The sequence below is a fragment of the Podarcis cretensis genome (genome assembly GCF_951804945.1).
Source record: "Podarcis cretensis genome assembly, chromosome: 8".
Classification (NCBI taxonomy): Eukaryota; Metazoa; Chordata; class Lepidosauria; order Squamata; family Lacertidae; genus Podarcis; species Podarcis cretensis.
Window position 1 is genome coordinate 83,595,573 of NC_137177.1, and position 568,253 is coordinate 84,163,825.

The 568,253-nt window shown below is 48.3% G+C and overlaps 12 protein-coding genes, 4 long non-coding RNA genes and 1 pseudogene across 61 annotated transcripts; 6 read left to right on the top strand and 11 right to left on the bottom strand.

Annotated features, from left to right (window-relative positions):
- Positions 1 to 20,104: 20,104 nt before the first annotated feature.
- Positions 20,105 to 30,499, bottom strand: FBLIM1 (filamin binding LIM protein 1). 3 transcript variants are annotated; one of them, XM_079987179.1, is made up of 8 exons: positions 30,290 to 30,499; positions 26,747 to 26,993; positions 25,726 to 25,889; positions 24,994 to 25,105; positions 24,309 to 24,478; positions 23,443 to 23,621; positions 23,126 to 23,243; positions 20,105 to 22,008 (listed from the first exon to the last, which is right to left on the bottom strand). In XM_079987179.1, the coding sequence occupies exons 2-8, from the start codon at positions 26,985 to 26,987 to the stop codon at positions 21,895 to 21,897; spliced, it is 1,098 nt and encodes a 365-aa protein (XP_079843305.1). In that variant the 5' UTR covers positions 26,988 to 26,993; positions 30,290 to 30,499; the 3' UTR covers positions 20,105 to 21,894. The 3 variants fall into 3 exon arrangements, with proteins under 3 accessions (XP_079843305.1, XP_079843306.1, XP_079843307.1); XM_079987180.1 differs by lacking the exon at positions 30,290 to 30,499 and adding an exon at positions 27,753 to 28,041; XM_079987181.1 differs by lacking the exon at positions 30,290 to 30,499 and adding an exon at positions 27,630 to 27,648.
- Positions 30,500 to 34,244: 3,745 nt separating this feature from the next.
- Positions 34,245 to 43,099, bottom strand: TMEM82 (transmembrane protein 82). The gene is made up of 6 exons (XM_079987201.1): positions 42,841 to 43,099; positions 42,690 to 42,762; positions 41,201 to 41,375; positions 39,443 to 39,851; positions 36,324 to 36,511; positions 34,245 to 35,346 (listed from the first exon to the last, which is right to left on the bottom strand). Exons 1-6 carry the CDS (start codon positions 42,932 to 42,934, stop codon positions 35,245 to 35,247), a joined length of 1,041 nt encoding a protein of 346 aa, XP_079843327.1. The 5' UTR covers positions 42,935 to 43,099; the 3' UTR covers positions 34,245 to 35,244.
- Positions 43,100 to 48,953: 5,854 nt separating this feature from the next.
- SLC25A34 (solute carrier family 25 member 34) lies at positions 48,954 to 59,242 on the bottom strand. Of its 2 annotated transcripts, XR_013841609.1 has the most exons (6): positions 58,551 to 59,242; positions 56,394 to 56,459; positions 51,486 to 51,638; positions 50,761 to 50,895; positions 49,705 to 50,478; positions 49,394 to 49,408 (listed from the first exon to the last, which is right to left on the bottom strand). XR_013841609.1 is itself a non-coding variant. In XM_079987225.1 (5 exons), the coding sequence occupies exons 1-5, from the start codon at positions 59,007 to 59,009 to the stop codon at positions 50,302 to 50,304; spliced, it is 990 nt and encodes a 329-aa protein (XP_079843351.1). In that variant the 5' UTR covers positions 59,010 to 59,242; the 3' UTR covers positions 48,954 to 50,301. The 2 variants fall into 2 exon arrangements, 1 of the variants encoding a protein (XP_079843351.1); XM_079987225.1 differs by having other exon boundaries at positions 48,954 to 50,478.
- A 4,851-nt stretch (positions 59,243 to 64,093) lies between these two features.
- On the bottom strand, positions 64,094 to 97,495 carry PLEKHM2 (pleckstrin homology and RUN domain containing M2). Of its 2 annotated transcripts, XM_079986852.1 has the most exons (20): positions 97,165 to 97,495; positions 88,396 to 88,502; positions 86,933 to 87,042; positions 85,603 to 85,702; positions 84,763 to 84,850; positions 83,610 to 83,796; positions 82,412 to 82,471; positions 80,467 to 80,704; positions 77,250 to 78,017; positions 75,557 to 75,626; positions 74,910 to 75,000; positions 74,464 to 74,528; positions 72,951 to 73,039; positions 72,027 to 72,159; positions 71,044 to 71,234; positions 70,542 to 70,607; positions 70,284 to 70,443; positions 69,329 to 69,508; positions 67,421 to 67,537; positions 64,094 to 65,575 (listed from the first exon to the last, which is right to left on the bottom strand). In XM_079986852.1, exons 1-20 carry the CDS (start codon positions 97,225 to 97,227, stop codon positions 65,438 to 65,440), a joined length of 3,021 nt encoding a protein of 1,006 aa, XP_079842978.1. In that variant the 5' UTR covers positions 97,228 to 97,495; the 3' UTR covers positions 64,094 to 65,437. The 2 variants fall into 2 exon arrangements, with proteins under 2 accessions (XP_079842978.1, XP_079842979.1); XM_079986853.1 differs by lacking the exon at positions 82,412 to 82,471.
- On the top strand, positions 65,598 to 68,820 carry LOC307222251. The gene is made up of 2 exons (XR_013841679.1): positions 65,598 to 66,854; positions 68,548 to 68,820. It is a non-coding gene; the product is annotated as an uncharacterized lncRNA (long non-coding RNA).
- A 474-nt stretch (positions 97,496 to 97,969) lies between the features above and the next one.
- Positions 97,970 to 100,554, top strand: LOC307223284. Its single transcript, XR_013842062.1, has 2 exons — positions 97,970 to 99,425; positions 99,538 to 100,554. It is a non-coding gene; the product is annotated as an uncharacterized lncRNA (long non-coding RNA).
- Positions 100,555 to 100,758: 204 nt separating this feature from the next.
- On the bottom strand, positions 100,759 to 124,359 carry LOC307221942 (protein DDI1 homolog 2). 5 transcript variants are annotated; one of them, XM_079986871.1, is made up of 10 exons: positions 124,091 to 124,358; positions 119,867 to 119,996; positions 117,909 to 118,166; positions 117,045 to 117,171; positions 116,300 to 116,427; positions 115,798 to 115,926; positions 114,943 to 115,046; positions 113,667 to 113,856; positions 108,901 to 108,964; positions 107,163 to 107,300 (listed from the first exon to the last, which is right to left on the bottom strand). In XM_079986871.1, exons 1-9 carry the CDS (start codon positions 124,226 to 124,228, stop codon positions 108,948 to 108,950), a joined length of 1,221 nt encoding a protein of 406 aa, XP_079842997.1. In that variant the 5' UTR covers positions 124,229 to 124,358; the 3' UTR covers positions 107,163 to 107,300; positions 108,901 to 108,947. The 5 variants fall into 5 exon arrangements, with proteins under 5 accessions (XP_079842993.1, XP_079842997.1, XP_079842996.1 ...); XM_079986867.1 differs by lacking the exon at positions 108,901 to 108,964 and having other exon boundaries at positions 100,759 to 107,300; XM_079986870.1 differs by lacking the exons at positions 107,163 to 107,300; positions 108,901 to 108,964 and adding an exon at positions 112,084 to 112,303 and having other exon boundaries at positions 124,091 to 124,359.
- Positions 124,360 to 126,425: 2,066 nt separating this feature from the next.
- DDOST (dolichyl-diphosphooligosaccharide--protein glycosyltransferase non-catalytic subunit) lies at positions 126,426 to 137,706 on the bottom strand. The gene is made up of 11 exons (XM_079987091.1): positions 137,484 to 137,706; positions 135,765 to 135,875; positions 135,121 to 135,207; positions 133,890 to 133,993; positions 132,612 to 132,706; positions 132,001 to 132,094; positions 131,616 to 131,764; positions 129,680 to 129,827; positions 129,452 to 129,572; positions 127,687 to 127,793; positions 126,426 to 126,933 (listed from the first exon to the last, which is right to left on the bottom strand). The coding sequence occupies exons 1-11, from the start codon at positions 137,674 to 137,676 to the stop codon at positions 126,784 to 126,786; spliced, it is 1,359 nt and encodes a 452-aa protein (XP_079843217.1). The 5' UTR covers positions 137,677 to 137,706; the 3' UTR covers positions 126,426 to 126,783.
- Positions 137,707 to 138,134: 428 nt separating this feature from the next.
- Positions 138,135 to 147,820, bottom strand: SH2D5 (SH2 domain containing 5). Its single transcript, XM_079987103.1, has 10 exons — positions 147,551 to 147,820; positions 147,034 to 147,167; positions 145,707 to 145,787; positions 145,319 to 145,393; positions 144,892 to 145,038; positions 143,706 to 143,954; positions 143,085 to 143,259; positions 141,297 to 141,402; positions 140,535 to 140,694; positions 138,135 to 139,629 (listed from the first exon to the last, which is right to left on the bottom strand). The coding sequence occupies exons 2-10, from the start codon at positions 147,133 to 147,135 to the stop codon at positions 139,408 to 139,410; spliced, it is 1,317 nt and encodes a 438-aa protein (XP_079843229.1). The 5' UTR covers positions 147,136 to 147,167; positions 147,551 to 147,820; the 3' UTR covers positions 138,135 to 139,407.
- Positions 147,821 to 151,807: 3,987 nt separating this feature from the next.
- On the bottom strand, positions 151,808 to 167,289 carry HP1BP3 (heterochromatin protein 1 binding protein 3). 5 transcript variants are annotated; one of them, XM_079986976.1, is made up of 14 exons: positions 167,132 to 167,263; positions 164,845 to 165,084; positions 161,842 to 162,019; positions 161,254 to 161,356; positions 159,925 to 160,078; positions 159,408 to 159,567; positions 158,476 to 158,619; positions 157,825 to 157,905; positions 157,134 to 157,291; positions 156,136 to 156,226; positions 155,831 to 155,990; positions 153,854 to 153,965; positions 153,162 to 153,287; positions 151,808 to 153,024 (listed from the first exon to the last, which is right to left on the bottom strand). In XM_079986976.1, the coding sequence occupies exons 3-14, from the start codon at positions 161,926 to 161,928 to the stop codon at positions 152,721 to 152,723; spliced, it is 1,680 nt and encodes a 559-aa protein (XP_079843102.1). In that variant the 5' UTR covers positions 161,929 to 162,019; positions 164,845 to 165,084; positions 167,132 to 167,263; the 3' UTR covers positions 151,808 to 152,720. The 5 variants fall into 5 exon arrangements, with proteins under 5 accessions (XP_079843102.1, XP_079843101.1, XP_079843103.1 ...); XM_079986975.1 differs by having other exon boundaries at positions 164,845 to 165,081; positions 167,132 to 167,261; XM_079986977.1 differs by having other exon boundaries at positions 164,831 to 165,081; positions 167,132 to 167,261.
- Positions 167,290 to 174,176: 6,887 nt separating this feature from the next.
- Positions 174,177 to 251,246, bottom strand: EIF4G3 (eukaryotic translation initiation factor 4 gamma 3). 28 transcript variants are annotated; one of them, XM_079986697.1, is made up of 38 exons: positions 251,092 to 251,245; positions 235,141 to 235,216; positions 227,193 to 227,321; positions 224,571 to 224,672; positions 216,952 to 217,047; positions 216,005 to 216,118; positions 212,810 to 212,845; positions 208,251 to 208,271; positions 207,440 to 207,619; positions 205,963 to 206,077; positions 204,371 to 204,474; positions 203,718 to 203,840; positions 202,942 to 203,050; positions 198,883 to 199,737; positions 195,117 to 195,205; positions 193,984 to 194,236; positions 192,321 to 192,454; positions 191,666 to 191,785; positions 190,792 to 190,902; positions 188,601 to 188,771; positions 187,534 to 187,731; positions 186,799 to 186,945; positions 186,408 to 186,644; positions 185,814 to 185,918; positions 185,336 to 185,468; positions 184,792 to 184,886; positions 184,261 to 184,354; positions 182,928 to 183,045; positions 182,381 to 182,604; positions 181,481 to 181,596; positions 181,075 to 181,247; positions 180,792 to 180,917; positions 179,381 to 179,462; positions 178,769 to 178,867; positions 178,364 to 178,510; positions 177,676 to 177,757; positions 176,059 to 176,205; positions 174,177 to 175,311 (listed from the first exon to the last, which is right to left on the bottom strand). In XM_079986697.1, exons 4-38 carry the CDS (start codon positions 224,571 to 224,573, stop codon positions 175,130 to 175,132), a joined length of 5,139 nt encoding a protein of 1,712 aa, XP_079842823.1. In that variant the 5' UTR covers positions 224,574 to 224,672; positions 227,193 to 227,321; positions 235,141 to 235,216; positions 251,092 to 251,245; the 3' UTR covers positions 174,177 to 175,129. The 28 variants fall into 28 exon arrangements, with proteins under 28 accessions (XP_079842823.1, XP_079842822.1, XP_079842811.1 ...); XM_079986696.1 differs by having other exon boundaries at positions 224,571 to 224,675; XM_079986685.1 differs by having other exon boundaries at positions 227,193 to 227,336.
- Positions 251,247 to 257,414: 6,168 nt separating this feature from the next.
- Positions 257,415 to 260,579, top strand: LOC307222265. 2 transcript variants are annotated; one of them, XR_013841697.1, is made up of 4 exons: positions 257,415 to 257,545; positions 257,921 to 258,085; positions 259,243 to 259,348; positions 259,545 to 260,579. It is a non-coding gene; the product is annotated as an uncharacterized lncRNA (long non-coding RNA). The 2 variants fall into 2 exon arrangements; XR_013841698.1 differs by lacking the exon at positions 259,545 to 260,579 and having other exon boundaries at positions 259,243 to 259,505.
- On the bottom strand, positions 260,206 to 326,360 carry ECE1 (endothelin converting enzyme 1). 4 transcript variants are annotated; one of them, XM_079986900.1, is made up of 18 exons: positions 326,253 to 326,360; positions 298,096 to 298,179; positions 288,108 to 288,249; positions 286,786 to 286,989; positions 284,446 to 284,570; positions 282,196 to 282,342; positions 280,925 to 280,990; positions 279,562 to 279,753; positions 277,957 to 278,099; positions 276,926 to 277,040; positions 276,079 to 276,189; positions 273,775 to 273,951; positions 273,223 to 273,326; positions 272,063 to 272,173; positions 268,998 to 269,065; positions 267,913 to 268,103; positions 265,414 to 265,509; positions 260,206 to 263,869 (listed from the first exon to the last, which is right to left on the bottom strand). In XM_079986900.1, the coding sequence occupies exons 1-18, from the start codon at positions 326,253 to 326,255 to the stop codon at positions 263,693 to 263,695; spliced, it is 2,256 nt and encodes a 751-aa protein (XP_079843026.1). In that variant the 5' UTR covers positions 326,256 to 326,360; the 3' UTR covers positions 260,206 to 263,692. The 4 variants fall into 4 exon arrangements, with proteins under 4 accessions (XP_079843026.1, XP_079843027.1, XP_079843025.1 ...); XM_079986901.1 differs by lacking the exon at positions 326,253 to 326,360 and adding an exon at positions 326,047 to 326,223; XM_079986899.1 differs by lacking the exon at positions 326,253 to 326,360 and adding an exon at positions 321,067 to 321,171.
- Positions 326,361 to 334,934: 8,574 nt separating this feature from the next.
- On the top strand, positions 334,935 to 405,061 carry ALPL (alkaline phosphatase, biomineralization associated). Of its 2 annotated transcripts, none has more exons than XM_079987046.1 (12): positions 334,935 to 335,054; positions 360,444 to 360,592; positions 361,610 to 361,729; positions 364,079 to 364,194; positions 369,974 to 370,148; positions 375,039 to 375,214; positions 386,367 to 386,510; positions 387,764 to 387,833; positions 389,419 to 389,553; positions 390,353 to 390,544; positions 395,215 to 395,334; positions 398,993 to 405,061. In XM_079987046.1, exons 2-12 carry the CDS (start codon positions 360,535 to 360,537, stop codon positions 399,262 to 399,264), a joined length of 1,578 nt encoding a protein of 525 aa, XP_079843172.1. In that variant the 5' UTR covers positions 334,935 to 335,054; positions 360,444 to 360,534; the 3' UTR covers positions 399,265 to 405,061. The 2 variants fall into 2 exon arrangements, with proteins under 2 accessions (XP_079843172.1, XP_079843173.1); XM_079987047.1 differs by lacking the exon at positions 334,935 to 335,054 and adding an exon at positions 353,096 to 353,244.
- On the top strand, positions 339,113 to 405,061 carry LOC307222271. Its single transcript, XR_013841705.1, has 2 exons — positions 339,113 to 339,361; positions 403,449 to 405,061. It is a non-coding gene; the product is annotated as an uncharacterized lncRNA (long non-coding RNA).
- A 44,696-nt stretch (positions 405,062 to 449,757) lies between these two features.
- Positions 449,758 to 544,385, bottom strand: RAP1GAP (RAP1 GTPase activating protein). The gene is made up of 25 exons (XM_079987396.1): positions 544,273 to 544,385; positions 534,959 to 534,994; positions 506,288 to 506,387; positions 491,707 to 491,742; positions 489,167 to 489,214; positions 488,179 to 488,217; positions 486,934 to 487,119; positions 479,719 to 479,822; positions 477,706 to 477,784; positions 476,754 to 476,807; positions 475,590 to 475,673; positions 473,085 to 473,185; positions 472,774 to 472,903; positions 472,376 to 472,531; positions 470,464 to 470,535; positions 469,076 to 469,162; positions 468,771 to 468,911; positions 466,779 to 466,910; positions 462,894 to 462,971; positions 460,057 to 460,166; positions 458,795 to 458,908; positions 457,542 to 457,665; positions 456,217 to 456,319; positions 453,016 to 453,119; positions 449,758 to 451,166 (listed from the first exon to the last, which is right to left on the bottom strand). The coding sequence occupies exons 1-25, from the start codon at positions 544,314 to 544,316 to the stop codon at positions 451,056 to 451,058; spliced, it is 2,373 nt and encodes a 790-aa protein (XP_079843522.1). The 5' UTR covers positions 544,317 to 544,385; the 3' UTR covers positions 449,758 to 451,055.
- Positions 499,491 to 500,051, top strand: LOC307221859 (iron-sulfur cluster assembly 1 homolog, mitochondrial pseudogene; annotated as a pseudogene). The gene has a single exon. The product of its transcript is annotated as an iron-sulfur cluster assembly 1 homolog, mitochondrial pseudogene (transcript).
- Positions 544,386 to 568,253: the final 23,868 nt, after the last annotated feature.

Genomic DNA, 568,253 nt, shown 5'->3' on the forward strand with positions numbered 1-568,253 from the left:
CTCCTCAGTAGCAGTAGCAGCAGCAGCAGCAGCAGCAGCCCCCGCGGCGTCCCCCTGCTCGCTCCGTTCACTCGCTTGCTCGCTGTCTCACCCCCCAACCTCCGCGCGCGCGCATGCGCCCTCGGCCGCCGGCCGCCACCAACCCGGGTCCTCGCGCTTCAAGGCTCGCTCCTCATTGGGCGGCTGGGCGCGCGGCGAACCAGCGCGTGCGTGTGCGTGTGTAAGGAAGAGAAAAAGGGGCTTGTGTGTGAGAGAGAGAGAGGGGGGGGTGGGGAGAAGAGAGGAGGAAGCGCGCGCATGCGCTCTCGGGTATTGTGCGAGGAGGAGGAGGGGGGACCGAGCGCTGCGAGCTCTCGGAGGCCGGGAAAGGAGTAGGTAGGTGGGGTGGGGGAGGGGTGAGAGAATCCCGCTGTCCCCAATACGCCTTCTCCGCGGGAAGCGCGCAGGCGCACCACGCTCGCCTCCCCGCTTCGCTCGCGGTCTCAGGCTCTCAGGCTGTTGCGCATGCGCCCTCGGGGCTGGGGCGCCGGTGTTGTCTTCCCCTCCGAGAGCCTCAGTGAGTAGAAAGACCTCAAGGGAGGAGGAAGGTCGCCTTTCTCTCTTCGCTCCTCGCCCGCGCTATCAGTAAGGGTCACAGAATATCCCAGGCATGGCAGGGCTTCCCCGCTCCCTCGCACTGGTATAATGTCGCATCGTGTGGAAATAACTATTTCCACCATTCAAGTCGCTACCAGAGTTATTTGTTGGTTCCCAAAACTCAAATCCCAGCTCCTGGAAGCGGAAACTTAAGAGGAAAATGGCGCAGGAGGTCTGTCCCACCACCGCCGACAACCTCTAATTGGGCATTTCCTTCGTTTTGGTGCCACTTCCGTCGCAAAAGCTGAGCTGTGAAGACTTCGCCGGCTAATGCCAAGACTGCTGTGGCTTCTCGGGGGCTATGAACAGTTACACATATATGAAAGCCATGGCGCTGCAATAGGTTTCCATTTATTTTTTATACCATATAGTAAGAAGAAAATCTGTTGTTTATCTGTGTTTCGGACTGTATGCTCCGTGGGAACAGGGACTTGCCATGCCTGTTATTTGCATAAAGTATTGTGCATATAGATAGTGCCATGTAAGTAATAGGATGGGTCCTGAAATTTCGTGGGATCTAAATTGGTGATGCCTATAAGCAATTGGCCTAATCCAAGCCGAACTAGCACTGGATCTAATTCTTTTTTATATATTTGTATACTTTTCCATATCTGCTTATATTTGTTTTAGTTGTTTTAGATATACATATAATTTATGTTGTTTTTTTAAAAAAGATTATAATAATACAAGTACTTATAAACACTTGCCCTGCAACCCATACACACATCACGTTTGCTCTTTTTCTGTAGGACAGTTTTTCTCATATGTAACATTATGGAGATTAACAACGTAAACCTAAGCATCAACTCTCAATAAACTCCCTTTAGCTTATCCCTTAAGGCTGCAATCCTAAGCACACTTGCTTAGGTCTTGCTGAAAGGATGCCGCCTCTGAGTAATTATACATAGGACTGCTGTGTTCATCAATTAATTAAAAACACTGCTCTCAATTTATGTGTGGCAATGAGGTCCAGCCAGCGCTCCTCTGCATGAACCCCAGAACCCTTTGTGACACAGAGGGATTATTTGGTGGAAAAAGTTCACATGGGAGGTTTCCCATAAAGGCTGGGAAAGCACAACACAAGAACAATGGCTGCTGCGTAAAATGCCACATTTTAACAGAGATTGCTGTGAGCTGTCTGTTGCCCACTAGAGACTTCCCAACATACAAAGAGTTTTCCCACATTCAAAAAACAATATATGTAACCAACAAGACAAACACAAGAGAGATCCATCTCTCCTGGTGTTCAATTCCAGCAATTTGGGATGAGCAATACCTTGAGAATTAGGTTAGATTTACTGATCAGCTTGGTTATCCTAATTCAAAGGTTCTTAATTGTTGTTTTTAAAGCTCATTATGAATGAACCACTGGGATAGGAATTCCTTCGTGCAGAAGGTCTATTCCCCTCCATTATTTTTTAAAGAGGGGAGATTCCTCTCTAGATCATGAAAGCTTATGGTGTAATACATTTGCTGGTCCTTAAGGGGCCACAAGAGTCTCTGTTGTTTTTGCTAGAACAGATGGGAACACAACCAACCCTCCGGAAAACATATCCTTGCTCTCCATTCATAGATAGATAGATAGATAGATAGATAGATAGATAGATAGATAGATAGATAGATAATTGGGTCTATATAGTGAGCAAATTAACAGCTGGCATTTTTATAAAAGAGAGACCAAAAATCAGTAAAGATTAAACAATAACTCTACTATCTGCAGTGAATGAGTATTAAATTAATAGATGCACAGAAAGTTGCTATATTCTTACAAGTGATAATGAAGTGCCTCTGAATATGTACCAAGTATGTTTCCCTTACTCATAAGTAACCATGATTCCACCCATTTGGAGGATCAGAGAGACAGGCTTTGAGGTCAGAGGTGCAGCTTGGCTGCAGATATAAACCCCAACACTTATTGGTGTGGAAATTAAGCCCCAACAGCTACTTAGGGTGTAGCAGGTTTTGAAGTTTTCCACAGAGGCAACCTTCCTCCACATGTTAGTGTTTCTTTTCAGCTGCTATTGCTGGGATGAGAAAAGTTAATTATCGGGGCTGATACCTCAGTGGTGGTCATTAATGGGCTTGGATTGCAGCATCACCATTGAGTTGCAAGCCAGATGGGAACCCAACCCATTGTTCCCTGCTGAACAAAGGCAGAGGGGAGGGAGGGGGAGAGAGAGAGATGGCATTCCCAGCCACATCCCCTCCTCTTGCCTGGGGGTATAATTAGCAGAGGCACCCCAGGTGGCAGGAGGATGCCCCTCGGCACTGACTCGAAACCTGCTCCACAGCTGCTTAATCACAGGGGCATATTAAATGTACCAGAAGGCAAGGAAACGTTCTGAGCATGGCTTTTCATGGGAGGCTTACCAAACCTCTCCAACCAGCCCTCCCAGGTTCTCCCTTCCTTACCCTTCCCATCATCCATCCAGAGTCCTCTGGCCAACTGTTGTAGTAACTGCTGGTATTAAGGCAACTCACAAGGAAACATGGCATCCTGGATTCTGGCTAACAGGCCAAAGGTGGATTGGATCCCATTAAATTAGGGAGCTAGGTATTGTCAGACGCTAGTCGGTTATAAAACAGTTATGGATTGTCTTCCACAACTCAGTAATTAAGAGAAAGAGAGAGAGTAGTTAAGCACAACAGGAGAAATAAGGACTCTGGTGAACCCAGTCACCTACCCATGGGCATAGCCAAGGGGAGGCAGGGAGGGGCAGCTGCCCCCCTAAGTAAGTAGAAATCAATACAGAGCCAACTGAGGTTCTGGCCCCACCAACAAAAGGCCTGCCCCTCCAACAAAAATCCTGGCTCCACCCATGCATCTACCTACCACAACTCTGGATATGTTACTGTTCTCAGCTCCCTGCATCAGCCTACGCTGATAATTCTGCAGTTCAGAAAGTTTAAATAATAACAACACCTGGAACCAAATGACCTTTTCTGGAGCACAGACTATGATCCCAAACCCTCCAACATTCCTCAGATGAAAATAGGGACATTTCTCACTCTCCCTCAACTGACTCTCCTTGACCACCTATTTTTTGTGGCCCTCCGCACCTACAGAGTATTCTCTATTAGGGAAAAAAAGACAAGTGTCACCACCACAACACCAATCGGACACAGCACACATGCTCTCCACCATCCTAAGAAAACCCCTTAATCCTAATTTTATTTTATTCTTTGGTAGATTTACAAAAATAAACAAATTTTATAAAGGGGCCAGATTAGATGCGGACACACAAAGCATTTTTTAAAAATCAAGACTCCTTGAGCTCCGCTCCCTGTTTCTTCCCACCCAGGTGGTCCTGCCCTCTGCTTGCCCCTCGGAGCTGGTGTGTCACTCAGGTCTGGATGCCTGGCACCGTCCTTGTCAGTCCCTAGGCACTTCTTAGTTTACCTAGTAACTCAGTTGCCTGTCACAGTGGTGCTCTTTTAGTGGGATGGATAGGGCTTGACCTTATTCGACATCTGAAGGCAGCCCTGTTTAGGGAAGCTTTTAATGTTTGATGTTTTATCACTTTATTATTATTAATAATAATATTATGTTGGGAGCCACCCAGAGTGGCTGGGGAAACCTGGCCAGATGGGTGGGGTATTATTATTATTATTATTATTATTATTATATTTTACTGCGTGAGCATTTTATGTATTTTGTATTGTTCCTCTTTACCTCCTTTTCCAGTTTTTCACTGATTGTATTTGTTGTATTTTATCCTGGCAAGCTGCTTTTATATTTTTATTTGATAAATGAAAATAAAAATAGGATTAAAACTCAACTTCTACACTCTACTGTAGCACTACAAAGAAAGGGTTAACAAGGAGCCATTCCATGTTGATGAGGCTGCCCAAGAGAATGACATTTTAATTTCATTTTCACTGAGACATCGTTTGACAACATCTGCAGGTGGGGAAAGTAACACCACTCTCTCTCTATATATATATATCTATATGGTGAGGATTGGAGTTTGGCATGCTGGCCACAGTACTTGCATTCAAGCGGGATTTCTGAGCCTTGGGAATTTAGGACTGATATGCCCAGGACTGTTTCCCATTCCCATTTCAGATGTGGAATCATTTGGCTCTCACAAATGCTTATGTAAGAACTCCCAGACTTGCTCTCTTTTTTCTCTATGGAGAAGCAGGCAGAAAATCACTGTGACAGCAGAGAAAACTTAATTGAATTTTGTGGACATGAACTTTCATAAGCAAGTCCAGACCACTGGATGCAGAAGGCGGAAAGGCAACACTCTTGACAACTTTGTACTGAATTTCCCACTGCTCAGGGAACAGAATAATCCCATAACCTCACCAAAGGCTTATGTTAAAGCTGTATCAGTTGTAAATAAGCCATAGCCCCTCATTTCTTCCCCCATACACAAACGTTTTTTAAAAATTAGTTTGAAGTACATGCTGCGGAAGGCAAAATCTTAAATGAATCCAAAACGGATGAGATTGGGCAGTGTAAATTAGGTGTCCCCTTTGTGTTAAAAATCCCTTTTGGTGGTTTGAAATCCAGAGGGAGAAGAATGCACACTTTAAATAAAGCACAACATATATTGCAATAAATCTGGCTCATAGCTCTGGGGCTTGCTTTGGAATTAAGGCAATGATCTCACTGTCTAGTGAATGCCAGCCCATCCAGAGCTGAAGTCTCTTTTCTCCCAAGCTGCCAAGGTCTTCAAAGTCTCACCTACCACCCACCAAGTGAAGGGGTTGGGAATTCAGGAGGAAAAGGCTTGATCTCTGATGTCTGGAAGCATTGGAGGGGTGCTGAGCCAACTGGTGCTTCCTATTCCTGTGCCCCAAGTAAATGGAGGGCTGCCCATTCAAAACACAGCATGGCCTGCTCTTAAGGCTTTATTATAATCTGCAGAAATCTGCAGTCATGAAGATGAATGCTGTTATTTATGCCAACGTATAAATAAACAACACACATTATTTAGTTTCCCCCCCCCCCCCACAAAGGCACTCATGATATCCATATCAATGTGTCCCTTTTATCCTCAAGACAATTCTGCAGGGTGGTTTAGGATGAGAGTGGGACCAGCAAACCAGATCACCCAGCAAGTGGTTACTTGAACCCGAGTCTTCCTGGTTTGCAACCACTGCCCTACTATGTCTGCACATCAAGCGAACAATCTGACCATATGGCCAGGAAATAGGTAGGGAAGTCTCAGCTGCAGTGCCAGAGAATTACATACCCCTTCCAGATAAATGACCATTGGTGCTTATCTGAAGACGTGTTTCACATATCAATTATAGCTGAAAATGTAAACTGGAATTTAAAGCACAGCTGCAGTCCTAAGTATGCTTACTTGACAGTTAACTCCATCAACACCAATATGACTTACTTCAGAGAACATTATGGTTAGGATTAGGAAGGAAGCAACGGGAAATGCACTGAAAGAGAAATCTAACATGTGGGATCATGTGGGTCCCATTCCCAAACACACTTTGCTTGTGTCTCCCCACCCCCATTGTTGTTGTTTTTTCTGACAAGTCTGTTGCAAAGTAATCCCCAATTCCCATAAATGCAACATTAATAAAAGAAAAGCCTTATATCACCAACAGTCCATCCTATAATTAAAAATTAAAGTCTGCCCTGAATTTTGTGCAGCTTGGCAAAGGTGTAAAGGAAGAGGGGGAGGTCCTCAAGAATATATACAGTCCTTGGAAACAGCAGCTTGCTACAAGGGTGGGCTGGAAGAAACAGGAGGGTTTTCTCCGCCGCCCCGCTCCTCTCCCGTGTCTCATTACTCTTGGGCTGCTGAAATGCTACTGAGCCTGTGGTTTGTTTTTTTTAGCAGCCTAACAACTACGCTTTCTTTTTCTCTCTTTCCTTCTCCCCTGCACTGCAGCCAACCACGCCTACACCACAATGCGGCAAAAGGGCCGCCTCTGCAGTGGGTGAGCCTCCCGCCCCATACATTCCCTCCCCACTGTTCTGTTTCCCCTGTTCCCTCCCCTTGAGAGGCCACAAAGGGCAGGGCAGCCTTGCATGCAAAAGAGAGAAAAGGGTGTTGCTGGCGGTGGGGGTAGGACGGCTGCTTCCCCCCCCCCCCCGTGCTTTCCTGAGCAGCACTTCCCACTTTAGAAACTTCTGGAAGCAGGCAGCCAATCTAGGGAGAGGAGGAAGGCAGGAGCCCCCTGCTTGATGCTCCTCGAGGAGGCAAGCCAAGAGTACCAGGCAAATGCATAAGATACTCGCGCTCTCTCTCCGGGCTCAGCAGTGCCCACAACCACCACGATGCCTCGTCTTCCTCCTCCTCCACATTTCATGATTATTTCAAAACAAAAGCAAAAACAAAGCACACCACGCCAGTTTGGAGGAATGCCTGGCACACTAGCAATGGTGGATTTCAGAGGAGCCTCTTGGAAAACAATAGCCTGCCATTAAAACAAACAAACAAAACCAAAAAGGCTGCACGTTTCAATCCTTTTGAGGGTTTGTCTGCTATGGAATATATATCTCATTCCTTTGCAACGCCAGGGAGTGATTTCTTCTTTTCTCTCTTTTTAATTTTTTTTTTTTTAATAAAACCTGCCTCTTTCCTTAGGACAAGCCTGCATCTCAGTGGATTAAACCTGAAAAATAAAAGCCAAATCATTCCTGGATTATGATGATGATGATGATTTTTTTTTTTTAATTAAAAGGGTTGTGTCTGTCTTTTCGGTATTTTTATTTTTTATCTTTTGGATGGGGGTTTTGCCTCCCCGGCTTTGCCTTTCTTTTAGGATACATTGTAGTTTAAATGCGAACGGAGCGATAACAAAGGTAATAATCCAGCAAGTGTAACGTATGTGAGCTGAAATAAGACAGTATTTTAAGGAAGAGGGGTTTTTTTGTTTGTTTGTTTCAAGGGTGTGTGTTTGTGCGTGTGTGTCCATTTTTAAATGGTTTTTATTCGTAGGGAGTACTGTAGTGGGTCTGCATTGAATAATAATTTAAAAAACAATTAAGATTTCAAGTTTATCCAAGTGCTTTTTTTAATAGCAAAATTGTGTCAGGGAAAGGGGTTGCGGGGGGTAGGAAACAGCATGTTTGTTTTGAGTTAAAAAATGGGGCTGAATCTGATCATTTTCGCGGTGACTTAAATCCCGGGAAGATCGCGTCTTAGCTAAAAACAAAGGCATTGTTTGTGCAAAGACTCGGGTTGTGTTCAGAGATGTAAACTAGTAATGAAATGGGGGAGGTTAGAATGAACAAGACTTCTTATTTCAGCGGAAAAAAGGAGCCTTTTTTTTTTTTTTTGGTAAGGGACAAATTCCAGCCTGAAAGATTTCGATGTTAATGTTACAGCGAGGGTGTGTGCTTTTAAACCGAATCAAAAAGTTACAAAGGGGTGTATTCGGACATGGTGTGGCAGAAACGCAGCCGAAAAGCGGGGTTGAAAACGAGGTGGTGAAATTGAATGTGTGGTAAAAGGCTTGTGGGGACGACGACCTGTTAACAACGTTGAGTAAAAGCACGGTGGCTATTTTCAAGAATGAACAGAACTAAGTACAACGCTTCCCTTCCAACCCATGCTGGATCGCAGTAGGTAATATGGGGCCTCCATTAAAACACGTATATAAGTATACATTAAGGGGGGGGAGTAGCTGTGCGAATTAAAATTTCGGTAGCATTGCTACAATTTCAGACGGAGGCAGCGGCCCTTTTATTCGAAATAACTGGAAACGGAAGAAGCGTTTTCCCTTCCCATGTTTTGGGCTTTTTTGTTTTGTTTTGTTTTTTTAAGAAACAAACCCGCAGTGCAGCTTTTCCTGCCTTCCTTCCTCACACCGCCCCCCCCCCGCCTCCACCTTCTCTTCCTTCTTCGTCCTTATGCGGGCGCCATTTTGTAGCCTCCCTGGGCGGCCATTTTGTGGGCAGAGAGAGGCCGAGAGAAGCCCGCCAAAGGCTTTCTGCGCGTATGCGGCTGCAGTACCCGCGAGAGGCCACCGAGTGGGAAATGAGGGCGCTGCCGCGCTCCTCCGCCACGCGCGCTTTTCGTGAAAACGCGCGAGATCTCTTGAACCGAGCCCTTCCCCACTCCATGGGTGGTTTCCAGCTGAATTCTCTGGGCAGGGCCATTAAGACCAATGGGTCTACTGCAAGCAAAACCAGCATTGGATGAACCCTTAGTCAGGCGCATTAATTTCTATGAATCTACTCTTGAATTTGGAGTAGCATTGGTTACAAAGTGTTATTAATTGCTCTGTTATTAATTCCCCTCCCCCTCAAAAGAGTTTTACTGGCACACATTGAAATATTTACAAACGTTTATACCCAATGCTAAACATATTTTTTTATTAAAAAATAAATATTTTAAAAATATAATCTAAAACAGGAGCAAATAAAGGAAAAAACCAGAAGAATAAGCCATGAAAAGACTTCAATTACCTCTCTGTCAGCTAAATATAGTAAATTTTCCCAATAATTCACTCAAATTAGCATCATGGAGGTAGCCAGAATTTATGGGGTGTGGGGGGGTAGATCCAAGCTATCTGCAACACGATTGGTCCGTTTTTTAAAGTATTTACTTGATGGGGGGGCAGCTGCCCCTCCCTGCCCATACCCATGGCTGACATCCAAGTATTCAAATTTTCTTTAAGCCATTACTTTTTCAGTGTTCAAATATTACATTTTCTCTTTCACGCAAAAAGTCTGTAATAAGTTTCCGATACTTAATAAATGTCAATAATGATTTTTCTCCAATTAAACACGTTAATTTGTGCATATAACAGCTTGCCACTGGGATCATATATTGAAATAATCTTCCATAATCCTTTTCCAATTATGTACCCATTAAGCCTAAAAGAAAAGTTATGGCTTCAATTTAATATTTAAAATCTGCTGCGTCAGTGTACAGTGGAATCTCAGTTTTTGAGTGTCTCGGAAGCTGAACGATTCAGAACCCGAATGCCGAAAACCCGGAAGTGAATGCTTCCATTTTTGAATGCGCCTCGGAAGTCAAACAGCTTCCAAGGCGCGTTTCTCCATTTTTCTCAATGGAACTTGCCAACCACCCATTGCGCCTCAGTTGTCAAACGTTTCGGAAGTCGAACGGTCTTCCAGAACGGATTACATTCGACAACCGAGGTACCACTGTGTTGGTATCCCAATATTTTTTAGCCTTTATACCTGTACACCAAGCATGATAAAATGTCCCTTCATGTTCTTGACACTTCCAGCAAACATTTGAAACATCTTTATACATTCTAAATAGTTTCTCAGGAGTTAAGTACCAATGATACATCATTTTATAAAACTTATCTTTAATATCATAACACAGTGTAAATTTTAACCCTTTGGTCCACATATACTCCCACTGTTCCATCTATATATTATAATAATAACATTTTCCCCATTTATTCATTCTTAAACTTGTTCCTCTGTTTCAAATTTCAACAAAAGTTTGTACATTTTTGCAATAACATGTTCATAATCTGTGCACAGTTGAATTTCAAAGTCCGCCTTTCCTTGCTCTATACCAAAAGTATTTTTATCCAGTTTAAACCTACTGTATTTGCATACAGTGGTACCTCGGGTTACATACGCTTCAGGTTACATATGCTTCAGGTTACACACTCCGCTAGAAATAGTGCTTCAGGTTAAGAACTTTGCTGCAGGATAAGAACAGAAATTGGGCTCCGGTGGCGCAGCAGCAGCAGGAGGCCTCATTAGCTAAAGTGGTGCTTCAGGTTAAGAACAGTTTCAGGTTAAGTATGGACCTCCGGAACGAATTAAGTACTTAACCTGAGGTACCACTGTATAAGGAAATCACTGCAAACTATAACCTTTCACTATTAGTTGTTCCCTTGTTTTAGTTTTATAGTCTCCATGCAGTTCTAATACAGTAATTCTTGGTATGTTGTCTATTTCTCTTTGCCTGTCATCTATTCTCTGTAGAAAGCTTCTTGTGATGAAATCCAGAAAGGTGTGTTTTGGCATAACCCAGGTTTATATTTATTCCAGATTCTTAATATGGCACGTCTAATAAAGTGATTTTTAAAGTCCACATTAACTTTTAACTTTGTCATACCACAAATGTCCATGCCATCCCAACCTTAGGTCATGTCTTTCTATTTCCAAGAGTCTCTTATTTCTCAATGTCATCCACTCCTTCATTCACACTAAAGAACAGGCTGCAAAATACAATTTTATTTTTATTTTTTTTAAATACTTTTTATTAACAGGCCAATCACATCACATTATCCAAATCACATTAGTTCCAAATTATACAGCCAAATTTTAAATTTTGTTGGGGGGTACCCATACATCAAGCTCCGCACGAGTCCAAAACTCCAATTGAGTCCAAACATCACTTATATTACTGCTTTAATTAGACAGTTCTATCCAGTTCAATCCAGATAGTCTTTTATTGCTTTCTTTCTCTTGTTGTTGTTATCGTATATTCCTTTCTTTGCGATCTCTGATAATTTTCACAAGCAGATTGAAAACAGGCATCCTCTGTGTGGGTTTTGTACTCTTCAAAGATCATATCGCTCAGGGACAGCCTCTGTTCAACGCTTCTATAAAAAAAAAATAATCTTTGGTCTGTCCTTTACTTTTCTCAGGCTTGCCAAATAAATCAAATGAATCAGGAGGCTCTGTCAGGTCAAGCTTGCGTTCCAATATTCCTTCTCTTTCGAATGATCCTGATTCTCCTCCCCCTGTCCTTCTTTCTCCGGCAAGCCTGTCTTGGCGAGACGCCATTTTTTAACTGCGTCATAAAAATTTTCCTCTTTCTCACCGTTCACCAATCCTCTCTCCTGTTATAATCCATCCCTCACAGTTCTTGAATTCCTGCTTGTGCTTAATAAAAACGCAACGATCTTATTTCTATTTGGGGTGAAGTGTTATTAATATCACATCGTGCAAAGAAAAAAAAAAGTTTGTTCCTCCACCCCGCCTTCATTCCAAACATGCAGTCTCCTAGTGGTGATTCATCAGAAGATTTACTTATCCATCCGTCACTCCCGGTCACAGAGATCCATTAATCAGCAGTCTTATCTCTCGAACATTACTTGATGTATGTGCTTCGGCTTCATTCCAATCATATGTTTCCAATTATAATTCCGAGCTGAAGCTAACCAGCACGCGCTAATTGGAATCGGCGTCAGGAAGATCTGACTTCACCGAGGGCTCATGCCAAGTGTTCGGCACCCCCATCTCTCGGATCAGGGGGTGCATTGTGAACACCGCTGGCAAGGCAGCGCCCCCCGTCTCCCGGGGGGGAGGAAGACTCCATACTTCCCATAGCAGCCCCTTAATTACCTCGTATGGGTCAGAGAGATGTTATTGTCGGCCATCTTCCAACACGCCACCTGGTGGCCCCCCGCAAAATACAATTTTAAAGTGGGGGTGCCCAATCCTCACCTTTCCTTTGCATCTTGTAATATTTTAAATTTAACACGTTTTTTTCCCTTGCCATAAAAACTTGGATAAGTCTTTTCGCCATTGTTTAAATGGTAAGTGATTAGCTATAATAGGCAGTGTTTGGAACCAAAACATCATTCTGGGCAATATATTCATCTTTATCACATAAATTCTCTTCAACAGTGGCAATTTTAATTTCTCCCATCTTAACAAATCTTTTTAAATTTCTGTCCATGTCTTAACATGTCTTGAAACAACATACAATTCATTTGGATAGTGACATCCAAATATTTTAATTTTTCCAATTTGAAATTCAATTTTCTCCATCAAGGTCTTTTAATCTTCTGTTGTCATGTTCATTTTCTTATGATTAATCTTAAAACCTGCTAGCATGCCAAATTCATTTAGTTTATTCGTAAGAGTCTCCACTCCCTGTAATGGGTTTTCCAGAAGCATAATCAGATAATCAGCAAAGGTCCATAATTTATAATTTTCTTACAAAATCGTCCCAATAATTCTCTCAACTTGCCTAATGTCTCTAAGCAAAACTTCCATAACCAAAATGAAAAGTAAGAGGGACAATGGACATCCTTGCCTTGTCCCCTTCTGTATCTCAGGGTTTTCTCACTTCTCCATTAACAATTCTATGAGCTGTCTGTGATGTATAAAGCAGTTTTACCCATTTAATACAATTATCTAAGAGTTAATTTCTTGCAAAACTCTAAACAAAAATATCCAATTCATGTTGTCAAAAGCTTTTTCTGCATCCAAATAAATCAACGCAGCTTTGCTTCTCATTATTACAGTTCAAATACTCCAAGATGTCTAAAGCTTTTCTGACATTGTATCTTAATTGCCTTTGAATCCACTTTGATTGTAAATCTTTCTGGGGAAAAATCATTGTAAATAACATAGTATTATTCAAGAATGGAATCGGGACAATAATTTTTAGTAAGGTCAAATCTTGTCCCTCTTTAGCAATAAGCATAGTGCTGGCCTCTTTCCAGTTATCTGGTATCATTGTAAAATATTGTTCATTGTAAGGGTTTTAAAAGTTAATCTTTAAAAAAATGATAGTAAACAGCTGATAAACCATCTGGCCCTGGTACATTTATTTTCTTATGGTCTATGGCCATAATAAAGATTTGTATAGTACAACTTAAGTAAAATTGATGAAATGGTTTATTCATCATTTGTGTTATCCATTATTATAGCATTTCCCTGCAACTTTAGCATCACTTTCCTTTGCCTCTCTTTGCGGTATTTCCCTGGTTTATTCAGGTTAGGTTTTAGGTTAGATTTAGGTTGGAAGAAGTTGGAGGGTATGGAGTTGGAGCCCAACAACATCTGGAGGGTCTTACTTATCCTCCAGCTTTGACCTCTTTCCCTTAGTTCTAAGGATATTATAAAGCAGTTGCAATGGTAAAAATAATGAACCTCGCCATTTTGTTTCCCATCTGCGCTGGGGCTTTTCTGTGTGAGGTGCTGGCTTCTGTTATGAGGCAAATTAAATGTGCTGCGTTTTGAGGGAAAGCGGCAAAAAACAAAAACAAAAAATGCAGGTACATTTTAAATAAATCCTAATAATTTGGATACCACTCTGTGTGTGTGTGTGTGTGTAGCAAAAATAAAACCTCAACAACCTCAACCTCAGTCCTTGCCGGACAGCCCATTATATATTATTATAGTATAGATTTATATTCCACCTTTTTACAAAGTGACAGGGCAGTGAACAATCTGATACAGCTTTAAAAAAAGCATTATAAAATATATCATCAAGATACAAGTGGTCACTGAGTTTTCAAACTTTGTGTGGTAGATATGCGTTTGGGTCGCATACGCTTCACAAAGCTGTTCACCTGCCTTCAACAACCAGTTTCACCACACACCTCCAATATTTATTTGTTTAAATCATTTATAGGCCTGTCTTCCTTGTGACAGAACCTGTGGCGTGTAACCAGGTCGCAAAACCCTCACTTCACATGAACATTAATGTGTGTTTCTCTCACAGATTTTTCTGTGAGGTAAATTGAAACTCTTATTCCATATATATATATATATATAAATATATATACACATACACACACACACACAAAAAAAAAAAAACCCCAGAAAGGGAACTGAGGCTGAAGCAAGGTATTTTAAGTTGTGAGGGGGATGGAGTCTGTCCTAATTTTCTCCCTGACATACTCTTTATTCAGGGAATTTATTTTCCCTCCTTTCCTGAGGGAACTTTCTTCCAGATGAGCCCCTGCCTCTGCTGCAGACAAAGTTTGACTGAGGATTACTACGCTTCAGACCCCAGTTGAAAACTTTGGGTTTTCACTAATGAGGGTGTGGGAGAGGTACAAAGATCTAATAGAACAAAAAACACCTTGGTGGCTATCACGAATTGAAGCTTTCTTACTCAAACCCCTTGGCAAAACGGGGAAGTGGCCTACATATAGAGATCTACTGATGGATCAAGAAGGGAAATGGAAATTAAAAGAGTATGAGGAAATCGAAGACCATTTTCAGAGTTGGCTACACTATAGACAACTAAATGAGATGTATAAGGAAGATAATAAGAAAGGGTTTAGTTATACAACTTCTAATAAAGATCTAATAGAAAAAAAACACCTTGGTGGCTTGGCTATCTCCAATTGAAGCTTTGTTATTCAAACTGCTTGGCAAAACGGGGAACTGGCCTACATATAGAGATCTACTGAGGGATCAAGAAGGGAAATGGAAATTAAAAGAGAATGAGGAAATCGAAGACCATTTTCAGAGTTGGCTACACTATAGACAACTACATGAGATGTAAAAGGAAGATAATAAGAAAGGGTTTAGTTATACAACTTCCAGATTTCAAAAGGAAGTTATAGAAGAAGAAAGAAAGCTGCTGAAGAAAGCATATACAGTGGTGCGCCGCAAGACAAATGCCTCGCAAGACGAAAAACTCGCTAGACGAAAGAGTTTTCCGTCTTTTGAGGTGCTTCGCAAGATGAATTTCCCTATGGGCTTGCTTCGCAAGATGAAACGTCGGGCGAGTTCTTGCGAGTTTTTTCCCTTTCCCCCCCCTTTTTCTAAGCCGCTAATAGCCGCTAAGCCACTAAACCGCTAATAGCGCTAAGCCGCTAAGCCGCTAATAGCCGTGCTTCACAAGACGAAAAAACCGCAAGACGAAGAGACTCGCGGAACGGATTAATTTCGTCTTGCGAGGCACCACTGTAGTATTCTGCTAGAATGGGAAACAAAAGATGAGGAGATCAAATCAGTCATGATTAAATGGGCACAAGATATAGGACATAATATACAATTTGAGGACTGGGGAAAATTGTGGAAAGTAAATCTGAAATTTACAGATTGTTCTCTTTTGAAAGAAAATTATATGAAAATGATGTACAGGTGGTATATCATACCAGTATAAATAGCAAAAATGTACAAAGCTGCGTCAAATGTAAAGAAAAAGAAGATACTTTTTATCATATGTGGTGGGAATGTAGAGAATTAAAAAAAAAGGGGGAAATGATATATAACGAATTGAAAAAAAAAGTTTAAAATGACATTCGCAAAAAACAACAACCAGAAGCATTTTTGTCAGGGATTGTAGGACAAGACCTGCCAAGAAAAATTAAAAAAAAAATTATATATGCTACGACAGTGGCAAGAGTCTTGTTAGCACAAGGATGGAAGAACGAGGAAATCCCAACGAAAGAACAGTGGCAAGACAAATTGATGAGCTATGCAGAATTGGCCAAGCTGACATATAAACTGCGTGACAAGGACAATTGTGACTTCAAGGAAGAATGGGAACTACTTAAAAAGACAACAAAATGACTTGGACTCCTTGGCAGGTTTTGAATAAACATCCACAAATTTATTAGTTGAATATATGATAGACAAGGCAAGAATATGTACAATTTTATAATATGCAGAGAACAATATGTGCAAAGAAACCAGAGAGCAGAGCTGAGGGTGTAGGGGGGGAGAAGAAGGGATGGGGGGGAGGGGAAAAATAATGTAATTGAATACTTGGATTGATAAATTGTTATGTTGAAATTGTTTAATAAAAATATTTTTTTTAAAAAGGAAAATTTTGGGTTTTATCCAGCTAAGTTATATTTCAGAGTAAACGCACTGAACTGGATGGTCATGTCCATTAGGGCTACCATTGGATGAGGCCAGGCAGTTCTTGTAGAGTTTAGCTCTTTAAAACCTGACAAAATTTGCGCATGTCTGGTCTTTGGCCATCTCAGTGAGGTAAAATGAACTGGACCCCACATACCGTAATATCCAGGGCATACAGAGGTTTCAGTGGCAATTTCTATTTTCTGAGTGATGCTGGCATAATTACACTCTGCATTTTTAAAAAACTGCCGCTTCCTAAGTTCACCCCCACCCCCACGGTCAGTAAAACGTTTTTTATTTCAGGTATTTATTATGAGTTTTTAACTGATTTTATCTATATTGTATCTGTTGAGTTTTATATACACAGATCAAAGACAATTGTAATTAAGAGAATGTAAGCTAACCATAAAATTTTTCTCTCACCACTACTTCAAGCTGAATGTTTTGAAGGGGCCAAGCGGTGCTTCTTCTGGAAAAAAGGTGGAGGAACTCACCACGAAAGTTTGTTTGTTTGTTTCCTGTGGGCCCAGTCACAGTGCTAATCCCCTGGGCAGTGGATAAATGTAAGATATAATTAATAAACTCAAGCGGACAATGATCTGGATTAGAAATGGCCACGACTTTATTGATTACATATATAGGTGGATTTTTAGCTCAGGCATTGGGTGTATATCCATTCCAGCCCGCCCATCCCACAAAAAGACAAAAAAAAAAATATTATTTAATTTTTTTTAAGTTAAGGCGACTCAGTTCCCCTGAGCTCTTGCTCAAAAAAAACCAACCACCCTGGGGCCAAGTCTGTCTGGAGTTCATTTAGACGCACAATTCTGCCTTCACCGAAGAAAAATGCTAAAGGTGGGCAAGCAGTAACATTGTTTAACATGATGAAAAAGTGGCAGCCACTGTCTGCTGAACCCCAGCTATGCTCGGCCTCTTAAGTCTGCAGTCCTACACACACTAACCCCATTGAGCCTAGTGTAACTTCTTGTTGTTTAGTCGTTTAGTCGTGTCCGACTCTTCGTGACCCCATGGACCAGAGAACGCCAGGCACTCCTGTCCTCCACTGCCTCCCGCAGCTTGGTCAGACTCATGCTGGTAACCTCGAAAACACTATCCAACCATCTCATCCTCTGTCGCCCCCTTCTCCTTGTGCCCTCCATCTTTCCCCACATCAGGGTCTTCTCCAGGGAGTCTTCTCTTCTCATGAGGTGGCCAAAGTATTGGAGCCTCAGCTTCACAATCTGTCCTTCCAGTGAGCACTCAGGGCTGATTTTCTTCAGAATGGAGAGGTTTGATCTTCTTGCAGTCCATGGGACTCTCAAGAGTCTCCTCCAGCACCAGAATTCAAAAGCATCAATTCTTCGGCGATCAGCCTTCTTTATGGTCCAGCTCTCACTTCCATACATCACTACTGGGAAAACCATAGCTTTAACAAGTAAACATACATAGGCACCTGCCACTCCTGATCTTACACAATGCTAAGGAGATGAATACTCTTGTTCCACACGTACCAAACATGTCAAGGCACATGCAGAAGACAGATTTGAAGAGACCCAGACTGCACCCTGGGCCCACCCTCTTCTCTTAAGACACCCAAAGGATGGTTGCCAGGAATGGTTTTTTAATCTACTTTTCCCAATCTGGGGCATTTATGCAAACACCCAAAAGGGCATGCCAGGAACAGCCCTATTTTAGGGATTTCCAATTGCTGGTGGCAAAGGACCCCCTCCAATTGCACTGGCAAAATACCTCGATCCAATTCCACACTAGGGTTACAATTGCATCTTCTTCCAAGTACAGGGGTGCCCCGCAAGACGAATGCCTCGCAAGACGAAAAACTCGCTAGACGAAAGGGTTTTCCATCTTTTGAGGCGCTTCGCAAGACGAATTTCCCTATGGGCTTGCTTCGCAAGACGAAACTTCTTGCAAGTTTTTTCCCTTTCCCCCCTTTTTCTAAGCCGCTAATAGCCGCTAAACCGCTAATAGCGCTAATCCGCTAATAGCCGTGCTTCGCAAGACGAAAAAACCGCAAGACGAAGAGACTCGCGCAACGGATTAATTTCGTCTTGCGAGGCACCACTGTATTGCATCAAGGGAACATTTCAAAAGAAATGCAGGTCGGTCCGTAACCTTTCGTGAAGTGATTAGTTGTATTAACATGTAACAGTGGTATGATATTGAGGAATAAAAGGCTAGAGTGTCAAAGCTGGGGTGGTAAGCACAGACCTGCATATCTATTTTCAGAAACATTATTTAATAACTCCTTGTGTAACTTGCAGTATCAAGCCCCAACAGCTTTATCACAGCAACAACTGTGTGCACTGAAAACTTAGGGCGACACTGAGAAATAATTGCACATGTTTCTCTTCATTCAAGACCTGATTATTGCCCCACCTTTCTGTCATCCGTGTATTTATTTTTGTCTCTCTTAGTCTGCATCTGTAATAATGGGATAGGATGACAGAAAAAATGACCTACTTTACTAATTAGATATAAAGAACTCTTGAGATAATGCGCACGGTAAGCTTTCAGCTTTTAGAAATGGTGCCTCAGCGAATGTGTTTTTTTATGCCATGAAAAAGCAATAAGGAGACATTACCTGATCAGTCTGGGATATTAGAGCCATGGTTCTTCTGTTTTAATGTTTTTGTGATCTCATGTTTTTAATATTTTGGAAATCCATTTATCTGTTCAGTATACATCTCTTAGGATATCTCACATCATATCCAGAGATCAAGTAGGAGGTTTTCATCTATGTTTGGATACAAATGGATGACAAAACCTTTCAAAACTGCCGATTTTAACCAATGATTTCAAAACTGCCCTGTTTTATTTTTATTTTATTGTTTCTTAGTATTACTGAGCAACGCTGGATACAAGGTTGCTGGTTTCTTGTATTTGTATCCATTTAAATTGGGAATTGCAATCACTGGCAATGTAACAACAGTCTTAGAATGGCCTCCGAGAGCGTTCCCTTTCCCCCTCATTCATTTGCTCCAGTCTGGGGTCCTCTCTTTCTCTCCCCCAGTATCCAATTTCCTTCCCCAGTGGGCATTTTTGCTGGTACAGTGGTGCCCCGCAAGACGAACGCCTCGCAAGACGGAAAACCCGCTAGACGAAAGGGTTTTCCGTTTTGGAGGCGCTTCGCAAAACAAATTTCCCTATGGGCTTGCTTCGCAAGACGAAATGTCTTGCGAGTTCCTGCGGGTTTCCCCCCTTCCCCCCCCCTTTTCCTAAGCCGCTTATCAGCTGATCCGCTGATAAGCCGCTTAACAGCTGATCGCTAAAAGCCGCTAAACCGCTAATAGCGCTAATCCGCTAAGCTGTCAATGGGCTTGCTTCACAAGACGAAAAAACCGCTATACGAAGAGCCTCACGGAACGGATTAATTTCGTCTTGCGAGGCACCACTGTATATCTGCCCCTCAAGAGACATGGGTAGGGCACAGTGAGACTGTGGCCACAAGCAGAAGATGAGGCCAGCACATCTGTTTCGAACTGCAATTCCCAGCAGGTCAGCATGGTCATTTTGGACTAAAACTCCCAACAGCCCCAGACAGCATGACTGGACAGATGTGAGTAGTCCAAAATACCTTGAGGGCTCCAGGTTGGGAAAGGCTACAGCATACAGTTTGGATCCCTGTAGCATTCTCACCTTGTATTTTTAATTGATTTAACCAGAAAATCACATAATGGCATTATAGGATCCATTTACAGTGGTACCTCTGGTTATGTACTTAATTCGTTCCAGTGGTCCATTCTTAACCTGACACTGTTCTTAACCTGAAGCACCACTTTAGCTAATGGGGCCTCCTGCTGCTGCCGCGCCAATGCCGCGCAATTTCTGTTCTCATCCTGAAGCAAAGTTCTTAACTTGAGGTACTATTTCTGGGTTAGCGGAGTCTGTAACCTGAAGCGTATGTAACCTGAAGCGTCTGTAACCCGAGGTACCACTGTATATATTTGCTTGTAACATCAAAACAGAAGAAAGCCATTGCATTTGAAGTCAAGTTTAATCAAGTTCGCGTATACGTGTGGTAATTTTGATGCCAGCTACGGCTTCCTGATATTGTTTCCAGAGGGGAAAAACTCAAGTGAACATCAGCGCAGTCCAGCAGACAGACAGGAAAGATATCAAAAGCATAAAAAAATCATAATAGTCATAAGAATCCCACACCCCGTACATTGTTTCCATGCATTTAAACAACTGATTGGTACAAATATATATATATGATTAAGACTGCAAAACAATTTTTGATACCGTGACAGTTTCAGGCTAAAATGAAGGTGGAAAGACCCTCTTCCCCATACCTAATAAATAGCTTTTGCCAGAACCTGCTATTAAGGTAGTGTTGCCTTGTGCTGCCCCCTGGTGGATAAGATGTGTGTTAATGGGCTGGGCAAGGTGCCTTCAGTGTGCACAAGAGAGTGTGCATATAGACACATACAGCCTTAAAGTTTTATCAGGCAAAATGAAACATTTGCCCAGGTTGATACTGGTGCAAGCATTTGAGTCACAATTAGGTGTTTCTCAGAGATTGGTGCTCCAAGCAAAACCAAAAGTACCACACAATAAGGTGTGATAGTCTTAATTTATACATTAACAACACAGCAAACCTACAGATGGCAAGGCCCAGTTTATAGTCCTTTGCTTGTGGTGTGTTCTGTATTTGCTCAAAAGCAGGCTTGCCTTCATGACCACATCACATGTTTTGAGCCTTGCCACTCAGATCTGGTCCTGGAGCTTAGCCTTTCGCCCACAGATTAAGCCTGATGCATTTGTGAGGTCACGACACACCTGAATTTGTTCCAGGCCTCACCTCCTTCCTTATCACCTCTTCAAGCAAGGTGGATGACAGCTGGGAATGCGGACTTACATTGTTAAAAGACCCTGTAATAAAGCTTCCTAACAACTTACTGCTCAGTTCCCTCCAGAGATCTCCCAGATAGAGGTGATCCTAAGACTTATATCCCCCATGCTCAATGACAAGAAGCTATACTCTCAGCCCTGCCATGGGATTTCAGATAGGGCTCTGAAGAACAGGGAGGGAAACATAAACTCGGGAAAAGAAAGGTGCTTGTAAGGTCCTGCTGCTTTTATACCAATAGTCTTGCTCCCAACAGCCTTGAGGCTTTGCTAGACTGACGAAGCAAAAGGTAGGGAATAAATCCCAAGTAAAGAAGTTTGGAATCCATCAACCACCTTGCAGCTGAGCTGCACACACATCCATACCATGTTCTGCTGGCTGAAAAGGGTTCCACACATTATATATCATAGAAATCATAGAATCATAGAGTTGGAAGAGACCACAAGCCCTCTTTGGAAAAAGATGCTCATATATTACACCAGTGGAAAGCAACTGGCAGCCTGCAGGGGGGGAATCCTGCCCATGGATGATTGACAGTTGACCAACTTTCACATGTGCCCTCTAGTGGTAAAAACAAAAAACAAAAAACCTTCTCCTGGCTCAGTCTCTCTCCCAGGAGAGGCATTGCACTGCTACAGGCTGTTACAGCCAAGGCCACTGGAAGGAAGAACAATACAGTAGGGGGAGATTCCTATAACTCCACCCTAGACTTTTAGCCAGCCTTGTTGCCAACCTTTGCATTACACACAACCCCAGGACTAATCCCCAACACTGAAAGGTTCCCCCCCACCCCAAGGCTCAGTTGAAAGTTAACAGGAGAGGCACAAACGGGGACGTCCAAATGCTGATGCACACCACTGCCTGGTTCCTGTGCTCTGTGCTGCAGCGTCTGGAAATATGCTTGTGATTCATTTGCTCAGCAAGATGATTCTTCAGTGTGTCTGATGTGGCAGGACTTGCAGAGGAGGTGGTTTCCCAAAGGATAGCAGCCCTCTTCTGTGGGTTCTGGGGACAGCAAGACCCAACATCTCTGCAGAATGAAAGGAACAAATAGAGTGTTTATCTGTGGTTAGCGTCCCTTTATGGGTAGGGTTGTAGCTCTGTGGCAGAGCACCTGCTTTGCATGCAGAAGGTCCCAGGTTCAATCCCCGCTGGCAGCATCCCCAGGTTGGGCTGGGAGAGACCCCTGCCTAAAACCCCGCAGAGCCATTGCTGCCAGTCAGCATAGACAATACTGAGCTGGGTAGATGGTCTGACTAAATATAAGACAGATTTCTGTGTTCCTGGGTCACAACAGTTTAAAGCTATTTGTGCAGACCTTCCCTATACAGATCCCGAACACTCACACCTTATTACCAGTGTTAGAAACTGAGATATGAAAGCTAGGAGCTAAATGGCACCTTAAACCTAGGTTATGGGCGCAATAACAGGACGTCTAGGCACACTTTTTTATAACAAGAATACAAATCTAAAAATTAATGAACTGCAGCTAAAATATTAAGTTCATTTTTCACGTGCTCTAGTTCTTCCCCTGCCTACCCCCTAATATTAATATTAAGAGGGTCTCTTCTCTAGTCTTCAGAAACTAGCTGGAAGTGGGGAGGCAGAAAAAGGACCTATTTTCCTTCCATTCTGCAGTTTCAGTCTGAAATCTTAGGTGCAGTACTGCACGGAGAGCTCAGAAACTGCCCTAATGAAATTCCCTGTCGCAAAAATGTGTATAGAACAATGGAAGTTTTGAACACTGCTTATTACCTATTTACTAGTCCTTCAAATACAGCTCCAGTGCATTTGTTCATATGCCCCCTCTTTTGTTATAAAGGAACTATCCATAATATTTTGTCTTGTCCACATTCATTTGGTGAGCTGCAACTTGGGAGTCCTGGAGATGTTGGGACCTTTCACATTCAAAATAGATGCTCCACCACTGAGCTGAGCTGCAGTCCTTCCCCTGATTCTCAATCTCTCTCTGTTATTCCTCGTTTACTTTTGATGTATGATTGAAAACCTTTGAACAGTACTTGTATTTCACATTTTAAAGAATGGCACTCGCCTTCAAACATGGCTCGTGGTGATGATCTTGGTTAATCTCCCTCCCACACTGCATGACCTCAGCCATTGGACACCAAACCCTCTCCCAGGCTTACTTCACAGCGGTAGCAGTCCTCATGGAAGTTTTGCCCCATGCACTCTATCTTGTATGAGTCCCTTCCATCACTGGGGATAATGGGCCTCTCACAGGCACTGCACACAGAAGCATACCTCCTGGAAGGGGAAAAGAAAGGTCGTGACTATGATTCCCTCTGCATGTCCATGGCACAAACTTTATCTTATCCCAAATACTTCTTAAACTCTGAGTGCTTTGTGTGCGTCACTCAGGGCACCCCAGACGTCAACTTTGTTGGTATGAGGAAAAGGAGATTAAATCCACCTTTCAAGAAGTGCTTAGTTCTTATCGTCATACCTGTAGAAGTCATCCAGGCAATGCACAGCATCGTCGTCGCCAACAGCAAAGACCTCGTCACCAATGGCCCGGTGGCATACGACACAGGTGAAGCACTCTGGGTGGAATCCATGGCCCATGGCCCGCACAATTTGGTTCACGATTAAGGCCTGGCACTTTCTACACTTCTCCAGGGTGTTCTGGAAGGGCAGGATGTATCCGGAATGAAGCAGAGAGATATTAGATGCAGATTTTCAGTGTCCTGATTGAAGGGGGTCAATAGCATGCATTCTGATGCTTTCCTCAAAACACTCAGTGTGTAAGACACCCCGGGTTGTATCCAACCAAGACCTACTCAGAGTAGACACACTGCACTGCAGTGGGTTGGACTAGATCAGGCATAGGCAAACTCGGCCCTGCAGTTGTTTTGAGACTACAATTCCCATCATCCCTGACCACTGGTCCTGTTAGCTAGGGGTGATGGGAGTTGTAGTCCCAAAAATATCTGGAGGGCCGAGTTTGCCTATGCCTGGACTAGATAACTCTTGGGGTGCCTTTCAACTCAACAATTCTATTAAATGAATCTAAGTAAGTCATGGCCATGAACTTCAATGGATTTACTTTGAGGAGGATTTACTACCCTCCCCATTAAAAACCGTAAGCCCAGTAAGCCATAAGCCTGGAATCTACAAACAAACACTAATGGCACCAGGCCTCCTTCCCTGGGGAGACTATTCCACAATCAGGGAGCCACCACTGAAAAGGCCCATTCTCATGTTGCCACCCTCCACACCTCTTTTGGAGAGGGCACACAAATAAGGTCCATGGGTGTCCTGTGGACCTTGAGCCACAAAACAGGGGAGAGGAGAAGAGGCAGAGATATGTACCTGGTAGCAGGTGACACACAGGGGCCGCCCCTCTTTCTGGTAGTAGCGCTGTCCCACCAGGGCACTGTGACATGTTCGGCACGTGAAACAGTCAGCGTGGTACTGTTTGTTCATCGCCTCAAGCGTGGGAGTCCCAGGAGAGATGTTTTTGTGACAAAAAGCACAGATATCTGGAAGAAAGAATCGCATGGGCTTCCATCCAACAAAGTTTTACTCATAGCAGACCCACTGAAATTAATGGGCTGAGCTAGTAGTGGACATTAACGTCAATGGGTCCACTCTGATTAGGACCAGCACTGGATACAATCCTATATGTTTTAAGTCAGTGGGTCCCTTTCTCCCAAGGTTAATCCATGGAACCTTTGTAAAGAGTAGCACTTTGGAAACACAGGTGACTCTCAACTTACATGGGGGCTATGTTCTGGGGATCACATGTAAAACCAAAACTGCACGCAGTCAAAACACATTGGTTTCAACTGCAGGTAGGATTGCCAAAGTCATTTTTCCTGGACTCCTGCTCCATTTCCACCCCCCTTTTAATTTTTTTGCTAAGTACGTAAAGCTGAACACACACACTAATTAAATGTGCATAAGTTGTGAGTTACCTGTAATAATTCTATGGAGCCCCCAAAAGAACCGATTTCTACACATACATATTCCTTCTTGGTGTGCAGTTTATTCTTACCTTTTGCAACAGTATTCTCCACCTTCCTCTCTGTCTGATGCTCACCAGCCCAACCAAGGGTTGAGGTCAGAATTTTAGGTTGCCTCAGTTCTGCTGCAAAGGTTGAAGTCGTCTAGAAAACAGGAAGAAGTAGACTAAGGCAGGCTGAGCACCGTCACAATATATTTCTGGGTGGCAGAGGTTAGCTTCAAAGGTATGAGCAAATGAACCACAACTGATGCTTTTAAGGGCTCTTGTGCCTTTAGTGAAAAGTTTACTTTTTGCAAGTTCAGGCCACTTTATTGCTTCCTGTTGATCATGGTAGAAAATTAATAGCCTCTTTTAACGACCTCAGTGTCAGTTTCTGTCCCTGGGGGCAAGCAGGGGGAGCTTTACTAGTTACCCCTCTCTTTTCAAAAAATTAAAGAACCATTGCTAAATGGGACTTATTTGTGAACAAACATTGCAGAAGGATCTTTGCCACAAGTAGAGATATTGCTGGATAACATAGACTTATAGTAAATATTTGTGTAGATGTTCTAATTCAGCCTCCAGCTAATTGTAGGAAAACAATGCCTCAGCAAGGTTTAAGGGCTCAAATAAGGAAGCAACTATCGCCTGGGTCCTCGATGATAACAAAGAGAACAAGCTGATATGAAGTCATGTGGAACGAGCCCAAGAGAGAAGAAACTACCCACTTATTGCATTAAAAGGTGATTGTCCAGATAGATCCTTCAGCAGAAATAAGGTTACCTGCAAGGGTGTGGGGGAAACTGATGTTTGTGTCTGGAGATCAGAACCAAGTGTCTCCACTGAGAAAGGTTTAGAACATGGTGGTGGTGGAGGAAAGATGCTATCCAGGCTAGGGCCCACTGCATTACAGGACAGGATGGGAGGAGTTGGCAAGGCAGAACAACCTGAAACAGACACAGAACGACAGCTGCCTTAAGGACTCAAAACTTGGTTTAATCATCTTTGTACATTTTTAAAACAAGAGGTTCAGCAGCTCAAACTTGTTCTGAAGATATGCTAGGAGATACCAAGAAACCCCAACCCCTACTGCTTAACCCTAGATAGTGTGGGACGCTGAGGGGTTACTCTTAAACATACTCTAAACAAGCTGAGGGAGCATTATTACTCTCCCAGATACTGGTGCTCAGAACTGAAAGCAGGAAGGGCCCACAGGTCAGCGGTCGAACCGCTGTCTTGCATGCAGAAGGCCCCAAGCTGAATCCCCAATGGCATCACCCAGCAGGACTCCTTGCCTAGAATCCAAGACAGCTGCTGCCAGTCAGTGTAGACCATTCTGAGCTTGAGGGAACAAAGGTCTGACTCTGTCAAATGCAGCTTCCTCTCTTCCTACTACACTCTATGAAGGTACAGTTAAGGCACTTTGCAAACATCTATCGGAACACAGAAAGTTGCCTTATTCCAAGTCAGACCATCAAGTCCACCTAGCTCAGTATGGCCAACACTGACTGGCAGCAATAGCTCTCTAGGGTTTAAGGTAAGGGATCTTTTCCCTATCCTACCTGGAGATGCTGCCGCCAGGGATTGAACCTCTGCCACAGAGCTACAGCCCTTAGTTGAATGCTTGTATTTTTAATTGATTCACACTCCTGGCCCTGGATATGGGCTCCTCAGCTGAGCCTTGGCTAAAGGGAGCCCTTCCAGGACAAGGGTCTTGGCCAGCTGTCCTCCTGTCCTCTCTGTGCTTCCCCTGCACCTGAGACAGACTACAGCATCACTTCACTGTGATTTCAGTTCCTCTCACCTCCATTGGAAACGCCCACTGTCCCTTCATAGCAGCCTCTGCTCCCTTTAACAGTGCCAGAAGATGTTTGGATCAGGGAGGGAGCAGCAGACTTCAATGCCTCCTTGGAGAGGCTGTTGCTGGGTGGAAGTTGAGCCCTCTGTGACTTTGCTTCACTTCTCACCATGTGGTCCCTCCTGGGTGGAGTGAGGGTGATGAAGATGGACGAGGCAATCCGTTTCTCCACCTTGTTGGACAGCATTTTCTCCTGGGACAAAGAACAGAGGGAGAGACATTTGGGGTTGTGGTCCTGCAAGGCCCCGTTCCCAGAATCTTTCCATCCCTCCAGGCAGTTTGGTTATTTGGGAGGCTCGAATGAGCAAGCGAGAGAGAATGACATGGTGGGAATGGGTGGGGAAATTTGGGTCTGGGAAAGCCAACTTCCACCCCATCTCTGCTGCAGGCTCTGTGAAGCCACCAGCCTCACTTTTTACATCTGCAAAACGTCAACAGCTGCATTATGGCGAAAGGAATCAACATTATGGGCCAAAATTGCTCAACCAATGCTCCAATATAAGTTTGTTCCATGTCCTATATGAATTGTGCATGGTACAGCAATTTTGCAATCACAGAATTGTAAAGCTGGAAGGGACCCAATAGAAGGAATCAAAATTAATTTGCATACTTGTGTTCTGTTGCATGTGGCAAAGGAAGGCAAAGGGCAACATTTCCCTTCTTGTTTCCTTTTCCATCCTCCCAGCTCCACCAGGCATTGCCCACGGAGCGGCCCATTTCATGAACACAGCTTAAAAAGGACAAGGAGCATTGCCTTTTTGGAACATGAAAGTTGAGTCTCAAGATGCTGGGTCCAACAATGGCAGATGCACAAACGAAACAAAACTACCATGCATGAAAAGCACTTCACAAAATTTAAAGCAGAAAAAAGTGGGAAGCAATCAACAACACCACAGAGCAGTCGCTGCAAAACAAGAAGCCATTTCTCCCTTTGGCACTCCCGTGCACCAACCTTCCTTCCTCCTTTGCCTCAAAAAAATCTTCATTCCTGGGAGCAGGGAAGGAAAGGAAAAGCTGTTTCTCTGCAGCAGAACAAGACCTGACAGACCTGGGAGCAGCGTTTCAACAGGAGGCCTGACGTGGAGCCAGCCAAGGGATTGCCACAGCCCAGTCCTGAGGCAGCTGCTCTGAGCCACAGCTCTGCCTCATCACCATCCCACAAGGAATGGGGCGGAAGCGATAAGGAAGTGGGCAAAGGGCAGCCCTGCTTCAGGCAGGTGCTGGCTCTGAGGCTCGTCCCCAACGCCCAGGCTGTGTCTGCAGCAGTGGAGCTGAACAGCCTGGGTCTTTTTTTTACTCCTACCCCTCTATAACTTGCTAAAAGCATTCCTACGCTTCCCCCTACTGGGGTGGCATGTGAAAGTTTGTGGTTATGCATAGTTCTGCTCTCCTGTGCAGAATCAGGGGAGGTGGCTGCCAGTTTAATTAAATACTTTACTTGTCCCCACCCAAATAACAGGGAGCCTGACCTTCTAATTAAACAAGCAGGCCACGCCATGCCTTGGGGTCTTCAGGCTTCTCTGGGCAACCATGGAAGATTAACCTGGACACCTCTTTTATCTCCCTGTCCCCTGCCACCCATAATTTCTGGCATTCCTCTGGCTTCTTTCCAAACTCCTGTGCCTCTTGAAAGGCCTGCAGCTGTCTGGCTCAAGGACCCACCATGACTATCTCTTTAGACTAGAAGCCTCCCTCATTTTCTGGGGGAGGCTACTCTGGAGCAGGGAGGGGCTATGAGTCAATTTTGGTTTATCTCAATTCCTCATTTTTCCAATATTAAATTCAGTTTTCCACATTTCCACACCAGTTTGCAATATTTCTTAAGAAGTCTTCATGGGAATTCATAAGCATGTTAGTGTGAATTTCTTCTGTAATAGATGTGTTTGTATGCCACACTGCGTAATAAATGTATTTCCGCAAAACAATATTTATAATGCTACTCTGGATATTTGCTGGTTGGATGCATATATTCTTAGCTGGAGAGCTACGTTGCAAATTCTGGAGAGGTGCAAATTATGAGGGATTGCTGTGTTTCGGTTTACAAATTGTTTCAGTGTGAATTAAGTAAGTTCACCTTTAAATGTCAACTGAATTGAATTTTCTGTCCCTGTCTAGCTATGATGGCCAAAAAAATAGATCCCTTCCTCTCCAGCCACTAATTCTATTGTAACACTTTGGCTTGCAAAGGACCTAATGCTATATTGGCTGTGAAGAGCAGAATAAACACAATAAATGTACAAAGCAACACCATTATTATTATTATTGCAAGAGGATACAAAAAAATAAGATTCTGAAGGTGCTAGAGAGGTGATGCTCTGCCTTGCACCCTTGCCTACAGCCAGCCTGCGGGAGGGTGTGTGTGTCCCATTTTCAGGGTGAAGCCTCCAACACATTGGTGGAAAGCCAGCCACTTCCTCATCTGCCAATGGAAGAAGGCCTTTCTGCCTTGCCAAACCTCACAGCATGCACCCCATGTCTACTTGGGAGTAAGTCCCCTTTGTATTCTGTGGGGCTTCCTCCCTGGGAAGAGTGCCTTGGATTGCAGCCTTTGCCTCTTAGGACAATATTGGAGACACAAACTTCTAAGCTGCACATGCATGCTATTTTCGTTTTCAAAGTGCAGAGGTTTTTCACCTAAAGACAACCAACACCTTCACTTAAACAAGGGTACCTAAGTTATCACCTTACCAGGCTCACAGTCCTGACAAGCAAAAGCTAGAGTTTCCCTTTCCCAGGATCACCATGCAAGCAGAGGGAAGCAGGGTCCTGACAAGGCCACTCCCCCCCCAAAAAAGAGAGGAAACGAGGCACAAGAGTTTGCAACACTAACGTTTTGTAGGGAGAACTGAAGTGGGGATAATCATGCTAGGAATCAAGACCGCTGTAGGCTTTCTTTGGGTAGGGGGTTGTTTCGGTGGGGGCCACTCCCTGCACCGAGGCTGTGTCTGTGGAGGAGAAACAGGCGCCCCCAGTGGCGGACCTACATTTGTGGGAGGGGTCCCCGAAGCTTGAACTGTTATGCGGGCCCCTTTGCAACCAGCAGCAAGTTTTGGGTAACCACTGTGATCATCTTCCACGACGGATCACCACACCTTTGCAACATCTGTGCAAACTTTGGGATCGTTGAAATGCATCCAGCAAAAAAAAAAAAAAATCCATCAAACTTGGCCTACTAGACCCAAATCTTAGAAGCAATGTAGACTAAATGGGGGCCCCTCCAGGATTAGGGGCCCTGAATTAGTTTCATCATAGTAGATCCACCCCTGGGCGCGCTCCCCCCCCCCATCTCCGCCCTGGCTCCCCAAAAGTCCTCCGGGACATTGAATGGGGCAGCTCCCGGCTGGATGGCGAGGCAGGCAGGGCTGTGCCCACGGGCGCCTCCTGCAGGGGGAGGCCCCAAAGGGCGGGAGACCCTTCGCTTCTGGCGGGCCGGGGAGGCTGCGGAGGGCCACCCACAAGGGCGCCGGACACCCTTGGACGCCACCCTACCTGGATCCGCGGCAACGCTGGTCCGGCCACTTGGTACCTGCCCGGCGCAGCGGAGAGGGGCAGGGAGGGAGGCGTGTGCCAACGGAGAGAGAGAGGGAGGCGGGCCGGGCTGGCGGCCCCCGGCTGATCTCGCCCCGGTCGCCGGGAGGGAAGGGTCTGCTGCCCCCGCCTGCTGCGTCCTGCTCGCCGTCCTCGACGGGCGCCGTCTGCCCGCTTCCCGCCCCTCCTCGAACAAAAGGTGGCCCCGCCCGCCCGCGCGCGCCCCGCCCCCTCCGTCCCGCTACCTACCTGGGTCCGGGGGCTCCCCTCCTGCAAGCCCACCCCTTTCTCCGGCAAGCTCCCACATGCCGGCCCGGCCCGAGGTGGAGGAGCAGCCCGCGCCAGGCAGCCAGATCAGGACACCCAAAAACGGGGCGCCAGAGATCGGCTGCCTCTGCTACTGACTGGGGGGGCAAGATGCAGCCGCATCGGGGCACAGAATAGCCACGGAGAGCCTTAGCCCTCACCCCCCATCGGCATTTGCGCCTTTGGAAGCAGTGGCGTAGCGTGGGTTGTCAGCACCCGGGGCAAGGCAAGTAATTTGCGCCCCCTAACCAGTGGATTTGCGGTCCCTAACTCTAACCCCCAGATGTTGCGGCCGGCCCCCCCTGCACCCCCCACGCTACGCCACTGTTCCCTTGGACCAAAAGAGAGCCCATTTAGGCCAACATCTTAGGAGCCAACGTGTAGGGGCCAAGGTCCCTTCGTGCATCCCCCCTAAAATATTTAGGCATTGCCATTCAAATGGTGTGTGTGCACTGAGTCATGTGATCGATTATGCAGGTTGGGGCTTACCTGGGCCCCCCAATATTTTATTCCAAGTTGGCACCACTGCCCCCAAAGACTTCTCCTGGACACACTCACTGATACCCTCTGCCACACATGGGTATCCAGGCCCTGTCACTGAAGCCAAGAAAAATAGGTTTAAATTCTCTGAACCCTCTCTAGCCCAGGGGCCGCAAAACCTTTTTGGACCTGGGGGCGCATTTGAAATCCTAAGAAACACTCACAAGCACCGCCATTTCACAGAACAAAAACCAGCAATCCTCAGACCACATAAAACCTACACCAGGCATAGGCAAAGTCGGCCCTCCAGATGTTTTGGGACTACAACGCCCATCATCCCTAGCTAAAAGGACCAATGGTCAGGGATGATGGGAATTGTAGTCTCGAAACATCTGGAGGGCCGAGGTTGCCTATGCCTGTCCTACACCCTACTTCCAAAAGAAGGCAGGTGAAACGCAAAAAAGTAGGCACCTCACTCCAAGAACCCTAATTTATTCTAAATTAAAATTAGGAGGAGCAGGGTACAGGATCAGTGGGTGCCAAGGGGGGAGGCTGAGAATGCTGTGGTGCCCGCTGGCAGCAGATCCCAGAAGAATCCTGCTGGAAAAGTTGATAAAGAGTCCCATCTAGGCCAGCACCCAGTCCTCACAGTGGCCAACCAGTTACCCCAAAGGGAAGCCTGTGAGTGAGACCTGGGCACAACAGCAGCCCTCTCCCCACTAGCAGCACACTATCCAAGGACAAAAGGAAACAGTGCTTCAGGTGCTGTGGAACTCACCGCCACAGGCTACTGCAACGAAAGCCAGCTGGCATAAGAAGCAAGCGTTGCAAAGGACTGGGTAAGGTTGTGGGCCTAGTGACAGTCTCTCTGCCTCTGGCGTTCCCCTCTCATGTCTTGGCCCTGAATCATCTTTGCTGCTTCATGGAGACCACTTCCCTCTATGGGAGACAATGTTTTCTCCAGCCTGACCTTGCAAGGGGCAAGGGTACAGATGTGTTTCTCAACTCCCAAGCAGAGCTCAGACGCTGCGTGCTCTGAGTCATTGGCCAGCCTTGGAATGAACCTTTGCAAATATGCGCCACCACAAACTACAGGATAGAACAAAGGCCTTCGACTCCTTGTGATATTTCACACAGGAATGTAGGAAAGTGGCCTTACACTGAGCCAGACCCTTTGTCCACCTTGCTCAGTTTTGCCAATAGCCTGGTGCCCCAGAGAAGCTCCCCCCCCCCGCCCTGCAAGCAAGACATGAGCACAACAGCCCCTCCCCACTTGTGATCCCCAGCAATGGGAATCACCCAGGGGGGCTGCCTGCCTGCTTCCAATCCTGGAGTGGACATTCAGCCCCCGTGCCTGGCAACCTTTTGGAGGTCTCAATTTGGCACATTTCGGAGACAAATTCAGTGAGATTTAGGCTGCAAGGATAAGCGGGACCACCGCCCTCTCCTCCTCTGTGTCTCCTTCAATCATTTTCTGGAGTGGGGTTGAATGTTTTTATTTCCTGGTCTGCAGTGGTTTCCTTTCTTTTGTCCAGCACTCTTGCGGAAGCAGCTGAGCTGTGTCAGCATTTGACAGCTCATTTGAGTTGCAGTGGTGAAGCCTTGAGTCAGCTTGAGCTGGCGTGGGGAGGAGGGAGGAGGTGGGAGACCCATTGAGGATTCCCATATAAGCCTTGCTTTTCGCCAACCAGACAGGCAGACAGGAAGTGCAAGTGTGGGAGGCCTCCCCTCCACACATAATCGTGTATCCCCATGATTACAAGGGCTGGAGGCAAAGGGAAGGGAAGGGAAGGGTGTGGAGCACAGCACTAAGAATATAAAGGAAGGGCATGCAAGATTAGGCTCGAGGCAGAGAAGGAAGGAAGGATTGATCAAACCCCAGTTTGCAAAGAGGCTTCTGGGTAGGTAGAGGGTGTTTGCACACACGGGGATTAAATCACTTTGTGGTTTTATCCGTCTGCAACAACACAGCCATGGATCTGGCTCTGCCCGGCCAGCTTTTCCCACACTCCTGATAACGTACAATTCTCCCCATAGCTTCCTGAACAGCAAGGCATTTGTAGCACAAAGTGCAGCTACAGGTTAGTTAAGCACACTAAAGACCCCCAAATTTCAATGGGTAAGAGTTAAGGACATGGGTAGGCAAACTAAGGCCCGGGGGCTGGATCTGGCCCAATCACCTTCTCAATTTGGCCCGCAGATGGTCCGGGAATCAGCGTGTTTTTACATGAGTAGAATGTGTGCTTTTATTTAAAATGCATCTCTGGGTTATTTGTGGGGCATAGGAATTCGTTCATTATTTTTTTTCAAAATATAGTCCAGCCCCACACAAGGTCTGAGGGACAGTGGACTGGCCCCCTGCTGAAAAAGTTTGCTGACCCCTGGTTAAGGAGGTCCTTGGGTGGCTAGTCAATAAGAGTTAGACAAATGCACTGGGGATAAAGGCTGTCAGTAGCCAGTAGCCACAATGACTATGTTCTAATTTTTTATTGATAAAATTACTTTTGTATACCACCGTGTTATAAGTGAAAATCCGGACACAAAAGTTGTTGAGCGGAAATTCAGCAAAATCTACACTTCCGACATGGGCTGCCATATGCCCGGATTTTCCCAAACAATTCAGCTTTAAAAAACCCCACAATAATACAGATAATCACCCAGGTGGCTGATGGATCCATGATTAAACAGTAACAGGCCCCGCTGGTGCAAAAATGTATTCCAGAAGCGAGGTGGCCTCGGCTGAATCTCTGCTGGTAGGGAGATGGGTGACACTCCTGCCAACTTCTGGTTGGATAACCATTCTTGCAAGTTAGCCCCTTCATAAGTAACAAAGAGTCTTGTCGGCTACCAAATGTATTATGGAATAAGCAGATACAGAAAGTGTGAACCTCAGCAAGCATAGTACCTGGGTCTATTCAGTAGCGTCTGAGTGTGGAGAAGGAGACAGTAAACTCTGAGGAGAGGGAAATTAAATGCCAAAAAAACCCCAAACCACTCAACAACAAAGCAACTCCAACCACAGGCAACATTTCGCACATTGGACTCTGATCTACAAAAATCTTATTTCCATAATATAATCCCATAGTTTTTCAGCTGCTCCAAGACTCATTTTTGATGCATGAATGCTATATCATTGTTAATGGTTTATTATTCTCATCATCTCAATTTCCTACCTGCTGCTCACTGTCAGGATCCAGGTCAGGTTACAGGAATTTAAAAACAGTTTAAAACAAATTACTACTGTCATGCGAATAGGGTGGATCCTGAACACACACATCTATTGATCTATTGAGCTGAGGTGTCAAAGGCCAGGGAAAGAGGTGCGTCTTCAGCAAACAATTGAAACGACACACATAGGAAGATGCAGGAGGAATGACGGATGAGAAAAAGGGCTGGGGGGGGGACAACTTTATTTAGGAATGTGGGGCGTGCAGAGAGCATGAAAAAGACTCCAGAGTTTCACATAAATATTTGTTGTTGTTTAGTCGTTTAGTCGTGTCCGACTCTTCATGACCCGATGGACCAGAGCATGCCAGGCACTCCTGTCTTCCACTGCCTCCTGCAGTTTGGTCAAACTCAAAATAGAAGTCCGCTTTATTCCAGTTTTTGTCAGAAGCCTTTGCTCCCTAGGCACACCAGCTCCTTCCTTAGCTATCAGCACAGTACTTTAGTGTTTATTTAAGACAATGGGGGGCATTTTCATCACCCCCTGCAACACACATACATGAAGCACATCATCCCTTGGTGCAATCTGTCCACCTACGAGCCCCTGTGTGGTCAGTGTGTGTTATTTTGGTGGCATTCCCATAGCAGGCTGACATTAAAAAGGGTTGGCTGTTTTTTCAAGAGAGGAGATAGCTTAAATTGGGGGTTAGGGGGGTTGCAATTAATGGGGTGGGGAAATGCAGTTGGGCAAGGCAACAACTAGCACAGAAATAAATAAGTCACCATTTAGTAAAGTGACAGGCATGAAATATCTATCCCACATCCAATGCAGGGCCCAGAGAGTCCAGAGTACAGTGGACCAGATGAAATCAAGCATTGGGATGAAATCCAGCCCCTAGGATTTCCCCACCTTGGACCTGCAGTCACTGGCTCATATCAACCTCCTCCAAAGCCCGCTCTGTGTTTCAGGATGTTGCCGTTGCAGAGTGGGATTTTGAAGGGTCTTTGTAGTGTCTCGAGGGTTTTCGGGAGGCAGAAGCTGAGGGTGAGATCCTTTGAGAATAATCCTGAAGTGCCACCACAAACAAAAGAAAAAACAGAAATATTAGGTTCTAGAAAGCAAATCAATGGCATCGTTTAGCCATCTTCAAAATATCTCAAGGGCTGTCACAAGGAAGATTTCTTGTTTTCTCGTGCTCTGGGGGTGAGGACCCAAACCAATGGCTTCAAGTTACAAGAAAGGAAATTCTGAGTAAACATGGGAATAGTTTTCTGGCAGTTACAGCTGTTGGACAGTGGAATGGACTCCCTTGGAAGATGGAAGGCTCTCCTTCATTGGCGGTTTTAAGCAGAGGTTGGACGGCCATCTGTCCATCTGCCATGGATGCTTTAGTTGAGATGCCTGCATTTCAGGCAGTTGGACTAGATGACTCTCAGGGTCCCTTCCAACTCTACAATTCCATGATTCTATGATTAGGAGGAGATTTGTGACAGGCAAAGAGGAGCATTTCTTTCATGAAATAGCTGTTAAACTTGTGGAGCTCATGATCACAGGATGTGGCCTTTCGAAGCAGATTAGACACATTCATTGAGTATATATAATCCCATCTCTCCTAACGCTCTGGTGACTGTGGCTCCCATCTCTGCCTGGGTCTGAAACATCTGGAGGGGCACTAGGTTGGGGAAGCATGGGACAGGCTGTATGCCGGGAGAGCAGGAAATGTGTCCTCCGAGTTTAGAGACAGGAGCAGATGTTGGAGAGAAACCCCAGGGATTGGCTTTCACCATCTTCCTCAAACTGAGAGCTTTCCAGGCCTCCATGTGACAAAATGGTGGACCTCTGGTATGATTCAGTGTGACTGTTTCCAAATATGGTTTTTTTAATAGGCTTTTAAATATCGTCTCTCCCCCCCCAAGGTGGTGGCAGCCTCCACTGAGGTCCCTCAGACTTCCCACCCCAACAAAGCCCACTGTTCCTCTCCCTTCCCATTGCCATCTTGGAATACCTTCCAGATGGCGCAAACACTCTCTTGCTCCTCCTCACCTGCTTCCTGCAGATATCCAGTATAATTCCCGCCCGCATCAGGCACCACATCTCCCCCACCAGTGAAACAAGGACGTTCACAATGTCCATCCACCGGCCAACGGTCATCAGCAGGATCAGGAGGCCCCCCATCCTGACAAAGACCGTCTGGTAGGCCATCTGCTCTGTGGGGTTCTGCCGTTGCTCTTCTGCCATTGGACAAAGGAAAGATAAAATGGTTAGGTTTATGCTGGTCAACTTATATACAATGCCAGTACTATTCAGAGGAGACTTGTTTAAATTAATGAACCTAAGAAAGACTCACACTGGATACACTCTGCAAATGAGAAGGCAGGGATGGGGAACAGCTGTGGTCCTCCAAGTGTCAAGGACTGGCTGGATGAGGAAGAGCAGTGGAAGCCCCCCGCCCAAGAGACCCCCAGGGAAGATGCAGAAGATGACGACTTAGATCCTGGGTCCTGGTGGTGGGACACGGAAGAGCAGTCTGGGGAAGGGACGAGCTGGGAGGTGCTAGAAGCAGGGAGTTTGAGTGATCCAGGGGAGTCAGGAGGAGGAGGCACCTTCCAGGACAGGATCTGAGGCCGAGCGTCACAGTGTGAGCACAGACTCAGAAAGAGAGCAGTCAGAGGTTGCCCTTGCTCCCAGCAGCAGGACAGCCTCGGTCCTGCTGGCTCGCTTCCCCTTCTGATACCCCAATCGATGAGAATCCTGCACGTTGCTGAGCGTTGGGCCAGACAGGCCCAGAGGATGAGCACTCCCCTTTGACGCAGCCTTCATCTGCTTGGGAGGGATCCAGAGTGAGAGGCTAGAGGGGGAAGTGAAGGGCTAGTGGTCAGTTTCAGCAACTTCTCAGCTGGATTAAGGTGAACCAGAGGACTCTGCTGTGTTGTTGTTGTTTAGTCATTTAGTCGTGTCCGACTCTTCGTGACCCCATGGACCAGAGCACGCCAGGTTGGTCAAACTCATGTTGGTAGCTTCGAGAACACTGTCCAACCATCTCGTCCTCTGTCGCCCCCTTCTCCTTGTGCCCTCCATCTTTCCCAACATCAGGGTCTTTTCCAGGGAGTCTTCTCTTCTCATGAGGTGGCCAAAGTATTGGAGCCTCAGCTTCAGGATCTGTCCTTCCAGTGAGCACTCAGGGCTGATTTCCTTCAGAATGGATAGGTTTGTTCTTCTTGCAGTCCATGGGACTCTCAAGAGTCTCCTCCAGCACCATAATTCAAAAGCATCAATTCTTCAGTGATCAGCCTTCTTTATGGTCCAGCTCTCACTTCCGTACATCACTACTGGGAAAACCATAGCTTTAACTATATGGACCTTTGTTGGCAAGGTGATGTCTCTGCTTTTTAAGATGCTGTCTAGGTTTGTTAATAAAAGCTAATTGCATTCCATGCCTCCTGTGTGTTCCTGCCCTGTGGTCGACCTGGGCTCACTTGGCAGCTTCTGGACACCAAGTGATGCTGGTCTCCCAACTCCAGCATAGCCAGTTGTCCGGGATGATAATGGGAGCTGGAGGAGTCCAGTAACATCTTCAGGCCCACAGGCTCTCCCATCCCTGCATTAAAAGGATACAGAGTAGTGATGGAGGCATCTGGAGCAGTAAAAGCAAGTGATGGTCTAGTTAAGGGACAGAGAACCTGTGCTGCCATCTTGACCTTGCAGGACTCCGGGTCCCAGCAGCCAGCATGGGCAAGAGTCAGGGCCGGAGCTGGGAGCTGGAGTCACAACAACATCATCCGGAAGGCCACAGGCCACCATCCCTGCTGTAGGGATAGCTCAGTGAGAACAGTCTCTTAATCTCAGGGTTTCTGGTTCAAGCTCCACATGGAGCAAACGTTTCCTGAACTGCAGGGTGTTGGGACTAGAGGAGCCAACTCTACAATTCCACGATTGTATCATCAGCAGAGCCAGTCCAATTCTCTCTTCTAAAAAAGACAAGAAACTGAACTGTCATGTCAACATAGGAAGAGGCCTTGTACCAAGTTGATACTATTTTGCCAGCCTTGCAATCTCATGTCCTTTTGAGTAGGGCTGAACGTGCGGTCTCCTATGTGGCAAGTGCGTGCTCTGCTGTGTGCTCTTTATTTGGGGCCTCCACAGTTAAGAGATCCCAAATGAGCAGAGGAAGCTGCCTTAGACCAGATCATCAGATGCTTTCTCCGCCTTTCTCTTGTAATTGGCAGCAGGTCTTCAAGGTCTCTGGCAGGGTGTGTCTCTGTGTGTGTGTGCCTTGTACACATCTTTGCATTTCTTCTTTCTTTGGTGATCCCTCGTAGTCAAGTAAGATTGTCTTCCGTAAACACAGTTTTAACAATGAGTCCATTAGTGACTGTGGAGGCCAATTCTGGATCCACACATCCTTCCACAGCGGGGACATAGATTTCCGGGCAGAAGTTGATCACAGTGAGGGTTTGCCAAGCGTGCCTTCTTCTTAGCACGTTTCTCTGAAGCACGTTTCTCTGAAGACACTCAAAGCCCATGACACCTTTGGAAAAGGCTGTTCTCCAACTGGAGCGCTCGCAGGCCGGTGTTTCCCAGTTGTCGGTGTTTATCCTACTTTTTTAAGATTTGCCTTGAGACAGTCTTTAAACCTCTTTTGTTGACCAACAGCATTACACTTTCCATTTTTAAGTTTGGAATAGAGTAGTTGCTTTGGAAGACGATAATCAGACATCCGCACAACATGACCAGTCCAACGAGGTTGATGTTGAAGAATCATTGCTTTGACACTGGTGATCTTTGCTTCTTCCAATACACTGACATTAGTTTGCCTGTCTTCCCAAGTGATGTGTAAAAATTTTCAGAGACACTGTTGATGGAACGGGTCTACAAGGGATCTTTGTATTTAAGATCCCCCTAGCTAGAAATGCCAGGAGTTGCACCTGGGGACTTTCCCCCTTACCAGACATTATTCTGATGGCCTGTGATGCTACGGAACGTTCGCAAACATTCCAACCGCTCCAGGAAGGGAAGGTGCCAGAAGCGGACCATTCTGCAGGAGGGTGCTGCTTGCTTGCTGCTGGGGAAGGAACCCAAAGGCCAACGGCCGCCCACACCTAGCACCCTCCCAAAGTTCTTGCCCACTGAGCCAGAGGCCAGCGAGGGGAGGAGGAGCTCACCTTGCATGTAGATGACAAGCAGCGTGTAGCAGATGGTGAGCGGGGTCCAGAAGCGGATGGCCTCCGAGGTGGTGAGGAAGTCCCGGTTGATCAGGGCCACCGCCGCCAGGTCGGCCACCACGAAGGTGACCTTGAGGGCATTGCAGAGGAGGCGAGGGATGCCGTGCCAGGTGGTCAGGAGGAAGAGGCAGGCCCCGCAGTAGCGCTCCTTGCAGTGGAGCTCGTACATGGTGAAGATGTGGCGCGTCAGGCGCCAGACATAGTAAGTTAAGAGTCCTGCCAGGCCGACGCTGAGGAGCAGGTTCCAGGTGCGGTGGGGCGCCCCCTCCTGGAGGTAGCTGAGGCTGCAGGAGATGCCGCAGCCCAAGGAGTACTGGCAGAGGAGGTAGAGCTGGCTGCTGTGCGCCCCCTGCAGGATCCCAGTGGAAATTGAGAGATGGTAGCAGTGTATATTAATATATTTTTTATAGAAATAATTTCAATTATAAAGAAATAGAGTGATACAAAGCGGGGAAGGGAGAAAGTAAAAAAAAAGAGAAAGAAACAACACACAAAAATGCAATGTCATATACAGTCGTACCTTGGATCCCGAACGCCCTGGAACTCGGACGCTTTGGCTCCCGAATGCCGCAGACCTGGAAGTGATTGTTCCAGTTTGCGGACGAATGTCTGATGGAGCTTCTGCAGCTTCTGATTGGCTGCAGGAGCTTCTTGCAACCAATCAGAAATCACGATTTGGTTTTTGAACGTTTTGGAAGTCGAACAGTCTTCCAGAACAGATTCTGTTCGACTTCCAAGGTACGACTGTACTCCCATACATTCATATATTAATCGATATGGACGGTGGCAGTGTATGGGTGTGTGTGTTTATTTTGATTATATATATTTTGATTTTAGATTTAGATTTTGTTCTGTCAACCACCCTGAGACTTCCATGTATAGGGCGGCATATAAATTCAAGAAATAAATAATAGTGGTTAGTGTGTCGGACTAGGACCAGGGAGATCAGAGTTCAATTCCCCACTCGGCCATGAAACTCACTGGGGGACATTGGGGACCAGTCACTGCCTCAGCCTAACCTACCTCACAGGGATGTTGTGGGGACAAAATGGGGAGGAGAACCACCCCGTACAGCACTTTGAACTCCTTGGAAGAAAAGCTGGGATGTAAATGCAGTGAATAAATAAATAAAAATCCCTCCATCCAAATGGCAGGATAAATCTCGACTGTCACAGGAATTCGCTTCCTTCTATCGCAGGGCTCCTGGTGATATTGACTCCACTCAGGTGCTTTTTTGGGGGTTCCCCGGCTCCCCTCCACAGCAGGCATGTGGTCCCACCTCAGCCCGCACATGAAGAAATATAATAATAATGATAATAATAATAATATAATAATAATTTATTATTTATACCCTGCCCACCTGGCTGGGCTTCCCCAGCCACTCTGGGCGGTTTCCAAAAAAATATTAAAACACTGTAATACATCAAACATTAAAAGCTTCCCTAAACAGGGCTGCCTTCAGATGTCTTCTAAAAGTCTGGTAGTTGTTGTTCTCTTTGACATCTGGTGGGAGGGAGTTCCACAGGGCGGGTGCCACTACCGAGAAGGCCCTCTGCCTGGTTCCCTGTAACATGGCTTCTCGCAGTGAGGGAACTGCCAGAAGACTCTCGGTGCTGGACCTCAGTGTCTGGGTAGAACAATGGGGGTGGAGATGCTCCTTCAGATATACTGGGAAAAGGGAAAGAAAGAGTCGCTCACCTTGTCAAGGGAGAGGACGGTGGAGATGGCCCGAAGGGAGAACTCCAGCACCACCAAGGCAGCCACACGATAGCCGACCACCGTGAAGGTCCCGGTCAGCACCAGGAGATGCAGCTGGTCCAGCAGCGGCCACTGGTTGCGGATGATCTCCTTCTCCTTCTGCCGGTCGGGGTCGCTGGGGCAGAAATGAGGGTCTCAAGAAGGGAAAGGCAATTTCCCCACTCAGGACTGAGAGCTCAAACTCAGGAAGCTACAGGGACTAGCTGGAGTAAACACACCTTCCCTTTGCCGAGTCCCATCTGAGTACTTCCAGGAGAGCTGAGGGCTTCTCCCACCACCAGGTCTCCAAGGTTGGCAGGAACCTGATATCCTCTGCATTTACTCCAGGAGAACCATCTTCTGCCTCTCCCAGGGGCAGAGAGGTTTGGGGGCTCACGCATGTCTGGAAATACCTTTTGGCCTTGCAACAATCCAACCTCACAGGCTTTGGGTAAATTGTGCATGGGACTCTATACATACTCAGAGGGGGTGCTTCTCTTCTGTACTGTTTCTGAGGCCTGAAAAGGGTCTTCTTGGGGCTTGGCTCTGAAAAGACCCTTGGAAATGCACAAAGGTTTGTTCGCTGGCAAACACAACCTCCCTGGCTGCCTTTCCCTGTCTCAATCTTGGGGCGTGTTCAGGTCCTCTGTGATCATTTCACATTTCCCGAGTTGAGTTTGGTCACCGTGATCAAATGAAACCTGCTCCTATTTAAGCTCCCGGTTCAGCCCTGACCAAAACCGTCCCCAAATCCATAGGGATGTGTTTGCGATGCCCTTGTCCTCATACAAAGAATCACGGCTAAAGGACAACCTCATCCTCTGAAAAACTGTTGATACACTGCTGATTATCATTTTCCATTGCCTGTGCTCATCTACTCTGTTTTCCAAAGCTGAAAAGATTAAGGAAATGCCAAGAAAGGCCTCTTTGCCTGGCAATCTTTTTCTCACCAATACAAAAGGCATCTCGCCAGCCAGCGTACAAAGAAGTCAGCTGGGCACTGCCCAGGTGGGGCCATGCTTGCGCCCTGCCCTGGAGATAAGATACTGCCACACCAATATTTAACTCCCAGGGATCCCTGGGACTCCAAAGCATGGCTTTGGTGGAAGCCCACATGAACCAGATCTTAAAAGGGGGTTCCTCAAAGGCAAGACCAGAGACAATCAACTTCGCAGGAGCAGAAAATCTGGGCTTATCCCTATTGAATTAATAGGAGTGTCTGAGATTCTTTCTGCAGACAGACAGCCATCAAAGCATCAGGTTTCAGGAGGCAAACGTGACACTAGGCAGATCGGCTTGCTGGTCTTTATGGCTCCTTCCTTCCACCACCTAGTCAGCCCCTTATCAGAGCCCTGCAGGGGTTAATAGCCACCCCAGAGCCGCCTGCAAGGACAGATTGAGGAAGCGGCTCTCTGTTTAGAAATCTCTGCTCTGCCTAACAAGCACTCACTTCAAACAGTTGATGTAGATGTAAATCTTCATCAGGCTGCCCAGAATGGAGACGGCACAGGCGCCCACCAGCCCTGCAAGGAAGCAAAGGTCAGAACAGGGGTAGGGCTCAGTGGGTGGGGAAGGCCCCCCCGGGAGGAGGTGAAGCTCACCCTGCAAGACGGAGTCCACCAGATCAGAGCCCCAGGCCAGGCTGGGGAAGGCGGGCAGCCAGGAGACCAGGTAGGAGTAGAGGCTGGAAAGCATGGTGATGCTGTGGGGCAGGGGGAGGGTGGGTGGCTCAGCTCTGGCCTTCCTCTTCCCGGCTGCAGGCTCAAAGGTCTGCTGTTGGAGGGCTGGCGAGAGCCCAGGGGGACCTTGTGCTTGTGTTGCTGCTGCTCTGGTAAATCATTGCTGCCTCTTTGCCCCTCCTGGGGAGGAGGCCACTCAGCCAGAGCCCTTGCACAACCATTTCTGCTTGGGGAGAAGCAGGAAAATCATTTCCTGGGCCAGTAGTAGTAGCAGCAGCAGCTGCAGCTCCCCCAGAATGAAAGCAAAGGGAAACACTTAAGGCAAGGAGGTTTTTGAGCTCCAGCCCAACTGCAAAATGTTGTTCTTCTTTTTTTCTTTCAAATTTTTTTATTACTTTTCACAAAATTATAAACAAAAACAAATAAACAAAAATCATAACCTTATTAAAATTACACTTATTAACATCGTTAAGTGACTTCCTTGCTTCCCCTTGGTTGAATTTCCATGCATATCCTTTTAACGGCTTTTCCAAATCATAATTCTTATAAACTTCACTTAGTCTGTTAACATCCTTATATCTTTTCAATTCAAGATTGAACATGTTCAACATCACACCAGCTGCAAAATGTTCTTGCAGGTGTTGTCCTCTCTGCCTCTTGCTGCCTCCCTTGAGCCTCTTCTGAGAAGCCCCTTCTTTACAGAAACAGGTGCCAAAAAGGAGATCATGTAGGGAAGTGCTGCTGAGCATATGCAGAGTGCTTTTCCCTCGCATCATTGGTGAGTAACTTTAAATGAAGGAGGAGGACTCTCATGTGGGCCTGAGCCCAGAATCCCTTTTTCTTCTCAACAGACAACTTTTAGGCCACAGTACTTCAGAGCTGCATTTGTTTTACTTGTGATACATGAGTTTTTATGCATACCCCGACGGATGGCATAGCACACATTAGAAATGCATGCAAATAAATGCATCTGGACGAACACTGAGCCCTTGTTTGGACACACCACATACCAGAAACAAACCCCAGGTGCCAAAGTTCACTTGGTCTAGCCAGCTCCCTTTGCACAATGGTGAAGCAAAATGTAACAAAGACCTGTCAATCAAAGCTGCAGGATGCCTTGTAAATCAGCAGGGTTCCAATTACAGTACCAGCGGTAACAACAACAACAACAATTTATTTATACTCCACCCATCTGGCTGGGTTTCCCCAGCCACTCTGGGTGGCTTCCAACAAAATATTAAGATACAGTACTGTAGTGTGTTAAACATGAAAAGCTTCCCTAAACAGGGCTGCCTTCAGATGTATTCTAAAAGTCTGGTAGTTGTTTTTCTCTTATTAAGCTTCTTATTAAGGCTGTCAGATAAAGAGAAACCACTCCCCTTTCTTTGTTTAACAAATATTTATTTTTCTACTCAGCAGGGGTGCCAAGTTGAATAAAATACTGGGGGGGAGGGGTTTCCGGTAAGCCCTACCCCACATAACTGATCACATGATATGGGACATGCACAACATTTGAATGGCAATGCCCATCAACTTGGGGGGAGCCCTCAAATATTTTATGGGGTGTGTGTGAAGGGATCTCAGCCACTAAGAGTTGACTCCTATAGCACTCAGTATATGTAAAGACCGTAACCAAGGAAGTTGTGGAAACTTTGCATCTTGAATTTGTGTACTTTCTCAAAAGTCCCATCTCTCAGGTGAGCTGTGAAGGGGTGAGGCTCCCTTTTTTTCCTGATCCTGAGGTGGTTCCTGCTAAGCGGGTCCTGAGTTTAAGAGTTTATTTCCACTGCAATCAAGGGACACTGCCATTACTGCCCTGCAAGCCCTTCCGTGACAAGCTTTCTGTCAAAATGTTTTGCAAGGACCAAGGAAAATGGGAGTCCCACACAAGTACAAAGGCAGCAGGGTCAGTTCTGGTGCCAGAGGACCCCCATGGAAGCATGCAAGTCTGCTGGGCAGACCTTTGAGCTAACTACCATTTGGCCTTTGCATCCTGAGCCCTCATCCCAATTTCTGGTCCTAAGGACTCAGGTTCTCCCTTCTGCTCCCACAAACCACCTACAGTTGGTGCAAAGGGTGCTAATCATGTACACCAGCTAGAGCTCACTGGGCAGGTGGGAAGGTGATATATAAATGTAATAAATAATAATTGAAGTTTAGGGATATCTTGTTAATCACTTAGGACTGCAGTGATGAAGTCAAGGCTCTCTACAGGTGACAAAGCAGCTCCTTCTGCCATGTTAAAAAATGGAAGCATCTGCTAGATCCATTGAGTCCGGCAACCTATTCTCAGCTAGAATATGCTTTGACCCTCCTGCCTGAATGAAAATGGAACCTAGAGTGCATCTTTAAAAGCAATTAGAGGTGCTTTGCCTGCAACACTCATTATTATGTGCCAGGCATCATAACCCTTGGTGCAAGCCTCGGCTAAAAAGCTTTCGGAAGAGCTTCTGCTCATACGCCGGACCACAAAACGAAAATCACATAGAGCAATTAGAGCCAATCAATAACAAGTGATAAAAGATACTATTGTGTAATAGCCAGCGAAGACACCGGGGGGGGGGGGGGAGCTCTGTGTGTGTCTGCTAAAAAGGCAGTGTGTTTGTGCCAGGAGAGTCCGAATGTGGTGTTGCATCTGAGATTTTTGCTTCCTTCCTCATCATGTTTTCTCTTAAGAATGTTGCAGAAACTTATGGGCAGCAGTAAGTTGGCCCTGGGGCTGATGGGGAAGAGGGGGAATTGGAATGAGAGTGGCTTTGACAGTGGCTCTAGGGTGGAGTGCAAGACCCAGTCGAGTTGAGGGAAATCCAGCTCCATCCTTGGTACATTTTAACCTACCCTGCCTTCTGTTTTTGCTACGTAGTCTTCCTTCCTTTTTAATATTTGCAGATTATCACAGTCCTATATTATGCACTGATAGTTTTAATTACATAACATAAAAGAAAAGATAAAATTGTTTTGGGCTTTCCCTCTACTGCACAGGGTGGCACTGTGGTCTAAACCACTGAACCTCTTGGGCTTGCCAATCAGATGGTCAGTGGTTCGAATCCCTGCGACGGGATGAGCTCCCATTGCTCAGTCCCAGCTCCTGCCAACATAGCAGTTCGAAAGCACGTCAAAGTGCAAGTAGATCAATAGGTACCGCTCCAGCAGGAAGGTAAACGGCGTTTTCCTGCACTCTGGTTTCGGTGTTTCGTTGTGCCAGAAGCGGCTTAGTCCTGCTGGCCACATGACCCGGAAGCTGTACGCCGGCTCCCTCGGCCAATAAAGCGAGATGAGCGCCGCAACCCCAGAGTCATCTGCGACTGGACTAAACTGTCAGGGGTCCTTTACCTTTACCTTTTCTACTGCTGAAAGTTGACAGTCTTTATGGCAGCATTTAGTGTATAAAAAAGGATCCTTTGACAAAGGTGACTATGGGGTGCTGCGCTCATCTCACTTCAGGCCAAGGGAATCGCGTTTGTCCACAGACAGCTTTCTGGGTCATGTGGCCAGCAGGACTAAACCACTTCTGGCGCAATGGGACACTGTGCAAGAAACCAGAGCGCACGCAAATGCCGTTTACCTTCCCATCGCAGCAGTAGCTATTTATCTACTTGCAGTGGTGTGCTTTCGAACTGCTAGGTTGGCAGAAGATGGGACAGAGCAATGGGAGCTCACCCCGTCGTGGGGATTCGAACCGCCAACCTTCTGATCAGCAAGCCCAAGAAGGGTTTAGACCACAGCACCACCCACGTCCTGCTATTTAGTATAAACATAATTTTGGCTTGATGTGCTTTAACAGCTCTTCTCTAGGCAGACATATGCAATTGTACATTGAGCATAATGTATTTTTGTGAGATGGATGGGTTTTTATTGGTAGGAGATGATATATTAATTGAAATATATTGAGCAGGTCCAGCTAACAAAGCAAGCTGGCTTCCCGCCTCTTAGCATGCTTAACAAAGAATCAGGCAACAACTTGTAAAGTATGTTTAAAAATAAGATTATCCGGGAGAGGGGAAGTGACATCACACCAAGCTCACTCTACCGATTGTATTCCTATGGTCTGAGTATCTGCCTTTCAGCAATATAGCTCTGTGCACTTAGCCCCTTCTCAAGCTAGCTAGCAATAATATGCACTTGTTGGGTTTGGCTGCTAATCTCCCAAAATTTTAATAGTTTAATTGTTTAGTGAAATGTGCAGCTGAGCAATTAATGTGCAGAGTCACTGGCCACTGTGCACTTTCCTGTGAGGAAAATTTGTAGCATTTGGAGCTTTTTAGTTTACAGAAAAGATGAGTAAGAGGCAACATGTTAGAAACTTTGTCTAGTTCATGATTTTCTGAACTTGTGATGTTTTGATGATTTTGTTCCACATGGTGTCAAGCTCTTTTTAAAAAATGAGCCAGCTGTTTATAAATAAAATAGCCATCATGCGTATAGAGAAATTTATTTTACAACCTTCTGCTAGATGGCAGGAGAGAGGTTTGTGGACTTTGTGTGAAGCGGATTAAACTGGCTAGCAGGGCGGCATTGTTCGCTGATGACTCCTCTGCTGCTTCTCTTTTGCTATTTGTGCACCTCGGCCTTCCTCAAGCCGATGTTTTGAACTACAGCGCCCATCAGCCCCCAGCCAGCACAGCTGCATGGTGCTGGGGCTGATGGGAGATGTAGTCCAACTAGCTCAGAGGGCACCAGATTGACAAAGGCTGGCCTTGCTGATGACAACAGTCATGCTGAGCTCCCTTCCGTCCTTCTGTGTGCCTTGCTACCTTGTTCCCATCCTACAGAAGTACCACCGGGTGGGACCAGCCCATCCCTGTGAGCTTTCAGCCAAGGGCACCTGTAGAGAGTCAACAGTGTATACCTGGTGAGGTGGCACCTTCCGGTGGATTCCAGGTTGTGGTGTGACGTTGACGAAGGTGCCTGTTTATGTGCGAAGCTGAAAGTCCACAGGTGGGTGCGGCTGTTTGTCCCACAGCTGCTGTTCAGAAGTGCCCAGCCTGTGCACAACTCCCTCTTCCCTTCCCCAAACAAGATGCCCAGAGGAAGCCCATAAGCGGGATATGAAGACAGCAGCAACACTCTCCCACCTTTGCTTGAGGAAAAAACTGAACTTGGTGCACTAGTGAGCTGGAGCATAGCTGTCAAGCGTCCCTTATTTGGCGGGACAGTCCCTTATCCCAGCGCCATGTCCCGCTGCTGTCCCTTATTGATGAGGCTTCGTTTGGCTGCTGGCTGGGCTTTCTGCCTTTAGCTCGGAGGGGCTCAGAAGTTGAACATACCTGTGCCCAGAAAATCCCTTATTTTGGCTACTGATCCCTTATTTTCGAGGCTGCTGGTCCCTTATTTTCAAATCTGTAAGTTGACAGCTATGGGCTGGAGTGGTTTTGAGGGTGTCAGGCTATTGCAGTGGAGACCCAATTTCCAATCCCCTACCTGGCCATGAAGCGCACTGCCAATTGCTCCCTCTCAGCCTATCCTGCCTAACAGGGTTGTTGTGAGGATGAAATGTGGTGGAGAACGGTCCTTTTTTGCTGCTTCCCTGAGCTTATTTGGAGGAAAGGTGAACTAGAGATAAGAAGTGAGAACATAGAATGAGGAGGCTCTTACCTGTGGGGCTGTACAGGTGGGTTCTGTGTAGGCAAGAGAGTACATTGTGATTCCATCTCTCTCTCTCTCTCTCTCTCTCTCTCTCTTTCTCTCTGTGACAGTGTTTGCACAAAGGGATTTATTTAGCGCTCCCCAATATTACTACACCACACACACCATCGTCTGAGTGACCCTCACAACAACCTTGTGGGGCAGGGCAGTGCCCTTGTTCCCACCCCTGACTTTCTAAAGGTGCTTTAGCAACTCATGGTTGACTTTCTAGATTTGTGCTGGTGGGGGACAGGAGCTCCCTGCCAACTCCCCTGGAAAGAAAGTGGGGGACAAGGAGGCCTAATGTGGCTTAGAACCCACCCCCAGACCTATTTGCTGAACTGAACATTGCCTACTCATCCATGGAAACCCCCCCTCCAAAATGACACCTCCTGAGAGAGGGCTATAAATACAACAAAGTAGAAACAATCTTTATTGGGCTTGAGCTCTGCCCAGCCACTGGGCTCCAGTTACAGCAGCTGTTGGAGGAAACAAGATCACCTTGCTGAGCGAACCTGCCACCCCTGCTTCCCCAGTCCCGGAGGGAGGGGGGTGCTCTGCTCTTGGCAAGGTGCAAGGAGGACAGACGGGAACTTGGCAGGGTCCAAATGTCAGAGGCTAAGGCGTTGCCTGCGTCGCAGATGTCTCCGGAGGATTTTGACCTCAACCCAAAACACAGCTCTGCTGTTCTTGAAAGTGGCCACAGCTCCTCTCCTGCTTGCACTCCTCAAACTCCCATCTGATGGGTTCAGAGTTTCAAAACAGACCTATTGTCAGCTCTCCAGGGTTTCAGGCTGGGAGACTGAACCTGGCACTGCCTGCAAATGCCAAGGAGGCCACAGAGCTACAGCGCCTTCCCCAACTCCTGAGGACTGAATGGGCTTTGTGAGGGCCACTGCCTCTAGAACAGAAGCCTCCACCTCTTCAAAAAGCAGGAGCCTCTTCTGCTAAGGGCGAACCACTTTTGCCTCTCACTCTCTGCACATGTGCATTGTCTTTCTGCTCACCTTTCCCTGTCGCTTCTTTGGCTTTCTTCTCTTCCCCTGGCACAGGCAGGGGGACGTGCTGCAGTCTACCTTAGACCCAAGCTTTGGAGCCTTCTGCACCAACCAAAGCAACACTGGCCCATCAGGCCTCATAACTGGGAGAGCCTCACCGGGCCAGCCTTCTCATGCCATTTACCCTTTTATTTTGGTCTGTTAACGCCTGGTGCCCATTCTCTACCCATTTGGTTGCAGGGAGTGTGTGTCCCAAGGCAGGGGATGGACAGGATACTGTTTGCAGGCCACCAAACACCCAAATCTGCACAGGTGGAGCTGCAGCTAGTCCAGGGATGCCCCTCCCTGAGCAACTCACCCCTCCCAAAAAAGGTCATGTTGATGTGAAGCTGGTGTTTGGCTCGGAGGCAACAGTCCTTCTCGTGCACCGAGTGCGCGTTTGCAATTCTTGCTTTTCAGAAAGTTGGTTCTTGGAGACCGCTTCTCTGATGTCACACGACGAGTGAGAAAACAAGATGGGGAAGGGGCCAGGTGCTCCCAACCATCTCCTGGAAGAAGGAGCTGGACGACTGCCCCCACCCAAGACCTCTGGTCCAGGGAAAAGAAAACAGACAGCGCCGAAAGCCCCATTCTTCATTCCAAAGCTGCCTGGGAAAAGACCAGCCTCCCACCCCATGTTCTGGTCCCATCAGTGAGGCGGGGAGAGGGAGGAAGAGAGCAGGCGCCCCTCTCTTTGGAAATGTCTTTTCTTGCAGGGTTTTCAAGCCCCCTGGAGCTGGTAGGTGAATTTCCTCAGTTCGTCCCAGAAGAGGAGGCTGAGAATGGTGTGTGGTCCCAGGCGGAGGTAGGCAGGCCCCAGGCCCTTGTAGAGGGCCAGGACACCCTCCTTGCCGGTGACTTGCACCACGCAGTCGAAGAAGCCGCGGTAGTGCTTGCCCTGCGGGTGGCAGAGGGGAGAGAGACTGGTTAAAATCTGGACACACGGCCTGCAGAACAAGGGTGCTGCAACTCCTCTCACCATCCTTGACAGCTGACTGTGCTGACCGGTGGGAGCTGGGAATTCAGCAACACCTTGGGGGACTGCAGCTGCTCCCCATCCCTGAACTAGCCCCAGGCTGCTTCTATTTAGGCTCAGAGCCATGAAACTCCTCACCTCCCTCCACAAGCTTCTTGGGGTTCCTAAGGCTGCCAGTGACCATCCCTGGCACGAGAGACTTACCATGCCCAGCTCGTCCACTGGCTGGTTGTAGAGTCTGGTGCTCACCACGTCGAAGGGCGTCATAGCCACAGCAACAGCCACGCTGCTGATCATGCCACCAGCAAGCGCCACCATCCAGCTGTCTTCCTTGAACCACTGTGGGCAGAAGAGGGCAACAGTAAGGGGGGGTTGTCAGCCCCACCCCACCCGCTCTCGACAGCATCAGGATCGAGCAACAGGAAAAGCCACATAGGCTGAATATTGTATTTATTTATTTAAGGTATATACCACCTTCCCAAAGCAGCCCACGGCGGCCAACACATAAGCGATGAGACAGTTAAACCATGTAAAGATAAAGCAGGATAAAGGCCTTGAATTAAAAGGAAGGTGTTCAGCAGGTGCCAAAAGGCAACAGAGACAGCGCCTGTCACACATTTAATGGGAGAGAATTCCAAGGGGTTGGTGCTACCACCCAAAAGGCCCCGTTCCTACCCTGTGTGGAACGGATTTCCTGATGAGCTGGCCACCCTCTGCAGAGTGCAGGGATCAAGTGGGGTATATAAGGGGTGAGAGGATCTGCTAGAGGAATCAAACAAGCTGGCAGGGCTCATCTTGGAAAGGGGTTTAGGACGGGGTGGGTCTGAGGCGCTGCTGATAAACTAGACTTTTGTTCCAGGGGCAATGACAAAACCAGAGTCATGCAACTGCCACGGACCATCTCCCCCCTCCTCCGGCCCCCTCCTCACCTTTTGCTTCCTGACCCACTCTTTGGCGGAGGCGAAAGTGGCCAGCTGGACGGCCGAGCCCACCATGACGCGAGGCACGGCCCCATTCACCCCTCGCCACAGTCCCAGGAGGCCTTGCTTCTTGTAGATGGTCTCAAAGGCGCTGGAGACACTCTGCGGGGGGGAGAAAAGCTGCAGGGGTTAGTCAGCAGGGGGCAGCAGAGAGCAGGGGCAGCTGCCTGCATTGCCCCACTGTGGCGGGACACTCATCTGTGGCTTTGCCCCCCTCTTCTCGGTCTGGTAAGGGGGGGCAGGAAGGAAAGCCACACCCTTCTCAGGCTTCAAGCAGATCCTCCCCATAAACATGGGAACTATAGTTTACCCCTTACAGAGCTACAGTTCCCAGGATTTGGAGGTGATGTGCATTAAATTATAGAAATGTAGAAATGGAAGGCGTCCCAAGGGCCATTTAGTCCAACCCCTTCAAAATACGGTCCCCTATCCAATTTACTGTCCCTCAACCCACGCAGGTGGCGCTGTGGGTTAAAGCCTCAGCGCCTAGGGCTTGCCGATCGAAAGGTCGGTGGTTCGAATCCCTGCGGCGGGGTGCGCTCCCGCTGCTCGGTCCCAGCGCCTGCCAACCTAGCAGTTCGAAAGCACCTCCGGGTGCAAGTAGATAAATAGGGACCGCTTACCAGCGGGAAGGTAAACGGCGTTTCCGTGTGCGGCTCTGGCTCGCCAGAGCAGCGATGTCACGCTGGCCACGTGACCCGGAAGTGTCTCCGGACAGCGCTGGCCCCTGGCCTCTTAAGTGAGATGGGCGCACAACCCCAGAATCTGTCAAGACTGGTCCGTACGGGCAGGGGTACCTTTACCTTTACCTTATCCCCTATCCAATTTGAAACCATACCGGACCCTGCTTAGCTTTGCAAATGTGCTAGCAGTTTTATTGCTTGCATCACTAGGATGACTAGTTTTGTAGCTTCGTTCTCTCTCTTTCAAAGAGATACACCATCTGCTTCTGTTGCCTCAACCCAGACTTAATCTGAAGGCAAAAGGGCCAAGCCTACGAGGTCAAACTGCACTTCCTCCTCTCTTAGTGATGAAGAGTTGCACTCCAGACTCCTGAGGGGCTCAGGAAGGGTTTCAATGGAGTCCAAATTACCAGGGACACCAAAGAGCACATGATGCACCTATCCTGACCCATTTTGCTTTGGACAAAACAACAACAACAACCCTACCTCACCCACCAAGGCTGTTGTTGCATGAAGCAGACGGGAGAAATAATAATAATAATAATAATAATAATAATAATAATAATTTATTTATACCCTGCCCATCTGGCTGAGTTTCCCCAGCCACTCTGGGTGGCTCCCAATCGAGTGTTAAAAACAATACAGCATTAAATATTAAAAACTTCCCTAAACAGGGCTGCCTTCAGATGTCTCTTAAAGAGAAGATAGCTGCTTATTTCCTTCACATCTGAAGGGAGGGCGTTCCACAGGGTGGGTGCCACTACCGAGAAGGCCCTCTGTCTGGTACCCTGTAATCTCACTTCTCACAATGAGGGAACCGCTAGAAGGCCCTCGGCGCTGGACCTCAGTGTCCGGGCTGAACGATGGGGGTGGAGACGCTCCTTCTGGACCGAGGCCGTTTAGGGCTTTAAAGGTCAGCACCAACACTTTGAATTGTGCTTGGAAACGCACTGAGAGCCAATGCAGAAAGAGATCTTGCAGGGGGAGTACCTCTGAAATGAAATGAAGACTGTTCTCTTGGTTCCATGGGCCTGAAATTGAGGCCCACTTAAGGTCTGAAGTCATCCCCAGCTGGTAATCCCCCCACCCAGACCTGGTCCACCCATGAGGCAGCTGCCTTGGGCGGCAGAAAACCCTGGGGTGGTGCCCCTGTATGCCCAGGGCAAGCGGCATGGTCCTCTTTCACCCCAAGCAGTGAAATGGCATGCTCTGGCTCTGCCCCCTCACCCCAGAAGTGGTCCTCCTGTCTAATGGGGGATCTGGATTTCACATAAGACTGAGGAACGCCAGAGGACACAAGAGCCAAGTGGTCCAGTTTCATTTTTGATGTGAACAACTTGACTTCAGCTCCATGGCCACGGACGACCTCATGGGCACACGATGGAAGGATCCCCTTGGCCAGGGAAAGCAGATGCAGCACACAGACCAATGAATCTGCAGACCCTCCAAACGTCCCTATTTTCCAGGGACAGTCTCAGATTTACAGAAGCCATCCTGGTTTCTGATTTGATCCCAGAATGTCCCATTTTTCCTTAGGATGTGCCTATTTGCATCAGAGAAATGTTGGAGGCTATGGAGTTATGCCACCCCGAGCCAAGGAGATAAGTAACCAGACAACCTTTAGAAGACATCTGAAGGCAGTTTGTTTTAATGATGTTTTATTATGTTTTTATATATGTTGGAAGCCCCCCCCCCAGAGTTTGGGGCAACCCAGTTGTTGTTGTTGTTGTTGTTGTTGTTGTTGTTGTTGTTGTTGTTGTTGAATAAAGGGTAAAGGGACCCCTGACCATTAGGTCCAGTCGTGATCGACTCTGGGGTTGCAGCGCTCATCTCACTTTACTGGCCAAGGGAGCTGGCGTACAGCTTCCGAGTCATGTGGCCAGCATGACTAAGCTGCTTCTGGTGAACCAGAGCAGCGCACAGAAATGCCGTTTACCTTCCTGCCAGAGCGGTACCTATTTATCTACTTGCACTTTTGTGCTTTTGAATTGCTAGGTTGGCAGGAGCAGGGACCAAGCAACGGGAGCTCACCCCGTCGCAGGGATTCGAACCGCCGATCTTCTGAGCGGCAAGTCCTAGGCTCTAGAAGCTGTTATTTTCATTGGAGAAATATTGGAGGGTATGAATCTCATACCTCTGATTTACAGTGTTATTGAACGCTGTGGGTTTACTCTGCATAAAACACCTGAACACAAGTTGAACCAGGTGAGGGATGGAGTGTGGTAGATACTATCCAGGCCAGAGCTCTGAATCTCCTGATCTGAGGGTGGGTGGGCTCTGGGAGAGAGGGTCTTGCCCTGTGCCAGGGAGGGCAAAGGGAGCCACATCAGCAGGAACCCCCTGGCCGCTGGGCCTGGGACCAGCACACACCAGTGGCACAGCTGGAGGTCCCTTCCTCAGGCCCTTTGCTTCCGCCTCCCTGCTGGGAGAGAAGCCAGCCGGAGGGAGCTCAGGCCAAGGGGGAGGGTGCAGAGAGGACGTCCATGTTTTGCAAAACAAACATGCTGAGGTGGTTGGAAAGCAATCCGTGCGGAGCGGCACAAACAGCTGACGTCACCTGAGCTCGGGAACAAGCCAACGTCACCCTCTGCCCTCTCTTCTCCTTCCCCAACTCCTCCCATTCGGCAACTCTGGATGCTGCAAAACACTCACTTGGTTCTCAGGCTGGCAAAGTGAGAGGGCTGAGATTCTCCTTAAAAGCAAGAGAGCCCCCCACCCCTGTTCCGTTATGCCCAGGGAACGGGGTGGGGGAAATTCAGTGGCAGAGGCCAGGCATAATCCAAATTTAAACCTAACGGGGCAGAGAAAAGAAGAGAAAAGGAAGCAGAGTCTGCCTCTAACATGCCATAAGCCATGGGTAGGCAAACTAAGGCCTGGGGACCAGATCCGGCCCAGTCGCCTTCTAAATCCGGCCTGTGGACGGTCTGGGAATCAGCATGTTTTTACATGAGTAGAATGTGTCCTTTTATTTAAAATGCATCTCTGGGTTATTTGTGGGGCATAGGAATTTGTCCCCCCCCAAAAAAAAAAATATAGTCCGGCCCCCCACAAGGTCTGAAGGACAGTAGACCGGCTGAAAAAGTTTGCTGCCCCCTGCATTAAGCTGTCTAAGATGGCACACTAAATATTGGCGTGGTGGGCATACCAGAACTCCCTGGAAGAATAAGAATAGCCCCTGTTGGCTGGAACAGGGCTGAGCAAAGCCAGACCATATTGCTGGACTTCAACTCCGGCCATCGCTTATACCACCCCTTATACCGAGGCAGTCCATGGGTCCATCTAGGTCTGTCTCATTTATACATTGACTGGCAGCAGTGGCTCTCCAGAGCTTCAAGACAGGGGTCACCCCCAGCCCTACTTGGAGACGTTGCTGGGTCTCAAACCTGTGACATTGTGCATGCAAAGCAGAAGCTCTGTCACTGAGCTATGGCCCTTCCTCGGCCACATTGGCAGCTGGGAGTTGGAGTCCAACGCCATCACCTATAGGGGCACTGCGTTGCCCATCCCTGCTCTAGAGGCGCCTCTTTGTCAATGAATCAACCCTCCTCTGCGGCGACTGCTAGGACCGGGGACAGCGGGCAACAAGGAGAGCTGCTCCAAGCCATTTTGCAGCCTCAGAAAGAAGTGGCACACACACACACACAGGCGTAACACGTCACTGCTGCTGCTGCTGACCACTCCACAAGCACCGCCTGAGGCAGCTGCCTCACACTGCCTAATGGAAGAGGCGGCCCTGGCAGTTACGGTGGCTGCTGATTGGCTGGCTGTCATTTATACAGAAAGTGTCCAGACGATGCTGCCAGAGCATGGTAGCCCTCAGCCCAAAGGCCTTGGGTGTGCTCAACCAGTGCTTTCTTCCAGGCTGGCTGTCTCCACCAATCCTTGCTCCTCTTCTCTGCAGCAACCAACCCCTTCCCCTTTAAATGGTCCCAGCTGGGGGGGGGGAGGTTCCGCTAGAGCATCTGCTCTGCATGCAGAAGGTCATTCCCAGTTTTAAAAAGACCCATTGGCAGCTGATGGTTAGGTGGCCCGGCCTGATAGAAGACGGTTTTCTGTGTTCCTCCTGCATACACAACAGACTAGACATCACACACACACACACACTCAGAGGCCACCCCCTGCAAATTCACCCCCCAAAGCCTCATCGCCGCCACCCCCCTGACCCCCAGCTCACCTGGTGGTTGTGCTGGTGCCCCACGGCGATGGCGGCCAAAGTCTGGGCCTGGAGATGCGTCTTGACCTGGAGTTGCAAGCAGAGGAGAAAGGTCAGCGAGAGCAGAGGCAGGTGGCAGGAGTCGTCCGTCCCCCCACCGCAGATTGTTTGAACCACTGGCTCCTTTGCAGAAAGAGGTGGACTCTGCCCGACCTTGCAGGCAACAATAACGCCTCCACCTTCTCTGCTCTGTCAACACCCTGGAGAGGTACCTTGGGGACAGTTACATAACTCTACCTGGCTGGTGATCAGACTTTTGAGCACCCCAGGAAGGTGCGGCGCAGCTCCTCTTTCCAACGGCCAGCCCCTAGGCCAGGTTACAGAGGGCTTATGGTCCGTCTCACCCTCAGGGAAGTGGAACCTCATTTCAGGCAGGCTGGAGCCCAGAGGGTGTCTTCTCCCTGAACCGTGCAGTGTGGATACTGGAGATTTTGCTAGCGTTTAGCAGGGCCCTGTCAGCAGGTGTGCTGACTTGCATAAGATATTGGGGAGGGGGCCCAGGTAGGTCCCATCCCACATAATCAATCACAAGATGCAGCACACACACACGCCTGTATGAATGGCAACGCCAATCACATTTTTCTGGGGGGGGGGGCAGCCCCTTCAAATATTTTATTGGGGCAGCTCCTAAGCCTGCCAGGTCTTGGCCTTGTCTTCAGAAGTCCTGAGCTCCCCTGAAGGGTGTGTTAGGCTGTAACACAGATAGCAAAATAGCCACCCTTCATCTATGCCCCCAGCTCTCTAAGAATGTCTTAACCACCAGGTCTTCAGAAAAATAGGTACCACTCCCCATCTTTTCCTCACTGGTGCTCACTCTGTGCCGTATCTTTTAAAGCACACAACTTTCCCTTCGTTCTGTGCCGGACCTCAGCATCCTCTGATGCTACTTGGGATCCTTGTTCAGACCACAGGTTGGTGGGTGGAGAAAGGCTCTCGCCTGGGCTCCTCTGGTGTCAGGCTGGGGCCAGTGGAAATTGCAGCCCAAAACATGCTAGAGACAAGCTTGATCCAGGGCGGCCAGTGCAAGATTGATAGGCCGTGCATTTCACATGCACCTAACCTCTAGCAAAGAGCGGTTTTGTATCCCAGGCACAAATGAGCAAGATTGCCCCAGGTTTGTGCGCTTGAGCTCTCTTCTGGGCAAGGAGGAGGAGGCTGTGAGAAGGTCAGACATCCCCTGGAAATCTTGCTCCTACGTTGCCCACATTTCACAGCCTGCCTTCGCTGAGACAAGACTCTTGGCAGCTTTACGAAACAGGAACAGCTTCTAGGAATGCTGCAGAGCAACTCTTGCAACCCCACACAGGGCTACCCTAAAGCTCTAGGACGGACGGTTGGACAGACAAGACAGACCCAAGCAACCAGCAGCCATTTTCTGGGGTGGTTGGTAGCTGTTTGTGGAAGAAACTGTTCAGCCCTCCAGGGTTTTTTTCCGTTTCTGTCCTGCCATTCCTCCAGGGAGCTCACAGCAGCGGTATATGGGGTTCCCTCCTCATTTTATACTCACATCTACCCAGTGAGGTGGGTGAGACTGAGACTGGCTCAAGACTATACTTTCAGGGATCATCCAGTGAGCTTCATGGCTGTTTGGGGATTTGAACTCAGCTCTGGTCCTAGCCCAGCACTAACCACTACAGCACTCTGGCTCTCAATGGGCAAGGGGTGGGGGACGTCACAGCTGTTCTACAGACCACCAGCGGGTATCTGAGAGACACAGCAAGAGAGGCGCAACAGGAATGCCTCGGATGTGGCAGACCTGTGCTGAAAAATCCCATTTCTGACACAAGCACAGTTCATGGCCAGAGGCCAACTGCCTCAGCTTCCTGCTCTGTAAAATGGGAGCAAGCCATGTGAAAGGGAGCCGCCTGATACACGGGCAAAACAGGACACGGGTTCACAACAGAATTACTGCAGATTTGTGGGGCTTGGCCAGCTTTCTGCCTGCCTCAGTTCTAGCTCTGCAAGATGGGGATAATGAGAACTGGCCTGTGTGCAAGGTTCAGATGACAAAATAACATATTTCTACTTGCTACAAAGCAGGGGTCACGGAGACACAAGGCTGCCCACTGCCCTGAAGCCAGCTCGGCTTGCCAGGCAGAGCATCGCCAGGAGACTCACCAGATAGGCTGGGCTGCCCACGAAGGCCCCCAGCGCCCCGGCCACAGCCCCTGCCATGATGGTCCCGCCCGGCTGCTGCGTCAAGCCGATGTCTTCGGCGTGGGAGTAGAAGAAGAAGCGCACGCCGTTCATCAGTCCCTGGTAGAGCAGCCCGGCCGTCAGGCCTTTCTGGAGCCCCCGGAGCCCGTCAGCCCGGCTGACAGCCACCATGGCGTGCAGGACCCCCCGGTAATGGCGAGGGTAGGTGCCCCGCGAGCGGAGCTCCCCTTGCAGCTGCAGGCGGGTCTTCACCACCTCCAGAGGGTTGGTGAAGACGCAGGCCATGCAGCAGGCCGTGGCCCCCAGCACAAAATCCACCGGAGGAGAGATGGAGAGCATGGCTGCCGTGTGGCTGCGTGGGGGCTCCATGGTGTGGCCCCCGCTGGCCCAGCTGTTGATGGGGACGACCTGGCAGGACATGCAGGGGGGTCTCCTCTGAAACTGAGCTAGCAGAGTTCTGTCTCCAGAGAAGTTTGGTGGGACCGCAGGTGGGCCCCAGCAGGAGCCTGCTTGGCCAGTGCCAATGCCGCCACCAACTCCTCCTTTCCTAGGGAGATCAGCCCCTCTCCTCCGGCAACCAGCTTCTCACTTCCTGCCCTGCTCTCCAGCTTGCTCTGTGCCATGCAAGCTTGTTTGTGCCACTTGAGTGACACCTTTGGGCTTATATCGCTGGCCAGCCCCCTCCCTCAGCTGACTCTCCGCCTCTGGGAGGGATGTTTTGGTGGTGCCTTCCTCTCTACAGTATTTGCCTGGGTGCCAGGGAAGGGGTTGGGCAATGGAGGGAAGCAGGCAAAATGTAGGGGAAAGTTCACACACACACCCACCCACCCCCCACCCCCCTTCTGCCTGCCTCCCTCTTTTGTTTACTGGAGATCATTTTGCTCCTGAGCTTGCAGGAACACACTGCTCTGCAAGTGGGAGGCGGGGGGGGGGGGGAGAGATTCAGCTCTTTCCAGACCAGAACAAAAAAAAAAAACCCCAACCCCAGCGGCCAGCCTTGAATTCCTGAAAAAGTGTGATTAGCAGGATGCATTCCTTGCGGGGAGAGCAGTCCAGTCAGCTAGGCAGGCAACACACACACATGTGGGCGTTTTTTTCATCATGTACACATACCCAGAGTCATCCAAGAGGAATCCGTGTCATCCAATTTTTATCAGGATTCTAAGGTCTCAAATACAGAATTAATGTTCATAAATGTATATGTGTTTGAAATAGCACAGAAGAGCAACCCTGAAGCTATTTTGACTCTCCCAATTTGACCTCAAATATTTCTCTGCAAGGAGGAAGGAAATGGGAAAAGCTTTCCTATTGTCTTTGGACTGTAGGGGTTTACACCTTCCTGCAAATACAGCCTGGCAAGTATTAGTTAAGCTGAGCAAAGGTATCAAAATGTGTAAGAAATTCAGGAACTGAAGTATTTGCCATCTCCAAGGTATGGCCAGGCTACTCAGAAAATGCAATCAAGTACCGTAAGTCATTATCAGGTATTCTGGCAGACAGAGAAGCGACTCTCTCTCTCTCTCTTTTTTTTTAGAATAATTTTTATTGAATTTTCCATTATACAAATTTACCATATCAAACAATTTTCACAAATTTCAATTTTTTGGACTTCCCTCAGCTTCTCTGCCAATCATCCATATTTTCCCATTTTTACACATTTTCTAAATTTAATATTGCATTTTTAGATTGCCCTTACTGTCCTGTTTCTGTTTAACAATACTCCTCTCACTTCACAAAGCCTCTTTAAATCCCACTAGCGTTATTTGTTCATCACATATACTTTTCAGATATTCTGCAAATTTTCCCCAGTCCTCGATGAACTTGTGGTCCCGTTGATATCTTATCTTCCCAGTTAGTTTATCCAGTTCTGCATAGTCTATGAGTTTCGTCCTCCATTCTCCGAAAATCGGTAGTTCCTCCTGTTTCCATTTTTGGGCCATTAAGATTCTTGCTGCTGTTACTGCGTATTGGAAAAGTTTGTGATCACTTCTATTTATCCCTCTTCCTGTTATTCCTAACAGAAAGGCTTCTGGTTTCTTTACAAATGTATATTTCAACATCTTCTTCAACTCATTATATATCATTTCCCAGAAACCCTTTACTTTCTTACACTCCCACCACATATGATAAAATGATCCTTCTTTTTCTTTACATTTCCAACACTTATTGCATGTTTTAAACATTTTTGCTAACTTAACCAGTGTAATATACCATCTATATACCATTTTCATCATATTCTCCTTTAACGCAGTACATGCTGTGGATTTTATATTTTCATTCCATACTTTCTGCCAATCATCCATTATATCCAAAATCTCTAGCCCAATGTATCATAACCGACTTTACTTCCTCATCCATCGTATGCCATTCCAACAACATTTTATACATTTTTGACAATATTTTATTATCATTGTTTATTATCTCTGTTTGAAATTTCAATTCACTTTCTGCATATCCACTTTCTTTAAAATATTTTTTAAACATTTCATTTACCTGAAAATAGTGCAACCAATCAAACACATATTCTTTTACTTGTTCATATGGCTTCATTTTCCATTTTCCTCCTTCTTTAATTATTAATTCTCCATATGTAATCCAATTCTCTCTCATATTAATTTTCTTTACACTCATAACCTCTAATGGAGACAGCCAGTGTGAGACTTTAGGTTCTAATACATTTTTATACCTATCCCATATTTCAATTAAAGATCTCCGGAAGATATGATTCTCAAAACCCTTATGACTTTTCTTCTTCTCCAACCATAAATACGAGTGCCATCCAAATCTGTTATCAAATCCTTCTAGATCTAACAATTTATTATTTTTTAATTTTATCCATGCCTTCAACCAACAGAGACAGGATGCTTCATAATATAATTTCAAGTCTGGCAGGGCAAAGCCTTCTCTTTCCTTCGCATCTGTTAATAACTTAAATTGTATTCTTGGCATTTTACCCTGCCAGATATATCTTGAAATTATTTTCTGCCACTCTTTAAAGATCATAGTCCCTTTGATTATAGGAATCATTTGAAATAAGAGTAACATCTTTGGAAGTACACTCATCTTAATCGTTGAAATTCTGCCCCAAAAAGAGAGTTTCATCCTTCCCCATACCTCCAGGTCTTTTTTAATTCCATTCCACACCGGTGTATAATTATTTTGGAATAAGTCAATATTTTTTGAAGTCAACCATATTCCCAAGTATTTTACCTTCTTTGCCACTTCAATTCCTGTTTCTTGTGAGAAGCAACACTCTCAAATTTCTGCTGGAGACCGCCTCCTTTTGTGATGTATGTATGATGTTTTGGGGGTGGTCTTGGGCAATTTCAAAAGTCTTTATAGGGGCTTGCACACCATTGTTCTGGGTCTCTCCTACCTCCTTGCAGGGGGGGGGGGAACTCTTGCAACAGAAAAATAAAGATCCCTCTTGCTTTCTATGGATCTTGCCTCCATCCATTAATCTTTGACCGATCATGGACTTAGGGGACTCAGTCACTTGGGGAGCTGGGCAGCAAAAACCAAACCCCCTATTTTTTCTATAATACAATGAAGCTGAATTTGGGGAGATTCATAGAGTTGGCAGGGACCCTGAGAATCATCTAATCCAATCCCCTGCTGTCCCTTAAGGGGATCAAACCTGCAACCATGGCATTTTCAGCACCACACTCTAACCAACTGACCTATCAAGTCTGGAAAGGCAGAGGAACAGGCCCAGTGAAGACCAACATAGATAAGAATCTGAAGAAAGCCTGGAAGCAGTGGCGGAGGAAGAGAGCAAGGGCGGCAGTCTCTGAGGGGGGTGACAAGAGAACACCCCACACGGGGCTCAGCCCACCGCCCCCGGTTGCAGCAGTGCGAGCCATCGCCATTGCGCCACCGCCACTGCGTGTGGTTTCCTCCGCTGCCGCTGCCGTGAGCGGAGGATCCCTCTGCCATCTGTATGGTGCATGCGCAGCCACACATGCGCTGTATGTAGCAGCGTTGCGCATGCACCGCCAGGCAGTTTGCTCCAAAGGAAGACTGAGGGCAACCACCACACTGTTGCAACTCTCAGCCACTGGGATTGAGAGGCGTTTATGGCCTCCAGCTGCAGAGGATGGCTAAGGATGGCAGTGCAGTGGCAGGTCCCGACACTGGGTGTGAATCTCGGCAAACGACGCACCAAGAATCCTGCCCCGGGCACACAGTGCCTCTGCTGCTGGGCATGCGTGGCCCTTCCACAGAGGCAGAGCAGGAGCACGTCTTGAGCACGTGTCCAAAGAGGGCAGGCAGCAACCCCTGTGCCCGAAAAAGAGCAGCTGGCTCGGTCTGGAGGCGTCTTCTTGTCAACAGCTCGAAATAGCATGTCTCGGGAGAGTGTGGCATTGCTGATGCTTGCATAAGATGCACTGAGAGGACAGAAACATGGAAGGGTGCCGAGGAGGAGGCAGGTTGGGAACTAGGGCACAGGAGGGGGCAAAGGGACCCCTGGCTGCCCTTTGCCCTGGTTGTGGAGCCTCCTGCACCCATCTGGGGGCACCAGCTTCTCCTGCTCTTGGGAGCGGCCCTGAGGCCTTACTGTGCAAAAGGCACATGAGGTCTGTTTCCATTTTGGGATCTCTACAAGTTGGCACTTCCTGCCAGGACTGCAAAGGTTAGAAAAGCCTCCCCCCCCCCTGGCAATGGACTGGATTGCCTTGGCCTCAGCCTCTTCCCTGGCATAGGAATCTGCCTTACACTCATTCAGACCACTGGGTCCATCAAGTTCTGTATTGTCTGCACTGAGTGGCAGCAACTATTCAAAGTCTCTCCCCCAGGCAGAGTCCTTTCCCAGGCTGAGGCCTTTTTACCAAATGACACCCGAGGCTCCGTTCCTCACCTTAAAGCACAAACAGGTAACCAACAGAGGAAGGAGACGAGAGAACAGAAGCCAAGATTAAACTGAGAGAACAATTTGTCAAATCCCTTTGGAGAACAAACCGCCAGAGAAGAGCAGGCTGGTCCTCCCTCCGCCTTGGCAAATAAAACCACCCTACAACTCTCATCAGCACAAGGGTGGCGCTGTGGGTTAAACCACAGAGCCTAGGACTTGCCGGTCAGAAGGCCGGTGGTTCGAATCCCCGTGACGGGGTGAGCTCTCGTTGCTCGGTCCCTGCTCCTGCCATCAAAGTGCAAGTAGATAAATAGGTACCACTCTGGAGGGAAGGTAAACTGCGTTTCCATGTGTTGCTCTGGTTTGCCAGAAGCGGCTTAGACATGCTGGCCACATGATCCGGAAGCTGTACGCCGGTTCCCTTGGCCAATAAAGCAAGATGAGCGCCGCAACCCCAGAGTCGTCCGCGACTGGACCTAACGGTCAGGGGTCCCTTTACCTTTACAACTCCCATCATCCTTAGCTAGCAAGACCATTGGTCAGGGATTATGGGAATTGTAGTCTGAAAACAGCTGGAGACCCAAGACTGGGAACCACTGAGCTACAGGGAGCTTTCAGGTCACCCCCTGATGTCCCAGGCAAGCAGGCAGACTCAGCATTAACCAATGAGTATTTATTACAGGGTAGGAGGGGAGATGTATGTGCAGATACATTCTGCCACACAGGCCACCTCTTGGGGGGAGGGGAGACCCCCGCATGAACGCATATAATACATTAGCAAGTCTTTTCTCTGTTAAAGAAAAATTAAAATACCAACAGCTTAAAAAAAAACACACCACCACCCTCTTCAGGCAAATAAAACCCGAACCCTGCTTATCATGGCTGGGATAACCAATGCGGCCCCTGCTTCCTATAGATTTGCTCTTGGCATAAACAGATCAGCACCACCCACCCAGCACCCCCCAGCAGCATTACCACTGCCCTAAAGCCAGCCAGGAGGGAGGCAGGCAGAGAGGGACTCCCCTCCTGCAAAACAACAGGAATGTGAAGAGGCAGGATCTGCACAGACCAGCAGCTGCCAGGGCTGACTGCCCCCTCCCCAAAGGAAGCTTCTCTGGTTGCAAGGGGCAAGGAGGAGAAGAGGATCTCACTGCACCAGGTCAAAGCCCACTCCTGACAACAGGTCCTTTCCTGGGAAACTCCACTCCACCCAGGGAAACCTGGGGACAGAGCGCCACCTGCTGGCCTAGCAGAGGAAGTTGCCGGTGCCGCCACTCCCAGCCTGGCTGCTCCTTCTCAGCTTCCTTGAAGAGATGGCAAAGGCCCGATCCGCTGTGCCAGCTTTGCCCAGTAGCCTGCTGAGACCAGGGCAGAGGGGCTGGAGACAGGCAGAGATCCCTTCACAGAACAAGAACATCTGGGGGACGAAGGAGAGATGGGAGAGCAGCAGGCGGAGATTTGTCTGTACCTCAGGGTGGGGCGAAAGTGGAATAAGACCGGCGACTTTCTGCTTCGTTTTGACAAGAGAAATGCATGCAGGGTGTCCACCACGTCCCAACCTTGCCTCATCCTAACAGCTCCAGACCTCCCGGCCCGTGCCCCTCTACCCCATCCCCGTTAATAAGAGATTAGTATTCTTCGAAGATGAGGCCTTGCCACCAAGCCCCTGGGAGGGCTGCCAGCGGAGCGCCAGCAAGCCAGTCCTGTTCACCGCTGCCGGCAGCCCTTGTACCGTAACCTCCAGCTGAGATGTAGCAGCAGAAGGCCAGATGCAGAAGGTGGGCCCGGTGGAAGTTGCTCGAGGATCGCAGTGCTTCATCGGCCTATTATTACACGTGCACACTCACTCACTCAGTCACCCACACGGCCCTCTTTCGTCTCCAGCTGGATTCTGCCGCCGGGGAAGCCCAGCTCCACTTCAAGCAGCCTCTGGCTCGTGAAGAAGGCCAATGCCTGCGCTGCCGCAGAGTCGTGTTTCTCCCTGCCAGCCGGGAGGCTAACACCAGGGGTCCCGGGAAGCCCTTCCGCGGCAAAGGCTGTCGCTCCGCTGCCAGGCGCTGTGGATCAAGCTTATGGCGTCCTCGCACTTCTTCCGGATGGAGGCGTCCTCGATTGGCTTGTGCAGGAGGTCCACCTGTCAGGGCAAAACAGAGAGGAAGGTTTGTGGCTTGCTAAGACCAAAAACAGGCAGTTGGGCGAGGATGAAGGGTGAACCCTGCCTGATTAAAGCCCCAGCAGCCAAACCACAGAGCCTGTGGCCACCTGGTCCACAGGATGCGACAGTAGCTGTTTCTTCATCACAGATAAGAGACTCAAATGGTATTGATGTATTGTATTTATTTCCCACTTTTTTCTCAGAAATCAAGCTGGCATACATAGTTTTTCCTTTTCCTTTTCCATAGAATTTCCTTTTTTGTAACTTGAAGCCATTGGTTTGGGTCCTCACCTCCAGAGCAGGAGAAAACAAGCTTGTTCCCTATTCCTTGTGACAGCCCTTGAGATATTTGAAGATTTCATTGATTTGCTTTCTAGAACATAGTATTTCTGTTTTTTTCTTTTGTTTGTGGTGGCACTTCAGGATTATTCTCAAAGGATCTCACCCTCAGCTTCTGCCTCCCGAAAACCCTCGAGACACTACAAAGACCCTTCAAAATCCCACTCTGCAACGGCAACATCCTGAAACACAGAGCAGGCTCTGGAGGAGGCTGATATGAGCCAGTGACTGCAGGTCCAAGGTGGGGAAATCCTAGGGGCTGGATTTCATCCCAATGCTTGATTTCATCTGATCAACAGTGCTGGGCTGCTCTGGACTCTCTGGGCCCAGCATTGGATATGGGAAAGGTATTTCATGCCTGTCACTTTACTAAAAGGTATTTACTAAAATGTATTTATTTCTATGCTAGTCATAGAAATATTTCTATGCTAGTCATTTTTGCTTCTTTTTATCTTTCCATTTTATTCCTTTATTATTTCCTTCAATACTCTTCTCTCTTTGCTCTCTTTTCTTTTCCCTTTTCTCTGCTTTCTTTGTGTTGTTGTTCTGCTCTGGTCTTTTGCAATTTTTGTGGTCCTCGACTCAGGATTAAGGAAGGGTTAACATGGATGGATGGATGGATGGATGAAGGGAAAGGAAGATCTCCCAGGGTGGGAAGATGGAAAAAGAAAGGTAAGCTCCCAAGTGAGAGCTAGAACAGTCCCCCCCTTTGTGTGCGACAAATTAAGATGTACCTGTGAAAGAGGACTTTTTCTTTCTCTGTTTTTGTTTAGATTTATTTGGTTTTTTATTGCAGTGCATTATGTCTGAATAAGCCATATTATATAAGAGGAAGGAGTGATGAATGCGCCCAGAGGTTCATAGTCCCTTGCTATACGTTGAATCAGAATGTGATGACAGCCTTATATCATCAGTACAGGTATTATCTGGATCTCTTTATTTGCAACTAGGAGAAAGAAAACTGCCTTGTAGGATATCTTTAAGAGAAGACATGGTTAAGGAATAAACCCTACTCAAATCTGGAGAGAGGAATCTCTAAGACTGGTTGGGTGGTGCCTTGTGCACCTCCTTCCAGCAACTCCTGAAGCCCCTGGGGCCAAATGTATTGCTTGCTCCACATCAGCGAGGCCGAGAGGGGGGTCTTGTCATCTGGGCATCCCAGAACATCCATGCACACTGTCTAGGCTTGCGCCCCAGGGAGGTCACTTCGGTGCTGCCAATGCAGCAGTTTGACCCCTGGAGGTGCACTCCATTGTCTCTTGAGACAGAAGGATGTCAGCAAAAGGCCCTTTTTACCTTTCACAGCAGCAGCAGCAGCAGCAGCAGCAGCACAAACACCCCTATGGTTTGATGGCAATGCCATGGTAGGAGCCAAGACATAGTGTGGGCTTCAAGTGTGCAGGAAAGGGAGGAGAGCAGCCAAAGCCTGGCTGCCTTTCAGAGGCCTGGGAGGAGAGAGGCCTGCCAACAGCCAGGCCAGCTTACCTGGTAGGTGCTTTTCCACACTGTGTCCAATGCCAGGAGGAACCTCTCCAGTTCTGCTATGCAGCTAAAATAGAGCACCCAGGAGGGCAGGTACTGCTTGCGGTCCTGGGCAAATTCCTAGGAAGGGAGAGAGGGTAAGATACACATCAGTTGAGGGGAAGGGCACCTGCTTGGTATGCAGAAGGACCCGGGTTCAATCTCCAATGTCAGCATCTCCAAGGAGGCTGGGAATAGGCTCCTCCTGTCTGAAAACCCTGAAGAGCTGGATAGCTTAGTCGGCTAGAGCATGGTGCTGGTAATTGCAAGGCTGCCCATAATGGACAGCTGCATATTCCTGCATCGCAGGAGGCTGGATTAGATGATCCTCAGGGTCCCTTCCAACTCTAAGCCTTTGGATACGTTGATCAGTAATTGACAATAATGAGCAAGACAGACTATGGGCCGTGTAGTGATCAGGTGGGATTGCTATGAGGAATTATAACAAATATAGAGTAAGTCATCTGTGTCAGCATTGCATTGCGTTGACTGGGTTTAAACTATTTTGATATGATTCTTGATCAATCCACACCTCTGCATCCCTGTTCCATTTCTCTTTCTTGACCAGTCACGTACACTGCCAGTTGCTTCGCCAGGCAGGCATCCTGGGTCATCAAAGACAGTGGGCAGTTTCTTTGATGTAGCTTTTCTGATATATCTTAGGGCCAGGAAACAGGTTTCACATAATGGTGATAATGATCCTTCTTATCATGTATATTGCTTGTTTCTCACCTCCCGGGGTTGCCAAATGCACTCCTTTGTAGTTTTGTAGTCTGTTTTATTTACACCATGCTTAATTAGTTTTGGTAGTTTAACTTTGTCCCCAGTGGTTTGTTGAAATGCTCAGAAGAAATCTGATTGGTTCTTACGAACACTCGGTAAACAGTTCTTTTGTGAATAAAATGACCTGGGCCGGAGGGTGGAGGGAGAGATTATTATATGCACCCCTCCCAGAGTCTTGCTGGTTCAAGCCTCTGTGTGTATTCTTATTAATCAGAGTATAATCCTTCTTTTACTTTGAGAACGCCTCAGGGCCGGACTTTGTATAAGGCAGCTTCCTATTTTCTTATTTAAATCGGCCCTTTATTCAGAACTATGCTGGCTTGGTCGTGGTACATAAAATGAAATATGGCAGGATCCCCAAGTACGCTATGCGGAGCTGCCTTTAGGCCCATCGGCAGACCAACTCTGCGTTAGGAAGGTGTCTGCAAATGAGTCACGAAGGTTGGCTTCATCAGTGGCCAGAGAAGGAATGACCGCTGGGAGGAGCACACAGAGAAGACCTGCCATGGTGCACCCACAGCAGCAAAATTTGTCCCACCTGCAATAAAACAGGTCTCCCCACATTGCTCTCTCCAGCCACAGCAGGCACAGCAGTCTCTCCAATGGTTTGACTTCACTCCCAAAGGTGTCTTCCGGGACAGACGGATGCCAATCATTATTCAGAACTTACTTTATTTATGCTTTAGGAGAAGGGTCATAGCTCAGATTGGGATGCAGAAGGTCGCACCTTCAGTCCTTGGCAGCACCTCCAGGTAGGCCTGGGAATGTCCCGTGCCCAGTGGCGTAGCGTGGGTTGTCAGCACCCGGGGCAAGGCAAGTAATTTGCGCCCCCTAACCCATGGATTTGCGCCCCCCTAACCCGTGGATTTGCGCCCCCTAACCCTAACCCCCAGATGTTGCGCCCGGTGCGGCCGGCCCCCCCTGCACCCCCCACGTTACGCCACTGCCCGTGCCCAAAACCCTGGACAGCTACTGCTGACAATACTGAGCTAGGTGGACTGATGGTAAGATCTGGTATAAGGTGTCTGTAGCCACTGCTGGCTGGACACACCCATGTGGCACATGCCCCCAGGTCGCCCAAATACTCACCAAGATACAGTATTCCCGGCCAGCCTCTGTGGAGACAGAGACCACATCCGCCAACTCAGCTGTGGCCAGCGAGCGAAAGAAGCTGGTCTGGCAGTCCTCGTGGCAGGTGAAGAGTTTCTGATCTGTCAGCACCAGGCAGCAAGGGACACAGGGGGCAGGAACCACACCCTGGGGGACCACCTGGAAGAAGGCAGAGATTTCCAAACATTTCATGTTGGTGACACATTTTTTAGACATGCATCCGTTCACAAAATAGCAAATCAGTTTTATTAGCAAATTAAACTAACCCCTTTCTAGCCCGGCAAGAGTTTGCACAACACACCTACACACTGCAGTTGACACACTAACAATGTTTAGAAAGCTCTGGCATATGGAGTGTGTTGGTTCTCCAGTTCTACTCAGGAGTTGACCCACTGAAGTTAATGGACATGGCTAACTTGCAGTCATTCATTTCAGCAGGTCTCCCCCTTTACTAGGGACGCAGGTGGCGCTATGGGTTAAACCACAGAGCCTAGGACTTGCCGATCAGAAGGCCGGCGGTTCGAATCCCTGCGACGGGGTGAGCTCTCGTTGCTCAGTCCCTGCTCCTGCCAACCTAGCAGTCTGAAAGCACGTCAAAGTGCAAGTAGATAAATAGGTACCACTGGTGGTTAGGTAAATGGCGTTTCCGTGCACTGCTCTGGTTCGCCAGAAGCGGCTTCGTCATGCTGGCCACATGACCCAGAAGCTGTACGCCAGCTCCCTCGGCCAATAAAGCAAGATGAGCGCCGCAACCCCAGAGTCGGCCAAGACTGGACCCAATGGTCAGGGGTCCCTTTACCTTTACCCCCTTTTACTGATGAGGGCCAAAAGCGGGTTTGTGGGGCCACAGAAGCCCAGGCTGCCTTGGACCCCTCATAAGCGGCAACCCCTGGGAGTCATACTGGTCTCATCTGGAAGCAGAGCTCTTTCTCACCCCTTTGGAGACTGCCTGGCACAGGTACTGCATCCAGTCAGCCATCTCCTCCTCGCTCTCAGCGCTCAGCTCTAGGGAGGGTCGGTCGGTCAGGATCACCTGGAAGGAGTGGGGGCGGTCCGTCCCGTTGGACCTCCGGCACCCTCCACACTGCTCCCCACTGCAAGGAGGGCCAGAGAGGGTTGCGAGTGAGTGGGGTGGGTGTGGGTGGGGAGGAGGGAAGATCTGGAAGACTCCTGCCTCGCGGGGCAAACTCACCCCATGGTCACGGAGAGAAGAAGGGTGACGTCCGCACGGTCCGGGTACTGGTACAAGATGCCGTTGCTGTGGAGGGAAAATGCAAGAGCCGATTTTGTCATGCTCTCCTGTCCTGTGTTCAGGACTCAAGCTGGGGAGCTCAATCACTCTGGCAAAGGGTGGCCACTCACAGCAGCTGCTGCATCAGCTGTTTAGCTTGGTGCTGATGCGAGTTGCAGGGCACAATGTCTGACGGGGGCGGGGGGGTCATTAGGAAGGCAAAGGGGGCTGCACATTGGAGGCACAAACAGCAAGGGAAGCAAGCCCATGGCGCTTGCTCTGAGCCTTTTTTTTTTAATAATATTTTTTATTAACCGGCCAATCAAATCAAATTAAATCATATCGCATAAATTCCGAATTACAAAGCCGAATTTTAAATTTTGTTGGGGGGACCCATATTTCAAGATCCGAAGCCTTTTGTGCTCCTGTCCTTGCTCACTCGGGAATCCTGTCTCTCTCTCACCTGAGCACCACGTAGCAGGTCTTCCAGTTCTCCTTGCCCAGGTAGTTGGTGCCTGCCTTGTAGCTCAGGACACCTTCCTTTGTGATGGGATGTTCGGTTAGCATGTAGTCCGAGGGGGCTGGCCCCAGAGTCTCATCCATGGGGTCTTCCCAGTGGATCAGGCCGTAGAAGCGGACCACCACATCCGAGATCTGAAGGAGACCCCGCCCCAACCCACAAGTAGGGTTAATAGCTTCATAGCACCGGGGGTGGGGAGGAGGAAGGAGCTTGTGATGAAGTCCCTCCAGGGCAGGTGCCTGAATGGCCCCTTGGTGGGGGGGGGGAGAGGGTCTGAAATGCTAGGGGGACCCCTGAACCAATCCTATTTGTGGGGAAGAAGGACAGCAGCAGCTAAGTATCCAGGTGGGAAAACTGGCAGAGACCAAGACAGTCTCCTTCTTCTTCCCTCACAGCTGAGGCAGGGAACCTTTTTGGCACATTCAACACCCCCAACCCACCCGTCAATGTCATTATGATGTCATGTGACCCCTGCCCACCAGGGTGTTCCTTGCAGGAAACAGGCTGGCAAAGCAGCAGACAGCAGGACTGAACTCTCTGTTCACCAGCTGATGAGTGGAGGATTGGCTCCTGTTCTCTGTTGGGGGAACACTCCTCATGGGGAACTCCCTGGTGAAGCAGAACCCAGCAGGACTGACCTGCCAACCAGCTGATGTCACCTGGTGATGTCAGCTGACTGACAGGTGGGTGTGGCTTTGGGAAAACAGCCCCCCCCCGCCGCCGCCTTATTGCATATCGAATTCTCTTAGACGCAGTGCAAAAGTGGAGCAGGCCTGCCGTTCTCATTCTGATCCCGAGGACCATCTGATCCTTCTGCAACATGCAGTCATGTTCTCATGTTCTCCCCTTGCTGAAAACAGGTCAGGGAGGCTTGCACTTAAACTGCCTGCAGTCGGCTGGAAAATGGCCCAGAGTGCCCTCCTCACCTCCCGCTTGGATTCCTGAGCCACAAACTTGGCCAGCGCCAGCTTCTCCATGGTGGCGTCCGTCAGGATGCTGGGATAGGGCGGCTCTCGGCATCCTTTGATCATGGCTGACTTGAGGCACACCAGGAAAAACCTGGGGGAGGGAGGGTGGAATACAGAGGGCAAAAGCGGGAGTCAGGGGGTGAGGATTCATTCCCAGAAATGGGGGATCAGGCCAGAAAACCAAAGCTGATATTATTAATTATTATTATTATTATTATTATTATTATTATTATTATTATTATTATTGTTATTATTATTTACATGCTGCCCATCTGAGTGGGTTTGCCACAGCCACTCTGGGCAGCTTCCAACAATTAAAACATTAAGCACAGGAAAACAACGAACATTAAAATCTCCCCTATATAGGGCTGCCTTCAGATGTTATTTCCTTGACATCTGGTGGGAGGGCGTTCCACAGGGCGGGCGCCACCACCGAGAAGGCCCTCTGCCTAGTTCCCTGTAACCTCACTTCTTGCAGGGAGGGAACTGCCAGAAGGCCCTCAGTTTCAGGGCTGAATGATGGAGGTGGAGACGCTCCTTCAGGTACAGAGGGCCGAGGCCATTTAGGGCTTTCAAAGTCAGCACCACCACTTTGAATTGTGCTCAGAAATGTACTGAAATCCTCCCCGTCCCCCCTTAATAGCATTTAGATGCTGTTAAAATACAGTCTTACTGCAGCCAGCAGACTCTTCTGAGGCCATCCCAGAAGCAAACTGATAAGGGAGGAGCCCTTAAAATGTGGGGCCAGTCCCTTTCTGCACCCCCAGCTGGCACACTGTTCTGCCTTGTGCAGGGCAAGAGCACCCAAGGCCACAAAGTGGGCAGCTGCCTCATGAAGATGCCAGGAAGGGAGCAGGCATGCCTGGCTGGCGCTTTACTCACTCGGTCAGGGTGACATCGGCCGTGTCCAGAAGGAACTGCTTCCTGCGGTTGGTGCAGACCAAGGTCACCGTCTGCTGGTCCAGGCCCACCTGCGCCAGAAGGAAGGTAGCCCAGGTCAGGGAAGGAGCCCCAGGACCAAGGAGAGCCCCTCAGCCTTTGAGCTGAGAAGCTGCTCAAAGGTGGGCTGCCCAACTGAATATTTACAAACAAACAGTAGACAGGTAAAAACACTGGCAGGACTACTGTAATAACCTGCAGTTTTATAAGAGTATGCACTTAAAGTAGATGAATAAATGATTAAGTTAATATGGAATATGCATTTCTGAAACAACAATGGGCATGATGGAGAACATCAACAACCAGGAAAGACAGACACAGCATTTTACAAGGACAGGAAGAAACATTATGGACAGAATAATTGTCACACACAGTAAGAACAAGGACATAGTTTGAGTGCCTCACTTGTAGTTTCATAAACCATTTAATGTGTCAATACGAATAGAAATTAATATTGCAGTTGTTGTATATGGGATTATTATCGTGACAGGAATGTAACTGAAATTAGTATCTGGAATGCAGATGTAAAGAAAATAGTTCAATCAATTCTAGCATGCAGGGGAACACCTAAATTACAGTGGTACCTCGAGTTAAGTACTTAATTCGTTCCGGAGGTCCGTACTTAACCTGAAACTGTTCTTAACCTGAAGAACCACTTTAGCTAATGGGGCCTCCTGCTGCCGCCGTGCCGCCAGAGCCCGATTTCTGTTCTCATCCTGAAGCAAAGTTCTTAACCTGAAGCACTATTTCTGGGTTAGCGGAGCCTGTAACCTGAAGCGTATGTAACCTAAAGCGTCTGTAACCCGAGGTACCACTGTGTATTTCAATTTGGTATTTGAATGATTGGTATTAGTAACTGTATTATAATTTGGCATTGTTATAATGAGGCTATTAATGGGTTGTAATTGAAAACTAATAAAAATATTATTAAAAAAAGTTAATTTGGAATATGCAGAAAATATATAAAATAAATTTGAAGAACCACAGAAAGAGTGGGAAGGAAGATGAGTTTCAAAATGTTAAAATGATTGTAAAATTACTGAAATGTATAAAATTGAAAACCATAAAAAATCAAAAAGTGGGCTGCTCAAAGGTGGGCACTGGCTTGGTGCGGCAGAGCCTGGCATGATGTCCTCTGTGGCCACAACTCTGCAATCTCCTTGGCTGCCAAGCAGCTTCAGCAGGTCCAGCTGCCCCTGCTGCGTTTACACAATGGTGTGTGTGTGTTTGTGTGTCCCCAAGCAGAAGCTGGCAGCTGACCTTGGCAGGTTTTATGCATTTGAAACCGCACTGGTAAAAGCCCCACATCTCTTTGGGAACAGCACCCTCGCCCTAGAATTCAGAGCAATGAAAACAAGAAGGCCTCTCCTCCCAGGTGTACCATGGCTGGATCCAGCTTCTGTCCCAAGAGGCGCCAGCACTGTCCCCCTGCCTCAGTCCCCCTTTCCCAACTCACTGAGATGTAGTCCAGCTCATTGTAGGAAACGGCTTCCTCCACCATGTAGGGCTTCTCAGCGGCTCCTGAGCCAAAGAAGGTGAGGGAGCAGGGAGGAGGGAGGGAGGGAGGGAGGGAGGGAGGGAGGGGAGAGAGAGAGAGAGAGAGAGAGAGAGAGAGAGAGAGAGAGAGAGAGCGCCAAGTCAGTCACATGATTTGGGAAAGTTGCAGCCCATCCACGAAGGTCTCTGGATCACCTGGCATAGCCTCTTGCAGCCCAGTGATCAGGCCCCAGGAGGTACTGTGATAAAGCAAAACAACTACAACAGAAGGCAGGGAGCTGGTCTGGAAGCCTCTCTCCCTGGACAGGCACCGGGGCAGTCACAGCAAACAGGGAGGCAGGCTTTGAACTGAGCGAGGCAACCTGCCGTTCCCCACCAAGATGAGGAAGGATCTTGGCAGGATACCTTTGCGGAGGAGGTAGACGTAGCAGTCTGTCAGCAGCACGTAGACGAGCTGGAGGTTGCCCTCCATGTGCCCAGAGCTCATGCGGATCATCTGCGTGGGGGGAAAAGAGAGAGGCGCCCTGTTAAGGCTTTGCCGAAGGGGCTCCGTGAAACGCACCCACTGGCCACAACTTTGCCACTGGGGCAACACTGCCCATGGAACACTGCTCTTTTGCTGCGAGGTGCGCTGGAGATCCTCCTTGCCAGTGGCATAGCGTGGGGGATGCAGGGGGGCCGGCCACACCGGGCGCAACATCTGGGGGTTAGGGTTAGGGGGCGCAAATCCACGGGTTAGGGGGCGCAAATCCATGGGTTAGGGGGGCGCAAATTACTTGCCTTGCCCCGGGTGCTGACAACCCACGCTACGCCACTGCTCCTTGCCCCTGATCTTGCCCCTGATCTCCTTTGCCCCTGGAACTGCTGGTGACTCTAGGACAGAAAAGAGTTCTTCCCCTCCAAAGCAGGCTTTGAGCTGGCTGGCATCAAGCCCCGCACACACACCTTCACTTTGCCTCTTAAGGACAGGAGAAACTGAGTAAGTGGAGGGGGGACATCCCAAAAGGAGTGGGGGAAAGGGAAGAGAAGGCGGCAACACCTCACAGACCTACCCGGAACAGCTGCTCCTCATTTTCCCGGAAGACATGGATCATCAGAAGCAACAAGTGGTTGTTGTCTACCCTGTGCAGAGAGAGAGAGAGAGAGAGAGAGAGAGAGAGAGAGAGAGAGAGATATGAATCTCGAAAAGCATGGAAGATTTAGACCTCCCCCTAATATCTCACGGCCAGCGGGAGAGGGGGAGATTTGGGCCGTATGAGGTCATTCCCACGCAGCAATTTAATATAGGACTATATTATCCAGCGATGCTTCCCTCACCCAATGGTCAATATTCTTCTTCAAAGTTGACCCTCTTGCATTTGGGCTGGAAGGAGCAACACCTCACCGTCACCCCAAGTCAAAAATGTAAGTGCTTGCATGCCACTAAGGACAGAAGTCTCCACAATGTTTGCTCAGAAGAAAGCCCCATTCAGGACAGGGCTCCTTCAAATTGAGTTAGAAGCTTCCTCCTTGCAGCTTCTCCCTCTCAGTACTGATGCAACTGCCCCTGGCTTAGTTCTTGTTCCCACAGAGGAGGAGGGGAGACTGTTTTCTTCACAATCCTTCCCCCCCCCCCCTAGTAATTATATAATACAATTTCATGATAAACAAAGTAAATAATGAGAGGAAGCCAGTAAAATTAAAGACGTTTTGCCTGGGTGGGGAAAAGGGGATGATTAACCGAGGAGCAGTTCAAAGGCAGTTTCTTGTCACTAAACAGGAAGGAATGAGAGGAAGATGTCGCACAGGGGAAGCTCCTAATCGAAGGCACAGCACAGTGGTACCTCGGGTTAAGAACTTAATTCGTTCTGGAGGTTGTTCTTAACCTGAAACTGTTCTTAATCTGAAGCACCACTTTAGCTAATGGGGCCTCCTGCTGCCACTGCACCGCTGCTGCGTGATTTCTGTTCTCATCCTGAAGCAAAGTACTATTTCTGGGTTAGCGGAGGTACTATTTCTGGGTTAGCGGAGTCTGTAGCCTGAAGCGAATGTAACCTGAGGTACCACAGTAGCTGGAAGCCTCAAATGAATTCTGCCAGCCCACCTTGGGCAACGCAGCACCTCAGCTGTGGCAAGACTACACAACGCAATGTTTTGTCAGCTACACCATCTGGATTCTTTGTCATCAGCAAGTGAATGCAGCCAACAAGAGATTCCAGGCGGAACGGCTCCACCGTGAGGTTAGCAGGCCGGAGTGACAATTTGCCAGACAGATAAAAAACGACTGAGAATTCCCTCCCCCGCCCCCCGGTCTTTTCTCCTTGTGTCAGGAGACCCAGCAGAAGGAGCCAGCCACCTTTTTGGGGGGTGGGATTTGATATCCCGCTTTATCACTACCCAAAGGAGTCTCAAAGCGGCTAACATTCTCCTTTCCCTTCCTCCCCCACAACAAACACTCTGTGAGGTGAGTGGGGCTGAGAGACTTCAGAGAAGTGTGACTAGCCCAAGGTCACCCAGCAGCTGCATGTGGAGGAGCGGGGAAGCGAACCCGGTTCACCAGATTACGAGTCTACTGCTCTTAACCACTACACCACATTTTGTCCTCAGCTAGAGAAACTCATACACCTTGTTTATAAGGGGAATAACTGTTTCCCCTTCCTATCCTACCCTGCCCTGGGTCAGAAAGGCTCCCACCTTCTTTCACCCTCTGTCGCGGGACTGGATTTCCTGACAGCTTTATTTGGTTCCCTCTGCGCAGCCACTTACCTGAACTCAGAGGGGTGAGCTGCCTCAGAGGGGCTCCCCTGGCCTTCTTCCACGCCAGAGTCCTCAGCGCTGCTCGGAGAGGGGCTGGCCCTGTCTCCCTTTAGCTTACCAAGGGCCTCCACACTGCCTGCCTCAACTACCTCCTCCTCCTGCTCCTGCTCCTGCAAGTCCGTTGCTATGCGTGGCCCAGCCGTCTCTTCTCCTCCTCCTCCTTCCTCCTCTTCTCTAGCAGCTTGAGGGCCACCAGGAACATGTGGCGGTTGACCATCCCCTGCAGCGTCATGGCGGCCACCACCTGCCGAAGCAGCGTTTGGACTCTCGACGGTAAAGCGGTAGAAATCCATGGGGGCCGAAACCCCCTCACTAACGCTGCCAGAGGGTGGCCCCTCCGAGGGGGCCTCCTCTGGCAAGACGGTCCGAAAGGACTGGTCCGGGGGCTCGAGGGAGCGGCTCCACCCACCGGCATCGTCCAGGGTGTCAATCACCCTGCTCAGAGATTGCCCCATCCTCTCCATGGAGGTGTCCTTCATCTCGGGGATGCACAGACCCAGCTGGGGAAGGGCGGGGCTCCTCTCGCTGCTGTCATCTGGGTTGGCCTCCAGGACAGATTCCTGCCGCCTGGCTCCGGTGCCCGACTTGTCCCCCTCGCCTGCCCCTTGAGTTCCAGCCTGGGCCGCAGAAACGTTGGGAGTGGTGCTGGAGTCCTCCTGTCTGACCTCTTCGGTCTTGACCTTTTTCTTCTTGCCTGTCTTCTTCTTTTTAGCTAATCTACAAAGAGATGGAGAAGTATTAGATAGATAGATCTAGATAGATAGATATAGATAGATAGATGATAGATAGATAGAGGATAGATAGATAGATAGATATCTAACACCGAGTAAATTGGCAAAAATGTATAACTCTAAATCAAATAAGTGTTGGAAATGTAAGGAGAAAGAAGGCTCTTTTTATCATGTGGTGGTCTTGAAGCTTCCTGGGAAATGATATATAATGAATTGAAAAAGATTATTAAAATAACGTTTGTAAAAAAAACAAACCCAGAAACTTTCCTTTTGGGAATTATAGGGACAGAACTACCCAAACTATACAAAAACTTATTCATGTATGCTACCATAGCGGCAAGAATGTTACTTGCCCAAAATTGGAAAGAAGCAGAAGTCCCAGCAAAAGAAGAATGGATACAAAAACTTATGGAATATGCAGGAATGGCGGAACTTACCGGGGAAAAATAAGAAATCAAGATAGCAAGCTTTTTATAAAAGAACGGAAATGGTTTATTGAATATTTACAGACAAATTGTAAACAGATAAGAACACTGGCAAGATTTTTGTAATCTGCAGTTTTAAAAGAGTATATTTTTAAAGTAGATGAATAAATGAGTAAAGATAATTTGGAAATGCAGAAGATATTAAAAATAAATTTAAGGAACCGCAGAAAGGGGGGAAGGAAGTCAAGTTTTGAAATGTTAAAATGACTGTAAAATTGAAATGCATGAACCTGAAAATCATAAATAAAATAAAATAAAATAAAATAAAATAAAATAAAATAAAATAAAATAAAATAAAATAAAATAAAATAAAATAAAATAAGAGATGGAGAAGTAGAAGCACCGTGAGGCATAAGGGCAATGTCAGGCCACGGGGGTGTTGGGGGGCAGCGACAGCCCTCCAGAGAACGCAGCCAGCGTGAATATTTGGTCCCATACCGAAGGACACCCCCCTAGGCTTATTAGGAATAGAAGCAGCTGGCTGGGGCTGATGGGAATTGAAGTCCAGCAACATCTGGAAGGCCACGGCTCCCCCAAACCTAAACTAGACTGTCACTTGCCTCTCCTGCCCCTGCTTACCTCCATCACAGCTCTGCCTCCTCTTTAAGGCAGGGGTGTGGAACCTGTGGCACTCTGGGTGTGGGACTCCAGCTCCTTCCATCTTCCCTGACCACAGGCGATGCTGGGCCTGGAGGGAGTTGGAGTCAAGCAACATCTGGAGGGCCACAGTTAGCCCAGCCATGAGTAAAATAGAGCAAGGTGCTGCCTCTTTCATCCAGGTAATTTATAATACTGTATGTTTTAAGGAGGGGACAATAGCTCAGCAGTGAAGCCTATCCACCTCGCTGGTATCTCTGACTGCAAACCTGCTGATTGTCAGGAGAGAGGACACTCAACTAGATGGAAGAATGGCCCAATTCAACAGGAATGCTGAAGAGGTACTCCCTTACTCCGACCTTTGACCCCTCAAGAAGCGAGGTTTTTTAGGATATACTCTCTTCCTCTGACTTGCTTCAACTGTTAATATGGTAAAGGTAAAAGGACCCCTGACCATTAGGTCTAGTTGTGGCTGACTCTGGGGTTGCGGCGCTCATCTCGCTTTATTGGCCGAGGGAGCCGGCGTACAGCTTCCGGGTCATGTGGCCAGCATGACTAAGCCGCTTCTGGCGAACCAGAGCAGCGCACGAAACGCCATTTACCTTCCGCCGGAGTGGTACCTATTTATCTACTTGCACTTTGACGTGCTTTCGAACTGCTAGGTTGGCAGGAGCAGGGACCAAGCAACGGGAGCTCACCCCGTCGCGGGGATTCGAACTGCCGACCTTTTGATCGGCAAGTCCTAGGCTCTGTGGTTTAACCCACAGCGCCACCCACTGAATTTTAAATTGCTGTAGCCTGCCCTGGAATGATGATGATGATGATGATGATGATGATGATGATGCTAGCCCAAAGATGGAAAGCACCAACAGTTCCGACCAAGGAAGAATGGCGAGCCAAACTGAAATGCTGAAATGGCAAAACTGACTGGGAGACTCAGGAATCAAGAAGATAATGACTTTAAAAAAGAATGGGGAAAATTTATTATTTACTTAGGAGACCATTGTAAACAAATAAAAATGTTAGCTGGACTTTAAAAATAACTTGCAAAGAAACGAAAAATGTGGACAATTTAGAGAAATGAAAACTGGAGAACCTAATGATATGTAGTTGTAGAAAAACCATTTTAAGCACCCATGCAGGGGAGGTGGGGAAGTCACGAGATTCAGAGAATCTCATATATGGATATGGCTCAAGTTTTTTCTCTTTATTATTTTGAATTTGTTTTTGTAAAAACCAATAAAAATATTTTTTAAAAAAAGATAAGGATAATGATAATTATGATAATAAGCAGTTTCATAGGATTCCAGCTGGCCAGGGAACCCTGGACTTTCTGGGGGGGCCCCCACTGACCTTATGACCTCCAGCTCCATGCAGTTCTCCGATTGGTCTGTGCCCTCCGTGGTTGTGAGGTCTGCCTTCTCTTGGGAGGCAGAGTGGACTGGGGTGGTCTCAATGGAGGACAACGCCTCCGCCTTCTCGTTGAAAGGGTTGTAGCGCTGCTGAGTTGGGCTCTTGGCCGACGCTCGGCAGTTGTTCACCTCGGAGGCTGTGGAGCGCGAGCAGCTGAGGGTGTCTGTTAGGTCTCCGTCTGAGCAAGAGGAGAAGAAAAAGCAACAAAGTGTGATTCAGCTCCCCCCTCCCTACGAGAAGGTCCTGAAGCAAGAAGCAAAGCCTGGGGAAAGAGTGGCCCATGAAGGACCCTCCAGCAAAGGGATGGTTTTTGGTGCCCCCTGCAGACCTCCTGAGACAACTCAGGGTCATTCAAAGTAAGCAGCCAGGAATCAGAGGAGGACTCGTCTACATCACAAGTGCTCATTGGTGTTGGTTTAAAACTAGTTTTGGAAACTTATCACAGATTGCGATACTTATCATCGTTCAGCCCGGACATTGAGATCCAGCACCGAGGCCCTTCTGGCGGTTCCCTCACTGCGAGAAGTGAGGTTACAGGGAACCAGACAGAGGGCCTTCTCGGTGGTGGCACCCGCCCTGTGGAACACCCTTCCTTCAGATGTGAAGGAAATAAGCAGCTATCCTATCTTTAAAAGACATCTGACGGCAGCCCTGTTTAGGGAAGTTTTTAATATTTAATGCTGTACTGTTTTTAACACTCGATTGGGAGCCGTTCAGAGTGGCTGAGGAAATTCAGCCAGATGGGCGGGGTATAAATAAATTGTTGTTGTTGTTGTTGTTGTTGTTGTTGTTGTTGTTATAATATCATGGCATTACAATCTGGCAAAGGCAGTGAAAAGTCTTATTCAGCACCCCGATGCTTTAACGCCTGTTTGGACAGAACTCACAGGTTTTCAAGCTTTATCAGTTATTTAAAGAACTACAGCATTGTAGTGCAGAAATGCCCCTGAGTGCTGAGCTGCCTTGGGATTGGACTTGGCTCCAAGCAAGGCGAGAGGAGCAGTCCCATTCAGCTGCTCTGTAAGCAAGCCAACATCAGCCATGAACAGGTGCCCCAAACCCTGAACACCGCAGGGTTGGTAGGCAGATTGCTCTTGGAAGAGAACGGAAAACGGGCAGGAGGAGCCTCAACTCAACGTTCTGAGCAATTTCTGCTGTCTTGTCCTCCCTGTCTCCCTTTCCAATCATAAGGACTAGAAGATCGCCTACAAACAAGACAGAGAGCAGCTTGTAATAGAGAGTCCTTGGTTTCCTTCTGCTGCAAAGCCCTGTGAGGAGGAGGAGGCGGCGGCGGCACAGAGTCCGAGGCAGCCCATAAAGAGGGAGAGCAGAGCAAAGAGATGGGCCGGCTTAAAAAAATGAGGCTGCCAATGGGGAAAGGGGGGTTGGTGGCAATCAAGTAAGTGATGGCTTCTTTCAGGTCTTTCCCATGCACTGTTGGAACAGAGAAAGCGGTTAGTGGCCCGGGAGAAGGGAGAAGGTGATCACCGACGCCTGTGCAGAAAAAGAGGGTTTGGAAGGCTTGTTAATCTGGAGACGAGGAGGACACCCAGCATCTCATGCTGCCAGAGACAAAGCCACAGAACGAGGAAGGATGTTAAAGACACTCAGGGCTGGCCCCACCGGGAGGGGGGGGGGGAGGGCCAGCGAGGTGGAGAGCCCTTGATTCCCAAAGTGCCGCAGCACCCAGTGCCAAGCCCTTGTTTACCCCACAAGGAACGGCGGAGGGAGGGACTTCACACTCTTCTGAGCCATTGGTTCCCCCTAGGGGTGCCAAGCGGCTTTAGGGACCCATGGCGGGGCATGCAAGCAAGCTCTGACGAAGGAAACAAAAGCGGCACAGAGAGAGAGCACGGCTACAGAGAAGCGGGCGAGCTCGTCGCACCTTCCCAGGCTGTGGTGGGCATGGACGGCACTGCAGGGAACACATCTCCAAAATCATAATCTACAAAACGAGGGATAAAAAAGGAGGGTTAGAAATGGAGGCTGAAGGAAGGGGTGGGGAATAAATGGCCAGTAGTGTGTGCAAGGGGGGCATCAAGGGGGGTGCTAATTCATTGCTCTTATTATTTATATCCCACCTTTTTTCTCCAAAGAGCTCTAGAATGGTATACATGGTTTGCCTCCTCCTCATTTAATGGCAACAACAACCCTGCGAGGTAGGTTGGGCTGAGAGGAAGTGACCCTGAGCTTCATGACCAGGCAGAGATTCAAACCCTGCTCTCCCAGGCCCTAGTCTGACAATCTGTCCACTACATCATGCTGGTTCTTCCCAGCAGCACAGGTGTACGTATGGGGCAGAGAGGTGGGGAACTGTGGCTGGATTATACCACTCCAGGCTGCGGGTGGGGGGGGGAGGTGCCAGTTTCCAAATGCTCCCCCAAATACAAAACTTCCAGAAAGGAAACGCCATCATCGCCAGCAACAAACACGGCAGTTTACCAGGGAGGAATATTCAAGTTCGGTCTACTCCTTAGTTGTGCCTGCCTTCTATACCTTTGGGTCTGTTCCTGCTTGCTTGTTCGTTTTTTGAATGCAAGAGGGCATTAAAAAAGTGGTTCCCCTGACTGGCTCTCAGATGTGGTACAGTCCAGTCTAGCACCTTGAGACTACCCAGTTCATTCTACAGCACAGGCAGATGAGGCTTAACCAGCATCAGGTGGGGAGAAAACCGTGCACACCCCCAGCATGACATTTTCAAATACCTTATTAAACATACCACTCCAAGTACTCCATTCATGTGTCTCCAAGAGGAAGCCTTTTAGGCCATGGAGAGACCTGGCTGCAGGTAACTCCCCCACCCTGGGTTTTGCCCACGAAGACAGGGAGATGTCACCCACGCTCTGGGTCTCCAGCACAGAGGGCTGGAATACCCTACTAGCAAAATCACTCACGCTCCCTCCCCTTCTCTCTGCAGAGAAACAGCACCACTACTAGATACCCAAACTGGATTAACTCTCTGTGCCTTCGCCCCAAACTGATGTTTTGTGAGCGAGGAGGGATTTCTGCCTGCAGACTTCAGGCACTGTGCACCAATCGCCTGGCCTCCTCCAGCCCTGTTCAAACACTTGCACCCCACTTACCCTCGCTGGAGGGGGCAATGGCACTGTCGTCCCATTCCAGGTTGGTGGAGGTGACGGAATTGAAGGAGTTGAGGGAGAGGCTGTCTGAGCCATGGACTGAGCTGGGCAGGCGGTCCTCGAAGTCCAGCAGGTACTGAGGCTTGTAGTAATCTGGCATGTAGGGCGCCAGGTCCAGGTAAGGGGCATCCTGGAAGGGCCAGGGAAAAACCTGGGGTTACTGTTCATCTAGGGAATGGAGAAACCCACCTCCTGACCTGCCTCCCCTAAGGAGCCCCTGCTGGCAGCACAGCTGGCTGCTCACTGCTGCCATCATCCTCCTTCCAGGCACCACCTCTCTTAGGGCACCTGCATGTGGCCAGCTGCCTCCAAGCACTGCAGAGAACTGGAGCCACAGTCATGCCAGCGCTCGGAGGGCTGCTTACTAAGGAAGAACAAGAGGGGGTAACTTGACTAGGGAGAAGTCTCAGTACCCAGAGCCCTGGGAGAGGCATCTTTGTGGGAAAAGGGTCTGCTTGCAGGCTCCTTGACACTGATGCGCCTGGTTGGCAAATTAATTGAAAAAGGCTCGCCACTGAAACTCAGGACACACCTCAAGGCACCTAAGGAATAAAAGGAAGGCAAAATGCTGCTCCTCTTTGGTCCAGACTAAATCAGAAGGCTGTAGCGAAAGGGGTTTGAACAGCCAATGTAATGAAGGGGTCCCTCTTGAGTCTCTCTCTCTCCCCCCTGCCAGCCCAGTAAATCACTTTCCACACAGGGCTCTTAGTCCTAGTGTCTAGCAAAGTACTTCTTAAATGCTGCTAATGTAATACAGAAGAAGCAAGGGCCTTTCAAAATGGGGGAAAAAATCAATGCAGCATCTTTATTTGGCCGTAGATGCAGGAAATTGAAGGGTAGGGCAGGAGGTGGATTAAGCTTTCCTTGTGGCACCAACAAGATGCTGCAACTCAAAAGGAGGAATGGAAATTTCCGTGCGTGTATTCTAAGCCTGATGGAAGTTGTGCTGCCAAAGACTGGGGTAGTCAAATGGGGGCCAGGGGGATTGAAAAATACAGGGCAGGTTTGCATCAAGAGTTTGTTCTTTGCTGCTTCTATGTGTGTGTGTGTGTGTGTCTCTCCGCTACTCTCCAGCAAGAGGAGAAGATTTGCTCACCAGGTCCAAATCAAAGCGGATGAACTCCAAACCAGAGACCAGCGTGAGGAAGAGGGTCAAATGATGGTGGCTGCAGACAAGAGCGTTCCTGTGGGAGAGAGAAGTTGAAGCAGGTCATCCAAGAACCCAGAGGTTTCATGGCCCACCCAGGTAAAAACAAAGCCCAACCTCTTCCCATCTGATCTTTCCCTTCCTTCTGCAATCCAAAAAGACAAATTCTGCAAGTTCAGCAAGGAAGAAAAGATTGAAAAGGCTTCCATTTAATATTCCAAGTCACATAAGCAGATCTGTCTGTTCGGACTCCTTGCAACATCATTGAAGAAAAATATGTTGGTTTTCCGGAAAATTTTGAATCAGAAAGTTTTCTTTGTCTGGTATTCTGAACTGAACTGTGTTACACTGTTGTAAACATTTTCCTTTTGCGGGTCTTGTTTAAATAAAATCATTAAGTTTTTATTTAAAAAAAGAAAAGAGAAGAGAAGTCTTCTGGCACCCTCAGCCAAATGGAATCTGAATTAGTGTGTTTATTTGAATTTCATTTAGAAAATGAAAGTAAGTCACCCATGCTAACGATATGTACCGTTTAAACTTTTTCCCAATAACCCAAAGTCTGTTTAACTGCAATATTCAATTAGGTGGGGACACCCAATAATGTAAACTTTGTGTGTTTTCTATGGTGCATTCAAGAAGACGATTTACTTAAGAAACCAGTAAAGTGGAATAGTTGTATGTATTTTAAAACATGCCGACTCAACAGTTTGCACTTCCCTTACACAGTTTGAATATTAAGGGTGGGGGGAAGCGCAGCTTGTGCCTTCTCCATCCCAGTGCCAGACTCACTTGACGTAGTACTTGTGCAGCAGACTCAGGTTCTCCTGGAAGAGGCGCAGGTAGCTTTCCAGGGAGTTCTCATTGAGGGCCAGGTACAGCCATGCTCGGCCTGCAAGAGGGGAGGGCGGAAAAGGAGAGGGCTTTACGGGCACTGCTTGAGGGGTAGGCAAGCTCCCACCCGCCAAGGCTAAATGTCAAGAGCAATGCACAGGCTTTGGGTAATGCCTCCGAGATGTCATCATGAGACAATGCTCAGCTGCTGCCAAGAGGTGCTGGGAAGCGATGCCCTGCTCCTTAACCTCAGGTTGCAGGACAAGACAGCTTTTTCTGTATTACACAAGGCCAAGCCCATCAAATGTCCCAGGATTAAGCCCTTTTGAAAAAGGTGCCAGCCTTAAATCAGCCCCTGCTTTAACCAGCAAAACACTACGGGATCAGAGCATCCTTGCCCCTGTTAAGGAACCTGGTTCTGTACAAAGCTGGCAGCCTGGCGAAGATCTCAGTGCAGCTCAGAAGCTTGCATGTCCTTGTGTCAGCAGAGAGGGGTCTAGGGAACACAAATTCCCCTCCCTGTCCCAACGTATTTCAGAGTCAACACAACATGGTTACAGTAGGCCTGGGGAGTGCCTGGATGGAGGACCCCTGTGAGGAGGAGGACTGTGGAACCAGCCAATGGCCTGGCAGCTGGAAGACTGGATCAGTCCTTTGGCTAGGAGCCCAAAGGGAGCAACAGCTTAGAACAGGATATGTGTTTCATTCATTTCAGAGTGTTTATATTATCTCGTTCTACAGTAAAGAAAGCAACAACGGCAGTGCTCAGGGCAGATTTAAAACCCCCCCGAAACAACAGCAATACAGCATTAAAAATAATAATAAAATACCACAGGAAAAGAGTTAACAGCTAAAATAACTGGAGTAGAGCCATTTAAAATCCAGAATTGTAGCCAATGCTAGCCCTACTCGGGGGTAAACCTGTCAAAGTTAAGGAACATAACTACTTTAGGTTTTTTAATTTAAATGAGTCTCCTCTGAGTAGGACTAGGACAATTCCTAACTGGGCAAATTAAAAGTTAGCTTAAATAAAAGCGTCTTATCTGAGTGGTGGAAGGCAGGCAGGGAGGGGCCAAAGGAACCCCCTGAAGGACAGAGTTCCTTAGTTTCTCTCCTGCATCCTGAGTGCGCTAGTCCTGGCAGGAGCCAGGATGCAAAGGAGAGGTTTGTCTTCAGATTCTAGGGCACAGGTTGGGTTTAAGTTGAACCAGAAAACAGGTAACACAAACACTATGCCACATTACATCCCGGGAAGGCGGTTGCCAGCCAGGCTCTGGCCCGCACTTACTGCGCCCCAAGTTGGTGGCCACATGCTCCAGGACCTCAATCTGCTCAATGGCTTCTCGGCGAGTGAAATGGACCACCAGGACCCAGTAGCCCGAAGGGAGATCTTGCAGCCTGTGGAAACGGAGGAGTAAAAACAGGGTGATGGAGGACAGCCACTGTGTCAAGGCCTCGGCCTCAGAGCTGTTTAACAGCCCAGCCTGCAATATGAATATTATTTATCTGTGTAGCTGGAGCCATTACAAAAAAATAATAATACACAAAGCAGAATAAAATACATTACACAGTTACAATAATTATTGAAACCAGGCATTCTGTCAGACAAGAGTTTGCTCCCCTGAAGAATTTAACTCATCACCCCAGCAAACTTTTCTCTTTAAAATGGGCACTCTAAAGGCAAAACAGGTCACTTTTCCCGAATTGTAAGGGTGACCAGCCACAAAGCCTGGAAGACACATGGAATTCCTTTCATTGCCTCCGCAGCCCCAGAAAAAATGTTCAGGAGAGATCCAGCCCAGACCCAAAATATCTAACTCAACTTGCTCATGAATGGACTCCAGGTACCACCTCTCACCTTATAAGAACACCAGAGGAGCTTAGCTGCTGGATCAGGCCAAAAGCCTATCAAGACAAGCATTCTGCCCCGCAGCAGCCAATCTGGCGTCTCCAGGAGGCTCACAGGCAGCGCGTGAGCACAACGGCCCCATGGCTGTTCCCCACCAGCTGGCATTCAGATGGCCTGCCATCTCTGATATTGGAGGAAGACTGTGGCTGCAGTAGCTAGCAATTCCACTGATAGCCCCCCCTTCCCCTCGATGAATTTCTGCCCAAGGTGGGGTCCATCACCACCTCTGGGGCAGCAAGTTCCACAGCTCAGCTCTGTTAGAACTCATAAGCTGCTGCTGCTTCCTGCTTGCCCTGAATCTCTCACCTTCTGCGGGATCTGAAAAGCTTTCCCTTGCCCACTTTCTCCACGCCTCTATCCCATCTCTCCACCTTTCTCCCTCCTTACACTAGCAAGTCCCAAACATAGCGACCTCTCTTCACAGGGGAGCTGCTCCATCGGTCATTTGGCTTTTTGTTTTCAGATCCTGTCTGGGGGGTGGTGGTGAGAACCGTACGTCGTACTGTGAGTGAAGTTGCACCTTAGATCTGTAGAAGCGCACTGAGATATTGGCGACTTTAACATCTGCCTGGCAGTTTTTCCTGCCTGAAGCTGGCAGGGCTTTTACGCCTAGCCTGTTGCTTTAAGAGAAAATGCTCACCAGTTCTCTCGTAAAGTGGGCCGAACAAGGAAGGGGGGTACGGTAAGAGCCCTTCCCAAGTGCCACTCAAACAAGCCGGGTTCTTAATTCACCAAGTGTTTCTTCGCCTTTGCAACATTTTCAAAGAGAGGAGTGGCACTGGGGGTTGGGAATATTTTCAGCACCGAACTGGAAAGTGGTTAGGAAGGCCTGGCTGCCTTACCCATACAGCAGCGCATGGTCAAGGTGCTCGCAGAGCCTCTGCAGGACCTTGTCGTGGTTCCTGATGGCCGGGGTTTCATCCTCGCAGGCGGCGAAGTAGCTTTGCAGCTAAGGATGAGAGAAAAAGAAAAAAACATGTCAGTGAATGAGTTTTGGGGGAGAGCATTCTGCCTTGTAGAATTACAGAACGGTAGAGCCAGAAGGTAGCAATGCAGGAATCGCGACACCCCAGAGGGGTCCAGGGGGCAAGCACCTAGGAGCTCAGATGCCTCTCAAGGGCTCAAAAGGCTTTTCCCAGCCCTGCCTGAAGATGATGATGAAGAAGAAGAAGAAGAAGAAGAATAGTAGTTTGGATTTGATATCCCACTTTATCACTACCCACAGGAGTCTCAAAGCGGCTAACATTCTCCTTTCCCTTCCTCCCCCACAACGAACACTCTGTGAGGCGAGTGGGGCTAAGAGACCTCAGAGATGTGTGACTAGCCCAAGGTCACTCAGCAGCTGCAGGTGGAGGAGCGGAGATGCGAACCCGGTTCACTAGATTACGAGTCCACTGCTCTTAACCACTACACCACACTGGCTCTGCTGACGGGGATTGAACCTGGGGCCTTCTGCTTGCAAGGCAGGTGCTCTGGCCGTGAGCTATTTCCTGCAGGTGACAAGAGGGGTCCAACAGTGCAGCAAGCGGGGGTGGGGGGCCAGGGAGATATTTATTGTGGGTACCTTCCATCAGCACCACCTCTGTATGCCTGCTAGGATACAGTTGTGTACACAGACAGTTCTCCTGGCCAATCAGACGCACAGAGCAAGGTGGGAGGGACATTTTCTCGCTAAGCCAGGGTTCCCAGCCTCGCCAGTTTTGGGAGGGACACCCAAGCAATGCGCTGCCTCAGCTGAATGAGGCTCCTGCGACGAGCTGATTGGATCGCAGGGAGAGCCTGGGGCAGGAGAGGCAACACCCCATAGCTCCCGTCGCTCATTTTGCAATTGCTCACTCAAGGGGTGTGTCCCAAAGTGTACCTGCACAGAAGCTCTCCAGCAGAGACTGCAAGGAGGGGAGGGGGACGCAAGGAAGAGCTGCTCCTGGCCTGGAGGGGGTTGGCCTGGCTGCCTCTTGGAGCTCTGCCCCCTAGGGGCTAATGGCAGCAAGTGCAAGGGAAGCAACACGGAGGACACACAGGGAAGGGGGCTTGGCGGCAGAGCAGCTGCTAAGCATGCCAAAGGTCCCAGGCCCTGGCAGCGTCTCCCCTGCTTGAAACCCTGGGGAGCCACTGAAACTAAAGGACTGAAGTTAATCATAGTTATTAATTCCAATGGATCTACTCTGAATAAATGTTAATTGGATACAACCCTTTCTTTCCCAACCATAAAGGAAATCTCAGAGTCCAACCGCACTACTGGCTCTAGGCCTGGCCCCAGTACAGCAATACCCACTGTACCACACTATCACACCCTTGGTGTGGATGCAGAACAGCCCCCAAGCGGTGTTCAAAACTAGTCATTTTGCACCTGGCTATCGGTCACTTGCGTCAAGTGAAGATACCTGGGCACCAGGATGGTGCCTGACTTCTCCACCATCTGGAGGTGCATGCCTGGGAATCATTGTATCTGGACTGTTTCCACACACTAATGCCCCAACCTGTAGAATTCAATCAGTTACATTCTATCTGCACAATAAGAATGAATTTTAGGAGCCAAAATGCTTTTTCTGGAAAAGGAGCAGTGAACAATGATATAGTTAATTGTTGTTGCTTGTCTTCACTTCCTCCACCCCACTGCCCTGCTCACAGTTGTGAAGAATATTCTTATGTTACAAATGTCTGTGTAACCATTAAAAAAAAGAGGTTGGAACAGGCCAATATATGTTGACTGTCCCTGGATCAATTGACTTTTCTTCTTTAAGTTCTCAGCGTTCTATACCTGGTTCATGGTTGCCATCTGAACTAGCCAGAATTAATCACAGTCAGTCCATCATTTGAAAAATAAGACTTCAAAGCCTCCTGGCCCAAAAATGGCAACTAAACATCCTGTGTTGGTGACTAACTTTGGTTTAAGGAGCCATTCGGCACCTAGTTTATATATATGACTTTCTCACACTGCACCCAATGGGGTAAAAACTGCATGTTCTGGTAAAAAGACCTGCTCCGGGGGGCTGAAAAATCCCGACCAGCAGGAAAGGCAGGAAGCTGGACCTCCCTCCCTGATCAAGGTGTCGATTCACGTGTCAACTGGATATCCTGCCAAGCAGTACTTGACTGATCAGGTTCTGCCCCAGCTGATGCCACCAAGCAAAGCTGACCCATAAGGTGACAGGGCAAAAATTCCTCCTGTGGGAATGCTGGTCTGGTGAGTCACAGAGCTATTTATAAACCCTTTGACAAGCAAAACAAACGGCGTCCATGTTTAAGAGACACCCATGTGATTGCCCAAGCGCATTCACAGGCAGGACACACAAACAGAGAGAGGGCCGTAAACAGACGCCTGGCTGAGATGTTCGGCTTGAACCCGGCTGACCATTCAGAGCTGATGGAAAATACCCCCATGACAAGAGGGTCAGTCCCAGCCTTCCCTGCCATATGGAGTGCTGAGGGGCCTACTGCTCTGTGGAATACTTTTCATGAACACCTAGTCCCTAACTGGGGGTGGGGTGGGGCCCACAACTGCTCAGACCAGGAGGGAAGCAGTGTCTCTGCAACGTCCATACGTCCCCAGGGCAGAGGGCTGGTATCTCATGCTTTGCATGCAGAAGGCCCCAGATAGGAGCAAAATGCCTCTCTCTGCCGGATACCCTGGAGAGCTGCTGCCAGTCAGAGCAGGCGACACTGAACTAGATGGATCAATGAATCAACACCAGATAACTCAGCTTGCCATCCTCCTGCTCTGTGGGCACAGGGGGCCACATGGGATGGGGGTGATGCCCACCAGAGACCCTTTCATGGCAACTCTGAGCCAGTTTCTTCAGCGCTCGGCTGCCAGCGCTGGGCAGATTCCAAAGACTGGAACAAGTCCAGAAAGGCAGCGGCTGGTGCAGCTCATGAGCTGAGCAGACTGAGACTGACGCAAAGCATATGACTGCTCCTTCAAGGACGGAACAACCACTTCACAAAGGACGGAGTGGGGGGTTGCAGGGAGGCCATAGATCCCCTGCCATGCGGCAAAATCCTGGAAAGCACACTAAGAGAGGGCCCTGCAGAGAGGAGGAGGACTGTGGCTTGCTCACTGAAACCCCCCTAGAGGAAAGGGGCTCCCCACTTAAGCGGCTGGCTGGCTGCAGCCAACTTCTGCAAACTGGCCCTTGTACTGATGTGAAACTTGTCGAGAGAGGAAGGAGGGAATGTGCTTTTGACAGCATTCTCTGCTCACGGCAACAGCTGGAGGAAACTCTGCTGATGGTAACGCGGGAGCTGGAAAGTTGCTCTTCTCCATTTCGTTCTTTCGGTGGCCATTTGGGTCCTGCTCTACAGGCAGTACCTGGGGGCCCAGTCAGATCTCAGAGCTGATCACACAGCAGCCCTCCTCACTTTCGCTGCCTGGATGCCAACGTTTGCCCCTTCCCTGGCCACATGCCATGCCAGACTGGCCGCAGGCTGCAGGAGACAAGGAAGGACAACAGCTCCCTCTTCCAGCTCCCAGCCTTGGCCTCCCTCCTCCTGTGCCCAGCAACCAACACAGCCAACAGCTGCTCTGCTCCTACAAGGGGACACTCTCAGCACCTTTCTCCTACTCCTCTGCATCACAGATCTTCCATGCACCTGCTGGTGGCTGCCTGACACAGCACCCAACGCACAAGCTACACAGTCTGGCACCGGTGGGAAACTCTTGTTTTATAAAGCAGCCCAGTAGTTGTTAAACATAGAAGACCATGTTCCTGCCACTGAAGCTCAGGACCCTTTGGCTGAACTTCATCAATGGATTTACCTGATATGCAGCTGTTCCCCATTCACCTCAAAGAAAGAAATCAAGCCTTTAATACCACTCTTCATTGGAAATTCCTAGGGCTGAGATGAGCTGCAGCAGCCCCCTCCCCAGGGGATTGTGTTTCTTGCTGAAACGACAGTTTCCAGGAGTTGCATTCCACGTTAGTCCTCCTCAGAGTAGGCCCACTGAAATTAGTGGGTGCGACTATCTTGGGGTCATTGATTTTAATGGGTTGACACTGAGTAGGACTTACCTGGATACCACCCCAGGGTGCTTTAGGAAAGCCCACAAAAGGTTAGCACATATGCAATGGCAAAGACCACAACTCTTGCCAAAGAATTTTGCAATACTCCTTCACGCACCCACTGCATTATGCCACCCACTTTCAAACAAGAGGGATGAAGGAGTTGCAGCAATGCTCTCCTCCCAGGGTGGAGTTAGGGAACATTTGGGCATCTTATAAAATTAAACCTAGGCCCATCATCTGATTAACTAGTTTATGAAATGTATATTCCACCCTTCCCTCACAAATGAGCCCCGGGTGATGCGATCTTACAAGTACGAACTCATGGAGACCCAATTTTATGAGGAAAAAACTACCGGACAGCAATTTATGAAAGTTTTGGGGTCTCTACCTGCTTCCTTCAGAATTTTGGAAAGGAGTTTACAGGGTTTTTGCATTTTCTCCGCTTTGCAGCCACAGGGAGAAAGCAGGTGGGCATGGCCAAAACAACCACATGGGCCAAATGGGGAGGTCTGGTAGGCCGCAGGCTGGAGATTCCCCAACCCAGCACTAGAGTTTATGCAATATTTCGTGTTGAGTGGGAAGAACCAGCCATGAAATACTGGCAATTTGTGCAACTGCTGTGGGACAAGTGGAAATGGATTTGCCTGGGGAAGACAGGAGCGGTTATGTGGAGCAAGGGGCTGATGGAGGGTGGAGGAGTTGAGCGAGTGAGAGGGGAAGAGAAGATGAAAGCAAGTCTGAAGACATCTCCTTGCTGGTATCTAGGGTGCACTGCTAACTGATTGCTTTAAACGGTTTTAAGTTGTGATTACTTTATGTTGCGTGTTACGCTATCTAACTGGAGCTATCAAAGAGGACCGTGTAGAAACAGTGACTAACCTACCAACAATGGCTAAGGTGTTCATTATGTACTTTCAGAAGAAACCACCACTGTCCTGCCTGCATTGGACTGGTTTTTAATAGAATCTGAGACATCCCGATGACGCCAAAATGAACATATTGTTCCTGGATGTGGAAAGGACTAAAGTTGAGCATAATATCTGCAGCATCCTGGAATAACAGATGTCAGGGCAATAGTAGCCTTATGAATGCACACACACAGTTATCTGAACATTTTAAATATTTGCATTGTACAGGTGTATCTCTGCTTTGAATATTGCTGTTTGACGCCAAAGAAGGATAGAACTTTCTTTATGTATGCTACAACAGCAGCAATAATACTGATTGCAAAGTACTGGAAGACACAAGATCTACCCACCCGGGAAGAATGGCAGATGAAGGTGATGGACTACATGGAACTGGCGGAAATGACTGGCAGAATCCGAGACCAGGGAGAAGAGTCGGTGGAAGAAGATTGGAAGAAATTTAAAGATTATCTACAGAAATATTGTAGATCTTTAGCAGAAATGTTATAAAGAAATAAGTATAATAGATTGTAACTGGATCAAAGGAAAAAATAATGTTAGAATTGGTTAAGTTAAATGATAGGACAGAAGGTTGAGGAAGATGGAAAGGATTTGCTGAAACAATTAATCGAAGTGGAATACAAAAAAAGGGAGGTGTGAGGAGGTCGCTGAAACAAGTAAAAGAAAGTTAACAATTGAAAGTATAGGTTGTGTTTCTTTTTTCGTTTCTTTTTAATTCTTTTTGTTTTATTTTTGTCATGTATATGTAATATTTTTGTTATTGTATTGTAATGTATGGTTTTGTTATGTTTAACTTTTTTTCTTTTTCCTTTCTGTGACTTTCAAAACTTTAAAAAATATTATTTAAAAAAAAATGAATATTGCTGTTTGACTACACATATATACAGTACGTATATCACAAAGGGTAAGTTGCTTTTTGTTACTGTTTTGTAAACCACTGTAAGAGTCTCCAGTTTAGGATTACGGCTGGGCAATATCTGGTTTTCAACATTGTGATATGTCACCAGCTAAACGTTGCAATATACCGATACATCACAGTGTCTGAAATAAGGATGGAGCTATGTAGAGGCATCGCCTGCTTCAAAGTTTTTCCTGCACCATGATTTCTGCATAGTACACACACACATCATGATTAACAACATATTGCCAAGTCAAAAATTATGAAACCGGTATCACAATATTGGCTTCAATCCAGTTTTGGATGATATATTGCCAGCCCTAGTTAGGATTAAGGCTAAGACTGAGCATTATAGGGTATAAAGAAACCCAAAGGCCAGATCTAGTAAAAGGATAATGCCTTTTAAAAAAATGTATTTCAGTAGTGAATATAAAAGGCACAGTTGGTAACAAAGAGGACAGTCTTGCCTCTGGCTCCCTACAGCAAAGCAAAGTCATGGCAAAGGATAGCTAGATCTAGATAGTATAAGACCCCAGTTCTGCAAACTAAATATATAATCCAAAGGCACATCACCTTCATATTACGTCTGGCTGCAGATATTGCACGGAATAGCCTGTGCATTTGGATAAGTGGGTTATTATGGGCTTGGGGGATGAAAGTCGGGGCAGGGAAAAGGTTACAAAAGGCAAAGGAGAAGAAAGAATTACTGGTAAATTGGATGATGCAGTGCTGGGAAACACAATTAATGGAATTATGAGAACTACACACTGCTGGCTCTCCTTCTTGCCAATCAATGGGCTGTTTCTTCAAGCAGCAAAGGACCAGCAGAGAGCAAAGTGCCTCCCATCGAAGGCATCTGCTTGTTTAAGAGGTTGGGAGAGATAAGCTTCACAAAACACTGCTGGGGAAAGGCCTGTCACGGTGGGGAGCCATCAGGGTACCCTGCAGATGTTGCTGGACTCAAATACCCATCATCCACAGCTGCATGCCAAATAGTCAGAATAGCAGCTGCTGAGAAGCACAGCAGGGGGAGGATGCTGTTGAACTCAGGTCCATCATCTTGCAGACTTTCCAAAGGAATCTGCTTGGCCACAGCAAGGACAATTGGCCTTACGTTCTTAGGATGGTAGACCCTTGGTCACCTGGCTCAGGATGACCCACACTGACTGCCTAGGGTTTGGGGCAGGTGATGTTCCCACCTGGAGATGCCATGGACTTTCTGCACAGAAAGCAGGTGCTCCACCGCTGAGCTGCAGCCCTTCCCTTCAGCCTCGGTTTGTTGTCAGTAAAATGGGAACAGAGGCTTCTCTAAAAACATCAATTGCTGAAGAAAGCAGTCCTTTGGCCCACTGAAAATTCAACACGCGCTGTAACTTGCTCGTTGCTGAGACTGCATACCCAGGCTTATTACAGTCCAGCTAGAATAAGGAAGCAAGAGAGCACAGTAGCTGGGCTGTGGGGGCAAAGGCAGACCATGCGGGGAAAGAGATGTACAGTCGCAACCAGGGATGCTGGTTAAATGATGTCATATGGTGCTAAAACAGAGGTGACAGCTTTGATGAAATGGTCAGAAAGCACAGCTTGAGCAGTTATCATTACCATAGGGTGGGCGCTGACAGGGTGCTCCCGGGTGGGTAATGTTCAGAAGAAGCCACACCAGCAGGAGAATCCCGTGTTGTATTCTATGGCAGTTTCCCTGCCCCTGACTTTCTTCCCCCACGCCCACAACAACCCCCCAGCATAGAAGGCTTATCAAGAGAGAGCAGGGAAATGATTGAGAAATCTGCAATGAATTAAAAAAGGCTGTTTTAATAGTATTATAAGTAATACTATGCTACTGTGGCTAATCACATCAACAACATGTGACAATGATGAAACGACGTTACTAACAACACTATTGTTGCAGTACGTCAACAATGGGCTGTGTCCTCTTCTGAGAAGACCCACTGAAACCAATGGGCCAAAAATCCACCATGCCCATCAACTTCAGCGGGTCCCGCTCTGAGTATAAGTCGTACTAGATAGCAGCTCTCGATTTTATTTATATTGCATTAAATCCATAACCTGCCCTTCCTCCCCGAAAGGAGCCCATGAAGCAGTTCTTAAGTGACTCAGATTCTTGTGACCTATCCTGCTCTTGGTTTAACTGCTTTTAATTTTGAAAGTGAAGCGACGGCTGTAACCCTGGAGCCTGCATGTCAAAGGGGGGCGGGGGGCAGGGAATAATAATAATAATAGAATTTATATACCACCCTATACCTGGAGGTCTCAGGGCAGTTCACAGAAAAGGTAATAAATTTAAGAACGCCGATGATGGTAGCAAAAGGACAAGAAAACTGACAGATCTTAATAACAAATAATAATGATTGTGAATAACAGCAACAACAGCGAACAAGAATAACGACTGACATGGTAATAGTAATAACAACCAGTGGCGTAGCGTGGGGGGTGCAGGGGGGGCCGGCTGCACGGGGTGCAAATCCATGGGTTAGGGGGCGCAAATCCACGGGTTAGGGGGCGCAAATCCACGGGTTAGGGGGCGCAAATTACTTGCCTTGCCCCGGGTGCTGACAACCCACGCTACGCCACTGATAACAAGAAATAAGAATTGGGAGTAGGGGGGTGAAAGGAAGAGAAATATGCTGGGATGGGGTGGCTGGCTGTGTGTGTCTGTTGACGGCCCTTGAGTGGGGCTGGGAAGGGCACCCTTGTGGCGGGTCTGTGGGTCTCCCCCCCCCAACAACACCCCAATAAAAAACAACCCCTCCCAACCCCGCTGACCTTCTTGACGGAGAGAGAGATGTTCTCCAGGATGCGGTCCTTGACCTGCCCGGGGGGCTCCATGGCCGGCGCCGACGCGCTCCTCTGGCGGAGACCCCGGCCGCCCCGACGGCGAGGACGTCCGCCCCCACGGCGCTGCGGACCCCTCGCTCCCTCCGTCCTGAGGGTCCCCCGGGGGCCACGGAGAGGAAGGTCCTCCCCCAACCCTCAAGGCCCGCCCCCCACCGGGGGCACTTCGGGGGCGGGGAAGAGGAAGGCGAAGAGGGCCCACGGGAAAAGGATCCTGCGCGGAGCCGAGGAGCGGGACCGGCCGGGGGGGGGGAGGAGGAGGAGGAGGAGGGCCGCCGCCGCCGCGGGGTGGAGCCGCCTCGTGACAAGCGGGGAGGCGCCCAGGGAGAGCGCCGGGACCGGCCTCGGGCCTCCTGCGGATGCGGCCTGTGAGGAAAGGGAAGCGAGGAGAAGAGGGCTCCGCCCGGCAAAGCGGGAGAAGAAGTGGCAGCCACCGAGACCGCCGCGGCTGCTGCAGTCCGTCCCCGGCCAGGCCGCTCTCGGCCCGCGCAAAGGACACCGGGAAATGTAGTTCGCCGGGTCTGAGGGGGAACAGGGAAAGCGTATATAGCGTGCCTAGGAGGAGAGGGAGAAGCGTGAGGGCTCTTCAGGGGCTCCCTTCCCACTTTACAATTCTACCAGTCCGTGGTGGAATCTAGACACACACACACACATATATTTAAAAAAATGCTTTAAAATGCTTTGTGAAAATGTGAATATGTGAAATTTCCGCTGTGAAAATGCTTTAAAAAAAAGAAAGACACGTTTTGAAAACTATGTTGAATCTCCCATGAGCTCACCACCGCCATCTAGTGTCACATTTGTATAATGCATTTGGAATGCTGTATTTGCAGATGTATAGCTGAGTCCATAGGATTATACAGTAATATTATAAATAAAATCTTTGTGGGGGTTTTTCGGTGTGTATATCTATCTATCTATCTATCTATCTATCTATCATCTATCTTAGTTTTCCTTCCTCCCATAGGTGAAGGACTTTGGGTTCCATTGCTTTAACTGTATCAATGTTTAATTGGGGTTTTTTTTTAGTGATTGTTCCCTTCCTCTCCTATTTCCCCCCCCCTCCTATTTTTTGTTTGCCCCCTTGTTTTTCTCATAAAACCCTGCGAAGTAGGCTAAGCCAAGAGGCAGAAGGGCACTGCCCGCTAATTCTCCTCACAACAAACCTATCAGGTGGACCAGGCTTTGTGTGAGGCAGCGGGCTCCTTTTTAGTCCCGCGACCACCCAGGGAGGAAGCCAACAACAAGGTCCACCAGCACAGCTTTGCAGTTGAACGCAGCTTTGAACCCAGAACTCCTCCACCATGCAGCCTTGTGTTATTGTTAATATAGTTTTTAAAGCTCTTGAGAGATATATTTTTGCAAGCTGCACGGGGTAGGAACTGACCAGAGAAAGGTAGGTTCTAAATACCAAAATAAATAAAGAACCCAATACCCTCATGCCGGCACCCCCATCTTTGGTAAAAACTTTCTTCAACCTTCAGCTCAGTGATGCAAACACTTCTTTTCTCCTTCCGCTAACAAAATTATGTGTGTGTAAATATGCATGTGCAAATACGTGACCTCCTGCCCTCAACACACATGGCGTTTTCCAAATTTCAAGGGAGAGTAAGGTCCCAGCCCCAGCAAGTTTACAATCTAAAATTTGGCTTGTGCTAATTCACCCCCTTCTGACACTGGATGGGAGCCTGTTTACACATTTTATTGTGTGAACACCCTTCCAAGAACTTCTACCTATTCAATTCCTCCTCCCTCCCAAGTCGTTTTCCTTTTGTGCTATGTATTTTGGGGTTGCAAGGCTGTCCTTTTTTAAAAGTGATGTCCTTAATTCAAAATCTGCAAGCACACATCTTACCAGCCTTACAAGAATTCCAGCGTTCACCCTGGGGGAAAAATACTTGCATTAGGCCAACCAAAACATTTTACAAAACAGCGTGTACGACGTGGCATTTGGCCTAATGAAGGTATTGCCCCGATGTGGATTTTCTTACACGTTAAGGTAGGTCTGTGTGTCCTTGCCATAATGCCAGTTTCTATTCCATTCCAGAGGCAAAATGCAAGCTGGAGTTTGTCAAAGCTTCACCGGTGAAATCCGTGCCTATTTATTAAAGAAAGAGATGAGTCATACCACAAGACGTCGACTAGAGTTGGCCACCCTGCTTGGCGTGGAAGAGGAGAGCAAGCCCAAACAGGTAACTCGGTGGCCTATTTCTTGGGGTGAGCTTGCTAGCTTGGTGGAGTAAGCACCTTGGAGGTGTCACACACCCACAGATGCTAAGCTGAACCTGTCTAACCACTTTATAGGGTGCAGTGGGAAAGGTGTGCAGAAGTGCTTGAGGGGATGCAAGCAAGAATACAAAAGTGCTCCAGCATCAGCAGTGCGCTACTGGATCAAAGGCCTGTGTGGACCAATATCCTAGACATGGGTGCAGCAGCACTCGCCAAGGTGTGTCTAGGCTCCCTTGCGCCCTCAGGAAGGAGCTGTATTGGTGCTGTCCCGCCAACTACTATCTGGCTTATGCTCCGCCAGCAACAGATATTCACCCTGCCTCCGATACTGGAGGTAAGATAGCCACATCCTCCTCTATGGTTTTGTCCAAGCTCCTTTCTCGCCCTGATCTGGCCAGTGATCCATTTGATGGTCACCTCCAGGCTTGATTATTGTAACTCGCTCTACGCGGGGCTGCCCTTGAAGCTGACCCAGAAACTCCAGCGGGTGCAGAATGCCGCAGCGAGGCTCCTTACGGGGTCCTTGCCGCGGGATCACATTCATCCAGTGCTTTACCAACTGCGCTGGCTCCTGGTGGAGTACAGGGTCAGGTTTAAGGTGCTGGTTTTTACCTTTAAAGCCCTATGCGGCCTAGGACCCACATACCTACGGGACCGCCTCTCCTGCTATGCCCCACGGAGGAGCTTAAGGTCCACAAATGACATCATTTTGGAGGTCCCAGGTCGCAAGGTGGTTAGATTGGTCTCAACTAGGGCCAGGACCTTTTCAGTACTGGCCCTGACTTGGTGGAACGCTCTGTCACAAGAGACTAGGGCCCTGCGGGACTTGACATCTTGCTGCAGGGCCTGCAAGACAGAGCTGTTCCGCCTGGCCTTTGGTTTGGACTCAGTCTGACCCTTATGTTTCCCTCCCTTTTTGGTTTTGATATATGGACTACATTTAAAATGCGGCTGCATTTTAAATTGCATTTTAGCCTGTATTTTAAATTGGTTTTTCCCCCTATTATGCTTTTACTGTAATTTTACTGGTGTTAGCCGCCCTGACCCTGGCTCTGGCTGGGGTGTAAATAAAATTTATTATTATTAAAGACATCCAATTCAGCACTCACTAAATCCTGCAGCAGTGTGTTCCACAGCTTAATTATGTGCTTTGTGAAGAAGTCCTTCTCTTCTTCTTTGTCCCAATTTTTCTCCAACATTCAGCTTCATTGGATGAGCACCCCCCCCCCCCCAGCTCTCCCAGCTATGTTCCAGGTGATTTTTAATGAGAAAGGGAGGAAAAAATCCGAACAACCATTATGATAAAACTTTGTTTTTATTTTTAAAAATGTTTTTACATGTTTTTCTTCTGATTGTTTATCCCCATGTATTAAAAAACAACCCAAATAAACCAAAAGTTGGCTGCCAGTTGCAGTAACAGAAAACATAGCTTGATCAGAAAAACAGCAACAAAACTCCAAATGCTCCCACAATGCTGAAGCTGTCGGTGGCAAGAACAACCCAGCCCAAACAAATAAGTTTATAGCCCAGAAGGGTGCATTGAAGCAAAACAGACTGAGGATTCCTGAGAGGCCCAGACCACTGGAGCCTGAGCTCAAGGACAGATAAGTTCTACTCAAGAATGGACACACTGAAATTACTGGGCCCAAGTTAGGTGCGTTCATTCATCTCAATGGGCCTACTTCGAGTAGGGCTAACGTTGGATCCAGAACCTTTCCTCTGTTCAGCATCTATCACACAGGGTTTATGTTCTTATGCAAAAACTAAACATTAGGGAGAACTTTCTCACAGTAGTAGCTGTTAGAACAGCAAATCCTTTGGAAGGTGACGGAAATTCCTTCATTGGAGGCTTTTAAACAGAGGTTGGATGGACATCTGTCAGGGAAGCTTCAGCTTTCCAGCTCTACATTTCTATGATTTTGTATCCAGACAGGCATTTCTCCATCTTGGCCCATACACTAGAGCAGAGCTTTCCAAACTTTTCATGTTGGGGCCAGACTTTTTAGACATGCATCATTTCACGACACAGTAATTCAGTTTTACTAGCAAACCGGAGGTTAAACGTGCCCCTTTCCAGCCCCAGGAGGAGCATTTGCACAACACACCTACACAATGCAGCCAACACACTAACGTGTCGCGACGCACAATTTGGAAAGCTGTGCTCCAGAAGTATCCCTGTGGCATGCCAAGTTTCAGATGAGGTCATGCATCCTCTTGTGAAAAAGGCCCCACCTTGGTAAGCTGTCCACCATCTTCTGCAAATTATTATCATGAATGGTGGCGGCGGCTCTGGCAACCTCTCAGATCATTATTTAAATAAAGATGTTTGCCAACACTCTTTTGTAGGGAAGCTACGCAAACTCATCCAAAACTTCTCTTACAAATTTGCAGACACCGTTGCTTGTTAATGGGGACAACTGTATTTCTAAAAGAGGTACACTATATAGACTAAAGCAGCCTATTCTACCTGGGTGCCCTCCAGATGTTTTGAACTGCAACAACATTCATCTGCCTCAGAATTCAGAATTCTTACCTATGGCTGAAGCAGATTTCCTATGAAAAACAGGCAAATCCATTAGTGGGGTAAGCTTCCCCAATTTCTCAGTTAAAGCCAACCCAGCCCTGAGGGGCTCAAGGTTTCCCAAAATATGAGGTGTTGTTTTTTTATTAAAAAAGTAAAATATAATCAGCTCAAGATTCCCACCAGCTCTGCCCCAACACTGACATGAGCCAAAGGGCAGAGTTTGGAGCCCCAAATAGCCACCTGGGAGACATTGGGTTCTGTGCCAGCTCAGAGATGGGCAAAACCGCTCAGGCCTGAGAGTCACCACCAGAAATGTGCTCAGTGGCAGAACACCTACTTTACACATTGAAGGCTGCAGCTTTAATTCCTGAAGGCATCTGCAGCCGGGAATTTCCTGTGTCTGAAACCCTGGACAGCTGCTGCCGGTCAGTGTAGGGCAGGCCTCCAAATGCCTACCCCAGGACCATCTCTTGTATTAAAGCAGGCAGCCCTAGGGGACGTAATCAAAGCTGGTAGAAGACATCCTTTAAGTCAGGCTTTAGGGCTGAAGCAAGTGGTAGTCCAAAACATTGCACAGCAGGTTCTTGCAGGGGGAAAAAATGGTAGTTGCAACTGAAGCCCAGAAGAGCAGCCCTGAAGCTGGATCACCCCAGAGGGAGCCCAGCATAGTCCAGCACCTGTTCTCTCAGTGGCCAACCAGGCATCTCAACAGGAAGTGAAGACAACCTCACTCTCCCCATTGTCCCACCACTCCAGCAACTGGTATCTCGGAAGCATTGGTGCCTCCTGACAGCACGGGCACAACATAGCCTTCATGGCTAGCATCCTCCCTGAATTTGCCCACTCCCCCTTTTAAGGCAGCCCAGGCTGGTAGCCATCACTACACCTTGCAGCAGTGAATTCCACAGTTCCACCATGCGCTGTGTGAATAAATACCTGCTTTTGTCTGCCCTCTCACCATTCAACGGACAACCCTGTGGGGTTCTACTGTTCTGAGATAGAACTACCAACACCACACATTTTGGGTTGCCCTTTTTGCAGCTTCACAATATCCCATTGGAGCCGAGGAAAACAGAACTGTGCCCAGCATTCCATAGAATCACAACTTCGGCAGTTTTATTTTCAATCTCTTTCCAAATAATCCCTAGCGTGGAATTCTCCCCCCACCACCACCACCCTGGACTAGGTTTCCACTCTAAAAGCCTTCTTTGTAAGGATTTCCCTCTTTACAGGAGGAAGAGATGAAGAGGAGGCGAAGATGTTCCTGGGTATGACAAAAGAATCCCCCTATGCCAGTATGAAGATGGAACAGAAATATTATGCAGACTTGCAGCCCAATTCTTGCTTTCAGGTCCCAGCTCACACCTACAATTGGAGCTTTAATTAGGTTTAAGCCCTAATGAAGAGATCTCGGGTTGTGTCAAGAACCACAGCACAAAGCAACACAGCTGCCCTGCCCTTTGAAAAATATAAAAGCCAATTGTCATTCCTATCAGTTCTAGTGACACTCAACACACACAGGTTCCTGGTGAGGCAGGGAGCAGAACAAAATGAAAACAAGACAGCTCTTGTATTAACTAGCAAAGCTAGATGGATTTGTGGTGGGGGCATGTTTTGCTTTGGGTCTGCTCTCTGCCATAAAGTGGATCTGTAATGTCTGAGTGATAGAAGGAACAGAATAATGGGGTGGTTAGAGTGGGGTATTGTTGAAAAGAGGGTGTCCGTTCTTTTCCTTCTCTCTCCTAGTGCCGTCTCAATATTGCTTTGCACCCAGGACAGTCCAGCCTGATTAAGTCTGACACATCTCACCCATCTTTTCAGCGGTGGACTCGGACATTTTCATGATCCTCCAGGAACGTTTTCTTCCCTGTCTCCACCATTTATTTTCTTTGCAAAATATTCTCTTAGCTGTGTGGTTCCAATGAGAGCTTGGTTCACTCAGTGCAAAAAACACACACTCCCAATTGCTCATTGCTTTTCAAACCCCAACGTAGCCGTGCACCATTTTGGTCCACTGGGAACTAGATAATCGCCATTACAATGTAAACAGAGTACTGGACAGTGCAGCAAGATAGTTACGCAAGGAAACACTCAAGCTGCAGAGTAGCCAGAACGACAGAGAATTCACTAGTTTAAACCTGAGTCTCTTTTCATACACAACAAAGACAGCTTCAGGATTTTGCAGGGCCTGCAAATATAAAGCTGAGCCCCCTGGCTTGGGTCTCCGTGTATGGCATTCCCATGGCAAACATGATACCTGATGTACCTAAAAGCCATTTCAAGAGGGGATGCCTGCTGGAGAAAAAGGCTTCTGGGTTCCTCACCTTGGAATGTGAGAGGTTTATACATACACACCCATTGGGGCCCAAATGTCATCATCTCCCACTGTGCTAACTTCGGGGCACCTTCAGAACTGATTGACAACCCAACAGCACCACATTCTAGCCCTTCCCCTTGAAGCCAAACACACACCAGGAGAGGCCGAAACAAAAAATAAATAAATTTAAAAATAGGGGGAAGGGAAAGGGCGTTTCAAAATGGACAACTCTACTGCCAAGATTTGGGTTCAGCCCCTGGGCCTCAGTGGTTATTCCTGCTCAGTGTTTTTTTTCTGGGGGGACGCAGGGGTACACCCCCCTAAACATTTTGTGAATCTTTGTACTTTTCTCCATTTACTGCATTTATTTTTCCCAGATCTGAACTATAAAATGGTGATTTTCTTGAGTCAAAATGAGAGTACCCCTAAACATTTATTTAGGGGGAATAAAGCACTGTTCCTGCTTCTAAGTTGCCAGCCTGACTGCTCATCAGCAAGGCAAGATACAGCAGCAGGAATCCAACCCAACAGTCAAGCTTGCAGGGATGGCCCCCACCATTCTACTGGCTGCGACAGATTTAGGGGCTCTTCTTAACCAGCCTAAGAGCATGCAAATGGAGTATTCTCTCAGGGACCTTTCTGATCACCACACCCGCTCCATGCAGAGCGTGGATGGTGGCATTCTTGGGGAAGTGGAGACGCTTCTGCCAGGGTCTTGGCAAACTCATGAGCTCACCTCCTCAGCTTCTGGAGCTGGCCCTGGCTTGCCCACCCCTCCTTGCAAAGCTGCATAAAGCGCCCCATTGTGACACTCTGCTGCTTGCTAAGCACCCAAGGTTCTGCAGCCCCTGTGAGCATCAACCCCATGGAGGCGAAGGATAGCCCAGAGAGCAGAGATCCTCCTGCCACGCCTGTTTCTAAGGGATTTGCTGAAGAAGAGGGACTATGTTCTACAGCTTTCTCACCTCTTAAGTTTGGCCTCTTCTTTTAAAAACAGGTTATTTAAATAAAGACTTTATTCCATTATACATTGCCTTAATCATCATCATTATCATCATCATAAAAAGTTACTGTGCTGATAGATTACCAATGCTTTGCTCCTTTTTAAAATGCCTAAATTCAACAAGGGAAAACAAGACAGCAGATACTTTGGCTGAAAATAAATGATATTCTCTCTTTTCTCCTTTTTCTTTTAAGAAAAAAAAGTGTGGCTCAATCATCGAAGCAGAATATTCTATGTAGTCGAGATACAGACTCTTTTTTGGGGGGCGGGGGAGAGTACAGGCCAGCAAGCCAGGCCGTCTTCCTGCCACGATTACGTAGGAACGACTATATTCTTGGCTAGCAAAATGAGGAGAGCAAGGTCTGCATTTCCGCCGGCATGCTCCAAAGCCTCACCAGCTTCCTGGGGTGTAAAGCCGGCCCCCACAATCTGATCAATGTCTGCAGCAGGGAAAACAGAGGGCCAGGGGGGCACAAGATCTGGGAAGCCCAGAGGCAGCAAGGGGCCAGTTGGCTCATTGAGTGGCCCCAAAGCACCTGCATTTAAGGTGTCTGGTGGTCCAGTTTCTTCCGGGAAAGAACTCTGAGAGCTCAGAGATGCATCTTGACCCATGCTGAGACGCTGGCCCTGCTCCAAAGTTTCACCACCCAGAATTAAATGAGGAGGCTGGCTTTCAGAACATTCACAGTGCGGAAGCTGAGCAGAAGCTGCCGATGGGCTCAGGGAGAGGGAAGTGCTCAAAGTAGAAGATCCTTGGATGACCAGAGCTTCCCGTTCGGACGTCACAGCCAACCTGTGGGCCTCCTGGAGGTCAATGGAGACTTGCATCCCTGCACTTTCAGGGATGGGGAGTTCCTCATCCTGGTTCTCAAGGCGTGCACATCCGTGTTCCTCTTTAAAGATCTCCCCACCTGCCGTTTGCTCTTCAGGGGCAGACGCGGACGTGCTGGTGTCTTCATGCCAAGGAACACTTAACTCCCCTTTGCAACTGACAGCAAGAAGTTGGTGAAGCTCCTTTAAGGCAGAGGAGAGGGAGACATGTGGGTCTTCCGCCTGATTGGTCAGTTGGCAACTGGGAGGGGTGGCGGGTGTATCCGATTCAAAAAATGCATTTCCTGGCTGCATCAAATCAGTGGCCGGAGTGGAGTCAACTCGCTTGGCCCATTCCACCTCCATCATGGCGCATTCTGAGCTCAGAGCAGCCAGTCCAAGGGAGCTCTGTGGATCTGAAGGGTCCTGGGTGGCTCCCACTGCAGGGTCCTCTGGCGGCAGACTCTCTGAGCTCCTTCCCTCCCCTGCAGAAAACCCCACCTCCCTTTCCATGGGGGCGTTGTCAGGGCTCTGCTTTCCATCAGCAGGGGATGGGGAAACAGCCATCTCACAGAGACGCTCCTGGTAATCTGGTACCTTCTGCATGCCCAGAAGCTGCTCATTTCCAAGGGTTTCACGTGCCTGAAGGTCTAATTGAAGCTTATATGTTTGTCTCCCTTCCTGCTGCTCTGAAGGGAAGGGTCCGTCCAGATCCTTTGGCCACCCACAAATGCCCAGCAAGTGGCTTCCTCCCTCTCCTTCAACAGCAGGCGCCAGACCAAGGGGATCGTCTTCAGCACTGGGCTTCTGCAGGCTGCCATGAGCAACTGGCTCTCGGTCCTGTGAATGAGGATGGGACCCCGTTCCAGTTTTTTCAGCCGGGGAATCATCGGAATTGGCAGAAGCAGTATGATTTGGTGGAGACAGAAGCGGCTCTTTGCCTTCCAAATTGGTTGGGCATTCAAGAAGAGAGTCCATGGACTTGGCCGCCTTGGGGCTAAGAGTCTCATCCTGGCTGCCCTCATGGGAGAAAACAGAAGGCGCAGAGACTGAACGGTCAAGCAATTGGCTTGCCAGGTCGCCGGCTTTCGGACCCATCTCTGGAAAACGGACTGGACGTTTCGTCCCATCAGAAGTTGGTAGCGATGGCATTTCTAGTGAGGTAGTTTCTTTGTCACTATTCTCTGTACAAAGGGGAGAGGAGAAAGGGGTGGGGGAAGGAGAGAGAAATGGAATGAGATTCTCCCTTTGATACATTCCATGAGCGTATATAAAACCTTCAGGAGGTACAGCCCATTAGCTTGCGTCACTGGGACTTGCTTTGGGATATGCACTCAGGGTACTGTTAAGAAATGCCTGGAGGCTGGATCAGGCCCAACCTGGATCACAGTGCTCAACCAGATGCCCCAATGGGAAGCCCCAAAGCAGGAGCTGAGTGCAAGAACACTCTCTTTTTACATGTGATTTCCAGCTACTAATATTCATATCCAAACTGCCTCCAACTGTGAAAGTAGAAAGGAAGCACCAAGGTTAGTAACCACTAGGCAAGGCTCCTGTTTTTCCACCTGCACCCCAAGTATAGTAACACTGGGGGAAGCCTTTGCCCTTGCCTCGCAGGGGGTTGGACTAGATGACCAGTCTGGCCCCTTCCCCACACTATAATTCTATGGGTCTGAGATTCCACTGGGTTGGTTTGGGACAAAGGGCCACTTGGCTTCTGTCAGAGCTGCCTCCATCAAGCAGTCACCTCACCTGTCATTATTATTATTATGCAGCATGAAACCAACAGCTGGCACCCAAACAAGCACCAGATATCTTCGTCCTCCGCCCCCTTCTTGCCCTTTTGGCAGGAAGCTGCCCATACTGCTTTGGCAGAGATACAGCATATAAATAAGGCTGAGAATCAAGAGTGGCCACAAAGCTACAGGTTTCACTGTTTCCCCCCATGCTCCAACAATATGGAATTAGTGAAACCAACATTCTTGCTAACGTTTTAAGAGTGGGCTATAAATATCCAAAACTGGGTATTTTCCCTCTTTCCCAGGGTGAAAAAAGGAGAGGGGGTTCAGTGGTAAAGTAGCCTGGCCATGTTTTAAAATATATTTTATTTCAAGCAGCTTGAAATCATCTTGAAAGAAAGGTGTATTAGAAGCAGCCCTCCCACCCGGCTGATTTGCTCAGCACTAGGCAACCTGTTAGGTTTGAGCTCGGGGGTCATCTAAGCTCCTGAAAGTACAGATCTGGATATGAGCCTCTTGCTCCCTGGTTAGTCAGTCTTGTGAGATAATCAATCCCAGAGCAAAAGGCGTTAAAAGTTTTGCTAGCTAAAATAAACATGACACTGCATTTCTGACTTGAGTTATTTGGCAAACAGTCTTAAACAAGCAGCCGGTTCTGAGGTCCGCTTTGCATCTACTCACCTGAGAAACTCCCCGGAGACCGAACAAAACAAAACTCCTGCACTTCCCCCCCACTTATCGGTTCTGGGGTGAACATCCAAAAAAGAGGCCAAGTCTGGCCAGTGGTGAGTTAATCCCTCAGAGAGTGGTGTTGAGTGTTCAGCTCCAGGCACCACCAAAAACTACTGCGCTCAAGTTGTCTGAATCGAGCACATCCACACAAATATGCCCCCTCTGCAGTTCTCTTCTCTCTGCAGTAGATGCTGGGAAGATCCAAGAACCTACTCCACGCCGACCAGGGAAGATGCCAGAGTAGGCAGGAGCTCCTTTAAAGTCCCCACCCCTGCAACCCCCGTCAAGGAGATGGAAGAGCTCGGTGGAATACCTGGTCTGTGGCCCACTCCAGCGGCAGCAAACCCCACACAACATGCATCAAGGCTTCTGGCGTTCTGTTTGGATTAGGAGACAAACACACCAAACTCGGGTTAGCACACACGCACATGCACCACGACTCGGGAGGTGGCTTGCAGCCCTCGCGTGGGTCCTGATGTCACGGTCTGCTTTCCTGTCCCCTCCCATTCCTGCATGCAACTTAGCAGCTCCTCGCGGCTGGGACTTCTTCCAGGAACGATCCTCAGCTATCTTAGCCTCACAATGCACACTGAATTGCTTTTTAGAACGGGTCAAGAACTGTCCGCTTGCTCTCCAGTCGAGGTCTGGTGTGGATGGGCACTGGTGGGGCTCCTGTCTTCTATTCTCAACTAGCATTGATTTTTGGCACTGCATGCTGCTGGTCAGCCGCTTCTGGGCCACTTTCTGAGCCTGAGCACTGGGTTCCTCTCTGCCTCCCTGCCATCCAGATCTCGATGCTCTGCGAGGAAGGGACTCTCTGGCTGCCTTAAGATCTCCTCTGCGCTACCTCTTCAGAATTTCTTCCTGGCTCTAGTTGACTCAATCAGCTCAAGTGATAAGGTAGGGCTTGCGAACCCTGCGCAGGCACTGCCCCAGCTGGTCCCTAGGGAGGGGGGGCCACAGCTCCATCATCTGCCGCAAACCAACAAAACCAATGAGGGCTCAAAACTAGAGAGGGAGGAGGCCCCCAACATTGCCTCTGCGGGGTGGGGGGAAACACCGTACCTTTCGCTCTATAAGACGCACGCGACCATAAGACGCACCTAGTTATTAGGGGAGGAAAACAAGAAATAAGAAGCCTCCTGAGCGAAGAGGTAGCGCACCGATCCTGCTTGCTCTCCTGGCTTCAGCGAAAGCAAGTCTCCTGGCTTTCCCCCGACCTCTCGCAAGAGCCGCACTCTCTTTAAAGGGAGCGCAGCTCTTGGGAGCTTTTCTGGGAGGTGGGGGAAGGGACAGAGCCACGCACTCTGTCCCTTCCCCCACCTCCCGCAAAAGCCAGGATAGCTGCACGAAGCCTCTGCAGGGCAGCGGGATGAAGGCTCCCCTACAGAGGCTTTGCGCAGCTAAGCCAGAAGCTAGAACAGCGAGAGGGAGCACTGTGCAGTGCTCCCCCTAGCTGTTCTGGCTTCTAGGGTAGCCCGTGAAGCCTGCATTCGCTCCATAAGACACACACATTTCTCCTTACTTTTTAGGAGGGGAAAAGTGTGTCTTATAGAGCAGAAAATACGGTGTTTTAAAAGTAATTCAGGATGGCCAGACTTGCAGGGGGTGGGGAGGTGTGCAGGACAGCAGCAACATTGGATGGGGAACATGGAGGAACAGTTATCAAATGCGTAACTCAAGAATGGAATGCAAGCTTTCCTTTGCTAAAGATTTTCAAGGCAGAAAATTGACAGTGGGCATCACAAGGAGTGACTCCACGTCTTCCCGGGGTTATCAAGTGCTGTTTTTATTTTTTTATTTCATAATTTCTATACAGCTTGATTGTAAAACAAAAACCTCAAAGCGGTTTACAAAAAATAAAACAGTAATAGTATCACACTAAGAAAAATTTAACAAAAATAAAGAGTTTGAGAGAGCTAAGATAACACACTAACAGATGGATTTCTTACAAATGTAGAAATGGCATCTGTAATAATGCCAGTTCAGCCGATCAAAGTTGCCATGTGGGCATATATGGGGTAAGGCAATCTCGTTGTTGGCACCTGTCTGTCTCAAGAGACAATGCAGTGCGCCTCTGGGAGTGAAGTCAGGTGTTAGCAGCACCAAAGAGACCTCCCTGGGATGCAAGCCTAGACAGTGTGTGTCTGGGAGTCCTGGGCTCCCCAGGTGCTCTTGGCCTCGCTGATGGTGGTCCAAAGGAAAGCAGAGCAATACGTCTGGCACCAGCTTGTCTTGCAGGAGTTGCTGGAAGGAGGCTGACAAGGCGCCATCCAACTGCCTTAGGGACTCCACTCCAGATTTCTGTTTACTCCTTAGCCTTTCCTTCTCCCAAAAATATCCCGTGGAGGTTTTGGATCCAAGGTTTCCTTCTCCTAGATGGGCTACCTTCCCAGGTAGACAAGCCCCACCTGCCCCCTCTCAGTAGGTTCCCATATAAATATGGGTGTTGTTGTTACTTTGTGCCCCCTAGGCTGGGTGCTCTGTGCAGTGCAACTGCTTGCACTGCCCTAAATTCCCTCCAGATGTTCTTGGGATGCCTAGTCCCTGCTTGCAGGGCCAGTGGCTGAGGATGATCTGCATCAGCCTGCCAGCTGCTGAAGCCTTCTTTCTCTGCCCCTTTGCCACAAGCCCTTGGGCCCCACAGAAGCCTCAGCCCTGGCTCTTGGGCATGTTCCAGGGTTTATGTGGCACGTGAGCAAAAGCCTATCAGGTGATCTCGTAGGTAAACAAACATTAGCTTCGGGAAAGAGCATCTAAGCTGCGCTTCACTGCTGTGGGTGAGAACGTGGTCAAAGGCTTTCCACATCACCCCACATGGCAACCAGACAGGCCTGGTTCAGCTTTACAAGACTGAATGTGCTGTGGAGTAGTGGTGAATGTTAGAACCCACCACTACTCCAAGCCCCTAGCTCCTAAACAAAGGGCCATCCTCCTTTGCCTAAAACACCAAAAATTCTGGTGCATTTCAGGTAAATCACAGCAGCCACTACAGTGGTGCCTCGCAAGACGAAATTAATCCGTTCCGCGAGTCTCTTCGTCTTGCGGTTTTTTCGTCTTGCGAAGCACGGCTATTAGCGCCTTAGCGGCTATTAACGGCTTAGCGGCTATTAGCGGCTTTAAGAAAAAGGAAACAAACTCGCAAGAACTCGCAAGACATTTCGTCTTGCGAAGCAAGCCCATAGGGAAATTCGTCTTGCAAAACACCTCAAAAAATGGAAAACTCTTTCGTCTAGCGAGTTTTTCGTCTTGCGGGGCACCACTGTAGTAAGGAGCAGAGGGGTCTGCCCACTCAAATGCCCGGGCAGAAGCACTGGGGGAAGGGGAGAAATAGCCTGGCAGAGAAAAGGGAGAGAAGGTCGAGGAACGGCAAGCTGTTGCTTCATCGAGACAGGCATGAAGGCCGCCTGCCCCACCCCCTGCCCTCCTAAGCACTCCTGTCTCTCCTTGAGGTGGGCCAGGGGTCTCCGAACAAAACTCGAGACTGAGCTAGATGTGTTGGAACGGGAGGCTTTTAATGTCAGGACTGGAGTACAAAGCAATTCCCCTGGCATGCTGTTTTATCCAAGCTGTGTAAGGCCTGGGCGAGGGGAGTGCCAGGCATTAGAAGATGACGCACTGGGAGGTCCTGTGGCGGGCAGAGGCTCCCGAAGACAGGCGACGCTCCCTCCGCAGTCTCCTCTCCTCCTGTCTTCTGACTCGGATGTCTCGGGCAACTGCAACTGCAACTAACGCATCCATAGGTGGTGGTGGGGAGGTGGGTGAAAGCATCAGTTGAGGTCCTCGCATTTTACCGGGCCAAGATACTTGGTCCTAACTTTACTTCAATATAGGACGCAGGTGGTGCTGTGGGTTAAACCACAGAACCTAGGGCTTGCCGATCAGAAGGTCGGCGGTTCAAATCCCCGCGACGGGGTAAGATCCCGTTGCTCGGTCCCTGCTCCTGCCAACCTAGCAGTTTGAAAGCACGTCAAAGTGCAAGTAGATAAATAGGTACCGCTCCAGCGAGAGGGTAAATGGCATTTTCATGCGCTGCTCTGGTTTGCCAGAAGCGGCTTAGTCATGCTGACCACATGACCCAGAAGCTGTACGCCGGCTCCCTTGGCCAGTAAAGCAAGATGAGCGCCGCAACCCCAAAGTCGGCCATGACTGGACCTAATGGTCAGGGGTCCCTTTACCTTTCCCTTACTTCAGTATGCTTAGCTTTGCAAGAGGGGCTGGGCCACAATGACCCCTTGGGTCCTTTCCAACTCTACAGTTCTATCCTATGATTCTATATGCGCTGTTCTGCTGCTATGGAGGACACCTAGCCAGGCTTGTAAGGCGGGGACAATCCTGCTTTGGGACCAAGGTGGAAGCAGGGCCCACAGAGAGTAGGAAGGGGCCTCTGGTGCCTTCCGAGTCTTATTGGTTGAGCAGCCAACAAAGCTCAGTGGCCAGGAAGGCAGCCTTGGGCCTGGGTTCATCATTGACTGGGGAGCCTTGGGAAAGCCAGTGTCTTGCAGCCGAGCCTACCTCACTGAGTTGCTGTAAGGCTAAACCACCACCGCGCTCCTTGGCAAGTGGGTTACAAAGGTAACTACGATTCCTTTTATAAAATTTCTAAGCAAACGGGGTTCTGCAACTTTCAACTGATTAACTGGTTAGGTTAATAAGGGTTTAATAGATTAACAAATTAAAAAGTCACAGGCACCATCTCTAGGAGGTTTAAGGAAGAAGCCTCTAGGCTTGGCATGCTCTTAAACCAGCTTAGTGCTCTCCAAGCGCTTCAGACTACAACTCCTCTCGGTCTCAGCCTTTGCAGTGGCTTGCACAAAAACAGCCAGCCAGGTTGGCAAAGGGGAAACGAGGGAGGCTTCTGTCGACAGAAACACAGAGGGAGCCACCTTATGTGGAGCCAGAACCTTGGGCCCATCTAGCTCAGCACTGACCTACACTGGCTGGCAGCAGCTCTCCAGGACAGCAAGCAGGGAGGGGCTCTCCCAACCCTACACCTAGAGATTCCAGGGACTGGGCCTGGGGCCCTTTGGCATGCCAAGCAGGTGTCTTGCCACTCCACCTTGCGTATCCTTGCAGTACCTGCTTCGTCGACGGACTTCTGTATGGCTTCTGCCAGCTCCTGGTCTGCGATCTCCTCGGGCCGCACGTCCTCTCGCCCCGCCCCGTAGGCCAACCTCGCACACTCGGGGAGCTCCCCCTCCGGCAGGAAGGTCGTCTGGGAGCCGGTAGTGCCAATCACCAGCACGTTCTTCTTGAGGTCTATGGAACACTGGTGGTGGGTGAGAAGGAGCAGAGATCCTGGTTAGGGGACACCAGGGGAGCTTCATTGCTCTCAACTGCAGGCAATGCCCTAATGCCAGACAGCTTCAAATGAATGTGACAGGTAAAGCATTCAAATGCCCTGAATCCATTCAGTTACCTTCCCTCAGTATAATATAGAGCCCATGGTTTTTAACCATCTTGTTTAACCATTATGTCTATGCCAAAAGTAGTTCCAGCTGCTACCTTCCTCGCAGTCACATACCTGTGGCTTAGTTGCTTTGGTTTTATTTTACATTTGTTTTTGTTCAACAGTGAACAAAAATAATTTTATTTTTCTTATAATAAATTCCTATTGAATTTTCAAAAAATATTAATATAATGATTTTCTCTTTTCTCTACTTCCCACCCCATTTTCCATGGTGTTTTAATTTCTCCCCCCTCTGCTGCTCACTGCATTCTATTTCTTATGCCAACACATCAAAACTGTATTCTCCAATTCCTTCTGTGGCATGCGAGGTCACTGAACTATACTATCTCCTTAAGTAGTCCTAAAAGGGCTTCCATACTTCCACAAAACAATCATTGTTAGATTCTCTTATTCTGGCTGTTAACTTTGCCAATTCTGCATAGTCCATCATTCTTCTTTGGTGGGAACTTCTTCCTTCCAAGCGGTCCTCAATTGTTTATGGACTATGTATACTCCTATCAAATCCTGATAGCAGTTAATTTGCAGGATTTCTGTATGACGCTTAAAAAAACCCTATTGAACATACAGTGGTACCTCGGGTTAAGAACTTAATTCGTTCCAGAGGTCTGTTCTTAACCTGAAATAGTTCTTAACCTGAGGTGTGCTTTCGCTAATGGGGCCTCCCGCTGCTGCTGGTGCACAATTTCCATTCTTATCCTGGGGCAAAGTTCTTAACCTGAAGCAACCACTTCCTGTTTAGCGGAGTTTGTAACCCAAAGCGTCTGTAACCCGAGGTACCACTGTATTTCTTTTTTTAAAAAGCTAGAAGCTGCTGGGCAAGGACCACACACAGAGACACTCACACAAACACATTTCAGAGGATGCGGCCCCCTTTGCCAGCCTCACCTGGTGCCTCTTCAGCATGTCCAGTCCCAGGAGCATATCCATGGGCTGCTCCTCCAGGATGGAGAACGAACAAGGCAGGAAATCTCCTTCAATCTGGACCTGAGCTAAAGCAGGTTGGGGGTGGGGAGGAGAGAAGAGAGACTGGCATATTAACCAAACCAATCCAATTCAAATAACTTCATTGTTCTAGCTGTTGGCCATGACAAGTCATATTAACGTAAGCAGCTGCCCGAAGCAGGATCAGGCTAGAATTCCCACCCAAGTCCAGCACCCTGTTCTCCCAGTGGCCATCCACACGCAGGATTCAAGCACAAGAACAACTTTTCCCCAATTGTGATTCCCAGCCACTGGCACTCAGAGGCATTTCATAAACATTCAGAGCAGTATTTCGTAAATATCACTGCAGACATATCTGAGATCATGGTCTTTCCAACAAGTGGCTCCTGTCCAAGTTTGTTAAATGTTGTGAGGATCCTATGGTATTTTAAAATGTGATTTTTTGGGGGGTGGGAGGTTATTGGGTTGTTGTTTTTATTTTGATTATTGAAGTTTTATATTTTGATTTTATTCTGTGAACCTCCCTGAGACCTCCGGGTATGGGGTGGTATATAAATTCAATAAATAATAATAATAAAATAAATTTCCTGCCTCTGACAGCAGAGGGAACACAGAGCCTCTACCCTCCTCTGTGAATCTAGCTCATGCTCTCTGCAAGTTGGCGGTCATCACTGCCTCCTGTGGGATAAGAGTTCCACTTTGTGCTGCCTGCAGCAGCCTCGACTCTGGCTCTGGAAGCAGGGGGCTCCCCACCCTCCCTGCCCTGCCAGCCAGCTGCAAGGAATCTGCCGCCCTTACCCAGGTGGACCCTGCCAATGATCTTCTGGGTCCCCACGCCTTTGGCAATGCCTGCCCACCTCCGGTCCACCAGCCGCATGATGTTGCACCTCTCTGCGCACGCTTGGCTCATGATGGTCATCTGTGCCCCTGCCAGAAATACAGCAGCCGGTGTTAAAAGGCACACCCAACCTCTTCCCAGGGAGCAAAAGGGGCAGCTGCCCCATACCCTCCCCATTATGGGGGCAATGCTTGGGAAAACATTTGCCTCTGGGGGCAAGGCTCTCTCAGAAGCACAGCAGAAATTTAGCATTAAGTGCACAGGACCAAGGCAAGGGGTTGTAACCAACAGAGGTTTACTCAAGAGTAGACCCAGCACTGGAAGCAGCCCAATGTCTTGTTGGGTGACAAGAGCAAGTTTGGCATAGCGGTTAGCATGTGGGACTAGGATCCGGGAAGCCAAGGTTCAATCCTCGCTCAGTGGGTGACCTTGGGCCAGTTGCTGTCTCTTAGCCTAACTCACCTGAGTCCACAAAAGCTTTCACAGGGTGGCCGTTGACTTTGCAGTTGATGTAGAGCATCACCACCTGGCCAAAGCTCTCCGGGGCCTCCTCCATGGCGATCGTCATGTTCTCCTCGATGTTCTGCTGCCTGGATCCAACATCAATACACGGGTGAAGGGCAAGCATTAACCGCCAGCACCATGGATTGGGCTGACTGCCACGTGCTCCATGCCAGAAGCAGAGCAACCCCCCTGGGTCAGAAGGTGAAGCTGACAACAGGGCTGACCCACAGCAACACAGCAGGCCTGGCCTCGTGCAGGGCCCCCGAGATACTTCACAGGTTAGCTCTCTGTGTGCATGCATGTGTAGAGATGCTGCCTGAGATTCTTTCCCACCTGCTCTGTACAGAGTCAGACCCTTGGGTCCATCTAGCTCACTACGGTCTGCACTGACAGGCAGCAGCTGTCCAGGGTTGCAGGCAGGGAGTCTCTTCCCAAACCTACCTGGAAATGCCATTAGGAGCTGAACCTGGGACCTTCAGTTTGCAAGGCAGACACTCTGCCATTGAGCTACAGCTCTTCCTCATAAACCCAACAGATGTGGGTTTGAGGATACCTGTTGCCCCCACCTCCTTAGAGGTCAGGGAGGCGCAGGAGTTCAGAGAAGGCTCAGCCAGGAGGCGACAAATCTGCACTACGTTTGCTCCAGGTTTGAAACCAACAAGCCACTTGCACCCCCAGGGGTGGCTCCCTGACCTTTGCCTACCTAATGTCCTCTTCGATCTTGGCCTGAGCCTCAAGATCAAAAGGGTCGGCGGAGAACAGGCGGATTCTCTCCTGCTCCCGGCGGGCTCGATCTTGCTGCTGCTCTACAAGCACCCGGGTGAACTTCTCTAGAGTAAGGAAAGACATTTACAATAGCGACTGGCAGGAGGAGGAGCACCAGGAGGAATGGAAGAAATTTAAAGACTATTTAGCTAAATATGTTAAGATAATTTAAATAGAATTACTTGCAAGTATCAGATTGGCCTAGGATTTAAATATGGGATGTTATAGAATAATATGCTTAAAGTTAAAATGAAAAGAAAGAAATATGTTAATTGACTAAGTAAATTTTATGTGAAAATAGTTTTGGAAAACTGCTACAATGATTTATATGGAAACTCAGCCAGAGCGATTCGAGGAAGACACTTAACAATGTTAACAAAAGTGGAATTATTATAGCCATGATAAATGTTTGTTTCTTGTTTTTTTCCCCTGTTTGTTATAAACTTGGAAAACTAATTAAAAAAAATTGGGGGGGGGGGGATACAATAGCGACTGGCAGCCACAGCTAGCGTTTCTGTGGCACGCCTTGACAGCTCACGAAGCGCTCCACGTGCACCACCCAGCTCCAGTTTCTTTCCAAACACTCCTCACTTCCCTCCTCTCCCCAAATCCTCGTCCGTCTGGGATAGTGCAAAAACCAGGAAGTCAAACCATGCACCCACCCACCCATTTGAGCGCAGCCATGTGGCTAAAGCACCCATTCTTCTGCCCGTCATTGCAGCCTTGCAGCAAGTCACCCCAAAGAATCCAGAGGGTTTCTTCTCCTCCGGCACAAACGCTCCACGCCAGGGGAGATACTCACCCAGGTCCCCGCTAAGCAGAGCCTCTGCTAGAGGTGGGTTGCGCTCCTTCAGCAGGGAAAGCTCGTGGGGATTGGCCAGCAACATGTCTCTCAACAGCGCCGGGTTGTCCAAGCCCTGCGGTGGGGAGGGGAACTCGGGAGGAGACGGGCCGGGCTGCGAGGAGGGCTGCTGCGCTGGGGGTGCCAGTGAGGGCAGCTGGGGAGGCTGGCCTGAAGTCCCAGGAACCGTGATGCTGCTGAAGTCTATCCTGGGCAAACCTAGGCAGAGGGGAATTAACAGAACAGTTCATACTAGCCCTGGTGATTTTTACCCTATGGGGGGACGACGACCCCAAGGCCCAATCCCCTCTGATACACACATAAACCATAGCTGCCAACTTTTCCCTTTTCTTGCGAGGAATCCTATTCGGAATAAGGGAATTTCCCTTAAAAAAAGGGAAACTTTGACAGCTATGCACATATGCACACACACACACACACAGCCATGCCAAGTATCCAGCCTCCACAATTTAGTTCAGCAGGTTGACAAAATAATAGAATCACAGAATTGTAAAGCTAGAAGGGACCCCCAATGGTCATCTAGTCCAACCCCCGGAAATGCAGGAACCAGAGTGAAATAATCATGGACAGGATGGCCATCCAACCTGTGCCTAAAGTCCTGCTATGTAGGAGAGTCCACACCCTTCTGAGAGTGTTTGGTCCACTGTCAAACAGCTCTCCCTGCCAGAATGTTTTTCCTGACGTTTAGCCAGACTCTCCTTTCTTGTAACTTGAACTCATCGGTTCAAGCCCTGCCCTCTGGAGCAGCAGAAAACAAGCTTGCTCCATCTTCCATGTGACAGCCCTTTAGATATATGAAGATCCAGTCAAGAGACACAGCAATGGTAGCTCTGGGATCACAGCAGCCTCTACCACGAGGAATCTCCTGCTTTTTCCTCCTGGGCAAGCAAAGGCCGGCTCCAGGGAAGAGGAAGCTCACAAGTGTCCTTACGGTCTCAGCATGTGCAGAGCATGACAAGGAAGCAATGCTCAAGAGTGCAGCAGTAGGAACAGCGGTGAGCAGAAGGCAATTTCCCAAAGCAGGACAAGAGGAAGAGGCTGGCTCAGCCCACAGTTTCATAGAGTTACAGAATGCAGGAATCCCACCCACAGCTGCCCCTGGGTGGGCTCGAACCACCAAACTTCTGGTTAACAGTAAGACACACTGGCTCAGAAACCTTTTAATGAAACCGTTATTTAAGACAGTGCAATAAAAAAATTAAGATCTTATATATATATATAATGAATGTTCATAAATGTACCAACCAAGCACAAACATAGATATGTGGACCACATGTCTGGAGCAGCAAACCATTTTGACTCCCAAACTGACCAAATGTTTTCTCTGCAAGGAGGGAGGGCAGGAATTGGGTAATCACCATTTCAAAGGAATGGACAGACTACCAGGAAAGGCAATCAGATAAGGCATTATCAGATAAACTGGCAGACAGGAAAAACAACAACATTCAAATTTCTGTTGTAGACCACCTTTTCTGTGATGTAGGTATGATGTATGGAGGGGTGGTCTTGAGCTCTAGGGCAGGGAATTTAAAATGTCTATATAAGGGCAGGCACACCTTTGTTCTGGGTCCTCCTCCATCCTCCTGCCGGAACAGGAACACCCTGTTACAACAGCTTTAATAAAGATCAGGCTTACTAGCTGCTTTGCTTCTCAATATTCTCTGGTTGGCCTCTGTTATTTTCTCCTACCAATAGGGAACCCACGTAAGGACTCTATATGGGGCTCTTGGATACCCCATAAGGGGAAAGGGGCAGATTTTGTTTACAACAACAGCAAAATTAAATGGTTAGAGAATCAACAGACTCCTAGGCTCAATGTGACCTGAGTCCTGTGGACAGCCCAGACCACGGAGAAGTCTGACAGGGACAGGGTGGGGTGAAGAGGGAGCCTTCCTCACCGGGAAATGGAGCTGGGGGCCGCACCCCCGCATTCTCCACTTGCTGCAGGATCACCACGTCACCGTCTTTCAAGCCGTAAGAAGCCAGCGAACGGTGGTTGTCAGTCAGGGGCTGCTCTGCATAAACAATCTGGGAGACAAGGGAAGGCTGGTTAATAAACAACTCACCACATCTGACTAAGAGAAAAGGACTGCCAAGAAAGCTCAGACACGAGAGAATAAATGTCCGCACTCCACTGCTGCCTGGACACACACAGGATGGAAGATCCCCAGAGGGATCTGTGAGGACCAGGCCTTAAGCAGGACAGACTCAGCTTGCCTCACTTTTGCTAGCCAATAGCGTGCCAGAAGAATGAGGACTGGGGGCTTGTGCTGTGCTTTGGACTGATTCAGGACATGTAACGCAATGTTTTCCCCTCTGGAATACCCTCCAATCAGATGTCAAGGAGATAAAGAACTACACAACTTTTAGAAGACATCCGAAGGCAGTCCTGTATCAGGAAGTTTTTAATGTTTGACATTTTATTATGTTTTTATATGTGTTGGAAGCTGCAACCCAGCTGGATAGACGGGGTATAAATATTTTTTAAAATTAATTATTATAAGAAACCTGGCATTTGCAGGGGGAACTCCTTCCACATTTCCCTGCGTAACCACACTCAAAACCACAGATAATGCTATCGTTATCTTGTTTTGCTTCATGAAACCTGCACTGGAAGTCAATGGCCTGAGAGATAACACTGAAACACAGGACTGCTGGCTATCAGGTGAGCGCCTTATGACAGCTTTGCATCTAAACACTTTCAAGGCAGACAAGAGGGGGCAAGAAAACGCCATGTCAGCGAAAGAGCAGGCTTGATGGAGGAGGGAGATTGGAGAGGGCTTTGCTGAATTCCCCACACAAAGCCTCAGGCAGGTAAGTATCACTTTCGCTTTCCAACTTATAGTTTTGACATCCTATGGCACAGCCCTAGACAAAGACAGCCCAGGAGCAAAAGAGCCACACTTGACTCAAACAGTTCACAAAAGCAGCCAAGTCAGGGGCTCTTCTCTGAACTGATCCAGGTTATGAAACACACACTACTTACACCAGCCAGCAGGCACGGAGCAGGGAGCTCTTTGGCCTCCAGGAAGTCGCTTCTCCTCCCAGTCCCAAGCCACCATTAGGAGTTGGCAAAAGTCGTGCACACCTCTACTGTGGGATGCGTCATTCACAGTGCAAGATGGGAATTAAAAAGCAGCTCCTCCAGAGCCGCCCACAAGCCTGAGCAATCTTGCCCAACTGGCACAAAGGATTGTGGGTGAGCCAGTTCTATCAGAGGCAGGAGCCACCTCCGTCAAGGGAGGGGCGCCAGGAAACGCAGCAAAGGCAAGTGCATGGGGTTCCAGTACCAGGAGACACCTGGCCAGCTCTCTGAGAGGTGGGCATGGACTGGGCTGGATCCCTCAATGTTTCACTGGGGGAACATCTCCCCCCCTCCCGCAACCCACCAGCCCTGTTCCCCTCCAGCTTCCTTCTATCACCAGTCCATAATGTGCAATATGAGAAGGAGGCAGGGAGAGAGATTGAGGAGGCAGGACAGAAGGGGCGTAAAAGGAGGCCCAGTGAGTCAAGAGGGGCTCCCTACTCTGAGACAAGGATCCGGGGGCCCATCTGGGAGGTCCACGGTGTTTACTGCCCCATGATGTTTACTGCCTGCATGAAGGGAGCAGTTTAGCTATGGAGGCGGGAGAGAATTCACAGCTTCCCACAATCTTAAAATAGACGGTCATGATACTCTGGCGCAAGAGTCCGGGGAAGGACCTCACGTTGCCAACCCAAGATGAGCCGGACACTCACTCCTCTGTGCCAGGCGGTTGCCTCATCCTGCAAAGTCCTGTTGACTGCAAGAGATTTCCAAAGAGACTTCCAAGCTAGGAGGTCCTCCTTTTGACTCCCTACCTTCCCATGGGACAAGGTTGATTCCAACTAAGCTCTACTCCAGATAAGACTCGCTGGCATTGGTTGGTCTTCATTCATTCAGGTGTGTAGGGCCTGGTGCACTCCTGAGAAACATGAACCACACCACGGAGACTCCTCTGGGTGGTTACAGGGGCCAGATCAGCATAACTATCTTCTAAGCTGAATTATTATTTATTTAAATTTACCACTTGCCTTTCGCCCTAAGAACCCAGGGCAATTTGCAACTATTTAAAACACAACATTAAAAACTGTTTTAAACAACTTACAATCACAAGAACAGGGTCAAAGCCCAGGGTAAAGAGGTGCCAGGGTAAACACAGACAACCCTAAAAACCTAGCCTCTCTACCTTAGTGGCAAAGCCCCTGCTTGGCATGCAGAAGGTCCCGTCTTCACTTTCCACCAGGATCTCCAGGTAGGGCTGCGAAAGACCAAGGCATGAGAGCAGCTGCTAGTCTGTGTCAGCCACACTGGGGCAAACCGGTTGACTTGGCCCCCAAAGCAGCTTAAGCTGCTTTCATTTTTACAGACCCACAGCCGGAGGAAGTGGGCCCCACCCCAATCCCTGATGCAAGATGCTCCTAGGGGCTTTGCTCTCCCACTCTGCTTTTAACAAGCTGCACACTGTGGCACGCAGAGACCGCCGACACTGCCTCCTTTATCAGTCTCTCGCGAAAAGCCAGGCAGAGTTTTATCACATATCATGAGGAGCCACCAACAGAGCCAACTGCAGCACAGCACCCAACAAACACCCCACCAAGGATGCCTCCTACACAACCAGAGCACAAGTTGTTGCTGGGCTACCACCCCATCACTGGCCACACTGGGAATTGGGAGTCTGACAATACCTGGAGAGCCACCAATGCCACTTGCTTTTACTGGCCCTAGCTACCTCCAATGCTATTTTTCCTTCTTTTAACGCAGGGACTGAGAAACCGCAGCCCCCCTGGATGCTGCTGGCCTTCAGCTCCCTGGTCATGCAGGATCACTGATGGGAGTCCAGCAATGTCTAGAGCAGTGGTGGCCAAACTTGGCCCTCCAGCTGTTTTTGGATTACAACTCCCACCCTCCCTAGCTAATAGGACCAGTGTCCAGGGATGATGGGAATTGTAGTCCCAAAACAGCTGGAAGGCCAAGTTTGGCCACCACTGCTCTAGAAAGTTCCAGGTTGGGAAAGGGTGCTTTGATCCACCTGGAAGACACCCATCCAATGTTAGCTAGGCATACTCGAGAATAGCCCACACTGAAGCCAATACAGTAATGGGCTTATGAAGCAACCCCACCCCATTAGATGCAAATGTGTCTACTCTTGAGTACAGGTGGCTAACACTGGACAGATACTGTCCATTTGGTTGTATAGCCAATGTGGGTCCTACTCAGCGGAGACCCACTAACAATAATTGGACTGAGTTAGTCTTTATTCATTTAAAGAAGTCTGAGAAGAGCTAGTGTCTAATTTGGACTGTGCTTGGCACTGAAATTTGTTGATTTCTTTGGCAACGCTAACCCTACACAGAGTGGACACAATTTTAATAAATGGGCATGGGTAACTTTGCTCCATTCCCTTCAATGGGTCTACTCTTGGTAGAACTTACATGGATATGACCCACGGAGTTGGGCACCCTGAAGCTTTTCGGAGGGGGACAACTATCCCCACCACTGCTTTTACTAATCATATCTTTACCATATTCACATACCACTTTTTTGCCAAAGGTGCCCAAAGCAAATTAGAGTTTAAAAGGCAAATGGTGCAACATGCAAAGAGGCGATTTGCATGTGACTTACACACAGGATAATTATTTAAAAATAAATAAAACATGACTAAAACCTTAAGAAAGCAGATATATGGGGGAGGGGAGGGAGAAATACACACACTGCTGGGTCAAGACCCCATTCACCCAGCTGGGGAAAGCCGGACCCATGCATCCAAAAGGTGATCTCTACTCAAGAGGAGACCCTTCCATAGGCCTGCAGAGCTGGAAGGGGTCAGGGACGACTAGGGTCATCTAGTCGCACCCCCGCCCCGCCCTTGCAAATGCAGGAACCACAGCTAAAGCCGAAGTTGATTAAAAAGCAAGGAAGGCCGGATTAAGCCGCCCTCGTTTTAAAAGAGGGTCTACTCGGAGTAAGAGGGGGAGGCGCGCGAGAGCACACACGGAGAGACACACGTGCCCCTTTGGCCTCGCCTTATTTCCCCCCTCCGTTCTCTTCATGTCCCAGCCCAGGGCGCGCGCACCCTTCCCCCTCCCGGGCGCGCGCTGACCTGGCTCTCGGCGGCGGGGATGCCGGACTCGAGCTCGCAGAGGGCGCGGAAGTTCTGGAGCTCGAAGTCGGCGTCGACCTGGAGCGAGAAGGTGAGCTCGGAGCGGTCGCGCCGCAGGCAGAAGACCGTCAGGAGCATCGCTCGGCCGACGGGGTTGCCGGGTGGGAAGCGAACGCGCGAAGGACGGCAGAGCGGATCCGGAGCCCGCCTGGCTGAGCCCCAGCTCGCCCGCCTGCCTCGCCTCAGAGACGCCGCAAAGCGACGCCGCGTTTACGGCAGCGCCTCTTGAACGCCCCGCCCCGCCCCTCCGTCGCAAAAGGACGGGCAGGTGGGCGGGGACAGCACTGCGTCAGCGCGGCGTCACCCCGCCCCCGGGGCGGAGCCCTTAGGGATAAGGGGCGGGAGGAGGCGACCACGACGTCCGGCTCCGTCGCCAAGTGCAGGGCAGGACCAAAATGGGGCGAAGGTGGTGTCGTTTGTAGAGTTGCAGCGTTTCTGCTGTTATTTTATTTTTCCAGGTCGCGATTAAAATTTTAATGGAGGCTGTGGATTAAATTTAATGATTACTTCGTTAAATATGTTAAGTTAAATTAACTGAAAACAGTTTGCAGATACTTAATTGGCTCAGGATTTTAAGTGTCGAATTACAGTAATATGTTTAATTTCATAATGTGAAGTTCTAAGGATGTTGAAGTTAAAATTTATAAGAACTGTGATTTGGAAAACCGTTAAAAGGAAACGCAATGAAATTCAACCAAGGGGAAGCGAGGAAGTCACTTAACAATGGAAACAAGTGTAATTTTCAATAAGGCTATGATTTATGTTTGTTTGTCTTATGTGTTTGTTTGTTGATAATGTTATGAAAACCAAAAAAAAAATTTGGGGGGAAAAACACAATTTTAATAGAGGCTGAGTGGCAGGAAGGTAAAGGATCGCTGGACGGTTAATAATAATAATAATAATAATAATAATAATAATAATAATTTATTATTTATACCCCGCCCATCTGGCTGGGTTTCCCCAGCCACTCTGGGTGGCTTCCAACATAATATTAAAATACAATAACCTATTAAACATTAAAAGCTTCCCTAAACAGGGCTGCCTTCAGATGTCTTCTAAAAGTTTGGTAGTTGTTTTTCTCTTTGACATCTGGTGGGAGGGCGTTCCACAGGGCGGGTGCCACTACCGAGAAGGCCCTCTGCCTGGTTCCCTGTAACTTGGCTTCTCGCAGTGAGGGAACCACCAGAAGGCCCTCGGTGCTGGACCAGTGTCCAGGCAGAACAGTGGAGGTGGAGACGCTCCTTCAGGTATACTGGACTGAGGCCGTTTAAGGCTTTAATGGTCAGCACCAACACTTTGAATTGTGCTCGGAAACGTACTGGGAGCCAGGTTAAGTCCAGTCAAAGGCAGCTACGGGGTTGCGGCGCTCATCTCGCTTCAGGTTGAGGGAGCAGGCGTTTGTCCGCAGACAGCTTTCTGGTTCATGTGGCCAACAGGACTAAACCGCTTCTGGTGCAACACGGGACACCGTGACGGAAGCCAGAGCGCACAGAAACACCGTTTACCTTCCCACTGCTGCAGTACCTATTTATCTACTTGCGCTGGTGTGCTTTCGAACTGCTAGGCTGGCAGAAGCTAGGACAGAGCAACGGGAACTCACCCAATCATGCAGATTTGAACTGCTGACCTTGTGATCAGCAAGCCCAAGAGGCTCTGTGGTTTAGACTACAGCGCCACCCGCTCCCTCTCCCAGTACTATCCAGGTGTAACTCAAGGCTTCTTCCTGCTGCAGGTGCTGCTGCCGCCACCCTCCTCCCTGAAGCCTTCAGTCTCTGCTGCAAACTGGGCAGCAGAGAACCGGTGCTGGTCAGTTTGTCCCAGGCTGGCTGGCTGTTGGTGAGGGTGACCTTTTCTTACTGTTGAGAAGCACAGTTGCTCCAAATGTAGTTAGATTGCATTTGTTCAAAACTCTGCTTTATATTTAAATCAAAATATTACATAAAACACCCAGACTGAAAACAAAAGTAAATTGCAGAGTCATGCATTTTCAGGATTCAGAAGCTACTTCTGGTTCTCCCCCCTTCAAAAAAAATGTGTGCCCTATCTCATCACTGAGCAAGTTTCTTTAGGTTATTCAGGTACTCCATGGCAAAGACATTCCAGAAGATGCAACTTGCCCCTCTTTGCTCATATGTGTCTTCACATTCTCTGTACACATCCCTCTCATTGCCTGTTGCAGCTAATTGTTCTTATTTATTTATTTATTTCCCACCATTCCCCCCCAAGTTGGGATTCAAGGCCGCTCCCAAATTATTTTCAAGAAAACAACTATCACTGGAAGGTGAGGCTGCTTTATTTCAGAAAACAAAATTCAAGTACAGCAATCTTTTGTTGGGAGACCAGAAACAAGTCACAGTGGCAGTAAGCATGTTTGAGAGATGTCCACAAAGGAACTGACACGTGGATTCTGTAAGAGTTCATTCAGGGGCTGCTCACTCTTCCTTCTCTTCCTCCAAGAGGCATCTGCTTCCCCTTGCCCACCCCCAAAATCCTGATCCCCACCCACCAGGCCCTGGTCCCTCCATCCTGAGGACTTCCAGTCTCCAAATGTTGTGTGTACTCAGCGCCTGCACTGCTTGGGGCCACCGCCTTGGAAGAGGGGTGGGCTCCCTACTGCTCCCGCTGGGAGACCCTCAATCCGATTTCTCCTTCTCCTTCATGTGGAGGAACACGATGCTGAACAGGAAGAGGCCCACCATCATGGAGAAGGCACTGGCGTAGTAGGGGTACGCCGAGGGGATGAATCGCTCGTACTGCGTGTGCTGGAGGGGACGCACCGATACCTGGCAAAGGCGGGAGATAGCAGAGCAAGGTGTGAGGAAGCTTCTTAGGAGCCACCCACACTCACGGGTGGGGAGTTCTTTCTCCCACCTTGCGGGCAACAAGCAGGCTTCTTACAAAACACACACCCAGCAGAGAAAAATGACTATCGAGCCAAAGATTTAATCACTATAATTAATAAATGTATCTAGCTCCTCTATTAAAAGCACACAGAGCAGACTGCAACATCATCATTAGGATGACTGGAGAGTGATTCTGCCCCTCTCAAAGGGCAATTGCAATGAAAAGCCAAAACTGCCCTGAATCATTCTCAGCTCACTTGAGTTCCTCCAATGAGAGCCCTGTCTGGGAGCCCCTCATCTCACATTCCCGAAAGGAAAGGGGTCAGGATAGCTTTTTGGTGGGCCAGGGATGGGGAAACTGCAACCATTGGCCATGCCAGCTGGGGTTGCCTATTTAACATAAGAACCACCACCTGCTGGATCAGGCCAGTGGCCCATCTAGTCCAGCATTCTGTTCTTACAAGTGGCTGACCAGATACCGGTGGGAAACCAGCAAGCACAATTTGAGCACAAAAACAACTCTCCCCTTCTGTGGTTTCCAGCCATTATCTTCTAATGGGCTTGTGTTTTTACTGTTAGCTAGCCTGAGAGATCGGGGACCCCAAAATTTACAGGAGACACCATCCATGGTATCTTTCTACCCGGCTCTTGGGCCAGAAGCTCCTTCCTTGCCCAGGCCAAGGCTCTTCTTACCTGGGTGGAGGAGTACAGGTGGGTGTAGCCCAGCCGGTTGTAATCCACTTTGAACTGGAAGACTCCATAGACGTCGGGCAGCTTGAACTGGACACTGTACTTGCCTCCTAGGAGCCAAACACATTTCAGGGGGGCTCAGGCCAACTTGTGGTCAACATGCAAAGAAAGTGAAGGAATCCCCCTCCTTCCCCTGTGAATTTCAACAACCTATCCTAACTCCTGTCATTCTGACCTGGAAGCGTAATAGTTTCTGCGGCTCTGGTGGCCACACTACCCTTAATCCAGTAGAATTTATGCCCATTATACAGTTGGGAACTGGAGGTCGCCTCCCAAGTAGGAAATTCAAGCCCTGCTCAGAGCACACCTGCTGAAACTCATGGACCTAAGTGGGTCACGCCTCGAGTAGGACTAACACTAGCTGCAACTCTCAGCCCCAGCGAAAATTCTCTGCACATATCCCTCTCACTGGCTGTTGCAGCTAGTTGCTGTTATTTTTATTCTATTTCTTTATATCCCACCTTTCTCCCAAGTTGGGATTCAAGGCAGCTTACAACGTTATGAAATGCAAAGTAAGAAAAGCAAACTAGTTGTAAGACAGTACAGTGGTACCTCGCAAGACGAATGCCTCGTAAGATGAAAAACTCGCAAGACGAAAGAGTTTTTCGTTTTTTGAGTTGCTTCGCAAGACGGATTTCCCTATGGGCTTGCTTCGCAAGACGAAAACGTCTTGCAAGTTTGTTTCCTTTGTCTTGCAAGTTTGTTTCCTTTTTCTTAAAACCGTGCATTCAGGGGGTGCAGTTGCGACTTGACTTCGAGGAGCAACTCATAGCACGCGGTGTGGTAGCCTTTTTAGAGGTTTTTGAAGACTTTGGTGATTTTTGAAGCTTTTCCAAAATCCGTGCTTCGCAAGTCGAAAAAAATCGCAAGGCGAAAAAACTCGCAGAACGAATTAATTTCGTCTTGCGAGGTACCACTGTAATTCAAATACAGTCATACCTCGAGTTACAGACACTTCAGTTTGCGTTTTTTTCGGGTTGTGGACTGCCGAAACCCAGAAGTACTGGAACAGGTTACTTCCGGGTTTCGGCGGCCGTGCATGCACAGAAGCACTAAATTGCGCTTTGCGCATATGCGCCAAATCGCAACCTGCGCATGCGCAGATGCACCGCTGCGGATTGCGAATGTGCATCCCGCACGGATCACGTTCGTAACCCGAGCGTCTGCTGTATAAACAATACAGGTGTCAGCATGCTGACAGCTAACCTCTCTTGGAGGGGGGTGGAATTCCACAATCAGGGAGCAGCCACTGAAAAGGCTCTCCCTCTTTTTCTTTCTCTCTCTTGTGTCACCCCCAGGTGTGCCTCACGTGTTTTTGGGACTGAGTTAAGGTGCTCAACCTGAGAATCTTAGCAGCTGCGTAGGTTAAGACAGTATAGGTGGCAGGTCTCTCAATGCGTATCGGAATTTCTCATCACCACCCAACATCACTATGACAATTTCTTTTTGTTAACGTGGAGGTGTTAGGATACTGCAAGCCTGGGTCATAACAGACTGCAAACCTGCATACAAGCTACTCACCTCAGGCCAGAAATGAATCTTTTCTAAAAGGGAACAGAGGTGGTCTCACCTCTCCCCCACTCCCAGGTCACAGTGGAGGAGACACGAAGGAATACAGGCAAATGGGAACAGCAGAAATTCTGAAATTTTCAAGGGGCTGATAATGCACGACTGAGAAAGTATCGGGGAGAAAACGGAACCAGCTTACCATTCCTCTTGAGGAAAGTTCTCACAAACGGGTCGATGCGGACAAATTCGAGCTGGATATCATCGCCATCAAAGGGGACCCACTTCCCATCAGAGAGCTTCTCAATTACGATACTGTATTCCTGAGAGAGAGGCGGGAGCGAGTGTCATCGGCCGGCTAAAAAGGCATGTGCAGACTGTGAAGGGAACTCTTAAGCTGTGGCTGCAAAGGATGGTTTAAAAATCTCACCACCAGGTCTGTGACGGTGTAGGCACTAGGGGGCACGATCTCCCCCACCCGGTGGTGGGACACCTCTCCCACGCGAAGGACGCCTTCCTCCTTGAACACCCAGCGCGACAAAGCCATGGCCAGCTCGTGGTTCCCCGTCTGGGAGTACCTGAGAAGAGGAAGCCAAGGAATGAGAGTGAACATTTGCTCAAGGGATGTTGCATAGCCACAGAAATTCAACTCCAGTACAGGAAGATTAATCAGCGTTATTTGCACGGCAGATCAAGCACAGTCTGCATCGACTTTTGCCAACCTAGACACTTCCAGGTGTTTCGGACTACAAACCTAGCTGGGGTGGTGGGTGTCAGTTGGCATTTCTTAGTACAGTACAGAAAATATTGATCTGATGTGTGGAGATCTTTCCTATTCTAATTAATTCAAGAGGGTTCTGGAAGCTTCCCTGTGTGAAAGAAGCAAGCAGGAGGTTACTGATGTTTGGGTTATTCCTTCCGGGAAGCCGAGTACAGCTGGTTTAAACTGGTTCTGTTCTCTCTTTCTGTCAAGGTCATGCTGCCTATAAAAGTAGGGCCAGAAGGAGCCCGAGTTTCACCCTCTCTCTTTTCGCTCTGGTGTGGTGTTCCGTACATAGTGTTACGGTTTAGTCTTATTATAAGCTATTGTAAGGTTTAAGTTAAGTCTGCTGCAACTGGATTTCTTATGGACAGTGCCAATCCTGAATGTATTGGCTTTGTGACCATTACGCTCATTTGCCTTCAGTAGCAGTAAAGCTCTGCTGGATGAAATGCCTCTGGTCTATTTTTTGGGGAATCCTGCAATGTATTTAAGTTTTTACTCTGCTAACTATACATTGGAATCTACTCTGGATCAATACTGAGTAGAATTTCAACGACAAAATAACTGCAGACCTAAACACCTGGGGGTCTGTAGGTTGGAGAAGGCTAATCTGCATCAGTTATGCAGTGGAGTAGCTTCCTGCATGAGCTATAGAGACTATGCTCTGTGTCCCAGTAATAGACCCATCTGCCTGGGGCACAGGAGAGACATTTTCAGTGGTAGCATGCAGATTACGTCACATCCCACCCCCACCCCCCCGCACCTGTTGGCTTTTAGCCACCTCACAAAATACCTTTCTTATTCCAGCAGCTGTTTAATCTTTTGGTTGCCGGTGCTTTTATGCTGTACGGACTTTTATCCTCTACTCTGGATTAACTGGCAGGAAACTCTTAGCTATTTCCAATAGCGTTCCAATGGTTACTTGAGGGCTCGTTCACATGTACCGATGTAAACCACCCTCAATGTCTCTTTTAAGGATGTAAATTTCCTAACACGGAGACCAGGGTTCAAATCCCTCCCACTTGACCATGAAGCTCACCGGGTGACCTGGGGCCAGACATTGCCTCTCAGCCTAACCTATCTCCCACGGATGTTGTGAGGATTAAATGAGGAGGGGGAGAACTATGTACAGTGGTGCCTCGCAAGACGAAAAGAATCCGTTCCGCGAGTCTCTTCGTCTAGCAGTTTTTTCGTCTTGCGAAGCAAGCCCATTGACGGCTTAGCGGATTAGCGCTATTAGCGGCTTTTAGCGGCTTATTGGCTTAGCGGATAAGCGGCTTAGAAAAAAGGGGGGGGGGAAGGAAAAAAAACCCGCAGGAACTCGCAAGACATTTTCGTCTTGCGAAGCAAGCCCATAAGAAATTTGTTTTGCGAAGCACCTCCAAAACGGAAAACTCTTTCGTCTAGCGAGTTTTCCATCTTGCAAGGCATTCGTCTTGCAGGACACCACTGTATACCATTTTAAGCAACTTGGGGGGGGGGAGTGAAGTAATAAATAAAATAGAATTGTCTCTGTCAAAGGACATGGGCTCTGTCCCTGCTCATGCACACAGAAGGTGGGCATCGTTTGGAACACAAGAATGGAGTGGAAACCCGTCTGTACCTTTGGGAGCCAGGGGTAGCTTTCTGCACAGCAGAGTTGAAGAAGGCATTGCTGAAGAAATCCAGGGAACCACTGAAGACAACACGGGCGTTATTCCGGGCCTGGAGACCCGCAATCAGGAGCGTGTTCTTCCCAACAGCATGAGGGTACTAAGGGAGCAAAATGACTGGTCAGTGCAGGTGAACCATTTTTCTGAGAGGATGCCAACTGCCACCAGTGGCAGACTTTGGGCTCTCAAATTTCAGGTGTCCTGTGCTCCGTCCTACAGCATTGTTTTGGTGCCCCCTGCAGTCCCCAACCAAAAGGAAAGCAATTGGAGCCTGGCACCAAGGTACTTTTTGTCAGCAGGTTTTTAAAAAAGGCAAGCCCCCCCTTCAAGTCATACCTGTGTGATGGGTTTGTCAGGAAAGAAGGAGTAAGAGGTTGAGGAGCCAGTCAGGATATCTAGAACCAAAGGGTTGTCAGGATCAGCCACCATCCTGCAAGGGGGGGGGGGGGGGGAAACGAATTGTGAAGATTTCCGACAGCAGGGGAGAAGTTTCCTTCCAAGGCGCAGTTCAAAATGCCCATGCGCCCCTCCAGGTGGGAGCCCCCAAATATTAATAATGTATTTATGGAAAGCACTTGGTGCAAGACCCAATGCTGTCTTGAAAGAAGGCTCCTCTCTCTATGCTTAGGATTTAAAATGCAGTGAAGATAAAGAAAAACCATGGGAGGTATCCACTGCTAGTCCTACTTAGAGTAACCCCATTGAAATTTATGGACAACAGGACTAACTTGGGCCAATTCATTTGAGTGGGTCTACTGAGAATGACTTGGCTGGAGAAAGCCCCACGAGTTGAGAGCGTAGCAAAGTAGTTACCAAATTTTGTTGTTGTCTAGGTGAAGACATAGTCTCTTCACTCTTTACTAAACTTCACTCTTTCCTAAACTGGCCAAGAGCACCAACTCCTATAGCTGTGGCCAAACACAACCCTCATGTTGCAGGAGACTCACCCAACTCCCCGAAAGAGGATGGGGTTCAGAGGCTTCTTCCCCACAATAGTCGGAGCCTTCAGGAGGTTCTCAGAATCTGCCACAATGAGGGTGTGCTGCAAAGAGACCGCAGTTAAAACCTTTTGGGGACTGCCAACTCTACAGGCAGGTTCAGCCAATGCTTCATCAAATGACAATGTGGCTAACACTTTGCCTTAGAAGAAGAAGCCACAATCCTTTGCCCACTAGCCCCAACTCTGCCTTTCTGCCCTCTCCAACTTTCTCTGCAACACACAGAAGGCTGCATTTGGATGGTTACAGCTCAGCACCATCAACCAAGATATGCAAAAGCATCTGCATTACAAGGGCAGCCCCTTCACGCACAGCACAATTCAACCAAGTAGTCTCCATATAGCTGCATTTCATGAGTCGGACATTTACAGTTACTAGCCAGAATATTTAACCATAGTTTGAACCATATTTTGGATACTGGCTTGTTCTGACGCTGGTAGCCGGAGTTTCCAGGTTCCCCATAAAACAGGAAAAAAATGGTTAACCACAGTTATCCTCATTCCATTCATTTCACTGCAAATGGAGGAAAGAGAAGAGGCCGCAAAAGTTGAGAACGTAGCCAGTGGCTGCTGGTATTCCATTTCCATGTTGGGGCCGAAAGTAGATTCGTCTGATCAATTAACTGGTAAATTGGCATATGTTCTTTGTTTTTCAAATACAGTGGTGCCTCGCAAGACGAAATTAATCCGTTCTGTGAGGCTCTTCGTATAGCGGTTTTTTCGTCTTGCGAAGCAAGCCCATTGACAGCTTAGCGGATTAGCGCTATTAGCGGTTTAGCGGCTTTTAGCGATCAGCTGTTAAGCGGCTTATCAGCGGATCAGCTGATAAGCGGCTTAGCGGCTTAGGAAAAGGGGGGGAAAGGGGGAAAAACCCGCAGGAACTCGCAGGACATTTTCGTCTTGCAAAGCAAGCCCATAGGGAAATTCGTTTTGTGAAGCGCCTCCAAAACGGAAAACCCTTTCGTCTAGCGGGTTTTCCGTCTTGCGAGGCGTTCGTCTTGCGGGGCACCACTGTATACATGTAGATGTTGTAGCAAGCACCATCTTGGAAGCAGCTTTCCCTCCTCTGTGGAAGTGAAGAGGCTGTTGCCTTTTCTAAGATGCTGGCTGCCACCTGCAGCCTTTGTAAGAGCTTAATGGTTAACACAAGCAATTGTTTCAAAACAACTAAATATTTACTGCCTAGAAGAAAGCCGGTCTACCCAGCACTTTGCATCCTGCTGCTTACCTGACCCAGATCAGAGACATCGTAGTTGTGATGGTCAATGACAGCTGTCTTCTCCTCATCAAATTCTATGCCACATTCACTTCCCAGCTCTCGAAGGGGATCGCCTAAGAATTGTCAACATTGTACTTGTTTAGAAAAAGGGGAGGTGTTTATAATTAAAGCCACAAGTAGCCTGGCATCTACTTAGATGATACGCACACAAATCACTCTCCAAGTACGAAAAAATGTTCTATGCATAGAAAAAGAGGGTGGAAGTGCTCAGAGCTCTATTTTATGATGCCACAAATGTTTACTTAACTCTGTTCAAGATACCAGCTTCCAAACAGATGCAAAGGAAGGGGGGGAAATCATGCCACCTTCAAAGATGACAGCAGACAGAAACAGACCCTTTTGCTTTCCTTTGAGATAATGGCTATATAGAGAGAAAAGGTGCTAATCGAAGAGCCGTAAAGAAGTTGAGGCATCCTGGGTTTGTTGTTTCTTAAATCTATACTCATTCATCACTCAGGTAAAAGTAGTAAGTCAGCTTCTGCCAACCTGGTGCCCTCCCTTTGCAACTCCCATCAGCTCCAGTCAGCACAGGTGCCAATACCAGTCCAAAACACCTAGAGCATATTGGGTTGGCAAAGTTTGGCCTAGGAGGTCAATTATCCAGCTAAATAGCAAAAGGTTCAACGCATTTACAGTTAGCATTCACACTTTAAAGTGGTTAGAAAGAGTACAGTGGTGCCTCGCAAGACGAAAAGAATCAGTTCCGCGATTCTCTTCGTCTAGCGGTTTTTTCGTCTTGCGAAGCAAGGCCATTGACGGCTTAGTGGCTTTTAGCGGCTTATCGGATCAGCTGATAAGCGGCTTAGCGGCTTAGAAAAAGGGGGGTAAAGGAAAAAAAAGTTGGAAAAACTCGCAAGACATTTCGTCTTGCGAAGCAAGCCCATAGGGAAATTTGTTTTGCGAAGCGCCTCCAAAACGGAAAACCCTTTCGTCTAGCGGGTTTTCCGTCTTGCGAGGCGTTCGTCTTGCGGGGCACCACTGTACTTTGTCCTGTATTTCCTATTTAATTTACAGTGGTACCTAGAATTCCAGGACTGCTGTAGCCAAAGGAATTCTAGGCACAGGCGGCTCAACCGAACTACAAAAAATGGCTGATCAACGAGAAGTTCCTCGTTCATGGTGGGGGTAGGGAGAAGCTCTCTTTCAAGTCAAAGGCTTGGATAAAGTTCACTTTACTGACCAATATCTGAACTGGCGGCCACAAGGACGCTCCCCCCTCCATCGATGAAAGCAGCAATGGTCTCTACATTGATGTTGCCTCCAAAATCTGAAACGAAGGAAGGGCCAATGATGTTTAAACATGTCAAAGCAAAAGCTAGATTTGCAAGGAGCAGTTTGCAGGAGGGATAATATCTGCAGTGCATACAGAGGTAGGTGAAGCAGCTGGACTTCAGGGCTGCACACCACAAATGACTGACTTCCAGCTGCCAACATCCACCCCCAAAACTCATTTTTAAAAACATAAATGTTTTTCTAGCAAAAAGCAGCATGCAGTTGTATTTATCCACGTATTCAACCAATAACAACTCTTCCTCACCTTCTTACAATATGCAAAGTGTCATGCCTGTCGTAAGGGTGACAGAAAGAAATGCCTTCCAACTCCAACCAAAAAACCCTCAAATGAAGACAGGTGAAATATAAGAAAAAAGCAAAACAGGTGCAGAAAGCAAAACAGAATAATGACACACAAGTATTATTTATACAATAAGCACTGAACAGTTCAAGGAAATAAAGCTCGAACAAACTTTGTGGTCTTCACTTCTGAATAAACACAGCATAGGGTTGCACTGCAAACTTCTCTACATTGCTTCATTTCTGTCTTACCTTCTACAGATGGAGAGAAGATAATCAGGTTGTCATACAGGAACTCTCCATATTTAATGAGAGACAACCCAGGGTCATCTGCAGTCCTGAAGGTGAGATCAAAGCCCCTATCTAGATTTAGAAGTGCAGGAGAAAATAAGGGACTTGTAATATTGCCAAGCACAAAGAGAAATTCAGGAACCAGTAGAGTTCTAGGTCCACTAGACATTGCTAAAAGACTGATGGGCAAATCAGGAAGTTCCAAATTCCCATTTTGCCTCTGCTGGGTAATATTAGTTGGCCTGAAACAACCCTCACGGTGCCTCTTCTATTCCCCTTGTTTGCAAGCGGAATAAAAGCCCAATACCTACCCCACAGAATTATTCACGCCAATTGTTCATTTATCCTAAAAGCATTTATAAACCATAAAACATAAAATCTCTTGAGCTGCCTAAAATGAGCTTGAGGGTTATGTTATTAAATAACCAATACTCACGCTTCAACCAACCAACACTGCCTTCCACTCCTAACCCTCTAAAGCAGGCTTAGGCAAACTCCAGCCCTCCAAATGTTTGGGACTACAATTGCCATCATCCCTAGCTAACAAGACCAGTGGTCAGGGATGATGGGAATTGTAGTCCCAAACACCTTGAGGGCTGGAGTTTGCCTATGCCTGCTCTGAAGCTGAGGTGAAGAGTCAGACGTAGCCCACCAGGCTTCCCTCAAGGCCACATCCCACATTAGCTCTGCACCCTCCTTTGAATGTTTTCTATTAATTTTTTTTTTTTTTGCTTTTATAACTCACCAAGGAGCTCAGACTGGGATACACGGCTCTACGTCTCATCCTTCCATCCCCTCAACTCCCCTGCAAGGTAGGTTCGGCTAAGAGTGACCAACTGGCCCGACATCAGCCAGTGAGTTTCATGGCTGAGTGGCGGTGGGGATTTGAGTGCTAACACTCTAACCACTGTGCCACACTGGAACGTGTGGTGAGGCTCTGATAACAGCTCCCACTCCCCTGAATGGAGGATAGAGAGGTGCGTGTGTGAGAATCTGTGCATATACATACAGCCTAGAGGTGTAATGATTCAGTGTTGGATAAGCACCTTCGGGGAGGCGATGCTCTGAATCCCCAGCTCAGCCATTAAACTCACTTGTCACAGTCTCTCAGCCTGACCTACCTCACAGGGTTGTTGTGGGGATGAAATGAGGAATAAGAGAACCATGTGCGCCATCCTTGATAAATGTAATAAATATTCAATGTAAGTTACAGGGAACTGACACTAAGGACCTCCTGGCAGTTCCCTCACTACAAGAAGTGAAGTTACAGGGAACTAGGCAGAGGGCCTTCTCAGTAGTGGCACCCGCCCTGTGGAATGCCCTCCCACCAGATGTCAAAAAGAAAAATAACTACCAAACTTTTAGAAGCATCTGAAGGCAGCCCTGTTTAGGGAAGCTTTTAATGTTTAATAGGTTATTGTATTTTAGTGTTTTGTTGGAAGCCGCACAGAGTGGCTGGGGAAACCCAGCCAGGTGGGCGGGGTATAAATAATAAATTATTATTATTATTATTAGTCACCGTCCAAAGCTAGGAATTCCACGTGTTGACACACACCCCTCGCTGACATGTCCCTTCTGGGAGGTTGCCTTGAAGGGAATGCTGCCCTGGCGCTGGAAAAGGCTCTCAGCCCCCCCCCGCACCCCGCCTGCTCTAAAGCGCTCCCCGCTCCCGGGCCAGACCTGCCAGGCTGCGCATGAAGAGCGAGTGCGTGTCCTTCAGATTCATGTTCTCCAGCAGCACCAGCGTGCGGGTCCCGCCTCCCCCGGCCGCCGCCTTCCGCGCCAGGCATAGGAGCACCAGCGCCGCCGCTAGAGAAGCTGCCATCGACCTCCGCCGGTGCAGCCCGGGAGCTCCACGCACTGCAGCCGCCATCTTGTCTTCTCCCACTCTCCGAGCAACGCGGAAGCGAACTCCGCCGCAGCCGCCAATCAGCGGACGCCGCCGTCTCAGGGAAGGCGGGCGCCCAAGCGTCTCCCAGCCAACCAGCAGCAGGCGACGGGGCAACGTGGTGCGCGCGGGAGAGAGTACCCGCCCTGCCTTCCGCCTTGAGCCAATCGGAGACAGACAACTCTCGACACGGCGTTGCTCCCCGCGGCCGGATCTGCCAGTCTGAGCTCGGCCCTCGGCGGAAGCCAATCACATCTTCTCTTTTGCTGCTGGTATCCAATCAAGCATGAGCGCAGCCATGGCTAATACAGCGCGGAGCTGAGCGATTGTTGCTAGGCAACTGAGGCATCTAGGCCTTAATGGCCGCCATTGATTTTGAAAACTAACGTTTTAAAGGTCTTCTCCTCCCAGTCACATTTCCCAACACACTCACACACACAAACGACAGCTAAAATTTAATCATTTTGGATTACAAATATATTTTTCATCACATTTATATATAAACATATTTAAAATATAGGTTATGTATTCATATATTGGCATGCTCACAAATATTCCCCCCCCCCCAAAAAAAAATATTTCTTTCAAAATATTCTGGCAGGAGCAGGTACATAAACCCCCATAAGGAAAACAAGGGATTGTAACCAACCAAATTCTACTGAGAGTAGGCCCATTTAAATTATGTACATTAACTTTGAGTAGGACCAACATTGGACACAACCCAAGGAACATAAACAAGCAGCATTAAGTGGGAAAGAGGGTGTTGACTTAACTGACCTGCAGGAGCTAAAAACCACTTGCAGAATTTTGTTTAGATTAAACCTGGAGTTATCTCTGACCTCTCAAATGCTCAGTTAATTTGTTTTGTTTTTAAGATAAGTGGCAAGAATCTGGAAAACCAATGTTCTAATTGAAGGAGCATTTATTGTCTGAGCTGCAGCCCAAGATGGGAAAATAGGTGGTGAGGGAACACCTAGCTACTTTAAATGAATTCACAGTTGAGATTCCAGCATTGCATTGGGTTGGACTAGATGAGCCTTGGGGTGCCTTCCAACTCTACGATTCTGTGATGCAGTATTGAGACAAAAAGTGCAACTCTAGGGTACTTCTAGTCAGTAGTAACTCCAAGACCAATGGGGCTTTTGTGCTTGGAAAGTAGGCTTGCCACACGTCAGGAAAATTCCTGCCATGTCCTGGTTTTTGGTGTAAAAATGTTGTCAGGGGGGAATTCTGCCAAACAGCCAAAATGTCTGGGAGAACATGGATGTATGGCAACGTGATAGAAAAAGCTCAAAAAGCTTAAAAAAACTATTGGTTTTCCCAAAAAAAGCTAAACAATTTGGATTTGTTCCCAAATTGGTGGTGGTTTCCTTAAAAAAGCTCAACAACTTTGCGGGTGTCAGGAATTTTACTTTTTGAAAATATGGCAACCCTATTGGAAAGCATGTGCAGGATTTCAGCCGCTGAAGAAAAATCTATCTCTGGATGACCAGGAGTATCAGCGCCAAGGGACCCTTTGGCTAGAAAAATTAAGACTAGTTTGCCATTCTTCTAGGGGACGGGAGGGAAGGATTGAATCAATGCCATGAAGCCTAATCCCTACCATATCAGTATGAGAAAGCTAGCCCAAGTGCAAAAGTGCCACATAGCTTGAACACCACAAAAAGAGTTAGCACAGTTAGCATGTGGATGGCAGGAAAGCTAAGCCCAGATTCCTCATCCCAGTTCCTGTGGGACAGCCAGGGATTTACTAGTGCCATGTAACCAAGATGCCTGTCGGCGGCTTCTGTCTTCCTTCCAGGGATCCTCCACTGCGCAGTCTTGCTCCTCGTAACAGTGGTTGATCCGGCCTGCAGCCAGAGAGCAGAAGAGGCCTCCTTGGATTCCAGAGTAGTGATCCAACAGAGCTTCCATACTGGGGAACTCCACATTCAAATGCTATGAGAACAGGAGAAAAGGAAAGAAATGATAAGAGATCGAAAACTGGCTGTTGCCCGCAAACCACCCCTCACTGGACGAGCTTCTGTGATGTCACATAATGTTCTGACACAATCTAATTTGCGAAGGGGAACAGTCCCTTGTGGAATTTCAACACAAATCAATGCAGGAGCTATTATTGAGAGGTAAGGGAAAGATTTATTTAAAGGGGGGGAAATGTACCGGATTGGGCTTAGAGACGGAGGCTTTGGGGACAGGAAGAGCTGTGTAATGTTTCTATTACTATTGTCATACTTTGTTCCTGGACTGCTTTTGGCCAAAAAGGCCCCCAAAGGAGCGAGCTCAGAAATGTTGGTGAGTGCTAGTAGAATTTTTATTGTTTTCAATATTTCAGTTAATGCTTTAACATTTTAATCTTTTAACCAATTGATACAAATCCAACTAGTTACCATTCCTTCTGGCTCCTGGAAACTTGCTTATCTCGTGCACCAAAGTGGTCCAATATACAGTGGTACCTCGCAAGACGAATGCCTCGCAAGACGAAAAATGTGCAAGACGAAAGAGTTTTCCGTTTTTTGAGTCGTTCCGCAAGACGAATTTCCCTATGGGCTTGCTTTGCAAGACGAAACATCTTGCGAGTTCTTGCGAGTTTGTTTCCTTTTTCTTAAAGCCGCTAAGCCGTTAATAGCCGCTAAGCCGCTAATAGCTCCTAAGCCGCTAATAGCCGTGCTTCACAAGACGAAAAAACCGCAAGACGAAGAGACTCGCAGAACAGATTAATTTTGTCTTGCGAGGCACCACTGTATTGGCAATGGTGTATGACAGGAGTTTAAAAAACCTGTCCGAATGTGCTTGCAACAACAGAATCAGGCAGAGCTGGCATGTCATTTTCCTCAAGTTCTCACCTCCACAGAATACTTCCCAAGCTGGCTCCTGTAAATCTGGTAAGGGATGATTCCACATCTTGTCCTCACTGTAAGACACCACTGATCGGTAGCCCCTGGCTCAGCCCAGAGGAGGAAGGCTCCAATTACATCATTCCTGAGCAGCGCCATCCCGGCATCCCTGAAAACCAGAAGGGATGTGGAAGAAGGGACCTCTGAGCAGGAGGAAAGCAGCCCACGGAACCAGGTTTCTCTCTCTGGAGCAGAAACCCACCCTCTGCCTGCTCCAGCCCTTCCACGCCTGGGAATAAAGTCTACCATCCAATGCGCCCTTCCCTTGGAGTAAGCTGCACTGGAAACAGTGGGGCTTACTTCAGAGTAATCATGATTAAGTTCACACCACAAGTGTGGGAAATGTTTGGCTACCTTTCTTGGGTTATTCAACAGCAAGCAGTGTCAGTGGCTACTAGCCATGATGGCAGGGAATCACAAGTGGGGACAGCACTGCTGTTGTGCTCGGATCCTGCTCACAGGCTTCCCACTGGGATTGGGCCCTATGAGAACAGGATGCTGGATCAGACAGGCCATTGGTCTCTCCTAGCTGCAGGGCATCTCTCAAGTTCTTACCAATTTGCCACCAGCAACCATGAATTTATATGGGAAATCTTAGTTTCCTTCTTGTGGTCAACCACCTGTGCTGTGCAGTTTACTTCCATTCCCCAATTCGCAAGCATCCTTGGAGGCCTCCTGTCAGAGGGCACACAAGGGGAGACCTCCCCATACCTGTCAATGCCTGCAAAAGACCACACGTTCTCCATCAGACTGCTGTCATTATCCAGCAAGCAAGCCAGGCTCCCTCTGCTGCCTTTGCTGTCGCAGCTGGTGAGAACTGAAGCCAAGAAGGAAACATAGGGGGAGGTTATACAAAAGAGACCATCTCAGCAGCATAGATGCTTCAGCAAAATCTCAAAAGAACAAGGAAGGAGGACTTCCGGGGAGAGGAATTGGTGGTTCAGCTGTCTCTCTATAAGCATGCCGCCGACAGAATATAATTATGTGGTGATTGATAACAGAAAGGAAAAGTGGACATTAAAGTGTCTAAGGAAGAGTGATGTGTCTGATTTATGGTTGGCAACAAAGATTAAACCAGGCAGAGGGCCTTCTCGGTAGTGGCGCCCGCCCTGTGGAACGCCCTTCCAGCAGATGTCAAAGCGATAAACAACTACCTGACATTCAGAAGACATCTTAAGGCAGCCCTGTTCAGGGAAGTTTTTAACGTGTGATATTTTATTGTATTTTTGCTTTCTATGGAAGCCGCCCAGAGTGGCTGGGGAGGCCCAGCCAGATGGGCGGGGTATAAATAATAAATTATTATTATTATTATTATTATTATTATTATTATTAACGGATGAAGGAATCCCATGTGTGAAGAATCATTAACACTTTTTCTCTTGCTTGCCACTAAAGAGCTGAAATAACTGAAAGTAAACCAGCAATTACTCCATTATTCAAGCCATGGAAATAATTTATTGTGAGAAAGGATATGCTGGCTGTGATCTTAACGTGGAAATATTAAGGTAGACTGAGTTGCTAATAATATTCAAAACATCAAAAGCACCCAATATGGCAAATGTACCTTTGGATCTCCCAGTGGCCGTTGGTATTGTTCATCAGTTGAGGCTGAACAATTAAAAATGATCAGATCGGTGTATGATGAAAGGGGAAAAGAAAATGAATCTGAGAAATACGAAATGGAAATGAATAATACTTCAATGCTTCATACTGAATAGATGAAAAGCTGGCAGGACTGGATGATGAAATAGCTAAATTGAAAAAAGCAGGTGCTGAAATGGAAATGCCTTGCATACAAGGATTTGGAGGAGAAAATCACAAATGGAGAGATGGGAAATTAAATGGATATGGCATCAATGGAGCTGAGAGGATATAAAGCTTTGGGAAAACTTAAATCCTGGCCTTTCTTCAGTTCTAGCAGATAAAAAGTATTTTGCATACAATTTGGAGCAAATTCAGAGAATGATGCAACTAAATTTATGCTACTCTCTGGAAAAAGACTGGGGGGAAATCGAGATACTATAAAAAATACATCAGGAAATGGAAACACAACAGGAAATGGGTGAGACTCTGGACGAGAGATAGGGGAATGTTGGTCTCCCAGGATGAAAGGCTGGGATGAGAAAATATCTCAGGTGAGAACCGGGATGAGCTACTATCTTCTGTGGTTGGTAAAGGCTAATAATTACTTTTAAGAGGACTCCACATTCTACTTATTCAATTGTTTTTTTTGTAGCAGCTATTTTACTGTATCATGAAAAACTTCAATAAGAATCTCATTACAAGAAAAATAAAGAAATGAGGAATGAGAATGCAAAAGGAGATGCAGGAGGCAAGCTATCCTCTGAAAAACAGGGATAAAAACACCCCAAAGAAACACTTGGAAATAAACAGAAGCTCTTTATATAGCTGGAATGCAGCATGGATGAAAGAGCAGCACAGGATCTTCTCTTCTGTCTCCCTGAACAGCAGAATCTTCCGCATTCCCCGAATACTCACACATCTCTCGGGCGCTCTGCTGCAACTGAGCCTCGAAGGTGCAGCCCCGATAAGCTCCAGAGCGAAGGGTTTTGCTGCGGATCGCCTTCTTCCTCACCAGGATTGGAGAGCAGTATGGATTCCCCGGGCGAGAGGTGCCCAGGCTGCTCCTTTCCTCCAAATCCAGCCTCTCTCTCTAGGGATATGAGACAGAGACCGATGGACACTGAGCAGGAGAAGCAGAATTTGGAGCTGGCGATAAAGTTTTGCGGGAAGCTGGATGGCTCAAAGTTCCACCCCAGCGCAGTAGGTCACCTTGAATAAATTCACACGGTGCCTTTCCTCCTGGCACTTTGGATCAGACTGAAAGCCTTCTTTTGGAAGGCGGTTTCTTCCTGATCCAGGTCTGGACATAGGAAACTGCCTTATACTGAATCAGACCATTGGTCAATCCAGCTCAGCATTGCCTACACTGACTGGCAGCAGTGGCTCTCCATGGTTTCAGGCAGGTAGTATTTTTCTAGCCCTACCTGGAGATGGCGCTGGCAGGGGGAGGTAAGAGGCCTTCCTTCCACTGCCAGGTGAAACTGGGCTCACTTCCTTGGCTTATTCAATGGAGAACCCCAGAGGTAACCCACTTACCACACTGATGGAGGGGCCAAAGTCAGCAGGGCACGGAAGCCTCCGGAAGGACACCAACGCATTGACGTTTTGAGATACATCCTCCGGATCGAGGGACTCCCAGGCCACCCGGTTATCCAGAGAGGCTCCCAGCAGCCTCCCAGGCTCCTGCTGTGTGGAACCACTGGGGAGCCATTCTTGGTCCTCAGGATGCATCAGGAGATAGTAGAGCTGGAAGGAGCGGCAGAGCAAGAAGTGCAAAATCTGGACCTGTAGGGCAGAAAATGCAGGAGGCACATTAGCCACCACCAGGCACAAGATTTACCCACCCGGGAAGAATGGCAGATGAAAGTGATGGACTATATGGAACTGGCGGAAATGACTGGCAGAATCCGAGACCAAGGTGAAGAGTTGGTGGAAGAAGATTGGAAAAAATTCAAAGTTTATTTACAGAAACATTGTAAAATTGAGGAATGTTAGAAGGTTGTTGGAATGAAGTAATGTGGTTTTAGCAGAAATGATATAAAGGATTAGGTTAAAATTGATTTATTAATTGGTGAAAGACGAGAATTACAGTATATTAAGATAAATTATTAGGATAAAAACAAAGCTGGAAAGGATTTGCTGAAACATCTAATTGAACTAGAATACAAAAAAGGGAGGTGTGAGGAGGTCAAGGAAATAAGTAAAGGAAATAAAGCTATGTAAAGGTCTGATCTGGTTTTTTTTAATTGTTTGTTTGTATTTTTTATGTCTTTGTTATTTTTCTTTTTTATTGTTCCTTTTTGTAATTTTCAAAATTTGAATAAATATTATATATATAAAAAAAACATTAGCCACCACCAGCCCCCAGCCCCCCGTTCCCCTTCCAAGGGCCAGTCTGTTAACTCAGGCAATGGCTGAAAGCAGCTTCACTCCTGAGTGGCACATTTCTGTCAGGAGACGAGCAGGCACTAAACATCTCCCTTCATGGGGCAGCAGAATTAGTGCTCTCCAAGTTTTCATGGCGACCAACAGTGCTCGCTGTTTCTGGGGGGCAAGAGGCAAGGCCTTCTTGGTGGTGACTTCACCGGTTATAGAATGTTCATCCTCTATTGGGTAAGGCAAATTCATGGATGATAAGTTCATCAGTGACTGCTATTCAGGGTGGCTGTATTTCTCCTCCACTGTCGGAGATGCTATACCTCTGTCCCACCAGCTGGCCTACCTCACTGGGCTGGCTGCCCACAAACAAGTGGCAGAAGAGGCTGCTGCGAGGGCTGCGTGGGTTGCGGGCCACAAAGGCGAACTGGCACTCAGTGCGTATCCAGGTGCTATACAGGATGCGCTTGAGGGCATGCGCCATAAGCAGAGCCTGCAGGAGAAGAGGAGGAGGAAGGGGCAATGAGGTCAAGCAGTTGGCAACCCACGTCCTCACCAAACAACCACTGGGCTGCCTCATCCAAGCAGAGAAGGCCTCCCTGGCTCCCCCTGCTCAGTTGTCCTCAGGATATCCTCACCACAACCCAGCAAGGTGGGCCAGCCGGAAAACAAAACAGGACCCCCACCCAGCCTGGCACAAGCCCCAGTTAACTCCTCATAAGGCAAGATGGCTCCTTGTTCCAGCATGCATCAAGCCATGGCCCCACTCCTACCTCCCCCTCTGCGTTGTACATCTTCAGGCCCTGCAGGCAAAACTTGAGGACGACGGATCGCCGCCTGGGGCAGTCCTGTGTTCCGGGAGAGCAGGATGAGAGATGGAGAAAGGGAGAAACGGAGTCAGAGATGGCACACCAAGGAGACTCGCTTGGCTCTTCTAGACGCACAAAGATTCTGAGCAGAGACAATTCTCTTTTGCTCCCCACACTTCCAGAATTTTGGGGGCTTTGTTGCATGCACATCCCAGGGGCTCAGAGCCGGAGCTGGTTTCACAGTGCCAGAGTAATGACCCCCCCAAACAGGGGGAAGAAGCATTGGGTGGGGCTAGTGCCTCTAAGCACGTGCAGAGGGCTAATGAGGCCACAACCAGCGCCGACCGCTTACCTTCAGGCGTTGAAGCTGCTGCTGGATGGCCAGAGCCTTTTGCTGGAGCTCTGTGTCCTCGACGGTAAAGGAGCCCACATACTGTTGGCAAGGGAAGGAGGAGAGTGAGAGGGGAGAATACCCTGGGGAGCCCTTCTAAGGACCCACGTGGAAAACCAAGGAGGACCTGGGAAGTTGAGGCCTCTGGGGAGCAATTAAGGGAGATGCACCTCAAACCTCCACTGCCCCCCTTGCAAAAAAGTGGGGGGTTCTGACAAACTCCTTAGACTAGCTGCTGAGCTAGGGTGGCCCTCTCCTTTCTCTGGGATTCTCCCTTCCTCTCCTTTGATCCTTTGCAAGGTTTTCAGATGGGACACGGGTGGTGCTGTGGCTTAAACCACAGAGACTAGGACTTGCTGATCAGAAGGTTGGCGGTTCGAATCCCTGTGACGGGGTGAGCTCCTATTGCTCAGTCCCTGCTCCTGCCAGCCTAGCAGTTCGAAAGCACATCAAAGTGCAAATAGATAAATAGGTACCACTCCGGCGGGAAGGTAAACGGCGTTTCTGTGCACTGCTCTGGTTTGCCAGAAGCGGCTTAGTCATGCTGGCCACATGACCCGGAAGCTGTACGCCGGCTCCTTTGGCCAATAAAGCAAGATGAGCGCCGCAGCCCCAGAGTCGGCCACGACAGGATCTAATGGTCGGGGTCCCTTTACCTTTACCTTAAGGTTTTGAGGGGAGTGGGCTGAGCAGCAAAGCAGGCTTCCACCCAGACTGAACGGGAGGAGGAGCTATGGTCTGCCTCCGTGGGCACAGGTGCCCCTGCAATGCCAGGCAAGGCACCAGAGGAGGCAATAATGGCCCAACCCTGCTCACTTTCCAGATTCCTGGCCATGGGATCAAGGCAGGCAGGATCTAGATCAGCCCCTCTACCCCACAACCTCTCCCCACCCTCCCAAGTCCTCTCTTTCATAGACACCTAGAAAGTTGCTATCCACGTAGCTCAGTACTGTCTACACTGACTGGCAGCGGTGGCTCTCCTGCATTCCAGACTGAGGTTTTACCTGGCTTGGAATTGAGCCTGAGACCTTCTGCATGCAGAGCAGATGCTCTACCCACTGCCCCCACCCCCAGAAAGCTGCCTTATACTGAGTCAGTGTTGCCTACACTGACTGTCAGCAGTAGTTCGCCATGGTTTCAGGCAGAGATCCCTCCCAGCCCCACCTGGAGATGCTGCCAGTGGAGATTGAACCTGGGACCTTCTGCATGCCAAGCAGCTGCTCCACCCCTGAGCTATTACGATCCTTCACCCCCCTCCCACAAGAGCGAAAACTCAGTCCAGCCTCACCTCCGCCAGTTTGGCGATGACCCGCCCGCCCCTCTGCTGGTGGTGGTGCGGGGAAGCCAGGGGCTCTGGCCCTCCCCAGTACTCGGAGCGCTGCTTCTTCATGGCGCCGCCGGCTGGGACCGCTCCGGGGGTTGCTGCGGGGATGGAGACAGGGAGATGGAGGGAGGAGACGGCCTCTCCCCGAAGAGGCACCGCGGATACCCAAGCGGCATGGAAGGAAGGGGCACCTCCGCCCCCGCACTGGCCCCAAAAGAAAATGATGGGGAGGGGGCGCTGGGTGCCAGGAAAGAGATATTGGGGGGCGGGCGAGGAGGAGATGCCCCAGGAGCAGTTCCTGGGGTCCCCTCCACCCCATAGGAAGCCCCCAAAGGAGAAGAGCTCCTCTTCCCACGACGGGAGATCAAGGACCCGGGGGGGGCGCTCTGCACGTGCCCAGAAGCCCCGTTCTCCTGTCCTGCCACAGGAGGAGAAGGATGGAGAAAAGCCGCCTCCCTCCCTCCCTTCGCGCAGCCCTCACCTGGCAGAGGAGGCGTGGGAAGCCGCCGCCGCGCATCTCCTCCGCGCCCAGGCGCTCCGCTCTCCGAAGCTGCAGCAGCATCTTCCCGGCCCCTGCTCGGCCTCTCCGGCCCGGCTCACCTGGACGCGCCGCCTCCGCAGCAGACTCCGAATCCCGGCCGACCAATCAGCGGCCAGGAATGCGAGTCCCCGCCCCCGGCTGCGGAGATGTAGCAGCGGGTGGGGGGCAGCGGCGTGGAGCGACCTGCAGCGCTTAGGCCTGGCGAGAGCCCCCCACCCGCGCTTGCTGGGCACAGGCCCACAGCCCCCTCGCCTGGCCCGCTTTCCTTTAGAACAGCTCCCCATCCAGGGAAGTTCTGAGGTCTTGTTACCTTCAAAAGAGACAGGGCACCGCACAGAACAGCCCTCCCCAGCCAGCGAGGGGGCGCCCCCAGAATCATTTGCAACAGAAGCAGGGGTATCAACTTGAATAAAATACTGGGGTGGTGTATGGGTGTCCTGCTGCACAATCGATCACATGACGTGGTTCACACAACCATTTGAATGGCAAGTCCCAGTGGCGTAGCGTGGGGGGTGCAGGGGGGGCCGGCCGCACCGGGCGCAACATCTGGGGGTTAGGGTTAGGGGGCGCAAATCCACAGGTTAGGGGGTGCAAATTACTTGCCTTGCCCCGGGTGCTGACAACCCACGCTACGCCACTGGCAAGTCCCATCAACTTTGGGGGTGCCCAAGCCCCTCAAATATTTTATTGTGGGGGGGGGGGCAAAGAGATCTCAGCTTTTAGGAGTTGACTTCTATGGATACAAGCATTTCCTCAGAAGGAAAGGGGGCACACTTTTGGGGGTTGTGGACCCTTTTGAGAATCTGATGAAAGCTATGTGGACTGTGGGACGCGGGTGGCGCTGTGGTTTAAACCACAGAGCCTAGGGCTTGCCGAGAGCTCCCATTGCTGGGTCTGTGGATTTAATCTGCGGATCAAAGGGGAACCCCTGGTCTGTATGGAAAGCAGCCCATTCAAACAGCCCAGGGTGGCAGGGCTGTTTGAGCACTTAGGTGGCACTTTAACCAAAGGCACCTCCATGGTGCAGAAAAGGGGCTCATTCCTTGCATGCCTCCATCCCATCCTGAGAAAAGGCTGCACCTGTGGTACATCTGTCTTTCTCAGAGCTCCTGAAGCCCCTTTCCCTGCAGAGCACGCAAAGTAAGTCACAAGAACATAGGAAGATCCCTGCTAGATCTGGCTAATGGCCCATCTAGTCCCGCCTTCTGTTCTCTCAGTGGTGACCCAGATGCCCCAATGGGAACACCAAAAGCAGGATTTGGAGAACATGTATCCCCAAATACAGGCTTCCAGGAGCCCGTATTCAGAAGCATTGCTGCCTCCCACCGTGGAGGTGGAACATATAGCCCCATCCTCCCGGAATTATTTCCCTAATCTTTGGAAGCGACCCAAGTTGTTGGTGGCCATCAGTGCGTCTTGTGGAAGCGAGTTCCAGAGTTTAACTATATGCTGTGTGAAGTAGAACATAAAAGAACAAAAAACTAGGATGGACAAAATAATCACAACCCCCCTCCCAGAAGTGACCTTGAGGCAGAATTTATTTTTGCAGACAAAAGAGGACTGGAAACAAGCCACTTTCCCGGGAAAAATTAAAGCACCAGATTTGGGCAGAGAACATTGCCAAGGCAGAAGGGACAGATGGTTCTTGAACATACAAAAAGGGGTGCGGGGCAGAACAGGAGCAGGAAGTGGTTGGAAGTTAAGGAAGGAAGGAGCTGGGATAATGTGTGGAGGAACTCTTATTAGTGAAGGTCGCCAGGGTGACAAGACGATGTCTGGCTGTTGCAAGCTGCCCTGCAAAGATTCTGCGGGGGGAAAGGGAATCTAGGAAGGTACCTCTACCCTTAAAGGCAAGGTAAAAGGTAAAGGGACCCCTGATGGTTACGTCCAGTCTCGGACGACTCTGGGGTTGCGGCGCTCATCTCGCTTTACTGGCCGAGGGAGCGAGTGTTAGTCTGCAGACGGCTTCCGGATCATGTGGCCAGCATGACTAAGCCGCTTCTGGCGAACCAGAGCAGCGCACGGAAACGCCGTTTACCTTCCCGCTGGAGCGGTACTTATTTATCTACTTGCACTTTGACGTGCTTTCGAACTGCTAGGTTGGCAGGAGCTGGGACCGAGCAACGGGAGCTCACCCCGTCGCAGGGATTTGAACTACCAACCTTCTGATTGGCAAGCCCAAGGCTTAGTGGTTTAGATCACAGCGCCACCCGTGTCCCTGTCTTAAAGGCAAGGATGCCTCTAAATACCAGTTGCTAAGAATCACAGGTGGGGAAAGCCCTGCTGTTCAGCTCAGGTTTTACTTGCAGGATTACCTTTAGGGCATCTGTGAGAACTAGATAGATTGGACTGGACCAAGGTTTCCCAAACATTGGGTGTCCAGCTGTTTCTGGACTACAACTCCCATCATCCCTAGCTAGCAGGAACAGTGGTCAGGGATGATAAGAATTGGTAGTCAAAAAACAGCTGGAAGCCCAAGACCTCAGACTTAGGTTTGAAGCTGCAAAGCAAGGAGAAACCAAGATGCACCTGGGAAGATCTTCGCCAGCATATTCCGGATCTTACATAGCAAGGATGTGGGACCTCTGGCCCTCCAGGTGATGAGGGAATAGAACTTCCATCAGCGCCAGGCAGCATGACCAACAATGATGATGGGAGTTGTAGTCCAACTTGAGGAGCCCTGCCCCTGTTTTAGCTGCCTTTCCTTCTAGTGAGCCCTGGAGGTGTTGCTGGACTCCTTCCTGTTGATGGTACTTTTATGACCTGACTTTGTCTGTGGGATGTGCTTCATCTGAAGTAGTGCCCGGAAAGGCCAGAGGTTCAGAATGACAAGGGAAAGACAAAAGATCTTGGGAGGCCCACCTGAAAATGTTAACATTTGTCCTTGAGAGTTGAGTGGGGTGGGATGAAGATAAACTGTGCCTGTGATATCCAGCAAAGTGGCCATCTCCAACGGACAGGTCAGACTTGGTTTTGTCCCCAAGCTCTTTTGCCAGCTTTCTTAAGCCAACACTGCTTGTCACCCAAAGGAGGCAGCCAGCTTTGCGCTGGGCTGTGAATGCCAAGGAGAGAAGGAAGTGCTCTAGGATGGGGAGGTAACATTTTCCAACTGAAGACTTTGGGGAAAAGGCATTTGGATCACAGAACTGCCCTGTCGCTTCGGGCTGCTGTTCTGAGGGGGCATTCAGCCTTTGGCAGACCATGGATGGCTGCATCAGTGGTTTTGGTAAACCTCTTGTATCTGGACTCAAGCACTGCAGCTAAAACAGATGTCATGCCATTTAAAGTCTTTTCTCCCTGCCCTGTAAAAGCACACGGGTCTCCACAATAGGGTGTGTGTCTCTACTGTGTGCTCCTGCACATTTGTGCACCATCCCAAAGTGTTAATGCCAAGCGAGAGCCCAGATGGCCAACACCTCCTGCATTTTCACCCTAGACCATGGATCACAGGATCCCTGCTGCCCAGGGTGCTGCCCGGCTCAGTTTTATGTGTTGTGTTCTGGGTACACTAAATGCATTTTATTTATGAAAGGAACCTTCCAAACCTCTGTGAATTAAGGAGGAGCAGAAGAGCGAGGGTGGAATGTAGCAGACAAAAGTGAGATCCTGATGTTTTCTTGAAATGAAGGTGGTCCTCTGCAACATCAATACTTCCAGCAGCTGCCTGCCTAATCCACCAACATGGCCATCTCTCCCGCCCCGGCCATCTCCCCCTGGAAAGAACTGGGCCAGATATGTGGGCATCTGATAAAAGACCTCGGTCAATGCAGAGTACATGTTTTGCATGCAGAAGGTCCCAGGCATGGCTGGGCAGAGACGCCTGCCTGCAACCTTGGAGACTCGCTTCTGCCAGTCAGCAAAAACAACGCTAAGCTAGATGGACCAATGGGTCTGACTCAGCACAAGGCAACTTCCTATGTTCTTAGGGTTTTGTAGAAATGAAGAATTTAATTAAATCCAACTGGGCATCATCAACAACTTTGGGAAACAGTGGCCAAAAGATTCCCAAGCCCTCTGTTGAGGTGGTGCTTCAGGGCACTTCTGAGCTGCAAGCAAGACCCTCTTGGCCCATGACAGAGCTGGGGCTATGCTGGAATGGCTCTGGGGAGCAGGCTTCTCTCTCCCCGCATCCCAACCCGCCAGGCCCCAGCCCCACACTTTGTGGGTGTCTGCAAAAGACCACACCCCAGACAGGTGTCAAGAGTCTACTTTTTATTTTAACAAACAGCATGTTCCTTTGCTTAATGGCTCTACTCATTTGCTCTACTTAGATTGTTCTCGGTCATTTTCTTTTCTCTTTTTTTTTTCCTTTAAAAAAAGGGGAGGGGGAACAAATGACGAAACCTGGTGTTCGTTTCCACCCGCCCCCCGCTCTTTCTTTACAGAACAAGTTTCAAAAGCTGGATTCAAAAAGAACTTTATGTAAGCTTGGTTTTCAGGCGACATTGAAACACTGGGGGTGGGGAGCATCTAAGCTAAAAAAAAAAAAACAAACACAAGAAAACACAACAAGGTAATGAAGAAGGCGTCTGTGGGGAAGCCCCCCGCCCCCCCACAGGGCACCCAACTCTTCTTCTGAGAAGACTTGCCCACCCCAGGGGGTTCACTGGCCTGCAAGAACCAAGCAAGGCACCCAAAAGGCGGGAGGAGGAGGGAGGAGGAGGAAGAAGTGCCCTGTTCAGAAAGTCTTCCCGGGGATCCTTTCCACTTTCTAAAAATATAAAAATCTTCTTCTGCAACCTGTTTCAAAAGCCCAAAATTCAAAGGCAAGGTGACCCTGTACAGATTAACCTTCTCCTTATTTTTTATTTTCAAAAAGAACAGTTCTATGTTACTGATTAAAGGTTCTGGAGGGGAAGGGGTCAGGTAGATGGGAGAGGGGGAGAGGCGAGAAGGCACAGAGGGCAGGACCTAGATCTAAGGGGAGACGCTTGGATTATTAAGTGCCACTTTGACTAGCTGGCTTTCACCGCTGCTGAAGGAAGTGGGGGGAGAAGAGAGAGATGTTTGAAAGCATCAGGAGGAAGAGACAAAGGTGGCCTTGCACTTCGCAAGCAAGCGTGTGAGATCCCCACCCCCTTGTGCCCTGCCACTCCGGAGGGAGAAGGGGTTACTTTTTGGCTCTCAGGGACTTGCGCATGGTGGTCTTGCTCTTCTTGGCCGAGGGCTTCAGGTCCTTCCTTGCGCTGGCGGCTGAGGAGGGCTTCTTGGGGGCAGAGAGAGTCTTGAGGGCCGGGCGGGGCGGGGCAGCTGGCTTGGCTTTCTTGGCCTTGGGGGCCTTGACCTTGGGAGGGGGGGCTTTGGCCTTCCCACGGCGGGCCACGGGGGCTTTGCGGGGCTTGGGTTTGGCCTCCCGCCGCTTTGCCAGTGGGGGGGCCCTGTTCCGGGCCTTCGGTGGGGGCCGCTTCTGCATCCTGCCAAGGAAAGGAAAAGCTCTCAGGACAGGCCCTGCAAGCCCAGCCCCTGCCTCTTCACAGCAGGCCAGGTGGCCCAGGAGGGCTGCCATGACTGTTAAAACTACTTGGACCCAAAAGCGCCCCCCAACAGATACCTTTTCCTTGGAGGGGGCTCTTCCTCCTCTGACTCCTCCTCTGACTCCTCCTCTTCCTCTGACTCTTCCTCTTCATCCTCCTCTGACTCTTCCTCTTTCTGTTTCTCTGGAAACAGGACACCGGGGCTGCAGGGAGGAAAAGAAGGAACACCCCCAAGAGGAAATAATCAACTCACCAGGTGGGAAAGTGGAGCTCAGTGGGAGCAAAAGGGGCAGGATCCTCCTCTCTCCCATACCTTTAACCACCCAAGGCTTTAGAACAGGGAGGGGGAACTTTGGCCCACGGGGGGGGGGGGTCCAGTCTTGCCCGCAAAGTCACTTCCCCCAAACCAGGCCCACCTGCCAATCATCTGATGTCAGCTGGTAGCCAGGGAGAAGTGGGAATCAATCCTGCTAAAGGCTGCTTCACCAGGGGGCCGCCACCTATCGGTCACCTGACACCAGATGATTGGCGGTTGGGGGCCTGCGGGGTGGGAGTTGAAACGATCTGGACTCGCCAATCAAAAAGGTTCCCACTCCTGTTGTTAGAGAGTCAGCTGGAGGACAGGTGTGTTTGTGAGAATAAGCTTGGCTCGAGTATTTAAAGCATTTCCTCAACTTTTCCCGCTCACCTTGCCCTGTCCCACATTGCACCTTGGAATCTCAGGTGCTTCCTCCTAAGGCAGAGGCTGCCCCCCCCCCAACCCCATTACCTGGGATAGTAGGGGAAACACAGCTGGAAGGTGCCACTGAAGCCCTTCCCGGAAATCTGCTCCATCCAGCCGTACTTCTCACACTTCTGCAGGGTCCTCTTCAGTAGGTGGACTGTGGGGAGGAAGGGGGATGGCACCATCAGGAGGGGCACCAGCCGCTTGAGCTTAGCACACCCCCAACAAGTCCCTTCCCTGCCACGGAATGGCCTTTTTTGCAAGCCCCGTTACTTAGGATTCTGACGAAGAGGCCAATTTTGAGCCGCCTGTGTGCTCAGGGGTTGGGGAGGGGTTCGAGAGTTCAGGCCAAAGCTCCAAGGCAGGACCTCTGAGCATCCCAACCTCTGCTCTTCCCAAGAAGCCGATTCCTACTGCCCCCCCCCCCCGCGGCATGGCTGCCAGAGCAACTGGAAAGCTTGCCTTCATCTACCTAGCAACAGTTTATGCTAAATGCTGCCCCACTCCACCCCTGCTCCTCCCTCCTTTTTTTTTTAAGGTGAACTTTGGCATGAACTTGCACCCAGCACCTTCTCCAAAGGGAACAAAAATCCCAAAGGAACAAAAATCAGATTCCAAACTGCCCCTCTCTAAGCCCTTTCAAAACATAGGTCAAAATTGGCCCCCAAAGCCTTTGTCTGTCTCTCTGTCTGCTCCCCTATATTTGCAATGAGTATTCTGAGCCAAGTGGAGGGGCTTTTGCTTCATCCACTGCCCTCGCCCCCAAGATGCCTGAGGCAGGGCGGAAAAAGCACTCTGGCTTTGTGTTGAAGGAGGAAATAATCCAGGCACAGGTTGTGAGATATGAGCAGCAGCCCACGGACTTCTCCTTGTGGCGGACAGAACAGGCTGCCTTGAAAGGGCAGCTAGAAGGGAGCCCATGTGGAGAACTGGGGGGTGGCGGCTTCCATTAAGCCTGTGCCCTTGCCAAGGCTCAGTGTCTTTTCAAGAGCAGGCGCTCTCCTGGAACAAAAATATGTGCGCGCGCGCACACACACACAGCCTGCACACGCTTTCTCCCAGCAGGTCTCCTGCAAACCTCAACACTGGGCTATTTTAAAACCCAAGATCTGAGAGGGGGAACCCGGGCTGTAAAGGCAATCAATGGAAGAAGGGAGTGAGGGAGGATCGTGCAGGCATTTCATTTGCCTAGGCTCTGCTCCTGCAACGTAACCCCTGTCCTGGTTGCTCTTTGAAGCCCTCGCCCTAAACCCACTTAACCTCCAAGGCTCTTCTCTGGAGATGTAAATCTGCCGAAACCAGGGGCCCTCAGTAATCCAAGCACAACCAATCTTCCCTACACCTGACAACAGGCGGCGATGGCTGGTTGCCACTCTCATCTTTTCCTGTTTCTATAGATCTGGGCGCCCCAGAGAGATAAGAGGAAATACACTGGAGGGGGTTGGACTCAGGGTGCCTTCCAACTCTACGAGTCTGCGATCTATGCATTAGCCCCAAAGTTAGAGGCTTGTAGCCTGCGCACAAACCAATGAAATGTGTCAGTCTCCTTCCCACCCCTGCCGTACCCCACGGCTGGGCCCTGCTGGTATTCACTTTGGCCAGTGCAGGGCCCTCCCAGATGACAGGGGGATTCTTTAGCTGCGATTCTTGCATTGCAGGGGGCTGGAGCAGATTATCCTTGGGGGGTCCCTTCCAACTCTACAATGTTACACTTCTATGACTTTGCCTGCTTGCGTCTGTGGAACTAGCTCTCTCCCCCAGTGTGGTGTAGTGGTTAAGAAAGGTGGACTCGTAATCTGGGGAACCGGGTTCGCTTCCCCACTCCTCCACCTGCAGCTGCTGGGTGACCTTGGGCCAGTCACACTTCTCTGAAGTCTCTCAGCCCCACTCACCTCACAGAGTGTTTGTTGTGGGGGAGGAAGGGAAAGGAGAATGTTAGCTGCTTTGAGACTCCTTCGGGTAGTGATAAAGCGGGATATCAAATCCAAACTCCTCTTCTTCCCCCCCTCTGTGCCTCCTTACCTTGGAAGCTGGAGTTTGACCCTGGGTGATTCTCCAGAACATATTTCTTCAGAGCAGTGGTGGAGCAGGTCTTGGGCTCATTCATGGCCGCAATGGCGGAGAGGATGGCATCTTCCATCAGGCTCCCACCCAGAAGGGGCTTCTCCCCAGATTTCTTCAGCTGAAACAGACAGTCGTTATGGTAAACCCCAGCCCAAACCAGACGCAGCCCCCTAAGCTGCTTGCTCTTGGCAGGCCAATGGAGGAGGGGAGCCAGAGGGAGTCAAGTTAAAGGGAGCTGGGCTGCTCTCCCCCCCCCAACACACCTGGAAAGTTCCAGAAGCTCCTTTGCCTGTGATCTGCTCCAACTGGCCCTTCTCCACTGCTCTCTGCAGAGCATTCTTCAGCAACTGGGGTCTGTGGGAGGGAAGAAAAGGAGCTTTAAGGCCATGATTGGCAGAGAGAGCGGCAAAGACCACACAGTCCCTATCTCCCAGCAGCAGGGAGATCCTGCTGAAAAGAGGGAGGATGGCTGAAACAGCCTCCTAGGAGGAAGAGTGATGCTTCTTTCCTGGGCCCGAGGCTGACACAAAGCCCTCCTGGGTGGCCCTTCCTTGAAGTGGAGGAGATTCTGCTCCCTCACCGGATGCAGAATGGCTTGTTCTGTCCACAGGCTGTGAACTGGAGCACAAAACCCTCACACAGACTACCAGCCAAGTAGCTACACCCTCCTCCCCCCCCCCCCCGTTTTAAAAATCCAAGTATACTTCAAAACATTTGGAATAAACCTAGAAGAGTTTAAGGATTCCTTTTTTGCGGGGAGGAGGATCACAGGAGCAGTGGGGCGAAACTAATTTTGAGCAGGAGCGAAAGCTGCCTTCTACCAAGCCTGGGCTGTTTGCCCACCCCCAGCTCAGGGGTGGAGCAGCTGCCTTTCGTGCAGGGAGCCCCAGGTTCAGTCGCCACTGAGCTGGAAAGAAAGCCATTCCCTCTGCTCTGGCTACAATGGCGGGACACTCTGAACACCCCATAGGTACATGTCTCAGGTGAGAACATCAGTTCGTACCCAAAGTTAGTCCTACTTGAGTAGATGCAACTGATGGACATGGCTCAGTTCCTCTCACTGAAATGGGTCCACTTCTGTGAACATGGTACCACCCGTGTTCCCAACAGGGAATAATCCTTTGCTGCCAATGCCAAGTCGGAAGTTGTTGAAGAGTCGTGCCCAGCCACCTGCTGTCACAGAGGGCAGAGCCTAAAGCAAGAAGTCCCAGCTGGTTGGCCAGCCAGTGCCTCCTTCCTGCCCTCCCCCTTCCAGCCCTACCTGATGTCCACCTTCAGCTTCGGGTAATACTGGGAGACATATTTCTTGATCAAGCTGTAGGATGCCTCCTTCGGCTCGCAGAGGCGTGTAAAGGCCAGCGGGAGGATGTCTTCCAGCTTCACCTGCTGCTCTGGGCCGGACGCCGAAGAAGAGCTCCGCTGTGGAGGAGAGAGGTCGGAAGCAAAGCAAGTATTCATTTCTTCTAATGCATTCCTAGCCCCGTTTTCTACATGTTGTTTACAAAGCAATTGTCTGTGCTAATCATTACGTCCACATCACATGCTTAAAGCACATCCCACTCCCCAGCAAAGAATCCCAGCAACTGTAGTTTACCCCCCCCCCACAGCTACATTTCCCACAACCCTTGAACTACAGTTCCCATAATTCATTGGCGGAAAGTAATGTGCTTTAAATCTATGTGGCAAATGTGGCTTTTATCTCAAAGATTATGTATGTTTACTGTAATCCTTTGCCATCAACAGACATGGAAAAGGGTCTGCCACTAGTTCTTCAAGTGCTTCCACCACTGTGGAACGTGTGCCTTCTTCAGAGCTCTTGAAGGGATACAAGACCTGATTCAGACAAGACCCCTTGTTAGTTCCTTCAGAGAATGGAGGATTTCAACTGTGCACACTAATTACGAGTTTTGCTACCTCAACTCCTAAACCTCCCCCAGGCCCCTCAGCATTACCTTCCGGTCCCTGGATTTGGGGGCCGTTTTCCCTGAGTTCGGGGCCACCACAAAGCTCCCAGAGGCTCCTTTTCCTTTCACCTGGCATGGAGAAAGAGGGGTCCAGTTCAGGCACCAGGCAAACTTTCCTTAGGAGGAAAGGCTGGGAAAGCTTCCCTATGCCATGCTGGCAGATGCTTTCCTCAGGCCTACTGTAAATTGGTTTTAGTGGTACATTTAACACCTTTGTTCCCTGCTCCTGAATTCTCCTTGGGACCGAGTGTTGGACAAAACAAATGCATTTCCTTCTCTTAGCTTCTAAGATGCTACTTTAAACCACATCAGGGCACTGTTTCTCTAGTAATCTATCCAACATTTTTGTAGTCTCTTTGTCTAAGTTAACTGTGCCCCTAAACGCTCAGCCATTTTGTTTCTCTCTCCCAACTTGTTCTGACAAGGTCTGCCATTTCTCTCTCTTTAGCTCTGCTCATCCTGTAAATAAATAGTTTTGGCCAAGACAAAGCTGCTCCTGCATGAATAAAGCCTTTGAACTCTGGAAAATGTAAGTGACTGTTTCAGTCTTAACACACCCAATCTGCAAGCTCTCCTAATGCTGGGCAGGCTAGAGAGAAATAAGCAAGCAAAAGAACCCTTGACCCACACCCAACTCACCTGCCGAATGACCCCTCGCTCTAGCTCCCTCTTGAGGGCCTGCTTGAGGAGGTAGCCCCTCCTCTCCAGCTCCAGTGAAGGGTACTTATGGATGATGTACTTCCGGATGGCCACAACTGATGCCCCGCCTTTCTGATAGCATGCCTGGAAGGAGAAGAGGCACCTGTGACTAGGCTTACCCTATGCCAGTTGCTGGGGAAAATCACACCGAGGTGTCTGCTGGGTATAGTAAGAACAGGAAGATGGCCTGATCTGGCTGTATCTTTCTTGCACAGTTGCAAGATGGGGTGCTTCATAACCCTACCTGGAGCGACTAGGGGGTCAATACCATCTAGCTCAGGGTTACCAGATGGACTAGCAGGGGCTTTTCACTCGCAGGATTCTCCCAGGCCAACTAGCAAAGCCCAGGCTGCTCATGACTTGAGCCATTCTCCCTTTCTGACTCAAATCAGGGTGCTCTCATAGCCATACACTGCCTTCCTAAAGTGTGTGCATGTGTGCATTCCCCCCACCTCCACATGAAATGTGATGGTGGCCGATTTCTGACAGCATCCCAAACAAAGCCCTCTATAAAGATATTTTAAGCCTGGAGGACTTCCTATAGGAAACTGGGAGGTCCAACTGGCACGTGTCAAGGGCGTCTCCTGGCCCAAAGGCTGAACACTGACCACAGCAGAGCTGTGTCCTTTGAGCTGGGAGGCAGGGGCGTTTGCACTGGTGCTGACGGAGAGAGCAATTATTATCAATGATTTATTAATCGCCTTCTAAACAATCCGTTTCAAGGCGACCTATGCAGTAAAAACAAAGAAACAGCAACTGGCACTCTATTCCTGGGGAGTGAAAGGTGACAAAAAACACCACATACCTGGGGGCGGGGCACAAAGAGAAAGGAAGAGCAGCAAACCCACAAGAAGCCCACCCTTTGTGCTCACCTTGATTGCCTCAATCAAAATGGCATCCATCTTGGGGCGAGAAGAAGCTGCCATATGCGTCTGCTTCTGTGCTCTGGCTAGCTGGCTGGCAGAGAGGGTGGCCCAGGCAGGGATGGTCTTCTTGACTTTCTTCTTCTCTTCTTTGACTTGATCCTTCTCCCTTTACACACACAAAAGGAGAGACTCAAAACTCATGCAGGAATCCCAGAAGCCCAAATACATTTTCTGCAGCTCAGGGGAGCTCTGAGTTCACAGAAAAGCAGAGAGCTGGAATAAGAAGAACTGGGCAACTGAATGTTGGACGTGGCCTTATACAAAGCCACTTCCCCTTAGCCCAGGACTGCATCCCCCAAATTGTCAGGCATGGATGGCAGCTCAGAGGTTGAGCACCTGCTTGGCATGCAGAAGGCCCCAGGTCAATCCCTGGCTGCATCTCCAGGTAGGCTTGGCAGAGACATTGGCATAGCCTTTGCCCCCGGGTATGGACTGCCCCCACTTCAGTGCCCCCACCCCTTACTCCTTTTTGGCTTCCTCAGCAGGCTTGGCCTCTCCTTCCTTTTCCTCTACTTCGGGCTCCTTGGGTGGCTCTGCCTCACTGGGTGCGGCTGGTGGAGTTTCATTCTCTTGCTCCTCTACAGTCGAAGCAGATTCCTCTGAGCTGACATCAGGATCTGAGAGGGAAGAGGAAGAAGAGGGCCATGTGCAAGTTACATGCAAAGGACAAAACGCACCCACACCCACTGCAGTTGGGCCAACAGGCCCTGCCTGAGGAATGCCACAATGGGACAGATCGACCTTGGCCCCTTCTGCTATGTCTCCTGACTGAAGTGACTGCTCACAAGCAGGCAGGATGGCAAAAGCAATCAGCTGGTAGCCAGAGGCAGACGGGGGTGGTGGTTGCCCACTGGTGGGCTATTGGGAACCATAGGTAGTGACGGAGTTGCCTTTTTGGTACCTTTCAGCCTCCTTCACTTATAAGCTGATGAGTTGGAGGGCAGCCACTGGCTCAATCGGCAACTGGGGCTCAGTTTCCACCCCCAATACTCTGCAGGGTAGGTGTGGTGGTGAGGGCAGGCTATAGTTCAGGGGCTGAGCCTGTGCTTTGCCTGTACAAGGTGGTCTTCTTGGTGGTACGACCACAGGGGAATACCCAGTTGGCAGTGAGCCCAGTTGCTGGGGACGGTTCTCACCCCTTGTGAAGGCTCTTCCTGGTGATGTATGCCCGTTTGTGCCATTACTGATTTCCAGGAGGAAATCTAAAAACATCCCTTGGCCTTGGATGGCTGAAAGGTAATGTTTCAGGCAACTCTGAACTCACTGGTTGGGGGAACACTTTTCAAAACTGTTTTTATTGAAATTGAAATACTTTATTGACACTTGTACAACTTGTATACAGTGATATTACATGAGCACCCCCCACTCAGCTCTTAGTATCTCTATTTTTCTGTTTTAGAACACTTCTCCAAACAAAAACCAAAAAAAAAAGGAAAGAAAAAAAGAACGTTTAATTTAATAAAATTCATACACCTATTGATTGTAAAAACAAGGAACCCAAACCAGTTTACAAAAAATATTGTTCCTATTTTTCTTATTAGGAAGGGTGGGATGCAAACTGAAATAATAAATGCTATTAAAAATAACATAATGCATCAAACTTTCCAAACTCCCACCTGATTCTCTGTGTGTCTCATATATACACATACAATTTTAGTAGATCCCCAAGGGTCAACTTATAAAACAGTGATGGTTCTCTGGCTGAAAGGACAAGGCTGCATGCGAATCAGCCCTACCGCCACCACTTGACCACAGACCAAGGAGGACAACAGGTGGGAGTGGGAGTCTTTACCTGGCTTGGCCTCCTCCCCTTCAGCAGGTTTGCTTTTGGGAGGAGTTTCCCGAGCAGAAGAATTCACGGCCCGGCGGATGGGCATGGTGGCGTCTTCAGCCGTCTGGAAGGGAAACAGTGGCAAGAGCGTCACGAGGAGAGTCCAGGAGGTGCGGAGTGGGCTGGGGCAGGGGGAAGGCTCCAGAGGGAACTAGGGACACCCAGAAGGAAGCCACCATCACCCCACCATGTATTCCACCTAAGACGGAGGCAACTGCACTCAGGCTCCTTAGGAGGCAGCTGGCTCCAACTTCCTGTTTCCATCAGAACTTGTGAGCATCACAGGATGTATAAACATTTTAATACGTATACAGTATATTGCTTCTGTTCAGAACAAGAAGAGCAAAGGGACCCAGCAAGGGAGGTCTCAGGGGAAGCAGGGGAAGGGATGCTTTGGGATGGGGTGGGGAGGAGAGGGCAGGGGAAAGGGAAGGGGGGTGTTGGAAGCAGCCCCAACCAAGATTCCTAGAAGCAGCAGGGGAAGGAAGAGTAGAGCAGCCCTCGCAGGGGCCAGTCCAAGGGCGAGCGTGGGGAAGGGTCGGCCCCTACCTCACTCAACTTGTCCGGGGGGGCTCCCGTTAACAGTGGAAGCGCCTTACGGTGTGCGGGATCAGCTTCGGACAGATCAGTCGCCATTTTAAATTAATGTATAACCCCAACGTGAGAGTAACACTTTGGAGCCCCAGGTTTTAACCTCAAGGGGAGAGGACTTCCTAACACAGACAACCTGAAGTGCAGAAAAGATTTGGTGTGAAGGTTAACAACGAAACAAAAACAAAGGCAACTTCATCTACATCCCTCTCGCGCTACTGAGCAGTCAAAGCAAAAGAAAGCAACAAATTAAGCAGTTGCAGAGGAGGAGGCCAGGAAGCCCACTTTGATGATGGTCCAACGGAGAAGCTGGAAGCTCCCGTCAGAAAACCCTGGAGGTGGGAAATGGGTTTTCCTTGCACAGATTGAGGGAGGGGTGATGGAATGTCCTCCTCCTCCAAGGCCCCTTGCCCAGCACCCAACAGACCAAGGATGGAAGTGGAGGCCCCAGGGTTGGCGACCCAAGCAGAATGCAACAGGCTGGCATGTTGTGGGTGGAAACGTCCCCCTCCAGCCCCAAAATCTTATTCTACATGTGGGACGTTTAAAGACAACCCCACAGCTTTCGTCAGCAGAGGCCTGAAGAGCCCAGCCAAACAGCTTCCACCCATTTTTACCGCGAAGCAGCTCATTGCCCTCACCTTCACCAGCTTATTTTTAAATGTCACAAACCTCCAGGCAGCAGAGGGCTACCTTTAAAAACAATACCACCAGCCACCCCCCTCCAACAAACAAGGAGTTGCAGCAAGAGGCCCTTACAGCTCCATGGCGGGGACAGCAGGGGGAAAATGAATTTGGAGTTTCAGCCCCCAATCCTGTTTCTTGAAGCAGATGAAATGTGACACTCAGGGGAAAACAACTTCTCAGCCCCACTGCACTGTAATAGAGCTGAAAGTGGGTGGGTGGAATCCTCATTTTTCAGAATTACAACTTTTTTGGGGGGATGAGAGGAAATAATTAAACTGCCTGGAGCACAAATCAGTCTTATCCCCTCCCCCCTAACCTATTTGAGGTGTGGGAAGGATGTGGGTCGGACGAGGGCAAGACATGCAACTGTAATTAAAAAAAAACCCATCAGGTTAAAATGCAGGAAATGAAAAACAGCATGGGGAGGTTCTAGGCCCACCACAGGGCAAATTCCCTACATTCCTTTTGGCCTCAGGCCCCACCAACAAGAAAGGTTTTACGTCCTCTCTAGAGGGGGGGAAGGAGCCTTGATGGAGCGACTGGGAATAGAGGAGCAGAGGGGGGAAAGGCAAATGCAGGAAGAGCATCCTAGATTTATCTCCCAAAGGGAACAATGCCCTGCAATCTTTCTGAATGTTTACTTCTGCCAGAAGAGACTGGAGAGAGAGACTGAGAGATCTGGGTGACACTGGGACATCTCTGCCTCTCTGAGCTCAGGCATGGCAGGGCACAGGGCCCCTTGGCTGGCACAGTCCTGTGTATGGATTTGCAAAACGTACCTTCTTCCCCTCCTCCAAAAGACCTAGGAAAAAAACTTAATTTTTATTTTAAAAAACAACCCAGATAGCCTCAGACAGCCAACATGTGTGCGTTGTTCCTGGCATCAAGTGTAGTAACCCCTCTACCCAGGCTAGCAACTGCCACCCCCTCCTTCTTTGCCTACAAAACACTCTTCTTCAGGCTGAGATTCCGAAGCATGTAACCTGTAAATTTCAAACCTTTGCTTAATCAAATGCAAGTCCCCCCCTCACCCATTTTACTTTTCTAAAGAATACCGAAAGTGAGCATGATGTTCAGGAGGAGGTTTCATACATTTCTGTGGGACCAAAGGAACTCCTTAGGCTTTGATTTTGCTGGTGCTTTAATGCACTTTTTAAAAAAGAGAGCTGCCCCTCCAGAGAGCCGTCGTGTTTGAATCTTGCAAAGCTTTGTCTGTCTCTGCACAAGGCTGGTTTCAAAGCGTGGAAGCTACTAACAGGGTTTCCCCCTGGGAGATTAAAAATGCTGTTGCACCAGACCCCCTAAGCACAGCATGAAAGGATTTCCTTCTACCTTTTTTAATCTTGTCAAGCTGTAGTAGATGCTAACAACAGTGTGGTATGGTGGTCAGAGTGTTGGTTTAGGGTCAGGGAGGTCCAGGTGCAAATCTCCCCTCAGCCACAAAGCTCCCTGGGCAAACAAGGGACAGTTGCCTAACTCTCTCTTAGCCTCACCTACCTCACAGGTAGCAAGACCCTCAGGCCATGGAAAGGATCGGTTTGTCCCCGTATGTGCTAGAGGTCTCACAGAGCTCTGGGTGCAACCGAGCACCTTCTCTGTGTGGAAGGTCTCACTGCAGGTGCGTTTCAAACCACATGCATTTTTCTAGGCAAAAGCGAGAATCATACAAAAGACTCCAAAGGCCCAGATTTAGCTAGAAGCTTTTACATCACAAGTCATATAGGGGATTTATGGCGCCAACATTTCAAACTAAAACTAGGTGGCAAAGCTACAATTGTTCCGGGAGACTTTCAGCACCTACCCAATACTCTGATCGTGTATCCCAGTCCTCCAGATGTATTGGTCTACAACTCCCATCATCCCCAGCATCATACAGCTGTGCTGGCGGGGGTGGCGGCGATGGAAGCTGCAGATCAAAACACCTGTAGGGCACCAGAGGTTGGGGAAAGCTGATGGAATCATTATTTTGCACTTATAAATCACCTGCTGTACAAGGCAATTTGCTGTTGCAGCCCTTATAGCTGTGCCCCCCCCCCGTTGTAGATTAGGGGGTGCAATAAGGCTGAGAGACTTGCCTTAAGGCCACCTAACCAGCTCATAGCAGAGGCAGGATTTGCACTGGGGCATTCAAGTTGGCAGTTCAGCCACTGAGATGCTACACTCTGCCACTTCTCAAAAGAGGTTAAAAGCGTTTCCAGGAACAATGTCAGTGTCAGGAACAATGTCAGGAAAGACTCTATACTTTCCTGATGAAACACACCTACAGGAACACACCTTCCTGTGGCCCAAGCTAACTTCAGTTGGAAATTCTGTGCTGGATTAAAATAGTCCACATGGACAGCATTCCTCCTCTTCCTCCTTGTGACAGGCCTCCTGGTATCTCTGACACTGCTTGCAGGGTGGGGGAGGGATGCCTCTGTGTGCGTCTTTCCTGCTGAATCCAAAATGAAGCGGCTGGTCGAGATGAAAGAATTTTGCACTGGAACCTTAAGGAATCATCGCTTGTGGATTCTGCTATAGGCAAGACAGAGATCAGAGACCACAATGGAATTGCCACAATAATTATATATTGAGCCAGGCCTCTGGGTAGATCTAGCTCAGCGTTGTCTACACAGACTGGCAGCAATGGCTCTCCAGGTTCAGGCAGCGTCACTGAAGATGCTGTCAGGGACTGAACGTGGATATTCTGCTTTCAAAACAGATGCTCTTCTACTGTGCTATGACACTTCCCTAATGAAGATCCAAGCACAGCAGTCTAGATTTTAGCTTTTCTACCAGAAACTTGGCGGGGGGTATGTGTGTTAGAAGCAGCTCTTGCCTGCTTCAGCCATTTAGCCCCAAAAGCAGGAGGTGGTAGGCTGGAGGAGGAAGGAGCTACAGAACCACACCTAGAATGTAATCCTGGAGTTGCTACCTCCACCTGATAAAAGTTTTCAAGATTCTTCTGTGTCTTGCCCATCATCCTTGTAGTTTCCTCTTCACCACCCTCAGATCTACCGCTCCTTTATGTAACTCCCATCATTCCTCCATTGTTGCCCCTTATGCCCAGAGCACCTTACCAAACACCTGCACACCATCACCTCTGCTCTATTTCATCCTGCAAAGCCTTCCTCAACACCCACCTCCTGGCATGACCCTTAGCTCTCACCCCTCCCTGAAAGTACACCAGGGCAATGGGCTGTGTGGAGGCCCTTCAGATGTTGTTGGACTCCAACACCTATCAGCAATGATCAGGGATCCTGGGCCCACCAACCTCTGAAACCCCTGACTTGCCCCGGATCCACATTATTGGACCAAACAGAGCACAGCTGCCCTTCCTCTATTTATTGCTGCCTCCTTGTGTCTCTCCTGTTCAGCATTATGCCTTCCTCAGATGCCCATCAGCCCCAGCAGCGTACAAATATCCTGGCTGGGGCTGATGGAAGCTGTAGTCAAAAAGCTTTGCAGAACACCAGGTTCCCCCTGGATTTAATAATAGATTACATTCATACAGAAGTTGCCAATGTGGTGCCCTCCAGATCTCACTGGGGTCCCCAATTCCCATCAGATAGCATGGCCAATGGTCAGGGTCAATGCTGGGAGTTGTAGTCCAGGGCACCACATTGGCTGCCAGTGGAGGCTAGTCCACTAGAGGAAAAGGAGCACTGTCCTCTGCCAGTCCCCACCTTCCTCCTTACTTACATCCAGCTCCGTGGAATGGCTGTGCCTATCAGTTTTCCCTCCTCGTCGTCGTCTCAGTGTTGCCCTTGTGGAACTCAACAGGGGGATGAATGGGTACAAAACTAGAATTTAGTTACCTCTGTCATTGGCTCTGGCACCGCCTACTTCTGGGGCTCCCCCTCCTTTCCTCCCAGCAGCCTGAAAAGGCACTGCTGTTGGCTCCCTCGGAATGACAAGCGCTTCAACCTAGGGGGACCCAGCTCATTTTTGTAAAGTGCGATATAAGCACTGGCGAGGCTGCATACGCAGCACGCACATCGAAAAGCTCACCCTGCTCAAAGGCTCCTGGGAGCTGCAGTTTGCTAAGGATGCTGGGGATTATTGTAGCTCCGTGCGGGCAAGCAAACTTTGGGCGTGGGGAACGTGCGTCAGCTGCCACCTAAGGCAGGTAAGCAAGGAGGAGAGAGGCTGCACGAGTCCCTCTTCTGCGCCAGCCGGCCAGCCTGTCAGTTAGCCAGCCAGGGAAACGGACCTCTGCGGGTCGGTGTGTGTCGCTTTCTGCCTCTCGTTTCTCTCTGCGCAGCAGCAGCAGCAGCGAAGAGGAGGATGCGCAGGGGCTGCTTCGTAGGTCCAGTCCGGGGGCGGCTGCCAAGGTGTGCCATGAGCCCCGAGCTCCTCCCCTCCGGGCCAGAAGGGCTGGCACAGCAGCCGCGGCCACCGCCATCCAGGCCCCACCGGGCCGCCCCGCCCCCCTGCCCGGCGCGCGGCACCGAGACCAGCGCAGGCCTCGCGAGGCCAAAAGCGTCACACGGGTACAAAAAAAAGCGTTATGCAAATAGGAGCGCGGGCCCAACGCGTGACCTTTGACCCCGCCCCCCTCTCCCGCCCGCCCGCCACTCACCGGCTTCAGGGCCTCCTCCTCTCCCCTCACACCCCTCTCTCTTTCGCCGCGCGAGGCACAAAGCGGCGGCGGCGGCGGCCCCTTCAGCGACGGTAGCAAGAAGCGGCGGCGACGACAGCGGCGGAACCGGAGGGGACGCTGTGGGTTCGGCGGTGGGCAGGAAGAGGCGGGGCTTACCGGGCCGGAGCAACCAATAGCCGGCGGCGAGCGCCTTTCGAACGCGCGGCGGCGGCCAACCGCCTCCTCCGAGACGCGCGTGCGCTGCGCCGCCACTCCCGTTTGTGTTTTCTTTCCCCCCTCCCTTTCCTTTCCGAATAAACAAAAACGCAGCCCGGCTTTGAACAAGGGGGAAGGGCGCATGCGCGCTTTTGAGGCTGGGAGGAGGGGGAAGGGGCAGAAGCGAGCTTCTTTTGGCGGGAAAGTGTGATTCCCCCCCCCCCCAAAATCAGGCGACTGCGCTCTGTCTCGCGGCCAGCCACGCCCACTCCTGAGAAAGCCTCCTTCACATGGGAATTTTGTACATGCTCAGGAGACGGTGGCTCTCACTTACCTCCAGCGCTCGCTGTTCCAAGGGGAACGAACCCCCGGCAACCAGGGATTCCTTCGTGAGGGGCAGCAATCTTGACATGCTCAGAATCTCACCCGGCTTAAAAAAAGCGGGTGGGAAGGAGTATATGGAATACTGTACATTTTTTAATCCTCAAGAACAATGAGATGGTTTATGCATAGGAGGACTCGCGCCAGAGAAGAAGGCAAAGCCAAGTGGAATCTGGTTGCTCTCTGCACATGCCCAGGAGATAACCAGGAGCCCATCGAAAGCAGGCGCTCTCATTTATATGGACATGGCTTCTGTAAAGACTGAGAGCTAATAAGGGGGACAGGCTCATCTTTGCTTAACACTTAAAGAGATAAGACCTGTTGTAGCGAAGCAGGGAGAAAGAAAGAAATGGTTCTGTGGCTGAAGACAAGCTTCTTATAGAGGTTCCAGAGAGACACCTGCCACATGCAATGGAAAAAAAATCCAAGGATTTTATAGAACAGGCTTAACGGTAGTTCCCAGTGCTTGTGGTTCCTTAGTTGTAAGTAAAAAGCAAGCCCATTCATTACCAACTCATATTCACCCCCCTGTAACAACAGCCCTGCAAAGTAGGCCACTGTCTTCACCGTTGTAGCCAGACAGATAATTTGGTCTCTGCTCCTCCCTCTGCTCAGGAATGGCACGCAGGAGAACAAGCAGGACTCTGGGTCTTGGGTCCTGCGACACGTTATGCAAAGCAATGCCCCTCCTCACAAATATGTGTGTGAGCATATGCAGAGTTTTTAATGAAAAATGAGACTCCTCTTGTTCCTGCAAACCAGTTAAGTCACAGCCAGGCTCCTATGGTGGAGTAAGCAAACAGTGCATGAAAGGCTACATTTTGACATCCTCAAATGACAGCAGGCACTAAATACAGTGGTACCTCTGGTTACATACTTAATTCGTTCCGGAGGTCCGTTCTTAACCTGAAACTGTTCTTAACCTGAAGCACCACGAACTAATGGGGCCTCCCGCTGCCGTCGTGCGATTTCTGTTCTCATCCTGAAGCAAAGTTCTTAACCCGAGGTACTATTTCTGGGTTAAGGGAGTCTGTAACCTGAAGCATATGTAACCAGAGGTACTACTGTATATAAAACTGCAACCTTTTCTTTTTGGATGTATTCAAAGCCCTGCCAAGTCCCCGCATCCTATTTCCTGGCCGCTGGACCAACCAAATGTAGAGACCCCATGAACAAGGCAGAAACGCAGCTAACCTCCCTTTTTGAGCGAGGCCATCTAGGTGCCTCCAACGCCCCACATGAACAGGGCAAGAGTATACTCAAGCCAAGCTGGAACTAAGGTACACTGCACCTGAAAGTGGAGGTTCCATCTCTTGCTCACAGCTGCTGGTGGAACCATCTCAGTACCACAGGTACTTCCTTGCTGGGATAGACAAGCATCTTGTTTCTATTATCGGAGAGCTGGTTGTAGTGCAGGAAACCTTGAATTGGGACGTTTTGGAAGGCTGGGATAGGGAGATGAGGTACCCTCTCCAAACGCCTACCAGCACCTTGCAAGCCGACATTTAATATATAATTCGTTTTAAGGTTTCTAACCTCCTGCACTGAAAAATGCAATATCAATCTGAAAAAGAGCCACTACCACACATATATTATTTGGCAGAATTAAGGAGTAAAACCACCCCATGGGCAGCAGAATCTCATCTTAATCTGCTGACTAAGCCATGGCCATTAAAAGCAAAGTGATGTTCTCTCCTTTAGCTGCTATAAGTGTTTCCCAGGTTTTATTGTAGATTTCTATGATTGTTAACAGAGAGGAAGGGCAAAATATATGTTTTGATAAATCTATTGCACCATCCTGTTCTATTAGGGGCCAACCAGAGGCCCCAAAAGAGAAGCCCCCATGCAGGACCTGGGTGCAAAAGCCAGCACTCTCCTCACCTGTGCTCGCTCCTGACTTGGATTCAAAGCCATACAGTGACCACTGACTTAATTAAAATAATCCTCTGCTAAAGCCATCCAAGTTGGTGGCCATCACTACATCTTGTGGCAGTAAGTTCCATAGTTTAATTATTTCTTTTCGTCTGTCGTGAATCTTCCAACAATCAGCTCCACTGGATGGCTCTTTTTTGGTTCTACTATTATGAGGGAGGAAAAACTCCTCTCTCCACCCCATGCATACTTTTATACCCCTCTATAATCCCCCCCTTACAATTTTTCTACACTTAAAAAAGCCCGAAATGTTGCAGCTTTCCCTCACACAGGAATTGCTCCAGCCCCATGATCTTCCTGCACCTTCTCCAACACTATAATGGCCTTGGGTTCTTCCTAGTCCTACTCAAGAGTTGACCATTGAAGTTTATGGGCTTGGCCAATTTAGGGTCATTCATTTCAGTGGGTTTGCTCTGAGCTGGACTTAAGCTGGATCCAACCTCTTTTATAAACAAATAAATCGGAATTAACAAGGGTTCCCCCACCCAACACCACCACTTTCCAGCTTCTGCTCAAGATGGCACATGCCATTTTCATCCTTCAAGTGGGTGATCTTGGGCCAGTTGTTCACTCTCAGCTTAACCCATCTCACAGGACTGCTGTGAGGATAAAATAGAGAGAACTATGTACACCACATGGAGGAAAGGAGATAAAAATGAATTAAATCGCTCTCTGGCCAAAGGCAGCAAATGATAAGCCCAGAAATTTGGCAAAAGCTTAGTGCAGTTTGAGGCAGACCCATTGTAAAGAGGGGGCTGTATCCAATGCTATTCCCTCTCTTGAGCAGGCCCATTTATTCCATCCAGTCTGCTCTAATCTACTTGGAAACCATCTATGACTTTTGTTAGCTGAACAGGAATTGCCAATTTCCCCTCTACTTCCAGAGTGCTTTAATTTTGCTGAAAACTGCAAAAGCTGTGGGGAATCTTCCTCAACCCACCATACTTTCATGCAGAAATGCCACCTGCCTTCTTCATTAGAAAGGTTGGAGGAACTGGAAGATGAACTTAAAAGTGCAGGATTGTGGGGACTGCACCAGCCCCATCATCCCTGACCTGTGAGCCTGCTGGGAGCTTGGAGTCTAGCAACATCACCTGTAAGGCTATTGGTTCCCCATCCCTGTTCAAACTCAAGGAGGATCAATTCTGCCTGCTCCCAGCAAGATTTGTAAAGAAGAGGAGTTTGGATTTGATATCCCGCCTTTCACTCCCCTTCAGGAGTCTCAAAGCGGCTAACATTCTCCTTTCCCCTTCTCCCCCACAACAAACACTCTGTGAGGTGAGTGGGGCTGAGAGACTTCAGAGAAGCGTGACTGGCCCAAGGTCACCCAGCAGCTGCATGTGGAGGAGCAGAGACGCGAACCCGGTTCCCCAGATTACGTGACTACCGCTCTTAACCACTACACCACACTGGCTCTCAAGGAAGCAGCTTTTACCTTCATGGTAACAGAAAGCTGGAGTTAGTGAAGAATGTTAGGCAGGGTGAGATTCTTTTGATGTGTGCGCACATGCATAGAAGCCCATTGTTTATGACGGCTCTGTTGACATCAGTACTTTTCATAGAACCATTTTAAAAAGGACTCGAACCTTCCTGACCCAAAGCTGCTCTCTTTCTCTTTCAAAACACACAGAAGTCATGGTTGCTAAGCTAAACCAAAACCCAGAAATGCAGGCTTTAAAGTCAGTTGGTATTAATAACTTTGGGGCTGCAATTTTGCATGTTCTGCTCACTTCTCTATCAATACTCCCATTTCTTCAGACCTGCTTCCTTCAGCTGTAAAATTCTAAAAACCAAACCGTAGAGCCACAGGAGGCTGTGCCATTTTAACTGAAGCAAACTGTGCCGCTTCTAAAACACCCAAACTGTTCAATAGCTCTAAGTGTTTGAATGTGGCTGTGGCTTAATTAAAATCCTTTCACAGCCACCGCCACCAGCAACTTCTATATTTTTTAGCTTCTTGCAATAAGGTGGCTGCCAGCCCCCAGGAGTTGAAAGGAGAAAATGATACAGAATGCTCACACACACACACACACACACACAATGGACTTGGGTTGCCTGAAGGCAACAGTGTGAGAATCCCCAAGGAAGTGCTGTAGAAGACCTGTAGGTGCCAGCATAGTAAAATTAGCAAATGTCTGTGACACTCTTTGCAAGGCAGCTGCCTGGGTCAGCTTGTAGGCCCTGCTGGAAACCTGTGCACCTGTACCTCCGCTTTAAATACCCTGACTTCACCCCAGGGCTTTGCAAGTCTTGGCCTGGAAATCTAACTTTGGGCTTACTGCTTATGAGGGAGCAGAACCCCCTCCTCAAATTACACACAGTAGTTCCAAGTAAAAGTGCATTCATTTCTGACCGTAGTCTTTGTGCTTCTGTGGAATGGGTTAAGAACTAGGGCACACTGCTTCAGGTGTATGGTCAGAGACTGCTGGCAAAATGGGATGTTTGCCCATGATATCCAACCAGTGTTAATTATTTTCCAGATCCACAGATAGGAAATGAACGCCATACAGCATGCAGAAATAAAAAAGCAAGGGTAACATATTCAGAGTAATGTTGGGCTCGAGTGCACCATCTCTTCCAAAAAGAAAAGAAAGAAGGAATATGTATCTTGGTTCTACTTGCATACAAAGGAAAAGTTCACACCCTGCAACTAACAACATGGCATAATTCTATAGTCTCAAAATGTAGTGCAAAATGACATCTACCCTTCCAACATGGCACAAACAGTGTAGATAGTAATCTGCTACACCTGTTCCCATTACCTCTGTGGTAGAAAAGTAAAAATAAAACCCACCCATACAAAAAAAAAAACCCCGCCCTCCAATCATGACTACTAACACTTTGAGATTATATGATGGTTGCAAAGTTCTAAGCCTAGGACTCTCCAGCTAATTTACTTTTAGTCAGACTTTGAACTTAAACCTTTTGTTGCTGTTGCAAGCTTTCAGCTGGCTGTTATTGCAATTGCTGATAGAGCTTCATAAAGGGACATTTCAACCCAAGTAATCTGAGTGAGGAAGTGACCAAGTTCCACGCAGCTTGCTTTACGATAGTGAACGGAGAGAAAGAACCTTATTCCAGGCGTTTTTGTTACTGGAGTCACCTCTGGACTATGACAACTAGGCACTCCCTTGAATACTTAACAGGTTGAACAATTCCCTTTCAAAGGAAGCAAGTGTGGACCCACTTACTTATCTCCACTAACTTTGCTGTAAGACAAGGTTGTCAACCTTACTGGAATAAATAACATGCTAGCGGGACTGGCACCTGCTTGCTCAGAGAAAACCAGGCCTTCATTTCTAACAATGCCGTGAAGAGTAACAGGGATCCTGAGAAGCTCCCAGTGAAAAAGACAAAAACTCTCAACTCCTTTTCTGTTACTACTAGTTCCAGCAGCAAACAATTTGAATCACACCCATTTTCCATACAGAAGATGTAACAATGCTTCTTTATGCCACTGCTGCAGTAGAATTTTCATCTTATGGAAAGGTGAGCTGCCTTGACCCAGTCACTCCTTGGCTGAAGAAGGCAGGGTCAGGAGCAGAGCTCAGTGTTCCTGCACCGTTTTAAAAAAAAAAATTAAGAGGGGGAAAATACCATACAGTGAGATGAAGGCTTTTGAAATGCACCCCCTCGGCCTGATTTGCCTTGAAGCACGATCAGATTAAAGCCTGCTCCTGCAGAAGCCTCCCCAGCAATACTTAAAACAGTTTCCAGTTTCCGGTGATCACATGTAAACACAGCAACCCAGTAACAAATGAAGTAAAACAAGGGTTATTTTGCATTTTCTTTTGGAACGACAAGGCGAGGCCATCCTAGACTTCCACAAATTGCAAAAAGCAGCCTGAGGGGGGGCTCATTTAAGAACAGGTGAGCCATCACAGGGAGAGCCAGCAGCTGGTTATCTCAGGCGGCCAACAGAGATCAAACTTATTCAGATGTGGAGAAGGTGCTTTACAGAGAACAATCTACAAATGGAAAAAGCTTTGTGGAGGTGTATTGGGATGTGCGGACATAGCACACACCCCCCAAACCGGATAAAATTGGCCAAGCAGAAATTCTGACACCGCGAACCATTAACCACATTATGTACACTCCTTTCACCTCAAAGGGAGGGAAAGCAACACACTCCCTTAAGGGCAGGCGGGAGGTGTAAGAGATTTAATAAGCACCTTATTGGAGGATAATGCTCACAAAGAAGCTGCAGCTGTACTGACCCTTTCTGCACACTGTAAATCACCTGCAGCAGAGTGCAAAGGTTGGTGAACACACTTTGGCATGCCGCACAGAAAATCCATCCGTAACAAAACCTTTCCCAAAGAATGACCCACCTCCTCTTTATTTACTCCTTTAACTTCCTCCCTCCCCGCTTGCCCAATAGACTTGGGCAAACAGGTCACGGGGGCAGTTCAGGTCAGGAATGTTAATGCCCCCCCTCCGAGGGAGGCAGCATGCCATGGCTTGAGGGGGCCAGGCACCTTCAAAGCTGCCATCAAAAGAAGCCACTTTCTTGTGCTTTTAAACTTGCAAGGTTTGTCTTTATTTTGTTCTTTATATTTTGAAAGTGAAAAGAAATAGTATCGAGTCAATTTCTTTCTTTTTTTAAATATTTGTTCTATGTATTTACAAGCCTTAAAGTTGCTCTAAAGGTTCTGAAAGTATCACTAGTACTTTTTGCTGCTTCTTTTTTCTTCTTCCTCCAGGATAGCACTGTTTTGCTTTGAGCAAGTTATTTTTCCAAGCAGTCTGGTCCACAGCCGTTTTCTCAAACGCGGTTTTCCTTCAGCTCCAAGGTTATGCTTTGTTGCTTTTGATTTTTTTTAAATTGTGGAAAGCAAGCTGAGAGGCAGGCGAAAAAAAAATTGATGATTTTTTTTTCTTTTTTAAAAAAAGTTCATCTCCCTCATCCTCGTTCATTCCCAAACCCCTTTAGAATTTAATACACAGATACCGTGCTTTGAAACAAAACTGAGGTGGCTCTGAAAAGGGAGGGAAATTTATTTATCTGGTGTTTTTTTTGTCTATTATACAATTTGCTACAGAAACTGCAAATTTAAAAATTACACTGACATTTGCAGTTCTTAAAATAATAAATTAAAGTTCTCACTTTTTGTCTAAAGAGATTTGTTTCTTTTTAAAGTAGGAGTCCTTGTTTAAAAAGGAAAAATAAAAGATTAAAACAGAAAATATTTTTCTATAAATAGATGTATTTTGGTTTAGTGCTCCTGCCCTCAGGTTTGAAGTGGACTTGAATTTTCAAGTACTTTTTGTCCTCCATGATCGCCTTTGCGTTTATATCGGGTTTTTTTGTCTCCTCTCCCACTCGTGCACATGTGGGGGAAGGGGGGGCTCTGCGCGAGAATTGGCCTTGCTGCACTGTGATTGGCGAAGACGTGAAACTTTTTTTAAAAAAATACTTAAATTGTTTTTTTGTGGTTTTTTTGAGTTTTTTTTTTTTGTAATTCAGTTTCAATTATCCTCCGACTCCTCTTCGGCTTCTCGTAGCCACGTGAAGAACGCCGTGACCGATTTTAATGCTACGCCTTTCCCGTTCTGTTCCGCAGGGTCTTTGCTGCTTTCCCACTTGTAGAAGGCATCCTCTGATATCACCTCCTCATCATACAGGCAATCAAAAAACATCCGTAACAAATCTGTGGGGGAAGGAAAGGAAGAGGTGAACACTCCCCCCTGGACAGCAACCAAAGCAGACACGACTGGCTAGCAAGCTCAGTTCAAAATGTGAATTGCAGTGTGCTGAGCCTTCAACCCAACCCTCCACTTATATTTTATAAATTTACTCCGTCTGACCCCTTTTAGTCCTTCGTCAATCGGGGTGCCAATGAAACACAAATATCATTGCTCTTCAGAGCTCAGAGGGCTCTCCCAGGTGAGAGGCCTTTCTAGGGCTCCACAGTGGGTAGGTTTTTGTTCAGATGGTGTGGCTAAGCTGAAGGAACATCCTGCATCAGGGCAGGTTTAGAATCCAGGCTCCCAACACTGCAAAAAACTTTCAGATAGATAGATAAATAAATAAATAAATAAATAATATGTGGATGATATAAAACTGAGGAGAAATTGCTATATACTTGACATTTCCTCCATTTCTCTGGATGACAAGGGTAATAGGACTGGAAACAGAGAAACTGGAAACAGAGGGCTGCCTTTTTTGGTTGCTGACTGGGAGCCACATTCAAACTCAGGGGGATTTTCTGTGGCCCTTATTCATCTTGAACAAAAGCAAAATGATGCACCCCAAGAAAATCTAGTATAAATTGGCTTTGGGGTACCAGCAAATGGCCCTACAGCCAGTGACAGCACATCATGTTCCGTCCTATATTACACAAGCCCAATTCAAGGGACCAAGGCCCAAAGACCACCCTGACCCTGAGTACACTTACTCGGAGGTTGATCAAGTTTTACTATTGATGCTTGTAGTGCGTAAAGTGCTTGTAGTTCCTTCTCTGTGTCCGCGTCTAGGTACTTAAGTAAGATCGGCACTCTCTGCTTGATAACAGCAGTGTCCACTCGCAAGCTAGAACTGTCCACTAGAAAAGAGAAGAGATTCAATGTCAGCATTTGGTTAAAAGCTGGCCAGGAAGGAGGAAGGCAGGCAACTCTTATCTATCCTCTGTCTTCACAGACAAATCTCAATTCAAGGCAAAAGGGATAGCAGCAGCAGAAATTAAACATTCTTCAACGTCTGGACTGCTTATGCAATTGGAATGGTTTATTTCACCAGCTCATCTTCCAAAAATTAGAAGCTTTGAAAGAAAGAGGCTGTGTCACTTCATCCTACCTCCTGCAATTTTAGGTACCAAAAATATAAAAGATGGAATACATCACTACCTGTATCTGGGATCTAAAAATATTTAGGCTTGACTCTCACTGGGTGGTACCCCTTCACACTACAGGAGTGGGGTTCACATTGTGGAATGCTCTTCCATATCCCTCCCCCCAATATCTCTGCACATGTCAGAAAGCTAGCATGTCAGGACAGAAACCTGACACACTTGTTTTCTATATGCAGGGACTCATTAAAGGTAAAGGTAAAGGTACCCCTGCCCGTACGGGCCAGTCTTGACAGACTCTGGGGTTGTGCGCCCATCTCACTTAAGAGGCCGGGGGCCAGCGCTGTCCGGAGACACTTCCGGGTCACGTGGCCAGCGTGACATCGCTGCTCTGGCGAGCCAGAGCTGCACACGGAAACGCCGTTTACCTTCCCGCTGGTAAGCGGTCCCTATTTATCTACTTGCACCCAGAGGTGCTTTCGAACTGCTAGGTTGGCAGGCGCTGGGACCGAGCAGCGGGAGCGCACCCCGCCGCAGGGATTCGAACCGCCGACCTTTCGATCGGCAAGCCCTAGGCGCTGAGGCTTTAACCCACAGCGCCACCTGCGTCCCAGGGACTCATTAGCTGGTGTGTTAATGTTCTCCTCTCCCCTCACAGTTTTACTGAACTTATGAAGTGGCCACAAGTATGGACTTTAGCCAACTAAATCCCCATTCAGCTACACTACAAAAGCACAAAAAGGTTTAATGCACAGAAACTGGAAGGCAAAAAGGCATCACTCTCACCGGCGCCCCTGCCCCAAATCCATGGGGGCCACTGCTGGCTAGAATTCAAAGATCTCCTTACACACACCCTCAAAATGAAGAACTGCCATTGAAACAGTTATCACTTGATGTTTTCTAATGGAACAACTCAGGATATAAAACAACTGGTGGAAACGGTAATAAGGTAGGTGATTTCTCTTCTTCCAACCATAGTATGCTTCCAAATGATATGGATTGGATTCACAGAAAAAACGGATCTGGAGAATCCCAGAAATCCCTGGGATGGAAGACACATTAACATGACCTGTTCTGGTCGCTCATTATCTGTGTCTCATCAGTGGGACATTTCATGCAGAGCGCATGCTTAAAAAGAGACTGTGGTGAAGAATTCAAATTCCATGCAAAACAGAGGAAAGATATTGATGGCTTCATGTCTAAAACTTCTGGATGAACATTACTCACCTATAATAGCGGCTTTACAAACTGCTGTCATTAAAGCTCTAAGGAATGTAGGTGAACTCATCTGGCTCTCGTCTAGATTAGCCTGAAATCAAGAGTATTTGCAGAAGTCAAAAAAGCCCACGGGTTGCATCACAGCACCTCGTCTGAAGAACTCGCTGATGAAGGAATCTTATAAGCTCACTCATTAAAGTGCTTCCTACCAGATCAGCTCACCCCAAAGTGTTCCTGGGAGCAGGAAAATGGCTTATATTCTCTCCCCCAATTCTGCCTTCTACGGTGTTATTTATTCAGCAGGAAAAACAGTCTGTTGCTGGAGAGTCACATAAAAAAGGCATTCTAGGATGGAACTCAGTGCTACAGATCAAAACCCTCTGGCATCTGTAAAAGCAATAATTTCTCTCTAGCCCTACAATGCAGCCCTCTAGGCGAGCAAAATTGTGTTCTGGTGACAAGCAGCAATCCCCAGGGGCGAAACCAGACTCTGCTGAAAGTGAGGGTCAGGAAAGCAGTGTGGAGACAGGTGAGGGCTGTGGTGAAATGCTCCCAACCCCGTGATTCTGTAAGAACCAAGAGCCCACTCCTGAGAGCTGCTCTTTCCAAGAGCCCAGGCTCCAGGAACTGTAACAGATGGGTTCAAATAACTCTTAACTTATTAGTGTACGGGCATAGATGGACTTGGGCTTTGTACCTCTACCCAATCAAAGATCTGCTCATCATTCGCCTTGTCCTCGATAATGAGTTTCTCCAGCTGTTTGTTCAACTCTTCAGCAGAGAGCTCCTTCTTTGAAAGTGCTTCTGAGGAACTGGAACTGTCAGTCTCTGTGAAGTCCAACTTCTGCAGTGTTACAAGAGAAGAGAGAATGGCTTTAGTTTGGCGTGACATGCAGGGTCCCCCACCCACGCCAGTGAACACCCTGAAGTGGGGCTTAACCATCTATTCTTCCAAAGGGTTAAAGACCTTTTGCAGTGGAGGCTGGTCCCACCTCAAGGGTCAGAAGGGACAACACAGCATCTAGTCAAACCTCCTCCCCCTATCAGAAGTGAACAGAGTGACCTAAAGGTCAGAGTGACCCTGCTCTGGCTCCCAACTCACCTGCTCCATGAGAAAGGTGTGGACATCCTCCTCTTCAGGTAAGAAGTCTTTCCAACTGAGGCCAGCCTCCCTCCATAAGGCTGCCACTTTCTTATGGCTCTAGAACACAGAAGGAATTTGAAAAATCAAAGAGAGAAGAGCAGGGAGACCCAAAACAGCCATGGTGTTTAAAGCAACCTCCAGCCCCACCATGACAGTTCTTTTTCGGGGGTGAGGGGGAAACCTGGGTGAGTGCAAAGTATCACATTCAATATCCTGACTTTAGGATGTTCTGTTCCAACAGGAGGGTTCAATCCAATGCTGCTGTGGGGTCAACGGGATTCAGCAGTCAGTGGGGCCAAGAAAGTGCCACCCTTTCGGGGTAGAGGCCTGCTCAGGTTGGGTCAGCAACTGGGAACATCTCTGAATTTGAAGCATCTTCAGAATGAGGCTGTCCTTTGTGATTCCTGCTCCTGATCAACCAAAGGGAGCTTCAAAGCCTTTTCAGGCAAAATGTGAATGCAACTCACTGACCTGGGAGTCTTGGGCAGGCTTCTTGACATTTTTCATTACATTACGGATTCCCTTTGCACACACACACATCCAGATCTGCAAGTGGCCTGGAACACTTACCATTTGTTTGCATAGAAGGTGCAATATTTCGGAAAGCAAGATGCCGGCTCTTCCCACAGGGAGCAAGGGTTTGCTAAATTCTCTGCAATAGGAGAGAGCAAGAGAGCAGTGTAAGCTTTGCCACCTGACAGGCAACTAGAACATAGTGAAAGGTCACCATGAAGGGGGGGGAGGGAGGGCTCTGGCCTTCACTAAGTTCTACTTCAGTCTTTGACCACATAAGCAACTCTGTTCTGGAGCTGGAGGGAGACCACAGCAGACAAGTTTAGACAGGCAGGATATTTGGGGAGTTGCCACCCTCTGCTGGTTCAGCCCTTAAGGCAGGGGTGGCAAGCCTCTGGCCTGCTGGGAAACCCTATTTAGCGTGCCAGACTGTTTCTGGTAAACTGCACCCACCTGCCATCATATGAGACATCAGGTGTGGGACTAGGGCTAGTGTGGCTTAAAATGTACGCCACTACAGCAGCAAGGATCCTTTTAGCAAAGTATTGGAAGACACAAGAACTACCCACACTGGAAGAATGGCAGACGAAAGTGATTGACTTTATGGGACTGGCAGAAATGACCGGCAGAATCCGCGACCAAGAGAAAGAGACAGTGGAGGAAGATTGGAAGAAGTTTAAAGTATATCTTAAGAACTGTTGTAAAATAGAGGAGTGATAAAATGTCAAGGGGAAGGGAGATGCAGAATTGCAGCAAAAACTGTTTGATGATTTAAGGTAAAATTGAGAATGATAATGAGCTTAAACTTAATTGGCAAAAAGAGTTGTTGAAAAACTGTAAAATAAAGATGCAAAAAGGGTGAGGTATGGGGAAGTCCGAGAAAAGAGGCTTATGAAAATGAGGTTAAGAAATGATATCTTTGTATGTGTTTGTATTTGTTGATGTTTGTATGTTGTTGTTGTTGTTGTTGTTTTGTGTTAAAAATTGGAAAATTAATAAAAATTATTATAAAAAATAAAATAAAATGAGCTCTTAAGCATTCCTTTGCTGGAGGTAAGGCATGTCCCCACTGTCCAACAGCTGAAGCACACCTTACTCCAGACTCATGATGGGTTTACACTGAAATCTCTGTGAAAGCCCCCGTTTTAGTTGAAGTCTGTGCAAATCCCTTTGTGATCTGGAAGTGTGCCTTCAAAAAGAAACATTGCCTGACGTCATTTTAACTGGTGGGCCCTGTACACGCGTCTAATTAGGCCCATGAGGGGTCTGGCAGATTTAAATCTGACTTAACCGGAGTGTGGAAATTCACTGCCTCAAGGCAATAACAATACAGTTTGTAGCAAGCAACAGGTCTCGCATAGGTCACTGCGGTTGACTGTGGCTAGCTTGACCTTATCTATGCAAGGAGTTCCAAGGGCAGCCGGTGCAAGCATCACCCCACGGCTAACGGAGAAAGAGTGCAGCTTACGTCAGAAGTTCTCTCATAGAGATTCCTCCTTCTTTCAGCATAGGCGTCACCAACTCAGCCAGGTATAACCATATGTGGGGTATATCGATGGCCATGTCGTCTGCCGTCTCCAAGGTGTCCGCAAACCTAAGGAGGGAAGCAGAGTTGCTCAAGGCACATTCCATCTGGGAGGCAGCTGGTCACTCTCTGCATCCAGCCCAAATGTAACTGTTTGTAGTGAGCACCCATGAAAGAAAGAAAAAATACCCAGAGATCTTGCTTCCTTCCCTGGCAGACTACCAACCCCTTGAAAAAGTCCTGCTTGCTGAGCTTCTCCGACTGCACCAGCTGATACAGCAACTGGCCCATGTGGTCTCTGGTGATCTGACTCCGCTCCAGGGTTGATTCCACGCCCACCTGCACAAACACAGGCAGCATTCCCGGTATGCTCAGCTCCTCCACGCACTGCATCGCTTCCTGTCCAGACAATACAAAGGGAGGTTTCTCTGTAGTCCGTGGGCTAAGAGACTTTCCTTGTGCAAAAGCTCCTCAGCTGACCTTAATAAAGGTCCTTCTTGCTCTCTGCACTGATACTGTAAGATCAGAGGCCACAAAGCCAGACCTCGGAAAGGGTGGCTTTTAAACGCTTAAGCCCTCCGCCCCAAGAGAAAACTCCAATGCACGTCATGATGGGCCACAGCTCTCCTTACCTTATAATCGTTTATGTGCAAGAACTCGTCAATGATCGATTTGCACTTTCTCTCTATTTCCTCTTCTGACAATGCAGGTTTTTCTTGGGCTGGGGATGTGGAAATTTCAGGCTTGGCTGTTAAGACAGTTGAATGGGTAAGGGGAGAGGGAGAGAAAGAGGCAGGAAATGTAGAAGGCTTACTTCAATGCAATGCCAGAGAGGCATTTTTCCCATGCACAATTCCATTGTCATTATAGACAAGTCCTTAGGCTGTGTCCTGCCATTCTTCGTAAGTCCTACATGCAGCTACACACTCTAGGATTTGTGGTGTAATTCATCCCAGAGAGAGATCTGCACAGAATACCTCACTTTAGATCACCACCATTTTGACTCAGAAGGGGCAACAAATGAATGTGGATGAAATAATGCTATGAGCTCAAGAGGGAATGAACATAAATTAAAGGTAAAGGTAAAGGTACCCCTGCCCGTACGGGCCAGTCTTGCCAGACTCTAGGGTTGTGCGCTCATCTCACTCTAGAGGCCGGGAGCCAGCGCTGTCCGCAGACACTTCCGGGTCACGTGGCCAGCGTGACAAGCTGCATCTGGCGAGCCAGAGCTGCACACAGAAATGCCGTTTACCTTCCCGCTAGTAAGCGGTCCCTATTTATCTACTTGCACCCGAGGGTGCTTTTGAACTGCTAGGTTGGCAGGCGCTGGGACCGCCGCGGGGATTCGAACCGCCGACCATGCGATCGGCAAGTCCTAGGCGCTGAGGTTTTATCCACAGCGCCACCCGCGTCCCTGCAGGACATAAATTAGCACCAACCAAATCTGTCACAAAATGTTTCTGCTCATCCAGCAGGAAGGACAGCCCAGAGTTCAGAAGCCCCAACTTGGAGGAGGAAGAGGAAAAGCTCACCAGTTTCCTTGGCCTTGCTCCTCTCTGCCTCTGTGCTGTTCCAGTCGCTCTCCAGCCCCCCTGTCAGCTGCTTCACAGTCTCCAGCATCTCCCGCCGCTGTTCTTCCTGAGCCTGGTTGTCCAAGAGCTGCTCCTTGCTGCTGCTGACCCGCAAGAAGGTGTTGGGTCGTGAGGCTGGGGAGGGGAGCAGCTTGTCGTTCTTCTCCCTGCCTGTGCTCCCCCGACTGTGGGAGCAAAGACATTTCTCAGGAAAAATCCTTATTCATTCATTGCTTGAAAAAAAATTAACCCCCAACTCGGCTATGTGCCAATTAGCTTTCAAGTGACTTTCAAGTGATAGTAAACACAGACATCAAGCGCTAAAAGCAGAAGACTTTTATTGGAGAGACAATTAAATCTCTGCTTTTTTCACACATTTCATTACGCGGACAGAAGTCAGCTTAATCACATAGAACACTTCATTCAAGGCAATTACTACTACTACTACTACTACTACTACTACTAAATGAAGTGGGAGAGAAGCAGCCATGGGTGGCCTGAGACTTACCTAGTTAAGGCCCTGCGAGAGTCCAACTCTGCGGATGTGGCTGAGGCAGACACAGATGATGCGGGAGGCTGCAGTGCAGAGAATCGGTTCAAACTAGTGGCACTTGGTCGTAAGGAATCTGCAAGAGGATGTTGGGGAGAGTAACAGCTGTCTCAAGGGCTCCAGGAAACCTATCAGCCAGAGGCCCAGAAGCTCTTAAACCTAGCACAAGTTTAACTGTGTCAAGTGGATGCCTTGATTATCTCTCTCAACCTTCAGGGCTGAGGTTTTTTGCACTGAGGGAGAGATGGGTCACCTACAGATACAAGAAACCCTTTAAAGCCTTAACTGGCTTGGGTGTCTCCTAAGGACCAAATCCTTCCCTAGAAACAAAGGCTTATGAGGAACAGTTGAGGAAGTTGGGTATGTTTAGCCTGGAAGAGATTGAGAGGCGATAAGCTACCTTTAAATATCTGAAGGGCAGTCAAATGGAAGTTGGATTCAGCTTGTTTACTGCTGGATCCGAAGGACAGGACCCAAACCAATGGATTCCAAATGACAAGAAAGAAGATTAGGACTAAACACCAGGAAAAACCTCTGACAGTTAGAGCTGTTCGACAGTGGAACAGACTCCCTTGGGAGGTTCTGGACTCTCCTTCAGTGGAGGTTTTTAAGCAGAGGTTGGATGGCCATCTGTCATGGATGCTATGATAATTTGCTCTGATTTCTTCTTCCAGGCACTGATACTGAGTGAAACTCAGCAATCATCCAATCAGGGCAGAGTCTATGCAGTAGAGACGTCAGCACTATGGTGTGGACTCCCCAAAGGTATTTGCCAAGCTCCCACACTGAGATCTTTCCGAAGCCAAGCAAAAACCGGCTCTTTCAGGAGACTCTCTAGCTAACTTAATCATGCTATTCTTAGCTCTTGATCGGTTTCCGACTGTAGTACTATAGTGTATTGTCTACAGACTGCTGCAGCACTACTGTCAGAAATGGATCAAGCACTGGTTTGATCCACCTATTCAGTTACTTTGGTGAAATATTTGAATGTTTAAGAAAAAGAAGAAGTAGAACATGGGAGTTATATCAGGCTAAGTCCTTCCCAAAGTAAATCCACTGAATTTAATGAACCTAAGATAGTTGTAGCCATTTAACTTTAGTGGGTGTACCAAGAGGAGGGCTAGCACTGAATATGGAGTTTGCACGGCCCATTCAGACAGGAAGCAAGCCAAGACTGGAAATTCCAAAAAAGGAGAAATGAGAAGGAGATGTATTTGACGAGGAACAGCAACTGCCAGCACTTTTCAGGGTGCACAGAGCAAAATGCAGGGTGGGGGGCCTCCACACTCACCAATCTCACTGGCCTTGGCTCCCCCACTGCTGCCTTTTCCCCAGCTGCCCAACTGGGCTTTAGGCACAAGCTGGATCTTCTCATCTATTGTGGGCTGAAAAGAGACACAGACAGAAGCACAAATCAGGGAGAGCCTACTGGGGATTGGAACCGCCCCACTCAATCCTGTTTCACAGAAGGAAACAAATCTTCCTGCCCTCCGGCTCACTGCCACCCTCTCTCCCACCTCCCAGTTCAAAATGCCTAGATGCACAGATGGACAAACAGCTTCCTTGGAGGACAGGGCAGCAAGAAAAACCAAGATTCCCCAACCAGGCACACTCCAGGCATTCTAAACTACAGTGCCCACTGGCACCAGCTACTGTAGGTGTGTGAAGCTGGAGCCTGTGGGAACTGCAGTCCAAAACGTCTGGGAGGGCACCACTTTCAGGAAGGCTGATGTTGAGGATTGGGAATGTGGAAGATGACCAACCAAAGGAGAGTTGGTCTCTCAGGATTCCTCTCAGAAAGAGATTCTTCCTCCATACAAACCTTGGTGATTTTAAGGAACTTGGTGGGGTCCAGCACACGGGTATTTTTCGCCCCCTGCACAGTGTTCCAGCCACCCTCCTCTACCCTCTGAACACCTGCAAACAAAACAAACAAACAAGTTACTTTTTATAATCCCTGATATGGTAGCTAAAGTGGTATGGGATGAGTTGTATGTGTAAAGTGAAGCTTGAGAGCCTACGGGAATAAGGCTCCTATGTTTCCCTCTGTCGCATCTAGCTGAAGAGTGCATTTCAATTTGCATTTCTGCCTAAGCAATTGTGTGGTAGGTTTTTAAAAAATTATTTGTGCAGTTTCACCATTTGCCTATTCTGTGCAATGGTCCATGCACACGCTAGTAGAACAAATGGCTGGAGGTTGCTCCCCAATATGCTTAACAATATATATTGAGGCATATGGGCAGAAAGAGATATTCAACCTGGACAGGGCACTCTATAATCTAGACACCAAAGGCAATTCTCATGACATGGACCCTTGTTTCTCTCTCCTCCTGGTCAAGCATCAGATGGGAACTCTGGGAACTTACCAGGCCTCCTCTTCTCTTTGGTCATTAGTTGCTGGACTTTCCGCTGCTCCTCCTGTTCTTCAATTTTTGCTTCTTTATGGATCTGCTCTATCGTCTTGGGGCCTTGATCTGCCCTCCGTGAGACCCAGTTACACTGTGGAAGACAGGAAAGCAAAGATGGATGAGGCCTTCTTTCTTCCCTGCACACTGTGGGGTAGTTGTGGTTGATGCAGACAGAGGAAGTGGGATATTCTACTGAGGGGAAAACTGCTCGCAAAAGCATGACACAAGTCGACTGTAAAACCACAGCTACCCTATGACAGCAGCCCATGATGCAGGAGACAGCAGCTCCACTGCCCATCATCAAAAGATGGTCTCTGGCAGCCCTTTGAAAAAACCAAGAACTACCCTCTCAAGGTAAGACTAAGAGCCAGGTGAGGGCAGTACCCCTTTTCTCTTCTGGACAATTACTCATCTGCTTCCCTTGCTGCACACGTACCTGCCTGAGGTCTATGACATCTTGAAGCATGAATCGTATTCTGGAAGAGGTTTTCCTCTCTTTGACTATCTTTTCCATTTGATTGAAATACTGGTCCATTCGAGGCTAGAGGAAACACAGATGCTCTCACCATATTTCATAGGAACATGAAAAACTGCCTAACAGCGGGGGATGGGGAAGGGGATCCTTTCCAGCCTCTCCTGGGAAACCTTTCAGGGCCTGGAGCAATGAGGGTGACTCTTACCTTTGAACAGGGGCTAATCCCAGCCAGGCAAAAGTAAAGAGGTTTCTACATAGAAATATATAAAAGTCACCCACCCGCCCCTGCACTTTCCAAGTGGCCTCACATTCCATCCACTCCAGGCGGGTATGAAGAAGGGCCAGTAAGGGGTATGGATCTAGCTTTTCTGAACACTTAAGTTCTTTTCAGAACCAAAGAAGATGGATTTGGGTGTTCACTCTTCCCTGATGACACAAGGGGCAAAGCAACCCCACTGCCCCATCTTCTAGGGGAAAGCACGAGCGCCATTTAGCAGCCCACAGACAAGGCTACAGCCACCAAGGGTCTCAGTGTGGGTGCCAGGTTCTTCTAACCTTGGCTTTCTCAAAGTCCAAGTCTTTGCCAATGGTAGTCAAGAGGCGGCAGAGGCACTCAAGGGACTCCTCGTCATGGTTCTTCAGCAGCTTCACCACACAGTCGTGCATGATGGCCTCTGTCAGCATCTTCAGCTTGAAGAGCTCCCCAATGAACTTTATGTTGCCAATGGAGCGCCGTCGGGCCTTGTCCTTGGCTTCTTCCAGTTCATCGTGGAGCCGCGTCCTCTCCTCTGGCTGAGGGGCAGAGAAGGAAGGGGTGGTGAGAAAGGGCTGCCAGCCACACCACAAGCCCATGGCCTCGCTTCCTAGGCCAGCAACACCACAGGACTCCCATGTCTTGGGCTCCCTGCTCCTGGGAGCGCACAGAGGGTGCTCTGCAGACACTCACCGTTGTGGCAGCTTCCAGCTCCTTCTGCTTCTTCTCAAAGACATCGTCATCAGCTTTGTCCTTTTCAAATTCCTTCTGGCAACGATTCAGGAGTAGCTTCCGGAAGTTGACAAAGCTCCCGGGCTTATCCGCCATGGGCACCTTCAGCTGTGTGCAGCACGTGTCGAAAGGGCCAAGGAGGAGGAAGGTGAGCACAACACAGGCAAAACAGGGCATTCTCATCACTTGCTGCATTCCTAACCAGCATTTTATCATTTTATTTATAAAAATATTTACAGGCCATTATTCATAAAAACATATTAGAGCAAACAGACTGGCTCACAGCATTCATATTGAAAACAACACAGTAATATATACATATACATAATATATACAAACTATTAACATCAAAGGTGAACTATTATAGAAAGGTGCTATTATTAATTGCCTGCATGAGCCTGGTTCAGATAAGCATCTTCAGAACAACCTCCCCATAAACCCCTTTCCATTCTGGTGTCTAAAAGGCAGCAGAAGACAGACCAGTGCAAACTCTTTGTCAATTCAGCCCAGTATTGTCTACCCTGAATGGCAGAGTATCTCCTGAGACTCAGGCCAATAAGGTCCTTTTCAAATCATCCTTTTAACAGCAGATGGCAGGGATCCTATCTGGGCTATCCTGCATGTTAAGCAGGAGCTCTGCCATTCCCCCGCTCCCACTGGGTATTTTCCTTTTCCAACTTCCCACACCACACTTACCGTGACGAGACACCTGCACATGTTTGCATAGGCCACAGAGAAGCTGGGTTCATCAATGGCTTTCTCGAACACAAGGTCGATGACGCCTTTCAACCTCTCTTCCGTGTCCACAGTTAGATCAGTCACTTGCTTCATCAGTTGATTGAACATCTGTGGTGTCAACTTATTCAAGATGCTTCGGACCTTGCGGAATAGCTCCTGAAGGGAAAATGCAGGTGTTAAGGTGCAAAACTCAAATGAGGCCAAAGGCCTAGGAGAGCAACAACCCAAGACAGCTGCTTTCAGTACCCAGGCATGTATGTTTCATTGCGTTGTATGCCCAAACCATCCCAGGTCAGCTTGAACAGCTCCACCCATGTTCACAGCAACTCCAGGAGGAAAGGGGAAGACAGGCAGACAGGGAAGTTCAGACACAGCCAGGTTGAAACAACCAGACTCCAGAGCAGCAAAAGCTTTGTACAGTGGCAGCTCAGAACACAAATATATTCCACACAGGAAGTCTGTCCTCTGTGGGATCCCCCTTCTTTCCCCCTCCCAAGGAAAGGCAGAAACAGTCAAGTAGATAACATAGAGAAAATACACCTGCCAGAGAGGTAGTAGGTTGTCTGGTATCCTCACTTGTCCTTTTAAGCCAGGGAGGTCCAACTTTTCATATCAAGTGGGCCGCAATCGTATTTCAACAAGGAACCCATGTGTTGTGGGGGGGAGGGGGGAGGAGCGAGGCCAAAATTTGTGCTGCCTTCCCATAGCCGGGTAAGTGAGTCCCTCCCACCCCCTTCCAAAGCAGGAAAGCACTAACCAGGTTTTGGGAAGAAGGTGGCAGAACTCTAGGACCCTGTTAGAGCACCCCCCCCAGCCCAGCCCATCACTTGCTCAGCTTGGAAAGGCAGCACGAGGGCTGGGGAGGTGGGGGTGTCAAATGTTGCCATATGCAGCCTTTGGGCTGCACGTTGGACCACCCTGTTCTTAGCCATGCAAATCACACTACAGCTAAGGGTGGGTGTTAAAGTGGGGAGTAGGGCCAGCCCCTCGGCAGCCCAGCCAGGAGGCTCATGTTCTTGCCTCACCTGGGTTTTGATGCTCTCAGAGTCTTCCGCTTGCGTCTCACGCTTCAGACTCGGCTTCCAGGCATTCTCAGCTTTCTTCAGGTGTACATCCTCTTTGACACAAACCGTGATGATCTTCCTGGGCTCCCGCCTCTGGCCTGGCTGAGATCTCCGCTGTCCAACGTTTAACAGCTAAGAGAAAAACCAGTCCCTTGAATGTTAAGTCCCTTTTAACACAAAGAGGCTCAAACAACACATACAGGACATCCAGCATCAAAGCAACCCTGCTCTGCCAACACTAGCATCTACTTGGGAATTTATACAGGTGAATATAGGAATGTAGCAAACTGCCTTATACAAAGTCCATCTTCAGGGTTTCAGACAGGGAAACTCTCTCAGCTTTACCTGGAGATGCCACTGAGGACTGAAGCATGGAGTTACAGACCTTTCCCACAGAGAGAATATGAACCAAGACGGAATGCTGCCGGCAAGCAGTCCCTGCCACACAAAAAGCAGCCCCTCCTTTGCTACCTGGGGCTGAGCCTTCCTGACCATGTTTCACTGTGGCTGTGATAAACAACCCCAAGTTTTCAGGATACTGCACCTTCTGAGGTATAAGAGAACCAAACGTATAAGAAGGGCAAGGTAGGAGGAGGAAGAAAGAGAAAGAGTGGGGTTTTTTTGGGTTTTTTAAAAGGTGCTGGAGAACACACTTCCCCCTGCTGTCTGGCAAGTGAGCACAACAGCCCCAATCCTGCAACATGAGGTCCCTATCCAAGCAAATAATCAGGACTTTGCCTGAGAGGCACACCAGAGTACACAGGCCAGGGTGATCCAGATGCAGCTCCAACCGGCCCACGGTGCTGCTGAGGAGACAGTGCCAACAACAAGCCTGACTGGTGGGACAGAACAGCAAACTACCAGCTCGCTCCTCCTGAGGTTTCACCATTCACACATGTTCTGCACCAATTAAGGCACCAGCACGCAGGCACCAGCACCACACCAACTCCTTCGAGAATCCAGCCCTTGACATCCAAAATGCAGCAAGGAGCTTCTCTATGTGCTTAAATTCTACACCGGCAGCTTGAGCTGTAGCACCTGCTACTGTAGGTCCCTTTCTACAATTTTTGGGGGAAGCAGTGATCATTATGGGATACCCTAACAGGCAGCAGGATACCTTGATTTTGGCACTTCAACAAGTGTTTCATGGACATCCCCCAGGAGGAGTCTCTGCTCAACACAGAGCCGAGCAAAATCATTTCCCAGTCCGGGCAGGAATAAGCAGCAAAGGAGCTGTACTAAGATCACAAACTTGTGAAGTTCACGATGCCGGCCACATCAGGTCTGATGCAGACACAAGATCTTCGCTTCTGCCCCCCTGCCCCCCCCATACCTCTCACTCCCAACCACCGCTCCCAACCTCTCATTCCCAAACACCACCCAAGAATGTTTAATATTTTGCAGTCAGACGTAAGGGCTGCCATTTCATGGTAGCCCTCAGCCAGCATTCACCTATCAGCACCACAATCGACAATAATTCAATCCTCTATCTCCGGCACCTTCTGTAACATAATATCCCTTGCATTCTTTTCTAGCGTTAGAAAACCGAGCCACTGAGTTAGATTAAGGCCTTCCTCCTGGTGCATCTGGGGTGGCTTTTACAGCACAACAGCTGGCTATTTTTCTTAAGCTATTTGTACCTATTTCTACTTCACCTCACCCAAGTCGTTTTTGAAAAGAAGATGCATTTTTTAAACTTGTTACCCGATTAACTGTGCCACCAGGTACCAAGGTTAGTGAAAAGCTGTTACTTTCCAAAATGCAGAAGGGGGGAAAAGCTGCCATTCAGCAAGGCTGAGATGGAGCATCCACGAGCTGCTAAATGCTCCAAGCCAAAAGAAAAACGAAGACAGGCCAAGCAGGACTTACCTGGTCTCCCCCTCTACACAGGACTGCGAAGAGCAGCCCTAGGGCAGATCCAGCTCAGGCCAAAGTCCCAGTATGCCCTCTGCTGGTGCTGTCCCACCCACCACTGAAGAGACGGCAGCCTAGAGAAGAGTACAAGGCAAGGCTGGTGCCATTTCCATTACAGGCTTGTGCTCCGTGGGGTTGTTTGCTAGCTCCTCTGAAGACAGGAGGGCAGAGGAGAAGGCTTTGCAAAAAGACGCTCACAGTGAGGGAGGAAACTGGGGGCGGGGGCAGGATGGCTTACCCCTATGGTCAGGTTCCTCAGCTGTGGGTGAGATGAGACCAACAAAGGGCATGCTGGGGGCCCACACCGAGCAAGGGGCTGGAGTCCAGGTGGGGGCTGCACTTTGCAGGCCTGTAAAAAGAAAGAAAGGGGTGGGGGAGAGGAAGGTATTATCCACAGGCTGACACAGAAAGACCTGACATGCCCAAGTAGGCGTCTGTTACGGCAGATGGGCACCACAACTTCAGAAGGTAGGTCTTTAGCTTAAATTTAACCCCCCCCCCCATTTTTTGTTATTCCCCATTAAAAACCCATTAGCTGGCTGGCTATTCCGCAAGCCAAGAAGCAGGTGCCACTTGCAAAGAACTTCTTTCACCTGACTCCCCATAATTATTTTAAGAAGATTTCTCCTCTTTTTTTTTGTCCCCCCCCCAGCCCCGTATCGTCCCTGCTTGGCCTCCCCCTCCCCATTTCCAGGCCCCCACTATCCAGAAACCAAAGAGTTCAAGAAGCAGAACCTCTGCAGAATACTAAGCTGGTGGCCATATTCCTGCCCACCTGTGTCAACAGAACCAATTGACTCCTTCAGAGAGGAAAACACTATTTTCCAGTCAACTAGAGTCAAGGAAGCCCAGGAGGAGCCTTACAGGTGATAGAAAGATGCGAGAACAAAGTAAGGGATAGGAAGGAAGACAGTAAGGGATGGGAAGGAAGTAAGGGATGGGAAGGGATGAGGAAAGGCACAGACCAGCGGAGGGAGGAGGGAGGAAAGGGGGAAAATGGAAGACTGAGAAAACATGACTGCAGAAGAGCCCCCAAACTGGGAGATGCTCCAGATTCTGGAGGGAAAAGGCAAAAGGTCATTTCTAACTCTGGATGGAACTCTGACACTTACAGGTGTGCCCCGCCCTCCAGGGATTTGTCTTCCGAAATCAGCAAATGCTGGTGTGAAATCTGGACCCCGTGCCAATATCCGAGGATCCAAAGTTCGAAGAGGCAGTTTTGGCTGATTGATCTGTATTGGTAGAAAAATGTAAAGTTACGGGTAGCCATGCAGCAACCGTCTGCACAGACAGCAGCATTTGGTAGATACTCCCAAGTAGCCAAGAGCTACAGTTGAAAACAAAATGCACAGCCAATGACTCATCCTGCCCATAAAGATCCACTTCCCTTATAACTTTACCTCTGAGGGGGGTGCCTGCTAAAGCTGAGCAAACTGAGGCATGGCAGTTCAAGGCCATCTAACTACCCCACCACCAGAAAGCAAAGTTTCTTCATGTCTGTTGACAGAGAGGCAGCTCAGGGGAAGGGAATTGGGGGTTTTCTGCTTCCTGAGGCTAGAAGAATGTTTTGGGGAAGATGCATACATATCATCTAATTTTAAACCCAGTCCAGTGGCAGCATCTCCTCTTGTGCCTTATTAAATTGGACCAGGTCTTCAAAATGTTGCAAAATCCAAGTTCTCAGTTCAAAACACTAGGCATGCCTTTCTCTCGACCTTCAGCCGCCACCACAAACTCACTTCCTCTGCCTACACACTAGCCCCATACCTTGTCAAGGACCACATCGCTGATGGGCGGCAGCCCCTCTGGCTTCTGGATGCAGGCAGGCATGAACTGGAAGTCTAAGAGGAACTCCCGGTCGTACTGCTTCTTCCCTTCGGAGTCCTGGGGCTTCCATTGCTCTGTAATGACAACACCAGCCTCAGGATGGGGCAATTCATTGCGCTATGTTTCCCCACCAAGGCCCCCTTGCTCCAATTAGAATTGTGGACATGGGGGTCTTTCTCCTTTGCCTTACCCTGTCCCCATTTTGTGGGGAAGTCATGAAATGGTCGAGGGAATGAGTGCATGGCTCCGTGGAAAAAGAATGTTGCACTCTGATTGTGGAGGACTGGCTTTGCATCCATTTGGTCACATGGAGCCTTGCTTGAGCCCTTTCTTGACTGAGGGACACCCCCCCCACCCCTTTGCACAGAAGGAAAAAAAGAAGGGTTTGATGCTGAAGGGGAAGAAGCAAGAGCAGGACAGCACCGGGACAGCCATCCACAGGTTTTGTAGCTTTGTTCTAAAGAACCCTTGGGAAGCACAGTACAAGCAGCAGCAGAGCATGCAGCAGAGGGACAGTTGTGCACTCTGCTCTGTGCAGATGCACCTGGAGGCTCAGGGAGCATAGGTTGCCCAAAGAGCTACAGGTGGTCACTTTTATCACACAAAGGGGCAATGCAGCAGAGATTTGTAGAGAAGACGGTAGTCTAGGCCCAGCAGATATTCTATAAAGAATTTATATGTTTCAGTCTTTCAAAGGGTCAATTTCAGGAATTAACCACCAATGAAGTGCTCTTTAAAGGGAGGCAAACATCTGGAGCCACAAGTTTGACATCCTGGAAACGAGAGCTCTGGCACCACATGAAAAATTAAAAGGCCTGGAAGGGAGTTGGGAGGCGTAAGTGCAGTGACGGCTGCCAGCTAGGGCCCTGGAGGTGCCAGCGTGGGCTCCACCACATGCCCTGCTGAATCCACACAGATTCAGAGTCAGAATCTCAGGGAACCAAGCAGCAAAGGCAGGTTTCCAGGCAGGAAAAGCATTGACATGGAGTGATGCCTTCTTCTCCAGAAGCCACCTCACAAGGGGCTCACTCCACCTGCAGCCAGCTACTTCTTTCAAAATACTGGCAAGTCATAGCCAACTGTCCATTTCCGGCTCATGTGTACAAGAACCAAGGCATGCCTGCCAACTGCATGAAGCGGCCCTTAAACTCCGGAGGTGGCCTGGAGATTTGAGTCAAAGAATCACCCTCTTAGTCCAGAAGCTGCATCTTACACCACACCAAGCCCTCTCCTAGGAAGGCTCCCTCTCTCTCTCTCTCTCTCTCTCTCTGTGTGTGTGTGTGTCAGCTTGCTCAACATTTTCCTGGTTACACAGGAACAAAGCAAACTGCCTTACTGTTGATCTAACTCAGTATCATCTACACTGTCTGGCAGCAGTTCTCCTTGCCCTGGAGATGCTGCCGAGGGCTGAAGCTGGGGCCTTCTGCATGCAAAGCAGGTAACTAGGGCTCCTTTCCCATTGCTTTCTCTTACCCCTTTGCTATGAGAAATGCTGTTTCCCCCAAAGAGGCAGAGGAGTAACAGCCCATGCCACGGAAAGACAACACTGCTGAGGATGCCCCAACTTCTAGGGTAAGATGAGCAGAGGGTGACTGGGACTTACCTGGCTTATACTGGCCGGCCGGGGTTTCACTGGGACTCTCTGCGCAGCCTGAATTCCCCTCACCTCCTTCCCCCTCGGAGATGTTCTCAGCACCGTTGCGAATGGGCTCCCCTTCCTGCTCACCATTCTCCTCCGCAGCTTTCGCTACCTTAAGGTCAGAGTGGGAGTCCCTCCTAGGGCAAGTCTTCTGGCTCATTGCCTCTTGTTCAGATTCAAGTATCCTGTCACCTCCAGGTTCCACTTCTGCTTTAGGCTGAAACAACAAGCAAGCCCCAAATCAGCGTTCTACTCTCTGCCAAGCACTCAATAGACAAAGCTCCACTGCCTCTAATCTAAGGACTGGAAGTCGCATGTGGCCCTCCAGACTCCTCTCACTGGTCCTTGGGACTCTTCCGAGGAAATGCCCCTTTCCTTAGCTCTGCTGCTGCACACCTGGTTGGAGTCGTGAGACTTCTCACTTGCCTAGCTAGAGCAGCGTGTAGAATCCTGCATGACTGTACAAAGGGTGGGAGTTGCATATACTGCCCTGCCTTCTTTTTTATGCCCCTGGCCCTGCCCTCCACTGGCCCCTGGAAGGCTGCCCATGAGGGAGAAAGGCTCTCAGTCTGAAAAAGGGAAATGCTGGCCAAACAGAGATTATGGATTAAAAAAACAACAACAACACACCAGGCATTCTCCAGTTTCTATCATTTTGGAATAGTTTCCAAAGTATTGACACTGCTCTGTTGCTGTAAAGCGTCCAGAACAGCCCAAATGATTTTTTAAAAATGATTTTGTTTTTCAATTGACACCCCCCCACCAAATCAACACTTCCCCATCAGAACTGATTAAAAGCTCCACTAGCAAACAATACTGCAGCCTCTGCCAACTAGGTGCCCTCTGGATTTCCTGGACTGCCAGTCCTAGCTGGCTAATGGGAGTCTGGAGAGGAGTCTGATGAAGGTTGTAGCACTCTTAACATTTTCCTCAACTTATCCCTCTCTACAAGGGCAGTCGCTCAAAATCAGAAACTAGGCAAACTTCTGGGGCTCCCTGGCTTAGTAGGTTCACCTCTAGGGCCAGAGAATCCCTTGAAACTTGGCAGCACGATGGCTCCTGAGCACCCCACCTCTCCGCCCTCCTGCCCGCCTTACCTCGGGTTCGGCCTCCACCCCCTCCTCGGCGGCCTGGCTCCGCTCTTTTGGTTTGTTCCACATCTTTGGTGCAGTTGCAGCTGTTTGGGCTACAAGATAAAGTTGGACAGGTTATTTGTCAAATCCGGAGCCTGCTTGGAACAGAACAGCCTTGAGCACGGGCTCCCTTTTTCCAGTAAACTTAATATGGGGAGGGGAGAAACTTGCCTCAGCCTCACAGAAACAACCTGAAGACAAGGGGAAAGGGGTCACATTGACAGCTGACATTAGGAAAACAATTCAAGAGATTCTAGAGGTGCAAATTAACCAAGAGGTGACACTTCTGCCCCTCACTGAAGTTCCTCTGACTTCCTGACAATTTACGGAAGTGTGGCCCTGGCCCTGTTGCCTCTTCCTTGGTCCAAGGCAAGACACAGCAATAGGCAGCTGTGGGGTGCAGTGGGGACACAAAGCTGCCTATGTAAGTCCTCTTGTATGACTCTTGGCTGAGACTTTGTAAATGAAACACTGAGAGCAACTGTTTTTTGCAGTGTAATTTTAAATGCCCCTTGAAAAGATGATTCATTGTGCTTCCAACCTGGAAGATCAGATTCCCCCATCCCAATTATCTCTTTCTCTCATGCACACCCACACGAAGTCAAAACACAGCCACAGTGCAGTTCTACACCTCCAACACCAGAGGGCAAACACCAACAGGGCCTATATAGATAGGTGGCTTTGGAGAACCATGAGTGCAGATTCTTCTTTGCTTAATATTGTTTCTGTTGGCAACAAGAGCAGAAATAGGTCTAAGCACCTTAAAATGTGCCAAAGGGTTAGCAGCTTGTTAACAGCATCAGCTTGGAAGAGACGGTGGACCCAGAGAGCTGTGACAAAGCACGAGGGGACAAAGAGCCTGGCCAGCTTTGACCCAAGGAAAAGAACTTAACCCTCAGTCCTGCTGTTCTTCCCCAGCGATTGCTATTTAGTGAGGATGGGGATTCTCAGAAGCCAGGTCTACCGACTGAAACGCATGGGGGTTCCTGGTCTACTCGCAGAAAACCACAGAGATTTTTGGTGGCCTGTTCTACCCACTGGTATTCAGAAGCAAGCAGCCTCTGATCTGGAAGGAAGCACATAGCCACTGTGTCCTATTGGTGGTCTTATCCTTCCAGGAATGAGTGCAGCATTTCAGCTGGTGAAATCAGCCAGGCCCATCTCAGTAGGAAAAAAAAAACTATCTACAAAGAGCTCACCACCTACTACCTCTGGAGGCTGGTGCGAAATGTGCTCCCCACACCCTGCCCTGCTGCAGCCACAATGGGCTCAAACTCACTTCCCCCAGTTCAGAAAATGGTCAGGACTTTCCACAGAAACTAGTTACTGGTGGACACACAAATGACCTGCATAACTGTGCAACAGGCAACTTTTCACCTACTCCTCAAAACAAGCCACAAAGCAAAAGTTACCCCCCGTCTGTGCATTAAATTGTAATAGCCTTAATTACCCTAAACCTCCCTCCTTCCTTCTAACTGCAATATTTAAGCATGATAGAAACAAAGGATAGTGGAGAGGAGCCTCCTTGTGCGGCGGCTTCTTTGAACGCCCGTAAATAAAGGCAATGAGGACCAATAAAGCAACACAGGATGCTTCTCAGCTGCACCTGACAGACCAACCCAAGGTATTCTGGACTTTAGCAATTCAGAGCCAGCCTAAGTAGAAGTCATTAGAACTGCAGAACAGCCATTCATATGCCTGGAGTCACGGTTATTAAAACATTCCCAGATGCTTCTCTTTTTAACAATTGATGGCCATAATGCCCTCTTAAGTGATTTCTCTCTCCCCACTCCCCCCAGAGTCCCCTTCATGTTAACTGCAGAGTTCAGTAATGAACCCAGTGCTTCCTCCCACCTAGGGAGATGCCCAGAAGACAAACACTACTGCTTAGAAATGCTAGTGGTGAACTGTCTTAAGCACATACCTGGGATTCTCCCACCAGGACAGGAACTGCAAATTCTGTGGCCACCCCACAAAGCAGCCCACGGCCTCCCTTTCCACTATCACTGGCCACCAATGACCAAGGACGAAAGGATCGCAGGGAGGTCCGAGGGATGAAACTTAAGGCTTGACCGGAGCATAGCCCTGTTGCCATGTCATAATGCGATGGCAGAAGACTATGACATACTGCCCTGTCAGGCAAGGCTCAGGAGGAACCCTGGCAGGGGTGTGTGCAAGTCCAGGCCATACCCACATGAGGCACCCCATGGCACTGGGTGAGAGGGGGGAGGAGCTACCATCTACTTTCGTCTGTGGTGGCAGCAGCCCCCATGTTTGCAGAGGGGGAAGGAATGGGATCAGCATTCAGACAATGGCAGTTGGGTGTGAAGAGCCATTTCAGAGACTGAGACCCCCAAGTCATGTCCTGGTGCTGTCAGCATCTCAGCTGGCAAGGAGGCTCCACTGCCAAACCAAGTCCTTTGCAGCACTACAGAAGCTGGCTTCCCTACTTTCCACCACTTCAGCGCATGCCCACACAGGGAGCTGCAACACAGATGAGAGGGAAAGCTTTGCAATCTTCCCCAGATCAAGAGAGTGATTAAGAGACGTGCTTGTGAAGGGCCCAAGTCTGAAAGGACAACAATCCAAGCACACCTTCTAAGGCACCCAAGCACCCTGGAGAGGCAGCTTCCGTCACACAAAATATTGGTGAGAAGCAGGAAGAAGCAGGTGCTACACTGACACAAGAAAAAAAGAGGGGCTTTTCCTAGTTCCCATCTAAACTCCACACCCCATATGCTGCTGCTGCTGGCTGGCTTTCCTCAAATCCTCACAAGCCACCAACATCCCATAATTGGCTTCTATGGGGCGGAAGAAGGAAGGAAAAGAGAAATTATTTTGGCAAAGCTGTGCAACTAGAGGAAATTAAAAGAAAACTACCTCAAGCTGGGGCGATGATCTCTTTGATAAGAAATGCAATTCAAATACCATACATATTTCTCAGAGACACAGTGAAACCTTTAACATTAAAGAGGTGTTGGCAAGTAATCTCACACATCATTTGGGAGCAACTCTGGGACTGCTTGGGTTTCTTTTTATGTAAAAGGAAAGGGAACAGTACAAAGGTAAAAAGCCCAATCCTAAAGATGTAGGATAAAAATAACTTAAAAATGAATAATATGGGAAGTGATTCTGAGCCAGAAAAGAAGGTGGGTTTTGTGAATTATTTTTTTACGAGAGAGAGAGAGAGAGAGAGAGAGAGAGAGAGAAGCAGCAAAATGCCAAGCATTTTAACCATCCCAAGTCTGCCACCCACCCACCAATGCAGCTCTCCCTAAATGGTTGTTCTGCCTGCTTTCTGCTAGATAAAGCAGGAAGCATAAAAACAAACCACTTTCACAGGCTGTTTCTCGCTTTTGCTCATCATACCATAGAAGCCCTGTTCATTGTGGGGAAGGAAACAAGCCTACCCCGTCCCCATCAGTCCCTGTCTCCCCTTCAGGATTTGAAAAAAATCTAAGGAACTGAGCAAATTTTCCACCCATCCGGCCTCCTCTGGGCCTACTTAGCTGCCCTCTGAAATACACACCTCTAGATCCTTTTCCAAGTTGCAACCGAACAGGAGAAAGCACACACTCACACATGGAGTTGAGGCAACTGATCCTTTTCCCCCTGTGCAGCCAACCTGCCCTCCGCAACCCCGCAAAGCTGTCCAGGCCCTGAATAAACTGTACCACAGACTTTAAAGGAGTTGGGAGAGACCATTGTGACCCCCTGTGAGGATACTCACCTGCTCCGGGGCCCTTCTTTGAATTCAAGCCCTGAGAGTCTGCATTGTCCTCCGGTTGTCCGTCTACCTCCACCTCTTCTTTCTCCAGATTTTCCTGGGTGTCTTCGCCAAGGGTAGTTCTTGTGGCCTCCTCTCCTTCTAAATCCCCCTGAAGAGCAGGGAGGGCACCAGGTAGTGGGAGAGGAGAAGCAGATGGTGGCGGAGGAAGAGGGCTCGTCGCTCTAACAGTAGCAGCGGCAGAAACGGGAGGAGGGCTGGGAGGAGGAGATGGAGGCAGAGACGGAACAGCAGGAAGAGTGACGGAAGCTGGAAGTGGCACACTTTCTGCCTGGTCCAGAGGTGCCTCTGGGCTCTCCAGATCCACAGCCAAGGGTCCAGCTGCCTCTGGTTGATCTGGTTCCAAGATGCCATCAGTCACTGTGACCCTTTCACTAACTCCGTTCAGTTCAGTAATTAGATTAGTACTAGCAGTCACTTGGAGGTCGTTGGGGACTATTCTAGGGGGCTCCCTGCCTATATCTGCGCTGGCGTCATCTGTTGGGGGGCAGACGGGCACTTCCATGCAGGGCGCAGCACTGTGAAGAGGTGCGGCTTCCTGTTTCGAGGAAGCAAGTTCACATCCATCCTCTGAGTCTGGTGCAAACGTTGATTTAGGAGGCAGAGGAGTGGCGGCGGCAGCAATGACCACCGCAGGGGAGGGCAAAGCCGTGAGAGGAAGCTCTGTTGAGGTCTCGGAGGAGGAGGTGGTCGGGGTCTCTGCTGTCAGGCCCATTTGATCTTTCCTCTCTCCACTAGGCTCTGGTCTGAGGGCAGGGGAAGGAGATTTTAATACTGGATCTGCTTTAGGCTTCTCTTCTGGGGGGAAAAAATGGAAGAGTTAGAAAGGGCCATTTAACTCGTCAGATCAGAATGAATTTGCATCAATTATCTACGCACTCCCACTTTCCAAGAGGAACTGCAGAAACCCCCACGCACCTCCCTGCCCAGAGTCCTCAATTCTCAGCCCAGAGGTTACTGAAGGAAGAAATGGGGATTAAGCAAGCAATGTGCTGCTCTTTTCTGTCAAGTTTGCTTGCCACCCATTCTGCAATACAAAAGGAGTCTGAGCCCCCAAACCCTAGCTGTTCTCTTTGGTGGTTCCTAATAGGGCAGTTTGGCGTCAAGGACCACTTGCCTTGGCACTAAGAACCACCTCCTCACAGAGGAGGGGACTTTTTGGAGCCACAAAGGGCTCCCATGCGCAAGCAGTGTAGCTGTGAAAAAAGTGAACTACGGGCCCTTTTGTGGATTTCTTTGCCAAGGTTGCTTCGAAGACGCTGATTAACAACATGGATGTGCATTTACAGGATAAATCAAAAGACAATGTCTCAAGTCCTGAGAACTATGTTGGAGCTCCCTCCGCCCCACAGCATTCGTTTTTTACCCTAAAGAGTCTTGTTTTGTGCATGAGGGGTGGAGATGCAAGATGTACAATGGGAATCTTGGGATGCAAGCCCAATTCAGCAGCCAATGCAACGAGTGGAGCGCATGCATCGCCCCCAACCCCCACAAGCTAGGCTGAGCCTGGCGTCTCCTGTCACTACTGTCAAGGGACCAACTGAACTTCCCCCTTTGGACTCTTGGTGCCTTTCTAAACTCACAGTCAAGAGGGCCAGTCGCTATTTACAAAAAAGGTTTTGCCACTAATATCTGAAACCCAACTGTCTTGCACAAGTCAGTAAATAAGGGACTGAACACTGGAAGGCCACCTCTGCTATAGGGTCACCAAAGACAATGGCAGCAACTGAGGGGATTGGTTCAAGGGCACTGAAGCACCACTAGGAAAGAAGAGGACTAGTTTTGTGGGAGTCGCAAGGCTGAGAAATCTTCTGGCTGCCATTTTCTCAAAGCTTTTGCAGCCAGCCTCTGACTTTCAGATCAGCTATCATGAACTGACTGAATGCAACATCTTCATTTTTTATTTTTTGCCTTTGGCCAGACATAAAGCAGAATGTGGCTCACTCCCAGTAACTACAGTCTCTCACATGAGGTCTGGACGTCAAGATTTTCCAGAGGGGCTCTTCTTTCTGTCCTGTGAACACCCAAAGGACATTTGGTGGGCTCCTAATTGGGGAGCCCCTTCAGCGTCTGCTCCCAATGTCTAGAGCTCCCATATCAAGGGGAGTCTATATAATCCCTTCTGCCAGCAAGAGAATACAGGTAGATCGCACCTTAGGCTGATTTCACTTTCTTGATCATACCTTACATGGATCACTGAATTTTTTAAAAAATAAAAAGGGCCAGAAGAGCAAGAAAAAACCCCTGGAAGCCTTGTCCAAGATCTCATGGGCACCCTTGCAAGACCTTTATACAGCTTAGTGAGAATGATGAGGTGTCTTACATGGAGGGGCAGGGGCAAGGCCTGCTCAGCACTGCTTTGGACAGGTAGGGATGGTCTTGCAGGACCATTCCAGAGGCTGTTCTAGTTTTACATGCTTATGCCTTTGCACGTTACAGCCAGGATCATAACCCTGATGTAATGTGAGATGCACCTGTGCATTTTTATCCTGACAGGAGTTTGACCCCAGTACCTATAAATTGTTTAAATTTATTCTAGTGCCAGTGGTATTTAATTAATTCTATAGAAGTGATTTTACCTGCCTTGTTTATTGCCATTATTATTATTATTATCATCATCCAATTTTAACTGCCTGGGGCACCAGATGGGTTATGTATTTAAGAAATAAAGACTAAAAATTGCCCAGTCACCGTTACCTGCTCCACCCCCTGCCCAGAGTCTTACCCCAAGGTGACCCTGCATATCCCAGAAGGAGGAGTTACAACCCAAAGCCCCATTGTACAGCTGGGGGAACTCAATAAATGTGCAAGGTGTTCAAAGACCAGGTTTAATTTCTAATCTTGACATCTACAAGCACAGACTGTTTCATGGATACATCAAGTCTCAACAAGGCTCTTAGATATATTCTAAGTTATATTGCAAAAACAGAAGTAAAGACGTGTATTTTAAGAGCATTTACTGTTGCAATGTTTTTATAACAACCAGAAAGAGAACAAGCGACAGCCCACCCATGCATAATTATAAACAGCGAAACGAATATTAAATTAACACCATCATGATTAAATTAAGAGCAACAACTATGAATGCCTGTCAGCCCAGGCAGCCCTACAAACACCCCCCCCCAACCAGACTCCTTCCTACTTGGCCAAGAGTGTCATGGCAGCTGCAGTGACTCAGAACCCTGCCAACAATGCCCCAAAAATGTATCATTCCCCCAATGTCTTCTCCATCAGCCACCCCACAGAATACCAACAACCTCAGCTACACCTGCCTCCCTCCTCAATGGAGAACCCTAAGGAGTGCAGCTGGGTCCCTCTAAGCACTCAGCAGAGCAGCAACTGGGCAGCCACTCCAACCTGGCAGTTGCTGCCCTCCTTCCAGGTTCAGAGTGGCTGTGCTGGGTCACAACAGAACTGGCCAGAAGTGTGACCACGACTGCACGCTGCTGCAGCCACCTACGTCAACCACCCCCTGCGGAGGTGTTGGCAGCAAAGAAGCACTTGGTTCTATTGAGCATTCAGTGGGGAGCAAGTGTGAAAGGAGCTGCCCAACGGGCCAGCAGTCAAGCTGCGGGGGGTAACTGATGGCTCTAGGGTGCCAAAGAAGGGGCTTCCTTGTCACAAAGAATTTACAGCTCATTTAAGCACTAGCTTGAGACTGCCTTTGCCAACCTGGTGCCTTCCAGATGTTGTGCTCCTATCGGTGATAGGTCATTCATGACACATTTCCCCCCTAGTCTGCCTTGGCCAAAATTCAGAAAACTTGTTAACTTCATGTGTTTTTGCCCAACAGGCTGCTTGTGAAAGCGCTACAGAAACCAGCAAGGTGGGTCAATGTCATCATCACCACCAACTTGCAGATGGGAAGCTGAAAGGTGGCGCTTTCCACAAGGTCAGAAATGATTCAGTGTTCAGGCTCACAGATTCACCAGCTCTCGAGGCTCCTCACAGAGAGAGGGAGAGCACCTCTCAAAACTGGGAGAAAGAGATCCGTCCACCCACCTTGCTTCAGGTCGCTTGTCACAGCGATGGGGGTGCTGGCAGCGAGGTGAGAGCTCTCCATGGCCCCGAACGCCACAGCGCTGTGCTCGGGGACCTGGCTGGGCAGCTGCTGGGATTTGAAGTACAAAAAAGGGTGATAATGAGCATGCGAACATAAAAACTAGCAACATGGAACACAAGCGAGCAAGAGGGGCAGAAAACCCAGTTGGGTTGGAAAGGAAAAAAAATCAAGAAAAGGAAGAAATAAGATATACGGTCATAAAAAAAAAAGCGCATGGGGAGGGAGGGAGAAAAGCAGCAGGAGGAGAAAGACAAATTACTATTCACAGCAGCGAGAAGGGAGAAGGCACAACCAGTTATCTGGACACCCCCCATGCCATGGAATTTGGGGGGAAAGCATGCCTCTCCCCTACCCAACTATTTAAAGGTTGCCACAATTCAACTGAAAGCCTTTCAAAGTACTTTGTTAAAAAAAATTGAAGTGTTGAATAACAATAAACCGAGAGGAGCTACAGTTGGGGCATGTTCCACAACCCAAGTCCTGGAGACCCTCCCGCCTGAAGCAGCCAAGGTCCTTCTCCAACTTTCCTTGCCCTCAGAGCTGGCTCATCTCTGGCAAGACGTTTTCCAAGGATGACTGGCTTTGCCTTGCAGCTGATGAGCAGGAGAGGGTGAGGGCAAGAAGTGCCACCGGGATACAGATGCTGCGCAAGGAGGCTACAGCAGAGAATGAGTGCCAGCCTCCTACCACCATGTGTCCGTCCCCACGCAGTTACCTGGGGTGGGGTGGGCGTGGACGAGGGCCTGACCGTGGGAGGTGTGGGGTTGCGGCTTCCTCCACCAGACATGATCTCTTCCGTTATGTCTTTGCCCCCTTGGTTGGGATCTCGGATGCGGATCTGGAAAGGATGGAACGAAGCACCCGCTCAAATCACCTCCCCCAAAAAGTGGCTTGGCTGGGGGTCCAGCCTCATGCTGTGAGGGGAGCATGACACTCGCAACTCATGGTTCAGAGGGCCGCACCAAGGGCCACAGCAGCACATGGTGGAAGGAAACCCCACCCCAAGAGGTGCCCCTTTTATAATGTTACACCCCCACCCCCAAAGGTACCCCCATTATAACGCCCACGAAGGTGTTGCCAAGAGGTATTTTTGTTCTGAAAAGCTTTCTAAGTGGCTGAGGTCTCCACAATGGGTGTTTCTTTTTAGGGTTTTCCCATTCGTTTGCTGCTATTTTAAACTGTTTTGATTATATTGCATATATCACCTTAAAACACATATGAGGAAGGTGAGTAAATAACAACAAAGGCTTTAAACAGAACACCTGTGAGAGAGACTCCTCCCATGGTGAGGGGAGTGTCAACCTCCCCAGTTTCCAGCTTCTCCCTTCAACCCACAGGGCTCAGCATTCAGCTGCAGATCTCTCTTACCGTTTTCTTCTCCCGCTTGGCTGGTGGGATTGGCTGCTGCTGCTGCGTAGGCACTATGATGGGTGTGGACTGATACACCGGGGGAGTTGGGTAGAAAGGTGCCCCTGCAGTGGGTAAAGGGGGACAAGGAGAATCTTAGGCTCACTCCTTTGGCTGCCTGCCTGTGGCAAAGTGCTCAAAGCCACGTCCCTTCACCCAGGACGAGCTACCTCAAAGTGTGACTCCTAGTTTTCCTCTTTCAAGGTCAGGGAAATGAGGGGCCACTTGCTCCCTCTGCTTGGGAGTGCCCCCCCCCCCAGGCTTGCATATGTGTGTGTATATCACAGCAGCTTACTACAATGAAAAGCCATACAGTAAAACCATAAAAAAATTTAAGACAAGCATTATTAGACCACTGTGGAAGGCCTGTGCACAGGCCTAGTGGAATTTTCAGTAGGCATTTAAAAGTTGGCACAGACGGCGCCCGCTGAATCTCCAGTGGCAAAGAGTTCCATAGGACTGGGCCAATGACATGACAGGCTCAGTTTCTTTCCTGGAGGAACAAAGCCACCTCCTCAACCTCTGCATGCGCGCGCGCGCACACACACACACGTACGCGCACACGCGCACGTGCGCACACACACACAAAATTGCCGCCAGAGCCAATGAAGCAAAGTGACCCTCTACTCCTAAGAAAGTAAAGACCTCAGAGTCTCCCATTTGCCAAAGGTTCTAAGCAAAGTGGTGAGCAGGCCCCAATTTCACAAGAAAGCCGATAACCCACAGGACTGGGTGCTGGGCAGACCAGCTTCCAGAGATTTTCAGCCCCCAATCCACTCCCATACCTCTTTTTTTTAAAACACCATTTTACGCCTTCTGATGGCAAGGCTGGCCCTGACCTCAGGTGCCAAAGGAACATCTCCAAGCAAGCTCTCCAGCAGTTAAGTGCTTTGGTTGTCCTTGCATAACTCTCTTCCTGCCCCCTCTGCCCCAGGATGACCAGAGCGCACCAATAAGGCAATGCAGCCAAAGTGACAGAATTCATTCATCAAAATTAAAGAGGAAAATCTACTCAAGTCACAATTTAGACCTGCAACTTACATGTGATTTATTTGCACAACTGCAGCTTTGTGCAGATGGCAGGAAAATAAACGAACTGGAGAGGGCAGGCAGCCATAAGGGGTCATAGAAGATCTCATGCAACCTTCCCAGATCTTGATAAGCAAGGTGAAGGCTCTGGGAAGGCTGTGCAACACCTCTGGAAGACTGTGTGAGACTCCAGCAAGATCTCACAGAAGCTCCCCTGCCTCTTCCAGAGGCCTCGCATGACCTTCCCAGAGCCCATTAAGACAGGGACAGTTAAACGGGAGTGATTCTGGGGGTTTTCATTTGATTTTGCATTTGCATGTGAACCCCTGGAATGTAACCTGCAGGCCTACTGTATATTCATTTTAACACAGAGAAGCCAAAATGGGAATGCTACAGTGCTGAAGGTGTGGAATATGAACACAGGAAGCCTGGTTTGCATAAAGGTCAGTCTACAGGGTGAAAGGACCATATCAAATGGCCCTTGCTCTGCTACCCACCCCCCTTCAAAGGAAACCTCTTCTTACCATAGGCGTTGGGGAACTCTCCGGGTCCTGGTCCTGGGTAAAATGGTCCAGGCCCTGGCGGCTGAACGGGATATTGTTGTGGGGGGCCCACATACGGAGGGCCGCTATGACGATACTGAAACAGAAATGGCACAAGAGGCTCAGAAAATGGCGCAAGGGGCTTTATGAGCAGGAAAAGCTATCCTGCTAACTTATTAATGATGCCATTAATGCAGTTCCCCACTCGGCCCTGCAAATGCCAACTCTTGGCCTCATGGCAGTTTGTCGCCCACTTCCTGACCTGCTGGTCCCCTGGCAGCAGGGACTAAGTCCACAATCAATACAATTCCAGACTACTTACTGGCCTCTCTTCCCACACCAGGCAGAGCAAAGAGGGAAAAAATGCAGCAGTGGAGGGCAATACAAAGGGCGCAGCCACCTACCTCACAGGGTTGTTGTGAAGACTTAAAAAGGGGGAGACTGAACATCATGGGTTGTATCCAACAGTAGGCCTGCTCAGAGGAGATCCATTGGAATCAACAGACTTGGTTAACCTAGGTGTGTTCATTTTGATGGGTCTACTCTGAGCAAAACTTAGCTGGTTACAGTCCCATGCGATGCTGCTCTGAACACCTTTGAGGAATGCTGGGAGCTAAAAAAGCAATAAATAAATAAAACAAATATATTGAAGATTCCAAAATTCCAGGGGAAGGGTCTCAGCAAAGTGGCAGAACCCCTGCTTGGCATGCAGAAGGCCCCCAGGTTTGATCCCTGGCAGCATCTTCACATAGGGCTGGGGAAAGACCCCTTCTCCTGAAACCTCAGGGGCCATTGCTGCCAGTCAGTGTAGACAATACTGAGCTAGGTGGGCCAATGGCCTGGGTAAGGCAGGTGCCTGCATACCAAGTGCCAGAGATTCCTCCCGGACCTGCCCCGATTCCCCTTTTCCACCCAAGGATTGAAAACTCAGGGGAAGGAGGGAAACGGAAGCACACCTGTGCTGTGGATTTAACTTGCACCCAGCTGAGTCACAGAAGGGCTGACATTGAACACAACCTGCAGGCAGCTGCAGATACATCGTCACCACCAGCCGAATTAAAGAACAGGAGCACTTACATGCCTCCCTCCCTGACTTGCCCTACCTTTACAGTCAACTCGCAACTTGCGCCACGGTTCCTTTCTGGGGATGTCACATAAAACCAAAATTGCTTATAGTCAAAACAACCCTGGAAACACCCTGGCATGAGCATCGCTACCTTGCTGAAATGCCAGTGCACTGTGTGGGTCTTGCCCTCCCCATGCAAGGCAGAGAGCTTTTAAGCTCTCTCACTTGCTTACCAGGGACTGGGAAGCTCTCACACAGGCTTAATGAGTTCTTCACCTTGCGTAGGTTTCATTTGTGCCCTGTTAGCTGGCCGGGTGCCAAGCCTGTGAAGCTGCGATTGTGCAGGTTAAGATGCAAGTCAACTGTATCATTTTAAGGGTGCTGTGACCTTACCTGTGGTATACAGTACTGGGGGCCCTGAGGCATTGGATACGGCATGGGAAGGTGGTTCACCATCATGATGTGCTGATTGGTCTGATAGACAGCGGTTGGCGTCTGTGCACCAGGACGGATGGAAGGGCTGCTATTCTGGATCGTTGCTCTGGGAGGCTGGATTTGAGGCCTTTGGAAAAACTGGAGGAGGGAAGCAAGGAGCCCCATATTTTAGCCGGCCATCTCTTGGAAGAGCAGTGCGCCGCACTCATGGTGCTTTCGTCATGCACCTGATCAACAACTAGCTGGCCCTCTCTGGCCAAGGGTCTTCTGCCTCGGAAGCCCACTTGCCCCACGTGCAACGCAGGTGGGCGGGGAAAAGTGATGAGTCTGACCAGGATAGTCTTTGCATCTAACGAGTCCTGCCCTGGAAGTGAGGGGGCAGGGCAGGAATGGGGATGGGTGTCATTTGGAGATGGAGTGTATAAGGCCACTTCTCTAAAGGGGTTGCCAAGAGGAACCTGACACCTGCACTGGCGTTCAGTCCTAGGCCAACCACACACTTACCTTCCCTGACCTGTCTGAAACTGGGGAAGCTTCTTCATCACTCCAGGCATGATCTAAGTAGACGGCAACCCCTTCCTGGATCTAAACTTAACTTCTCTGACCATACAAATGTCAACCAGAGGACTAGGGACGTGTGACGACGACATCTCCCAACGCTCAACATTCAATGTGCGAAATGATGCGTCAGGCACTAAGACACCTGGCCGCTAATGGCGCATGTGATCGAGAGGCAGTGAGGCCATGCAGAACCAGTAGTGAAAGTTACCTGGATGGGTCTGAATCCTCCCTTCAACAACGAAGCAAGAAAGCAGCAGGAAATAGAAAGAAAGCCAATGGAACAGCTGACAGGTCAACAACAGGAGGGGTGGGTGGGGTTCCAGCATGCAACCTAAGGCCCTCCTTCTGCCTAGCCCCTCCAGTAGCCATCGAGGACTCCTCCCTGGCCCGAGTCACCATCATGCAACAGTCTAGGGCTTTCTAAAATTAGTATTTGTTTCACTGACATTAGCTTTCCTCAAAACACAACAAGGGACTAAAGCTTCAGTGGAAAGAAAATGGCTAGGAAAAGTTGCCCTATCGACAACTACCCTTTCCTGGGGGTGCCTTCTCCTCTCCAACAGAAACAGCCCAATGATCATCAGAACCCTGCTAAAATCCTCTTGATGGTCTCAAAAAAAAAAAAAAAAAAAAAGAGAGAGAGAAACCAGCCCCAAGTTTAGTGGTCAAGCAGGAAGCGAAGGGAAGGGAAGGCTCCCTGCCTCACAGCCACAGGTTGTCTGCAGAGGACAGAATGAGCCACCTGTCTGAAGAGATCCACCTCCAGGGTGGATAGGGAGGAGGAGAGATGCAGAAGACAACCCCTGGGATGTGGCTACAGGCAGGGACGGACAGCTATGCTGGCTATCAAGAGCAGCCTTGCTGGCTGGCAACTCCAGGTTTAGATGGCCATGAGGCCTCCTCTTTCAATCTTCTGTACAGAAACCAGGACACACAGCAAGCCACTGACAAATTTTGTCCTGCTCTAAGCAGTGCAAGGGGGTTGAGCTCAGGGTCAAGTCAAACCACAGCCACCAGGGATGTACCGGCTGGCCTCGGACAAGCCTGCCTCAGTTCTCTCTCCTTGGAAAGCAGCCTTGCTTACAGAGAAATCTCAAGGCTGCACAATACATCAGCTGAAAGCTCTCCAGGCATGTAAAACTGGCACAGATGGGATCGTAAGGAATTCGGAGATTGTCTGGGCCACCCCTCAAAAGAACCACTTTCGACCTGCTGAGACAGCCTGTGGGGCGGAGAGAAGGAAAAGTGATGCTTTGGAGCTTTGCATTTTGTTTCCTGTTTATAGAGCAGACCAGGTCCAGCAGCCGCTTAGGGACTCAACTAGCCAAAGTCTCTTTGATGATCAAGCAAACACAACAAAGTACCTGACCAGCTTCAAGAGCTGGAAAGAAATCCCAAAATGCTGCTCTGAAAACAGCACCAGAAAAGGGTCTGGAAGGGGAACATGCAAGACTCCTGCAGCTGCTACTCCCCTCCCAGATCTCAACTCCTGCAACTTGCAATACTAACAGACTAGTGAAGAAATTCAGGGTTCCAGACAAGATGATGGAGGCCATGGCTGCAGCAGAGAGTCAGAGATGAATTGGTGTCCTTTTCTCTGTTTTATAATCGTTCTGTCAAACAGTTCAAAATACCAGCCCCTGTTCCAAATCCCACTGGAGGAGCACTTTGTGCTAAATCAGGAACACAAAGAGTCAAGGCCAACCCTATGCAGCAGGCCCACTGGCTTGTCCCTGGCCCTCATGGCTGGTGCTGTTAAGACGCAGGCTTTGTGATGGTGGTCATCAGCGGGATGCCCAGACACACCAAACTTCCCAAGCCCAACAGTTTCAGCTGCCTGACAGAGCAGCCTCCGAATGAGAGGATGAGCAAAACTGCTTCCATTAGGGAAGAGGTAGGGGGCCTCAGACCCAGGGCCTGAACACAGCTCTCCAGGCTTTTTGATCTGGTGGCCCTCAGGACTCTACGCAGCACCAGTCACTAGCCCTTGCTTTGAACCCCAAATGTTTTAGCCTTTCTGGAATGTGCCCTTGACCACTAGTCACACTTCTTGTTTGCCTGAATGGAGGACAGAGTGAGTGTGTGAACAAATAGCTCATTTTCTTCCAGCATCAGAGGAGGGGTGGATCTGGCTCAAGGCACCTAGCTGCAGTTTGAGGACAACATCTTGGCTGGGTGGTGGGAAGGTTACTCTCCTGCTACTGCTTTACTCTCTAACATGGTATCTTGGGACCTCAGATACTATCTAAGGAAGGGGGGTGGGAGAGAGAAAGAGAGGAAAAAAGAAAGTAAGTGGAAATGGGAGCTTGAAGAGCTCAGAAGAAACCCTGCCCTTTGGAAGGTGACAGAGCCAATCGGGGAGGGCATGGATTGTTCCACCTGTGTACCACACCAGAAGTGTGTAGAAGGGACCAAGCCTGCTGGAGAAACAAGACTGGCACAAGAATCCTTGCTCAGCAGTCCCGAAACTAAGAGGCCTGACAGAATTCACAGCATCTGCCCAGCGGGAACTAAAATAGAAATTTTCTTAAATAGAAAATGTGATTCCCTAATGAGGCAGGAGTCAAAGGCTGCCAAGGAGAAACCCCTCCCACTCTAAGGCAAACCTCAGTTCCTGGTAAGCAGAGTGTTTTCACACCCTCCCTCCTTTCCTTGACAAGGTTTGCTGCTCCTCCCCACAGGGGAGTTCACAGTTGCTTCCAACAGCTTTGTGTTGCACATCTTTGTGCAAACACTTTGCGCTAATTGAATGAGCGCAGAAGCAAGAAGGGCCCCAGGAATAGCGCTCCTCCTGGAGGAAGATGTGCCCACAGCCCCCTCGGTCTTCAAATAGCAGTTGGCAAGTTCAATGAGCCTCACCAAGCGTCACAGCAGCTGGGCCGGAGGAGCTGCCAGTTAATGGCGCGAGCACATGAGTCACACTGACCTGAATATCTTATGACACAATAACTGCAGGAAATGATGCCTGTGAGAGTGCTCTGCATTAGACTATCAGAGTTCCTGTCATTTTCAATGGCAGCAGGAGAGAGGGAAGGAACCTCAAGTTGCACCTGACAACCAAGAAGCTCTCCACAACTCTCCATCAATCCAGTTGCCTCCTCATCACCCATTTGCTTTGAGCCATTTGGTAACATGTGAAGTTAAGCTGCACTCTGGTTCCAAGCTAACCCTTGATTATTTTGAGTTGGGTTTCTAATCAATGGGACACCATAAAGGTTTACGGCAAGTTACAACACTTTTCAAAGCTGTCTCTAAAGCTAACCTAACCTAACTGTAACCGCATCCAGCACTGAAGATGGTAAAAGGATATTTGAAAATCTACAGCACCAGCCAGGAAGCCCAGTACTCCCCTGCCCCCCCACTGATATGGAACCTTTTAACAGCCACAGAAAATATGGGATCTGGCATCTCCAGCATGTAGAACTGAAGAAACCACAACATTTTAACCAGGAACAGCACCTCTAAAAGCCACACCCCTCCACACAGCAAGTAGCAGCCACAAGAGTAACTCAGGCTGTCTGTTTGGGGGGGGGGGAGAGAAGATGAGCACATCATAATTAACTTATTCCCTGATGATTTAAGGCTACATGGGGAGGAACCCCCCTCCTATGATGTGACTTGTGTGATGGGCTACACAGACCTACACTTTCACCACTCCAGTATGCTTCGGCTCAGATGAAACAACAGTGCAACCCCCTTCTCATTAGTTGTTTCTGACCAAGGATGGGTTGTAGAAATGTGGCGGACTCATAGGTCCATCCACAGCAGTCAACCTCAGATGCTGAACACCTCCCCTAGATGCTGCCTTGAAGGGGGCATGGAAGGTGGGCTGGGCCAGCCCCACAAGACCAGAGAAAAACCCCTGAACCCAGAATCCGATTTCACTATTCAAGATTTTTCTCGTGTTTCCAACTTAGCATGGCTCTATTTGGTAAAGAAAATCAAGCAGTCTTCTGACTGCGGTAGACGTTCAGTGTCTTTATTTCAGGTGGAATGTTGCCATCCTCAGAATGGAAAGTACTTGGGAGTATTGTAATGTGGCAATTGCTCCGGGCAAGTCTTTTGGATTCTGACCCCATTTCCCCTGGTGCCCAAGAGAACTAGATAACCAAACTAAGCACACACACACGCACGCACACACACCCCTGACCAAGCAAACATCAAAGATCCCAGACCAACAGCCATCAGAAAGCTTTGTGGCAGCAGCAAAAGCCAGGGAGCACAGTTAGTGGGGTTGTTAATTGATGCAACAGAATTAGTAACCGTTAGAAGCTGAAGCTTGACTGTGCCATGGGGTTAGGGGGCTCTTTAGAAAGGGGGGTTCCTCACACAGAGGAGGGAGAAAGGTTGTTTTCTGCTGCTCCAGAGAAGCGGACACGGAGCAATGGACCCAAACTACAAGAAAGAAGATTCCACCTAAACATTAGGAAGAACTTCCTGACAGTAAGAGCTGTTCGACAGTGGAATTTGCTGCCAAGGAGTGTGGTGGAGTCTCCTTCTTTGGAGGTCTTTAAGCAGAGGCTTGACAACCATATGTCAGGAGTGCTCTGATGGTGTTTCCTGCTTGGCAGGGGGTTGGACTCGATGGCCCTTGTGGTCTCTTCCAACTCTATGATTCTATGATTCTATGAAAGCAAGGTGCAGGACATGGCCTGCGGAATTAGTGGAGGGCCAGCCAAGTAACACCCCCACCCCCGCACATTTTCCTCCCAACCAGTTGGCAGCAAAGGGGAGGCGTAGTGAAGAGGGGCAAGGAGGGTACTGTACCTGATGATGATGGGCAGGTCGAGGCCCCGCTGCAAACTGAGGAGAAGCAGGAGAAACAAAAACACAAAAAGGAAAGGCACAGAGAGTCAGAAACACCACAACAAAAGGCAAAAACTGTCACACTGTATGCAAAAGAAACCCACAAGGGGAAATCAAACAAAAAACCCAACACACATACACACACACACACTCTCACGGTCAAAGCTGTGCTGCAGGACAGTGACAGACAGGTACCAAAAACCCAGAAGGTAAAACTCTGCTGCCAGGTGAATGCAATGCTCAAAATGTGGGTGGTGGAGGTGCCTGCCAAAGTTGTTAGATAGCCAAAAGACACCCTAACACTAACATAGTTGAAGGAGAGCAGGGGGAGAAGGGTTTGCTGAAAAACCAAACACTAAGTTATTTTTTAAAAAAAGCAAGGCAGGCCAGCCCTTGCTGATGCGCATCAAAGCTGAGTGCAGGATGGAGAGCCCTGTCTGTGGCACAGCCACAACTTGAAAGACAAGTCAGCCTCACCTAGGGATGCTGATATCTTGGCATATATGAAGCTTTCTAAGTGCAGCTGTAGAAACCTCTAAAAACTTCACTGGGCTCTCCTTCCTTTTTTAACGGAAAGCAAGCAAAATCCTGCGGCATATTCAGTGCAGCTGAGCATGTGGGGACGGGTAGATCTGCAATGCTGTAGAATCAACTCAATATTTCTCCCCTATCCTCTCCCACAACACACATGAGGAAAGCCACACTCACTATTCCCCCCCCCCCCAACATTAACAGAAAATCTGCCATGAACAATAAAGCAAAAGAGGAGACTGCAAATGAGTTCACAACAACAACCAACAAGCAGAGAGAGTGTCATCAGAAATCAAGGAAACTACCAGAGCCTTCAGATCAACTGCCACTACCTTGCGGAAACATCTGGAGAGTTCAAGCTCTTTCTCAGCAGAAACCAGCTTTCCTAAGTGCCAAAGTTTACTGTGATACACTTAAATAACCTACTTTCCACACCAAATATAATATTCAGAAACAGAAACGGCAGACAGTCTCTCACTAGCATACAAACCTACAGAACAGGCTGCAGTGTCTATTTCAGGCAGAAAGAGATCACTTGTTTTCCATCAAAACGCCTAACAGATAAATGTCATTTTTTTCTCAAAACCTCAATGTGCTTCTTGAAACTTCCTAAACACTTTAACACAGCTGAACGGACAGTTTCTGGCCCGTTTGCTCAACTCTGCCATTCTACTGATCCTCTAGCTGTTGAGAAACACACAAATTGAGAGCAAGAATGGGCTGCTAGTTCTTATATTAAATTTGGCACAGAAATATGGTTCAAAATTTGCTCTGCCTCTAGTGTGAAAAGTGGGGGCACAAGCAAAGTAGGATGGTAAGTATCTGACCAGAGAAGCATAAAGCATGTCTACTTCTGGTTAAATAGGTTGAGGGATAGAAAGTCTATATTCCCAGAAAATCAGCAAATGCACACCAGTAACAGACCAAAAAAACTGGTGTTCATCTGTCCAAAAGCAAAAGTACCTGTCTTATCACTGTTCCACAGGAAGTATCACTTCTAAACAGCTCAGAAATCAGAGCCAGATAGTTGCAACTTAATAAAATTATGTGAAAACCAACGGCCCAGTAAACATGTTATATGAAAAATAAATAAAACTTCAACGTTAGTGGGAGGAAAAAAGAAAGACCCTAGTCTATTTTGCACTTGTCACCATTGGCTATTGGCTGCATAATTCCTGCGGACAGAATTCTTTCTCTCTGCCTCTCTCTCTGCCCCTCTCTCTATTAAGTAACTGTAAGCAACAGAACAAACTGTAGTCACTGCTGGCTCAGATTAAAAATAGGTTTCCTTTTTCCCTTTGCCTGGAGTTACAATTTTTGCCTGCCAGATGCTGGTCTTGCTTCCAATTCCTTCTGTGCATATTTGGCAGGGGGCCCTCTCTCCCGCCATGGGTTAAAGCTGCGTTGTGGGCACACTGGCTGTGGCCATTTGAAAACAAAACCTCTCACTATAGCTCTTCTCTTCCCCACTTCAGCATTTTCGCTACGATGGCCAAATTGCTTTAAAAAGAAACAAAAACCTGTTGCAATTTAGAAATTCACTGAAAAGTTTTTAAAGTCTTCCCAGCTGGAATTAGCATGCAGAGTGTGAGGCACTGGCCCTGCTGTAACAGAAAACTTGCCTGGGAATGACACCAAGCTACCTGAATGGCAAAGGTAGCCGTGTCCAGGCAGAGGCTGTGCAATTGCCAATGGCCCTTGAATGCAGAAATAGATTGGAGTAAGCTGAAGGGCAGCTATGGGAAGAAGAACTAGGGTCCCTTCATTTGCCAGCACAAAAACAACTCCAGGGCCCACCAGCTCCCTCAGCTGGGGCTCTGGTGCCATAGTGGGTGGGGGGCTGTCTCTCTTTCTCTTTCTCTCGCTCTCCCTCGCTCACCCTCCCCCAAGCCTCCCTTCAGGGCCACAAAGGGGGGACGGGGAGAATAAACCAATGGAAACCAAGCCCAGAACGAAATGCAAGAGCTGCTCAGCCTAGCCCATTTTGCATTTGTTTTGGACTTGCGAGGAGAGGAGGAGAGGTGAGTGGGGGAAATGAAATGTTATGTGAGCAATTTTTAGTCATGGGGTGGTAATGATCACAAAACGTGACGATGGCAGAAGACTGCACGCAGGGTAATATTTTAGAGGGGGGATTGTTCATGACCACAGAAAAATGGCTGACGTTATAGGTAGCTTCTTCTGTCTTAAGGTTTCTGCCAAAATTGGGGAATGTTTTGAGGAGTTCTTGCCAATTTCCCTCGAGTGACTAATCCAATCAAATGCAAATCCCCCACAAGGGCTAGAAAAGTAAATCTCAGGTACCTGATCACTCAGACCACCTGAAAAATTTGTAACAGGGTTATTGGGTTGTGGCTGTTGTGGGTTTTTTTAAAAGGAGGGGGCACCCTGCCTCAATTTCTTCCTGCCACCACCTTCGACAGCCTTGGCCCCTTCCAAACTGCCGCTGAATGCGGCAGCCCGCAAGACACAGCGGCTTAAAGCAGAGATCGGATCAGTGCTTTTCTGTAGATCAGTCAACAATGTGGTCAAAAAATGAAACCAAAAAAAGCAACAGAACTGAAAGGGGTGCCACGGGGGCACGACTGCCTGCAAGAAGGGAGTACAGTTTGTTATATTGCTTACAATGCAGTATTTTATCCAGCCTCTTCCCGCAAAGGACCTGTAAACCGGACTCTGTTCCAAAACCTTCCTCCGCTTCCAGTTGTCTGGGCAATGTACTGGCACTGCTCTGCTGGGCTGTCAAGAAAACTGGTTTAGAGACACGGCTCTCGAGTCAGAATCTCCCCTCTCGTTTCAGCCATGAATGTTTCAGCTCTTGCTTTTTGCGCATCGTAACAGGGAGGAACATGCCCTACTACAGTAAGGGTGGCTGGGGATGGAAGGGTGTCCCTTCTGCTGCTCAATACCAGTTTGTCATAGAGCAGGATTGTGGCCAACTACTGGGGCTGAGTGAGGAGGGAATGAGCTGGAGGGTCCTTTTCTAGACAAAAAACAAGAGTGTGCAGCTGGAACCAGCAGGGCTGTGAGCACAAGAGCCCAGAATTGCATTGGCCGCGGGAAACAAGTTTCTCCTTCCCCACTCGCTACAAGCCCTTTAAAGAAGGGGGCAGTAAAAGGTAAAGACACAAAGGGAGGGGGTGTCCATGCATCTACCACACAACAGCCACCACCAGAAGACACACCCTTGAAAGGCACAGGTTGTATCACTCAAACTTATGATGCAAGGTGGTATGGATCAACACAAGAGATTGAAGCCGGGCTCAGGGCCCCCTCTGGCAGCAGGGCACCAGTACCGTAGGCAATGACAGAAGTGCCCAGGAGTAGGCATTTACAGGCTTCTGGAGAGCAGGCAGGCAACTCAAAAAAGGATCTGACTCTTCATCTCTGAGAGCCCCAGAGGGCTTCAACACTACGTCACTTGTGCCACCTGGAAGCAGAGGGGAAGTCCTTCGGGTGCCTTTTTCTCAGGGAAGCTACTCGCAAAAAGGTTAGGAAGTGCAACGCAATGGCTTTGCTGGACGGCTGGACAGATGCAGCACAACACGCAGGCAAAATAAGGGCTCCCTTACCGGCGAGCGCGTCTGAGGCTGGGTGCTCATCGTCTGAGGGGCCTGCGGGTACACCAGCGTAGTCGGTGCGGCGTTCTGTCCAGAGGGGTAAGGGGCCTGCCATGGGAGAGAGAAGAAAGATGGTTAAAGACATGACAAGCAACGGCAACCGGGATGGAAACTGCCTTCCCGCTGCTGCCTCAACTCTCAACTAGACTTACACTTTGTACCTTCAGACATACGCCATTGATGCAAAAGCCCGGATACAAGGAACTAACCTTAACTTCAGGTTTTCAACAGTTAGGGGGTGTCTACTACCTCACTTAAAAGCAATGGTTATCTTGAAGGCACTTAACTGCAACATTTGCCATGTTGGGTCAAGAGCAAGAATCTGTCCAGCCCAATGTTTCATCTCCTGAATGATGCTGGGGGGGGGGGGGGCTGAACCATGGCAGAGATAGCTGTCCTCTGTGTCTGCCAGCAGTGCCTGTAGGCCAAACCATTTGCTTCTGAGACTCTATACACCAGGTACTCCCACCCTGCTGGCTTGCTCACCTCACTGACACAGAATCTCACACACCTCATCCTCCTCCCTGCTGGATGGCTCAGTGGCACACCTAGCGCCAGAAATGTTTTGCTAATTCATGCCAAGAAGCAGCAGAATATTCAGCCCATTACAATTTTCATCAGGAGACTATTTGGCTCGAGAAAAACATTTCCGGATTTATGTCACAGTGATGCGACTGAGGCTTAGTGCCTCTTTATAAGACAGGACAATGGCAGCTTGCACATCTGACACCCACACAGTTTTAGAAGACTTTAAAAAAGAAGCTCTACTGTTGCACATGACTCTATGTGGCCAGGAGTTAAATGCACCTTCCCTTCTTGCTCCCATTAACAGTCCAAGCCTCCTTGTAAGACTACAGCAAACAGCCCCATTCCCAGGCCCCTTGGTTGCTCCAGGGCCCTGTAGAGGAGGAGATAAGGCCCTTTGCAAAAGGCAGCAACACATAAAGCAGGTAAACCTCTTGCAGCCAGTGAAGTCTAAGCAATGACACCTCAACTGTCATTTCACAAGAAAAGCAGTGCCTTCTCCTAACAGGCCCCTGCGTTAAGGCCAGCTTGTTGGTAGGAGGGGAAGCCTGCCCAGCAACAGAGCTCATAACACAGGCTGGAGGACCCATTCACATAAGCAAGCAAACTCCCCATCACCCCATTTCAACAGAGGCAGCCCACTCAACAGAACACCACACCCTGAGCCCCAGAGCAGTCCTACAGCTTAAAGCAAACTGCAGTGCCAGAGCAGCATACCCTTCCTCCATAGCCAGTTTTGACACACAGGCTATGAAAGGAAAAGTTCTTCCACCAAGCAGACTGGCAGAGGAGGCTCAGTTATCTATCCTGGTTGTGGAGGATGAAACCTTCCTTCCACTGCAGCTAACACAGGACTCAAACAGACTGATGGTGGTAGAGAAATGGAGTGATCTATCCCTCCTCCGTTAGTCCATTCACATGCCTGAACAGAATTCCCGGTCACTTATGGCTACCAGGCTAGTGCTTAACTGCAAGGCTGGTACAAAGGGTAAGCCAACTGACAACTGTATGCAGGTTGCCTGTGCGTGCCAGGCTCAATCCATAATTGGTCTCTGGGTGTTCAAACAACTGCCAGGTTTAGAGCAATTCCTGTTGCCCTTCCATCAGGGCTCACCAACCCATATGCCCCCTAAAAGATGCTATGGACACCTCCATAAGCCATTGCTCAATTCTGCCCATCCTTCAAGGCTCTCACTGAAACATGTGACACTTGCCTTTCTTCCATCCCAGCTGAATGGGATAATTATCTTGCCTACTGATCTCTGCTTGGCACAGAAAGATGAATGCACATGAGAATTTTAATCGGCTTATTTGTCTGAAAAGTGGTGGATCATTAAAGTTTATTCTGTTCAGCATTTTATGATTTGCCTGCCAGATGCAATGAGAGAACCAGGGAGTGGATCATTCTAAAATTCAGGGAGATAAAATACTGCTGTGCATATGTGTGTGCGTATGCGAGGTGTGTTTTTTGTGCACAGAGGTACTTTTTTTTTAAAAAAAGAGTCTCTTATCATCAGGTACATGTGACTACAAACACTCAAAGCAGGGCATAAGGCAGTCATTTGGCTCATATTGAATGCAGAATTCCAAGATGGACCAGGCTAGGTTTCAAAGTCAGCAGCTCAAAACTGTGAGATCTTGGACCTCAAGAGTACACAGCTGAACAAAGAGATCAGTGGCAGAAATGTGGTTAAACACAATTAGTAACACCCTCTTAGGTCCCTAGTCGGAACCCATTGCAATGCTGCAACCCAGCCTAAAACAAGTTGCAACAGCAACAGTACTACCACCATACAAATAAATGGCAAAAAAAGAAGTGGGTACCCTAATGCCATTCTGGGCTAAGGATAGGTGCTGAATCTGAAAAGGTTGAATGAAAACTCCTCCTAAAAGGGGTGTGTGACAATGAATCATACTGTCCTCCCCTTATTACAGTCAATAGATTAAAGTTAAGTGCAGCTTTCTGAGACCGGGTGGATGTTGGTCCCACCTTAGCACTGGACAAGCCCAATACTCTGGAAGGGACTCTGGAAGTCATCTAGTTTAAGCTGCTGCTCAAACAGCACCCTATTTAAGAAAAGTTACTACAGGGTATGCACAGATACTCAGAAGCAGTTTGCTAATTAAAACATGCCAGAAAAACAATCACTACTGTAGTGAGAGGCAAAATCCAAAGCAGGCACCTAACCACCTTCCAGGCTGGTGGAAGGGAGGGGCAACAGAGGGCAGCCAGGGCAGCCAGAAGCAGCAAAATAGCATTTTTCAGGAGCTGTTCAGTTGCATGGCTCTGGGGATGACCAGATGTTTGAAGCCTGCAACTGTCTTGTTAGGGGGAGTGAAATGGCAAATCAGACAAAGATGCAGCAAGGTCACTTAGGAAGCAAATTTTGGCTCCAGTCAGGAAACATTCTGCCCATGAAGCACCCCTAACTTTTGCCAGCCTCGCTGCATCAAGCCCACTGCAATGACTCAACAACCCAATCTCTTCTCCAATTCACTGTCTTTGTCTTGGAGTACATCAGCAAGCGGCAATTAGCAGCCACATTTCTGAGTCCAATTTCAGAGCCCAATTAGCTGGACCAGAAGGGCGAGATGAAAGTTCCAATGTAATCCTGGGGAGCCAATCAGGGTCTGGCCTGGGGTGGGAAGAAGTGCTTCCTGCCATGCACCAAGAGCATTCCCTGCCACAACAATCTGTATCCAGGTTAACTCCAATTCTAGCCTGTCCAACCTCAACATCTGAGGGTTGGGACATTTTTTTTTTTTTTAAAGCAGTGATTATTTCTAAACTTTACAAATGCTGTAGCACCGTGAGACACAGCAATGAGTGATGACTACAATTTGCAGAGCACTTCCCACATTCACACCATACATTCAAAGCAGGATTCTTTGGGGGAGGCCATATGCTTCAAATGCATGGTGCAGATAAGCCCATGAACATGTGGACTTAAGGAGGAGGAAGTTATTTGTGCAAATAAAAGCAATTACTAGACAAAGTGTCTAGCGCTCCTCAACCTTTTCACGGGAGGCAATATTAACTTAACAGCTTAAACCTTTAAGAAGTTCTCTTCTCCTAGCAGCCAGGCTCATTAACAGCACCATACTGGAACAACTTAGAGGGGGATTTTCTGACAAACTGGAACAACAAAGTGTGGCAAACTGCATTTGTGGGAAAATTAAATAAAACTGACACAAGGCCTGAAGCACAAAGACTCATTTGGAATCAAATGGAACAGTTTTGTTTATGTATATGGCTAAAAATGAAAACAGAGGACTTTCCTCACGTTACAAAACTTTGGTTAACTTAAACGGTTTATCACCTTCTATACAAACAGTAGTCTGGGATAAGAAGCTTACATTATTTGGTAGTTATTTTGTAAGTACTGCTTAAACACCAGCATTCAGATATATGTATGTAGATGCTATATGTTTGAATGAATTTAATGAAGAAAGAAAGGAAGCAGCAGCTGCCTCTTCCCGAGTCAGCCAGCTGGTTCATTTAACCCAGGGCTGTCTCCTCTTACTGGTGAGGACTCTGCAGGGTCTCAGGCAGAGAAGGGTGACCCCCAGCCCTGCAGAGACTGGTGAATATGGGGCTTGATGCAGGCAATGGGTGTTCTTTGCCGCCAAGCAATGGCACTTCCTCCTTCCTACCTTATCTCGGAGTAAGAGGTATGATAAAGGAATTCTTATGTGTTTCAAGTTGTCAAAGAATCCTCTCACCATGGACCTTCCCCCTCATTCAACCCCCACCCTCTGTTCCTGCCAGCTGAAATAAGCAAACAACAACAAGGGGAGGATTATTTTTATCTGCATTTCGAAAGGAGTTAGACCTGCTGTGCAACAAGATCCCCCCCCCCCGCCCTTGCACTAAATGTGCCAGGAATAAACAGGCGAAAGCCAGGCTCACGTCAGGGGGAGGCTGAGAAAATGCTGAGTCACGCACAGCTCTTGCGCTTCCTGCTCTGAGCAGCGGAGTGGAAATTTCTGCCTCAGCGCTGTGAATTCTTTCAGCACCCTGAGAACTTTCCGTGCCCACAGGAAGTCACTTGCCAGGTTAAATGCTGGGTGCATCTGAGGGACCACCAAGGAAAGACATGACAAAACCAGCAACACCTCACACCCTTACACAATCCCAGCTCTGAAATGTCCCATGGATGAGGACAGGCTTGCAGTCCCTGGGAAGGGTTAGGCCAGAGATCACTCTCACAGCATCTCATGAGCAGGCCGGACCCGGAAAAGGTATGGTTCCACTCTCACCACCTTAATGCATTTGGCAATTTAATCCTACTTCTAGCTACAAGCAACAAGGCCCCTGGGTATTTCGTGCTTTCCTTCGAAGGCCAGCCGTGACCTAATGACACTTAAAATAGCTGCCTTAGATTTCAGAAGGTCTTTATGAAATTGTTGCCAAAACAGCTCCCTGGAAAAGCATCCATAGTCCATAAGATGGCTCAGTGGCTTCAAAGCTCCTTAAAGCCACACCTTCTCCATCCGTCTACACAAAGTTCCACGGAGAGCTATTTATATAAAATATAGATATTCTCTGCCTATCAATTCTGCATGCAGAATGTAAGCCAGCGCTAGCAAATGCTTCATTTAAGGTTCTCAAAAGAGGGATTCTTTTTTCTTTTCTTTTTTAGGGAATGGAGTGGACCACATATCAAAATATCAGTCCAGCTGCAAGTGTTTTGCTTTTTAAAAGAAGCAAAAAGAGGAAGGCTGCATCCTGTGACTGCAGAGCTAAACTTCTCTGAGATTATTCCTCAGCCTAGCAAAGGACACTGCTGGTGATCCAGGGCAAAAAGGAAGAAGACTAGCATGTCCTTACATGAAGTGGCCCAAGAGACCTTGGCTGGCACTGCTGCACGTTCCCATCTGTAGAGCTTCCTTCTAAACACAACATGCTTTTGAGTCACATTATGAATTAAAGCAAACCCCCATCTCCTCCCACTCCATTGATGAATTGCCGCAGCAGGCACAAAACAAAATGCTTTTGGGCACTGGGGACAAAAGGACAACAGTCAACATGACTTTTCCTCAAAAGCCCACACTGAAAATGACATCCCACATACTGTTTTCTATGGCAGCACACCGATGACAGCGTATTACATCATGCCATATTTACATGTGATATGGGATCCAAGACACGCTGCTTTCTTAAAGCAGAGTCTACCATCAGGAAGTGCTGTGGAAGGCTGAGCAAAGAGTTGGAAGAGACCCTGAGGATCATCTAGGTCAACATCCTGCAACGCAAGAATACGCAGCTGTACCTTACAGGGATTGCCCCTGCAATCTTGGCATTATCAGCACCATGCTCTAACCACACTGTTACAGCCAAGAGGGAACCAAGCTGTAGAGAACTCTGGAAATGCCTTGCAGGAAAACATGACTCACTTAAGGCACCACATAGGAGAACGCTACTCACCAAAGCCTATGGCACAATTCCTAATGCCGTTTCCACTACTACTATACTTTACCCAGCCAAATGGGACAGGAAGGGGACAATCCTAGAGTAAGCCACATAGGAAAAGGCAGCCAAGGTCACAAAACTCCAGAGTCATGAGTGGGTGTGGAATTTCTGAAATTCAGAATCTCTTCATTTCGGAAGGCAAATTGCTGGTTCTGGGCTACCTGAATATTAAACAAAGTCTAACTACATTCTTGGGAGTTAAATAATAAACCTCCTATTCATGAAAGCTTAGAAAACTGCAAAAACCCTTTCAAGTAGGACAATAAAAATATTTTTCCAGAAAAGCACCATGTAGATAGGGGACGTTTTATTCTCTGCCACTCAGAGCATCATCAGTTGGGCCAAGAAAACTCTAAATCAAGGGGTAAAACACTCAGATACTCAAGTGGGACACCTTTGCAAGAACTCAACAGGGCTGCACGACTATGTTAACCACAGAACAGCTTTGTTACAAAAGTTAAATGTCTTCTATGACCCATTCTCTGTTAACCCACTTCCCTCCCTGTCCATGTCTTACAGCACCACTTCTCTATTCTCCCTTTGTGAGCCTCTCTTTTCCCCTTTATGTGCCACACCATGTGCTTCTGGATCCAGGAAGACAAAAGGAGCAACACAGAAGTCATGATGCAAGCTGCATTTTCCTGTCCCCACCCCTTTGGACCGCTTTCAATGGACCTTGGATAGCTCTCCACGGCTCCCACACACCAACACATCATAAAGGTTTGGAACCGAAACTTTCCTATTTTAATTAAACACCTTCCTAAAGGAAACATTTTGAACCTGAGCAATGAGTGAGCGCCAAACCAAGTATAAGCGACTTTCAATGCAAGACCAGCCCTCCCTCGGCACTGCCAAACTGAGGTTAGTGCGAAAAGCTTCACTTTCTGACCTCTTCACATGCAAAATCCCTTATAAGCAATCCTGAATAAAGGGTGTGGAGGGAAAATGGAATCCCTGCTGTTTGAGGGACAGCCCAAGTAGTCAAGAGGGTGGCACCCAATGCTCATCCTACTCAGAGTAGACCCACTGAAGTTAATGGGTATGACTAATGATAATTAATTTCAATGGGTGTACTGTGTGTAAAACAAATGTTGGACACAACCCAGAGTGTATGGGGGAGGCAGATGTGGGCCGACAGGTACAGCAACTGCCAATGGCTGGGAACACAGGTGGGCCTTTAAAATGCTAAGCCACCATCCTCAGACTGGACACGAAGCTAAGACTCTCACCCTGCACATCTACGCCTACTCCAAATTTGAAACTGCCATAGAATTTAACACTTTCCAAGACAGAGCAACAGCTTTGAAGCAAAAAGTCCAGATGGCATGGTAAGATGCCTCAAGGGCAAAATACTGAATGGAGCTCCTCCATACATCTCAAGTTCTCAACGTGTTTTTAAGGCTCCCCATGAACATTCCTTCTGCCCTGAGTCTTCCACGCCTTTGCAGGAGGGGCCTCCCCTGTAAGCCACAATGGCCCCACCCTAAATGAGATCTCCACCCATTAGAAAAACAAGAGCCAGGCTTTTCCAGCGGGGCATCACTTAACCTTTTTTTTTCCTCTTGTCACTCACCATCCCACATCCCAGAATCCTTTGCACCAGTTCCCTTGGATCTTCAAAAAGACTGCTGGCTCTTGGGTGGGGTGGAAAGCTTCTGTCCCTCCTCCCTCCTGGCTGCTGGAGCGAGAGTGAAAGAGAGCGACAGAGTAAGAGAGAAAGAAAGAGAGTGACAGAGAAAGAGACAGAGAGAGGGGGAGGGGGGGTGGGGAGGACGAGAATGATGGTGGGTGGGTGGGGGATGGACAGGGGTTGGCACATCTCCACGTCAATGCTCCGTTCTCTCTCCCCTTCTACCAGGCTGATGGGAGCAGATGCATCCCCTCCAACTTCTCAAAATACTTTCTACACACCTGGATGGGGATGACCTCCCTTTCTACCTGCCTTTTTACAATGGGCTAAATGAACAAAAGCATCCCAGGGACATTTCTACCCATTCTTCCCCTACTCTAGGACTAGGGAATTGTTGTCAGCAGAGCTTGGTACTCTAGATAAAAGGGTACCTATTAGTAGTGACCTGTCCTGTCATTATGCTCTGAGTGGCTTCAAGTGCAGGACTCTGCTAATCTCAAAACAGCAATGTGAAAGGTCTGTGGACCAGTTGCCATCAATTCTCAAAGCCCCCTGCAGGAGACCAGCTCCTTTGTTTGACACCCCCCTCTCCAAGTCTCCTGTGAGGTTGCAGGGATCTGAATGGGGAAACCAAATGGATCTATGCAGGCAACCATTTTTACAGAACAAGCTACTATGTGCTTCAGTAAGACTGCCTCTCCAGGGGGAAAACGAAAAAGTGGAGAAATACGATCAGTTATCAGAGACAGGTGACCAATACATTTTCCTACGATCAGCACGCTACACTCATGACAACATCCCAAAGATGAATGTACAAGACTTTATATATTCTTATGCCATGTATCAAAAATGTGAATTACTTTTGGTAAATTTAGGCCTGTGCCCTGGAAAGAAGCAAGAGTGCATATCCTGTTAACAACTGAGAATACGGGCAAAATATTGGTTAACAATTGCCTTAAGCCCTGAGTGGGTGAGCAATGGACCCCCCCCCCTTTTTGTAAGTGGAGGAAGCGGTGGCATTCAAAATTATCTGGATCCATCAGAGAAAGATCTATAACAAATGAACAAGAAGTGCCTCTTGTTGGCAGACAAAGAATTGCAAGACCTTCTGAGGCGAGGAGGACACCCCTTGCTTTTGTTTAGAATCAAACTAAGAAGACTAGCAGACTCTGTGCAGGGCTGACCTGCCAGACTTGGACGTGACTTAAGTTCAGGTAAGAAATCTGGAGAAGGCGTTACACAATCAGAGGTGCAACATTCTGGAGTGACTTTCTGTGGAAGAACCTCACTGTACTCAGGACTCAACTGATAAATTCGTAAGGAATATTTGCAGTTTTTTCTGATGCCTGGAGGTGGGAAAAGGTTGTGGCTTTCATCTCTCTTCTGGAATACTGGGGATTGACACAGGAGTTGGAGGTCGTGGAGATGCAGCTGGGCAGGGTAGCTGTTTCTGGTGCCCACAACAGTTACTACAGTAGCCACTCCACAACTTTCAGAGCACTTTTTGTCTTCTTTGGTTAGGCTCTTAACACACAAGACTACACAAAATCCTTTTCTATCAATAAACTTGGCAGCAAGTTTTGAGCTGAACTGGTGGGGTGTCATGCCTACTGTCACATGATGCACATGTCAAGTCCACTGGAAAAGGTGCAACAACTTGAGTGACTCATGCACTGTCTGGCTGGAGGAAACAGATGCAGAGGGTTCTCTCATGCCTGTATAAAAAAAGGTCAACCTCGCCTCACCCCCAATTCCTCCTTTACTAAGGAACCAAAATGGGGCCCTGCATCACGCTTGAGGGTCTGGAAGTTATCATGGGAATCAAAGCAGCTGATTATGTTCCAAGTAGGATTTCAAGCACCAGCTCATCTGTCCGAGAACCAAGACTTCTAGTCTCATGCAGGAATCTACAGAAACAAAGAAGGGGCCGATGCCCCCTCCACTTGTATGCTTCTGAAAGCTCCCACACACTCTGCCTTGAGGCATCATTGCCAAGGAGGCCTTGGTGCTCAGCAGCTCACTGCCTGAAGCTGCCACAGGTCACATTGCCTAGGCATGAGGCCCACATCTGCGCTACCTTTGCTAACTACAAATACATTCCTCCTCTGCTTTGCCACATCATCCCTCGTCTCTTGGAAACGTTTTGAGGAATTAAGTGATTAAAAACAAGTTATGGTTTTCAATTATCTAAATTCCTTGTCCACGTGTATTATTTTTACTGTGTCCATTTTCTCTTTCAGCACATGCAACGAGTGCTGGTCAGAAAAGAAAAATGTACCTGCCTAAAGGCATGTTATTAAAATCACCGCCACTTAGCAAAAAAAAGCGCTTAGTCTGACACGAGAGGCGTCCCTGCCAATTTCCAATTGAGGGGGTTGGGGTGGGGAGCGCCCTAAAGGGAACCCCTCTCCTCTTCCCCTATCCTTGGCCAGCAAGAGGAAGAGCAGCTCAAGTGAAAGTAGCATGCAGACCAGGGTTAGCACTGCGCAAAGCCAAGATCTCACCCACACCCCATAAACTTATAGAAAGGCAACTCAGACCTGAGAAGCAGGCGCCAAACCTTACCTGGGTGAGGCTTGGGGAGGAGGCATGTCCTGGTGGCGTTGCAGCAAGGGATGGGTGCCCCTTGCCTATTTCATGTGCAGAGTAAGGGGAGGGGGCAGGAGGGCCTGGCTGTCTCGCAACCTGCGTGACCTGTGAGGAGATAAACTGTTAGTAAAACCAGAGATTAGTAAAGCTCCCTCCATGGGGGTTCATTTACATGCTGAGGCTACAGACCTGGGGAGGAAAAGGAAGCGATTCATCCTTTGGCTCACAATTAGCTACCACTGGATACACTCACCGTCTCTCTGGCCACCCGTAAAAAAGGACAGGGAGAGCAAGAGGCTGCAGGAGCAGAGCTTGTTCACACGCCTTATCTTGCATCTCAGAACTTGAACACAGATGAAGGGTACATCTCTAATGGCAAAAGGGCGAGCCTTTCACCTGGTCAACATTGCCTTGCTTTGAGAAATCTTTAGAGCTTCAGTAACGAGAAGGCACTTATCTTTTCTTGTAAAACTTCCCATTATTTCCCAATGCATCCCCGTCCTTGGCACATGCTCGGTCCGTATCAAGCATCCAATGGAAACAGGTGGCTGGCAATTATTTTGGAATTTGAGAGCCAGTGTGGTGTAGTGGTTAAGAGCGGTAGTCTCATAATCTGGGGAACCGGGTTTGCGTCTCCGCTCCTCCCCATGCAGCTGTTGGGTGACCTTGGGCCAGTCACACTTCTTTGAAGTCTCTCAGCCCCACTCACCTCACAGAGTGTTTGTTGTGGGGGAGGAAGGGAAAGGAGAATGTTAGCCGCTTTGAGACTCCTTAAAGGGAGTGAAAGGCGGGATATCAAATCCAAACTCTTCTTCTTCTTAAATTCCTATTTGGCCCTGAGACACACTCAAAGAGGCTTCCCCCAAAAAAGATAAATCCTACAGTTTGTAGCCAATGCTAGTCCTACTCAAGAGTAAAGCTAATGAAGTTAATGGACACAACTGATTTAGGTATACACTGAGTGAAACTTAGCTGGATGCAACCCCATAAAATTGTACTGAAGGAGCACTAAACACAACCCTCATTGCAAGTCAAACAGCAGCACTCTGAAGTGGGCACAGAAATCACTCAATGCCTGGCAGAGAAGAAAGACTGAAAGCAGGCCTGAAGGTGGTCTCCTTAGAAGGAAGTCCTAGGACACCTGATGATGCAGGTGAAGAAGCTCATCTTCCAAGAGGCGACAGAGCTGGTAACAGCAGCTCTCCCCATTTGATCTTTCACTCGCGGACTGGAGAAGCAACTTGGGAAAGGTGCTCCTGGAGAGATCCAGAGCCCAGGCTGTGCAGGGCCTGATTGGTCCAAACAATTGGAACAATTCAATATGAAGACATCAAGTTTTAATATTTTAAATCCCCAAGGAAAGAGATACTAATTTGAAATCACTCGGTTCAACTAACTTTCCCAAATTTTACTTTATTGTTATTATTTACTAGATTCTGAGTAACTTACAGTATATTTAAAAACACAGGGTTGTCTCCAACAAAGTCCTACCCAGAGTAGACCCACTGAAACTAATAGCCCTAAGTTAGCCGTGCTTATCAATTTCAATAGGTTTACTTTGAGTAGGACTAATATGGGATACAACCCATAAGCATTAAGCAAAACATATTGTACTATCAGCACATTCACACAGAAACATATGCAATTCATTAAAAAATAATCATAATATACGAACCCACCCTTCCACAGCAGAAACAGAAAGCTTTGGCAGCACGCTAACAGATTTTGCAAATCATGCAATTGCAATCAGTGGCTGTGAACTATCCTTTACCAACCAGATATTTAGGACTACAAATCCCATTTTCCACAGAGAGCTCCAGCATGACACAAGAGCTTCAGTCCAAAATTTCTACAGGGCACAAGGATGGTGACGGTCACTATAAACAAATTAATGCATGTTGGTTTGCAACTAAATGAAACTTTTAGACTACCTACCTAGTAGCATACATAAAGGAAAACCTTTTGTATCTGCTCAGAGGCAATAAAGGTGGGGAGCAATTGCAAAAACACTGTGATTTCTGTGTGGTTCTATATACACAAGCGAAGATACTAAGGGAGAACACTGAAAGGCCACAAACCAGTTGAATGAGATGCCCTGGATTGTGGGCCAAAGTCCCAGAACTGCACAGTAGCAAGGCAGGTAATTACTGAACAAAAACTGCTTTTCTCCACAACATTTGGCTGCTAGAGTCATAAACACACATGAATTTACTGTAACGACACATTACTTATTGAATCATACTTATAATGCTTGGCCTGAGAAGTCAAAACACCCCACCATGGAGTTTCCTTTTGCACAGAAAAATGGGCTTTAATTTAGTGTATAAGAGAGAGGGTCATGGGCTCCAGTTTTAAGAGAGTAGGGCACAATTTAATCCCACAGCATGCAAAACAGGGCAAAAGCCTGAGTCCTAAAATTTCCGGTTTGAAACAGTTGTGAATATTAACCTAAAGCTGAAGCTGACAGAAAATGCACATCGCCATAGATGTCACCTGATTCAGGAGTGCCCTTAACCCATGGGTAGGCAGCCTAAGGCCAGATGCGGCCCAATTGCCTTCTCAATCCGGCCAGCGGACAGTCCGGGAATCAACATGTTTTTACATGAGTAGAATGTTTGCTTTTATTTAAAATGCCTCTCCGGGTTATTTGTGGGGCCTGGCTGCTGTTTTTACATGAGTAGAATGTTTGCTTTTATTTAAAATGCATCTCTGGGTTATTTGTGGGGCACAGGAATTCGTTCATTTCCCCCCAAAAAATATAGTCCAGCCCACCACATGGTCTGAGGGACAGTGGACTGGCCCACAGCTGAAAAAGGTTGCTGACCCCTGCCTTAACCCATGAAAATTATTGTCATAGGAAGTGTAACAAAATAATAATGCTTTATTTTATATTTTTGTGGACTGCTCAGAGGTTTTCTTACAATCAGGTAGTATATAAATTCTCTTAAATAAATAAATATCTCCAACACAAACAAGAATACGTAAGTCTATTCTCCATATCCAGATCAATGTATCATCTTGTCTGGATTCAGTTTCTGCTTTGAACACTGAAAACCTGTTCGAAACACTGCTGTAAATTTTTGTTATATTTTTCATAGCAGAATGCAAGTATAGTAAATAAGTTGTTCTCTTATTGTAAGATTATTCAGTTAAATTAAGTGGCTAATTAAGAAACTTGTGCTTGTGTTTTCTGTAATACAGAACCTTACCTTGAGCTCCCTGCCCCCCCATTGGAAATGTACTTGAAATTAATTCCACAATAAATACAAGATCGGATACATTAAAGTGCCAGGAAGAAGGCATTATCCTGAATGCCACCCTTCATTACTTAACGGATCTCTCTCTTTCAGTATTTTCTCTTGGGGAAAAACTCCACCCACCTGTACCAACACCAGCTTCTACCCAAAAGGAGAAGCAGAATTGATACAAATCCAAAAAGGACAGAAAAACACTGCTGAGGGTTTTGCAAATGCCACTTTTATGAGTTAACTCCGCACCGTTTGCCAGTAAAAACAGGCTTTTCTCCACTGGGGGAAGGCTGCAAATCTGTAAATGGGATCTTAACTTTGCAGCTTTGCAGGGACAAAGCAAGACTGGGCTGCCTTTCCTGCCAGCCGGCCCTTTGTGATCTGACAAAATGGCTGTCTGGGTAGGAAGTCAATGCAGACTGGGCCAGAGGAATAGTGCAGCGTGTCTGTCACTCTTGATTCCATCACAAAGTGTGAGAGATTCTTCACCTTAGGGATGCTTCTGCATTCTACCCTGAAAACCTATTTCAACAGCCCTTTAAACACCCAAACCACCTAAGATTAGAAAAACAACAGCTGAGAGGAGGAAGGCAGTAAGGAAGCTCCACAAGAGAGAGGCCCTCCAGTCTCAAGAGCCCAGCAGGAAGCAAGAATTACCAATAGTTCTATTTCCCCAAAGCTGAGGCATCACAGGAGCAACGGCTGGAAATGGTCCCAGGAGCTTCTGTCTGTGTGTGTTTCTATGCTGACAATACCTAGGAGAGCAAGAAAAAGGACACAAATCCCAAGACCCTCATGGAGCTCAAACTAAGGAGCTAAAGGAGGCCCTAAAAAGATACCCAGCCTTTCGGCTGCACCGCCCAATCTCCTGAGGTAGTCCTGGCTGTTCCCTTCAGAGTCATAGAACTGCATAGAACTGACTGGCTACCAATTCATAAAAACCAAAAGTGCTTTTTGTTGGGAAAGGAAAGCTGCTGCTCACCTAAGGGGCTCACTGGCCACTAGCAGAAGCACTGGCAAAGGTGCTCTTTGGGGAGAAATCATAATGGGGAGAGGTTCCCTCTCTTTCGCTTATTTCAACTGTGTCAAGGTGGCTGATCAGAAACAAGGAGACCCAAGACAGGAGGCAGAAACTCTTCAAGAGACACTTCAAACAATGCCAATTAACACATCTGCTTCAGAGGCTGCATTGCCAGATTCCTTTTGAAGAGAGGTGCTACCCTAAATGTTAGCACCTAACTTATGTGCCTCTTTGATCAGAAATTATGCACATTTTGCAGGTATAAAGAAAAACCTAGAATCCAGCCAGCATACAAACTGGCCCTTCTTTTAGAGCACAGCACTGCAGTTCAGTAGCAGCAGCAGGAAAGGTCTCCTCTGTTCTGCTTATGAAGCGGCAAGAGCTGCTTAGATCACAAGAGACCAAAGTTTTTGAGAGGATGCTGGAGATTATTGCTGTGCCTTTGTTTAAATGACACCCATCTCTTAACAAGGGGCTGTAAATCCTTTGGCTCAGATCTTCAGAGCTCTACAAGTCAGTCAGCTTTACCAGTTACCTTCTACAGCAGGTGTAGGGAAATTCTCTGCATCTGCTCAGGGAATAAGGAGGCTGGGCTGGGAGAGGGCAATGGGCAGGGCCTACATTCAAAGTGGGCAGGGCTAAAGCAGCATTCATAGAATCATAGAGTTGGAAGAGACCACAAGGGCCATCGAGTCCAACCCCCTGCCAAGCAGGAAACACCATCAGAGCACTCCTGACATATGGTTGTCAAGCCTCTGCTTAAAGACCTCCAAAGAAGGAGACTCCACCACACTCCTTGGCAGCAAATTCCACTGTCAAACAGCTCTTACTGTCAGGAAGTTCTTCCTAATGTTTAGGTGGAATCTTCTTTCTTGTAGTTTGGAACCATTGCTCCGTGTCCGCTTCTCTGGAGCAGCAGAAAACAACCTTTCTCCCTCCTCTATGTGACATCCTTTTATATATTTGAACATGGCTATCATATCACCCCTTAACCTCCTCTTCTCCAGGCTAAACATGCCCAGCTCCCTTAGCCGTTCCTCATAAGGCATCGTTTCCAGGCCTTTGACCATTTTGGTTGCCCTCCTCTGGACACATTCCAGTTTGTCAGTGTCCTTCTTGAACTGTGGTGCCCAGAACTGGACACAGTACTCCAGGTGAGGTCTGACCAGAGCAGAATACAGTGGCACTATTACTTCCCTTGATCTAGATGCTATACTCCTATTGATGCAGCCCAGAATTGCATTGGCTTTTTTAGCTGCCACGTCACACTGTTGGCTCATGTCAAGTTTGTGGTCAACCAAGACTCCTAGATCCTTTTCACATGTACTGCTCTCAAGCCAGGTGTCACCCATCTTGTATTTGTGCCTCTCATTTTTTTTGCCCAAGTGCAATACTTTACATTTCTCCCTGTTAAAATTCATCTTGTTTGTTTTGGCCCATTGTTACAACACAGTTGCTATTCTCATCACATTTTTATTTATTGTATACATTATTTATATAACTGACTTTTTCTTTTTTGTTGTAATTGTATTTTGACTAACCTGTACTTTTATGGACAAATAAATAAATAAATATGGAAGGAAAACTGAAATCTAAATACAACAAACACTGTAGTATTCTGGTGAGGGAGAACCCACCATTCTATATCTGTCTTTATGGTTTGCAAAAGCTATCCAGACTTCTCAGGCCAATAATTATAAATGATACAAAGTCATTGGTTGCCTTGATCATTGGCCTCAGCCCTGTATACCTGAAGGAGCATCTTCACCCCCACTGTTCAGCTCAGACAGAGGTCCAGCTCCAAGTACCTTCTGGCAGTTCCCTCACTGAGAGAAGTGGAGCTACAGGGAAGCAGGCAGAGGGCCTTCTTGGTGGTGGCACCCTACCATCAGATGTCAAGGAGATGAGTAACTATATAACCTTTAGAAGACATCTGAAGGCAGTCATGTATAGGGAAGTGTTTTAATGTGTAATGTTTTATTATGTTTTTATATATGATGGAAGCCGCCCAAAGTGGATGGGGCAGCCCAGTCACATGGGTGGGGTACAAATAATTATTATTATTATTATTATTATTATTATTATTATTATTATTACAATACAGTCATAATTACAATTTATTATTATTATTATTATTATTATTATTATTATTATTATTACTACTACTACTACTATTTGCTTGTCATGGGACACACAGACTGACAAGCTGTCAAAGACACCAGAAGCCAAGTGATGTATTTTGCCAGGATTGTTCAAGGTGCCTGTATAGGTGATTGTGTACTGTGTTCCTAAATTGCACCCTCCAGTTACCAGAGCTCTGTCATGTGTTCAGCTCTCAAATTATGACTATTTATCATTCTACCAACCAAAAAGGAGGGAATTTACTTTCCATCTCACAGTGGAAAAAACAATGGCCCCCAGTAACTAACACCCCACACTCTGGGTATTTGTAACACATGCATGTTTTCTCAGAAGTTACGCAGTCCTTGAGAAAGATACCTACCAAAGACTTTGGAAGATCTACTTAAGTTATTTCTGTATTTTTTCTAAAATGCAATTTAGGAAATGCACAAGGATACAACATAGGTCACATTCACACCATCCATTTAAAGCACATGCCCCCCCCAATAAACATGGGAACTGTAGTTTACCCCTCCCAGAGCTACAATTCCCAGCACCCTTAAACTATAATTCCCAGGATTCCTCAGGAGAAGCCATGTGCTTTAAATGCATGGTGTGAATGTGACCTCTGTAATGAAAAAATAAGCAGTGTCGGTGGCCATCTGGGCTAGTTCATTAGCAGTGGGTCTCACTGCCTTGATGCTCATATCGTGCCTTTAAAAAAATGCAGCATTTTTCTCACAGCTCAGCAACAGTCACACAGCCAAATAGCCCGGCCTCCTGACCCACATCTTTGGCATAAACCCAGAGTGGCTAGATCAGCTAATCCTTCCTAATCTCTTTTCTGGAAGAGTCACTTCACTGTGGGCTACCTGTTCAGAAGCCAGGCACAGAAGACACCTCTTGGGCATCCACCCATTATGGGCAAAGAATGGCAAACACACACACAAACACACAGAACCCACAAGGCACCATTTGAGGAGCAGCCTTTAACTGAGCTCCAGTACTAGAACGATTTAGCACCACAGTCAATATGTGGCAGACTCTTTCATTCTTGCCTTCCATAAGAACTCATTCCTTTTTTAGTGCAACTCCAGCAACTATGTTAAAGAGCACCCAAAAGACTTTAAGAACTTTTGCAGCTTATATTGAGGAGTTGTGATTGCACTGCAAACATGTTATCTGAATCAGGTCTCACCTGCCAAAGATACTGGGCAGAAGAGGCCTGAATGAGGGCATCTTCCTAAACCAGCAGTTTCTGTTGAGAAAGATCAACTCTGAATTATTCATTTGCTTATTTTGAATTAAACAAGTGGTTTTAAAACAGAGCTGCTTTTCTAAATGAAGATTACACACTTGAGTCCCAGGATTGTTCTGTGGCTGGAGGCAGCTAAACTTTCCACACAGCCCCACAAAGCTCTAAGAGCTCATATCCAGTTGATTAGCTGCAGGAGGAAAAGCAGTTAAGTTACTTAAGCGAACCACAACTACACAGGAACCAAAGAACTTGGCAAAACTGCTGGGGAATACTTACAGTGCTGTACACAGCTGAGACGGTTGGAGTGAAGATTCGATCCTCCAGGGGCTGCTGCACAGGTCCCCGGGGGATTCTGTAAAGCAGCAAATCAAGGAAAACACAAAAGTCTAGAGGAAAGTGTGTTTGGCAGGAAAGAAACATGTGAAATCCTTTGCCCATACTAGCATAAAAACAAAAGTTTTTACCAAATGCCAGAAACCACAATGAAAAGGGGCTCACATTCAACACTGCAGCTGGAATAATTTCTACGGCCGAAAACTAGCTTCCCAGAAGATGTGACCAGATACAGTAAAACAAAATCAATAGACCTGAGTAAATGAGAGATCTAAGCTGAGAGTTGTAACAGACGACCCAATTTTTATTTTCAATATAAAATGGCCACCCTCTTTCAGTCACCCAGGAAAACAGCTTGTCAGCTGCAGATCCGTCTGACGGAGGCCAGGCCTGAGTCTCCAACAATGCAGGAAGAAAGAGAGAGAGAGTGCATTTATGTCGCTGGCATTTCACTCTATTAATCCTTTTCCCTACTTAAAAGCAGTTCTGGGAACTAGAATTCACTTCTTAACAGGCTGAGAATTTTGTAGCTTAAAGGAAAGCTGCCTTTGATTGGCTGCCCTAAACTTGCAATTAAAAGAGCTGCAATAATCCACAATATCCACACTGTAAATAAAGGTGTAGCAAAAAAGGGTTTTTTTTCTAATGCCACAGAAGGATAACAATAAACGGTTTGGTAAAATAAAATATATGTGATTCAGCAATTAGAATCCTCTGCAACAGAATTAAGCTCTCTCATAAATTACTAGTTTCCTTCTTAAAGCAGTGTGGTCACTTGCTAAGAGGTTCAGAGGATGAATTTCTGCCAGCTTATAAAGAACTTCCTATCAACACAAGGAGGCTCCCACACTCATTATGAAGAGAAGAATGGTCAGGCAAGAGAGGAAGGAAAAAGCGTGTTGTCCCTAAAATTGCCTCAACTTAAACTGAGCTCCAATTAAAAACCAAAAAAACAGGCAGTGTTTCTCTCTAGAACAGCATGCTTCCATCAGAGTGTGGTTCAAGTCCTGGAGATCCAGGGCAGTAAACACCAAATTGCAGATTATCACTCTTTCGAAAAGCACCAAAAGATAATATTACTACTCAAATGCAAGCAGCTAGACCACTCTCCCATAAGGTGCCTGTCCTGTCCTGTTGCTTCTGTGTCTATTCTCCCTTAAATTTTATCAAACCACAAAACCAGAACCTATCCAAGGCATTTGAAAATCCCTGACAACAGCAGCAGCTGACCTCACACAACCGGAACTGGGACCTTTGCACTCAGCTAAGAGACAATGCTGGTTTCTACACACCATCCCCAGGAAAAAGAACCTGACAGGGAGGAACTCTGTGGCCTGGAGCTTACTGAGGTGGTGGTAGCTGTACGAACAGTCTGCTACAGTGGAGAGAAACCACACTTACAAACCTTCTAGAAATAGTTAACAAGCGAGGAGTCAAGTTTACCGGAGTGTAAAGAACACATCCTGAAGGATGAAAGCATGGGAGACAACTGCTCACCCTGGTTGCCCACGAACATTCCTGCCACGGCAAACAAACAAACCTTCATGTTGGGATACCACAGGACTTGCTGACTTATGTGGCAATGGACTGAGCTCTGCAAACCTTGTGGGGCTCCCCTCCCACCTCCTGGCATGAGATAAAGTCAGGCCCTCATCATTCCAGAACTATGAACACGCAACATTTCCACAAAAGCTCCACTGCAATTTGAACCTCACCTGGCAAGGGGCCAGAACTTCCCTTCTGCCCCCGCCCCTCCTGCATGCTGGCTTGGACTAATAAAATACACCCCTGAGATCTTGACGGCAAGCCAAAATCTGCTCTGGCTTGTTTACACAGCTGCATGCCCCGTCTAGCACCACAGGGCAACAGACAAGAGTGAGGCAGAAGCATCACCTAGCCATGGCTACTTTGCAGGAGCCCAGCCAACAGAACCCTTCTAAACTCTGCTTGGACATGAGCCTCTACTTGTTTGTGGACAGGAGTCACAAGAAGCTTTAGGCAGCAACGTCTGTTACCAAGGGGGAACCCTGAGATGCCACCCACACGGAAGGAGGGCAATGTGGCCATTTTTCAGCACAAAACACCTCCCAGCTCTGTTGGGATAGCAACAGCAGTGCCACTCCTTTGTCTCTCCAATTTAGATATCTGAAGTCGCCAAAGAATGTGGAGCCTTATCCCTACACAGTCCAAAATTTAAAGACAAAGCAGGATATAATGATCAAAGAGAAGCAGAGTGAGCGGCAGCCTTTCTGAACCAGGCGCCTTTCAGCTGTTTTAATAAGACCATGCCCATCAGCCCCAGACAGCAAAGATTCAAGCCAACTCACCTCATACACATTGCACTGGTGACCTTCAGGCTGTGAGTTTGGAAGAAATCCGAGAACAGAACCCCAGTCTCACTTCATGAGGTTCTCAAATACAATCCCACACAATGGTAAGTTGGATTAGAAAGTTCCATGCCGGTCCCTAGTAAGGAAGTCCATTTCTGACAGAGCGACCGGTTCACCGGCTGCCTTCTGATCATCAAGAAACAGTAACTGGAGCCGACAAACAAGGCACATGCCTTAAAAATAAGGAGCCCACCATGTGACGTATCACATCACAAAAAGCAGGGCAGTGACAGAGCAGAACACGTGCCCTCTGTATTTTGAAATCCAGGCTACATGATCCTTGCTTAATGTACACTATTTATTAGGAAGTCAAGAAATGGGCTGAACAAAACAGCCTCTTTCCCCTGCGGCCAAGCACTGCTCCTGCTTCGTATTCCCCTTGCATGAACTTGCATTACACCCACATACAAAGCAGCCTCGGCACTGACCAGCTTCCTTCTTTCTCTGCTCCTTGGAGCAATTTCCAAGCTACAAACACTGGCAAGGTTAATAATCAAAGTCGTTCCAACTATGAAGACAAATAACTCACAGTTAAGCTTTGCTTTTTTAAAAAAAGGCAGGGAGCGCCTTCACTGAGAAATTCAGAATACATTTAGCAAACTGTCAAAGAAAGTGGAGCTCAGATACATGTTACAATGCAGCAGCAGCTGGAGCTGTTTTTCCAGAGGTTCAGGACCCAGGAGGCCTACAACCAAAGGGAGGTGGGGGGAGGTGGTAGGCTAGCTACACAGACCCGTTGTCAGGTGACCATCCCTGATCTGACCAGGCAGCACAGACTCAAGCAGCTACAATCACCTACTTGGCTGCAGGTCTTTATAAACATTTCAGCAGTGCCTTGAGACGTAGCAGCGGCACCAGAAAAAGGGGGTGGCAAAGCACTGTCTGGGGGTGTGGGAAGCATGTGGAAAGAGTCTTTCTAGCAACAAGGAGGGGGCAAGCTACCTATCTTCTTCCCCACTGGTGCCACATATGATAGGATGAACCCACAGGAAAGTGGCTCTCAAAGAGCTATTACAATGTGTGAAGGACACCTCAGGATACTGCAAAAGCAATATGCCCTTTTTAAGGGATTTTAATGCATTTTCGAGGGGCCCAGGTGGCGCTGTGGGTTAAAGCCTCAGCACCTAGGACTTGCCGATCGAAAGGTCGGCGGTTCGAATCCCTGCGGCGGGGTGCGCTCCCGCTGCTCGGTCCCAGCGCCTGCCAACCTAGCAGTTCGAAAGCACCCCCGGGTGCAAGTAGATAAATAGGGACCGCTTACCAGCGGGAAGGTAAACGGCGTTTCCGTGTGCGGCTCTGGCTCGCCAGAGCAGCGATGTCACGCTGGCCACGTGACCCGGAAGTGTCTGCGGACAGCGCTGGCCCCTGGCCTTTTAAGTGAGATGGGCGCACAACCCCAGAGTCTGTCAAGACTGGCCCGTACGGGCAGGGGTACCTTTACCTTTACCTTTTAATGCATTTTCACAAAAGCAGCTTCTAAAACTGGGGTTCATAGCCCATGGTAACTTCCCGGTGTAAGCTGAGAAACGCAATTGCTGGAGCATACCAGACAGAGGGGTGGGTAAACACTTGAGTCAGTGCAGGAAGGAGGACTTCCTGCTTCCCACTAGCAACCGTTCACCTTGCACTAGAAAATATTGGGGCTTATCTACATTAAATAACAGAATTTTAAAAACCTGAGAATATAAACAAATAAACACCAGAGAAGGAACAGATGATGCAAACCCTCTTAAATTAAAATGGTTTTAACCAGGCACCAGAAACTCAGCAGGGACAGTAGCTGCCTTGACTTCTATTGGGAGGGAGATACACCGACCTCAGCCCACAATACTGAAGAGATGGCTTCTTGCTGTCATGAGTCATGCTTCTGGTCCATGGGGGATCACTAACAGCATTCTTCCAGAAGATCTCAGTGACCAACCTGGGGTGTATAGGGGAAGGCAGTCCTTAAGGTATTGTGGGCCTAAGTTGCCCAGGGCTTTATATACTAAAACCAGAACCTCGAACCTGGCCCAGCTACACTTTCGAACAGCACCTCCCCTGCACTGATCCTATGTTACTTCAGATGACGCCTGGGAGAAACATATTTTGTCAAAGGATAGGAGAGTTCTTGCTTAAAACAGACACACACCTGCTTAACAAGGCTTGCTATGCCAGGAATACCACGCTAAATTCACTTCCTGGATTGTGCACAAGAGATTTCATTTCTATACCAGGGAATTCAAAAAGAGATGGCACCTTGCAGAAAGTGAACTGTTTTTCACATAGCAATCATTTCTAGTCATTAAATACCTGCCAGCCATAAAAGATTAAACTAAATTCTAGTACTGTTTATTAATTAGATGCAAGGAAAATTAATTATTAAACTGATGGAGGGTGTCATCATTCATGCCCCTGCATTCTTCCACAGGAATATAACAACCTAGTAGATCGGGCCAGCGAACGATCAAGCATCCTATCCCCTACCAGACACCGCAATGGGAAGCCTGCAAGCAAGACCTGAACACAACAGCAACACTCTCCCCACTTGAGATTCCCAGCAAATGGTATTCAGAGACATGCTGCCTGCAAGAGTGGAGGTAAAGCATATCCATTAGGGCTAGTTGCTGACTCACCAGCAATCTGTTACTTGAGGACAAAGAGGAAAGGGACAGTAGCAAAAAATGGCAAAATGCACACATGGGAACTCAACACACACACACACACACACACACACACAAAATTGTTTTGCTATTTAGCAATTCAAACTAATATAATCAGAGTGCCAGGCCACCTGGCTACACCACCCTAGTACTGCAAAAGCCTACAAGGAGCAGACCTATCAGAATGACTTAGAAGATCCTAACACTGCTTGTGGAGATATCTGCCATTCAAGTCTGGTAGACTTAAGGCTTGTGATACAAAGGCTCAAAGGAGTGTCACTCCTCAGCTACCATGAACCCCTGGGATGGGGTGGGTTTTATACCCACAAAAATTAAAATGACAACTTTTCAAGCCCATCATTCATTGTGAAAGGGCAGAAGCACATTGTCCAGTGGAAGTCACTTAAACCAGCAAGCGCCTTGCCTCCGTGGAGAGGATTACTACTGATCAGGGCATAGACCTGGTTATGGCAAGATCAGCCAAATATCTGTTCAGGAGCACCGCTTCCTCTCCAGAAGGATGCAGAAATATGAATGGAATATACCCCTGACTCTTGCTACAACTGTGCAACATTCATTAACAATCAGAGGAGGGAGCAGGGAAGGGAAACTTGGGAGCATTAACAAAAGCTCAGGGCCTGAAAGAACTCTTTGTCTCCCTGGTCAATGCCAGTCTTTTGAATGGCAGAGCACAGAGCAGAAAAAGAATGAGGGAGAAAGGGAGGGGAGGCAGGGAGGGAGACCCACTGGGCCAGCTCTTCAGGGGACATCTCCTCAGCTGCCAGGCAGAAAAGGACTCTTGCATGAGCATCACACGGCCTCCCAAGCAGCCAGAAACACAGGCATTGTCCACTCACAAGCACAGCTTGATAGAACCAACACATTTTGCTCTTGTTCCGCTAGGGAGCTCACATTCCAGGAACAGAACGCCCTATCCTGCATCAAGCCACAAAGTGAAAAGTGAGGAAAGCAAGCGACAGGAAATGTACAATCCTGACCTTTTCTTCATAACCTGGGAACGTTTTCTTCATCTCCTTCTGGAGAGATTTGTGAAAATACATAATGCAAGACTCCAAGAATTAAGCGCCATTTAGAAGCAAATTGTGGTGTTAACAGAGACTGAGTCTGACCAGAATACTTTAAACAACAAAACATTGAGATCGCTGAGTGTCACCACATAAACCCAGTCCTTCTAGCTCAAAGAAATAGCTTCAAAAAAATGTCAAAAGGCAACGTGTAAGTCTAGTTTCTTCTGATTAGCATTCACGCCCAAGGGTACCATTTAAAAAACCAGGTCCCTGCAATTATTTGACTGCATTCCAGAGGCTCTGTTCACAGCCGAGAGAGGCTTAACCCCAGGCCATCCTAAGAAGAGCTTAAGGTTATGAATTCACCCCACAATTTCTCTTCATGACCTCACCACTAACACCTTCAGTTAAGAATGATAATGAAACCTAAAATAATAAGTTCCCCACTGTCCTGGGTCTTAAAATAAAGGAGCATGCTAGGCAAAGCCAGTTACGAATGTGACTGCAGTTCATTTCAAGGCACAGCCTTGTGGCTTCAGCAGCAGTTGTAAACATCTATTGGCCACATCTGGACTTCATGCCAAGCTATAGTTTAGTGACCTCCAGGTTCACATGCTCCACTGCTGCTCTTTGTCCAACATGGTTTTTCCCTTCCACTTTTGCTTATGAACTGATGTTGCTCTAGACAGACAAACAAACTCGACTTCATGTTAACTATGGTTTGTTTCAAGCATGCCTCCTCTTGGCCACATGGGGGTGGGAAGAGGAATGGGGAGCATGTGAGCCTCTGGCTCATTCACATGCTCTTGCAACCAGTGTTAGAAACTGAGATATGAAAGGTGGAGCTAAATGGCACCTTAAACCTAGGTTATGGGCACAACGACGGATTTTTTTAAAAGAAAAAATAATAATACAAAGCTGAAAATGAATAAACTGAAGCTAAAATATTATGTTCATTTTTCACATGGTGTAGTCCTTCCCCTGCCCACCCTCCTAATATTCTTAAGAGGGTCTTTCTCCAGTCTTCAGAGAATAGCTGGAAGTGGGGAGGCAGAAAAAAGGTCCTCCCTTCCTTCCACTCTGCAGTTTTAATCTGAAATCTTAGGTGCAGTCTTAGGTGAAGTCAGAAACTGCTCATGCTAATGAAATTCCTTGTCGCAAAATACGCCTAGGACAATGTGAGTTTCGAACACTGCTTCCAACTTGTAGCTGTCCAGGTGTTCTTGAAATTCAGCTTCCATCATCCCTTATTATTGGCATGCTGACCAGTACAATAACTGGAGGGTGGTGGACTTAGTATAACTCTCAAACATGACCACTGTGCCAGGTTCTAATGGTAACTTTTTGAAGTTCTTCACTCCAGTATTTTTAGCATTATTTATTAGAGTTGTTACCCTCTAATAAGGTTTCAAGGCAAGTCCCAACCTATTTAAAAATACAGCATTAAAAGAAGTTTAGAACAAATTAGTCACAGGAATAGGTTCTTGAAAATCTCTCTCTCTGGTGTCAAAGACCAGATAAAGAGGTGTATCTTCACACATGACAAAAACTACATAATGAAGGAACCAGGCACACCTTGATGGAGAGGGAATTCCATAGCTTAGAGGATGCCACAGAGAATGTGTTTTCTTGGGTTGCTACACCCAAAATGGATGTGGATGGGGGAACTACAAAGAAAGTCCCCTCTGCTGATCTTAACACTTGGGAGAGTGAATGCAGAGAATGCATCAGAGCTAAGGCATGAAGTGGTAACTGTGAGATCTGTTGGTTGAAGTTGTAAGACATGCTCTTGGTTGATCAATGCCTCACACCAAAGGCTTGCATCAAGCTGGACTGTATGTTATTTGGGTAAACACAGCCTTCCAATCAATGCTTTCCAAATAACTCATTTTCTAATTTTGCAAACTGTACCCAAGTCCTGTATCGTGCTGCTTCTGTACTCCTCCTCAGAGTAGAAAACGAAATTCCAAAAAACTCCCATTTTCTACCAAAATATATATATATATAAATAAAAAGTAAAGCTGAGCACAAGGGAATGATGTTCTTTTTAGGTGCAAGTCCAGTCTCCTACCCTTCACACTGCCAATACTACCCTGACCCTAAGATTCAGATTACAGTTTAAATCCCACTTCGCCCTCACCTTATTAGAAATTCACCAGGCACTAGGCTGTTTTGCAACTGTTGTGGGTCCAATTGCGACCACATGGAGATCTCTGGACCCCAGGTTGGCGACTGACATCTCCATCTGGCTTACCCCTCCAGCTTTCTTAAGCAGGTAAGGAGAAGAGCTTATTCACTGAAATTTATATCCCATCCTTTTCTCCAGTAAGCACATGGTTCACCTCTCCCCCCCCCCATTAATCCCTACAATGATCCTGTGAGGTAGGCTAAGAGGCTGTGACTGGCCCAAGGTCATCCAGTGAGCTTCTTGACTGAGTGGGGATTTGAACCCTGATCTCCCAGGTCCTAGTCTGACACTCTAACTGCCACACCACACTGGTTTCCTAGAGTACTTCTGCTATTGGGCAGGTAGGTAAACAAATATGGGGAAAGCAAAATGTCACTCAGAGAAGGATCTGAACTATTTTCCTTGAAGCTTGAATTTTATTCCGGATTGGTTTATACTGTATCCTGCTTTAATGTGTTGTAAACTGCTTTGAGGTTTTTTCTTTAAAATATAAAGCGGTACAGAAATGAAATGAATAACAACAAATATAAAAATAAGCACCACTAGGGGGAAAATGGCACCTAGACATTCCATTTTGGCAACTGCAACATAGAGTTAAGGTGCCATTTGCCAATTAGCTTATATATCTGAGTTTCTAACACTGGTCCAGGAAATTACTTTACATTCAACCAAATGTTTGAGTACCAACCGAAACCGAACAGGCACTGAGCACCTTGAGATTTAGGGAGCTACTATTGACATCTTTGCTTAAGAATGGCACAGCCATTTTATAGAACAGTAATTGTCCAACTATAGAAACAGCTTTACTGTTTTTAGTTTGCATCGGTCTCTTTTGTATTTCATCTTGTTTTATCTTACCGTACACTGCTTTGGTAGCATATGGTTGTGAAGTTTTTTTTATAAATCTAAATAGCAATAGTAGTAATAATAATGAGAAAAAATGTCTGAAGATAAGATTATGCTCAAAATGCACCTCGGATATTTAGTGCTACAGCAAAAGAGGCCTTCTCCAACCCTGCTTTTCTTTCCAAATAAGTCATTAATACAGATCCATGCAGATCCATGGGAAGAACATGTAAGCTCAAATGGATCATGCCCAGAAGGAAATGATTTAGCAATGCAGCCGCTGTTTACAGGATCAGTTTCTCAAAGCTGCAGTCTGAGCCTAAGCTTCATGCTAACAGAGCAGTTCCTTACTTGGGAATGCAAAACCTGGGCTCTCCCAAACATACAAAAACCACCTCAAATTGAAGAATTTAATTCTCATTTCAGGACTCAGAAAGAATACTCCCTCTCTGGCCATGAGGTCTTCCCAATAAGTGAGCAGGGAGAGAAAGGTACAACTTTTATTCTCAAAGGCATATATCTGCAATATGGCTGAAGTTCCAGTAGTGCTCCAGCCTGCTGGCAAATGCAGAAGCACTGCAAAAGAAAAGAAAAAATAACATCAAAAATCCTCAACCACTAAATCAGGAGACCAAGCAAATGGTCTCTGGAACTCTGTGACAATGTATCTTTGATTTCTGCCCAAGCCAGATGGCCACAGAATTACTGATGCTTTCCAGATCAGAGTCTATCCCCACAATCAGACCAAAGCCAATACAAGGCATGAGAGCAAGTCTATCAAAAATCCCCAAAGCAGCTAGAATGTCTGTGATGGTGCTGAAGGCAACCATGCTGCAACTGACATGTTGAGCATGGGGATGGGATGTTGAGGGGATGTGAGCAAGTGGCGATAACTTCCATCTCGCAGTGTTCTTGCCATTTTTCTTCAGGTGAAGTTTTCTTCAGAGTTGCTCTGCTGCTCACTTTCAGCATAAGAACATTAAGGACAGCCATGCAGCTAGCTGGGTCAAGCCAAACAGGGCCCTTCTGGTCCAGTCTCCTGTTCTCAAGAGTGGCTAACCAGGTGCCCCAAAGGGAAGCCCACAAGCAGGGCCTGAGCACAACAGCAGCAACCTCCCCACTTGTGATTCCTAGCAACTGGAATTCAGGGGCCTACTGCTTCCGACAGTGGAAGGAGAACATAGACATTGTGGCTAGTAGCCACTGCTAGCATCTAGCAGAGAGAAAGCACGGGGAAACCACATTCAGCACCATCAGTTAAGAATATGAAAAACAGGAATCCCCAAGCTACAGCTGAAGGTGTGTGAACAGATGACGAAAAAAATACAGGTGGACTGCCACTCTCCTAGTAAATAATTCTTGGGGGCCACAATAGGTGATAGGGAAATAGGAAATGACTTCGACAGGTGCACCCATAACTAGTGTCCCCTTACAGCTGAGGAATCAGTGATATACTACTACATTCTTTCTCCAATTCTCATTCGCTCTTGCACAGACATTAAGCTATAATGGAAGACTGAAAGGTAACACAACTCCTGCAGATCTGTACTTTTTTATTACTAGATGTTTCCTGACCAACCAAGCTAGAACTATCCCTTGAAGAGTTAAACTAACACACCATTTTGCTTTGGAATGAAGGCATTCACATCAGACAAGACTATGTTTGCGTAGCAGTGAGGAAGAACAACACAACCACAAGGAACTGCAGGACAAAAAACAACAACCCTGTGTGGTTTCACTGCTCCAATTATGGGTATTTAAGGTCCCTAATGAGTCTGACAAACTAATGTATCAGGGTGTTTTTTTCAAAGGAACTCACAGGAACTCAGTTCCAGCACCTCTCAGGTGGGAGCCATTGCTATTCTATAAGAACAAGGGAGGTGTTCATGCTGAATTCCAGCACCTCTTTTTCTAGAAAAATAGCACTGTATGAAAGAGATCAGGGCCAAGAGGAAGTCAGGCGAGAAAATGTGCAAGAAGAAAAGAACTTCCAGAGGGTTTGCTTCATAAGCTTTGCAGGGCAGAAGTTTTTGCTTCATAAGCTTTGCAGGGCAGAAGTTCCTTTCATTAACGCTACCAAGGCAGTTATAGCAAGACGTAGGGCGGCACACCCACCCACTAGTAGCAAAGCAGAAAGCGCATATGTTACATGCTTAGAACCTAAACCATCCTTTGGGTTTGAAACTATCACAAAACGTAACTTGGAGCCATGCCTCAACTGAGTCTCTGTACCTGTTAACTAACTGTTGCTGCCTAAGGTCCATCAGGTATCATTTTGCATGCACTCAGCAGGCTCTAAACACAAAGATTTAAATGGAATCCAAAAGCTCAAAGGGGGTAACCTTTGAATTGCCTGGAAGGTACAGGAGGAGATAACATTAGGAGCAGATTCTTTTACCTGATACACAAGTTCAATGCACATCAAAAGGCTCTTAAAGGTCACATCTCATTTAAGTTTTCAAAGCTCACCTGTCCTGCAGGACATTTATTTTCCCAATATCCAACCACCCCAATGCAGGGCTAGGCAACTGTTTTTGCACTGGGGATTAAAGATGAGGCTTGTGCCAGGGGCCAGGTCCTTCATTTTTATATATGGATCATCTGCTTCTAAAGCTTCTAAAGCAGAGAAGCATTCCAAATGTCATTGGATTCTAACTCCAAGTAGCTCCAGCGACCAGCATTTTAACCATCAGGGATGATGGGAGTTGTAGTCTATCAGCATCTAGTGGGCACAATGTTGGTCCTGAGCTGTTTAAGACTTTATAGGTGAAAACCAGCACTTTGAATTGGGCCCGGAACAATTGGGCCCGGAAACTAACTGGCAGCCAGTGCAGTCGGATCAGGATTTGTGTTACATGCTCAAACTGTCTTGCCCTGATAAGGTACCTGGCCACTGAATTCTGCACAAGCTGATTTTTTTGAACTGTCTTCAGCAATAGCCCCATGTATAACTTGTTGCAGTAATCTAACCTAGAGGTTAACAGCGCACTCACAACAGAGCAAAGACTCTAATATTTGTTTTTTGTTCACAAGTCAAATCACATCAACTCAAATCAGCCTCTTTCAACGTTAAGGAAGAAACCTCAGAAGCTCTGAAGTGATACATAACCTTATTACCAAATGGCACTTTAACTCTAGGTTGCAGTTGCCACAACGGAATGCCTAAGCGCCATTCCCCACCCTCAGTGGTGCTTATTATTATATTTTTTATTGTTATGATAGTAATTATTATTCATTGCATTTCTACACCACTTTATATTTTAAAGGAAAAAAAATCTCAATGCACTTTACAACACATTAAAACATCAAATAAAAAAATCCAAAATAAAAGAAAATATTCAAGGAAAATAGTTCAGATCCCTCTCTAAGTGACATTTTGCTTTCCCCATATTTATTTACCTACTTAATTTATACACCTGCCCATAGCAGAAGTACTCTAGGAAGCCAGTGCGGTGTAGCAATTAAGAGTGTCGGACTAGGACCTGGGAGATCAGAGTTCAAATCCCCACTCAGTCATGAAGCTCACTGGGTGACCTTGGGCCAGTCACAGCCTCTTAGCCTACCTCACTGGGTCGTTGCAGGGATTAACTGAGGAAGTGGGGGGGGGTGAGTCATGTACTCCTTAGAAGAAAAGATGGTTTTAAAATGTTGTAAATAAGCTCTTCTGCTTACCTGCTTAGGAAAGGTGGGGGCAGTGTAGTCCGATGGAGATTGTCAGTCACCAACCTGGCATCCAGAGATCTTGCACAAGGTTGCATTGGACCCACACTAAGTCGCAAAATGCACCTGGCACCCAGCGAATTTCTAGCACTTGACTCTAGGGTTTCAGGCAGGGAATCTTTTTCAATCCTACCTGGAGATGCCACTGAGGATTGAACCAGGGGCCTTCTGCATGCAAAGCAGATGCTCTACCACTGAGCTGAGCCCCGTCCCCAAACTGAGCTACTTTATATATACATGTATATGTACTATTTTAGCAGCTCCCTCTTACAATATATATCCTGTTCTTAAAGGTTCAACTATACTTTGCCACACAAAGCACTACTGCATTTCCAAAAGGTTTCTTTACACAAACCTGCCACCTCTTTAAATGACCAGAAAAGCACCCGGTCTCCTTTTCTTTCAATGACAGTATGCACAGCTGAGCTAAGGGTTAAAAATTACTACAAGTGAAAGCATTTTCCAGCAAAGAATAGGGCCAGCTTCCCCAGTCACACTAAGCTGACATTCACAGACGTTGGAAAATTAAAATGCACTTTTAATACTTTACTCACTACAAGAAAATAGTGGCTTTGGAAAGCTTTGTGTGTTCATGCTTCATCCCTAGAGCCAGGAAATCGGAAGCTAACTACCACAGCTATTGGGCATAAAGGTGTTGCATTCCAGCCACAAAGTGCGCTCAGAAAATCCAGTAGAAATTGGACAAAAACAAACCCAGCATACACTTCAATTGCTTGAGGCAGGCCAAAACTCCCACTGTAATCCTTGGCAAGGCACTCAAAACTAAGAAACTTGCCCTGATTTAACTCAAAGCAGCAACACTTAAGGCAAGTGCTACTCTATGTGGTCTTTTAAAGTTTCCACATACTGTATTACTGTATTGTCCAGTAATACCAGAGAACTGGTAAAACTATATATGTACCACACAAGAATCTGAAGAACTCCGTGAATTAAAATTAAATTGACAATCAGCACCATACTCAGTAAAAATCCAGTTAAGCAAGCCAACAGAATTACAGGTTTTAATAAGGTCTGACGTGCCTACCTCAACCAGCAGTAGATAAGCCAGAAAGGGAAGTAAGTTCTAGGTAAATATCTCACAGCTGTTACAGTCTGTCCCTACAAGAGAAAATCTGCTTTTGTTATGAACCATCAGCTGACCTTGCTGACAAAGCAAAACCAGCACTTCTGGACACCATCCACAGGCATTAATCCAGAGGATGAGGTTTTCTCCAATTCATCAAACATTTTGATATTCCCAGAGATCTAATTTCACTGGTCTACAAAAAAAACCCTCCCCTTTAACGCATGCATACAAATCCTTCTATGCAGAGGCTAATATGCTGTTTCTATTGCACACCCATTTCTCATTTATATACCTTCCTTTCTAATACACACACTTTTCAACTGATTCCTGCAATATTTACCTCATAAGACTCCTGTCCTAGCAGCAAATATTAAACACATTTTATGTTAAGAATGCTCTTTTCTAAGGGTCGCCATTTCAATGGACATATTTTATATAAACTTATCAACTCCACCAACCCACCAAAACTAGATTTTACAGAGGACAAAAAAAAAATTATCCTAGCTTCACATTCATAATCAAAGAACAAAACTGAAAAATCTGCTCATAGTTTACATCAAACGAATTCTTATTTAAAAACAAACAAGCAGACTTTTAACCCAATCCCATGCATGCCTACACTCAGAAGTACGTACCACTAAATTCCATAGGACTGTGGTCTTAATCTCAGCATAAGCACACTTGGGGAACAACATTTACAGTTGCACTTTTTTGGCAAGTGCAAAGAATAACAAACTCTCTGCAAATAAAACAGGAGACCCTGAAGTATGTGTCCGTTCTTCAGCATTAAAAAGGAGTATCACAGCACAAACATAGAAGCACCAGGCCCAACTCCTGGCAGGTGGGATTCCCTTTCCACCCACCCACCATCCATCACCTCCTCTTCCTGTTGTAAAACACAGACATGTACACTGGTCTCCCTCAAAAACAAAGCAAGGATACTTTCCCCTCCAAGCCAACCCTCTTGGGTCCTCTTCTGGAGGAAGAGCCATGCCCAAAACTCGCCTCCTCTCTAGGCAAGAGAGCCCTTCCTTTTCTTACAAAATGAAAGAGAAACTGTAGTACAGCTGCCTTAGTCCTGTATATGACATCGACATTTGTTTTTCCTGTTTTGTTTGAACATAAAAAATGCTGGCCCTCTCACTGAGAGGCTCAGCCAGGCAAGAGTGTGTGGGAGAGGACCCTCCTTTCTAACAGAGAAATAAAAGAGGGTGGGCATGTGTAGAATCATCCCCCACCACCCATATTTCATATGCTGAGGGGCCTCCGGTAGAGAAGAGGTTTGTCCTCTTGCCTACACAAGTTTGGGTCCTGCTCCTTCCCCCAGTTCACCTCTGAGGTACACACAACACATTCATCCTGAAACTGTCTGATGGACAGCTCCATCCTCCCCACCTACCCCTGACACACACACAAACCACTCCATGCCGCCTCCATCCTTAAGGGAAGAGATCTGACCTCCCCACACCTTATTCTAATCTCCTTCCCCCTACATTCTCTCTAGGGCCCCCTTTTCTTTCCCCTGCACGCTCATCCATCTTTAGAAGCAGCTCCTTGACCTCCCCTTAGAGGAGATGCTCCTGTTCCTTTTTTCCTTCCATCTACACGAAATAAGTTCAAGCTCTCCATATATGAAACATACACACACACCCAGGCTACACCCGTCCCTCGCTTCCAAGTCCCTAAATCCACACATTCCCCCACAGACGGCAAAGTCCTCCTGGCTACACACGGGTTCCTCAAAAGATGACACACCTACCCCTTTTTGTCCCCTCATAAATCCACACATTCCCAGAGAGAGGACACCATACATTCAGACGATCCTCCAGAAAGTGGACCCGTTTTTACATGACTGACACACAGATATCCCCCCCCTAAGTCCACACGTTCCTCCTGGCTACACGCGTGCCCCTCATTGGGGGGGGGAAGGGAGGATGGACGGGTGGATGGATGGAGAAGCGATGCATGCCCCTCCATGGGTGCCAAAGGATACTGCTGGGGCGGCTGTGTCTGGAGAGCCCTGATGCTGGCGGGGTGAGGAGGCGCCGTCGCCGCTCCTACAGCCGGTGCAGCAGCAGCGGCGGCGGCGGCGGCGGCAGCAGCAGGGGACGGCGGCGGTGGCGGCGGCCCGGTTGCTGCCGCTGCTGCTGGAGGCGGCGGCGGCGGGGCAGGAGCAGCCGCGGGAGGCGGCGGCCCTCCGGGCCCTACCCCTCCACCAGAGGGGGTCCCCGTGGTCGTGGCCGCTCCCGCCGCCGCCGCCACCGCCGCCGCGCCGGGCTTGAGGGCCGCCTTCTGCGGTAAGCTCATGGCCAAGCGGAGCCACCACCAGGCCGGCGGCGGCGGGGCGGCCGCCGCCGCTGCCTGAGGGGGCGGGGAGCGGCGGGGCGGCGGCGGCGGCGGCGGGGGCAGCCCGGCGGGCCAGCACCCCCGGCCGGTCTCCGTGACAACGCGGCCGGCCTGCTCCCTCCGCCGCCGCCTCCCTCAAGTGCTGCCGCGCCGCTGCCGCCGCCGCCGCCGCCGCCTCCCGCCGCCGCTGCTCTTCTTCGCCCGGCCGGCTCCTGCGGCGGCTTGCCTGCCTGCTCGGCTGGCGAAGGGTCGGGCGGGGGCCGCTCAGGCCGCGCCGCCGCTCATAGGGCCGCCGCCCTCGGCGGGTTTCGGTGCCCCTGGCCCCGGCGGAGCGGCTCCCGGGCGTCGGGCGGGTGTCGGGCGGGCGATGCCGGCGGATTCTCCTCACGGACGGAGCGGAGCATCCAACATGGCGCTGGCGGCCGCCTCCAGCAGTCCGGCAGGACGACGACGGGCGACGAAGGAGGGCGCTCGGCTGCTCGGCAAGCTCCGGAAGCGCTCGGCTCCTCCGGCTGCCACAGCAGCGTCGCGGGTCGCGCTGGGGTGGGGTGGGGGGAGGGGGAGGCGCCCGCGCGCTGTAGGCTTCCGAGCTCGGGTATTTTCGGGGAAGCCGACTCCGGCCGCTCTGTTCGTACCTCGCTCGCCCGCTCGTGCCGAGCCACTTCGGCTGCTCGGGAAGGTTCGGAAAGCCGGCGCTCCTCGCCAGCCTTTCTGCTTCGGAGGCGTCCACCCCCCGGTGGTACCCTAAAGGCAGCACTTTAGGGCAGGTCCAGACTCCCGCCCATGCAGCGGAGCTGCATTTCATTTCATTTCATCTTTTGCTGCTGCTGCTGCTGCTATTATTATTACAGACCCTCCAAGTGTCCCTAATTTCCATTGGCAGTAGTTAATTTACAGAAGCCATCCCAGTTTCTGATTTAATTCTGGAATGTCCCGCTTTGCCTTAGGTCAGGCATCCCTATTTTCACCAGATAAATGAGTTATACGACCCCCGAGCCAAGGAGATAAGTAACTATACATCCTCTAGAAGACGTCTGAAGGAAGCCCTTTGTACCTAGAACTGTAGAGGTGGAAGGGACTGCGAGGGTCAACTGGTTCAACCCCCTACAATGCAGGAATCTTTCACCCAATGTGGAGCTTGAACCCACAGCCCTGAAATCCACAGTCATTTTTTTTTTTATGTTTAATGTTTTATTCTGTTTTTATATATGTTGGAAGCTGCCTGGAGTGGCTGGGGAAACCCAGTCGGATAGGTGGGCTATAAATAATAAAATGATGATAATGGAATATTTTGATCAGATAAATATTGGAGGTTATGTTATTACTGCCAGTTTCTTATCCAGCCTTCACCCTAAGGTCCCAGAGCAGGTGACAACAATTAAAACAACACTACACGGCATTTAAAAACCATTTCAAACAATTTAAAAACTACAAAAATAAAGTGGATCCAATTAAGACAGAGCAGTGGTCCATCTAGCTCACTAAGGTTGATGCTGACTGGCAGTAGCTCCAGATGGTTTCAGGGTGGAGGTGGTTGCTCAGCCCTACCTAGGGATGCTCCCAAATTGACCAGGGAGCTTCCCAAATGATGGTTTCATGTGCTACCTCCAAGATCAGATGCAGCGCCTGATCCAAAGAAATACACATCACCCTCTAAGAGGGAGCCCCCACCATGCCCACTAAGACCATTAAGTCTAGAATTTAAAATTACCTTTAGCACCTCTCTGTCCATTGAATCTGGGAATCTGCTGAACAGGCAAGGGGTTCATGTAGATTTTGTGCTCCCATATCGGACTCTACAGCCACAGCAGGCACTGCAACTTTCCAACGGCTTGACTTCACCCCCAAAGGCACATTGCATCCCGAGACAGAAAGATGCCAACCAGATAACATCTGAAAGGGAGCCATTATATGTCAGAACTTCTACTGGAGCTAGGGTTAAAGCCCCAGGAACAGTTCAGAAAGCCCAGCTGTTCCTCCTTTAAATATGTGATACTGTAATGGATAAATATATAACCTGTGAACATGGGCAGAGTGCATTTCCTTAGTGTCCCAGTAACCACAGCAACTGGGACGCAGGTGGCGCTGTGGGTTAAAGCCTCAGCACCTAGGGCTTGCCGATCGAAAGGTCGGCGGTTCGAATCCCTGCGGCGGGGTGCGCTCCCGCTGCTCGGTCCCAGCGCCTGCCAACCTAGCAGTTCGAAAGCACCTCCGGGTGCAAGTAGATAAATAGGGACCGCTTACCAGCGGGAAGGTAAACGGCGTTTCCGTGTGCGGCTCTGGCTCGCCAGAGCAGCGATGTCACGCTGGCCACGTGACCCGGAAGTGTCTCCGGACAGCGCTGGCCCCTGGCCTCTTAAGTGAGATGGGCGCACAACCCCAGAGTCTGTCAAGACTGGCCCGTACGGGCAGGGGTACCTTTACCTTTACCTTTAACCACAGCAACCCTCCCCTGGGATGAGAAGGGAGAATTAAGTGACTGGAGTTGGGGTCTAGCCCCAAAGGTAAGACCAGGGTCAAATCTTTGATCTGTTTTTGACTGTATGACTCATTCAGTCCTGGAAGCTGGAATAGGAAATAATGCCTCTCCACAGATGGAGCGCGACTTTCTCTGGCACCGGAAACTCCACATGCATCAGGTAATTGCAATAGTTGGTGAAGGAGTGTGAGACACCACAGGAGCCGTCACTGAGCAGGTCTCCTCCAGATGTTTTGTACTACAGCTCCCATCAGCCCCAGCCAGCACATGATGGGAGTTGTAGTCCAAAACATCTGCTCCCTGAAGATTGCAGTAGGTCAAGAAACCAGAGGACAAAACAGGAGGGGGGGGGGGCTAGACCTGGAAGACTTGACCCTCCCCCATTCCCAAGTAACTGCTGACTGTGGGTGATCAGAGACAGCCTTAAGTTTGCAATACACCTCAGGGTTTAATTAATACCTTCTCTATAACTCTCTTTCCACAACAACACAATTCCACCCTGAATTAACTTGGTCCAGTTGTCATTTTATCCTCCCCAAACCTCGTGCACTGCAGATGTTATGGACTGTAATTCCCACGCACCCCCAGAGCATGAGGGTGTCATCCAAGACCTCTGGAGGACATTATGTTCAGAAAGATTTCCCACTCTATTGAAGGTAAACATCCATTACTAAACATCCCACATTCCTTCCCTGTTGTACCTTCAACCGCCTTCTTCCTTCTCTCTGCAACTGATTTCAGGGCAGAGGCCTCCCTTGTCATTCCCCTGTACACCCTTGACATCAAATAAAACAGAGGCCGTTGAATTATTTTCTTAGCTGGATGGTCTAAATTCTAAAGAACAGCAAATGTGGAAAACCAAAACCAGCTTTGGGCATCCATCAGAGTCATGCCTGCTTTGAAGTCTTCGGCATCACTGCAGCATGGATTTATTATTTATTTCATTTAATACAAGTTTATATAGCTTGGTGGCTGTTGGCGTTTTTTTGCTTTTGTTTAAAACCCACAGCATGGTTTACACAAAAGAATAAAACGATGAAATCATCAGTAAATAAAGCTGAAGACCAACTGTTTCGAACCTTCAAAGCAGAATGACAATCTACAATAAACTAAAAACCAGATTAAAATGCATGTAAACGTTCCACATGTCTGCTTAGGCATGCTTAAACAAAGTGCTAAAAAATAGTGCCGTGACAATAGGGAGGGAATTCCAAAGAGTGGGTGCTGCCACACTATAATTTTGATTTCTTACACATGTGCAACGAGTGTCATGTGCCAGTTCTGCAGACTGAAGTCGTCAAATGGGCATTGCATGGGGAAAGACAATTTGCAGCCCTTCAGACCCAAGAAGACCAGAAACACCACTGAGATCTCTGTTTGTTGCCCTCCAGGTTAAGGAGACTAATGGAAGGTATCTCCTCTGCCTGGGCTGCACAATTCCCGACTTCCTGGCACATCACCATTCAGGGTGGTTAAAGATTTAAAGTCTCTGTGAGCAATGCCAAGGTTTTCTGCATCAGGGCAACTGACAGACAGGAGAAGCTTGCATTTGGAGACATTCCTTGCCTGCCCTGACCTCTAGTGTTTGCTGCTCGATATACAAGACAAAGATGAAACCAGAACATCCTGGCATCTCTTAGGGCTACTCTGGACAGGCATGCATTTTTACGCGTGTACAGTGGTACCTCGGGTTACAGACGCTTCAGGTTACAGACTCCGCTAACCCAGAAATAGCACCTCAGGTTAAGGACTTTGCTTAAGGATGTGAACAGAAATCGCATGGTGGCGGCGCAGCGGCAGCAGGAGGTCCCATTAGCTAAAGTGGTACCTCAGGTTAAGAACTTTCAGGTTAAAAACGGACCTCCGGAACGAATTAAGTTCTTAACCTGAGGTACCACTGTATTGCATTGGTGCAATAATAGTGCATTTGTTGGCATCCATCTGTCTCCAGGGACAACGGAGTGCATCTCTGGGGGTGAAGCCCAACTCTTGCATGAGCAGCACCAAAGTGATCTCCCTGGGGCGGAAGCCAGGGCAGCGTGTATCGGTGACGCCCAGTTGCCCTCAGGATTGGGGGGGGGGCCCTTTGCGCATGTGTGTGACCTTTGCAAGGGGTTGGACTAGATGACCATTGTGGTCCCTCCCAACTCTACGATTCCATGATATCCCAACACTGTACAGGCCGGGGCAGCCCTGAAACCATCATGAGCACAAAGCAGGCTATGGTTGTACAATAAGGGACACATCCTCTGCATTCAAATGTATGAGTCAACGTAGTCAAGATCTGAGGTCTCATTCCAAATCCACTCCAGATTGTATACACTTCCAGAGTTAATGCTAAATACATTACTTCTGGTAAAGGAGCCACCATAGCTGCTAAAGGGCGTGTCCTGGGCTTTTTAGACTCTTCTACCCATGTACTAAGAAGATCAAACCCCTCCATTCTTAAGGAAATCAGCCCCGAGTGCTCACTGGAAGGACAGATCCTGAAGCTGAGGCTCCAGTACTTTGGCCACCTCATGAGAAGAGAAGACTCCCTGGAGAAGACCCTGATGTTGGGAAAGATGGAGGGCACAAGGAGAAGGGGACGGCAGAGAATTTTGTTTCTTTACTTAAAATATTCATATCTCACTTCCCAATTAAAAAAAAAAAAGGAACTTGAAGGTGGCTTACAAACATTGGCACACAGGGTAGGACCAACATAATAGGAAACAAAACAAAAACAGCTTAATGAAATCTGAAAAAGGTGAGACCAAAAGAAGTCAGGAAAAGACCGATAACTTTAACCTGGTGCTTAAGTATGGCACCATTGAGAGGGTATTCTGTAAGGAGGGGCACCACGGTTGAAAAAGGTATACCTGGGCATAGCCAAGGGGGGAAGGCAGGGAAGGGCAGCTGCCCCCACCCATTCAATAAAAATCAACAAAAATACATAACAAACTGAGGTTCTGCACCCCTAACAAAAGACCTGCCCCCATGGTGCTGGAGGAGACTCTTGAGAGTCCCATGGACTGCAAGAAGATCAAAGCTATCCATTCTGAAGGAAATCAGCTCCGAGTGCTCACTGGAAGGACAGATCCTGAAGCTGAGGCTCCAATACTTGGCCACCTCATGAGAAGAGAAGACACCCTGGAAAAGACCCTGATGTTGGGAAAGATGGAGGGCACAAGGAGAAGGGGACGACGGAGGACGAGATGGTTGGACAGTGTTCTCGAAGCTACTAGCATGAGTCTGACCAAACTGCGGGAGGCAGTGGAAGACAGGAGTGCCTGGCGTGCTCTGGTCCATGGGGTCACGAAGAGTCGGACACGACTAAATGACTAAACAACAACCCATGTACTATCTGAAACCAAATACATGATTTGTTTTTTTCAGCTCTCCAATCCCAAAAGCTGGGTTGACTAGTCCAGGGCCCAGCCTTTAGGTAGAGCCAGCTGCACCATTCAGAGTCACTTTGGGACACAAGGCCTGTAGACCACTACCAGCGCCGGGTTCTACAGAGGCCTCTACTCTTTCTTGCCCGAGCCTCCTCCATGCTTGACGAAAGAGACTCCATCTTGGAAGTGCTTCAATTGTGACATTTGTTTGCAAGCCACACCTCAAAACTGTATTTCCTGTAAAGGTAAAGGTAAAGGTACCCCTGCCCGTACGGGCCAGTCTTGACAGACTCTGGGGTTGTGCGCCCATCTCACTTAAGAGGCCAGGGGCCAGCGCTGTCCGGAGACACTTCCGGGTCACGTGGCCAGCGTGACATCGCTGCTCTGGCGAGCCAGAGCCGCACACGGAAACGCCGTTTACCTTCCCGCTGGTAAGCGGTCCCTATTTATCTACTTGCACCTGGAGGTGCTTTCGAACTGCTAGGTTGGCAGGCGCTGGGACCGAGCAGCGGGAGCGCACCCCGCCGCAGGGATTCGAACCGCCGACCTTTCGATCGGCAAGTCCTAGGCGCTGAGGCTTTAACCCACAGCGCCACCTGCGTCCCGTATTTCCTGTAGAGATGCTAAAAAAAAATACCCCTGGCCCCAAGATGAAGTGTGAAATTGGCTGCTGGTGTTTTAACCAGGGTGACAACTGAACAGATGATGCCAGCTGGGTTCACACTAGTGGCTTTTCCATTTTGATATTTCTAAGTCCCCTTTCTTTCCTGTTGGATAATGGACAGGTTCCTTCTTCCTTTTACTTTTACTACTACTACTATTATTATTACTTTTCAGGTTTACACATTTCACTAATTTTACAAATTTTTTTTTAAAAAAGATTGATTTCCTGAAAAGAAAGTGTCAACTCAGAGAAAATGGTTCCACCCCATGGAAGTCAGTAGATGTTTTGGAAAAGCATTCCATAATAACCAAAGCAGATTCCACACTCCTTCTATTTAAACCATTTCTCTTCTTTGAGTTAATTGATGGCTTGTAGAGTTTCCAGTCTTGCAGCTCTTACCCCTCAGAGTCTTTTGATGGTTTGTAAGACTTCCACGGGACGCAGGTGGCGCTGTGGGTTAAAGCCTCAGCGCCTAGGACTTGCCGATCGAAAGGTCGGCGGTTCGAATCCCTGCGGCGGGGTGCGCTCCCGCTGCTCGGTCCCAGCGCCTGCCAACCTAGCAGTTCGAAAGCACCTCCAGGTGCAAGTAGATAAATAGGGACCGCTTACCAGCGGGAAGGTAAACGGCGTTTCCGTGTGCGGCTCTGGCTCGCCAGAGCAGCGATGTCACGCTGGCCACGTGACCCGGAAGTGTCTCCGGACAGCGCTGGCCCCTGGCCTCTTAAGTGAGATGGGCGCACAACCCCAGAGTCTGTCAAGACTGGCCCGTACGGGCAGGGGTACCTTTACCTTTACCTTTACCTTTAAGACTTCCACTACAAATGAACCTCTATCTACTTCCCTAGCACTTATATGATGTTTCTCCCCTGTATGAGTTTGTTGATGTTTTGTAAGAAGTCCACTCCTATTGAAGCCATTTCCACACTTATTGCATTCAAATGGTTTCTCACCTGTGTGAAACCATTGAATTTTACAGTCATTTTGACATTTCAAAACTTGACTTCCTTCCCCCTTTCTGCAGTTCCTTAAATTTATTTTTAATATCTTCTGCATATCCAAATTAACTTAATTTGCTCATTTATTAATCTTCTTTAAATATATACTCTTATGAAACTGCAGGTTCCTTTTGCTTTTAGGCAGCTGGCAAGAGTTGAGGTGGCATCAAGATAAGGTGCCTTTGTTTTGTGCCCTGCAGTTTTCTTGCAACTGTTCGCATTAAGAGTGCACTTCTAGCAAGACTTATTTACATACCTGCTTCATCTCTTCCTCTTTGCTTAGTTAACTTTCAGGCATCTGCTGGTTACCTTCCTCTTTCAACAAACCTTTTAAATGGAGATCCTCTTCCCAGTCTGTGTAAGTATTGGAATAACTCTTGTTTTTATAGGTGGAATAGGTTTTCTAATGTTTGCATTGTTTTTACATACAAGATTTTCCTTGTTTTATTACACTATATGGAACTGCTTTTAATTGCTTTTACACTTTTCTTGCTTTCTTCGTTCTCTGTGTATTTTACAGTTGTGACCTGTCCCTTTTGCTGTGAAGGACGGATAAGAAATTGACCTGTCCCTTTTGCTGTGAAGGACTGATAAGAAATTGAACAAAATACACAAGTATAAAAAGACCCCCTAAGGTGGCGTATGAAGAGATAATGAAAGAAGATAAACAAGCAGTCTGGGAAAGATTACTAATGATACACATTAGTACCTGCTACTGTTTGTGGATCTGAACCAGCCTTTGTGGACCAAGAGTTGTACCCAATACTAGTCCATGTAATGTAATGTAATGGCCATAACTAGCTGAGGTTCATTAGTTTCAGTGGGTCTGCCCTGACTCTAACCAAGCTGGAAACGGCCCAAGGCAATTCTGAAAGGAGAGTATTTGTTTAGTTAAGCAGATCTGGGTTCAAGTCACTGTTCAGTTGTGACATACCAGCCTCTGCCTGGACTGAGAGCAAGGATGAAGAAACCAGAATGGTGAAAAATTCACCTCCTAGAATTCTATTGCTTGTTTCCCAGGTAAGCAGAGACTATTATAAATGGCTAATAGGCAAAAATTTATTATACTGCAGGTTTTAGAGCTTGCATTTTTTTATTGTGGTAAACTGCTCAAAACTGTTCAATAAGTGTGGATATTTTAATGAACAAATAACAAACAGTGTGAGGGGAAAATAGGAACCTTGGTGGGAGATAGGGGATAGTCAAAAGCAGAGTTAGGGACACACACACACACAAACTCCCAAAATTAATAAAACCCAAGAAAAGCTTTTATTTCAAAATTACAATAATCTCCAAAGATGCAGGGAAGGTGACAACAAAGAACAAATCAGCCAGACCTTATATTCTCCCCCATCCTGTCCATACATAAATACCACAATATTCCTCCCAGACCTTCCCCTAGTCTGAAATAAGTTTGGCCTTGTCTGGTGCAAAGAAAACAATTTCCTAATATTTCCCTTTTTCAGTGGCTACAAGCCTTCCCAGATGCTGAGCAAGCCCCCTTAGGGTATCACAAGCCCTACATTTTTTTTGGTGGTGGTCTTCCTTCTTTCCATTTGGAGGGGAGAAGTTCTACTAGGTCTCCCCGCCCCCAGCCCTCTTAAAACATCTGCTGCACCATCTTGAAGCGATCAGCTCGCGTTCTTCTTGGGTCCAATTACTAAAAGCAGATTGCACAAATGGAACCATTTTTGCTCTGCACAGGAGGGATCGAAGAGGAAGACAGCAGCCCAAAATGGGAAGGATAGCAGCTGCAGCAGCAGCGGCAGCGGCAGCAGCAGCACTGGGTTCAAGAGCAGGTCTGTGCTCTCACCACACAAAGCGGGGTCTGTTAAGGGGTACAGAACAAAACCCTGGGGTGGTTTTCCTTCTTCGCTCTCCCCTGCACAGGTGATGGAGAGGCACCCTCTCCTTACCTTCAGTGGTGGGAGAAGGCAGCTGAACAAAATGGCATCAAGGGATCAGTGCTCGTCCCAAGCGGCAAAAAAGAGACCACTTTTGGTCACCAGGAAAGATCTCCGGGGAGAGAGAAAAGGGGGGGGGGGAGAGAAGGGAGACAGACAGACAGGAGCTTGGGGAAATCAGGAAGAGTGTCTAAGGCACCCTTTCCACAAGTCCAAGATGGCAAGATGTCAGAGGTGGCATGATCAGTACAATATCTGCTGGATCTTTGTTTACTGTGTGCTTGCAGGGCTCATTGTTTGGTGCAGGGCAGGATTTGGCACAGGAAGTGCATGATGTTGCTAGTGGGAGGATTGCGCCAACATTGTTAAGGCACTAGAAGCGCATTCTCAGCCATGTTGAGAGTAAGGCATTTCCCCACCGCAAAGATAAAGCTCACACTCACTCATTTTCTCAACTCCGGCCCATGGGTCGCAGCAGGGCAGAGTTCAAGCAACCATGCTCCCCACCTGCACATCTGCAAGGCCACCCACCACAAGACAGACTGAGGACAGGAAGTGGGGACACTGCTGCTGTACCCAGAGCCCCAGAAACTCAGTGGGCTATCCCTTTGCACCCCCAGGTCCTCCTGGAGTTGTGGTACCAAATGATGGACAGCCACTTCCACAGGAAATAAAGAGTGGGGACTCCACAAGCCTACAAAGTTTGGGAGGCTGCGAACCAACTGATCCGTTTCGCCCGTCCTCAGGGCAGGAGGCTCACCAGACAAAGTAAAGACAGACAGACACACAAGCCAAAAATACACGCAAGATGGACTTCTTCAAGAGCAAAAGATGAAGAGAAACCACTAATCACTACGCAAGCATAGTCTTGCTGACTCTTTGGAATGAAGGCATCTCAACTTGTAGTGGAGTTGGGGAGGCCTGGGTTGCACTTGCAATAGCAGAGCTCTCCCCTCCTCTGTTTAATTCAAGGCATAAGAAAGCTTGCCTAGGAAAGGAGGTACAGCACATCTTCTCTCCCTGCCTGAAGTTCAGCATACGAGTTGGGATTGCAATGGCTCCTGGCCCCACAGTGTTGCAGGGAGGCTGGAAGGAGAGAAGGGCAGCTCACAAGTCCAAGGAAGCTCTGTTTCTTCAAGGAAGTTTGTCTGCAAGCGCGGGAGCATCACTGCCCAAGTCCCACCAGTCAAGGGGTCTCCGAAACCGACCGCCGTATTTCAGTACAATAAAACATGGCTTTGTCATGAGGCAGACAGTCTTCTCTGCAGTCCTGACACCTGTCCACAGCTGAAAGCTCCAGGTTTTGTGCCTTTGTCGAGCTGCTGAGCACCTGAGAGTTCACAGTGGTGGAGGGCACCGGTAAAGCAAAAGCAGTTAGATGCCTGCAAGAGTTTGGCTGTGGTGTAGAGTTTGCTGACACCACACAAACAGCCAGGATTTGGGGCCTTTTCAAATTCAGTAACCCTTAATTAAGTTATTAAGGCTACAAGGGGGTGGGGGGAGGAAGGGAGAACATGTCAGCTGCAGGTCCGCGGGCCTAACAAGCATTTAAAATTTCTTTTACTTGGGGTTATGTGTACAAATGTCCGGATGATTCAGCTCCAGAATCAATACAGGCATATTCTTTGGCTGAGCAAAGACAGACAGTACTTCAGCAAGACTTTCAGGGGCTACTTCTTCAGCGGTACTGAAACTGCCCATGTCAGCTGGGGTCTTGACACACAAGGTACATCATTCGAGGTGCATCTTCGAGTTTGTGATGGGGGCATTTCTCTGCAAAGCAGCTCATCTTCCTGGTGCAAAGGCTGCCAACGATGGCTGGTAGGTTGTGACATGCTTGTCCTGCTGGGAAATCTCTCAGATTTAGCTTGGAGATTGAAGCCCCAAGCCCCAAAGGCAGCATTTTTAGAAAATGTGGCCTGCTCTGCACCTGGGGCTAGGGCAGAGGTCCGGATTTCAATTGGGAAAGTCAACAGTGTTGCCAGGAAGGAAAAGGTTTTGGAGAAGCCAGGCCCCAGAATATTTCCCAAGCAAAAAGAGAGTCTGCGTGGAAATGAGCCGTACCCATTCCTCCTAAAGAAGACACTGGGGGTGAGGAGAGATGAGCCATGGGGGAGGTTTGTATCCTGCCTCTCAGCTTTAAGCAGAATGCCCTTAACCTAGAATTGCACACACACACAATAAATATACCAGTCCATTCAACTCAATACATTTTCCCTGAACTTTCCAGTGTTCTGCAAGATTTAAAAAAAAAAAAAAAAATTCCGCAGAAATATCTTACAAGTTTTACCATGTGTATGTGAGCGCACAAAACTTAGGACGTGTACGTCTGTCTACAGAGAGGGTTGGCGCTTGTTGGATGTGACCAAAATGGGTTCTCTTTTAAAATTTGGGTGGTTCCCCCTTTTGGGGGGAAAAGGACGCAAGAACTTCCAAGCCTATGGTGGCGAAGAGCCAGTCCCGCCCCCCACTGCATATGGGGGGGGGGGGAGACAGCACAACCTTATCCCCACCCCAAAGTCAGTTCATCTGAAACACAGACATGCCTGCAGACTTCTGCACTTTTAGCAAAGTGAGAGGCAAAGGGGGACACCGATGCAATTGGTTCCGGAGTAGAGGACATCTTCACAGTGGGTCAAATGGGGTGGTGCTTTGGGGTGAGGGCTGGGGACCCCTCCCAGCCATCGCAGAGCGCTGAGCTAGTCCCAAGGTCACGGGGCGCCTCTTAGGTGTGGAGGAAGGCTGAGGGCACTCCCTCCTGTTGTGTTTCCCCCGGGCTGCCCTCCAGTTCATCCCATTCCTTTTCTCTCTCCTCGGCTTTGGGGAACTTCACCAGACCTCGCACTTCCGCTGCGGGTTCATGGGGGAGCCCCGCGGGCACCCAAAGTGCTCCGAGAACTCTGGGGAATTGGAGATGGTCCCGATGACTCGGAAGCGGGAGGGGCTGTGAGAGTCGGTGACCAGTCCTTCGTGAGAGCTCTCCGGGGTGCGGACGGAGCACCAGACCTGGAAGGAGAGAGGAATCGCAAGAGGAATTGCACACCCAGCTAAGTCTTATGCCCCCAGCCCAATTGCAGAGATCACCCACAGAAGTGTCGTTGGTTGTTCCCCAAGTTGGTGAGGCTCGCTTGACAATGATGGGAAACTGAGCCTTTAAGTTTTGTCGGCACAGCCCAGTGGAACTCTCAACCTCTGGAATTTTAGCAGGTGCCTTCAGTGCCAATTTTTTTAATGCCTGCTGAAAACCTTTCTATTCTGCCAGGCCTTTGCAGGCAATTAGGAAGACGTCCTTCCACAATGGTTAATTTATGGCCTGCTTTTTTAAACTTTTAAAATATGGTTTTGGTTATATGTTTTTATTATTGTCAACCATACAGCAGTAGACCTACTGAAATTAATGGGACTGAGTTTGCCATGAGCATTCATTTAAGTGGTTCTACTCTCGAGTAACATCAGCTACCACCCAAGGCATTGTAAGGAGAGAGAACAGCATCTTGGAAATCCTCGAGAATCCCATTATTATCATGGAGAGATGAGCTATTGAAAGGAGGGCAAATTTATGGGAAAGTGTTTATTTTGTAAATCACTGGGATGTGAAGTATCACCATGATATTCAACAGGATGTATTATTTCATGTAAATCAGAGTTACTTTTCTGCTCCTGTAAATCTTGAGTTTTAATCCATGCTAAGGGTGATATCCAACTACAGTGGTACTTCGGGTTAAGAACTTAATTCGTTCCGGAGGTCCGTTCTTAACCTGAAACTGTACTTAACCTGAAGCACTACTTTAGCTAATGGGGCCTCCCGCTGCCACTGCACCACCGCCGCACGATTTCTGTTCTCATCCTGAAGCAAAGTTCTTAACCTGAGGTACTATTTCTGGGTTAGTGGAGTCTGTAAGCTGAAGCGTCTGCAACCCGAGGTACCACTGTATTAATTCAAAGCAGACCCACTGCAAAAAATGATCCTGGGTTATATCAAATGCTAGTCCTACTCAGACAAGACCCAGTGAAGCCAAAGGATATTACTAATGGTGGGGGAGGGGTATTATTTAGGCCAGACCCACTGAGATTAATAGGCCTAAATTGGTCATGCTCCCCAACTTCAACGGGCCTATTCTGAGTAGGAAAAGCATTGGATACAACCAAGGTCATGAAGCAGGGTACATCAGGTTTGCTAACTAGGTAATGATTTATTTGCATTTTTCTTCTAATGACCAAGAATGATCCTGAGGTCTTGGAGGGCACAGAAGACCGCCCGCAACTAATTCCAGGCTTGGGTTACAACAATATAAAATACAGCATGAATAAACTGTTCAACATGCACAAAAATAGGATGGGTCCTAAAAATATACATGTTCTTTTTTCTTGGAAATCAATAAAAAAATAAAAAATAAATATATATCTCTATATCCATACATCTCAGGTGTCAAAAGGCCTGCATATAGTTAGTCACAGCCTTCTCTGTCTGTAGCATCAAACCCAGAGACAAAACATAGCCCAGGCATGCCATCATCCACCCGCCTCCAAAATGGGACACTCAGACCTACCTGGGCAAACCCCACAAAGAAGAGCTGGTAGTTGGTGAGGCCCAGCGTGGGCAAAGTCTCCTCTTCTCCATTTTTCCTCAACCAGTTCTGATAAGCCTGGAAGATGAGGAGGGAAAAGCGAATCAAAACAGGATGCCATAGAGCTGGAGAAGGCTCAGGTAAGCACAGCCAAAACGATCAAGGGGTTGGAGCAAGTTCCCTGGGAGGAAAGGGATAACACCTGCTTTATTGGGGGGGGGGGCGTAGAAAAAAGGGAGAGCAACAGGGGGCATGATACAATTACTCATAGAGTGGAGAAAGTGGATCTCGTAGCACTAGGGCCACCCAAGGAAACAGAATACCTGAAGGTTCAGGAAGAAATGACTTTTTCGCAAGTTTGAAACTATGGAACTCACTGCTGCAGGAGGCAGGGATGGCCACTGACTTGGAGGGTTAGATGATTAGATAAATTCATGGAATAGAGGGCTATCAAAGGTTACTAGCCAGGATGCCTACATTCTGCCTCCATGGTCTGAGGCAGCAATGATTCTGGAAACTGCAGGAGGGGAGAGTTGCTCATGTGAGCCGGCCCTGTTTGTCGGCTTCCCAGACTGGGTATCTGGCTGGCCTCTGTGAGAACAAGAATCAGGACTGGATGGGCCCCCCTTTGGCCCGACCCAGCAGGACTTATCATACATCCTTCCAACTCTTACAGCTAGATTACAGGAATAGTCACAGCAATTAACGCCTAGTCCACATTTAGCTCTTATACATATTTTCCCCATAGACCCATGGCTCCCAATGTGGGGCACATGCCCCACAGGGGGGCAATTTGAGAATAAGTTATTAACAGTCAATGGCCTTTTAGGCTTCCTCCATGTGAATAGCTCACTTTTTGAATAGTAAGAATTATATGTTAATGGCGTGGGGCGGGATCAGGATTTTAGAGATGCTTACGTGGGGCATAGGGATGCGGATGGCGCTGTGGGTTAAACCACAGAGCCTAGGACTTGCTGATCAGAAGGTCTGTGGTTCAAATCCCCGCGATGGGGTGAGCTCCCATTGCTCGGTCCCTGCTCCTGCCAACCTAGCAGTTCAAAAGCACGTCAAAGTGCAAGTAGATAAATAGGTACCGCTCCAGCGGGAAGGTAAACGGTGTTTTCATACGCTGCTCTGGTTTGCCAGAAGCGGCTTAGTCATGCTGGCCACATGACCCGGAAGCTGTGTACGCCAGCTCGCTTGGCCAGTAAAGCGAGATGAGCGCCGCAACCCCAGAGTCGGTCACGACTGGACCTAATGGTCAGGGGTCCCTTTACCTTTACCTTTTAGGTGGGGCATGGCCTAAAAAAGGTTGGGAACCACTGCTATAGACTGGATTTACAGAACAAAGACCTGATAAACTTGCTTGTGCAAGCAGCGAGAATTATTATAGCTAGACCCTGAAAGAACCTGGACGGAGTAAATGTTACAAATTAGTATTATGTACAAATTAGTATTATGGCAGATTGCAGTGTTAGAAAAACCGATGACTAAACAGAGATTTGGGACGCAGGTGGCGCTGTGGGTTAAAGCCTCAGCGCCTAGGGCTTGCCGATCGAAAGGTCGGCGGTTCGAATCCCTGCGGCGGAAGTGTCTCCGGACAGCGCTGGCCCCTGGCCTCTTAAGTGAGATGGGCACACAACCCCACAGTCTGTTAAGACTGGCCCGTACGGGCAGGGGTACCTTTACCTTTACCTTTAAACAGAGATTTGCAAAAGGACAATTTTACTGCAACTTGGGCTGGCTTTGCAGATTTTATGAAAATAGCCAAACATGGCAATCTTCTGGCACCAACTCTTTGTAATATGTGGCTCACAACTTTCCTAACCTCTCCCACCCTTCTTTGATGACCTAGGCTCCCCTGTGGGGGAAAAAAACCCACTTCTAATACCACTAGGTGGTGCTATAGTTATTCTGAATTAAGGTTTGATTATTTTTATTCACTCCATCTCAAAGCATTATTTATTTTAAGATTTTGCACTGCATTTGGGTTTTTTTTTTCATTCTTTACGTGCACTGTGATTTACATATTATTTGTGGTTTGATTAGTTTGCCATTTTTTAATGATAATGTATTTAAGCCAATATAACACCAAATTAGTTATTGTGCATGGAAATTCCAATTTCGGCGTTTTACAGCTTGTATTTTGCAAATACGATGTTGTTCTTGTAGTTAAAAAATTAATAACAACCATTATTTTTTTAAAAAAGGAAGAGACACAAAGCTGCGGTGTTCAATTTAGAGACTATTTGTGAGAAATTGGGATGAGTGCTCTAAGCAAGTGGCCTTGGCCTTTTCTCTTTATGACTTGAGACTCACGTATCAATTTTGGGGTTTTTTTGCGGGGGGACGGGGACGGTAAACAACAGCTTCACTTGGCAACCTCATCCCCGCTTCTTTTGCCAGGCAGCTTCTGCAGCTGCAGCAATGAAGACCCCCACAGCTCCCAAAGTCTGATTGAAAGGCCTGAGGGAGTCTCACCCGGTAGGCGGCTTTGAGCCCCCCGTTGTCGGCGATGTTCTCCCCCAGGGTGTGCTTGCCATTGATGGCTTCCCCGTGGACTGTGTAGTTGCCGTACTGTTCCACCATGCACTCCGTCTGTTGCTTAAAGGCCTCCACCGACGAATTCTTCCACCAGGGGCGGAGGTTGCCGTCCTTGTCGTACTCCCGGCCTGCAAGGACCAAGGAAGTTAGCAAAAAGAATCAGAGAATTCTGTAGTTGGAACAGACCCCCCCCCCAAGGGCCATCTAGTCAAACACTCTGCAATGCGGAAATCGCAGCTAAACGCACAAAATGATATTGTGCCACCCCCACCCCCCATCTCAATACTCTGCAGTGTGGAATGAACGAAATAATTTGAGAACATTTAAATATCCTTTTATGTACTAATTGTATCTGTGTGGTGGGGTGTACTTGGATGTTACGACAATCAAATGTTTGTATGCTTATATACAACTGTAAACTTTTACTTATAGATCCTTATTGTTACTTTTTAAAGCAACGCCCAGGAAAAGAGGAGGTTAAGGGGTGATATGATAGCCATGTTCAAATATATAAAAGGATGTCACATGTAGGAGGGAGAGAGGTTGATTTCTGCTGCTCCAGAGAATCGGACACGGAGCAATGGTTCCAAACTACAAGAAAGAAGATTCCACCTAAACATTAGGAAGAACTTCCTGACAGTAAGAGCTGTTCGACAGTGGAATTTGCTGCCGAGGAGTGTGGTGGAGTCTCCTTCTTTGGAGGTCTTTAAGCAGAGGCTTGACAACCATATGTCAGGAGTGCTCTGATGGTGTTTCCTGCTTGGCAGGGGGTTGGACTCAATGGCCCTTGTGGTCTCTTCCAACTCTATGATTCTATGATTCTATGAAAAGTGCTGCTCTGCCCCACAAGTTTACTTTGCAAGAAAAATCTAACCGTTTGCAAGAAGTTTGCTAAGGGTTTAAAAATGAAACAGCCCGAAGTGGCAAACACCGCAGCAAAAAAAGTGTGGGGGGTGGGGTGGAGAGGAGGAAGATAAATTCTAGAAGATGAATTAAAGAGATGGAGGAAAGGAGGTCCTGACCTTGGTCGTCAAAAGCATGAGTCAGTTCATGGCCCACGACCACACCAATCCCACCGAAATTCAGTGCCCTACAGGGAGAAAGAAAATGTCAGTACAGTCATGCCTCATGTTGCGTCTGCTTCAGGTTGCGTTCTTTTGGGTTGTGGACTGCCGAAACACGGAAGTACTGGAATGGGTTACTTCCAGGTTTCGGCAGCTGGGCATGCACAGAAGCGCTAAATCGCATTTTGCACATAAGCGCTGAATCACAACCCGCGTGTTTGCGGGTTGCGAACACTGTGGGTTGCGAACGTGCATCCCACACAGATCACGTTCGCAACCCGAGCATCCACTGTAAGTCAGAAATACATTTGTTGGCTCCACGGAGGAGCCAGCCCCAATCTGCTGGCTCCAGGGGAACTGCTGCAAACAATAAGGACATAAGAAGAGCCTGCTGGATCACACTAACAGCTCACCTAGTCCAGCATCCTGTTCTCACAGGGCCAACCAGATGTCTGTGGGAAACCTGCAAGCAGAATTCTAGCCCAAGAGCAACTGTTCCTTCCTGCGGTTTCTGGCAACAGGCATGGCTGCCTCCGACCGTGGAGTCACAGCACAGCCATTGCTGCTAGTAGCCTTCTCCTCCTCCAGGATTTTGTCTAATCCTCTTTCCAAGCCACCCGGGTTGGTGGCCCTTACTGCTTCCTGTGGGAGGGAGTTCCACAGATTAACTCTGCGCTGCGTGAAGGAGGAGGTCTTCCTTTTACCCGTACCAAACATTCAGCTTCACTGGATTCCCAACCAGCTCTAGCGGTCTCGAGGGAGAACTTTTCTCTCCCTCTCCACTTTTTCCACACCACGAATAACTTTGTAAACTTCTATCATGTCACCTTTCCTCTAAGCCAGTCTTTCTCAAGCTGTGGGTCCCCAGATGTTGTTGAACTACAACTCCCATCACCCCTAGCTAGCAAGGCCAAAGCTCAGGGATGATGGGAGCTGTAGTCCAACAACATCTGGGGACCCACAGGTTGGGAACCCCTGCAAGAAGTCCCAAATACTGCAACTTTTCTTCATAGGCGAGTCGCTCCACCCCGCTGAGCTTTCTGGGTTGCCCTTTTCTCAACAATGCTGATTCTCAGCAGGGCTGGGTTTAGGTTTGATGAGGCCCTAAGCTACTAAAGGTAATGGGGCCCTTTATATGTCCAGCTATCCTTTGTCAACAACAAATTGTCGCTGTAGCGCTATGGGTAAAACCACAGAGCCTAGGACTTGCCGATCAGAAGGTCGGCGGTTCGAATCCCTGCGACGGGGTGAGCTCCCGTTGCTCAGTTCCTGCTCCTGCCAATCTAGCAGTTCGAAACCACATCATAGTACAAGTAGATAAATAGGTACCGCTCTGGCGGGAAGGTAAACGGCGTTTCCGTGCGCTGCTCTGGTTCGCCAGAAGCGGCTTAGTCATGCTGTCCACATGACCCGGAAGCTGTACTCCGGCTCCCTTGGCCAATAAAGCAAGATGAGCGCTGCAACCCCAGAGTCATCCGCGACTGGACCTAATGGTCAGGGGTTCCTTTACCTTTACCTTATATACTATATGGTCATTTATGGACCTAATAGGTATCTAAAGTCATTTGCACGTAACAAAATCTGTATTTTATCAAAGTAATTGTTGAACTTATCTTATATTTTGGAAATGTACATCCAGTTTTTCCCCCTTAAAATTTTTTGGGGGCCCCCAAGAAAGTAGGGCCCTATACGTAAATCTGGCACTGATTCTCAGCCACCTTCTCTAGTGGTTGGCAACACTTTCTCTCCCTGGACCACACACACACATACCCAGCGAGGTGCGAGGTACGGTTTGTACAACGAAAGCTTCAAAATTGACTGCAGTTGCCCCATTGCTCGAGCCCATGGGCTGAGATGCTCTGATGTGACGGCACATTCACCAACATTCTAGCTCTTGAGTTGCGGAGGCAGAGCTGTGGAATTTGACTGGACCAATGGAGGTGGCTGTGAGGGAACTGGTTTGGCAGGAAGACAGCCATCCAGAAAGGGCGGAGGAACAAGGACCAGGCTCATGTGGCGCACAGATGGGCCTACCGAAAATATGCTAATGAAGGCTTTCCCCTGACATGTGACCCCAGTCATTTATGGAAGATTGATTTCATATCTGATGGAAAATGTTCTGGTGTTTTTGGAGTCTGCCAGGATATTTTATTGCTTTTGGAGTTCGTAGCATTGTTTTTATAATTTTTATCTTGCACTCATTTTGCTCTGACGGCATTATGCTGGGAAGCAGGGCGTATGAATCTGAGTAACAATAATGGGAGTTGGTAGGCTGATTCGCACAGAGGCCGGGCAGGAAGACACCTTAGAACCATGAAACTGTGCAGTTGGAAAGGGACCCCCCAGGGTCATCTAGTCCAACCCCCTGCGATGCAGGAATTGCAACTATAGCATCCCTGACAGATGGCCACCCAACCTCTGCTTAAAAACCTCCCATGAAGGAGAGTCTTTCACCTTCTGAGGGACTCCATTCTCCTGCTGAATAGCTCTTAAAAACGGTAAAATTCTTCCTAACGTCTTCCTAACGTCAGAATTTCATCCCTTAGTCGTATAAATCCATTGGTTTGGGTCCTTCCCTCTGGAGCAGCAGAAAACAAGCTTGCTCCATCTTCCATGTGACAGCCCTTTAGCTGTTTGAAGATGTCTATCCTATCACCTCTCCTTTTTCTCTTCTCCAGGCTGAACGTACTCAACTCCCTCAACCGTTCCTCATCAGGCTTGGTTTCCAGACCCCTTTTTCATCTTGGTTACAGGTTGTCAATATCCTCCTCACAACTGTGGTGCCCAGTTTAAGCTTTACAGACACAGGAGGCTCTAATGGCATTTTAGTCTCCATCCATCACCTCTGAGACCATAGTGCTTTACTTCCAGCCGCACTTTAAAAAAACAACCAATTCTTCCTGAAGCTCACGGCAGTGAGGCTGAATTGGGAGGGGTGTTAATGCCCTCCCCCTGCCTTGCCAAACACTGAATATCTGATTGGGGGTGGGGTGACAGAGAGAAAGAGAGTGAAACATTCGTACTTTGGGGAGCTTCGGGTGTAGAACGGAGGCTGCAGGATCCCAGCAGGAAAGACGATTTCATTCTTGGTCGGGGAGTAATAAGCATTCACTGTTGGGGGAGTCATGCTCCATCTGCAGAAGAAGAAGGGGAGAGTATGGTCAATGGCAAAACCACTCGAGGTGTCCTAAAAGCTCAATGCTCCATCAGCCTAATTTGGGTTATGGGTATTTCCCATTCCTCAACCTCAAAGTCTTCATGGGTAACCCTAAAACATGTCTGGAAATTGCACCCTTGGCCCTGGGGGGCCTTTTACTGCTCACTGCAGATCTGTTAGTCAGGGCAGGGGGTAGTGAGTACTCTGCACATGCCTGCAAAACTTGTACTTTGGCACTGAGCTGAGCTCTCTCCCTTGAATGCCAGCCTCCAGCTGGAATTATGCAAGACTGCACAAGCAAATGCAAAAATGCAGTGGGAGCAGGAAATAGGCAGGAATGATTGAGGACATAAAAGTTTGTCCTTTTCTTGGAATGCAGGATGCACGACTTGGATGACCAGCAACACGGCCCTCTCAGTTGATTTCTTCAATATATAGAATTGCAGAACCTGTAAGAACAGGGGGGCATTATCTTCTGCCTGGAGTTCCAACTTGGATAAAAGATTCCTTCTCTGTCTCTCTCTCTCACACACTAACAGCAACCTCCTCCTCAAAGTTTGAGAAGCGAGGTTACAGGGAACCAGGCAGAGAGCCTTCTCGGTAGTGGCGCCCGCCCTGTGGAACGCCCTCCCACCAGATGTCAAGAAAATAAACAACTATCTGACTTTTAGAAGACATCTGAAGGCATCCCTGTATAGGGACATTTTTAATGCTTGATGTCTCACTGTGTTTTAATTCGTTGGAAACCGCCCAGAGTGGCTGGGGCAACCCAGTCAGATGGGTGGCATATAAATTTATTGTTATTATCCAACAAAGTTGGTTGCCATCATTGCCTCCTGCTGCAGCGAGTTCCATAGTTTAACTATGCACGGCATAAAGAAATGCTTTCTTCCACCCGTCCTGAACCTTCCCACATTCAGCTTCAGCCAAAGCTTGGTGTGCCTGAAAAAATGCACGGTCAGAGTGGGCCAGCCCCCCTCCCCGGGGTTTGACCCCCCCCCCTCCGGCATCCCGAGGTCGACTCACTGGTCACGGTTTGGAGGCTTCCGGAGCTGCTCAGCGGCCACTCGGGCGGAGAAGTTGAGGAACTGCATGACGTTCTCATAGTACAGATCCGGGACGGCATCGTACTGCCAGGAAGCAGGAGGAGGAGGAGAAGGAGAAGGAGAAGGAGAAGGAGAAGAAGAAGAAGAAGAAGAAGAAGAAGAAGAAGAGGAGGAGGAGGAGGAGTTTGGATTTGATATCCTGCTTTATCACTCCCCTTCAGGAGTCTCAAAGCGGCTAACATTCTCCTTTCCCTTCCTCCCCCACAACAAACACTCTGTGAGGTGAGTGGGGCTGAGAGACTTCAGAGAAGTGTGACTAGACCAAGGTCACCCAGCAGCTGCATGTGGAGCAGCAGGGAATCGAACCTGGTTCCCCGGATTACGAGACTACCGCTCTTAACCACTACACCACACTGGCCCATCAGAATAGGGAAGCAAGGAGAGGCCAGGGCAACTGGCAACAGTCACTGCCAACCCCCCATTCCAAATCCCGCTGCTTGGCCTTAGTGGGCCTGCCCCACCTCCAACTCACATCCTTGAACACTTTGTCCAGCTCTTTGGGGTCCATGATGAACTTAGGGTAACCGATCATGTCGTAGATGGCGTCGGCTTTCTCCTTGGCGGACCGCCTCGTCTCCTCATCCATCCACGGGAGAGTTGCCAAGCTCTCTTCGAAGGCCATCTTGATCTCCTTAATCATTTCCTCAGCCTGGTGGAGACAAAGCACGAGGTTACGAGGCGGGACCGCTTCTTTTAACAGGAAATGGAGGGCGGAGGAGGTCCTGGCAAATGGTCGGTGTGTGTGAGGCTTCAGAGAATCCCATCCCCCTCCCTCACAGCTGGCAGCCAGAAATGGAAAACAAGAGGTTCTTACAAAGGTAATTTATTCAATGTTCACAGAGAGAGATGATAATATTTATTAAGGGCTGCCTTCAGATGTCTTCTAAAAGCTTGGTAGTTATTTTGGTTGCCCTTCTCCCTCCGCGGGGAAAAGCCCCCAAGAGCAGCACACACGCTCTGCGTGGCTCTCGCGGGCTTTTCTGGGAGGTGGGGGAAGGGACAGAGCGTGACTAAGCCAGAAGCTAGAACAGCGAGAGGGAGCGCTGCGCAGCGATCTCTCTCGCTGTTCTGGCTTCTGGGATAGCTGCACAGCCTGCATTCGCTCCATAAGACGCACACACATTTCCCCTTACTTTTTAGGAGGAAAAAAGTGTGTCTTATAGAGCGAAAAATACTGCATATGCATTGTATATGTGATATAATTTTGTGCCACCAGATGGCGATCTGGAGCTGCCTTTTTCTCTACCTGTTTTCCCTGTTTAAATTGACAACACTTTAAACTGAAACACTTCTTTGATGTGTCTAAATTGGGACCTTCTGCAAAACACAAGTAAGCTAAATATGTTAGATTAGATTAGCAGAACGGACCTCTGGGAGAAACTTTGGAGGAAAGATTTAAAATTTACTCACTGAAAGAAAATTATATGAAAATGACACATAGATGGTATTTAACTCTGAGCAGATTAGCTAAAATGTAGAAATCTGAATCTGATGTTATGTTGGAAATGCAAGTAAGTAGAAGGAGCGTATGTGGTGAGTATGCAGAATAGCCAAAGAATACTGGGAAATGATATATAATGATATGAAAAAAAGTTTTTTAAAAAACATTTCCCCCCCAAAACAGGCATTCCTTTTGGGAATGGTGCAGATAGAGGTACCCAGGAGTCAGAAAAAGTTATTTATGTATGCAACTACAGCTGTTTGGATTTTGTTAGCCCAAAAATTGAGGGTGAGAGAGGTCCCTAAGAAGGAGAGGTGCCAACTTAAAATGATAGGATATGCAGCGTTAACAGAATAAGAGAATGAGAATATCAAGTATCTAAAGAGGAGCGGAAAATCTTTGTGGAATATTTGGAAAATAACTGTAAACAAGTGAAAACGCTAGTGGGATTAATGTAAATTCAACTGTATAATGTATAATAGAGAACTATGACTGGCGGGGGGGGGGGGGATGAAATTAAAAGTTGTTCTCCTTCCCCACCCAAGAATATGCAGAAATTATGGGAAAATTAAAAGAACCATGGAAGAGGAAGAAGGGAAGTCGATGAAGGTACTATTGCAATACAGTCATACCTCGGGTTATAGACGCTTCAGGTTGTGGGGTTTTTTTGGGGTTACGGACACGCCAAAACCCGGAAGTACCGGAACAGGTTACTTCTGGGTGTCGGAGGTCGCACATGCGCAGAAGTGCTAAATCGCGCTTTGTGCATGCGCAGAAGCACCAAATCGCAACCCGCGCGTGCGCAGACGCGGTGCTGTGGGTTGCGAACGTGCCTCCTGCACGGATCACGTTTGCTACTCAAGCATCCACTGTAAAGGTAAAGGTACCCCTGCCCGTACGGGCCAGTCTTGACAGACTCTGGGGTTGTGCGCCCATCTCACTTAAGAGGCCAGGGGCCAGCGCTGTCCGGAGACACTTCCGGGTCACGTGGCCAGCGTGACATCGCTGCTCTGGCCAGAGCCAGAGCCGCACACGGAAACGCCGTTTACCTTCCCGCTGGTAAGCGGTCCCTATTTATCTACTTGCACCCGGAGGTGCTTTCGAACTGCTAGGTTGGCAGGCGCTGGGACCGAGCAGCGGGAGCGCACCCCGCCGCAGGGATTCAAACCGCCGACCTTTCGATCGGCAAGCCCTAGGCGCTGAGGCTTTAACCCACAGCGCCACCTGCATCCCTAAGCATCCACTGTAGTGGATATTTAATGGTGGAAATCTATATTGGAAAACTCTAATAAAATAAGATTAGCGGAACTGGCCCTGTAACAGTCACTGCCTTACCACTGCCTTGCTGTCTTCCGCGAAGGAGGCCTTGACGAACATGGCACCCAGCGCGAAGCCCAGGTTGATGTCTGTGTCGCTGATGCAGTACTTCCATCGGGGCAGGCAGGTCTGTGGGGCGGAAGGAGACCCTTGGCGTCAGCGGCACTGGCGGAGGAAGGGGGTGCGGCCCACCCTGGGTGTCATCCCTGGGCAGGGTGACATCACCCCCCTGGGACGCTCGCCACGGGCGGCTAGCCCCACCCCTGGGTGCACAGCATGTACGCCGCTCCAGATGCCAGAGCAGGTAGCTCCGCTTCTCATCAGCGGAGGAACTTGGGGCAACTCGGGGCCGGAGATGAACGTCTCCACCAAACCCCTTCTCTCTCCCCACCCAGGAAGCAGGAGGGTGATGATCCCTGGAGAGCAACTCCTAGTGAGAAGCACCCAGGATGTACACGGGTGGACCACCAGGTCTCCCAGTCTTTGAATTGCAGACAGCTTGCCCAGCTCTTTGCCTTAGGATGAAATTTCTGCTTTTCTTTTGTAGAGCTTTATTTATTTATTTATTTATTTTTTAAAAAATGCACATGCAGTGGTAACTCAGGTTACAGACGCTTCAGGTTACAGACTCCGCTAACCCAGAAATAGTACATCGGGTTAAGAACTTTGCTTCAGGACGAGAACAGAAATTGCGTGGCTGCGGCAGCTGGAGGCCCCATCAGTGGTGCCTCAGGTTAAGAACAGTTTCAGGTTAAGAACGGACCTCCAGAACGAATTAAGTTCTTAACCCGAGGTACCACTGTATTTATTTACAATAGAACGTAACAAAATAAAGCAATGAGTGCCGCCCAAGTTTCCTACTTGCCTTCTTTGAGCCGTACATGACCTCCATGAACTTCTCCTCCGCATCCTGGAAGCGCTGGTCCAGAAAGCCGGCTCCTTTCCTCACCAGGTGCCAGATCATGTAGTTGTGCAAGATACTGGAACGGAAAAAGGGGTGGGGTGGGGGGGAAAGATGAGGACCTCTCCATCCTCTCCTGGAACTGGCTGCAAAAAGTGCCCTCCCCCCAATATCAGATGCACACTGCAGGCATTGCAAGGGAGCCCCCTATTAGCCCTACCTGGATTTGCCTTTGGGGGCTGCACCCGGGACCTCCTGCATGCAAAGCAGATGGCCCACCTCTGAGCTATGGTCCTTAAAAATAAAGCAAGTTCCTAGTCCTCACTGTTCTGAAAAAAGGGCTAGTTTAAATGAAGCTGATTTTTACCGAGTCCATCTAGCTCTGTATTGCCTACACTGACTGGCAGCAAGGGCTCTGCAGGGTTTCAGACAGGGAGCCTTTCCCTGGCCCCACCTGGAAGATGGTGCCAGCGGGGATTGAACCTGTGTCCTTCTGCGTGCAAAGCAGGTGCTCTGCTGCAGACGTCGTGTTCCTTCTGCTAAAGACGAACCAATATTCTAGTCCTCATGCTACTGAATGAAGAGCTGATGGAACCAGGAAACTACCTTACAGAGGATCAGAGCACTGGACTAAATCCGGGATCTTATGTATGCAAAGCAGGTGAGCTCCAGCCTTCTCCCTAAGCTTCCAATCCTTGTGGTTCTGAACAAAGGGCTGATCCAATGAATCAATCAATGAATCAATGAATCAATGAATCAATGAATCAATGAATCAATCAATCAATCAATCAATCAATCAATCAGTAAGGGCTGATTTAATAATTCTCTGGGGTTTCAGGCAGGAGGTCTTTTTCCCAGCTGTACCTGCAGGGACTGAACCTGAAACCTTCTGAATGCAAAGCAGGTGCTCTGATCACTGAGCTAAGGCGAGATGGGGGCCACAGAGAAGGAAACTTCCATCAGTTCAGCTCGCTCCCAGACCCAGCCGCACTCACCGCCTGTCTGTGTTGAGGATGAGATAGGAGACTTGCTCAAGGTACTCTTTGGCGTAGACCACCACTGGCTCCGTCTCGTTGATCTCCACCGGGGAGAAGACGGCGTTCAGTAGGGGCATCCAGTCCACAGCCGGAGAAAGGTTCTTTTTTTGCGGGAGCAGAAGAGGGGCAGGGCAGGTCAGGGTGCAAGAAGCAAAGACAAAGACAAGTTAGAGAAGAAGAAGAAGAAGAAGAAGAAGAAGAAGAAGAAGAAGAAGAAGAGGAGGAGTTTGGATTTGATACCCCGCCTTTCACTCCCCTTCAGGAGTCTCAAAGCGGCTAACAATCTCCTTTCCCTTCCTCCCCCACAACAAACACTCTGTGAGGTGAGTGGGGCTGAGAGACTTCAAAGAAGTGTGACTGGCCCAAGGTCACCCAGCAGCTGCAGGTGGCGGAGCGGAGACGCGAACCCGGTTCCCCAGATTACATGACTACCGCTCTTAACCACTACACCACACTGGCTCTCCAGAGAGAGGTCTCTCTCTGGCTAGGGTGGCTGGCGGAATGGGACCTACAACTGAGCAGGCGGTAGAGAGAGGAACCCCTCCCTCCAAAACAAACAAGCAAGCAAGCCTAGGGAAGCTGGAAGAATCCCAATAAGGATCGGGCTGTCTCCAGCTAAGTCCTAAACAGAGCAGACCCACTGTTTTTATTTTTGTTTTTATTATTACATTTACGATCCTGCCTTTTCCCCTGACAGAGACTCAAGGCGGCTTACAGCTAAAAACAATGGAGGTGGGGGGCAACTAAACACCCCACACCCCCATCACAGCATTAGCTCTTTCCCTAAATGATAGTAATAATAATAATAATAATAATAATAATAATAATAATAATTATCATTCAATATTTATATCCTGCCCATCTGACTGGGTTGCTCCAGCTACTCTGGGTGGCTTCCAACAAATTAAACACATTAAGCAGAGAAAGTTATCAAATGTTAATAACTTCCCAAAAGCCTGTTGGAACAAGAATGAATAATAATAATAATAATAATAATAATAATAATAATAATATACTGCTCTTCATCAAAAGAACTCAGGGAGGTTCACAAGATAAAAATACAAGATAAAAACACAAATAGTTAAAACAAAAACAACAAAACAATAGTAAGTCTCTCCCCTCCCCCTCTAAACACATTTAAAAGGATGTAGAATATTAATCAGCCAAAGGCCTGGTTGAAGGTTTTCATTTCACCTGCCAGCGGAAGGCCAAGAAGGAGGGAGCTGGTCTAACTTCTTTAGGAAAGGAGTTCCAAAGTTGTCTGGGAGAAGCCACCACAAAGAAGGTCCTGTTGTGCATTCCCGCCAAGTGCTCTTGTGAGGGTGGCGGGGCTGAGAGAAGCCCCCCCCGCCCCCGCGAAGATCTCAGAGCGCAGGCAGCTTTGCATAGGGAATATGGACCACCAGATAGCCTGGGCCTAAGGCTTGAGAGGTCAAAACCTACTCATTAATGCACATCTTTTTCCGCCAGGCCTTTGGCTTTCAATTATCTGCGGCAGTTTTGAATGGGCAGGAAGCTTCAACCTAGTTGTGGTTTTTGTTTTGTTTTTTACGAATCGCATACCTTGAGCTCCCTGGCAGGCATCTTGTGGTAGATGAGCTCCTCATCCCGCCGCTTCTCCTGGGGGATGGTGATGTTGGCTAGGGTGGTCTCAAAGTCCAGGATCTCCTCCATCTGCCGCCTGGTCTCAGCTTCGTCCTGCCCCCCAACCAGCATGCCAAGCTGGACCATGTAGGTCAGGTACCCTGCAAGCACCTGGGTAGGTAGGCGAGGTGGGGGGAGAATTATGTATTTGCAGGGGGTGGACTAGATGGCCCCTGGGGGTCCCCCTTCCAACTCTACAATTTTATGATTCTAAGGCAGAGAAAGGAGGCTGCACGGAATTAAGGAGAACCGGGAACCACAACATCAAATACCAGCAACACCTTGCAGCCCTTGCAATGTCGGCCTTTGGGGACTCCCCACTGCAAATGTCCAGTCTCAGACACAGGCAAATCACAAGGCTAACTGTGGATGTTTGGAGCCTGGGAGTCACACTTTAAAGGTAATACCTAAAAACAGCTGCTCCCAGTCTTTTTCGAGGTCTATAAACTTATCCCCAGTGCCCCCTACCCTATAAAAAGCAATATTCAGAGTAGTGGCTTGCATGACCTGATAATAACACGATAAAATTCAAAACAGCAACAATTCATTGCATGTTTATTCAAAATCCGATTGAAGCTATTTAGATTAATTAACTAATTCAACAGAATGGATGAAATAGATCCTGTATGGCTAATAGTCATTTACACAACATCAACTTCATTGGACTGGTCATGTTGGGCGGTTGCCTGATGATCGTCTTCCAAAGCAACTGCTCTATTCTGAACTTAAAAATGGAAAGCATAATGCTGGTGGTCAACAAAAGAGGTTTAAAGACTCTCTCGCGGCACATCTAAAAAAATGTAGTATAAACACCCACAACTGGGGAACACTGGCCTGCGAGGGGCCCAATTGGAGAACAGCCTTTACCAAAGGCGTCATGGGCTTTGAAGACGCTCAAACTCAGGACGTAAGGGAGAAACGTGATAAGAGGAAGGCATGCTTGGCAAACCCTCACCGTAATCAACTCCGGTCCGAAACCTATGTCCCCACTGTGGAAGGACGTGTGGATCCAGAATTGGCCTCCACAGTCACTTATGGACACACTGTTAAAACCGTGTTCATGGAAGACAATCTTACTTGGCTACAAGGGATCACCAAAGAAGAAGACCTCCTGCATCCCCTTGCCTTTTGGCACCCCCTAGGGAATCCTGCTGCCACCTGGGGGCGCTACTGCCCGCTTTCGGAACCATGGACCTAACAGACTGCCTCATCCGTTACACACTCCAGTCTGAAGCTAGGACTGTAAGCACCCCAACGCCCCCAGCCCCAGCCCGACACTCACCTTCTCGTTCTGCGTTTTGTTGAGATAGTAGTCCCTGGAAGGCAACATCAGCCCTGCCTGGTCCACCTGGAGGGGAGACACAAACTGGAGTGAAGACACAGTGCGGATGTGGAGCCACAGTTCTGTCTAAAACTGAGTCAGACCACTGGGCTCCATCCAGCTCAGGGCTGCTGGCAAAGTTCCTGCAGACCTACCTTGAGATCTGGGACCTTCTGCATGCCAAGCAGGAACTCTACCCACCGAGCTCCAGCCCTTCCCCCTCCTCCAATGGGCTGCAATTCTGGACCACAAGGACAGGGCCTTGCTGGGTCACAGCCAAGGCCCACTGAGCTCAGCATCCCGTATCCTGCAGCAACCAATCAGGTGCCTCCGGTGGAAAGGATGCTGATCCCAGAGCTGCTAAGACAGGTGTGGGGAACCTGGAGTATGGTTACCAGATTTTTTTCAATAAATCCGGGAACATTTTTTTTTTTTTTTTTGGAAGATGAGTAGCAACAGGGAATCAGTAGTGGGGATGGTGAGGCAAAAGACCCTGGGCCCAAGCACACATGCATATTGTATAAAGGTGCAAAGCCCTTCTTTCACACCCTGTGAAACATAAATGCACAGAGTTTTTAAAAAACTGGGCAACGGTCGCCCACCTGCGACTCCCGAGCCTCCCCCGATCCGTCAAAACAAAGGGGGAAGGGTGCAGGAGATTGCACAAGACATATCATATGTGCACTAGACACATCATATGGGGACTTTCAGTAAGGAAAAATGGTGGGGACCACAGCAATGAGCAGCTCCTGGAGCCAGCCAGAGCCAACAACGCTACCAGGCTGGCTCCGGGCTGCTGAGGCTGCCGCTGCCACGCTTCCCGGGGACAGATTTGCAAATCCGGGGACTGTCCTTGGGAACGTCTGGTAACCCTAACCTGGAGGGCCACCAGGATTCCCGAACCGGCCCTCAGGAAACCGGTCTAGGCCTGCAACGTGTCTCCACCATGCCCCTGAGTGCTTCTACCTGGCCGCAATGACTTCTTGGGCATGGGTGACGCCTCTTCCTTGCCTGGATGGAGGACGGCATTGTGCAGAGACTCCTAGCTTTTAACACAGCTGGAATGGAGCCTGCTGTGTCCACCATGGGCACACGACCTCCAGAGATGACAAAGGTTAGGCTAGGGCTAGGGCATGCCAACTCCCACCTCGGCCTGAGCCAGGAGAACCGACAGCTTCTGCTCCAAAAAGTGCATCTCACCTCTTGCGTGGCCTTCCACCTCCCGCACCCACCTGGATGATGTTGACGCTGGAGTTTTTTGAGTCGGCGCTAACGTAGATGGAGAAGAAGGGCCAGATGTGGTGCTGCGCAGCCAGCTGCAGCAGAGTCTGGTTGAAGTCGTCCTCCTGCCAGGGACCGCTGATGTTCCAGCCACCAAGCTGGAGGAGAGATTGTAATATAGCTTTTATATTCTGTATATATACACAGTGGTACCTTAGTTTGCATGTCTTGGTTTGCATACGTTTTGGATTACGAACATCACACCCGGAAGTGCGTGTCCCGGTTTGCAACCTTTTTTTTTAGATTACAACCCCCCCTTTTTTTTTTGGATTACAAACAAATTTTTTTGGGAGGCCCCATTGGCGAAAGCGCGCCCTGGGTTACAATCTGTTTTGGTTTACAAACACACCTCTGGAACAGATTATGGTTGTAAACCAAGGTTTCACTCTCTCTCTGTGTGTATAAAATTAAATTTTCTGTTTTACAATTTATAACACTCATTTAAACATCCTTAAAATATCAATGACTTCCCTTCTTCTCTTTCCATGGTTCATTTTGCATATCATAAATCCCTGCATATTTTACATAAACTAAACCATTTAGTATTCCGTTATTACGTCCATCAAAACTTATTCATTCTGTTGAATTTATCTTAATGCTGCCAACGTTTTCAAGTGTACACCATTTCCCCCCATATATTCAAAAAACATATTCCAATTTTCTCTAAACGTATGTTCTTCTTGTTCTCTTATTATACATGTTAAGTCCACAAGCTTTGCATATTCCATCAGCTTAAGTTGCCGTTCTTCTTTAGTTCCGACCTCGCTTGTTTTCCATTTGGGGGCTAATGAAACAATAGGCTGCAGCAGTGGCATACATAAATAATGTGTTTTGACACCTGGGAATTTCTGTCTGAATTATCCCCAACAAAAAGGTCTCTAGTATTTTTGGAAAAATACTTTTAAACATTTTTTTCAATTCATTATGGATTGCAATATTGCATGAAGGAATGCATTCACAGAGCAATGCACCTGAACGATAAGAACAACTGGTAAAATCCTTTGAGATCAAAAAGCCGGTGATTGTTTTTGTTTTTTTTTAAACCAAAACTTGGTTTCGACTACAGTGGTGCCCTGCAAGACGAATGCCTCGCAAGACGAAAGAGTTTTCCGTTTTTGAGTCGTTCCGCAAGATGAATTTCCCTATGGGCTTGCTTTGCAAGACGAAACGTCTTGCGAGTTTTTTCCCTTTTTCTTAAAGCCGCTAAGACGCTAATAGCCGCTAAGCCATTAATAGCCGCTAAGCCGTCAATGGGCTTGCTTCGCAAGACGAAAAAACCGCTAGACGAAGAGGCTTGCGGAACAGATTAATTTCGTCTTGCGAGGCACCACTGTAATCAGTTTGATGTGCACAATCTGAGAAATGATTGGAATAAAGAATTAGGAGTTTCTATCTTACCTAAACAGTGGGACAACGTTTTAGCTTTCGTAATGTAATAATGATGGTGGTGGAGGTGGTTTTGGACAACACTCTCCAATCAGCATACAAAACATTTCAGAGCAAAGCTAATAATTCTCAAAAAGCTAGACCTGGGAGACCTTTGGCCACAGACTCAAACCAGAAACAATGACCAACCTCTTCCCCAGTGGCCTTCTTGCCATTTTTAAGAAAGTTTATACAAAATGTAAGGTAAAGGTGAAGGGACCCCTGATCATTAGGTCCAGTCATGGCCGACTCTGGGGTTGCTGCGTTCATCTTGCTTTATTGGCCGAGGGAGCCGGCGTACAGCTTCCGGGACTAAGCCGGCATGACTAAGCCGCTTCTGGCGAACCAGAGCAGTGCACGGAAACGCCGTTTACCTTCCCGCCAGAGCGATACCTTTTAATCTATTTGCACTTTGACGTGCTTTCAGGAGCAGGGACCGAGCAACAGGAGCTCACCTAGGCTCAAGTCCACAGCGCCACCCGTGTCCTGTACAAAATGTAGTAGGCTATTAATATTTACCTATGTATTATCAAACTTATAAAAAATGTATGGGTATTTTTTCGTATATATTCACATTTATCTACACATTTCGGTGTCTTTTTTTCCCTTTGCATCACTTTATTTCTTCGTAACTGAAAACCTTTCGATAAAATATCAATATCAAAAAAGAGAGAAAAGAAAAAAGGAAGAAAGCCCAACGCTGGCTTCTCCTCTTCCGCCCAGCCTCTTAGCCTGCCTGCCTGGCTTCTGGCCTGCGTTCCCTGGGCTCCCTTCACCTTCTTGATGCGGTCCACCAGAGGCGTGGCCTGCAGTTCCTCAATCTTGGTCTCGTTCATGCAGGACTGGTAGTAGCGCTGGACTTTGCGTTCTGCCTCGCTGGACACCTGGGCCGTGGTGTTCTCTGGAGAGAGAGAGAGAGAGAGAGAGAGAGAGAGAGAGAAGCTCCAGTCAGCCATGCCACTTCGACACCCAACCCCCTTTCGCTGCCAGGCACAAGATGAAGAATCGCAGATCTGTACAGTTGAAAGGGACCCCAAGGGCCATCTAGTCCAACCCCCTCCTGAAATGTAGGAATCACAGCTCGGGGGCCAAGGTGAATGGAGGTTCCCCTGCCTTTCAACTTCCACCTCCAGAAAACTGCAAAGCCTGTTTTCTGTTCAGCTGTTGTACATGCATGGAAAGGTGGAGAGGAAGAGTTTTTTCTAGGGAGCCACCGGCCTTGAGAATCGGAGGTGATGGGCTTGTGGAACTCACTCCCACTAGATGGGACAAGAAGAGCGGCTAGCATTGACAGCTCATTCCCCCCCCCCCCAGCATTACACTATTTCACAGAGATATGGGAAATTAACACCTATGAAAACACAATAGTGTTATGGAGCCTCCAGTCCTGGAGGGAGTATACCTCTGAATGCTAGATGTCGAAGGGAGCCTGGGGCAGGGGGAGGCTCTGCAATCTCCCCACTGCTGTTCACATAATGCTGGTCTCGGTGACCCCTTTGGTCTGCGCAGCAATACCTGCACAGCAATACCGTTTGGGTTGGCTTCCAACTCTCCATCTCAATGAAGACTGAAGGAGTGCATGAGAGAGAGAGGAAGAGAGCGACCACATGCCACGTGTATGTTCTACCAGTGATCCACCCAGTGGCGTAGCGTGGGTTGTCAGCACCCGGGGCAAGGCAAGTAATTTGCGCCCCCTAACCCGTGGATTTGCGCCCTCTAACCCATGGATTTGTGCCCCCTAACCCTAACCCCCAGATGTCGCGCCCGGTGCGGCCGGCACCCCCCACGCTACGCCACTGGATCCACCTAACCTTTGCTTGTGCAGCTCCCAGCAAGACCTGCCGCCTGCCTTCAAGAATTGGGGGGCCTCAGCGGAACACAGGCAAGAGGGAAACAAATGGTACTCAGTCCCCCCCCCTTTCCCTTCCAAGGCAGCCGGACTGCTTCCTTCTTTCCGTCCTCTCTCCCTCCCAGAAGCCCCGAAAGGTCAAAACACCCCGAGAAAGCAGAAAGAAAATGGAAACTCCTGCCAGCGTAAGGATTTCCAATTGTGCAACAGGACATCCTGCACCCCCTCCTGTGCCCCACAGTCACCCCAGGTCTGCCCCAGAGAGTTGGAGGAACCTCTAGGATGAATTTATTACTTACTTACTTACTTACTTACTTACTTACTCACTCAATTTATAACCTCGCCCTTCCTCCCAAAGGGAGTAAAGGTAAAGGTAAAGGTACCCCTGCCCGTACGGGCCAGTCTTGACAGACTCTGGGGTTGTGCGCCCATCTCACTTAAGAGGCCAGGGGCCAGCACTGTCCGGAGACACTTCCGGGTCACGTGGCCAGCGTGACATCGCTGCTCTGGCGAGCCAGAGTCGCACACGGAAACGCCGTTTACCTTCCCGCTGGTAAGCGGTCCCTATTTATCTACTTGAACCCGGAGGTGCTTTCGAACTGCTAGGTTGGCAGGCGCTGGGACCGAGCAGCGGGAGCGCACCCCGCCGCAGGGATTCGAACCGCCGACCTTTCGATCGGCAAGCCCTAGGCGCTGAGGCTTTAACCCACAGCGCCACCTGCGTCCCTTTCCCAAAGGGAGTGCAGGGTGGCAAATGCACAAGAGATAAAGACAGTAAAAGTGTCCTGGAAACCTATTTAAATGGAGCCAGAAGATGCAGGCAATTTCATCAGCTCTGTTAAGAGTTAGTTAATTAAACTAAACATGCTGGTTGGGTATTGAAAAATGTGCAATTAATTACTGCCTTGAATTTAATTGTGTGAATTTCTTCCTAAGCAAGACGTGCAGACTGCTGTTCTGACTCTTGCTTTCAACAGGGTAGGGGGCACTGGGGATGGGTTTATGGAACCAAGGGGGCGTTGGCTCCCAAAAACTTGGGAACCACTAATCTAGGATTAAAAGGGTTGCTAATTTATGGTGTGGGGAAGGAGGAAATTGGGTGGGTGGGGAGCCTCATTGCACAAGCAGAATTCCTTGCACTGACAATCTGCTGGAAAAGACCCTGTTTCACGCTGCTGCCAGACTCAGGTGGCCGCCCTTGCAGATTTTCCCCACTCTGCTTTGCAGATTCCACGGGAAGAGATGGGTCTCCCTTCCGCCGGCTCACCCAGAAGGTGCTTGAGGATGGCCTGGTTGTGCTCCCAGAGTTTGTTGAAGGTCCCCCAGCGGGAATGGCCGTCAGGGATGGGGTTGGCCTTGATCCAGCCCCCGCAGGCATAGCTGAAGAAGTCCTCACAGGGGTCCACTGTCCGGTCCAGCGAGCTCAGGATAGAGCTGGTCACGGAGATGCAGGACTCCGTCAGGCAGAGCCCTGGAGGAAAGGGGCAGCAAGGGCTGGTCAGGGTCACAGGATTACTTACAGGGGAATCCTGTAAGTAATTACACGGTTCTTCCATTCCGAGAAGAAGAAGAGTTTGGATCTGATATCCCGCTTTATCACTACCCGAAGGAGTCTCAAAGCAGCTAACATTCTCCTTTCCTTTCCTCCCCCACAACAAACACTCTGTGAGGTGAGTGGGGCTGAGAGACTTCAGAGAAGTGTGACTAGCCCAAGGTCACCCAGTAGGTGCATGTGGAGGAGCAGAGACGCGAACCCGGTTCACCAGATTACGAGTCCACCGCTCTTAACCACAACACCACACTGGCTCTCTGCGCATGAATCCGTTACAGACCACTCCACCCCCATTCCGCCCCTGCAAGTGGCGTATGTGTGCGCGGTCATGCACAACTCAAATGCATGTGAATTAGGAGCTATTTTCATTCATTTAGGTATCCCTGGGGAGGTAAACAGAAATGAAACACAGGGTAGACCCACTGAAATTAATGAAGCCACCCAGTCATAAGAATATGGCCCAGCAAGCCAGCTTCCTCTTCTTAACAGTGGCCCAACCAGATGCCCATTATGGGAAACCCACAATCAGGATTTGAGCACAAAAAGTAAACTCCCCCCTCTTGTGGTTTCCAGGAACTGGGATTCAGGAGCACTGCTGACCCCAACTGTTGTGTCTAGCAGCCACTGACAGCCCTCTCCTCCGCAATGAATTCACCCAATCCTCTATTTTAAAGCTGATATCCACCGCTGCCTCCTGTGGCAGGGAGTTCCGCAGTTTAACTATGTGCTGCATGAAGAAGGACTTCCCTTTGTCCTGAATCTTCCAGCATTCAGCTTCACTGGGTGGCCACAAGCTCTAGAGTGGTGAGAGACGGAGAGAGAAGGCTTTTTTCTTGCCACTTTCTCAGGTCATGACCTTAAATTTCAATAGGTCTACCCTGAGGAGTGGAACTTGGCTGGATACCATCTGTTAAATCAAAGTCCATTACACTGGCCTGAGAGTTACAAGGGGCTGCTGGGAAGTGTAGTCCAAAACCACTTGGAGGGCGCCAGCAGGGGGCAGTGCAGTCTTAGTGTAAGCCAGGAGGGAGACTCACTGGTTCGGAACTGGAACAGCAGCACACAGATGCAGGCCAGGAAGCCAGCTGAGAGGGCCACTGTCAGCACCAGGAGGCGTTTCTCAACATGCGTCCGCTCGGCCCAGCAGCCTTTGCTGGTCCCCGACCCACGGAAGTTCACCTGGGGAGGAAGAAGGCAAGAAGTCAAGCCTCAGGGTGTGGGATGTGTATGGGTGTGCAGCCTTTGGATCCCCCCCCCTTGCAAGCCAGACAAATCCAACACCTGGCTGAGCTTTTTGGCTGGGTTGGGAATTCGAACCCAGGTCCCCTGGGTCAGGAGGACACCAACTATGAAAAATGGGGGGGGGGAGGAAAAGGGAGTTTTATGGACGTTACATCAAGCCCCCCAAAATCACATTTTCTAACTCGGGGGGTTTCTAGTTGGTGGTCCGTGGGTTGTCAGTTTGTAATTTTCAAGCGGCCTGAGGTGTGTCTGTGTGTCTGCAGTTGCAGATGGAAGACAAAGTAATGCTAAATATTTATATTGATTCCTCAATGTATTTTCAACTGTGTTTCCTACACTGCATTTTATTGTATCACCATCTCAATACAGTGGTGCCCCGCAAGACGAATGCCTCGCAAGACAGAAAACCCGCTAGACGAAAGGGTTTTCCGTTTTGGAGGCACTTCGCAAAACGAATTTCCCTATGGGCTTGCTTCGCAAGACGAAAATGTATTGTGAGTTCCTGCGGGTTCCCCCCCCCTTTCCCCCCTTTTTCTAAGCAGCTAAGCCGCTTATCAGCTGATCCGCTAAGCTGATAAGCCGCTAAAAGCTGTTAAAAGCCGCTAAACCGCTAATAGCGCTAATCCGCTAAGCTGTCAATGGGCTTGCTTCGCAACACGAAAAAAACGCTAGACAAAGAGACTCACGGAACGGATTAATTTCGTCTTGCGAGGCACCACTGTACTTCAGTACAGTGGACGATTGGGTTGCGAACGTGATCTGTGCGGGAAGCACGTTTGCAATCTGCAGCGCCGCGACTGCGCACATGCGGGTTGCTATTCGGCGCTTCTGTGCATGCACAATGTGCGATTTAGCGCTTCTGCGCATGTGCTGAAACACAGAAGTAACCCGTTCCGTTACTTTCGGGTTTGGCGTGGTCCACAACCCGAAATCACACAACCCAAAGCATCTGTAACCTGAGATATGACTGCATTCAAATTGTGATTCAATTACTTATAATATATTGGGGGCGGTGCGAGGGGGAGATGCGATTGAAAATAGAATTAAAAAACCGTACAGCATCTAGCATGTAAGAACCTAAGAACCACCTGCTGGACAGGGTGAAAAGGGGCCCATCTAGACCAGCATCCTCACAGTCTCCAACCAGGTGCCTATTAGGGGAAACCCCCAAGTACAAGACCCCTCCTGTGGTTTCCAGCAACTGGGATTCAGAAGAATTGCTCCCTCTGACCACGGAGCCCCAGCATGGCCACTAGCAGCCCTGTCCTCCATGACTCCTCTTTTCACCGTCCAAGTTGGTGCCCAATACTGCCTCTTGTGGGAGGGAGTTCCACAGTCCCCCCCTTGCCCGAGAAGCAGGATGCTGCACTTTGGGCTGGTGCCACCCACCCACCGATGCTTTGGAGTGGCTTTTCGCCAGCCTGTTGCCTCCCAGAGGTTGGGTGTGCAGGATCCACCTCCCAGCAGCCCCCATGGCCCACGGTCAGCGGGGAGGAGCACGATGGGAGTGGTAGTCCAGCAACATCCTGGAGGGCACCTGAATGGCAAAAGACTTCCTTGGAGTATGGCAGATGAACATGATGGACTATATGGAACTTGCCAAACTGACTGGGAGACTCCGAGACCAGAGAGAAGAGACGGTGGAAGAAGACTGGAAGAAGTTTAAGGAATATTTGAAAAAATATGTTAATATTTAAATCTTAGAATAGCTTTGGAAGGGGATATAGGCTGTAGGGTTAGAAGTAGAAGATAGTGTACAGTGGTACCTCAGGTTACCTACACTTCAGGTTACATACGCTTCAGGTTACAGACTCTGCTAACCCAGAAATAGTGCTTCAGGTTAAGAACTTTGCTTCAGGACGAGAACAGAAATTGTGCAGCAGCGGTGCAGCGGCAGCAGGAGGCTCCATTAGCTAAAGTGGTGCTTCACTTTAATACTATTTTAAAATACAGTGGTACCTTGGGTTAAGAACTTAATTCGTTCTGCAGGTCTGTTCTTAACCTGAAACTGTTCTTAACCTGAAGCACCACTTTAGCTAATGGGGCCTCCTGCTGCCGCTGCGCCGCAGGAGCACGATGTATGTAACCTGAAGTGTATGTAACCTGAGGTACCACTGTATTTGTAAGTGATAAAATGTGAAGATTTTTATGGTAAAAGTAAGCTTGATAAAAAAAAAAGGTTAGAAATTATGATATATGTAAACTGCTAAAAATGAGGTAAAATGAAAATCAGATAGTGGGGACTTGGGGAATCCCACCTAACAATGTTTAGAAAAAATAAGGATAAGACAAAAATTTGTATTGTTGGTATTTCTGTTTGGGCTGTTTATTTGTGTTATGAAATGAACAAAATTTTTTGAAAGGAAAGAATTCCTCGGAGAGGATCTAGATTGTCACAGAATCCTAAGAGTTGGGGTCATCAAGCCCAACCCCCTTGCAAGGCGACTGTCACAAGTAAAGCAATCCTAACAGGGGGTGCTTTGACCGCTGCTTTAAAACCCTCAAGGAAGGAGAGAATTGGGGGAGGAGGAGGGGTCCCCAGTTATAAATTCCTGAACCTTCCTTCAATTGAGTACAAAACAAATGGGAAGGCCCTCAGCCATCCAGGCAGGGAGGGACAATGAGAGGAAGCAGACACCAAGGGTTGGGCGGCTGCAGACCCAGAAGCACAAAGCAAGGAGGGGGGAGTTTGGGGTTGCTGGCTGCCTCTCAGAGCTGGGGCTGAGCAGCCAAGACAGGCAACCCAGCAAAGCAGATGTTGCCCGCCCCCACCCCATCTCTAGCCAATGGGAGGAGGGTCCTTGTAGGAGTTGCTGTGTGGAGTCATCGGATTGGTCAGCGATGCCTTCCTGGAGGAGTCATGTGTCAAGTCAGCCCAAGAGGGCATCCCCCCAAAAGAATGGTAAGCGGGTTGCACCACTTTGACTGTGAGGAGGGATTGTGTGAGTTGCATCTTTCTCTCTCTCCCCCCCCCCCCGCCTCCAGATCATAGAGTTCATCTAGCCCAACCCCCTGCAATGCACGGCTCAAAAATCCCTGCCATCTGACTTCTGCTTAAAATCTTCCCAGGGAGGAGAGTCCAGTTATGTCAGTTGGCCTGCAAGAGTCAAGAACTATTCCCTTCACATTATTGGGGCAGCACAGAACTCCAAAAGGACAGTGAAAGGAAGGGCAGAGGAGATCTAGGGTCAAGGCTTCTGGATCTAAGAGAGCCGTCTAATTGGGGGTCAATGCCCCTGCTCCCCAATGAGGAATGACTCCAAGGAGCATGTTCATGTGCTCTCAAGACAATGTGGCTTGGCTCACTCACTCGAGTCACCTAAAGCCTGCTATCCTGCAGCAGGCAGAGTTTCTGCAGCACAGCATGCAATGGCCTGGGTTCACACAGGACAGTGGTGGAGTGGGGCAGGCAGTGCTGATCCCAGCTTTTGGGGGGAGGGGTCAGACTGCATGGCCTCTGGGGCGCCCCCCTCTTTTAGGATGAGGAGCAAAGCTGATAAATATCAGCCCCTGGGTTATAGCACGAGACTCCACACTTGCACATCTTCATGTACCTGTGAAATGGGGGTATTAACAACTGCAGCAAAGGAACCCCAATATCACCACCAAGATCAAAACCAAGAACTGTTGCCAGGATGAAGGCAGGCAGACAAGTAGTATGAACCACGGCCACCACGGAGCTTTTCAGATCAGAGAAAAGGAGAGTAAGAGATGTCCTAAAAGATGTGTATATAATTATGCCTGGCATGGGGAAATTGGGGGGTGGGGAGAGTTTTTCTTGCTCTCTCATAACACTAGAACTCGTCAACATCCAATGATGCTGGGAGATTTAGGGCAGATAAAAGAAATGACCTCTCAATGCAGTGCAGAGTTAAACTGTGGAACTCCCTCCCACTAGAGGCAGACCAACTTCTATGGCTTTAAAAGAGGATTGGACAAATGAATGGAAAAGAGGGCTCTCGCTGGCTACTAGCCATGGCAGGCATGATCTGCATCTGCTATCAGAGGAAGTGATAACAACAACAACAACAACAACAACAACAACAACAACAACAACAATTATTATTTATACCCTGCCCATCTGGCTGAATTTCCCCAGCCACTCTGGGCGGCTCCCAATCAAGTGTTAAAAACAGTACAGCATTAAATATTAAAAACTTCCCTAAACAGGGCTGCCTTCAGATATCTTTTAAAGATAGGATAGCTGCTTATTTCCTTCACATCTGAAGTGAGGGCGTTCCACAGGGTGGGCGCCACTACCGAGAAAGCCCTCTGCCTGGTTCCCTGCAACCTCACTTCTCGCAATGAGGGAACTGCCAGAAGGCCCTCGGAGCTGGATCTCAGGGTTCCTTGCAGAACGATGGGGGTGGAGACGCTCCTTCAGATATACTGGACCGAGGCCGTTTAGGGCTTTAAAGGTCAGCACCAACACTTTGAATTGTGTTCGGAAACATACTGGGAGCCAATGCAGATCTCTCAGGACTGGTGTTATGTGGTCTTGGCGGCCACTCCCAGTCACCAGTCTAGCTGCCGCGTTCTGCATTAATTGCAATTTCCAGGTCACCTTCAAAGGTAGCCCCACGCAGAGTGCATTGCAGTAGTCCAAGCGGGAGATAACTAGAGCATGCACCACTCTGGCGAGACAGTCTGCAGGCAGGTAGGATGCTTCTGAATCCTAGTTGCTGGAGACTCCAGGAGGGGAGAGTTGCTTGTGGGCTTCCTCACTGGGGCATCTTGGTTGGCCACTGGAAGAAGGGGATGCTGGGCTGAGCGTGCCCCCCTTTGTGGCTGATCCAGCTGAGGGCTCTTCTCAGGGACACCCAGGAGCCCCTGACGGCAAGGAGCTCATCCCCACAAAATCCCACGTCAACGGAGCAGTAACTCTGGAGAACATCTGGTCTTCCTCAGCTGCAGTCAGCAAGCTCTGGGCCAAGGAGGCACGCCAGCCCCATGGCAGGTTCGTGCAGAGAGGGGTGCACCCAGCCAACAGGCACTGGGAGCGGAGCTTCTTCAGCTCAGCGAGGCGGGTGCAAGATCACTCCCAATTTGACAGCGAAGGTGCCCACCTGTCAGCCAGGGCGTGTTTTGCAGGCAACCCTTTTGCCAGCTGAATAGAGGGAAGCATTGAGGGTTGTGGCATCCAGCAGCGATCCCCGTGCATTGCTGGGATATGCATTGCTGTTCTCCTTTGCTGCAGAACTCACAATAGAGACGAATAGGGCAAGAGAACGTTCTGCTGTTTTTTTGGATTTTGAAAGATCTTTAATGAGAACAAGAGACAGGAGCCAGGCAGTTTCGCCTTCGAAGCGTCCAGGAAGACAAGCCAAATGAACGAAAGGCCTCAGCACCTCCAGGCAACCCGGCGTGACGAGAAGGGGAGGCCCAAGCTTCCTCAGTGGATCAGCCTCGTTCCTAAATCTCCCGTTTCTATCAGAAATGAGAGCATGCTTAAAAACAACAACTGGTCGCTACCTAAGATGGGCCCCTGCCACTGGCTGGGGCTGCTGTGACATCACAGAAGCTCTGGCAACATTCTAGCTGCCAAGAATGATGCTTGATGGATAGAGGAGAGTTATTTCTCCCTCTTTCATAACGCTAGAATTCACAGACGTCCAATTAAGTTGAATGTTGGAATATTAAGGACCGATAAATTAAAGCCCTCCTTCATGCAGCACAGTTAGGCTGTGGAACTCCCTCGCATAGAGGAGGAAGCAATGGCCGCCAACCTAGATGGCTTTAAAAGAGGGTTGGACAAATTCATGGAGGTTGAGGCTACTGATAGCTGCTGGCCTCTGCTGGCACTGCCAGAGGCATCTGAATCCCAGTTGCTGGTGACTCAGGTCCTGCTTGTGGGTTTCCCATTGGGGCACTGCAAGAACAGAAGGCTGCACGGCAGGGGGCTGGACTAGAGGACCTTTGGGGTTCCCTTCCAACTCTACAATGCTGTGACTAGCAGACTCTTCTTATGTTCAGGTGGCTCCTCGTGCCTCTGTGTCAGTAGCTGTGAGGATTTCTGCTTGCCGATACATGGATCTTGGCTGGCTCTTTCAGAAGCCCAAGCCCGCCTTTATCCTTCTGGTTTTTGGGCTCATGCCTGGATCCTTCACTTTTAATCCATGCTTCTTCTCGTCACTTTTGAGTTGCTCCTTCCTTCTGTGTTTAGTGCTCTTATTTTTCCAGGTCATTTTAAAAAAATTGTTTAGTGACTGTTGTGATTTTAAGTGCCCCTGGATTGTGTCATTTGCAAGATACCGAGACAAGGGTTATAAATATAGTAATAAAAAAAGAGGGTTTTGAAACCATCCCAGCGGCAGAAGTAGCGCAGAGGTCAGCCTTAGTCATGCAAACACACCTGAGCAGGTTTCTGGCCCTACCACTCCCCACCTGGCTTCCAAAAGCTGGGGAGGGTTTGGGGTGGTTGCTGTTGTTCTTGAAGATTTGCTTGATGGAGAACAAAGAGGGGAGTTGAGTATTTGCTTCTTTCTTCCCCAAGGGATAAAGATTTGGTTTCAAAGAGGGGGCTGGGACAGGCCAAACAAACAATCTCTCAGCCCAGAACAAGTTTTTCAGGCAAAGGGGAGGGGAGAGGAAGAAAGTGGGGGCCCAGAGGGAGAGGAAAAACAAAAGGAATATACAGTGATGGTGGGCAGATCAGGAGGAAGACTCAGGAAGGACCATCCCTCTTTGGCAGAGTCCCTGCTTGGGATGTAGAAGGCTCCAGATTCAATCCCCACTGGCAGCATCTCCTGGTAGCGCTGGGAAAAGCCGCCTGCTGCCGGTCAGTACTGACCACACTGAGCTCCAGTGGGTCTGATTCAGTCTAAGTCATCTTCCTGCACTGCAAACCATCTGACTCTCCTCCCTCCCCTCTTCAGCGGTCTCTGTCACTGGTGATGCCTTGATACTAAAAGATCAGTTTTGTTTGCCCTAGTTATTTCAGCCCATGAAATTCTCTTTCGGCTGCATGGATAAAATTCAATAAAAAGTACTTTCAAAATAACAGAAAAACAGTGCATATCCCTACCCTATGATCCCCAACCCGCTTCTACTTCCTGCCTGGCAAAAATCCATGCAGGCTCACGGTCCAACAATTCAAGGTGTCCCAGGAATGCTTGCATAGGAAGGAACTGTGACTTGTGCCAGAGACAGTGGCAGACTTATCCAAAGGACACACGGCAGCCTTCTCTGCCCTCAAGGAACTGGGGTGGGCAGGAAATCTTTGGGGAAAGGCTTGATGGCTGAGTAACTGCCTTGCATGCAGAAAGCCCCAGGATCCGGATCTGGGCAACCCTGGCCTCGAACTCTTGAGAGCCGCTGCCAGCCAGTGCAAGCAACACTGAGCTAGGTGCACCAGTGGCCTAACTCTGCATAAAAGCAGCTCCCCCCACGGGGAAGGGCCAAAGCTCGGTGGGCAGAGCACCTGCTCTGCATGCAGAAGGTCTCGGGTTCAGTATCCCGGTACGCGAGACTTCAATCTGAAATCCTGGAGAGCTGCTGTTGCCAGTCAATGCAGACAATACTGAGCTAGATGGGCCACTAAATGTAAGGCAGCTTCCAGTGTTCTGGGGATTTCAGAGTGGTTTAGACAGAATCCAGGAAACCCAGCACCAAACTGAGATTAGAAACATAAAACCTGCCCCCTCGCGAAGTATTGGAAGACACAAGATTTACCCACCCGGGAAGAATGGCAGATGAAAGTGATGGACTATATGAAATTGGCGGAAATGACTGGCAGAATCCGAGACCAAGGTGAAGAGTCGGTGGAAGAAGATTGGAAAAAATTTAAAGTCTATCTACAGAAACATTGCAAAATTAAGGAATGTTAGAAGGTTGTTGGAATGAAGTAATGTGGTTTTAGCAGAAATGATATAAAGGATTAGGTTTAAATTGATTTTTTAACTGGTGAAAGACGAGAATTACAGTATATTAAGATAAATTATTTAGGATAAAAACAAAGTTGGAAAGGATTTGCTGAAACATCTAATTGAACTAGAATACAAAAAAGGGAGGTGTGAGGAGGTCAAGGAAATAAGCAAAAGAAAGAAAGTTATGTAAAGGCTTGACTTGTTTTTCTTTTTTTGTCAATTGTTTGTGTTTTTTCTGTCTTTTTTATTTTTCTTTTTTTGTCCTTTTATTCTTTATCTTTATAATTTTTAAAATTTGAATAAATACTATTTTTTTTTAAAAAAGGAGCAGGAGCACAACCTTCCATCATGAGCCGCCACCGGGGAGAAGCAAACCCCTTCTGAGGGGTCGAGGGTCCTCCTGGACCTCAGGTCCTCCTGGACTTTCCTTACCCTATCCAAGGCCCCTCACCTCATTTAATAGGGAAAGGTGTGTTGTCGTAGTCGTGGTCCCCCACCTCCCTCCTTCAGAAGCAGCTGTGAATAATTATTCACAGATGCTACAGCCAGGCTGCATCTCCTCCAGGTCAGGAAGACATTCATCACCAAGCACCTGCTTAATGGGATTGTTTTGGGGAATAGAGAGGGACTGGCTCAGTGCACACCCCAACGTGGGAGCCTGTCCCCAAAAGGTGGCCACTGGTGTAGGGATCAGTGGCCGACAGGCAGGTCATTCGCCACCAGCAGCTGTGCAAGAGGTTGAGGTTGGAGGGCCACCTGGCAGGGATTTTTTATATGCGGTTCCTGCACTGCAGGGGTTGGATTGGATGACCCTTGGGGATCCCTTCCAATTCTATGATTCTGTTTGGAGGCACTGCTCCCCGTGTTATATACTGAGCCAGCTAGTGCCGCAAGGACAGTCTGTGTTTGAATTTCGAATTGAGAACCTGCCTCTAGTCCAGTGTTTCCCAAGCTTGGGTCCCCAGCTGTTTTTGGAATACAGTTGCCATCATTCCTGGCCACTGGTCCTGCTAGCTAGGGATGATGGGAGTTGTAGTTCAAAAACAGCTGGAGACCCAAGTTTGGGAAACAACTGCTCTAGAAGACCAGACAGTGTCACAATAAAGGTTGCAGAGCCACAGTATATCCTGCAAACAGAGAGTTCTGGATTTATCACACTGGGCTCAGGGCAGGGGTGCTGATGGACTCCAACTGCCACCAGTCACAGCAGTCAGCATGGCCAGAAGTCAGGAATGATGGGAGTACCACATTGGCTATTCTCGATTTGGGGTGCACCCATAAAGCTCTGATTAGGGTCCATAATTTGAGTCTCACAGAATCTCATAAAAGGCGGCAGAGACGCCGCATAATCAACAGGTTGCCTGTTGCTCTTTCCTGAGCCACAAAGCTGATCGGAGGAAGCAGCTGCCTTTTGCCTACAGCCCAAGCAGCTAGTCCTCATGCGGTCAGCGACAGATTGGAGTATGAACTGGACAGGATGGCGCCGGATTAGAAGGAAAGTACCAAACGTGTGTGTTTTAGGACAGAAAGCCCACCAGGGTCCTGTTAGGTTAAGTCAGGAACCCCTTTCCTGTCCTCTTCTTGCAAAGAGACGTTTGCACACCCACCCACCCAGGACTAAGTTCTTGCCTCTAAGAGCAGAGGCCCCCCTGCCCCCCCCCCGGAAAGCCTCCAAGGAGGGCAGAGGGGTCTCCCAGAGGGAGATCAGATGCACTGCAGTCGCCTTGGAAGGGAGCCCACTCCCCAATGCAGACCATGCTCCCTTTTGAGGGGCAGCGGAGAGATCCCACTTGCCCTCAAGAGCAGGGAGAAAGCTCCTGGCCCCAGGCAGGCAACCAACAGGTGAAGCCACCGAGGAGTCTCCAGCATGCAAATGCACCTTGTGCCTCACTTCCACGTACAACCAAGCGGATCTTACCTGGATCCCGTTGGGGTAGACCTCTCCTTCCATGGAGTCCACCAGCTCCTCCTCATCCAGGGTGGCTCGCTTGTAGGTCGACATCTGCAAGGCCAAATGCAATACAGAATCCCTGAGTGACTCCATGCCACCCGCGAGAGGGTGCCCACAGGGGACACTGGTCAGCTCAACTCCGAGGTGGGGGGGAGGCTCTGTCCCGTGCGGCGTGCGGCCATGCTGAACGCACGAAGGCCACCTGTCCAAGCCCTATCCGATTATCCTGCAGGATTGGACCTGAGTCAGGGCTGCTGCTGCTGCTGCCAAATCCCCTGCAGCTTCCTCCTTCTCCTCCCATGGGAAGCCAGGGAGGGGGGGCACCCAGGCAGCAGCCGTGCAGGGCATCTGCTGCACCAGGATACGAGCCTCTCGCGCCGCCTGGAAATCTAACGTTACTGAGCAATTATAACACAAGGAAGCGCAGAAGCCAGCCAGGCAGACCGCCCACTGCACCCCCCCTCCACCCAGCAGGGGGGGGGCAGCAAGCTTATGCAACCCTCTCCTTAGCCTGAAGTAAACCCTCCTTTTCAAACCAGCGAAGGTCTTTCCCCCTGTCACCCCCCCCCCCAGGCCACCACTGATCGGGACGTTTCCAAACAGAAGGACTGGCACAGGCGGCGGAAAACAGGAAGCCAAGCCGCATTCCTCAGCAGGGACGTCCCGTCTTGCTCACGGCCAGCGGCAGTGGCCGGACTCTGTGCCACTCGTCACCTGCTCACCTCGCTCAGCACCTCTCCAGCACCTGGAATTCAGAAGCATTTCTGCCTCCAGTCATGGAGACCCTTACGGAGCCTTTGGCTGAGCAAGATTGTCTACACTGACCGGCAGCAGCTTTCTGGGGTGTGTGTGTGTTTTTCAGGCAGGGGACCCCGTGCCAACCCTCTTCCACTAAAACTTAAAAGAGAGAATCTAGTCCTCATGATTCTGAATAAAGGAATGATCTAAATAGGGATAGAAGAAACTGATTTGCACAGAGGCAGGAGAATTGCTCCGTAAAGTTCCGTATTGCCTACACTGACTGGCAGCAGCTCTCTGGATTTCTCTCTACCTGGGATTCTTGAGCTGTGATTCCTCCACTGCAGCGGGTTGGACTAGATGACCCTTATGATCCCTTTCAACTCTACAGTTCTGTTTTTTTCTATCATTTCTCTATTCCTTGGGAAAGGCTTTTTACTTCTTCAGAGTTAAACTCTGGAACTCCCTGCCACCGGAGGAAGTGACTGGCCACCTACTTGGATGGCTTTAACAGGGGATTAGGCAAATTGCTATGCTCTGCCTCCACGGAGGAAGCAATGTTTCTGAATCCCAGTTGCTGGAAAGCGCAGGGGAAGAGGGGGCTGCTCTTGTGTTCGAATCCTGCTTGGTGTCCCACAGGCCCCTGTGAGAACAGGATGCTGGACTCTGCGGACTACTGGCCAGATATAAGGAGACACTTCTCATGTTCTTAAACCTCTCTGTAAAACACAGCGCGTGGGACTCTGCACCCCCTCGCCGCCTTTCTCGGGCCAGTCTCTCTCTCTCGGCTCGCATCCAAGAGGGCTTATCTGCTTCTTTCCTGTTTCCTGCTCTGATACTCCTTGCGGCGCCTGGGGCTGGCATGGGCTGCCGCTCTCTGGGGGGCCTGCTGCTCCAGAGGTGCCAAGGAAACAGATCCCAGGGACCCTGCATTCCCCCGCCCAGTTCCCACAGATCTCCGTTTTCATTCTGAGCTACAGAAGCCACAAACACATCTCCCTGGACCATGAGACAGGGGTTATTGTGGGTTATCTGAAAGGCCATCTCCCCACAGTGCCTGCCGAGAGGTGTGTCCGTTTAAAGGGATTTTAAAGGGGGATTAGGGGCAGGTCCCCCCCCAGGTCATCTAGTCCAACCCCCTGCAATGCCGTAATCTCAGCTAAAGCAGCCATGACAGGCTCTGCTTAAAAACCTCCAAGGAAAGAAGAGTCCACCACCTATTTCGGCTAAGAGGAGTCCCCCACCAGTGTTGTCCCCATCTGACTATCCCCCCCCCTGCCCTGACACCTCTCCAAGATGACAAAGGGCTATTGGTCAAAGGAAATTGGCAGTCAGCTTCTGCAGAGGCAGTGCCACATTAGGCGCCCAGATGCACAAGACTGAGAGCCTGCTTTCTCCCGCATGAGTGTGCTCATGCACAAGTACACAAATCCAAGAAAATAATAATAATAATAATAAATTTTATTTATACCCCGCCCTCCCCAGCCAAGACCGGGCTCAGGGCGGTTAACACGCAATATAAAAACAAATTGATTGAAATAAAACTTAAAAACAAGATTAAAATACAACATTAGAACATTAAAATACAGCCTCATTTCAATGGAAACTCAAATCAAAAACTTTTTTGGGGATGAAAACGTCAAGTCTTCACCAAGGCTGACTTTCCAGACTGGTCCTACATGGGCCAGCAAAAAACCAGCCAAGTCCCCAAATAGGAGTTCCATCACAGGAGGAGAAAGGGGAAAAAAAGAAGAGGGGAAGGGAATCAAACTGAAATAAAAATAGCCTGCAGCTGGATCAGGCTAAGGACTGAACTAGTCCAGAGTCCTGTTCTCACAGTGGCCGGCTGGATGCCCCAATGGGGAAACCCTCAGGTGGAATTTGAACACAAGAGCCGGCAGCCACCCCAGGCTCCTGCAGGAGCGCGTTCCGCGGTGCATGCACAGAGTTTTGCAGTGCACACACAGGCTCCTGCGCCTCCTCTGTCCCCACCCAACTGGGGGTGTTGTCTTTGGCAACCCTGCCTCCTGCTGATGAACTTAGGGGACTCTGCTGGATTCCTCGCGCGGCGCCAGAGGCATAAGATATCCCAAACAAAGCCACTCTCCAACTTGGGAGGCCTGGAAGCCTGCTGGCTGCTGACTCAGCCCTCTGGTGGCAGCAGAGTTCAAAGCATGGGTCTCATCTCTGGGCTGGGAGGGAGGCTACCTGGACCAAGGGCTCTCTGGGGGGGGGGGTGTTTGTGTGTGTGTGTGAAAGCAGGGTCCATCAGTGTAGATGGGACTGCGCCATGGCCCCCCTGCGCGGTCAAGCACTAGGGATGCTCTGGTGGGGAAGGCAAACCTTGAAGGACCCAGGGCTGGAATAATAATAATAATAATAATAATAATAATAATAATAATTTATTATTTATAGCCCGTCCATTTGGCTGGGCTTCCCCAGCCACTCTGGGTGGCTTCCAACAAAATATTAAAATACAATAATGCATCAAACATTAAAAGCTTCCCTAAACAGGGCTGCCTTCAGATGGCTGATGGGAGGGCGTTCCACAGGGCGGGTGCCACTACCGAGAAGGCCCTCTGCCTGGTTCACTGTAACTTGGCTTCTTGCCATGAGGGAACTGCCAGAAGGCGCTCGGAGCTGGACCTCAGTGTCTGGGCAGAACGATGGGGGTGAAGATGCTCCTTCAGGTATACTGGACCGAGGCCATTTAGGGCTTTCGAGGTCAGCACCAACACTTTGAATTGTGCTCGGAAACGTACTGGGAGCCAATGTAGGTCTTTCAAGACCGGTGTTATGTGGTCTCGGCGGCCGCTCCCAGTCACCAGTCTAGCTGCCGCATTCTGGATTAGTTGTAGTTTCCGGGTCCCTTTCAAAGGTAGCCCCGCGTAGAACGCATTGCAGTAGTCCAAGTGAGAGATAACCAGAGCGTGAACCACTCTGGCGAGACAGTCTGCGGGCAGATAGGGTCTCAGCCTGCTTACCAGATGGAGCTGGTAGACGGCTGCCCTGGACACAGAATTGACCTGCGCCTCCATGGAACACCTGCTTGGCAGGCAGAAGGATCCAAGTTCAATCCCCAATGACTACTGTAGCTTGTTAAGGGTGTGGATTGATCTAGTTCAGTACTGTCTACACTGACAGGCAGAGGCTCACCTTCAGGCAGGGATTCTTCTCCCAGCCCTACCTGGTAATGCAGTTGTGGGGGGAGGGTTGAACTGGGGACCTTCTGCATGCAAAACAGGGGGCACCGCCCCTGAGCTATGGCCCTTCCTTTAAAAAGGAAGATTCTAGTCCTCATGGCTTGCAATAAAGTTCTGAGTTGAACAGAAAGCTTCCTAAGCCTGACCCAGACCTCAGTATGAATGAAGCTTAATGTTGGGGTGTGTGTGAAACTTTGGAACTCACTCCCACAGGAGGCAGTAAAGGCCACCAGTTTGGATGTCTTTCAAAGAGGATTGGACAAATTATTCAGGAGGTGGGTGGGAAGAGGGTGACCAATGGCTACTGGAATCAATGGCTTTTCATCTGCCTCCACAGCCAGGGGCAGCAATGCTTCTGAATACCAGTTGCTGGGAACTGCAGGAGCGGAGAGTCGCTCTTGTGTTCGAATCCTGCTTGCAGGCTTCCCTTTGGGGCATATGGTTGCCCCGTGAGGACAGGATGCTGGACCAGATGGGCCACAGGACTGATCCAGCAGGCTCTTCCTAGGTAGCATTCTCTCTGCGCTGGCAGTGGTTTCTCCAGGGTTTCAGCAAACCTGGGACCTAAGCTATGGTCCTTTGCCAAAGTACCTTCAAGGTTTGTTTCCCTCTTCCTGTCGGCCAGCAAGACTGTCAGCCACATCTCTAGGAATGTTTACACCACCACACTGCCTGCCCAGAGAAGGCCCAGCTTCCACAGCAGCCTTGCAGGGCAGGATCCGCACTTCTGGTCAACGTCAAAACACTGGATGCCTCTGAGGCTGATCAAAAGGCCAATGCAGAACAGAGCCATCCAGATCTCCACCCCTACCCAGAGTTGATGGAGTGAATCCTGACCCCGGCTGCCTGCCAACATGCATTTAGCCCCCCCATGGAGAGAAAGAACATAGGACCACGGAATTGGAAGGAACCCTGAGGGTGATCCAGTCCAATCCCTTGCAATGCAGGAATCTCAACTACAGTATCCATGACTGATGGCCATCCAACCTCCGCTTAAAAACTTCTAATGAAGTTAGAACTTCCCGAGGGAGATCGTTTCACTGCCCCAACAGCTCAGTCAGAAAGTTCATCCTTTGAAATCTCCTTTCTTGTAACTTGAAGCCACTGGTTTCAGCTCTACCCTCTGGAGCAGGAGAAAACAAGCCTGCTCCATCTTCCACGTGACAGCCCTTAAGACATGCGAAGAAGGCTATCATATCTCCTCTCAGCCTCCTCTTTACCAGGCTAAACAGACCCAGCTCCTTCAACCAGGGTTAGTTTCCAGACCCCTGATCATCTTCAATGCCCTCCTCTGCACACGTTCCAAGTGGTCAACATCCTTCTTAAATCATGGCGACCAGAACCGGACACAGTATTCCAGGTGTGGTCTGACCAAAGCAGAATCGAGAAGCACCCTTACATATGCCTTCATTTTGTCCTGTCTCTACATTCATGACAGCCTCCAGGACTTCTGCAAAGGAGGAGCATGGGCAGGTAGGGAAGATGTACAGGAGCATGCATAAGCCCACCCCACTCCTTTCTGGGGCTGAAAATGTCACACATGTCAGCAATCTTGCGTGTCTTGCAGGCACACAAAATGGGAGTTGCCTGTCTTCATCAAGCATTACTCAGCCAAAACGCCACGAAGAGAGGAGAACGTGCTTAGAATGGCTGCAGAACTGGGGCACATTTCATGATTAAATGACCGTTAGGTCCAGTCGCGGACGACTCTGGGGTTGTGGCGCTCATCTCGCTTTACTGGCCGAGGGAGCTGGCGTTTGTCTGCAGAGAGCTTCCGGGTCATGTGGCCAGCATGACTAAACCGCTTCTGGCTAACCAGAGCAGTGCCCGGAAACGCCGTTTACCTTCCCACTGGAGCGGTACCTATTTATCTACTTGCACTTTGACACGCTTTTGAACTGCTAGGTGGGCAGGAGCTGGGACCGAGAAACGGGAGCTCACTCCGTCGTGGGGATTCAAACCGCTGACCTTCTGATTGGCAAGCCCTAGGCCCTGTGGTTTAACCCACAGTGCCACCCACGTCCCTTACATTTCATGATTACAATTTCCCAATTTCCCAGTTAATAAGCAAATAAAACCTTCCTTTTTTTGCAGTGGCTCCCCCGATTTTGCTGAACGCCGTAGCTGTGGGATCACTGAACCGCATGGCCCTATTTCCCGACGCAAAGGCTCACGCAGGCTTCAAAGCCATGCTCGCTGACCCAGAAGGCTCTGGCCCTGGACATCATTTGGATGACTCGGAGGTGGGGGCATTCTGCACCTCTTCAGAGGCACTCTTGTTCTTGGCTTTACAGAAGTTCATAAAACTAATGCACGGCGTGAAAAGAGCAGGCAGAGAAAGTTTTTTCTCCTGCCCTCGTAACGCTAGAACTTGCAGACATTTAACGAAGCTGAATGTGGGAAGATTCAGCACAGCTAAAAGCCCTTTGTCATGCACCGCATAGTTAAAACTGTGGAACTTAAAACTGTGTGCTTATGAAAACATGCTGACTTGCCAATGCACCATACGAGAATCCTGGGCACCGTAGTTTGTTAAGGGTGCTGGAAATTGCAGCTCTGCAAGCAATAGTTCCCTCTTCCGGGGGAGGGAGAGAAAATGTGTTTGAAATGTATGAAGCACAGAGGCATCCTTTGAACCTGGTACCCTTCACTTGCTTTCTGCAAAGCAACCCCCCTTTCTTAAACTCCAGGTAGGGGAGAGCTTTTCTATCGATCTTTTTCAAAACCTTTCAGCCACTCTGAAGCCGGTTCCTTCACAGTTAAGTACATAAGAAGGACCCGCTTGGATCAGGCCAAATGGGGCCCATCTAATCCAGCCTGTGTTCTCACAATGGCTAACCAGATGCCCTGGATGGGGGAAGCCCAAACAAGCAGCAGTCTCCCGTCCTACCCAGAGAGCTTTAAAAAAGATGCTACATGCTTCTCCGTGGGGTGAATCCCACAGAGACTCCAGTTTGCTATTCGATCCTTCCTGCGGAGGAAATGCTTTGCTCCAGATTGCAGCACGATTTTTATTTTATTTTATTTGAAGGAGGAAATCACCGCTCCCTGTCTCAAATTATTTCCCCCTTTCCTACTTCTCTGCCACTCCCAGAGCAATCGAAAACATCTTCTTTGTGTGCATGCATGTGTGCGCGCACACACACAAACAGCATGACAATAAGACGAGCACATTTCGGATATTGGATCTGAAAATGCCAATTACAGAACGAGTCAACACAGCCTCCCGTCCAGGGAATCTGACAGTGTCACGCGGAGGAATAGGCCTAAGTGGAAGCAGATGTCAAGCTTCCAAACCTCAACACAAGCCAGAAGCACACACATTCTCCTGCATCTGGACCTGGAAACATTGTGGTGTTGTTTTTTGCAAAATAAAAATTAGTAGGTGCCAGTAGCAACATCTGAGGATTCTGGGACTCCACCACAACTGGTTAGAGTGTGGAACTGATAATGCCAAGGTGGCAGGTTCAATCCCCATATGGGGCAGCTGCATACAGTGGTACCTCAGGTTAAGTACTTAATTCGTTCCGGAGGTCCATTCTTAACCTGAAATTGTTCTTAACCTGAAGCACCACTTTAGTTAATGGGGCCTCTCACTGCCACCGCACCACCGCACGATTTCTGTTCTCATCCTGAAGCAAAGTTCTTAACCCGAGGTACTATTTCTGGGTTAGCAGAGTCTGTAACCTGAAGCATCTGTAACCCGAGGTACCACTGTATTCTTACAATGCAAGGGACTGGACGATCCACAGGGGCCCATCCAACTCTACAACCTGCAATCTTGGCTTTGCTCTCAGGTGGGTAGCCACAATTTCCTTCTTGGCCCAAAGGAGGGATAAAGGGGCTTGCAGATGGACACCCAGAAGAATAGAAGACGAGCCCTGAAGGTGGATCAGGCCTGGCATCCCGTCCAAGGATTTGGGGGGCATTTACTGCCTCCCAACGGTGAGAGGAAGGAGAAGGTAGAGAGAGAAACTGAAGAACAAACATCAGGAAGAATGTTTGAGGGTAAGAGCTATTTGGCAGTGCATGGGACTCCCTTGGAAGATGGTGGCATCTCCTTTGTTGAATGTCCATATCTCTTGGACTAAATGACCCTTGGCGTCCCAACTCTACATCTCTTTTTTTAAAAAATAATATTTATTAGCCGTTTAAAGATTACAAAAGAAAAGAAAAAGAATTAAACAAGACAATACAATACAAAACAAAAACAAAACAAAAACACCACACAACCCAAACCCTAAAACATTGAATCAACCAAACAAAACAAAAACAATTAAAAACACATCCAATAATTTCAATATCATAACTTTCATTCACTTGTTTCAGCGACCTCCTCACACCTCTCTTTTTGTATTCCACTTCAATTAGCTGTTTCAGCAATTCCTTTCCATCTTCCTCTGTTTTCTGTCCTGTAATTTATCTTAACATATTAACCTTATTTTTTCCCTTTAATACATTTACAATCTGTCTGTACCTAATTCCTTATAACATTTCTGCTAAAGCCATATAACTTCATTCCATCTTTTTTCTAACATTCATTAATTTTACAATATTTCTGTAAATAATCTTTAAACTTTTTCCAGTCTTCTTCCACCGACTCTTCTCCCTGGTCTCGGATTCCGCCAGTCATTTCCGCCAGTTCCATATAGTCCATCAACTTCATCTGCCATTCTTCCCGGGTGGGTAAATCTTGTGTCTTCCAATACTTCGCGATGAGTATTCTTGCTGCTGCTGTTGCATACATAAAGAAAGTTCTGTCCTTCTTTGGCACCAATTGGCTGACCATGCCCCAACTCTACATCTCTTATAGGGACGCGGGTGGCGCTGTGGTCTAAACCACTGAGCCTCTTGGGCTTCCCAATCGGAAGGTCAGCGGTTTGAATCCACACAACAGGATGAGCACCTGTTGCTCTGTCCCAGCTTCTGCCAACCTAGCAGTTTGAAAGCACACAAGTGCAAGTAGATAAATAGGTAGAGGGAAGGTAAACGGCGTTTCTGTGCACTCTGGTTTCTGTCAGTGTTCAGTTGCACCACAAGTGGTTTAGTCATGCTGGCCACATGACCCAGAAAGCTGCCTGTAGACAAACGCCAGCTCCCATGGCCTGAAAGCAAGACGAGCCCATAGTCGCCTTTGACTGGTCTTAACTGTCCAGGTTCCTTAAATCTTTTTCTTACCTTACGGCTCTTATTCTCTCTCTCTCTCTCTCTCTCTCTCTCTCTCTCTCTCTCTCTCTCTCTCTCACACACACACACACACACAGGATAAGGCCAGGGTGGCCCCACATGCAGCAACAGCATCAGCCCCTTGCAGTTATACTGCTCCTGAACAATGAGGTTCTATTTAACGCATGTGGTGGCCTTAAAAAAACTAAGTGTTGCAAGTCAGCTAAGTTGTATTCGGAGCAGACGCACTAAAATTAATGGGCCTGACCGAGTTAGTTGTGGCCACTCATTTCAACAGGTCTACCCATAAAGAAGGCTAATCGCCGAATAATTGATGCTTTTGAATTATGGTGCTGGAGGAAACTCTTGAGAGTCCCATGGACTGTAAGAAGATCAAACCTATCCATTCTGAAGGAAATCAGCCCTGATGCTGGGAAAGATGGAGGGCACAAGGAGAAGGGGACGACAGAGGACGAGGTGGTTAGACAGTGTTCTCGAAGCTACCAGCATGAGTCTGACCAAACTGCGGGAGGCAGTGGAAGACAGGAGTGCCTGGCGTGCTCTGGGCCAGGGGGTCACAAAGAGTCGGACACGACTAAACAACTAAACAGCAACAACAACTCTGAGTTAGGGCCAGCAATGGATGCAACCTCGATGAAAGAAAGAAAAAAACCAGAGACAAAACAACAACTCCCATCCCCAAGTTCTCAGCCCCAATCCCTCACAGGACTCACCTCTCCAACCACCTCTCCTCAATCCAGGGGCCCAGATGCTCTGTCCAGGAAAAAATAAATAAAAATAAAACCATCCACTTTGGGTGCGAGTGAAACCCTGGCGCAAGGGAAAGGCATTTTGGGCCAGCTCCTTGCACACCAAGAGGTGATCGCTTCTTGCCTGGAAGAGCCTGGGGTTGCATCCTGACATTCGGAGGGGTAAGAGGAGCCGTGTCTGTGTGTGTGTGTGTGTGTTTGCATGCATCTTTAAAGCCCATCTGCTTGAGTTACATGAGCCAAAAGCAGGAACTGCTGTCTTGGGGAAGCCTTACAGGGAGCAGAAATCGGCTGTGGAGCCCAACTGGCACAACCCCCACAAAAGACACGGAGAGAGTACAGTACTCCAAACATGGCCTACACCAGGGTAGGCAACCTAAGGCCCATGGACCACAAGCAGCCCACAGGGGTTGTTTAACCAGCCCACGAGCAGCCACTGAACCGAGCCACCTGCTCTGTGAGTCCCCGCGCTAAACCAGTGCGGTACGGCGCAGGGACTTGCTTCCACGGCGCCGGAAATTGTGCCTGCGCAGACGAAGATGCTGGAAATCACGTGCGTGCAGAATGTGGCCCATGGAGGGATCTCCGCTGGGGTGAACCAGCCCAGGCGAGGTAAACCTTGCCGACCCCTGGCCTACAACATAGATCTGTGTAATGGCATTATAATACTGGCACTTTTATTTTCAATTTGTTTCCTAATGGCCCCTAGGACGTAATTTGTTTCTTCACGGCTGCCGCACACCCCATGAGCTTATACAGGAAATCAGCGGCTTTTTGCGCAGCATCAAGGGACAAATGTCTTTCACATCAAGTTCTTTCCCTGCGGCCTCGGGTCAGGCAGAAAGGGAGAGTTATTTTGCACGGCAGTGGAACAAATGCGGTCACATGCGTGGAAGCTGGCGGAGGAGAGAAACCAGCCCCAGATGTCTGAAACCGTGCAGTTGACACAGTTGACAAGAGGAACCTCCACTTTCCCAGAAAAGGGAGATAGAAGGTGAAGTAGAAGAATCCGCGCTGCTTCTTCAGAAAGGAGGGTTTCACAGAGGGCACTGGCACTTGGGATTTTCTCCACAAAGTCCCCAGAATTAGGGGAAGCCTTTTCACACCTAAGGGGGGGATCCCCCGCCCCTGCAAATCCACCACTCAAGGAACAAACAACAGAAAGAAGTTCTGGAAGGTGGTAAGCTCTCATCTGTTGCAAGTTTCCAAACAGAGGCTGGATGGCTGTCTGTCATGAATTCTTCAGCTGAGATTCCTGCACTGCGGGTGTGTGTGTGTGTGTGTGTGTGTGTGTGTGTGTACCAGATGAGCCTCAGGGGTCCCTTCCAATTCTACGATCCAAAGGATAAACCCAGCTTTGTCTCCTGCGCGCCAGCAGCCAAATGGATACAGCAGGCCGTGCCCTTTCAACGTTTTCTGTTTTGTTTTGAGCCAGTTCCAGTACAGTGGTACCTCGGATTAAGTACTTAATTCGTTCTGGAGGTCTGTTCTTAACCTGAAACTGTTCTTAACCTGAAGCACCACTTTAGCTAATGGGACCTCCTGCTGCCGCCGCGCCGCCGGAGCCCGATTTCTGTTCTTATGCCGAAGCAAAGTTCTTAACCTGAAGCACTATTTCTGGGTTAGCCGAGTGTGTAACCTGAAGCGTATGTAACCTGAAGCGTCTGTAACCCGAGGCACCACTGTATCTCCAAAAGACCCCTGGAGACTAGTACAGTAGTACTCTTTGTTTTTTTTTTCAAAGCCCCTGTTTTGGTGAAGGTGCAAAGTTCTGTGTGCAATTCAAACAATTTTTGGCGACACAGTCCTGACAATGGAAAGCGAGTGCAAGCTCAGTCTTGCTGCATTCCATCCTTCCCAAAATGCAACTTCCATCAGCCCCAGGCAGCACACAACAGGAACAGCTACAGCCCCAAACATTGGTGGGGCATCAGACTGCAGGAGGCTCTATCGTATTCAAGAAGCTTCCCTGTGGCTTTTGCCGATTTCTCCTACCACACCCCCCATTTAGCAGAAGAGTCAGCATGCTTAGCATGTTGGACTAGGACCTGGGGGGGGGGGCAAGGGTTCAAATCCCCACTTGGTCACATGAAGCTCAAGGGGTGATGACCTGGGGGGCTAGTCGCTGCCTCTCAACCTAACCTACCTCCCAAGGTTGTTGTGAGAATTAAACGGGTGGGGAAAACTGTGTTTTGTTGGCATCTCCTTTCTGGTCATTTGAATCCAATGTCCCCTTGCAGCCCTCATGGAGAAGCCTTGAGGATTCCCCAACTCCATTTCCAAAGTATTGCTGGGGAAGGGTAAAGTCTGGGGGGGTGAGGGGGGGGAACAGTGCAAATGTGTTTGGATCAAGGAGAGAGAAGAGGGTCACCAGCGTTAGAAATTAGCTAGGCGCCAGGTGCATTTTGCAACTAGCGCAGGTCCAATTGCGAACAGGTGGAGATTTCTGGCTGCCTACGTTGGTGACTGCCATCTCCATCTGGCTGATCCCTCCAGCTTTTCTAAGCAGGTAAGAGCTTATTCACTGCGTTTATATCCCACCTTTTTCTCCAATGAGTACATGGTTCTCCCCCCACCTCCTCAGTAAAACCCTACAATGACCCTGTGAGGTAGGTTAAGAGGCTGTGACTGGCCTGAGGTCACCCAGTGATCTTCATGACTGAGTGGGGATTCGAACCCAGGTCCTAGTCCGTCACTCTAACCACTGCACCACACAAGCTTCCTAGAGTAATCCTGCTATGGGGCAGGTAGGTAAATAAATACAGTGGTACCTCAGGTTAAGTACTTAATTCGTTCTGGAGGTCTGTTCTTAACCTGAAGCTGTTCTTAACCTGAAGCACCACTTTAGCTAATGGGGCCTCCTGCTGCTGCTGCACCACTGGAGCACGATTTCTGTGCTCATCCTGAAGCAAAGTTCTTAACCCAAGGTACTATTTCTGGGTTAGCAGAGTCTGTAACCTGAAGCCCCTGTAACCCGAGGTACCACTGTACAAGGAAAGCAAAATGTCCACTTAGGAGTAGGATCTGAAATATTTTCCTTGAATCTTTAATTTGTTTTATTCTGGATTGTTTGATTTGATATTTTCAAGTGCTTTGAAGGTTGCTTTTTTAATATAAAGCAGTATAGAAATAAAATGAAATGAATAACAATAAATGTCACTGCAGAAGGAAAAATGACGTCCAGACATTCTGTTGTGGTGACCTTAACCAAGGTTTAAGGTGCCATTTGGTGATTACAGTAGCTTATATATCTGAGTTTCTAACACTGAACATCCATTGACATTTCCCCACCACTTGTTCCCTTCTTATATTTGGAGGTCTCCGAGGTGTTTCTACAAGCCCCCCAACAGCGCACTGTGTTAAGAGCACAAACACAGTGAGTTCAGCTTTGCCTCCCCTGGCTAGCAGAAGCTCTCCAGGGTTCCCACCGGGAGCGAACCTGTAATTTTATCCATGCAGAGCACCTGAGCTCCAGGTCAACTCCCAAACAGAAGAGTCTCATGATGCAAAAACACCGCAGTTGCAATGCATGGGTGACAACTATCAAGAGGGTGGCACCAAGGTGACAAAGTCCACCTTGCTTGTTTCGGAACAAAGAAGAAATAAAAAACGACCTATGTATCACCGTTTCTGAGACACAAGCCAACCAACAGGAAGCAACAGACTGGCTATTAATATACAGGTTGTGGATAGGAAAAGTGAGGTGGAGGCTGCCTGGACAGGAGTTAAGTAGGCGTTAAAATGTTCTTTTATCCAGAAGCGATTAACAGTCAGGCTGGGCCTGGTTATGCTCACTCGAGGGCTCAGGCGCTCAACCTGGGAGGAGGTTGCCACAGGCAGGGCCAAGCCCCAGAGTCTCTGGGGCAACCCTCCTCCAGCTACAAATAAGCCCCAATACAAACATGATGGCTCAATCCAAACTATCCAAGGGGCATTGGGGGGGCGGGCACCCCGCCTTTTTAGAAATCTGGCATAAGGAGAACAAGTTTGTACAAGCGTGTCTGTCTCTAACAACTTCCTTTGCACAGGGGAGGAAAAAAACAGTTCTAAACACACTTTCTCCTATTATTACAGTGGTGCCCCGCAAGACGAAAGCCTCGCAAGACGAAAAACCCGCTAGACGAAAGGGTTTTCCATTTTTCGAGGCGCTTCGCAAGACGAATTTCCCTATGGGCTTGCTTTGCAAGACGAAAATGTCTTGCGAGTCTTGCGATTTTTTCCGCTTTTTTCTCCCTTTTTCTAAGCCGCTAAGCCGCTAATAGCGCTAATGTACTAAGCCACTAATAGGGTTGCTTCGCAAGACGAAAAAACCGCTAGACGAAGAGAATCGCGGAACGGATTCTTTTCGTCTTGCGAGGCACCACTGTATTTTTTTAAAAAACACACACAAATGCATTCCAAGTCTTTTCCCTGCCGCCTCGGACAAAAGGAAAATGGGGAACCCTGCTCACCTCGTTCGTTAGCCCGGCCCGTGAGAAAGACCAGCAGATCTGGGGGGACTTGCGGGGACCCACTCTCTCCTTCTCACACCCCAAAATCACAGACATCAAGAGAGCCTGGGATAATTCAGAGTCCCCGGCAGCGACTGCAGGGCTGCCTCTTCCTCGTCCAGAGCTCACAGCCAGAGGGAAACGGTGTGAAAGGGAGATAAAGGCAGGCTTTGCCATTCCCAGGCCAGTGAATCACTTCCCCTACCGGGATTTCGCAGTCTTTGCTGGAACCGGAGACACTGCCCACCCACAGAACTAGCCTTATTAATCTCTTCCTCTCTGAGCTGGCTGGCTCCACACTTGTGGCTCTGGTGAAGGGGGGGGGGGACACCCTTTGCAACCTGTGGAAAAGAGGGAAATTGGCTAAAAGCATTCCCACAGACACCGCCGTACACTCTCAGGCTCTGTCCCACAGAAGGCAGGGGTTGCGAGGGCAGATGGGGCTGCCTGCTTGGGGAAGCGCTGTAAGCTGAACAGCTGCTTGGCGTGCAGAAGGCCCCCGCTTCAATCCCCAATGGCTGCATCTCCAGGCAGGGCTGGGAAAAGATTCCCTGCCTGAAATCCTGGAGAGTCTTCACTGCCGGTTAGCGTAGGCGTTGAGCCGACTCTGTGCAAGGCAGCTTCCAGGAACATCGATGGAAACTTGTACAAGACAGGAGCTGGCAGTGCAGGAGCCTAGAAAAGCTGCCAGCCAGCCTCTAGGCCTAGCCTACCTCACAGGGTTGCTGGAAAGACATTACAGTGGTACCTTGGGATGTGAACAGGATCCATTCCGGAGCCCTGTTCGCATCCTGAATAGAACGTAAGATGCGTCTGCACGTGTTGCCACTTCTGCGCATGCGTCTGATGTCATTTTGACCGTCTGCGCATGCGCGAGTGGTGAAACCCAGAAGTAACGCGCTCTGTTACTTCCGGGTCGCTGCGGAGTGCAACCCGAAAATAATTATCCTGAAGCATATTTATCCCGAGGTATGACTGTATATGGTTGTAGCTTTATTTGTGTGGCACCTGATACTCCAAAATCTGAAACTGACTTAGACAGTATTTTTTTTATTTTTTAAAATAAAACAAACCTAGGAGGGATCACATGCTTTGACTCCCGCCCCTCCCCACATCAAGCAGTGTTTAATTTTTCATGAAATAATTGAAATTATAAAGCAGCAAGGGTGTAAAAACCATACACTGCCATTGAGCGAGCGGGAGACAGATATAGCCAATTTTAAAATGCTTGGTTGTATTAGCCTGGCACTTAAAAGACGTGATGCTCGGGGCAGAAGGAGGGGTGGGGGAAGTCACAGACATTGGAGAAAAGGTGGAATATAAATGTAGGAATAATTCTAAAAAAAAAAAAAAAGAGCTGCCCCACTGGTCTTTCTAGCCACTGGTGCTCTCTCAAAATATTAGAATTTACAAAGTGGTATAATGGGAACCTGGTGGAATGGAGAGAACTGGTGGGGTGTGGTTCTCTCTGGATACAGGGATAGGGAAGGATGAAGATCAGGCCAGTGGATCAAACCAGTGGCCCATTTGATCCAGAATCCTGCTCTCACAGTGGCCAACCAGACACCGGCGGGAAACCTGCAATTGGAGCACAACAGCCCTCTCTCCTCCTGCGGCTTCCAGCAGCTGGGATTCGGAAGCACCACACAAGCTAGACCCCAAATTGCTCCATAATCCTAGATTGCAGGCGCCAAAATGGGATGTCTAGTTGCCATTTTGGGACAAGATGGCTGTAAAAGTCTTATTTTGCAAGCGATGGACTGGCTGTGATTGATTCCCAGTTTAAACAACTTGCTAAATCAGACAGCAATCTTGAGCTAGGTTAAAAGCTTTCAGAACCGAAAGAAGAAAAATCACTCGATCCAAGGGCAGTCCCACATATAATACTGTCCTATTCCAACCTCTTTTTCTTAATGGTGACGCGGACCATTCAAAACGTAAGAATATTCTTCACAACTGTGAGTAGGGCGGTTGGGTGGGTTAGGGGAAGTGAAGACATGCTACAACCTGTGCTTCCCCCCCCCCCCAAGGGGTACTCAAATGTACGCAGCACTGGAACCTAATTTTCTAGGGGAGGGGGAGTGCTGGCTGCAACAATTAACCATAACATTGTTCACTGCTCCTGCTCAGGCTGCACAGAAAAGGCATTTTGGTTCCTGAAATTCATTCTGACAGATTTCTACAGGATGTGGTGTTAAGTGTGTAAAGGCAGTCCAGATCCAAGGATCCGCAGGCAGGCACGATCCTGGCACCCAGGTATCTTCACTTGGCGGCAAGTGGTCGATAGGTAAAGGGGTAAAGGGACCCCTAACCATTAGGTCCAGTCGCGGATGACTCTGGGGTTGTGGCGCTCATCTCGCTTTACTGGCCGAGGGAGCCGGCGTACAGCTTCCGGGTCATGTGGCCAGCATGACTAAGCCGCTTCTGGCGAACCAGAGCAGCGCACGGAAACACCGTTTACCTTCCTGCCAGAGCAGTACCTATTTATCTACTTGCACTTTCGACGTGCTTTCGAACTGTTAGGTTGGCAGGAGCAGGGACTGAGCAAGGGGAGCTCACCGCTGACCTTCTGATCAGCAAGCCCTAGGGCTCTGTGGTTTAACCCACAGCACCACCTGCAGCCAGGTGCAAAATGCGCCTGGCAAATTTCGAACACGGGACTGGAGGCAGAGCATAGCCACTGTGGCTAGTAGGCCTCAATTGTCCTCTCTTCAATGAATGTCCTTGTCCTCCATGATGTAACAGCCAATGGCCCATCTAGTCCAGACTCCTGTTCTCATAGTGGCCAACCAAATGCCCATCATGGGAAACCTGCAATTGGATTCAGAGGGATGACTGCCTCCATCCAGCTGCTGTTTCTAGGAGTCTCGTCTTCTATACATCCTCTTGGCTTGGAGAGGGAGAGGAGGTGCATAGTGCCATTTGCAACGAAGCAACAACTTTGCTGCAGGGAAGCTGTCCACATCACCAAAACTTCCCCCTAAGCACACCCAACAAGGCTCTAGCTCAGTGGTGCCCTGCGTGCAGAAGGTTGCAGCTTCAATCCCCCAGCAGCATCTCGGGGTAAGGCTGAGAAAGGCCCTCCCACAATCTGAAACTCTGGAGAGCTGCTGCCAGTCAGTGTAGACCACACTGAGCTAGAGGGACCAAGGATCTGGTGGCAGCTGAGAAGGGAGCTTTCTGTGTCCCAGCACAACTTGTCTCTTTGTTGTTGTTCCCATGAAAACAACTGAAAAATAGCCTGCCTGAGGGGTTTGGTATCTAAAGCAGCTGCCTCGAGCAAAACTTCCGCCTCTCCTGAGCCTTACCTGATGGACCAAGGGAAAAAAAGAGCGCGCATGCAAGGCGTCCTCCCTCCTCTCCCCACCTCCTGGATTGGTGCCCCAGAAGCTTGGCTCTGAGCGCCAGCCGCCTTGGCTCAGGCAAAGAGCTTTTGCCACCTGCCAGGCTCATTACACAGACTTACGGACTTACGGCTGTGCGTGGAGATGCCCAGCCAAAACATCTCCCCCCCCCCCCGCCCTTGCTGCCAAACACACACACACTTAATCAGGTCTCAGCCAGCCAGAAGGAAGTCAGCCTCTGGAACAGCCAAGGCAAGCCAGGGCTGGTTGGGTAGTGAGGAGGGACTCCGGCGAATGGAACAAAGAGATCCTGGCTTTGGCGTGGGGAAGAGGAGTCTAAGGAAGTTTACGCAGCAGTTCCTCCACTGGCAACCTGCAAAGCCACACTGGGGGCTCCACTGACCCACACTGAAAACACATCCCCCTGCCTCAAGCACATCTTCTAAAGGGAAAATGGGGTGTAAGGGAGCAGAAATTTCCATCCTGTTCTGTGCTCATTCCAACCCACAGTGTCTCCCTTCTGCTACGGTTCGGCAAAACCTACACTGTTGTTCGCAACGAATGTGATGAACTATTTAGCCAAATTCAGTGCATCTCAGCGGAAAGGGGAAAATGACACAGAAAAGTTTACGTAAAGTTCGTGGGCTAGGAAACAACAACAGCAAATGCTGCTCCAGAACTTCCAGCGAAAATGCCAATCACAGCAATCTCCACTCCTGTTTCCGTTCCTGGCAGAATTCTCCAACATTGCTAGAAGCCAGGCGTGGGACACTGTCAGGAGGGCAAGCCTAGATTAGAAGGAAGAGGAAATAGTTCTCCCCCAAGGCACTGAACAGGGCTTGTGGATGTCGTAAGGAACCTCAAAACCCTCAGACATGGGAAAAGCCAATGTCAGACAAAAGGGAAATGTGGTTCCTGTGCAAACCCTAAAGCTGTGAACTTTTGCAACACAAACTTCTCTCCCCACCTCCCGTCCTGCCCGTGTAAACTTAGACCCAAACAATGAAAGAGATCCCATCTCAGCTCATTCTTGCCATTTTCAATTCTACTAATGTTTGTTTATTCTCCTTTTCTGCACACTTCTCTGGGTACCTATTGTTGAAGAGCAGGATATGAACACTGGGGGGGGGGGGGACAACACTTTCCCAAGCACCACCTAACATTTGTTCAGCATCTGCAAGGAGTTCCTCTTTCAGGACGGCAAGCTTTGGAACTCCCTGCCTCTTGACATCAAGTAATACTCATTTAAAGTGCCTGCTTTAAAACTCTGGGCTGTATCAATTAATTTCAACGAGTCTACTTCAAGTAGGACTGATTCTGGGTGCAAGGCTTCAGGGCGTTTTCAATGCTAGTCCTAAACAGAGCAGGCCTTTGTTGGATTCAGCCCTTTGCTTCAGCAAGCCAACCCAAGCAAATCAACTCTTACTGATATTATCTGTATTTTTGATAAACACTTTACCCTGCTTCATGCAAAGTGCTTACTTATTGTTATTACTGTGCAGTCTACAAATTTTGTTAAACAATTGATTCCAGGGAAACTCAGAAGCTTCCAGTTCTAAGCTTGACCTGCTAGATGGCCGGGTGAAAGCCAGCAAGTCCGAGTCTTTATGAACACTCTGGGCTCATGGCAGGGCCTGGCTCCCCAAAAACCGTACAGCTTCTGGGGTGGCCTCCCCTGTCATTGGAGGTTTTTTAACAGAGTTTGGGAGGCCACCTGTCATGAGATCATTTCAGCTGTGATTCCTTCATTGTAGGGAGTTGGATTAGATGATCCTTGGGGGTCCCTTCCAATTCTAAAATTCAGAGTCTATGATTCTTAGAAACTCATTCCCAACACCCTGTTTCCTGGGGAAAGGCACTCCCTCCTGCTGAAAAATTCTGGACAGGAAGCAGGGGTTTTTTGGGAGGGGGAAGAGGCAGGGACTGAGGAGAGAGGGAAGCAGCATGCACACTAAAGGTAAAGGTACCCCTGCCCGTACGGGCCAGTCTTGACAGACTCTGGGGTTGTGCGCCCATCTCACTTAAGAGGCCAGGGGCCAGCGCTGTCGGGAGACACTTCCGGGTCACGTGGCCAGCGTGACATCGCTGCTCTGGCGAGCCAGAGCCGCACACGGAAACGCCGTTTACCTTCCCGCTGGTAAGCGGTCCCTATTTATCTACTTGCACCCGGAGGTGCTTTCGAACTGCAAGGTTGGCAGGCGCTGGGACCGAGCAGCGGGAGCGCACCCCGCCGCAGGGATTCGAACCACCGACCTTTCGATCAGCAAGTCCTAGGCGCTGAGGCTTTAACCCACAGCGCCACCTGCGTCCCAGCATGCACACTAAGGCACATATAAAACTCCCTTTTCCTCCTCCCTCCAAAATCCTGGGAACTGTAGCATATCCCCGCATGGAGCTATAATTCCCAGCACCCTCAAACTACAGTTCCCAGTATTCCTTAGGGGGAAATAACGTGCCGAGTCCCTTCTGACTGCTCCCATAGCTGCACCAGTGGGGAGGTTCCCATCCACAGCTTACAGAGCATGTTTTAAGCTTACCCTGAAGAGAGGGAGGTGTTACACACCCAGAATGCACCGAAGGATTTCCCTAAGCTGGCAAAGAGATGCGGCTTGGCTCCAGGGCTTTTGTTTTTGGATCCCTGAATCCTTACTGCACCTTCTGCTTTTGCCAAACACGAAAGAGTTGGGTGGGGAAGGAAATGCCTAAGCATTGCCTCTCTCTCCTCCCCCCCCCCCAACAAGGCTTTGGAGACGGTTCTTTATCCCGGTTTTGCAAATTGTTTTTGAACTGCTTGTTCCAAATTATGGAAGGAGGCAGGGGTGGGTAGACACCCACAACTTGACCAATGAGCAGGGAAGGATTTCAGAGTACTTTCTCAAGGGCCTGTTAGGGCTGCCCCCTCCCACAATTTGGAAGAGGCTGACCACCCACTCCCCAAAGCCAGCTGGACTTAGCTTATGTTTGCCCTCATCAGCTTAGGGCAGCCTTCAAAAAGTGCAGGGCTACCGGAGGCCCCCACATTCCCATTCTCCGCAGACATTCCCCTGCCAAAATCCACGGCTCCCTTAAAAGCAACTCGTGTTCCTCACCCACCCCAAAGGAACGATCCAACTGACTGCAAGAAAAAGGAATGCATCAAAAGTAAGGCTTCATGAGAGCTTTTGCATGAGTTACAGTGGTGCCTCGCAAGACGAAATTAATCCGTTCCGTGAGGCAGTTTTTTCGTCTTGACAGCTTAGCGGATTAGCGCTATTAGCAGTTTAGCGGCTTTTAGCGGATCAGCTGATAAGCGCCTTAGGGCTTAGGAAAAGGGGCTTAGGAAAAGGGGGGGGGGAGGGAAAAAACCCCACAGGAACTCGCAAGACATTTTCGTCTTGCGAAGCAAGCCCATAGGGAAATTCGTTTTGCGAAGCGCCTCCAAAACGGAAAACCCTTTCGTCTAGCGGGTTTTCCGTCTTGCGAGGCGTTCGTCTTGCGGGGCACCACTGTAGTATCCAAGGAGACCCTCTTTCTCCAGGAAAGGATTACTCACTCCAAAAAAGAACAGCCAGGCTTGGCCTTCCTGCTCATCCTTCTTCCTTAAGGCTCTTTTAAGCTCTGGCTGAAGTCCAAGAGGCTGGAGGGCTGCCCTGCTCAGTTCCTCTATACCTGAAAAGGTGTTTCAAGCGTCACACGTAGGAAGGGTGCCACGCCGCCTCTCTCGCCCCCTCCTGCCCCTGACACCCCACAAAGCAAGGGGACAGAGAAAGACAGTGTGGTGCAGTGGTTAAAGCACTGGACTAAGACCTGGGAGAGACCAGGGTTCAAGCACCCGCTCAGCTGGGTGAGATATTGGACCAGTCGCTGCCTCTCAGCCCAACCTACCTCACAGGGTTGTTGCGGGGTAAACAGTGTTAGAGATTCAGATATATAATCTAATAGCCAAATGGCACCTTAAACCTGGGCTACAGTTGCCACAATGGAATGTCTAGGAGTCGTTCCCCCTGTTGATTGTTGTTGTTGTTGTTATTATTATTATTAACATTTCTATACCACTTTATATTTTAGAGAACAAATCTCAAAGCAGTTTACAAAACATTAAAACATCAAAGAAAACAATCCAGCATAAAACTAATTCAAGCGCCAATGGAAATATTTCAGATCCACCTCTAATAAATTATTATTAATTATTATTATTATTATTATTATTATTATTATTATTATTATTATTATTACATTTTGCTTTCCATTAAATTTCTGACTAATTTCGAACACTGGGAAAAATGTGGGGGTATATGGAATAAAATAAAAATGAATGGACACAGCTAAGTTAGGGCTACTGATTTAGATGGGACCGCTTGGTTTATTGCATTGGCACCCCAGGTTTGTCCTCCAGGGGGCTTAAGGCAGTATGTGTGGTTCTTCCCCTGCTCAGTTAATGCCCACAACAACCTTGCAAGGTAGGTTAGGCCAAGAGAACGCAGTGAGTGGGCCCAGTATTACGCAGCGAGCTTTGTAGCTGAGTGGAGGGTGGATGGATTTGAGCCCTGGCTCTCCCAGGCTGACACTCTAAACCAGGGGTCAGCAACCTTTTTCAGCCGTCGGCTGGTCCACCGTCCCTCAGACCATTTGGTGGTGGGGGAAATGAACGAATTCCTATGCCCCACAAATAACCCAGAGATGCATTTTAAATAAAAGGACACATTCTACTCATGTAAAAACACCAGGCAGGCCCCACAAATAACACAGAGATGCATTTTAAATAAAAGCACATGTTCTACTCATGTAAAAACACAAGGCAGGCCCCACAAATAACACAGAGATGCATTTTAAATAAAAGCACATGTTCTACTCATGTAAAAACACGCCGATTCCCAGACCGTCCGTGGGCTGGATTTAGAAGGCAATTGAGCCGCATCTGGCCCCCTGGGCCTTAGATTGCCCACCCCTGCTCTAAACACTAGGCCACAATGGTGTCGTTCTGATGTTGGATTCAGCACGTGCTCTTGGGCTGGGGGAAAAGACCACAGAGGACGGCGACTCATGACGCTCGGGAGACGGGTGCTGCCTTTTCAAAGGGCCAGGCAAGCCCTGGCACACAGGGCACTCACTGATGCCTCTTGGCCCAGGCACAGGAGCACCAGAGCCCAGCTCTGCAAACAGTAGCCCATTATCGCCCATGCAAATGCGCCCATCTCCTGTCAATAGCTCCTTATCAGGGAGAGTTAGATAATTGTCATCCACCCACTTGCTTGCTGTTTGTTCTCAACCTGGCTTGGCTCCCTTCTCCATCATGGAAGCAAAGATTCGTAGAGCTGGAAGGGACCCCAGAGCTCATCTAGTCCAATGCAGGAAGCTTGAACCCACAACCCATGCTCTACTAACCTTTTTTTAAAAAATTAAAAAATTATTAAAATGTTTTCATAATACAGTAAGATAAAAAGAAACTAAACGAAAAGCACACGGAGAAAGAGAAAAACAGCAAAAGGAATCCATCCTTTCCCATGGAAGCCTCTGCAAACCTCCCAGAGCCACTGGGGCTGAGCCAGCATCACAACTGGGGCCGGATCCCTTCTCCTCCTCCAAAAATAAAACTGCCAAAATCATAATGCCACTACAGTGGTACCTCGGGTTACAGATGCTTCAGGTTACAGGCTTCACTAACCCAGAAATAGTACCTCGGGTTAAGAATTTTGCTTCATGATGAGAACAGAAATCATGTGCTGGCAGTGCGGCAGCAGCGGGAGGCCCATTAGCTAAAGTGGTACCTCAGGTTAAGAACAGTTTCAGGTACGGACCTCCAGAACGCATTAAGTTCTTAACCCGAGGTACCACTGTATACAAATCTGTGCTGCAACCGCATTTGGAGTTCTGGTAGGCTCGCCTCAAAAAACATACTGCAGAGTTGGAAAAGGTTCAGAAAAGGAGACTGAGAGGAGATATGATAGCCGTCTTCAAATACCTTAAGGCAGGGGCCAGCAACCTTTTTCAGCCGTGGGCCGGTCCACCGTCCCTCAGACCATGTGGTGGGCCGGACTATATATTTTTTTTTGGGGGGGGGGAATGAACGAATTCCTATGCCCCACAAATAACCCAGAGATGCATTTTAAATAAAAGCACACATTCTACTCATGTAAAAATACCAGGCAGGCCCCACAAATAACCCAGAGGTGCGTTTTAAATAAAAGGATATTTTCTACTCATGTAAAAACACGCGGATTCCTGGACCATCCGCAGGCCGGATTGAGGTGATTGGGCCGGATGCGGCCCATGGGCCTTAGGTTGCCTACCCCTGCCTTAAGGGCTGTCACATGGAAGTTGGAGCAAACCTTATTTTCTCCTGCTCCCAGAGGGGAGGACCCGAACCAATGGATTCAAGTTACAAGAAAGGGGATTCTGTCTCAAAATCAGGAAGAACTTTCTGACAGTCTGAGCACCCTCAGAAGGTGGTGGACTCTCCTTCACTGGAGGTTTTTGAGCAGGGACTAGTTGGCCATCTGTCCTGGATGCTTTAGTTGTGATTCCTGCACTGTAGGGGGTTGGACTAGATGACACACGGGGTCCCTTCCAACTGTAGAATTCTAAGCCTGTCCAGAAAGTTGAGTTTTGATCTGTTTCTCATCTACTGTCATTTCAACTTTTCAGATGCTTTAGATTATTGTTAGTTTTTATCGGCAACTATTCTATTTTTATTTTTATTTTGTTATTTTTTTGCAGAACAGCTTTGAGGGCTTTTTGAAGTCGCCAAGCAGTGTACAAATTTTAAGACGTAAAGATACTAAAGAAATGCAGTGAGTCTGCTCTGAGCAGGACAAACCCCTTTATCTTAGGGAGCCCCTGGAAAGACAAGCCATGGGAAATGACGTTTCCAAGAGATACAGAGAAGCCCCGGAAGGCCCTTTTTTTTTGCAGTTCGGGAGGAAAGTTCTGCACAGACTGAGCTACAAAATTTGCAGGCAACTACTGAGCAGCAGCCCCAGATGTCAGGCTCTGAGTCTGCCCCCCCCCTTCACTGAATGCAAACCCCACCACTGTTTGGTTTCTCCTTGGCACAATACAAACCCACGTCAACGAACTGCGTCAGAGCTCAAGGGTTGGGGGGGTGGGGGTTGCTGATCTTTCCCTCCTGCTTCTCCACCCACCCTTTCCTCGCAAAACTAACTCATCCAACTTCAATCCGGGGGCCGCGATAGGCAGGCGACTCTTTCTTGGAAAAGCAGGCGGCAAAAGTGGCCTCCCCGGGGGCTGGACAACAAAAGGGCCTCTGCCCTGCATCTGCAAAACAGCCTCTCTTGCGAGGAGCAAAGGTCACCAGGCAGACAGGCAAGCAAGCAGGCAGGCAGGCAGGCAGGCAGGCAGGCAGACAGGCTACCCACCACCACCACAGAGAGGGGGCAGCCTGAGCAACAGCCGCCATTGCGGGGGGGTCTCTGCTTGCAAGGAGGGTCAGCAGCCAGCTGAGCCCACAAAGCCGAGAAATGTTCCTGGGACACACAAATGCACACACCGCAGGACTCCACTCTGACGCATGGGTGGGAAGGCAGATTTACAGCTGCCTGCTCGTTTTTATAAACAGTTGCTCTGACTTTTTTTCATTCGTTTCTCTTTTAAAATAAATTCATTCACGGTTACAGAGAGGCTTCTCCTGCTGTTTCAGGAGATATACAAGAAAAGAATCTCAAGAGCGATTTTTTTAAATTCTTACTCCAGTATTTTAAACTCTTCCTTCCTTGCAATCCCTTTGCAAACTCTCCTCTACCCTGTCTCAAAATAGCTTCCTGAGTTGCCTCCGAAGGAGGAAAGCTATAATATAAAGCTGGGAGCATTCAAGCCTTCCTTCCTCTGTTCCTGTCACTTGGAGGGCCTTCCACGGCGAAGATCAATGAGAATAGAAGGTCCAGGGAATCACATGCCCATTTATAGAAAGGTATCCCTGAAGATTCTTCATCATATTCATATCCCAACTTTTCTCCATGCTCAAAGCAGTATATCTATAGCCACAGCAAACCTGAAAGGCCATAGTCCAATACTAACACTCCAGCACCGCACTCCTGAACCTGGTGCCTTCCAGATGTTTCAAACTACAGCTCCCATCAACCTAAGCCATCTTGGGCTATGGCTGTGCTCTCTGGGAACTGTAGTTCAAATTTACCCGGAGGGCACCGAGTTGAGGAAGGCTACTCTAAAACCTCAACAACTGCAAAACCTCTACATTTGTCAGAAAGCTATAACAACACGCCACTTTAAAAAGACAAAAAATGCCATTGTTTGTCAGCAAGAATTAACCTAATTGGTTTCTGTCATCAGGCTAAGCCTCAAAACGCTTTATGATTGCAAGTGTCCTTTGTTGGCATCCTAAGCAAAAAGCGGAACGCTTTAAAAATCCTCGATGCGTCAAAACACCTGAGTCTACTCTCTGCAAGGCTATTCAAAACCTTTCATGCAGACTCACAAGTGCTATTTTCCTCCCAATCTTACAAATGCGACATTTTTGTACAGAGATGGGCACAGGGCATGCGGCTGGTCCCAAGGCCAGACTCCGAGACTGCGGCAGGCGGGCCTGAGCGGAACTGTCCTTCCAACATCCCGGCTGCTTCTGTCTCAACAGATGTTAGGACATGGTCTTGAGGGTGTAAGAGCAGCCTTGCTGGATCAGGCCAAAGGCATGTCAGTTTCACCCAGAAGTCAATATGGACAGCTGCATATCCCTGCACTGCAGAGGGCTGGACTAGATGATGCTCAGAACCCCTTCCAACTCTTATGATTCTATGGTGCCCATGACCATCACAGCACCCGTAACCCCGATGTTCCCGATGACTAGGGCTGGGCAATATCTGGCTTTCAACATTGTGATATATCACCAGCTAAACATCACAATATACCGATATATCACGATGCCTGAAATAAGGATGGAGATCTGTAGAGGCATTGGCTGGCTTCACCGTTTCCCCCGCATTGTGATTTTTACATAGCACACACATCATGTTCCGTGATATATCACCAGGTCAAAAATTATGAAACGGGTATCCCAATATGGACTTCAAACCAGTACGGGATGATATATTGCCCAGCCTTACTGACCATCCTAAACTATCTTGTCTTCTGGGGAGAGGGGGGGTCTCCTTTTTTGTCTGCACTTTTGCTCATGGGGGGGCAGTATCTCAGCACTAGCAACTTTTCCTCCTGCAAAAATGGGTATTTTGGGGCGTGCATGACATTTGGAAATCTTTTTCCAAATGTGCTCGGTGGGTTCCCCCAAAACAGTTTGGGGTGCCTCGATTTCCAATTCCGTGCACACATATATTCAAGGGCCAGTCGACCCGACACGGGGCAGTGACGGGTGGGAGCAGGGCCGTCTTATTCATAGGTGCTAGGGGTGCGGGGCACCCAGGCGCTGGGCTCTCAGGGGCACCTGGCCGTGAGTCTGGTGCCTGAGTCCGGGGAAGAGCCAGCCTGTCAATCAGAGCACTGCAGCGGGATCTTCTGCTGCGGGCGGCTCTGCACCATGAGTTTGGGGGTGACCAAGCCAGCGAGATGCTGAGGCGGCTGGCTGGCTCTGCCCTCCTGCATGCCTGGGACTGGGCAACCTGGGGTGAGGGCATGCATCTTTGCACCCCGGCGCCGCATATGCTTAAGACAGCCCCGGATGGGAGACACGGCAAGAGGGGAGTCGGGTCACCGGGTATAAAGTCGAAGAGCATATATTTAAAGCAGATGAACATATGAGCAAATTAAGTTAATAAGGATATGCAGATGATATTAAAAATAAACTCAAGGAACCGCAGAAAGAGAGGGAAGGAAGTCATGTTTCGAAATCACAAAATGATTGTAAAATTAGTGAAATGTACAAACCTTCAAAGCATAATTGATTTGAGTCTGGAGGGACCCAAGCGTCATCCAGCCCAACCCTCTGCCATGCAGGAATCGTCCTACAACCAACCTGGGGGCCGCAGAGACCTGGATGCGGCCCCTCTCTGCGGTTCTCAAGCTGTGGGTCCCCAGATGTTGTTGGACTACAACTCCCACCATCCCTGAGCTCTGGCCTTGCTAGCTAAGGGTGATGGGAGTTATAGTTCAACAACATCTGGGGAGCCACAGCTTGAGAAAGGCTGCAAAGCGGCACCGGGGAACCGGCAAGTGGGCTGTGGAAGCGGGAGACACCCTCCCCTCCCCTCCCCTTGCCGCCGCCGCCGCTCCTCAGGCATTCAGAGATAGACTGCTCCTGCACCTGGAGGTTCTCTCTCCGCGCGGGCTTTGCTAGGCCGCCTCCCTTCTCGCCACCCGGAGGCTCCTTCTCCGCCTGGGCGCGCTGAGGACTAGCCGTGTGCCTGGCGCTCTCTCCGGCTGCCTGCCCGGGCTCGGGCGTCCGGCCCCGACCGAGGCCTCGCGGCGGCCTGGCCCGGCGCCCTCTCTCCACCCCGCGCCCGGACTCACCATGGCGGCTGCGCGGCGCTCGCCTCCTGTCCCCTCGTCGGCCTGGCCGGGCAGCAGCTGCGCGCCAACTAAGCGCCGCCGCCGCCGCTGCTGCGGCGCCTCAGCCCGGCCTGAGGAGGGGAGCGGAGCGGCGTGCCGACGGCCCAATGGCGGCCGGACGGGAGGGCGCACCTGGCTCCGCGCAGCCAATCCGCGCCCGGGGTTGGGGGGGGGGCGGCGTGGGCGGGATTTCCTCGCCCGGGAATTAACCCTTTCTTCGTGCCCAGGTGAGCCTCTGCAGGGAGGGAGGGTGGCGCTGGGCTCCCGACTCCCATCTTCGCCGTTTTGGTACACAGTATATCAGCTCCTGGATATCTGGTAGAATCAGAGGGTTGGAAGGGACCCCCGCAATGCAAGAATATGCAGCTGTCCCTTGCGGGGATCGAACCTGCAACCTTGGCATTGCTAGCTCGACGCTCTATTTTTTTAAAAAAATAAATTGTTATTAAGATCTTAAAGATTACAGAAAAAAAGAGAAAATAATAACAATCAAAGAAAAAACGAAAAAACAATACATACATACATACATATATATATATATATATATATAACATCATCAAAAACCAGAAAACAGAAGAAAAAAAATAAAAAACAAGTCAAACCTGTACATCACTTGCTTACATTCACTTATTTCCTTGACCTCCTCACGCCTCCCATTTTTGTATTCTAATTCAATTTGTTATTTCAGCAAATCCTTCCAACCTTATTTTTATCTTAATGATTTGTCTTAATATACTATAATTTAACATTCTCTCTTTCACCAACTCATTTTTACTTAATCCTTTATGTCATTTCTACTAAAACCACATAATATTCTTTTCCCAACATCTTTCTAGCAATCCTTAATTTTGCAATATTTTTGAAAATAAACTTTGAATTTTTTCCAATCTTCTTCCACCCACTCTTCTCCTTGGTCCCGGATTCTGCCAGTCATCTCAGCCAGTTCCATGTACTCCATCACCTTCATCTGCCATTCTTCCCGGGTGGGTAGCTAGCTTGACCCTCTAACCGGCTGAGCTAAAGCAGTTTAAGCTACTCCAATGCCCTTTTAAAATGCGCTGGGGGGATTATTGGGTTCTTGTTTTTGTTTTTATTATGTGTTTTGTGTTTTTATAGTGTGATTTTGTGTTGTGAAGCATCCTGAGACCTGTGTGTATGGAGTGGTATACTATGTTGTTGTTGTTGTTATTATTATTGTCATCATCATCATCATTATCATTAATACATGAGCTAAAAGGTTTTAAAGTACAGTACATTATTGTAATTATTTCTTGATATTTTTTTTGTAAGCCGTTTTCAGGTTTGCTGCTGTTGTTTTACGGCAGTTAAGCTGTATATAAATGTTATGAGATAAATCAATCAATCAATCATCCCTGACCCCTGGCTGGGCTGACAGGAGTTGGAGAGATAGGAACTACAACTCCCATCATTATCCCTGCTGGCCACGGCTCCCCCATCTCTGAACTTGACCCTCACTTGCCTATACCACTTGGTCTACCACCATTGCAGCTCTTGGCTTCTTCCAACACATGGATGGGTAACACAGTGGCGTAGCGTGGGTTGTCAGCACCCGGGGTAAGGCAAGTAATTTGCGCCCCCTAACCTGTGGATTTGCGCCCCCTAACCCTAACCCCCAGATGTTGCGCCCGGTGCGGCCGGCCCCCCTGCACCCCACGCTACGCCACTGGGGAACATCTGGCCCACCAGATGTTAGGACTACAACTCCCGTCCTTATCCCTCACCCAATGGCCATGCTGGTTGAGCCAGACGAGTGTCAGAGTCCAAAAATGCATCTAGAGGAACGCAGATGTTCCCCATCCCTGTTTTAATCCCAGAGTGGAGAACACCTGCGGCTTTGCAGATGCCCCTGGATGCCATTTCACATCATTATCCCTGCCTATTAGTCATGCGCTGTGGGTTAAACCACAGAGCCTAGGACTTGCTGATCAGAAGGTTGGCGGTTCGAATCCCCGCAACAGGGTGAGTTCCCTCCCGTTGCTCAGTCCTGCTCCTGCCAACCCAGCAGTTTGAAAGCACGTCAAAAGTGCAAGTAGATAAATAGGTATCGCTCTGGCGGGAAGGTAAACAGCGTTCCCGTGCGCTGCTCTGGTTCGCCAGAAGCAGCTTAGTCATGCTGGCCACTTGCTATATGCTGGCTCCCTCAGCCAGTAAAGCGAGATGAGCGCCGCAACCCCAGAGTCGGCCACGACTGGACCTAATGGTCAGGGGTCCCTTTACCTCTATTATTGGGTTATTGTTTTTATTTTGAATTTATATGTTGTGATCTTTTTTGTGAGCCGCCCTGAGACCTCTGGGTATAGGGCAGTATATTAATAATAATAATAATAATAATAATAATAATACTAAATAATAATAAATAATATTGGAAGGGGTTGGGCTAGATGACCCTTGGATCCCTTCCAACTCTCTATGATTCTACGATTCTATTCTTGTTGCAAGATAACCGCACACAAACAAAAAACCTTGTGTGTGATTTTAACCATAATTATAAAACTGGAATAAAGTGAAGGGGGAAACAAAGAGGGGGAGATCCTAGCAACATGATGGCCAATTGCTTTTGGTGTTGACGCAATGCACCTTATTTACAGAGAAGAGACAGATGCAACTCTGCCTCTTTCCCCTTTTGCTTCCTCCTGGAACACCCCCCCCCCCCACTTGGTGGTTTCTGGTTTCTCTTGTAATCAAATCAGTCTAAGCCCGTTCTGTTTGCAGAATGGAAACTGTTCTCTTTCCGTTACAGATAGCAACAGGCATTGTGGTACCAAATCTCTCTGAACGCAGAGCAGCCCTGCCAGGACCTTTGCCCACAGTTACCCTGATAGTCTCTCTCCCCCACCCCCCAAATTTATGATAATTTGTGAAATTTATGATTTTATTTCTTATACAAATACTGAGACACACCGTTGCTCCCTGCCACCAGTATCTGCAAATGTCTGGCTCATTTAAGACTACAGTGGGTAACATACGCTTCAGGTTACAGACTCCACTAATCCAGAAATATTACCTCGGGTTAATAACTTTACCTCAGGATGAGAACAGAAATTGTGTGGCGGCAGCGGGAGGCCCCATTAGCTAAAGTGGTGCTTCAGGTTAAGAACAGTTTCAGGTTAAGAACGGACCTCCGGAACGAATTAAGTACTTGACCTGAGGTACCACTGTATATGGAACCTTCGTTCTCAATCATGACAGAAATCACAGGTGGAAAATACTTTTATTTTTACAACTCTTCATTATTTGCCAAGGGAGCCTTTGTATGAGTGAATACTTTTAATATCCCTTTGGATCTGCCCTGGATCTTGGTACTTTTGTCCTTCTGAGCTGTGACATTTTGTGCTTTAATTTTTTGACGCTTTGTTTTCCTTTTTGCTATTTTTGCACCTTTGGTCGATGTTAATATACCAGTTTTTTTTAAATAATAAAAAAACCCCGAAATGAAACCTGCTGTTCGATCCACCACGAGTAACAACTTCTGTGCAAATCTGACACCGAAGCAAAAGAGTGGGTCAGGAAATCTACATGGGCACAACACCCCCTTTCTTTTGGTGGGGCAAGCCTGCCTATGAGTTGTTCTTGGGGGGACTGTACCATTCCTTCCCCACCCCACCGCAATTCGTAAGCATCTCCAGCTCGTCCTAAAAATAACCCTTGGGTTTTAAAACTGGTTGACACAAGACGTGCAAACAGTTTAATGACTTGGTTGGCTTGCGAATGTCAACATTAATACTGACTGTGGAGTCAAGGTGGGCTTGTGATGGTTCGGTGGAAGCCGGGACTTCTCTCATGGCCTGTGCCCAGCAGGGAGCCTGTCTGAGATTTTGGGAAGAGGTTGGGCTGGGGGAACAAGAGATAGACTAGAGAGAGGAGGAGAGACGGCAGGCAGCCAGCCCAAAGATGCCCTCCAGATGTTTTAAACTCCTAAGAGGAGGAGGCAGCGATACTTCTGAATCCCAGTGGCTGGAAACTTTAGGAGGGGAGAGTTGGTCTTTTGCTCAGGTCCTGTTTTCAGGTTTCTGGTTGGCCCCTGTGAGAATAGGATGCTGGACCCAATGGGCCGCCTTTGGCCTGATCCTCGGTCCAGTATACCTGAAGGAGCGTCTCCACCCCCATCGTTCTGCCCAGACTGAGGTCCAGCTCCGAGAGCCTTCTGGCGGTTCCCTCGCTGCGAGAAGCCAAGTTACAGGGAACCAGGCAGAGGGCCTTCTCGGTAGTGGCACCTGCCCTGTGGAACGCCCTCCCATCAGATGTCAAAGAGAAAAATAACTACCAAACTTTTAGAAGACATCTGAAGGCAGCCCTGTTTAGGGAAGCTTTTAATGTTTAATAGGTTATTGTATTTTAGTTTTTTGTTGGAAGCTGCCCAGAGTGGCTGGGGAAACCCAGCCAGATGGGCAGGGTATAAATAAATTATTATTATTATTATTATTCTGCAATGCTTTTCTTATGGACTGGTGGGAGATGTAGACCAAAACATCTGGAGGGCATCACATCAGAGAAGTCTGCTCTGGGGAGGAAAACTGAGGCAATAAAGACCCGGCTGCACTTATCAGCTCAGGGAGTCCCAGAATCTGCAAGGATTTGCAGGAGAGCAGAGAAGCTTTGAGCAAATCCCAGCCCTTCCTCCACCCAGTTTCCTTCTCTCTTTCTCTTTCCATCTCTCTCCTGCTGTAATCAAAACCAGACCACCATCATTATGAGCGACATTACCCCTCTCCGGTTTAAAGGAAGGACCAATCTGAACAACAATTGAGGAACAGCAGGGAAGCCACAGTATTTTTGTCGCAGAAAATTGAGCTTTGACACAAGTTCAAGATGAGTTGGTGGACGTCCAAGCAGAACGGTCTTGCGGCTGCAGAAGTCCCAGGTTCACAAATATTTAGCCACCCACCCAACCGTCCTGCCCCCACAGGACCATTGTCAAACCTCCTTCTGCAAGCCCCTTCAAGGTTAACAACAGGGCGACTTTAAAAGCTGCCCGGACAGCTGGAAGATCCAGATTTAGAGCAGCGAGGGAGGGGGAGAGAGAAAGGAGTTTATTTGTGCCAAGGTTTAATTCCACACCACTTTTTTTTTAAGTGTCAGAACACAATCGTGGAACTTGTGAAAAAAGAAGGAAAGAGGGCCTCTAGTCATGTGCAGAGTGCACCTCAACTGATTAGCCACAGCCCAGCCCAGTCTGGTGCTGTGCATAAGAATGTTGGAGTAGAACCTGGGAGAGCCAGGTTCGAATTCCTATTCAGCCAGAGGGTTCACTGGGTGGCCTTGGGCCAGTTACTGTCTTTCAGCCTAGCCTACCTCCCAGGGTTGTTCTGTGGATAAAAGGGCAACTGTTATTAGAAGTATCTGGGGCATTTTCAAGGGTCTTTTGCAGCAGCAGTATCCAACTCCAGCTGTTTTCTCCCCAAATCTCTCTCGGCAACCCCTATGGAATGCTCCCCGCACCCCAAATCCGCACCCAAATAGGTAGAAAACAAGGTACAGCAGGGCTGCCTCTGGTGGTCCTTTGCACCGTACTGGCTGAGGCTGATGGGAATTGTAGTCCAAAACCTTTGGAGGGCAGATCTGGAGCAGGAAAATGTCGCTCATTGGAGATTTCTAGGTGCAGGGCAGATCAGGAGATGGGCTTTGGGCTTTCCAAGCAGAAGCGGCTTGCCCTGTCTTTTCAAGGGTGGTTCTGGAAGCAGCCCAGGGAGTTTTAAAATGACATCCCTGTATATTTTCACACCCACTAGACATGGGTGTGCGTTTCAGGCCTTGCATGCAGCTTGGCTCACTGGCCTTGCATGGCAGAGCTGTTTGCAAGTACCACTCTGTTTCTGCTCTGGGACGGGGCCAGCCCAATATATTTTGCTGCCTGAGGGAAATGGAGAAAGGCACCGTTCAACACTGGTGATGAACGCACCCAAAAGAGCACTTTAGGGGACCCAGGAGAGGCCATGGGGCAGGGATGAACAGCTGGGGGTTGCTGTTGTAGTCCCCTCCACCACACCCCTGGATCTGTGAAGATGCTGGACTGGATAGGCAACTGGCCTGATCCAGAAGGGCTGTTCTTATATTATCATAGCACCTCAGCCAACTCCCCCCATTTTAAAAAATATTTCTTTTGCAGCCCCAGCGCTGCCCTCTGAGAGAAGAGACTGACAGCGCTAGGAGGTGGGGGAACGTTTATTTGCCAACACTGCAGCCTGCTGGCCAATGCTTGGAACTGCAAGAGAGAGAGACAGAGCCTAGCAGAAGCTGTGTGTGTGTTGTGCTGTGCTGTGCTGTGCTGTGTGTGTTGGCCCTTGACATCTGCAGTTTTTAGAATTCCTCACATAAAAAAATATATTTTTAAACTGCTGCCCAATGAACTGTTGGAAATCTTTTAAAGTCAAACAACGGAGGAATCGGCTAATGTCTCAGCAGCCCTGCTAATTATTATATTTTTCTCACCATGAGAAGCTGCTGCTGTTTTCTTCAGAACTAAAATTCCTTGTGCCTTCTTGCCAGCAGGGAGCAAGCTGTGAAGGTTCTCTGTTAATTAGTTACTCAGTTGCTGTTTTGCTTAAGGTTTATCTACCTTAATGTTTGATCCCAGCTTTTTGATTCATTAGTTATGCTGCTCGGTTATGCTTTGAACTTAAAAAAATATATATATGGAAAAGGCTGGGATATAATTGTTTCAGATAAAGATGACATGGAATTCTCTGTCTGGTCCTCTTTGTAGATATAAAATGCATTCCGCTGGACTGGTTACAATCTGTTTTATGCCACGAATGCACCTCTCAAGTTTTTGATGCCCACAAAGTGCTTTTTCAGGTTATCTGTGATTAGGGGCACACCCACCAATCCTGTAGAGCTGCCCCCCCCCCAATTTAACTAGTCTGTGAATGAAATAGGCAAAATCAGAAGTGGTACAGTGATTGAGACACCGCTCTGTATATCATATTTTAAAAAGAGTATTGTTATATTTAACTTATCAAAGGTGGGGGACTAAAATTGAATCAAATAGTCATGGTTTTTTTTTTTGTATTCATGCTAAACAAATGTGCATTTGGAATATGGTTCAGTATTTGTCAGTTTAATGACAAAACCAAATTATTGTTGGTTTTCCGTATTAAGAATTTTGTCATTTTGTCATTTATTTGTAAACCACTTTGAGGTTGGTTGGTTTGTTACAGTCAAGTAGTGCACATAAATGTTTATGAGGTGAATAAATAATAAATATATATCCTCTGTATATCAGCACATCAGTTCTCAGCCCCTCTCTTTTGAAATAATGACACACACACACAATTTTACATGTATGCTGCATGTATGCTGCACACAACTACAATATAACAAAGATAATCACAAACAATAAATAAACATTATCTAATTACTGGGAGCTGGTGGAGTCTCCTTCCATGGAGGTATTTAAGCAGAGGCCGAATGGGAGTCAGGGAGGGTTTAGCTAATAATAATAATAATAATAATAATAATAATAATAATAATGGTTTATTTATACCTCGCCCTCCCCGGCCAGAGCCGGGCTCAGGGCGGCTAACACCAGTAAAATTACAATTAAAAATAAAATTAAAAATAAAGCAATTTAAAATACAGGTTAAAATATAGTTTAAAATGCAGCCTCATTTTAATAGTAGCCCATAGATCAAGACCATAAGGGGAGGGAAACATAAGGGTCAGACTGAGTCCAAACCAAAGGCCAGGCGGAACAGCTCTGTCTTGCAGGCCTTGTGGAAAGATGTCAAGTCCCGCAGGGCCCTGGTCTCTTGTGACAGAGCGTTCCACCAGATCGGGGCCAGTACTGAAAAGGCCCTAGTTGAGACCAGTCTAACCACCTTGCAACTTGGGACCTCCAAAGTGTTGTCATTTGTGGACCTTAAGGTCCTCTGCTGGGCCTAGCAGGAGAATCTTGCATGGAAGAGGGTTTGGACTAGAGGACAATTCCCACACGAATCATAACGAGATCTAAAACGAAGACGGGGGAAAAAACACCAACAGCTGAAATTGATGGACTATGCAGAATTAGACAAGCTAACAGGAAGAATTTGAAACCAGCAGGACCAGAGATTCACAGAAGACTGGTGTAAATTTACGGACTATTTGAAAAGGAATTGTGACGATCAGATTACGTTTGTAGGTTTGCAAGAAGTTTTGTGAGGTGAATTATTGGGAAAATTGGTAAAGAGGAGAATTGTTAGTTAAGATAATTAAAGGCAATATGAATTTAAGAAATGCAGAAGAAGTGATAAGAAAAGTGGATCATCAGAGGTGCTGATGGAAGCCCAAAAAGATTGTATAAGAAGCGAAGTTTTGTTGTATGTATGATAAGTAATATGTTAAAATTAATAAAAAAATATTCTTAAAAAAACACCAACACCAACAGCAACAACACTCTGTCGGGGCCTGGGGACGCTGCCTTTGGGGTCTGAGCTCGGCGCCTTCTGAATGCCAAGCAGCTGCTCCGACGCTCAGCCCCGCTGGAGGCAGAGGAAAGGAGCTGTCTTTCCGTTCCCGCCCGGCAGAGGGCAGCAGAATCCCGCCTGGCTCTTGCGATGGGGCAGCAGCCAGTCCCTTTCCCTTCCCAGCCGAGGGAGGGGGGGGGGTCCAGTGACTGACACTCCCTGTCCCCCCTCCCTCCCTCTCCCCCTTTAAAAAGGCCCGCGGGGCCCTCCGACGATGCCCGCGCTGCAGGCAGATGGTGCCGGCGCAGTGAAGGAGGGCAGCGGCTGGCGGAGGAGGCGACGCGCATCAGAGCTGGAGGTGAGGCTATGGGGACAGGCGCCCCCCAGGGAATCCCCCCTCCTCCGGCCCCCTTATTCCTCTTCCTCTTCTCTCTCTCCCTCTCCCCCCTTCCTCTTCTTTCTTTCTTTCTTTCTTTCTTTCTTTCTTTCTTTCTTTCTTTCTCTCTCTCTCTCTCTCTCTCTCTCTTTCTCTCTTTCTCTCTTTCTCTCTTTCTCTTTCTCTCTCTCTCTCTCTCTCTCTCTCTTTCTTTCTCTCTTTCTCTCTTTCCCGGGAAGCAGCAGAGCTGCTCCTCTCCCGAGCTCCTTTCCCGGACCACACCCCCCCTGCCCATGTGCAGAATGCCTTAGCTGCGGACTCCCTGGTTTCAGCGCGCCGGGAGATGAGGGGAAGGGGAGGCGAGAGAGATGCTCTTTTGCTCCCCCGCGAGGGGTGGTCCTCGGGGGAGACAGGTGGGCAACGGGGGTGGCCAAGCCCCCCTTCAGCTTCCTCTTGCTGCCAGCCGGGATGGGAGTTTCTGAAACGGATCCGAAAGAAAGGGGCGCAAGAGCAAAGGGCTGGGGGCAACACTTGGCGGGGGGGGGGGGGCTGCAGCGCGGAGGGGGCGGGTTGGCAAAAAGGAATAAATTACAAGGAGGCAGCTTTAAGGGAGATCAGAACACAGCCGGAGCTCTTACTGTGGATTGAAGGGAGCTCCGGCTGAGCCCAGCCAGCCCCGCTCCCCGGGGGTCTTTGCTCTGCTTGGCTGCAGGGGGTCCGGGGGAGAATATTCCTTCCGCACGGTCTGCTTCAGGTGGAGATGCCTTTTTGCGCCTGGGACCTCCTTCCTGCGACGCTGGTGCTCTCCCACTGGGCTAGGCTCCTTCTAAAAGATTCTAGTCCTCATGGTTCCAGAGGAATTTGAAGAGGAGCACAGGGAGCTGCCTGGTGCGGGTTCAGTGCGGGTTCACTGGCTGGCAGCGGCTCTCGGGCAATGGTCCCTCTCAGCCCTAACTGGAGATGCCTTTTAGGATTGAACCGGGGGTGTGCAAAGCTGGGGGTCTGCCGCTGGGCCGCAGCCTCCTTGCCCCCACCCCCTTTCTCCCCAAGCGCCTCTGTGGGGCAGAGAGATTTCTGGCATGGTGGCTGCTCCTTCAGTTCCTCCAACAGGTCATTTGCGTCCAGCTAGGAAAGGCAGTTTCCTCCTTCCACCATTCCCCCAAAGTCAACAACCGTTCCCCCTCCCCCTCCCCATCTGCGATGCATTAGGAAATTTATCCCTGCACCAGACATTGCCTTCCACAATATTCCTGCACTGCATTTTTGGCTTTCAGTAGCACCTACACCCAGCAATGTGGTTTCCAAGAACGACTGAAAAGTTTTTGCAAAGGTACCGTCTCCTTCGTGGTGGCAATTTCATTGCCTCAGCTGTTTGGGGTTGGGGTTTTTTTGGGGGGACGCCCCATTCTTTGCAGGAGTTTCCTTGCATGGGGCTCTGTCAGGTGACCTTATAACCCAGGCCAGGCAGCAAGACTTGAACCCAGGTCTCGCTGCGAGAGGAAGAGAGGCGTGAGATTCAAGAAACAGAAGCAATGCGAAACGAAAGAGTAAAGCATGCTGTGGACATGAAACAAGGTGAAAAATCGCCCCCAAATTGAAAATAAATAAATGAGGGACTCACAACAGTGAAGAACATCCTCAAACATTTCAATTTAGCCGTCTGTCATGGATGCTTGAGCTGAAATTCCTGCATTGCAGGGGGTGACTAGATGACCATTGGGGAGCCCTTACAACTCTAAGATGCTATTAAAAGGCAAGCAAGAGGGGGCACAACAGAAGTGTATAAAATTCAGGACGGCATGGAGAAAGTGAAGGGAGCATAGTTTCCCTCTCTGTCTCCTTGACACTAAAGAACTCCAATGGAATGTTTGAAGATTCAGGACAGATGCAAAAGAGTCTTTCACTCAGCACATAGTTGAACAATGGAACTCACTGCTGCAGGAGGCAGTGATGACCGCCAAGGTGGATGGCTTTAAAAGAAGATTGGGCAAATGTCCAGGGAGGAGAGGGCTATAGCTGCCTACTAGTCGGGATGGCTTTGCTGTGCCTCCATAGCTGGATTCAGGAATGCCTCTGAATCCCAGTTGCTGGAAAGCACAGAATAATTATAACCACAGCCCCCACAGCCTGTCCTTAGATGTGGTGTGTGGGCAAGACCGAAGAATTGGTGGCGGCGGGATGGGGGGGAGGAGAGGCAGGGGGAGAAGCCCATTTACAAATCAAATGGAGGGGAGGGGGAACCCAGCAATTTAGCAAACGCATAATAAATTCAAAGTCACAAAAGAAAGCAGGCAGAATGAGGCAGCCGCCTCTGTTGGCCCATCAGGTTATTGATGGCTAATTCTCCCTTTCCCCAAATCTTATAAGACCTTTGGAATTGGAGGGTCTGATGGAGTGTGTTTCATCTGGCAGTTGCCACTAGCCTTATAAACCCAGGAGATGGCAGGTATGGAATGCAGTTCCCAAGTGCTTAAATTCACTCTTTCCTTTGTCGCTGTAACCCGCCTGTAGGGACATAGGAAGCTGCTCTTATTCCAAGTCAGAGCACAGGGTCCATCTAGCTCAGGGTTGCCTACACTGACTGGCAGCAGCACCCTGGGGGTTCAGATTCAGGGGTCTCTCCCAGCCTGGAGATGGCATTGGGGAACTGAACGTAAGATATTCCTGCCTGCAGGGCAGGGCCCTCTGCCACGTAGCTCTGATCCTTCCCTGATATGTTAAAATCATTTCAGTGTACACATGCGTCCCCTTCTAATATTGTCTAGCACTCAAAGCAAGTAAGAGATCTTAGAATTGTAGAGTCGGAAGGGACCCTGAAGACCATCTAGTCTAGGGGTCAGCAAACTTTTTCATCAGGGGACTGGTCCACTGCCCCCCAGACCTTGTGGGGGGCCGGACTATATTATGAAAAATATAAATACCCTGCAAGCTGGTCCCACAGCTGCCTCTGGAGGAATGTACTCTGCACGCACTCAGGAGTGCATCTCGGCGCTGCCCGCTCACCGGCATTGTTGCCGAGCAGCAGCTGCTCCATTGGCCCATCCCCGCAGAGCTCCCAGGCACCCTGCACCATGCGCTGTGGCCTGTCGTCCAAGGCCAGGTTGGTGGGCAGGCTGTGCACGCAGAGCGCCAGGCAGGTGGCACGCAGCTCACCCTCCAGTTGCTCCAGCACGGCCGCCGAGCACGCCTCCAGCAGCAGCACCGAGCTGGGCACCAGGTGTGGGGCCAGCAGGCACGCCAAGCTCCAGCTGAAGCCCCACGATGTGCCCGTCGTGATGCTCAGACCCACTGCCTGCCCGCCGGCCTCTCCATCCATGGCCGCGCTGGGTTTACCTCAGTGCGCCGGTTTAGCTGCCCAGTTGCACCTGCGGTTTCCTGCAGCCAATCCCAAGCCATGCCAGCATTGCAGAAGTCAGTCCCTGCGCAGCAAGGCGTCCGCAGCTTCTTTTCAAGGAAATGCCGTGCTGCGCCGGTTTAGCTCAGTGCAGGGACTGACTGAGTGGGCGGCAGGGTCTGCGGGCCGGATTTACAAGCCTGGTGGGCCGCATCTGGCCCCTGGACCGTAGTTTGCCGACCCCTGATCTGGTCTAACCCCCTGCAGTGCAGGAACTCGCAGCTGACCCATACGGGGATTGAACCCACAGCCTTCGCATTATCAGCACCATGCTCTAACCACCTGAGCTAAGCTGTGCTATGATTCCGAGGCAGCATAGGCTTTACTTGGTAAATCAGGCCAGGGGGCAGGGTTCGTTCTTAGCAAGCCAGGAGTTGCCTGATGATGCCATGTGATTACAGGGTTTTAAAAACAGGCTTTTACTGTAGACTTCTTGCCAATATGTTCAGGCTTATCTGTACCTTGCAGTTTTGCGAGCGTCCCTTGCCTTCCTGATCTCATCACACCGCAGCCACAAGACCCCTTGATATTATATCTCAGCTCGCAAATGTATAACTAGCTGCCTGGACTTGATATAACATTTCTGCTCTGTCATCCACCCGTGCCCTGTCTTATAGCCTTAAAGCGCATAGGTAAAGGTAAAGGGACCACTGACCATTAGGTCCAGCCGTGGACGACTCTGGGGTTGCGGCGCTCATCTCGCTTTATTGGCCAAGGGAGCCGGCGTACAGCTTCCGGGTCATGTGGTCAGCATGACTAAGCCGCTTCTGGCGAACCAGAGCAGCGCATGGAAACGCCGTTTACCTTCCCGCTGGAGTGGTACCTATTTATCTACTTGCACTTTGACGTGCTTTCGAAATGCTAGGTTGGCAGGAGCAGGGACCGAGCAACGGGAGTTCACCCCGTCGTGGGGATTGAAACCACCAACCTTCTGATTGGCAAGCCCTAGGCTCCGTGGTTTAACCCACAGCGCCACACGCGTCCCTTAAAGTGCATAGCTTCCCACAAAGAATCCTGCGCACTGCATTTAGGAATTGTAAGCCCGTGAGGGGTGAGCTACAGTTCTGGGAATTGTTTGGGGCAAGCCGTGTTCTTATTTGTTGGATGGTGTGTGCATGCAGCCAATTGATACTATAACTCACTTAATACCTTCATATCCCTCATACTGTGGGTTGCAGTGGCTCTGGCGAGAAACCAGCAACAGTTTCCCCACAGTGTATACCCTTCACGGAGCTAAACCTCCCTTCTTTTGCATGTCAAGGAGCAGGAAGAGGTTATTTCAAGGCTTTAGATACGTCAGATTTCTCTCTCCCCAGGCCCAACACCTGTGCTGATTTTCAGATGGTCTCGACTTTTATATTTGATGCTGTAATTATCTTTGTAATCCCATCCCCTTGACGGGCAATCACGCAGCTATGCTATTGCATGTTTCGTTGAACTTGGTAATAGGAAGGGCTGTCCCGTGGAAGAGCTTGTTTTCTGCTGCTCGACAGGATAGGACTCAAACCAACAGATTAAAAGGACAATACAGTGGTACCTCGGGTTACATACGCTTCAGGTTACAGACTCCGCTAACCCAGAAATAGTGCTTCAGGTTAAGAACTTTGCTTCAGGATAAGAACAGAAATCGGGCTCTGGTAGCACGGTGGCAGTAAGAGGTCCCATTAGCTTAAGTCGTGCTTCAAGTTAAGAACAGTTTCAGGTTAAGAACGGACCTCCGGAACGAATTAAATACTTAACCCGAGGTACCACTGTAAAAGAGATTCCAACTAAACTAAATATTGTGCTGAGAGTTCTATATCCCATTATAATTCTCTTCTCAGTGGAATAGGGATGCTGGTGGTGCTGTGGTCTAAACCACTGAGTCTCTTGGGCTTGCCGACCAGAAGGTCAGCGGTTCGAATCCCCGCGATGGGATGAGCTCCTGTTGCTTGGTCCCTGCTTCTGCCCACCTAGCAATTCGAAAGTATACCAGTGCAAGTAGATAAATAGGCACCGCTGCGGCGGGAAGGTAAATGGCATTTCCATGTGCTCAGGTTTCCATCATGGTGTTCTGTTGCGCCAGAAGCAGTTTAGTCCTGCTGGCCACATGACCTGGAAAGCTGTCTGTGGACAAACGCCGGCTCCCTTGGTCTGAAAGCGAACTGAGCGCTGCAACCCCATAGTCGCCTTTGATTGGACTTAACTGTCCAGGGGTCCTTTACCTTATCATTTAAGATATGAGAGGAGCCAGAGGCCTTTTCTCACAGAGCACAATGTTGGGGGGAGTCCTCTTTCCTCATGCTGCCTTCAGGGATGGTGAAGAATCTCGCCCCCATTCCCAGGGCTGCCCTAAGATTCAACTGTCCATCCGGTTGGATTCTGCCTGTGGAATTGGGAGTGGGGAGGATGGTGAAATGCTCCCCTTTTTGCCTCAGTCAGCAAAATGTCTTGGGCAGGCCCTGATTCTCCCGTGCTCAAAGTTAAGGCTGCAGCCCCTATGCATACGGCTGTATAGCACGAGGCTTACTTCTAAGTCAACCTGGATTGGGTTGGGCTGTGACTCAGCTGCAGTGATCACAGCTGAAACATGTCGGGATTCCTTCTGTGTCCTTCTGGAGCCAGATCAGTGATGAACGAGAGCGAGCAGGAGACCAGGGAAAGGCACGTGGATGGCTCGCAGTGCACTCTCCCGATCAATGCAATGTAATTAAAATGTTAAAGCATGTGTGTGTGCTCTTGCATGCAAGAATTATCCAGGCTGCCCTTTGTCACTCCTTCACCCCTTTGGCACTGAGTGACGTGGTGCTGGCCACACGCAGCAAGGTCTGCTGATGCCTCCAGGGGCTTCTTCCAGTGATTATGGATTTAAAAATAAAAGTAAAAAGAGAGAGGGGCTGGGCTGGGCTGGGAAACACTTGACAATTTCGGCTTCTCATTTCTCCAGTCAAGTCCAGTTCTCCACACTTCCACATCAGTTAGAAAAAAAAGTCCAAATTAAAATCCATCCTAATACACATTACCCCCCCCCCCAATATACACTAATATATGCAGCCTAGGACCCACATAACTACGGGACCGCCTCTCCTGTTATGCCCCGTGGATGACCTTAAGGCCCACAAATGACAACACCTTGGAGGTCCCAAGGTAGTTAGATTGGTCTCAACTAGGGCCAGGGCCTTTTCAGTACTGGCCCCGACTTGGTGGAACGCTCTGCCGCAAGAGACTAGGGCCCTGTGGGACTTGACATCTTTCCACAGGGCCTACAGGACAGAGCTGTTCCGCCTGGCCTTTGGTTTGGACTCAGTCTGACCCTTATGTTTCCCTCCCCTTATGGTTTTGATGAGGTTGGATTTTAAATTGCATTTTAACCTGTATTTTAAATTGGTCCCCCCCCCCTATGTTTTTACTGTAATTTTACTGTTGTTAGCTGCCCTGAGTCTGGCTCTGGCCAGGGAGGGCGGGGTATAAATAAAATTTATTATTATTATTAATATACACCTAATATACATGCCACTTTCCCCAATACAGTATACAGTCAAACCTCGGCTCCTGAATGCCTCCATTTTGGAACGTTTCGGCTCCCAGACGCCGAAAACCCAGAAGCAAATGCTCCGGTTTTCGAACATTTTTGGAAGCCAGATGTCCGACGCGGCTTCCGCTTGAGTGCAGGAAGCTCCTAAAACCGATCAGAAGTTGCGCCTCAGTTGTTGAACATTTCGGAAGCCGAAAGGGCTTTCAGAACGGGTTACGTTCGACAACCGACGTTTGACTGTACACATTTTTTCCAAAGCGACTCCTCTACAAATAATCACTAAGATGTGCATCTTTATGCACACTTCACATCAGTGCATGCTGGGTTTTTTTTTTTTGGGGGGGGGAGTACACACCAGCTGGAGAAGCACATTGCAAAATTCAGAGATACGGAAATTTCATGCATTCTTTTGGACAGTGCAATTTAGGGAGGTCTGCCTTTAAACGAGAACTGAATCGAATGTCCTCCTGCCCCTCTAGTCATGGGAATCTTTCTTCTTAAGCCTAGATATGGTGTGTGCATCCTTTAACCTGGTTATGGGTGTGTGAAGTAGGGTTGCATGTTTGAGCTTTTTGGGGCCAAAGCTGTAGAGCTTTTTTTAAAAGTTTTGCACAAAGTTGTGGAGCTTTTTTTCTGCAAGATCTCCAATAAAAAAGAGAGAAGTCTCTGAGCTATTTTAAAGGGAATTTTGCCATACCTCTGGATTTTCCTGGACGTTTACGCTAATTCCACCTGTAATCCCAGCAATGTCTGCAAAGTTCCAGACATATAACAACCCTAGATCCTGTGTTGTGGGGTGAGGGTTGGGACTAAGCTGGCTGTTTTCCTCATAATTTCCACCCCCCAAGCAAATCAGAGGGTGGATCCATCTGCTATTAGCTCCCATGTTTAGTTCACTGGTTTCTCGTTTCCCCCAAGCACACACCCCTGTTCTCCATATTTCCACAACAGTTTGCGAACGCCTTAAAAAACAACAACTTCCAGAACAATTCATCAGCATATTAATGTGAATTTCTCCTCATAAACACAATTTTGTTCATATGCAGTCTTGAGTAACAAACACCTTTTGGGCAAGCAGATTTGGTCCACCCAAAATGACACGCACACACCACTGGGGGTGCTTTGAGACCCCACCGTGTCACGCTTGGCCCCATGGAGTTGTGTGATACAGGGGAGTCTGAAGTTTATTTTTCCATGCTCCCCTTCTCGGGCAAGGTTCTAATAATAATAATAATAATAATAATAATTTCATTTATACCCCGCCCTCCCCAGCCAAGACTGGGCTCAGGGTGGCTAACACCAGTATAAAAACAATCGATTGAAATACAACTTAAAAACAAGATTAAAATACAACATTAAAACATTAAAATGCAGCCTCATTTCAGTAGGAACTCAAATAAAAAACTTTTTTGGGGATGAAAAAGTTAAGTCTTCACCAAGGCCAACTATCCAGACTGCTCCTGCATGGGACAGCAAAAAGCCAGCGAAGTCCCCAAATAGGAGTTCCATCACAGAAGGAGCCTGGTTTGGCCAGGACCTGGGTGCTGTTGGAAAAAATGGATTTTCTAGCTGCATTTCAATCGGGGTTTTAGGCCCGGTTTGGGCACAGAAGCTGCTTTGGTCGCCCTGTATCATGACCTCCATCGGGAGAAAGACAGGGGAAATGTGTCCCTGTTAATTCTCCTCAACCTCTGAGTGGCTTTTGATATAATCGACCATGGTATCATGGGGCAACTATCTCAGCTGGGGTGGCTGGCACTGCTTTGCAGAGGTTCTTTTCATACTAAGTTGGTCATTCCCAGAGGGTGATGCTTGGGGAGCAGGGGTGAACGAAGGCGTTGTGATACCCGGGGCAGGGTGTTGCTACGTAGCGACGCCACACATGTGCTGTAGATAGCAGTTCGCCGCTGGCACCGCTCCAGTGCCGTGCGGACAGTGCTGGGATTCTTCCGTCACCGCTACGCCCGCGAACGGAGGATCCTCTACATGCGGATCAGAAGGATCCCACCGCTGTCCGTGTGTGGCGTCATTATGTACAGCGCATGCGTGCGACGACATGCACGCACTATACATAGTGGTTTGCTGCTGGCGCTAGGATCCTCTGCTCACGGCTGCTGCAGCGCAATGGGTGCTCACGCTGCCCTGAGCTCCCACGGGGTCCCTTCTTGTTTCCCAGGGTGCACCCCCCCTTGCGACGCCACTGTTGGGGAGTGCTTTTCAGCCCCATAGAGCCTTCAATGAGGGGCTTCTCAGGGTCTCATTTTTGTCTCCCCTGCTGTTTAGCATCTGCATGAAACTGCTGAGTGGAGTGATCCAGAAGTTTGGAGTACATTGTCAGTAGTATGCTGACGGCACTCACCTCTTCTCCTCTTTTACAGCTGCAGGTGAGGCAGTGGAAGTGCTGGACCATTGCCTTGCCTCAGTATTGGACTGGATGAGAGCCAACAAACTGAAGCTCAGTCCAGATAAGACAGAGGCAATCTGTGGTTTCCTAGACCAAATAGATGGGAGGTTGCCTGCTCTTGAGGGGGTTACACTTCCTCTGAAGGAGCAGCTACGTAGCTTGGAGGTCCTTCTGGAGCCATGGCTGTCACTTGAGGCTCACGTGGATTCGGTGGCATAGAGTGCGAAGGCTGGTGGCCCAGCTGTGCCCCTATCCAGACAGGGACAGCCTATTGTCTATGCTCTGGTAACCAGAGCCGTCTTTCCCATTGCTGTTAGTGGTTCGTTGCACCAGAGCGCCGGCCTCTCAGTGGTGCCCTAGCGAGTCGGGGAGCTGCGCAGCTTTGCTGGCTGCCTTCCCTTTCCCAGCACGTTTTCCTGTTTGATCGCCTCCACCACGCCGGGGATCGGGGCAGTGGGGGAGGCAGAGGACATTTTCCACCGCCCCCTCCCTTGTTTTGGAGTTGCTGGGGTGGAGCGCACTGGAGGGATCTTTGCACTACGGCGCCGGATATGCTTAAGGCAGCCCTGCTGGCAAACCTCTGGGTTAGATTACTGCAATACGTTATAACATGGGGTTGCCTCTGAAGATGCACCAGAAACTTCAGCCGGTGCAGAATTTGGCAGCCAGCTTGCAATCATCATTTGATGTTGGGATACTGCCGGGGAGACGGGGGCATCAGGCAGGCCCCCAGCTGGCTCCAGCCACCGGCCGGCAACTGGACAATCACCAGTCTCCCTTGGAACAGCATCAAACAGCGACACGAGCCTCAGATGCACTTAGAGGCCATGCACGCTCTATCAGCAGAGTGAATAAATCTTCTCACAACAGAAGTGGCGGACAGAGAAATGTTAAATGCATATTTAACAACATTTATTCAGCATAGTTCAGGAACAAAAGGAAACATGTCTGCTTCCCTTCGTCTCCAGCAAAACAGCTAAAAGCAAAAGCAATATACAAACGGAAGATCCCAGCAAGTGACACACAACAGTCATGCCTGCTCCCTTTTAAGGTGGAACAGAACTATAGCCTAACATTTGAGGCCCTTCTTTGTGTGCATCTGTGAGGTTTGGACAGTAGCAACATGAGAATGGGCCTTTTCTGTGGTGGCCCCCCATTTGTGGAATGCTCTCCCCAGGGAGGATCTCCTGGTGCCTTCATTGAATATCTTTAGGCACCAGGCAAAAGCATTCCTTTGGCTGATTCAGCAATCTACAGCCTTTTAAACCGAGTGTGTCTGCATTTAGGGGGGATGCTATTGTTTTCCTTTGTGATTACAGTATGCATTTTTGTGTTTTCATATTGTAAACCACCTTCTGGTCTTCAGATGAAGGCTGGTATAGAGATTTAATCAACAATAATTATTAATAATTATTTGGGGATGGGAAGGCATGTGCACCTTACCTCCTTATTCAGGCTACTCACCCACCTCTGTGAACTTTCACCTCATGAACTTTCAGAAACAACTTCAGCCTTATGAGCAAACCAGGGAAAGTCCGTTCTTGCATATTCCCTGGAATATGTGAGTTTAGCCCAGTTCCTCTCTCAGCCCAACCCTTCTCACAGGGCTGTCCTGTGAGACAAAAGGATCAGAACTATGAGGAACTGACTGCGAGAGGTACTTATGGTTGCACAAATTGCATGGATATGTGCCAGTGGAAAAATGCGAAAGAGGCACCAGATGTCCTCCAAAAGAGAGAGAGAATGATATCATTTCTCTCCGACCTGCCCAAGTTCATGAGCAACTTGCCAAATCATAGTGAGGTTTTGCCGTCCATCCACGCCCTCCTCAAGGGGCACAACCAGTGCCAAGTAAGCTTGGCACAGTTCTAGGCAGTAGAGGGTGGAGGACCTGCTCAGAGCTTGTGGGAAACCTCTCTGGGCTTTCCTGGTTCTTTCATAGGCTGTCACCAGGGTTGTCCACAGAGGCGGGGGAAGAGTGTGCATCACGGGGGGAAACCTCAGGGAAGAGTGGAAGGCCATGGTTTCCTTGGGCTTCTGCATTTAACAATAACAATAACAATAACAATAACAATAACAATAACAATAACAATAACAATAACAATAACAATAACAATTTATTTATACCCCACCCATCTGGCTGAGCTTCCCCAGCCACTCTGGGTGGCTGCCAACAAAGTATTAAAATACAGTAATGCATCAAACATTGAAAGCTTCCCTAAACAGGGCTGCGGGACGTGGGTGGCGCTGTGGGTTAAACCACAGAGCCTAGGACTTGCTGATCAGAAGGTCAGCGGTTTGAATCCCCGCGATGGGGTGAGCTCCCGTTGCTTGGTCCCTGCTCCTGCCAACCTAGCAGTTCGAAAGCATGTCAAAGTGCAAGTAGATAAATAGGTACTGCTCCGGCGGGAAGGCAAACGGCGTTTCCGTGTGCTGCTCTGCTTCGCCAGAAGCGGCTTAGTCATGCTGGCCACATGACCCGGAAGCTGTACGCCGGCTCTCTCGGCCAATAAAGCGAGATGAGCGCCACAACCCCAGAGTCAGCCACGACTGGACCTAATGGTCAGGGGTCCCTTTACCTTTACCTAAACAGAGCTGCCTTCAGATGTCTGCATTCATGGTCAGAAGCAGCCATTTGTGGAATGGGGAAGTTCTGCTTAATCTAAGGTTACCAGATTTTTTCCAATGAATCTGGGGACACTTTCAACTTCAGTTGATTTTGTATGGACACTGATTTGTAAATCCGGGGACTGCCCCCAGGAAATGGGGATGTCTGGTAACCTTAGCTTAATCCTCCTCTACAGGATCATCCCCCCATCCCCCCGGACGTCTTTGTTGTGAACTTCTCAAGGAAGTGCCAAAGTTTTGTGGTGGTTGGCAGCAGGTGTTGGGTGTGGTGAGGGCAAAGCCTCTTCTATGCATGCCTTCACATTTCCAGTTGAAATGTGGGTATCTGGTCTGATGAGCTCTGGCTGACGGTCAGCGTAGACTCGGGTGGCTTTAAAGGACGGCTGGTAGGACGAGGCTACTACTAGCCCCAATGGCTGGGCTCTGCAGCATAGTGCTGGTGGTCAGCAAAAGAGGTTTAAAGACTCTCAAGGCAAATCTTTAAAAATGTAGGATAAACACCCACAACGGGGAAACACTGCCCTGCGAGCGCTCCAATTGCAGAACAGCCTTTGCCAAAGGTGTCATGGGCTTTGAAGATGCTTGAACTCAGGACGAAAGGGAGAAACGTGTTAAGAGGAAGGCACGCTTGGCAATCCCTCATCGTAGGATAAACACCGACAACTGGGAAACACTGGCTGAAGAGCGCTCCAGTTGGAGAACAGCCTTTACCAAAGGTGTCATGGGCTTTGAAGATGCTCAAACTCAGGACGCAAGGGAGAAATGTGCTAAGAGGAAGGCACGCTTGGCAATCCCTCACCATGATCAACTCCCGCCCGGAAACCTATGTCCCCACTGTGGAATGACGTGTGGATCCAGAACTGGCCTCCACAGCCACTTATAGACTCACTGTTAAGACCAGGCTTTATCAACCTCGGCCCTCCAGATGTTTTGGGCCTACAACTCCCATGATCCCTAGCTAGCAGGACCAGTGGTCAGGGATGATGGGAATTGTAGTCTCAAAAACATCTAGAGGACCGAGGTGAAGGAAGCCTGGTTAAGACCTTGTTTATGGAAGATGATCTTACTTGGCTAGGAGGGGTCGCAGAAGAGGAAGAAGAAGAAGAAGAAGCTCTGAAGTCTCTGCAATCAGAGTCAGCGATGCATCCAACCGCCAGTTGCTGGAAGCCGCTGGAGGGAAGAGTTCCTCTCATGGCTAGGTCCTTACTTGTGGGCTCCCCACTGGGGCATTTGGTTGGTCAGGGTGAGAACAGAAGGCTGGATCCAGCAACCAGGCTCTTCTTAGGATCTTATGACTGGCCTTTCCCTGACCTGATACCTTCCAGGTGTTTTTTGGACTACAACTTCCATCATACAACTTCCATCAGCCTCAATGGAATTTTGCATTTCTTCAAACAAAATGTGCATGCCACTTAATTTTAAGCAACGGGCTGTGCGCAACTGAGTCCTACTCAGAGTAGGCCCATCGAAATTAACAGGCCCAAGTTAGCCATGCCCATTAACTTCAATGGGTCTACTCATTGCATAACAAACCCATTTCCTCTAAGCCAGGCTTCCTCAAACTCGGCCCTCCAGATGTTTTTGGCTACAACTCCCATGATCCTTAACTAGCAGGACCAGTGGGCAGGGATGATGGGAACTGTAGTCTCAAAACATCTGGAGGGGCGAGTTTAAGGAAGCATGCTCTAAGCCAGCCTTTCTCAACCTGTGGGTCCCCAGATTTTGTTGAACTACAACTCCCATCACCCCTGGCTAGCAAGGCCAGAGCTCAGGGATGATGGGAGTTGTAGTCCAACAACATCTGGGGACCCACAAGTTGAGAACCACTGCGTTGCAAAGAATATAAAACATACCTTGAAGCTGTCAATAAGAATCAAAGTTAAAGGAGCTTGAAAAAAAAGCTAAGCACATAAATTATTCGCTGGGGAAAGGACCGATTAAAAGACGTCAACTCCTACGCATCTGCCTAGGCAGAAAAGATTTTAGCAAAAAGAATATGGTGAAGATCAATGGGCAGGGAGTTCTGATGTGCAGGAGCTGTTACACTAAAAAAATAAGGAGAGAGAGCTACGATTCATACAGTTGTGGTGTCCTAGGAGTTGTAATCCAAAACTTCTGAAGGGCACCAGTTTGGGGGAAGGCTGGGATAGGTCGTAATTGTTATTGAGGTTTTTATTTTTTTTGGGGGGGGGGAGATCTGTTTTGGGGATGCCAAGGAACCTGAGAACCAGTGCGAAGCGATAGCAAGAATGTAAGAGAGACTTGGCTTCAGATCCCTGCTCACTCAGGAATAACTTTGCCTCAGTCGCCGTGATACCGCCTGACTCGCTCCACAGGCTCATTGTGAAGAAGATAATCTTAGCCCAGGCACTGCCAAGCTCTGAGCTGCTGGGAGGAAGAAAAGTTGGGAGTTAACTTTTCCAGCCAAAAGGAGAGAACAAAAAGCAGCCTTCGGAATCTCCAAGGCAAGGGAGAAGGAGCTGTATTGAGAAGGTGGGGCCCTTCTGCCCATTTTACAGCTATTACTGAGGCAGCCCATTAAAGCAATTTCAAAATGCCTGTGAAGCCAGGAATAATGGGCCGTAGCTCAATGACAGAGGTCCTGCCTTGCATGCCGAAGGTCCCTGGTCTGTTTGGGTGACACCCCGCCCCCCGCATGAAACTCTGCAGAGATGCTGCCAGCCAGTGTAAACAATGTTGAGCTAGAGAGACCAATGGTCTGGCTCAGTACAAGGCAGCATCCTAGGATCCAGACAGACCAGGAGAAGATGCCAGAGGTAAAATATAGTCACAAACAAAGGAGAGTTTGCTGCCCACCCCCAACACAAGTGTTTCTTGCCAGAAGCGTTTCTGGCAAGAGATTTTGAGGAAAAGCCTCAAAGGAACTTGATTCACAATTGCTAGTTCCTTGTTGCCTCCCCCCCCCACTCTAAATTGTGAGGTGAAAGCCCAAATATCCCCGCCCCCTGCTCAGGCAGCTGCTTCTCTAAAGAAGTTAGACAGGATGCAACAGAAGGAAATAAATGGGTGGGAAATGTGCACTGTGGTAAACAGGGTGTTGCACCCCGGGGTGAGGGCACCCTGGATCTGCTAATGCTCTGTGAGCGCTAACAAAACCTTGGAGGACTTTGCAGTACCCAGTATCGCTGCAGAAAGCCACAGAGCTCGAAGGCTGAATCTACACAGATGTAAAAAAACACACCCCAAAACCGCTGTCAAAATGCTTAAAAAAAAAAAGTTATATATGTGGAATTTGCCATTGGTTCATCAGCGCCATCTCGTGTCACATTTGTAAAAAGGTAAAGGTAAAGGGATCCCTGACCATTAGGTCCAGTCGTGGCCGACTCTGGGGTTGCAGCGCTCATCTTGCTTTACTGGCTGAGGGAGCCGGCGTACAGCTTCCGGGTCATGTGGCCAGCATGACTAAGCCGCTTCTGGCCAACCAGAGCAAATGCTGTTTACCTTCCCGCCGGAGTGGTACCTATTTATCTACTTGCACTTTGACATGCTTTCGAACTGCTAGGTTGGCAGGAGCAGGGACCGAGCAACCGGAGCTTACCTCGTCACGAGGATTCGAACCGCCGACCTTCTGATCGGCAAGTCCTAGGCTCTGTGGTTTAACCCACATCACCACCTGCGTCCCTGTCACATTTGTACAATGCACTTAAAACGTACTTGTATTTGCAGCTGAGTCCTAAAAGAGGATTGGTCAAATTGATGGAGGGGAGGATTATAGATGACCGCTAGCTGTAACCGCTATGCCCTGCTGCCACAGCTGGAGGCAGCAATGCTTCTGGATGGAAGATTCAGGAGAAGAGAGGCTTCTGGTTCTCAAATCCTCCTTGTACTTTGGGTTACACTTTGGGGCCAATGTGAGGACAGGATGCTGGACTAAGGGGGCTACTGGCTTGACCCAGCTGAAGGCTCTGCTCATGTTCTTATGTAAAGTTGTCTTCTTCTTTGCTGATCACTTGTAGCCGAGTAAAATTGTCTTCCATAAACACGGTTTTAACAATGAGTCTGTAAGTGACTGTGGAGGCCAATTCTGGATCCACACGTCCTTCCACAGTGGGGACAGAGGTTTCCGGGTGGGAGTTGATCACAGTGAGGGATTGCCAAGCGTGCCTTCCTCTTATCACGTTTCTCCCTTGCGTCCTGAGTTTGAGCGTCTTCAAAGCCCATGACACCTTTGGTAAAGGCTGTTCTCCAATTGGAGCGCTCGCGGGCCAATGTTTCCCAGTTGTCGGTGTTTATAGTACATTTTTAAATATTTGCCTTGAGACAGTCTTTAAACCTCTTTTGTTGACCACCAGCCTTACGCTTTCCATTTTAAAGTTCAGAATAGAGTTGTTGCTTTGGAAGAAGGTAACAGGCATAGACTGCTTAGTTAAAATGAGGCACATTAAAACATCAATTGCCCCCTCTATCCTGCTCCCTTCCACCTTCTGCACCAAAAAAACTTTAAGGCACTATTTTTTGTTGGGTTTGGCTTTCATCGTGCTCTATCCCACCCAAAGCAGGTCAGCTTTAAGTTCTGCAAAAGTGGAAGTTAAAATGCACGAGTTATTTTTAAAAAAATATGCATGAATTATTCCCTTAGGTCCAGGCAAGAACAATGGTTCCTCTTAAGTCCAAACGACAATCCTGGGGCCCAAGTCTTTTATAAAAATGGTTCCAGGAACTGGAAGTTTGACCTGTCCTCTGAGGTCAGCAAAGCAACGTGTGTTAGAGCAGGCCATTTAAAAACAACGGGATGTTTCAAAAAGGTTAAGAGGCTCTTGTGACGTGAAAGGTTGCACCCTGCATTTTAGTTGGTCCAAATACAGGTTCTGTATTTTCATGCTCTGTGGCTCCTGAGACTTTCTTCCTTTCTTTCGAAAACCGTATCGCCTGTGCCAGAAGTCATTAGTCTGTTTTTCTCTTAAATTGTTTCAACACAAGACAGTTGAGCGTTTTCCTGTTGCAAGAACAATGCTGGGCCTTGAGCCGTCTCAAACAAGTTCTTGGCACTGAACCTTCAACCTGTTCCTCACCTCGGGCCTCCTCAATCTTCGGATGAACCACCACTGTTGCTCTTTTGCATTCCTCAGTCGGCTGAAGTTTCTTCCGTAAAGGCAGGGACGCAGGTGGCGCTGTGGTCTAAACCACTGAGCCTCTTGGGCTTGCTGATCAGAAGGTGGGCCAACCTAGCTGTTCGAAAGCACGCCAGTGCAAGTAGATAAATAGGTACCACTGTGGCAGGAAGGTAAATGGCGTTTCCGTGTGCTCTGGCTTTCATCACGGTGTCTCGTTGCGCCAGAAGTGGTTTAGTCCTGCTGGCCACATGACCCAGAAAGCTGTCTGTGGACAAATGCCGGTTCCCTCAGCCTGAAGGTCAGCGATTCGAATCCCCGCAATGGGGTGAGCTCCTGTTGCTCTGTCCTAGCTCCTGCCAACCTAGCAGTTCGAAAGCATACCAGTGCAAGTGGATAAATAGGTACAGCTGCAGCGGGAAGGTAAATGGCATTTCCATGTGCTCTGGTTTCTGTCACAGTGTTTTGCTGCGCCAGAAGCAGTTTAGTCCTGCTGGTCACATGAACCGGAAAACTGTCTGTGGACAAATGCCAGCTCCCTCGGCCTGAAAGCGACCCCATAGTCGCCTTTGACAGGAGTCCTTTACCTTTTTTTACCTTCTTCCTTAAAGAGCCTCTGCATTTGATGCTGGTGAGATTTCGCTGCTTGTGTTCTTTGCGAGGGAAAGAAGGATGCATTTTTTTAAAAATGAGAAGAGCCAGCAGGGGCCCATTGAGTCCATCCTCACCTGGGCCAACCAGATGCCCCCAAGGGAAGCCCACAAGCAGAACTCTGCCCACTTGGGAGTCCCAGTAACTGGGATTTACAGCTAGACTTCCTCTGGATAGGGAGGCTCCATCTGTTCCCCATAGCAGTAGATCAGGGGTCAGCAACCTTTTTCCAGCCGTGGGCTGGTCCACCATCCCGCAGACCATGTGGTGGGCTGGACTATATTTTTTGGGGTTGAGGAGGAAATGAACCCAGAGATGCATTTTAAATAAAAGCACACATTCTACTCATGTAACAACACGCTGATTCCTGGACGGTCCGCGGGCTGGATTGAGAAGGCGATTGGGCCGCATCTGGCCCTCGGGCCTTAGGTTGCCTACCCCTGCAGTAGATCACAGAATTGTAGAGTTGGAAGGGACCCTGAGGACCATCTAGTCCAAACCCCTGCAAGGTAGGAATATGCCGCTGTCCCAAGCAGGGATTGAACCTGCCACCTTGGCTCTAACCAGCTGAGCTTTCCAGTGCTGTAGATATGTTTAAGAATTTCAGAAGAGGTAGAATTTCAGGCTGTGGGTAGATCAGGCCAAATGTCCACCTCAGCATCTTGTCCTCTCTTGTGGGTAGATCAGGCCAAATGTCCACCTCAGCATCTTGTCCTCTCTTTGGCTAACCTGATGCCTCTTCTGCAAGCAGGAACCTGAGCACGGGAGCGGACTCTGCCCTCCTGTGGCTTCCAGCACCCGGGATTCAGGAGCCTTGCTGCCTCCAACTGCAACTATCATAGCAGCCGGTTGCCAGAAACCGCAGGAAGGAAGAGCCCTCTTGTGCCTAGGTATCAGTGGCGTAGCGTGGGGGGTGCAGGGGGGCCGGCCGCACTGGGCGCAACATCTGGGGGTTAGGGTTAGGGGTAGGGTTAGGGGGCGCAAATCCACGGGTTAGGGGGCGCAAATTACCGGTACTTGCCTTGCTCCGGGTGCTGACAACCCACGCTACGCCACTGCCAGGTATTACTAGCCAGTTTCCCAGAGACACCCAGTGCGCCCCTGTGGGAATAGGATTCTGGACTGAGTTCATACCTTCCAACACTTCTACGATGAAAATAGGGACATCCTAAGGAAATGGTGTTTCCGTGCACTGCTCTGGTTCGCCAGAAGCGGCTTAGTCATGCTGGCCACTTGACCCAGAAGCTGTCTGCAGACAAACGCCAGCTCCCTCGGCCTATAGAGCGAGATGAGTGCTGCAACCCCAGAGTCGTCCGCGACTGGACCGAATGGTCAGGGGCACCTTTAAGGAAAGACAGGACATTCCAGGATCAAATCAGAAACCGGGATGGCTTATGTCAATCCAGGACTGACCCTGGACACTTGGAGAGTCTGCTAGATGGACCATGGGCCTGATCCAGCAAGCTATTTACTGTTCTTAAGCCCCTGTTCTTGGCCCACATCCACAGCAGAGGCATCCGGCAGGGTTGGCCCACCCATGAGGTTGTTGGGATACTGCCAGGGAGACAAAGGCCATCATGCCTCCACGTCGATTCCGGACGATCCATCAATCTCCCGTAGATACAGTATCAGTCAATTAGCGACACAAGCCTCAGAAACAGCTGTCCTCAGATGGACAGAGGTGACCTGCTTCAGGTGGCGAGATCCCCAGGGGCAGCAGACTCGGCCAACAAGGAATGTATCACCCGCTGCTGCAGTGGCAGGAGGACAGCAGCAACTGTGGTGAGCTCCCTGGAGGTCAGATCTGGCGCCTCCTCAGCACACCCACCCATGCCACTTCTACAGCGGCCTCTTGGCACCACTGGTCTCCTCCCACCCTTGTTCCTGATGGAGATCTTTGCGCCTCAGGTGCCCAAATGTCTTGGGCCAGCCCTGGCAGCCGAGACTTCTTCATGCTCCGTGTGCACTATCTGTGCAACGGGGTCCCAGGGCAAGGCCAGGTGCTGCGGTTGCTGCTGCCAGTTGAGCATGCTAGGCTTTCTTGGGAAACCCCTCTGCCTGGTGCTTTCCTTTTCTCCTACCCCCTCTGACCAGCATCTACCTGGTGGCTTTTGGCCGAGCTGCTGGCTGGCTGGGCCCCTGCCAAGGCTCCATGCGTCTCTCTTAAGAACATTTGCCGGTATCGCTTGCGCTCAGCGGGAGTAATCCCAGAGAATTAGCTACAGCCCAGAGGCTTATCCTTAAAGTTTGCTGCTGCTGTTACAGGCTGCAGCGGCGTTTGGAGTCAGTTGTGGCGATGAAGTTGTGGACTGGGCAGGTTGCCGTGGGCTGCCCTCAGATCCCTGCCTGTCCAAGCCCTGTTTGCACAGTAGCCCAATGAAAAGCCAGGCTTGCCATCCAGCCCACGTGCGACGGAGGCAACGGGCGGAGAAAATAGGTTGTGAGCCGTAGGTCACCCAGCCATGCATTAAAAGGACAACAAACAATACTAGCAACACGAAGACCAGTCTACTAGATAGAGCTGCAATTCTTATTCATGGTGCCGAAATAGTAAGTGAAGAACAACGTAGGACTGTGATCCTGCATAATCTGACTGTTTCGCTGGAATCTTCTTCAGCACAACTACAAAAGAATTCAAATATAAAACAATGACCTGTGTACATTATATAAACTTCACACATTACAACTTTCTACTTCAGCACCATGAACGCCTAAAAAAGTTTTACCGCTTAGCCCACAGGATAGCATCTATTACTTTGTTTCAACCATAGACTTATTATACTTCTATGGACTTTCAAAGATTGACAGACGTGTGTTCATTTGCTTTCAAATATATTAGAGAATTCACAAGTGGACACATTTTGATTTTTGTTGTACTAAATCATATATATTATGCAATAAGAATTGCAGTGCTATCTAGTAAACTGGTCTTTGTGTTGCTTGTATTGTTTGTTGTGCTAAGTTTGCAACATGGGTTTGTTGTTCTGTATTGGTGACGCATTAAAAGATTAAAAGATTGGAAGAAATTTAAAATCTATCTACAGAAACACTGTAAAATTATTGAATGTTAATGACATTGGAATGAAATGAAGTGGTTCTAGTAATAAGGTAAAATAAGAATATGCAAGAAGGGATGGATATCAGATGAAAATTTGAAGTTGCCGGTGAGTCTTGGGGAGGACCGCTCCCCCTGCAAGCCCACTCTCCACCTTGGGCCTGGGGGCGGGCCCCAGACTCCACCTCAGCATATAAGGCTCCACGGAGGCCTCGGAACATCGCTGCTGCCGCTTTGCCGTGCGTTTGTGGGGAGGGCTCTTCCCCCTGCTAGCCCATTCTCCATCTTGGGCTTGGGGACGGGCCCATACTCCACCTCAGCGTGAAGGACTCCAAGGAGGCCCGGGACACTGCTGCTGCCGCTTTGCCGGTGAGTCTTGGGGAGGACCGCTCCCCCTGCAAGCCCATTCTCCACCTTGGGCCTGGGGGCGGGCCCCAGACTCCACCTCAGCATATAAGGCTCCACGGAGGCCTTGGAACATCGCTGCTGCCGCTTTGCCGTGCGTTGTGGGGAGGGCTCTTCCCCCTGCAGGCCCACTCTCCACCAGGCCAGGGGGCGGGGCCCACGCTCACCACCGACGCAGCCTCGGGGACACCGGTGCTGCTGCAGCGGTTGTTGGAAGTGTTCTTATATGTTTTAAACTGTTTTTTTTTTTTTGTACCACCATAAGCGGTGGTTTTTATCCATGTACTTTATTTTGTTTTGATTTATTTTGGGTTGGGGTGGGGTGGTTGGGGAGTGGGGTGGGGATTGGTTTTGTTTTTATGTAATTGTTTTTGTTTGTTTGCTTTTATATTCTGTAAATGGAGGCAAGTATGAGGCTTGGGATTCCTATTGTGGAGGGGCGAGGGAGGTATGGCGGTGGGGGCAGATGTCATAGGCGAAGGGGATCGAGATACGGATATGCTCGTACCCCTTCCAATCTGCGCCCCATCCCGAGAGACGAGGGTAGGGTGAGCAAGGATTACTCACCTCCGTCACTGGTGTTGTGCAATGCCAGGTCTATAGGCAACAAAACCGCCACCCTGCGAGATTTCTTCACCTCGCAGGGGGTTGACCTGGCATGTGTGACTGAGACCTGGGTGCGCGAAGGGGATACTGTTACCTTACGAGAGATGGCGCCCCCGGGTTTCTCCGTCCTTCACCAGTCGCGGACTGTGGGCCGGGGGGGAGGGGTGGCGTTATTAATCCGGGAAGATTGTTCTTTCAGGGCTCTACCATCGCCATCGATCCCCGGCATTGAATGTGTTGGCCTAGTGTGGGGCTCCGAGGTGAGCTTGGCTGTCTGGCTGGTGTACCGGCCACCTAGCGCACCAGCAGCCACCCTGTCAGGCCTGCTGGAGGCGGTGGCCGGCTGGGCCTTGGAGTTCCCTAACCTATTGGTATTGGGGGACTTCAACATCCATGCTGATGCCACTCCCTCTTCACAGGCTCTGGACCTGGTGTCTTCCATGGCGACACTAGGGCTCTCCCAGTTTGTTTTGGGCCCCACACATCAAGCAGGCCACACGCTGGATTTGATCTTTGGCGTCGGTATAGATGTGATCATGTTTCCTTCGATGAAGGTGCCATGGTCTGATCACTATGCTCTGAAAGCCAGGATTGACGTTCCACCCCCACCCTGCTTGGGTGGCGAGCCAATTTGGGCTCGCCCGCAGAGGCTGATGGACCCTGATAGATTCCGTCAAGCCTTGCGGGACCTTTCTCCCCCTGGCGACTCATTGACTGAGCTTGTTGAGGCCTGGAATACCCAGCTCCTGGCAGCCATCAATGAGATCGCACCTAAGCGCCCTCTGCGACCCCGCAGAAACCGGGCTCCCTGGTTTACCGAGGAGCTCCGGAAAATGAAGCGGGACCTCAGACGGCTAGAGCGAGTATGGCGGGGTGCCCGTGACGGAGCCTCAAGAACATCTTATAGGGTTTTTATGAAAACCTATGAGATGGCAGTGAAGGCCGCTAAAAAGTCCTACTTCTCGGCCTCCATTGCATCCGCTAGCTCTCGCCCGGCGCAATTATTTAGTATAATTCGGTCTTTAACGTCCCTCGAAGGACAGCCAAATTTAAATAACAATTTGACACACAGCTGTGAGGCATTTGCGAGCTTTTTTGCGGAGAAGGTCTTGTTGCTCCGCCATGACCTCCCTGCCAATTTGGATACAATAAAGGAACTGGAGGCCCCTCGACTGTCCTCGGGTTCAGTATTGGACCACTTTGACTGGATATCCCCAGCTGATGTAGACAGATTCCTCCGAGCTGGAAAGCCCACCACCTGTCCTCTCGACCCGTGCCCGTCCTGGCTGATTAGAGCGTGTCCAGAAGAGGTGCGGGCCCCCCTGGGGGATATCATCAATCTGTCCCTTGGCACCGGGACATTCCCAGGGGAACTGAAGGAGGCAGTGGTGCGCCCGCTCTTAAAGAAAACATCATTAGATCCCTTAGATCTATCCAATTACTGCCCGGTCTCGAATCTTCCATTCCTGGGTAAGGTGATTGAGAGAGCGGTTGCTGAACAGCTTGGTAGGTTTCTGGATGAAACATCAGCTCTGGATCCATTCCAGTCTGGCTTCCGCGCTGGTCATGGGACCGAGACGGCTCTGGTCGCCCTAACAGATGATCTCCGCAGGCAGCTGGATCGAGGCGGGTCGGGGCTGCTGATTCTTCTAGACCTGTCAGCAGCCTTCAACATGGTTGATCACGAACTCCTGGACCACCGCCTTGCCGACGTGGGGATCCAGGGCACAGTCCTTCAATGGCTGCGCTCGTTTCTCTCTGGTCGGAGACAGAGGGTGGCGCTTGGGGGGGAATTGTCATCCCGCCACTCCTTGGTGTGTGGTGTGCCTCAGGGTGCAATACTCTCCCCGATGCTTTTTAACATCTTTATGCGCCCCCTCGCCCAGCTTGTCCGGAGTTTTGGGCTGGGCTGCCATCAGTATGCTGATGACACCCAACTCTATTTGTTGATGGACGGCCATCCGGACTCGGCCCCAGACACACTGATCAGATGCTTGGAGGCTGTGGCTGGATGGTTACGTGGGAGCCGGCTGAAGTTAAATCCTTCGAAGACAGAGGTCCTCTGGCTGGGACGGGACGACATGGGACTGAGGGGGCAACTCCCATCTCTTGCGGGGGTGCAATTAGTGCCAGCACCGTCCGTTAAGAGTTTGGGTGTAATCTTCGATACCTCCCTCTCCATGGAGGCGCAGATTGCAGCTATAACAAAGGCGGCATTTTTTCATCTCCGCCAAGCTAAGCAGTTGGCTCCTTACCTCTCTTGCCCTGACCTAGCCACTGTGATCCACACGACGGTCACCTCCAGACTGGATTATTGTAACTCGCTCTACGTGGGGCTGCCCTTGAGACTGACCCAGAAACTCCAGCGGGTGCAGAATGCCGCAGCGAGACTCCTTACGGGGTCTTCGCTTAGAGATCACATTCATCCGGTGCTATACCAGCTGCACTGGCTCCCGGTGGAGTACAGGATCAGGTTTAAGGTGCTGGTTTTAACCTTCAAAGCCCTATACGGCCTAGGGCCCTCGTACCTACGGGACCGCCTCTCCTGGTATGCCCCACAGAGGAACTTACGATCTTCAAATAAAAACACCTTGAGGGTCCCAGGCCTCAGAGAGGTTAGGCTGGCCTCAACTAGAGCCAGGGCTTTTTCGGCTGCGGCTCCAACCTGGTGGAACGCTCTGTCACAAGAGACAAGGGCCCTGCAGGACTTGACATCTTTCCGCAGGGCCTGCAAGACAGAGCTGTTCCACCTGGCATTTGGCCAGGGCGCAGCCTGACCCCCTCCTCTGGCAATCTTTACAAAGCTTTAGTTTATGGTTGCCATCAATTTTGATTTTAATTCATTTTTATAATGTTTTATAATGTCATACTGTTTTAATGTTGTTAGCCGCCCTGAGCCCGGCTTCGGCTGGGGAGGGCGGGATATAAATAAAATTTATTATTATTATTATTATTATTATTATTATTATTAATTAAAGGAAAAATATGAGGTTATGAATTTGCTGAATAATTTTTTAAATGGAATACAAAAAAGGGAGGTGTGAGGAAGTCACGAAAATAAGTAAATGAATGTAAGATATTATAAAAGAGGGATTTTTAGTTTTTATTTTTTTAGTTTTATGTTAAATTTTTGGTTTTTGTATCTTTGTATGTTTTTTCTTGTGTGTTATTGTTTTGTAACTCTTTTTTGTTAAAAATTTAATAAACATTATTAAAAATAAATAAATAAAAGGAGGCAGAGTTGCTATGAAGGTTGTTAAGGGACAGTAAAGGCAAGTGACGGTAGTTCAAGGATGAATTAGACCATCACTTGCCTTTACTGCACTCCTAGCTACTGCCAATGAAACTGTGCCTCCTTTTAATGGATGGATAAGGAACCTGTGTGGTCCTCCAGGTGTTGCTGTACTACAACTCCCATCCTCCCTGACCACTGGCCATGCTGAGTGCGATTGATGGGAGCTGGAAGTTTAGCAATATCTGGAGGGCCAGTGGTTCCCCATCTCTGAATTAGACCATCGCTTGCCTTTACTGCCCCTGGTTTCCCGCATCACAATTCTGTGTTGTCACAGTTGGAAAACCCAACTCTTGGTTGAGTTTTCATACTTGCTCTTCTTCTCTACCCCCCCCCCCCAATTTACGCAGTAACCCAAACTTCCTCTGGTGCATAGCCCACAGACACTGCCTGCTGGTCTTCAACGTGCCCCTGCCTCCTGCCACCGAGGACGACGTCACTATGAGAGTGCTGCTTTTTGCCTTCCTGATCGAAGTGTCCCTCTCCTCTTTGGTTCCAGGTAAGTAAGTGAGTTTGGAGCGAAGCCAATTGGTCCATCCCCGCGTGCAAGAACTGCACCGCTCAGAGCACTTTGGGGGTCTTCCTAAGGAACTCCGGAAGGTCGCAGGTTCAGTCCCTGCATGGGACAGCTGCATATTCTTGCATTGCAGGGGGTTAGACTAGATGATCCTTGAGGTCCCTTCCAACACTACAGTTCTACGATAAATGTTTGCTCACTTCCGGCCTGGCAGCCGTTCCCCCACCCAGCTCTTTGGCTGAGCAGCGAGTGAAGTCAAGGAGCCATTTGTAAACACTCAGGTGAGGAGGAAAGATGTCAACACCAGGCAGAGCTTTGGAAGAGGACATTTTTAAAGTGTCGGCAACTGAGTGCTGCTGTTATAAGAATATTTTTTTTTAATACTAGGCCACACATAGGCATGTCTGACATTGGCGCATAGTAATTTCATTATGAGTGGTTAGCTCTCTGCCTTCATCCGGACAGATTAAGTTAAGGGATTAGTCCTTCTCTCACAAATTGTATGGAGGGAGGGGAAATTATTTGGACCACCCAGGGGGTTAAAATGCACCTGGGAAGAATTGGAGAGGCCCATCTTACTGGCACAGCAGGCCAGCAATCAGCCGGTTCCTGCAATCAAGACCATGCGCAAAGCAGACAGACAGCAGCCGCTGACTGAGAAAACAGTTGTGAGCAATTCTTGTGAGCATGCCAGGCTACACACGCTGCACATTTAAAGCGCATGACTTTTCTCACCACAAAGAATTCTGGGAACTGTAGTTTACTCACTACAGGGCTACGGCACCCAGTCACCTTAAAAAAACTACAGTTCCCAGGATTCTACGGGGAACTAGGTTGTGCGCTTTAAATGTGTGGTGTGCACACAGTCCCTCTTGATCTGTGGTGCAGAGCTCCTGAGGACGAATGTGGATTCCGCCTGCAATCTTTACACAAGCCCTGGAGGTGACAGGGTGCCTTATGGTCTCCAGTCACCCTCCTCTTCTTTCCTCCCAATTGCAGAGAAGGAGAAGAACCCCCGGTTCTGGCGAGAGCAGGCCCAGGAGACACTTCGGAGGGCTCTGAGCTTGCAGGAGCTCAACACGAATGTGGCCAAGAATGTCATCCTCTTCCTCGGGGACGGTGAGATCTGGGGCATGGAGCGGTGGAAGTCTGTGGGATGGGAAAGGGGGCAATAGAGGGCTTCAGACACAAAGGAGGAGGGCAGAACTTGAAGTCTCGCCAGACTGCTGCTCCCTGTTAGACCCAGATATACTTCCTCTATTGTAGGGAATACACCCATCCACATACTTGTTGCTGGAGTCTGTGTACGTGAAGGAGCGTCTCCACCCCCATCGTTCAGCCCAGACACTGAGGTCCAGCTCCGAGGGCCTTCTGGTGTTTCCCTCACTTCAAGAAGTGAAGCTACAGGGAACCAGGCAGAGGGCCTTCTCGGTGGTGGCTCCTGCCCTAGATACCAAACAGATAAACAACAAATTGACTTTTAGAAGACATCTGAAGGCTTCAGCGAAGTTTTTAACAGGAGGTGTTTTAAATATTTTGTTGGCAACCCAGTCAGATGGGCAGCATATCAATAATAAAATTATTACTATTACTATTATTATTATTGCAATAATCAAATATCATCCATTCCCCCCCCCCAAGGTTACTTTCACAAATGTGTTCACCTTTATGCAAGCTTTCCCCTCAAATAGGCTTCTTTGGGTTTTGGTGCACACAGTGTTTGCTTGGAGAAGTGCATTGCAAAATTCTGAAAAGTTCAAATGTGGAAGGATAAATCTCCTTCGGTTCACATTTTGTTCCGGAAAATGTGAGCTGGGTTGTGCCTCCTCGCCCTGATCCCGAGTTCTTCCCTTTTATTCTTACATGAGTCATGAGAATGGAAAGCTTGAGTCAGCTTTTTTTGCTCTCCCTGTCCCTATTTGGGGCCAGATTGGCTGTCATTACCTGGCACAGGGTGGAACATTGACTTTCCCCGCGGGTCACAGTTGGCACAGGGGTGAATCCATCCAGCCTGGTTTTCCTGAATTTCTCATTTTTCCATTCTGCCTGGTTCTGAGTTCAGCCCTCCACATTTCCACATCAGTTTTACATCTACAGTCTCCCTTCCTCCCTGATACGCACTTTTTTTTTGCAAAGCAGTTTCTGTTGGGATACTGCCGGGGAGACGGGGGCATCAGGCAGGCCCCCAGCTGGCTCCGGACGATCACCGGTCTCCCGTGGAACAGCATCAGTCAGTCAGCGACATGAGCCCCAGATATGTTTAGAGACCCGTGCACAGCAGAGTGTGTAAATCTCCACAACGGAAGAGGCAAACAGAGAGATGGGCAAGCATAACGTACAGCATTTTATTCAGCATAGCTCAGGAACAAAGGAAAACATGTCTGCTTGCCTTTGTTTCCAGCAAAAACAAAACAGCAGTATAGCAAAAGCAAAATACAACGGAAGTTCCCAGCAGACTGTGCAGGGAATAAACAGGCATGTGATACACAAACGTCATGCCTGTTCCTTTTAAGGTGGAATGGAACTATATCCTAACATCCTCCCCCCTTCCATGTGTTACGATATGGATGCAATGCATCTGCAAAGTGCTAGCTTGAAAAGTAAACATGATGGGAATGTTGGGACTGCCCTTGGGAAACAGAGGGACAGTCAATTCACAGTGCGAAGCACCGGAATTAGCTCAGAGTGTAATATGAGCTCTTCCGTTTGTTCCTGTCCAGGAAGTGTTTGTCACTTGACTGCTGGAGCTTGAAGAGAGCAGTCACGTTTTTTGTAATGCTGCAAAGACAGAAATAAAGGCATGTAAATACGTTTCTGTCTATCTCTTCCCCTGCCCGGGGGGGGGGGGGCAGGAAAGAGGGGTGTGTTCTTCTCACGCTGAGAAGGATCGCCTATCGAGACCTCGCCTGGATCTTGCTGGGGAATGCAGCCAGGGAGGTCAACAGGGTATCATGCCGGGTGCCTGGGAGAGTTGCCAGTTTCTCCTGATATGGGCTTGATTTCCGACACCATGTAACCTGTAGTACCTGTGGTTCAACCCAATTGCAACCTCCGTACCTAAATCTTAAGTTGTTCTCTGTTAACAACCTTAGGCAACAGATCTGCAGGAATTTCGTTTCCTGGCATGTAGGACACCTGAATGAGTCCCTTCTGAATACACTCTCTTGCACGATGTAACTATATATCCTAACAGTTCCCACTAATGCAATGGCCTTTTGATATATTCCTTGTCACCTATTATATGTGTTTATATGCACACTTAACATTCCGGTGTATTAATTTCCACACACATTTCAGGGAACTGGGGAACTGCATTGCAAAATTCAGAAAAGTGCGAATTCCCAAGGTCAGCTGGGTTTCGGTTCGAGTGCAGTTTCACCAAGTGCGGGTATTAGGCAGGTTCATATATGCCAACTGTATGTAAAGGCCTTTCCCAGCCTTTCTCACGTGTGGTTCTTTTGACTGTAGGCATGGGAGTCCCCACGGTGACAGCGGCTCGCATCCTGAAGGGGCAGCTGAGCAACAACAATGGGGAAGAGACAGTCCTGGAAATGGACCGCTTTCCCTTTGTGGCTTTGTCCAAGGTAAGGAGACCTCTTCAGCCCTGCCTCTACTCCCATTCTCTTCTTTTGGATGGGCATCACAAAGCCTGTGGTCCTTCTTTACTTGGCTGAAGATAAGACAGAAGGTCTGCTACCCTGTGATTCTTTTTTTAAAAAATAAAATAAAACCCCCCTTTCTTTAAAACATGTGGAGCCTCACCCTTCGATTCCAGCAAACGTATGTGGAAACTCGTAGTTAACAGATTCATGCACGCTTAATCTCTGCGCGTTTACTCAGAGGTACGTCCTGTCATCGACTTCTGATGTTCGAGTTGTTATAAGTGCCATTGTTTCAAGCTGCCAAAATGGCAACGCCCACTGCTTGAGAGTGAACAAACCTTGAGGTTTATAAAACAGCACCAAAATATCTTCTTCTTCTTTGGCGATCCCTCGTAGCAGAGTAAGATGGTCTTCCATGAACACGGTCTTAACAGTGAGTCTGTAAGTGACTGTGGAGGCCAATTCTGGATCCACACGTCCTTCCATAGAGGGGACACTGGTTTTCAGGCAGGAGTTGCCACGGTGAGGGTTTCCTCTTGGCATGTTTCTCCCTTTCATCCTGAGTTCGAGTGTCTTCAAAGCCCATGACACCTTTGGTAAAGGCTGTTCTCCAGTTGGGGCGCTCGCAGGCCAGTGTTTCCCCATTGTCGGTGTTTATACTACATTTTAAAGATTTGCCTTGAGAGTCTTTAAACCTCTTTTGTTGACCACCAGCATTACGCTTTCCATTTTTAAGTTTGGAATAGAGTAGTTGCTTTGGAAGGTGATAATCAGGCATCCACACAATATGACCAGTCCAACAAAGTTGATGTTGAAGAACCATTGCTTCGACACTGGTGATCTTTGCATTAGTTCGCCTGTCTTCCCAAGTGATGTGTACAATTTTTTGGAGACACCATTGACAGAAACTTTCAAGGAGTCGGAGATGGCGTTTATAAGTGATCCATGTTTCACAAGCATGCAGTAAGGTTGGTAGTACAATAGCTTTGCAAACAAGCATTTTGGTTTCCCTGCGAATGTCGCAGTCCTCAAACACTCTGCACTGCAACTGGGAGAAAGCTGCACTCGCCGAGCTCAGGCGATGCTGGATTTTGGCACCAAAATATATTAAATGGTGGAAGGAAACACCCGAAGCATCCCAGTGAAGAATGGTAGTGCTCTGTGGCCATGGAACGCTGACCAACTTCTGCAGGAAATCTAGGAACAAAAACAAGACCCTTGGTCCATCTAGCCCAGCCATGCCTACACTGACTGGCAGAAGCTCTCTCCAAGGTTTCAAGCAGAGAGCCTTTGCCCAGTCCTGCCTGTTGGGGACTGAACCTGGGAAATGCAAAGCAGTTGCTCCATCGCTGAGGAGGGTGCCAGGTGGTCTGAGGCTGATTTAAATGATCAAGCCGGTCCTTCAAGAGGGGCTGTGATGCCAAGAGACATACTGATGGGGATATTGTAAAACAAAATTCACCGTGCTTGCTGAGCCTGGGTGTAGCCTAAATCCAGTGCCCAGGCTGGCAAACTTGTACGCAGAGCAGATTCACGTGGCAAGAGCAATGTGGGGCATTCTCCCCTTGCCCCATTTCTAGGGATGTAGGGACGCAGGTGGCGCTGTGGGTTAAACCACAGAGCCTAGGACTTGCCGATCAGAAGGTCGGCGGTTCGAATCCCCGCGACGGGGTGAGCTCCCGTTGCTCAGTCCCTGCTCCTGCCAACCTAGCAGTTCGAAAGCATGTCAAAGTGCAAGTAGATAAATAGGTACCACTCCGGCAGGAAGGTAAACGGCGTTTCTGTTTGCTGCTCTGGTTCGCCAGAAGTGGCTTAGTCATGCTGGCCACATGACCTGAAAGCTGTACGCCGGCTCCCTCGGCCAACAAAGCAAGATGAGCGCCGCAACCCCAGAGTCGGTCACGACTGGACCTAATGGTCAGGGGTCCCTTTACCTTTACCTTTTAAGGAGGCAGCAATTTCCTTTTTTCCTGAAGTTGTTTTTATTAAGTTTTCCAAAATTTCACACATAATAAAAACTCCCTCCCCTGACTTCCCAGCCCCTTTTCCATGGTGTTTCTATTTTTCTCCCTCTGAACCTTAACAAAACTACTATAACATTTAACCCCTCCTGTTGCTCATAGTTCAAATCCTGCTCACGGGTCCAGCCCCCGGACAGCTCCCCCCTCCAACGACGTCTGGAAGCTGACCCTTTCCAGAGCAAGGGCAACTCCTTAAGTGCCTCCCTGTGACAAAAACAAACATAGCACATTCCTCCCAGCCCCAGCTTGGAATTTGGCAACGCAAGGCACCTTCTGTTTTGGCCCGTCTTGTGGCGGATGCATTCACATGTTTGGTAGACCACCCCTTGTGCCCTGGCGGGGTGACTCTGGGTCAACCGGCCGCGAGTTCTTCTTTTAAAAAAAGAAGAAACACAAGAACAAATTGCACAGGATTCCCTGCGCCGATGCTATTCCAGGCTCTTCTTATGGTCTTAATGGGATTCCCAAGTAATTTGTGAGCATTAAAGAAGAAAACAAGTTAGGCATATAACCCCTGCCAGTCAGTGCAGGCGATACTGAGCTAGATTGGGCAGAGGTGCTGATCCACCAGCTTCCTAGAGTAAGCTACAGTACCAGTGCCAGCAGCTAGATGCAGGCAAGCTGTTTGTGTGCTCCCCTAAAACACGCTTCTTAGGGGAGAGCTCCGTGGATCACAACAGGACCTACTTCTGAGTGAGTGTGCCCAGGATCTCACAACTGGGCCCTTTTCACAGCCCCCCGCTAAGGGACCATCCCAACCGCCTGCAGCACGGAGCCCCTTCAGCGAATTTGTGGGCTGCATCAAGAAAACATTCTGTTTGCACAGACCCAGAGTCAATATGTTTTCCTGGACGAACGCTGCGTTCTAGTGTTCTGAGAGGCCGAACGGCATTCTTCCTCCCAGACTCAAGAAACTCTGTTTATTCCCCCCGATCATCACCAGTTATCTTCATTTTCTTATTCGGGAAGCTTAAAAAGGCCCCCCAATGCTCCGTCCGGTCAACTTGTTTTTGTCATCCCCTGCCTGCTCTGGGCCAAGTGGGGGAAAGTCCAGACTTCATATGGGCAGGCCTCCAAGGAATACCGTATTTTTTGCTCTGTAAGACTCACTTTTCCCCTCCTAAAAAGTAAGGGGAAATGTGTGTGCGTCTTATGGGGCGAATGCAGGCTGTGCAGCTATCCCAGAAGCCAGAACAGCAAGAGGGATTGCTGCTTTCACTGTGCAGCGATCCCTCTTGCTGTTCTGGCTTCTGAGATTCAGAAGATTTCCTCCCACCCACTTTCCTTTTCCTTTCTGTCACCAACTTTCCCCCCTCCATCTCTCCCCTCTCACCCTTCTCTCCATCTCCCCAGGATGTCAGGGGAACGATGTGCATTGCTGCTGCCACAAAGGACTGTACTGATTGCTTGCAGAGGGATTTTGAAATTAGGCCGGGGCCACATTAAACTAGGTCAATGTGCCGCAGGTCTCCTGCTTATATGGCACGAGTGCAGATTCCTCCCCTGCCCATAGAGCTTGTTTGCACCCATATTCCACCCTAATGCTCTAGGCAGCTTCGCACTCCAGCCCAGCAGGCAAGCCCTGTGCCAACTGCAGCCAAGGTTGCTTCAATTCCCCAGGTATTTTTAATTTGCGCTACGACATTTTTAACTGGGCTGCCACCAGTGTGAGGACTGAGGCAACAAACATCCGACCTGCATTCTATTCAATTGTTTTTTTGGTCTTTTCTCCTAACAAATTGGTCCTTTCCCCTCTATTTGACAGTAGCATAGCTTTCAACTTTTCCCTTTTCTTGTGAGGAATCCTATTTGGAATAAGGGAATTTCCCTTTAAAAAAGGGAAATGTTGACAGCTATGGACAGTAGTCATGCTGGGTATTTTTCAAAAAAATGTTTTAGTGAGTTATAATGTATGTTTAACTCATGTATAATGTTTTATTATGTTTTTATATATGTTGGAAGCCACCCAGAGTGGCTGGGGCAACCCAGTCAGATGGGCAGGGTACAAACAAACAAACAAACAAAATTATTAAATCTATATGTTTACCGTATTTTTCGCCCCATAGGACGCACCGGCCCATAGGACGCACCTAGTTTTTTTGGGGGGAAATCAAGGAAAAAATTTTGATTCCCCCCCCCCAGCCTGCAGAGGCTTTGCGCAGCCATCCCCAAGCTAGAAGAGGGAGATGGAGCGCTCCGTCTCCCTCTTCTGCCTTCAGGGACAGCCTCCCTAGCCTCCGTGGGGCAGCAGCTTGCCCCCACGGTCCCCCGAGCTTGTGGGGCTGGCGGTGGGGAGAAGCTTGCTTGCTTCTCCCCACCGCCAGCCTCCAAACCAGGTCGGGGAATAGCGGGATGGCGGTGCTCCGCCTCCCCGCTGTCCCCCGAGCTTGTGGGGCTGGCGGTGGGGAGAAGCTTGCTTGCTTCTCCCCACGCCAGCCTCCAAACCAGGTCGGGGAATAGCGGGATGGCGGCGCCCCGCCTCCCCGCTGTCCCCCGAGCTTGTGGGGCTGCCCGATATCTGCCCAAAGCCCGGGGTGCGCTCCGGAGCGCGCCCCATGCTTCGCGCTGCAGGCTGCCGCCCGCAAGCCTTGCAAGCCCGGTGGGCACTCCCGCGGGCTCCCAAGGCTTGCGGATAGCTTCCTGAACCCTGGAGAGCGAGAGGGGTCGGTGCACACCGAAGCCTCTCGCTCTCCAGGCTTCAGTGAAAGCCTGCATTCGCCCCATAGGACGCACACACATTTCCCCTTCATTTTTGGAGGGGAAAAAGTGCGTCCTATAGGGCGAAAAATACGGTAATTCTATTTATGTTTAATTGTTTTTTTAATGAGTGCTTTCTCCTCATCTCGATGTTTTAGCTGTTTCTACCTTTTAGCTGTCAGCCACCTTGAGTTCCTGTCAGGGAAAAAGCCAGGATATAAATGATGATGATAATAATAATAATAATAATAATAATAATAATAATAATAATAATATTGACAGAAGCTCCAGGGGGCAACTGCTGCTGCCAGCGATGGGGCTGATCCTGCCTCAGAGCCTTATTTCGGCTTTCTCTCAGGGATTAGCTCACAGCTTGGGCAGCGGTGGCAGGAGAAATGTATGGGGGGAGGAGAGAAACTCTCCACCACAATCTGCTCTACCATGTTCAAACTCTTTATTATTATTATTATTTCATTAGGTAACAATTACACGCTGCTTGATTTTAGGCCCTCCTCAAAGCAGTTGGAAGGATAAACTCATCCATAAGAAAAACCAACAACGATCATTTAAAGCTTTTGAAAAGTTAAAATAACGACCGACTGAAAAAACAGATTAAAACTCGCGTCAACTTTCTAAACGTCTGGGTGGGCTCATCTAAACAAAAATGTTTCTAGCAAGCGCCAGAAAGAGCACAGCAAAGGGGCCTGCTAGATATCAAGGGGCAGGGAGTTCCAAAGTGCCCTTTTTTTTACTTTTCATTTTTACAAATGCAGAACGGGTTTATGTGGCCCCTGTAAAGGTAAAGGGACCCCTGACCATTAGGTCCAGTCGTGGCCGACTCTGGGGTTGCGGCGCTCATCTTGCTTTACTGGTCGAGGGAGCCAGCGTACAGCCTCCAGGTCACATGGCCAGCATGACTAAGCCGCTTCTGGCGAACCAGAGCAGCACACGGAAACGCCGTTTACCTTCCTGCCGGAGTGGTACCTATTTATCTACTTGCACTTCGTGCTTTCAAACTGCCCTTCTGCCATTGCTCCCCGCAGACGTACAACACGAACGCCCAGGTCCCAGATAGCGCTGGCACAGCCACGGCTTACCTGTGTGGGGTGAAGGCCAACGAGGGGACGCTGGGGGTCAGCGCGGCTGTGACGAGGTCCCAGTGCAACACCACGGCGGGGAACGAGGTGACCTCTATCCTCAAATGGGCGAAGGCGGCAGGTGAGTGGGACAATGGGTCCAAAATCAGGGGTGTCCAGTGGCTCCTTCCAACAGATAACTTTTACTGCCAGAGTTGGGTGAAAAGTTATTTATTTATTTTAAAGCCACTTGCTGTTTGGAAGCAACCTTGTTTGTGTGCCCCCTGAATGCAAAAGTGAAAAGTTACTGGTGCTTTTCTGGGGGCAGGGATGTAGCTCAGGGACAGAGCCTCTGTTTTGCAGGCAGAAGGTTGCAGGTTCAATCACGGGGGGCTAGATTCCCAGAGAGCAGCTGCTTGTCAATGTCAGAGAAACTGATCTAGATAAGTCAGTGGCTTGACTTGATCTAAGGCAGCTTCCTATGTTCCCAGACTCTCCATGTCTGGGATTTTCCAGGGACAATCCCAGATTTACAGAAGCTGTCCCGGTTTCTAATTTGATCCTGGAATGTCCCACTTTTCCTTAGGACGTCCCTATTTTCATCAGAGAAATGTTGGCGGGTATGGAGTTACATGACCCTCGAGCCAAGGAGATAAGTAACTATACAGTGGTACCTTGGAAATAAAACGGAATGCGTTCCAGAAGTCCGTTCGACTTCCAAAACGTTCGGAAACCAAGGCGCGGCTCCCGATTGGCTGCAGGAAGTTCCTGCAGCCAATTGGAAGCCGCGTCAGACCTTCGGGTTCCAAAGTACGTTCACAAACCGGAACACTCACGTTTTCAGGAGCCAAAAGGTTTCAGTTGCAAGGCGTTCGTCAACCAAGGTACGACTGTACAACCTTCAGAAGACAGCCCTGTATAGGGAAGTTTTTTTAATGTTTAAAGTTTTATTATGTTTTTATATATGTTGGAAGCCTCCCAGAGTGGCTGGGACAACCCAGTTAGATGGATGACGTATAAATATTATTGTTATTACGGCATAAAGGTAAAGGGACCCCTGACCATTAGGTCCAGTCGTGGCCAACTCTGGGGTTGCGGCGCTCATCTCGCTTTACTGGCCGAGGGAGCTGGCATACAGCTTCCGGGTCATGTGGCCAGCTGGTGAACCAGAGCAGTGCATGGAAACACCGCTTAAGCAGTACCTATTTATCTACTTGCACTTTGATGGGCTTTCGAACTGCTAGGTTGGCAGGAGCAGGGACCAAGCAATGGGAGCTCACCCTGTTGCGGGGATTCGAACCACCGACCTTCTGATCGGCAAGTCCTAGGCTCTGTGGTTTAACCCACAGCGCCACCCGCATCCCTATTACGGCACAGGATGTCCCTATTTCAATAGGAGAAATGTTGGAGGTTATGTGTTCCTGTTTAAGCCAGCCCTTCCTTCTGAACCATGAGGAGTAGAATTTTGATTTTTTTTTTTTTTTAAAGCAAGGACCATAGCTCAGTAGGAGGAGGGGCACAGTCCACAGTCTACATAAAGAGGCCTGGAAGATCACATCTTGTGATCTAGGGCTTCCCCAGCCCTGTTGACGTCCTAATAATAAATTTGGTTTATTACTCACCCTTCACCCTAAGGCCCCAGGGCAGGTCATAACAATTCAAAATGCAGCAGCTTTGAAACACATTGCAAGAGTAAAGCTCGCTGGTTGATAAGGCATTTTGAAAATCGTGGGCTTTGAGAGATAAATGCTTGCTTATTATTCCGTTAACAGCACAATCAAGAGCAAGTACCTCCAAATTAAATGTGGCTTATTCCCAAGGGTACATAAGATGGCAGCTTAGGCTTCACTGTTATCTGCGCTTTTAAGACAAGGCCTGGCTTTTATCAATACTTTTTTAAAAATCCATTTGTTCAATATGGGGCTTCAGTGAAAAGGTGCTGGAATTTTCCACTTTTCTCCCCAAATGGGTCTTCGTGGGTCTTTCCAGATCCAGAGCTGAACGTTGGGTTTTGCTCTCATTCTCATGTGAAAATAGGTGGGCTTTTTTTTAACCGCCAAGCAAAAGTTTCCTCTTAAAACTTCACTTAGTAACAGATCGCAGATAACTTTCTGGAAGGGTGTCAGAATACTTTAACCACAATAAGTGCATTGTCTGGGACAAGAGCTGGACTTGAGACTGGTTTGATACGCAAGCAAAACAGAATCTTCGTGTCCAAGTTTTCGCAGCATTGGAGAGAAGGGCTGTATTAAAAGCCCAGTGGCAAAGCACATCAATTTGCACATGGAAGGTACCTGGTTTAATCCCTAGAATTGCTTGATAGGCCTGGAAATGGCTATCTGGTTGCTACTAGCAGGTGGCGCTGTGGGTTAAACCACAGAGCCTAGGGCTTGCCGATCAGAAGGTCGGCGGTTCGAATCCCCGCGACGGGGTGAGCTCCCTTTGCTCGGTTCCTGCTCCTGCCAACCTAGCAGTTTGAAAGCACGTCAAAGTGCAAGTAGATAAATAGGTACCACTCTGGAGGGAAGGTAAACGGCGTTTCCGTGTGCTGCTCTGGTTCGCCAGAAGCGGCTTAGTCATGCTGGCCACATGACCCGGAAGCTGTATGCCAGCTCCCTCGGCCAATAAAGCAAGATGAGCGCCGCAACCCCAGAGTCGGCCACGACTGGACCTAATGGTCAGGGGTCCTTTACTTTAACCAGGATGGCTAAGCTTTGCCTTTGTGGTTGGAGGCAGCCGTGCTTCCAAATACCAGTTTCTGCTGGAAGCCACAGGAGGGAGAGAGGGCTCTTGTCCTCAATTGGGTCCTGTTTGTTGGTTTCTCCTTGGGGCATCTGGGTGACCTCTCTGGGATCAGCACACTGGACTACATGAGCCATTGGCCAGATCCAGCAGCCAGGCTCCCCATTCATTCTTAACAGGAAGGAGCGTCTCCACCCCCATTGTTCTGCCCGGACACTGAGGTCCAGTGCCGAGGGCCTTCTGGCAGTTCCCCCAACAGGGAACCAGGCAGAGGGCCTTCTCGGTAGTGGCACCCGCCCTGTGGAACGCCCTCCCACCAGATGTCAAAGAGAAAAACAACTACCAGACTTTCAGAAGACATCTGAAGGCAGCCCTCCTTAGGGAAGCTTTTAATGTTTAATAGGTTATTGTATTTTAATATTCTGTTGGGAGCCACCCAGAGTGGCTGGGGAAACCCAGCCAGATGGGCGGGGTATAAATAATAAATTATTATTGTTGTTGTTTAGTCGTTTAGTCGTGTCCGACTCATCGTGACCCCATGGCCCAGAGCACGCCAGGCCCTCCTGTCTTCCACTGCCTCCTGCAGTTAGTTCAAACAGCTTTGAGAACACTGTCCAACCATCTTGTCCTCTGTCATCCCCTTCTCCTTGTGCCTTCCATCTTTCCTAACATCAGGGTCTTTTCCAGGGAGTCTTCTCTTCTCATGAGGTGGCCAAAGTCTTGGAGCCTCAGCTTCAGGATCTGTCCTTCCAGTGAGCACTCAGGGCTGATTTCCTTCAGAATGGAGAGGTTTGATCTTCTTACAGTCCATGGGACTCTCAAGAGTCTCCTCCAGCACCATAATTCAAAAGCACCAATTCTTCGGCGATCAGCCTTCTTTATGGTCCAGCTTTATGGTCCAGCTTATTATATTATTATTATATTATTGTTATAACAGTCTAAGGCAGCTTCCAGCACCAGGAGCATCTGAGCAGATACAGGAGGGCCCTGGATTGACCCTCTCCAGCTGTTTTCGGACTACAATTCCCATCATCCCTGACCAGTGGTCTTGCTAGCTAGGAATGATGGGAGTTGTAGTCCGAAAAAACAGCTGGAGACCCAAGTTTGGGAAACGCTGAATTCTAGTCCACTCCCTGCAATGCAGGAATAGACAGCTGGCCCTTATGGGGATTGAACCTGCAACCTCTGCGTTACATCTGTTCATGGTAGAAAATTTGTGTGACTATACATATATGAGAAAAATTCCACCAGGATATTTATAAAACGGGAAGCGCTAAGTCACGCTGCTCAAAGAAGCGGCCCTCTTTATCGTTGCCGCTGAAATGTTTTGGAGGAGCCAAAGGCTCTGATGCTTCCTGTTGTTGTTGTTGTTTTAAATGAATAAACAGATGGAAAATGCCAAGAAAACATTGCTTTTGAAAAATGCATTCTGTTGATGCTAAAAAAACAACAACCAATCCAACGTTTTGGACATGAGTCCATAGTTAAATGTCTGAAGAGGAACCTGTTTGATCGCTGTCCTTTCATGGCCCAGCTGGTTTGAGTGGCCTCGGTGGTCACACTGTGATTTTGGGGGGTGTGGGCTGGAACGAAATCAGATCAAAGCCTGACATTTGCAGGTGCCCACACTCAGAACCTCTCTGCCCACTTTTTCTCTCTTTCTGCCAAACAGAGCGCCTCTTTCCATGGATCAGCTGGAAACCGCGATTAAAAATAAACCCTCGGGTTCCCCCTTGACGGGGATGTGTGCCCCCAGCTCCAATTACAAAGGAGGCTTGTGCCTGGCCTTGCCTTTATCCATGCTGCCCCCATGGGGCTGGTGCAGAGAGACGGTGGGTTGGGGGGTGGGGGGAGAAGGAAGGAAGTGCGAAAAGCGAAGGGATGATCTGGAGGAGACACAGAGCGCAGTTGTTCTGCTTGTTCTCCGTGGGCTCCGAGGGACAGGCGAGGAGAGCCAAAAATCACTCTCGGCGAGATGATTAACTCCGCAGAGCGGAACAATGTTTAACCGGCTGTGTCGATAGACAGAATAATGTGTTTTCAGCAGCACGCTTTGACCCCGTTGCATGCCCAAGATGTGAGAGGGGTCATTTAGCTTGGGAGAAGAGGGGAGGGAGTTTGGTGGCATCTTGCCCAGAAGGGTTTTTTTTTTTTGAGCTTGGCTTCTGTGCCCGCTGAGTTTTGCCAAAGTTCATGCCGTCGGCCCTGGAAAGCCTCAACCTCCAGGCCTCCAGGATGAAGAGCACATCTTTGCCTTGACGGTGCGCTTCCTTTGCTTCTCTGGTCCCAGGCAAATCTGTGGGCATCGTCACGACAACGCGGGTCAACCATGCCACGCCGAGCGCGGCCTATGCACACTCTGCCGACCGGGACTGGTACTCCGACAACGAGATGCCCCCTGAGGCCATCCAGCAGGGCTGCAAAGACATCGCACACCAGCTTTTCGAAAACATCCCAGACATTGAGGTGAGCGTGGGTCAGCCAAGAACAGCTGCAGGATGGTTTTAATATAAGAGGGGAAGAAGGGCAATGAAGAGTGGACAGGACGGAGGGGACCTGGATAGCTCTGTTGGTTAGAGCATGGTTCTGATAACTCCAAGGTTGCAGATTTGATCCCCATATGGGAGAGCTGCATATTTCTGTATTGCAAGGGATTGGATCCTTAGCAGTGCTTTTTGGGGGGGGGGGACATGGGGGTATGCATACCCCTAAACAATTTGTGAATCTACGTTTGGCCTCAATGAGGGGCAGTATTTCAATATGAGTAGGAAAATGAGTAGGAAAATAGGGACGCGGGTGGCGCTGTGGGTTAAACCACTGAGCCTAGGGCTTGCCAATCAGAAGGCTGGTGGTTCGAATCCCCGTGACAGGGTGAGCTCCCATTGCTCGGTCCCTGCTCCTGCCAACCTAGCAGTTCAAAAGCACGTCAAAGTACAAGTAGATAAATAGGTACCGCTCTGGCAGGAAGGTAAATGGCATTTCCGTGTGCTGTTCTGGTTTGCCAGAAGTGGCTTAGTCATGCTGCCACATGACCCAGAAGCTGTACACCGGCTCCCTTGGCCAATAAAGCGAAATAAGCGCCGCAACCCCAGAGCCGGCCACGACTGGACCTAACGGTCAGGGGTCCCTTTACCTTTACCTTTTTAGGAAAATGAGAGTACCCCTAAACATTTTTATTTTACTTTTTAAGAAAAAAGCACTGATCCTCAGGGTCCCTCTAGAATTATATGATTCTATGGATACCAAAAGCGGGGAATATAAATGAAATCACAGCGTATTTGGGGTGATTCTATCTCTCTTTGATGAGCCAATGTAGTGGTTAAAGCAGGGGTCAGCAAACTTTTTCAGCAGGGGTCCGGTCCACTGTCCCTCAGACCTTGTGAGGGGCCGGACTATATTTTTTTGAGGGTGGGGATGAACAAATTCCTATGCCCCACAAATAACCCAGAGATGCATTTGAAATAAGAGGACACATTCTACTCATGTAAAAACATGCTGATACCCCAACCGTCCACGGGCCGGATTTAGAAGGCAATTGGGCTGGATCCGGCCCCTGGGGCTTAATTTGCCTACCCATGGGTTAGAATAATAGAATCCTAGAATTGTCGAGTTTGATGGGACCCCCTAGGGGTCATCTAGTCCAGTGTTTCCCAACCTTTGGCCTCCAGCTGTTTTTGGACTACAACTCCCATCATCCCTAGCTAGCAAGACCCAGTGGTCAGGGATGATGGGAATTGTAGTCCCTAAACAGCTGGAGACCAAAGGTTGGGAAACACTGATCTAGTCCACTCCCTGCAACGCTGGAATCTCAGCTAAAGCATTCATATCAGATGGTTGTCCAACCTCTGCTTTAAAAACCTCCAAGGAAAAAGAGTCCATCACCTTCCGATGGAGGCCATGCCACTGTCAAACGGCTCTTAATGCCAGGAAGTTGATCCTTTTGTGTAACTTGAAGCCATTGGTTTGAGTCCTGCCCTCCTGAGCAGGAGACCACAAACTCGCTCCGTGTGACAACCTGTCAGATATTGGAAGACGGCTCTCCTATCTCCTCTCAGTCTTCTCTTCTCCAGGCTAAACATCTCCAGCTCCCTCAAACGTTCCTCATAAGGCTTAGTTTCCGAACCCTCCACCAACCTGATCTTTCCCCCCTCAGACGTGGAGCTCCCTGGGTGTGACCTTGAGCCAGTCCCTGCCTCTCCGCCTAACCTACCTCGCAGGATGGCTGTTGCGGGGATTAAACAAGGAGAGGCAGAACGATATACAGTCATACCTCATGTTACGTTTGCTTCATGTTACGTTTTTTCAGCTTTCGTCCCGCTGTGACCTGGAAGTACCGGAAAGGGTTACTTCCGGGTTTCACTGCTCGCGCATGCACAGTAGCACTAAATCACGCTTCACGCATGTGCACAAGCACCAAACCATGCCGCTCACCTGTGCAGATACGGTGCTTCAGGTTGCGGGCTTTTCATGTTGTGAACGGGCCTCTGGAACGGATCCCGTTCGCAACCAGAGGTACCACTGTACACCACTTGGAGTTCCTTGTCGGGAATAGACGGGATGGAAATGCAGCAAATGAAGGAATTTGGGCCCTTGGATTAATAATAAAGTGGTGCCCCGCAAGACAAACGCCTCGCAAGACAGAAAACCCGCTAGACGAAAGGGTTTTCCGTTTTGGAGGCGCTTCGCAAAACGAATTTCCCTATGGGCTTGCTTTGCAAGACGAAAATGTCTTGCGAGTTCCTGCGGGGTTTTTTTCCTCCCCCCCTTTTCCTAAGCCCTAAGCCGCTTATCAGCTGATCCGCTAAAAGCCGCTAAACCGCTAATAGCGCTAATCCGCTAAGCTGTCAATGGGCTTGCTTCGCAAGACGAAAAAAACGCTATACGAAGAGCCTCACGGAATGGATTAATTTCGTCTTGCGAGGCACCACTGTAATAATAATAATAATAATAATAATAATAATAATAATAATATTTTTATTATTTATACCCCACCCATCTGGCTGGGTTTCCCCAGCCCTGTCCCTAGGGCCGACCCCTCAATTGTCTTCCCCCTGAATGTTTTTGCCTGACTGGTACTTGTCCCTGGACTCAGATAATGCCTCTTGCCTGCATGAATGGAGGCCAGAGAGGGATGCGTGGAAACTAGCCTACTGCGCGAAGGGAAAAATTCACATCAATTGCTCCACCTGCTTTTGCCCCACCCCTGGCATGTGCCACCCCCCCCCCCAGAAGGCAATGCGTCCCTTGGGGTTTCTAAAGGCTCCCCACCCCTGAGATGAGCGGTCCATTTAGTTCCCAGCACTGTCTCCTGGGACTGCAGAATGGCTCAGGCTCTGACGCAAGCCTAATAATTATTCCACTTTCTTCAAAATGTACTGTGCCATTCGTGGAATACCACGGCCGTTCCTCGGGCGTTACTCTCGCTCTCTGGTTTCGGTAGCAAGCAGTTATTTTGGAGAGCAAGGTGGGTGAATTCGAGAGGGACACAAAAGGGAGGATCCAGCTCTGGGTGGATTTATTGCATTTTCAGTCCTGCTCCAAGGAGATCAGGGTGACTGAAAACGGCCTCCCTAACCCTATGTTATCTTCAGGCTAACCTTGTGAGGTATGCTAGGCTGAGTTCAGGGGTCACATGACCTCGTGCGAAACCTTTCCAGGGTCACATGACAGTGGTGCATAAGTGGGCGGAGCAATAGATGTGAATCTTACATTTGCACCCTTGGATGCGTACTTCTTGAAGCAATATTTGAAGCACAGCAGTCCTTCAAAATTCACACTTCTCCAGATTTTCTACAACCAAACAATATGCACAACGATGCCTGTATTTTGGGGGAAATAACAAACAAAATACATCCTATTCTGGGGAAATTGCTTTCAGAACTGTGTTTATTATTATCATTATGATTATACTGATGAATTTTCACAAAGATTGAAACAACCACAGCTCAAATTGCTGTGGAGATGTGGAGATCTGAACTGAAGACTGGAAATTTAGAAAGCCAGGGAACCGGAAAATTGACAGAATATTTAATCCCTGCCCCCAGCTCCCCTCAGATCTTTCATTTGGGGCGGTGGGGGGTGGGGGAAAGCTGCTCCCTGCCTTCTTTCTCTCAACGCTTCATGGTGCATAGAACATATACAAATTGAAATTGGTTAAAGCATGAGGAATCTTACAGCAACAAGAAAAATCTTTCTTTTTTAAAAGGAAACACCTTAAATTAGAGATTGTGGGGTGAATTACCATCTAATGACTTGGCTGGGTCTTGGGAGAAAAACTCTCTGTCTGTTTGTCTTGCAATGAACTGAAAAACAGAATCACCCATCCCACAACATTCACAGAAAAACCTCCTGTTTCTTTCAGGCAAATGTGGGTCTTTCTTCCTCCTCCTCCTCCTCCTCCTCCTCCTCCTCCTCTTCTTCTTCTTCTTCTTCTTCTTCTTCTTCTTCTTCTTCTTCTTCCCTTCTTCCCTTCTTCCCTTGCATTGCAACTTTCTTTTCAAATCTTGGAAGTTAAACCAAGAAGCGGTTTGTCTCCCTGTGAGTCACAATGTTTCCTCGGTTGTGCATAAAGGATCATCCTTCTGCCCTTGAACCCTACTCTTGCGGAAGATACACCACTGCTGTCCTGATTTCGTTCCATTTTATTGAAAGCTAAAATCTCTAGCCCAGATGGCTGAACAGAGGGGTGGGCTGTACAAAAGTTGAGGAATCAGGTGACAGCCCTATGTTTTATCAGTTGCACAGATATTTCATCTGGAAGGAGGATCGCAGCTACTCTTCAAAAGCCCCCCTTCTCTGAATTTTGCAATGCCAAATGTTCCTGCTGGATAAAAGTTTATATTGAAGGGAAATGCATTAGTGGAAAGGACATACCAAAATCTGCTGGCAAACATTAGGGGTAATTGCATGGGGTAAAAGTGTAGCCTAGGAGAAATTTGCATTCGGATACTGGCAAAATTTCCCGGGGACGTTAACGGAAAACTGCAAAGCGGTGTGAGAATGTGGAGAAGTGGAGATTGGAAAAATGAGGAAAACCCCAAATGGGTGACTTCATCTATTCCTTGCCTGGAACAACAGCCAGGCTCTTGGCTGGCTGAGAAGGATAGGCCGAGGTTAGAAGCGTTTGGCGTTTTCCAAGCAGCTGATTTAACTATGCAGATCAGCTCAAAGAAAGCTTTCAGTGCTGCGAGTGGAAAAGTTGTGTGAATCGGTGGCTCTGAGGGGGGCGAGAGGGGAGGCCCTTGAGAATGCAACCCAAGAAAGTCTCCGGCAGTGCAGACCCTTCCTCCTCCTCCTTCATGCTGGACCAGAGAGCCTGAATTGTGTCTCTGTTTCCCACAACAGCTGTTCTCGTCCTCTGCCTTGCAACCCAAAGAGGCGAGAGAATGCGAGTGAGCCGGGTGGCCTCTTCCCAGTCCTTGCCTGCACCTGGCACTCAGGGAAATGGGCCCCTGTTGCTATTCAGGCCCATTCTCTGGAGGACCCAGCCAGCAGCCCCCACCTCCCCGGCCCATTTCCCCCAAACACAGGAAGCTGGCAAGGGTGAGAGAGTGCCAGGAGGCCAGAGGGCACCTCTCTGCAGATGCATTCCACGTTCAGGGCGAAGAGAAGCTTGAAAGATGCGCCGTGGTGTCGTGCGCTGATCTTTTATCTGGGCCATTGTAGCAGAGCACATCGGTTGCATCGTCACAGCAGGGCACCCAATGCCAGCTGGCACAGCTTGCCCAAAAGCAGAATCAATGCCTATTGTCTCAGGCAGTGGGCACAGCAGGAGAGGACACAGCTCCCCCTGGTGGTGGAATGAGGCCAGCAGCGCCTAGAGGCGATGCTGATGTCTCTGTGGGCCGATGTTCGCACAGGAGGTTCTGCGGGCAGCAATGGAGGCGTTGAATGATAGGCTGTAGCTGGGGACCCATTTGGTGCCTTGTGTGGCTGGTCTGGTCTGCAATGCAGGAATCTTAACTAAAGTGTCCATGATAGATGGCTATCTTAAAAACCTCAAAGAAAGGGGAGTCCATAATCTCCCGAAGGAGACCGTTCCCACTTAGTCAGAATCTTTTTTCTTGTAGTAATAATAATAATAATAATTTATTTATACCCCACCCATCTGGCTGGGTTTCCACAGCTACTCTGGGCAGCTTCCAACAAAGTATTAAAATAGAGTAGTCTGTCAAACATTAAAAGCTTCCCTAAACAGGGCTGCCTTCAGATGTCTTCTAAAAGTCTGGTAGTTGTTCTTCTCTTTGACATCTGGTGGAGGGCATTCCACAGGGCGGGTGCCACTACCGAGAAGGCCCTCTGCCTGGTTCTCTGTAACTTGGCTTCTCACAGTGAGGGAACTGCCAGAAGGCCCTCAGAGCTGGACCTCATGGTCCGGGCAGAATGATGGGGGTGGAGACGCTACTTCAGGTATACTGGACCGAGGCCGTTTAGGGCTTTTAAAGTCAGCACCGACACTTTGAATTGTGCTCAGAAACGTACTGGGAGACAATGTAGGACTTTGGAGCCATTAGTTTGAGTCCTACCCTCCAGAGCAGGAGAAAACAAGTTTGTTCCCTCTTCCACGTGACAGCCATTGAAAGGCAGAGCATAGTCGCCAAGAGGTGGATTTAGGGGGACGCGACCAGTTTGGTTGCACAGGAGCCTTTGGCGCACTGCAGCTATGATGTAGAATGGAAGGCTTGAGGCAGGGTGGGGGCGCCAAATTTTGACGTTGCCCAGGGCGCCGCTGAAATTTGAGACCCCAAGATCTGTCATTGTCAAAGGCCTTCTCTTCCTTCATGAATTTGTCTAATCCTCTTTTAAAGTCATCTTAGTGTGTGGTCGGGACGCAGGTGGTGCTGTGGGTAAAACCTCAGCGCCTAGGACTTGCCGATCGCATGGTCGGCGGTTCGAATCCCCGTGGTGGGGTGAGCTCCCGTCGTTCGGTCCCAGCTCCTGCCCACCTAGCAGTTCGAAAGCACCCCTAAGTGCAAGTAGATAAATAGGTACCGCTTTATAGCGGGAAGGTAAACGGCGTTTCCGTGTGCGGCACTGGTGCTGGCTTGCCAGTTGCAGCTTCGTCACGCTGGCCACGTGACCCGGAAGTGTCTTCGGACAGCGCCGGCTCCCGGCCTCTTGAGCGAGATGAGCGCGCAACCCTAGAGTCGGACACGACTGGCCGATAACGGGCAGGCGTACCTTTACCTTTAGTGTGTGGTCATCGCTGCTTCCTGCCGCTGGGAGTTCCATAGTTTTAACCACGCACTACTTGAAGAAGTCCTTTCTTTTATCGGTCTTCAGTCTTCCAGCATCCAGCTTCTTGGGATAGCCATGAGTTCTAGTGCTGTTCTCTGTGCCGCTCATAATTGTATAAACTTTCCTGTTGCCTCTGACTTATCTTTCCTCTAAACTTTTGCTCCCCAACAGCTTGTAATTCAGAGGTTTCAGGGACACGAGTGATGCTAAACCACTGAGCCTCTTGGGCTTGCTGATCGGAAGGTGCAGGCGTAGGCAAACTCAGCCCTCCAGATGTTTTGGGACTACAACTCCCATCATCCCTGACCGCTGATCCTGTTAGCTAGGGATGATGGGAGTTGTAGTCCCAAAACATCTGGAGGGCCGTATTTGCCTATGCCTGATTCAGAGGTACCCTTTGCCTCTGCCATACCTGATGAAGCAACCCCCAGACATCTTTTAAAGACACAAACTTTCCTCTTAACTTCTCTGCCTGAAACCCTGGGGATCCACTACTGCCGGTCAGTGTAGACAACATTGAGCTAGGCAGATCAAGGGTCTGACTCAGTATAATGCAGAGTCTTTTGGGTTTTTTAAACTCTTCAGCCTTTAAAAGTAATCAATATGCAATCAGGATCTTCCTAGTGCCCATGAACCTGGTGGCATGGCATTTCCCGGATGAAGAAACAGGGCTTTTTCCATGCTTCTCGGAGGACTTTAATCTAACAAACGCAGAATGAAATATATACCCCCAGGGCGAAAAATTTCTAGCTGAAGCAGGAGGGAAAAAGAGAGAGAGAAAGGGAGAGAGTTAGGGGGAGGAGAGGCCTGTTTCAATGCGGTGCTGGCCGCTCGCTGTGGCATTCATTCCTCTGGGTGAAGAGGCCTTTTGCAGTCCGCAGGCAAAGGAAGCCAGTTATTAGAAGCCACTAATGTTATGCAAGCACATGGGGGCTCCTGGGTTGCCCAAAGGAGGCTGAGCCAGGCAGCTCAGAAACTCAGCTGGCTTCCCACTCCCAGTTTTCTGAGGCCTTGCCATGGAATTAGATTCCTCACCAGGCAAAACTGTGCGCTTTCCTGGCAGGTTGCGGAAGGCGCTGGGTCCCCGTGCGGCTGGTGGAGGAGGAACAGCAGCAGCAAGGCATGAGTGCGAACCGTAGATTCGTGCAAGAGAGGTGCTGGGGCCCAGAAGATTGGGCAGGGCCAGGGGCCTGGTGCCAGCCACACCCTGCCACAAACCCCACAGAATGCTCTCCCCCCAGCACAAAGGTCTGGCTAAGCCAGGCATGACCTCGCATTCCTGCTGCCTGCGGGCGCCTGGAGCACTGCTGGGCGCCCTCCAAACAGCCCTGGCCCAGGAACAGCCGGCAATGCCAGGGGCGATGTTAGCTTGGTTGCAGCAGCCGTGGCAGTGCAAACAGGCTGCCACAACGGCCCCAGCCACACCGTGGTTTGAGCGACAGAGGTCAGTCTCCGGGCTCCTTTCACCGCTCGCATCGTCCGATGGAACCCGGCACCGCATTTCCCCCCGGGGTAAATAAATAGGGGTGGGTGTGTCTCTCTACTTCAAATAAACCCACGGCAAAAATAAAGCAAAAAGCTGAACCTGTTATTTAAGCAGCTTAATATGTCCATTAAAAAAAAAAAAGAAGATAATAATTTTAACTTTCTTCTGCAATAATTACATGTTGGGCGAGCCAATTCTGTTGGGTGTGTAATTAAATATTCCCCTCCAAATCTCTTTCCCCCCACCCCACAACCTGGCCCAGTTCTGCTGCACTGTATGATTCACCTTCTAAGACCCTAAATCGGAGGAGGAGGTTGGAGTGCCAGCAAAGAAGCGTAATTGTGGTCAAATAAACAGTCTCTCAGTTGCAGGCCTTCACAGATGCAGCCCAGCTGAATTGTAAGCACCTATTGGGCTGGGCAGAGAGCCAGCAAAGGACAGATTGCAGGAAGACAGACAATCAGGAAGCATCTCTTTTAAACCTGCAGAGGTTTATGAACCAGATGTAGGACTCTCCTTAGACTTTTCCTTCCCTTTCAAAATGTCTCTAGTACATAGCTGTCAACCGTCCCTTATTTGGCGGGAAACTCCCTTATCCCAGCGCCCTGTCCCGCTGCTGTCCCTTATTGATGATGTCCCTTAAATTTCCCAGGAAAGGAAGCAGCTCCTTTCCCTCCCTCCCTGCCGGCCAGGGAGGAGGGAGGCTCCAACTGTGTTGCTTGGCTGTCCGGCCTGCCCCCCTCCGGCCTCCTCTCACCAGCCTCGGCCCCTGGGAGCCCCTCCCCGCTGGGAATGAGGAGCCTTGAGAGGAGAGTGAGGGCAACCATAGAGAAAGCAGTTCAGAGAGAGGAGGAGGAGGCACGGGCAGGTGTTCCAAGGGCTAACCATAGAGGGGGAAAGCGGAGGAAGGACCGCAAGCGCTTCTCCCATAGATTTGTAGTGGTAGACTAGCATAGATGGTCTGATCTGCGGGTTTACTTTGGGTGCTATTTCCCCCCCTCCTCCCGCCCCGCCTGATGGAACTGAGAGCTGCAGATGGAGCATGAGAGAAAAGATACAGAACTGCAGCAGCATCTTCATAGCTTGGGCTTCGTTTTGTGTGAAAAGTGGTTGCTGCTTGTAGTTATTTAATTGCAGCGTTTCATCAGCTGGTGTCTTGAGCAGCAACCTCTGGAAACGAAAGGCTAAAAACCGGCGCTGCTCTCCCAAATTATCTGGTCCCTTTTAACTTCATATTTCAGCTGGTTGACTAAAATCCCTTATTTTGGCTGCTGAACCCTTATTTTTGAGGCTGCTGGTCCCTTATTTTCAAATCTGCAACTTGACAGCTATGCTCTAGTGCCTGCTCAGCAATTCCCTTCTTGGGCCAAGTTTTCTATTAACATTCTAACACTCCACCTGAGGCCCCTTTTTTATTCTGTCTGAACCAGTGCAAAGTGGAAACTGAGCAGAATGAGAGAGGAGGTTCTTTGAAACCTCATTTTGGGAGGTTTGTTTATCCAGGTCTTACAACCACAATTCCTGCAGTTGTCCCACAAAACTGGAGCCAAGGTGTTCTCGTTTGCCCCAGAGCCAAAGTGGCATGATAAAATGTCCAGAACATGGAAAGGTCCTTAGATACACCCTGCTGAGTCAGACGGTGTTCTGTTTACACTGGAACAAACTGTCCACCTTGACTCGCATTCCCGGTTGCTTGCCTGCCTTATCGTGGGAGCCCGTCGGGCGCTGCAGTAGACACAGTGCCAGAACTGGGCAGGACGCAGATGCCCTAAGCTGCTTTGTTGTTGCCCATCAGGCTCAGGACCTGCTGCTCTGGCCAGCAGCAGGTTTGCAGGGTCTTGGACAGAGAAGCAGCACTCCAGCCAGCCTGCTCTGTAACTAGGGAGGCAGGTGGCGCTGTGGTCTAAACCACTGAGCCTCTTGGGCTTGCCAATCGGAAGGTGGGCGGTTCAAATCCCCGCGACGGGGTGAGCTCCTGTTGCTCTGTCCCAGCTCCTGCCAACCTAGCAGTTCAAAAGCACACCAGTGCAAGTAGATAAATAGGTACCGCTGCAGCGGGAAAGTAAATGGTGTTTCCGTGCACTCTGTTTTCCGTCACGGTGTCACATTGTGCCAGAAGCAATTTAGTCATGCTGGCTGCATGACCTGGAAAGCTGTCTGTGGACAAACACCAACTCCCTTGGCCTGAAAGCGAGGGAACCCCATAGTTGCTTTGACTGGACTTAGCCGTCCAGAGGTCATTTACCTCTTCTTCTTTTTTTACCTGCTCTGTAACTCTCTGCCAGGGATTGAACCTGATGCAACACGTTGGCGACTGATACACTCACAATAATTACCAAAATTATTATACATTCTTTATCCATCTTCTGAGAAAAATACAAAACCTTGTGCAAAGCCTAAAAAGATAAAGAAAACAAAAGCATTTGAAAAATCCATTGAAACCAGACATTATAAGCTCATCTTAGGTTGGGTAGTTTGTAAGTCTCTGTGGCTTTGCACAAGGTTTTGTATTTTTCTCAGAAGGTTGATAAAGAATGTATAATTACTTTGGTAATTCTTGTGTGTATATTAGTCGCCAACGTGTTGCATGGGTCGTACTACTTCTATCAACAGCACAGGTTGCATTTTTCTAGGGACTGAACCTGAGGCTTTCCTCACGTGTCTCACCACTGGCCTGTGGCCCTGCACCAAAGCCTTGCCCAGTCAGGAGGCAGAATGGCCTTGGCTCAGCCACTGGTATCTTTTTTCTCAGCTGAGCACATCGTCCTCTTCTAACTGCAGCCTCAAGCTTTGCAAGCCGCTCTGAAAGTCTTTTCGATCCAAGCGATACTGTGATGTCCATGCTCACCTTGCATGCCAGGTAGAAACAGACTCCTTTCCTTGCCTTCTGCTCAGGTGATTATGGGAGGGGGTCGGAAGTACATGTTCCCCAAGAACACCAGCGATGTGGAATATCCGAACGAGGAGAAGTTCAGGGGGACTCGGCTGGATGGCAGGAACCTCATTGAGGCATGGAGGAAGACAAAACCAAAGGATAAGGTAAATGGGACATTTTTGGAACCCTCCCGGTGAAGTCTGGAGTGGCGATTATGATTGCAATGATATTCCACCCCACCCCAATCTCGAGCAGCCAGGGGCTTTCCCAGAGTTTGATTTCCTTGGGGTGAAGGTTGGCAGAGGCTGAGGTGTCTGTAGAATATACGGTTTGATTCACACAAATATCCAACCTGAGCATGAGATGCTCACGGCATTGACGCTCCAACAGATCTTGCGTCTCCATCAGTCGCTCCTTGGGGTCCAGCACAGAGCAAGCAGGTCTTTGGTCTTCCAGCTTCCAACCTGTTTCTGGCTCAGCTCTCTGTCTCTTGTTCTCCTACCTAGCAGCAAGGAGAGTGGGGTCCATGAGCCTGGAGGGAACCATCCTTCAGTTGTAGCTCTTGTGGCCCGTTCTTCTGGGATGCTGATCAGGACACTTATATGGCCAGCTAAGGTCAATGACTTACAAAGAAACCTGTCTAACCAGTTCAGCAACAGAATCTTCTCTTAGATCCTAACCCTCACTGGATATAAGACCTCATGGCATTGTAGTCTAAACCACTGAGCCTCTTGGGCTTGCCGATCAGAAGGTTGGTGGTTCAAATCCCCATGGCGGGGTGAGCTCTCGTTGCTCTGTCCCAGCTCCTGCCAACCTAGCAATTCGAAAGCACACCAGCACAAGTAGATAAATAGGTACCGCTGCGGCGGGAAGGTAAATGGTGTTTTCGTGTGCTCTGGTTTTGTGTGTTCTGTTGTGCCAGAAGCGGTTTGGTCAATGCTGGCCGCATGACCCGGAAAGCTGTCTGTGGACAAACGACAGCTCCCTCAGCCTGAAAAGCAAGATTTGAGTGCCGCAACCCCATAGTCGATTTTGACTGGACTTAACCGTCCAGGGGTCCTTTATCTTTTTTACCTTTTATAGGACCCCAAGAACTGGAAAGGACTGGGGGCATCACCCAGACTGATCCCCCCAAACCCACAACAATAATGACAATCCCAGTTGGGGATCTGTTTGGTCCCAGTTCTCCTCCTGGTCATCCTCACACTCTACTATAGTCATGAAAACAAACCCAGTGGCCTTGATGAGAGGGGCCCAATCCATACAACCTCTTGGAAGTACTGCTATTTCACCTCATCACTGCACCAGTTTAGTAGACGACCACCAAAGGTGCTCCTCAGTGGCAAATTGATTCTTCTCTCTCTCTCTCTCTCTCTCTCTCTCTCTCTCTCTCTCTCCCCCCCCCCCCACTCCCCAGAATGCCTTTTATGTGTGGAATCGGACAGAACTGATGAAGCTTGACCTGAACAAGGTGGACTATTTAATGGGTGAGTTTCTAGTTCATGAGGGGTGATCCAGAATTTTGGATTAAGTTGTCAGCAATAGGCTGATGGCACTCAGCTCTATTTCTCCTTTACATCTGCAGGTGAGGCAGTGGAAGTGCTGGACCATTGCCTTGCCTCAGTAATGGACTGGATGAGAGCCAACAAACTGAAGCTCAATCCAGATAAGACAGAGGCAATCTTAGTGGGTGGTTTCCTAGACCAAATAGATGGGATGTTGACTGCTATTGAGGGAGTTACACTTCCTCTGAAGGAGTGGGTATGTAGCTTGGGGGTCTTCCTGGATCCTTTGCTGTTGCTCGAGGTTCAGGTGGCCTCAGTGGCCCCGAGTGCCTTCCATCAGCTTCGGCTGGTGGCCCAGGTGCACCCCTGTCTGGACAGAGACAACCTAGCTACTGTTGTCTATGCGTTGGTAACTGTTAGAATTCCTGCTCTGTGATTGCAGTCATGGGATTGTTGTCTATCACATGACGATATACATTTTGACTCCACAGAGTGGAAAGTGATGGAGACAGGATGTTCTTTCATTTTGCTGTCTGATGCTAGAGAGAGAGGGAGTCATGTTGCAGTGCTCCGTGTGTGCTTATATGTAAATAAAGTAGATTAGCCAAAATGCTGAGTTGCTGAGGTCTCTTGTGCAAGCTGCACAAACTCTGTGGATCCCTAAATGTGCCGATGTCTGTTGGCATCGGTCGCTGTGATTTTCGGGCTGAAGAAAGCTTCTGAAGCTCCCAAACAATCGACCAGGAGGGTTAGATTACTGCAGTACATGGGGCTGCCTCTGAAGATGGCTCGGAAACTTCAGCTGGTGCAGAATTTGGCGGCTGGGTTGCCATGGCGAGGCAGTTTGAGCATAATGCACTGGCTGCCAATTAGTTTCTGGGCCCAATTCAAAGTGCTGGTTTTTACCTATAAGCCCTTAAACTGCTCAGGACTACAATACCTCAGACACCTCCTCACCCCATATAAACCAACTCTGTGTCCATCATTTGAGGCCCTTCTTCATGTACCTCCTCCATGCGAGGTCCTGAGGCTGGCAACACAAGAACGGGCCTTATCTGCACTGGCTCCCTGTTTGTGGAATTCTCTCCCCAAGGAGGCTCACCTGGCACCTTCATTATACGCCTTTAGGCAAAAATGTTCCTCTTCAACCAGGCCTTTGGCTGATTAACAGCCAATGCCCTTTTATATGTGTTGTGGGAGGGGGAGATTATTGGTTTGTTTTCGTTCTTATTTTTATTATGTCTTTTGTGTATTTTTAATGTTGTGAACCACCCTGAGATCCACTGATGAAGGGTGGTATACATATTTAATAAAAAATAATAAAAAATATTATTAGGCAACATGTGTGCCTCAAACACCCTTGGCATCTGCTGCCTGAAGCAGCCAGCTGACTCTGTCCAATGTTAGAGCCGGCCCTGACTATGTTGGCTGCATGCTATGCCAGCGTTGTGGAAAAATGCAAACATGTAATACTCAGACAATATCATTATTTAAGTGAGATCAGGGACTCGAATGGAGCATGAGAGTTAACGAGGCTGTCACTCACACCTCTGGCTTTCGTCCACAGGCCTCTTTGAGCCGATTGACCTGGTGTACGAGCTGAACAGGAACAACGAAACAGACCCTTCTCTGACGGAAATGGTGGAGGTGGCCGTCAAAATCCTCCAGAAGAACCCTCTTGGCTTCTTCCTTCTAGTAGAAGGTGAGAGGAGGAAGAAGGTGTGGAGAAGGCAAGGGACCATCGTAGGAGGGACCACTGTTCCTGCATGCTGATTCAAAGGCCAGTTATGCAGCAATTGTGGAGGGTGACAGGTCCTGATCCAGCAGGACCTTCTTATATTCTTAAAGCACCAAAGGAATGAAGAAACCCCTGGTTCATATACAACACAACACCGTGGTTTCTTTTAAGCCATTGTTGGTTTAGCAAGCCATGAGTTGTCCCACAGACAAACAAACCATGGTTTGCTTCTTCAAAGTATGGTTTGCTTTCCAGCTGCTCTTGCCCTCGTGCCTTTGTAGCTCGGTGAGCATCTGGGGTGGGGCTGCCAAGCAAACCGTGGCCAAGTTCACACATAACACCAAACCATGGTTGAAACAAACTGGATTCTGACTGTGGTCTGTTGGCGGTAAAACAACAACATATGAAACAGGTTAAGGACTGATTGTCTCTGATTTTGGTTTCTGGTGGCTGGTTTTCTTATATAAATTGCTGGTTTTATGGAAGATGTTTGTATAAATTTGTGTATCCTAACATATTGTTATGTACTGCCCTGGGAATTTCAGAATCCGAATTCTGAAGGGCAGAGTACAAATTCAATTTTAGTAATGATGATAATATTTGAGTGTTGGTGGGCTCTCCTTTGCTGGAGATATTTAAGCAGAGATTGGATGGCCATCTGCCAGGGATTCTTCAGCAGCAATTCCTGCATTGTAAGGGTTGGGACTAGAGGACAACTGGGGCGCTTCTTACAGTTTTCTGATTCTAATAATTCCTTCCGCAGGAGGCAGGATTGACCATGGACACCACGAAGGAAAAGCAAAGCAGGCTTTGCATGAAGCTGTGGAGATGGATCGGGCAATTGGCCGGGCTGATATCATGACCTCTTCTGAGGATACCCTGACCGTGGTTACTGCAGATCATTCCCACGTCTTCACTTTTGGAGGGTATACGCCCCGCGGCAATCCCATTTTTGGTATGTTGACACGCACACAAGCTGACATCCACAGCGTAGATGAGAGGTTAAACATGCCCTATGGTCGCAGTTTGCAACCACCTGGAGGGGCCATTCTTGACATTTAAGAGTCGCAGTAGTGTTTTCATCTCCCCCCTGTTCCCACCGTCTTTTCCCACTTCATTGCAGCTTGAAAATGTGGAGCTTTTTGTTGTTGTTTTAATGTAGAGAGAGGTGCAGTACCGAAGTACGATTCAGCTACCAAGCTGGTCAGTTTCTGTCATTGGAATGGAGGGGCAGGCAACTGCTCTGCCTCAGCTTGCCAAAGTTGTTGAGCGACTTTTTTTTTTTGCAAAATCTAAAAAGAAGAAGTTTTTGAGCTATTTTTAAGGGACATCGCCCAAAACGACACTACTGACGCGAGTTGCTGTATGCCTGTATTTTTCAAGACATTTCAACAATTTCCACCTGGTGTCAGGCTTCAGAGAATCCTACCCCTTCCATGGCAGTAGCCAAGAACCAGATAAACAAGAAGAAGTCTTACTAAGTAATTTATTCAATGTTCACAGAGAGAGAAGGAATGTAGTTTCCCTTAAATAATGGCGTCACTCTGAGTAAAGTCCCACCAGCTCCGTCTCTCCTATTATACGTCATCCCTACATTGGCTGATCTGAGCTTTCTGCCTCTGCACTTTCTGTTCTACTACTCTCAATGGCTGCCTGGTCCTGGGAGGGTGGTGTCAGGAATGCTTTCCAAAGACACTGAGTCTGTCAGCTGTCTCTCCCCTGCTGTTCCCCTCCCAATATTTCCCCTCTGCAGCCTCTGAGCTATGCCCTTCTGCAAACCACTGTTCTAAATCTATACGGTCCTCCTGTTCTCAGGAAGGTTCAGGAGAAGGGGGGGGCAGTGGTCCCCACCATTCCTCCTCAGTCCAGCCCCTGACACCCGGCCCCTGTTTCTGACAGCCGATTCCCAGCTATGTCTGGGAAATTCCTGACACAGAACAACCCTATCTTGGGCGGGTGGCCATACAAGCAAAGAGTTTCAGGTGCTCTCCAGACATCTTTCTGCTTTCACATCAACCAGCCTTGTTCTTGGAGATGACCGACTGAAGTGGGTGTCCCGTGTGGGTGTCGGGCATGTGTTTGTGGGTCTGTCCACATACTTATTCTCTGTAAAGATAATTGCAGATGGACCCCCTGAGGGTTTGCTGGAGCATTCTCCACGCTAATTTCCAAAGAAACATTTGTGGTTAACGTTTACAGTGTTTTGGAATATTTCCCAGAGCAGAGTTAAAAACTTCTAGCAGGCAGGCATGGTTTTAGTTTTTTAAAAAAATAACTTCAGATTCATTCCGCTTTCCTGCAACAAAACAGGACCCCTGCTGATGATCAGGGATGTCAAAAAATTCACATGAAAACAGAAAGAGGAGTGGAAATTACCGAGGTTCACTAACTTGTCCTGTGTTTGGAACAGAAATCAATGTAGCAGAAATCAATTAGGTGTTCACTGCTGCCGCTGCTGCTTTCAGTCTGCAAACAGTACGAAATGGATTACATTGTTTTGACCCATTTACATTGTGTTTCATTGGCATTGAAATGAATGGTGTGGAATAACATAATAACAACACAATTTATCTAATTAATTACATATATTGTGTAAGTTACATACTCTTGCCACAGAAGACAGGGAAACTAATAACTTTTTGGCAGAAGCCGAACTGCAGAGGAATGCAAACACTGCCGCATGCCATGAAATTCAGGGCAGAATGGTTAATCGCTGCTCACAGACTGTCTTGCCAGAGTGGTGCATGCTCTGGCTGTCTCCTGTTTGGACTACTGCAATGTGATCTACATGGGGCTACCTTTGAAGGTGACTCGGAATGTGGCAGCTAGACTGGTAACCCTGGTACTAAAGGATCTTCACTGGCTCCCAGTACGTTTCTGAGCACAATTCAAAGTGTTGGTGCTGACATGTAAAGCCCTAAACAGCCTCGGCCCAGTATACCAAAAGAAGCATCTCCACCCCCACCGTTCAGTCCGGACACTGAGGTCCAGCTCCGATGGCCTTCTGGCTGTTTCCTCCCTGCGAGAAGTGAGATTACAGGGAACCAGACAGAGGGCCTTCTCGGTAGTGGCACCTGCCCTGTGGAACGCCCTCCCATCAGATGTCAAGGAGATAAAAAAAAAACTACACAACTTTTAGAAGACATCTGAAGGCAGCCCTGTATATATAAAAAAATAATATTTGGTTTTTTAATGTGGTTTTATTACGCTGGAACTTGGAAACCTCCCAGAGTGGCTGGGGCAATCCAGTCAGCTGAGCAGGGTATAAGTAAAGTTGTTGTTGTTGTTGTAAAAATTGTTAAAACTGGCAGGGCATCTGTTTCTCAGGAATTGCCACCCAGCCCTGCCTTGCTTAAATGCAAGATAGGATTGCTACATGGTTCTAATCACTTATCACCTTAAAAAAAAAAAAAAAGATATCAGGAAGATGTTCCTGCCCAGAGCTTCTTGGATGCTCCACATAATTCCACCTCCAATCACCACAATTGATTTATATCAAGTATTTATATGTTGCCCTATCACCTGTCTGGCCAACCACAAGTTGAACACGAGCCAGCAGTGTGACACAGAAGCCAAAAAGGCTAATCCGATTTTTAAGCTGGTTTAACAGAACTCTTGTTTCCAAGTTGCAAGAAGCATCAGTTCTGCTTTATTCTGCATTACTCTGAGCTTGTATGGAGTGCTGTGTTCAGTTCAGGTGCTGCACTTAAAAAAGAACGTAGGCAAACTAAAAGAGTTTCAAGCAAAGATTGGAATGGCTAAGAGGAACCAGGTGTGTTTAGCCCAGGGAAGTGAAAATTGTCTGGGAACATGGCTGCATTTTCCAAAGGTGATTTGTGCCCATTCACACCCAACCCCGTTTCCCAGACTGTTTATGCCTGCAAAAACATTGGGACGGTTACACTGGGCCGCTTCCAGTCAGTGCATATCCCATAACTCCATAGTATTGTCATGCCTTTAATGTCCTGGTTAATTTGGGTCCTGCAAGGACCCGCTGCTCAATAAAACACCAGTAAAACGCCATTGAACTGCAGGTGTCCCACTGAGTGACCTGGAGAAGGTGAACAGAGGAAAGCTTTTCTCCCTCTCAACTTAACACTGGAACTCATGGGTATTCAATGAAGCTGATTCTTAGGACGGAGGAAAGAAAGTCCTTCTTCATGTAGCAAGCACATAGTTAAACTGTGGAACTCCTTCCCACAGGAGGTAGAATCGTAGAATCGTAAAGTTGGAAGGAAACCCAGGGGCCATTTAGTCCAGCCCCTGCAATGCAGGAATCTCAACTAAAGAATCCATGGCAGATCACAGGAAGCGATGGCCACCAACCTGTCAGGCTTCGGGGAATCAGCTCCCCCCCCCCCCCGTGGCAGTAGATAAGAAGATCAAACGAAAGGAAGGTCTTACCAGTTAGAATCTTTAATAATCACAGCGAGAGAACAAAGAACACATCTCCTAGAAATGGTGGTGCTCCCAATTAAGGATCACCCCCCCCTCCGTCCCTGTTAATCTACATCATTCCTACATCTTGAGCTTGCACCCTCTGCACTTTCTGTTCCGAGACTTTCTGAGCTCTTCGTGACCTTGGGCAGAGGAATGATGTCCAATGACTGTGAATCTGTTAACCCTCTCTTTTCCAGTGTTCTTCTCCTAGCTATTCCCCATTCAGTATTTCCCAGCTTCTGCCTTCTGAACTGTGCCCCTCGGCAAACCACTGTTCCAAATCTATACTGTCCTACTCCTGGGAAGATTCAGGATCAGGAGCAGGGGGAGGGGGTGGCTCCCACCATTCTTCCTCAGTGCAGCCCTCCTCAACACCGTCCCTGACACAGCTTGGGTGTGCTGGGCCCGGGGTAACCCGAGCAACGTGGTCCAGGTCCGGTCCCGAATCCAAGGGTTCTGCGAGGAGTCAGTCCAACAGGGCCAAGACAGGACATGAGGCAGGAAACCAGGCAAGGTCAGGCACAGGGTCTCAGGCAGGTTCTAGCAAACAGCAATGTTGCTCCCGCAACCTGGGGTGGGGTCCGACAGCCTTTTGTCTTTGTCGGGGTAATGACTGGTCCGGATCCCCTGGTGACTCACCTCCCTGTCTCGCCCGAAGGCGAGCACTCCTCCTGCGAGTACTCAGGTCTCTCCTTCTCTCAGACCTTAGTCTCTGCAGCTCGGGAGACGTGGGTGGGTTGCTAGACCCAGGGGCCGCCTCAGCCTCCCCTGACCCAACTGGTAGTGGAGCAGCTGTAAGTGATGGCCCAGCTGGAGGCAACGAGGGAATCCCCGCATCTGGAGCCAGGGCAGGCTCAGGCCCCTGACTTGGCCCAGCTGGTGTTTGTTGCAGGGGAACCTGTGCAGACTGGGACTCTTCAGGATCAGGCCCCAGACTTGGTTCAGGTGCCGCCTGAGGCAAAGGATCCGGTGCCGACTGAGACTCCTCTGGTTCCGAGTCTGAGCCCGAGTCCCAGGCCATCACACTGGGTGACTTTAAAAAAGAGGATTCGACAAATTCACAGTTGTTAAACTATGATGACAACGATAACAACAACAGCAACAATAATGATGATGATAATTAATATTTTAGTGGCTGCGTAAGGTCTGTCTAGTGCTTCATTTCTTTCCCCCCCCTTAACTTAGGTCTGGCCCCGATGCAGAGTGATGTAGACAAGAAACCTTTCACTTCCATCCTCTACGGGAATGGACCCGGGTACAGAGTCATCGATGGAGAGAGAGAGAACGTGTCCACAGTGAACTTCAGTGAGTCCCAGGCCTATAGGGGACACCCCTACCCCACCCCCAGTCACCCCTGCCTACACCCCCCTCCCTCCACTTCCACTCGGCCATTATGGTGGCGGTAATTCTAACCGGGGGCGGGGCGGCAGTGCTCTAAGTTTTAAGATGGGTTCTAACTCTGCACTGGTTCTATCAGGTTGCATTTCGTACCGCTAAGTTGCTTCGAGACTTTTTCCTTGTGCAAAGCGGCTAAGAAGTCTAATAACTTTAATAGAGAGAAATGTGTGGGAATGTTCAGGGTGGCAGGAAAGGATATATTGTTTATTAATATCCTTCCTACCTTGCGCTAGCAAGCTCCTTTATGCAGCAGAGTTACATTCCCCTTTTTATATGCACAGCAGATAGCTGGTTGCAGGCTCGTGTGAGCCTCTCACTTTGACACAATTCATTTTTTTTTTTATAATAATATTTATTAAATTTTGTATAACCAATAGAAAACATACATAATAACATAATATTTTCCATTATCCACATTTCATTCTCAACTTTGGACTTCCTCACATCTCTTGTTCCTGCTTTCTAAACATAAGTTTTACCAGCAAATTATTAACTTGATTTAATTCATATAATATAATTTTCCAATATTTAATATCTCAAATTTTGGGGTTTAACATACACTTACTGAAGCTTAATCATAAAATATTACTTATCCCAGATTTATCTTTTCATCTTCCAGTTGAATTTAAATTTATATTCTTTATAACTAGTTTGTTGAAGCCATGTTTTTGCTAATCTTACATCTTTCTTAACAATCATACAATTTACAATGTTTTTGTAGATAGTCCTTGAATTTCTTCCAGTCTTCCTCCACCAGTTCTTCTCCCAGGTCTCGGATTCTGCCCGTCATCTCCGCCAATTCCATATAGTCTATCAGTTGCATCTGCCATTCTTCCAGTGTGGGTAATTCTTGAGTTTTCCAGCTTTTAGCGATGAGTATCCTTGCTGCTGTTGTAGCGTACATAAAAAAGGTTCGATCCTTCTTTTGCACACTCTGACCAACAATGCCCAAGAGAAAGGCCTCTGGTTTCTTAGGGAAGGTATACTTAAATACCTTTTTCAGTTCATTGTAAATAATTTCCCAGAAAACCTTCACTCTAGGGCAAGTCCACCAGAGGTGAAAGAATGTTCCTTCAGCTTGTTTACACTTCCAACATTTATTATCAGACACATGGTATATCTTTGCAAGCTTGACTGGGGTCATGTACCACCTGTATATCATTTTCATAATATTTTCTTTCAAAGCATTACATGCCGTAAATCTCAAACCTGTAGTCCATAACTTTTCCCAGTCAGCAAACATGATGTTGTACCCTATGTCCTGTGCCCATTTTATCATGGCTGATTTGACCGTTTCATCCTGTGTATTCCATTTTAACAGCAAATTATACATTCTTGAAAGTATCTTAGAGCTGGGTTCTAACAGTTCAGTTTCTAACTTTGATTTTTCCACCTGGAATCTTACCTTTTTATCCAACTTAAAAACTTCTTTAATCTGAGCATAATGTAGCCAATCTCGCACTTTATCTTTTATTTTGTCCATACTCTGCAACCTCCAGTTAACTCCATCTTTTTCTATTATTTCCCAATATTTCGGCCATTTGGCCTCCATATTGAGTTTTTTCACGGCCTTAGCCTCCATTGGTGATAACCACCTTGGGGTCTTGTTTTCCAATAAGTCTTTATATTTCAACCAGACATTAAATACGGCTTTTCTGACAACATGGTTCTTAAAATTCTTATGTATTTTAGCCTTGTCATACCATAGATATGCATGCCACCCAAACGCATTGTTGAATCCTTCCAAATCTAAAACATCAGTTTTCTCAAGAAGTAGCCAATCTTTCAACCAGCAGAAAGCTGCTGATTCATAATACAACTTTAAGTCCGGCAGGGCAAATCCCCCTCTTTCTTTAGCATCAGTGACGCAGGTGGCGCTGTGGGTTAAAGCCTCAGCGCCTAGGGCTTGCCGAGCGGGGTGCGCTCCCGCTGCTCGGTCCCAGCGCCTGCCAACCTAGCAGTTCGAAAGCACCTCCGGGTGCAAGTAGATAAATAGGGACCGCTTACCAGCGGGAAGGTAAACGGCGTTTCCGTGTGCGGCTCTGGCTCTGGCCAGAGCAGCGATGTCACGCTGGCCACGTGACCCGGAAGTGTCTCCGGACAGCGCTGGCCCCTGGCCTCTTAAGTGAGATGGGCACACAACCCCAGAGTCTGTCAAGACTGGCCCGTACGGGCAGGGGTACCTTTACCTTTACCTTTTAATATCTTAAACTTAATTCTGGGCTTTTTGCCCTGCCAGACAAATCTTGAAATATCTCTCTGCCACCTCCCAAAACACTCTACTTTGTCCACAATCTGCAAAGTTTGAAACAAAAATAACATTTTTGGCAATACATTCATCTTAATTGCAGCAATACGTCCTGTCAAAGAAAGTTTCAGTCTTGACCAAACATCTAAATCCCTTTTAATTTCAGACCAACATTTTTCATAATTGTCTTTAAATAAGTTCCTGTTCTATTTACCCCTAGGTATCTCACTTTTTTAACCACATTTAATTCTGTCTCTTTATGAAACCTTTCTGATTCTGAAGAAGTCAAATTTTTTTCCAAAACCTTAGTTTTTTGCTTATTAAGTTTAAATCCTGCCACTCGACCAAACTAATAAATCAGTTGTAATACCCTTTTAGTACTGGGCTCTGGCTCCTGTAAGGTCAAAACTAGGTCATCTGCAAATGCTTTCAGTTTGTATTGTTTCGCTCCGACCTGGATACCTTCCACCAACCGGTCTCCTCTAATCATATTCAAGAGCACTTCTAGGACCGATATAATCACTTTGACACAATTCAGTCTGTCTCAGATTGAATTGTACGTTCCTGGTATGTTCCTGGTGAATTGTAAGTTCCCTTGAATCCATCTTAAAAGAATAAAGACATGACAATCTTATTCAAATTCAATAAAAGAAGTTTACTCACATCAGTTCACGGTTGGATTCCTGAAGGCAGACTTAGTTACAAATATGTACATGTGGATCTACCCCATATGGGGGAATGATCCCAGTGCTTCTGCTAGCTGAGAGCTGGCAGAGCAGTCCTAGCTAGAAGCTGGTCAAAAGTGAAGGAAGTCAAAAAGAGGAAGGTTGCTGTGTGACTCTTCCTTTTGTTACCTGGACAGGTAAGGTCATGCCTACCTTCTATCTCATGCAAAAGGAAGGATGCTCTAGCCAGGAGGAACAGGAAGTTTCGACTGGCTGGACCAAACATTCCCTCGCATGTCCACTCTAGGAAAACAAGGAATGTTGTACTTGACTGCCTCTCATGGATCGCATCCCACAAAATGCACCCTGATAAGTGTTTCCTCCATTTTCCCACTCCCAGCGTGGAGTAGTGGTTAAGAGCGGTAGTCTCGTAATCTGGTGAACCGGATTCGCTTCCCTGCTCCTCCCCATGCAGCTGCTGGGTGACCTTGGGCCAGTCACACTTCTCTGAAGTCTCTCAGCCCCACTCACCTCACAGAGTGTTTGTTGTGGGGGAGGAAGGGAAAGGAGAATGTTAGCCGCTTTGAGACTCCTTAAAGGGAGTGAAAGGCGGGATATCAAATCCAAACTCTTCTTCTTCTTCCCTCTCTAGCGGATGCCAACTACCAGGCTCAGTCCGCCGTCCCAATGCGCATGGAGACACATGGAGGGGAAGACGTGGCCATCTTTGCCAAGGGGCCCATGGCGCACCTCCTTCACGGAGTCCATGAGCAGAACTACATCCCCCATGTCATGGCCTACGCCGCCTGCATTGGTGAGAACACGGGCCACTGCCGCTCCGGAGCGCCCACAAGGAGCCCGTTGGGACTCCTCGCCGCGACCCCCATGTTCTTCTCCCTCGCTCTGCTCAGGCTGCTGTTCTAAAGGCTTGCCTTCGGAGCGCTCCTCTACCGGTTGAGCCTGACTGCGCAGCGTCCGGGGCTCCACGACCTGCCTCTGGAAATGGGGTTCAGGTTTCAGCGACGGAGTGCACCTCTTTGCTGCGACTGACCAACCGCTAGGAATTTCCATTCCAGGCTCGAAGGCACCGGGGGCACCGGGTCAAACATCACTTGTTTGTTTTGGATGTTCCAGGAGCAACGCCAGCCTGACATTCTGAGATATTTTCTCTGGCAACTTCCTCAATGAAGATAAGAACGCCATAGGGCTCTGTTGCATGGGAAGGGCAAGCTCTGCGTTTTTTGTTTTCCTTCTCTTTGCTGATGTGTCTCTTACTTCACCAGAACGTTTTAACCGCCTGCTGTCTTAAAGGCTTGTCACCTTCCTTCCTTCTGCAAAGGCAGGCACCCCTAAAAGATAAAAAAAACAAAAACCACCTGCTCTTCCTTCTCAATCCATTATTCCTGATTTATATTGTGAGCAGTGGGAGTTCTTCCACCAATCAACCAGCTCAAAACCAGCCGTGAAATTTAAGTTCAAAGAAGCAGAGGGTTATCGTTCCCCTGCCCCACAGGCCTCTGAACTTTGTTGTTCCTCTTTCACAACGATGGGGGCAGCTGATTCCATCTGGCTACATAGCAGAAAGAGAGACCGTGGGCCGCACCAGGACTCTCCTTTGGGAGACTTTTGGGCTCCGCTCTCCTTGAACCTCTTTCCATTCCTTCATTCGAAGGGCTTCTGCGCCTAGTTTGCTTCCCCCTTCCTCCTTCCCAGTCCCCTTTTCTTCTTTTCACACGTATTTTATTAGTGCTTTTTGTAAATGGCTCCGGGAGCACTTTTTGGGTGTGGGTGTGCGTGTGTATGAAGTAAAACAGTTAAACAAAACAAAAACACACACACAAAAACAAACAAATAACCAGAGGAATGCTCAGCTTGATTTGTTCACATGCAGCATGGTTTTTTTATGGGGGGACGCGGGGGGTATACATACCCCTAAACATTTCGTGAATCTAAGTTTGGCCTCATGGAGGGGCAGTATTTCAATATCAGTAGGAAAATGAGAGTACCCCTAAACATTTTTTTTTAAGAAAAAAAGCACTGGTCACATGTATGCACCTAACCCTTAGCAAAATCATGCCTGAATGATAAACCAGGTGGGGTGGGTGTGTTTTAAGCGGTCATTGATTGTAACACCACAAGTTCTGCAGCATTTGAAATCCTATGCTTTTGTTTAAAGCAACGAGCAAACCTTTGATTGTATGTTTAAAGAAATGAACTCTGAAGTTTTTGTTTTTTTAAGTGGCAGAGAACTTGTGCTGAGAGGATGAGGGGAGGATGAGGGGCTCTGTTTGATGTGGTGTGAGCCATGCTCATGTGGTGTGCTGTGGCGTTGGGGCTGGGAAAAGGGCTGGCTCTCCTCTCTGATGCTATCTCTGCACGCAGCTTGCAACGTTAGCCAGCCATGCGATCCCTTCCGACCTGTTTCAGTTCTGGGGAGCGTCTTTAGCCCTCCAGATGTTGTTAGCTCTAGCCAGCTGTTAGGGCTGATAGGGCAACGGCAAACCCTGTAACATCTGCATGGCACACAAGGGACAGCCTTGATCTATCCGAAGTGGTTTCACTTTGTTTGAGCAACACAGAAAGTTCCGCCGCCTTTGGTTCTCCAACTTTGTCCCTGGAGGGAATTAGATAGTTGCTGGAACTGCAATGCTGGGAGGCAGCTGGAGGGTGTCTTAAGCCAGCAACCTGCATCACAAACCCTGCAGCCTTCAAAACCCTTTTTCAAATGGCTTTGCATCATCCACACGCAGAGGTGTTGCCCCGTGGTGGATTGAGGAGCTGCAAAGCAAGTCCCCGGAGGAGGCTCTGATTCGAACTCTGAGCTTGCTCCATAGCACTGGAGCAATCACAGAGTCAACCATTAGTTCAAGACTCCTCTGACGGCTCAAGGAGGTTAAAGGCAGCGCCATGTATCCAGGGCCGGCCCTGCCGTTGTGCAAAAAGAGGAGACAGTGCCTCAGGTGGCGGATGCTGGAAGGAGCAGGCCCTGGCTTCCTAAGCTCCTGCACGCACGCATGCACTCACGCCCACACAGCCATCCCCTTCCACATCTGCTGTATATTTAACACCTGCTGTATACTAAACACCCTCTCCTGGCCACCCCAAATAGCCTGCCCCCTCAGTGGACAGCGCGCAAAATCCAGTGCAAGGGATGTGCACTAGCAGAATCTACATCTCTCCTTAAAATCAGCTCCAGGAGAGGATTGGGCAAAGGCCACAGTTCAGGGGTAGGGCATCTGCCTTGCAAGCAGAAGGTCCCAGTTCTAGTCTCCAGTGGCACCGCTAGGTAGGGCTGGGAGAAAACCCTGGTGACCTACTGTTGCCAGTCACCCGGTTGGGCCAATGCCCTGACTCTGTAAAAGGCAGCTCCCTGATTTCCTCAGTCCAGCTATCAGCCTAGTTCAGTAATCTCCAACCTGTTGCGACCCAAGACTCCTTTGAGGGCACAGTTATTCATAGTTCCCCACATATTTGCATGGTGGCTATGCTGTTGTGACACCCGCCTTTGGCCAGCTAGCGACCCAGCAGTGGGTCCCAACCGGTCAGCTGAAAGCCAGTGGCCTAAGTCAGTTTCTGTCCGTTGAAAGTGGCGCCATTTTGTCCCTTCTCTCAGGCAGCAGAATGCCTTGAGCTGGGCCCACAGCCCAATTCTAATTAACCAGAACGAATTATTCCCTGTTCCTCATAATACTTGAACTTCGGGGCGGCTCAATGAAAGACGTTTGGTTGGAAGCAAGTTCAGGCCAAAACAAAAAAGCCCTTCTTCGTATAATGCGAAATTTGCAGGCTTAATCGCCACCAAGTTCTAGGGAGTGCCAATGGCTTTGAATGGGGGTGGGTGGGGTGGCAGGTGATGACACGGCTGGCCTGCGACATTTTGGTGCTGCAGGCATCCCCACGGCTGCCCCCTTGCCCATACTGATGCACTTCAGGGACCAGTGAGTGGCACAGGCACGACTGCAGGGGCACGGTGGGGAGGGACCCAGATAATAATAATAATAAAAAAAATAAAATAATAAACCTTTATTGTCACTACTGCACCTGTGTGCAGTGAAATTAAACGAGCCCCCCCCCGCCACATACACTCAGTCTTGTTCACACTTTGTGTGCTTGTCAGAAGTCAATTGCACCACTATTCCCCCCCCCCCCCATTCAGCAGCCCATGGATAAAAACTTTTCTTTAACCTGTTGGTTTAGCTGACTATACTTCTGTATCTCCTGCCCGAAGGTAGGAGATTAAAGATGTGCTGGCTGGGGTGTGCGTCGTCCCTGGGAATCTTCCTCGCTCTCCTGAGGCAGCGGTCTCCTGCGATGTCATCTAGCGAACTCCGGGGGCAGCCCATGATATCATGGGCTGTATTCACCACCCTCTGTAGGGACTTCCGTGGCTGTCAAAGCAGCATACCACACTGTAATACAGTATGAAAGGACACTTTCTATTGTGGACCGGTAGAAAGAGATCATCAGTTTTTGTGTGACATTGTTCTTACGCAAGACCCTAAGGAAATGAAGTCCCTTTTGGGCCTTCCTAACCACCTGGCTGCCCAAGGTGGGCTTAGACCCTCCAAGTGCCCCTCTTTCCCAGGGGCAGTCCCAGACTTACAGAAGCCATCCCGGTTCCTGATTAGATCCCAGAATGTCCCACATTTCATTGGAGAAATGTTGGAGGGTATGGAGTTATGCGACCTCCGAGCCAAGGAGATAAGTAACTAGACATTCTTTAGAAGACATCTGAAGGCAGCCCTGTATAGGGAATTTTTTTTTTTAAAAAAAGGTTTAACATTTTATTATGTTTTAATATATGTTGGAAGCTTCCCAGAGTGGCTGGGGCAAGCCAGTTATTATTATGGATTAAAGGGACCCTGACCATTAGGTCCAGTCGTGACTGACTCTAGGGTTGCAGCGCTCATCTCGCTTTACTGGCCGAGGGAGCCGGCGTACAGCTTCCAGGTCATGTGGCCAGCATGACTAAGCCGCTTCTGGTGAACCAGAGCAGCGCACGGAAACACCGTTTACCTTCCCGCTGGAGCAGTACCTATTTATTTACTTGCACTTTGATGTGCTTTTGAACTGCTAGGTTAGCAGGAGCTGGGACCGAGCAACGGGAGCTCACCCCGTCGTGGGGATTCGAACTGCCGACCTTCTGATCGGCAAGTCCTAGGCTCTGTGGTTTAACCCACAGCACCACTCGCATCCCTCTATTATGGATTAGGACGTCCCTATTTTCATCGGGGAAATGTTGGAGGGTATGTGTCTAAATAGAATTTGCCACTGAATGCTACCAGTTTCTGCCAGGACTGAGGCTGTTGGGATTCAAGAGTCCAACACAATTTGGAGGGCCACAGGCTCCTCAGGTCTGTCTGTCAGTTCAGTCTAGTTTTGCCTATTAGGACACCAACTGGGGTGGGGAAGGCCGCTGGGGATGGAAGGACACAGGAGAATAGTTTGCACTTAAAGACAAACCTATCTAATTTTCTCTTTCCAAAACCAGGTGCGAACAAAAGCAAAGGCATCCTTGTAATTCGCCCGCCTCTGAATTTTGCAATGCCACTCCAGCCAAGTCATGGGGTGCGAAAATGCACATGCTAGGGCAAATCATGGATTAAATTGCATATAATAAAGTATGCTAATAAGTGGCATTGGGGAAACTGCTTTGCAAAAGGGTGGGTTTTAGAGAAAATTGCACGCGAAAATGTGCATACTGGTAGCCCACATCTTTTGTGGGGGTTACATTCCAGGGATAGCATGTAAATAATAATAATACTTTTTTTTATTGTTTGTACCTTGCCCATCTGACTGGGTTAACCCAGCCACTCTGGGCGGCTTCCAGCATATTCAAAAACACAATGAAACATTAAACGTTAAAAATTTCCTGATACCGGGCTGCCTTCAGAGGTCTTCTAAAGGTTGTCTAGTTACTTATCTCCTTGACATCTGATTGTGGGGGCATGTTCCACAGGGAGGACATCACTACCAACAAGGCGCTCAGCCAAAATAGTGTATAGCCAAAACAACCATTTAAAAACAGGGGAAATAGCTCACAAGAAACACAGTTCAGCACTTAACCAGTCCAGCAAGCAAGGCGGAAGGCTTAAAAGCTCTTTTCGTGCTGCGAAAACGTACCTCAAAACGAGCTTTTAAGCTACTCTCCTTTAGCACATTTAATAACCACGTAAAGTTGAAACCACACATGTTCAATACACGAAAGCGGAGGTCTACCTACATTGGGGGAAGCTGGAACTAAAAGGCGGAAGAGATTTTAGAAACAAACAAACCACAAACTGATGTGGAAGTGCGAAAGACTGGGCTTAAGATCGGAGAGGTTTAGAAGATCGGAGAGGAGTGGAAGTTGATTCAGATTTGCCCATCTCAAGTGTTGCCTGAGCATGTTTGCCACTGAAGAGGGAGAAACCTCCTTTCAGTCGCCCCCACAGGGGCCAGGTAGACTGAGCAAAGATTTGTCCCCCTTTCACCTGCAGACAGAAGGAAGATCCAAGCTTGGCTGCTGCTCGCTTGTGGAATTAAACGCTTGCTGCCAAAGCAAAGGATTTGCAGAGATGCTGGCATCAAACTTTGCTGAAAGAGAGAGTTGTTGTTGTTGATGATGCTGCTGTTGTGTGTGTTTTATAAATCAGAGTCCCTGTTGATTGATTTTCTTGTTGTCCTTTGGCATAACTTTTTTAAAAATTTGAAATAAAATTATTTTTGAACAGCTGGAGAACTGAGTGTTTTGAAGGAAACAGGGACGACATCACACAGGTGTTCCAGAACCACAGACCTGACTTTGGGAACATAGTTGCTCAGAAAATGACTGAGAGCTGTTGTGTCCCTTTCTTGTGAGAATCCAGGGCCCCCGCTTCATCAAGCCAGCACAACGGCTGACCAGATTATTACTATAATTACAGTATTATATTATATATTTCTGATATCCTTCCTGCTACCTTGATAGGGACTCAGAGATGTACAGATAAAATGGGAACAGCTAAAAATGGGGGGGGGGGGTTCCCATTTAAAACAATTTAACATTAATGAATTAAAACTATCACCTAACTAGCTACCTATAAGATTTATTAAAAACATACCAGATAATTACAATAAAAGCAGCACAGTGCCAGCCCTTTTATTAAAAGCAGTCAGTTCCACCTTCTGGTGGAAAGGACATCAAGGAAGGAGCCAGTCATAGAATTGCAGATTTGTAGAGTTGGAAAGGTACTCCAAGAGTGATCTAGTCCAACCCTCTGCAATGTGCGAATCTCAGCTGAAGCATCCATGACAGATGGCTATCGAACCTCTGCTTAAAAACCTCCAAGGAAGGAGAAGCCGCCACCTCCGGAGGGAGAGTCTGGCTCCTCTAGGCAGGGAGTTCCAAAGATGTCTTCTCCTCCTTCTTTGGCGATCACTTTTAGCCGAGTAAGATTGTCTTCCATAAACACGGTTTTAACAGCGAGTCCTTAAGTGACTGTGGAGGCCAATTCTGGATCCACACGTCCTTCCACAGTGGGGACATAGGTTTCCAGGCGGGAGTTGATCACGGCAAGAGTTTGCCAAGCGCACCTTCTTCTTCGCACATTTCTTCCTTTTGTCCTGAGTTTGAGCGTCTTCAAAGCCCACGACACCTTTGGTAAAGGCTGTTCTCCAATTGGAGCGCTTGCAGGCCAGTGTTCCCCAGTTGTCGGTGTCTATCCTACATTTTTAAAGATTTGCCTTGAGGGAGTCTTTAATTATTATTTTTTAAAAAAATAATATTTATTAAATTTTTAACAAGAAAAAAGTTACAAAACAGTAAACAAAAAACACAAGAAAAATTCAAAAACCAGAATTTAACATAAAAATAAAAAATAAAAAATAAAAATCCCTCTTTCTAATATCTTAGCATTCATTTACTTATTTTCATGACTTTCTCACACCTCCCTTTTTTTGTATTCCATTTAAAAATTTGTTCAGCAAATTCATACCCTCTTAATATTATAACCTCACATTTTCGTCTAATATCAATCCATTCTTGCATATTCTTATTTTGCCTTATTACTAGAACCACTTCGTTTCATTCCAACGTCATTAGCATTCGATAATTTTACAGTGTTTCTGTAGATAGATTTTAAATTTCTTCCAATCTTCTTCCACCAACTCTTCTCCCTGGTCTCGGATTCCGCCAGTCATTTCCACCAATTCCATGTAGTCCATTACTTGCATCTGCCATTCTTCCAAGGTGGGTAGGTCTTGTGTTTTCCAATGCTTTGCGATGAGTATTCTTGCTGCTGCCGTAGCGTACATAAAGAAAGTTCTATCCTTCTTTGGCACCAATTGGCCGACCATACCCAGGAGAAAGGCCTCTGGTTTCTTCAAGAAAGTATATTTAAATACCTTTTTCATTTCATTATAGATCATCTCCCAGAAAGCCTTAATCCTTGGGCACGTCCACCAAAGGTGAAAGAATGTACCTTCAGTCTCTTTACATTTCCAACATTTATTATCGGGCAGATGGTAGATTTTTGCAAGCTTGACTGGAGTCATGTACCACCTGTATATCATTTTCATGCCTTGAGGGAGTCTTTAAACCTCTTTTGTTGACCACCAGCATTACGCTTTCCATTTTTAAGTTTGGAATAGAGCAGTTGCTTTGGAAGACGATAATCAGGCATCCGCACAACATGGCCAGTCCAACAAAGTTGAAAAACCATTGCAATGATTCCAAAGCAATGATTCCAAAGATGTATGGGAGAAGGCACTGAGAAGGCTGTCTCTCATGTTCCCACCAAGAGCTCCTGTGGAGTAGGGAGACCAACGATCTCAGAGCTCATGAAGCCCTCGGCCCTCGGGCCATTTCCAGCGATTGGCATTCAGAAGCATTTCTGTCTCTGACCCTAGAGGCAGAGCACAGCCACAATGGCTGGTAGCCCCTTGAAAGCCATTTCCACAAAATTGCCTAATCCTCTTTTAAAGGTAAAGGTAAAGGAACCCCTGACCATTAGGTCCAGTCGTGACCAACTCTGGGGTTGTGGCGCTCATCTTGCTTTATTGGCCGAGGGAGCCAGTGTACAGCTTCCGGGTCATGTGGCCAGCATGACTAAGCCGCTTCTGGCGAACCAGAGCAGGACAAGGAAACACTGTTTACCTTCCCGCCAGAGCAGTACCTATTTATCTACTTGCACTTTGACGTGCTTTCGAACTGCTAGGTTGGCAGGAGCAGGGACCGAGCAACAGGAGCTCACCCCGTCACGGGGATTTGAACCGCCAACCTTCTGATCGGCAAGTCCTAGGTTCTGTGGTTTAACCCACAGCGCCACCCGCGTCCCTATAATCCTCTTTTAAAGCCACCCAATTTGGTGGCCGTCACTGTCTCCTGTGGGAGGGAGTTCCATAGATTAACGACATGCCAATTAAAGAAGCCCTTCCTTTTGAGCTTTCTGAATCTTCCAGCATTCAGAAGAGGGACTCTTGCAACAAAAAGCTGTAAGAGAAACGCACAAAGTCCGGTTCCCTCGAAAGAGCACGCAGCTGTTCTAGGTCATTTCATCCAGAGTTCATCCTTCAGGCTTAAGTGCTTTGATTTTTAATTAGGAGACTGGGAAATAAATGTACCAGCAAATTGCTGAAGGGTTTTCAGATGTTCTTGCCTGTCTCTTCAACTGCTGATCCCCCCCCCCCCGGCCCACATTTCCCCAGGAGTAGCAGCTTCAGACATTTTGCCGGCTCGCCATGTGAGTCTATTAATTTTGTGCCAGTCAATACAATCAATCTGGCCCATCAGCCGGGCGCCTTAGGGAGAGGGGGGTGGGACAGGAAGCAAACGTGTCTGGTGGCACATAGCAGCGCCTGCTGCTCAAATCAATCTCCTCCTTTGGCTAGAGGAAGCCTGATTGATTGAGACGAAGCCTCTGTGGTATGCCAGCGGCAGAGATGGCGTCCGTATCCGTCCACGCATGAGCTGCAGCAAAGCATACAAAAACGTTTGCCAGGTATTCTGGGAGCTCTGTGGCATGCAGGCTGAATCGGTGGCAGCAGAATGCTTATGCCTCGGGTCTACTGGGAGGGCAAGAGCAGAGATCATTCAAGTTTGTAACTCAAGGGTTAAGTCAGCTGGACAAGATGTGGGCGGGCAGGGGGAGGGGTTGCTTAGCAACCAGCTGGAGTGGCATGAGAGGGTAACACTGTGCCCTGGATGGCTGTTCAGTTCTGAGGGAGTTTTCTTCTGCATATTTGACTGGGGGCCTCCCTGCTATGGTAAAAGGCCTGAATTTTTTTATTTATTTTTTAAACCTGAAACCTCTCTGTTCCTGTCACTCCAGTTTAAGGAGGGGCTTTTCTCTCTGGGCTGGATTTGCTAACAAGGTCATGACTTCAAGATCTGTGGTGGGCTCAACTCTGGGAGCGGTGGATTTGTGTATTGAGGGGTGGGTGGGGGGTTATGTTATGTTGTAAATAAAATTCCAATAAAAATAATTTTTAAAAAAACAACACAAATGGCAAGAGTGGAGATTCTGACTAAACGTCAGGAAGAACATGCTGGCAGTAAGAGCTGTTTGACAGCGGAACAGTCTCCCTTGCGAGGCAGTGGCCTCTCCTTCGTTGCAGGTTTGTCAACAGAGGTTGAGGACCGTATGCCAGGAATTTTTTAGCTGTGATTCCTGCACTGCAGGGGGTTGGATTAGATTGCTTTTGGGTGTCCCTTCCAACTCTAGAGCTCCATGATATGTATCCAGACCTTCCAAGTGTCCCTATTTTCCTGGGACAGCCCCGGATTTACAGAATGCCCCGCTTTTCCTTAGGACGTCCTTATTTTCATCTGATAAATGTTGGAGGGTATGGTAGGAACGGATGTCCCTGTTTTCATCGGAGAAATGTTGATGTTATTATTGCCAGTTTCTTATCCAGCCTTCACCCTAAGATCGCAGGGCAGCTTGGCACCAACTGATATGCAACACTACGCAGTATTTAAAAACCATTTAAAGTGACTTTAAAAACTACAAAAATAAGGTGGGTCCTATTCAGTGCTTTTTTTCTGGGGGGATGCAGAGGTATGCATACCCCTAAACATTTTAGAAATAATACTTTTTTAAAAAAAAATTGTCCAGTAGCACCTTAGAGACCAAATAAGTTTGTTCTGGGTACAGTGGTACCTCGGGTTACATACGCTTCAGGTTACATACACTTCAGGTTACAGACTCCGCTAACCCAGAAATAGTACCTCGGGTTAAGAACTTTGTTTCAGGATGAGAAAAGAAATTGTGCTCTGGCGGTGCGGCGGCAGCGGAAGGCCCCATTAGCTAAAGTGGAGCTTCAGGTTAAGAAGAGTTTCAGGTTAAGAAATTTGAATTAAGTTCTTAACCCGAGGTACCACTGTATAAGCTTTTCTGTGCACGCACAAATCTTCAGAACATGCACATGAAAGGTTATACCCAGAACAAACTTACTGTAGTTGGTCTCTAAGGTGCTACTGGACAATTTTTTAAAAATAATTATTCTGACTGCGTCAGACCAACACAGCTACCTACCTGACCCTAAACATTTTGTGGATCTAAGTTTGGCCTCATTTGAAGGGGCAGTATTTCAGTATGAGTAGGAAAATGAGATGTTTTTTAAGAGGAAAAAAAGGACTGGTTCTATTAATGTTGGAGGGTATGTGGCTCCTTTCATGTTTTCTTTAACACATCTGGAGGTACAAAAGGAGTTACCGTAATTTAAAACAGCAACCGCAACAGCAGAACTGCACGAGGTCAAGTTGTTAATGTCCGCCCCTTCCTCGGTTTCAGAAATGACTTCCACAGATCTCTCCGGTGAGCCAGCCCTGTGCAGCTAGGAAGCAAGTCTTTGGGGACACCTTCTCCTCCTCCTGGACAGCTTGCTGTGGACTCCAGCGGCCCATTACCCAGAGGCCCCCCCTTTCTCTCCGCCATGCCACAGGCCACCCTGAACGACGGGTCTTCCCGGCGGCTGAGCTATCTTTGAAACAGCTTGGCCCCTGGAATGCCTTGTGGCTTTTGCGGTTTCCCAGCGAGGGTTCCAGACCAGCCAAGCAGGCAGCAGGACATGAAGCGGCTTTCTGTTTGGGGGGAGTGGCAGAGAGAGTGGAGGGGGGGACACGATACTAGGAATACATTGAGAATAAACATGGGAAGCCACAGAGGAGAACGCCAAGCACCGAGGGAGCCAGAGGCGGCCGGCGGCCAGCAGGAGCCTTCAGCCCTCGCTTTATTTATGCAGCCCGGCTTTTAAAAATACCGAACTCTACTGACATGAACTCACTTGAAGTATCTTCTCAGCAAACATCCTGCCATATTTAGCCCAAAGCTTGGAGTCACAGTCAGTGGCATAGCATGGGGGGTGCAGGGGGGGCCGGCCGCACCGGGCGCAACATCTGGGGGGGGGTGCGCTCGCACTCGCAGCTCTCTGCCCCTACCTGGCTCACTCAGGGTTAGGGGGCGCAAATTACTTGCCTTGCCCCGGGTGCTGACAACCCACGCTACGCCACTGGTCACAGTCTCTCTCTCTCTCTCTCTCTCTCTCTCTCTCTCTCTCTCCTCTCTCCTCTCTCCTCTCGCTTCTCTCTTCTCTCTCTCTAGTTTCTTCACCAGGGCATAACATTTCAGCTTGGGGTCCCCGTTAGTGGGGTTAAGCTTCTATATGGTATTGAGAGCTGCAACGGAGCAGCCAATTGCTTGGGGATGTCAGCCAGGGCTGTCTTGCCCATAGAGGCAAGTGGTGCAGGGCGCCAGGGCGCCATGTTCTGGAGGGTGCCAGGGAAGAGGCGGAGGCTGGGCGTGGCGCCTCCTGGCATCAGCTCGCTGCCCTTGCCCTGAAGCAGCGCCATGCCCAGAGTCTCTGCCTCTTCCCCACCAAAGGAGCCACCCTCCAGCCGCTGCCCGCCTCCTCCAGCCCCATAAAGCTGCTCGCATTGCCGTAAAAAGTTCGGCAACTCTGGGAAATGGTGTGTGTGTGTGCTGCTGCTGGAGGGATCTTTGCACCATAGCGCCGGATATACTTAAGATGTCCCTGATGACAGCCACCCTCTCAGGTGGCCGGCATTCATCACCTAGGCGAAAGAGACCCTTTCCACAAACACCCTACTCTCTTTAAGAACCCAAGAAGAGCCTGGTGGATCAGGCCGATGGGATTTCTAGTCCAGCATCCTCATCTCACAGTCTCTGAAGAACTATATGTTCTCTGCATAGTGGATGCTTTTACAATATGTGGCGGGGGGTGGAATAAAGGGAGAATTGGAATAAATAATTAGAGATCTCAGTTCCGACCACACAGTAGAAAACTGTTTTAACTACGACAACAAGGGTGTCTCTGGACCTTAAATTAAGGCTCATACATCAAAAAATAATACAGTGGTACCTTGGGTTACATACGCTTCAGGTTACAGACTCCGCTAACCCAGAAATAGTACCTCGGGTTAAGAACTTTGCTTCAGGATGAGAACAGAAATCGTGCGGCGGCAGCGGGAGGCCCCATTAGCTAAAGTGGTACCTCAAGTTAAGAACAGTTTCAGGTTAAGAACGGACCTCCAGAACGAATTAAGTTCTTAACCCGAGGTACCACTGTACTTAGAATATACTGGACCCCATTATGTTTGTTTAAAAAAGGGCTATCTAAGGCAAGGGTCAGCAAGGTTTATCTTGTCTGGGCCAGATTGGTTCTGTGGAGATCATGCACTGTGATTTTCAGTGTCTGCGTCTGCGCAGATGTGATTTTTGGCACTGCAGAAGCGAGTCCCCGTGCTGCGCCGGTTTAGCGGAATGGGCGCGCGGGTGTCTCAGTTCGGGAGCGGCTCGTGGGCCAGTCAAACGACCGTCGTGGGTCGCTTCTGTCCCATGGGCCTTAGGTTGCGGACCCCTGATCTAAGGTATCTAACTATTGGAGATGCAATAGGGATAATGTTTCTCTAAAACATATTTTTTCATTGTCCTATATTGAAGGATTTTTGGCAGAAGGTAACTGAAACCGTCAACAGAACTGCACGGAACAACCTTACATTTACAGAGCAAAATATCCTCTTGAATTATATAGCCAGCACATGGAACCTTACAAAAGGACAATACGAGTGGATTCTCTGTGCCCTTACCACAGCAAAAAAGACTGATCCTGATGAATTGGAAAAATAAAAATATGTCTCCCTTCTATGGTTGGACTGAAGACTTATATAAACTCGCAACTTATGAACAACTTGCATATAAGCGCAGACTTGCCATGGACAAATTCAGTGATATTTAGAATCCATTCTTACAAATACTGTAATAGGTTAAGATCTGGTATACAGTTTGGGGTCCCTCCCCTTAATTTTCCTTTCTACACGGGTTCTGTTTCTCTTTTTCTTTTCTCTCTCTTTTATTTACATCTCACCATGCTTAGTGCATATATAATTATGTTAATTTGAACTTTCAATAAATATGTTTATAAAAAACAAAACAAAACCAGTATGTGGTGGGGGGCTGTGTACACCAGCAGTTCCCAATTTTTTTTGGGGGGGTGCCCCCTAGCCTACAAACAGCATAATTCAGAATAGTGGTTTGCATGACCTACTAAGGAAGATAATAACACCGCCGAACAGTAATGATTACTTGTGCATTTGTTCAAAATCCAGTTAAAGCTATGTAGTTTAATGAATCCAGCAAAACGAATGAACTTGATCCAGCTTTTCAAAGTCTGATTATACCTCCATTGCTCACTTGGGGAACCAGCGGGTTCCACGCTACAAATTCAAAGCACATTTTTTTTAAAGCATAGTTTCTCACAAAGAGTTCTGGGAGCTGTAGTTTACTCCCCATGGAGATACTGTCCCTAGCACCCTTAGCAAACTACAGTACCCAGGATTCTTTGGGGGAGGCTATGTGCTTTAAACGTGTGGCTTGTACACAGCAGGTAACAGCTGAGTATTTGAGGGGGACAATTCTCCAAACTTGTGTGTACATTAGCGGGCAGGGGAGGGCAGAGAAAAAAGCAAAATTGGGCATATAAGCCCAGATCTATCATCATCACTGTCTGTTATGTACTGAGTTGAATGGGATCCAAAAGGCAGCAGTCTGGTCCTAGAACAATAGGATTCAGAATGCGGCAGTCTGATTGGTCCACAGGAGCCACCCAATCCAGCTCCAGGTGGAAGTGAATCCGCAACCTGATTGGCCTACAGGTGAATCCCAGAATTAGCCAATCACGTGGGGCCCATTGTGTAAATAATGCATATAAAGCAGACATTCTGGGGAACTTCCATTCCTCCTCACCACTATGAGCTGAATAAAGAGTATGAAATCCACCCTCGATTCCGAGTATATTTCATTGTCCAAGTTCTGTTCTTTTTGCATGTGGAAGGTCCCAGGCAGTGGCGTAGTGGGGGTGGGGGGTGGGGCAACCACAGGGGTGGTTCCCCTGGGTGCAAAATTCTTATGGGCACAATGCAACTTCACTAGACAACAGAACAACTCTTCTTTTCTTATCTCTGCAGCTGTGATCTCCTGGATGACATGGATGCCATTAGGCAGTTGAATGTGCATGCGTACTCCACCTGTTTGCGCTAGCAACCCACGCTACGCCACTGGTCCCAGATTCAATCCCTGGTCCCGCCCTTCCCTAAAAACTTCTAAAAACCTGCAGGTGGAAGCTGGGATAAAGGTCTCTATGTACAAGGCTTGTTGGAAGAAGGTCTTCAGGAGGTGCCCAAAAGGCAACAGAAGTGGGGCCTGTCTGATATTTAACAGGAGAGAATTCCAAGGGGTCGGTGCCACCACACTGAAGGCCCTGTCCCTGCAATGTGTGGAATGAACCTCCTGACAAGGTGGCATCTGCAGGAGGCCCTCACCTGTCGAGTGTAGTGATTGATTTGGTACATAAATGGCGGACCTCGAGGTCTCAAATTTCGGCAGTGTGATGCCAAAATTTGGTGTGCTGAATTTTTGCACTTTATGCACCACAACCAGCACCTTGAACTTAGCCTGGTAACTAATTGGCAGCCGCTGCAAATTTTCTTTTTCTCTCCCCCCCCCCTTTTATTATTATTTTGCAGGACAAACACACATAAAAAGAAAGAAAAAGGAAAAAGAAAAGAAAACTTCAAAAGAAAATACAAAAACCAATATGAAACAAATAATGAACAATGAACATGGAACCATATTTCAGTTCTTCTTTTCTTCTAGTTGACTTCCTTCGTCCTCAGCGCGGTTCTATTTTCATATTTTGTAAACTGTTTCCTTCTCACTACGTTCTCCCCCTTTTCTTTCTAGTTTTAGCTTTTACACCATAATTTGTTTTGCAAAAGTCCCCCCCCCCAATTTTTTAAATTCATTTTATAACACAAAAGACAAACAATACAAACAAATTCTTGTCTTATCCTTATTTTTTCTAAACATTGTTGGGTGGGCTTCCCCAAGTCCCCCCTATCTGATTTTCATTTTAACTCATCTTTAGCAGATTACGTATATCATAATTTTAAACCATTTTTTATCAGACTTAAAAATCTTTACATTTTATCTCTTACAAATAATACTGTTTTAAAATACATTATCTTTTACTTCTAACCCTACAGCCTATATCCACTTCCAAAGCTATTAAGCAAGTCCAGGTATTAATTTGAGGGCACTGCTTTTTAAGGTAATCTCTGTATTTTCCCCCATTCTTTTTGAAATTTTTGTTTAGACCGACCCCTAATTGCATCTAGCCAATTCAATATCATCAAATAATTTTTCTTGCCATTTTTTTCTGTTGGTGTTGTCAGTGCAAATTTTCTTCTAGCAGCAGGTAATGTGGGGGCAATATCCTGTACCACAGCGAGCAATTGAGCCACCACTTTTTTGCAGTAGCTTACAGACAAACTTCGAGGGCGGCCTCATATATAGAGCACATTGCAGCAGTTCAATTTAGAGGTTAAACAGACGGATTTGGATTAACATTTCTTTGCAGAGGAGCATGTGCGATAGTTGTGGTTTGTTGAAAGCCAACAGAGGTGAGAGAGGGGTAGAGAAACAGGAATTTTTTGGTGGTGACTCGGTTGAGAGTTCCTGTGATTTGTAAGTTTCCTTATGGCTCGTAAACGCAGGGTGATGAAATGTGCAGAGCAGACTAAGAAAATATAGTCACACCTCGTTGCTCTGCATAATTTCGTCAAGCTGGTAGAATCCAGTGTTTCTTGATCAAAGGACACATGCGTTTTAAAATGGACAACGGTGAGAAAAGCTGTGTAGCTATTAGGTGGTGATAAGGGTAAGGGAGAGATCTGGCCCGGTTTGAATTTAAAGGCGAGCTTAACTTGCGATTCCTCAAACGATAGGAGAACCAAAAACACATCCGCACTTCTCCAAATGTTGCAGTTCTCCAGCCAAGTATTGCACGCACACGCACAGACACACACACACACACACACACACACACACACACACACACACACGGTTTACATAAGAATGCATGCATTGGTGAAGATAACACACAAAAATACAATATGTTGTTGTTTAGCCATTTAGTCATGTCTGACTCTTCGTGACCCCCTGGGCCAGAGCACGCCAGGCACTCCTATCTTCCACTGCATCCCGCAGTTTGGTCAAACTCATGCTGGTAGCTTCAAGAACACTGTCCAACCATCTCGTCCTCTGTCGTCCCCTTCTCCTTGTGCCCTCAATCTTTCCCAACATCAGGGACTTTTCCAGGGAGTCTTCTCTTCTCATGAGGTGGCCAAAGTACTGGAGTCTCAGCTTCACAATCTGTCCTTCCAGTGAGCACTCAGGGCTGATTTCCTTCAGAATGGAGAGGTTTGATCTTCTTGCAATCTGTTTTATTTATTTTATACTGCAGTACATGGATTATTGCTTTCATTTTATGGGTCAATGGTCTCGTTAGATAGTAAAATTCATAAAGAGGTTGTTTTTAGAAGTCTGGAACAGATTAATCCGTTTTGCATTACTTTCTATGGGAAAGCGCACCTTGGTTTTGGAGTGCTTTGGTTTTGGAATGGACTTCCAGAACGGATTAAGTTTGAGAACCAAGGTACCACTGTATTGTTATCTAGCCAGTGGACCAGAGCCCGAGGGGAAAACTGCTTCTTCTTCCAAAAAAGAGAGATCTGTATAGAGAGGGGTTTGTATGCAACACCTTTTCCTCTCTGCTTTGGAGTTTTGGCAGGAGCTGTCCACAGGAAGGATCTGTGAGGTGGACGTCTTCTCTTCCCTCAGCGACTGTCCTGAGGCAGCTCTGTGTGCTAAGAATAGCAACCCGAGGCAGGAGATGGGAAAGATTTTACAAAACACTTCAGTTCCTTCTCTGCACTCCTCTGAGCCAAATGTGAGCCCTGTCTTAATTCTTGCTCTGGTGTGTGGAGCACACACAGTCGTGAGCACCAGGGCTCAGCTGGGTGGTTTTTTTATTCCCCTTCCCCCTTTCCTTCTTGGTCTTTTTTCCACCCCTGGCAGCACAGCAAGAGGTATTGATCTCACTTCGGGTGACCTAACCTTGTCCGAGGATGCAAAAAAACAGAGAGCAGGCTTGTTTTCTTTCATCCCATAATAACCGAGCAAACAGCTAAAAAAACCACAACGCACACCACTTGCTAGATCGTGGTCCGGTAGCAAATTAAAGTCTCTCATTTAACATGGTGGAGGGAGCAACAGGGCGGCCCGTTGGGCGGGAATGCATTAGGGATTTATTGGAGATTATATCCCTTTATTTAGCAGGAATGAGTTTCAAGTTGGAGAGCCTTGTGCGAAACCTTGATACCTCCAAGGTACCATGCTTTTCCCGTCTTCTTTGGTAATGACTCACAAATTTGGAGCAGGAAGAAGGAATTTCCCAGAAGTGCCATTATCCTGAAAGAAAAGAAAACAGAATTTGGCTGTATTAAAACCAGAATTTCCAACCAGCACTCCCAGAGGATTGAGAAACCAGTCCTCCCTAAGGCCAAGTCAGGATGGCCTCTTTGCCAGTGGAAAGAGATGTGGTGCTCATTAATGCAGACAATATCCAAAAAATGTAAGAAGAGCCTGCTGGTCCAGGCCAGTGGTCCATCTGGTCCAGCATCCTGTTCTCACAGTGGCTAAACAGATGTTTGTGGGAAACCTTCCTGTGTTTTTCAGCCACTGGATTCAGGATTTTAAAATAAGATTCAATAAATTCATGGAGGAGAGGTCTGTGTTAAGTATAATTGATATAATTGACACTGAAAGGAAAATGCCTGTGTATTGATGGAGGTTTAAAATGGAAAATCGCTAAATGTGTATCGCTAACACTGGTGTGTGTGTGTGTGTGTGTGTGTGTGTGTGTGTGTTTCCACAGCAGTTTTCTAAGTGGACTCTGAGCTCTTGCTGAGTTGATAATTAACTCATTGTTGTTTTTGGCTAGCTAACATGAGTGAGTGTTGTAACCTTAGATCAGGTGACAAAGGTATTGAGTTACAAATTCACCATCTTGAAAGGGTGGTGGCTTTCTCTGACTGAGACAGAGAACAGGCCACAGAAAGAGATTGACATAGACCAATTTCTGAAAACAAATGGATTACAAAAAATTTCTCAAGAAAATAAGTTATTGCTGAAATACAAAATAACTGAACAGGAGGTGGAAGGTGCTATTCAGAACATGCGGTTGGGTAAATCTCCAGGGCCGGACGGTTTAACCTCTAAATACTATAGATCTTTGAAAGATTGGTTAATTCAACCACTAAAGGAGGTGTGCAATGAAATTCTGGAGGGGGAAAAAGCGCCAGAGTCGTGGAAAGAAGCTTATATCACACTTATACCGAAAACCGAGTCTGAAAAGACACAACTTAAGAACTACCGCCCCATATCCCTGCTTAATGTGGATTATAATTTTTTTGCAGACATTTTGGCTAAAAGATTGAAAAAAGTATTAATGGAGGAGATACATAAAGATCAAGCTGGCTTTCTCCCGGGTAGACATTTGTCTGACAACACGAGGAATATAATTAACATTTTAGAAAAACTTCAAACAAATATCAATACCAAAGCAGTTTTGATATTTGTAGACGCGGAGAAAGCTTTCGACAATATTTCCTGGAGTTTCATGAAGAAAAATCTTCAAGGGATGGGGGTTGATCAAAGTTTTGAAAATGGTATAGGTGCAATTTACTCAGAACAAAAGGCCAAACTTAATAACGTGGTGAGAGAAGAATTTAAGATGGAAAAAGGGACACGACAAGGTTGCCCAATTTCCCCATTGCTTTTTATTTCGGTCCTGGAGGTCCTGTAAAACATGATTAGAAGGGACCATCTGATTAAAGGCATTCAGGTCAGAGCTAAACAATACAAATGTAAAGCTTTTGCAGATGATTTAGTATTGACATTACAGGAGCCAGAATCTAGTACTAAAAGGGTTTTGGAATTAATCCAGGAATTTGGTCAGATGGCAGGTTTTAAGTTGAATAAGTTAAAAACTAAGGTTTTGGAGAAAAATCTAACACCAATTGAGAAAGAGAGGTTTTAGAAGGAGACAGGTTTAACATTAGTAAAAAAAGTAAAATACCTGGGGGTGAACATGACTGCTAAGAATGTGAATTTGTTTAAAGATAATTATGAGAAATGTTGGTCAGAAGTGAAAAAAGATCTCGAAATATGGTCAAGCCTGAAGCTTTCCTTGTTAGGCTGAATTGCTGTTATCAAAATGAATGTATTGCCAAGAATGCTGTTTTTGTTTCAATCATTGCAAATTATAGACAAGATGGACTGTTTCAAGAAGTGGCAGAGAGATATCTCTAGATTTGTCTGGCAGGGCAAGAAGCCCAGAATAAAATTTAAAATACTTACTGATGCAAAGGATAGAGGTGGATTTGCCCTGCCAGACCTTAAATTGTATTGTGAATCAGCAGCTTTTTGCTGGTTGAAAGAATGGCTGCTTCTTGAGAACACGGACATTTTGGACTTAGAAGGTTTTGACAATGTTTTTGGGTGGCATGCATATCTGTGGTATGACAAGGTTAAAGCACATAAGGCATTTAAAAATCATATTGTCAGAAGAGCATTGTTCAATGTTTGGACAAGATATAAAGACTTACTTGAAAACAAAACCCCAAGGTGGCTATCACCTATGGAAGCGAAGGCTCTGAAAAAACTCAATATGGAGGCCAACTGGCCAAAATATTGGGAGATTCTAGAACAGGAGGGTGACAAATTGAAATTGCAGAGTTTCGAGAAACTTAAGGATAAAGTGCGAGACTGGCTTCATTATTTTCAAATAAGGGAGACCTACAATTTAGATTAAAAAATTGGCTTCCAGGTGGAAAAATCAAAATTAGAAACAGAACTGTTAGAACCCAAAGCTAAGATATTATCAAGAATGTATAACTTGCTGTTGAAATGGAATACTGAGGATGAAACGGTAAAATCTGCTATGATAAAATGGGCACAGGATATTGGACATGACATTATGTTTGCTGACTGGGAACAGTTGTGGACCACAGGTATGAAGTTTACGGCATGTAATGCCTTAAGAGAGAATATTATGAAAATGATATACAGGTGGTACATGACTCCAGTCAAGCTTGCAAAAATCTACCATCTGCCCGATAATAAATGTTGGAAATGTAAAGAGACAGAAGGTACATTCTTTCACCTTTGGTGGACGTGCCCAAGGATTAAGGCTTTCTCGGAGATGATCTATAATGAAATGAAAAAGGTATTTAAATATACCTTCCTGAAGAAACCAGAGGCCTTTCTCCTGGGCATGGTCGGCCAATTGGTGCCAAAGAAGGATAGAACTTTCTTTATGTACGCTACAGCAGCAGCAAGAATACTCATTGCAAAGCACTGGAAGACACAAGACCTACCCACCTTGGAAGAATGGCAGATGCAAGTAATGGACTACATGGAATTGGCGGAAATGACCGGCAGAATCCGAGACCAGGGAGAAGAGTTGGTGGAAGAAGGTTGGAAGAAATTTAAAATTTATTTACAGAAACGTTGTAAAATTTTTGAATGTTAATGACGTTGGAATGAAACAAAGTGGTTCTAGCAATAAGGTAAAATAAGAATATGCAAGAATGGATTAATATCAGATGAAAATTTGAAGTTAGAATATGTGAGGAGAAATAATTAAGGGTAAATTAAGATGGTATGAATTTGCTGAACAAATTTTTAAATGGAATACAAAAAAGGAAGGTGTGAGGAAGTCATGAAAATAAGTAAATGAGTGGTAAGATATCAGAAAGAGGGGTTTTTATTTTTTATTTTTATTTTTACGTGAAATTTTGATTTTTGTATTTTTCTGTGTGTGTTTTTTGTTTACTGTTTACTGTTTTGTAACTCTTTTCTTTTTGTTAAAACTTAATAAATATTATTTTTTAAAAAAACTTTAACCATGGAAGACTGGAAATAAAAGAGTCTACATGGTTTTACACACAAAAAAAAAATAATGAATGAGACAGAGAACAAAAGCATGTGGTCATGGCTCTCTGAGAACTGCAGGCAGGCTGGCTAGGATGGGGGCGAGAGAGACACATTTTTGGAGTTTCTTATTTCTAAGATGCTGAGCCTTGCTGGACAGCACAAGCCATTGTATGGATGTGTAATGGTTCTAGGGGTTGCTTGTGCGTAAGTTGCCGCCACTCTTGGCTTGGTGGTCGGGTTGAACCCTTTCTGTCTGGACAGCCCTTCACTTCGTGGCTGTCTCAGTCGCTGGTAGTATCCGTCAGTGGGCGTTTTTCGAATCTCTTCCAGCAAAGAAGTTCTTTGACACCAAGTCTCCTCCTACTCTCCCTGCGCGGAAGTCTTCTGCGCAGGGAGGGAGTGGGCAGCGGAGTACCCGTGCTCTCCCCGCTGGTTTCTGGCGAAGAGTCTTGGAGCCTCCTCTCCAAATCCCCTCTCTGCCCCCCTTCTCCACTGGTGTTACGCTGATTTCCTTCCCCAGCAGATGGGCTGCCTCTCTCCCTACTGAGACCCTCTCTGGCATCCCTCTGGAGCCTTCCCTCCGCCTCTGGCTCCGATGGCAGTTCCCTGACAGGATGTTTTGGATGTATCTTTGATGTTTTAATTCTGTTTTTGAAGAGTTCTGCAAGTAAAAGTTTGAATAATATTTTCATGGGTCTGGGCAATGATTTCTTCCCAAAAGGAGTCAGTTCTTATGCTTCTAGTCGCTTGCTGTATACTTTACACCAACCAGAAAAAAAGAAAAGAATTAACTCAAAAACATTCAGATTAAGTTTCAAAGTGCTTAGCCAGACAGAGCAGGACCAAGGCAAGGCAATGATGCTGTGAGCCACTCACCATTGAACCAGAAAATTGACATTCTAAGAGCAGGTCTCTGGCTGGGAAACAGCAACTTTGGGTGGTCCCTGGCTGTCGTTCTCCAGACGTCACCCACCACAGATCGGTCACAAAATTCAAGTCAGCAAAAAAGATAATGATAGTAATAATAATTCTAGGAATCAAAACAAGGCCTCTCCATATCCTGGAGGGCTAGAGAAGCCCCTCCCAGTTCTGCGGATAACTAAGACAGCCACAATATTTACTGGAAACATTTGCAATCCACTCTTCATTCAAAAGTCTCAGGATGGGATTAATGCATGGTCTGAACCAAAATTAACAATAAAATTAAATCAGCGCAAAAGGCAGGCATCCCATTACAAATAAAGCCAGCAGCAGCAGAAATTCAAAAACCTCAGCACACCTCACTCCTCCACAAAAGCATTTTCCCACCAGATATAATCCCACCAGATGAATTTTCTCTTCACAGCCTGAGAGTTGAAGGCTGTTCTACATCCATGCATCCCTCTCTGCCGCCTGAGATTGTTTTGACTGACTTCGAATGGATCAAGTTTGCAACTAATGGGTACTTTGGCTGCAGATTATCAAAGCATGTGGACATGTAATTCACCAGGAGACACAACAGCTGCCACCGCAGAAACCCTTTTGTTTCCTTAAGCGCTGTCCTCTTCCTTCGCATCCTCTCTTCCGCCTGCCCCTTATCTGATAATAACAGACTTGGGGTGGGAAAAGGATTGGATAACTCCTTTGTCAGAAGCTGTGGAACAACATGCCTGTTTATGCCCAGCCCTGCGGCAGCTTTTAAACCAATGCCCCCCCCCCCCAAAGTCTGATCGCCCTGCCGCACTGAGTTGCCCTGTAGTTCCCAAGGCAGGGGTGCAGATGGCCTCTTTTCATCCAACCTTCTGAGGACCATATGCCGGTGATATGTTGGGCCAGAGGCAAATGACGGCCAATTTTACCTTTACACAACAGGCTGGTTTCTTTTCTTTTTTAAAAAATCTTTTTTTATTTTATATTTTACATTTCAAATTTAAATTCAAACAATAAACATCATCATTCCCTGAATCCTTTGACTCCCCTCCACCCTTCCATGGTTACCATTTTCAATCCTTTTCCACTGCTTCACTTATTTTCTCTATTTTTCTTATATAATCCAATTTTACCTTAGTTTTCAGTACATTACAAACGTTACTCGAATCCTGCCAAAGTTTTTAGTTGTTCGCAGTGTTCTCTTAAGTACAATGTAAGTTTTCCCCATTCCTTCTTAAAGTTCTTCTCTTCCTGGTTTCTGATTTTCCCGGTCAATTTCGCCATTTCGGCATAGTCCATCATCTCCATCAGCCATTCGTCTCTGGTTGGGGCTTTATCTTTCTTCCATCTCTGGGCCAGTAGTATCCACACTGCTGTCGTCGCGTACATAATAATAGTCTCTGCTCCTTTGGTATCTCCACACATAAAATTCCTAGTAAAAAAGCCTCTGGTTTTTTCACAAGCGTTGTTTTAATCCCCCCCCAACTCATTATGTATCATCTCCCAGAATGCTTTTGTTATCTTGCACGTCCACCACATGTGACAGAATGTGCCTTCCTTCTTACATTTCCAGCATACATTTGAAGCAGTTCTATACATCTTAGCTAATTTTGTAGGTGTTAAATACCACCGATACAGTGGTACCTCAGATTAAGTACTTAATTCGTTCCGGAGGTCCGTTCTTAACCTGAAGCTGTTCTTAACCTGAAGCACCACTTTAGCTAATGGGGCCTCCTGCTGCTGCCGCACCGCCAGAGCATGATTTCTGTTCTCATCCTGAAGCAAAGTTCTTAACCTGAAGCACTATTTATTGTTAGCAGAGTCTGTAACCTGAAGCGTATGTAACCTGAAGCGTATGTAACCCGAGGTACCACTGTAGTTATCCTTCAGCACACGGCATGCCGTAAACAGCAGGCTGATTTCTACATCCCCTCTCACACCCTCTCTCTGATTCTTCATCCAGGCAAGTGTGAATTGCAAAAACATAGAATTGTAGAGTTCTTGCCCACAGCACTCAGGGTCAAGCGAGGAATGACGTCTGGGGAGAGTCCCAAGGGCCAGATAGAGAGACTTGGAGGGCCGCATTCAGCATCCATGGTACAGGTTCTCCAGCCCTGTTCAAAAGCCTTCTCAAATCTTAAAATAATAATCAACAGTCCTATCACAGTCAGATCTGGGCATTTCCCTCTGACCTTGATTAGGAACATTGCTTGTTACTGTGAGTTGAGTGAGCAGAGAGAGGCATGAGGCTAGCCTCTCTCCACCCCGCAAAGGAAACACAAGAGACATCTTAAGGACACCGAGATTCGGGCCTAGAGCAAGGTCGTGCCAGGGGCTCTGCCAGCCTCCTGCCAGATCATCCTCTAAAAACGAACGAACAAGAAACCCTCTTTTCCTCTCTTCAACGCTCCCCACCGCTTCTTCCCTCTTTTTCAACTGCTCTGGTAACAAAGTTGATGTCACATTTCAGAGACCTAGGTGGGAGCTGAATAGTTCCTAGCCGTTTTTGGCTGACGGGCTTGGCAGTTGTTGAATCTGGATGATGCACAGAACCAGCTATTGTTGTTGTTATTTGTCAAGGCGATTTTTTTGCACAAACCGGTTAAGTGTCTGCCCCTGTTCGAGCCAATACTGAATAGCTGCAAGTGAGTAAATAAAACCCCACGGTGGAGTTTCACCCACGCAGTTGCAGATTTGGGAGCAGCTGAACAGGAGTCCTCTGCAGCCGAGAGGTGGAATGGAGATCAGATGCGGCAAGGAAGTGGACTTTTGTTGTTGTTGCTGCTGGTTTGGAACTGCAACTCAGATAGAAAAAAGTAAAAAAATGTTAGAACTGGAAGGGGCTTATCCATAGCTGATAGCTGTCAACTTATAAATTTGAAAATAAGGGACCAGCAGCCTCAAAAATAAGGGATCAGCAGCCAAAATAAGGGATTTTAGTCAACCAGCTGAAATACGAAGTTAAAAGGGACCAGATAATTTTTGAGAGCAGCGCTGGTTTTTAGCCCTTCGTTTCCAGAGGTTGCTGCTCAAGACACCAGCTGATGAAAGACTGCAATTAAATAACTACAAGCAGCAACCACTTTTCGCGCAAAATGAAGCCCAAGCTACGAAGATGCTGCTACAGTTCTGTATCTTTTCTCTCATGATCCATCTGCAGCTCTCAGTTCCATCAGGCGGGTCGGGAGGAGGGGGGGGGGAATAGCGCCCAAAGTAAACCCGCAGATCAGACCATCTATGCTTGCGGTCCTTCCTCCGCTTTCCCCCTCTATGGTTAGCCCTTGGAACACCTGCCCACGCCTCCTCCTCCTCCTCCTCTCTCTGAACTGCTTTCTCTATGGTTGCCCTCGCTCTCCTCTCAAGGTTCCTCAGCAATTCATAGGCCGCGCCAGGCTGCCCATCTCATCCGGGTCCTTCGGCAGCACAGCCTATCGGGAGTGGCGGCGACGGGCAGAGGGGAGGCCCCAGACAGAGACGCTCAGTTCAGCGGCCGTGAAGAGGATGGCGGCGGAAGGGACCGAGGCTCCCGCCAGTCCCGGCAGGGAGGGGCTCCCGGGGAGGGGGCCGGGCCGGGCAGCCAAGCAACACAGTTGAAGCCTCCCTCCTCCCTGGCCAGCAGGGAGGGAGGGAGGGAGAGGAGCTGCTTCCTTTGAAACCAGGGAAATTTATTAAAACCCTTTGAAACCCGGGAAAGTTATTTAAAAAAGTTATTTAAGAATAATAATTAAGAAGTAGTATCTTCTCTTCTAAGGGACGCGGGTGGCGCTGTGGGTTAAACCACAGAGCCTAGGACTTGCCGATCAGAAGGTCAGCGGTTCGAATCCCCACGACGAGGTGAGCTCCCGTTGCTCGGTCCCTGCTCCTGCTAACCTAGCAGTTCGGAAGCACGTCAAAGTACAAGTAGATAAATAGGTACCGCTCCGGCGGGAAGGTAAACGGCGTTTCCGTGCAATGCTCTGGTTCTCCAGAAGCGGCTTAGTCATGCTGGCCACATGACCTGGAAACTTACAGAATATGCAGAAATGGTGAAACTTACTGGAAGAATAAGAAATCACAGTAACATTTTAAAAATAAAAGAATGGAAATGTTTTATTGAATATTTACAGATAAATTATAAACAGATAAAAACATTGGCAGGATTATTGTAACAACCTGCAGTTTTTATAAGAGTATATATTTAAAAGATGAATAAATGAGTAAATTAAGTTAATTTGGATACGCAGAAGATATTAAAAACAAATTCAAGGAATCGCAGATAGAGGGGGAAGGAAGTCAAGTTTTGAAATGTCAAAATGATTGTCGAATTAGTGAAATGTATAAAATGAGTGAAATGTATAAACTTGAAAAGTACAAAATAAAAATACATTAAAACCGACAAAAAAAAGAGAGAGAGAGAATGTGCTATTCATGTAGCAGAAACACCACGTTTCCCGTTTTTCTTCCTAGCATCCCATACAACAAAATGAGCAAAACAACTGCCACTGGGCAAATAAATCATCCGGAAAAGGGTGCAGGAGGAGGATTAAGCTGGATTGAAGGGTTATTGGTGCTCAATGGCTAGGCTATCATTGGGTACCAACCATCGTGGCTCTGCTCCACCTCCATGGTTGGAGATGGTGATGCCATTGAAGACCACGGCTGGAGACCTCAGGCGGGGAGAAGGCTCTTCTGCTCAAGTACCACTCATGGTCTCCCTGCAGGCATCTGATTGGCTGCTGTGAGGACTGCTGCATGAGATGGGCCTTTGGCCTGATCCAGCAACCTCTTCTTAGGTTCTCTGGGGTGGATGGCAAGAAGAACGCTGAGCATCGATTCCAAAAGTTGTTTTCAACTCTCCCGAGTCTATTTTATCCATTTGCACACAGAACTTGCAAATAGTGGGCAAAGCTGAGGTGTTTCCCCCCCCCACTTCAAAGCGCAGGAGCAAAGCTCTTTATGTGCTTCAGAAGCCACAGATCAACCACAAAGGGCTTGGTCTATAAACCACTTGCCTGTCCCAAGCTGACCTATGAAGTCACCCTGAGCAAGAAGGCCCAGCCTCCCAAGCCAGCTGCTTTCTATTTAATATTTGTTTTTTTTAAAAAAACAAAACCTACTTTATCCCAATAAATATATGGTTCTCGGACAGTGCAATATGCCTGGGATTTGCCAAAAGCAATTGGGTTCTTCTTCCACACTGAAATTGAAATGTGCTTTCTCGCTGCTCTCCTATACCAGGGAAAGAGAATGTTCTGCACACGCCCCGATAATAAAACGACAGAAAATAAGGAGATCAGTTTCTCCATAGAGGAAGCAAATTGTTCCAAAGCCGCATTTAAAATGTGCTTGCACGAAAACTTTTTTTGTTTTTCATTAAGGAGAAAAAAGCAGAGATGAATTTATGGCTTCCCTGAATGTTTTCCAAAACTGAGTGGGATTTAAACCCTGTACGTGTTTTGTGTGTATTGGTGGGTGTTTGCAAGGTGTAAGAGTGGAACTAGATGACTGGTGTTGAATGAGTAGTACTAAGTATTGTATGATTTGTGTACATGCAATGGAAGAAATTGGGTGTGATGTTTATGTGTTTGTGGCGGTGAGTCAGGATATCCCTTGGCAAGAGGGAAGCTGGTTCATCTTTTGGCATTTTACTCGCTTTCTTGCATTGCAGTGCAGCTTTGCTTTAATATGCAGTTTCTTAGTTTCATTGTATGTTACGGATCTGTATCGTATTTGTTATTTTGCAAATGGCTTAGAGACTCTCTCTAAGTACTGAGCTGTATATCCATGTATACAATAAATCATAAGCAGGACAGGATTTAGGTCTGATGAGGCCCTAAGCTATTGAAGGTAATGGGGCCCTTTATATGTCCAGCTGTCCTTGGTCAACAACAAATTGTCGCTGTTTTTTGTGTTGAAGATATACTATATGGTAATTGATGGACCTAATAGGTATCTAAAGCCATTTGCACATGCTGAATGTAGGCACCCTATATATAGAAATGAGCAAACCAGTGATATTTTAGGGAGCAGGTTAGCAGGCAGGGCCCATTACTTCCATCATAAGAGCCTACAGAACACAAAACACTGTTGCCATATGTAGGTTTTATTTTAGTTCTTTTTTATCTTATACAGTGGTACCTCGGGTTAAGTACTTAATTCGTTCTGGAGGTCCATTCTTAACCTGAAACTGTTCTTAAACTGAAGCACCACTTTAGCTAATGGGGCCTCCTTGCTGCTGCCGGAGCACGATTTCTGTTCTCATCCTGAAGCAAAGATCTTAACCTGAAGCACTATTTCTGGGTTAGCAGAGTCTGTAACCTGAAGCGTATGAAACCTGAAGCATATGTAACCCGAGATACCACTGTATTTTGGAAATGTACATCCAGTTTTTTTCCCTTTTTGGGGGGGCCCCCCAGGAGAGTGGGGCCCTAAGCTATAACTTGTTTAGTTTATACGTAAATAGGGCACTGATCATAATAAATAAACGGCAGCGGCAACAACACACAGGCACCTAAAAGCAATGAGACCAAAGAAGCAAGTGGCTGCAAAAGTCTACAGTCCAGAACTCTGTCACAGCACAGAGCCCAACACTCTTCCGCTCCCCAGTTTACAGGGATTTTAGATTAATGCATGGCTGAATCAAGGTCCACTCTCTGCTCTCACACACAGAATGAATCACCACCAGCTCTTCATTTCAGATTTATAAATTGTTTTAGCAGCATGGTCTTGTCCCCAACATTTGCCCAAACTCAGGATGATAGTGATGCAGGTGGCGCTGTGGTCTAAACCACTGAGCCTCTTGGGCTTGCCGATCAAAAGGTCGGTAGTTCGAATCCCTACTCCATACCCTCCAACATTTCTCTGATGAAAATAGGGGAAAGCGGGACATTCTGGGATCAAATCAGAAACCGAGTCAGCTTCTGTAAATCCTGGACTGTCCCTGGAAATGAGAGCCATCTGGAGGGTCTGGTGGTGTAGTGGTTAGAGTGGCAGACTAGGACCTGGGAGAACCAGGTTCAAAATGCTATTTTGCCGTAAGGCCTTGAGGCATCTAATCATAAGCCTGCATTTTTATTAAAGCTTATATGTTTAATCAGGGCCTGTATCTTAAAAGACCAGTCTTAGAAGACCAGTTGCCTAAAAAACCTTGGCAAGATATTTTTACTCCTAGACAAGGGGCCCCCCTGATTTATAGCAGAAAACAATTCTCAAAGTCGTAAAAAGGGAATTACAGGCTGACAGCCAAGGTTACACTGACCCTACAAATTAAGGGTGGATAAATAGTAAAATGAGCCCTATCTTCTTCCTAAGGTTAAGAAGGTCAAGAGCAGTGAAAAAGCATCTAGCTGGTAGAAACAGAACATTTTCTGGGAAGACTTTTCAAAAGCTGTTTGTTTCTTAAACTAAGATCCTTTTAAGATTTCTTTTCCTTTTAAAAGGTTGTTTATGTATTAAATATATTAGTTTAAATATAATTATGCAAAGGATTTAAGAAATGCTAGATTCTTATTTCATATAGTTGGAAGAGATCACAGGGGCCATCAGGCACCAGCCCCCCCTTGCCAGACAGAAGACGCCAATCGAGCGCTCTTGATATATGGTTGTCAGGCCTTTTGTTTAGAAACCTTCAAATGAAGGAGATCTCAATGTTGATGTGAACTCAATCTTTGACATATGCATAAGATAAAAATTCAAGATTAATTATCTGTTTTGGAAGGCAATAGGGCAAGGAGGGCAAGAGGTGAGCTGGTAATTAAGATTCCTTGTTGAGACACATGTAAGATATATTACTACTTATTTGTCATTTATAGATAGAAGAATATATAGCTTTTTGATTTCCATAAAAGGGCAAGAAGGAAATGGGTGTATCTTTTGTGATTGGCTCTAGCAAACAGCCAATAGGAATTTCAACCAGGCTGATTGGACAGAGGCAGCCACAGGAGGAGCAAGGGGGCTGGATTAAGGAAATATAAGTGCTGGCCAGAATGGCAAGAGGCCAGGCCAGAGCTTGGTAACCATATACCACTGTGCCTCATATTTATTTGTCTGACAAATAAATTACTATTTTAATTTCTCTATTGCTGCGTTGAATATTTCATTCCAGCTAAGCGTTAACCACAAGCAGGGTGCTACATTTTATGGTGCCTCTGTGACTCGGATAAGTGGTCTGCTGGAACGCAGCCCCTTCGCCCTACTGGGCAGGGTACAAGAGAGAGGACCTCTAAACTGCTTACCCAGCGCGCACTGGAAAATTTTTCCAGGGGAACGCAGAAGACTCGTCTGTCTGATACCCTGCTCACTGGCGGCGACGGACCGGGGGGAACCAGCCAAGGGTAAGTGCACAAAGGGGTTTTGGCCCTCCAATTAATTGGGAGGAAGAGAAGTCTTGATCAAACTTCTGCGTCTCAGTAAGGGGGAACTGAGTACGCTAGGTGGCTGGGTACATCAGATGGTGATCTGGTGTAGGGAAAGGTTGGGAGGTAGAGTGTGGTGAAGTATCCAGCGCATTGTATGTGTGAGAAAGTACAGAGCAATTTGTAGCTGACCTGAGTGTGGAGTGAGTAGTACTTCGGTTCCCAGTGAGGCGACTCCATCTGGGCAAGGAATCTCACAAAGCGCGTGTATGTGTGACTGAGTGGATACTTCACAGGGCCATACAATGGGAGTTGGGGGTTCAAAGGGGGGAAATACACCTCTTGAATGTATGTTAAATAATTTTAAGAAAGCCTTCTCAGGGGCATATGGAGTCAAAATGACGCCAGAGCGCTTGAGAACGTTATGTGAATTAGAATGGCCGAAATACAATACTGGATGGCCATCTCAGGGAACCTTTGATATAAATTTAGTAAGCAAACTTTGGTCTGATATCACCAAAGAAACTGGAGGGTGCCCAGAACAATTTTCATATATAGATTCTTGGCTGAGCACATTAAATAAAAATCCTCCATGGATAAGGGAATGCAAAGTCAAACGATGCAAATTATTGGCTGTAAAAGCCGAAGCTAGGAAAGGAATCTTGCCAAATAAACTCAAACCCATTTTTGAGGGACCAGAGGAAGAGGTGCTTCCACCTCCACCCTATGCTCCACATCGAAGGGAGCCTAATCCAAACACTCCACCAGTTGTAACCCCAAGGCAAGAAACTGGAATGAATAATGGGGGTGGAGTCACAGAGCTTGATTCCTTGATAGATTATGATAAATATCTTCAGGAGGCATTGGAGTCCTATAATAAAGCCCAAGCAGAAGTGGTTATTCCACCTGTGACTCCTAATAGACCTCCATCTACAGTCTCCTTTAGTGGAACAACTGATTGCCTACCCCAAACCCCTGTACATCCAAGTCCTAGAGAAATATTACAGAAGTTACAGGGAGACCTTGATCGGTCAGCAAGCAATACAGCCAGGCGTATAAAGCTGCTAAAAGAACGCCTTGGGACAAATACTATCCCCTATGATTTGAGGCCCCTAGAGCAAAGTGAAGAAAAAGGTCACGTAGTAGCCCCTCTTAGAAGAGTATTTGATGCACTTGAGGAGCCTGTGCTGGTCAACGGGCAACCCGGACCACGGCCACCTCGAACTTCGACCCTGCAATATATTCCATTCACGACTACGGATCTGATGAATTGGAAAACACACACCCCATCTTTCGCAGAAAAACCTCAGGCTATGATGGACTTGGTGACTTCAATAGTAAATACTCATAGTCCTACTTGGACAGATTGTCGCCAGCTCCTAAATACTCTTTTCACCACTGAGGAAAGGAGAGACATAATTGAAAAGGCACAGATATATTTGCGTGAGCAGGCCAGAGTGGGAAATATTTTTAATATTGATCGTCATCTTCAGGACAACTTTCCCTTGGAAGATCCTAATTGGGATCCAAACAATGCAATTCACCTGGCCAGACTTACCACCTACCGCCAGACACTTGTGCAAGGTATCCGCAGGGCATGCCAGAAGCCCACTAATATGTCTAAAGTCTCAGAAGTAGAACAGAAACCAAATGAGAGTCCGGGAGACTTTTTAGAGAGGCTGCAGGAAGCCTATCGTATATGGACTCCTTTTGACCCTGAAGCCCCTGAAAACAGCAGAATGATTACTGCTACATTTGTGGCCCAGTGCGCTTCTGACATTCGTAAGAAAATTCAGAAATCAGAAGGATGGGAAGGGATGCTGATGAGCCAAATTATGGCCATTGCACGCCGAGTTTATCGGAATAGGGATGAGGCTGAGAAACAAGAGAAGAAGAAGTGGCAGAAGGAAAAGATGGTAATGCTAGCCACAGCAGTGAAGCAAGATTACCGCCCCTTAAATGGAGGGAGAGGATGGGGAAAGAATCCACCACTGGGAAGGAATCAATGTGCAAATTGCAAGAAGGAGGGTCACTGGAAGCGGGAGTGTCCTGAACCCTTGAGGTTGGAAGAAGTACGCCCAGGTCCAGGCCCAGGCCCAGGCTCCGGCCCAAGAAACCAGGGACGGGGACGGGGAATGATCCGAGATGGAAGATATCAGAGACCTGGACAAGGACGGAGTAGAGACAATTTCATTGGACTGGCAGAAGAGGATTTTACCCAAGACTAGGAACGACCGGACTCCATAAAGTTAGGCTTCCAGGAGCCCACGGTCACGATTCAATTAGGGAGCCATTTAATAGACTTTATGATTGATACTGGGGCTGAATACTCAGTACTCCCAGAACTATTGCAGAAAAAGGCATCCAAGAGTGTAGTCATTAAAAGTGCCACTGGACAGTCAGCTAAGAGATCTTTCCTCCAACCTTTGGAATGCCAGATTGGGGGACATCGTTTAACCCATCAGTTTTTGTATATACCTGAGTGTCCAATACCTCTCTTAGGCAGAGATATGCTGTCCAAATTGCAGGCCCAAATCACCTTCACTCCTCGAGGTCCAGAAATGAAACTGCCATCAAAAGCAGCAGGAATAATTACCCTCTCAGTACCTAAGGAACAATCATGGCGCCTAATATCAGCCTTGCAAGTCCAACCCACATTAGATACAGAATTAAACAAGCTCCTCCGAACTCTACAGGTGCCACCAGGAGTATGGGCCGAAAATAGCCCACCAGGAATGGCTAAGAATATAGCTCCAATTGTAGTAACCCTAAAACCTATGGCTACCCCTGTATCTGTAAAGCAATATCCCTTACCCCGGCGAGCAGCAGAGGGCATCCAGAAACATTTGGACCGCCTATTAAAATATGGTCTGCTTAAGCCCTGCCAATCAGAATGGAACACACCCCTTTTGCCTGTTCGAAAACCTGGGACAGATGAATACAGGCCAGTACAGGACTTGAGGCTCGTAAACCAGGCTATTGAGACCTTGCACCCAAATGTACCAAACCCATATACCTTGCTGAGTTTGATCCCACCAGAAGCAACATTTTTTACTGTATTGGACTTGAAAGATGCATTCTTCTGTTGCCGGCTGGCACCACAGAGCCAACCTATATTTGCCTTCCAGTGGGAAGACCCTTTGACAGGAACAAAAGGCCAGCTAACCTGGACAAGATTGCCCCAGGGATTCAAAAATTCCCCAACTTTATTTGGCACTGCCTTGGCGAAGGATCTAACAAGTTACCCCTCAATACCGGGAGAAAAGGTGGTTCTGCAATATGTGGATGATCTTATACTAGCGGCAAAGGATTTTGATACCTGTAAAGAAGGGACAGAGGAACTGCTCCACTTGCTCTGGGAAGCTGGCTACCGAGTTTCCCAGAAAAAGGCACAGTTATGTTTAGAAAAGGTCAAATATTTGGGCTTTGACATCTCACACCAACAACGAGCATTGAGACCAGAGAGGAAAGAAGCTATTTGCCTTATCAAAGAACCTACCACAAGAAAACAACTTAGAGGATTCCTGGGAACAGCAGGGTTTTGTAGACTATGGATACCTGATTTCAGCAGTCTGGCCAAGCCCTTACATGAAAGCACTCGAGGTGCAGAAAAGGACCCATTTGTATGGGGACCTGAGCAGAAACAAGCCTTTTTAGTTATCAAACAACGACTTATGGAGGCCCCAGCCCTTGGATTGCCTAATTCGGAAAAACCCTTTCAGCTGTATGTACATGAACAGAATGGGATTGCAGCGGCAGTCCTGACCCAGAGATTAGGAAGTTGGAACCGTCCAGTAGCTTATTTGTCTAAACAATTGGACTCAGTAGCAAAAGGATGGCCTCCATGCCTAAGGGCAGTAGCGGCCACTGCAAGCCTTGTCAAAGAAGCTGATAAATTTACCTTTGGCCAGACGATGTATGTGAATGTACCTCATGCTGTTCTGACACTCATGGAATATAAGGGTAGTTATTGGCTAACGAACCCAAGAATGGCTAGATACCAAGGCCTATTGTGTGAAAATCCCAGGATTCATCTACGAGTAGTGAATATGCTCAATCCAGCGACTTTGCTGCCCCTACCAGAGGTAGATGATGAAGAATCACATGATTGTCTCCAAATAATGGATGAAGTTTATTCCAGTAGACCCGATCTGAAAGATGAGCCATTGAAAAATCCAGATGTTGTATATTATACTGATGGTAGCAGTTACCTGCATGAAGGTGCCAGACGAGCAGGATATGCTGTGGTCACTAATGAGGAAGTTGTGGAAGCTGAAGCTTTGCCTGCTGGCACCTCAGCACAAAAAGCTGAACTTATAGGTTTAACTAGAGCTCTGCAATTGGCAGCTGGATGTAAGGCAAACATCTATACTGATTCTAAATATGCCTTCTTAACCCTGCATACACATGGAGCTCTATGGAAAGAAAGAGGTCTAATCGGAGCCCACGGGAAGGCCTTGAAATATGGACCTGAAGTAGAAATCCTGTTGGAAGCAGTATGGGCTCCAGAACAGATTGCTGTAATGCACTGCAAAGGTCATGGACGAGGAAGGGATCCAATAACCAGAGGAAATCATGCTGCTGATAAAGCAGCCCGGGAGGCAGCCCAAAAGCCTGTGGGAGGATTTATAGCAGCCCTCATACCAGAGGTAGTTCCAGAAGAAGTTAAACCTCACTATACCCCAGAAGAGAGGAAGTGGGCTGAACAGGAAGGAGCGGTTGTGAAGGACGGTTGGATGATCCTGCCGGACAATAGGATTTATGTACCTCATCATCTAGCAGGCACAATTGTAAGAAATTATCATGAATCTACTCACCTTGGCGGTACTGCAACCAGAGAGAGTCTCAGTCGGAAGTTGTATATTATTAATCTATCACAATTAGCAACTTGCATTTCACAGAAATGTGTTCTTTGTGCTAAAAACAATCCCAGGCAGGGACCGGTACAACCTCCTGGAATTCAGCATGTGGGATACGTCCCCATGGAAAGCCTAATTGTGGACTTCACAGAGTTGGTCCCTTCTAAGGGATTCAAGTATCTCCTTGTGTTTGTAGATACTTTTACCGGATGGGTTGAAGCTTTTCCCACCCGAACTGAAAAGGCACGAGAGGTAACTAAGAGACTCCTCACTGAATTGATCCCGAGGTTTGGATTACCTAGATGCATTGGAAGTGATAATGGGCCAGCATTCATTGATCAAGTAGTACAAGAAGTATGTCGAGTCCTACAAGTGAAATGGAGACTGCATGCAGCATATAGGCCTCAGAGTTCAGGGAAAACTGAAAGAATGAATCGGACTCTGAAAACCCAATTGGCAAAATTAACCCAGGAAACGGGATTGGGATGGGTAGATGTGTTACCCATAACACTGTTTCGTGTTCGGTGTGCACCCACAAAAAGACTTAAGTTGTCACCTTTTGAGCTCCTGTATGGGAGGCCACCCCCCTTTGTTCAGGATATTCCAGCTGACCTTAAACAAATAGGAGACCATGTGACACAGGAACAAGTGCAATCTCTCTCCCGTGTTTTTGTTTCTCTTAACAGGTGGGCCCTCGAGCGCACGCCGTGCAGCATTGCCGAGCCGATTCATCAGTTCCAGGCTGGCGATAGCGTATGGGTGAAAGAGTGGAAACGCGATCCACTTGCACCTAAGTGGCATGGACCTTACACCGTCTTGCTCTCTACTCCAACAGCGGTGAAGGTAGCTGAGGTGACCCCCTGGATTCATCACTCTCGTTTGAAGAAGTCTGAAGGCAGTTGGACGTGCAAAGGTGACCCCTCTAATCCTTTAAAACTGACTCTCTCCAAAAACCCCTGTATCTAGCCCTACCGGGAACGGGCTAGGTCACGGGCAACATTAGACGACCGGCCTGCTGCAGCCACAACCTGGAAGCTGGCTGACCTGCGCACGCCTGAAGCTTGAGGAGCGTCTGAACCAGTGACTGTGGACGGGAAGATTCTCTTATACAATTGATTGACTGCCCCCTTGTGGAACAATTATAAGGGATATTACTCATTGGGGATCCTCGGGATATATGTTTTGGTCTTGGTGGTTCCCCATTTCTGTCACTGGGGGAATTATATTGGGGCTAATATTTATTTGCTATCACAATAAGGTAATCTTTTGTGGAAGGAATGCATATGCTAGACATCAACATGATTTTATTATTAATCCTGATCCCTTGGGAAGGGGAAGGGTCCTTGAATCTGACCAAATTTGCTAAATATGGATTCCGCCATGACCACAATATGTGGGTAGGCTTAGCTGAGATGGTAGCCAATGTTGCAAATAGGACTAATTGCCTTGTTTGCTCTCTTGGGCCAGATGATTCAGAGGGAGGTATGCCCTTATTACCGATACCATTAAATGCCATTGGTATGGTAAGCGAAATGCCACACCAAACAGAAGTACAGAATTTCCCCGGATGGAACTCAACTAAACCAATACGAGTTATACCTGTGCAAGGGGAATTCTGTGTGCATAAATCATCAGATGCAGCTGATCCTACCATGATAGGCTCTTCTCATTGCCACTATACTTGGGATTATATTAAGAATAGTCAAACCTGGGCAAACGGTACTACGTATCGAACTCGGAATACCTTGCCCTGTGCACCTCCTTTTATTCATGCATGGAAAATGGTATGGAACATAACTGTGACAGAAGAAGGCAATCTAACATACTGCACTGTGAACTCTCTACCCCTTTTGATATTTCGCCTTCTGCACTCCACGTACCAAAAACCTCAGACCCGATGGTTGTGGTGGATATGTGGAGAATGGGCATACAAGAAACTCCCTTCCAAATGGAGTGGGACTTGTTTCTTGGGATGGGTATTACCACCAATGTGGATTATGCCCACTAGTTCGGCCAAGCGTACACGAAGAAACGCTGACATTTCTCATATAGCAGGAGGAAGTACCCAAAGTTGGAGCGGTACTGATGATTGGCCACCAGAGCGCATTATAGCCTATTATGATCCTGCCTCCTGGAATCCTGGTGAGCTCATACAAGGGGCACGGGATCCTATTTATAATCTAAACAGAATAATTCGATTGCAAGCAGTAGTGGAACTTGTAACCAATGCAACGGCCCAGAGTTTGAGACTTATTGCACAACAGTTGGATGAAAGTAGAGCCGCCATTTTGCAGCTGAAAATGGGAATGGATTATGTACTTGCCAGGCAGGGAGGCCTATGTGGAGTCTTGAACTTGACAGGGAATGCCTGTTGCTTCAACATTTCTGATAATGGTGAGGCAATCCGTGTGTTGGCCACAAAGATGGAGAATATAGCACATGTCCCAGTACAAACATGGGAAGGATGGGATATGGGATGGCTCACCAATTGGTTACCTAATGTCGCAGGACTCAAAGGGATACTATTGTCTTGCTTGTTTTTCTTGACAGTAGTAATAATGGTTTTATGTATGGTGCCATGTATCATTTCATGTTTTAGAAGTACAATTAGCAAGATGATTTCAAATGAAACTCTACCTCATATCATGGCCCTATACAGAGCTTTACCTCAGGAATATGATGAAGGTCAAGCTATCAAGGACACTTGGGATGAAGGTCCTTGAGCTTGAAAGGGGGGAATGAGGCATCTAATCATAAGCCTGCATTTTTATTAAAGCTTATATGTTTAATCAGGGCCTGTATCTTAAAAGACCAGTCTTAGAAGACCAGTTGCCTAAAAAACCTTGGCAAGATATTTTTACTCCTAGACAAGGGGCCCCCCTGATTTATAGCAGAAAACAATTCTCAAAGTCGTAAAAAGGGAATTACAGGCTGACAGCCAAGGTTACACTGACCCTACAAATTAAGGGTGGATAAATAGTAAAATGAGCCCTATCTTCTTCCTAAGGTTAAGAAGGTCAAGAGCAGTGAAAAAGCATCTAGCTGGTAGAAACAGAACATTTTCTGGGAAGACTTTTCAAAAGCTGTTTGTTTCTTAAACTAAGATCCTTTTAAGATTTCTTTTCCTTTTAAAAGGTTGTTTATGTATTAAATATATTAGTTTAAATATAATTATGCAAAGGATTTAAGAAATGCTAGATTCTTATTTCATATAGTTGGAAGAGATCACAGGGGCCATCAGGCACCAGCCCCCCCTTGCCAGACAGAAGACGCCAATCGAGCGCTCTTGATATATGGTTGTCAGGCCTTTTGTTTAGAAACCTTCAAATGAAGGAGATCTCAATGTTGATGTGAACTCAATCTTTGACATATGCATAAGATAAAAATTCAAGATTAATTATCTGTTTTGGAAGGCAATAGGGCAAGGAGGGCAAGAGGTGAGCTGGTAATTAAGATTCCTTGTTGAGACACATGTAAGATATATTACTACTTATTTGTCATTTATAGATAGAAGAATATATAGCTTTTTGATTTCCATAAAAGGGCAAGAAGGAAATGGGTGTATCTTTTGTGATTGGCTCTAGCAAACAGCCAATAGGAATTTCAACCAGGCTGATTGGACAGAGGCAGCCACAGGAGGAGCAAGGGGGCTGGATTAAGGAAATATAAGTGCTGGCCAGAATGGCAAGAGGCCAGGCCAGAGCTTGGTAACCATATACCACTGTGCCTCATATTTATTTGTCTGACAAATAAATTACTATTTTAATTTCTCTATTGCTGCGTTGAATATTTCATTCCAGCTAAGCGTTAACCACAAGCAGGGTGCTACAGCCTGGCAGTGCGGTGTAGTGGTTAGAGAGTTAGACTTGGACCCAGGAGACCAGGGTTGCGCCAGTCACTGCCTCTCTTTCTGTTGTTGAGAGAATTAACTGAGGATGGGGGAGAACCACGTAATGACACTGAGCTCCTGGGAGAAAAAGGTGAGATATAGATGCAACAAAATAAATAAGAAATAAACGGTGCACAGGGTTATGATGGCAGGTTAAATTGCCTCATCAAATACTCAGAATGTGGTGGAGAAAGGAGGGGCAAAAGCAAATCCAGTGCTCCCTCAGCTGCTATCCGACATCGCTCCATGTAGTGTTATAGATTTTAATTTTAAAGTCCCTGTATCAGGATAGCAAAACGCCCACATCATCATGTCAAGGTGCTAACGCAGCTTTTCGTTTCCTGCCCTCCCAACTGTGTCTTGTGAAAGAAGAACTGCAATTCATTTGTCATGAGAGAGTCAAGTGTTATCTATGTGGAATGGCCTTGGAAGCGTGGACATCGTGTTGGAGCCAAAAAGAGAGATTAAGAGATGCTTTGGCCAGCGTCTCAGCAACATCTATGAACCTCCAGCTGCACTGAATGATCACAGGGCATAAGGCTAGGAATTTTGAGCTTCCAAACATATGTTCCATTTGCTTGAATAATATATTCAGAAAATCTAAAAGCCCCGAAGGATAGAAGGTGGAAAAGGAAACGTATAGAATATCAAAGCCACAGTCCCTGAGGAAGTCACAAATCTCTTTGGTTTATGGTTCTGCCTGCGCAGTGCGCTTGGAATGCATGTTTTCACTGATCATTAGTAAAAAGGATGGGGGGGGGGGGAATCTGCACCAGAATTTAGACCGTTGCCAATGCACTTTGGAACTCTAGGATATAAACTCTGTAAAAATAAAATAAAATCTGGAGCTGTAGAGTTGATGTTCTGGAAAAACTGACAAAACTCTTCTAAAACATTCATTACATTTTAAGGTTCTAAAATAAAGGCCCCTGACAACTCAATGATGGCAGCCTCATTCGAATGGGTGTGAGACAGCTTTGAAGATTTGGTGGAAAGAAACTCTTTGGTTTTCCCCGTGGCCGGTGGGCTTAATCAGAACATGAGCAAAATAACTAGATTAAAGGAAGGAAAATCTTGGAGCGGTGGGTGGGCAGGAAGACCCTTCAAGAGATGGGATAACTCACTCTCTCTCTCTCTCTCTCTCTCTCTCTCTCTCTCTCTCTCTCTCCTGGATTCGGCTCCTTTGGAATTTTTTGCTTCAGGGAATTAGCAATTGTGGTTAAGAGAAAATGCTGCTTCCACATTTTCTCCAGTCCATGTGCCCGGAAAAGGCTGCTTTCTGCCCAGTGTGTTTTGCTCATGTAGCTGGGAGGAATTTCCACAAGACAATTGATGAGTCTGGAAGTCAGAGGGCAAGGAGCCCTGCGCTTCAGAGAGACTTAAACCTTGGGAAGAGATTAAATGTAACATTTTAAAAAATTTCTTCTTCAGTTCAGCTTGCAGCTGTTGCTGATTCTGGCCAGGAATCTAGAAACCTCATTCAATTTCTATGCTGTTCCAGTTAAATCTTAAGACTTGCAGCCAACCCCCATGAAGCGCACACGAGACAAGAGTATATAGGATCCCAGGGGCTCCCCATCCCCATTGGTTACCCTCTTTTCTGGGGAAAGATTACAATTCTGTCAGAAAGCAATTTATCTCACAGAAAAGCATCCCAAGCCTGATCCTGAGCACCAGTACAGTGGTACCTTGGTTTTCAAACCCCTTGGTACTCAAACAACTTAGAACCTAAACGCTGAAAACCCAAAAGTGTGTGTTCCGGTTTGCAAACTTTTTTCGGAAGCTGAACATGCTATGTTTTGATTGTTACACTTCTGTTTTGAGTGCCACACTTCTGTTTAAAGTGTTACGCTGAGGTCTGCCTGTTTTTGCTATTTATTTTGTGTTTTTGTTTTTGCGTCTGATATAAGCAAAAAAAATCTTATAACATGGCTTTTTTGTTTTGTTTCTGTGACAGTGTGGAACCCAGTTTAGCTACTGATTGATTGATTGTGTGACTGCAGTACATTGATTGTTGCTTTCATTTTATGGATCAATGGTCTCATTAGATAGTAAAATTCATGTTAAAAGGCTATTTTAGGGGTGGTTTTTAAAAGTCTGGAACGGATGAATCCGTTTTCTATGGGAAAGCACGCCTAGGTTTGGTTTTGGAACGGACCTCCGGAATGCATTAAGTCTGAGAACCAAGGTACCACTGTACTGAAGTGCCTGGTGCAGACCATCGGTCTATCTAGCTCAGATGACAGGAATTGAACTTGGGACCTTTCACATGCAAAGTGGATGCTCTGACTCAGAGTTACCGCCTCCCACTAAAAATAAAGGAAGATTTGAGGCCTCATGCCACTGAGAAAGGGCTGCTTTGAATAGAATCATAGACTCATAGAATCATAGAGTTGGAAGAGACCACAAGGGCCATCGAGTCCAACCCCCTGCCAAGCAGGAAACACCATCAGAGCACTCCTGACATATGGTTGTCAAGCCTCTGCTTAAAGACCTCCAAAGAAGGAGACTCCACCACACTCCTTGGCAGCAAATTCCACTGTTAAACAGCCCTTACTGTCAGGAAGTTCTTCCTAATGTTTAGGTGGAATCTTCTTTCTTGTAGTTTGGATCCATTGCTCCGTGTCCGCTTCTCTGGAGCAGCAGCAAACAACCTTTCTCCCTCCTCTATGTGACATCCTTTTATATATTTGAACATGGCTATCATATCACCCCTTAACCTCCTCTTCTCCAGGCTAAACATGCCCAGCTCCCTTAGCCGTTCTTCATAAGGCATCGTTTCCAGGCCTTTGACCATTTTGGTTGCCCTCCTCTGGACACGTTCCAGTTTGTCAGTGTCCTTCTTGAACTGTGGTGCCCAGAACTGGACACAGTACTCCAGGTGAGGTCTGACCAGAGCAGAATACAGTGGCACTATTACTTCCCTTGATCTAGATGCTATACTCCTATTGATGCAGCCCAGAATTGCATTGGCTTTTTTAGCTGCCGCGTCACACTGTTGGCTCATGTCAAGTTTGTGGTCAACCAAGACTCCTAGATCCTTTTCACATGTACTGCTCTCAAGCCAGGTGTCACCCATCTTGTATTTGTGCCTCTCATTTTTTTTTGCCCAAGTGCAATACTTTACATTTCTCCCTGTTAAAATTCATCTTGTTTGTTTTGGCCCAGTTCTCTAATCTGTCAAGGTCGTTTTGAATAGGAGGAAAGCAAGCTGCCTTGTATTGGTCCAGCTAGCTCAGTAGTGTCTGCACTGACTGGAAGCAGTTTCTCCAGTCTTTCAGTCAAGAAGTCTTTTCTGAGCCCTACCTGGAGATGTTGCTGGGGATTAAACCTGAGGCCTTCTGCATGCCAAGCAGGTGTTCCAGCACTAAACCACGGGTCTTCCCAAAATTCCCGTCTTTTCTTTATTGTCACTGATTTGCCCGGCAAATACCATAGAAGACAGACTTTATTTGTGATTTATTTGTAGAGTTCAGAGTTCAGAGAGAGAGAGAGAGAAACTTTCTCATGTCTTCCAGCCCATTCCCTGCAACTTTTACTTGCATTTTGAAAACTGAGCAAAAGGTTGCTTCAGCCTGTCCTCTACAACATCTCAAACCTACACTTTATCAGCCTCTTTTCACTCCCCTCAGGCTAAGCTGGGATGGAGTTGAAAGTCTGAGGAGAAATCATTACCGGAGTTTCTATGCTTTAGTCAGGAAAGTTTTTCCCCTCAAGCATATTTATTTATTTTCTGAATTTATAGTCCACACCTTTCAGGGTTCCAAACCCGCCCCCCGCAAGCTGGCTCCCAATATGTCAAAAACAATCTATAACATTACTTCTGGATGAAAATATATTCTCAGAACAAGGTTTAAGTGCTAAAAATGCATAAAATTTGAATAGTGAGAGAGCCTCATTACCACATGCCGAAAACTAGTCCCAGCTGTGTCCAAAACCACGGCGTTGCTTGTGTGTCAAACAGCAAATTTTGTGTGCCCAAAATGTGTGTGTGTGTGGACTTTTATTTATTTTGGTATTTTTTATGCTGCCTTTTTGAGAATGCCTCAAGGCAACTCACATAAAGTATGTGTGTGAGAGAAACAGCAAGTATGAATTTTGTGTGCCCAAAATCCAAAGTATTTATTCATTTCAGTATTTTTACCTCACATTTTTGGAGCAGGGAAAGAGCCCTCTCAAGGTAGCTCACAAAATAATGTGCCACTGTGCCCATGGAAATAAATAAAACTAAAACAGCAGCATACAGTAATGTATTTTAAATAGTCGTGTCACCTACACTGGGACTTTATGGCAAAAGGCAAGTATTAAGTATTGTTATTTTCTCAAACCCAGTCCAGCAATGCCCAGAAAACCTAGAATAAAACAATAAGTAATTACGGTTTAAAAATCATGCCCTGTTTAGATATAGATATAGCAATAGATAGATAATAATTCTACTAGTTTAATTTTTTAAAAATTGCTTTTTTAAAATAGGGGTTAGCTTTTTCTTTTTGGTCCCAACACCTTTATAAACAAATGGGATGAAGGAATTGAGGGGATGCTCATCAAATTTGCAGATGAGACAAAACTGGGGTGTTTTGGGGAGCAAATGCTACAGAAGCCCCTAGATCCTGAGGTGGGGGGAGACTACAGACGACAGAAAAACGCCTATACAGTGGTACCTCGGGTTACATATGCTTCAGGTTACATACGCTTCAGGTTACAGACTCTGCTAACCCAGAAATAGTGCTTCAGGTTAAGAACTTTGCTTCAGGATGAGAACAGAAATCGTGCAGTGGCGGCGCAGCGGCAGCAGGAGGCCCCATTAGCTAAAGTGGTGCTTCAGGTTAAGAACAGTTTCAGGTTGAGAATGGACCTCCGGAACGAATTAAGTACTTAACCCGAGGTACCACTGTATGGGAATTATAGCTTCACTGGTGCACAGGAAACGGCCGCAGGGTTCTGCCCTGGGCCCGTTGTTGTTCAACCTCTTTAGCAATAAGTCAGATGAAGGAATTGAGGGGATGCTCATCAAATTTGCAGATGCCACTAGGGCTGGGCAGTATATTTTTTTAGCATTGTGATATTATCAGGAGCTAAATACCGTGACTCACTGATATATGTAAAGGTAAAGGACCCCTGACAGTTAAGTCCAGTCATGACTGGACTGCCAGAGGGGGACTTTCTTAAACCACTCAGCTGAGGGGCAGGAAGCCTCACGCAAGCCAGGAGAGTGGGAGGAAGATGGAGGAAGCCATGTGGGCAGGCTTTCGTAATTCCGGGACAGTCCCTGGCAAATAGGGGCACTTGGAGGGTATGTATAATGTTATTGCTTTTAAAAAACAAAAACCTTGCACACTATAGCTTTAATAGAGTAGTCAAATACTTTACAGAGGACAGTCCTGTTTGAGAGAATGTCAGGTAAAAGGTAAAGGTACCCCTGCCCGTACGGGCCAGTCTTGACAGACTCTAGGGTTGTGCGCTCATCTCACTCTATAGGCCGGGAGCCAGCGCTGTCCGCAGACACTTCCGGGTCACGTGGCCAGCGTGACAAAGCTGCATCTGGTGAGCCAGCGCAGCACACGGAACGCCGTTTACCTTCCCACTAGTAAGCGGTCCCTATTTATCTACTTGCACTTTGGGGTGCTTTCGAACTGCTAGGTTGGCAGGCGCTGGGACCGAGCAACGGGAGCGCACCCCGCCGCGGGGATTCGAACCGCCGACCATGCAATCGGCAAGAATGTCAGAGGAGAGTCTTATTTGATGCCCCTTCCATTTGAAGGCACCTGCCCAGGGAAAGTCCCTAAGAGAGAGACCAGTCACGAGAGAGAGCAACCAACCACCAGACATTAGCACCTGGATCACAAATCACTCAACAGACATTTAGCTCACCTGGTAGATTTGTTCCCTGCTTGGAGGGGAAGGGGAGAGATGTACGTGCTTTTATTTAAACGGCGGCAATAATTATAAATTTGAATTACACAGAGATTAGGACTTGCAAATGTTATGGAAATCCATGCCCCACCCCGCTTTCGAAACAACGCCTAAAAGGCCCCCCAATTTCCCAGTACCAGCTCTGGAAAGGTTTGCAAGGAAGAGCTTTCTTTCTACAGCTGATGATGGGGCAGTCTTGCGTTTGCAGATCAGTTTGCTACATTAAAAGAAAACACCACGACTGCCTCTTATTTACATCCAGTGCTAGGCTTCTTGACTAACTGAAGAGCCAGTCAACCAACTTATTACCGTATTTTTCTGTGTATAAGATGAGCTTTTTTTATCCCAAAATGAGGTTCAAAATTTAGGCTCGTCTTATACACGGATAGTGCTGAGGGGGGGGGGGGGTGCTCAAATGGTTTTTTGGCGTGAGCCCAAGATTGTAAGAGGTCCCCAAAATAGGGGGTGTCTTATAGATGGAAAAATATGGGTATTAAATGTTTCTACCAGTAACATGGGACGCGGGTGGCGCTGTGGGTAAAAGCCTCAGCGCCTAGGGCTTGCCGATCGGAAGGTCGGCGGTTCGAATCCCCGCGGCGGGGTGCGCTCCCGCTGCTCGGTCCCAGCGCCTGCCAACCTAGCAGTTCAAAAGCACCCCCGGGTGCAAGTAGATAAATAGGGACCGCTTACTGGCGGGAAGGTAAACGGCGTTTCCGTGTGCTGCGCTGGCTCGCCAGATGCAGCTTTGTCACGCTGGCCACGTGACCCGGAAGTGTCTCCGGACAGCGCTGGCCCCCGGCCTCTTGAGTGAGATGGGCGCACCAACCCCAGAGTCTGTCAAGACTGGCCCGTACGGGCAGGGGTACCTTTACCTTTACCTTTACCAGTAACATATGATTCCAGCATTGCAGGGAGTGTGACGGTGACTTTTGGGGCTCCTTCCAATTCTACAGTTCTGTGATCCGATTAATCGGGGCCTTTTCCCCTTTCTCCCAGCTGGAACTCACCAGAGCTCACGTCCGGCACCTCTCAGGTGAATGCCATTGCCATTCTAAGAGAACAAGGGAGAGGTTTGCAGTGAGCCTGTCCGGGATGTCCTTTTCTAGAAAAAGAGCACTGCTATTATTTTACGCACACCAAAGTTTTTGCCAATTGCTCTGTGCACCCACTCCCAGGGAGAATCTTGTGCCAAAATGTTTAACCTGGAAAATAGCAGAGGAAGGACAGGGGCAGAAGTCATCAGAGGAAAGAACGTCACGTCCCACCACCCTATCTATGTTTCTTCCTCTTTCTATTGTTTACTGTTATCATAAATTGTTAAGAATTTCCAGAGCAGCAGAAGTGTTGCCTCCTGAAGCAAAAACCACAAAACTCCCAATGCCAGCATTTAGTTCAGGGGTCAGCAAACTTTTTCAGCAGGGGGCTGGTCTACTGTCCCTCAGACCATGTGGGGGGCCAGACTATCTATCTATCTATCTATCTATCTATCTATCTATCTATCTATCTATCTATCTATCTATCTATCTATCTATCTATTGGGAGGGGATGAATGAATTTGTATGCCCCACAAATAACCCAGAGATGCATTTTAAATAAAAGGACACATTCTACTCATGTAAACACGCTGATTCCTGGACCGTCCGCAGGCCGGATTTAGAAGGTGATTGGGCCGGATCCGGCCCCCTGGCCATAGTTTGCCTACCCATGATTTAGTTCATCTGATCACAAAAGCTTCCCATGCCCACGATTTTGCCGCAACAGGTTAAACACACATTTAACTTCTTGGAAATGGTCACAAGACTCTTTTGCCATCTTATTAACCGGCAAACCCCTTGAGGTCCTGCCTGACTTCATCTTGGTTACGGAAGCTCAGGGGCTCCTGTGCATGTCTGAGTAAAGGCAGTGGGGGTGTAGGGTGGCTGAAATTCCAGCTGAAATTTATTTATTCATGAGTTCATAAAAGGTATACTGCAGGGAAAAAACCTCAAAGCTGTTTACGAAAGAGATAAAAGAATAAAATCACCGCTAAGGAAAAAACGCAACAGTAGTTTAAAAGGTACAAAAAGTTGAAATACTAAACAAGTTAAAATTCATACAGACTTTTAAAAATTACTATGATTCTACAAAACTCACATCCACTCTCTAAGCATCTAGGGAGGCTCTCTAACCAAGAATTTTTATAGCATCCACAAAAGGCAGGGAGTTCCAAATTTAGGAGGGGAACCTAAGGTGTTTGGGGGAAAGGGTCAAATGCACTCCCCAGCCCAGTCCTTTGGGGACTCTCCATATGCCTCCCTAGTCATAGCCTCAAGTATTTATTATTTATCTTATTTATTAAGGGCTGAGTTCAACTAAATAGTTGCATTATCAGGAGCCAGCAATTCCAATAGTCCAGCAGGGCTCCCTCCGCAACCAACAGAGGGTAATCTCTGTGTTGACAGACTGATCCCCTTAACTTTGAATTCAACTCCGAATTTACATCCCACCCAAGGGAGCCCAAGCACAGGAAATGACAAGAGGGAAAACCATTCAAAATCATCTATAAAGCAACTCATTTAGAATGAGTTTCAGGGTTTCAAACCATCGCAAGAGATGTTGGAATTTTGGGAGGTTGGATAGTTACAATGGAATGGAATGGTCTCGGGAGTAGGGTGCACATTTTTTATTTTTGTTTATTTGTGATTATTGTCAAAATAAAAATAATTAAAAGGAAAAAGGGGAAAAAACTGAGCACCTTCAGTTCTGTGCAGAATTCATAAATCAGTATTGATAAATGTTTTGAAAATAAACTAAAATTCAAATAAAATAAAATGATTTTTGCCTGAGCGGGGCATGTCCCTGAACTCTGATCATGCCCCTTCCTTGGAGGTTAAAGAGGGATGGATGTCTGTATAAACTAGCCTGTTTTGCACAGGTAAAATCTCACTCACTTTTGCCTAGCTCCACCACTGGGCTCATTGCTTACCTGAGTGACGCCTTTCGATTGCTTGCTTCGTTGTCAAGGTTTAAAAGTTTCGGTAGGCTCCTTCTGCTTTTTTGCACCTTGGCTGGTTGGGATTCAGTCCTGGGGGTGGCCAAATGTGTCTGTCCCCACCTCCTGCTGCCTTGAGGCTAACTGGTCTCTCCCAAACCAGCCTTTGCCATCCAGATGTTTGGGGACTACAATTTGCACCTTCAGCCCAGATGAATACAACCGCCCCAGCTAGGGCTGGCAGAATCATGGAAGGGACACGAAGCCCATCCATGGAACCCCTGATGGCGCAAGAGGACACAGGTTTGGGGAACATTACTGTAATGTCTTACCTATGAATGCGTAATAAATACATAAATATATACTAAAGATGTGTGTGATTATCAAATGCAGTGGAAAGTTGCACACTTCATAAGCTCAGAGGCACTCTTTCTACCTGCCCGCAGACTGTCTCGCCAGAGTGGGGAATGCTTTAGTTATCTCCCGCTTGGACTACTGCAATGCGCTCTATGTGGGGCTACCTTTGAAGGTGACCCGGAAACTGCAACTAATCCAGAATGCAGCAGCTAGACTGGTAACTGGGAGTGGCCGCCGGGACCACATAACACTGGTCTTGAAAGACCTACATTGGCTCCCAGTATGTTTCCAAGCACAATACAAAGTGTCGGCGCTGACCTTGAAAGCCCTAAATTGCCTCAGCCCAGTATACCTGAAGGAGCGTCTCCACCCCCATCGTTCAGCCCAGACACTGAGGTCCAGCTCCGAGGGCCTTCTGGCAGTTCCCTCCCTGTGAGAAGAAAAAGTGAGATTACAGGGAACCAGGCAGAGGGCCTTCTCGGTAGTGGCGCCTGCCCTGTGGAATGCCCTCCCATCAGATGTCAAGGAAATAAACAACTATCTGACTTTTAGAAGACATCTGAAGGCAGCCCTGGTTAGGGAAGTTTTTAATGTTTGGTGTTGTATTCTGTTTTTAATATTCTGTTGGGAGCCTCACAGAGTGGCTGGGGAAACCCAGCCAAATGGGTGGGGTAATAATAATAATAATAATAATAATAATAATAATAATAATAATCATTATCATCATCATCATCATCATCATCATCCCCAAAAGCCAAACCACAGGGGATGGCAACCACCCTTGGACTTCTAGAGGTGGCTGCTTGACTAAGCGGGGCTTTTGGTTCGTAGCGACAAAGCTCTCTTTGTGGAAACCCAGCAAAACCCTTTGGAAGTGCAGAACAAGCCCTGTTACAGCTGCCATGAAATGCCCATTCTGCCTTTGTAAGGAACCAATCTTTTAGTGTGGCAGCAGCCTCACTTTGGAACTCCCTGACTACTGACATTAGGCAAGCGCCTTTGCTGTGCTTTTAGGGTCGGCTAAAAACAATTTTGCTTAGGCAAACACACTGTAGAATGTTGGCATGTGTTTTAATATTTTTCTTAGCTTATCGATGATTTCAATTCTACTTTTAAATCCTTGTCTTTAACTGATAATTTCATAGTTTTTATTCTTTTTTTGTTAACCACTTTGAGGACTTAAAAAAATTTTTTTTACTAACAAGCGGCACATTATTTTTTTGGTGAAATAAAATAAATAAGTAGGTTTCCCTCCCCACACCTGCCCTCTCCCCACAAACACACAGTAAGCACATGGCCCCACCAGCTCTGTCAGCGATTGAAATGCATGGATTTCTTGTTTTATTTTACAGCCTGTATATCTTAAAAAGCATTTTACAAATAGAGTCTTCTTACAATAGCGATAAATAGATTTCTCATTTTTGTCTTTTTTTTTATACATATGTCACTGGAAACACCAACACAACCTCGGAGCTTAAAAATTAAGAGAGAGAGAGAGAGAGAGAAGGAAATCTTAGTTCCTGAACATTAATTCATGGATTTTTGTGCATCTTTAAAAAATAAAGTAACAAAAACAGAGGACGGCAGGATGGGAGGGAGGGGGACACACACACACACACACACACACACACACACGTGACACAGATGGCAAATGGGCCCAGACGTTCACAGGATTTATCTAGTCACAAGAAGGCGGGTTGAAATTAAGTACTTTGGGATCCGGGCACATGTTCTTCTCTGGTCCTGCACATCGACAGATTCAGGAGAAGAGAGCCAGGAAAGGGGGTTTCAAGGGAACAATGCATCCCCACTCCCACCCCGAAAAACTGTACAGCATGGATGCAGACTGGCCGTAGTTTGGAGGGAACAATAAACTCCCGTTAGGGAATATGGCGATGCAACCCCTATCCCGTATCCCGACTTTCCCCCCTTTCTTTAGGGCAATCTCTGTCTGGCTCTATCTGGTTTTTCTTGATGAAGAGACCACACGCAGCATGCAAAGAGGAGGGTGTTATTGTGGAACGGGCTGCTGCTACCCCACCAAAAAGAGAGATAAATGGGACAGAAGCAGTTCACTGGCTGTTCTTCTAAGTGCCTTGGACGTCAGCTGTCCCACGGCAACAAAAAATAAATAAAGAGTCAATTGTCAATTATTCTTTGGGATAAACTTCGAGAAAAAACAAGAGAGAAAGAGAGAGAGTCACGCGTTGCCTGGGAGGACGAGGGTTTCCCCAAACCCTGCCAATCCACCCCGTCTTGGGGGTTCGTATATTTGGGAACCCTTCTACAAAGTTACCCAGAAGCCGCCTCCGATTCTGCCCTGGCTCCCGTTATTGCCAGATGTGCCACTAGGAAAGAAAGGATTTCGGACTGTGTGGATGAGCACAGCAGCAAGGCTCAGCTGTAGAGAGATGGGCGGGGCGGGATTCACAGTGCCACTTCTGATGGAGAGCAGCTGATGGGCTTGGCAGCTGATGGCAGGATATATACACAGGAACAGGGAGCATGGCTGTTATACAAACGGAGAAAGGAGTGGTTGATCTGTCCCAGCCTCTAGCGAACCACAAAACGGCTTAGACTCCACAGCCGCAGCGCTTCCGGGACAGGGTCTCCGGTTCCGCTCCCCCGGTGTGCAGAAATGCTGGAGAATCTTCCCAAGGTTTCGTTTTTCTCTCCAGGCTCCCGATCCGGAGCTCTCCCCTCTCTTAGGTGCCCTCAAAGCACCCAGACTGCTGAGCTCTTGGTTCGTTTTCTACGCTGGTTTCCCTCTCCCAAGGTAGCCTGATGGCGAAGCGAGAGCCGCAGAGCCACTCCGCGGCCCCTTGCTTCTAGAGACAAGCGAAACAGACATCTCCACCGCAGGAAAGGGCCGGGGAGATCTGGATGTGGTTGGGTGATTGTCCATGTTTTGATTCAAAGGGTGCCACGTCCTCATCTTGGCTTCACAGCTGGGCCTGGCAGGCATCACTGCTGGCTGCGAGACGTCGTCCGCGGAGGGCCAGAGCTAATAATGGGGTGAGATGTGGGGGGGTCGAGCACAGCTCATGGAAGGGACGGGGATTAGGCAGGGACCTCGAGAGCCTCTTCTCAAGGCCTGGCCAGTCCCAGCATGCCTTGCTGCCCTGCCAAAAGAGACCGGAAGGAGAGATGGGGGAGGCAGCTGCTTGCTTAAGACGGCGGCTTGGGCAGGTCAGCTTTGCTGGCCGGGCAGTAGTCTTCTGCCGTGACGAAGATGGGGGCCTTCCGCAATTCCCTCAGCTTGTGCTTCTTCGCCATGTGCTGTAGGGGAAGGGCGGATGAGGAAGAGGAGGAAGTCAGTTTGGGAAAGATGGGAAATGCAGTACAATCATACCTCGGGTTACAGCCGCTTCAGCTTGCCTATTTTCGGGTTGCGGATACACCGAAACCTGGAAGTACCGGAACGGGTTACTTCCGGGTTTCGGCAGCCGTGCATGCACAGAAGTGCTAAATCGCACTTTGCGCATGCGCAGAAGCGCCGAATCGCAACCTGCGCGTGCTCAGACACGGGTTGTGAACGCTGCGGGTTGCGGATGTGCATCCCACACAGATCATGTTCGCAACCCAAGCGTCCACTGTACTTGTCCTCCTAAAGTCATCCTCACCCATTCAGGATGGGGAAGGGGATTGGAAGATCGGGGGTTAATTGTGGAGAAGGGAGCGGAGGGGTGGAGACCACAAGGAATAGGGTAATAGAATCCCTGGGCTGTAGAACTGGAAGAGGCTCCAAGGGACATCTAGTCTGACCCCCCCCCCGCCATGCAGTGATCACAGCTAAAAATCCCTGGCAGGTGGCCGTCCAACCTCTGCTTAAAAACCAATGAGCTATTTGGAGTTATTTTGGGGGGTGGGGGGCAGGAAACATGAAGGAGGAAAAGGGTGAAGTTTGAGAACATGCCTTACGTGTGCATGGTCATCACAAGAGGGTGGCACAAAGGAAGGGGCTGGGTGTTTATGGGGTGCCCCTGGGGAGGGGCAGGGTTCTTTGGGGCAGGAAATGCTAGCCCCACCAAGGCAGGAAGTGGAAGGGAGGAAGCAGCCCTCCTTCCCCTTTGACGACTTGGAGCAATATAGGTCTTGCTCGGAGAGGGGCCGGGAAGACTTGCCCAAAGCCTGCTGGCTTGCTCACTGCACTGGGAGCCAGGGTGAACCCCGAGACGCGAAAGAGGCTCTGACCTTGTGGGGAGAGGCATCCACGGAGGCTGGGCAGGGAGGGCTAGCAGCTCTGCGGGGGGGACACAGAAAGGAAGAGAACATTAAAGCTGCGTGCAAGGGGAGTCGAGGGAAACCACAGAACGGATCAGCTCGTGCAAGCGGGGAACCTCGGTGGCAGAGCCCCACAACCTCCTCCCAGCCTGCCCTAATCCTAGTGCCTTCTGCCCACTGACGCACTTTTCCATGGGTACAAGTGGCTGTATCAATTCTTGCTTAAGAACATATGAACTGTCCTGCTGGATCAGGCCAACGGTCCATTTGGTCCGGCATCCTGTTGCCACAGTGGCCAAATACCCCTAGGAAGCTAGAAATCTAGATTGCCTCTGAACCCGGAGGTTGCATAAGGACATATAAAAGCCCGGCTGCTATATCAGGCTAATAGTCCAACTTGTCCAGCAACCTTGTTCCCACAGTGGTTGAACAGTTGCCCGTTACGCAATACCAGCAAGCGGGATTCAGGTCAAGAGCAACACTCTCCCCTCCTGTGGTTTTCAGCAACCAGGATCCAGAAGCACTGCTGCCGCCGAGAGTGGAGGCAGAGCCATTGTGGCTGGTAGCCACTGATAGCTCTTGAATTTGTCTGACCCTGTTTTAAAGCTATTCAGGTTGGTGGCCAGCACTGCATGCAGTGGGAGGGAGTTCCGTAGTTTAACTTTGTGTTGGTTGATTGTATGTGTCAGCCACCGCTTTCATCTGCAAGATCAGCCCCTGTCCCACAGACACCAAAAGGGTGTCCTTTTCCTAATGCACCCACAGGAAAATAACCCACACCCCCACCTTATGCCACTGCCTCCTATTCGCCTCCTCCCATATCCCAGCTTCAGACACTCGTAGGCCTCTGCCCTGCAACTGGAAGACTGGGTTTGTGGAATACCCAGCCCTCTCACACACTCACCAGGTGGGGAGGTTGCCGCTCGGACTGTTCCAGCTGGATTTTTATTTCTGGACAAGAGGGGTCCGTAGATTTCCTGGGGTCTGGCTGCGGAGAGCGAGAAGGGCCTGGAAAGATGGAGAATGGGACAGGGGAGGAAATAACAACTTAAGTATAGCCTTTACCAGGAAGAGACTAAATGGGGACTCACCATGCTCTCACAGTGGCCAACTGGATTCCCCTAAGGCAGTGATTTTTAACCAGTGTGCCGTGTTGCTTGCCTTGAATGATGGTCAGGGATACCATGGGCAACACTGGCCTCTGTCCCTCTTTCCTTCCCTCCCTCCTCGGATGCCCTCTTGCATCTCTGCCTCCCAAAGGCTTGCACGGCTGCTTGTTGCAGCAGCCCCGGCTTCAAGCTCCGCAGGCAAATGGTCCCTCTGGGGGTGGCCAGGGGTCGAAGCAATGATTCTTCAGAATCAACTTCGTTGGACTGGTCATGTTGTGCAGATGCCTGATTATTGTCTTCCAAAGCAACTGCTCTATTCCGAACTTAAAAATGGAAAGCGTAATGCTGGTGGTCAACAAAAGAGGTTTAAAGATTCTCCCAAGAAGAATCTTTTAAAAATGCAGGATAAACACCGACAACTGGGAAACACTGGCCTGCGAACGCTCCAATTGGGGAACGGCCTTTACCAAAGGTGTCATGGGCTTTGAAAATGCTTGAACTCAGGATGAAAGGGAGAAACGTGCTAAGAGGAAGGCACACTTGGCAAACCCTCACCGTGATCAACTCCCACCTGGAAACCCATGTCCCCACTGTGGAAGGACGTGTGGATCCAGAACTGGCCTCCAAAGTCACTTATGCACTCACTGTTAAAACCGTGTTTAAGGAAGACAATCTTACTTGGCTACGAGGTATTGCCAAAGAGAGAGAAGAGCTGGCTGGCAGGAGCTGAGGCGGCTCAGAGACCTGGGGTGGCTGCGGCTGCTGCCTGGAGAACTCCCAAGGAGAGGGGAGAGGAGAGGAGGCCTAGGGAACACTCCACAAGGGAAGGTGTTTGAAAAAAGGTCGAGAGGCTGGGGAGGCAAGGTGTGACCTAACTGGGCTCCTGAGCCCCACTGGGGTGCCACAGAAAGGATGTAGTTGGTCAAGGGAGCTGTGGACTAAAAAAGGTTGAAGACTTCTGCCCTACCGGAAGTCCGCACAGAGGACCCGAGTGCAAGAGCAGCTCTCTCCTCCTGCAGTTTCCAGCTATGGGTATTCAGAAGCATCGCTGCCTTAAAGTGTGACAGCAGAAGAAAACCAGCATGGTCAGTTGACATTGATCCTCCAGAATAAGATATGGTGACCAGATGTCCCCATTTCCCAGATTTACAAATCTGTCCCCGGACAAAATCTGCCCCTGGATTTCATTTAATGTCCCCGGATTTATATTTTAAGTGTTGCAGATATATTAGTAGGGAATGAATGTTGTGTGATTGGTTCAACGGCACAAGACACGTCATATGGGGACTTCCAGCAAGACAAAATGGCGGGAGCCACGGCAGCGGGCAGCTCCTGAAGCCAGCCAGGGCCAACTGGGCTACCAGGCTGGCTCCGGGCTGCTGAGACTGCCGCTGCCAAGGAGGAACCGGGAACATCTGGTGCGTGAACTGGGGGAACCGCTGACCCCCTCCCGCACCCCAAATCGAGCTGGTAGCGAGAGTGCCTGGCCACCTGCCCAGCGGTGCTCCGGGGCCAGTGAAACCCCTGGAACTGATGCAGAGAGAAGGAGGAGAAGGAGAAGAAAGAGAGAAAGAGGAAGGAGGAAAAGAGGGGAGCCCTGACATTGCCGCACTGCTGCCACTGAGAAGGAGAGGCAGGAGAGCACCAGGAGGGCAAGGACACGTGGCGCAACCAGAGCCTACTCCATGGCGGCTGGAGCTTCAAGAGAACAGGCTGAGGCCCAGAGGAAGGCCGTGCGACAGAGGAGACCACAGAAGAGAAGATATTATTTTTAAAAATATTTTTTTAAATCCCCCCCTCTTTTCAAAAAAAAAAAAAAAAAGTGGCCCTGGATTCTTTGAAAAAAATCTGGCAACCTTAGACTAAGAAGCAAAGAGGAGAGCAAGAGGCAGGCAAAGGATGCTTTGATTCGTGAGCAGAACATCTTCCCCCATCCCTGGGAAAGGAAGCGCAATGACGCAGGCCAATGAGCTCCGTGCCCTAGGGGAGAGGAAGAACAGATGGGAAGAAGGGAGAGGCAAGCACAGCAGCATCAGGACCTGTTAACATCTGGTTGTAACGTAAAACACACAGAGAGAGACCTGTAGGCTTCCTTTTCGTTATCGTTGATTAATTAAACCCGGATGGGAGCAGTGGAGAAATTCGGTCTGGTTTGCATTTTAAGAACGGGCCTACCTAATTCAACAATGCGTGAAAGGAAAACACAGCTATTCTCTGGGTTTTGCTCTTCTCCAAATTCAGCTCTCCAGCCAGACGATGTGTACAAGGAGCCAGTGTAATGAAGGACCTTGGAGACCAGGGTTCAAATTGCCCACACAGCCATGAAGCTCACTCGGTGACCTTGGGGGCCAGTCATTGCCTCTCAGCCTAACCTACAGGGTCATTGTAGGGATTAAATAAAGAGCTCCTTTGTCAGGGGGGAGGGGAGGGAAAGGTGAGACTTGAATGCAAAGAATAAATCAAGATATATTGGGGGAAATGGGCATCGATATACAGACATTAATGAATGTATCATATGGAAGTTCATTCAAATAAGTCCTACTCGGTGCAGACACCCTGAAATTAATGAATCAAAGTCAGCCACATCCATCACTTTCAGTGGGTCTCCTTTGAGTAGGACTAGCATCGAACGTAAATTTCATTTATTTGTTTTATTTATTGCACTTATATCCCACCTTGGAGAAAAAGCTCAGTTAATCTGCACGGTAATCGTGTGAGGTAGGCTAGGCTGAGAGGAAGGGTTGGGCCAAAAATTTAGCTTGCCAAAAAATGTGTATATTAGGAGATATGAGCACCAAGGACTTCCGGGGAGGCAACACGGCTGGTTAGTCGCCTCTGTTGAGACTCTGTCGACAGAGATAATTAAGTGGTGATTAACGCTGATTGACACATGCAAAATGGGGGTCGGATGGCCCACCTCGCAGGGGTGTTGCAGTGGACAAGGCAAGGACTGCACAGGGCAGAACGGAGAGGGGTGTTAAAGTGGAACCCGGTACCTGGTGAGCTGCCCCCGCTGGTGTTGCTGAGGCTGTCATCCAGCCAGGTACTGTAGATAAAGGAGTCCCGCTTGTGGGGGGTGCCTGATGACGACTGGCTCTCCTGGGGGGGGGGGTGGACACAAAAAGGAAGACAGTGTTGGTGGGTGGGGAGAAGGGGTCGGGTAGCTAATGTCGGCTTTTTCCTTGGCATGTGAGAGAGAGAGGGAAGCATTGCCAAACTGATCATTTTATCACCTGTAATCGATGGCATTTATTCTGCAAACAGCCTTGACGTAACAGAACTCTCACTACTTGTGTGTTCTCCAGTCCATTTCCCTGCGATCTCAGTTCTTACTTTTTTATTCATTTATTACGAACGTTTAAAACAATTACACATCGCAAAGTGTCGTCTTCCAGGACCAATGTATGAACAGATGTTAAGCCTTGTCTGCGGTTATCCACATGGCAGCAAAACAGACTTGAAAAATGTTATTAATTTCCCATCCGCAGGGTATACCTCAGTCTAGAGTGTTAAGATAATTTCTTCATAGTGGCTGCTTTGACTGGAGACAGAAGGGAAATTACTGCACTATTCTTAATAAACAATATACCGTATTGGTCCAAATATAAGCCGCACTCGCAAATAAGCCGCACCTTTAGAATTCAAGGGTGGGGGGAGACAATACCCGAATATAAGCCTCTCCCTTAAAATTGGGTTACAGGCTGAAAATCGCTGCAGTTGGTAGAATTGTAACTCCGAGCCAATTTAAGCCTTTGATCTCGCAAGCCCGCAAAAGTTAGCCTACAATCGCTAAAATCGCAAATCGCTGTTCAGGTGCTACAATTCTGCAGGCACTCACACCCATAAATGGCAAATGAACAGTCTCAAGCTCACAAATCGGCAATAAAACAATTTTTTTGTTCCGTTTTACCGCTTGTCTGTTTCAGCAGCGATATCGTAAAAGCCCATTTTCGTAAGGTCGCGGATTTAAGCTGCCCTTTTAACTTTTTACGGTTGGAATTTCGAAAAAAAGTGTGGCTTGTATTCTGGCAAATACAGTAAATCAAGTGCTTACTGACAACCTTACAAACACAGAGAACTTAAAACGATGTGCATCTGGTGCCGGGAACCCAGAAGTGGAACCTGGAGCTGGGGAGCCCCCTGGAGAGTCCTAGTGGCTTGCGAGGAGACCCACCCCAGAATCTGAAGAGGACATCCTCTTCGGGCTCCAAGGAGGGTCTCCTCATGAGCTGGAGGGGCAGCGGGGCTTTGTTGAGCCTTAACAGCTGGGAGCGCATCGCAGCTTCCCCACATGTACTGAGCTCCGGCCCAACTCTCTTACCATGCCAGTGTCTTCGTCGTGGCCCCCCTCCTGCTCTTCTGCCACGCTGCCAAAGCTGCTAGCGCTGGAGGAGGAACGCGAGAAATCGCGCAGGGCGTCTGGTTTGGGGGCTACAGGATCTGGTCTGCAAGGAGAGAGAGAAAGAAGGCCCATTGAGAACTAAGACAGTAATCTGTCATGATCTGCCAAGGCAATCTGGTTCAGGAGTTGACTGTGCATAATTCCCCCCCCCCCCCCCACAGTGGTACCACTGCATTACTATGAGGTTGTGGCGCTCATCTGGCTATCAGGCCGAGGGAGCCGGCGTTTGTCCACAGACAGCTTTCCGGGTCATGTGGCCAGCAGGACTAGACCCCTTCTGGCGCAACGGGACACCGTGACGGAAACCAGAGCGCACAGAAACACCGTTTACCTTCCCGCCACAGTGGTACCAATTTACCGTATTTTTCGCTCTATAAGACGAACCAGACCATAAGAAGCACCTAATTTTTGGAAGAGGAAAATGGGGGGGGGGGATTCTGAATCCCAGAAGCCAGGACAGAAGCTGTCCTGGCTTATGGGATAGCTGCGCGTAGCCTCTCTCCCGGGCAAGGGGAGCCTTCATCCCGCTGCCTGGGAGAGGCTGCATGCGGCTAAGGCTCCCCCAAGAGCCGTGCTCCCTTTAAAGAGAGCGCAGAGTGTGTGTGTGGCTCTTGGGGGCTTTTCCCCGAGGGAGAAGGGCAGCCCTTCTCCCTCCTTGGGGATAAGCCCCCAAGAACCGCACACATGCTCCACGCGGCTCTTTAAAGGGAGCACTGAGCAGAGCCTCCCGCCTGCATTCGCTCCATAAGACGCACACACATTTCCCCTTACTTTTTAGGAGGGGAAAAGTGCATCTTATAGAGTGAAAAATACGGTATCTCCTTGCACTGGGGTGCTTTTGAACTCCTAGGTTGGCAGGAGCTGGGATAGAGCAATGGGAGCTCACCCCGTCATGGGGATTTGAACCGCCGACCTTCCGATCGGCAAGTCCAAGAGGCTCCGTGGTTTAGACTACAGCGCCACCTGCGTCCCACTGCATGAAGAACCTAAGAACAGCAGAAGAGCCTTCTGTCTGGGTCAGGCCAATGGCCCACCTAGTCTAGCATCCTTTTCTCGCAGTGGCCAACCAGATGCCCTGACTGGAAGCTCCCACTAAGACCCAAACACAGGAGAAACGCTCCCCTCCTGTCGTCCCCAACAAGCCAACCTTATGCCAAGAGACATGTGCCAACCTGTTCTTGGTGGTGGGCATCTCTGGAGAGCTCTGATTGGATGAGTTCTCAGACTTGGGTTCCTGAGATACATGGCCGCTGTCCGGAGTCTTCTGGGTCCCGGTGGGGCTTTCCCTGTGGGGCACATACAGCTGGCTTTGCTGGTCAAGTCAAAAGAATTTGGGAGTGGGGAGGAGGGCTTGGTTGCCACGATCATGTGAGGCTGGGGAGGGGGGCACTGGTGGGAGCATGGCTGGAATTAGCAGTAGGCAAACAGTCACTGTCAATTTTGGGACCCCTCCTCGATTTCTCATTTTTTTCCACTCTTAAACTCAGTTCTCCACATTTGGGAATTTTTATTATTTTGAAAAGTTGTGGGGTTTTAAAAAATAAAAAATATTTATATACAGCTACGTCATTAAAAAGCATCGTAGCAAATTACAGCAGTAAATCGCAAAACTGTGCAATAAAAAAAAAGTATTAAAAAGGTTTTAAAAAGGCATAATTTAAATATTGCGGAAGGATGTACAGTGGAACCTCGGTTTTCAGGAGTCTCGGAAGCTGAACATTTCGGAAGCTGGAAAACCCAGAAATAATTGCTTCCATTTTCGAACGCGCCTCGAAAGTCGAACAGCATCCGCTGCGTGTTTTTCCATTTTTTTTTCTATTGAATTTGCAGACTTCCCTTTGTGCCTCGGTTTTCAAACGTTTCGAAACTCGGAACAGTCTTCTGGAATGGATTACGTTCGAAAACCGAGGTTCCACGGTATTCTTAATTGCCTGTATACAATAGGAAAGCTTTCACCGGGCATTTAAAAGTTGGCACAGCAGTTAGTGTGAATTTCTCCTAAAATACACACATTTGTACACAATTGTGCCCAATATACACATTTTTGCAAAGGGACGTCTCCTAACGCAATGATATGCAGAATATATATGTACACATTACGTGGCTGGAGAACTGCCCATCGAAATGTGGAGAATTGCGGATTTCATAGATTTGCAGAGCTGGGAGGGACTTGGAGGGTCATGTAGCCCAACCCCCTTCAATGCAGGAATCTCAACTAAATTTTAAAAGTTGGTTTTGTGTTGCGGTTCTCGTATTGCTTTGGAAAGTGCAACCTGGATGAACTTTAGGACAAAAAATAAATAAATCTCAAGGTTTAGATTGAAAAACAGTTAAGAAAATGACGATGAGAAGAACCTGTTAGTAAAATAGAAGCAGCAGCAAAACTGCCCACCTCCATCCCTTCCACCTCACTTGCCCCCCCCCCGCACCCCACCTTTTCTCCTGCACCTCCTGGATGTTCTCAATCCCGATGGCGCTGCTCCGCCGGGAGCTGAAGGGCCCCGATTTCTTCCGCGTCGGGCTCTTTCCAGGGACTATCAGGGACTGGAAGAGAGGCAAGCCCATCAGGCAGAGAGAAAGAGAAACTTGGCAATGCGCTTGTAAAAGGAGGAAAGCAGGGCGCTGGCAGAGAAGGGTGCAAAAAGGGCAAGCGACTGGGACCGAGGTTGGCCACCACAAAATGGCTGCCGTAGAAACGAAGGTACGGTAGGAGCTTGTGGGCATCACAGGCCTTTGCAGGTGTTTCTACGCTAGAGTCATAGGTAGGGATAACTATGTTTTCCAGCAGGGATCCCAAAATGGTATTCCCCCAGAACTACAGTTCCCATGGCTCCCTGGTGTGGGAGCCACGGGAACTACAGTGGTACCTTGGTTCTCAAACGCCTTGGGTCTCAAACGCCGAAAACCTGGAAGTAAGTGTTCCGGTTTTTGAACATTTTTCGGAAGCCGAATGTCTGACGCGGCTGTCAGCTATTGTTTCCGGGGCGCCTGCACCAATCAGAAGCTGCGCCTTGGTTTTCAAACATTTCGGAAGTCAAACGGACTTCCGGAACGGATTAAGTTTGGCGCTTTTGTTCTTGCTGCTTATTTTGTATTTTCGTTTCTGAGGCTTTTTCGGTTCATTTGTTTTTGTGACTGTGTAGAACCCAGTTCAGCTACTGATCGATTGATTGTGTGACTGTGGAAATGGATAAAAGCCCCCCATTCAAACAATAAGTATCATCAGTGCAGGTAAAAATAATAATAATATTTTTTTAATAATAATAATAATAATAATAATAATAATAATAATAATAATTTATTATTTATACCCCGCCCATCTGGCTGGGCCTCCCCAGCCACTCTGGGCGGCTTCCAAAAAAATATTAAAATACTATGATACATCAAACATTAAAAGCATCCCTGATCATCTACAATACTGTTCTTAACCTGAAACTGTTCTTAACCTGAGGTACAACTTTAGCTAATGGGGCCTCCTGCTGCTGCCGCACTGCCACCGTGCGATTTATGTTCTCATCCTGAAGCAAAGTTCTTATACCAAAGTACTATTTCTTACTATTTCTGGGTTAGCAGAGTCTGTAACCTGAAGCGTCTGTAACCCGAGGTACCACTGATTATTGCTTTCATTTTATGGATCAGTGGTCTCGTTAGATAGTAAAATTAATGTTAAATAGCTGCTTTAGGGATTGTTTTTAAAAGTCTGGAATGGATTAATCCATTTTGCATTACTTTCTACGGGAAAGCATGCCTTGGTTTTGGAACGCTTTGGTTTTGGAACGGACTTCCGGAACGGATGACGCTTGAGAACCAAGGTACCACTGTAGTTTTAGCCTGTTTAAGGCTGCAATGTAGATGGCTGTCTCTGTCTGCTTCAGCCAGTGAAGGTTAGTCCCTGCAACCCAACATCCTTGAGTAAAGGCATATGGGTACAGAATATACAGAGAAGGATCTGCAAAGGCAGCTACAAATCTTATAGCACCCTCCGTGACACTTTTGAGCTGGGGAAACAGGGAGTCATGCAAGACGGATCCAGACTTCACTTTGACTGTGTGCAGCAGAGTGCCTCCTTTTATAACAGGGAACTCCCTAGTTGCGGGAAAGAGGAAGGGTGACGGTCAGGCAGGATGTGGCTCGAGTGAATGGAAAAGCATGGCAAGGTGGGCACAAGTGTGCTCTGTGGGGCTGGCATCCTCCTCACGCCACCATCAGCTAACACAATCCTTTTATTTAGTTATTTATTTTTAACAAGAAAAACTTGGGAGACTGGGTTCCTACACAGCAGGCGGGGAGAACTTTTGGTCCACCCTGATGTTGCTGAACTACAGCTCCCTTCATTGCTAGCAGAGGGTGGGCAATCCCTATGGGAACTGTAGTTCAGCAACAACTAATAATAATAATAATAATAATAATAATAATAATAATTTTATACCACTCTGGGTGGCTTACAGCACATAAAAAATGGCAAAACATTAAAAATTTCCCGATACAGGGTTGCCTTCAGATGTCTTCTAAAAGTCTGATAGCTGTTTATTTCCTTGACATCTGGTGGGAGGGCGTTCCACAGGGCGGGCGCCACTACCGAGAAGGCCCTCCCGAGAAGGTTCCCCTTATCTGATTCGTGAGGCTCTTCGTATAGCGGTTTTTTCGTCTTGCGAAGCAAGCCCATTGACAGCTTAGCGGATTAGCGCTATTAGCGGTTTAGCGGCTTTTAGCGATCAGCTGTTAAGCGGCTTATCAGCGGATCAGCTGATAAGCGGCTTAGCGGCTTAGGAAAAGGGGGGGAAGGGGGGGAACCCGCAGGAACTCGCAAGACATTTCGTCTTGCGAAGCAAGCCCATAGGGAAATTCGTTTTGCGAAGCGCCTCCAAAACGGAAAACCCTTTCGTCTAGCGGATTTTCCGTCTTGCGAGGCGTTCGTCTTGCGGGGCACCACTGTACTGTCATCCTGTTTTGAGAAATCATTGTTAATTGCTCCCCCCCTCCCCGAAAGCTGATTGAAACATAAGTAAAATTATTAGGACCAAATGAAAAGCTATCCAGTAGTGAGCAAGCTTTTGGTTTCACCAAAATACTTTTGCAGGAGGGAGTGAGAATTATTAACCTGGGTGTTCCCTCCTGCACCCCAGCCCCCCACCAGAGGTCTAGAGGGATGATGGGGAGTACCAGGGGTGGGGTGTGCCCCTCCAACATGCAGGAGGGGGATAGGGGGCAGCCACAGGGCAAGAGGCAGTGAGAGAGACACCGAGAGAGAGAGAGAGAAAAACTAGCCACCTCTTCTATGGTTCCTATGCCTATGGCGCTGCCTCGTCGTCCGTACCTAGTTGGCGTTTTTCCGGGGACAAGCAATGACTGTGGTAAGCGGGCAGAGAGAGCGCAGAAAAAAAGGACAGGGACAGGAAAGGGAGGGGGAACAAAGGAATGAGAGAGAAAGAGAAAGAAAGAAAGAAAGAGAGAGAGAGGTCATGCAAAACAAAATGGTGCCAGGTCATCATAACAATGGCTAAAGCTCAAAGGCCGGCCGGGGCCCATAACTGTCAACTTTCCCCTTTTTTAAAAGGGAAATTCCCTTATTCCAAATAGGATTCCTCGCAAGAAAAGGGAAAAGCTGACAGCTATGCCGGGGTCGCCGGATGGAGGGGGTGGGCATGGAATCGGCCATGGCGCAGGTAGAAAGCAGGGAGCAAAATGTTGCAATTTGGGGGGACCCCGTGTTGGGTCACAGCAGGTCAGTTTGGGGTATGAATAGCAATTTGGGGGGGGGGTGTTGGCTGGATTTTGCCCGCAGTCTGGGGAGCAGCTGTGGGTATTGTCTGGAATAGGGCAGCAGTGACCCCTTTTCTCTGCCCCATACGCCAAGCTCCTCATCCTGATCTGTGCCCAGCCACCCTTCTGCCTGACCCCAGCACCCTTGTTCGTGGTGCCTCCGTGGGACTCCGGTCCGCTGCTAAGCTGGGCTACCTACCCACCCCAACCACTAGGAAAAAATGGCTGGGAATCTCAGGCCCCCCCCCCCCCAGAGGCTGCTGAACTACCGGTACCGTATTTTTCGCTCTATAGGACGCACCGGTCCATAGGAGGGGGAGAACAAGGGGAAGAAAATTCTCCCCCTCTCTGCTCAGCGCCCCTTCAGTGAAGTGGCAGGAGAAACGGAGCCCCTTCCATTTCTCCTCCCGCTTTGCTGAAGGGGCGCTGCGCAGAGAGGGAAAACTGTGCAGCGCTTCTCCAGTGAAGTGAAGCCTGGAGAGCAAGAGGGATCAGTGTGCACCGGCCCCTCTCGCTCTCCAGGCTTCAGGCGGCTAGCTGCAAGCCTTCGGAGCGCAGCGGGAACTCCTGCTGCGCTCCCAAGGCTTGAGGATAGCTGCCTGAAGCCCCCGGAGCACTGCAGGAACTCCTACAGTGCTCCGGGGGCTTCAGGTGGCTTCAGCGAAAGCAACGCGAAGCCTCCGGAGCGCGGGGGGAGCTCTCCTTCTGCGCTTCGGAGTCTTCGCGTTGCTATCGCTGAAGCCAAGGAGCCTGCATTCGCTCCATAATACGCACACACATTTCCCCTTAATATTTGAAGGGGGGAAAGTGCGTCTTATAGAGTGAAAAATATGGTACATCTCGCATCAGCCCCTGCCACCGGCTGGGGAGTCAAAGCTCAGGTGAAAAGCCAGAGGTTCTCCATCTCTACATTAGAGGAAGGCAGAGCTGTGATGGAAATTGGTCTGGGCAGTGAAGGCAAGTAACAGTCTAGTCGACGGATGGGGAAAATTTGGCCCTCCAGGTTGGACTCCCAACTCCCATGAGCTCCAAACAACATGGCCCCTGGCCAGAGGTCATAAATCATAAGATGGTAGAGTTGAGGAGTTTAAAGACTCTCTTAAGTCAAATAAAAAAAACATGTAGTATAAACACTGACAAATAGGGAACACTGGCCTGCAAGCGCTCCAATGGGAGAACAGCCTTTACCAAAGGTGTCATGGGCTTTGAAGATGCTCGAACTCAGGACAGAAGTGAGAAACGTGCTAAGAGGAAGGCACGCTTGGCAAATCTACACCGTGATCAACTCCCGCCCAGAAACCTAGGTCCCCACTGTGGAAGGACGTGTAGATCCAGAATTAGCCTCCACTGTCACTTATGGACTCGCTGTTAAAACCGTGTTTATGGAAGACAATCTTACCCAGCTTTGAGGGATAGCCAAAGAAGAATAAGAATAAGAGTCCAGGTAAAGGTAAAGGGACCCCTGACCATTAAGTCCAGTCGCAGACGACTCTGGGGTTGCATCGCTCATCTCACTTTATTGGCGTACAGCTTCCGGGTCATGTGGCCAGCATGACTAAGCCGCTTCTGGCGAACCAGAGCTGCGCACCAAAACGCTGTTTACCTTCCCACCGGAGCGGTACCTATTTATCTACTTGCACTTTGACGTGCTTTCGAACTGCTAGGTTGGCAGGAGCAGCGACCGAGCAACAGGAGCTCACCCCGTGGTGGGGATTCGAACCGCCGACCTTCTGATCGGCAAGCCCTAGGCTCTGTGGTTTAGACCACAGCGCCACCCGTGTCCAACCCCGCTGCAATGTGACGGAGCCACTGTAAGACCCACACTTTACTAAAAGAGGAGCCATCGCAAGGGATGGTGGGAGTTGGAGCTCTGTAGCATCTGGAGGGTCAAAGCTCCCCCCCCCAACCTGTTCCTAACCAGGGCACTGTAGGATGAAAGTGCCAAGCGTCTTCCCCCTGTACCCTCCTCTTCTGCTGCTAGGGCAGGAAAGTGGGGGTGACCACATTGCTCCAGGCCCACCCCCCACCCCGCAGCTTGCCGTCCTTGCAGCCCAGACGGGAGGTGGAATAATTGGACTTTTGCACCCTTTCGGAGGTACATGCACTTGAGTTAGCGATTGCAAGTACATGAAAGGGAGGCAGGGGCCGCGTGTGCCTAAAGTTATCTCGTGCTGATCGGCTCAGAGCAACGGAACGTGCAAACCTTAGGTCTCTGGATCTAAAATAAGAACCAAACAGGCTGCCCCCGCCTGCTCATTTTTATTTTATTTTTGTTGGTGGTGGGGCACATGGAAATACCATCGTCCTGCTTGGAGACTCCCAGATGTTTTCATTTCTTAACTTTGCCCCAGCTCTGGAGTGCGGGTGCCACCTACTGGCCACTCGCAAGCGCCGCACCCAAAGTGTGCCTGCTCTTGGCCATGACTTTGCCGCCAGCCACAATGAGAACCGGCTGCTTGGGAGGGCCAAATGGATTTATGGAAATCTCACTGCAAGGGTGGCTTGGAGGAAAAGCACATTTAATCTGCCCTTTCCCCTCCCCCTTCCTTCTTAATGGCTGCTCTTTGCATAGGAAACTGCCTTGCACTAAACCAGGCTTTTGGGGTCCACCTCGCTCAGTACTGTCTGCTCTGACTGGCAGCAGCTTTCTAGGGTTTGAGATTCGCAGCCCTACCTGAAGATGCTTGCAGGGGATTGAACCTGGGGGCCTTCTGCACACAAAGCAGGTATCTCAGTTGGCAGAGCACAAGGCTCTTAATCTGGGGGTCATGGGTTCGAGTCCCACAGTGGGCAAAAAAATCCTGCATTGCAGGGGGTTGAGCTAGATGACCCTCATGGTCCTTTTCCAACTCTACATTCTATGATTCTATGACTCCGGGATAGCATTACTACCGAGCCAAGGCCATTACAGAAGTCCATAATGGTCAAATAATGTGAAATTGACTGGACCACATCCATAGCAACTCCTCCCTGCCCTCCCACTTCAAGAATGAAATTGACTGGACCGGATAATCAGGAGTTCCTGGTCCAGTCAATTTCACTTCCGGGTGGGGAGAAAACCCTGTTTGCAATCTCGTCCAGTCAATTTCACTCCCCAAAGTGGTGATGTATTGCTGAATGAGTGAGGAGCTGGCAAACTTGGCCGGTTATTAATGAACTCATTTCAAGGGAGCTCAGCGCAGGAAGCAAGGGGACGGGAAGGTCAATCCGGGAAATGACTTTTAATTGGGGGGGGCACAGATAAGGAGGGGGAGGAATGAGGCGTTCAGAGCGGCTAGGTCAAGAAGGGGCAGGCGTTACTAGGGAGGAGATGTGGCAGGAGGGGGGAAGGGTGGCGTGGGGAATTCAGGGACTCGGGAGGAAACCAGGGGATTTGGGGAGGGGGGTACTCACTATGCCTGCGGCTTTGGCGATGTCGGGGTTGTTGTGGCCAAAACTCCCGCTGTGGCTGGTGGAGACGGTGTTCTGCCTCTTGCCGCTGAGCCCCATGGCATCCATCGACTGGCTGCGGCTGCGGATCACCCGCTGCAAAGGGGGGAAACGGATGTCGTGTCACTGGAGCCCTCCCTCTTTACCTTCGCAGCCAGGCTCCCAGCCCTACAGCCCTTGGGCAATGGGGCAGGGAATTGAGAGGGGTCAGATTGGGGGAGTGGGACGCCTTTGCCCAGACGCAGATATTCCCGCCCACCCGCCAAAACTTCGTAATTCTTTAGCTGCAGTGCTATGATCCCATGATAAAATTCAATGTGACGCAGGTAGGCTGCTTTATAGGGAGAGCCCATGTAGCTCAGCGATTGTCTACACTGACCGGCAGCAACGGATAATAATAATAATAATAATAATAATAATAATAATAATAATAATCTGGCTGGGCTTCCCCCACTCTGGGCGGCTTCCAAAAAAATATTAAAATACTTTGATACATCAAACATTAAAAGCTTCCCTAAACAGGGCTGCCTTCAGATGTCTTCTAAAAGTCTGGTAGTTGTTGTTCTCTTTGACATCTGGTGGGAGGGCGTTCCACAGGGCAGGTGCCACTACCTAGAAGGCCCTCTGCCTGGTTCCCTGTAACTTAGCTTCTCGCAATGAGGGAACCACCAGAAGGCCCTCGGCGTTGGACCTCAGCGTCTCGGCGGCCGCTCCCAGTCAGGGTTTTTAGAGGCAGCCCTACTTGGAGATGCTGCCTTTGAGGATTGTTAACCTGGGGCCTTCTGCATGCAAAGCAGGGGCTCTGACACTGAGCTGCGGCCCTTCCCCCCTCCCCCTACGAAAAAAGGTGACAAGTTCCTAGTCCTCAAGGTTGTGAACAAAAAAGGCAGCTATAAAGAGGACGCTGCCTCGTATGGTGCCAACCTCCTTGGATCTACCTAGTTCAGGATTATAATGACTCCCCGCCAGAGTTTCAGGTAGGGAACATCCCTGGCTTTAACTAAAGATGCTGTTACGGATTCAGAGGGTTGAGAAGACTGGCAACAGCTATTGATTTTACAGCTTATTTAGAAATAATTTCATGCCATGAATTTCTCTCGCCCTTTTGTTTGGGTTAACAAGAACACGCAAAAATATTTCTTGTGCAATATCTAGTATGACAGGAACCACGTGATCGGTTGCACTGAATTAATAAAATCAAATAGTTGGATTAGGAATACACATGCAATCAACCATCACTGTACAGTCGTGCCTCGGAAGTCGAGCAGAATCTGTTCCGGAAGGCCGTTCGATTTCTGAAACATTCGACTTCCAAAACACGGTTTCTGATTGGCTGCAGGAAGCTCCTGCAGCCAATCGGAAGCCACACCAGACGTCTGGCTTCTGAAAGAACGTTCGAAAACCGGAACGCTCACTTCCGGTTTTCAATTGTTTGGGAGCCAAAATGTTTGACTCCCAAGGCGTTCGGGAGCCGAGGTACGACTATATTGGATTTTATTGTGATGCTTCTGATGGGGTAGAGGGTTATAGGGATGTACTTATGGAACCAAGGGTTCTCAAATTTTGGGAACCGCCAGCCAAAGCCAGCGACCATGTGCGGAAATCCCCGTGCCCCAAACGAGGCATTGGGGGGATTCCTCTCAACCCTGGGTGACGTCCCCTGCTCCCCACACCTCTCTCGCACAGGTGGGGGTGACGCAACCTGTCTCAAAGCTTGGTGCAACATGGTAAAGTGCTGCTCTGTGCATGCGCCATGCACACACCCCTTGTCGCCTCCGCTGAGCTTCATTTAGCTGCGGCTTCCGGCAAGATTTCTCTAGAGGAGAGACCTCTGTGGCATCTTGCCAGACATCTTCTCTGGGGTTTTTTTGGGGGGTGGGGCCCACAGAGCCACCCCTTGGATTCCACCACCTGAGGCATCTACCTCAGGGACGGCCCCTGCTCACACGCACCCACCTTGAAGGACTCGAAGAAGCCCCCGCTGCTCCCGCTGCCGTTCTCCATCTTGTCCTCATCTCCCCCAAGGCCCATCATGGACTGGCTGTTGAGGTGTAGCTCCTCGTAGAGGGTCTCCAACAGAGCTGTTCGCGTGCGCTCCTGCAGCCAGGAGGGAACCAGGGTGGGGTTTAGGGCTGGTCGGAGAGAGGGACGGGGAAAGCTTGGAAGAGAGGTGGGGGGGGGGTGTAGACTAGCCCAATACCCCCCCCACCCAGAAGTTGGCAAGAAGCAGTGGAACCCCTGTCAGCTGAGTAGCTCCTCACCTCCAGTTTGGCAAACTTCTCCGCCTTGTAGCAGGCGTACTCGGCGTTGATCAGCTTCGTCAGGAGGAATTCTTGGAAGTCGGGGCCCTGAGCAAGGAAAATGGGAAGATGGGAAACGGAACGCAGCTCCTGCTATCCCTGACTGAACCCATAGACCAGGGGTCAGCAAACTTTTTCAGCGGGGGGCCGGTCCACCATCCCTCAGACCTTGTGGGGGGCCGGACTATATTTTGAAGGGAAAAAATGAACGAATTCCTATGCCCCACTAATAATAATAATAATAATAATAATAATAATACTTTATTATTTATACCCTGCCCATCTGGCTGGGTTTCCCCAGCCACTCTGGGCGGCTTTCAACAGAGTATTAAAATACAGTAGTCTGTTAAACATTAAAAGCTTCCCTAAAGAGGGCTGCCAGAGATGCATTTTAAATAAAGGGACACATTCTACTCATATAAAAACACGCTGATTCCCAGAACATCCCTGGGCCGGATTGAGAAGGGGATTGGGCTGGATCCAGGCCCCGGGCCTTAGTTTGCCTACCCATGCCATAGACCTTCTGCAAAGGCAAAGCCATAGCCCCTTCCCTGACGACAGGTAAAGGCAAATGATGACCCACTGATGATGATGGTGATGATTTAGTAAATGTGTATGCCACCCTACACCTGCAGGTCTCAGGGCGGTTACAACATAAAATCACAATATAAAAACATAAAATACATAATAAAAACAAAACCAACCCAATAATCTCCCCCCCCCCAAATAGGGCTTTCCCTCCCTCTTTTCTCACTGTGTACCCCATAAACCTGCACTGGAAATTCTCCCAATGCTCCACACTCCCAATGCTGGACACACACAAAGGCAGGGGAGAATCATGTTCCAAGAAGAATAAACCTCATTTGAATCCCGCCCAAAGCCAACCTAAATTAATCCCCTAGATAGAAAATACCAAACTGGAAAACACTGTGCGGAAAAACACTCTGGCCTGATTCAGACATAACACCTCTCTCTCTCTCTCTCTGCCTAGGTTTTAAGTTGCAAGCAACTCCTGTTAACCCTGGATAAAATTAACCTGGGTCATTTTGCATGAGGTAATTAAATTACAACCTCAGACTGAAGAGGGTATTGTCATGAATGCACCACGCTCAGTACATTAGCCGTGGCTGCATATGATTCCTCTTCCAAGGCTTGATTGGCCAGTGTTGGTGGTGGTGGGAGGTCTGGAGACCCAGCTGTGCCTCATTCACAGGCAGTGGCAGCTGATGCTCACAGAGGGTACAGGGAGGTACCCCCAATTTCCTTCACTTTCCTTGACACCGGGGGAGCCTAGAGGTGAAGGAGGAAGGAGCGTTGAAGCCCAGCTGGTCAGCTGTAGGAAAACTCACCTTTCGGAAAACGGCCGGGTTGGGCAATGGAGGTCCGAAGAAAGGCACGTCATCCCGGGCAGTGACAGAGACCTGGAGAGAAAGAGGTGGGTGGGAGAGAGATGCAACCAGGAAACTCCAGAAGCTGCCTAGAAGTTATCCAGAGATGGAAAGAAGATAAAGTCCCTACCCGAGAAGAATGGCAGATGAAGTTGATGGATTATGCTAAAATGGCTAAAATGACCGGAAGAGTCAGAAATCAGGAATACCAAAATTTTAACAAGGAATGAGGAAAATTTATAGCTTATCTTAAAGACCGTTATAAACAGCTAAAACGGTGAGTAGGATTGGAATATCACTTGCCGTTTAAAGGCGAATTTTGGATACAATGGAGATGTAAAAGAGTTGGATCATCATAAAAGATGCAGGAGGAAATGATTAATAATAATAGGACCCACAAAGAGGAGGAGGGAAGTCCAGAAGATGCATTGGAATCCTATTTTTACGATTTATGTTTGATATATCTCTGTAAAACTTTAATCTGAAAAACCAAACAAATAAATTTATTTAAAAAATAAATTTATTTTTAAAATGCCTTTGGCCCTAGTCTGCACCACTCCTTTTTGAGAGCTGAGCAGAGAACTCAGGTGGATTAAGATGGTGGAAAAAGGAGATTCCGATGTAATATTCATAAGAACTTTCCAGCCATAAGAGCTGTACGACGGTGGGACGGACTCCTTTGCAAGGGGTGTGTGTGTGTGTGTGTCCCTCTTTCGTTGGGAGATTTTAAAGCAGAGGTTGAACCTGTCAGGGGTTCTTTAGTTGCACTGCAGAGGGGGTTGGACTAGATGAGCCCTGGGGGACTCCTTCCAACTCAACAATTCTATAATTCTGTGCTTAACAGCGACACTGAGTGCCTGGTAGCTCTTCTTTATGGACCCTTCAGGGTGTGAAGTATCAGCAGAGCGGGGTCCCCCTTTGTCGCTCCACCTCCCTCTGATGTTTGGGTGGTGGCGGCGGCCTGAGACAGAGCCTTCTCTAAGCCAGCACCCCCTAAGTTGTGCAACTCCCACCCCAGAGAGGTCCGCCGGACACCTTCACTGTACAACACACCCTTTTCCCCGGGCCTCTGACAGCCCTGGGTGTTTATAGGGCCCACCCTTTTTCTGCGACTGTAGCCTGCTTTAACTGTTTTCAGTTTTTAATTGCTGTCAATTACCGTATTTTTCGCTCTGTAAAACGCACTTTTCCCCTTCTAAAAAGTCAGGGGAAATGTGTGTGCATCTTATGGAGTGAATGCAAGCTGCGTGGCTATCCCAGAAGACAGAACAGCGAGAGGGAGCGCTGTGCAACGTTCCCTCTCGTTGTTCTAGCTTCTGGCTTAGCCGCGCGAAGCCTCCGCAGGGCAGTGGGGAGGCTTCATCCGGCTGCCCTGTGGAGGCTTCGCGCAGCTATCCCTGGCTATCCCCCACCTCCCAGAAAAGCCCCCAAGAGCCATGCTCCCTTTAAAGAGTGCACGGCTCTTGGCTGGCTTTTGTGGGAGGTGGGGGAAGGGACAGAGGGCAGCTTAGCTGCACGCAGCCTCTTCCGGGCAGGGGGAGCCTTCATCCCGCTGCCTGGGAGAGACTTCGCGCGGCTATCCCAAAAGCCAGAACAGCAAGAGGCTATTCCAGAAGCCAGATCCCTCTTGCTGTTCTGGCTTCTGGGATTCAGAATATTTTTTTTCTTGTTTTCCTCCTCCAAAAACTAGGTGCGTCTTATGATCTGCTGCATCTTATAGAGCAAAAAATACGGTACCTGCTGGTGGAAGGTGGGTAATCAATTGAATCAATAATGCTAATGGTAATAATAGTAAAGTCCCCCCAACCACCCATCGCCACTCCAGGTTCCAGCACCCGGAGATAACTGACTCCACCAATAAAAGCCCAGCCACCTTGTAGAGTGTGTTCTCCGTACAGGGATTCTCGGCCTGAACTACAATGTAGGCGTGCAGGAAGTTGGAGGCGATCATGTCCGGGACGAAGGGCGTGTTCTCGTCCTGGAAGATGATGGCCACGATGTCGTTCCCGATGTGCCGTTTCCTCTGCAGCTATGAGCAGGAGGAGAGAGAGGAGAGGAGAGGGTCATTGTTTCAGTCCCACTCGCTTTTGCTCACCCAGGAGGTGGGGGGAGAGGAAAAACACACACACACAAAGGGGGTTACAGGCCAGGAGGCAACCAAGTCCAGGCAAGCTGTGAGCTCCAGTGCACTTCCACCAGTGCACTGCCGGCTACGCCTTTCCTCTGCCCTCCTGGCTGCGCTTTCCTCCGCCATCGAAGCCACGTCCCTACCTGCTGAGTATCTCCCTCTGTGTAGGGTAGCTTGGTGGACACATGGAACATGATCTCCTTGTTTCGGAAGTTGTAGTAGACCGACTCTGTCCCTGTCTGCCCGTGGGTCACGTCGAGGCCCCCCCGAAACCTGCACCCCACAGAAAGACACAGGCCTGAGACCAGTTCGAGGGCTGTGCTGCCAACAGCTTTGAGTGTTTTCAGGAGCGAAAAACAAAAACTGTGCCCCTCCTCCCTGGCATGCAGCTGGGTCTTGGGGGGGGCAGACGTAAAGGACCCCCCTGTTCTCCCTCTGTCCCGACTCTACTCACCCCTTGAAGTCCTGCAACTTGACTTTCTGGCCCAAGAATTCAAGGAATTCGACGAATGCTGGGCTCTCCTCCGTGGTGCTGAAGAGCTCCTCTTCTGAAGTCTGCAGAGAAGAGGCAGAGTTATGTCTGCTGGTGCTCAAAGAGAGGGCTTGGCTTACAGCCATGGGGTGGGGGGGAGGTCTCTGTGCATCCCTAACCCAGACCACCTTGAAGGGGAAAGGACTGGCCAGAAGTAAGAGCTCACAGCCCTCTCCCGTTAGCATCCCAGTTAACTTAAGAAGACTCCTGCACTAGTTGGGTTCAGCCAATGGGCGCTCCAGCATCTTGTCCTCAGGTGGTCAAGCAGCTACTGAAATGGTACCCAGGAACAAGAGCTCTCTCTGTAGTTTCCAGGAACTGGGATTCAAAAGCATTGCAGCAATTGCCCTCTCCCTTCCATGAATTTGACCAATCATCTGCTAAAGGCATCCATATTGGAGAGAGGGACCATTTTTGCTTTTAGGGAGAAGGATGCGCTTCAGTTTTAGTTTAGTTTAGTTTTTAGTTTAGAGAGAGAGATGATATAGGCCATGGGAAGGCAAATAAAGGCCTGGGGGCCGGATCTGGCCCAATCACCTTCTAAATCTGGCCCACGGAGGGTCCGGGAATCAGCATGTTTTTACATGAGTAGAATGTGTCCTTTTATTTTAAAATGCATCTCTGGCTTATTTGCGGGGCCTGCCTGGTGTTTTTACATGAGTAGAATGTGTGCTTTTATTTAAAATGCACCTCTGGATTATTTGTGGGGCATAGGAATTCATTCATTCCCCCCCCCCAAGGTCTGAGGGACGGTGGACTGGCCCCCTGCTGAAAAAAATTGCTGACCCCTGAATTATAGAAATAGATATATTAATGAGAAAAGTATCAGGCTGCAATAAGTCCAAATTCAGGAGTGGGCAGAAAGTAGATCAGAATCAACTGGTAGATCTTGCGGGATCTGCAGGAGGGCTGTTCTCACAGGCTCCCAACTGGGTCGCAACAGCAACACAAATCTCCTTCTCCACCCCCACCATGCCTACAAGTTTCAAGCCGGGGTGCTGAGATGAAGAATGCAGCCTGCAAGTATGAAAGAATGGCCAGTTCAAGTTCTGCTCTGGAATGGGAAACAAAAACCCCATGCCCACTGTATAGACCAAGCAGGGGCAGTTTACGCTCTGAAAGAATAATGCCAAACTCAGCTATCCTTCGAAGCTCGCACTTCTCTAAATTTCGCAACGCAGCTCTCCAAGATGGGTGAGGGATAAAATTGTTGGGTGCAAAAATATAGGTTATTAGGAGAAAGTGGACATAGAATGCATGTGCCAGTGAAAAAAATAACAAGCTAAAACACATCTGGGGGGAAATGTCTTGCAAAAACGTGTATCTATATCAGGGGAAACGGCTTCAGTCCGTTAATTTCAAGAGGTCTCGCTCCCAACCTGGGCCGCTAGATGGAGCTCCCGCCACCTGGCAAAATCATACACTTAACAGGTTTAAAATGCAAACATTTTAAATAGAGAGGCTGGTGGGTGGCTTTGTGAAAGCTGGATCATGGTGTCTCTCTCCCTCCCTCCCCACTTTCCCTTTTCATCCCCTGAGAATCACTTGTCAATTGACTGCGCCTTTTTACCCCACCCCAAAGGATCAGAGCTTTGTCATGACTTCCTCAAGATAAAAGCTGCGCAGGAGGCACGGGAGCACTCAATTTAGCTCAGCTTTTTAAGAAAAGGCCCTCCTGCATGCTCTGGAGGGGGAGGCAGCTGTGTGCTGCCTGGGGGGGGGGTACCCCTCTCCTTCTCCGAGCTGATTTCTCAGGTGTGAAGGAGCCAGAGGTGTGTGGGGGGGGAATGGGGAGGAATCCAGCATCCCTGAAGCAGCGCAGAGGTATTGCCGTTTGTTCAGGGGGAGAAGAAGGGGGGGGGGTCTCCAATGCTGGTGCAGAGTGGCTCCCTCCAGCCAGCAAACCCAATAGGCAGGGCCGTTCCCTCCCTGCGAGAAGCCAAGTTACAGGGAACCAGGCAGAGGGCCTTCTCGGTGGTGGCACCCGCCCTGTGGAACGCCCTCCCACCAGATGTCAAAGAGAGAAACAACTACCAGGCTTTTAGAAGACATCTGAAGGCAGCCCTGTTTAGGGAAGCTTTTAATGTTTGATGCATTACTGTATTTTAATATTTGGTTGGAAGCCGCCCAGAGTGGCTGCGGGGGCCCAGCCAGATGGGCAGGGTATAAATAATATATTATTATTATTATTATTATTATTATTATTATTATTATTATTATTATTACAGGATACCCTTTGCGGCCGGCCACCGTGAGGGAAGGATGCTAGACTATATAGGTCCCCTTTGGGATGATTCAGCTGCAGACCTGTTTTGCCACTGCTTCCTCCTCAAAGAAGGTGCCTTCCTCTGGTCCAGGACCTCCTGGGTATTTATCTCCCCCCCCCCCCGCACACCTCCAGATCTCACCTGCCTCCCACCCACTCACCTGGCCCAGCTTCTGGTAGATGACACCGAACTTGAAGTTATTGCTGATGACGTGTTCATCAAAGGTCACGATGAGTCGAGAGGCCTGGAGGTGGGGTGGGGTGGGTTTGGGGGGGGGGGAGAAAATCTGGTGAGTTCAGCGAGCGGAACCTCAGACATCAACCACATCTACCTGGTGCAAACATTCCCTGGGAACTAGGGATTCCCCCATAACCTGCAGCACACATGGAGGGGAGCCTGAGGCATGGGGGCCACAGGAAACCCCATATCCTCTGGCTCCCGACACATCTCACCCCCACCAGAAGTTCCTTTGTGTTTCTTTCTTGGCTTTTAAATTTGCCTTCTCTCTCTCTTTCCTGCTCTGCAGCTTCAGAAAAGCTGGCTGAAGTATTTTATTAGGTAAGAATAAGATGCTTTTTATAGAAAACACTCCACCCAGCTTTTCTGAAGCTGCAGAGCAGGAAGGAGATAGGAGATGGAAAATTTAAAATTCTGGTTTTCAGTTTCAAAAATTTTACAGTCATTTTAACGTTTTGAAACTTGACTTCCTTCCTCCTCTTCCTGCGGTTCCTCAAATTTATTTTTAATACTTTCTGCATATATATATATATAGGATGGAAAGACTGTGAGGCATGGACCTCCTGAGGAAATATAAAACACAAAATACGCAATAAAAACAAAAACAAGAGAACCCATTAACTCCCCCCCTTCCAAAACACATTTTAAAAGGGCACTAGATGCCAGCCAGCCAAAGGCCTGGTTAAAGAGCAACGGTTTTGCCTGGCGCCTAAATATATGCAATGAAGGTGCCCAGTGAGGCTCCCTGGAGAGAGCATTCCACAAAGGGGGAGCCACCGCAGAATAGGCCCTGTTCTTATCCTGCCACCCTCTGGACCTCTTGCTCTCAGGGTCTGAGTAGGTTCATATGGAGAGAGGTGGTCCCTGGGGTATTGCAGTCCTGAGACATTTGTTATAAATTAACTCTGAGGCAGCCACAGAGCTTTTATATCAGATCAGTAAATTCTGAATACTAAAAAATGCTTTAGCCTTCCCTTAAGACAGCATCCAGGTTGTTGAGCACTACCTCAAGACTGATTTTCAGGAGAAGGCGTCCAAGAAACCGAATAAATACCCATATTTCAGCGAGTTTCCTCCTCGCTCCTACCTTTGGGTACAGCACGGGGTAAAAGCGATCGACGTTGACGTCCTCACACACCAACTGCGGCCAAGAGAGACAGACACTAAGACATCGCAAAGGGTTAGACCCAACTCTACATTTTATAGGATTCCAGGATCACAAAAGGAACTGGTTCCTCTTGCACAAGCACAAGAGGAAATTCCATCCAGCCCACTGCAGCCGCCGTTCTGCTAACGGAACAGCCATTTTCCTTTCTGGGGCAGAGAAGAATTCCAACAGGTGCAGCTTCTGCCATCGTGGTGCCGCAATAACTGAGGGGTGTGTGAGAGATTGCAGTTCCCCACTGTCGCCCCCACTGAATTGCACTTTCTGTCGGGCTGAATCCATGAATGGTCCAGACACAACCCCTGTCCCCTGGGGGGCGGTCTCTGCCTTGACCAACAGGTTACAGCAGGGGTCAGCAAACCTTTTCAGCAGGGAGCCGGTCCACTGTCCCTCAGACCTCGTGGGGGGCCAGACTATATTTTTTTGGGGGGGGGGAGATGCAAGAGCACTATGAGCCCCGGTGGCTGCTTAGCTGTGTCTTGCGAGTGGCAGGGGCTGGCGGCAGCGGCGGAGGGATGATGAGCGGTGCAAGAAAGGGCTCCGGAGAGGAGCTGCTTAAAATGGCGGCTGCTCGAGCGCTGCTGCTGCTGCTGGCACCAACAAGGCCCAAACCCCTTCCTCCTTTAGGCAGGGCGGGGAGAAGCCAGGAGGAGGGAGGGAGGCGCCGCCGTGGGAGGGAGAGGCAAAGAATGTGAGCGCTTGCGATCCACGCAGAGATTTCCAGACCATCCGCAGGCCGGATCCAGAAGGCAATTGGGCCTGATCTGGCCCGCGTACCTATGGGTCACACCAGCAGTGCTTTTGCAAGGCAAGGGTCGGAGAGCATCTCCCTCCCTCCCATCACACCCTTTTCACCCCCACCCCCAATACTTGCCTTTGCCATCTGGACAACGTTGGGGAACTCGGTCAGGCAGGAGATGGGGATGACGTCATGGTAAGTCCGACATTTCGTCCTGCGGGGGAAGAGGGCAGAGGAGATGGGCGGAAGCCAGGCAGAAGATCCCACCTCCTGAGAAAAGATGGAGGGAAGAGAGGGGGAATTCCCCCTTCTGCCTTGCCCCAGCATTAGTGTGAAGTCCCATAGCAGCTGGAGACCCAAGTTGGAGAAACACTGATCTAGTGCAGTACAGCACTGTCTTCATGTACTGGGAACGGCTCTCTAGGGCTTAGCAACAGGGGTGGCCAAGGCTTACTGGGCATGGGCCGGATCCATGGCTGTCAACGTTTTCCTTTTTTTAAGGGAAATTCCCTTATTCCGAATAGGATTCCTCGTAAGAAAAGGGAAAAGTTGACAGCTATGGCCAGATCACTCCTGCAGAGATCCTCCGTGGGCCGGGCCGGCACAACATGACGGCGGAAAACGCGTCTGTGCATGCCCAGACGCCAAAAATTGCTTCTGCACAGGCACAATTTTCAGCATCTGGGCATGCGCAGAAGCGATTTCAGGTGCCCCGGACATGCACAGACGCGATTTCCGGTGTCTGGGCATGTGCAGAAACAATTTCTGGAGCGCAGAAGAGAGTCCCCACGCCGTGCCGCACTGATCTAGCACAGCGCGCAGGGACTCACCAAGCATGCGGCTTGGTTCAGGAGCGGCTCGGGGGCCGGTTAAACAGCCTCCATGGGCCGCTTCCGGCCCATGGGCCTTAGGTTGCTGACCCTGAGCTTAGGAACATCCAGTCTAGCCTCCTGTTCTCACAGGGACCAACCAGATACCCATTATCGGAAACCAGCAGTCAGGATTCAAACACAAGACCGAACTCTGCCATCTTGTGGTTTCCAGCGAGTGGGACTCAGAAGCCATTGTGGCTAAGAGCATTGTATTTCAGGTAGAAGAAATTCCCAGGCCTACCAGGAGAAGTTGCCAGTTGGGGCTTTTTATTTTATTTTTTCATTTCATTTTATTTTTATATTCTTTTCATGTTTATACATTTCACTAATTTTGCAATCAATTTAACATTTCAAAACCTGACTACCTTCCCCCTCTTTCTGCGGTTCCTTCAATTTATTTTTAATTATCTTCCGCATATCCGAATTAACTTAATTTGCTCGTTTATCCATCTACTTTAAATGTATACTCTTATGAAAAGCTGCAGGTTATTCCAATAATCCTGCCAATGTTCTTTTCTTTTCTTTCTTTCTTTTAAAAGTTTTTATTTCATTTTAATACACCACATACAAAAAGAAAATAACGAAGATACACAAATATCCATCACCTCCTAACAACTAAAAAAAGGAAGAAAATAAAAACAATAACAATAACAATAACAATAACAACACCAATACATTAAATATTACTCACAATACATTTAACATAAAAATGACTTTTTCCTATATAGCTGACTTCTACTCCTTACTTCTATTTCTCATCCGTTATTCACTGCCATATTATAGCATATTTTGACTTTAATGTTATTTATTCTGTCCTAGGTTTTCCATCAGATTTAAAACTCCTACCGAAGTTATTCAAATGCTGCCACATACTTCAAACTTTCATTGCTGTTTTTCAAATACACTTTAAAGACTTCCCATTTTGTGGTAAATACTTCCTGCCAATGTTCTTATCTGTTTGCAGCTTGTTGGTTAAATAAACCATTTCCGTTCTTTTATAAAAATATTTGCTATCTAGATTTCTTATTTTCCCAGTAAGTTTCACCAGAAAGAAACAGAGAGAGAGAGAGAGAGAGAGAGAGATAACACACTTAAAACAAAATTAAAAATTCTAGTCCTCATGATTCCGAATGAAGTTCTAAGTTAAACAGGGAGCTGCCTGGCACTGAGCTGCCCTTGGTCCATTGAGATCAGTTCTCAGTGGAAGCAACAGCTGCCCTGGGTTTCAAGACTTGGGTTTTCCTGCCCCCGCAGCTCCCCCTCTATTCCCACTCACCTCAGGAGCAAGCGCAGGTGCTCTTGATCTCCAATCACGTCGTACTTGAGTGAGAAGACGAGGTGCCCCAACGCCGCGTCCACAGAGTAGTAGTTAAAGTGCTCCTGGGTTGGTGGTGGGGAGGAAAAAGGTGAATATAAGAATGGAGGAAAACTACTACTGCAATGCAGGCTCCCAGCTCCGTGGTGCCTCAGGGTTCCGTCCTCTCCCCCATGCTTTTTAATATCTCTATGAAGCCGCTGGGAGAGATCATCAGGGGGTTTGGGCTGGGTGTTCATCAGTATGCAGATGATACCCAGCTCTACATCTCTTTTAAATCAGAACCAGTGAAGGCAGTGAAGGTCCTGTGTGAGTGCCTGGAGGCGGTTGGAGGATGGATGGCGGCAAACAGATTGAGGTTGAATCCTGACAAGACAGAAGTGCTGTTTTGGGGGGACAGGGGGTGGGCGGGTTTGGGGGACTCCCTGGTCCTGAATGGGGTAACTGTGCCCCTGAAGGACCAGGTGCGCAGCCTGGTGGTCATTTTGGACTCACAGCTGTCCATGGAGGCGCAAGTTAATTCTGTGTCCAGGGCAGCTGTCTACCAGCTCCACCTGGTACGCAGGCTGAGACCCTACCTGCCTGCGAACTGTCTCGCCAGAGTGGTGCATGCTCTAGTTATCTCCCGCTTGGACTACTGCAATGTGCTCTATGTGGGGCTACCTTTAAAGCTGACCCGGAAACTGCAATTAATCCAGAATGCGGCAGCTAAACTGGTGACTGGGAGTGGCCGCCAGGACCACATAACACTGGTCCTGAGAGATCTGCATTGGCTCCCAGTACGTTTCTAAGCACAATTCAAAGTGTTGGTGTTGACCTTTAAAGCCCTAAACGGCCTCGGTTCTGTATACCTGAAGGAGTGTCTCCACCCCCATCGTTCTGCCCGGACACTGAGGTCCAGCTCTGAGGGCCTTCTGGCGGTTCCCTCACTGTGAGAAGCAAAGCTACAGGGAACCAGGCAGAGGGCCTTCTCAGTAGTGGCGCCCGCCCTGTGGAACGCCCTCCCATCAGATGTCAAAGAGATAAACAACTACCTGACATTCAGAAGACATCTTAAGGCAGCCCTGTTCTGGGAAGTTTTTAATGTATGACATATTAGTGTATTTTTAGTCTTTGTGGAAGCAGCCCAGAGTGGCTGGGGAAACCCAGCCAGATGGGCGGGGTACAAATAATAAATTATTCTTATTCTTATTCTTATTATTACTGTGAGGTGAGAGAGGTTGGCTGTTTTGTCCTTCCAGGTTCAAGGCAAAAGTCTTGGGGCCACCAGAAGGACTTGCAGCCCCAACACTTCCGTTGCCCAGCCCTTATCTCCCAGAACCACGGGAATATAATTCGAAAAGATGCAGATACTTGCAAATGTCAAGGATTTCTCTTAACGCAAGGATTTATCCCGTAATCCGTCCCCCACGACATCACCAGGGGCTGCCCCCAGGTCACATGTCTTGGCCCTGAAAACTTGGCCCTGAAAAGCCCTAAACGGCCTTGGTCCAGTATACCTGAAGGAGCGTCTCCACCCCCATCGTTCAGCCCGGACACGGAGATCCAGCTCCGAGGGCCTTCTGGTGGTTCCCTCCCTGCGAGAAATGAGGTCACAGGGAACCAGGCAGAGGGCCTTCTCGGTAGTGGCACCCGCCCTGTGGAACAGACGTGAAGGAAATAAGCAGCTATCTTCTCTTTAAAAGACATCTGAAGGCAGCCCTGTTTAGGGAAGTTTTTAATATTTAATGCTGTATTGTTTTTAACACTTGATTGGAAGCTGCCCAGAGTGGCTGGGGAAACTCAGCCAGATGGGCGGGGTATAAATAAATTATTATTATTATTATTAGCCAACCAGATGCTCTCTGGGAAAGCCGACAAAGCAGGAAGTCTCCCCTTGCTGTCTTTCCCATTAGCAGCTGGTAAACTGCTCATGAGCCTGGAGGCTCCATGCGCAAGAGGCAAATTTTTCTCCCTTGAATCTGTCCGCCCAGGAGTTGGCGCCTGTCCTGCGGCTCCGAGTTCCACAGTTCAAAACCAGCACAAAAAGAGGAGACCCTCTTTTGGTCTACCCAGCAACTTCCAGCTTCCAGTCTCAGTTAATGGGGCCATGGGACCCTGGTGCTTTGAGAGGGGGAGAACAGCTCCCACTTGCCCTATCCCATGTGTAACGAGAACAATCGACGCAATTAAAATGCAATATGAAAAGCAGTTTTAAAAAAACACACGTTGCCGTCACAGAAATAAGGTGACTCCTGAAAATACACACAATGTTATAAACAGCCTTTCGTGCCCCCCCACCTTTCACCCTAATCTTACAAGCCCCGAAAGCTGCAAACTTTCCCTCATGGGGGGAGGGGTCCCCTTGATTGTTCAGTTGCCCCTTTCAGCAACTTTTCCATCTCTCCATTAACCTTTACGGACAAGGCCCCAGCCAGTTACAGATAGGTAGCCGTGTTGGTCTGCCATAGTCAAAACAAAATAAAAAAATTCCTTCCAGTAGCACCTTAAAGACCAACTAAGTCAGTTCTTGGTATGAGCTTTCGTGTGCATGCACACTTCTTCAGATACACTGAAACAGAAGTCACCAGACCCTTCTATATAGTGAGAAGGTGGGGAGGGGTATTACTCAGAAGGGTGGTGGGATTGGGTGATTGGCAGATAGCTGTGATGAGCCTGTTGACGACTCTTAATGACTGCAATAGGTCTTACAGGAAAAAGCAAGGGGTGAGAAGGTGAAAAATGGCTTTGTCATGTATAATGAGATAAGAATCCAATGTCTTTGTTCAGACCAGGTCTCTCCATGGTTTTAAGTTTGGTAATAAGTTGCAATTCAGCAGCTTCTCTTTCCAGAGAAGGCCCCAGCCAGAAATTCAATAAATACTACTACTGCTACTGCTACTACTACTACTACTAAAGAACAGCACACAGATTTGTGTAAAGGCAAGCTGGAGGAGGAGTGTGGGGCAGGGAGGAAGGATATGTTTTTCATGAGAGGAAAAGAGAGAGCCAAAGTTGGAAGGGATCCCCAAAGCTCATCTAGTTGCAACCGCAACTGAAGCATTCCTTAAAGGTGGCCATCCAACCTCTGCTTAAAATCCTCAAAGGAAGGTTTCCATGTTGTTATTACTCTTCTCTTTCTCTCAGTATTCTGAAATATACTCGGTTGAGAGTGGATTTCATGCTCTTTATTCAGCTCATAGTGGTGAGGAGGAATGGAAGTTCCCCCAGAATGTCTGCCTTATATACATTATTTACACAATGGGCCCCACGTGATTGGCTAATTCCGGGATTCTCCTGTAGGCCAATCAGGTTGCGGATTCCCTTCCAGCTGGAACTGGATTGGGGTGGCTCCTGTGGACCAATCAGATTGCTGCATTCTGGATCCTATTGTTCTAGGGCCAATCAGACTGCTGCCTTTTGGAACCTATTCAACTCGGTACACAACAGCTTCTCTGAATATTTTATCTTACTTTATTTGGGTAAGAACTGCATGCAAATTAAGGTGCTGAACAGAAGGAAGAGGTCCCTGTATGAGAGACAGGGAAGAGGAAATCTCTTGGGGTGAGAAGAGAGGGGAGCCCCCCAGGCGAGAACCGGGAGGACACGCCCTTTCCTGTATGGGAGAAAAGTTAAGATATATTTGTGAGAAAGGATCCTGAATTTCCCCTCTCTTCTACCTTTCCTTTCTTTTTTGATTCTCTTCTTTAAAATATTTTTTTTTTATTTCTTGTGCAATTCGCTTGTCTTTTGTTGCACAGCGAAAAGTGTTAATAAAACTTTATTTAAAAAAACAAGGAAGGAAGGAGAGTCCACCAGCTCCCATACCTTCCCCTCGAAGCAGTGCCTTTATACCCCTTGCCATCTTTCCTGGGTACACAGCAAACTCAAAAGAGGATTCAGAGACTCCATTAAACCTCCCAAGAACATAAGACGAGCCTGCTGGATCGGGTGAAAGGGGGTGCAACCAAGCCCCACCATGTCCTGTTTTCAGTTTGGCCAACCAGATGCCCCCAAAGGGGACCCGCCAGAGCCCCCTCCCCTCCTTTGGTTTCCAGCTTTTAATATTTGATGTATTACTGTATTTTAATATTTTCTTGGAAGCTGCCCAGAGTGGCTGGGGAAGCCCAGCCAGATGGGCGGGGTATAAATAAAAAATTATTATTATTATTATTAGTAGTAGTAGTAGTAGTAGTAGTAGTAGTAAAGAGACCCCTGACCATTAGGTCCAGTAATGACCGACTCTGGGGTTGTGGCGCTCATCTCGCTTTATTGGCCGAAGAAGCCGGCATACAGCTTTCAGGTCATGTGGCCAGCATGACTAAGCCTCTTCTGGCGAACCAGAACAGCGCACGGAAACGCCCTTTACCTTCCCGCTGGAGCGGTACCTATTTATCTACTTGCACTGTGACATGCTTTCGAACTGCTAGGTGGGCAGGAGCAGGGACAGAGCAATGGGAGCTCACCCCATCGCAGGGATTCGAACCGCCAACCTTCTGATCGGCAAGTCCTAGGCTCTGTGGTTTAATCCACAGCGCCACCCACGTCCCTCTAGTAGTAGTATATTATTATTATTATTATTATTATTATTATTATTATTATATCCAGGAGTATATACTGCCTCTGACAGTATGGGCATTTTCTAATCAGCCTTAAACTTTGGGACCTGTGTTTGCTGGAGGAGAGGAGGAAAAGGGGAAATTGGAGCGATAAACGCTCTGCCCTCCCAGGGTGGCACAAAGCTACCCAGGCCGTCCCTGGCACAGCCCAGAGCCCCACCCTTGGCACACACGGAGCAGTTCCCGCTTGGCGAGGACCGCAAAGAGGAAAGAAAAAAGAAGGAAAACAACAGGTTGAAATGCAAATCAGCCTGCTCAGAGGACTTTGGCGATGCCCAGAGAAGGAGGGCAGGGTTCCCACTTGGAGGGCAACCCTCATAAGCTCATCCCCATGTCGCCACGGACCTGCTGGGCCAGGAAGGTGACCCCGGCCAGCCTGTCAGCTGGCCCCTGAAAGTCCTCCAAAACAATTTGTTGGCAAACAGAACATGGAAAGGGGACTAGAACAGGAATGGAGAAGGAGGAGGAAGAGGATTAGGAAGAGAACCCTCACCTCTGATGTGGTCAACTTTTGGTCCTCCAGGTGTATGACTAACAGGGGTGATGGAGTGTGGCACCATCTGGGGGATCACAGGTTGCCCTTCCGAGCATTAGGAGAAGGTAGAGTGCCAAGGAAGGTAGCCGGGGCAGTGAAGGTGTGTGATGGTCTATTTCGGGGCTGGGGAACCTGTTGCCCTCCAGACATACTCCCATCGGTCTAGGGAAGGCCAGGCAGCGGTCAGGGATGATGGGAGTTGTAGTCCAGCAACATCCAGAGGAGCAAAGCTTCTCCACACCTGCCTTAGCTGAAGGCTCCAGATGCCAAGCTGAGATGTCTCCCTCCTGCTCCCCCCCAAAAACAACCCAGCTAGTTTGGGCCCCCAAGTGGGACTCTGCACCTAATCTCCCTGCTTAACAATGGTCAATTTATGGAAATGTTTATGTCTTGCATTAACTTATTCATTCGATGCTAAAGATTCCCTGCCTTGACGCTTATCAGTCGCTTGGCTGTCAGATTGTTCATGCAGAGGTTATCAAAGAATTTATTTTATTCTGTTACTGGCTATCTTTCCTTGATATGAATTTTTAGCTCGGATTGTTTATTTTTCCCACAGATTAACCAATTGCTATGCGCTGCCTGCTTTGGGGACACACACCAAGGGCCCACGGACCACCTGGAAATTATGAAGGGTTTTGACGAACCATGTAAAAATTCGGCTGCCTGTCATAGCAACTGTAACCCGTTGAGCCAAATGTTGTAGGATTTATATTTGCGCTTTTAATGCCCCCTTCGATTTCTTATATATTGCATTTAACATTTTGAACTCCAGAATTTAAGTTGCAACGCAATAAAATACACTAAAACTAAAAGCAGCAATAAAAATACAATTAAAAATCAATATAATTTAATGCAAAGGATGCGCCGTCTCCTTGTCTTTGGACACAAATCCACAAACACACTACGGACCACCTGACTTAAGCTTACAAGCTGAAATCAATCTTTCAGTATGACAGCGCAAAAACTTTGGAACTCCCTGCCTGATGACACCAGGAAACCGCCTTCACTGTGCTCTTTTTGACACCTGCTAAAAACCTTTTAGTTTAGGCAAAGTCTGTCCAGGCATGTAGAATGTTGATGTGTGTTTTAACCTGTTCTTAATATACTGCTGATTTTAATTTTTGAAAAAGTTTTAAATCTTTTTTTTAATTGTTCTTCCTGAAATTTTTAATGTTTTATTTTCTTTGTAAACTGCTTTGAATTATTATTATTTTACAATCAAATGGTATTTAGGGCCCCATTGGTTTTATAACTGCAAGTTGCTTTGAATTTTTTGTTTGTTTGTTTGTTTGTTTTTGTTTTTTTGGTATTAAACCCGCCCTGGGACCTTAGGGTGAATTGTGGCAATAAACAACACGAAATAAATAAAAACCTTGGGTTCTGTAGTTCACCCCCTCACCAGGCTACAATTACTAGCATCTTTAACAATATGATTTCCAAGCACAATTCAAAGTGTTGGTGCTGATCTTGAAAGCCCTAAACGGCCTCGGTCCAGTATACCTGAAGGAGCATCTCCAACCCCCATCGTTCAGCCCGGACACTGAGGTCCAGCTCCAAGGGCCTTCTAGCGGTAACCTCCCTGTGAGAAGAGAGGTTACAGGGAACCAGGCAGAGGGCCTTCTCAGTAGTGGCACCCTCCTGTGGAACGCCCTTCCACCAGATGTCAAGGAAATAAACAACTATCTGACTTTTAGAAGACATCTGAAGGCAGCCTTGTTTAGGGATGCTTTTGACGTTTGATGTTCTATTGTGCTTTTAATATTCTGTTGGAAGCCGCGCAGAGTGGCTGGGGAGGCCCAGCCAGATAGGCGGGTATAAGTTATTATTATTGTTATTGTTATTGCTGCTGCTGCTGTTGTTATTATTTGGTGGGCAGGGAGTGGGGAGTCACATGCTTTAAATGCATGGTGTGTGTGTGCAGCTTAGAACGGAATGGAAACTGGCCAATCGGAACTGCTCAGGCATTTTGTCAAGGAAGCGGGTGGGAACCATAAGGAGTTAGGGAGGGCGTCGTCAACTGCAGAGGGGGCACAGACTTGCCTTGCCCAGGAAGTGCTTCCGGTAGAGCTGGGCTGTGTGGTTGCTCTCCAACTTCACCTTGCAGGTCGGGGACTGGAGTAGCTCTGTCTCAGGGATGCTCGACAGCTCGTGGTTGGTGCCTTCGATCCAGTAGCCCCCAAACTGGGGCAGCAAGATGAGGGGGAAGGGGCCCTCTCGGCCCAGAACCTGGAAGAGGGGTGAGAGAAGATCGAGGTGCCTGTAGATAACCAGGAATGGTCCGTTGGGGGTTTGCCTCTCAAGTGCCTCTTTATTTAATTTAATTTTTAAAATTACTTTTCTGTACCACCCTTCATCTGAGGATCACAGGGCAGTTTGCAACACAACTCCCTGGGGAGAGCATTCCGCAAACGGGAGCCACCACAGAAAAGGCCCCTTTCTTGTGTTTCCACCTTCTAGCCCAGTGAAGGGCCTCAGATGATGATCGCAGGGTTTGGGTTGGTTCATATGGAGAAAGGTATTGCAGGCCAGAGCCATTCAAAGCAGTTTGAACTGGGACCAGATGCTAATTGGCAGATAGTGCAGTTCCCCAGGATTCGACTTATACTGTCAAACTGTCTTGCCCTGGTGAGCCAAATGGCTGCTGATTTCTGCACCCGCTGAAGTTTCCGGTGTTCAGAGGCAGCCCCATGTCTAACACCTTGCAGCAATCTAACCTAGAAAGTTAGGCTATCCCTGTCCAGATAGGGGCACAGCTGGGCCTCCAGCCGAAGCTGATGGAAGAGTTTCTTGACCACCTCCTCTCGCAAGGAGGCATTAATCACCTCATCCAACACAACTGGACTAGACTGTGCTCTGGACACTCCATGAGATTCATCTGCTGCAACAAGATCCCAAGTCAAGATCCCGGTGGAAGCAAGCGATTTTATCCTCAAAATGCTTTGCAGACAAGTCACAGCGAGCTACTGTTGCTTCAGACCAAAGCCCCACTTACTGGGCAGCATCCGGCACCAGTATGACTCAAGGGCCACCACTAACGCAGGGATGTTCCTTCAAAATCTACTCCGAGCCAAACTGAGCTGGGTAGAACGCATCACTCTCCAGAAGCGGCCAACTCCAACTCGATGCTTCCGGGTACCAAGGAGACGGCTTCCACCTGCCCACTTATTTTCGCTTGCTCCAAGCAACCACCCTGCCAGAGGTAGACTGCTCCTGCCTGTGGAAGAACCACCACAGCCCACAGAAGACAAACCTCCCTCTCTCCCTGCGACACCGCCCACTCCTTACCTCGTGGACGCTGGGATAGGGGATGTAGTCCTCTTCAGTCTGCAAAACACAAAGTAGAGTTGTGGGAAAGGAGAAACAAGGGCGGGCACGTCTGTGTAAAAATTCACCAAAACGGCTCCTTGCACAATTTGAAGGAAGCCTCAAAGGCTGACAGCCACATGGATGGGTGCTGGGCACCTTGACTTGTGCCACATGGGTTTGCCGCAAGGATCGGGAGGTGAAATGAGGCAGAATGAGGTACCAGCTGGGCTCTACCTAGAGTAAAAGTCACAGGCCATGTGTGTGTGTGTGGGTTGCAGGGGTGGGGAGAACAGGATTCCAGAACGGAAGCAGCAGCCTTAATGCCAAGACAGACCCTTGGGTCCATCTAGCTCAGCAATGCCAACACTGGCTGGCAGCATCTCTCCCCACAAAGTAAGATTCTAGTCCTCATGTTTCTGATTTAAATAAGGACGTGCCTTATGACCACTAGGCCATCTGGCTCAGTGTTGCCTACCTTGACCGGCAGCAGCACTCCAGGATTTCAGGCAGCCCTACCTGAAGATGTTGCCAGTGGGAGACCTTGTGCAGTGCAGGCTCTAAGCCTGAAGGCGATACAACCCCAGCCCCACTCCTTGGAAGTATCGGAGGTAAGACAGATCTCTCTGGGGCACCGGGTGAGAGCCCCACACAGCGGCTTGCAAACATTGCCGCATTTCCTGGCTGGAGGGACCTCCCAGAGTTGAGAGGGGAGGGGGACAGAGGGGTCTCTGCCAGTTATGCAGAGCTTGGCAGAAGCACAGGCCGGAGCCCCCAAAATCCAAGCTAAAAGGAAGGCCGGGCTATTAAAGGATACCCACTGCAGAAACGCCCACCCGTTCCAGGCTGCAAGACCCCATTTCCCAGCAGATGGGGGGCAGCACTCAGGAAGGCCCGGGTTGCCTGGGGCTGCCCTCTTCTCCCCAATGCCCAACGGGTACCCGAGAGGAGGAGGAAAGGAGGGACATACCTTCAGCGGAGGAGGGAAGGAGCATCTCTGTTCATCCATCCTGCTGCCCTGCAAGAGACATGGATGGGCCAGAGTCAACACCTGGCCATGCCCCCCCCCCATGCAAGCCAAGAGCACCTTTGCTTTGGAGAACAGGTGGGGGGGCAGGGAGGACGGCGACGACACATCCTGCTTGGCACAGGGACAGGCAAGGCGGAACGGGACAATGATGTTTGCAGGACAAAGGAGTATGTTGACAGAGAGGCGGTTCTGAGAGGACGCTTCTGTATGTGGAATTAAAGCCGCTTGCCCATTTCCCTGCTTTTAAAGACAGCCAGGTCTGTGGCATTTGGGGGGTCAGGTCAAAGCCCCTCCACATTTCAGGCCTAGAAGCAACATCAAGGATCGCCTGTCTCTCAGCTGGGGCAGCCCCTCTCTGAAAATCCCCTCTGAGCATACACAGAGCGCGGATCCCCCAATGCCTCAGCGACAGTTTCCAGGAAGCTGCGATTTCAAGGCGGCCAGGAATCCTCCAGCACCACCTTTTCCTGCAGATTAAATCCCTGAAAAGGTGGCGGGCGGAGGGTGGGGCCAGAGAAACGGGAGGTCTGTTCCCTTTGCAACTGTAGATCCTTTCTCTCTCACATGCACAGATCTGGGGTCCTTTCTTCTGTTTACTGAGCAATACCAAAGCCATCTCCCATCCGGCCCCCCAGCCTGTCCTGCCCCACAACCAGCCAGGCTCCTGTGAGTCATTTGGTGCTTTGTTGTGAAAGAATTTTCCCAGAGCATGACTAGCAGAATCCGGGACCAAGGAGAAGAGTCGGTGGAAGAAGATTGGAAAAAATTTAAAGTTTATCTTCAAAAATATTGTAAAATTAAGGATTGCTGGAAAGATGTTGGGAAAAGAAAATTATGTGTTTTTAGTAGAAATGACATAAAGGATTAAGTAAAAATGAATTGTTGAAAGAGAGAATGTAAAATCATAGTATATCAAGACAAATTATTAAGATAAAAACAAGGTTGGAAGGATTTGCTGAAATAACAAACTGAATTAGAATACAAAAACGGGAGGTGTGAGGAGGTCAAGGAAATGAGTAAAGGAAAGAAAGCGATGTAAAGGTTCAATTTGTTTTGTTTTTTTAACTGTTTGTATTTTTTCTGTCTTTTTATTTTTCTTTTTTCTCTTTTTCCTTTTTGTAATCTTTAAAATGTGAATAAATATTATGTATATATATAAAAAGAATTTCCCACAGCAGCTTATGTAAGAAGAGCCTCCTAGATCAGGCTGAAGGGTGCGGCCCCTCTGGTTCAGCATCCTAATTCCACAGCGGCTAACCTGGTGCATATTATGGGAATTCTTTAAGCAGGATCTGAGCATCACGGCACCCTTCCTTCTGTGGTTTCCAGCAAGGAGGCAGAGCATAGCCGTCAAGGCTAGTGAATCTGTCTAATTCTCCTTTTTAAAGCCATCCAGGTTGGCAGCCATCACTCCAGTGGGAGGGAGTTCCACAGTTTAACGATGCACTGCACGAAGGAGGACTTTCATTTGTCTTGAATCTTCTATCATTCAGCTTCCACAGAAGACACTTTAGATAAATCCACCGTCTTCGTGCAATGACTAATTGTATAAATTTGCATCACGTAGCACAAAGAGATGCATTTTTTATCCACACGCACATATGCGCACACCCCTTGCGGTGGAACGGACTCTCTCGGGAGACAGTGGGCTCTCCTTCCTTGGAGGTTTTTAATAAATAATAATAATAATAATAATTTTTTATTTACACCCCTCCCTTCCCGGTTCAGAAAATCAGGCTCAGGGCGGCTAGCAACAAATTTAAAACACTTTACTGACGCAACAAAACCAGCATTAAATACAGTATAAAACGGGAATAACAATAATTCTAAAAACAATAAATTCAAAAAAGAATTCAAAAATCAGTTTAGGGGGGAACTCCATCCAATAGACATTAGATGATCACCAGGGCTAGCTGGCTAAATTAGGCCTATTTGGGCCAGCGAGGAGACCGGGGAGAATTAGCAGAACGGGTAATCTCCATAAAAAGGGGAGTGGGAGGGAAGGAAGGGGAATAAAAGATCAGGCTAAGTTCAAATTGAAAGCCAGGTGGAATAGCTCTGTCTTACAGGCCCTGCGGAGGTCGGGTGGCCACCTATCAGGGATTCTTGAGCTGCGATTCCTGCACTGCATGGGGTTGGACTAGATGACCGCTAGGGGACCCTTCCGACTCTACAAGTGCAGAGTCCTGACCATCTCCTGCGCTGTCTGCTGAAGGCTGCAATCCAAAACAGACACGCACAAACCCTGCCAAATTGGGGAAGGCCATTCTTGAAAGCTGCCTCTCCCTGCCCTGCCTTCCTTGCTTCTAGCCCAAAGATCTCCCTGTCCTAAAAACACCTTTATCCCCTGGGGCAGGAAGGAGACCCTGTCCTGCCCACATTCCCCCTAGACTGCCCCGAGTGTCTGGTCACCCTCCGGTCTACCTCTGTCAGACCCGGGTGCAAGTCCAGGCAGGTCTTGCCAAGTAAATTTGACTCACCTGCATCTTCTCAATCATTTCAAACAGCTCTGTGTTCTGCAAGAGATTGGGGAGAAAGGAAGTAGTGGGTGATGGTTGGCTGCATGGGAGGGGTCAGAAATAGTCACCCCCCCAAAAAAAACCCTGTCCCCCAAAAAAAAGGCTTTAAACAAAGCCTGAGAGTTGGCAAGATCCACTTTTAAACAGGCACTTGAAAACGATGCAAGAACCAGGGGTATTCAAAAGACTGTGGGCAATTTCCCACAACAACCCTCCGAGGTAGGTTAGGCTGAGAGAGGCAGTGACTGGCCCCCAGGGTCACCCAGGGAAACTTTAAGGTGGTGGGGTGTGCGTCTGAGCATCACTGGGGGTCAGAGGGTTAGTGGATCTGGGCCCAGTCAATGTCCGCGAACCAGAAAAACACCCCAAGGGTTCAGACCATCCCCTAACACCAACCCTGGCAAGGATCTTAAGGGTCCTTCACAACAACCCCACGGAGTAGGCTGGCCTTCTTCCCATTTCACAGAGGTGGCACTGAGTCTGAGAGAGGGTCTATGTAGCGAATCCACTGCAGCGGCAGAGATAGGGTTCAAGAGAAGAGCTGTACCTCCTTCACCCCTCCCCAGCTGTCAGATCTGCAGGGTCCTGGGCATACCCCGTGCCCACAAACATGGCTGCTTCACCAGGACCTAGGAGAAGATCAGTGCCGCCCTCCCCCGCCCCGCCCCCCCTTGCACAAAGCAGCAGCAGGTGAGAGAGCCCAGAAGCGCAGCACACAAAGGGTTAACAGGCTCTCTCCTCACAAGGCTGGCTTAATGACTTTTCTTGGAAGGAGGTCAGCGCTTGGCAGGGGAGAAAGAGAGAGGGACCCGGCAAGACAACTCTGCTTTCTGAATTTGCAAAAACAAACAAACAAAAAAAACAACACTCCGCCTGCCCTGGATCTGGCTACTCCGAGTAGACCCGCTGAAATCAACGGCCCTACACATCCACTTGAATGAGTAAAAACAGGCTCATCTAGTCCAGCATTCTCGCCAAATACCCCTAAGAACCTAGGAATCTCGATAGACTGCTTCAGGACTTGGAAGTTCCATGGAAATGCAAGAAGAGCCGGATCACGCCCAGCACCCTGCCCTCACTGCGGCCACCCAGTGGGAAACCCTGTGGGTCTACTCTGAGTAGGACTAACACCAGATAGAGCCCTTTGCTCGCTCTACCACCACCAAACTCCTGTACGTTTCCTGCCTCCCCCCACCAGCTCCCCCACCCACCTTGATGGCCTGCTCTCTTTGCTCCCCTAAGTCAAGGGTCATCAGGAGCAGGGACCCCCAGACCCCCCCCCCAGAGGCTGTGGCAGCCGTCACCCCCTAAAGCCAAGACACAGCCCCCCCCCAATAGAGGGGTTAACTCACGCTCCAGCCATCCTCTACGGATTCCCTCCTCCGAGGAGGGGGCAGCCCGGGGGTCCCCGGGAGGGCTTGCCACTCGGCCATCAGCCTTCCTCCTTCTCCTGCTGCTGCTTCGTGGGTCTCGGGTTCAGATCCTGCCCACACCCGGCCCGGGGCGCTGGAGGCTCTGTGCCTCTGCCGCGGGATGGGCAGCTTCCATGGCGAAAGCTCCCTTCCGCCTCCTTGCTCGCAGGAGCCCGGCGGGGAGAGGAGGGAAGCCAGCTCTGCAAGCCTTCGAGGGGTTCTCCCCTGCCCGCCTGGCGGATCTGCTGGGATCTGCTGCGCTGTGTGTACTCTTTGGGCGTGGAGCCAGGTGCTGCCGGAGGAGAGGCAGGTCCCTGCAGCCGGATGCAACCTTTCCCGGGTGTGTGGGTGTGTGTGTGTGAGAGAGAGAGAGATGGGGGGAGGGAGGCAGGGAGGGAAGCTGGCTGGCTGGGGCCTGGACCACTGGGGTCGCCATGGCAACTGGCCTACACTTGAGGGGGATGAATGGGAGGAGAGAGGGAGTCTGGAAGGTGGAGGGGAGGCACGTAGCTGCTAGGATTCCCCTCACCTCCAAACAGGAAAAAAAGAGCTTCTCTCTCCAGGACTCACATCTGGAGAAGGCAAAGTTTCACAGCAGCGAAGAAGAGGATGGAGGAGGAGAAGGAAGAGAGGAGCATCTCCCATCATTTCTCAGAATTTATCATTTGGCATTAAGAAATTGTTTTATTTAAATGCTCATAGTGTGCGGGTCTTTTGTTCCATTCAGAAGTATGATGATGATGATGATGATATTTATATTTATTTGCTTTTTCAAATCAAAGTTTTACAGTCACATATCCAACATACATCATAAAAGCAAGATTCTAAGGAATCTCCTGGATTTCCCTCCTCCCCTTTGTGGGTCCTATTATTAAGTCCTTTCCTCCTGCATCTTTTATAATAATCCAAACATTCTACATCTCCATTATATCCAAAACTCACCATTAATGCTACTAATGATTTTAACTGTTTGCAGTGGTTTTTAAGATAAATAATAAATTCCCCCCATTCCTTATTAAAATTTTGGTCTTCCTGATCTCTGATTCTTCCAGTCATTTTAGCCATTTCTGCATAATCCATCAACTTAATCTGCCATTCTTCTCTGGTAGGGACTTTATCTTCTTTCCATTAAGATAAATTCAACAATGTAAATAAGTTTTGATGGATGCAATAATGGAAAACCGATTGGTTGGGACTTTATTTTCTTTCCATGCTTGTAAGCTGCAAATGCATAATTCTGTGTGTTTATATGTTGTGTGTGTGTATATAAACACACACAAACATATAAAACAAGGCAATGCTTGGCCTAAAGGCCTAAAATTACAATAAGGTTGGACCAGATAATCCATTGGGTCCCCTTTCCAACTCTACAACTGTGTTTTAAGGAAAGGCTGCTGTGTTTTTATTGTGATTATTTGTATTTTTAAATAAGTATGATATATGTTTGTGTGCTTTGATTTTATTAGGTTTGGATTGCTTTCTAATGCGTGTCTTTCCCCCATGTTTTAAGCTGTTTCTGTTTTATCGGTAATAATGGTGCAATTCTATGATTCTTCAAGGTACAGACTTTCATTCTCTCTTAAGGAATCCAAGATCTCTCAGATACCCAGGACACACACACACACACAAACACACACACGTGCGCACAGCCTCCAGCCATAACTCTGTGAAAGCAGAACTGAGGAAATAATAATCCTCTCCTTCTCTCGCCCTCCCCTCGCCCCCAACCACCTCGTCTGTATTTGCAATTAAGGCCATCAAAGCAAGTTAATTAGAGAGAATTAAGAGTGCTCTTTTAACCAGTTAATTGATCCTTTAATTGATATGGGGAAAGTGAGGACAGCAGATCCTCAACAGACTCTCAGGTCCTTGAGGCAGGGGGTGGAGGTCTCATGAGGATAGCCCAAGACCACCCCCTCCCTCTCTCATTTCCCCCTCTTCTCAGAGTGGAGTTGATTCTCTCACACACCAGGGCCAGAATCTCTTTCAAATCTCGGGATTCTTAAGCCCGGCACAAATGGAGCCATGATGGGCATGGCCCTCTGAGCATGCGCCGAGTGCCTCCCTCACTCACCACCAGCAAGCAAAGCCGCCCTCCAGAGGCAAACATAGGAAGGTGTTTTGTGCACAGTCGGATCTTCCAATGCAATATTGTCTTAAATACTAGGAGTCTTCCACCTTTCTTTGAGCCCAAACAAACATGCATTTTGGGGACCCAATTCTTAAATCTTCTGTTTCACAGAGATGTTGGTGTCGTGCCAGTGCTGATTAGGCCAATGCCCAGTGGCAGGTCTTGCCTCGCACCAGCAATGGCTCTCCAGGGATTAATAGAATCATAGAATCATAGAATCATAGGGTTGGAAGACACCACAAGGGCCATTGAGTCCAACCCCCTGCCAAGCAGGAAACACCATCAGAGCACTCCTGACATGTGGTTTTCAAGCCTCTGCTTAAAGACCTCCAAAGAAGGAGACTCCACCACACTCCTTGGCAGCAAATTCCACTGTCAAACAGCTCTTACTGTCAGGAAGTTCTTCCTAATGTTTAGGTGGAATCTTCTTTCTTGTAGTTTGGAACCATTGCTCCGTGTCCGCTTCTCTGGAGCAGCAGCAAACAACCTTTCTCCCTCCTCTATGTGACATCCTTTTATATATTTGAACATGGCTATCATATCACCCCTTAACCTCCTCTTCTCCAGGCTAAATATGCCCAGCTCCCTTAGCCGTTCCTCATAAGGCATCATTTCCAGGCCTTTGACCATTTTGGTTGCCCTCCTCTGGACACGTTCCAGTTTGTCAGTGTCCTTCTTGAACTGTGGTGTCCAGAACTGGACACAGTACTCCAGGTGAGGTCTGACCAGAGCAGAATACAGTGGCACTATTACTTCCCTTGATCTAGATGCTATACTCCTATTGATGCAGCCCAGAATTGCATTGGCTTTTTTAGCTGCTGCGTCACACTGGAGATGCTGCCAACGGGCCTGAACCTGGGGCCTTCCTTCTGCAGGCCCAGCAGGGGCTCCAGCATGCAGCTGCGGTCCTTCCCTTAAAAAATGAATCAAGATCCCAGTCCTCACGGTTCTGAAGGGCTGGTTTAAGCAGGAAGCTGCCTTAGACTGAGACAGGAGACTGGTCCATCTAGCTCAGTGCTGCCTACATGGCCCGGCAGCAAAGGCTCTCCAAGATTTCAAGTAGGGGAGTCTCTCCCAGGGGATTTAGCCTGGGGCCTTCTGCATGCCAAGCAGCTGCTCTAAGCTCTCCCCAGCTTGGAACAAAGGCAAGCTGGGTTCTAAGGAAACACAGATTCAAATCCTAGGGAAGGTGTACGGAGTGTTAAGGGGCTGTGAGGGCTCATCCACTGGAGAAGGAAAACTCTGACCCTAAACCTCCGCTAGCCCAGAGATGGCAAGAGGACAAAGTCCTGACCAGAGAAGAATGGCAGATCAAGTTGATGGATTATGCCGAAATGGCAAAAATGACCGGAAGGAAAAAACATTGTAAACAGTTAAAATCGTTAGCAGGATTGGAATGACACTCGTAGTTTAATGGTGAATTTTGGATATAATGGTGATGTAAAAGATTTTGATTATTATGAAAGACGCAGGAGGAAATGATTCATAACAGGACCGACAAAGGGGAGGAGGCAAGTCTGGGAGATTCTGTAGAATCTTGTTTTTATGTTGTATGTTGTGTGTTTGTGATTGTAAAATTTTAATTTGAAAAACCAAATAAAGAAATCTATTTAAAAAAAAATAAACCACCGCTGCTTTACACAATAAATATCTTTGAGAGAAAAGAATGCTTGGGAGTAAAACTCGCACAAATCTGGAGCGGGGTCCCTGAGGCGGTTGGATGTTGCCTTGTACGCCTCCTTCCAGCGACTCCTGCTGCCAGGATGGTACCAAACAAATTGCTCTGCTTTCTTTTGCGCCCCATCAGCGAGTCCTGCCATCTGGGCAGTCCAGGACTTCCAAACACACTGCCCAGGCTTGTGCCCTGGGGAAGTCACTTTGCTAAGGCGGCAGGGGCTGGGATTCCTCCCTGCATTTCTGCTGGTGGTTTTCACATGAGCCTATCCACACACCCCCACTCTCTCCCAGAGGAGGAAGGTGGAGGGGGGCAGGAGATTCCAGGCAGGCACTTCCTTTGCCGAAGGACTCTCTGCTCCATTGACATTGGCAGCCGCTCTCGGAGCCCCAAACAAGGAGCCCTTTCACCTCTCTGTGTGCCTCATTTGCATCTCAGAGGTGGGAGGGAGGAAGGGAGAAGAGAAGCAAGCCTTTGGGTTTCTGCAGCTCGCAGGGATGGAGCACTGACTGAACAGCACTCTCTCCCCATTTCAAAAAGGAATCTAAAACAGGGGTAGGCAAACTAAATCTGGCCTGCGGACAGTCCGGGAATCAGCGTGTTTTTACATGAGTTGTTTAGTCGTGTCCGACTCTTTGTGACCCCATGGACCAGAGCACGGCAGGCACTCCTGTCTTCCCCTGCTTCCCGCAGTTTGGTCAAACTCATGCTGGTAGCTTCGAGAACACCGTCCAACCATCTCGTCCTCTGTCTTCCCCTTCTCCTTGTACCCTCCATCTTTCCCAACATCAGGGTCTTTTCCAGGGAGTCGCCTGGAGGGGAGAACCATCTACTCCACGTTGAGTTCCTTGGAGAAAAATGGTGAGGTATCACAACAGTCGAAATTAAAAGACGCCTGCTTCTTGGGAGGAAAGCAATGACAAACCTAGACAGCATCTTAAAAAGCAGAGACATCACCTTGCCAACAAAGGTCCGTATAGTTAAAGCTATGGTTTTCCCAGTAGTGATGTATGGAAGTGAGAGCTGGACCATAAAGAAGGCTGATCGCCGAAGAATGGATGCTTTTGAATTATGGTGCTGGAGGAGACTCTTGAGAGTCCCATGGGCTGCTAGAAGATCAAACCTCTCCATTCTGAAGGAAATCAGCCCTGAGTGGTCCCTGGAAGGACAGATCATGAAGCTGAGACTCCAATACTTTGTCCACCTCATGAGAAGAGAAGACTCCCTGGAAAAGACCCTGATGTTGAGAAAGATGGAGGGCACAAGGAGAAGGGAACGACAGAGGACGAGATGGTCAGACAGTAGTCAGACAGTAGAATGTGCTATTTTATTTAAAATGCATCTCTTGGGTCGCTCCATGCGCCGTGTCCATGGATAATCTCGGAGGATATGAAATTCACTGCATGCACTACAATAAAAGAAAATGTTATGAAAATGATATATAGATGGTATGTCACACCAGCGAAATTTGGTAAGATGTATAAAGTCAGTAGTAAATGTTGGAAATGTCAGGAAAAAGAAGGAACATTTTATCATATGTGGTGGGAGTGTAAGAAAGTGAAAGGTTTTTGGGAAATGATTTATAATGAGATGAAGAAAATGTTGAAATATAACCAGAAGCATTGTTATTAGGAATATTAGGGAATGAAATTAAAAAGAAGGATGTGAAGTTATTTAGGTATGCAGTGACAGCAGCTAGAATTTTGATGGCCCAGAAATAGAAACAGGAAGAAATGCCGATGAGGGAAGAATGGAGAATGAAATTGATGGAATATGCAGAAATGGACAAATTAACGGGGAAAATTCGGAACCAATGCGATCAGAGATTCACCGAGGACTGGAATAAATTTACAGAGTATATCAAAAATACATGTGAGGAGCAATTAACGCTTGTAGGCTTTCAAGAAGCTCTGTGAAAATGATTGATAGAAATGTTGCTTAAAAGATATGATAAGATTAAGATTGTTAAAGCGCAATATAAATTTAAGAAATGTGAGTAATTGTGATAATATGGAAAATTGTCAGATAGGCTGAGGGAAGTCTAAAAGATGTATATGTTAGAAGTGGATGGAATGTATATTGGAAATTGAATAAAAATTAATTATATATATACAGTGGTGCCTTGCAAGACGAAAAGAATCCGTTCCGCGAGTCTCTTCGTCTTGCGGTTTTTTTGTCTTGCGAAGCAAGCCCATTAGCGGCTTAGCGGCTTAGCGCTATTAGTGGCTTAGCGGCTTAGCGGATCAGCTGATAAGCGGCTTAGTGGATCAGCTGATAAGCGGCTTAGCGGCTTAGCGGATCAGCTGATAAGCGGATTAGTGGATCAGCTGATAAGCGGCTTAGCGGCTTAGAAAAAGGGGGGGGGGGAACCCCGCAGGAACTTGCAAGACATTTTCGTCTTGCGAAGCAAGCCCATAGGAAATTCGTTTTGCGAAGCACCTCCAAAACGGAAAACCCTTTCGTCCAGCGGGTTTTCCATCTTGCGAGGCATTCGTCTTGCGGGGCACCACTGTATAAAAAAGATAACCTCGAAGGACGGGGCTGAATGTGCGGAGCGGGAGAGATGGCCTCTTCCATGGTCAGAGCCACCGTTCGGCTGGCCGTGAGCGAGAGGAAGGTTCAGGCCACACTGACCCCATCTGCTGTGCAGAAGATAAAACAACTGCTTAAAGACAAACCTGACCATGCAGGCGTTAAAGTTGGTGTCCGTACAAGAGACTGTAATGGGCTTTCTTATACACTAGAACACACAAAATCAAAGGGGGACTCTGATGAGGAAGTGGTACAGGATGGTGTTAAGAGTGTTTATCGAAAAGAAAGCGCAACTCACACTTCTAGGAACTGAAATGGACTATATAGAAAACAAACTGTCCAGTGAATTTGTTTTCAATAACCCAAACATCAAAGGAACATGTGGTTGTGGAGAAAGCTTTAACATTTAAAACATCAGGACTGTCACTTTTAAGACCACAAAACTGGTTTCTGAAGTAATCACTCAGTGTGTGCGTTTTCACAGCTTTAGGGTTTGTAATATACAGCTGCCTTTCCAGCAGAATAAAAGTACTGTGTTTTTAAAAAATAAAAAAAATGCACCTCTGGGTTATTTGTGGGGCCTGCCTGGTGTTTTCACATGAGTAGAATGTGTGCTTTTATTTAAAATGCATCTCAGGGTTATTTGTGGGGTGTAGGAATTTGTTCACCCCCCCCCCAATAGTCTGGCCCACCACATGGTCTGAGGGACAGCGGACCAGCCCATGGCTGAAAAGGGTTGCGGACCCCTGGTCTAAAACAAGGATTTGGAGATGGGTGTCAGAAGCAACAGCCTCTGCAGGCAGGCAGGCCCTGAAATGGTACACCCTCTGACACACACACACTCCGGTTTTTAAAATTATAATTTGGGTTTATCAAAAAGAAGACATGCCACACGATTCTCATTTCTTTTTTTGATGGAGTTACAAGCTTGATGGATCAGAGGAATGCAGTGGACATAGTGTATCTTGATTTCAGTAAGGCATTTGACAAAGTCCCCCATGGTATTATTGCAGAGAAGCTGGTAAAATATGGACCGGGTGAGATAACTATTAGGTGGGTTTGTAGCTGGTTGACTGACTGAACACAAAGAGTACTCATTAATGGTTCCTCGTCATCCTGGGAAAAAAGTTAGCAGGCTTCTGTCCTGGGCCTATTGTTGTTCAACATCTTTAGAAATGACTTGGATGAAGGAATTGAGGGGATGCTCATCAAATTTTCAGATGACACCAAACTGGGAGGGATAGACAATGCCTCTGAAGACAGAATTGGGATTCAAAATGAATTTCAAAATGAATTTCAATAGGGACAAATGTAAGGTTCTGCTCTTCAGCAAGAAGAACCAGACGCACAAATGTAAGATGGGGAAAAATTACTAGTAGAAGATGTGAAAAAGATTTAGTGGACCACACGCTTAACATGAGGCAACTGTGTGATGCAGCAGCAAAAAAGGTGAATGCTATTCTAGGCTGCATCGACAAAAGTCTAGTGTCCACATCAAGGGAAGTAAAAGTACCACTCTTTTCTGCCTTGGTCAGATCACACCTAGAATACTGTGTGCAGTTCAGGGTGCCACAATTTAAGAAGGATGTTGACAAGCTGGAATGTGTGCAGAGGAGGGCAACTAGGGTGATTAAGGGTCTAGAAGCCAAGCCTTATGAGGAACGGCTGAAGGAGCTAGGTATGTTTAGCCTGGAAAAGAGGTGGATGAGAGGAGATATGATAGCCATCTTCAAATATCTAAAGGGTTGTCAAATGGAAGATGGAGCAAGCTTGTTTTCTCCTGCTCTGGACGGTAGGATTCGAACCCATGGCTTCTAGTCACCTTTATCAAGATCACTGGAGGAGGTCAGTGATTCTTTTGAGCAGGGCTAGTTGGAGGGTTTCCTGCTCTGGAGGGTAGGACTCGAACCCATGGCTTCGAGTTTCAAGAAAGGAGATCCCGACAAAGCATCAGGAGGAACTTTCTGACAGTCAGAGCCGTTCGACAGTGGAACAGTCTCCCTCGGGAGGTAATGGACTATCCTTCCTTGGAGATTTTTAAGCAGAGGTCGGATGGCCATCTGCCATGGCTGCTTTAGTTGAGATTCCTGCACTGCAGGGGGTTGGACTAGATGACCACTGGGGTCCCTTCCAACTATATGATTCTATGAATTTCCTGCTCTGCAATCCCCACCACCCTTGCAGGATAAATGCCAAGTGCATGGAAGATGCTAAGAACATCAGAGGAACCTGCTGGATCAGGCCAACGGCCCATCTAGTCCAGCTTCATGTTTTCACGGGGGCCAAACCCTGCGAATTGCCCAAACCCCCAAGCAGGACCTTGAGGGCAACAGCAACAGTCGTTCCTTCTGCAGTTCCCAGCAAGTTTTGTTCAGAAGCATCAGTATCTCCCAGTAGCCACTGACAGCCTTACGTGGGTTTGGGCAATTCTCTGGGACGCCGGTGGCGCTGTGGTCTAAACCACAGAGCCTAGAGCTTGTCGATCAGAAGGTTGGCGGTTCGAATCCCCGCGACGGGGTGAGCTCCCGTTGCTCGGTCCCTGCTCCTGCCCCCCTAGCAGTTCGAAAGCACGTCAAAGTGCAAGTAGATAAATAGGTACCGCTCCAGTGGGAAGGTAAACGGCGTTTCCGTGCGCTGCTCTGGTTTGCCAGAAGCGGCTTCGTCATGCTGGCCACATGACCCGGAAGCTGTATGCCGGCTCCCTCGGCCTATAGAGCGAGATGAGCATCCACAACTGGACCTAATGGTCAGGGGCAACTTTACCTTTACTGGGTTTGGCAGCCATCCAGCCTGTGCTGTGTGCAGAAACCCCTTTCTTTCTCAATCCCAAACAGTTTCACGGGATGCCCACCAGCTCATCTACCTCGAACAACGGAGGAGGGACGGTGCCCATCGCTGCCAGGCAGCAAGGCGGCCAAGCAGGAATCCTGCCCCAAACGCCAAAGTGGCCCCTTGCTGGGCCAAGGGCACGGCCTCCTCCTCCTCCTCAGGAGGCCTAATGATTCAGGCTCTCCTCACCCCAGAGACCTGCGGGGGCGCCTCCGTTGCCATGGGGACCACCCACGAGCTGGAGCTATGCATCACACACACGGGCAGGCGGGCGGGGGGGGGGGGGAGAGTTGCGCATGGAGGACGACTCAAAGCATTGCAAGCCCCAGGAAGCAGTGAGCCCCTTCCCCCACCTGCCTGGTAACAAGACCCCCAACTTGGGGAGTGAGCTGGAGGTGGTGGGCATAGAGGAGGAAGGAAGGAAGAGGGCAGAACTGCAGGTCCTGGGCCACAGGGAGGTTAGGCTGGCCTCAACCAGAGCCAGGGCTTTTTCGGCTGTGGCCCCCATCTGGTGGAACGCTCTGTCACAAGAGACTAGGGCCCCGCGGGACTTGACATCTTTCCGCAGGGCCTGCAAGACAAAGCTGTTCTGCCTGGCCTTTGGTTTGGACTCAGTCTGACCCCCTCCTTTGGTAATCCTCACAGAATTCTAGCCTAATGGTTGCCATTAATTTGATTTGAACTTATTTTATAACGAACTGATTGAGGTTGAATCCTGACAAGGCAGAAGAACTATTTTTGGGGGACAGGGGGCAGGCGGGTGTGGGGGATTCCCTGGTCCTGAATGGGGTAACTGCGCCCCTGAAGGACCAGGTGCGCAGCCTGGGAGTCATTTTGGATTCTCAACTGTCCATGGAGGCGCAGGTCAATTCTGTGTCCAGGGCAGCTGTCTACCAGCTCCACCTGGTACGCAGGCTGAGACCCTATCTGCCTGCGGACTGTCTCGCCAGAATGGTGCATGCTCTAGTTATCTCCCGCTTGGACTACTGCAATGCGCTCTATGTGGGGCTACCTTTGAAGGTGACCCAGAAACTGCATTTAATCCAGAATGTGGCAGCTAGACTGGTGACTGGGAGTGGCCGCCGGGACCACATAACACTAGTCCTGGGAGATCTGCATTGGCTCCCAGTACGTTTCCGAGCACAATTCAAAGTGTTAGTGCTGACCTTTAAAGTCCTGAACGACCTCGGTCCAGTATACCTGAAGAAGCGTCTCCACCCCAATTGTTCAGCACGGACACTGAGATCCAGCTCCGAGGGCCTTCTGGTGGTTCCCTTGAGGCATCTAATCATAAGCTTGCATTTTTATTAAAGCTTATATGTTTAATCAGGGCTTGTATTTTAAGAATGAGCTTAAAAATGTTCTGTTTCATGCCAGGCAGAAGACCAGCTGCCTAAAAACCTTGGCAAGATGTTTTTACTCCTAGACAAGGGCCCCCCCTGATTTATAGCAGAAAACAACTCTCAAAGTTGTAAAAAGGGAATTACAGGCTGAGAGCCAAGGTTACACTGACCCTACAAATTAAGGGTGGATAAATAGTAAAATGAGCCATATCTTCTTCCTAAGGTTAAAAAGGTCAAGAGCAGTGAAAAAGCATCTAGCTGGCAGAAAGAGAACATTTTGGGAAGTCTTTTCTAAAGCTGTTTCTTTCTTAAACTAAGATCCTTTTAAGATTTCTTTTCCTTTTAAAAGGTTGTTTATGTATTAAATATATTAGTTTAAATATAATTATGCAAAGGATTTAAGAAATGCTAGATTCTTATTTCATATAGTTGTAAGAGTTGTAACTATCCTGAAATTAAGTCAGCCACCAGCCCCCCTTGCCAGACAGAAGACGCCAGTCGAGCACTCCTGATATATGGTTGTCAGGCCTTTTGTTTAGAAACCTTCAAATGAAGGAGATCTCTCAATGTTGATGTGAACTCAATCCTTGACATATGCATAAGATAAAAAATCAAGATTAATTATCTGTTTTGGAAGGCAATAGGGCAAGGAGGGCAAGAGGTGAGCTGGTAATTAAGATTCCTTGTTGAGACACATGTAAGATATATTACTACTTATTTGTCATTTATAGATAGAAGAATATATAGCTTTTTGATTTCCATAAAAGGCAAGAGGAAATGGGTGTATCTTTTGTGATTGGTTCTAGCAAACAGCCAATAGGAATTTTAACCAGGCTGATTGGACAGAGGCAGCCACAGGAGGAGCAAGGGGGCTGGATTAAGGAAATATAAGTGCTGGCCAGAATGGCAAGAGGCCAGGCCAGAGCTTGGTAACCATATACCACTGTGCCTCATATTTATTTGTCTGACAAATAAATTACTATTTTAATTTCTCTATTGCTGCGTTGAATATTTCATTCCAGCTAAGCGTTAACCACAAGCAGGGTGCTACACCCTTATTGCGAGAAGTGAGGTTACAGGGAACCAGGCAGAGGGCCTTCTCGGTAGTGGCGCCCGCCCTGTGGAACACCCTCCCTTCAGATGTGAAGGAAATAAGCAGCTATCCTATCTTTAACTGACATCTGAAGGCAGCCCTGTTTAGGGAAGTTTATAATATTTAATGCTGTACTGTTTTTAACACTTGATTGGGAGCCGCCCAGAGTGGCTGGGGAAACTCAACCAGATGGGTGGGGTATAAATAAATTATTATTATTATTATTATTATTATTATTATTATTATTATTATCATCATCATTAAAATGCTGTATTATTTTACTGTTGTTAGCCGCTCTGAGCCCGGCTTTGGCTGGGGAGGGTGGGATATAAATAAAATTATTTATTATTATTATTATTATTATTATTATTATTATTATTATTATGCAACCAGAGGCAGGTGGAGTTAGCAGGCTCCTCCAGGTTGCCTTGCTGCATGAGACACACAGGTTTGGTCTCCCTTGACATTACTCACCTTTGTGGAGAAGGGAGCTTGCTTTGGGTTGCTTCGCAACCAGAAGCCGCTCGGTGCCCACCTACAGCACTCCAGGTCTTCCGCCCACAAAATAATGCAAGATTCTAGTCCTCATGGATTTGAGTCAAGGGCTGATCGTCATACTTTGGGGCCTGATACAGAGTCAGGCCACCTAGCTCTGTATTGCCTACACAGACTGGCAACACAAAGACTGGAGATTTTGCCAGGGAATGGCACTTGGGGCCTTCTGTGCTGACTGGCAAGTGACGCGGCTGGGGGTTGGGCTAGATGACCCATTGGGAACCACTGCAGAACCAGCCATCTTCCTGCCCCACAGTTAGAGGGCAGGGCAGTGGCTTTAAATAAAGCCGATCTGCTCCTTGCAGTTTGTTGCCTAAGCGGCAGGTTGGTGGCAGAGAACAAGATCCACTGGCAGCCCTGCAGGGGTGTTGTGTTGCAGCTGGGCAGCGAAGGGGTTGCGAGAGGCTACTCTTGGGCACTTTCGCTGAGCCAGTGAAATAAATAAATAAATAAATAAATAAATAAATAAATAAATAAATAAAATAATTTATTTATACCCTGCCCATCTGGCTGCGTTTCCCCAGCCACTCTAAAATACAATAACCTATTAAACATTAAAAACTTCCCTAAACAGGGCTGCCTTCAGATGTCTTCTAAAAGTCTGGTAGTTGTTCTTCTCTTTGACATCTGGTGGAGGGCGTTCCACAGGGCGGGTGCCACTACTGAGAAGGCCCTCTGCCTGGTTCCCTGTAACTTCGCTTCTCGCAGTGAGGGAACTGCCAGAAGGCCCTCGGTGCTGGACCTCAGCGTCCAGGCAGAATGATGGAGTTGGAGACGCTCCTTCAGGTATACTGGACCAAGGCCGTTGACTCCGTTGGCAGAGCACAAGACTCTTAATCTCTGGGTCGTGGGTTCAAGCACCACATTGGGCAAAGAGATTCCTGCATTACAGGGGGTGGACTAGATGAACCTCAGGAGTCCCTCCCAACTCTACAATTCCCCCCGAAAATGAAAAGTGATAGGGACTCTTACCTTGGGGTGGCGGAGAGCAGCGTGAGGGAGGTTGGCGCCAAGAGAAGGCAGTTCTAAGGGGCCGCTGAAGGAGAAGCTGGCTGGCCCATCACTGTGTTTGCTGGGGAAAAAGAGAAAGTCCTGTTAGAAGAGGGGACAGAGTCCAGGAGCCCAAGGGTTGCAGGTTTGAGTTCAGCAGAGATGGAAAACGTCCAGGCCGTCCAGAAAGGTTCTGAATGTGGAGGTGACCCTTTCACCCAGCTGGACTCTTGGTTCCTCTAGCCCAGTATTGCCCGCAATGACTGGCAGCAGCTTCAGACAAGGAGTCTCTTCCCCAGCAATTGAACCCGGAACCTTCTAGGAGCAAAGGCACACGAGCTTCTGTCCTCTAAAAATAAAATAAGATCCCGGTCCTCATGGTTCTGAATCAAGGGCTGATTTGAATAGAAACCTAGGAAGCTGCCTTCTGTCGAGTCAAACCATTGGGCCCATCCAGCCCAGTACTGTCTGCACTGACTGGCAGCAGCGGCTCTCCAGAGTCTCAGGTAGGGAACCCTACCTGGGGATGCTGCCGGCAGGGATTGAACCCAGAACTTTCTGCATGCCAAGCAGGGGCTCTTCCACTGAGCGAGGGCCCTTCCCTTAAAACACAGGAAGGTGCCTTCTACCAAGACATTGGCTTCATCTGCCTTAATATTGTCTACACTGGCTGGCAGCCGCTCACCAGGGTTTAAACCTTTAATAATAATAATAATAATAAATTTTATTTATACCCTGCCCTTCCCAGCCAAGACCGGGCTTAGGGCGGCTAACAACCAATAATAAAAACAAATTGATTAAAATGCTATTTAAAAAACAAGATTAAAATACATTAAAACATTAGGATGCAGCCTCTTCACAGGAGGAGAAAGGGAAAAGAAAGAGGGGGAGGGAATCAAACTGATTCTAAGCCAAAGGCCAGGTGGAACAACTCTGTCTTACAGGCCCTGCGGAAAGAAATCAGATCCTGCAGGGCCCTGGTCTCATGAGACAGAGCGTTCCACCAGGCCGGAGCCACTGTTGAGAAGGCCCTGGCTCTGGTTGAGGCTAATCTGACTTCCTTAGGGCCCGGGACCTCAAGGGTGCTGCTTTTTATTGACCTTAAGGTCCTCCGGGGGGCATACCAGGAGAGGCGGTCCCGTAGGTACGAGGGTCCTAAGCTGTGAAGGGCTTTAAAGGTCAAAACCAGCACCTTCAATCTGACCCTGTACTCCACCGGGAGCCAGTGCAGCTGGAAAAGCACTGGGTGAATATGCTCCCATGACAGAGACCCCGTGAGGAGCCTCGCTGCAGCATTCTGCACCCGCTGGAGTTTCTGGGTCAGCTTCAAGGGCAGCCCTGCATAGAGTGAATTACAGTAGTCAAGCCTGGAGGTGACCGTCGCATGGATCACTGTGGCCAGGTCGGGCTGGGAAAGGTAAGGGACCAACTGCTTGATGTGGCGAAGGTGGAAAAATGTCGCCTCGGCTGTTGCTGTAACCTGCGCCTCCATGGAAAGGGAGGCATCAAGGACAGTGGCGTAGCGTGGGTTGTCAGCACCCGGGGCAAGGCAAGTAATTTGTGCCCCCTAACCCGTGGATTTGCGCCCCCTAACCCTAACCCCAGATGTTGCGCCCGGTGTGGCCGGCCCCCCCTGCACCCCCCATGCTACGCCACTGGTCAAGGATTACACCCAAGCTCTTTGAAGCTTCCTGGCTCCTAAAAGCACCTCAAGGAGGAAGGAAGTGGGGACCGTACAGTGTTAAGTACTTAATTCGTTCCAGAGGTCTGTTCTTAACCTGAAACTGTTCTTAACCTGAAGCACCACTTTAGCTAATGGGGCCTCCTGCTGCTGCTGTGCCGCCGGAGCATGATTTCTGTTCTCATCCTGAAGCAAAGTTCTTAACGTGAAGCACTATTTCTGGTTAGTGGAGTCTGTAACCTGAAGCGTATGTAACCTGAAGCGTATGTAACCCGAGGTACCACTGTAGTTATCCTTCAGCACACGGCATGCCGTAAACAGCAGGCTGATTTCTACATCCCCTCTCATACCCTCTCTCTGATTCTTCATCCAGGCAAGTGTGAATTGCAAAAACATAGAATTGTAGAGTTCTTGCCCACAGCACTCAGGGTCAAGCGAGGAATGACATCTGGAGAGAGTCCCAAGGGCCAGATAGAGAGACTTGGAGGGCTGCATTCAGCATCCATGGTACGTAACCTGAAGCGTATGTAACCCGAGGTACCACTGTAATCATAGAATTGCGACAGTCATAGTTGAAAGGATCCCAAGGGTCATCCAGCCCAACCCTTTGCAATTCAATCGTCCCAACTGGTGAATCACCTTTCCCCTTCACTGAGACACTGGCCTTTGTTTTTTCTATTTTTCTCATCCTGGCTATAAAGCTGAATCAGGAGCTTTGTGGGCCACTTAGGACGGCTTCCAATATTCGGAAACGGAAGAGGGGAGAAGGAACCATGCAACGAACCCAGTGGCATAGCGTGGGGGGTGCAGGGGGGGCTGGCCGCACCGGGCGCAACATCTGGGGGTTAGGGGTAGGGGTAGGGTTAGGGGGCACAAATCCACGGGTTAGGGGGCGCAAATTACTTGCCTTGCCCCGGGTGCTGACAACCCACGCTACGCCACTGAACGAACCCCACCTCACTGACGGTTGGGCAAACAGGTTATTCCCAGAATCCTTTGCTGCTGCAGCAGCTGCTGCTCTGGAGCCTGCCTGCAGCTGGGGCAAAGGATTATGGGAAGAGATGGGAAGAGTGACGGAGGGTTCACAGGGGTTTGGCAGAAGGCACTCTGCATGTGCTCATTGCCAGGTCAGACATTCCCGGCTTTGAAACATGAAACAGCCTCTTGATGTGGAGTTTGACAAGGTCTTAGATCAGTGCTGGGGGGGGGGGGTCAAATGTTGGAGGACCCCCTCCCACAATGTACAGCAGCCATCCTAGCCAATGGTTAGGGACATCCAGGGCATCCCGCAACATCTGGAGGGACACAGATGTGACCCCAACCAAGGTTTAACTCTTTGCGAGGTCCAAACCAAAGAAGAACGGCAACTTAAGTTGACAGAATATGCGCAACTTGCAAACTTAACATACACAACAAGAGAACGAGAAGAGCATACGTTAAAAGAAGATTGGAAAACTTTTATGGGATATATGGGAAATAATGGTATACAGCTGAAAACGCTGGCAACATTAAGATAAATTCTTTTTTAAAAAAATAAATAAATATTTGGTTTTTCAGATTAAAGTTTTACAACCACATATCCAACATACAACATAGAAACAAAATGCCAAAGATTCTCCTGAACTTCCTTCCTCCTCTTTGTGGGTCCTATATTTCCTCTTCATCTTTTATGATCATCCAAATGTTTTACCTCTCCATTGTGTCCAAAATTCACCATTAAACTGCAAGTGTTATTCCAATCCTTCTAATGGTTTCAGCTGCCTACAATGGTTTTTTAGATTATAAATTTTCATTCCTTATTAAAATTTTTATCTTCCTGATTTCTGATTCTTCCAGTCATTTTAGCCATTTCAGCATAATCAATCAACTTAATCTGCCATTCATCTCTGGGAGGGACTTTATCTTCTTTCCATTAAGATAAATTCGACAGTGTAAGTTTTGATGGATGCAATAATGGAAAAGCGATTGGTATAGTTTTTGTAAAATATGCAGGGATTTAAGACATGTAAAATGAACCATGGAAAGAGAAGGGAAGTCACTGATAATTTAAGGATGTAAAATGAGTATTTGAAATTGTAAAACAGAAAATTTAATAAAAATCATAATAGGTAAAGGTAAAGGGACCCCTGACCATTAGGTCCAGTCGTGACCGACTCTAGGGTTGCGGCGCTCATCTCGCTTTATTGGCCAAGGGAGCCGGCGTACAGCTTCCGGGTCATGTGGCCAGCATGACTAAGCCACTTCTGGCGAACCAGAACAGCGCACGGAAACACTGTTTACCTTCCCACTGGAGCGGTACCTATTTATCTACTTGCACTTTGATGTGCTTTCAAACCGCTAGGTGGGCAGGAGCAGGGACCGAGCAACAGGAGCTCACCCCGTTGGAGGGATTCGAACCGCCGACCTTCTGATCAGCAAGTCCTAGGCTCTGTGGTTTAATCCACAGCGCCACCCGCGTCCCCCCAAAAAATCATAATAGTAAAAAAAAAAAATCATAATAGTAAAGGTTTAAATCTTTAGAATTGAAGAAGGTTGGACCCTCGAGGCCCCTTCCAAATCTACGATTTTGTGACATATCTAAGAACCACTTGCAGTTCTAAAAAACACACATCTCACCTCAACTGGTTTTCTGTTAATTGGATTTTCATCAGAGATTCCTAACTGGGAAAGGGACGCCACCCAGTGGCACCATTAAACATCAAGCAACAGTGAAATTCAAAGTTCAGGCTACATGCCATAGAACAGGGGTCAGCAAACTTTTTCAGCAGGGGGCCGGTCCACTGTCCCTTAGACCTTGTGGGGGACCAGACTATATTTTGGGGGGCAAAATGAATCAATTCCTATGCCCCACAAATAACCCAGAGATGCATTTTAAATAAAAGGACACATTCTACTCCTGTAAAAACACACTGATTTCCAGACCATCCGTGGGCTGGATTTATTTATTTGTTTATTTAAATAGTATTTATTACTTTTCCAACAATTTAAACACTACAAAAAAGAACAATACAAAAACACTACATAACACTAACACATTAAACTAACAAAACAAAACAAAAACAGTTTAAAAAATATCAAATAATTTCAGTATCTTATCTTTCATTCACTTATTTCCACGATCTCCTCACATCTCCCTTTTTGTATTCCACTGGATTTAGAAGGCGATTGGGCCGGATCCCGCCCTGGGCCTTAGGTTGCCTACCCATGCCATAAATGGGTACAAAATGTACAAACCTACTAGTTCAAATATATGTTGGAAGTGTAAGGAAAAGGAGGAGACATTTTATCATATGTGGTAGGATTGTAATGTACAATCCTAATGTAATTTGGGGGGGGGGGGAATTGATATACAACGAATTGAAGAAAATGTTCCATGTAACATTTGTTAAAAAACCTGATGCATTTTTGTTAGGGATTGTAGGGAAAGATCTGCCAAAAAAGCTGAAAAACATCTTCATGTATGTGACAACGGCTGCGAGAGTTCTAATAGTACAAGGATGTAAGACTGAAGAAACCCCAACTAAAGAATCATGGCAAGAAAAATTGACGGACTACGCAGAACTGACAAAACTGACATATAAGCTACGGGACAAGGATAACTGTGACTTTAAAGATGAATGGGAACCCTTTACAAAGTATCTGAAGATGCAACAAAGCGAACTGGACTCCTTGGCAGGTTTTGAATAAACATTGACAAACTTTTTATTGATAATAATCAGCTAAATAGTTTGAGGATCTATACAACTTTGTAACATGCAGAAAACAGCATTCTCAGAGAAACCAAAGACTGGAACTGAGGGAAACCGGGGTGGGGGTGGGGTGGGTTTGTGGGGGTGGGGAGAAAAAAAGGGGGGGGGGAAATAAGGATGATATGTTTTTGGATAATATGTTTTGTCTTAATTTTGAATAATAATAAAAAAACATTTTCTCTCTCTTCCTCCCTCCCTCCCTCCCTCCCTCTGAAGCTCAGGATTCAACCTCGGTGCCCACATGGCCAGGGGTAGGCCGGCTGAAGCCTGAGAGGCCCCTGGCATTGCAGCAGCAGCAGCAGCCACCATGGCCTACGTGGCAGAGAAAGGCAGAAGAGAGACACAAGATGCTACTTCAAGAGTTTCCATGGCAACGGGATGCTGGGGAGAGAGGGACAAGGAGGAGGCGGCTCAAGTAATTGATTGGCAATTACCATCGGGTAATCGGGTAATTATGGTGACAAATCGTGCTCCGAACTCCAGCCTCCCGCACAGAGGAGGGAGGAGGCAAATTTGAATCCTCTCTCCTGGCAACCCAGGCTCTCCTTGTGCCCACCAGAGGGAGCCCTCGAACTGCCGCTCCCTCCAAAGGCTCTGGGTGCCTGCTGCTCCTGTCGCCCACCACCAGGGCCGGCCCTACCCTGAGGCAGAGGCCTCGGGCGTCAGAGACCAAGGGGCAGGCAGTAGGCACCTATGCATAAGCCAACCTGCAGGTCTCGGGTGCTGCCAGCATCTGACACATCCCAAAACCCTATGCTGGCACAGAAGCAGCCACCATTGTCCTGTCCCAGTTATGTGAGATCAGAGTTTTGTCCACATAATAATAATAATAATAATAATAATAATAATAATAATAATAATATCATCCAAGGCATCACTGTCCTCACAGTGGCCAACCAGCTGTCCATTCTGGGAAGCTCCCAAGCAAGAGCCATCTCTCATTCTCAATCACCATTCTAAGGTAGACTGACTCTGTCCATGGAGGCTCCATTTAGGAATCAAAAGGAAACTAAGATCCTGCTGGATCAGTCCACTGGCCCATCTTGCCTGGCCTTCTGTTCTCACAATGCCCCAAAGGGAAGGAGCCCACAAGCGGCGCTGAACGCAACGGTCACGCTCCCAGCTTCTGATTTCCAGCGACATTCACTGCCTCTGGCAACGGAGGGAGAGCACAGCCATTCTGACTCACAGCCACCGATAGCTTCCTCCTGCACGAATTTGACTGTTATTGATTTAGAGTCCTGTTGTTATTATTATTATTGCGATCTTTTGTTAAAATCATTTGAGCAAATGCAGAAATTTATTTGTGTGTGGCTCTAGCCAGGCTGCCTGCCTGCCTCTTTTGCTCCCGGGAGGCCTGCGTCTCCCCAGCTGGGCTTCTCCCCTCCTCCTGGGGGCTGCTGGCTCCCCCAAGGATCAAATCCCCGCTCTGTTTTTGCAAAACAGAAGAGCTGCCTGCCCTGCATATGCAGGAGATGCAGATGAGCTTGACAGGGGAGCCTTGTTTGTTTGCTCACGCTGTCAGGGTGGCAGAGTGACAACCAGAGCAAAGGGGTGTCCTTGGGAAAAACAACAACAATTTTTCTTTTTTAAACTGCCTCCTGGGTTTCTGCCTTCATGTCCATCATGGGGCCGTCTTCTCCCAAAGAATCATGCACCGCAGAGGGGGAGGCGGTCAAGCCCCTTTCCCTTTTCTCCTTTCACCCAGGCACTCAGCATCCTCAAATCAAAACAGATCCCGGCGCACTGGGTTGCTGCCTCTGTTGCTTTCGTTCCTGAAAATGGCTGAGTAATTGCAGAGGTCACCCTCTGGGTCCCTTCCAAGCATGTGGCTTCCCACAAAGGATGCTGGGAACTGTAGTTTATCATACCCCCCCCCAAGAGCTGCAGCGTCCGGTTTCCTCAGCAAGCTACAGTTCCCAAGAGTCTTCTGGGAGCAAAAGTCTTGAGCTTTCAATGTACACAAGGCCCGAGTCTGTGTGAGCTTGTCACCCAGTCCCAGATCAACAGAACCAAAGAATCATGGAATCAGAAGGGAACCCATCTAAGTCCAGGGGTTCCCAAACTTGGGTCTCCGGCTGTTTTTGGACTATGATTCCCACCGTCCCTGGCCACTAGGGATGATGGGAGTTGTAGTCCAAAAACAGCCGGAGACCCAAGTTTGGGGAACCCTGATCTAGTCCAACCCCATGCAGTGCAGGAATCACAGCTTAAAGGCTCGTCTGCAAGTGAAAGGTTATCTGCATGTGCTCAGGGACCCTCTGCTATGACATCATGTGATTTAAGCCTCATGGTGACACACACACACACTGAAGATTCAGTCCCCGAGGAGAGGAAGAGGCAGTTTTGCCTCGCCTTGAGCCAGGCTCCTGCCCCATAACCTTGCTTCCCCACTCCAGAGCTCATTCAGGCCCGGTGCAACACCTTCCCAAGGCTACCAAAAAGTTTCTGCATAGCAAAGGCACCTCTTGAACCCACAGCCTCTCTTATCTTGGGGGGGGGGTGTACGTTCATTGGGAGAACACCTTCAGAGTTAAACCTGCTGGCCAGGTGACCCGCAACTCTGACAATGCCTGCATCTCTGGGCAGCAAGAGTGTTGAGTTGGGAAGGTTATTAATTTTGCCCATCGCCTCCCACAGTCGATGGAGGCTTCAGTTCAATTTGCATTAGCAAGGAAATAAAATTTAATCGGGTCATAATTAAAACAATACAACATAGAACAAATATATACACGCTGCTGTGTTCATCAAAAAAAAACTACATTGACAGTGGATTGTGTTAATTGCACTCAAGAGTAGACCCACTGAAATTAATGAACATGATTTCTTTAGGTCCATTCACTTCAAGGGGTCTAGCCCTGGAGACAACTCTGTGTTTTAATTTGTTTTTTGACTATTGGGTCCATCTACTCACAGTTGCAGGGACGCAGGTGGCACTGTGGGTTAAAGCCTCAGCGCCTAGGGCTTGCCGATCGAAAGGTCGGCGGTTCGAATCCCTGCGGCGGGGTGCGCTCCCGCTGCTCGGTCCCAGCGCCTGCCAACCTAGCAGTTCGAAAGCACCTCCGGGTGCAAGTAGATAAATAGGGACCGCTTACCAGCGGGAAGGTAAACGGTGTTTCCGTGTGCGGCTCTGGCTCTGGCTCTGGCTCTGGCCAGAGCAGTGATGTCACGCTGGCCACGTGACCTGGAAGTGTCTCAGGACAGCGCTGGCCCCTGGCCTCTTGAGTGAGATGGGCGCACAACTCCAGAGTCTGTCAAGACTGGCCCGTACGGGCAGGGGTACCTTTACCTTTACTTTTTACTCACAGTTGCCAACCAGGTGCCCCCAAGGAAGCCCCACAAGCAGGATTTGAACACAAGGCCACTCTCCCCTGCTGGGGTTCCCAGCAACCGTGAAGGCAGAGAACAGCCATCCTGTCTAGTAGCCATCAATAGCCCTCTCCTCCATCAATCGCTCTGATCCTCTCTTTTAAAAATTTTTTTATTCCTGCATTGCATCCCTTCCAACAATTCCATGATTCTATATTAATAAAACTGAAGGTGAAATGAATTCTTAAATGGTGGTGGAGATTTGAAGATGAAGAAGAAATCCACAGGATGGAGGAGAAAATGAACTTAGGGGTGGGAAATGTGTTTCTAAACCATCACAAAGTCTCCCCTCCCCTGGAAAGACCAACAAGTAAAAGGCCTGATGGAGCCACAGCAAATTTCGATTTGCATTAAATAAAACTCACTCACTCAAATTTCATGCAAATTTGGAGCTAATTATGCAAAGGCCTTGAACAGCTGTGGCTAGAACCTCTTGACCAGGCATGCTCCCTCGAAGACATGAGAGAGAGAGAGAGAGAGAGAGAGAGAGAGAGATCCTGGAGGGGGAATTATAATTTGCAAGGAAGATGTTGGATGCAGAGAAGCAGAGAGATGGATGCATTTAGTTACAGCTGGTGACAGGAGTGAAAGAGAAGCAGCAATACACAGCCCTTCAAGGAAGCTGGGACGGTTTATATTTATCCCTTCTCTCTCTGTCTCTCTCTCTCTCTCTCTGAACCAGAGCATTCCATCTGCAGGCGCACAGAGCCTTTGGTGCACAGAGGCTGGGGCGAATCAGGTTCCTGCTCACAGTGGCCAACGAGAGGCCTATGGGAAGCCTGCAAGCAGCATTCGAACTCAAAAGCAACGCTCCCCTCCTGCAGTTCCCAGCAACTGATAATCGGAAGCCTTGCTGCCTCTCTCTGACTGTGGCGACAGAGCTGAGTTTGCAGCGGCCCAAAGGCCCACACTCCAGAGACGCTTGTGTCGGTGGAGGATGTTGTTGTTTAGTCGTTTAGTCGTGTCCGACTCTTCGTGACCCCCTGGACCAGAGCACGCCAGGCACTCCTGTCTTCCACTGCCTCCCGCAGTTTGGTCAAACTCATGCTGGTAGCTTCGAGAACACTGTCCTACCATCTCGTCCTCTGTCGTCCCCTTCTCCTTGTGCCTTCCATCTTTCCCAGCATCAGGGTCTTTTTCAGGGAGTCTTCTCTTCTCATGAGGTGGCCAAAGTCTTGGAGCCTCAGCTTCAGGATCTGTCCTTCCAGTGAGCACTCAGGGCTGATTTCCTTCAGAATGGATAGCTTTGATCTTCTTCCAGTCCATGGGACTCTCAAGAGTCTCCTCCAGCACCATATTTCAAAAGTATCAATTCTTTGGCGTTCAGCCTTCTTTATGGTCCAGCTCTCACTTCCATACATCACTACTGGGAAAACCATAGCTTTAAATATACGGACCTTTGTCTCTGCTTTTTTTTTAAGATGCTGAGGATAAACACCGGACCTTTGTCGGCAAGGTGATGTCTCTGCTTTTTAAGAAGCTGAAGATAAACACCGGCAACTCCACAAAAGCTTCGGCGGCTGCAAAATCTCTTCCGGCTCCTGAAAAACACTACCTGCAGTAACCACAAGAGGCCACCAGGTGGCGCCCCTCCACCCCAAACCTGAAGGTTGGAGGAAAGAATTCTAAAACGTCAAGAGCAATTGCTCAGCCAAAAGGAAAACAAAACCAGGACCCTCCGGCATTAACAGCCAGGCTGCTCTGCCTCTCATGCTCCGGGCTGATGCTTCTCCCAAGGTGCAGTTATCATGGTTGGAACCGAGCCACTGGCTCTGCGAAACACAGCAGCCTTCTGGCCAGCCTGCAACGCACTGGACTGCAGCTCCGAGCAGCCAACATTGGCCGTGTGCTCCCAGGCTCCCTGCCTTCGCCTTACCCAGGGACAGGGGAGTGGAGAGGGACCAATCCCCACCCCCCCCCCCCCAGGATTGCAGGATGTGTGTTATAGTGCACAGCTCCCTCTGGAGAAGTCCCTTCCCTCTCGGGAAGAACCTCTATCATGACCGGCTGGAAAGCAAACCTTTTGGAAAAGCAAGACGGTTAACAGCTTATTTATTAACCAATCAACAGCCCTCCCCCCTCATTTAATGCATTTATATTGAATTGAAATTGAAATACTTTATTGTCACTTGTACAACTTGTATACAGTGAGATTACACGAGCACACCCCCCACTCAGCTCTCTTAGTCTTAATTCCCCTCGTTTACTGTATTATATCACACGTTCCTTCCTCCAAGGGATGCGGGTGGCGCTGTGGGTTAAACCACAGAGCCTAGGACTTGCTGATCAGAAGGTCAGCGGTTCGAATCCCGACGGGGAGGTTGCTCGGTCCCTGTTCCTGCCCACCTAGAAGTTCGAAAGCATGTCAAAGTACAAGTAGATAAATAGATACTGCTCCGGTGGGAAGGTAAACGGTGTTTCCATGCGCTGCTCTGCTTCACCAGAAGCAGTGTAGTCATGCTGGCTCCATGACCTGGAAGCTGTACGCCGGCTCCCTCGGCCAATAAAGCGAGATGAGCGCTGCAACCCCAGAGTTGGCCACGACTGGACCTAATGGTCAGGGGTCCCTTTACCTTTTACTCCTTCCTCCAAGGAACTCAAGACAGTGTTCGTGGCCCTCCTCCTCCTCATTCCCACAACAACCCTGTTGGGAATCGGCTGAGAGGCAATGATCGGGCTGAGAGGCATGGCTGAGCAGGGATTTGAACCCTGGTCTCACCCAGGTCATCATCCAACACTATAGCACAAAGGTAAGGGACCCCTAGACAGTTAAGCCCAGTCAAAGGCGACTATGGGGTAGCGATGCTCATCTCGCTATCAGGCTGAGGGAGCCGGCGTTTGTCCACAGACAGCTTTCTGGGTCATGTGGCCAGCAGGACTAAACCACTTCTGGCGCAACCGGACACTGTGACAGAAACCAGAACGCCATTTACTTTCCCGTCGCAGAGGTACCTATTTATCTACTTGCACTTTGACGTGCTTTCGAACTGCTAGGTTGGCAGGAGCTGGGACAGAGCAACGGGAGCTCACCCCGTCACGGGGATTCAAACCGGCGACCTTCTGATGGGCAAGCCTAAGAGGCTCGGTGGTTTAGACCACAGCACCACCCGCGTCCCTCCAACATACTAACCACTATGCCACAGTGACTCTCCTTAAAGGCTCACCACTGGGGTTGACAGGTCAGGAGCACCCCAGACCCTGGGATTTCAGGGCTGAGACCTGGGGCAGCCCCTGGTGACGCCATTGGGGGGGGCTGTGGGAGGTAGTTAATTGGGAGAGAGGAAGGGAAGAGGGCAGTGATGTCACAGGCCCCAAGGAGGTCAACGCCCCCCTGGAGATGGAGGTTAATTAGGGGGAAAGTGGAGGCAGGCTCCACTTTCTATCACATCACTTCTGTTTCTCTTCAAGTCTGGGATCCTGAAATTTGAATTCTGGAAATTTGGTCATATCTCTACCACCATACAACTGCTGGAGCTTGACCATTTGTTCACACAAGCCTTTTTCATATTCCAGACTGACATCAACAGGACCACCAGTTTTCTGGCTCTTTGTGTTATATTCTCTGATCTTGTCCGAAGAGGGTTTCTTGCACAGGACTAAGTTCCTTTGACTTATTAAAAGCAATGGCCGGAAAGCCAACATTTCCATGCAAGTGGAAGGAGATTGCAGAACAGAGCTGTTGGAGAATCATGATGTATTTGTAGAAATTTCAGCTCCTTGCTTCCAGTCCCCGCTCCTCCACCAGAACAGAGGGAGAATAGGATAATTCATTTTGAGATGATGCACCAATTTACGCAAAAACTACCTTTGGTGCAAGGGCTGCCTTCATTTCAGACTTGGTGATAAACATAAACACACACACACACACACACACACACACACACCACATCTCAAGACACAGACACGGAAGATGTTCTGGGGACTAGAAACATGCCCTCCAGGAGTTACCTAAAAGGATTTTGGAAGTGCGATGGATGGGAAGCAGCGAGGCTTAATGGGCTCCGTCAGAACATCTCAAATCCAGGCCTGGAGCCTTCTTGCACAATTCCTACTTTCTTCAGAAAATCATGCTTTGTGTGTTTGTGTTTGTGGGGGGGGGGCGGGGGGCAGGAAATGACTACAGATCTGGTATAATTACCATCATCATTTGCCCACAGGGGGAGCGGGGGGAACAGTCCTTGGCAAACGTTACCCAGAAACGAGGGTAAAGTCCATTCTTCTCTTTGAGGCAGATAGATAGATATATCTATCATCTGCTTAATGCCAGGAGCAGATTTCTCCCTTACTGAAGAGCAAAGGGGCACTGCGTTGGCACTGCTGGCATATGGAGAGGTAGCGCTGTATAGTGGGAAGAGAGGGTGGGGCTGGGACATGGGAGACACCCCAGTTCAAATCCCCTGCTAGGCTGTGAGGGCCCGGTGGGTGACCTGGGGCCTGCCAGAGTCACTCAGCCTAACCTTCCTTGCAAGGTTCTTGTGAGATTAAAGCAGGGAAATGGGGCGGAGAGAATCATGCACATCGCACCCAGTTTCTTGGGAGAAAAAGTTAATGGAATGATAAAGAAGTAACTTCTCCAGAAGAACAGACCACAGCTTAGGCCCCGCTCTGAAGGGGTGTCTCCTGGCGTGTGTTCTTAAGAGAGGCAGCAGTGGTGTATTGGTTAGAGCAGGAGTCAGCAAATTTTTTCAGCAGGGGGCCGGTCCACTGTCCCTCAGACCTTGTGGGGGGCCGGACTATATTTTGAAGGGGAAAAAATTGTGAACGAATTCCTATGCCCCACAAATAACCCAGATATGCATGTTAAATAAAAGCACACATTCTGCTCATGTAAAAACACCAGGCAGGCCCCACAAATAACCCAGAGATGCATTTTCAATAAAAGGACACATTCTGCTCATGTAAAAACATGCTGATTCCCGGACCGTCCGCAGGCCGGATTGAGAAGCTGATTGGGCCAGAACCGGGCCCAGGGCCTTAGTTTGCCTTCCCATGGGTTAGAGTTTCGGACTAAGGCATGGGAGAGATCAGGGTTCGAATCTCCATCCAGCCACACAGCTGGGTGTGTCCTTGGGAGCCAGTCACTCAGCCTAACCTGCCTCGCAGGGTTGTCGTGTAAATAAGTAGGGAGGAAGGTAAGCATGCCTTGAGCTCCTCAGAGGAAAGGCGGGATAAAAAATACAACAAATAAGGCTTTATCCTGAGGTTCAAAATCCCCAGATCCTTATTGCCCAATTAGTGTTATTCCCATATTATTCCCTAGTTAGTTAGTGCTTTTATGCTGGGAAAGAGGCTGTGGGTTGGTGGATTTGCAGCATGTGTGCCTGCATGATTTGGGGTTGGGGTAAATATGTATTATTAGCTGCCAAGCCAGGCCCTTATATAGCCCTGCACTGGGGAAGGGCCATGCCCCAGCGGCAGAACACCTGCTTGGCATGCAGAAGGCCCCAGGTTCAATCCCCAATAGCAGCAGCTCCAGGAAAGGGCTGGGAAGAGACTCCACATCGGAAACCTCCAAGAGCTGCTGCTGCTGCTGCTGCTGCCAGCCAGTGTCTCAACTCAATCCCTATCAGCCAGAGATGATGATGGCAGTTCTGAGTCCAGCAGCAACTGGAAAGTGCCAGGTTCCCTGTCTCTACCTTAAATGAAGGCAGAGTTGTGATGGAGAGAGAGACGGACAGTAATGGCAAGTGATGGTCAAGTTCAGCACAGGGAAACCTGCTGGTCTCCAGATGGTGTTGGAGTTTTTTAACTCTCAGCAGCCTCAGCAGCCAGTCATGACAGATTTGGAGCCCAACATCATTTTGCCTCCCACTATTGCTGTATGCTACCAGTGTCGAAGCAATGATTCTTCAACATCAACTTTGTTGGACTAGTCATTTTTAGGGAAGCTTTAAAAGTTAAAAAGCATTAAAAGTTTAGAGAAGCTTTTAATGTTTAATCGGTTATTGTATTTTAGTGTTTTGTTGGAAGCCACCCAAAGTAGCTGGGGAAACCCAGCAAGATGGGTGGGGTATAAATATTATTATTATTATTATTATTATTATTATTATTATTATTATCTTGTGAGGATGCCTGATTATCGTCTTTCAAAGCAACTACTCTATTCCCAATTTAAACATGGAAAGTGTAATGCTGGTGGTCAACAAAAGAGGTTTAAAGACTCTCTCAAGGCAAATTTTTTAAAAGTAGGATAAACACCGACAACTGGGGAACACTGGCCTGCGACCGTTCCAACTGGAGAACAGCCTTTACCAAAGGTGTTGTGGGCTTTGAAGACGCTCGAACTCAGGACGAAAGGGAGAAATGTGCTAAGAGGAAGGCATGCTTGGCAAATCCTCACCGTGATCAACTCCTGCCTGGAAACTTCTGTCCCCACTGTGGAAGGAGGTGTGGATCCACAATTGGCCTCCACGGTCACTTACAGACTCAGTGTTAAAACCATGTTCATGGAAGACAATCTTCCTTGGCTACGAGGGATCGCAGAAGAAGAAGAAGAAGAAGAAGAAGAGGAAGAAGAAGAAGAAGAAGAAGAAGAAGAAGAAGAAGAAGAAGAAGAAGAAGACGATGACCTCAGTCCCATCTTGCAACAGAGCAAGTCCACCCCACAAAAAACTTAGCCCCAAGAGGTTTTTGTTTTTTAAGTGTGTGCATGAACGCACACCACCTTTCAAACATTTGTGAAGCCAAGAGTAAGTCAAAACACAGCTTCTCCACCCCTTCCTATCATCGCTGCAGCCAACTCATCCGTCTGCTGGCTAAATATTATAGCATCTTAGGAGCAGCGCCTAATGCCTAATGAAGACATCCGTTTCCCCCGATTAAAGAACTGATAGAGATTTCCTCGCTTGGGTGGAAATCGCTTCTCAGGAGGCAGGAGCCTGGAGAGAGGCAGTGAGGAGGGGGTCGCTGTCCCCTCCATCAGCAGCCCAGAACTGCCCCCCCCCCGAGGACACCCAAATGATCCATTTATGGTCAACAAAGACATCTTTTAAATTTATCAGATGCTATCACCATCTCCGCAGGGCACAGGTGGCGCTGTGGGTTAAAGCCTCAGCGCCTAGGGCTTGCCGATCGAAAGGTCGGCAGTTCGAATCCCCGCGGCGGGGTGTGCTCCCGTCGTTCGGTCCCAGCGCCTGCCAACCTAGCAGTTCGAAAGCACCCCCGGGTGCAAGTAGATAAATAGGGACCGCTTACCAGCGGGAAGGTAAACGGCGTTTCCGTGTGCGGCTCTGGCTCTGGCTCTGAGCAGCGATGTCACGCTGGCCACGTGACCCGGAAGTGTCTCCGGACAGCGCTGGCCCCTGGCCTCTTAAGTGAGATGGGCGCACAACCCCAGAGTCTGTCAAGACTGGCCCGTACGGGCAGGGGTACCTTTACCTTTACCTTTATCACCATCTCCACTCTCACAACCCCAGACAAAAAGAACTGAGAGCCTAAAAACGTATCTTCCCAGTTGATGAAAATGGTAATAATAATAATAATAATAATAATAATAATAATAATAATAATAATAGTTTTGCTGCTGTTGCAGCTGCAGTTATGCAGGCTGCCCAATAATCTCCATTCTCTGGAAACCTCACGATAAAAAGTGAGGAAGAGTAACAAGCCACATTAAGGAGCGAGACCAAAGCAATCAGCATAAAAAACTTTGTTGTGACCAGCAGATGGAAAGCTGCTACACTTCCAAAACTAAGGACTACTTATTGATTGATTTATTGATACACCAGCTTTTTCTGCAAGGAACTAGAGGCGGTGTACGTGGCTGTACTCATTGCCATTTAATCCTCACAACAACCCTGAGAGGGAGGTCAGGCTGAGATACAGTGACTGGCCTCACCACCAATAATAATAATAATAATAATAATAATAATAATAATAATAATAATAATAAATTTTTATTTATACCCCGCCCTCCCCAGCCAAGACCGGGCTCAGGGTGGCTAACAACCAATAATAAAAACAAGTTGATTAAAATACAATTTAAAAGATTAAGATACAACATTAAAACAATTAGGGAGCAATCTCATTATAGGAGGAGAAAGGAAAAAGAAAAAGGGGGAGGGAATCAAACTGATTCTAAGCCAAAGGCCAGGTGGAACAACTCTGTCTTACAGGCCCTGCGGAAAGAAATCAGATCCCGCAGGGCCCTGGTCTCATGAGGCAGAGCGTTCCACCAGGCCGGAGCCACTGTTGAGAAGTCCCTGGCTCTGGTTGAGGCTAATCTAACTTCCCGAGGGCCCGGGACCTCTAGGGTGTTGCTATATATGGACCTTAAGGTCCTCCGGGGGGCATACTGGGAGAGGCGATCCCGTAGGTACGAGGGTCCTAGGCCGTGAAGGGCTTTAAAAGTCAAAAGCAGCACCTTAAATCCGACCCTGTACTCCACTGGGAGCCAGTGCAGTTGGAAAAGCACTGGGTGAATATGCTCCCATGGCAGAGACCCCGTGAGGAGCCTCGTTGCAGCATTCTGCACCCGCTGGAGTTTGTGGGTTTCAAGGGCAGCCCTGCATAGAGTGAATTACAGTAGTCAAGCCTGGAGGTGACCATCGCATGGATCACTGTGGCCAGGGCGGGGCAGGAAAGGTAAGGGACCAATTGCTTCATGCGGTGAAGGTGGAAAAAGGTGGCATCCCAGGCCACAAGTTTTCAGGGCCCAGACATGCGACCTGGGGGCAGCCCCTGGTGATGTCGTGGGGGACGGACTACGGGATAAATCCTTGTGTTAAGAGAAAACCTTGACATTTGCAAGTATCTGCATCTTTTCAAATTATATTCCCGCGGTTCTGGGAGATAAGGGCTGGGCAACGGAAGTGTTGGGGCTGCAAGTCCTTCTGGCAGCCCCAAGACTTTTGCCTTGAACCTGGAAGGACAAAACAGCCAACCTCTCTCACCCCATAGATCAAAGAGGCTTGCTGCCCTTCCTACGTCTGAGCCCATTTCTTACAGATGGCCATTTATTTTGAACGCCTATCCGGACCTTTCACTTGGCAATACGTATCGATTTATATGTTTGCTCTGAGATGGATGTATTGATTGTCGCTGTATTATTAATGTGAGGTGATGTTTTCTTTAATGTCCTGCTTTTTCCTCTATTTTCTTTCTTTAAACCCACCACTTGCTATATAAATCAGTAAGAATATCCTTCCTGGGTAATTGACACCAGTCTCGTATACGTAATAGTTACCTGTAGATTGCTAAGCCAGAAAAGGTCATGGTCAAAGGTCAAAGTAGAGTTGAAATGGACCCCAAGGATCATCTAGTCCAGTGTTTCCCAACCTTGTGCCTCCAGCTGTTTTTGGACTACAATTCCCATCATCCCTTGCCACTGGTCTTGCTAGTCAGGGATGATGGGAGTTGTAGTTCAAAAACAGCTGGAGGCACAAGGGTGTTTCCCAACCTTGTGCCTCCAGCTGTTTTTGGACTACAATTCCCATCATCCCTTGTCACTGGTCTTGCTAGTCAGGGATGATGGGAGTTGTAGTTCAAAAACAGCTGGAGGCACAAGGGTGTTTCCCAACCTTGTGCCTCCAGCTGTTTTTGGACTACAATTCCCATCATCCCTTGCCACTGGTCTTGCTAGTCAGGGATGATGGGAGTTGTAGTTCAAAAACAGCTGGAGGCACAAGGGTGTTTCCCAACCTTGTGCCTCCAGCTGTTTTTGGACTACAATTCCCATCATCCCTTGCCACTGGTCTTGCTAGTCAGGGATGATGGGAGTTGTAGTTCAAAAACAGCTGGAGGCACAAGGTTGGGAAACACTGATCTAGTCCAACCCCCTGGATTGCAGGAACCTCAGCTACAGCAGCCCTGACAGATGGCCACCCAAACTCTGCGTAAAAACCTCCAAAGAAGGAGAGTCCACCACTAGGGAGACCATTCAACTGTCGAACAGCGCTGGCTCTAAGAAAGTTCCTCCTGATGCTTTGTCGGGATCTCCTTTCTTGAAACTTGAAGCCATGGGTTCGAGTCCTACCCTCCAGAGCAGGAAACCCTCCAACCAGCTCTGCTCAAAAGAATCACTGACCTCCTCCAGTGATCTTGATAAAGGTGACATTTGGTCTTCACAAGGGGTCCGCAAAATGCAGCACCCAGGTCTTTAGTCCAACAACTAATATATTATATATTATACTACTACAGTCGTACCTTGGAAGTCGAACGCCTTGTGAGACGAACGTTTTGGCTTCCGAACGCCGCAAACCTGGAAGTGAGTGTTCCAGTTTGTGAAAGTTCTTTGGAACCCGAACGTCCGATGTGGGTTCCATGGCTTCTGATTGGCTGCAGGAGCTTCCTGCAGCCAATCAGAAGCCACGCCTTTATCTTCTCTGAGGCCAGGGGCGGTCCCGGCCCCCAGGAGACCCGCCTCTCCTGGCCTTAAGGCAAGCACTCCTCCTGGGAGAAACCAGTTCCCTCCGCCTCTCTGGCCTGAGCCTCTGCAGTTCAGGAGAGGCTGAAGGGTTACTGGACCCAGGGGGAGACTCACCTGTAGGCACTGAGTCCTCAACCACCTCCGGAGCCAGAGTGGATTCACCTGGTGCCTGCTCCTGAGGATCCGGCACAGGTGCAGGCGCTTCAGAATCAAGGCCCTGCCCCAGCTCAGCTGGCCCTGGAGGCGGGGATTCCTGTGCAGGCTGGGATTCCTCCAGTTCAGCCTCTGAATCGGACTCTCTCATGCCTTGGAGAGTGACTGCCAATCAGAAGACATGGGTTGGGTGTTGCTATGGCAAAGAGCCGAAGGGAAATGCTGACCTTATATCTCTTCCCAGCTCTTGCCACCAGGTGCTGTGAGTTACCAATCGGCCTCACCTGTGTGGCCGCGCCTTGCCTCTTCAGAACAAACTTAGGAAGGCCCCAGTCCTGCGGAGTCCTATCGGTCACAGGGTCTGGCTCCTGCACGCACACCTAACATTGTGTTTCTGAACTGGTGACCTACATAAGAAGAGCCCACTGGATCAGGCCAATGGCCCACCTAGTCCAGCATCTTGTTCACACAGCGGTCAACCAGAAGCCCATTATGGGAAACTGTCGAGCAGGATCCAAGCACAAGGGCCCTCTCCTCTCCTGCAATTTCTAGCAAGTGGCATTCAGAAGCATTGTTGCCACTGACCATGGAGGCAAAGCAGAGCCTTTGTGGCCTAGTCTCCTCTGCAAATTTGTCCAATCCTCTTTTAAAACCACCCAAGTTGGTAGCCATCATTGCCTCCTGTGGCAGAGAGTTCCACGGTTTTAACTATGTGCTACGTGAATCTTCTGATTCCATGACCTGCGGAAGATCAGGCAGGGGCTTCACCCCAACGCTTACCAATCAGCTTGGGCAGCGAGCGGGTCAGGAGAGATTGTTCCTGGAGTGTCCTCCCCGAGCCAAGGAGGCCTCTTTGAACCAATTAAGTTCACATCATTCAATGCTCCCCGACCTCTATGCCAGCTTTGCCCAGGGCAAAGGCACCCACTCTCTATGCTTCCAAACTCACCCTCGAGTGCCAAAGATCTGGGCCTGAAAGCACCTCACAGTCGAGGAACCAGCCAAGGCGAGGCAGCAAATTGCAAAATTAAACAAACCGAGTGACTCATGTAGCCGTCCATTATTTATGCTGGCATTGAATAATTCATCGGGGAGCCTCGGTTTCCTAAGCGCAGCCGCCGCCAATTTTTCCACTCTGTCGCATGAGCCCAGGGCCCCGGCCACAAGGCTGCCACAGGGGCATCAACGGGGTCCTCTCTCTGCTTCTCCCTGCGTGCGCACGGGAGCGGAAGTGACAGCAAAAGGGCACCTGTGCATTGCCAAACCGGGCTGGCCTGTGTACACGAGTTCCCGTGCGCCTGAGTGCGCCAGCGATGCAAAACAGCACGAGAGGGCGGCCAATTTTGTCGCACGGCGGCCGCGGCAGTGAGATTTGGATGGCCAATTGCCTGTGTCGGCAAGAGTGAGAAGGCAGAGTGTCACAATGCAAGTTGGCATCCAAGAACCCACTGAGCCGATCTGAAAACGATCCCAACCGCTCCTCATGCGTAAAGGGCACAACTTGCCATACAGCTGGTTTACAGTTTAACTCTGCGCTGTGCGAAGGAGGACTTCCTTTCATCATTGCCCTGAATCTTCTAACATTCAGCTTTGTCACTTGTCGACGAGTTCCAGTGTTATGAGAGGGAGGAAACTTTCCTCTATTCACTTTCTCCACGATGTGCATAATTCTACAGGCCTTTATCGTCGCCTCTTCCTTGCCTTTTCTCTAAACCAAAAAGTCCCAAACACGGCCACCTTTCTTTCATAGAGGAGTTGCGCCTGCAGCATGGAGATAAATCCCACTGGCCTACATTGCAGGGTTGGTTTTCAGGACTGTGGAGGTAACACATGAAAAAGGGTGCCAAATACTTCAAACCACCAGCACGGTGTAGTGGTTAGAGTGTCAGACTAAGACCCAGGAGGCAAGGGTTCAAATCCCGACTCTGCCACAAAGCTCACTGTTTGACCTTTGGCCAACCACTCTTATCTCTCGGCTTAGCCTACCTCACAGGGCTGTTGTGGAGATTAAATGAGGAGGGAAAGAACCATGTATGCCACCTTGGTCTCCTTGGAGAAAGAGGTGGAACAGAAACGCAATAAATTTTATATATTTATATATGCCATTTGCACAAGCTGTACAGGCAACTCTTGGGAAAGGAGCTGTCCTTGGTTCTGAAGACAGCGTTTTGACACCCCACCCACGCCTCCCTGCCCAGGCCATTTCCTTTGCACCTGCCCAAGGTGGGGCAGGAAGTGGAGAAGCTTTGGGCAAGAGTCCATTCAGTAGATACAAGCACCAGCTGGGCATGTAGAAGGTCTCAGGCGGGCAGCATCTCCAAGTAAGATACTCTCTCTGAGACCCACTGGATGGCTGGATGGTCTGACGCTTTGAGTTGCTAGAAGGCCCGTTTAAATCAGCCCCTTACTCAGAACTATGAGGACTAGGAACTTATTTTATTTCTAGAGGGGCGAAGCTCAGTGGCAGAAGGTCCCAGGCTCAACTTGCAGCAGTATCTCCAGGTGTGACCCACTCTGTCTCAGGCCCTGGACAGCCACTGGCTGCCGGTCAGTGTAGACATTACTGAGCTCGGTGGGCCAGTGGCCTGCCTCGATATATACAGCAACTTTCTAGGTTCCTTCCTGGGAGAGGAAGCTGGTTTTGGAGCCACCTGGCAGGTGGGATTGACTGCTGTGTAGCTGAGATAGCCAACCTCACACAGAGACACACACAGACATTTCAGGTTATAATTGCCACCGGTGCTTTGATCAAAAAGGCACATCAAGGATTTTTGCAAATGTGGGGGGGGGGGGGAGCCCAAACAAGCCCCTATTGCAGGGCCATGCAATGATCACCTTTTAACACCAGAATAGGCTGCTGGATCAGACCACCGACCCATCTAATCCAGCATCTTGTTCCGACATTGGCCGACCAGCAAGGCCGGGCAATATATTGATACACCGCCCCAAACCAGTTTGAAGTCCATTATCGTGATATTGGTTTCATATTTTTTGACCTGGCAGCATATAATGAATCATAATATAATGAATGGGGGGGGGGGGAGAGACCGTGAAGCCAGCCAATGCTTCTCTTGATTCCTGCAGCCCCTGTCGGCTCAGCTCTCCCCGGCCTCATGCAGGGAGCAGCAAATCACAAGAGAAACCGTTAGCATACAAATAAAAATAAAAAGTAGAGCCAGCCACTGCGTCTGCACAGCTCCACCCTTATTTCAGACATCGTAATATATCAGCATATTGCTGTTTAGCTGGTGATATATCACACTGTTGAAAACCAGATGTTGTCCAGCCCTACCGACCAGATGCCTGGGAGAAACTATCAAGTGCAACTCTCCCCTCATGTGATTTCCACCAACTGGTATTCAGAAGCATTCCTGCCTCTGATTCTGGGCGCAGGGAATAGCCATTGTGGCTTGCAGCTGTCAACAGCCGTCCTCCCCCATGAATTGGCCTAAACCTCATTTTAAACCAGGGCTCAGCAAACTTTTTCAGCAGGGGGCCGGTCCACTGTCCCTCAGACCTTGGGGGCAGACGGCGGACTATATTTTGAAAGAAAAGAAAAAAGAACAAAATAACCCAGAGATGCATTTTAAATAAAAGCACACATTCTACACTGATTCCTGGACCGTTCGTGGGCTGGATTTAGAAGGCGATTGGGCCAGATCCAGCCCCCAGGCCTTAGTTTGCCTACCCATGTTTTAAACCATCCAAATTAGTGGGCATCCCTGCCTCCTGCAGGAACAAGTTCCATAATTTGACTATGTGCCCTGTGTAGAAGGACATCTTTTTAACTGTCCTAAATCTTGCAACACTCAGCTTCATTGCATGCCTACAAGCATTAGAAGAGAGGGAGAAAACTCTTCTCCATTTTTCCCAGTCCACAATTTTATAAACTTCTGTATTGCCTCCTCCGAGTCACTTTTCCTCTAAGCTAAGAAGCCCCAAATGCTGCAAGCTTCCTTCACAGGGGAATCCCTCCACCCCCTTGATATTTCCATTGCCCTTTTTGGAACCTTTTACAGCTCCACAATCTGCTGTGGATTAAACCACAGAGACTTGCTGATCAGAAGGTCGGTGGTTCGAATCCCCGCGAAGGCGTGAGCTCCCGTTGCTCGGTCTCTGCTCCTGCCAACCTAGCAATTCGAAAGCACGTCAAAGTGCAAGTAGATAAATAGGTACCGCTCCAGCGGGAAGGTAAACGTTTCCATGCACTGCTCTGGTTCGCAAGAAGTGGCTCAGTCATGCCGGCCACATGACCCGGAAGCTGTACGCCAGCTCCCTCGGCCAATAGCGTGAGATAAGCACCACAACCCCAGAGTCGGTCACGACTGGACCTAACGGTCAGGGGTCCCTTTACCTTTTATCCAGAACTGCACACCGCATTATTCCGAGTGAGGTATGGCATTACAACACTGGCAGCTTTATTTTCAATTCCCTACCTAATGATCCCTCGCATGGATTTTGCCTCTCCCTTCCCCAACCTGAAAGGAGAGGAATGCCTGTGTCAGAAGACACCCCCCCCCCCGCAAAAGCCCCTGGGCAGAAGCTGAGCCCCAGGGCATCATGCTTTGCAAAGGCAGGATTCTTATCCCAAGAGGAGGAAGAGGTTCTTGCTGTCAGCAGCTGACCTCCGGGCATCAGAGCGGGGTCCCTGTCCTCTGCCCTCCCTCTCCTGTCTCCCATAACCCATCATGTGCCTCTCCAAGGGCTCAGCTCGCTTTCAGGCCACTGGTTGGAAGGCACAGAGGAGAGGCTCAAAAGGTTTGGGGGCTCCAGAGCTCAGACAAAGGTCTGGGCAGAGGCACAGTGCTCCATTTCTAAACCTGCGTCAAATCCAGGCAATCTGAGCCAGGGGCCTGATTCTTTAGTTTGCAACACCTTGGGAGGAGGAGATTTTCAGCAGCAAGGGGGAAGGCATTCTGCACATGCATGGAAGCCCTGCCGTTATTTACTAGGACATGTTGTAGGGACTGATCTCGGTGCCGGAATAAGGGGTGGGCTACATCTGTGTGTGTGTGTTCCTGAGGCCCGTTGGCAGTCAAACAGGAGGCAGTGCTTGGTCATAAGAGTCACAGGATTCTAGAGCTGGAACAGACAACCAGGGGTCATCTAGTCCAACCCCCTGCAATGCAGAAATCTCAACTGAAGCATCCACGGCAGATCGCCATCCAACCTCTGCTTAAAAACCTCCAATGAAGGAGAGTCCACAGCCTTCCAAGGGTGACCATTCTGCAGTTGAGCAGCTCTGACTGACAGAAAGTTCTTCCCGATGTTTAGCCGGAATCTCCTTTCTTGTAACTTGAAGCCATGGGTTCGAGTCCTACCCTCCAGAGCAGACGAAAACAAGCATTTGCTCCATTCAGTTTTGTCTAACGCTCTTTTAAAGCTGGACAAGTTGGTGGCCATCACTGGATCCGGTGGGAAGGAGTTCCATAGTTTAACTACGTGCTGCGTGAAGAAGTTGCTCTTGGTGGTTAGCAGTGTCGCAGCCTCGTAAGAATATACCAAGCTGCTTTGGATCAATTCTGAGCCCTGGTCTTGCCATCTCAGTGTTGCTGCTTTTCCACAGTTCCACAGATGTACCTGGAAATGCCAGGGCTGGAACCAAGGGCTTTTTGAATACTAAAGATGAGTAATGGTCTTTCCTTTTAAAAATAAACCAAGATTCTAGTCCACATGTTTCTGAACAAAGAGCTGATTTAAAGAGGAACAGGGAAGGTGTGTTAAATTGGGTCACACGTCTGGCCCACCTAACACAGGGTTGTCTACTGTGATTGGCAGTAGGTTTCAGGCACAGGGCCCATTTCCAGCTCAGCCGGTGGAGGTGCTCCCAGGGATTGAGTCTACAGCCTTCTGCATGCAAAGCAGGTGTCCTGCCACCAAGTCACAGCGACACTTTCCTAAAACGCAGCTCAAGCACCTCAGTCAGATGTTTGAAAAACTCCAATGAAGGGAGTCTGAGAGAACCCCTTTCCACTGCAGAACGACTCAATATAAGGCAGTTTCCTACCTGGGCATCAAACTATCCAGTTGGCCCAGGTGCCCTCTCTGCTTTTGAGGAACATGGGAGGCTGCCTTCGACTTAGGGTCCTCCTAGTTCAGTGTTGTCTGCACTGACTGGCAGCATCTCTCCAGGGTTTTGAGCACAGGGGACGTTCCCTGCCCTACCGGGAGATTCTTCTGGGGACTGATCCTGAGATGTTTCTCATGCAAAGCAGGTGCTTGACAGAGGACTAATTTAGCCAGCTAGCCCTGGTGATCATCTAATGTTTATTGGATGGATTTCCCCCCTACATTGATTTTTGAATTCTGAATTTATTGTTATTCACGTTTTATACTGTATTTTATGCTGTTTTCTGTTGCATTAATTACCGTATTTTTCGCTCCATAAGACGCACCAGACCACAAGACGCACCTAGTTTTTGGAGGAGGAAAACAAGAGAAAAAATATTCTGAATCTCAGACGCCAGAACAGCAAGAGGGATCGCTGCACAGTGAAAGCAGCAATCCCTCTTGCTGTTCTGGCTTCTGGGATAGCTGCACAGCCTGCATTCGCTCCATAAGACGCACACACATTTCCCCTTACTTTTTAGGAGGGGAAAAAGTGAGTCTTATAGAGCAAAAAATACGGTAAGTGTTTTGAATTTGTTGTTAGCTGCCCTGAGCCCAGTTTTCTGAACCGGGAAGGGCGGGGTATAAATAAAAAATTATTTAGTATTTATTATTTGGATGTCACACATACGTGTAAAGTCTCCCACCCCAAGGCAGGCCTCACAGCTCCTCTCTGCCCTTGGAACTCCAGGTGAGCTGAGGGACTCATTGTACCCACCTTTCCACTCACATCCAGGAACTGGCCAAAAGTTCAGGGGCTGGAGTAGATGACCCCTGGGGTTCCCTTCCAACTCTACAATTCTTTTTTAAATAATAATAATAATAATAATAATATTAACATCTTTGTTGAATGTTTGAAAAGTACATAACGATATGTGCACCAGATATGGTGAGACGCAAACAAAAAAAGAGAAAGAGAAAGGGAGAAACAGAACCCGTGCAGAAGGGAAAACAAAGGGGGGGGGGACCCAAAACTGTGTATTTCACAAGGTTGTTATTGTACTTCACCTTGAATTACGGTATGTACCTGGCACATGGAACATTACCAAAGAACACTATGAGTGGACTCTCTGTGCCCTTACCACAGCAAAAAGATGAAAAATAAACAAGCAGCTCCCTTCTACGGTTGGATAAAAGACTTATACAAACTCGCAACATAGGAACAACTTGCATATAAATGCAGACTTGCCATGGACAAATTCAACAATATTTGGAATCCATTCTTACAAATACAGTAGTACCTCGGGGTGTGAATGGGATCCGTTCCGGAGGCCCGTTCACAACATGAAAAGAACACAACCTGCAGCAGCGCGTCTGCGCACGCGCAGGTTGCGATTCGCCACTTCGGCGCATGCGCATGACTTCATTTTGCGCATTTGTGCATGCGTGAGTGGCGAAACCCAGAAGTAACCCTTTCCGGTACTTCCGGGTCGCCGCAGGACACAACCTGAAAAAACGTAACATGAAGCAAACATAACATGAGGTCTAACTGTACTGTAATAGGTTAAGATCCGGTGAAGTAAAGGTAAAGGTAAAGGGACCCCTGACCATTAGGTCCAGTTGTGGCCGACTCTGGGGTTGCAACGCTCATCTCGCTTTATTAGCCGAGGGAGCCGGCGTACAGCTTCCGGGTCATGTGGCCAGCATGACTAAGCCGCTTCTGGCAAACCAGAGCAGCGCACGGAAACGCTGTTTACCTTCCCACCGGAGTGGTACCTATTTATCTACTTGCACTTTGACGTGCTTTCGAACTGCTAGGTGGGCAGGAGCAGAAGTACGACTCTACAATTCTGTGATAGGTGATCAGGAAGGAACTGTCCCTCTGCCCCTGGAAGCTTCCCCATTTCCCCTTCCCTGAGTAGTGGCTTGGGTTGCTGATTGGCTTTGCAGGGGCCTCTCGCAGCAGCATTCTGGATTGTGCTGACCAAAATTAAATCTGTGGAGGAGGATTGCTGCCTTGCTATTTACACGGGGCAGTGTTTGGGGTGGGAGAGCCCTTGAGGAAAGGGCGGGGAGCCCTCCAGACACAAGGGCCCTGCGTGCCAACAAATGCTCCTTTCAGACCAGGACTGGCAAGCACACCAGGCGGAGGCAAGCAAAGCGGGCACCGTGCCAGGAGGAACTCTGAGTGGCTCCTATTGTTTTGCAGCCGGGTGCCCGGGAGTCACGGGTCATGTGCGAAGGAGGGGGGCAGAGTCCTCAGTTTCAGAGACCAGCCTGGAACACATAGGAACATAGGAAATCTGCTATATACAGAGTCGGACCTTCGTGGTTCACCCAGCTCACTATTGCCAGCACTGACTGGCAGCAACGGCTCTCCAGGATTTCAGGCAGGGGCCATTCAAAAGCCTGGGTGGACATCTGCTAAGGATGCTTTTGTTGTGATTCCTGCATTTCAGGGGGTTGGGACTAGATGAGCCTTGGGGGTCCTTTCCAATTCTACAATTCTTTGATTCTATTCTGGGAGATGCTGCTGCCAGGGACTGAACCTGGGACCTTCTACATGCAAGACAGGTGCTCTACTGCTGACCTGCGACACCTTCATCAAAGCTTAAGATTCTAGTCCTCATGTTTAACCAGAAACATAAGGAGTCTGACCACTGGTTCAACTATATGGGGTAAGGACTGATAGAGGGGTCTCTCCCAGCCCTACCTGGAGGTGCTAGGCAGAGGGGACTAAGCCCGATACCTTCTGCATGCCAAGCAGGTGCCCTGCCACTAAGCTGCAGCCTTTAAGATGTTGGTAGCTGGCTTGGAGGGACGCGGGTGGCGCTGTGGGTTAAACCACAGAGCCTAGGACTTGCCGATCAGAAGGTCGGCGGTTCGAATCCCCGTGACGGGGTGAGCTCCCGTTGCTCGGTTCCTGCTCCTGCCAACCTAGCAGTTCGAAAGCACCTCAAAGTGCAAGTAGCTAAATAGGTACCACTCCAGCGGGAAGGTAAAGGGCGTTTCCGTGCGCTGCTCTGGTTCACCAGAAGCGGCTTAGTCATGCTGGCCACATGACCCGGAAGCTGTACGCCGGCTCCCTCGGCCAATAAAGCAAGATGAGTGCCGCAACCCCAGAGTTGGCCACGACTGGACCTAATGGTCAGGGGTCCCTTTACTTTTACCTTAGCTGCCTTAGACTGAGTTAGACCATGCAGTTCTACATTGTCTGCTGGCAGTGGCTTTCCACTGGCAAGCTCCCCAACCCGCCCCACCCGGCAAAAGGCAAAATTTACACTCACCGCAGGCTCCGGTGATAGACGGTTGTCTTGTCCACCCTGGAGACAGACAGACAGAGAGAGGAGAAAGGGGAAACAGAAAAGACACAGGCAGATTAGTAACCAGGCAGGCATATCTCACCTTGTCACCAACAGTTAAAGACAGTTTTGCCTCTGTCAGAGCTTTCGGGGAAGGGTGACAAGGGTGGGTGGCCACATGATTCCTGCCTGCTGTCTTTCTGAAGTGTGCGTGTTTATGCATGTGTGTATATAATTTCATAAACTGGATACGCCACTAGAATGCAAAAAAAAAAAAGGACTCAAAAAGAAAAATCAAGAAACAATCACAACCGTACTTTAAAATGTACAAAGAGTCAAAACACTAAAAAGCAGATTAAAAACCACCTCAGAATTTCTAAGCATTGAGACGGGCTTGCCTAAGTAATAATAATTATTTTTAAGCAGGAACCCAAAAAAAGCACAGTGAAGGCTGTGATGTCAATGGGCAGGGAGTTCCAAAGTTCCAGTCGAGTTCTTACAATAATGATGATGATGATGATGATGATAATAATAATAATAATAATAATAATAATAATAATAATAATAATTTATTTGTACCCCGCTCATCTGGCTGGGTTTCCCCAGCCACTCTGGGCGGCTTCCACAAAGACCAAAAATACACTAATATGTCATACATTAAAAACTTCCCTAACCAGGGCTGCCTTAAGATGTCAGGTAGTTGTTTATCTGATGGGAGGGCGTTCCACAGGGCGGGCACCACTACCAAGAAGGCCCTCTGCCTGGTTCCCTGTAGCTTTGCTTCTCACAATGAGGGAACTGCCAGAAGGCCCTCGGCGCTGGAGCTCAGTGTCCGGGCAGAACGATGGGGGTGGAGACGCTCCTTCAGGTATACTGGGCCGAGGCCGTTTAGGGCTTTAAAGGTCACCACCAACACTTTGAATTTTGCTCAGAAACGTACTGGGAGCCAATGTAGGTCTTTCAAGACCGGTGTTATGTGGTCTCGGCGGCCACTCCTAGTCACCAGTCTAGCTGCTGCATTCTGGATTAGTTGTAGTTTCCAGGTCACCTTCAAAGGTAGCCCCACATAGAGCGCATTGCAGTAGTCCAAGCGGGAGATACAAATGTGGAGCGGGTATTTTGTGGCACCTGGAACAGGGCCAGTTCCACCGATTGAAGCAATCGAGCAGACGAAAACGAGGTACCTGCAATTTCATAAGTAAACAGGTCCCAAGTTGTACGGGGCTATATGATTGCCCCCAGTTATTCTCCCCATCTGCACGCAGTCCTGGGTTTTCATTGGGAGGAAATGCAGTGTGTGAACAGGTGAGAATACCGGAAGAGCTCAGCAGCAGCTGGATCAGGCCAAAAGCAGCCCATCTTAGTCCAGCATGAGCACCAAGTGCCTGGTCCACACAGGACCACCTGGAGAGACAGTGTGGCATAGTGGTTAGAGCGTCAGATTAGGACCCGGGAGAGACCAGGGGTTCAAATCCTTGCACTCGGCCATGAAGCTTCCACTGGGTGATCTTGGGGGCCAGTCGCTGTCTCAGCTACACCTACCTCACAGGGTTGTTGTGGGGTTCAAATGAGGGGGGGGGAGGGGAGAACCACTCTTGAACTCCTTGTAGTTCAAGGTGAGAGATAAATGCAGCAAATAAAATGAATGAATGAATAGCAATACTCTCCCCTATTGTGTCCCCCCCCCCCTTGAAACTGTGGCTAGTTGCCCTTCATAACTGAGAGCCTTATCCCCCCTCACGAATTTGCCTGATCCTCTTTTGAAGCCATCCAAGTCGGTGGCCATCAATGCCTCCTGCAGAGGGGGAGCTCAGTTGGTTAGAGCATGATGCTGATAACGCCAAGGTTGCAGGTTCAATCTCCACATGGGACAGCTGCATATTCCTGCATTGAAGGGGCTGGACTAGATGATGCTCAGGGTCCCTTCCAACTCTAAATAGATCTGGACAGTCTTGTCAGAAAGGGGGTGAAATATACTCGGAGTCGAGAGTGGATTTCATGCTCTTTATTCAGCTCATAGTGGTGAGGAGGAATGGAAGTTCCCCCAGAATTTCTGCTCTATATACATTATTTACACAATGGGCCCCACGTGATTGGCTAATTCCGGGATTCTCCTGTAGGCCAATCAGGTTGCGGATTCCCTTCCACTTGGAGCTGGATTGGGTGGCTCCTGTGGACCAATCAGACTGCTGCATTCTGGATCCTATTGTTCTAGGACCAATCAGACTCCTGCCTTTTGGATCCTATTGAACTCGGTACATAACAGTTCCACTGTTTAACTCTGCGCTGAGCCAAGAAGTATTTTCTCTTATCTGTCCTGAATTTAGACCTGCAGTAGAGCTTTCCAAACTTTTAATATTGGTGACACGCTTTTTAGCATAGCTGTCAACGTTTCCCTTTTTTTTAAGGGAAGTTCCCTTATTCTGAATAGGATTCCTCGCAAGAAAAGGGAAAAGTTGACAGCTATGCTTTTTTAGACATGCATCATTTCGCGACGCGGCGATTCACTTTTACTAGCAAACCGGAGCTTAAACGTGCCCCTTTCCAGCCCTGGGAGGAGCACGGAGACACAGTTTGGAAAGCTCTGGTCTACTGTTTACAAATTCTGCTCCTCCCCGGCCTCTCCCCACCTTCAACTCCCCCCCTTCCCACCACCAAAAACAGCCACAACCCCAAAGTGGGCCAAATGTGAGCAGCAGCAACTGAAAAACAAGGCTTGTTTTGGGATTCTCCCTGCGCCGTCCAAAACCTGTCTGTCTGGCCGGGGAACCGGTTGCTGTGTTTGGGGTTGCAACAAGGCAGGCCTGTCTTGTGCAGCAGGTCACTCCGTCACCAGAGAGAGAGGTCAAGCCAGCATCGCCCACAGCTCCTCTAGGCCCTCCAGGGGACAAAAGAAGCCCCCATCCCCTATGCCCTGATGCAGCCATTTCTAGGGGACAGCAGCCCCTAGTCTGCAGTGAACAGGAGGATGGGCGATGGTGGCCCTCAGGCGGCCTCTCAGTCGCTGGGAGAGGGAGGGGTGCCAGTTTGCGAGCTGCCCTGAATGAGATGGTTGGCCGGCAGCACTTTTTTGCCTGATTCATCAGGTTCCTATGGAAAGGGACACATTTGTGGAACCTATGCTAGTGAGATGGAAGCTCCATGTGCAGAGGCAGTCTACGTCCGATAACAAGGACACAACAATAACAAAACAGTCCTCTCTCCGCGCCCCCCAACCTTGTGCTCTGCTTGGTGGCTTCCACATGGCTGACCACTGTTGGAACCAGGAAGCTGGGCTGGGGAGGCCTTTGGGAAGGGCCTTCTCGGTAGTGGCGCCCGCCCTGTGGGACGCCCTCCCAACCAGATGTCAAAGAGAAAAATAATTACCAGACTTTTAGAAGACGTCTGAAGGCAGCCCTGTTTAGGGAAGCTTTTAATGTTTAATAGGTTATTGTATTTTAGTGTTTTGTTGGAAGCCGCCCAGAGTGGCTGGGGAAACCCAGCCAGATGGGCGGGGTATAAATAAATTATTATTATTATTATTATTATCCATCAGAGACACCTGGGTTAGCCATGATGCTTCTAAATAGAGCCTCACTTTATGGTTGCAGTCTACCTCCGAACGCCAGCCGCTAAGGGACAGGGAGGGAAAAATAGGGGAGGGCTGTTGCCTTCACACCCCACTGGCTGTCCACTCCTGGAAACAGGAGACTGGGGCTAAATGGACCCTCTTTAGCTGGACTGACAACGGCTTGTTCCATGTTCTTAATCAATTGCCTGCGGGACCTTTTAGTGTCCAGACCGGCTGATTCCAGCTTTGAAGTCAGTTTCAGGAGCCAAAGTCTGGAGTAGGTCAGCAATAAAAGACCCGGAGTCATTATTCAAAGGAAGCAAAACAGTGCAGGCCTAGTGAGCACAGTAGATCTTGCCCCAATGAGGCAGTTTCCCACAGCTCTCCGAGAGTATTACTCCCTTGGGTACTTCCCAAGCAATCTCAGGCTCCTTCATCTTGTATCTCCTCGCTCTGCCCTCTTTGTTTCTCTATGCATTCCGAGAGACCAGTGGGAAACGGAACTGGTCGCAGCAGGGGTGGGAGACACCCTGGCTTCTTCAGCAGCCTGCCTCATGGTCCCCCTCCTCTCCAGCCTCTGCTACTGCCTCTGTCTCCGGACTGCTCTCTGCCACAGCCTCTTCCTGCTCACTAAACCCTGTTACCTCTGCAGTTTCTGACACCTCCTCCTCCCAGTCTTCTCCCTGTGACCACTCATCATTGCCCCGTCACCAATCCCCCGGCTCTGAGCCTTCTTCCCTTGGGGGTTCCCCACCTGATGCATCCAGCCGGCCCATGACAGCCAGCAAATCCAAAAAGGACAAAAAATAAACGATTTGGCAAATGCAGAATAAATTCGATATTTACAAAACCCTTAAGCGCACAAACGCAGAGCAAATTCAGTTTCAGGCATGGGTTTCCCTGCACTTAGAGGAGCCCGGCTTAACGTCACACAGCTGTCACGCAGGCCAGATGAGGTCCAGCTGGCTCCTACATCTTTACTCGAGAGGAAGATGGCTGCAGCAAAAGGCAAATGTCAGGGAGGGCAATGATGGTCAGTCTCACAGTTTAACCACTTGCTAGTGTTGAAGAAGATGGGGAGAAGGTGGAGAGAGACGAAGGAGGGATGCGGAGAGGAGAGGAAGACTCAACCATCAGAGCATGCCAAGGGAGTCTTTGCTGGGAAGCTGCTGAGCTGGGGCTGCTCTGAAGCTGGCTCCCCCCACCTCCTCCTCCCCAGGCTCTCTCCACAGCCTGGTGCCTGGCACGTACTGCCCAGCCCCTAATTGAATTATTCCATCTAAACAAACAGCCTTGCAGAGGGAAGGAGGAGCGGCCATGGAAGCCCAGAAGGAGCCCAGCTCTCCCCCATACATACACACACACACTCTCTCTCAACGGGATCGTTCCAACTCTACATTCTGTGACTCATTGTTTCCCACCTGCTGCAGTTTTAGTGATTAGAATCATAGAATCATAGAATCATAGAGTTGGAAGAGACCACAAGGGCCATCGAGTCCAACCCCCTGCCAAGCAGGAAACACCATCAGAGCACTCCTGACATATGGTTGTCAAGCCTCTGCTTAAAGACCTCCAAAGAAGGAGACTCCACCACACTCCTTGGCAGCAAATTCCACTGTAAAACAGCTCTTACTGTCAGGAAGTTCTTCCTAATGTTTAGGTGGAATCTTCTTTCTTGTAGTTTGGATCCATTGCTCCGTGTCCGCTTCTCTGGTGCAGCAGAAAACAACCTTTCTCCCTCCTCTATGTGACATCCTTTTATATATTTGAACATGGCTATCATATCACCCCTTAACCTCCTCTTCTCCAAGCTAAACATGCCCAGCTCCCTTAGCCGTTCCTCATAAGGCATCATTTCCAGGCCGTTGACCATTTTGGTTGCCCTCCTCGGGACACGTTCCAGTTTATCAGTGTCCTTCTTGAACTGTGGTGCCCAGAACTGGACACAGTACTCCAGGTGAGGTCTGACCAGAGCAGAATACAGTGGCACTATTACTTCCCTTGATCTAGATGCTATACTCCTATTGATGCAGCCCAGAATTGCATTGGCTTTTTTAGCTGCCGCGTCACACTGTTGGCTCATGTCAAGTTTGTGGTCAACCAAGACTCCTAGATCCTTTTCACATGTACTGCTCTCAAGCCAGGTGTCACCCATCTTGTATTTGTGCCTCTCATTTTTTTCGGATTAGATCCGAGCGCGATGGCATGGTGGCAAGATGCCGCCTGGCTTCAGATACCCGACGCAGATTGAGAAAGTCAAGGATTCAGTGGTGATGATGGGGGCACTGAGGCATCTCCAAGATGGATCTTCTAGTGCAGCAGCACCCAATCTTGGGAACTCCCTGCCTATTGACCATAGCTGTCAACGTTTCCCTTTTTTAAGGGAAATTCCCTTATTCCGAATAGGATTCCTCGCAAGAAAAGGGAAAAGTTGACAGCTGTGCTATTGACACCTTTGCTGCACTCTTTCCGGCCCCTGCTAAAAAAACAACAAACCCTTCTTCCCCATGCAATTCTCTGCAAATGAAATCTAAAATGCAGAGCAGGCAATGAGAGCCACATGTCATGGGTGTGCAAAGAGCCGGAAGATCCAACTCTGATCTGATGGTGTTGTGGTTAGAGCGTCGGACTAGGACCTGGGAGAGACCAGGCTTCAAATCCTCACTGGGCCATGAGGCTGCCACTCATCCTCATCTGCCTCACTTTGTAAAATCACAGAACCCTGGCGGGCATCATCAAACCCCCTGCAACACAGGAATTTCATTGTTGATGTGGGGTTTAAATGAGGAAGGGGAGAATTGTGTGCACAGCAGCTTGACTCCTTGCAGTGGGCGGGGGGGGGATGTGGGATATAAATGCAACCAAGAAATAAATAAAAATTTGACATTCGGTGGGAAGAAGACTTTGGCTGCAGGTCTAAGTTACAGAAAGACAAAGTGAGGTTGCGAGACAATGAAAGCGATGATTGAAACATCCATGGGGACAGGTGGGGGGTCTACATGAACAGAGTGCAGAATTAATCCAAGCTGTGCCTCCTTTCTACAAAACAATGCCGATGATAATTGACGAGATCTCCGGGATCTCCTCTCGCTCTGTACTTCTTCAGAAACCAGGGAATTATTTCCTGGACGGCAGCCGATAAATCACTCTCATTTCATGGTTGCCTTTTGTCTTTGCTGTTGCTGCTGCTGCTCATATATGCAGACCCTGCCTTCCTCCTGTGCTCTTTTGCTACAACACTACAACTCTACAGAGTTGTAGAGCTGGAAGGTACTCCAACCCCCATGATGCAGGAATTTTTGCTGCAGAAGCGCAACACCATCATTAGAAGGCGCTCCTGGCCCCTTCCCAGGACACGGCTACATCCACGGTTCCCGGGTGGTGGGGGCTTTCCTTCCCAGCTCTGCTGCAGCAGCATGGAGGTCACAACCTCCTCCCACAAGGGAAATACCTAAGATGGGAGCCTAAAGGCCAGGGGGACAGAAGCAGCCTTGTCCCTGCCCTGGAGGGGCAACTGCAGCCACAGGAGGGAGGCAGTGTCCATGGGCACAGATGAGGAGCTGAGTGTAACCCACACTCAGTGGGCAGAAGGATCAAGGCAGCCGCGGAAACAGGGGAATGTTTCCATGATGTAGCTGAGCCGAGGTGGGAGATTTGTAGGGTGGGCAGAATGGAGAATAATGCAGACTTTCAGCTTGCAAAATGCAATCTCTATGTGCAATTTTAAAAGCCTTGTGGGAGGGGTATTTAGAAAGATGTTTAGTCAAGTCGATGTGAGTTTTAGTCTATTGCTACTTAAACTTTTTATACAGCTTACTGCTATTTTTTTTTCTTTGTATTTATTTCATTGCTTTCTTCTTCTTCTTTGGAAACCACTCTGAATTTTCTTTTTGACAATCAAGCAATTTATAAATTCTATTTTTAAATAAGGGGGATGTTGCATTCAGATGCTCCTGCTCACCACAGCAATAACACATAAGTTCGTTGGTTGGCTGCCAGTAAAGAATTAATAGCCCCTCTGCCCTAAAAACGGAGGAAGGGTCTCGGCTTGGCATACAGGTTCAATTCCCAATGGCATCTCTAGGGAGGAACGTTCTCTTCCTGGAATCCTGCAAAGTCCCTACGGTGAGTCAGGGTAGATAGCACTGCACTACATAAACCAAGATGGACTGTATTCGGAATAAAGCTGGTTTCTAAGACATGGTCAAGGCTGAAGGCAACAGAACAAAACATACCCACCTCGATGAAGCTGTGAGCTGAGAGTCTATTTTACTGATGGAGGCAAGAGAGCAGACCTCACTTAAAGCCCCACAAGAAGACCATTGAAGAGGTGGGATTCGAACCCAGGACCCCACCCCAATCCAAGTCCCTGAGCTCTGACGCTCATCAGCAAATCCAAAGCCAACATATTTCATAGAATCAACCCCTCCTGCGGTGTAGGAATCTCTGCCTTCTTTTAATGAAGGGGCGGAGAAAAAGAAACTGTCACTCTCCACAACTGCCACCATCCCTGACGACTGGCCGCAGTGGCTGCAGGGAGTTGGAGTTCAACATATTCAATTATTCTGCATTGCTGGGGTCAGACTAGATGACCACTGGGGACCCCTTACAACTCCACAATTCCATGATCCTAACAGCTGGGGTGGGGGGCTACAGGTTCCCTTCCACTGGACCAAAGCAACAGCCTCAGTGCAAGGCAGCCTTCATTCGTTCACACGTCCAAGCCTGCATTTCACCCAAAACAGAGGGCAGTTGGAAAGAGGAACAGGCAGATGGGCACTACTCTGTGGAGGTCATGACTCGCACTCAGTCCCCAGCACAGCCGCACCTGAGCACACACCTGCCCCCGTTCTTAGCACCTGCTGCATCCTGCAAAAAAAGTGGTCAGTCTCCACACGGACATGTTGCCCAGTGTTCTTTCTAGTCCAGCAACCTGGAACAATTTTGCACTCCAGGCTGACAAAGGAAGGAGTATGTTTGACAGTGGAGCAGAAGAGGGTGGACTCTCCTTCACTGGAGGGTTCTAAACAGAGGTTAGGGGGCCACCTGTCAGGAATTACTGAGCTGTCATTCCTGCATTGTAGGGGTTGGGCTGGATGACCCTCAGAGTCCCCTCCAACTCTATGATTCTATCACTAGAGACTGAGATAGCAAGGGGGCTGCTGGTGGCAAAGCACAGCCATTGCAAGTAGTGGCCATCAATGGCCTTCTCCTACTCTGCGAATTTGCCCCATACTCTTCGAAAGCCACCCTGGCCTCCTGAGGCAGGGAGTTCCACAGTTTAACTCTGGGCTGCATTAATAAGTATATCCTGAACCTCCCACAGTTCAGCTTTGCAGGAGGTTCTGGTATTAAAAGCGAGGGAGAAAGAAACCTTTCCTCTATCCACTGTGCATCATTTTACAAGTTTCCATCACGTCACACTGAGATGCACTTTAAAAAAAATAAATTATGATTTTCAGGTTTATACGTTTCAATAATTTTATCATTTCAAAACTTGACTTCCTCCCCACTCTTTCTGTGGTTCCTTAAATTTATTTTCAATATCTTCTGCATATCCAAATGAACTTAATTTGCTCATTTATTCATCTACTTTAAATATATACTATTAGGAAACTGCAGGTTACACTGAGATGCACTTTTGAACACCGTGTTACTCCAATCCTCTCCCAGTTACGGCACTGGCCCCCAGCCACCCCCCAGCTCCCTCCCACTGGCCTGCAGAACTGCCCCCCAGCCACTCACTCACCCTCCATAGGCCCCAAAGGTGAAGCTCCGCTTCCTGGAACCCATGGCAGCAACAGAGGGCAGGGGAAGTCAGAGGAGGCGCCTGCGGATCAGGCCAGCCATGGAGCAGAAACACAGATGCCTGGCTGGAGCAAAAGCATGCAGAATCTGGCTGGGGAGAAAAGGAGGGAGGAAAAGAGGGAGGGGCCCTGTATTTTCCCCGCCTCCTCCCCGCAAAACCTGTCCAACCAGCACAGGCTGGAGCAAAACTCCTCTAGTAAGGCCCCAGAGGGCACTTGGGTAGCTCCCAGCAACGGAGTGGGTCTTGCAGGGGCACAAGCTGGCACGGGCATCTCAGGAAATTGACTGCCAGGCAACCTGCCTTATCATCTGCAGCAGGGCAGCGCAAGGAGCAGCACTCAGTGCTGGTGCCAGCGCCCGCCTCAGGGACAGGTTAGTTAGTGCCACGGTGCCAGACTGCAAGTGCGTGCCAACAGGTGCCAGGCAGGTGGGCACAGCGAGGCAGAGTCTTTTCACTGAGATGTTCCAAAATGTCGCTTTTGCAGACCAAAGGCCTGCTTCTTTTCTATGCCCCTGAAAAGCATTCTGTGCTGAGCAAAGGAGGGGTATGGCTCCAACTAAGTTGTAGGTAAAGGTAAAGGGACCCCTGACCATTAGGTCCAGTTGTGGCCAACTCTGGGGTTGCGGCGCTCATCTCGCTTTATTGGCTGAGGGAGCCGGCATACAGCTTCCGGGTCATGCGGCCAGCATGACTAAGCCACTTCTGGGGAACCAGAGCAGTGCACGGAAACGCCGTTTACCTTCCCATTGGAGCGGTACCTATTTATCTACTTGCACTTTGACGTGCTTTCGAACTGCTAGGTTGGCAGGAGCAGGGACCGAGCAATGGGAGCTCACCCCGTGACGGGGATCCAAACCGCCAACCTTCTGATCGGCAAGTCCTAGGCTCTGTGGTTTAACCCACAGCGCCACCCACGTCCCAACTAAGTTCTACTCGGAGTATATTCATTGCAATTAGGACAGGCATGTCCAAAGTCCGTTTCCGGGGCCTAATCCGGACCACTGGTCAATTTACTCCAGCCCCCGTGGCAGTATTTGTCCTGGGGTAAAACCCTTTAAAAAGTTTGGGCACCCCTGAATTAGGAGGAGCCAGTGGCGGTGTAGTGGGTTAGAGTGCTGGACTCAGAGCTGGGAGAGACCTGGGTTCAAATCTTGCCACTCAGCCTTGGGCTAGTCACTCAGCCTCCCAGCCTAATCTGCCTCACAGGGTTGTTCGGGGGGATAAAACAGGAAGGAGGGAAACTATTTTCAAAAATTTAAGGTACTTGTGTTTATTATTATTTCCCAGTAGGACATAATGTGGCATAGTGGTTAAAGAGTGTGGAGCCTTTCTCCTGGGCATGGTCGGCCAACTGGTGCGAAGGGAGGATAGAACCTTTTTTATGTACGCTACTACAGCAGCAAGAATACTCATTGCAAAGTATTGGAAGACACAAGAACTTTTTTTTTTTTTAATGATATTTATTAAGATTTTCCATAAAATCTTTTTCCCAATAACATCTTTCCAGGACTTCCCCTCCCCTCCCCCTCCTGTATTCCAATTCTTACAAATAAACAAAAAAGAATTTCAACAAGTTCTTATCCCAAATTTAAACTTATTATCATTGACTCAATTTTAAAAATATTTTCCCATCCCCTAAAATCAACCTGTTCCCTTCCGCGAGTTCCCCCCTTTAATATGCAATACAGATTACAATAGAAGAAAAATAAAAAAAATAATTTTACGCCCTTTGGATTCCAAATTTCCCTCCCCCCTTTCCCGGTTGCGTTCCCAATGTTCCTTGACGTCTGATATCTTCCTGGAGTTCCCACATCTCTCTAAACCATAGTCCTTTCCCAGTCATCTTTAGTTTCGAATGTCCAATCTTGGAAGGAGTCTGTCTCAAAAAAGGCCCATTTCTTCCATCCAGATTTTTATATCTAGGGGTGAAAGCTCCAATTTTATTCCTTTAAACCTGTCAAATCTGGATGTCCCAAATGTTCCCACTTCCAACTTTGTCCAGTTCTTATTATTTTTGTTGTTCTTGTTGATCTCACTCCTCCTTTTTATTTTTATTTTTCCCTGCTCTCCTGCACAAATGTTCCAATTCCAAAAGCTTCTAATTCCTCTGCAGAGGCTTGTTATTCAAGAACAAAACATTACGTCAAGTCCTTTTCATTCTTCAATAGATAAATCTATTGTCTCCTTTAGTGCGTAGACCTCTGTAGACAAAATAGTGTTCCATTTCTGCAGTTTCCCAGGAGATAGAAAGTTCTGGTCAAATTCCACACCAACAATACTTGTAATGTCCTTCGGCTCCTCTAGGTGGATTGCAATAACTAAATTCCCTTCCAGATCACGTCCACCAGTCAAAATAACTTGTTATTCCTTGTTTGTAACAATTTGTATCCAATTTATAACAAATGTAACGGCAAAGTCCTCGTAACAAAGATCTCTATTTTATTCTTCCGCTTTGACAGCTCTTTGACAGCTGTCAAAACCTCTATTTCTCTTCTCCCGGCGCTCTCACAAATCGCTCCCAGGGTTCCGGGGGGGGGGGGTTTGCTTTTTAATTCAATTCCACCTTTCTCCTCCAGCTCAGTCTTATGATTTTCCCTCGCAAAGTTAATAACTTTATCAAAATAGGGTTACACTCGATCCTAGTTGTCAAATCCTTTGCTTTAACTCTTCTACAACGGGGGGGGGGGGGCTGACTTCCTTTTTGCGCCTCCCCCGCTCGCTCCGAATTTTTTTTAAAAAATTATCCCCCTTTTTAGTCCAGGTTCCGATTACTCACGGGTTATTCTTTTAAGTCCAGATTTTCAATAGAAGAAGTCAGCGCTCTCCGTCGAATGGCATGCGGCTTCGCTCGGCAGGGGAAGCGAAGGACTCAAAGCACCACCCCCCCCCCGTCACCCGCCCCGCAGCCTTTAAAAAGGCTCCTTCGCGGGTCGGGGGGGCGCAAAAGGTGCCAGCCGAGTCACCATGTCCATGGGTTTCAGCGCCCATGGTTTTTGAGGGTCCCCGCGTCGCCGGTGCGGTAGGACCCAGCCCCTGCCGAGCAGGCTCCCTCCGGAGCTCGGAGGGAGTCCGCCATTCGGCGATGGCGCCAACCCGGAAGTGGAAGACACAAGAACTACCCACCCGAGAAGAATGGCAGACGAAAGTGATAGACTATATGGAATTGGCTGAGATGACTGGCAGAATCCGGGACCAAGGAGAAGAGTCGGTGGAAGAAGATTGGAAAAAATTTAAAGCATATCTTCAGAAATGTTGTAAAATTAAGGAATGTTAGAAAGATGTTGGAAAAAGAAAATTAGGTGATTTTGGTAGAAATAATATAAAGGATTAAGTAAAAATGAGTTGATGAACTTGATGAAAGAGAGGACGTTAAATTATAATATAATATAATAATAAATTAAATTACTTAAATGAAAATAAGGTTGGAAGGATTTGCTGAAATAACGATTTGAACTAGAATACAAAATTGGGAAGTGAGGGGAGGTCAAGGAAATAAGTAAAGGAAGAAAGTTATGTAAATAATAATAATAATAATAATAATAATAATAATTTATTATTTGTACCCCGCCCATCTGGCTGGGTTTCCCCAGCCACTCTGGGCGGCTTCCAACAGAGATGAAAAATACACTAAAAGGTCTAATCAGTTCTTTTTATATTTTTATATTATATTTTTAAGTGAATATATTTTTTTATTTTTATTTTCATTTTATTTTTCTTTCTTTGTTGTTGTTGTATTTGTTGTATATTTTTGTTGTTGTTGTTGTATATTTTTTATTTTTATTTTCATTTTATTTTTCTTTCTTTGTTGTTGTTGTATTCTTTCTTTGTATTTTGTATTGTTCTTTTTTCCTTTTTGTAACTTTTAAACTCTGAATAAATATCTTATAAAAAAAAGAGAGAGCGTGTGGGGCTAGGACGTGGGAGAGACTGGGGTTCAAATCCCCCACTTGGCCCTGGTTGCATGGAGCCAGTCGCTCATTCTTGGCCAAACCTACCTCACAGGGTTGTTGTTAGGATTAAATGAGGAGGGAGAGAACCATGTATGCCGCCTGGAGCTCCTTTGGGATACAAAGGTGGGATACAAATGTTAAAGCTTACTGGGAGATGATATATAATGAATTGAAAAGGCAGTCAAACTGTACAGAAAATGTACAGAAACTTATTCATGTATGCTACTACAGCAGCAAGAATGTTACTTGCCCAAAAATGGAAAGAAGCAGAAGCCCCAGCAAATGAAGAATGGATACAAGAACTTATGGAATATACAGAAATGGCAAAACTTACTGGGAAAAATAAGAAATCAAGATAACAACCTTTTTTTATAAAAGAATGGAAATGGTTTATTGAATATTTACAGACAAATAAATTTAAGGAACTGCAGAAGGAGGGGGAAGGTAGTCAAGTTTTTAAATGTTAAAATACTGTAAAATTATTGAAATGCATAAACCTGAAAATTATATTTTAAAAGTTTTTTTTTTAATGGGATACAAATGCAATAAACAAAACAACATTAAAGGTAAAGGGACCCTTGACCATTAGGTCCAGTCGTGGCCGGCTCTGGGGTTGCGGCGCTCATCTCACTTTATTGGCTAAGGGAGCCGGCATACAGCTTCTGGGTCATGTGCCCAGCATGACTAAGCTGCTTCTGGCAAACCAGAGCAGCACACGGAAACACTGTTTACCTTCCCGCCAGAGCGGTACCTATTTATCTACTTGCACTTTGACGTGCTTTCAAACTGCTAGGTGGGCAGGAGCAGGGACCGAGCAACAGGAGCTCACCCCGTCGCGGGGATTCGAACCGCCAACCTTCTGATCGGCAAGTCGTAGGCTCTGTGGTTTAGACCACAGCACCACCCGTGTCCCCAAAACAACATTACACAGGCCTAACTGAAGTCAGAGGAGATCAGGATTTCGCTCGAAGAGCTCATGTTTACTACCAGGATTCAATCGAGGCATATGAAAGATCGCAGAAGTGTTTTCTGAGAATGCACAAAGTGTGTTTCCTCTGTCATTGAATGGCTACCAACAACAACTGTGATTCCTCCAATGCAGCGGGTTGGACTAGATGACCCTCGGGTGTCCCATCTAACTCTACAATTCTATTATTCTATAACTCCCTTCATGCGCTGGCTGAAACTGATGGCAGCTGCAGTCCAAAGTATAAACAGAGCACCTAGTGTTGGCAAAGGTGCATCTAGACCAGGCATAGGCAAACTCGGCCCTCCAGATGTTTTGGGACTACAACTCCCACCATCCCCGACCACTGGTCCTGTTAGCTAGGGATGATGGGAGTTGTCTTCTAAGCAGCCTATAACTCCTGTGACACTTATTGCAGGAAATCAGGGCCTACCACCAACTTTGAGCATCACCCAAAAGATGAGATAATAACAGGTGTCCTGATTCCAGCCTGTGGTTTGACTGAGCAGCCAAGAAGATCAGCCAAACCCAACAGGCGATGCCACTCTGAACTGCCACCAGCTTCCTTGGGATTGAGCCCATCGTGGACTGGCAGAGATATCTCCAAGCCTTGAAGACAGCCAAGAACATCTGCCATTACGCACCAATGGTGGTCCAATCCGGCCCCCAAACACACATGAGCACCTGGAGATGCCTGGTTGATTACCAAAGTAGCTTTGCCTATTGGATTGGTTGCTCATTTACAGGGAGGGTGAGAGATGTCTGTCAGGAGAGGATGGGTGGTTGAGCCATGGTCAGAAAGTGCCCCCTACAGACAGCATTCAGCAGGAACCTCACCAGGGCCAGAGGCAGTAGGAATCATTCAGCACCCTAGACAGCGATCCTGGGAGTTCCCCTTTTAGGGCTGCAAAACATACACACTACCCTATGCCCACTGTGGCTGGGGCAGGTGTCACAAGAATGACAGAACTGTAAAAAGGTAAAGGTAAACCACAGAGCCTAGGATTGCCGACCAGAAGGTCAGCGGTTCGAATCCCCGCGACGGGGTGAGCTCCCATTGCTCAGTGCCTGCTCCTGCCAACCTAGCAGTTCGAAAGCACGTCAAAGTAGATAAATAGGTACTGCTCCAGCGGGAAGGTAAATGGTGTTTCTGTGTGCTGCTCTGGTTCTCCAGAAGCGGCTTAGTCATGCTGGCCACATGACTTGGAAGCTGTACACCGGCTCCCTCGGCCAGTAAAGCAAGATGAGCGCCACAACTCCAGAGTTGGCCACGACTGGACCTAGTGGTCAGGGGTCCCTTTACCTTTATCTTAAAGGACCCTTGGGCAGTTAAGTCCAGTCAAATGCGACTATGGGGTTGCGGCACTCATCTTGCTTTCAGGCCGAGGGAGCCAGCGTTTGTTCACAGACAGCTTTTCCGGGTCATGCGGCCAGCATGACTAAACCGCTTCTGGGGCAACAGGACACTGTGACAGAAACTGGAAATGCTGTTTACCTTCCCTCCACAGCGGTACCACTTTATCTACTTGTGCTGGTGTGCTTTCGAACTGCTAGGTTGGCAGGAGCTGCGGCAGAGCAACGGGAGCTCGCTCTGTCGCGGGGATTCGAACCGCTGACCTTCCAATCATCAAGCCCAAGAGAGGATCAGTGGTTTAGACTACAGTGCCACCTGTGTCCCAATTTAGGATTGGAAAATACACACACATCCTATGCCCACTGTGGGTGGGGAAGGGGTCACAAGAACATAGCTGTCAACGTTTCCCTTTTTTAAAGGGAAATTCCCTTATTCCGAATAGGATTCCTCGCAAGAAAAGGGAAAAGCTGACAGCTATGCACAAGAATGATAGAACTGTAGAGCTGGAAGGGACCCCAAATGTCTTCTCGTCTAACACTCTGCAATAGATGAGTCAAAGCTTTAAAAAAATCCATGACAGGTGACATCCAACCTTTTTTGGAATAAAAAAAAAAAAACTCCAACGAAGGAGAGTCCATCACCTTCTGAGGGCATCTGTTCCACTGTCAAATGGCTTTCACACTCAGAAAAGCTATTCCTACCAATAGTTCAAATTCCCAATTATATAATTTAGATAAGGAGGCACCTATTCTAGCACTTGGGGGGCACCTTATCTAAATTATATAATTCAGTATGTGAACTATTGGTATTAATAATTGTATAATAAATTGGTATTTTTATAATGAGGCTATTATTGGATTGTAATTGAAAACTAAGGGGGGAGACTTCGTCAGGCAAGGCCTCCTTCCACCTGCCTTGCCCCACCCTCTAGTCTCTGCTTCTCAATTTGTATTGTATTATTTTATGTTGCTGTTTTATTGATTATAGTTTAGAAATTATTTATTGTAACTGTTGAGTGGATTTCTGTTTAACTTTTATATGTTATTATTATTATTTAATACTATTCTAATGATTGTTGAACGTTACTTTTTTGACGTAGGTTGCCTATTTTAAAGTTAGGTTTTATTGTCACATTTTTGTATTGCATTAGATTGTTCTAAGATGTACATTTTTTGTTTCTTCAGCTTGTAAACCGCCTTGAGTACTGTAAGATAGAAAGACGGTATACAGTGGTACTTAATTCTTTCAGGAGGTCCGTTCTTAACCTGAAACTGTTCTTAACCTGAGGTACCACTTTAGCTAGTGGGGCCTCCTGCTGCCGCCGCACGATTTCTGTTCTCATACTGAAGCAAAGTTCTTAACCTGAAGTACTATTTCTGGGTTAGCAGAGTCTGTAACCTGAAGCGTATGTAATCCGAGGTACCACTGTACAAATTAAAAATGATGATGATAATAATAAATTATTATCAGAAAAGCTATTCCTAATGTTTCATTGGAATCTACTTCCTTGCCACTTGAATCCTTCAGGGGAGAGTATTGTGGTTGCACCCATGTCCTGCTTGGGGGTCTTCCAAATGGGGCATCTGAGGGGCCACTGAGAAAAAGTGGATGGGGCAACCCAGTGAGATGGCTGGGGTACATTATACATACACACAGCCTGCTCCTCCTAGAATAAATCACAAGACAATGACACACACAACCCTGATTACTTTAAGGCCAACAGAACCCCACCCCAACGCCCCCAACACACAGCCAGCCTCTCGGATTCTGTGGGCTCCATGAGTGATGCCACAACTCTGGGCATTTCTCAGATATTGGAGTGGGGGGGGGGGGGAGAGACGAAAAAAGAACAGGCAAGCAAAACGCAACCATCTGCTCAACTGCCAATATTGGAAGGTCAAGTTGCATCCGCGTTGACTAGGAAACCAAGCAAGCCGCTTTTTTTTTAATGGGGAGGGGGCTGCATGGGTCCCATTCTCAGCACTTCCAGATAAAAAGGATTTCAGGTAGGAGGAGAGGGAGAAGGGCTCTCTCTGCTGGGCAGCTGCTGCCACTCAAAGCAGGCAGTGCCAGGCTAGATGGGCAAATGCTATGCGCCACGGGGAGGTGAATTCTCAGTAAGGGAGGGTCGAGTGCTGGAGCATCTGTTTTTGCAAGCAGAAGGTCTCAGGTTCAATCCTGGCTTCAACTCCAGGTAGGGCTGGCAACACCTGAAACCCTGAAGTTCCACTGCTGCCAGTCAGTGTAGACCATATTGGGCTAGATGGACAAGACATCTGGCTCGGAATCTTCAAGAGAAGGATCCTTCTTGTATTTCAAGAAGTCCCAGGTTCAATCCCCAATGCAGTTTCTCCAAGGAGGGCTGGGAAGAGAGGCCCTACCTGGGCAAAAAGCCCCGAATAAAATTTAAAATATTAATTGATGCAAAAGAAAGAGGGGGGATTGCCCTGCCAGATTTAAAGTTATATTATGAAGCTGCAGCTTTCTGCTGGATTAAAGATTGGCTACTTCTTGAGAACACTGATGTCCTAGATCTGGAAGGGTTTAACAATGCTTTTGGTTGGCATGCATACTTGTGGTACGACAAGGTAAAGATTCATAAAATGTTCAAAAACCATATTGTCAGAAAAGCAATATTTATTGTCTGGACAAAATATAAAGACTTACTAGAAAGTAAGACCCCGAGATGGCTATCACCAATGGAGGCTAAGGCCCGGAAAAGACTCAATATGGAGGCCTGCTGGCCGAAATATTGGGAAATAATAGAAAAAATTGGAGACAAATGGAGGTTGCAGAGCATGGAGAAATTAAAGAATAAGGTGCAAGATTGGTTACATTACGCTCAAATTCAAGAGGTTTTTATATTGGATAAAAAGATAGGATTCCAGGTGGAGAAGTCGAAATTAGAGACAGAACTGTTGGAACCAAAGACTAAGGTACTTTCGAGAATGTATAACTTGCTACTTAAATGGAACACACAGGATGAGACTGTTAAATCAGCCATGATAAAATGGGCTCAGGATATTGGGTATAACATTATGTTTGAGGACTGGGAAAGGTTATGGACCACCGGACTAAAATTCACGGCATGTAATGCCTTGAAGGAGAATATTATGAAAATGATATATAGGTGGTACATGACCCCAGTCAAGCTTGCAAAAATATATCACCTGTCTGATAATAAATGTTGGAAATGTAGAGAGGCTGAGGGGACATTCTTTCACCTCTGGTGGACATGCCCAAAAGTGAGGGTCTTCTGGGAAATGATCTATAATGAACTAAAAAAGGTATTTAAATATACCTTTGTTAAGAAACCGGAGGCCTTCCTCTTGGGCATTGTCGGCCAGAAAGTGTCAAAGAAGGACAGAAATTTCTTTATGTATGCGACAACAGCAGCAAGAATACTTATTGCAAAGTATTGGAAGACACAAGACTTGCCCACACTGGAAGAGTGGCAGACGCAATTGATGGATTATATGGAATTGGCTGAAATGACTGGCAGAATCCGAGACTTGGGAGAAGAAACAACGGAAGAGGACTGGAAGAAGTTTAAGGACTATTTACAAAAACAATATAAGTTGTATGAATGTTAAGTATCTGCACGATTTAGAAAATCTCAGTTCCAGCAAATAGATTTTGTAAAATAGAAAATTAAGTTATAAGTAAGAAAAGGTCGAAATTTAAGGCAATAATATGTTTAAATTTAAGGTATGAGTAAATGATAAAAATTATCTTAAAATGAGAAGTATAATATTTGGAAAGTACAAAATAAGGTATGAAACAAGGTAATAATTTGCTGATATTTTTAATATAAATAATGCAGGGTAAAGGAGATGTGAGGAAGTCCAAAGAAGCTTTGAAAATATGTTATGATACATGTCATGTTGTTTATTATTTTTGCATTTTGTATCTAAAAAATCTTAATAAATATTTATTAAAAAAAAAAAAAGGAAGAGAGGCCCTGCCTGAGACAATGGAAAGTGGCAGCTGCTGCCAGTCAGTGCCAACAACACAGAGCCAAATGGACTCAAAGGTTTAACGCAGCAGAGCGTACGAGTGTTCTTAGCAGATGCACAGATGCTTTGCATGCTGGAGGTACAACTATCTACATTTCTGGGAGAAAGACAAGGAAAGATGATTGCCTAAACAGTTGTACAGCCGCTGATAGATGCCTCCAAGTGTTATGGACTACAGTTCCCACAATTCCCAGTCACACAGGCTGGGGCTGATGGTAGTTGTAGTCCAAAATATCTGGAGAGCACCAGCAAACAGCTGTGATGGAGGACCTTGCATAGAAAGATGGGTAGTATTTCATGGAAGGCTAATTAGTCAAAACGCATCTAAAGCTGGGCTGGAGGCAGTGTTAGAAACTCAGATATATACCGTATTTTTCCTTCTATAACATGCAGATTTTTTCTCCTAAAAAGGAAGGGGAAATGTCTGTGCGTGTTATTGAGTGAATGTGTGGTCCCTGGAGCCAAATAGTGCAAGGGGAGGCAAAAAAAAGCAGGCAAAAATCAAACCGCGCGTCTCCTAGAAGGGAAACTTGAAAAGAGGAAGTGGCTGCTTTCCAGCATTCTGCCTCAGGGTCTTACTGCCCACCCACCTCTGTTTCCTTGCTGTGTTTGCTCAAACGGAACAAAGAGCAGGGAAAGCCCCTCCCCTCCAGGCAAGCAGAGGGGAAAGCTGAAAACATGCAGGAGGGAGAGAGAGAGAGAGAGCGCATGAGCTGGCTGGCTTGGGTGGGTAGGTGAGGGAAAACTTTTGCCTTCCTTTCCTCCCTACCCCTCTCCTGCATTCTTAGCCAGCTGCTTCTCTGCACACCCCTCTCCTGCTCCTTGTCCCTTCTGTGTTTTTCCTTCCCTCACCACTTAAAATGTGGTTAAAAAGCATGGATCCTCAGGATCTTTGCATTGGGTCAGCCCAAATTCACCATCAGAGCACATAGCATGTCCATGGCTACAGCCTGCCCCCCAAAAACCACACACCCACTGTTGCCTGGGGCTGCAATGGTGCAAAAACGTGGTTAAAAAGCATGGATCTACATGGATCCTCAGGATCTTTGCATTCAATCACCCCAAATTCACCATCAGATCACATAGCATGTCCATGGTTACAGCCTGCCCCCCCCCAAAATCACGCACCCACTGTTGCCTGGGGCTGCAATGGTGCAAAAACGTGGTTACAAAACATGGATCCACATGGATCCTCAGGATCTTTGCATTGGGTCAGCCCAAATTCACCATCAGAGCACATAGCATGTCCATGGCTACAGCCTGCCCCCCAAAACCCACACACCCACTGTTGCCTGGGGCTGCAATTGTGCAAAAACGTGGTTACAAAACATGGATCCACATGGATCCTCAGGATCTTTGCATTGGGTCAGCCCAAATTTACCATCAGAGCACATAGCATGTCCATGGCTACAGCCTGCCCCCCAAAAATCACGCACCCACTGTTGCCTGGGGCTGCAATGGTGCAAAAACGTGGTTACAAAACATGGATCCACAGGGATTCTCAGGATTTTTGCATTGGGTCACCCCAAATTCACCATCAGATCACATGTCTGTGGCCACAGCATGAAGCACAAAAATGATACATCCACTGTTTCATTCAGAATGTTTTTTCCCTTGTTTTCCTCCTCTAAAAATGATGTGCGTGTTATGGTCAGGTGCGTGTTATAGAGCGAAAAATACGGTAATCTAGGCGCCAAATGGCTCCTTAAACCAAGGTTACAGTTGCCAAAACAGAATGTCTAGTTGCTATTTTGGGGCAAGATGGCTCTAAAGTCTTATTTTCAAATGATGGATTAACTGTGATTGATTCTGTTAAACATCTGGCTAGTTCAGATGACTGCCTTGAGCTAGGTTAAGAGTTTTGAGAACTTAAAGAAGAAAAGTCACTTGATCCAGGGACAGCCCACATATATTGGCCTGTTCCAACATCTTTTTCCTAATGGTGATTGCTCCTGCTCAGCTTGCACAGAAAAAAGCATTTTGGTTCCAGAAATTCATTCCGATAAAATATAACCGATAGAATTCTACAAGATGGAATATTAGCATGTGAAAACGGGCCAGATCCAATGATCCCCAGATGGTGGACATCCTGGCACCCAGGCATCTTCATGCAGTCGAAAGCCAGGTGAAAAATGCGCCTATGCATATTGTGCAAGTTAACAGAGCATGTGCATTGTATGGGAAACATCAAGAGACAACTCAGCTCTCTTGAAAGAGGGTCTTATCCAAGACCACAGGCCAAGGCATCATACTCTTTAAATCCATTGCCAGATGGGAAGGGAGGACCAGGGGCAGAGGCTGGCATACTAAGGGCATTACTGCTCTAACAAGGCTTGCTGTCAACCCAACCCTTCCTGGCTATTGGTGGCCTTGCTTATTGCTGCCTGCTCGGTCCCCCTACTTTTTATATGTATTTGTGCTTGCACAGCCTATCTGGGACTGATAGCAAGCTGTTTCTCTGCTCAGACGGTATTTATTTATTTATTTCCCGTCCTCCCCAGCCGAAGCCAGGCTCAGAGCGGCTAACAACAATAAAAGTACCACAGCATTCTAAATCAATTCATTCTAAAATCAATTCAAAATCAAATTAATAGCAACCATTGGGCTAGAGTTCTATGAGGATTGCCAAAAGAGGGGGTTAGACTGTGCATTGGCCAAAGGCCAGGCAGAACAGCTTTGTCTTGCAGGCCCTGCGGAAAGATGTCAAGTCCCGCACGGCCCTAATCTCTTGTGACAGAGCGTTCCACCAGATCGGGGCCACAGCTGAAAAAGCCCTGGCTCTGGTTGAGGCCAGCCTAACCTCCCTGTGGCCTGGGACCTCCAAGATGTTTTTGTTTGAAGACTGTAAGGTCCCCGTGGGACATACGAGGAGAGGCAGTCCCCTAGGTATGAGGGTCCGAGGCCGTATAGGGCTTTAAAGTTTAAAACCAGCACCTTAAACCTGAGAGCAGTTTCACCCTACTTCCCTTGCTAACCTCCTCAAACACAGTGCCATCTCCCCTGGTCTGCATGGATCCCCAAGTGAACGCCAAAACGATGCAAGACCAGCATCACCCCTCTCTCCAGCTACTCCGGCGTGACCCTTCCACACGTTTACAGCAGCGATGCAAGGGAGGCTAGTATCGCCGCTCCCATATCACAGATGAGAATAACCGAGGTGCAGAGAGAGATGCCACTCATTCTCTGTTCGCGCAGAGCAGAGCAACTGTGCCGCATCAATTCCTTTTGCACAGATATTTCAGCTTCTCCGAAAAAGAAAACCTGCCAACGAGATCTTGCCATGCTCAGGATGGTGGGTGGGAGGTGCAAAGGCACTAAGGCGGACGCCAGATTCTGGAATCTGGCAGAGTTGGGAGCTAGAGAGAGATCCAGCCATTAATTACAGCATCAGCTGTTGCAATGTGCAGTTCAGAGGGGGAGAAAAACCTAACTCCCGAGCGCTGAAATAAACAAACAGACAGTGGAGAGGCAGGGGAGATGGACTGCCAGGATGAAGTCATGCTGTAGAGTGGCCAACCCTCCAGCAGAAGCCATTTGCAATGAACGAGCCATCCAGTCACACGACGAGGGAAAAGGCAGCCACCACATCTGAGCCACTTGCCTTGTGACATCAGTCATTTCCAAGAGCCAGGGACAATGTAGGTAGACTTGCCACAAACGTACAAATGGCAACAATGCCAAAATGTTGTGCCACTGTGACTTGGTGGCAGGACACCTGCTTTGCATGCAGAAGGCTGTAGACTCAATCCCTGGGAGCACCTCCACTGGCTGGGCTGGAAATGGGCCCTGTGCCTGAAACCTACTACCAATCAGAGTAGGCAACCCTGTGTTAGGTGGGCCAGATGTGTGATCCTATTTAACACAGCTTCCCTGTTCCTCTTTAAATCAGCTCTTTGTTCAGAAACATGTGGACTAGAATCTTGGTTTATTTTTAAAAGGAAGGAGCATTACTCATCTTTAGTATTCAAAAAGCCCTTGGTTCCAGCCCTGGCATTTCCAGGTACGTCTGGGAAAGGCTTCCTTGCCTGGAACTGTGGAAAAGCAGCAATACTGAGATGGCAAGACCAGGGCTCAGAATTGATCCAAAGCAGCTTGGTATATTCTTACGAGGCTGCGACACTGCTAACCACCAAGAGCAACTTCTTCACGCAGCACGTAGTTAAACTATGGAACTCCTTCCCACCGGATCCAGTGAGGGCCACCAACTTGTCCAGCTTTAAAAGAGCGTTAGACAAAACTGAATGGAGCAAATGCTTGTTTTCTTCTGCTCTGGAGGGTAGGACTCGAACCCATGGCTTCAAGTTACAAGAAAGGAGATTCCGGCTAAACATCGGGAAGAACTTTCTGTCAGTCAGAGCTGCTCAACTGCAGAATGGTCTCCCTTGGGAGGCTGTGGACTCTCCTTCACTGGAAGTTTTTAAGCAGAGGTTGGAAGGCCATCTGCCATGGATGCTTCAGTTGAGATTCCTGCATTGCAGGGGGTTGAACTAGATGACCACTGGAAGTCTGTTCCAGCTCTAGAATCCTGTGACTCTTATGACCAAGCACTGCCTCCTGTTTGACTGCCAACCGGCCTCAGGCACACACACACACACAAAGAGATGTAGCCCACCCCTGTTCGGGAACCTTATTCCAGCACCGAGATCAGTCCCTACAACATGTTGCAAACTAAAGAATCAGGCCCCTGGCTCAGATTGCCTGGATTTGACGCAGGTCTGAACCCCCATTTAGAAATGGAGCACTGTGCCTCTGCCCAGACCTTTGTCTGAGCTCTGGAGCCCCCAAACCTATTGAGCCTTTCCTCTGTGCCTTCCAACCAGTGGCCTGAAAGCGAGCTGAGCCCTTGGAGAGGCACATGATGGGTTATGGGAGACAGGGGACTTGAAAATCGTGGCACAAGGCAGAGCAAACCCAGACATGGAGGGACACACACAAACACAGAAGAAGACACAGTTGCCTTTCACATGAGCCATCTCTCCCGCATCCACAGCCATCGCTCGAACAAACGCCACGCCGCCCCCTCCCTGAGTCTCCCACTCCTGCCCACGTCGTAGACATGAGTCACTGGGGACTCTTGCCATTCCCAGGCCAAACAATGCAGCCAAATATAGGCTGTACGTGCTTTGATGCCCGTGGCATGTGCTTGCCCACATGCAATGGACACACACACACACACACGTGTAGCAAAGTCCTTTACCTGCCTGATACGAGAGGCATATACTGCTCCCAGCCTAACCTGTATGGAAATGGCTCTCTTTGGGGAACCGTGGCAGCAGAAAGCATACAGTCTTGACCTTGGCTGAAGGTGTGGGATGAACAGGGCCAGAAGCATCTCCCCCAGGTAGGGCTGGGGTAAAAACCCCTCCCCAAACCCCAGGAAGACACTGCAGATTGTTGCTGATGATGCTAAGCTATCGGTACAACTTCCAGCTTACTAATAAAATCAGCCCTTTGTACAGAACCTTGAGAACTAGATCCTTGTTTTAACTTTAACGGGCTGCTTAGAATGGGAGGAAAGGAAGCTGCTATTGGTCCACCAAGCTCCTATTGGTCCACCAAGCTCAATATTGTCTGCACTGACTGGCAGCGATGACTCGCCAGGGTTTCATGCACAGGAGCCCTGCATGGAGATGCTGTCATTGGGGATAACCTGGGTCTTTCTGCATGCACAGGTTCCCTTGGTGCCCTAGGGCAGTGTTTCCCAACCTTGGGTCTCCAGCTGCTGTTGGACTACAATTCCCATCATCCCTGACCATTGGTCTTGCTAGCAAGGGATGATGGGAGTTGTAGTCCAAAAACAGCTGGAGACCCAAGGTTGGGAAACACTGCCCTAGGGAGTCTCACCCATGCAGCCAACGCAACGAACGATGATGAGAATGAATTGATTGTGCTGCCCAGTCGCAACACTAAGAATCAGCTGCGAGAGACCTACTGGTACAGTTGGCCCTGCTTGTCCTCTCTGCCACCTCGGCCTGCACAGGCTCACGAGACCCGGGGCGCCAGCAGCTACCACCAGAAACCACACGTGGCTTTGATGAGCCAGCAAGAATCCCACATGCCACGCCCGCCACTTCCGCAACCCAACAGCCTCCTTCCAGAGCCACCAGAAGGTGGAAGAGCTGCAGCAGCTGGAAGAGCTAAAGGGAAGGATGGCATAGTGGTTAGAGTTCCAGGCAAAGACCTGGGAGAGAGCAGGATTTATGTCCCCCACTATCACAAAGCTCACTGGGTGTGTGACCTTGGGCCAGACGCTGCCTCTCTCGGCCCAAACTCCCTCACAGGGTTGTTGTGTAGATCTGAACAAGGAGGGAGAGAACAGTGTATGCCACCGTAGAGAAAAGGATGGGGTAGAAATGTGATACATTTTTTAAAAAAACTAGCAAGAGGGTCCTTTGCAGAACGAGCAGAATAAAGAAGTTGTCCCTCCCCAAGTATGATTGTCACCTAGAGACCACTGAACTGTTGACATTTGCCCCATCATCACCACAACACAGGAAGCTACCATATACAGAGTCAGGCCACTGGGTCCTTCTAATGCTGCTTACACTGACTGGCAGCATCTCTCTGGGTTTCCAGGAGGGAGTCTCTCCCCTACCTGGAATTAAAACTGTATGCAAGACAGGTGCGTCCACCCCAAAACAAATATTCTTCTCTGGTCACAGACCCCATTTGGTTCACCAGCTGCCCGCCCCCCACAAAAGGGAGGTCACGCTCGGGGGGGGGGACTTTCCTATCCAAGAAGGAGACGTCTCCCCCTGAGCATCGACCCCCGTACTGCAAGCAAAAGACGTCTGGAAAAGCACGGCAGGTCGGCCCGCAAAGCAAGGTCAGGCGCAGTCGGCCCCCCCCCCCAGGACCCCCATAGGGGATGGAGAAGTGCTTGCCATCCTGCCAGCTTCTCACTACCCCCCCCAACTCATCCCTCCCAGCTCTCTCCATCCTTCCCTGAAGCAAGGACACTGCAGCTTAGAAGGAGCTGGGCTGGGGGGGGGGGAGCTTTCGTTCTTAAGGCCTCCCCTCAGCCTTAACGAGATTTGACAGACTTTGAGGACCACTTGAAGGTTGGGGGGGGAGGGGGGAAACGAGGAAGGATGGGGCGGGGGGGGGGTAGAATAGAAACATTCTCTCCAAGCAACCCCTCCATTGTCACAGCCAGCTATTTGATTCATTTGGCGCATTTCCAGCTTCGGAAAGACCTTTCTGCACGCAAGACATTGTCTTAAGCTGGTTTTCGGCAATTTTGTAAATGGGAAAACAGCCAAGAGCTCATCGCTAGCAGGGGCGGGAGGGTGCGAGGCCCTGGGTGGCACCCGACGCCTGCCCTACTCAGAGTAGACCTATTGGAGTGAATGAGCCTCCACTCGGAGGGGGATGCAACCTCTTGCCAGTCTTGGCCTCGAGGACAGAGACACCCCCGTCCTCTCTCTTCCCAACCGCGGCGCTTGGCACAAGCTCAGGAACCCTCTCGCCCAACTCCCCCTCCGACCCCATCCTGGACCCATGAGCCCCGTGATGCAGAGTGGATCCCTCCCCTGCTCAAAGGCAGCGGGGATGTGGGGGGAGGCCGGCGGGCCTGTCTCCTTGACCGGACCCGCTCAGCACGCGTTCCGACGTGACGCTGGCAAAGGCCAGGAGAGGCGTGTAGGGAAACATCCCAGATGAGAGAGGGAGGGGCGCCCCTTGCGAGTCCCCGCTCGCCCTAGAAAACACGAGACTGCGGGACGCGTGCGCCACTGCACGTGTGAACGCTGACAGCGACGGAGCTAGCTAGACCCGGGTAAGGGGTGTCTCCCCTTCGTCCGCAAGATCGGCCCCAGCCCACCTGTGCGCAGCTAGCCAGGCGCCCAAGCCGCCGCCTCGACCGCAGGACCCAGGCGTCCGAGCCTCCCCCGCGCTCTGAGATGCGCTTACCGGAGCGGCGCCTCTCCGCCTCCCTGCTGCTCGCCTCCGCCGCACTGGCGAGCCGAGTGAGCGCCGGGCGAGGCGAGGCGAGGCGAGGCGTCACGTGGCCCACCAGCCCGTGCGCCGCTCCCATTGGCCGCCCGCGGAAGGAGGAGGCAAATCCCGAGATCGCGGGCGGCAATCAGGAGATGCGCGCACTTTCGAGCAACAGCAGCAGCAGCAGCGCACGTTTGTTGCATTGGATTGCACTGATTTTTCTGTTGTTGTCGTTTAGTCGTGTCCGACTCTTGGTGACCCCCTGAACCAGAGCACGCCAGGCACTCCTGTCTTCCACTGCCTCCCGCAGTTTGGTCAAACTCATGCTGGTAGCTTCGAGAACACTGTCCCACCATCTCGTCCTCTGTCGTCCCCTTCTCCTTGTGCCCTCCATCTTTCCCAACATCAGGGTCTTTTCCAGGGAGTCTTCTCTTCTCATGAGGTGGCCAAAGTCTTGGAGCCTCAGCTTCAGGATCTGTCCTTCCAGTGAGCACTCAGGGCTGATTTCCTTCAGAATGGAGAGGTTTGATCTTCTTGCAGTCCATGGGACTCTCAAGAGTCTCCTCCAGCACCATAATTCAAAAGCATCAATTCTTTGGTGATCAGCCTTCTTTATGGTCCAGCTCTCACTTCCATACATCACTACTGGGAAAATCGTAGCTTTAGCTATACAGACCTTTGTTGGCAAGGTGATGTCTCTGTTTTTTAAGTTGCTGTCTAGGTTTGTCATTGCTTTTCTCCCAAGAAGCAGGCGTCTTTTAATTTCGTGACTGCTGTGATACCTCACCATTTTCCTCCAAGGAACTCAGCTATGGAGTTGATGGTTCTCCCCTCCCCACGTCATTTAACCTCCACAGCAGCCCTGCGAGGTAGGCTAGGCAGCAGGGCTGCCAACTTAAATAAAATATTGGGGGGGGGGGGTAACCCCTGCCTTGCACAATCGTTCACATGATGGGGCACACGGACACCATTTGAATAATAACACCCATCAACTTTGGGGGACCCAGCCCCCTCAAATATTTTATTGGGGACCTGAGCTCAGTTCTGCCTAGTGCCTAAACCATGAGTAGGCAAACTAAGGCCTGGGGGCCAGATGCGGCTCAATCGCCTTTTAAATCCGGCCAGTGAATCAGTGTGTTTTGACACGAGTAGAATGTGTCCTTTTCTTTAAAATGCATCTCTGGGTTATTTGTGGGGCCTGCCTGGTGTTTTTACCTGAGTAGAATGTGTGCTTTTATTTAAAATGCATCTCTGGGTTATTTGTGGGGTATAGGAATTCATTCATTCCCCCCCCCAAAAAAAATATATAGTCCGGCCCCACACAAGGTCTCTGGGACAGTGAACCGCCCCCCTGCTGAAAAAGTTTGCTGACCCCTGAAATACAGTAACCTGAGGCAAGAAACAAGAAGAGACACTTGGTCCCAAGAACTCTACTATTCAAAATAGGGTATTTTATTTACAATACCCTTCTCAATGTGCCCAATTTGAATCAATCCATTTTCATCTAGCATGTAAACGCTCTAAACTTTCTCATTTAAATATTTGACAAGTTTTGTACAATCTTGCTTGTTCTCCATAACCAAATTTATACTAGCAACATATACAAGCAAAAAAGCTGTTTCTCCATTTTGTTGTTTTTCCCCATCATGAGGCATCAGTTGAATTGGACCACAAATATCAGTATGAATAAGTTGCCAAGGCTCTGAACCTTTCTGGTTTTCCTTGGGGATAGAAAGGGGTGCCAAAAGAAGCAAGGGACAGAAGGAAACAAATGTGGGGCTCTGACCCGCTACGTCCTCGTGACCAGCCTCCCTTGAATTTTATAATTTTGCTTCCACCTCTGGAAAACCTGCAGCTCCTTTAGATGGGCCTTTGCCCAGATTTCCTTCCCCTTAATCTCATGGCAGGTTTATAATGGGGACAAAGTCTAGCTTGCCTTACAATCATAATGAACCCCATTAAGCTTTTTATACAGGCACCATCTGGGCTATCGATTCCTGCTCGGGTTGTGTTTCCACAGTTCCACCCACGCACCTGCAGGATCTGCCAGTTGAGCTGGGAAGACTTCTCTGCCAAGCTAAGCAGTTGGCTCCTTACCTCTCTCACCCTGACCTAGCCACTGTGATCCACACGACGGTCACCTCCAGACTGGATTATTGTAACTCACTCTACGTGGGGCTGCCCTTGAGACTGACCCAGAAACTCCGGCGGGTGCAGAATGCCATGGCAAGACTCCTTACAGGGTCCTTGCCGTGGGATCACATTCACCCAGTGCTATACCAGCTGCACTGGCTCCTGGTGGAGTACAGGATCAGGTTCAAGGAGCTGGTTTTAACCTTTAAAGACCTATACGGCCTAGGACCCTTGTACCTACTGGACCGCCTCTCCTGGTATGTCCCTCGGAGGACCTTATGGTCTTCAGACAAAAACATCTTGGAGGTCCCGGGCCACAGGGAGGTTAGGCTGGCCTCAACCAGAGCCAGGGCTTTTTCAGCCGTGGCCCTGATCTGGTGGAACACTCTGTCACAAGAGACTAGGGCCCTGTGGGACTTGACATCTTTCCGCAGGGCCTGCAAGAGCTGTTCCACCAGACCTCTGACCCCCCTCCTTTGGTAATCCTTATAGAACTCTAGCCCAATGGTTGCCATTAATTGGATTCTGAATTGATTTTAAAATGAATTGATTTTAGAATGCTGTGTTACTTTGGCTTTGGCTGGGGAGGGCAGGATATAAATAAAAAATTATTATTATTATTATTATTATTATTATTATTATTATTTATCTCAATATCTTGGAGGGTTGCCAGAGGTCAGACAATACCTATCTACGTGGACCCAGAGTCATACTGAGACTCCTTGGGGCACTTCCTGTCCACCTCTCTTCAGATAAGCAGTAATCAAATAATTACAGTTGTGTGTAGGCATTTATCCTAGAATCCTAAAACTGGAAGGGACCCCAAGGGTCATCCATTCTAACCCCCTGCAACACTGATTCCTAGATACCTGAGAGGTCTCTGCATATCCACTTTCTCTCCTCTAGATCTGAGAATTGCTGTGTGTTTGTGTGTGTGTGTTTTCCAAGGGAGAAAACCAGAATAAGCAGACTCTGTCTGAAATGACCCCCTCCTAGCTCTGGCCCCCAACCTTCAGCTTCCCTGGCCACAGTCCCACAAGCTCTACTGCAGGGGTCACCAGCCTGAGGCCCAGGGGTCAGAAGCGGCCCAATCGCCTTCTAAATCCAGCCCACGAATGGTCCGGGAATCAGTGTGTTTTTACATGGGTAGAATGTGTGCTTTTATTTAAAATGCACCTCTGGGTTATTTGTGGGGCATAGGAATTCGTTTATCCCCCCCCCAAAAAAAAAATATAGTCCGGCCCACCACATGGTCTGAGGGACGGTGGACAGGCCCATGGCTGAGAAAGGTTGCTGACCCCTGCTCTAGTGGTCATCAGCCCTCGCTGCTGAGAAACGTCCCCATAGCACACATTAATGGGTCTTAAGCTCTGCCTGCACTGCCAGGAGCTGTCCAGCATTTCAGCATATCTCTCTCCTTCCCAGTTTCCCTTGGAGGTGCTAGGTATTGAACCTGGAACTTTTTGAGGTCCACCACTGAGCTATTTGACCTGTTTCTTTCTTTTTAAAATAAAATAAAATAAAATATTTATACTTTTCAGGTTTATGCATTTCACTGATTTTACAATCATTTTGACATTTCAAAACTTGACTTCCTTCCCCCTCCTTCTGCGGTTCCTTAAACTTATTTTTAATATCTTCTGCATATCCAAACTAACTTAATATGCTCATTAATATGCTTAATATGCTCATTTATACATCTTCTTTAAATATATACTCTTATGAAATGGCAGGTTAATACAATAATCCTGCCAATGTTCTTATCTGTTTACAATTTGTCTGTAAATATTCAAGAAACCATTTCCATTCTTTTATAAAAAGGTTGTTATCTTGATTGATTCTTATTTTTTTCTGGTAATTTTCACCATTTCTGCGTATTCCATAAGTTTTTGTATCCATTCTTCCTTTGCTGGGACTTCTGTTTCTTTTCTATTTTGAGGCAAGTAACATTCTTGCCACTGTAGTTGCACACATGAATACGTTTCTGTACAGTTCGGATAGTTCTGTCCCTATGATTCCCAAAAGAAAAGCTTCTGGGTTTTTTTGGTTTTTTTTACAAAGGTTATTTTAAACATCCTTTTCATTTCATTGTATATCATTTCCCAGTAAGCTTTAACCTTACTACACAATGGCTGATAATACAGTGGTGCCTCGCAAGACGAAATTAATCCGTTCCGCGAGTCTCTTCGTCTAGCGGTTTTTTTGTCTTGCGAAGCAAGCCCATTGACGGCTTAGCGGATTAGCGCTATTAGCGGCTTTGCGGCTTAGCAGATCAGCTGATAAGCGGCTTAGCGGCTTAGAAAAAGGGGGGGAAACCGCAGGAACTTGCAAGACATTTTCGTCTTGCGAAGCAAGCCCATAGGGAAATTCGTTTTGCGAAGCGCCTCCAAAACGGAAAACCCTTTCGTCTAGCAGGTTTTCCATCTTGCGAGGCATTCGTCTTGCGGGGCACCACTGTAATAATAATTTATTTATACCCCGCCCATCTGGCTGGGTTTTCCCAGCCACTCTGGGTGGCTCCCAGCAAAATATTACAAACACGATCAAAAATCAAACATTAAAAACTTCCCTAAACAGAGCTGCCTTCAGATGTCTTCTAAAAATAAGATACAGTGGTATCTTGGGTTAAGTACTTAATTTGTTCCAGAGGTCTGTTTTTAACCTGAAACTGTTCTTAACCTGAAGCACCACTTTAACTAATAGGGCCTCCCACTGCCACCGGAGGACAATTTCTGTTCTCATCCTGAAGCAAAGTTCATAACCCGAGGTAATATTTCTGGGTTAGTGGAGTCTGTAACCTGAAGCATATGTAACCTGAAGTGTATGTAACCTGAGGTACCACTGTAGTTGTTTATTTCTTTGACATCTGGTGGGAGGGTGTTCCATAGGGTGGGTGCCACTACCAAGAAGGCCCTTTGCCTGGTTCCCTGTAACTTTGCTTCTCACAGGGAGGAAACTGCCAGAAGACCCTCGGAGCTGGACCTCTGTGTCCAGGCTGAAAGGTGGGGTAGAGACGCTCCTTCAGGTATACTGGGCCAAGGCCGTTTAGGGCTTTAAAGGTCAGCACGAACACTTTGAATTGTGCTCGGAAACGTACTGGGAGCCAATGTAGGTCTTTCAAGACCTCAAGTGACAGCTAGGGATCCAGGACCCCCAAGCTGTGTATTTGCTCCTTAAGAGAAAGTATAACACTATCAAGAACAGGCAACCTCCCAGCCATTTGGTCTAGCTGAGAAGTTGCTGCTGTTGTGCCCAGGTCGTGGGAATCTGGCTGGCCACTGTGAGAACAGGAGGTTGGGCTAAGTCAGGGGTCAGCAAACCTTTTCAGCGGGGGCTGGTCCACTGTCCCTCAGACCTTGTGGGGGGCCGGACTATATACTGGGGAAAAAATGAATGAATTCCTATGCTCCACAAATAACCCAGAGATGCATTTTAAATAAAAGCACACATTATACTCATGTAAAACACCGGGCAGGCCCCACAAATAACCCAGAGATGTATTTTAAATAAAAGGACACATTCTACTCATGTAGAAACACACTGATTCCTGGCTCGTTTGCGGG

Bases quoted from the DNA above. Each gene is read 5' to 3' on its own strand.
- ECE1 (XM_079986898.1), bottom strand. From the start codon at position 312,672: ATGGCAAAGCCTGCCTTTATCTCCCTTTCACACCGTTTCCCTCTGGCT. The intron at 272,174-273,222 runs GTGAGTCGACCT...CTTCTTCTGCAG, and splicing joins AAGCCTCCAAACCGTGACCA to ATGGAGCATGACTCCCCCAA. The intron at 269,066-272,062 runs GTACGAATGTTT...TTCTCCCTGTAG, and splicing joins TACACCCGAAGCTCCCCAAA to GGCACTGAATTTCGGTGGGA.
- TMEM82 (XM_079987201.1), bottom strand. From the start codon at position 42,934: ATGCTTTCCAGCCTCTACTCCTACCTGGTCTCCTGGCTGCCCGCCTTC. The intron at 42,763-42,840 runs GTGAGCTTCACC...GCTTCCTTGCAG, and splicing joins GGTGGACTCCGTCTTGCAGG to GGCTGGTGGGCGCCTGTGCC. The intron at 41,376-42,689 runs GTGAGTGCTTGT...TTTCTGCCCCAG, and splicing joins ATCTACATCAACTGTTTGAA to CGACCCCGACCGGCAGAAGG.
- PLEKHM2 (XM_079986852.1), bottom strand. From the start codon at position 97,227: ATGGAGCCCCCCGGGCAGGTCAAGGACCGCATCCTGGAGAACATCTCT. The intron at 85,703-86,932 runs GTAAGTGCGGGC...CCCCTCTTGCAG, and splicing joins GGCCACCAACTTGGGGCGCA to GCCGAGCATGGCTGTACCTG. The intron at 75,001-75,556 runs GTAGGTCTGTGA...CCCCCCACGCAG, and splicing joins ATGAGGAGCAGCTGTTCCGG to ATGATCCGCATGAGCTCTGG.
- ALPL (XM_079987046.1), top strand. From the start codon at position 360,535: ATGAGAGTGCTGCTTTTTGCCTTCCTGATCGAAGTGTCCCTCTCCTCT. The intron at 361,730-364,078 runs GTGAGATCTGGG...TTTTGACTGTAG, and splicing joins CATCCTCTTCCTCGGGGACG to GCATGGGAGTCCCCACGGTG. The intron at 395,335-398,992 runs GTGAGTCCCAGG...TTCCCTCTCTAG, and splicing joins CGTGTCCACAGTGAACTTCA to CGGATGCCAACTACCAGGCT.
- HP1BP3 (XM_079986974.1), bottom strand. From the start codon at position 161,928: ATGGCGACTGATCTGTCCGAAGCTGATCCCGCACACCGTAAGGCGCTT. The intron at 159,568-159,924 runs GTAAGGGGTGGG...GTGTGTGTAAAG, and splicing joins GCTGAGGAAGCCAAAAAGGA to GGAGAAGGATCAAGTCAAAG. The intron at 153,966-155,830 runs GTAAGGAGGCAC...TCCTCCCCACAG, and splicing joins GTCAAACTCCAGCTTCCAAG to TCCACCTACTGAAGAGGACC.
- SLC25A34 (XM_079987225.1), bottom strand. From the start codon at position 59,009: ATGTCCTGCCAGGTCGTCCCCATCAACAGCTGGGCCAGCGGGGGCCAC. The intron at 50,896-51,485 runs GTGAGGAGGGGG...TTCTGCCCACAG, and splicing joins AGTGGGTCAGGAAGCAAAAG to TGGTTCAAGGAAGACAGCTG. The intron at 50,479-50,760 runs GTAAGTCTCTCG...TGCCACCCGCAG, and splicing joins CAGTGGACGAGCTGGGCATG to GGCAAGCACTACCGCGGCTT.
- RAP1GAP (XM_079987396.1), bottom strand. From the start codon at position 544,316: ATGGGTTCCAGGAAGCGGAGCTTCACCTTTGGGGCCTATGGAGG. The intron at 489,215-491,706 runs GTGAGTCAAATT...TGTCTCTTGCAG, and splicing joins AAATGATTGAGAAGATGCAG to GGCAGCAGGATGGATGAACA. The intron at 466,911-468,770 runs GTGGGTGCGTGT...CCCCCTTTGCAG, and splicing joins GCTTCTTCGAGTCCTTCAAG to CGGGTGATCCGCAGCCGCAG.
- SH2D5 (XM_079987103.1), bottom strand. From the start codon at position 147,135: ATGAAGAAGCAGCGCTCCGAGTACTGGGGAGGGCCAGAGCCCCTGGCT. The intron at 145,039-145,318 runs GTAGGAGTGGGG...CTTCTCCTGCAG, and splicing joins TGTACAACGCAGAGGGGGAG to GCTCTGCTTATGGCGCATGC. The intron at 139,630-140,534 runs GTGAGAACTTGA...CTGTTCTCATAG, and splicing joins TTGGGAAGTATTCTGTGGAG to CATTTGAATGTGGAGTTCCC.
- FBLIM1 (XM_079987181.1), bottom strand. The intron at 24,479-24,993 runs GTAAGAATAAAC...TCTTTCTTCCAG, and splicing joins GGAGAATACTGTTGCAAAAG to ATATCTGTGCTTTTTGTCAC. The intron at 23,244-23,442 runs GTATGACGATAA...TTCCCCTTCCAG, and splicing joins TGCCTGGATGACTTCTACAG to GAGGTATGCTTCTGTGTGCA.
- LOC307221942 (XM_079986867.1), bottom strand. From the start codon at position 124,228: ATGCTCCTGACGGTCTTCTGCCTGCGGCGCGACCGCTCCGAGCTCACC. The intron at 113,857-114,942 runs GTGAGGCTGGCA...ACCCACCACCAG, and splicing joins ACATGCTGAAGAGGCACCAG to TGTTCCATAGACCTCAAGAA. The intron at 107,301-113,666 runs GTACTGCAAGGA...CCCTTTGTACAG, and splicing joins GAAGTCCGTCGACGAAGCAG to AGAATAGTGACAAAGAAACT.
- EIF4G3 (XM_079986684.1), bottom strand. The intron at 204,475-205,962 runs GTAAGAAGAGGT...TACCCACTGCAG, and splicing joins AGAGTTCCCCAACGCCTATG to GGGCACCTTTCTACCCAACT. The intron at 190,903-191,665 runs GTAAGTGTCAGA...TTCTTTTTACAG, and splicing joins CTGGAGGGCGGGGCACACCT to GCCTGCAAAGTGCAGCCCCC.
- DDOST (XM_079987091.1), bottom strand. From the start codon at position 137,676: ATGGCGGCTGCAGTGCGTGGAGCTCCCGGGCTGCACCGGCGGAGGTCG. The intron at 133,994-135,120 runs GTCAGTAAAGTG...GACAATTCTTAG, and splicing joins GGCCGCCAGTTCAGATATTG to GCGATCCCCTTCGAGAGCTG. The intron at 129,828-131,615 runs GTACAGACGGGT...TCCTCTTCTCAG, and splicing joins GCTACCCCTGGCTCCCAAAG to GTACTCCCAGACGGGGAACC.